At 39.8% G+C, this 501536-nt stretch overlaps 10 protein-coding genes across 23 annotated transcripts; 2 read left to right on the top strand and 8 right to left on the bottom strand.

Annotated features, from left to right (window-relative positions):
* Window positions 1–1943: 1943 nt before the first annotated feature.
* DLD (dihydrolipoamide dehydrogenase) lies at window positions 1944–16157 on the bottom strand. Its single transcript, XM_040544734.1, has 14 exons — window positions 16009–16157; window positions 15560–15635; window positions 14777–14856; window positions 11351–11419; window positions 9277–9346; window positions 8811–8911; window positions 8336–8479; window positions 8081–8182; window positions 6757–6947; window positions 5171–5341; window positions 4606–4795; window positions 4068–4205; window positions 2342–2431; window positions 1944–2237 (listed from the first exon to the last, which is right to left on the bottom strand). Exons 1-14 carry the CDS (start codon window positions 16045–16047, stop codon window positions 2172–2174), a joined length of 1527 nt encoding a protein of 508 aa, XP_040400668.1. The 5' UTR covers window positions 16048–16157; the 3' UTR covers window positions 1944–2171.
* Window positions 16158–44472: 28315 nt separating this feature from the next.
* Window positions 44473–56826, top strand: SLC26A3 (solute carrier family 26 member 3). Its single transcript, XM_040543182.1, is given in 20 exon segments — window positions 44473–44733; window positions 45188–45355; window positions 45469–45579; window positions 45662–45819; window positions 46395–46559; window positions 47164–47316; window positions 47749–47831; window positions 48868–49015; window positions 49144–49257; window positions 49372–49449; window positions 49886–49981; window positions 51039–51145; window positions 52027–52096; window positions 52185–52277; window positions 54010–54105; window positions 54696–54929; window positions 55722–55776; window positions 56138–56283; window positions 56660–56723; window positions 56726–56826. Coding segments are annotated over 20 exon segments (2370 nt in total). The 5' UTR covers window positions 44473–44603.
* Window positions 56827–65650: 8824 nt separating this feature from the next.
* Window positions 65651–72167, bottom strand: CBLL1 (Cbl proto-oncogene like 1). 2 transcript variants are annotated; one of them, XM_040544742.1, is made up of 6 exons: window positions 72091–72167; window positions 69291–69458; window positions 68850–68950; window positions 68554–68637; window positions 67679–67752; window positions 65651–67111 (listed from the first exon to the last, which is right to left on the bottom strand). In XM_040544742.1, exons 1-6 carry the CDS (start codon window positions 72101–72103, stop codon window positions 66070–66072), a joined length of 1482 nt encoding a protein of 493 aa, XP_040400676.1. In that variant the 5' UTR covers window positions 72104–72167; the 3' UTR covers window positions 65651–66069. The 2 variants fall into 2 exon arrangements, with proteins under 2 accessions (XP_040400676.1, XP_040400677.1); XM_040544743.1 differs by lacking the exon at window positions 72091–72167 and adding an exon at window positions 71289–71515.
* Window positions 72168–72298: 131 nt separating this feature from the next.
* On the bottom strand, window positions 72299–97678 carry SLC26A4 (solute carrier family 26 member 4). Of its 4 annotated transcripts, none has more exons than XM_040544725.1 (20): window positions 97448–97678; window positions 96609–96748; window positions 94319–94429; window positions 92526–92716; window positions 91883–92047; window positions 89129–89281; window positions 88936–89018; window positions 87834–87981; window positions 85292–85405; window positions 84435–84512; window positions 84114–84209; window positions 82638–82744; window positions 81486–81555; window positions 81087–81179; window positions 80881–80976; window positions 79449–79679; window positions 77898–77952; window positions 77433–77578; window positions 77035–77118; window positions 72299–76265 (listed from the first exon to the last, which is right to left on the bottom strand). In XM_040544725.1, the coding sequence occupies exons 1-20, from the start codon at window positions 97600–97602 to the stop codon at window positions 76242–76244; spliced, it is 2340 nt and encodes a 779-aa protein (XP_040400659.1). In that variant the 5' UTR covers window positions 97603–97678; the 3' UTR covers window positions 72299–76241. The 4 variants fall into 4 exon arrangements, 3 of the variants coding, with proteins under 3 accessions (XP_040400659.1, XP_040400658.1, XP_040400657.1); XM_040544724.1 differs by lacking the exons at window positions 96609–96748; window positions 97448–97678 and adding exons at window positions 93827–93958; window positions 95513–95790; XM_040544723.1 differs by lacking the exon at window positions 97448–97678 and having other exon boundaries at window positions 93827–94429; window positions 96609–96707.
* Window positions 97679–104896: 7218 nt separating this feature from the next.
* DUS4L (dihydrouridine synthase 4 like) lies at window positions 104897–146049 on the bottom strand. 4 transcript variants are annotated; one of them, XM_040544758.1, is made up of 12 exons: window positions 145912–146049; window positions 145128–145249; window positions 139328–139445; window positions 137691–137813; window positions 136677–136903; window positions 129264–129369; window positions 125860–125960; window positions 124068–124218; window positions 118777–118912; window positions 115988–116099; window positions 107239–107339; window positions 104897–105870 (listed from the first exon to the last, which is right to left on the bottom strand). In XM_040544758.1, the coding sequence occupies exons 1-12, from the start codon at window positions 146019–146021 to the stop codon at window positions 105832–105834; spliced, it is 1446 nt and encodes a 481-aa protein (XP_040400692.1). In that variant the 5' UTR covers window positions 146022–146049; the 3' UTR covers window positions 104897–105831. The 4 variants fall into 4 exon arrangements, with proteins under 4 accessions (XP_040400692.1, XP_040400690.1, XP_040400691.1 ...); XM_040544756.1 differs by lacking the exons at window positions 136677–136903; window positions 137691–137813; window positions 139328–139445; window positions 145128–145249; window positions 145912–146049 and adding an exon at window positions 129709–129886 and having other exon boundaries at window positions 129264–129419; XM_040544757.1 differs by lacking the exons at window positions 136677–136903; window positions 137691–137813; window positions 139328–139445; window positions 145128–145249; window positions 145912–146049 and adding an exon at window positions 129782–129886 and having other exon boundaries at window positions 129264–129419.
* Window positions 146050–146219: 170 nt separating this feature from the next.
* Window positions 146220–331959, top strand: COG5 (component of oligomeric golgi complex 5). Its single transcript, XM_040544709.1, has 22 exons — window positions 146220–146346; window positions 147211–147350; window positions 148323–148380; window positions 151239–151293; window positions 151393–151462; window positions 156802–156922; window positions 225195–225325; window positions 265132–265297; window positions 267362–267474; window positions 267573–267650; window positions 280910–280991; window positions 283290–283494; window positions 284552–284713; window positions 286576–286675; window positions 307547–307657; window positions 309031–309093; window positions 309921–310024; window positions 311481–311718; window positions 320056–320132; window positions 320626–320752; window positions 321340–321419; window positions 331248–331959. The coding sequence occupies exons 1-22, from the start codon at window positions 146277–146279 to the stop codon at window positions 331360–331362; spliced, it is 2466 nt and encodes an 821-aa protein (XP_040400643.1). The 5' UTR covers window positions 146220–146276; the 3' UTR covers window positions 331363–331959.
* Window positions 177912–184662, bottom strand: GPR22 (G protein-coupled receptor 22). Its single transcript, XM_040544744.1, has 3 exons — window positions 184234–184662; window positions 182146–183200; window positions 177912–180166 (listed from the first exon to the last, which is right to left on the bottom strand). The coding sequence occupies exon 3, from the start codon at window positions 180138–180140 to the stop codon at window positions 178839–178841; it is 1302 nt and encodes a 433-aa protein (XP_040400678.1). The 5' UTR covers window positions 180141–180166; window positions 182146–183200; window positions 184234–184662; the 3' UTR covers window positions 177912–178838.
* Window positions 331960–332117: 158 nt separating the features above from the next.
* HBP1 (HMG-box transcription factor 1) lies at window positions 332118–349933 on the bottom strand. 4 transcript variants are annotated; one of them, XM_040544737.1, is made up of 11 exons: window positions 349852–349933; window positions 346088–346280; window positions 344702–344936; window positions 343358–343490; window positions 342491–342602; window positions 342257–342369; window positions 341774–341930; window positions 341072–341216; window positions 338382–338711; window positions 334908–335049; window positions 332118–333232 (listed from the first exon to the last, which is right to left on the bottom strand). In XM_040544737.1, exons 1-11 carry the CDS (start codon window positions 349864–349866, stop codon window positions 333215–333217), a joined length of 1593 nt encoding a protein of 530 aa, XP_040400671.1. In that variant the 5' UTR covers window positions 349867–349933; the 3' UTR covers window positions 332118–333214. The 4 variants fall into 4 exon arrangements, with proteins under 4 accessions (XP_040400671.1, XP_040400673.1, XP_040400670.1 ...); XM_040544739.1 differs by having other exon boundaries at window positions 346088–346276; window positions 349852–349879; XM_040544736.1 differs by lacking the exon at window positions 349852–349933 and adding an exon at window positions 346541–347001 and having other exon boundaries at window positions 346088–346276.
* A 6766-nt stretch (window positions 349934–356699) lies between these two features.
* PRKAR2B (protein kinase cAMP-dependent type II regulatory subunit beta) lies at window positions 356700–437970 on the bottom strand. 2 transcript variants are annotated; one of them, XM_040549033.1, is made up of 12 exons: window positions 437402–437970; window positions 420568–420618; window positions 409371–409406; window positions 377222–377274; window positions 376030–376113; window positions 365366–365472; window positions 364378–364531; window positions 362882–362983; window positions 361641–361715; window positions 360719–360784; window positions 360424–360562; window positions 356700–358961 (listed from the first exon to the last, which is right to left on the bottom strand). In XM_040549033.1, the coding sequence occupies exons 1-12, from the start codon at window positions 437715–437717 to the stop codon at window positions 358828–358830; spliced, it is 1317 nt and encodes a 438-aa protein (XP_040404967.1). In that variant the 5' UTR covers window positions 437718–437970; the 3' UTR covers window positions 356700–358827. The 2 variants fall into 2 exon arrangements, with proteins under 2 accessions (XP_040404967.1, XP_040404978.1); XM_040549044.1 differs by lacking the exon at window positions 420568–420618.
* Window positions 437971–462032: 24062 nt separating this feature from the next.
* Window positions 462033–500858, bottom strand: PIK3CG (phosphatidylinositol-4,5-bisphosphate 3-kinase catalytic subunit gamma). Of its 3 annotated transcripts, none has more exons than XM_040549022.1 (11): window positions 499529–500858; window positions 490951–492966; window positions 486549–486614; window positions 486225–486450; window positions 482861–482964; window positions 480412–480558; window positions 479582–479672; window positions 475431–475561; window positions 472049–472160; window positions 469237–469394; window positions 462033–464044 (listed from the first exon to the last, which is right to left on the bottom strand). In XM_040549022.1, the coding sequence occupies exons 2-11, from the start codon at window positions 492952–492954 to the stop codon at window positions 463763–463765; spliced, it is 3321 nt and encodes a 1106-aa protein (XP_040404956.1). In that variant the 5' UTR covers window positions 492955–492966; window positions 499529–500858; the 3' UTR covers window positions 462033–463762. The 3 variants fall into 3 exon arrangements, with proteins under 3 accessions (XP_040404956.1, XP_040404946.1, XP_040404936.1); XM_040549012.1 differs by lacking the exon at window positions 499529–500858 and adding an exon at window positions 499251–499457; XM_040549002.1 differs by lacking the exon at window positions 499529–500858 and adding an exon at window positions 493941–494180.
* Window positions 500859–501536: the final 678 nt, after the last annotated feature.

Below are 501536 nucleotides of genomic sequence, written 5' to 3'. Positions count from 1 at the left end.
TACCACAGCAGCATCACACACTATGTCACTGCCAGTATATTTAACAGCTGTTAAAAATAAAATCTGCAAACTTTGTAACATTCAGACTTATTTCTACCTCTACAAGCACTCTTTGTATATCTAACTACAACAGAAATGATACTGGGAAGTAACAATACCATAACAATCCCAGGCCTTGAATTTTATTTTCAAGTGTCTGGGAGACAAATCTCTGGTACAATATCAGTAGTAGTCTTCAAAGTGTTTCAAACTCCAAAAATTTAACAAGAACAAAATGACACATGAGAATTTGTAACTGATGAATCCCAAGGCTGAACCACAGCAAGACTGTCAAAAACTGCCACAATTATTAGGAGAGGGGAGGAGTGGACACAGAAGTATTTCTTAGAGAGCAGGGCTTCTATCTAGAACTTGCAAAGTGCCAGATGAACACTTAATAGAATTTACCCATAGGCAGAAGCGATTCTGAAATGCCTAGATCTTTGAAAATCGTGTTCTTCCTCCCTCATTCTATTGTCTTACCTTTGCTTTATTTCAGCAACATCCTACTAACACCCACCTGAAAGGAGATCCACATTAAGTCACTTACTCCACTAATTCAAGGATACGCTGCATTATCTCTTAGCCTGGTGATGAGCTTAAAGACCCTGGTTGATTCCCATCTACTTTTCAAACAGAGGTTATAAAAACAAAATGAAGAATAGTATCACAGGTGTTTATAGATTAATTGATATCTTAAGGAAACTGTACATTTCATAGAATCATATAATGGTTTGGGTTGAAAGGGACCTTTAAAGATCACCTGGTCCCTGCAGAGGGTTGGACATCTTCCACTTAGTCTGGTTGCTCAAAGCCCTATTCAACCTGACTTTGAATCTTCTTCCATCTCTCAGCACGGACAGCAATTCAATACTTGAATTAGAAGCTCTACAGAAAGGCAAAATGACATAACCATCTTGTCTATACATAAAGTCAAGTAGCTTTTGCAGATTTTTGTTTGAAAGCATTTCTCCATTTATCATCCCAACGGCATAATGGAAAAGGACATGTACAATATCAGCCAGCACATATTAAGATTTTCTTCAAGGCGGAAAAGCATAACAAAAAAAAGGCACCCTACAAAACAAGTGAGCTACTGGAATTGGGCACATTCCCTATACACGTTAGGGATATTCCAAAGATGCTATTTGTGACAAACAAAACCCAATATAACCCTCCAGCCATGTTAAATATTTATTAAGCTCTCTTGCTACAGCAGAGATGCAAAGAGAACACAAAATAGAAAACAGAAGGAGAGAACAGAAGTACGTCTCAACTATGTGCAGAGCTGATGCTGCAGCCCTTGTGTGTGGAAGGTGCAGAAGAATAACCCTCATGTTATCACACTTAACTGTGAGCGCTGCTTTGCTATCCAGTTCTAGCATTTTGAGGTTGAAGAGAATTGGACAATGGAAGCTTTAAAAACAAGATTAAGTAGCAGAAAGATGAAATTTTTCTTCATTTTTTCATTTCTCTATCAGCACTTGATTTTTCCCGATGAGTTTTCAATATGAAAACATGATGTGTGGAGAATCACACACGGAGATTTTCTCTTAAAAAAGTTAATATAGTTTTAATTGATCTATACAAGCCCCTCTTCTCCCAGCATCCTAATGTTACTAGATCAAAACAAATTTTGGTATTTGTATGCAAGAAGAAGTAGGTTAAATACTAAGTTAATCCTTTTAGAAGGACATACGTTTTTGTGCGGAAGTGACAGTGGCATTTTAAGTGCCAGCAGCATTCTAAGTGCCAGCATTCAACTGTTTTAGTCTATCACTACTTCAAATAAGAACACACCAGGTATGCTGGACACTTGTTCAGAGTAGTTTTGACCAACACACTTTATAATCCCATGCAGCAGCGAAATGCTTGGTTTTGAGAAAAAAAGTTCTGTCAGGCTGTTTTTCTGCAACATTCAGAATGTAAATAAACATGTAATTGTAAGTATTTAATTTACAGAGACCGGATAATTCCGCTTGTTCCAAACTCTACTTGTTTAAATATCTGACGGCTAAAATGAAGAGATTCACTTAATTCAGTCCTAACATCCTCAAACTCAGCCTTCCACAAGGGACCACAGTCCATTTCCAGACATGTACTATGCATGTACAGAGAACTGGTCTTTCATTTTAGAAGTTGATAGCTTTGCCAAAAGATGCTGCTAGGTTTGCTTCCCTGAAGGCTTCTGACACCGTCTGCAGAGAATAGACACAAAAGGTACAAATCGTTAATATTTACATGTAGTTAAGGCATGTCTGTGCAACCGTGGTGTTCAACAGTTTGTTTAGAAAAAACTTACTGGATGGGCATGGCAAACTCTGGCTACATCTTCACATGATGCCCCGTACTCCATAGCAAGAGCAGCTTCGTTAACCATTTCGCCAGCACCCTGTGATTTAACGTTCTTTGCAGTTAGAACAAATCTTTACGCAGTTATGCAGATTCTTTAAATTACTAACTAGGAAGTATCCAGCTTGTAAATTCTATTTTGCTAAAAAATAACAAAACACTGTCATAATACGACTAGGACTTCAGCTGTGTTCTAATGCCAGTTTTAAGTACTCAAACTGAGCGTAAATCTAAACATAACACGAAATCAGAGTACTTATTACTGAGGGTTGTGTAAAATCTGGGCATTTTTCCCACAACATACTGGTCAGGTACTACCCACATTCTGATCAAAGGTACTGTATATTATCGCTACAGAAAAGAAAACAAACTAATGCCCTTCTGGAAAATTAAACTGATAACTAGATAAATAAAAGAGGGCCCTCATTTTCATTAAATTAATTTATATTTACATTATATTTATCTATTGTATTTATAGGGATTTACCCAGAAAAGTTGAGTAGCTGAAATAAAATAACGAAGTCTCCAATTACATTTTTAGCATTCACATACACAAAGTTTCTCCCCAGCCCTTTCCCTTTATTGATGAAAATTACTGTGTCTCACTGAGCTGTGCTTTCTTTAGAGAATGTGGATTTTTTTTAATTGATTGGCATTGTGACAGAGAAGTAACTAGCATAACACCTTGCTATGTATTCCTATAAGAAATGACAGAAATAGGATTCAGAAACACAGCCTATCCACACAACTACCTATAACACAACTTCCAAGTGTCTTCCACTAGTCAATGCTGTTTAGTTATAAACACTTTTGTTATAAAGACTTTTCACTAGAAAACACTGACAGCCATCGCATACAAAGACTCAGGGTCCCTTATTTTTCAGTGTAAGAATTTCCCATTCAGATATGAATGTTACAGTGCTGATCTTCCAGTGTTGACAGTATATCCTTCCATAGGAATAAAATTTCCTTTCCAGGAAAACAGAGAACAGCTTCGGTGTTTAACACTGTTTTCTTAAAGAAGTTTGCTTTCTGAAAACAGTACGCAAAGATATATGGAAATGTTTCTGCATACATCTTTAGGGGAAAGAATAAAAGAAGAGCATTTACACCTTTACAGCTAAGAAAACCAAACCAAGCCAAAGAGTGAGATTAGGGTCTAAGATACAACTTCTGACTGGTAGAGCAGAAAAGGGTATTTTTCACATAAAGAATTTTCTGATTTCAAATTCTGAAAAAAAGATTTGTTTTTAATCAAGTTCCATCAGTTACTGACCCCAGACTTGATGAATGCCACATAAAGTTACCAACTTTGCTGAAGCTGGAACATCAGAGGAGGAAAAAAAAAGGAATGAAAAAGAGTCCATTCAGCTCCCCAACTTCTAGACCTTGAGTCAATTTCTGCTGTTCTCTCAAGTATTTGGCAACGTTCATAAAGAAAAAAAATAGAGTAACTGAATAACCCTAGCAATTCTAGGGAATCAAAAAAAAAAGGTGGGTCTGACACCAAAGCAACAGAAAAGCCTTGGGGACGAGGGCAGGAGGGCATGGCTGCAGAAGACAACAGCAAACTGAAGTGATTTGGGGAAATTCAAATCTTCCTTTTTACAAGAACTGTGTAACACAACAAAAAACCCTTAAACTACCAAGACAACAGCACAATTTATAATACTTACTGCGCCTAAAATGTGAGCACCCAGCATCCTGTCTGTTGATTTTTGACTAAGTATCTTCACCATGCCATCTGTGTCAGCATTTGTCTTTGCTCTACTGTTAGCAGCAAATGGAAATTTCCCAATTTTGTATTCTACCCCCTACAAAACAGATACGTGTTACTGGCATTGAGTTAATGACCTGAAAGCTCGACAGGAATGATGTCACCATACAGATAAATATAAAAATAGAACTAATACAAAAATAAAAGGCAGATAAGACAAACAGATCAATGCATGAAGATAACAGGTATAAAGGCGTATTAAAGAAGAAAAATAGCCAAGAATCAATATTAATTTCACAAAACAAGTTATTAAACAAGACCATGATCATTGTGAGGGTGGCATGCAGGAAGGAATCAATCATACACCCTACACAATACGTTCAGATAGAGAAATTCTCCTGCACAAAGTAGCTAGACAAACTAATAGCCATTACTAGATTATGAAACCACATCCACGTTGGAAAAAGAGTTTTGTCTGAGAAGAAAACAAACAATACCTCTTCTTTCAGTTGTTCTTCTGATTTGCCAACCCAGGCCACTTCAGGGTGAGTGTATATTACAGAGGGTACGCAGTTATAATCGATGTGAACTGCTCCCCCAGCCATCCCTTCAACACAGAGAATGCCTTCATCCTCAGCTTTGTGGGCCAGCATCGGTCCAGCAACTACATCACCAATAGCATAGATGCTATCAGACCAATGAAACAAAATAAGATGCTGTTTAAAAAGTCCTAGTACACCTAGGCTACTTTATATAACAGTTATTTTAAAACATACTCCAATAAAATCAGATTCAAACATTAATTTTCAGAAGTATAGAGACTACAGAAGAAAGGCTTCCACCAAATGACCACACTTCAAGAATTAGTACCAACACATAGAGACTTTTAAATTACAAAACTTTAAGGGTTGACTACAAATCTTCAACTGCAGAAATAAACAGAAATTTAGGTTTTCCTTTCAGAAAAAGCTATATTCAGCAATTAGAGTGTTTTAATAGGTTAAACTTTTAAACATAAGAGTCCTGTTTCAAATAAAGTCAAAAATACTATTAATTACTTACTTGGGAATTTTGGTTTGGAATCTGTTATTGACTGGGATTCTCCCCTTCTTATCAAGTTCAATTCCAATTTCTTCGAGACCTAGATTCTTTGTGAAAGGACGCCTACCGATACAGACTAGGAGCACATCACAAGTTATTACTTCTGCCTTGCCACCAGCTGCTGCTTCAACACTATAGAAAAACAAACAGCAAAAATGCTAAGCTGTAAACTTGCAGCATTGTATTTCGCTGACTAGTAATTAATATGATCCAGATGGTGACCTACTGGCTCAATCTGGCACCCAAAACCACTTGCCTTCAGTCCACCCCTCATTTCCTTACAAGAGTTGATGAGTAGGAGAGGGAAGAAGGGCCAGTAATTCTTACCCCATTTGTTAATAACTCTTAGATACAGAAATTCAGCCTATGTATCCATTAGCAAGTAGCATGGCCTGCTAAGAGCAAATCTGTACAGCAAAGCAATCGGTGCTGAGTACTCAACATCCAAGCTGTTTCTACTTCAGGGTGAGGTAGGGCCATGTATCCTAAGTAAGCTTTCTTCTGGCCCCAAACTGTAGATCTGTCTTGCATAAGGTACATCCCTCAAGTTCATCTTCACGTTTAGTTGCATCCAGAACAAGGTCAGTTCATGTGCTCAGAGTGCAAGAAAGAACCGAAGCGTGGCAAGTGAGGTTGATTAGGAAGCGTGTCTGAAAAGCACACTCCCTTTGAGTATGAAACACTCTAAATACAGAGACTACATGAGAGATCCAGCCAGCATCAGCACGGTACATTAAGAGGCCCAAAGCTAGGACCTCTACAATGGCGAAGCACAGACTGTCCTGAGGCATGGAGACAGAGCAAACAATTCATCGTATTAAGACTTCAATGAAAAAGGCATTTAAGCTTACATTTGTTAAGTAACGTTAAACTGCAGTTTTAAGAAAATGCTTATGTAACCCGTCTGCACAGGGAATATGCAGACAAGAAAAGGAACAGAGGTAGTAGTGTACAGGTAGGGACCTTACAAAGAAAATTTGCCTTATATTTTTCTGTATTAGCTGTTCATCTAGAGTCTTCAGCAGGCTCAAGTCTGGCTATTTAAAACATTCCAGGACAATTTCATTTGTTTCTAATCGGAAGCAATCAAATCTCTATCATGCTTATTTGGAGACAAGGGGAGGAAAGGACAAGAGATCCTTTCCAGTAAGCATCCAAGAATTAATAGCTTAAAAATAACCATATGAATAATAATTTATGTTAATTATACCAGAAGCAGAGAACTTCCATGAAAAGCACAACTTAGGGTGGTCTGTTTTTTTTAAAATCACTGATCTCACTAAAAACAAACAAAAAAACCCTGTTTTTTACACTAGCACACCAACTCAAGTCAATAGAACCTCTCCTATACAAACAATTTAGAATTCAATAAAGCCAGAATTATGAACACCAAGTTAAATACAAGATAAAAATTAAATGCCACTGAAGAATTAAGTTTCATTTCTTCTTGTTTGAAGAATAATATCAGACTGTATTTTCAAACGGATCTGAAGGACTGGGTGGAGGAACATAACTTGCATTCCTTTAGTTTTATGTTAAATACTTACGCTACATCAATTTTTCCATCTGGTTTCTTGGTAGCACCTGTAACTTTGGTGTTTAGCTTAAACTTAAGTCCCTGTTTCTGAAGAATACGTTGGAAGTTTTTAGAGATCTCCATGTCAATTCCCATTCCACCAACATGGCCCATGAACTCCACAGCTGTCACGTCTGCACCAAGGCGCTGCCAAACTGACCCCTGCAGTCACAACAACATGCTTAAGGGAAGAGAAGGTTTCAAAAGGAAAATTTCATGTTTCTTTACTGCAGTATTTACCACAAACAGTGAACTCTGCAAAAGGGGGACAAAACGTTACAGCAAACTGATCAGTTTTTACAAACTTTATAGCGTAGGATAACACGTCTGCCCCCCTAAACCCCAGCCTTTCAGAAAAAAATGAATTTATCACTGTTTGCACGCCTAAAACTACTGTGATGTAACCCATATAATTAAGCTTCTAAATAAACAGTTAAAATAATAAGGTATATTTTAGGTTATAGGAATATAAAAATTAAAGCTCAAAGAATTGGCATGTAGCTCAGAAAACCCAAAAGAAGTTGTGGTGTCCTAATACCACCAAATCAAACTAAATCAAAACAGTACGACATTATGTAAGTTTTATGCAGTAAAATATAACTACTGCTGCTTCTGCATGTATTTCTAACTATAACCACTATCATCAGCTTCACAAAAAACATATATACCTTATTACCCTTATTTATTTTTGCATCCATCCAAATAGTATTTCACTTTGCTTACTCTTTCCTTGCTTAATAGTGAGCAAGCTAAAGCAACTACTAAGATGTGTAAATTCTCAAGCAGTTGCAAGGCCAGCACATAAACATACTTCTTGAACTATGTAGGTGTGAGGCAAAAGGACTCAGCCTAAGATGATCTACAAAGCCTTCACTCCTTTGGTTGTTAGATATAACGTATGTAATTTTATCACATAAGAGTTTTGGGATTAGTTGCTACAAACAGGAGTTTAGGATGGTTTCAAATGAACTTCCATTAAAAGAGGAAGTTCCCTTATCTATACATAGAGCAGGTACAAACCTCAGTGGAAGTTAGACAACCCAAAAAACTATATGTGAGGTCTGTACGTTCCTCTCTCGTTTCTCCACTTAGCTAACCAGATGCAGGAATGCTGATGCAACACACACTTATCCCAGATTTTCAGGTAGGAAAGGGAGCTAGCAGGCCACAGATTCTGAGATTTCACTACAACTCACACAACATCTTTAAATCACAGCAATACTGCTAAGTACAATGAAAAATAACATCCTGTTCCTTTATAAATTAAGGACCAAGTGGTTTAAATATTCTCTCACCAGTTCCACACCGATGACTCCTGCACCAATGACAACCATCTTTTCAGGGACTTTTTTTAGTGACAGTGCACCAGTGGATGACACAATATTATCTTCATCAATCTAGTGACAGGCAAAGAAATCCACAAAGAGAGGCTTACAATACGTACAGCTCACAGAAAGCGAAGGCCAATCAGATGCAAAAAGTTATTATACAGTAAATGATGTGGATATTACCCACTGAAAGACAGTAGCACCAAGATTTCAAATACGTACGGTAATTCCAGGGAAAGGAGCAACTTCTGAGCCTGTGGCTATAAGTATGTTCTTTGTATTGATAACTTGTGTGCTGCCATCGTCTTTGGTTGCCGTGACTTGGTTTTTGCCAGTTATTTTTCCAAACCCAGATACATGTGTAACCTTTGGTAATCAGAACACAGTACATTAAGATTCATATTACTGATGTAAGTTATGCTACACTTAATTTGAATTTCACTGCTTTAGAGAAGCCGCTAACACTAATCTTTGCATCACCATCTGGTACAAATCACAAAGTTACTATTATTCTTTTAAGTGGATTTAAGAATGAAGTAGCTGTTCATTTAAAATACCCTAGAAGTGAAGCATGCAGAATCTGCCGTTGCTGAGTCAGTCACTCCAATTAATTTATGTGGCAAGAACATGAGAAAGCAAAAAGCAACAAATTTAGATCAGAAAAATAGATACACTTCAGTATATAATCCAAACTAACCTTGTTTTGTTTAAATAAATGAGCAATTCCACCTGTTAAGGCCTTTACTGCTCCACTCTTCTGTTCCATCATCTTCTCTAGATTCAAGCGGATTCCTGTAACTAAGGTTAAAAAACTTGAATTAAGCATCCCAGTTTATTTATTTATAGGAGCTAACCTACACCATGAACAGGTTTGATACAGTAAGATGCACTGAAGGACTCTACAAAATGATAAAGATCACATTCAACAAGTGGTATGTTAAACAGCAGTATTATGCTTTTCAAGTATAACTTCTTGACCCAGGACTCAAGGAGTAGACACACGTCCCTAAACCACCAGTTGACAGAGAAAGGATATTGTTTGCAAGTCAGTTAAGTTTTCTGAGTAACTTAACTACAATTATAACAATATGAACTGTTATACTTGTTTGTTGACGGAAACCATTTATGTTACCAGGCACTGACAAGTTGCTCTGCATACTCACTTTCAATTCCTCTGTTAGCAAAATCTTTTCCATGGGCCAAATGATAAAGATGCGAGTTGTTCAGCAAGGCCTAAAGTATGCACACAAAAACATGAATTGGGACATACGCTTGCAATTGAATTAATTAAATATTAGTAGTATTAGCTAGTATATTTAAAAAAAACATGTTATTTGCACAACATTCTCTAGTAAGTCTGACATTGATATTTTAAAAGGTGCATTTCAAAATCACAGCTGCACAGCTAGTTGTAGTTGATGGCTTAGAGCTAGTTCAGGTCACTGGACACTCACAGCTCAAAAATAAAGTTACAATAGTTCAATAGTTCCTTTGTAAGTATGTTTATAAATGAGCAGCTAGAAATGCAGAACCACCAGAACAGCATTTTGATTAGAAACAGCATTATTATTAAGGAAGGATCTCAGGAAGAAACATTAAGTCTTTTATGATAACCATCACAAGCAGGGAACTATCAATATCTGTGCAAGAAGTAAACTGCATAGTCTGCACAGACTGAACCCTAAAGAAGGTACAATATATTCAAAGAATATATTGAGATACTAGCCTCATATACACAGGCTTGAGTAAAACTAATACTGTTGGACCAAGATAAGTTCATTTTTGTGAGTAACTCTTACTCACTCTCAATGTTTAAAATTTGTCCATTTTACCTAACTGCTACAACCCTGAACCTGTAATAACCAAAACATTAACTGGAGACACAGCCACTGCGTAAGACTTCAGCAATTACAAAGGAAAAAAAAATCCATGACCAATATATTATTTTGAGTGGCTTTTTGAAAATGAGGATCTGAAATTGTTACTGTTTCAGTGTACGCAGCCCACATATCCACTTCTTAAGAAGTTTATTGCCACCTGAAAAAACTCTGGATAGCATCCAGGTTTAACCACGGGTTCAGAACCACTTTTGTAAGAACCTTGAGGATAAAAATAATAATCAAGGACTCAAGAAGAAAAGTCAATTAAATAGAGCCTAGCAAAGCTCCAAGCATGCATAGTAATGATGGGTTGATCTACATCTAAGTTTTGAGTTTTTCCTCAATATATATTCTGAGCTGCATTAGAAGTATTACTAAAATTTCTAGGCAAAATAATATATCATTTACAAAACTTTGTATTTATACTGTATTTTCTCCTATAACGCTAACGGAACCTCTCTAAGCAAACAGATTAGAAACAGCAATATTGTTAGGAGGGATCTTTGTAAGAAAATTATATCTGTTACTATGGTCATCACAAGCCTGACTGTCAATATCTTCCCTCACCTGCTGGATGCTAGCAAAGAAGACTCCTTTCATCTAGCAACAGCACTGCTCTTACAAAGCTCTAGTTTTAAAGTTACTTAAAATGGGATTGATACCATCAAATATTAGCTACTTCTGAATTTCTTCTTTCTCCTTCCTTAGGAGCACATCTTGGGTTCTCCCTTTTCTCTCCCCACCGGCACTACTCCACAGAAGCACCACCAGCCCCACTCTCCGGGTTATCTTTTTGGGCCAGTGAGAATACTATTTGAGCTTAGATTAATATTTCAAGAACTAATCAATGAGGCTCTTCCTACAGTCATTGGAAAGGGACAGTTATCTTCAGAGCGTGGTGCGTCCAATCAAAACCAGACAAAGTTAATAATTTTTCAGGGGTGCCTCTATCCCTGTAATTTCTAGTGACTGACCAGGGAACAGCTCAGCATCCCTTTAACACAAGTACATCACCTTGGACAAAACTACAGATTTGAAAAAAAATTTGGAAGGATCTGGAATTTCACATGGCATACTGCAAGCTCACCAGAGTGAGAAGATACATCTGTATGCACCCCTGGTTTTCATCCCTCTTTCTCTCTTTCATTTGGGAAACCCCATAAAACAGTCTGTAAACAAAATATTTCTACTTATATTTATGAAGCTCCTCAGTTCATTTGGATTATAAATTCAATTTAAATTCAATTTCTAAACAAAGTGTGTCAATCTTGGAAAAAAATTAAGTAATGGTTTCTAAAGCGATACATGTAGGTACTGTTCTTTTTTAATGAAGTTATGACCAACTATGTACACTTACCTTGGAAGGAATACATCCAACATTCAGACAGGTTCCACCTAATGTTTCATTTTTTTCTACACAGACAGTCTGAGGGGAGAAAAGGAGGGAGAGGTGAAGAACGTTGCAAACCTTTCTATAGAGGCAAAAATAACTGGCATCTCCCCCTTTGCAATGGGCATGCATGCTCAAATTAAGAGCTCCTTGGATTATAATCTAAGAATTCAAATCTGCTGAGAAGTGACCATGCAGGTGAAACCCTTTCATCATTCCTTTAAATTGATGCTTTTGAGCTAGAGTAGAGGTGGTGGTAACACGAAGAACAGGACTCATTCCTCATTCTGTCAAATCAATGAAACACATTGAGACATGCTGATCCCCTGTCCACCCTGCCTCCTGTTTTAAGCACATGAGGGCATGTGAAACGATCCGTGGGCTTTAAAAGCCGCACTATGGATCAAACAGCATAGGCTGCTCCTACACTGACCTGATAAGGTTCTGCCTCGTCCACTTTAAATCAACTCCACTGATCAGACCAAGCAAAATTGTTCAGAAGCCACTGCCCAGAGAACATTGTCGGTAATTATGGTGGTTTTACTCACGTGGGCAGCCGAGCTCCACCACAACCCCTCTCTCACTCCCCCCGTTCAAAGGGAAGCGGGGAGAAAATATGATGGAAAGGGCTCAAGGGTTCAGATAAGGACGGGGAGTTCACTCAAAAGTTATTGTCACAGGCAAAACAGACTCAGCATAAGGGAGATTAATGTAATTTATTACCTATTACGAACAAGCCAGAGCAGTGAGAAACTAAAAAACCAAACTAAACACCTTCCCCCCCATCTGACCTCTTCCACCTCAAGCAGCACAGGGGAACGAGGAATGGGGGCTGTGGTCACTCTATAGCACTTCACCTCCACCACTCCTTCTTGGTCACTCCCTGCCCCAGCTCCATGTGGGGTCCCTCCCACGGGATGCCGTCCTTCCTGAACTGAGCCTGCGGGGGCTGCCCACAGGCAGCAGCTCTTCAAGAACTGCTCCCAGATGGGTCTACACCACGGGGTCTGTCAGGAGCAAACTGCTCCAGCACGAGTCCCCCACGGGCGGCAGCTCCCCCCAGGCCCCCTGCTCCTGCGTGGGCTCCTCTCCACGGGCTGCAGCTCCGGCCCGGGGCCTGCTCCTGCGGGGGCTCTCCATGGGCCGCAGCCTCCTCCAGGCCACATCCACCTGCTCCACCGGGGGCTCCTCCACGGGCTGCAGCATGGAGATTTGCTCCGTGTGGGACCCATGGGCTGCAGGGGGACAGCCTGCTCCACCAGGGGCCTCTCCACAGGCCGCAGGGGAACTGCTGCTGCGTGCCTGGAGCACCTCCTGCCCTCCTTCTGCACTGACCTTGGGGGCTGCAGGGCTGGTTCTCACTCCTCTCTCTCCCAGCTGCTGTTGCGCAGCAGATTTTTTTTTTCTCCTTTTCTTACATCTTCTCTCACAGAAGCACAAACATCATTGCTCACTGGCTTGGCTCTGGTCAGCAGCGGATCCCTTTTGAAGCCATCTGTAACTGGCCCTTATCTGACACAGGGCAACTTCTCACAGAGGCCACCCCTGCAGCCCCCCAGTACCAAAACCTTGCCATGTAAACCCAATACAGCAATAACAAGGGATGTTGCAGTCATGATACAAGGACTTAACACTTGTGCTAGCAGAGGTACCACTAGAATTGAAGGTTCAAAGTTCCATAGAGTGGACTCAGTTTTATCTGTGGATGGACAGACGGAATCTATCTTTTTGCCAGTGTCACAAAACCATGGCATTACATTCCTCAGCGCAAACATTCAAGTTTCTTCAACGCTACAGGTGACGAACACAAGCCTGCCCAGAACCTTTGCCCACTCTACCTGTAAAGCAGCATAAAAATTGTTTGCCATGACAAAAAACAACAGAATGAATGATGAGCACTTTTTTATCTCCCTGTATATGACAACCTACTGCTGGCCACATATATGAAAAACTTGACTAAAGCATTGCTCCAGGAAAAGCCACAGAAAATAGCCTTAGAATAAATAAATAGGAAACTATAAAGCAGATGGCCTAAATCTCAATTAAAACCTGTAGCAATGAGTACCTTTTTTTTTTTTCCCCACGTGCTAATAGCTCAGTGACAACATACATATAAAGGCAGGAATATTTATTAAACCGAGACAAAAAAGGTTTTGCAAACAAGGATAGACATTTCAACTATCTGCATTAGGGTCACAGGCAGATGCAAAACTTCTTAATGAAACCTCAAATATTTATATTTTGGTACTGTTACACATTAGAAGGCTGAAATATACCCAAAAAGACATCACTGAAAGCCAGTTGCTGGAGTAACGACCAAAGAGAGACAACACTCAAGAATTAAAAAAATTTAGGTTGAAGGCACCTTCTTTGCAGACTATCTAGTCAAACTTCCTTCTCCAAACACAGTTAACATCAAAGCTGTATCAGGTGGCTCGGTGCCTTTTTACAGTCAAGCCCCGAAAACCTCCAGGGATGAAGACTACATTTAACCTGGGCCCCTGTTCCAGTGTTGGACTGGAACTCCACTCATAAACGGGAGCTCCTGTCCTTACCAAGTGGTCTATCCAACTTGTTCTGTCATGAAGTCCAGCTGTCGAAGCACTGGGACATACCAGCCAGCAGGAGCACACGTAAGTCTGCCAGCACTGCCTTCCTTCTCAGATTTCAAAATACTTGAGAATAATGCAATGCCAGGAGAGCAAGCCGGGCTCAGATTAAGGAGTAAAGGTAAATAACAACCTTGCTGAAGTCACACTCGCTTATGAATGAAAAATGAAACTTACGAAAATACTTGTTTTCACCTCAAATTCTCAGATGGCAATGGAATTCATTCACTCACATTCAAAAAGCCTATCAGCTGAATACTGTTTTCCTGTTCCCCACAGAATCACAGAATGGTTGAGGTGGGAAGGGACCTCTGGAGGTCATCTGGTCCAACCTCCCTGCTCAGACAGGGCCAAGTAGAGCAGTTTGCTCACAACCATTTGAACCCCCTCTCTCTTCTTCAGGATTTCAGACTAGTTTTTAAGTGGCCTTTTTGTCACTGTCTCAATTTCTTTTCTTTTGTTGGGAGAGTTTCCTTCATAGCATTCTTTTCCTACCTTTTCCCTCCCAAAAGACTGTAAGCCTATCCCAACTATCTCTTCCAGCCAGAAGCAAGCTGACCTGAGTAGCCTCCTAGCAGTCTAGACAGTAATACTTTCCTCATTTCAACTTATGTCTCCACTTCAACTTCCATATAATATAGGTAAGCAAGGTAACAGTTTATGGTTATGTCAACAGCATCTGGCGGCCCAAGACGGGACACATGAATTTCAGTTTTCCCAGTTTCACACAAACACCTTCATCTGGATGACCATTCTGCTCAGTGACCAAAAGGTCTGGTCTTACCTTAAATCCAAGCTGAGCTGCTTTGATTGCAGCAACATACCCCCCAGGACCAGAACCAATAACTGTGACATCGGCATCAACTGAAATAGAAAACATTTCAGTTATTTTTGGTTTACAAACTACTGCAGGAGTACCAACCTATTTCTGAAATAATTCATATTTGACAGTACCAAAACACTGAAAAGTCACTATTAAAAATTATGTCATTTAATGTATTAGGTAAATTACATTTTGCATTTGAGAACAGTTTTCCAGACAAAAGGAGAGGCTGCGTGGATGTATTCACTCTGCAATAAAAACAACCACCCTTAAAATTCACAGGGAAAATAATGTAAAATGAAATTAAATAACTAGATTTTGTCTGGTGTGTCCCTGCTGCTATAAAAATTTTAGGAATTTAACCCAAGATGTCTAAGTGGTTTATTACAACATTTTTTCAACTCAGCTTCTACTGATGTTTAGCACAAAAGATAAATGCAAATTATTAGCTTATAATGCAGCGAATATTGCTAAAATAGACATCTATGCAACCTCTATTGATTGTGAATCTTGCAGAAACTATGAACTTTGTACCAAAGTCATTATAACTAGTCTCCTCTATTAATTAGTGCCACCGTTCTTATGACATAAAGTTCAAGTTCTGTGTACACTTTTAGTTTGCTAGCAGACGTGACAAATAAGCACTTTTCAAGTAAAACTCTGAACCGGATTCCACCACCTGGGAGCCCGACTTGTCTGAAGCTCTGCTTCTCTCCCGCCTAGGTTCCTCCCCCAGCGGCTTACCTTGCTCGGCATAGCTCCTTCGCGGCACCGCACAAACCCCCTGCAGACCGTGATGAATCCGATCAAAATGGCTCCTCTGCAAGAAAAATAACACCGCATTTTTAGCGACCGACGCGCACGCAGCAGGCAGGCAGGCAGCACCCCGCGTTAGCGCCCGGGACGGGCACAGGGCGGCCGTGGGCAGCACAGCGGGCGCTGCCGCTGCCCCGCCGCCCCGTTTCGCTGCCAGCCCGGCGGAGGGCAGCCCCCAGCGGCGCCCCGTTACCGACACCGAGCGGCCACCAACGGGAGCCGGCGGCGGAGCCCCTCCCTCCCCGTGTCCGGGTGGGGCGGGGGAAGCCCCGGCGGCCGGGCTCGCCTCGTCCCGGCTGGTCCCGTCCAGTCCCGGCTCGGCCCGGCCCGGCCCGGCCCGGCTCGGTCCCGCCCCGCCGCAGCCCCCCGCGCCGTACCCGAGCGAGCGCGCAGCAGACGCGCCCCCAGCGCTGCATGATGGCCGCCGCCGCCCCGCCGCTCCAAGGACTCCGCGGACTCGCGCAGGCGCGCTGCGAGCCCCAGCCGCCGCAGCGCCCCCTGCCGGAGGGCTTCGGGGGCGCGGTCACCGCGAGGCGGGCGGGGTTATGCAGATGAGCTCGTAAAGCGGCAGGGCGCGCCGTTTGACCTCGTGCCTTGGCCTCCGCAACCAACCGCACCCAAAAAACAACGTTTGGGAACGTATTGAGGCAGTCTAAATACTTCATTTTCCAGAATAAACACCTTTTTTCTTCTAAATGACAGCCAAATGGGCATATAGTCAAATTTTAAAATAAAAATATAAAAGCCAAGGTATTTCATTTTGGAAATAACTTCAAGTGAATTGAATTAGAATATCAACTTTTTCTTTTTCTTCTTTTTCTTCATCTTTCCCTTTCCCTTTCCCTTTCCCTTTCCCTTTCCCTTTCCCTTTCCCTTTCCCTTTCCCTTTTCCTTTCCCTTTCCCTTTCCCTTTCCCTTTCCCTTTTTAACTGGCAGAGTTTAATTTCATTCCATTGGTATTCTTCCCACCTATGTGCTCTCTAGAAATCAGGCTGCGCACCCCATTGACCCATTACCTGCCCATCAACACACCAATATTTACAAACATAAGAAGGACATCGAGGCCCTGGAGCATGTCCAGAGCAGGGCTACAAAGCTGGTGAAGGGCCTGGAGCACAAGTCCTGTGTGGAGCAGCTGTTGGCACTGGGGTTGTCCAGTCTGGAGAAGAGGAGGCTCGGGGCAGACCTTATTGCTCTCTACAACTGCCTGAAATGAAGGTGTGGGGAGCTGGGGGTAGGCCTCTTCTCACAGGTAACTAGTGATAGGACTAGAGGGAATGGCCTCAAGTTGTGCCAGGGGAGGTTCAGGCTGGAAATGAGGAGACATTTCTTCTCAGAAAGAGCAGTCAGACATTGGGACGGGTTGCCCAGGGAGGTGGTGGCGTCACCGTCCCTGGGGGTGTTCAAGGAAAGGTTGGACGTGGTGCTTAGGGACAGGGTTTAGTGGGTGACATTGGTGGTAGGGGTGGTTGGACCAGGTGATCTTGGAGGGCTTTTCCAACCTTAATGATTCTGTGATTCTATGAAATCACTCCTTGCCTGGCAGAGAACAGCAGCAGGACACTATTTCCTTCTCTACTGAATTCCACCTGTTTCAGAATATGTGTCATATTCTTTTTCATTTATACTAAAATCATCTAACTGTGGTTTTAGATAAGTAATAGGCAGCGTAGTCCTTAACATTGCCCATCTTGCCCAAAAGTGAAAATATTTTCTGTGAAAAAGTTCACCAGTTTTCCAGACAGGCCTGCTAATTTCTTGCAGGGAATGGGGGTTGCCATGAGGTGGCGGTGTTCTGCTGCGTCCCACCCAGAGAAGCACATCATTAAACACTACTTTAGGAGCTCTCTTAGAAGAGAGGCATGATATTCATAAATGCCAGACTTTGTGATTAAAGCAGACTTGAATTATTTAGAGGAACCATCAGGGAGAAGAGCAATATGCCCATTAAAAAAATATAGTCAGATCTGTGGAAAGTGCTTTAGGAAATGTGTGCACTGGCACCTACTAACATTGTGAACAATCAGAGGGAAAGGCCGTCGTCAGTGGGCCGGACTCCAGTCTTCCTGTAGCAGGATTTCTCTGATTGCCCCTCCAGCAGCCCTGCAGACTGTATGTGCCTGATATTTCTGTGATTAAATCCCTACCTCTTAGGCTGAGTAATGAGAAAGCAGCCCAGAGTCCCCTGTACTTGCAGCATACATGTCATGGCCCCGTCACTTACCCCCATCCTCACTAACCAGAAGGCCAAAGAGAACAAAATGCAAAAATCCTCCAGTTGTACCTGACAGACAGCACCCACCCAACAGGTTTTATTTCTCCATGGCTTTCCCACCCCGTTGCACAGTAGGGTACCAGGCCATGCACAGGGCTGCCCCACAGCCATCCTCCCCATATAGGCCATGCTTGGCAGGCCATGACTATTTGTGGGGAAAATATATATATTTTTTCAGATGTGGAATAAAATGCCTTGAGCACATTGTTAAGGCAAGCAGTGAACAAGACCAACTTCTGCAACAAGAAATGACTCGAGGCTGCAGGTTCACACTGCACCATGATGTTTTTGGAGACTAGAGAAGAGGCTCATGATTACCAGGGCCACCAAAGGGACAGAGTCTTCTGTGGCCATTGCTTTAGGACCCAGAAGTAACAAGAGGGTGTGGAGGCCTGCAGAAATGCAGAAAGCACCAAAGCATATCTTGCTGGACGAGAAAAGTGGGGAGGTGAAGGAGCATGGAGTCGGATTCCTCCAGCCCATTCACCGCAGGCCTGGCAGTCGCCTCCAAACAGCCTTGCCCATTATCTGTGTGTTGCCTGGGTTCATGGTGGCTAGCACTGCTTTTCTGAACATTCCTGGGGACTTTGACAGGATTTGGATGTTGTTAAAATAGTTTCTTGATGTTTTACATCACTGAGTAATAATGACCATAAAGGTCAAGTTCTTAGTGCATTGCCTTTAAAATCATGTTAGTTGTAAAGAACAGAACAAGTTCTTTTTGTTCTATTGCTCCTGTGATATGACTCTACCTTGCTTTTCTTTTGTTGTGGCGCTCCTTTCCTGAAAAGACAAATTACAGTACATGGGTACACTCCCGATTTTTATTGCATCCTAATTTTATCCTGATCGTTATTGCTCCTGACTTTTATTGCCTTTGTACGTGTGAAATGTGGCCTTGCTGCAAAGCTGGCTGATGGTATCCTGCATGAGGATCATTGCCTGCAGGTCAAGGAAGTAATCTTTGACATCTGGACTACTATGTCCAGTTATGGGCTCCCTGGTACAAGAGAGACATGGACATACTAGAATGAGTCCAATGAAGATCATCAGGGGACTGGAGCACCTCACATATGAAAAACCTGAGAGAGCTGGGACTGCTCAGCCTGGAGAAGAGGAGGTTCAGGGGGGATCTCCTCAGTGTCTATAAATACCTGAAGGGAGGGTGTAAAAAAGGTGGAGCGAGGCTCTTTTCAGTGGTGCCTGGTGCCAGCAAGAGGCAATGGGCACAACACACAGGAGGTGCTGCCTGAACACCAGGAGCACTTCTGTGCTGTGTGGGTGACTGAGCACTGGCACCGGCTGCCCACAGAGGCTGTGGGGTCTCCTCATTGGGGATCTTAAGAAGCTACCTGGACTTCGTCCTGGGCAGCCTGCTCTGGGTGTCCCTGCTTGGGCAGGGGTTGGAGCAGCTGGCCTCCAGAGGGCCCTGCCAGCCTCAGCTTTGCTGTGATTCTGTGTCAGGAAAATAAACTGGAGCATGAAGCCTTCTGGTTAGCCGCCCTGACAAGTCAGCTCTGACTGGGAGCTGGAGGAGGAAAGCTGCAGGCACATACTGAAGCCAATAGAGGGCATCATGACTGCATGGACTAATGAAGATCTTCAAGGATTTCGTTGAGAGAAGCACACATCAAGATGATCAAATTATCAATCTAGTCAGAATATTACATTGATACTCACTTGGAAAAACATAACTAAAAGATCTGACACTGATCTAACACAATTGGTCAAGATAAGTATCCTGTACCTTGCAAAGCCATATTTAACAACAACAACAACAACAACAAAAAACATTGTTTTTTTGTTTTGTTTTGTTTTGTTTGGTGAGAGTGAACACCGTGGCAGGGCAAGGTATATCCAGAATGAAACAGGTGTGGCATTTTGTTTCACATCAAAAAGCAGGGTACCGTACTGCTTTTTGTACTGCTCATCCTATTGTTCTGCTTAGATAAGCTTCCTATCACTCAAGCATTAAAACACGATGGCAACGGAAATGGCCAGAAAGCTACAGCAAGCCCATGCCCACAGCGAGTTGTTCTGTTCGAGGTTCTGCATCAAGCAAAGAGATGACAATGTGTGGGCAACATAGGATAAATAGGAAGGAGGAAGGAAAGTGGGACAGGGTCAGATGCAGAACAGCAGCATACTTCAGATTCACAGAAGAGGCAGGACAAGTGTCTCAAAAGCATATCAGGACTCCTGGTATGTACTCTGTTGTCGGTATTTTACAACGATCTGTGGCTCCCAGCTGCTTGCAGGAGAGTTAAGCGTTTGGGGCATTCCTCTGCTAGCTGGAGCTCAGGAGAGCTCGCATAGGCGAGCAGGGGCTGGGGGTGCAGAAGTGCTGCAATTTGAGTCAAAGGGGAGCTAGACAAGAGCCCTAGGCCCCTCAAAGAGCACCAGAGGTGGGTCTTCTGGCAGGACCACTTTAGGTTCTCTCACACCAGGTGGTGCCTGCAGAAAGGGCCTCAGTCCAAGCTGTAACTAAGGCCTCATCACATGCTGTGGTTAAACACCCAGCACTCTGCCTGTGACAGGCTCAATCCAGCTGCCTCACTTGAGGGAGTGACCCTTCTTTGCATTTAAAGGTTAGTCACACACTGAAGCCATCCTCCTAAAGAAAGCACCTAAATTCCCTGCATGGTCAGCAGGTGACTTTGAAAATAAGTCCCCAGCAGATGTTGTCTGTCTATCTTATGTGCACGCACTAGGGCCAACACAACCTTCCTTAGGGCCCTCAAGGATTCCTGCTTCTGCTTTTATTATACAGGAAAAGTGAGCGTTCAAGGCAAGACTTGTCTCACCTCACTGCAGCTGTCAAGAAGTCAGACATCTGGTTTGGCAGGTCTAATAGAAAGTTCGTCTGCTGGGCTCCTGCAGGAGATGCAGAAAGGCCTGCAGATTACGAGGGTTATTCACCTTATCCCAAGATGGGTGTCAAGGATTGTCCTGCTAAGGGTGACCATAACAGTGCTATCTGCTGAGCACAGAGGGAACACAAGTCACCCATATTAAACATTTAACTTTGAGATAGACAAAGCTGGTGAGAAAAACCCACCCCATTTAAGGATTGCACAAAACTGTGTTGTGGCCCCGCAAAGGAGGCAGAGATGATGCCAGCTTTAGCCATCCGTTTGCTCAACTTTATCAAGTCTGTGGTTCAGATAGAAAGTGAGAGCTCTGTCTCTGAAGTCCTTCTCCCTGATTTCTTTCCATCTGACTTCCTCTTGGGGATTAATTATTTTGCAATACCAGTGAATAGCTTGGCATATCAGTAACATGGTGTACCTCGTAAAATTCTGTTCCCCGCACATTGCTCAGTTCTGAAAATTGGTGACCTAATAGCTGTGAGAGAAGATGAGTGATGAGGCCAGATGCAGCTACATCTGAACATGGGAAAAGTCTGCATCATTTCTATTAGGTTATGTGGAAGGAAAAGATTATTCTCTGCAGGATAAAATTGTGCAGTGGCCATAATTCAAAGTTTTTAAAATGTGAATTAGGATAGGATTATACATAACCAATGTTTTCTGTTTCTTATGCTCAATTTTTCATTGTCCATTTAAATTTCCTAATAGACATTTATACCAGAACTGATCATAAAGTACCAGTTTGTTTTAAGAAAAGAAAAGAAAAGAAAAGAAAAGAAAAGAAAAGAAAAGAAAAGAAAAGAAAAGAAAAGAAAAGAAAAGAAAAGAAAAGAGAAAAGTAAAGAAAAGAAAAGAAAAGAAAAGAAAAGAAAAGAAAAGAAAAGAAAAGAAAAGAAAGAAAAAAGAAAAGAAAGAAAAAAGAAAAGAAAAAAGAAAAGAAAAGAAAAGAAAAGAAAAGAAAAGAAAAGAAAAGAAAAGAAAAGAAAAGAAAAGAAAAGAAAAAGTACTTTCATACATTTTAAGCTACCATTATTTTCTCATTTTTTTAATCAAAAACAAAACCAAAACCAGAAATAATTTGTATTTTAAATACCTGCAAATTTCAATGATTTTATCACTGATGGAAAACATAAATTTAAACTGAGGCAGCAAGTTTCCACACAAGTTTTCACGTTAACTAAAATCTCGCTTTTGTGCCAAAAGATGGCCATTAAAAAAATGCAGTGACTATGCAGTATTTCATTTTTTTTGATTTCAAATGCTTTGGCAAACATGGTAATTAAAATAAATGTAAAACCTAAATAACAAGGCAATTAGCTTGCATATGCCCTTCAAGAGATAGATATTACATCAAGGAAATGGCACGCTTCTACTCAGAGAATGGGCTTTCTAATGATCTGCTCCCTCAGTCCTTTTAATCCATAAAGTGATGAGAGAGGTTTTGTGATTCACAGGAAATTCTACACCAGGAGTCAGGGGCATTTTCTACGTTCAAAGAGAAAATCTTTGAAGTAATAAATTGCCACTGTTAGATCATCTTTCCTTTATGAAAGTCAAAGTTCTCCTTGAAGCACAACATTATCGTTCTGCTTGGAGCCTTCTTGGTGATAACAGTGTGATAAAAAACGCACATTTCCTTCACCTAAGATCATCGTGGCATTAACATTGTAAGTGCTGTATTGTACCTGGACAGGAGAAAGCCTTGATCTAGCACAGCAAATTAACTGATACTACGAAAATCAAGGTGCATTGGTCTAATCTGTAGTTCGCCCTTTAAGAACCACAATTGATATAGATTAGCTGTATTGATATTGCTGTTTGCTTGTCATTCTGTGTTAATACAGTACATTATAACATTTATAATGAAGTCATGGACCTGGGAGGCACTAACCCTTCACTGAAGTGTAGGCTGAGCCCCAGCTGCTGAGAAAGAAGCTCTGGAGAAAAGGGCCTGGGGGTCCTGGTGGACACCACATTGACCGTGAGCTAACAGCGTGGCAGCAGAGAAGGCCAACAGGCTCCTGGGCTGCATTAGCAAAGGTGTACCCAGCAGACCAAGAGAAGTGATTATTTCCCTCTGTTTGGTGCTTGTGTGACTACACCTACAGGATTGTGTCCAGTTTTGGCTCCCCAGTGCAAGAAAATATGGTGACAGAGGCAATTGGCACATGGCAAAATCTTATTAAAATATTAGGCAAAAATGTTCACCCTAAAGGTGGTCAAACACTGGAAAATGGGACCAGAGAGTCCGTGGGGTCTCCATTCTGGGAGCTATCCAGAATTTACCTGGACAAGGCCCTCAGCCTTGTTCTTCCTGGCCCTATCTAGGCCACCTGAACCAGATGACCTCCAGAGGTTCCTTCCAACCTTGGCCACTCCATGATTCTATGTTTGGAAACAAATTTTCTACTACTTTATCATAAACCCATAGCAAACTGCCTCAAATTAATGATTTTTTTTTTATCTACTTACAGGAAAGCATGTTTAGGACCTTAACGGGAGCAGTGCTGATGACAATACCTAACAATTTAACACCGTAAGATGCAAAGCACCTCCAGAAACACCCCAGCTGTCAACAGTGACAAATGACTTAAGTGGGGACACAGACAGGACCTCATTCAACACTGAGCAGAGTTTGGTTCTAGTTACATATGGTTTATGGTAAATGCAGGAATACTGAGAAAAGGTAGAAATGGAGGTGGGTATTTCCTGGGCACCTGTCCCCAAGGTTATCTAGCCTGCTCTTTAGAAGCTTCAAGGAGATTTCACAACACTTTTGACTGCCTATTGCTCACCTCTAGTATTGTTATCGTTAGAAAGTTTCACCTCTACCTTAGAACTACGCCAGGTGGGTTACCCTATCAAAGAGAATGTTTTATCAGTTTGATGCAATTTGTTCTTTAAAAATGTTGGTTCGTAGTTGCTTATCTCTTTATTACTGCCAAGGTGCTAAAACATACATAAAAGTGTTGAAGTAGTCTAGAATTCTCTTGTTTCTCTTTTCTCTTTCTGTTAAAAATAAGTGCTTTTGCACTCTGCAAGACCCACACCATCCCATCCTTCTCCAGGTCTCTGAAGACAGTCAAAGGTTGCTTCTCTGATTCCTTAAATAGTCCTGGGTAAATCACAGCAAGTCTTGCCAACCTGGGGGACTTTACCTGCAGTCTATAAGCAAAAGTCTATAAGCAAAAATTTTATATATACATCTTATATTTATTGTTAGGATACAGAGAATAAAGAAAATGTTCGATAACACTTAGGCATCCTAGAATGATACATGACTAATCTTTGCACTAAAGTTGGTGTTTCAACAATAAAGAAATGCAATTTTGCTGGTAGTAAGACAATGTTAAGCCAAATGTTACCTAAAACTACTTGTACAAAAGCATAAGAAAAGAAAGGAGAGGAAAAGAGACACAGAGAAAAAATGTGGGATAGAATGAACAAAAACACCATGACTTGTGTTACCAAGTGAACAACACAGACACAAAAGCTACCTCTCCCGCATGTATAAGGTAGAACATACAAGCAGGACTGGATCTGTAGAGCAAAGCAGTTGGTGCTGAGGTCCTGAAATTCACATTTCAGTGTTTGCTTGTTTGTTTGTTTGTTTTATTTTGGACTAGCTGTAGCTTGGCTTTGTTGAATGCCCCTCTGTGACGACCCCTGGATGCACCCCTGGAGCATTTCTTCCCATTTGTTCCTGTCCATAGGAAGCTGGTTCATGTGGTCCGAGGCTGCTCCACCATGCAACCCAAAGCAGAGGTCAAGAGACTTGCTATAAAAGTGAGCTTGTGTTCTGAGCCAACACCATAATGTAGATGCTCCCAATGAGACTGTCCAGAAGAAGGCTGTAGGCACTCATGTAAATATACAGCAGAAAATTTGGAAACTACACTGCAAGAGAAGAGGCAATTTAGACTTTTAAAAAGCGTGCACATGGCAGACAAGATGATACTGATAGATTATTCATACTGATGCAAAAAAAAAAAAGTAAGGAAAGACGAACAATATATGCTTAATTCTTCCAAACTGGCCACAGAGCTATCTTTAGAGGTTTACTAGATAACTAATGTCTATTATTATTCCTCTCCAGGCAGCCTTAATAAACATCGAACCCAAAAATGTAAACTCCACCTTCTATTCTGTTCCACATCTTAACACAAGGTCTCATTGTCATTAACATATTAATATGGAGATGAACTAGGAGCTGTCTGGAAAGCTTTTTTTCCCTCTATTTAACCCATCTGGCTTTCAGTGCAGTCAGTTCTGTGATGGCAGGAGCTATGAGGAGGAGGCAGGTCCCAGCCCTATGGCAGGAGAAGACCCTGGACATGCAATCTGGGTACTGTGTGCACCTGCTTGCAGCGGGGCTGTGCTCCCCTCTGGAGGTTTAGTTTGCACCATTTTAGACCAAAATGTCAAGCGCTGTGTCTTTCACTCTAAACAGTATCCTGAAATGCACTTCATGTGCTTGAGTTCATACCAGTCACTTTTCCTAACCCTGACACTGGAGGACACCAGCACAAATGTGCCTCTGCTGACACTCCTGGACCCAGACATGTAGGATCCCAGACAGACCTTCTGTGCTACCACAGAACCTCTTCAGTAGGGGAGTTTCATTGTGTCCAGGTTCATGAACTTGCAGGCAACTTTTCAGCACTGGAGGAAAGCAAAGATGAGCCAGGGAGTTGGTAAGATTTAAAATGCAAAGTAATAATAATAATAATTATTATTATTATTATTATATATATTAATACAAGAACCCAGGAGTTGGAGAGAAGAAAAGAGGACATGTATGAGTTTTTATGCAACTAGGTGCAAGCCAGACCGGAGTGTTTTCTATTATCAGCATCTAAATTAACCAGTTTTAGCCAGTTCAGGTATGTCTACGTGAGTGGGAGTGAAGAGCAGCCATACCCCTAAACATTGCTTCAGGGTGATGGGAGTGCCTGGATCAGCTCAGCAAGGTTCGGCTTCTTTGGGAAGAGGATATCTGTGGATCTCTAAGGACAGTTTAAAGTATGATAAAAAAGAAGCACCCAGCAAGGTAATGCCAGGTCATGCTAGGACATCAGGTGCTCCAACATCCCAAAATCACATAGCAGTAACCTAAAGTACATTGTCAGCATTGTGAGGAGTCCAGATCTGCTCTTTTTACAGGAATAAGGAATATTCATTTTGGGTATTTTTGCTCCCTCTGAGGGATGCACTGCTTTCCCTGCAGAGCTGAGGGTGGAAGCTTTGTCCTGCTCATGTGCCATGGGGATTTGCTGTGCCCACAGCTCTGTGGCTTGGGAGCAAAGTCATTTAGGGAGCTATGGACGCAGCTGAATCATGCTCTGCATGAGTGAACAGCAGTGAGAGAACTCACCTGGAGTGGGTGAACAGCGCTGGAAACTTGGCACTGGCACAGGCTGCCCAGAGAAGCTGTGGATGCCCCATCCCTGGAGGTGTTCAAGGCCAGGCTGGATGGGGCTTTGGGCAACCTGGTCTGGTGGGAGGTGTCCCTGCCCATGGCAGGGGGTTGGAACTGGGTGATCTTTAAGGTCCCTTGCAACCCAAACCATGCTGTGATTCTATGATTAAACGTGGAGGACAACAGAGGACATGTTATCACTTCACGTACCTCTGGTTTTATGGTATTCTCCAGTTCATACAACTTGGGCATATTTAGACATTGATTCAGCAATGCTATAAAACATGAGTTAAAATCCATTTCTTTTCTCCAGCGGTTTTGTTCTAGAGATATATTTTCATGGTTCACCAGAGATATTACTACATTCATTTCTCTTGCAGAAGCAGCCATCTGAGCCAACTTACCTGTTGGTATATTTAGAATTAAATTCAGAGTAACTATGCTCTAGTTCAACTCCAATTTCCCCAAGCCCATGGTTCAAGCACATTTATTCTTCCCAAATCTAAAAAAAACCTTTTCTCCCTCCAGAGGGAGCTGAGGGAACTTGAAAACTCCTGAAGACACCAGGGGTTGGGAAGGACTGGGACCACTCACTGTACATTGCGTTATCACCACAAGCCCCACTCACAATGCTCTTGGGGAAAACCTAGTTGCAGAGATTCACTTCAAAGCTTTTGATCTGCTGTTGCTCCCCTGACTTGATTTATGCTGTAAAACTGGTCAGGTTATGCCAATGGGAGATCTAATAGGTTTACTTGGAGAATTGTATGTTAATAGAAATTGTAACTAAAACTGCAGAGCAGAGTCAGTGTCTGTTTCACTGGTAGCTGCCAAGATTACACACATCTTTCCCCACTTCTTCTTACTGTTCCTTTCATACCTGTTCCTTCATCGAGCGACACATGAACACCTTTGCAGCAGTACAAATTATACAGCAGCACTGTAAAACACAGGTGTCAGGGTGCTGGAGAGGGGAAGGGGACCTCCTCATTAGCACCCACACCCATTTAGATCAGCCCAGCTCACCTGTCACCAAGCTGAGTGGTGCAGCTGACACTGCAGATGGAAGGGATGCCATCCAGAGCGACCTTCATGGGCTTGAGAAGTGGAACCAAGCAAACATCATGAAGTTTGTTGAGACCAAGCCCAAGGTCCTTCACCTGGATCAAAGCAATCCCAAACATCAGGACGGATTGGGTGATGGTCTCCCACATTTGGGATACTCCTCTGCAGTGGTTTTGCAGTCAGTGGGAGTGACAGATATTCACAAGGAACAATTCAGATACCTTCTGTTGTTAGCCACCATAGGAAGATGGGCTAATCACACCCTGGAATTGCGCATGTCTCCATAAAGGGAGCTGAGGGTGATCAGCTCAGCTATGGACATCCAATCCAGCCTTCTTCCATGAGCCACCCAATCCATCTCCAATGGAGACCTGCATCTCCATCAGGAGGAGGCAAGGATCCTGTGGGACACAGCTGTGAGATCCTGCAGTTAATGTCTATATCCAATACATATGCAGATAAGAAACCTGCATTCTGTCATGTCCTAATTTGCTCAGCAGGTCTGCACCCTCAAGGTCTACTCCATGGAGCTAGTGGGGTATGTTGGAGTGTCAGCGAGCAGATGAGGCCATTTCACAGACAAAAGCTGACAGAAAATGAACGTGCTCTTCTTAAGTCCTATTCTAAGAAAAGTCTGAACCATTTGGACTGAAACCACCCCAGAATTCATCCTGAAACAGAATTAATGCACGGAAGCTCTTTGCACAGACCTGCAGCTCAGCACAGAGCACTGCGGCTGCGAAGTAGGGCCATCAATAGTCTTTGTTAAATTCCTGTTCGATTATTGGCCTCCGTGATATTGTATGAGTTTCACCTCGAGTTGGACACTGACAAAGAGAGGATTTCCTTTACCAGTTTTGAACTTCTTTCTCTCCGGTTTCATTTAGCACCTTTTTTTGTCTAGTTTGGAGGTCAGGAGCTCCCACTCAGAGCCTTTGACACAGAGGTACGTGTGTCATTTGTATAGCTGCATTCTTGACATATTTGCTGGAGCACAGTCACATTAATGTCTAACAGGCTAATATCGAACACCGACTGGCAATGCCCCTTGCAGACCTCCCAAACAACCTCGAGCACAGTTATCGTAATTCTGGAATTCCTGCTGGTGGCCAAATTGATGACTAAATGGATTAAAGAGGTGTTGTTGGGAAACAATAAAAGAAGACATCTAATGAGACATCCTTGTGGGTGGCAGCACATGAACAACAGCACCTGAATACCTAGGTCACATAGCTGAGCAACAGCCATCCATGAACAAGTTGGTCATGGAGCAAATCAGTGCGGACTCCTGAAGGACACAGTGGTGATTTTGAGCTGTTGGTGGTGAGAAAGAAGAAAAACCATGTCAAAAATTCAGCCCTGCTCTGATCACAACACAAGAGCAATAGCACCACCAACAAAAACCCCATTTTGCTTTTCACTGCCTGAAGGAAGGAGCGGATTTCTAGGTCAGTGTTTTTCAACCCAGAGATCTAAGACCTAAAACAGTCTCAAGGACTCAAAGCAGGAGTGAGAGGGAATATAAGCATGGTATTTTTCTCCTTAAAATAATTCAGGACCTGGTTAGGCAATTACCAGCCAGTGTCCATGACCTCCAGTTGCTGGTCACTTCAGCAGAAAAATGAACAAACCTTCAAGCTTTCTGATGTGGCTCTCAGAAGGCTTCCCCCAGCCAAAGCTATTTTTATTCCAGATCAGAGAAGAATATTGATAGCTATGAGCTAATATCTGCCTCTAACAAGAGCTGTGCATTGGGCTGTCTTGGCTGTCACAAGAGAAGCTGTCTTTGCAAAGGAAGCCTCCAAAATATTTACCAGTAATGCAACCTTTGATGTGACACAGAGTATTTTTCCATGTCTCAGTTTCTTCTAAGTAAAGCAAATATTGTATGTTTATCTACTGCGGAATACAGTAGTCCATTAATAGTCATAAAGCAATTCAAGATTCTTGAATGTAAGGTCCTAAAAATGACAAGTGATATTATATCATTAATATCTTAATATTAAGATAGCTTAGCTAATGTTTAACTGTAGAATGAAATAGATGTAATAAAAATGACACTTAGACAAGCATTAATTGCTCTTCTAATCAAAATACTGTTCCTCTAATAGGACTATTATCTTCTAAAAATTGGATTGATTCTATGAAAGGTGTATTTACAAACACTTTATCTTCTGAGTGTTTAAGTTATCAACATAGGCTTACGTTAATAAATTACGCTTGAGAAAAAATTATACTTTGAATTGGTTTTCAGATGCTAACCAGAAATAAAATATTCCAATAGCATTTCATCTGCTTTATTTTAAAAGTCAAAAGAAATTATTATGTGTATATGAATAACATTTTCATAAAATACCAATATACATGAAAAGAATATTTTATAGCTGTCAGAAGAGCCCCAACTCCTTTTTTACATGATCAGGTCAGCCTAGTGCTTCTGTTTGCATTGCCGTTAATACTCATTCACGATTGTTTTGGAATTGTTAGTAGTATTCATTTGTGTTTTCGTAAATGTACACAAGGAATTGGACACAGATAGGCACAGATAGGCAGATGCCTAGGAAGTGAGGTGAGAGCTTGATGTATTGATTCTCAAGAAAAACATGTTTTTACAGTTGCATCAATCAGGAACAGGGTGCCTGGGATATTCATCCTCAGTCTTTTCTGGTGAAGATTTATCTACTAATTTGTCAGTGCTTTAAGGAGACATCCACTACCCAGCACGCCATTTCGTCTTTCTATGCATTTTGCTTTTACCTTGTTCCTCAGCCAAAAACATGGTACTCTCTCATCCTCTCCACCCTGACTTCAAAAGACCAAAACTATTAAAGCTTTCTTGCCTCATGTGAACACAGGGACACTGTGCAGGTCAGCCGGGCTGATGGGGCACTGAGACATATCTCTAAGGAAGTTATGGGTATGAATTAACTCTTACCTTGGTGCAATTGGAGTTCTTCTTTCAGGACTGTAGTGGTTGGCCTTTTGGCCTCAAGTAAAAAAAAAAATAAAGGTGGAACGTGGGAGATCTATCGAAGCTACTCTGATATCTAGGGAAAAAAAATGGCAAGAAGACCCAAAGCATCTCTATGGAGGGAAAATGCATCCTGATCCTTGCAGAGCCCTGAAGAACAGAATCAACACAACATATGGCGTTTAGGCCATCTCTTCTTGAAGACAGGCAAGCTTTTATTTCATACACTAGAATGATCTCTGTTTTGTGTGCATGAACATCGGCTTGCACAGAGATGAAAGTGCGTGTAAACTGTGAACAATGGGTTGCCAAAGCTCATGTGTGACAGCTCCACCAGAAGTACTTGCTCCCTACCTCCTGCAAGGGCTGACCTGTTTACATAACCCTGCTTAAATCACAAAAACTTGCCATGGCTTCTGGGATAAGAGTCAAAAGATTGAGTTTAAATATTAACAAAATGCGTTCTGGGACACAAGGCAGTCATGGCTGTGTAGGACCTTCTGCAGTTGGGTTGTACCAGTTTCAAAAAATCTTAGGTTTCAGTTGCCTTCTCATCTATACACAATAAAATTTAATTTTCCAGCACTAGGAAGTTGATAAGAGAAAGAGTTGACATGATCTTTTTTCCTTGAGAAATGCATTTTTACCTCATTTTGTTAAATTAAGCCAAGAATAGTCTGTTCTCAGCCCAGAATGAATGTTCAGCACTTCCTGCTTCCCCGTACCGCTCCACAGGAGCTCCTCTAACTCCAAATCCCATCTGAGGTGGGAGAAAAATGGGAGGCGGGTGGGATAACAGGAGGAGGAGGACTGGAAGCAGGGTGGTAGGGACATCCCTCTGCTCTTCCTTGCTGGTGGGAATGACTTCTGAGCCTGCTGAAGGAGCCTCACAGGAGGGTGGCCCAGCTGCAGAGCTGGCTATCACAGGACCCCAAAGGGACTGAAAGGGACCCCAAAGGTGAGGTTCTGGATGTGGGATCACAAAAACAGTGTTTCAGTTTTTGGTACGTCTCATTATAAAGAGCTGTGCTTTAACCAATCATTGAAAGTCAAATCAAAACCAGTTACCTAAGAATAACTGAAACTTGGCTTCGGGTGGATGACAGTTGCCCTAGAAACTTCAGGAAAATCTTAAAGTGCTCAAGAAAGGTGGAAGGGTTTATGTAGAAGTGGATACCCTTTTGAGAAAGCCTCACTATATCCAAGAGAAGATGCAGAAAGATTTTTGGACTTGCCCACCACAGAGAGCAGGAGGTCTCTTCCCACAGGCAGGCTGAGCCTACAGCCCATCAGGACCCAGGCTGGTCGGGATGAGGCAGCCTTTTCAACCCCTACTGCAGCAGCTCACTGGTCTTTAGCACATCACAAGCCATGTGCAGATGATTCGTGTACATCGTTTATTTATTGTGATTGCTAATTAGGAGTTGGCACCAATGGAACAAGAGCAACACACTTATCTTGCATCTTAGAGCTCAGATGACAATCCATGTGTAGCTTCCCCTGACAGGTGAATGACTGCTGTCCAAAAGCAATTGCAGTCTGACTCCTCAGTGCCATTTAAAAAAGGCTCTGAGTATGTAGTTCAGAAAAGAAAGGGTGAGATTGGCTAGAAAAACAGAATGGTTTAACAAAATGAAGGAGCATACACGTTTGCGTGGTTGTTTTTCCACAGGCGCATGTGTTTCCACATTTAATCAGAGCTTGTACTGATAGTGACATTAGACAACAACCTACCTGCATTTATCAGATGTACTTACATACATGTTTTTTTTTACTTTAGGCCCATCCTGAGTCATAAATGAAAAGCTTTTTTCCAGAGGACCTTGGAAAAGTATTATATAATGTAACTGCAGACAGTAATTGAAGGTAATTAACTTTTTATTCATAAAGGCAGATAATAAAAAGTGCAAATACTTGAGTGTATTTTTTCATGAAAGCCAATATCATATAGAAAGCTACTACTACATATATAATGATGAATCTTCAACAGTTAGTTATAGTTTATGCCTTTATAAAGGGATGTGACTGAAGGGGTAAGGGATATGACATGAGCAAGGCATTTCCTCAAACTCTGGTACTTTATAATATTGTTTCAGTATTGAGCTTTAAGCCTCAGAAAACCATGGTTTATATGGCATTACAAAGAGCAGGCATTCAACTTCCATGTAAAGGAAGAAATTCTTTACTGTGAGGGTGGTGAGACCCTGGCACAGGCTGCCCAGATAAGCTGTGGATGCCCCATCCCTGGAGGTGTTCAAGGCCAGGCTGGATGGGGCTTTGGGCAGCCTGGTCTGGTGGGAGGTGTCCCTGCCCATGGCAGGGGGTTGGAACTGGGTGGTCTTTAATGTCCTTTCCAACCCAAACCATTCTGTGATTCTAAAATTTCATTGCCAACCAGATTTGATGACCCAAACATACCCAAACACGTAGTCTGTGTAACCTTTTTTTTAATGCAACCATCCTGGGAAGAGAGGCAGGGAAGATATTCCAGAGATATGAAGGAGAGCCTGAATGACTGATTTGTTTTCTGGCCTTCCTTCCAGGAGGATCACCTCCCAGACCTTCAGCTATAGGTTTCTAGCTGACTTAAACAGTTTCCCCACTTCCCTTTGCCCAGCCTGTACAAGCCCTGTTGTGCTTACAATGGCTCCCAGGTGCCATCAGCCCCATACCGAGGAGCATTTGCATGTTGGAGGGGAGAGTCCTGCTGGAAATCCTGTTCTATTTTATGGCTTTTGGTTTGCTGTAAGTTCCCTGCTTCGTAGACTGTACTAGCTGGACTCCACTTTCCCATCCTATTTACCATTCCCAAATGCTTGTTCACATGGGACTTGTATCCAAGATTACGGTTATTTTTCCCAGGCTCTGTGCTGCCCTTCAGGTAGATGGATCCATTTCTTACTGCCTTATTTTCAAGTCCTTTTGCACGAAGATCAGTGCGGGACAGATTCCCATTGTAGTCTCACCCCAAAGACACGTCTCCCTCAATCCAGCACTCCAAGCTCCGTCAGTGACTCAGTGGGAATAATGCCAGCTATTGAGAAAGAAGATAATTTCCTGGGGCAATTATCTTTTCTGAGATGGCCTTGATCCTAAAGTGATTAGGCCCATTATTTTTAGCTTGTTCAGTCTGGCACGGTTTCAACCTGAAGCAGTCTGGCCGAGAGCAAAGGGGAGTGCCGGCTCGAGCCACAGGCGTGGTGGCCTGGGCCTGCTCCCCACAAGCTGCTGCAAAAGAAGGTGCCACCACCCTCAGACCTGAGGGCTTCCCCCTGCACAGGGGCAGTGTTGCTGCTAAAGCCTGCTGCTGGTTACAAAATGTCTTGCACACACAGCTTTCAGATTTGCTCCTCTGCGTGTTTGCATCCCAGGTGAAGGAAGTACAGCTCTCCTAATCAATCGGGCTGCAGATCTGAATGGTGATAGGGGCCAGTATGGGATCCAAAGGCAGCTACTGGCCTGATTACAGCCCCGAGTGGATGAGCCATCCTTGAGGCTTGGCACAGGGAGCAGATAAGCCTCTTCTAACAGTGAAAAAACAGCTAAAAATAAAAGCTTGACACCATAAGGCTGTATGCTGGTCACACGGCTAAGCCACATGAACTGTGAGGTTTGTTGTACAGGCAGGGGCCAAAATACCAACCGCAAACATCTTGCAGAGTGGGGAGAAGCTCGAATGACTCGGCGATGCTGTGGATGAGCCCAGCAGTCCTGGCTCGGGGACAGTGAGCACAGCGGTACGGGCACTGACACCCCCGCTGTGCTTCTGCTGCCTTCAGGGAGCCCAGGGTGGGCTTTGCACCTTGTAATAAAAATAAATAAATAAATTCCAGGAATGGGGCTGGTGTGTGCTGCTGTGTCCTCGTCATGGCAGAAACAGCCCTGAGCCCCAGCTGAGCACTCAGGCCAAAGTAGTGAAAGCAGAAGTGTCTGACATCGCTTGTCTTCTTCTGTCCTCTTTGCTGGGACCCGAACTGCTTTCAGAGAATGTAACAGCAACCCACAAAACCAAAATACTTCCTTTGAACAGAGTCATACGTAGTATTTTGTGATTATTTTATTATGAGAAAATGCCATTCTTGTAAACTGCATCAAATAAATAGTGCTATTAAGGAGTGCTGAGGCTGTAGTTATCTCAAAAGCCTGAATTTAAACTTTCCTACTTCTGCCTTCTGCCCAGCAGACAGAACACCACGTCAGGCCAACTGCTGATCTGGATAAAGATAACTTTATCATTTCCACGTATCGCTCTGCAAACAAGCAAATAGGAAGGATATTTAGGGGTATTAGGGAATGCAACAGAGGATACCCTGTGTTGTGTTTTTTAACATTTTTAACATCATGAGAAACATCTCATTTATAGATGGAGAATGATAGGAATGAACAAAATGGTTAATTTCTGCTTGTGACCGAATTCAGCTCTTGAATTTTATCTTTAATTTTCCCTTCTCGTATTTACAATAGTAGCAGTTTTAAATACATTTAATATGTTACTTAATATATTTAAATATATGTTAATATTTTTAAAGTATGTGGTCTCTATACGACATGGACCTCACCTCTGAAGAAATGAAATTTGCTAGTACTAACCTAAAAATTTAATCTAAATTGCTTCAATGTGTGGTCTTTAAGCCTACTAGTCACTACTTTACCTCTGAGGGTCTCTATAACACCAGTAAAAAAAGCAGGCTTCTGTATGCTAGATGGCAATATATACTTGGGAGAATTGTATAGAAATGTTTATGATCCTACACAGGGAAAAAGTTAGAAACAGTACCTGCAAATGTTATCCAATTCACTGTTTAAAACTATAATAACAGGAAATTTTAAATAATAATACGTTGAAGAATTTCAATGACAATTCATTGCAATACAGAAACTGGAAGTTCATCTCCTAATAATTACCAAAATAGTCAAGGGAGCAAGGTTCCTTAAATAATCTGCCACTATCCTGACACAGCATCAGAATACAAAATACTCCAAGTCCCATGACTACATGGTTTGTGCAATCCCAAGTGAAGAGCAAGCTGGCAATAAAGGTGAGTTCAGGTTAAAATTTCCAAATCCAGATGTGATTTCAAACAGTTATAAACAGCAGGGATGTAGACACCTGAGCAGCGCTGGAACAAACACTTGGCGAATAACTCGGGTGATGGTGTGGGGAAGCGCAGAGCCCAGAGCAGGAGCTGCAGGAGTGCTGTGGTGAGGTACCAGAGGTAGGTATGGACCCCTTCAATGGCAAGGCTTGCACACAGGCCCTTGTCAAAATACCTTATGTAATGTCATTCTTTTTTTCACAAGATGTATCTTTTGAAGACTGAGAGGCTGGCGGCTGGAAATGGCGGTGCAGTCAGGTTCGTGACTCACGCCAATGCTAAAGGTGAAGCTCCATGATGAGGCGCTCATAAGCTTGTCTCTTCCTAGATCTCAGCTAGGTGAGCCCCTCTGCTAGAGGAACACAGCTTTCTTGCTCCATGAGCAAAGCCCCAGATCATTTCATTTTGCACGTTCTTGCAAAACAAGCTGGAGCTGATAGGAATCCGGGCACTGATAAGACACCTGGAGAAATATTGGGAAATACATTCTTCCATGTCACTGTTACCTGAGGGAAACCTCAGGCTCCAATTCACCACCGTTTAAGGAATGGCACAGTCTAAAGTATCTGGAGATAATGGAGTATTTTATTGCGCTGCTATCTGCAAAGGTAAACCATGTAGGGAGACCTAGAGCACAAACATAAACGATAACAAGGAGCTGGTTCTGACAATGTTTGAGTATATTCAAATGTTCCTCCAGTTTCATAGAAATGTCTACTGCATATTTATTTGTTTATGTTATGTTTAAAACTACCTTTAAGGGTGTCTCAAAATGGATAAGCAACTAAACGTGCTCTGCTGGACTTTAAAGAGGAGACTGGGAATAACATTCAGTGCTTGCTTGGGAAATACAGTGCTGGCACCTGTTTGGAGAAGTTGCCTGTCACGTTCTGTCCTCCACAGCTGCACTGCCAGGCAGCATTTGGGGCATTTGTGATTACTGTTTGGTGTTGGGTTTGTTTTCATGCCAGTTTGACTTTGCTCTTATTTTACAAAACTGTTTGCGGTTAGTGATTGAAATGCAGGTGACCACTGTGGTCTTCAAGCTTTAGTAACCTAACTGACCTCTGGGGAGACACACACTGGGATGAAGTCATGGACATGGGTTGGAGACAGAGTCATGGAAAAACGGTTCAGCAGTAGCAATGAGTGGGCAAATGGGACTTTTCTTGCCCAGCAGTGGTGGGACGGGGACTCTGACACGAGTGTAAGACCCCATCCAACCTTGCTCCTGAGCTGCAGTTGACTAAGGTCCAGGGAAGACAGGAATAACTGTTCTTCCTGCCACCTGCTCCTCCATGCTGGGATGGAACACCTCTTGTGAAACCCAGTGGGGACCGGGACTTCCCTGTCCCACCACGTCAGCATGGTATTTGCACAATGGACTTGCACAGTCTCAGCAGCAAAGGACTGTGGTGTAAAGCCACAAGCAGAGATGGGATATACATAGAGATGGGATATATGTAGCTGCTGTATGCAAGTCTGAGTGTGGACAGGACCCTACACAATGCCTCTCCCTAAGCCTGAAGGGATGTAGGATGTTTTTAGACTCTACTGTGGCTGAAAACCTCTTGCAGGTGGGTGTCCCACAAGCACATATTAGAGCAGCTGCCCTTGGAGCCAGCAGGCACAGCGTGGAGAGGCACGTCTGAGCCTCTTGCTCCACGATGGCACAAGCAGGGCTATCTACACCTGCACATTATTTTCAGATATCTGAACACATCATTACTCTCTGTGTAACATACACTACATGAGCACGCAGCAGTAGAGTGATAACTCTCTGCCAAAGGAGAGGGCACATCCAACTGTGAGTCTGCAGGTTCTCTGACTCACCCATCGTCAGCAGGAGAAGATCTGTAGGGCTCTGTAATTGTGCAGCCTCCCAGTGCTGTGATTCTCAGCCCAGCCAAATCTTAAATAATGTGCTGGTATATTCAAGCAAAGTGTTAAAATATGGTTAAATGCTGAATTAACAAGTCTAATTTAGTTGATTGCCTCTGATGCAAGGGACCTCTTAAGAGATTGATCTACTGCATGCAATCAAAAGACAGCTTCAAAGAGAAACAGCAGAACTACTTAAGCCTTAAGCAAAATATGGAAAGTTCTTCAGAGAGAAAGTAACATTAATATTGGATTAAAAATATGACTTTTGCTTGAAGAATGGGGCCCAATTTAATGTTGATGTAGGAGGATGACAAAATACCCCCTGCTCTGAAAAGTAACGTGCAAGATTTCATGATTGTGCTCTTTATGGTATGAAGTCATCGTATAAACACCCATCATTCACGCCAAGATTGCTGGCTTTCAGGATAGAATGACTCTTCAGTACATAATAAAAGAGAATCAAATGCAAAAGCATTATAAAAGAAATGTGAATTAAAAATGAGAGGGATGTGACTATGGTACCAACCTTGTACTAGAAGTTTCCAGCTCCTCTGCACGAAATGCTCCATAACAGCACTAGGTGCTCCTGCTCGTTGTGTACTCTTCACAAAGGACTGATAGCTTTCTGTGACCCATGGCCTAGCAGGGTATTACCTCTTCCACTGGCTAAAATTCAGAACCTTTTCTTCTGTAAGTCTCAATAAATGAGAGTAATCCAGAAATATCCATGTTAATGGAACTGACCTTCTCCTCCTGCCCAACCTAACTACCTTTTCCAAACGTATAATGACTGCCTGACACTTGCTTCTTAACTAAAACGTACTCATCCTCACCCCATTTCATGCAACACCACTAAATTTGACCCAGCAGCATGGCTGATTTGATTTGTGCCTCAGGGTACTAGAAGGAGAAACTTGCTGTAGGAAACAAGGTGCAAGACAATATAAGAGGTTGGAAGTGAAATGCTTCCTTCTAGCATTAGTGTCCTGAGTCTGTGAGTAGAAACAACACCTCTGCTTTCTATGAGGACCTCTCATGGTCACCCAGTTTTGCTTTTCTTTCTTGGAGGTCCTCACAGGGAAGATTCTATTGTTCCTGGGGCTGTGGTCCCTGTCCTATTTCTGAAACGTTTCTGAGGAAGTGACACCCACCAGAGCTGCACACCCAAACCAACTACCATACTTACTGCTAATGTTTCTTTTGCCCACTGAGCTGCCCAAGTAGAACAGTTTCATATCTGAGAGGGTTGGAAGAGCTTGAGTTTGGGGTGTTCTGTGTTGGAGGCATCCCAGCAGATGGCATTGAGAGAGATGTTTTGCCTGAAGGTTTCAGGCAGAACTGGGCAGCATCGTGACCAGCTGGGCAGCAGAGGACAGGACATGACCAGAAGCTGCACACAAGAACAGAAGCTTTATAAAGCACATGGTAAAGGAAAACATTGGGAAACACACTCAAACTCTGCACAGGTTGATGCTGTAATGTACATTCTCAGCCACCTAATCTCCCAGTATCGATAGTGGTGTTTATTTAACACTTAGAGAAAGACATGGAGCTCTTCACAAGACAAGGAAAATGCATCTCCGTTTATGACTCCAACAGTACTGTTTTCTTCTTTCTCTATGAAAAATAGTGTCTCTCTCCCTGTAGTTTTGAGCTGCTCAGACAATTTGTTCATGCTTTATTTCCTTCCAGCCACTCATTCCTCCCTCCCATCCTAACTGGAGTGGGAGGCAGCACACGTGAAGCCCTTCAGAGCTCAGCTCATCAAGCAGCTTTCAAGAGCCATGGGTGGTTTTCAGAAAACAAGAGGAAGGTGGGGGTACTTGACACTTAGCAAGGTCTCAGGCTGTGACCTCATTTACAGTATTCAACTCTTCTTATTTCTGGGGCTGCCTGAGAGACAGAGCAGTGAGAAATTTTCATTTCCTCCTCTTCTGCTCTTCCTTGGCAGAAAAGGCCACGATTTTCCAACTGGCTATGGTGTTTAGCTGGTGTTTCAGCACCCAGCATAAAGCCACCAGGACTTTGCACAGCCAAATTCATGCAATGTGGGACAGAGGCAACCCATCCGCTGCATGACCCTTGTGCACAAAACCTCTCCTACACCATCAAGAGAAAATTGACTTCTAACATTATTGCTGCCAGAATAAAAGGACAAAGTTTTTATTCCCTTTGACACTCGATGTAGTGAAGACCTTATTGTTTGAGTGAATCGTGGAAGTACTCCAAGAGTAAAGCACTTACAGGTGGTCCTGATGAAACCGAGGATAAGACTCTCAGAGCTAAGAGCCCTCCTGCACTTAAGCCTGGTCCTCAAAAGTTGTCCTACTGTTCACATTGCAGCTTCTCGTGACGTACACTGAATACAGGGACTTAAGAATACCTTGAAGACTTCAAACTGGGTTTAATGCACTTCTATGACCACATTATACCTGCACTTTGACAAGGCACGTGGTCAAAAGCTGGTTAATTATTTTATGGTTTGAGCTGTTTCTGCATCTTTTCAATATTTGTTGTTTTTATGGTAAAAGTCCTTTCTGTGTCAGTTTTACAAACTGCAGCAAATCCCTTAAGCCTTTCAGCAGTTATCAAAAGCAGGGGTGTGCTGTCAAAGGGAAGGCACTCTCAGGTTCAGGAAGTGACCTGGGATCTTTACTGAGTAGAAGAGCTTATGGTCTTGGTTGGAAATGTAGCTTAAACTTTCAAAAGCACCCGAGGACCATAAAGAGCCTCAGAGAGCCCAGAGCCATGGGCTAGAGCGCAGGAAAAGAACACCCTGATTGCACAAGCAAACAGACACACACCTTGTGGGGATGGGTACTGGGGTTCTGTTCACTCCATTATTTCTTGGCTTAATCATTGACTGAAATATGTACAAACCATCTGAGAGCAGCACCTCAGGCTCCTGCTACTATGCCTCCTCCTAGACTCATGTGTCTAGCTGTCCCTCAGGAGCACACGCAGTCTGCCCTCCCTCACACCGTGCCCTCCCTCACATCATGCCCTCCCTCACCAGAACAGGGAACCTGTTCCTTTAGGGGCAGGGTCTGTGATTTCAAACCCCCAAAGGCTAAGACAAGCTCTGGTTTCCAGACCAGTGGAGTTCTCTGAGGAGTTTAGCACCCTATGGCCATCTGTTTATTACAGGTATCAATGGCTGAAGTGTGCGCAGGTGTTTGTGGCATCATGACCTAAGGAAAGGGTCCCAAGGATGGTTTTTGTCAGGAAAATTTGATGCTGAGGTGTCCTCAGCACCTCAGCACTGAGGGTGTACTGATGTCCTGAGCACAGGCACCTGCTACTGGAGTTGCACAGTGAGGCATCAGAGTATTATTCCATCTCTCTGTCTCCTGAAGTGGTTTTACGTATCTCACGGAAATGTTTACAAAGACTCGCTTTGGCCTAGGGAGGGCCCCTCAGTTCCTCTACAGGCAGTGAAGGGGAGCAGGATCCCATAGGACAATCCAACCCACCTATACCACGTTTGTGCCCCAACACTCGGCTGCACACACAGCCTGCACCTTTCCACCGGCTGTCACGGGGTGCCGCAGCCGCCAGAGCCACCACATCACAGCTGGCCTTTGAAGGCCCTGTCATGGCTATATTTGATAAGGACCTAAGCATTCCAGAATTGCTCCTGGAATGATGATGTTGAGTCCCTTAAAGGTGCTTGGGAGAAAGGTTCAGAGTACACACCTTGTCCAGAGCTACCACACCCAGCAACCCCATCTCGCTTACCACCAGGTCACGCTTTTTGAGAAATGAAGGGTGCCATACCTAGGCTCTGGTCACCACTTCCTACTACACCCAACAGAGCCCTGGCAGATGCACAGCAGAGCATTGCAACAGACAGTCCTGATTCATCTCTATTTTCCTGCATTAATCTCTGCAGACCAATCAGGAGCAGTTTTCCAAACAAAGTTAAGCAATATCCCAGAGAACTTTAAGAAATGACTCTTATCATCCCTCCTGAGAGTAGACTCAATGGTCAAGGCCACAGTGAAATCTTCCTTTTCTTGTAAAAGTTAACTGAAGTTAGTTATTAAAATGCTGGCAGTATTTAGGGAGGTTCTGAAATGAAGGACAGCACAAAATACCTGTGCTGCCTCAGAAAATTTCAAGGTTATCTTTTTCTATATAATCTTTGTGTGGATTCTTCTGAAGAGCTTCACAGAAGACACATCAGGTAGGATTTTCACTTGCCAGTCGGGATATGGGAAATAATGCTTATAAATGAAATGTTCTTGTAAGATGTGAAAGGCTCCCTTATGGATTTTTTTTTTTTTTTGTATTTTTCAAATGTTTATATTGTAGAGAAACAGAGGTTTTGAGTGTGTATCTCACTGAAAAGTGAGACAAAGCATGTTAACATTTGATTATTCTGTTAAAGTTATCACTTTTTTGTGTGTGTTCCTTAGTCAGTATTTAGGATAAATTAAGTAGGAGGGAAAGTATGCTTTTGTTAATCTGCTCAATAAAGTGACATACATCAAAATATGTATTACCAATGGTTCATAAATGTGGAGATTAGCAGGGGGAGTTGGAGCCTTTTATGTGTGAGAGATTGGTCACCTTCCCACAAGAAGTCCAAGGACTTAATGATGGGAGCATACTAGGAAGACAGTGGGACTCACTGGAGTACAGACATCTCCATCAGGGGATTTGCAGAGGATCTTAGCCTCCACTATACTGGTACTTTCCACAATATCCCCGTTTTCCCTAAAACACCTAAAATAAGTAATGGTGCAGACAGCCCCAAAACCCCCAGCGAAGGGGATCCTATATTTCTAAATATAGATGTGAAGAAAATGAGAATGAGAAAGAAGAAAGCAATACTGACCGAAGTTATGCAGCTGATAGCTGTTGGCAGAGCCCATGGAAAAGGGAACAAGATGAGAAAAGCTCAAGAGCAACCAGTAGCAATGGTCATATAGCTGTGGTAGGGTGGTGATCCATAAGGTCTCATCTACCCTGCCAGGAAACAGGCCGAAGGCACCTTCTTCTGTACTTCAGGCACTCAGCCTTGCTAGTTTAAACTTAAGTTGGATAATGCCACATGGCACCATGGTCTTTGAAGCAGACCCACGCTTCACACATCATTCAGTTTGATGAGACCCTCGGGGTGAGGGTCCAGGGCTCCTTCTGCAGTGCTAAGCAACCAATCAAAGCTAGGCAGTAAAATGGGGTTTCTATCAGGAAAGAAAAAAAAAAAAAAAAAAGACATGCAAATACTTATGCTTTCAACAAGACAAACACTGATAAACCAAAGAAGATTTGGAGAGTTCTAAAGAGGCATATTGTACGTTCCCTGAGATGGGGGCATTAAATTTGGTCTGAGGAAAGGATCAAGGCTGGCCAAGGCACAGGGGAGACAACTGAAGCATTCACAAAAGCTACAACAGCTGCAGAACTGGAGAAAATTTGAAATGAAAGAGTAACCCACATGCTTCTTTTATTTGTATGGCTGATGACCATTTCAAAGGGTATAATAGTACATCTTATGCCCTACAAAGTAATGAGCAAAACTATTCAGCAGGGCTTTTGACAATATTCCTCTCTGTGATGTGAAGTGTAAAGGACTGATACTCAGAGTAAGAAACAGCAATTCTAAAGTCTTTGACAGATAAAACTTCTTCTTGAAATTCTGTGTGCATCAAGACTTACAAGAGAAAGAACAAAATCAACCAAGTTTTCATTTCAATTTCATCAGCATTGGATTTTGGCACCAAACAGAGGGAGGGACGGTAAAGTGCAACTATAGGATTGGAGTGTGATTTCTCTGGCTGATTTTAACACACTTTGGATCGAGGTCTTGAACAAGCTTTGACTTTGAATATTAGCCTCATAGATTAATGACTTGCTTGTGTTTGGGAAATATTACAGATCTATTTTTTTATGTTAAAACAGATGGTAAAATATTTAAACCATTGCCTAAATAGTGAATCTTCTATGGCAAAATAATATAGCCACAAAAAAAAAAAAAAAAAAAAGAAGATATTTAAGAGGTTCATCTGTCGTTATTTGGACTTCTTTACATCCATGAATTTCCCCAGAATAAACTAAGAGAAAGCTAAAAGTGAAGTTATTTGAAGTAGGTCAATAACACCCTGAGCTATAGCAAAGCAGTGAGTTTCAGGATGGGATTTACATTTTAATGCAAAAAATTGTTACAGATAAACAGCTTTCTGTCTGTTCATGACAATGCAAAGCACTTTGTGCCACTTGAAAATATGTTCTGTGATGTCTCCAAATATTTTGTACACGCAAGTGGAAATTAGAAATGCACGTGGGGTGTTTCAGTGCAAGTCAGCCGTTAAACATGGGTGAGGAACTATCGCTGGTCAGGCATTTCATATGAGACCAGCAAGCAACAAGACACAAGGAGCATGTATGCTAGGGGAGAGAAAACAAAGAGAAATGATATATTGTCTGGGTATTGAGGCTCCCAAGAGCAAGTCCCACTGTTGCTGTCTAGGACTAGTACTATATTAAATATTTAATGGTGACTACACTAGAAATAAATGTTGTTAGGTGGCTTTAACATAGGAAGAATGCGAAGCACTGAGAGAAACATAACTGAGCACAGTGGGCAGCACAGCAATGGAGTCAAGGAGTTGCTGAAAAATACCCTGTAGTACGAATATAATGAATCTTAAATCTGTGCAATGCGGGCTTCAGGGGTCGTTTCTGGAGTGACTGAGGAAAGCCTCTATTCAGCACAAACTTGACAATGTGGGGTGGGACAAGACAGAAAGCAATATTTAGGTCAGACATTGCAACAGTTGTTTGTGAGCATGAAACGTGTTTTTACTGCTGAGTCCCCAGCACTCAGACACAAGCCGAAAGATGAACCCTGTCTCCAAGTCCAGGAGGGAACGGCTGAGTCCTGCCTTGGCTCTGCCTTTTCCGTGTGCATTTGCGGTGGTTTTCAGCTCCCAACCTTCCTGTCTAGGGTCAGTGCTTATTCACTGTGCCACAGAGACAAAACGTTTGGGATCTGCTTGTTTGTTCCTTAAGAGATTAGTCCCCTTGAGAGAGATATTTATCAATTGTAGACAGCCGACTCACAGATAAATTAACTCAAAATCCATCTTGTCCGCTTTTTGGCTGCATCTTTAGAAAGAAATGCTTCATGCTCCAGTGAAACACTGCCCTGCAGTGGGAGGAGAAGGGCAGGAGATCACCTTGGCCAAATGAAGCGGGTGTTTCTCAGCCCTCTGTCTTTTGATCTTCAAAGGTGGTAACGCTCAGTTTGGAGCTCACTCATATATGCTATGGCTACTTGCCCCACAGTACATAAGGAGCTAATTTTGTAACTTCATTCCAGGTTTGTAATTGACTAACTACAAAGAGAAGCACACAACAGTCCCCATCCTCGCCTTTTCAGGAGAAATGGTTGAACCTGTAGGCAACCATTATATCGTAGCCAGACCAGTGTACTCGGAGAACTCGTTTGATGAAGAGCATGAGAAATTGCACAGATACCATAAAAACTTTTGGGATAACCTGAAACTGTATTTCGGTAAGAAGGTTTCTTTCTTTAATATGGATCTAAGAAACAACCTGGACTGCAGCTCTCAGATAGTATTAAGTCAATTCTGACAACTTTCACTTCAGATTCCAACAAAACAAATGAAAACTGATTTACCACATGCACAGTCAGAATTTTCTAAAGATTTTTAGCTGCTATTACCCTTAAAGGTCTTCCTACAATTGTATCCCAGGCAGCTTGTCTTTTCCTGGGCACTTGGCAGCATAGACTCACCATGTCGCTGTTGGAGGGGACCTCTGGAGGTCACCACATCTAGCCCTTTGCTGGAAGCACAGCTGACTGTGCAGGTTGCTCAGGGCTGTGTCTGGCAAGACTTTGACCTGTGGCAAGCCGAACCTCAATCTTGCCCCTGTCATTCCCCTCCAAAGATAGGGAGCACATCCTGGTGTGCAGAGATTCAGATTCAGCTGGGACATTCACCCAGAGACCTATGTCCTCTTGTGTCTTTACAGTTGCTCCCGGCAAAAGGCCAAAAAAATTGCCTTGGGTTTGTTTCCCATTGTCTCGTGGCTGCCAGCGTACCGCTTTGGGGAGTGGATCCTCAGCGATATCATCTCCGGCATCAACACGGGGCTGGTGTCCGTGCTGCAAGGTAACAGCTCTGGGGAACCTCTGCTCTAACACAGCTGGCTGGTTCGGGTGGAAGGAGGCTGTTGGCTCCAGCCTGCCAGACACACCTCCCCACCCCGCTGTCTGTCCTTACAGGTCTTGCGTTCGCCTTGCTGGTGAATGTCCCCCCTGGTTATGGACTCTACGCGGCATTCTTCCCAGCCCTGGTCTATTTTATCTTTGGCACATCCCGGCACATCTCAGTGGGTAAGTTCAGGCACACTGACCGCCCTCATCGCCGATGAACTTGCAGTCTGCCTTCCGGGTCTAATGCATGCCTCGTGCGCAGGTCCCTTCCCCGTCCTGAGCCTGATGGTGGGAGGAGTTGTCGTCAGGCTGGTCCCCGATAGCAGTACTGGAAATGGCACTTCCACCAACATGTCAATTATAAATGAAGAGCGGGTGATGGTAGCTGCATCTGTAACCTTCCTTTCTGGGATCTTTCAGGTCGGTAAATACATGCGTGTCTGCCAGCATGCGTGTATATGCACTTCTGTGAATAGATGGATGGTGACTGGCCTTCCTCTCTGCTTTCTACCAGAGGAGTCACAAAAATAATTCTCTTCCCATTCCCATGTAACTTACCTTGGCGTACTGATGAGATGTCTGTCTGCCTCCCATTGCCACGCACTGATTCATGTTGGAAAATCACCGGTTCTGCCCAGACCTAAAACTTCTAGAATTCCTTCCTTCCTAATATATTTATATGTTCGTACTTCTTGAAGCACAGGTACCATATAAAAATACAACTATTGAAAACCCTAAGACTGAAGAAGGTTTATTTTAGCTATAAAATAAAAAGAATAGGTTTTAACTGCTGTAGCAATTACTCTTATAAGTCATATGCCCCCTGTTGCTAAGTATCAGCTTTTATTGCCAGTCTGGTGACAGTATTTTCCTCAGTCCCTGGATGTACAGGATTAGGTGAAAATCTGTTTCCTTTAAATATGGTTCTCTTTGTTGCAGAGGTTGCTTAAAAGCGCGAGTGAATCACACTAATGCATGGTCATTTTGCATTTCAGTTGCTTCTGGGAATTCTGCAGTTTGGATTCATCGTCATTTATTTATCACACTCATTAATCAGTGGTTTCACGACTGCTGCAGCCATCCATGTTGTGGTGTCCCAGCTGAAGTTCATGCTTCAGCTGTCTGTCCCTGGATTTAATAAACCATTTGGCATCATCTATGTAAGTGCTAGCAGTTCAGCATTTGTTAATGTTATGGAAACCTGTGGTGTATGCCTGACTGTGTGCCACAAGGCAGCAATAACATACCTGAGTGAACAAAGAGCCAAGCAGGAGGAAACACAAGAGAAAAATATAAAAGATGTGTTATCAGTATATGACAGATCTTTAAATTTCTCACCAGATACCAAATTACACCCTGTTGGGCTAGTTAGGTAGTGTTTTCTATTGTATGTTAGCATATTTTAATTTTGTGTTCAACTTTGACTCAAACATTTAATTGGTCCTTTTTAGATTGATATTTTATGTATGTAATGTGCGTGTGACACCTTGAAGGCTGTTGGATGAGAAAGGAGGTAGAAGAGGGGACAGCCCAGAAGGAGAGGGATGAGAGACACTGCAAGAGCCCTTTCATGGATGCTTTCATGGATTGTAGGTGCATGTGTGCATTTGTTGGGGCTTGCAGCCCCCATGGTACACCAGAAGTAAATCCCAACCACACAGTCCTTAGGCTGGTTTAGGTACAGGCATTTCTGGAAAGGATAATGCTGCTGTCTCAAGACATTATTGCTTGAAAAGCACACCATGTTTCTTACTGATTTTGCAGACTCTGGAGAGTGTGTTCAGCCAGATCACAGACACAAACATCGCCGACCTCATCACCTCCCTTCTTGTCCTGCTGGTCGTGTTTGTGGTGAAAGAGTTGAATGACCGCTACAAAGCGAAGTTACCAACTCCCATCCCCATTGAGCTGATTGTGGTAATGGTCACCCCTCTTCGATTTCATGATCACTCCATCACTACAGCAACATGGGGAGCAGACCTTTAGCTGGCTAGTTTTGTTCACCAGCAGCAGAGGGAACAAACCACCCTGAGCTGCAGTGGGGTGGGGGAAACCTCGACAGGGCAGCTCCCTCCCCACCTGTTTTCTGTTAGTTTTCTATTTTCTATCAGTTTTCTATTAGTGAGATACTCTGACGTATTCTCTGTGGGGTTTATGAATGTAAAACCATGCCTATAAAGTTATTCAGGAATCACATATGAACACGAAATGGATGTGCAGGCTTGGGGCACTATCCTGCTGCTGGTGATGAGGCTGAAGCATGTCTGGGAGAGGGCAGGAAATGTTTCTTAATGGTTTCTCCATACGCTTATTTGAATGTTCCTAATGGAAGTGGGTTTTATGTTTCAGACAGTCTTAGCGGCACTGATTTCCTATTTTGTCAACTTTGAAGAAAGATTTAATGTAGCTGTTGTTGGAAAACTAGAAGAAGGGTAAGTGATTTGTTTACAGTTTACCAATGGAGCAAAATGTTCTCTCTATTTTGTCAGGGCTAAATCGGTTTGGCTCTATTTTATGATCAAAATCACTTACTTCATCTTCTTTCAGCAGGTAAATAAAGAGTTTGCTCTCAACAATATTAGGACCCACTCTGAATAGATAAAAGTTACTTACTATAGCACATCTATGCAACAAAGAATGATTTTTCTTTCCTGAAACTGTGGCATGAAATAATCTCATGCTTCATTTCCCAAGCTGCTGAGCAGGATTTTGCTATATGCCCCTTTTACTGAGCTACACACGCCTGAACCCCTGCATTTCCCCCTAAGTATGCCCATGGTTCAGCAGCCACTGCCAGCCCTGGGAGGCCACCACGACACCACGCAGATCTCCTGCTGGTCCCCTGTCCCCTGTGACCAGAAGACATTTACTAGGACATCAGACTGCAGCAATTTACTCACCAGGGCACTCAGCACTTGTAGCCTCAAGGGTGTTAGTAGATGAAGTTTGCAGAGGAACAGCTAATTCTGCTCAAGAGTCTCCATTCTTCAGATATCAGTTCACTGGAAAAAGAAAAAAAAAATAGCAGAGAGGATCTGCAGAAGGCCCTGAGCAATGGAGTAGGACATGGCAAAGCTAAAGCATCTAGCAGAGAGACTAACCTGACTCAGTAAATGTTTGTTTAGCTGTGTAAAGTGCTTCAGTGAATCACACAGGGATTTTTTAAATCCATGTGTAATTAGAAGGCAGAACCATGCATGCACTTCAGCCAAGATAAGCTGTGACTGGTCCTGGCCAAGTAAACGGTAACCCACCGAGACACCACTTGAGATGAGTGCAGATAAAGAGAGTTCCTGTCCCAGTCAAGGGTCCCCCAGAGTTTTGTAAGGTTCAGATCTGCAATTATGTGTCTCACCTCTCCAAGGCACCCAGCTAAAACTGTATGAGCTGGACCACTGCCTTGCTCACTTGCTTGGCAAATTGTCTCCCCAGGTACATCCTTAAAGAGCAGAGATTTTTGTCTTCCAGATTTCAAGCTCCTGTTGCACCTGATGTAGGCATCCTCCAGAAGTGTATCGGTGACGGCATTTCCATTGCAATCGTTGGGTTTGCAGTAGCCTTCTCCGTGGCTAAAGTATATTCCATCAAGCACGACTACCCAATAGATGGCAACCAGGTAGGTCAATGACACAGAGGTCAGTACTGTGCATTTGTCAGTGGGCAATAAGTCATTTTAGGAATGCTTTTCTCGTGACTAACCATCATGAACTAGTTTTTAAGAAGTCTTTTTGGTTTTTATTCCAGGAACTAATTGCTTTTGGGCTGGGTAATATAGTTGGTGGATCATTCAAAGGATTTGCCTCCAGTACAGCTTTGTCAAGATCAGGTGTGCAGGAGAGCACAGGAGGCAAAACACAGGTACAGAATACAAAGGGGAATGATGGCTTTTAATGTGAGAAAGGTCTCTTTTCTTCACTGCTGACCCTAATGCCTTTGGGCACTTATTCATGGTGGGATTGTTCCCTCTTGCAGATTGCTGGTATTATCTCAGCATTCATCGTCTTGATTGTTATCTTGGCCATTGGATTTCTCCTGGCACCATTACAGAAGGTATTCACTTGATTTACTTCATGCTCTCTCCTGCTTGCCAAACCTAGGAGGCTCTAGGAGGCACTGGGAATGTTCACAGAATTCAGTGGGAGCCAAACAGGGTTTTGCAAAACTAGATTCTTTCTCCCAGATTATAACAGGCAGAACCACTACATGTGGTCAAAGGGAATGCAGGTGCCCACACACCAGACATCAGAGCACCAGCTTTTAGGTGCCAAAAGTGGGATTTGCAGCCCCAAGTCAGGCACCTGCGCTGCACCACAGCTAGGGAGATTCCAGCATGATGGAGGGGGCATCCCAACTCGCAGCAGGGATACAGGGGGGATACTGGGAGGAGCTGCCTTTTGTCCCTATTTGTATAACATTTTAAGTCTAAATGTTCAATATATGCTTTGCAAGCTTTAAAATTCAGTATGCGTTTTGCTCTTCTTAACAGTCAGTCCTTGCAGCTTTGGCTCTGGGCAACTTGAAAGGAATGCTCATGCAGTTCAAGGAAGTGGGCGTCCTGTGGAGAAAGGACAAATATGACTGTGTAAGTTGAGTCCCACAAGCAGTCGGGAATGAAGCACTATGGAAAAGTCACCTATTATGCAAATGCTCTTAAAGGTCATCTTATTTTTATAGCTGCCTTACTTCCCTACATGGAAAGTACAACAATAGCATGCCTTTTTTACTCTTGTACCCCTTGCTCATGTTTTTCATTGTGTCCCAGCTATCCTGAATCAATTCTGTCTGCTCACCTCTCTTGGGGACATCCATTTTCAACCATGTCATCAAAATACAGTTCCTTATATAAAGTCAAACCCAGAAGGAAGTTACCAAAAAAAAAAAAAAGTCTAAATACATGCTGCATTGGCTACAGGAACATTTTCTCCTTTTCATAAACTCATGTAGCACAGCACATGGAAGGTAATCAGAAAAAAGCAAGTGCAGACCATGGCTGGAAGTATTTACTCCCAACAGTAAAGCTGGTGGCTGCAGGACAGGGCCTCTTACCTCTCAGAAGATGAAGTCTCTTGCCTTTCTCACCTGTCAGTTCCTTGTGTTCCTGACTCATTCCAGACCTCAGGCTTCTGAGCTGCAAAACAGTCATTTTCCACATGAAAATGTGCTTTGAGATCTGTGGTTAAAAATACTCATTATTATCCAGTAATTTGTGTTTATCAGTCAAGTATTTTCACAGCAGCTAAATTTGCCTGTCTTGATGTCCAAAGCATATTTACAACTCTCAGCTTCGCCAGGACACTAATTTACTTGTAACCTTGCACTTCTGTTGGATTTGTATTGAGCATTTGGTGAACCACCTATGGAAGATTCACACTTTTATTATTCCGATCCTTCAAATGTGTTGTACTGAAACAGTTTTCTCTAGAATTACTTCCTGGTGCTTGTTGGTGAGTGCAGCCCTATTTTACAAGATAAGCAGCTATGAAAGATGAAATCACTTAAAAAAAAAATAATAACAATAATAGATGGACATCCTGTACCAGATCAGAGAAGGCAGTTCAGATGTTGCGGCTCTCACTTGGGGCTCGTGATCCAGGTCCTCATCACACTCATAACTGCCGATGTCCTTCTGCTCCCTGCAGGTGATCTGGGTGGTGACTTTCTTAGCCGCCGTTTTCCTTGGCCTGGATATTGGGCTGGCAACTGCCGTAGCGTTCGAGCTGCTGACCGTGGTGATCCGCTCCCAGATGTGAGTACTTGGACGCAGTGATAAGACGTCTCAGGGTCTCCTGTTACAAATTAACTCCCCCTGTGCAGAGAGAACCAGCAACTATGTTGGGCAAACCAGTCGTGCAGAAATCCCTGAATGTTGGATCCTGCTTCAGGCCCTTTGCTTGTCTGTGGAGCATGGGACCAGCACTGATAGGCAGTGCTGAGCTCTTGGTGAGGTGGAGTGATGGTAGGGGCTCACCAGCCAGCTTTTGCATGTCTGAAAAATAACATTTCCATCTTTATTGCTGCTGCAAATTGCAGTGGAAACCCGCACTGAGGTGCCCAAAAACATCTGGCCAGTGGTGTTTGTGAGGAAGGAAATGCTTATAGCTCTATGCATGCAGAACACCACCAAAAAATAGGCTAAACCTGCAAGAAAAAAAAGGGAATATCAACACTGGCTACTTCAGTGTGACTGTACATACCATTACAGGCCAGACAGGGGGCTGCCTTACAGGGGTGAGTACATGCAGGGACAGAGGCACCCTGTGTGAGCAGCCCAGCAGGTCAAAGGGATGTGGGTCTTGTTCTGGCCAGGAGCCATGCGGATGGCTGCTCACTAGCGTGAAGTTCAGACCGGACAGCAATAGGACTGCCTCCTGTCAGCATCCTCCCATCTGAATGAAACCTTTCAGCCATTTCCCTGCTCATCTAGCACAGCTCCATGCTTGGCTGGATTCCAGCAGGGTGGCCGGAGCTGCAGCTGTGCCCAGGGCATGACCACCACAGGCAGGGGCCGAGCTTTGCAAAGAAGGTTTTCACCCTCTGAGAACCTCACAGCAAACTGAGAGCAACCCCAGCTGCCCCTTCCACCAGGTTTCAAATGGGGTACAAATAACCACGTGTGTTTTTTTGCAGCCCGAGCTGCACTGTTTTGGCCAACATTGGAAGAAGTAACATCTACAGGAACAGGAAGGATTACACTGATGTAAGCAACCTCATGTTTCTTTTATTACCTGCTGCATTTGTGTTTCTGTATCAGACGTTGGTACTGATAACTTTGCTTTGTGTTGCAGATCTATGAGCCAGAGGGAGTGAAGATTTTCAGATGCTCATCTCCTATCTTCTTTGCTAACATTGAATTCTTCAAAGAGAAACTCATCACTGCTGTAAGTGCCTGGTGCAGTCAGTTTGAACAAATGAATTATGTGACACATTAAGGCTGAATACAATTTCCCCATAACTATGCAGTCTGCTCATAGTTCAGAGATGATTTTCATGAATTATTCACGACTGTATTCCCATGTGTACATACATACCTCTGGGAAAGAGAACAATCTGATTTGTGCTGAACTTTTACCACAGCAATGTACATACATGCTTTTAAGTCCTTTAGAAAATCTACTGGGAACACAGAGAATATAAAGGGCATTATTTTATATATATTATTTACACCCAATAAATGCTAGTTTACTCACCTTGCCCTAAAGAACTTAATCGCAGCAAACAGAAGAAAAGCTGAATGAAATTGCCTTGTCTTCCTGCAACCAGCACGAGATGCTGAGCCTTGCCCGTGCCAGCGATGCCCACCAGCCCCAGGCTGCCCAAGCCCATCTTGCACCCGCAGCCGCCCCTGCCTGCTGCTTCTGTGGGGAACAGATAGGCAGTGGCTATGCTGAGCAGTGGCAATGAGTGCCTTGTTCACCACATGAGGGACTGAACGTGGGGAATTGACACGTGGACGAGGAAATCTGGCACGTTTGGGTCTCCATGTGCTTGGCTTTCATGTCAGAAAAGTCTGAAGGATTTTTTTTTACTGAGGGTTGTGAAGTCCCACGCCTTTCTCTCCTTCTTCTTCTTTTCAAACAAATACGGGCACTTCTAAAACCTCTCTCCTCCAGCCACAAGCTCGATGAGTCAGAAGTCCTGCAGGAATGTAGTATTTTTGTAACCCTTATTAGTCTGACATACCTGCTCTTCTAATTTTGTTAAAGAGGATCAAAAGACAGATAGCATGATTAACGTTTTCTTCAAGGAAACAAAATTATGTGTACAAGATCCACACTGCTGTCAGGTGGCACAGAGCATATATAAAACCTGTGAGCTCGATAGCCTGAGTGGCCATCTTATAACACAGATGAGTAAGACAACCTCAGGGCTAGCCAGGAATTTACCAGCTTGCTGGAGCTGCTGGCCTGTGCCACAGCATTGTTATGTTTTATTGCAACCCATGCCAGTGTAGATGTCTTCCCAACTGGAAAAAAGGATTTGTTTAATTGGTGAACAGTGGTAGGTAGCATAGAGTCCAAACCATGCTCATCATGACTGTAAAGAAGAGCTGCATGAGATGGTGTGTCCTTCCACTGGGGTTTTGCCCTGGGAGATGCCAACTGGCAGGAGCAAGGCACTGAAGGCACCAGTCAGGGACAGCCCCCGGCCTGAGCCTCTTCCCAGCCACACCAGTGTGACCCCACTGGGGAGCACCCTCGTGTGGATGAGGACACAGTGGCACCAGCTACTCCTGGCAGGGCGAGGAGACACCAGCTTGGGCACTTCATCTGGAATGACTGAGGAAGGCAGGGGGAGACCCTGACAAGCAGCTGCACCAAAGGCAGCTGGTTTTTGGAGAAAAGCAGCTCAAAAAGACATTACTAAAATGTTTAAAGGTAGTAAAGTTCAAAGGTAGCAAAGGAATATAAAACAATACCTTTCCTAAAAAAGCTCTATGCCTGAGATTTAAGGCTTCATAATTAATTCAGCTAAGGATATTTGCTCATTTATTTTTTACTTGTGTCATTATTCAAGAGTTTATGGGTGTTTTCTAGCCTCACCATCATGATTATTTGATATGTTACTGGAATTTTGGGCTAAACCTAAAGAATTAAAGTGCTGTTTCTGCAGGTTGGCTTCAACCCACTTAGAGTCCTGAGGAAACGCAATAAGGCTCTGCGGAAGATCAGAAAGATGCTGAAGAAAGGAGAGCTTCAAGTGACACCTGTACGTAAGGCAACTGCACCTGATGCAGACAGGGTGGGCAAAAAGGAGGCAAGACCCAGGGGATTAAGCAACCAGCTCCCTGGCTTGAAGTGCAGAGGAGCGCTCACAGCCTCCTATCCTAATTAGCCATGCTATTCCCCAGTCACAGCCTCCTGTCCTAATTAGACACGCTATTCTGCAAGTCACTACCTCATGACATAAACACACTTCAAAAATAAGATTATAAATGGCTCTCACAGTCACAAATCCTGCATGCTTTTTGTTGGCTTGTTCCAAATCTACTGAATCAAAGTGTATCTGATCATTGACTTCATGGAACAATAAATTCTTGTGGAAAATAAAAGACAATCATTAACGGATTATGATGACGATTAAATGATTGGTTAGAGGAAAGCCAACATTTCCACACTCCCCCAGATGAGGGAGAGGCAGAACTTTTTCTGGTGTAAAGTGCAGGTGGGTCCTGCTCCATCTCATGGGCTCATAAGCTTCGCATTGCCACCACACTCGCCCTTGCTTAAGATGTGCTCCCAACCCAGCTGGGTCTCAGACAGAAGCATTAACGGTGGTACTTTTCTCTGCCAATGCAGAAAGGCTTGATTTGCATGGCTAACCAAACGCACGAGTCCGATGAAGAGTTAGACAACAACAGGATAGAGGAGCTGGACCAGCCCACCAACATGACAGACCTGCCCATTCGGATCAACTGGGGCTCCGACCTGCCCCCCGGCATCACCGTGCCCCAGGTCAACATCCACAGCATTGTGTTGGATTTCTCAGCAGTGTCCTTCCTTGATTTTTCTGCCATGAGAGTCCTCCAAAAGGTAATTCTAATTCCCAAGACAAACAGCAATCTTACAAAAGAAAAACATATAAATGTGGTCGTGTGCTTCATAGAGGTATTTCTATATGGACTGGAAAGTCAGTGACAACCTTTGAGTTTAAGTGAGTTGGAATCTACATCTTCCATAGAAACTGATTAAATAATTAACCTAAATTTTCTTGGAATTAGAGTGTTGGTTCTGGCACCCTTTCTTCAGCTAGTAAGGTTTTGGGAAGCTTTACAGAAATGCACCTGTGAAATAGGGCTTTAAACATAGGGTCAGGAGTTGGAGCACCAGAGTTTCATTTGTGCTCCTGCTCTCGCTTTCCAAGGCAACCTTGAGCAGGGCAATAAGGACGACATTTTCCAACAGCAATAGCTAAAGTTAACTATCTAGATCCACATTAGCTGGGTAAATCTATTTCCATAGGAACTAAATGTGTACATGCAATAGGAACAGGAGTTCTGCTCAAATTCCTAGTTAGAAAAGTCTCCCCAGAAGCTTTTGGAGTTATCAGTTTCATCATGTGTGAAGTAGGTACAATAAAGCCACGCAGTTTATGAGAGATCATCATTTTCACTGTGGGTGGAATGTACTAAGTACTGCCCCTCCCCAAAAGGACCAGTCCTCCCTGTCCTCTGCCACTGAAGAGACTGTTCTGCCTCCAGGTGCAAAGCTCTTTGCCATTATTCAAACACAATCAATACCTTAAATTGCTCTGGCTAATTGCTGTAACTGCCGCTATCAGCAAAGGTATCACTATCTAAATGGTGCCTGTTTGCTGTTTAACAGACTTTGAAAGAATTTATCCGGATTGACATCGACATTTACATTGCAGGGGCACATGGTGAGTACCTTTGTTTCCCTCTGCCTCTCCATGGATGCTCCAGTAGCAAAAATTATTCCAATTCCTGGTTTTATTTCCCAGAACTGGATAACGACAGCTCCATCTCCATGCTGCCCCTATCTCGGGCAGCCTGTGTTAAATGAGAGCCGGGCCCCTGTTCCCTCCTGCCCAGCATCAAGCAGGGCAGTGCCGATGGGGTTGGTGTCCCACCCTCTCCACGTCGGTAATGTCTGCTCTAATAAATAAAGCTGTGCACTTTGCCAGATAGCCCCGTGTTCACTCAGTGGCCATGCAAAGGATGCAATATTATTTTTTCATTTTCAAGGCCTGCAGGTGACTTTTACACTTTGTTCCCCTGCAGAGGGCTTCCTGGAGAAACTGGAGAGGTGCGCATTTTTTGATGAGGAGATTAAGCCGTCCATGTTTTTCCTCTCCATTCATGATGCAGTTTTACACATCTTGCTGAAGAAGGATATAGCCAGCTCCCCCAAATTAAAGCTCACTGAGGTAACACTACAGTTTTCCTTTTACTATTTTTGTCCCTTTACATTGCCCACAAACACCCAACTCTGTGCAGTGCTCTGCCTATCCAGCCATAGGCCCAATACCATGTCTGTATTCAAAACGTTAATAATAAAAATTCTGCTGGTCTCTGATAAATTGAGAGAGTGAGCGTGGCTCTTGGTGCAGGTGCTAGCAAGCCACCAGTGGGAGCAGTGATTCCCACCAGAGACTGGCCTGGCCTTGAACTTCTCTTGAAGCCACCTCCTTGGGAAAAGGGGTCACACACGTGGTGGGGCTGGCAGGGTACAGCTCCTCCCTGAGAGCATGAAGAAAGGAAACAATCCATTTCCTGACCCCAAATTTCATGTGTTCATTGCAGAAGGGTACCAACAAAGACTGTATCATCAATACCAGCAATGGGCTACGCAGCCGGGAGAACACGGTAAGCCTCCAGTAGTGTCACTCTAACCCCAGTTCTGTAGGTGATGCAGTCACCAAAAGCTGCTCACAGGAACCGCTAGGTTAGATCACAAACTTCATCACTAAGCTCATGTCAGCCCAGTGCAGAAAGCACTCAGTTTATTATTGGGATTTGACTTAGGGCAAAGCGTTGCAGGAGTAAGAAAGGCGGGGCTCTGCCCACAGGAGGTGTCCCTGCCTTGCCTTGCGCATTGATGGCCTGCAGAGGGAAGATAGGCAAAGGCCATCGCCACTGGTCTACTCACCCTTCCACCATGGTTCTCCTTCAAGGAGCTCACAGGCCTCTGGTGGAGCGTCCATGTGGCAGGGACTTCATCATTAGCCCCATTTATCTGCACGTCACAGACAAAAGGGGAGTCTGGAGGCAGGGATAGGAGAGGGACACAGCCTTTCATCACTGACCTGTGACAAAGAAGAGAGCGGTGTCCAGAACACAGCAGCCCCCTAAGGAGAAGATGGAAAAGATGTTAAACAGCAGCCTCCCCACACAAATGCTTTAGAGTAGCAAGCTCTTATGTCACTCACCAGAGAGTACGTTCCCCAGATAGTCCTTCCATAGGTGACATTTATTTCCATTTCTTTTCCTACAGAATCCAACAGAAACAAAATTTTAGATTCGATTTTATAAGTAGAATATCCTCCAGCAGCACAGCATCACTTGCAGAAGATGAATACAGATGCAGCGATGAGCATAAAGACTGATGGACGCTTTCATATACCCTCAGAAGGATTTACTTCACATGACTATGGTCCAAGTCTTGGAATGGGCTTGTTAGTCTTTATGTGTCTCTGTAAATATAGAGGTGTATTTATGTACATACATGGAGGCTATAATCACCTGGATTTTCTTATTTCACACCCTGCTGACAACCTACCCACGCAGCTGAAGAAGCAAGTAATGTTAGCCCTATTTGCATATACTTGTACATACATCTATGTTATTCTGACAGTTTGTAGACAGCTTGTACAGTTACTGGAGAATATATAAATATTTGAAATCTTGTAATTTATAACAGCCTAATACTTGGGAGAGATATTTTATCTTCAGCTTGTATATAACTTGTATATAGTTTTCATTGTGGTTTACAAGATACCTAGTAGATTGAGTTATTAAACTTATTTTCAGCTCACTACTATGTGCACAGTACACATACTGACTAATGTATCTACTGTGAAATATGAAAACAGCTCAGTAAAGATACACAGCATTTTCAGATCCAAACATGATTTATTGATTCAGTTTGAGATGCTATAAAATGCACAAGACAGGATAGAGTTACAGTGAACTAGAAAATGATGATTTTAGTAACCCTCCATCACTTGCCGCATTTGTCAATACACCAGCGAGGTAGCTCGTCATCAGCCTGATTTCCTGCTGAAACACAAAAATTGACAGCGATTGAAAACTGAAAAAGAGTTTTCTAATTCAGTTTTGTTTGGGTCCGTTTGCACACCAAGAAGAGCTGCAGTGAATTCCCCTGTGAATCAGTCTTCCTTGTTAAATGCATCCCAACTACCTCACTTCTGCTGACAGCAGCAAAGAGCTCGAGGTGTTACAGCTACTAAGAAATTGCAGCCGGGAATCTTGGCAGGGAGCACGGCAGCCTTCTCGTGGAAGGGTTTTCACCTTCGTGTTGGCGTGACAGGCAGCCCCGTTATGCGTGTGCCCCAGCAAGCAGGCACACACACTGACCCCAAATCTCAGCTTGGGAGGAGCTGTGGGTATGGAGCTGCCAGGTAGGTAGGATGAATTTCCCACCTCTCTTGGGCAGGTGCTCAAAGGGCTTCAAGTGAAGAGTCTGTTCTGATCCTCTGGTCTGCACAACCCAACGTACTGGAAGACTTGAAGCTGAACTACAGTACATCTCTCAGAGAAAGAAGAAGAAAAAAAAGAAAAAAGAAAGAAACGTGACAGAACTTTTAACTTAACAAGTGCTGGAGGCATGAAAATCCTCAGCCTAGAGGATAATGGGAACATTCCAGGGGTCTGAAAGAAAAAGCAAGTAAAATAAAGCAAGTAAAATAAACAAGTGTTTAGTTTTCTAGTACAGCTTTCACTTTCAACCAAGTCAGGAGTGACCAGAGCAGTGCATTTGGACTTGTCCTTAAGAAGGGCTGGAGGGAAGGAGAAAGTGTTCCAGGTAAATAAGAACCATGATTTTTATCTCAGTAGTATGCAAGACTTCAGAACAAAATTTGAAGGAAAACCAGACAGGAATATGTGGGAAGAAACGTGGCTTGCGTTTGTAAAAGGTAGATGTATGCATGCCACACTCACCTAACCATCATAACTCACATAACCACCAGTTAGCAAACAGAGCTCCCAAAGGGAAATGCCATAGATTTCATCTCTCTAGACCTGAGCAAAACCTTCCATGCAGAGCCAGGTGGGCAACAGTTAATGTGGTTACAGAAGATGGGATAAGCAAAGGCACTGAAAGGCGAAGATGGGTTATACTAAGGAGGAGATGACGAGTAGGAGCTTTGAAATAGAAGTACTGGGGTGGAGGAAGGATTGCTGTTAAATATTTGCATTAATTGTTTGTTACAAAAATTTGGAGTTATCTATCTGATGAAATCTGCTAATAAAGTCAAGCTGGAAGATAACATTAAAATGAGGAGGCTCCAAATGCAACTGGAAGATAATATTAAACTGAGGAGCTTTTGAATACAAAAAGAAAGAGGTGACCTTGAAGACTGAGGTCAGAATGTCACTCAACTGCTTTTCTAATGCAACCTTCAAAAAAACCATAGATTGTATCAGAGCAGATTTGTTTCTCCAGCAGAATAAGAGAGCTGTTAGTGCTGCTGCACAGTGCATGGATGAGATTTCACTCTGAATGCTCTGAACGCTCACAGTGAGCCTGCCTGTTCAATAAAGATGAAATCAAACTGCAACTAAAGAGGAGAAGAGCTATGAGGATCTTTGTGGAATGGAGAGCCCGTATTCAAGGGCTGACAAAAAGAGTTATAGATACAACAGCGACTTAAACCAGGAGAGAAGAAAAGCTATGTAAGATTAGTAATAATAATAATAATAATATATGAGGGGAAGAAAAAAGAAAAAAGTATAAACTGGCTAAAGCTAAACATAACCTAGATATTAGAAGATGTTTCCTAATTTTTACAATGGTGAGATTCTGGAATATCCTTCTCACTCAGAAAAAGAGAAGAAAATATCTAACCTGCTTAACGCAATTATGGAAATCTCAGTACCACAGCCTACTGGAGTCAGTAGAAGCTAGACTTCCTGGCTGGGGCTGCTCCTTTCAGCCCTGCGCTCGCACGCACTGGCACAGACTCAGGCACACATTACTAGCATAGGCAAGTCAGTCTGGTGAAAGCAAGAAAAGAAAAAGATAAGACACAAGACACCACGTATTTCTCTTCAAAAACATTGAGTGTACTGACAGGCCTCAGCTTAAGAAAAAGTATTCTCAGTTGCACTCCTCAGAACAATTAATTTTAAAACTAATGACTCTCCTGATGTAGTGCAATGCCCTGTGTGCTACAAAAACAACTGGAAAAATCAAAACGTCATAGTTTGCTTCACTTGTTACCCAAGTATCTTGACAAAACTAGTTCAAGCCTTCTGATTTCTACCAGATATAAAACCAGAATTCAACAGAGCATAATTTCACCATCCAAAACTATTCACCATTTCTAAAATGGATGCAAGACCCAGACAGCCTTAACCAGAGAGCCTTGCACTCCCACCTCACTTGTTCCTAATACTTGGGATCTTCTTAACCACCCGCTCATTTCTTGCATTGACAACAGCATTGCATTTCTGATGTTTTATGTGATTTCTGCTTGTTTGTTGTTGTTGTTGTTGTTGTTGTTTTTCCTGGTTATTTCTGCGTTCAACTTTCTGCTTCTCTCGTACCACTAATATTTCTCCTGCTAGTTTACCCTCACGCAGACTGCAGCACAGTCTTGCTCTGCCGTGGGATGTGGTGGCAATGCAGAGCTACTGGCTTGTTTTTAACACGGGGACTGTTGAAAACCCATATCATGCTCTTCCACTGAGCAGTTGCTGCTCGGTCAGAGCAACACCACACGGTGCTTTTTAATCCTTTACTCAAGAATAAACTAAAAGGCAAATTTCATACCTGCTTTCTTTTGGGAGAGCTGGCTGGTATCATCGATCCATTAGCACATATTCTGAGCCCACCTCTCCCCAGCACAGCACAGATGCTTGGTAACTTCGTAATAACCATCTTAGAGCCTACAAGGGGGTGAAAAATACAGAAGCCAAAGAGCCTGAGATGCTCAAGCCTACTCCCAGGCCTGGTTTTCACTTTGTAATGCAGAAGAGATTGTGTGAAACATGGAAAAAAAAACCAAAAAAAACAAAGTTACTCAGTCATTTGAGGCCTGGGGACTGATGGAGAGAGTTTTATAACATGTAAGCCCATAGTTTTCTCAATTTCTAACTAAAAGTTCATAGTTTGGAAACAGGAAAAAGTATCTGTAAATGCTACTAGAAAAGAAACATCAATTACAGCTCTCCATTCCTCATCCCTGTGCCAAATGTAGACGGCTTGCTTCTCGTGCTCCTCTTTCCACATCTGCTCCTCCACACTTCCTAAGAAAATGCCTGAAAGTTTACCTGACCCAGGAATGGCTAGGAACAAGTGCAGGAGCTCTCACTAGCACTCAGGTAATTTGATTTAGTGTAGGAAATCACTCACCATTGATTTTGGAGCTGTGTTCAGGCATTGTTTTTCACAAACAGAACTAAATAAAACACGGTAGACTGGAGCGTATTCACGTCTATTTAAAATCATTTTTCTTGTTGTTCTTTTTCTTTAATAATTTAAGCTGCAGTTCTACTGCAAAGCACTACCATACAGAAATGGAAGCATTCCTGCTTGTCTGTAAATACAAATTATCCCTCTCTCCATTAACAGAAGCATGTTACACTTCTAAGTCCCGTTAGCACTCACTGATAACAGCATCAGGACGACTGAGCCAACTTAACAGCTTCCTGCTGCTATTCCACCCACATCTTTCAGGATGCATGCTAGATTTTTTAATCTTTTAATCTCTGTTAATCTTTTGCACTCAGAAACCAAATCAAAACTGGAAAAAAAGATAATAATGCCCCACATTCAGAGAACAAGCAAATAAAATTCAGAGTAGGAAAAGCTTCTGAAGTCACAATGTCTTGTGGCTAAGTCAAGACTAAGAGGAGCTTTAATCTTCATTATTGTCATTCATGTTGCCCAAAGAAATGCAGCTAGTCGGGTCTACAAACCGCTCAAGATGAACTATCAGTGTGAATATAACATACCCAAACCCAGTGAAGAACCAGTGGAGGGCACCATTTCCATACAGAGATGAATTCACTGTTGCTAAGAATTGTTTTTAACATAAAGTAAAAACCAGTGAAAATACAACTTGTATAATACTGATATTTCCTTTAGAAATGTAGAGTCGAGATGAAAATGAACAAAATGAGACCCGAGTTTTACAGAGCAGGAAGCATTTTAGGAAGAGAGAGGTGTGCTCTGACTTGATCCACAGAGAAAGTGTTATCCACAAATTTGTTTCTGAGAGCACTTGACTTTACGTAACACAGAAGACAGACCAGTTTACTCCATTGTGATGTCTGCAAACTCCAACATGAAATGAATATGAATTACTTCCACTTTATTTTCTAATAAACAACTTGACTCTCCCTCGAGAGCCATAAACACGAAGGATTGGACACTCCATCCGCTATGGACTTCTAACTCTCCCGGATTAGATCTAGGACGCAATTTTTCTTTTTTAAAAGAACACAAAAAAAATGTCACTTAAATGTCACTCAACACATGCAAGCACCCAATCTTTATGTTCACAGCATTCTCAAAACCCGAAGAAGGTACATGTTCATGTAATTAGCTGCTTGTCGTGAAACATGCATGGTTGCAGGTGATCCTTTAAGCAAAATTAGAGATGGACTTGAAGATAAATTTTAAACCACGGATGTCTTCAGGCCATCCGTTTGTGTCCTTTAATTCATTCCATTGTGAAAACAAACTGTCATCAAACTCTTTTTCATTCCCTTAAATGGCACTATTGGAGGATTTTACTATAACTAACATTTTAATGTTGTCAGAGGTCTCTTAAAACCCAAGATCTGCTTGGCAATGCCTCAGCAGGGAGATCGCTGCCACTGACAGGGATAATCGTTCAGAATAAAACCAGCTCGATTCAGTGTCTGTCTTTAAAGGAAGACCCAACTAGGAATCCAAAGAATTCAAAAGTACTTCTCACCATCTCAAAGACCCTTAATCATACAGTGAAATACAATATATGGCATTCCTGAACTTCACACTGAAACTACCAGTGTTTTAAAAATAAAAAAACTCCAAAGAAAAACATAAACAAAGACGATTGTCAACGTAACGTTTCAACCAATGCAAAAATCTTTTAATTTTGTAAATATGAGAGTATCAATGGTACCCTTGGCTATATAGGTAAACTTAAAACTTCAAGATGTAAACATAAAACACACTTAGGTCTTCCGATACAAGCAATACACAGAAGTTTGACCCAAGTCCAAATCCTATATACACCAGATGACCTTTTAGTAACTTCTCAATCACAAAGACTTTTGATCCATTAAATGATTCAAGGGATCCCATTGACTTTTGGGGTAATTATAAATTTAGTAATATTCTGAGGTCATTATACAGCAAGCACAAAATCATCACCTCAAACATAAACAAAACCCCCAAATTCTCACACAGTTTCTACGGTGACATACATTTATCTTCTGCACTTTTTGATGCAGCAAGGGCTGCTCTTGTCCCTTAACCAACTAAAGGAAACTGTCCCAGGATTTTCAGAGAAGCGCTTCAAAAATAGCTTAAAGAAATGCAGCAATGGACACAGGTATGAAAACTTCATTTGCTTCACAACAGACTAGGTAACATTTAACAAAAATACATAGTCTGATTTATTTCTAAAAACTAGCATGATGAAGAGATTTGGATTACTTCCTCATCACCCCGATTTGATGGGTAATAGCTGATTTCAGAAAGCCTTGTTTTGCAAAACAGAGCGTGCTGGTGATGCTGGCGCACCGCCCTGTGTTGTGGTTTAACCCTGCACAGAAGCGTGCCACGTGGTACCCGAGTAAATCACGCAGCACGCCTAACAGAACGCAGCCGGTGCCAAGAGCCATCAGCAAGTCTCTCCAGAAAAGGTCTGTCAGCCGTCAGTTTGGCTTTCCGGAGTCGAGGAGCGTTGGTCACTTCAGACCTGTGGATTTCCTCCTCAATGAAGTTATATTCTGTAACACAAATCTGCCCAAAACGACCTCCTAGTAGCAATGACAAAAGGGAGCACTTAAAGGTTGCTCACGCGTTTATTAGAAATTACGGAAACAAAATAATGCTGGCGGTCATTTTCTCCTTCACGCACACTGACACACTCAATCGTCAACCAGCCACGTACTGCAGCACAATATCACAACCAACCTTTTTCTTTGCCAGTGTTTTATTTAAAATGACTTATTCTGCAGAGAAACCAAACCAAAGAACTCCGTCTTCGAAACAGGCACATCACAGCTAAGCAGACTTTTAGCCAGCTGATGCTTACCAGCCATTTGCACACCCCAGAATTTATTGTACATCCCAGAATTTATTTGTACGTCTCCGAAGAGGTGTCATGCAGCTGCATTTGTTTGAAAGGTAGACCGAAAGATTTGCCCATGGTCACAAGGAAATCAACGGCAGTCAAGGACAGAGCAAATTTACACAACGCTTGCTCAGGTAATTAAAAAATACACGGTTGACACAGAACTACAAAATTTGGAATGTTGTACTGCCAGAGCTCTTTGATAAACTAAACAATTATGAAGCAGGAAAAAAAAAAAAGGTACAAAATAGAAAGAGTGAGGTTTTAAAGAGAATTCAGATTTTCAGTAGGAAATTACAAACCTTAAAAAAACACACAGGATTTCTTCATCTAAAATCACTACTACTAGAAACGTGACATTTTGGAGAAAAAGAATAAAGGGTTCAGCACTAACATTGATTAGAAACACAAAGGCAAACATTCAAAACTGTCTTATCGCTGTCTGGCTCAGCTACCAGCTGCACTAAAAGAGAACATTCACATCTTATATTTAAGAGCGTGCTTATAAAACCTAAATATGGGGCCAAAACAGCCCCCAGGGCCTGCTTATACTGTCACCTTCATAAAAAAGGGCTCTTAACTGTCCAATTAAGTATGCAGCACAAAAATTGAAACAGATGAAGGATGTGTAGCTTTTATTATTTTCTTTTCATATCTACATAAGGGATTTCAGAGCCTTTCTTTCATGTTACCAAATGGGAAGTTTTCCAACTGTACGAATTATATAAAGTGACAGAGGTAAATGCCACTTCATGACCAAAAACAATCTGCTTCTCTCAGACATGGCAAGCCAGTTCATGGCCACTTCCACACAAACATAACCATAAGTAAACAAAATAATTTGAATTTACACCACTGAGGAGTGTACATGTAAACAGAATCTTCTCAAACAAAACTAGCCCCAAAACCACCACCCACACCCGTAACATCATAACCTGGTTTCGTGTCACACCCAAAGCTGCGTTTCTGATAAATTTATCTTGGTCTTGATACTGCACAAATTAAAAAAGACAAAAAAAAAAGACAAAAAAAAGAAACTAAAACAAACCCAACAAACCTGAAATACAGTGTTTGGATGTCTGATTTCTAGTGTCATGAATTCACCGTAGCCTGAATTCACCAAAAGTAACAGTAGATGTTAGTAAAAATATCAAAGTTTCCTTAGTATTTCCCCTTATGTTTCCCACTTGGATAGCATTAGTGCCAAAACGGTGTCCTGGAACCGTGTCTGTGTTGACTTCACATAAAAACCCACCACTTTTACAACCATGTTTCAATTTAATTATTGTACACAGGTTAACAAAAATGTATCACAAGTGAAACTAAACGTTGGATTTAACAAAAACAATATTCAGAATGGTACAACACGTGTTCTTTTTCTCCAGGAAGTAATATTACAAGCGTTCATCTTAAGGACAATTTAGCCACACTATAGACAGAAGTTCTGTTAAAATGCAACTGTGGTCTACTAAGCCACTTATTTTAGCACTACAGAGTATCTGAAGTCAGAGTCCTACATCCAAGGCTTAAAAATCAGTAAAGATCCAAACCCAAAAACGTCTTACAGTCAAAATGACAGTATTTAAAAAAAACAACCCCCCCCAACAATTAATTAAAAGGCTGTTGTATATAGTTTTATCCTCTTCATAGCACTCTCTATTCATATAACTGCTCGTATCATTGGTAATAGGGTCTGTATCTGGCTTGATCAGGGTGGTGTGGTCCAGGAAGAGGGGCCTGAGCAGGAGGCCCTTGCATTCTTGGAGGTGGAGGCGGCCCTCGTGGAGCTGGCCAAATCCCTGGACTCATCCCCCCTGGCTGCGTGAAAGGGGGGCTAAGAGTCCCTTGATCTTCACTGAACTGTGGCAAAGAGTTAGGGTTGTAGTGGTGGGGAGGGGGCGCGCTTACATTTACGGGGGGGCCTCCGTGCTGAGGAGGGGGAGGTCCCGGAGGAGGATGATTCATGTATGGCGGCATCTGGGCAATTATATGTCCAGGTGGCGGGGTTATTGGAGGAGGAGCAGAGGTCATTGGTGGCGGAGGAGCTTGGCTATACACCATGTGAGGAGTGCCTGCTGCCTGGGGAGGATGCTGCAGAGGATGGCTTATTGGTGGAGGTGGCGGTGGGGGTGGCGCGTAATGCTGCTGTGGAGGCATTATATGGTGAGGGTGCGTTACCACCGGTTGACCCTGATACTCGGGATGATGGTGAGCGGGTGCCGGGGCTGGCGGAGGTGGTTCTCGAGCACCCGAACTGGAATCATCCTGAATGGGAACAGTTATCAGGTTGCTGTGTTTCCGCGTGGAGATGCGGAAGGTGTCCTGACTGACCGGGCGGGGCGGCGGCGGAGCCATGGCCATCTCCGCCGGAGGGGCACGGATGTCTTCGTGTGGCTGGTTGTAATGCTCGTGGGGCACGTGCTGCAGAGGAGGCGGGGGCATCATGATGTGCTGCTTTGGCGGAATGTGGCTCATGTGGTGTTTCTCAGGCGGCATTATGAAGCGCTCAGGAATTTCGGCGGGTGGCGGGGCAATCGGAGGATGAACGGGCTCGAGCGGAGGGCGAGTAACGGGCTTCCCAGCTCTCATATGGCGGTGGTTGATGTGAGCTTGTAGGTCCCTCTGCGACAGGTAAGTTCTCTTGCACCCTTGAACAATGCTACACATGAAGAGAGACCCTCGTACGCACTGCTCGATTCGCTGCACAGGTTCGTTACAGCTGAATGAGAAGAAAAAATTAGTTTACTGTCATCACAGACAATAATCTGCAAGTTTTTGTTGTTGCTGTTGTTAGCTGTTGTTACAAGTCAACCATTTTGCCATAATTATCCAAATTTGATATCACGTTTTTCCCCCCACTGCAGCAATGAAAAACATTTTGTTGATTTTGAAGTTAAATAAACTTGTAAGCCTCCAAGTACAACTGTGAAATAACCAACATTTCATGGGGTGGAAATTTAGATATAGCATCACCCTCTGTCACAAATTCCCTTGGCGTTTTAATACTTACCCAGAGTCACACTGAGTAATTAAACAGCTTTTTGTTCCTTTTCAAACTCGAGCAATTACACTTTATCTACACAAATATTTAAACAGCAACGTAAACATTAATCTTTTACACTCTATTAACTGTGAGATATGAAACTATAATCCAGCGGTGCAGTAAGAGTACTCTGCTACCTCTCCTAAATGCACATAAAGGAGAAACATTAATACATTATCCGAAATGAGGCATTTAATTTTCTCTCCTACATTTCCTTTAAGAACAAATTTCAGGAGAACTTACCCTGGACACATTTTGTCTCCCTTTTTCTCATGGAGTATAGCACAGTCATAGCAGAAAACATGCTTGCAAGGTATCTAGAAGAAAAAAAGGCTCTGTCAAGACAAGATACGTCATTCCACGGCACACAATTCCTAATAATAGAAGCACTTCAGTTACTTATAAAACAAACAGATATAGCAGTTAGCAGTCTACTTTAAATAGAACGGTTCAAAAACAGTTTGAGTCTGGGGCTTGGGAAAGCAAGGTTTTTGTTTTGTGTGTGTGTGTTTTTTTTTTTTTTAAAGAAGTTGGCAAAAAAAGTATAGGTAAAAACGTTAAGTTTTCCAGTAATACTGAACCTTTACAGAAACCATATATGCAGTCTAATTACACTTACCTTATGTGCAAGCAGGGAATGTCTTAAAAGCATCATCAATCATCGACAATCATCAAGTCAGAGCCCTACGTCTGCTACATCACACAGAAATCTAAATCTCTGGGAATTAGTTACACTACTTTTAAAGACATAAAAAGTGTTTTCTACCTTGGTTGTAAATCACCCAGTGACATAAAAAGATTATTTTTAAAGCCAAGTGGTACAAGATTGAAAACCACTGAACAGGAACAAAAGTCTTTCAAATTTGGGGGTTTTTGTTTTAAAGCTTCTCATTTTAACACTTTCAAGCTTACTTTACTAAATCAAGGAGCAAAGTAAACTCGATCAGAACAAAACATTTCAGTAATTAAGGCCCTGGTTCTATCCTGATATTCTTCTGCTGCTGATTTCTGCAGACCTCCGAATAAACCATCCCTAGAGGCTTCGCAGTGATACAGCAATACCGAATTGTACCTAAAGGGAAACCATGGCTGCTGCTTCCACTGATGGTTTCACTCACCATGCGTCCATAGGTTTTGATGGGCAATCCACACTTATCACAGAAATGGACAGGTGTATCGTCCTTCTCCCCCAGCAGGTTTATCTGGTAGACGAGAGAAAGGGGTAGGGAGAAAAAAAAAAATCACTAAAGCTGCTCATTTCAGTCATCATCAACCAACACGTTACTTCTGAATTAACTGAGAATGAAGCAAGAACGCCACAAACATGACAAGGCAGAGAACGTATTTTTAGTAAGCACTGTTATTTTAAAAAGTATTCAAAGAAAGATCCATGATTGTCCAACCACGACTGTACCTTATAATCCCAAAAGATGGGGCCAGGGAATCTCCTTTGATTTCCAAACATCTCACCTCCTTTGCATTCATACCGCTCCTCTTCATTATAATCAAATTCTTCTGTGGAAAGAAGAAAGAGGAGAAGACAAGCCAACTACAACACTTCCCCAGTTGACACCAGCTGCTGTTAAGCACATGCATCATTTATAATGAAATAATCAAGAAAGGCCACGACATTGCCAGCCTGCTGGGCCCATTCTACGAGAACGTACAATGAGAAAAGTAAGAATTCATTTTGGGAATTGGCATCATTTATTCCTTATAGCACAGCAGAGCCTGGAAATGTGAAACTTGCTTTGTAGTTGTACAGAACCTCGGATTCCAGGTCTTCAAAACTGACTGGAGCTGCAGAATAACATGCTTCCTTCTTACAGGGCTGGTGTTTGTAGTATTTACTTACCTTCATCACCAGCTTGGGTCTTGGAAGGCATCCTGTTCATATTTCTGGGAGTCCGAGGTGCAGGTTTGGCTTTATTGGTCTGTTTTGAGATCAGCTTTATAGGGATTCTTCTACGAACATCAAGACCACCCAATGATCCTGAACTATTTGTTCCTTGCAAATCATTGTCTGTGAAAGAAAAAAAAGCACTTGCTATTTCTCAGTTATTAAATAGTGTCTAAAGAGGCTAAATATTAACCGAACAGTTATTACATACACAGAAATTGTTTTCAAAACAACCATGGTTTTAGGAAATCTACCTCTAGAAACGAAGTTATTAAAAAAACCCAAACTAGTCTGTCATTTTTGCACAGTAGGAAAAAAAAGGTTAACTGTACAGCTCTTATCGCAGCACGAACAGTACTGAAGAGTCAATTCTTTGTACAACCTTGATAGCATAGAATTTCTTACGAGAAAGCATTTTCACAGTTCACGTGAACTGTTTCCAACAAGCTGGAAGGAAACTCGTCTCCACATTAACTCATAGCACCTCGACATACCACTTCGAGGTTTAGCGTAAAGAATCAGGGCAATATTGGTGCTCAGGGTACGCAGCAGTTTCCTTGCTAAAGTGACACTGACTGTTCTCCACCACCAAATTCTCGTTAACCAGATTTAAAGCTGAGTGCCAGGGCAAAGGAAAAAAGAAATTGCCTGACTCATGCCTAAGCACACGCAGGCTCCACGAGATAGTCTGGAGGGGACAATGCAACAAGCAACACCAAAGAAGGGGGTACAAGGCACAAACTACCCCAGCTTTCAGTAAATTTACCTTAACCCACCACACAGCTTCTCATTTACACCAGAACTGAATTATGGCCTTCACAGATCTACCCGGCTCACTTCCATTTTAACTGGAAATCTTGTCAACACGTATCCCTACCAGCCCTTTGCAACCAAGGGTCAAACTTCTACAAAAAACACTATTAGGCTCCTATTCAGAAGCCTTTACATCCTTATCCACTCCAGGAACTAGGTGGGTATACACATAAGGAAAACCAGCAGTTAAATTCACATTTTGAAACCAAATCACCCGAGAACTTCATTTGGAAGCCTCTTGCACACGCCAGCATTTTCGGGGATGTGGTTTGGGTGTTTTTATTTACAGCGTTCAGACTCAAGCCCTGCCCACGCTTTTGATCGGAAAAGTGAAGACATAAATATTTAACGTTGTTGTCATTTCTGGCCTGTCATGAGAGGACTTCACATCAGAGGCTGGAAATGTTTAAGGCGGGGGGGCGTGCTCCACCTCCGAGCTGTGCCACAAGCTGTTGGGGTGTGAGCCTTGCCAACCCACCGCAGGGACAGCTGGGACCACCACCGAGGCAGCCGGACACTGAAATCGGGGCCCCATTATCGTGCTCTGCACTTCGCCTGCTGTGAATTACTGTTCCTCAAAGCTTGTAGCTTCCCTATGCAATACAACAAGTCAAAGGAAAAACAGGAAAAAGAAAAAAAAAAGGGGTCTTGCTATAAATCGTTCAGCACCTAACACCAAAATTAGGAACTGCAACAAAGTTTTTCACATTAGGACTCTGCCCTGACAGTCACTGCACCTCAGCACCAAGAACTCCGAGGTTTTCTGAGCTAGATAAACCCCCTGATTTCCCATAGCACTGCTTCACTCCAAAAGGAAACACACAAACCAGCAAAGACGACACAACCTGGTTCATTTGCTTTTTTCAGGCTGTCCTGTTGGCTGGACAGGTGACCCAGCAAGCAAACAACTCAGACACCAGGTTTACAGAGAGACAGGCTAGCACATCAGAGGCAACGGTAAATGCTGAAGTTGCCTGTTTTCCACTTGCTGGGAAGATATTTTTAACTATACCACACAAAAAGACTCCACTCCAGACCAAAAAAGTCCACGAAGACCTCAGTCCATCTGCAAATATGGATAACTAAAACTAAATATAATATAATATATAACTAAAGCAAATCTTTGTATGCTCCACTGACCTGCTGGTAGGAAGCAGTTACGCTGTGATGCTTCCCAAGACCTTTGCAAGCTAGCAGTATTTGCGTGACTTAGATACTCGCTGAACCAAACGAGCAAGTTTTAGTCATTCATATTTACAAGAGAATAATAGATTCCAGTACGAGCATGCAAATCCAGCAGGATTAAGTCTCAAACGAAACAACAACAAAAAGTACCCCAAATTAAGCCCCACCCCAAAGTACCCAAAGCGTTTAACTACTTAGAGAAGATACAACAGAGGCCTAGAGTACCACCTGCATGAGCTTTCCTTCGGTTATATTTTGAGTTCCAGAGGTTCTTAAAATCATACAAGCACAGGATCGTTAGTGCTAGAGAAGCCCTCCAAGATCACCTGGTCCAACCACCCCCTACCACCAACGTCACCCACTAAACCCTGTCCCTAAGCACCACGTCCAACCTTTCCTTGAACACCCCCAGGGACGGTGACGCCACCACCTCCCTGGGCAACCCGTCCCGGTGCCTGACTGCTCCTTCGGAGCAGAAACGTCTCCTCATTTCCAACCCGACCTCCCCCCGGCGCAGCCCGAGGCCGCTCCCCGAGCTCCCCCCAGCACGCAGCCGGGTTCGGCTCCCCTCAGAGCGGGCCCCACGCACCCGCCCCGCCGCCCCCCGCCGCCCCCCGGCCCCAAGGCCCAGCCGAGGCCGGGCGCTGCCCGCCCGCAGCGCAGGGCCGCAGCCCGGGGGCCGGGGAGGGCCCCGAGGGGCCCTGAGGGGCCCCGAGGCCGCGCGGGAGGCGCCGAGGCCCCGCCGCCGGCTCCTCACCAGTGTGGGCCATGGCGCGGCGCGGGGCGCTCTGGGAGCGGAAGGGCGAGGCCGGAAGCGGAAGAGGGGGGCGTGAAGCGGGGCGCGGCGGGGCAGGGCCGGCGGGGCCGTGCTGCGGGCTGGGAGCACGCGGAGGGGGCGGGGGGGGGGGCATGGAGAGGGGGGGGGCGGCACCGGGGCTCCGTTACCGGGGGGGGCCCGGGTGGAGGGGTGGAGGGGGGGTGGTGCCGCGGTGGCTGACGGGATGGCGGCGGGGGAGCGGGGCATGCTGGGAGTTGTAGTGCCGGGCATCCCGCGCATGCGCGATGAGGGAGGGGGAGGTGGGAGTGGGGCTGGCCGCCATGTTGGGGGGATCTGTGAGGGGAAGGGGTGGCGGCAGGGTCCTGGCAGGGGGCTCAGGGCCAGGAGAAGGGGCAGCGGGCACGGCCTGGGGCACAGCGGGTCCCTTCTGCGCTGTGCGGGTGCCCGAGCGCCGGCACAGGCTACCCGCAGGGGCTGTGGGGTCTCCTCCTTGGAGACCTTCAGAAGCCGCCTGGACGCGGTCCTGGGCAGCCTGCTCTGGGTGTCCCTGCTTGGGCAGGGGTTGGAGCAGCTGGCCTCCAGAGGGCCCTGCCAGCCTCACCTTGCTCTGACAAAACCTGACCCTGTGCCTTCTTGGGGAAGGATAAAAAGTAAAAATGAGGCAGCGTGTCCTGTTCAGGAGCCCTGCCTGGCAGCCTAGGGGGATGGTGTCCTGGTACGCTGGGCTTCTAACAAATTAAATAAATCTGAAACTGCACTGGGCTCTGCCAGCTGCTGACTGACCTGTGTTTTACTCTGGAAGTGGTAAATGCCTTATGATTGGAGCTATCCTGTAAGCAGGTTTATAAAAACTTAACATGGCTTGATGGAACAGGGGACCTCCAGTATGTACTAAAGCTTCATAGGAAGAGCGCCCTGCCCCAGAGACTACTTTCTGGATTTCTATAAATTTAGGGTTTTGAAAATACTATGCAAAGAATGTGTATAGCACTGAAGGAATATACAAATAATGAAATCCCAGGCTATAGGGCTGAAAAGGCCCTCCAGCCTCAAGTGCTCAAGGCCCTTCGGTACCTCAATCTCGTAGTACCTCCTAACTAAGGCTGGGACAACTCCAAACACTCCGGACTGGTGAGCATCCCACTTTAAGTCCTCAGGATGGGGACCTTGTGTCCCTACAGAAAACTTTCTCCGGTATCTTTATAGCCCTAGCTTCACAAAACAGCCTTTTAAGCCTCTCGTTTCTTGTCTTATCTCCAAAAGGTGGAGAGAACAGGTTTGGCATTTGTTTCTTTTGTTTGTTGAGAGGCAGAGCCAAGGAGAAACAGGCACCGATCTGTGCAAAGCACATTTCCACAGCATACAAATTCACAAAGAGAAGAAGTTTAAAAAAATGCAGATGCATATAGTATTTTTTCAGTATGCACAACTTTATTTTCTAGTTAATGAATACAATTACTTTCAAAATGCCACTTTTTAAAAGGGTAATAAAGTTAAAATGCATCTCCAAATGTAGTACCTGATACGCAAAGACAAAATAATAATACTCAAAATGCATACAAAAAAAGTCACTTCTTCATTCCACTGAGGGGAAAAAAAAATCAGTACCTTTAGTTGCATTACTTGTGGTTGTTTGAATTAGTACAAAATTGGGTAGAATTTTAGCTTCAATGCAAAATTGTTTTGGTATCCTTCATTTTGATGGATAATTAGATAGAAACTCACATACTCCTTCCCCTCTGAAAAAGGTGTATGAATGCCTGCTGCGTGATGCCTGTTACCAGTCTGTGTAAATGTAGGCTTTTTGTGGAACACAATTATTCAGGAAAGGTTGAGTGCAATTATACCTTGAAGAAATACACAAGCCAAGAATGAGAGTAAGTGCATTGCATCATGTATTAACACAACTGATTCCAGCTGAAATGTCATGTTTGGACAGAACAAGAGTGTCAAAATTTTTATTTTATTTTTCTAAATACCTACGTGGACAAGAACGGGAGAAGGTTCAACAGATAAGGCCACATTTTTGTCAAGAATCTATGCTCAAACTTCACAGTGCAAATGTTCTTTTGAGGGGAAAAATAATCCCTGCTATAATTTTTATACCATCTTTTCCATAGCATGTGTTCTGCATAAAAACTAGCCGGAAGCTCTTTTATAAATCCCAGGTAGAATATTTTCATTTTGCTTTTTCCATAAAGCGTGCAGCCTCTGAGAAACACGCTACCGGCCTTGCCCTTCGCTGCTGTGTGCCGCAGACCCCGGCGGTAGTGCTTTATATTCGGGTTAGTATAAACTGGGGCCACGGCCTGACGCTAAAGTTCTGTCAGTAACGTCACAGAAGTGGTGCTGCCAAACGGAAGGGCAGAGAATGAGGAGGGGTTGTGCTAAAGGCACGCGTGGTTAAATCCCAGTCTGAGCCTAAGCATTGCTAACGTAGAAACCTAGGTTTTTGCTGGCTTGGACTGCAATGCCAGTACCTTTCAGGTTCAAACCTCTGGTGCATTTGAAATGAGAAACTTCACTGTCATGAAGACTGAAGCTTTTGCCTTAATTAGGGAATAAAGATGTCAGGTTGATGCTGTTAACCACTGAGTAAGGATCCCATCCAACTGATTGAATTTTATAGGACTCTTTTTTTTCCCCACTGATTTTAATGGAGTTCACTCAGGTCTTAAGGGCAGAATAATTTATTTAGTGCTTAGCTTTTCACCTGAGACTTTCCACTAACTTTACTGGCAGCAAAAAAAATCTCAGTGCAGTGAGATACGGGAAAATTTCTCTGATGGAATCAAATAAGGAGACTCAAGTATGTGAATGTACTGAAGCTATTTAGCCAAAATTGTGAATTTTAAATATTAGAGAGCCTTTATACTGGACATTTCATATACTTTTGCTATTATATATTCCCTCACCATGCAGTTCTTTTTTTCCATTAAAAAATATAGTGCTAAAATATTTAAGGTAGTAGTCCATTTTCCATCAAAACACACTTCTTTTTCATGAAAATTAAGAACATTGACTTATTGCATATCTATTTTATATACTCCTAAAACAAGGAGTAAAGTTGTGCAGTTCAACTCCTTTATCTTTTGAAAATTATTGCACTTGTGCATTATGGACTGTCAAATGCCTAGACATTTCCTGCAAAAGAACAGCAGCAGTCTGATGTAGAATATTAAAAGAAAAAATACGCTATATAAAAATAGAACTATTCATTAAACTAATTAATTTCCTATATTTAATTAAAAAAAAAAAGCACTCTATAGTAGGTCACATTCTGACTCTTACTTGCATTCAGTAGCAGCCTGTTGTACGGATTCCGTTACGATTTTTATTAATCTAACCCAGGTCAGAATCTGCCTATTGATGAAAGGTATGTAAACTAGCCAAAATAATCTGCTGTGGATACTTCATTTTAGGGATGATCATTAATAGTAGTGCATGATCTGCTACGGTGGGATTAATACAAAGCTAATAAACCCACATCCAAATGTCTTTACTATTGAAACTTGCTCTGTTTAAAGTTTTTAGTAGTTCAGTGCAGTTTTCTGTTCGTGTGGCTGTTCCACCTGTCACCTGCTCTCCAATCAGCTATCCAACAACCTGTAGCAATTTACGGAATTGCTTGGAAAGAACACTGTAGATAAATTTTTCAGGAAGGTGACACAAATCTTCTAGAATTGCCAAAACTTGGCCAGCTAGAACTCCTGCCCTCTCGCTAGGCATTGTACAAAGACACGACAAAAGGCCTGCAATCCAAAGATCTTGGTCTCTTCAACTCCCCTGGGCGGAGCGCAACGCAGCTTTTCTTCCTGTACACACAGATGTAGCAGTGTAATGCACCTTTTGCCTGACTACTCCCCGAACTGAGTACATCTTTCATAACAGTCTTCTGATTTTTTATCAAGATATCATACTGAAAAGTGCTCGCTGAATCAAGGTCCAGAATATTTCAGGGATAACGTTAGCTAAAATTTGGAGATTTCTAGAGATCTGTATCATTCAGACTAAGAATCAGGGTTTTCTTCAAGTGCCACGATTGGTTTCATTGCAGAAAATGCGTATATAATACCGGTGCATAAATATTGCTGTGAATTCACAGGTAAGAAAGTCCCAGCAGTCCCTCTTCAGGAAGCCAGTCTGCGCATAGCCTAGTGAAAAGGTTTTGAAAAGATGGAGAGAAACAAGCCATGGTTAGTTCTGAGTATGCACCACCTGGAAAAATACAATGTTTGTCTGTGTGTTAACTACACAAACACTAAGTGCAGCCTGGGCTCATTGACAGTACAGAGAAAGTAACAGTGACTCGTGTCTGCACCAGACAGATCAGTCTGGAAGTTGCAGGTCTGAAGACACCTGGCTACCACCTGCAAAAACTGGCCATAAAGGTGAAGGACAGAAGCCTCTCAGAACAATGTCTGACCTTGGATTGGTGTTTTTGAGCCTGGCTTCTTTTTCATATTTAATGACAGTAATATAAATATCTAAGCAATTCTCTGAATAGAAATCAGAATTCAAGTCTTTTGGCCTGCCATGTAAAAGTGCTTCTTTTACAGAACCGTGGTGTCTTTCTAGCTGTTTAAATCCTTCCTTCCTTTCTGCACCGTGACTTACAGAGGAGAGAAAAGTGCTTCTCTGCACAATAAACCGGTGATTAGGGCGCTCACTGGAGAGGTGGTATTTATTTATATTAGTGATAGAGTAACATTTGGGTTTCTTGCAATATTCATAATAATGCCTCCCCCCCTCAAAAAAAAAAAAAGGCAGGGGAAGAGGTATGGGGGGAGGATGAGGGTTTAATCAGGAGTACCAACTACCACAGCCTACTGAAAAAGCCTAACAGCATGGCTCAGTACTACAAAGGAATAAAACCAACAGTATTCTCTAAATAATAGACACATGCAGATCTAAAGAGCATACCTCTTCCTGAACATCAAGCTCGTCATCAGGCCGGGTTGTTTCTGTGAATTCTATAGGTTCTTTAGACTCCTGCATAAGTGAAATCTTGGCAGAAAGAAAGAAACACGATGAGTTATACATTGTCCATATCACTGAAGTAGATTTGTTATTCTGAAGTATCTTAATACAACTTCCACAACAGACTTACAAGTCTGTTGTTTCCTGTTCCTTGACAAAGCTGTTGCTTTAGTTTAGCTGAGAGGAACTTACATGTTGGAAGCTGTCCAATTTATTGGATTCTTACTTTTTTGTCCTACGGCTCTATGTCTAGTTTTCAAATGTGCCATGCTGTAGCAGAAATTGCCAGAATGAACGCTAGGTGATGGAAGGAAGGGAAATGTGCTACTAAATATCCTTACCTTCTCAAATATGGGATCCTGGTTGTCACTGCATGTCATTTGATTCCTTATATAGAGCACAGCATCATGAACAGTCAAGAAGAATATGTCTTTTCTGACAATGTCATCAAAGAAGGCACTCCGTTCCAGCTGAGATATAAGGTTGTCTGAATTTAAAAAACAGAAGTCACAGCAGGTTAATTTGAAGTAATTGAATAAATAAATATCAAAATACTTGGCTGCAATTATCAGAAATCAAACATATAGCCAAATAAATCATTATCAACAGCTATTTCTTGGCTTTTACTTTCTATGTTTCCTTTAAACCCCACCATTCTTTGTGTCCTAGAACAGCCACCATGATTATCAGTGTGATAATTCACAATTTTATTAGAAAAAATGCTTCCACAGACACATCTAGAGATCCCTTCTCAACTTCACTTCATTCTTTGCATGAGTGATAGTAGAAAAATTTAAAAAGTTTACCTTGATATGAAGCAAAGTATACTCTCACATCAATTCTCTCAAACTCTCTAATTATCTACAAAAAAAAAGTTTACAACAAAAACATGAATAAGCAAAGTCTGTAAGGACAAAATACATATATATGTATATATGTCAATGAATGTAATGTATAGACGCACACGTGCACACATACTTTTAATTTGTTTCTGAGTGTCTTCATTCAAAATTTCATGTTTTGTTTATTCATAGCAAAAAAAGGAACTGCTAAACTTTGCTGTACTTAAAGATCTATTAGTTAAGTACCTGGTTGCTGAAGTGACCAGTCTTTGACTATGTCAGTAGAACTATCCATTTTACACACACACAAATTGCTGCCTATTGTTAAGGTTCTAATTCTGTTCTCATAATATAAAAAATCTTGTCTCTTAAGTGAGAACCATGTGGATCTGAGCAACCTTCCTTTCCCTCAAGTATCAGTGATACAATACAGTCTTTCATTGGCACATGCTTTTAATTTTTTTTTTAATTTTTTTTTTTTTACAGATTTTCCCTCATGCTGTGCACCAGATGGACCTGTTCTTGGATGAAAAAGCTGCATATGGAAAGAGTTGTCTCTGTGGAACCCATAATCTCATTTGTCTCGGAAGCTGGAACTGAATCAAAAGTAGGGCTGAAGCAAGTCGCGCTGCATTCCTGTATTTCAGTTGGTTAAAATGTTAAACGGTGGGAGACTGGATTCTACCCCTGGCTTCCTGATGGTAGGCAAGTCTCTCCAAAGAGCATTTTCAGAGGCGATTGCTAATTGTATTCACTTCTGTTTAGTGATAATCTAGAATCGTGGTAATCTAAGATCTGTTTTGTAGATAAGATGAACAGTCCCATCTGCAACTTGGAGTTAGTGAAAGCAGTTGTCTGAACATAGAAAGTATAATAAAAGCCTAAAGACGAAACAATCTGGTCCTATAGGTTTGTAACTGGGCACCAAAAATAATGGAGACATTTGGCCGATTAAGGCTTTACCTCATTTCCCTCTCCCTAAGCTGGGAACATTATCTCCTTATGACCTCAGTATGATGTGTGAAGATGAACTAAAGTTGATGAAGTGCTCTGATGTTAGCCGCAGAAAATCCTATTAAAAATGAATCATTCTTCCTTCCTTCATAATTCAAGTAATATGGAATAAATAAATCTCGTGGCTAAAGACTGAAAATGATGATAAGACAAAATATTTACTACCTCTGTGTTGAGTGAGCATCGTCCTATACCCATATTAAAGCAGGAGGCATGTGGAAAGAAAATATGGAACTAAAATGTCATAATGTATGCACACAAAGGGGCCCCATTATCCAGTTCTAATTTTAGAGTACTTGACTATGCAACCTCTACAATGTTCTTTTCATGCATTTTTGGATCTTTTTTTCCACCTAAAATATGCACACACCAATATTCTATCTGTGGCTATGTAAGTTTTAAAGGTATTTTTTCAACAACATTACCTTCACCTAACAGCTCTTGATTTACATACTGCTGGCTAGATTCATTTCATTGAAACACCAGAAAAAATGTCCTTACCGTTTTTATTGATCTCACAGCTACAATATCCAAGAAGGTTACTGCTCCAAAATCAAGAATGAGACTGTGGATCGGCACCTTGGGGATGTTTACTTTGACTGGCAGATCTGAATTCCAGTCCACCTGGATCTCTACTTCTTTGGTGGGAACTTGAAGATCTTCATTGTCTTCAGGTTCCTCATCAGTCTCAAAAGCTTCATTAGTTATGCCAGGATCACTGATGATGCCATTCTAATGTGCAGATAATATATGGAATATATCATTTAACCATGGAAAAATGTTTGGATCTACTTCCCTGTGATAACTTTTGCTTCAGGAATAAGACCAATATTGCATCCAAGAACTTAAGGAAGAACAAAATGGAGTAAATAATTTCCTCTTCCTTTATGCAGTATATTTCCTTTCCTCGTTTTTTCTTTGTTAACAGAGCATCTTCCTACAAAAAAGGCCACTATCAAAAAAACAATAAAAATCTCAGAGCTACTTCTTCCCTCAAAAGCTTTATTTCTAGGAGATATTTAAGACCAGTATCTTGAATTTGAATCCAACTTTGAATTAGGTTTACCACATATGATAACATGGCAAAATGACTAGGTCAAAAGTTGGAATGTCACATAACTGAGCATTTAACTGCACCACGAAGTGGAATATATGCAGAAATATCGCATCCTGCACTGAAAGCACTGGCAATGGAATACCTGTTCCTAACTTCCCACACTGGAGATTTAATTGGTTACCTGTACATGTCCACTCCTGCAAGCATTTAATTCTTGAAACGTACATTCTGTACTCAGAGGATATGGAAGACCAGCCAACTGGTACAGCTCACCTGTGCACAGGAAGCTGGATAATTGTGCCATGTACACATGAAAGAGCCAGCAATTTTACTGTACAATCAGGAGAGGGACTCTGTCAGGGAGTGTAGTGATAGGACAAGGGGTAATGGTTTTAAACTAATATAGGATAGATTTAGATTAGACCTTAGGAAGAAATTCTTTATTATGAGGGTGGTGAGGCACTGGCACAGGTTGCCCAGAGAAGCTGTGGATGCCGCATCCCTGGAGGTGTTCAAGGCCAGGCTGGATGGGGCTTTGAGCAACCTGGTCTGGTGGGAGGTGTCCCTGCCCATGGCAGGGGGTTGGAACTGGGTGGTTTTTAAGGTCCCTTCCAACCCAAACCACGCTGTGATTCTGTAATTCAAACTGAGTTCCACTGCAGTTAACGCTACGACTTTCACAGCTGCCTGAATCTTGAGGTCTTTGGCAACAGGATACTGTTCTGCTAGACACCCTGCAGATCCCAGACTTCCTATCATAGTAGTCAGTCACACTTTTCATCTCTATTTTAAAGATGAGTACAGAGGAGCTCAAAATTAAGGCTAAAGTAATAAGCTCTAATAGTAATCCTTTGAGAAGAAAAAAAAAAGAATTACCTTAGTAGCTTTCAATTTCCCCTTCTTGATTAGCTTTTGTATCTTCCTTAGTGCTTTCAGTCTCTTATTATATACCTTGACTGCATCAAATCCCACCTACAGGAAAAGGATCAAGACACCAAAATGATTTAATTTCACCTAGATATAATTCTAAGGAAAACCCAAAGCCAATTAAATTGCATCCAAAACCATCACATATCACTTACTGTGGATTTGAGGCTACTTTTCAGTCCATCAATGTTAGCATAAAAAATTGGACTTGAAAACTTGAGGATCTTCACACCTTCTGGTTCTACAACCTGTTGTTAAAGAATATAAGGTCGAGCAGCAACAACCATATTTTGGCTGCTAAGAAGCAGTTCAGCTACATAACTAATTCAGTAAAAATGGGCTATCTTTGCTGATCATTGAGGTCATTCAGTTTTTAGATGCTCACAGCCCAGCATGCAATATGGACCATATGGATCAAGATGAAGAATTTAACGTTGCAACTTGTTATCTTCAAGCACTCCACTTCCAAAATCAAGTTGTCAACAATCTGCAAGGTACAACTTTGTCCTACACTGGCTTGCAGACTGAAGGGAAACAACTCAGCAATGACTTACATTTTTGTAGTCCTTGACCTTCCTGTATATGTCTGTGCCTGGAATGTTTCCAAAGCCACCCCATGAAGGACTAACAGAAACAAGAAGACAGTGAAGGTAAATATCATAGCTAGGCTTTTTACTCTGAAAAAAAATATTGATCACGTTTCTCCATTTTAATTCAACAGAAACAATATATTTACATTATCTTCAGATTACCTGAAGCTTTTTCTCCAACCCCTTTTCTCTGAATTTGGGTCAAAACCAAACCCAAAATGTTTTGTAGTCTCCACATACGTTTTTAACAGCTGAAGAAGTTTGCAAAGCCTTACTTCCCTTTCTTACTTTGATTTCACAAATCTGAGTTGAATTTGTGGATATTTTTTGAGGATCTTAAAATTCTTCTTTTTAACAATTGTGAATTATTAGATTTTACAATCTCCTACTCTATGACAGCTTTTGGAAGGCTATTTTATGCATTTGCTGACAGTGCAACTAACCTTTGGTATTGCTGGCAACCCTACTGTATGGACTCCAGGCTGGAGGAAAGGAGTTATGTTGTATTTTCAGATAAAAGATCAAGAAAATGTAACAAGATGGCCAAATGAGATTCTGCAAAGTCAGCTTTTCTCACCATTCCACTACCACGTGTTCTTAGAGCAGAAACAAATCAGACACAAACATGAGATTTTGTCTTATTCTCATGCTTTGTCTTCCCCTTTTCCCATAGGCGTACACTCAGCCTTGTACAAGTAATGACTGAAAAGGTTATTGGCATGTGCAATGTACTGTAGTATGATTATATGCTAAGACTGACTATAATGATTAATTCATTACAGAAGCTGTTTATATATCTTTTAAAATTTGATTTAGAATATTCCTTTCCCTTTTCAGAATACAGCTATGTGGATGCAGAAATAATATATGGCTAAATACCACCAAAGTACACAACATGATACAGAATAGATACTGATAACATAATGCAGCCCCTCACGTCACTGTAATTTTAACTGATAGCACACAAACAGTGTTTTGTTCTAAAGAGTAGATTTTTCCACTTCGAAATCTTTGTAAACTCAAGCAGATTTTCTGCCACAAATCATCTTGCTTTTCAGCATATTGTCTCTTTCATGGTATAACACTAACAATTATTTCTGATCCTGTGTTACTTACAACTGAACTCTCAGCACAACTGTCAGCAATCCAAACAAAAGGCCAGCAAGCAATCCCAAATCAAGTCCCAGAATGATGGATGCTACACATGTAAAAACCCAGATCATCTGGAGAGGAAATAACGAAATCTCTTAATTATATATAGTACTCCTAGTCACTCTAAAGAATCACTACATCAGACAATAAGAGTAGCAGAAGAATTTAATGTTGGAAATGATTGTAGCACACTGGCAATTAACTGACTTCCATATAAAAGTATTCATTTTCCTCCAAAATACTTCTAAACATGTATTTCATTAGGCATATCTAGCTTTTAGGAAATTAAAAATCAGAAATAATATTTTTCCTGTGAGGTAAAACACTGTAAGGTGCCCCACCTATAGACATATACACAGAGAAGGGGGCTCCTCAGTGATGTCCAGGAACCAGAACTGTTCCAAAGAGAGGTTAGCAGGTTGCCATTAGCAGGTCGATGACACTCTAAAAGTTTCTGCTGAATGTTCAGGCAGAACAGTTGAAGTGGGCTCCTCAGTTCCTCCTTGCATCACTGCCCAGGCAGAACATGCAGCGGACCCAGTCCTACTAAAAGCTGAGTGCCCCCACTTCTCACTCAAGTGAGTGGGATCTTTTATCTATCGAGAGGACTAATGAATGATTGACTAAATAAATTCAGACCTACCAAAAGCAGATACTACTCAGACACCCACTGTAAAATCTGTGTGTAGTAGGATCTGCACACGGAACATACATTCCATGCAATGGCCTCTTGCCCTAACAGCTACAAAGGGCTTGTTCCACATAAATCCCAGTGGGAGATACGAGCATGTACCCTGAGATAAGGTTACAGTGTTTTTTAAGAAGAGCATATTCATACATCCCTTAGTACACCAAATGAATCCACTTTCTAGCTTGGATTAGTCTTGCTACAGCAAGAAAATGTACTTTGTAAGGACTATCTGAGATTATCCAGGCAAATGGGAAACTAATGTGATAACAACATAAGCATATATGCACGAATTAAGAAAACTTCAGCTTTTCTGGCCCATCTAAATTTTGCAGAAGATCAAAGCAGAATGGTAAAGGTGACCACAGGCCATCAGGCCATCTTTATTCTGATTTTCAAGCCATCTCAATACAAGATTACTGTAGACTATGGTAATTGCTGCAAAGGAGTCATCGCTGCACAGGCACCTTTACTGTGGGGTATATGGAATAAAGAAGATAATATTATGTAAAACTCTAAAAAAATGGGAAATTTTCACCTGACCTCATGACACTTACCTTTTGAGGATGCACACAAAACTGGTTTGCTATAGCAAATCTAAACTAAAGATTTTTCTGATGGTAACCCTACAAAATTCTGTTGATGTGGTAGTTAAGAGAAACTTGGATGGCACCAAAAGGAAAAAAAAAACAACAACAACAACAAAAACATACAAAAACATTAGGGAGAGAAGGAAAAATGAGTTGACTTACAGCATCCACTTTATTCTGTCTCCACAGACGGGGAACATCAAACACTTGCATGAACATCCCTTTCAAGTTAGCTATGACTACAGCTGCCAACACAGACTGCAAAGAAAACCAGTGTAAAAGCACTATTCAAAAGCAGAGATGCTTATTAAGATATTTTAATCTTCTGTTTTCCGTTTACAAAGTGTATATCATTACGCAGTGTAAAACCAGCACCTCGTCTGGTCTCAATCACCACAATTTCAAACAGGGCTATTAATTCTGTCCATCAAAGCTGAGCATTCAGATCTGATCAGTGCTGGTGGCAGGGTACAAATACAGTACCTTTTGTAAGGGCTCTAGCAATTTCCCCAGGGCAACAATGGCAATCAAAACAATCCCGGCTGAGATTATACCAGCAACCTGCAGAGGACACAGTGTTTATAGAAGATGAGCATGTTAAGATTATATCTTATGTTTCTAGGATTACAAAGTAGTTGTTTCTAGGATACGCAAGTAGTTGCACATTACATTTCTTTAGGAACAAGGAGACCTGCCAAAATGCCGCTGTGTTTAGGCATACATGGGCAATCATTACACACTTCAGCTAACTCAGAGGGAATTCAATTAAGCAGGTAGTGCAAACAACCGCACGCAAGGTAGTAGCTCTTGAGGGGGCTGAGTTGCATAGAGAGATGAAAGGAGCTGAGTCTGTGTGGCAGCTGGAAAAGGGGCTGCTGGATAACCTGTACTTCTCCACTGTTAAATAAGTGTGTAGCTGTAGTCCTGTGAAACCGGGGAGCACCATACAGAATGTGAGAAAGACGGCACATGGGCAGATACAGCAGGGCTGCTCAGGCCAGCACTCAGGGAGCTTAGGTATCTCACAGAGGATACTTAAGGATGGGAGAGGATTTTGTCCTGCATGCTGAATTTCTACTAGGACAAACTCAATCCTTTAATTCGTAATGAAATTCTGGGGAATTAGGCTGGAAGGATTTTGGACCCTAATGTAAATCTGTATATGTGAAACTTGATTGCCCTCTTCTGGCAGAGCTACAAAAATGATGCAGTACCCACACACAAGCTGCTAGCTGAGATACCTGTGGCATTTTATGTGACACAACCATTTCAGGACCACTTTCATCCCCATAGAATATTAAACTCACCTGTGCGCACTACTAGTAAGAAGAGGTCATTACCTGAGTCTTTCCACCAGTACTTTCTTGGACTGCAGTCCGTGAAAGAGCAGTCGTTGCAACAAAACAAGAAAAGGCACCAGAAAAAATGTTGCTGATCCCAAAGGCAATAAATTCCTGAAAGGTAATTGGATGATGCTGTAAATACAGATTCCTGAAGGTGATTTTGCAATGGAGAGTGACAACAGTTTTTACAATAGTTTATAAAGTAGGTAGCACTGAAATATTGAGAAGAGTCTGGATTAGTAATAGCTGTTAAGTTTACTCTTGTGCCAGGGTAACTATATGTGTTTAGAAACCAATGCAATGAAGTTGGTGTACCCTTTCTAATGTGGGCATACCTGTCTTAAAATAAAGACTTTTACAGCTTTTTTTCCATCAATGCTGTCAAAATTAACATTTCTAACAATTACATGGGTATAATTGCATCAACAAATGGGACTAGTATAAATTTAACTCCTGAATATCATCATCTAAACAAAAAATTTTAATCAGTGCAACAGTCTGAGTTTAGACACGGCTTTAATTAATGCAAAGCATGGTATTATTAGTGGAACTAATCAGGAGCTTTGCAAAAAAAACACAGTTTCACTGAAAACTTCTAATTTGCTGAGCCAGAAGTTTTTCACTCTGAACATCCCAATGAACTCACGCTGAGTCCCAGGCAGCGTTCTCATAATTTTGCCCCAGGGTCACAGATGCTGGCACCTACTGATGCTGGTTGTTCTGCTCAAGTGACAAGGACCCTGGGAGCTTTATGTCCTGGGATCTGGGCCATTCCTCAGCTGGGAAATGAGGCATTTGGGAGCTGCCTGCAATCCCATATAATTGACAGAAACATTGTTTTTATCAAGCTGACAGAGTCATAGGAGCTTTCCACTCACTGTGAATGTTTAAAAATATAATTTAAAATTTGATTTTGACTTTTTTTTCTTCTCCAAAATGAAGTTTCCTGTAAGCTTTTAATTAAGCTGTAACTACAAGAGCAGGATTACAAAGCCATGTTCTTTAACAGAACAAACCAAGATGAGTCCTGCCTGCTCCTGTGTAACAGCTGTGTTCTGCAGGAAAATGCTGGAAATGCAATTCCTAGTGTTCTTAGATCTTAATGATCTGTGAATCTATGAAGACAAAATAAACACTACCAGATAATAGTATTGGACTGTCCTTCAAAATGATTTTACTACCTGCTTTTATGATACTATTTTAAATTCTCCGGTTCAAGTAAACTATTTGCCCGTCATTATGACTGCATTTAGCCTTTGATATGCGTAAAATTCATAGAATCAGTACTGGAAAGAATGCACTTTGCTTTTATGGGCAATAATTCTACTACTATAATATTTAATTAGTATCTTTGAAGCACATCAGTGCTGGAAGAACAGCATATTCAATGAAAGAACAGCATAAACAGCACTTCCAGGAGTATGCATTATTCATTCACATGTATTAAACTGAAAGTTAATGCATTTTAGGCACCTTTAAATCACAGTGTTACCAGATATGAACTTTGTGTGTTATAAAGTGACCAGCATGTTCAGAAATAGAATTTTGTTACATTCTGCAGAACATTAGTTCCAAAAACAAACTTCACATAACCCATTAGCACTGAAATAAAGAAGGACTCATTAAATAAAGTGCTCAGCTTATCTATTTATTGCAGTGAATGTGTTTTCCCATAGTTCAAAAAAATTCAAAATTAGCATAGATGCAGGACAAGGAGGCTTTCCGACATGTTTCTCCTGTGCCCATGGGCACATAACCATTTACGAAGACACTAGATGGCTGCAAGAATCATGTACAAGCTTGGCAATGAATATAGCTTGAGCAACTTTCTAACTACATGCCTTTAAAAAGCAATGGTTAAAGCAACTCAATTGCTTGATGTAGGTGTTTTTCATGTTCATACACTCGTAGGCATTTACTTTTGTGAAGCTGCAAGACTTGCTGTACGGTTACAAGTGTATTCATATTGACATAACTAGTGTCATGCTGAGAAGCACATCAATTTATTCTGTAGGAATAAAATCACACCTTAACTGAAAAAGTTCAAGCCTAGATAAAGCTGTCTGGAGCAGCTTCTTAGCCGGGCATTGCCTTCACCCCCAGTCAAAACTCACGTCAAAATCTCTCTTATGAGCAGAAATGGAAGGGAGGTTACTCAAGCTGGCCATGTCAATGCTATATCACCAGAAAACTCCTGTGTACAGTGCTTAGCTTTAACTACCCTTACAGACCTACTACACTCCCAAAAGTGATATGGGAGCAATTAGGATGAAGTGCAGACACTGAAGATAGAGCTAATCTGGCTCATCTTTGTGAGGTAAATTTGTTGGGTAATATATGGCCATTGCAGATTCTTTTTTTTTTTTTTTCCCAGCAATTAGAAGAATGTTTCCCATTAGACTTTAACTTTTGTCTGAAAACAAACAAACACAAAAACGAAAACAAAAACAAAAAAACATTTCTTTCATTTGGATACATAAATCATTGTGAAGCAGAAATTACGCTCCCTGTGTTTGTGAACAATTTTGGTTATACGTACCTGGTTTCCATCAATAGCATAGTCATACTTGGTTGCATATACTTTCCCCACAGATACAGCAATAGCATAGGCAACAATAGCGATGGAAAAGGAGGCTGCTATCATCTGGGAAAACAGGCTGACATCTGGAGGTTCGGGAGGCAAAAATCTAGCATTTAGAAAATACGTTAGTATTATCGACTTTGACCAAATTCTGTTCTGAACTAGAGCTGTCAAGGAGTTTGAGGTGGAGGCACACAGGTTGCTTATAATATGAAGTGTAATGTTTCAAGTTAATAAAAAGGTGGAAACAGCCCACTGACATCCAGAACATGCTTATCTAGCTCACCATAGCCCAAATCCTGATTCTATTAGTCAGCGACAAAGCTCCCATTGTTCTCAGCATAACTGAGATTTGGCCTTGTGATAGCAAAGTGAAAAAGTATATTTCTGAAGAGCTGAATAAAGGATATATTGAATAATATGATGAATTACATAAATATGTTAATGACACCGTACTGTTGTTAACATATTTCAACGGAAGACCTCAAAAACATTTTATCCCCTACTGTGTTTCCACAAATTTTAATTAATCAAGGCCTGAATACCAAATGGAATGTGAAGGTTACTACTGTGAAATGCTCTGAATCTTTCAAGTGAAAGTCTCTACCAGTGTAATCCTCAAAATCCTTGCTCCTATGACTATGTAAGTGACAATATTGACTGTGATAACAGCCTGAGTATGAACCGTAGTTGAATAACTCAGTTGTATAGAAATTAAATCTATAGAGAATGAGAATTTCATCATTTAAAACCCTTTAATTTATTTTTTATATTTTCCTTAGGCATATATTCACTTCAGGAACATGAAATAATTAATTCTCCGATGAACTTCATGAATCAGGTAAACGTTCCTAAACCCATTTTACAGATGAAGAAAAGCTACGCAACATAATTAGGCAGCATAACTGACAGAGTCAGAAGTAGAACTCATGACATCTCCAGCTCTGACTTCTGAAATCAGGTTACAGCTCTCAATCTCTCTTTCACATCTTTTATCTTACCACTGTCATTTTTAGCCAATTAAAATGATACCTATGTCCCAGAAAACAAAGGCACTCACCCTCTTGGGATGCTCTTAACAATGCCTGCATTGTATTTTTTTTCCAAGTCGGCAGCATATGAAATGCCAGTGGCTACTATTGTCTGTAATCAAATGAAACAACAGTTTCAATACTTAAAAAAGCCTCTTGTCTTCTTGTAGCCCGCCCCATCTATTTTACCTGGTACCGGTTTTGTTATGCTTCTTTGCTTACCACAATAACTTCTATTGGAATCGGTATAGGAATCTTGTGTTTGAATCGATCATTTATTTCTTTAACTACCATGCAGACAAAAATGGTGAGGAGTCCGGCAATAAGATCTGCAATGTTGGTGGTACCAATTCTTTCAAACGTTTCAATAAGAGTCTGAAAAATAAAAATGAAAACACGTGCACGTGAAGGATGTGAAAACACTCATGAGATGATCTAGGCACATAGGGTTCCGGAGGAGGCCAAGAGCTGCTCCCTCCTGTGCTCTGGCCTGGAGGAGCTTGAGGTTAACTCTGTCTGATGTACTATCGAGCTGCTGCAGAATCAGTGACTGGATTTCATGGTGTATTTAATGGAATAATTGTCTACATGGGGTTTCTGCATCCTGATTTTTAGAAAATTAATGCTTAGTAACAAGAGCTAAAGCCCTGCCTGTGTTTTACACCACCCTGTTCTTAGAGCAAGGTTGGGAAAACCTGCAGCTTACTCACTTTCCAAGCAGCAAGAGAGATTCTCATCTTTCTATTCAAATGACAGCTAGCAGCCCCACGGGCAAAATTCTGCTCCGCTATATGGCCGGTACATACAGCCTGTAGGTTACAAATTTCCTATTGCCACTGCTGACATCCAGACAGAGAGTATGACAGTGTAGATCCTGCCAGGCTGTGGAGAGTCCTGCGCTTCAGAAAAGCAGATGCAAAATCTCACCTTGCGGTGCATTAACCCTGCTCCCACCAGAAGTCAGTCCCAGGCTAGAGGACCCTCACAGCTGGACCAAAATAGGCAGCTCCCTCATCTACCCTTCCTATGTCCTTGCTTGGTCCTATTGTTTATAGCAAACTACAGTCCGTGTAACTGACATTTATGGTTGTACAGTGTTTATACAAACACGACAAAAGTATCACTTCTGAGTGTACAGAGAAAACAGGAAGGGCTGATAAGAGAAAAGCCACCTATCGGTGGCTTTCCTATCTCCTCTCTCCTCCTCCTAGGTATTGGGGTAATTCTCATTTGTCCCTTGTCTCCAGGAAAATTTGATTATTCCATACCCAGTGAAGAATGATGTGATATAAAAGAGGTTTGAAACAGACTTCTTGCCTCCAGGTTAGCTCCTGAAATTCTAGGCTGTTAGCTTAAAGGCAAAGGGAGGGTTGCAGCAGCAGTACCACTACTACCCTCCTGAAAAGACTCTTGGTTTGAAATAAAACACCTAAGTGCTTAACCAGCAATGTTTTCTAAGCTAAAGAAGAAACTTTTCTGAAGCACTGAATCAGATGCCATTCTCTGGGAACTGAAGACATTTCTTGCCTGGTGTACTGCTTACCCCAAATCCCATTCTTACTTACCACATGTGCCACTGCCACATTTTACAGGGGAACAAGAGGCTCCTGACTTGGAGTTGTGAATTCTGCCAATGTCAGATGCTCAGTGTTGCAATTTGTTAACCACCACTTCTGAAGCAGGTCCGAGACTGGCTGAAGCTGATGCAGCAAGTCTCTGGTTGAGCAGACCAGAAATCACAATTTCTTTGCTCTGCACACATCTGCAAACACCTTCACCTGGCTCACCTGCTAGAGTGCAGAAGCTTTGAGCTTTAACCTAAAGAGTCAGCAGTCCACTTAGGCTTGCAGGAGCTGGAAGACCCATTTAATTCCTTTTCAAAAGTACCTTCTACTAGCTGAACCACCCTTCAATAATCATAAAAAACAGAGGGAATAACCTGCTGGATCAATTAGTCCATCACCAGGCTCTGAGGTTTATTGCATAGTACTGTGTCTTATCTAATTTTCCATGCCCCAAGGGAAAGAATTTTCATTAACATTAGGCCCACAAAATGTCTTTTTTTTTTTTCAAATATTCCACCTGATTTTTTTTTCTAAATTTTACCTTGCTGTTTGTAGTTATATTCATCCTATTTTTGGTACTATAGATGCCTAACATATTTTTGCTGGTCTGGTTATCTGAATTGACACACAAAAAACGTAAGTAAATTTTTTTCTAGAGCAGCCTCTTTTAGAAATCTATAATTTTAATGTAAAGTGCTATGGAAGACCTAAAATGCTATGATGTTGAACAGTTTCATGCTGAAGTCAGTGACAAAACTCTCAATAATTTCTCCGGGGAAGGAGACTATTCTGTAATAAGAGAACCTCTAGGAATTCAGTATTTCTGTAATCCAGCCAAGACATTTCTCCATTTGATCATTTCCTCTAAGATCAACAAATGGAGTTGTGACAGCAACGTTTAGCCTCAGCTTAGCTAACCAGCAGGTACCTGGCCACAGGATGTGAATCCACATCCTTCAGTAGATATTCACAGGAATGGAGAAAGATGCCCTTGACCAGGATGACTGACTGCTTTAAGAGTAAGGAGGCTTGGGACCAGTTAGTTTTGGGAGCTTCACAGTGAGCCAGGAGGGAAGGGATGGGAGGGAAACAGTCTCCAGAAGTGATAACCCAAAGAAAAATGTTTTTCTGGATAACTACTTTCAAACTTTATAAGAAAAACTGCTCTGCCTGAAAAAGACTTCAATATAGCAATTAGCCTTTTATGGTCCGGGAAAACAAGAAAGCAGCGACTGAGAGCCCCTCGGCTGTACAAGACCACCTGCAGATCTTCCTGACAGTGAGAATTAAAGAGATGCTCTATAAATATAAACCGTATATGGATCACTCCTGTATGAAATGGTAGCAGAAGGTAAACAATTATGCAAAAATTCTGGCATAAAACCAAAACAAATTAGAAGGGCATACTCACGTATATTATGGAAAGGACACCATTATAGTTTTTAGTTGAAACATTTAGGACTATTTTCAGTTGCGACACAAACACTTGAAAAGCAGCTGCAGTTGTGAATCCCCCAACTAGTGGATCTGCAAGGTACCTCACAATGAAACCAATCTGAAGGACTCCAAATATTACCTGGAAAAATCATGAAGAGTAATAGCTTGCTAAGCAATAACAAAGGCACACTTTTATTCGGTGGTTTCTTATGCTTTGCTCTTTTCTCTTTTTTGACAGTCTTAGGACCATTTTCCCCCATCGCAGACTAATGTAGCTTAATATCATGCCATCCAGTGAAATAAAGGAGACCTGAAGAGCTTTGTGAAAGGATGCTCCAGGATATGTACCATTAGCACTGAGTTTCGTGCAGGTCTCATGGTCTGCAATCACAACGCTATCCTTCTGTTGTCAGCGCTCCCAGCCATGCCACAACAAACTCTGCCCAGGATAAGAAGAATAATCCCCAAAAAGCTCTTCAGAGTTTGAGATGACTTTCCTTCATTTTTGTGTTTTACTACAGGAAAAAGGCTTATTGCCCTAGTAGGTATTTCCATTCTGCATGTTTTCCCATTAACACTAAAATACCAACTTTGTGTTTTCAAGACAACTATTTTACCTGTAAAATTCCAACCAGAAATGTGAGGGTGCTAGCAATCAGCACTCTCTGTGCATCTCTGGATTCCGTGTCTATCAGCGTCCCAGTACCATTAATCCCTGTAGCATTACTGCCATCTATGAGAAAATTATCATCGGGGGCCATGCTCAATACGACAGATCCCACCATCAAACTGACGACAGGGAATGGACCTGTAATGACAAACAGAACGTGCTGAAGTTTAATATGCATTCAAAAGAAGCACTTATCAGACTAGACAAGCAAATTCTAGATCAGAAAATCCATTTAATAGTTTAACTGGGGTACATTACTTAGCTGTAGTAGTTGTAGTAGAGGGCCAGAAGCCACTGGCACTCCAAACATGGCACAGAGATACAATTCCTTCCTTAAATAACTTTTGTTATACATAGACATGCAGTTTCATCCTTTGCTTAAACCAATTAGGCTGTACCAAGGCCAAAAGCTGTGACATCTTCCAACCACCTCCCTTGCATCTGCACCAGCAGCTCTGTGGCCCACCACCAGATAAAAGGGATCACTTATCCAGCTGAAAACAATGTTATCATTTACTTCTTTTTGGTAACGGTTAGTTTTCAGCTGAATGAATGAACTGATGTACATCACCACATAGCTGCACGGTCAGGAATCCCAGTGCAATGGTGGTGGCAAGAACATGCACCCAGGGGTAGGATTGTCCTTTCTGGCGGTAGTTTGGTATTACATTGGCTAAAGATGACTGAAACTGTAATTGGGGCAAGATACAGAGATAGTAAATGATCATTATATCAGCAAAACACAATCTAAAAGCAATCAAATTTGTTGCAGTTTTTACTAGAATTATGCAGAAAAGGAAAATGTCACAAAATGTCTTGAAAGAAGCTAAGTTAACTTTACAGATTTCTTAGATTTTCTTAATGAATAAGCATATTGAAGAAAGTATAAAATGGAGTGGAAAATGCAGACAGTAGGGGTGTCAACATAAGTAGAGGTAAGTGCTCAGGGCTGGAGAGAAAATGTGAGCTGGTAGGTAGGGTAAGAAGACAGAAAACAGAAAGAACACACATAAGTACTTGACGCCACAGAGAAGAAAGTTGGTGAAAAAGCATAATACCAGGTCAAAGCTTTGTAAGGGAAAAACAATCTAGTGTTAGGAGGTGTGAACAAGGTAAGACTGTATTTGTTGGAGTGGAGAAACAGAAATTTCAGTGATCAAGCTGTAACATGAATTTTAAATATGTGAACTGACAGGGAAAATATATACATTTTAGAGAAAGTATTCAGAAAGAATCAACAAGTTTTACCCATAGCCTTGATGTGAGGACCTAGAGCGAGGCTGGAGTAGACACAGGTTCTGGGTCTCCGCGACAGGCAAGAAGGTGATATTGGCCACAGTGATCAAAGAAGGATGTAGCAAGGAAGGCTTGGGGAGAAGACTAAAAGACCTGTTTTAGCCATCTTGAGCTTTAGGTGATAGACAAAATGTCTGTTCTTATTGCCTGCTGAGGCAGGCTTTATCTTGTAATTTCTTGCATAGAGTGTAGCCAAAGACAAAATTTAAACTTCAGCATAAATGCAAGTGAAAGGCATGCATAGGAACAAGTGACGTTAGCTATTATGCACAGCTGCCTGTACAGAGAAGAAATAAGTCTTAAGTCCCCCAAACCCACAAATATTAATATTCGTCATAACCAATATGGTTCAAAAAGTAGCCATCGTATGAAAGACTGATGTTCGCAATAAGGTTTAACATTTTGTAATAGTTAATTTACTGTAACTTCAACACATGCAGTTACCAACTGAGATGTGCCTTGATGTTCCCAGGAAAAAGTATGTCAGGATGGGGAAAAAGGCAGAATAGAGACCGTATCCAACAGGAACTGCCACCAGCAAAGCATATGCCAAACCTGAAATGATACACGATCAAAATTTCATATTTAAAATCACTCAAACTACTGTCCTGTCTAGAGTAGACTTTCAAAAAGATTTACTCCTTTTATCTGGATACAAATTAGAATGTTTTGTCTGTAAATATGTTGCAGGCCCATATGTGAGTACCAGTGACTGTAAATGATTGTATATCCCACACTGCTAGTTGGATGAGTAACTACTGAAAGATGTTCCTATACCTGTATAGGTAGCATAAAACACACGCTCAAATAAGAAGTTTAAGCAGAGGAACGCTGTTGCAAGACTGAATGGTCTACCCTTTGAGAGAAAAGAGGTCTTCTTGAAGTGCTCAAGTTACAGACAGAATTTTCAAGCATAAACTCTGAATTACTGCACTACCAATATGATTCAGGATGCTCACCCTTCTGAAAATCAAACCATTCTTTGACAGGTATCAGTTTATAATTGTAAGTACCAAAAGTAAATCACCCAAACTGGGGAGTTTTGATCCTTACCATCTTCTCACCTCATATACTCATGCAACTTGTCAAATCCAACACAGAATGAAAACAAAACAAAACTAAATGGAAAGGAAAAAGTTGCTTTCAGTATCATGCCCTGGTTAGCTCCCACGGCAGACTGTAGTATTCTGCACTGACACCACAAAAAGCCACCAAAACTATTGAAGACCTGGTCACACTGCTATGACTGGTGAGAGGACTGCAAGTGGCACTCAGCTGCTGGGAGTTAGGGACTTCAGGCACTTTAGGATCCCAGAAGAATTTTTTGGCAACCATTTTGGCCGGTTTTCCCAGTATCCCATGATTTGGAATTTCATAACTGTTATATACATACATTTAATTACATCCCGTGCAAATCTAACATGGTTAAATTTGTACTCATTTGTGTTTTGTTTTTTAATGTACTTTTTAATACACAGAGAGGCGGGAAACCAGACAGTATATTTCAGAAATCAGTTCTACAAGTGGAATCTAATTATGAGAAAATGAGGCGCCACCCTAAAATGTATATGAGGGGGTTACAGTGAGAGCATAATAGCTGTAATAAGTCATATCGAAGGCCCATCTAGCACAATTCACCTTGAAAAGGAAGGATAGTCCTGTGATTGAGGCACCACCTTCTGCAGAGATCTTCCAGCTCTGCATGACCGTGGACAAGTCACTTCCCTGTTCCTCAGGTCTCTCTGCCTGGGGCAGGCATTTGTACCACTCCTTTCTGCAGTCCGTGCCTTCCTAGCACGCTCCAAGGGAAGAGACAGTAGGGAATATTTGTGGCTAATTGGGAAAGAGGCAAAGTACCTTCTTTGTTCCCAGTGTGGTCTCTCTAATCTTTACCACCTTGTGTAAGCACCTTATTTCCATTGAAGGAAAACGTTTTGGTTGACACAGCTAACTTCACCTCCCCCAGTCCTGAAAAATCGTGAGGGTAGTGGAAGAACAGCATGGAGGTGAAAGAAATGAATGTGCTGGCTCACTTCAGGATTACAGCTAGCCTCATCTCTGAAAAGGGGACCTTATCAGCTGCCTCAGGCACATGAATGGTCCTCCCCTTTAAGCACTTCTTTACTAGCATTGTTTCATTAATTTCTGCTTATTTCTGCCACTTTTCTATTTATTCATCTGCTGAATGTTTTCCTCATAAGCCATGTACCATAAATATCCATCAAGATTATCATTTTTTTAAAAATGTGAATACAACACCACCTCCTTGAGGACTGTTTTCTGCAGATACTAAAACAATCCTGCGGGCAAAATTTTAAAGGAAAGTTGATATCAAGATTGCATTATTTTGGGGGGAATAACTCGATTTTTTTGTAAGCAGTTGCAGAAGAACTATAGGTTCAGATAATTAAGAAACAGAAATAAGACTGCAGGACCTATCTGATCCATTGCAATGTAATTAAAACTATTTAAATATCAAAAATAATACTCTTTGAATAAAAAGATGAAAAAAAAAGCTAACTATAACTCAATAGCACATCAAAGGAAATATAAATCTCCTAGCCAAGCAGAGAAAAAAAAGATAAATTTAAAAACATCAATTATTTATCGCCAAATAATACCTAATATCTAGTATTAAATAACAAGCCTCTGATTTGTAATTCCATCTGCAAAATATCATTGTGCTCGGCCAGAAACATCCCAGAAAGCAGAGGACCGGTGTGCCTGGGTTTACCTTGCAGGGTAGCGACGAGGCCGGTGCTGACCCCCGAGATGATATCGCTGACCAGCCATTCCTTCACGCGGTAGTTCGGCAGCCACTCCAGGATGGGCAGGAAGGACTTAGTGATCTGAAAGGCCCTTTTTCTCGAACAGCTGCAAGAAAACGAGTTATTAACATACAGCATGGGGCTGCAGTCAGAAGACAAATGAGAAAGTCCTGTCAGAAAGCAGCTGAAGAAGCCCTGACAGAAAGCAGTCACGAAAGTCCTGACAGGAAGCAGTCAAGTAAGCTTCAGCAGAAAGCAACCAAGAAAGTCCTGACAGAAGGCAGACAAGGAAGCCCTGACAGAAAGCAACCAAGAAAGTCCTGACAGAAAGCAACCAAGGAAGATTGGACAGAAAGCAACCAAGGAAGATTGGACAGAAAGCAACCAAGAAAGTCCTGACAGAAAGCAACCAAGGAAGATCGGACAGAAAGCAATCAAGGAAGCCCTGACAGAAAGCAACCAAGGAAGGTCCGACAGAAAGCAACCAAGGAAGGTCCGACAGAAACTGACAGAAAACCGGGATTTATAGACGTTTCAAGAGGCAGAGATGTTTCCTTGGGCACCCTCCCGCTGCCCAAAATGCCACCTCCTGAAGGAAGCCCCCCCACGTGTAACCGCGTCCGAGCTCTTCGCAGGGAGGAGAAGCCCCGACGTGCAGCCAGACTCCGCAGGGGCCGCTTCACCCCTCGCCACCAGCCGCCACCTCGCCGCTCCTTGGCGGTGCCAGGAGCCCGCGGGGGCCTCGGGAGGGGGGCGGCTCCCGTCCCCGTGCGGTCCCCGTGCCGGGAACCCCCCCGGCACCCACCTGCAGGCTGCCTGCGCCCGCTCGCGGAGCGTGGGCGGCAGCGGCGGGCGCCGCTCGTTCTCCTCCTGGAAGCCCGCCTCGCTGTAGATGGGCCGCGCCACCACGTAGTGGCTGAGCTCCGCCAGCGGCTCCGCCGCCCGCTCGCCCGCTGCCATGGCCCCGCCTGAGGTGGCAGGCGGCGAGCGGAGCCCGCTCCCCGCTCCGGCACCCCCTGGCGGCCCCGCTCGGTCCCGGGCTGGGCTGGGCTGGGCTGGGCTGGGCTCGGCCCCGCGGCGCGGCGCTGTCCGCGTCCTGAAGCGGCGGGGCCCCACCTGAGCCGCTGCATTTATACGGCCCGGCCGCGGTTATTTATGGGGAAACATCGACAGCCGGCTCCGGGCTGGCCCGGGAGACGCCTCCAACCACCCCCAGGCTCCTTCGCAAGCCCTGCCCCGGGCCGGCCGCTCCCCAGAGCGACCCTCCCAGCCCCGCGGCCCTTCCCCACCCCCGGCCCCTCTCTCGTCCCCTCGAGGGGCTGCATTTCCAAGTAGGGGCGTTGTGTGTGGGGGGAATTCCTCCGCGTGTGTGGAGCCGGGCTCTGGGCACATGCACAGAGCCTGCTGACAGCTGCCCTGTGTCTCCCAGGTGAAAAATCTTGTCCCCCCCTCCTTCAGCCATCACCTTCCCTGAGGGCTAGCTCCTTGGGGGTGGTGGCCCTCAGCCATCTGCTCAAGGACACAGAGTGCTTGTCCCTCACTGTTAAGACAAGCCTGAGGGGACGAGACAGATCCGGCTGCTCCGCTCATTGCTCGGCCTACCTGGGAACCTCCTCTGAGCTTCCTGACCCCAAAATCCCGTGATCGAACCCTTGGAGGTTGATTCCACGCGGAGGTACGAGCTCCAAACAAACCAAGCCATTCGCAAACAGGAGGCTGAAGGCAGGAGGCTGGAGACGGGAGCATCGAGCAGCAGATCTGTTCCCCCAGCATCACCTCGCTGCCTCAGCGGGAAGCAGAAGCGTTTCGGAGCCCCTGGGCTCTTTGGGTCACACCTGAAATGACAGAAGGCAGCCTGCAGTTGCTAGTTTGCCCAAGGGGGATCAGAGGGAACGAACTCCTTGCCAGCCCTGCTATGACTTTGGCTTAGAGATAAGACTGGGGCTGAAAAAATCAAACCTATTAAGTACTGGTAGCTACACCTGCAGCTGCTCCATGTTTTGTATAGAGGACAACCTCACAAAGATCTTGCAGGAGTAAAGCAAAGCAAGTGTCCTCATCACCCCAGAAGACTTTCCAAATCTAGAATCAGGGCCAATGTTTCAACTGACACCAAAGAGGCACACATTGAGGGTACCTGATCAAGCAAAATATCTGTTCAGTGAGATACTCAGCTGTGAATATTCTTGATGGCCTTGGTTTCAAAGCATTTAAGCATAGTCCTAGCTTCAGGAATGTTGAAGCTGACTTTGCTGAACTGGAAAGAGGTCACTTGCTGAAAGTACTTTTTGTGGTGTTCAGGCTGTGACAGACTTCCCCTGCTGCTGTACTGTGAGAAATGTCTAGGTGAGCTGCTGAAATGCTTTGATCTGAGCAAAGTTGTATCAGGCAGCCAAACAGCCAGGTTCCTAAGCAGAGTCCCAAAGTTTTGTAGAAGCCCATAAACACAGCCCTGGAGCAAGTAAAAGCTGACAGTTAATATTTAGCAGTAGGACTTTGATTTTAAGAAAAGTTATCCTATGTGTTATGCACTGCAGAATTAGGCTGCTTTCAGATTTTTTATTATTATTATTATTATTATTATTATTATTATTATTATTATTGCTAGCAGATAATGCTGCAGGGAAATGGAATGTGTGTTGGGAAACAGGACAGGAGTCTGATTCAGTTAGATGTATGCTGAAGTACATATGGAAAACTCAGCTGGCTTCAAAACTGGGTAATCTACTGAGTTATAATCCACTCCTGTTAAAAATGGAGTAGCACGAAGAGCAGTTCTGAAATCTAGCTTTGAAAAGCTCTTGTGGTAATATCTTCTTAGGTTCAAAACTGAACACAAAGACAATGAAAGGACTCCAGAAGGCATAATGGCTTCTAGGTTAATCATTAAAGTAAAGAATTACAGCAGCAAAAACATTTGCAGGAATCCAATAGATGCTCTACACTTAAAACACACAACATAAACTCAGTTTTGAGGACTGGATGCATATTACATATCCTTTTCTCCTATAACACCCACAAAAGAATGATTATTTTATTATTCATATAACTAGGATTTTAGAAGAGAACTAGATGATACCAAGCAAAACCAAAACAACCCCAAAGTCATACTGAACATGGCAATTAATATTGGAAGACTACAGTCGGAAGAATCTGAATCAAGTGTAACTCGTGTTCCTTGCAAATCTATTTCCTGCAGCACATGAATGCTGAGGTTCAGCATCTCACAGGTGATGAGATGCTGTGGAATCAGCAGTTGGTGTAGACATGAGAACCCTGTAGGACTGTGTGTATTGGCAGGATGAAGTATGCACCTTTGAGGACAAGAGACTTCAAGAAAAAGTGCCATCTGTGTGACAGTGCACGCACCTGTACTTGAAAACAAAACAAACTGAGGAAGAAGACAAAGAAAATGCAACCCCTGGTTGGTGCAGAATGGATCCCATACACACAGGTGGGTCAGTGTGAAATCAGAATCAGTGAGTTTCTAAACTGAGATATTGCTGACCCCAGTCAGGATGCAGCCCCATTTAGCATCCTCTTTCCCTGAACTGTAACCCTTAAAGCTAGAAGGCTGGCTGTTCATTTCCTTTTTCAACTTTAGCTTTGTTTGTTGCTGTTGGTTAGCTTCAAATCAACATCAGTCTTCTAAACCCTTTTGTTCACCTTATTATTTGTTACTATTTCCTACATAGATCTTGTATCTGGTATGAGAGAAACAAGGCTAGGATGGATACAGAGCCTGTTTCCAAGTCCCTGCTTCTGGTATCGCTGCATGGTCTATGCCTAGTCCGTAACTCAAAATGCCTAAGTCATGGCTGGAGAAGAATCAAAGCCTAAGAGTTTGTTACTTGCCAAGAATAACAGTCCCTTTTACTTGCTCTCTCACTGTATTTTCTGTACCGTGTCTTACACTCTGAAGGGAAGGAGTAGACAATTGCTAGCCAGCTTTGAGTTTCTTCTATAGTCAAAGGAATATGGGTTTAAACCTCAAGCTAAGGAAGATGTTGAACAGAGTTCTACTTTTCAGGTGAGCAGCTATTAAGCTGTCTTACAAAGTATGATTATCACCAAAAGTACCGCCTCTTCTGGCTCTGTTTTCAAAGAAAAAAAGTAAACCTCATCAGACTACACAGACAGTCTGATCTCTGGCAGCCAAATACAGGAAAGGATTTAAGCTATGAACCCAGGTCTTGCAGACATGCTTTTATTACAGCTGCAGTTGGTGTCATTTCCCGACAAGTATGTTCTGAGAGATGCTTCCTGTTTTCATTTTTCCAAGTATCTGCCTTTGGTATCTCCTTACCTCTAACAGGTACGCTTGCTCTGGTATCAAATTCCCCCTATTCACAAGACATAGGGCATAGGCTCCCACTTGCTAAACCCTGATGCACCCAAGTGTATTTGGGAATCTGAAAACCCCAAACTTGATTGTGTTGGTGTAGAGTAAGACCGCCTCAGTGGACTTCATAAGGGAATGCTCTAGCATAGAAAGAACTGGCCTTTAGGATTGCACCACGTTCTCCTTCCCCCTGCCAGGAGGTGGAATATCAACAACCTTTTAGGGCAGACTTACTCTTGCAGATGACAACAGGGATTTCCTGTGGAGCACCATCGCATTTCAGAGTGAGGGACACAAAACTAGAGGGACTCTCCTGTTTTCCTCACAACGCACTTCGCAATGCTTGGCTCTATTTATAAAATTTCTCAAGAGTGAAACGTAAGTATCACATTTTATCATAGAAAATAAAACATTCCACGTTCTGTCTGAATTGGAGATGCTCAGTTGCAAAACTACAGTTTTAGACCTTACAGTTAACATACACAGCAATATTCAGCATGGAGTACTGGAGAACTGGAAAGACATAAATGAGAGCTGATTTTCCAACTTATCTGTGAAATCATTTGCATCCAGTTGCATAAGGACCCATCTTACAGTTGCCACTGGGATAAGCACTGTCCAAAGGCAAAGCAAAATGAGGATTTCTGTTCCAAAGAGCTTACAAAGTAAATTCAGTATTTCAAGGATTGCTCAAGAACTGAGGCAGACATGTAAGACTTCTACAGTATCTTCACATTTGGAAAAAATAAACTTGTGTTATTTTCAATGCTGAGCAAAACCAGAGCTTTCACCCTTCAGAACAAGCTCGGAAAGCATAGCGCCTCTTCGATGAGGGGATGAGGCTGGGGACTCCTGCTGCAGCAAGCGCAGCTAACAAGCAAATACATTTTCAGGAAAGACTGTGTACATTTTATGTTACTAAATAAGGTACATTGCCAGACATTTGTTTCAAAAAATGGAAAAAGGGAAAAACACTCTGCCTAACTAAGGTTGTTTTCATTTAAGGAAAAGCATGTAGTTAAGTCTATTAATATTCAGGTCAGTTCTCATGCACCCACCATGACCTCACTGCTTTCTTGACTCAGCAGAAAAAGGAGTTTATGAAAAAACATGAAAACATGTTTTTTCTTTTTTCTTTTTTCTTTTCTTTTTACTTTTTTTTTTTTTTAAAGCCGCTATTAACTTAAACCTGAGCAAGTACTTTTAGAACTGTTTCGTACTCTCTCATGTTTCCCCACTCAGATACTGAAACTGCACATTCCTACTTTTGTAAAGACAAAAAAAAAGCCCCCAAACAACCAGACAATTACGTTGACATTAGGTATAAAGAGATTTAAATTCTTCCTTCTGGAGACATACCCAGAATTAAATCAACCATCAAACAGGAGTATGGGAAGTAATTCTGATTCTATCAGTGTTAGTGCAGATGTAGTTTTTTTATAATTCTTTCCTACAAAATGGATCAGGAGTTAAAAATGTGCAATCTTGATTTACTCTTCCCTGCATATGACTCATAACTTGAAATATTACTGACCAGAAAACTTTACTTAAAGCTGATCAATCCAGACCCCTGAAGGCTCTGAATATGTATAAAATATTTTGAAATAATGCACATGCAAGCTGTTCTGAAACACTTGTTGCCTACTGGAATTTCCAGGTATATGATCTAGACTTCTGGTTTTATGAAAAACGTGTCTCAAGTGTTCTGTGGAAGAATAGTTCTACAAAGCAGGTACTACAAAGGACTTCCATATGAGCAACAAAAAATTACTTTTATATGAACAAAGCTGGGATGGATGTGTTAGATCTCTACAGAGCTGCGCATGGTATCCAACTCAGTGAAATGTGTGTGACCACCCACAGTAAAGGTAACTGTCATATTCTACTATGTGACAGGGAAATTTGATAAATGATACAAATAATGGGTATGACAGAAGAAATAACTAGAGGCAGAGTAGGAAGCCTGGGAGCTTTAGGCAATCCCTCTGTGGCCTGATATGCAGAGGGGTTCTGTTTGTTTTTAGCCTCTGCATCTTCAATCTCTTTGTAAGTGGATTGCCACCTTCTGATCAGGCAGTAGGAAATGCTAGGCTGAGGCTACATCATGCTAGGCTGAGGTTACTGATGTCATTATGGAGGGCAGTACGTGAGTATCACGAGTTGAATGTATATTGTTAAAAATACTAGGCATCATTTTCACCTTCTGGTGGAGCAATACATACCACTATGCACACCTTCAAACTTCACTCATGCTCTACAACAAAAATTACATGAAGCATCCGGCCTTCCTCGTCAAGGTGAAATATTGACACTATCAGTGCAATCACAACTGATTTTTTTTGTTCCATATTATGCATACTAAGATACATTTTTAGAGGTGAAAAGTACTTTGTGTGATGTTTTTCATTTAAATTACTAATTATGTATTTATCATAGAACACCCCAAGATGGAAGGGACCCACAAGAATTATGGAGTCCAACTCTTGGGCCCCCAAAGGACCACCCAAAACTCAGACCATGTGTCTTGAGAGCTTTGTCCAAACGCTCCCTGAACTCCAGCAGGCTCGGTGCTGTGCCCACTGTCCTGGGGAGCCTGTCCCAGTGCCCGACCACCCTCCGGGTGCAGAACCTTTCCCTAACACCCAGCCTGACCCTCCCCTGTCCCAGCTCCATGCCGTTCCCTCGGGTCCTGTCGCTGTCCCCAGAGAGCAGAGCTCAGCGCCTGCCCCTCCGCTCCCCTCGTGAGGGAGCTGCAGGCCGCCATGAGGCCTCCCCTCAGCCTGCTCTGCTCTGGGCTGAACAAACCCAGGGACCTCAGCCATCCTCATTCATCTTGCCCCATAGGCCCTTCACCATCTTTGTAGCCCTCCTTTGGACACTAACAGTTTTATATTTTTCTTATACTCTGGCACCCAAACCTGCTTGAGGTGAGTCCGCACAGCCAAGCAGGACAATCCCTTCCCTCGACCTGCTGGCAGTGCTGTGCTTGATGCACCCCAGGGTACAGCTGGCCCTTTTGGCTGCCAGGTCACACTGCTGGCGCACATTCAGCTTGTTTATATGAAGAAATGCTTTAAACTCAATGAGTAGATAATAGTAAATAACAAGCAAGCGATACTTGCTCTTGTTTTGGGTCTAAAGTAAAAAAAAAAGAGGAGATGGGGGTACAGTGTTTATTCTGTTATTAAGATCAAATGTTTTATGTCTTTTTTCCTTTTTCTTTTTCAAGTCTCCTCTCAGTATTTAAATCACGTGAGACTGTATCTACCGTAGATCCTTGTTAGAAGTGACAGATCCACAAATATTTTAGCCTTTGATCTCCAGAACTAGTCTTCTGAGATGAAAGTGCTTCATTTCCCAGGCTTCCAAAAATAGGCTTTAGATCAGATTGTAAGATTGGGGTAACATTCAGCTATCATTTTAAATATTTCAGAATGTCTGGAAAGAAAATATATAGACAATATATTCAATTACATCACCAAAAACTGGGGAGGAGGAGGTGCTACTTAAAATTGGGAGCTTTTCCTTAGAAGTTTTGATATAAAGAAACAAATCTCCAACCTCTTAGAATCCCTCAGAATACATTCTATACTACTGGGTAATATTGGTTGGATCAGACGATCTTGGAGGTCTTTTCCAATCTTAATGATTCTATGACTCTGCAAAGATGAGCTACTTTTTAGAAACATCCTTATTTAACATGCTACGATGATATGCTTTATAGCACTCAATATATGTGCTGTGTTAAAATTCTAAGATAAACAAATCCTACTTGTGGAGGGAAATTAGCCCTATGAAGAAGGCTGTATTTCCAGGAGTATCACCAAGTTAGAAGTGTATTTTGTTCTTTGTGTACATACTTCTTAACTGTGATAAGATTGGGTAAGATTTACATGAATAAACTCAAACTCATGAACTTAAACAATCCCTTTAATATAAGAAACATATCCAACTTTCAAATACAAATTGGAACCAACTAACAAAAAAAAAAACTCAAAACAACTGTCAGAATGCCAAGAAGAGCTTATGCAAAACAGTGCACATTTATTCGAGGTATTGTATCCACAAAAAAATAAAACAATGTTTACCTAGCAAGGCAAAAGCAGTTAGGTGGCATGTACTGTGTAAATGGATGTAAACAGTGTAAAAGTTCAGAATGTTAATAACAACCAATTAAAAAAATAGGTTATGAAAACTGGCAGAATCCAGTATATTAAAGAAAAAGAAGCCAGAGGCATGCAAAATATTATTTGTTAAAATACATTCATCCATGTGGCTAAGTGGAAGTCACAAGCTAGTGAGACGGATTTAGAAATACAGTTTTATTTAGTTATTTTCTTTAGATTGATTGTCATTCAGTTTTCCACTGAAGTGGAAGGATTGATGAAAAGCTTGTACAACCCACTGCTAAATGAATTTTTGAAGACTCCAAATAGGTGTCACAAGAGACTTTTTCTTTTTTAGGTAACTGTGTTTTTAAGGTTTAGCATGATATACAATCTCACTCGAATTCTACAAGCAAATGGTGCACAATCTTTTACCATTTTGAAAGGTGAGAGCTTGGAGACCAGTTGCTCCAGATGGAATTGAAAGATTATCATGTTTTTTCTCGCAAGAGCAGTGACAAACTCCAGGGGAAATCTGGTAAGCCACTTAACGTTTTTATTTCAAACACAGAATATATTGGCAACCAAGATATATTAGCGGAATCTGAATTGTGACCTGCAGTGCATGTGCTTTTCAGAAAAATCAAGTTTTGTTTCAGATACGCATCAGGAGCCTAAATAGTGAGAGGCTTTTCACACTGAAGCAATTGTACCAATGCCATCCATCCACCTTAGACACACTTACAGGTCTTTCTTGTCTTCTGCTTCGCTTGAACTGTCCTGAAAACAGAGAGATTAAAAATTATGTTTTATGTTGGCAAAATCAGGAACTGTTGACTCCAGATATCCCATTTTGCCCCCTTGTACTGAACCTGTTTGTTCACTTCAAAAAGCTGCAGTCCCATCAATACTCCCCCCATAATACGCGTGCTTCAGATCCTAATACATTAACGGCCATGCAGCCTACAGCTCTCTGTTCGTGTTACAGTTGAACTGTGCAGCGAACTAAGCAAAAGGTGTTTTCTTCTAACAACTCCTAGGGATAAACCAGTTGAATGCGCTGGATGCTCAGTACCTTCTGTACTGAGGTAAACGGTCACTGAGGTACTTCTGTCAGAGGTAAACGGAAAAAAACTTGAGGATGTGTATCACGGACTACGAGGCCGTTGGCAATGCAGCAGCAGCACTACTGTGGCTCATTGCACTAGGAAGCATAAAGATAGGACACAGATGGTGGTCTCAACTTCAGAACACAGAGGCCAACTGAACAGTCTCTATAGAAGGACAGGATGAGGCCAGGAAATCAGTAAGCAGCTTTACACACCGCAAGATGATAACCACCTCAGATTTGCCTTTTTTGTCTGTTTTTTAACACACAGCCAAACTGCCCTTCTTGAGAAGTGGTCACCAGAATGTTAACATCATTGATGTATTTTATCCCAAGGCCACTACTTGTAAACAGACTAACATTCATGTTTACTGACAGATTGCAATCAAAACTGACAGGCTGAGGCAGATGTTAGGCACGCAACATACAATCACCTCTCAGACAAGAAGAACAAGCAGGGCTCCCAGTTTTACCACAAGTAATTACTGTACATAGTATGAGTATTCTAGCTATGCACATATGCAAACCCAATCAAACTGCTAATTCTGCTTTAGTTCATGTTTTTTTGTATTCCGTACTTCAGTTGAATTTTTATACTAGCCTGTTTTTAGCCTAGGCATTTTTTTTCCTTCTTGCATATTAACAGTATTGCAACATTTATAACCTAGTGTTGCAAAAGCATGTTTAGAGAGCAAACAAAATAAAATGGCACCTATGAGCTATGTATATACCACACACACTATTGCTATCATTTTCTCAGAAGCTTCTGTTTGATCTGAATCTTAACTCCCAAGCGACAGCCAAAAAGTGTCTGCTGATGACCTGAAGTGCAAAGAAGAAAATGCTAATAGCTTTGCCATCCAGTTCTTATAAGACAAAGTTTTACTATTTTGATGAAGTTTAAGGAGTGCTGCCCGTTGTAACTTTATGCTGTACTAAAGATTTTGGCAAATTCCTCGCATCATAAACACCTAACAAGCAGATTTTTGCTGGTACAATTTCAGAATGTTGCGTTCATACAGGGAGCCAGAACCACCTACCTGAAGCCGTTCATATTCTTTCATCAGACGGTCATATTCTTTTTTGAGGCCTTCAGACTGCTTTTTAACAGCTGTCACTTCATTATTTGCCTTGAAAAGAGCTGTAAAAAAATCAGAATTTGTGTTATTACTTGTATTCCTGCAGTTCCTCAGAGCCCTGATTATATATTAGGGCTCCATTGCACTCGACGGCCCTTCCTCACAAAAAGCTGGAATGTAAAATGGAGCATCACGGACACAGAAAGAGACAAGGAGGATAGGGAAAGGAATGACTTGTATTCAAGAACAGCAACACAATGAACAGGAAAGCGTTATATGTAAAGCAAGGGCAAGACCAGTAAACTTTTGACTGAGGTAAGAAATGAGTGAGACTACAGTCTTTTGTCATATTGCGGGAGACACCTCCAGAAAAATAAAACTCTACAACCCCCAGAGCAAAACTGTCAGACATCTTAAAAGGAAGAGAGTATTCAAACACTGCACAGGATTTTAGCAAAGTAACCGAGGCTGTCTATCAAATGGGGGTAGGAGGGATATAGGGATATAATACATTATGACAGGAGCACTGACCCCACTTTTTGCCCTACTGTCTGTTTTACCACGCATGAGTTCATTCGCTAGAACCGGTGCTTTATGGATGAGAAGGCAAAAACGGTGGTGGTGGGACAGACAACCATAACAGGCTTCTCCTGTGAGGAAAAAGTACTTATTTTTCTACTCCCTACTTCAGCAGTAATAAACCAAGAACAAGTATACATGGCAGGTCTATGCTGCAGTGCGAAGTACCAGGAATCCACAGGGGCTAATTTACAATGCGAGGTAAATCAGCATAAAGTTTCATAAAATCATTACTCCTAACCTGTTATGTGAGTATTCAGTAAGATCACTTAGACATCATTACATACCTATGCTATAAGTATCTCACATATCTGTATATGTTTTTCTTCTGTAACAGCACAGGCACATCCAAAAACTTGATTTACTCATGCAGAGGAACATGGCTAATGACCTATAGGGCTGCCTCACATAGCAGATGTTTCTTTCTATTTGTACCACTGAGATCTGTGTTTTTAAATATGGCTATTTTCCCTGTTCCAACAATGTGGATGATCCTTTGTGAGCTGCCTGAGGCAGACTGCTCTTTCCCAGAGACCTCCCAGACACTCAAGAACTGCAGCACTTCTGTAAGAGAGCCTGCTCTCAAAACCCGAGGAGCTAGATGTGCTTTCTGTTAAGCACCTAGCTACAAGCACTCTCGTCTGAACCGTATTTCACTTTGGGAGCTTACTCCTGATCCCTAGTTCCTGGAACATCAGGACACAGATCTTGAAAACTTTCCTGCATGCACAGAGGAAAATTCCCTCCTCATTCCCTGTTTTAATTAATTAAATTGGATGTTTAGATTCAAAATAATTTTGAAAACAATCTCATTTTAAACATCTTTAAGTGTTTTTCCAGTAACATGACTTTCAACTTGCCTGAAATTCTGATTTACTGACGTTAATTACATTTAAGCCTATTGACTCCATGGTGGTCAAAAAATCATTCTGTACCTTTCCATTCTTTCTTTCACTTCACTTCGCAGTTATCTTTTCAATGCAATCTTGACAGCATCAGTGCAAACATCTTTTTCTAAAAGTCTTGGTATTTGGATAACTATGATTTCCACATGTCTGGCAAGTAAAACCGCACTGCATTTACTCTTTCTGATCCTCTCTCTACTCTTGCTACTGTTTAAAACATGGATAGTAAAATTTGGAAATCACTGTAAAGCCAACCTGTGACAATTTGATAAGCCTCTGACTGTTAAGCTGTAGGCAAAATTCACATCCATATGCCATTTCACCTCTGCTAAACCTGCCAGTTTTCCAGTAAACTACCGTGAAAATACTGTATTTCTGAAGAAGTCCTAATTGATCTAACGCTATTCAACTGTTTACAAGCAGCAGCACAGTACATTAGGGGCATCTGAAAACAACTGTATCTTTAAAACATGAACAAAGTATCTGGAGGTATCTGCAAATCAAGAAAGCAAACAACAAGCCAGCACACTGTTTCAATGTTTTGACCAAAACAGATGCATGACAGGAACACCTCAACTAACCCCAGAAGGGGAAAAAGCAAAGAGCAGATTGTCCTTTCCACCTGCCTTGGCTGCGGATTAGAAAAATCGGCCTCGCTCCTGCTGGGGCCACACAATAAAAAAAAGTGTCACATTTTTGACCACATGAATTCTGCAGCACGCCAGGATGTCTTCTTGTCAAGCAACAGAGACTCTCCAGACGTCACTGCTCAACTGTTTTGCCACGACACGAACACTGCCCTACAGCCAAATCAATTGTACAGGTATATTGTTTGTCATATGGATCGCATCAAATGAACACTGCTCCAGCATAAACCAGAAAATAGTTCTTGTACACAACACAGTCGGTTATTGCTTCCAGCTTCCATCTGGCCTGTTGTTTTGCCTCAAAGGAGACAGAGCAGCTGGACTGGCGGCAAGCTAAACCCAAGAGCTGATTGTTCCTACCAAGTAAATGCATGAGCAGGCATGAGGTGAGAGACACTGCTTCTATGTTAATGCAGCTAATTAGAAAAAAAAAGTCATTAAGTTCCAGAACTGGAATGCACAGGCTACTTTGGGTTGGAAGGGACCTTAAAAACCACCCAGTTCCAACCCCCTGCCATGGGCAGGGACATCTCCCACCAGACCAGGTTGCCCAAAGCCCCATCCAACCTGGCCTTGAACACCTCCAGGGATGGGGCATCCACAGCTTCTCTGGGCAGCCTGTGCCAGGGCCTCACCACCCCCAGAGTAAAGAATTTTTTCCTTTAAGTGGAAATTGAATGCCTGCTCTTTGTAATGCCAAAAAAACCCCATGGGCTTCTGAGGCTTAAAACTCAATTCTAAAAGAATTCTTCCTAATGTCTAATCTAAGTCTCCCCTTTTTAGTTTAAAGCCAATTCTGCATGTCGTACAGAGTCCCTCCCCACAGCTTTCCTGTAGGCCCCCTTTAGGCACTGGAAGGATGCTCTAAGGTCTCTCCCAGAGCCTTCTCTTCTCCAGGCTGAACAAGCCCAACTCCCTCAACCTGTCTTCATAGGAGAGGTGCTCCAGCCCTCTGATCATCCTTCTGGGTCTCCTCTGGGCTCGTTCTAATATGTTCAGGTCCTTCTTGTGCTGAGCGCAGCCTCAGTACCGTGAAAGGTAGAACATCTTTTTCCATTATTTCCTTTTCCCTTTGAAGAAATTGAAAAAAATCCTTAGGGCAGTTTAATATCAGAAGGCATTTATGGAAACCTATCCTGTTACACTTAAACGTGTGATTGGAGGTCCATAAAATGATACAACATGTACAGTCAGGAAAAGATAGAGGACTTGTCCTTCCCTTACCACATTCTCTGTATCCTGTTCCAGGATAAAGAGTTTACTTCAGAGATCAGATTCCTCTGAAGTCCAGTCCTACAGCCCAGTAGCTGCACTATTTCTGTTACCTTCTAATTTTAAGAAGTATGGAGAAATAACAAGAGTAGAATAAAATGAAACAACAGCAACAGAAGCAGCCTCCACCCCCCTTCTTCGGGCCTTCTCCTGCACAGCCACTAGTCCTGGTCTGACTGAACTACTTGACTTACAGTGCTCACCACTAAGGAAATTTGGCATGGTCTGGAATTTAAAATTAGTGTTGCTCACAATACAAGTCAAAAACTCAAATGATTTGGAGTAGGTTAAGACTACAGAAGATCTCTCTCTTTTGAGAATATTCATGTTGAGGAAGAGCTAGACACATTTCAGAATTTAGGCACAGGTGAGACAGGATTTGTCAACAAATCTTTGGGAACACAGCTCCAGTCAAGTAGTTCCAGATCAATTCCGAATTCTCTCTTGAAGATATAATGATCAGATAAACACAAAATGAGAGAATGCAGAGCCAAAAAAATTACACCAAGTGATTTCAAGTACCTCTGACAACCTCAAATGCAACATCACGACAAAGTGACATTACAGCAGATGATGTAAATGCCCTTGTATAAACAAAACCATGCTTGCTATATGCAGTACCGTCCCTCTGAGACAACAAAAAATGAATATAAGCTTTTCTTGCATGTGACATTGTGCAACGGCTCCCACCACAGTTATGATCTCAGTTAAAAAGGTTAAGAAAGATGGACTTTGGTTTCTAAACCTCCCCCTGTCACTGGCTCAATAACACGAGACCACGGTCAATTCATTCCCCTGTCTCATGCCTCCTATTCCCAGCTTACAAAAGAAAGCTGATAAAGGGTGATACTTTGTTTGTTTGATTTTAAGAACTGGAGTGTTTCAGCAGAGCTCAAGGTCAATACAGTTTTCATGTGTGTGTCACTAGCCTGCCTAGCAGCACAAAAGCCCAGCTGAATTGTCACTGGTGGCAACAGTTCTAGGAAATGTATTCACAAGGTCTCTGGTAATCGCTTCTATCTTTCCAACACCCAGTAATCTTAGCGTTTAGGGGAAAGCTGTATATCTGTACATGCACGCTTTCTAGAACAGTCAACAGTCTAAAAACTATTTCTAAACCAGCCCTCCCCATGTCTTGCTGTTCTCTTTACTCCTGTCTCCTACAGAGCTGTGCAACCATGAAACAAAACCCACCCTTGCTACACATTGTGTACAGCACACAAACCTCACTGAAGGAAGCACAGAGTTTTCGCCAGAATTTTCTCCTGCCCTCATTGTATGTCTAGGATAAAAATACATATAAATAAAGAGTATTTTCAGGAAAAAGTCGAACTGAAGTTCAAAGGCACCTAAGTTCCTTTGATAAGTTCGTACAAAGAGTGAAATCCTAACGGCAGAGACATAGACATGTTATCTTTGCATTTCTTCTCCATGTGGCGCCACAGTCTCAGCTCAAAGATGCCATGAAGCCACAGCTCAACAACTGCACGCAGGTGCTGGAGACAACAACGTCCGCTATGCTCCATTAGCCAGAGGTAGAAGCTTTAGGTGCGTGTCATTTGCTACGACACACTGTTAGAACAGTAAGGAAGGGGTCAACAAGCCGGCCAGGAGTCCACCAGGAACACCAGTCTGTTCTCTTACAAGACTCGACAGATACTAGCTGCTCTGTATAAATTTCTGTTGTGTAAATAAAGCTGGAGCCTCCACCATACACCAGGACAGCGTCACCAAAAAGATGACCTGAGATAGCAGAAAGTGGAATAGTACAGCCGTGCGGAAGTCTCCCTCCTGCCCAAAAGGTCCCATAGTTACAAAGAGGGATTTCACACAACAGCATTTCCACAGCGCAGGATCTGTGAGGGAGAAAACAAATTTAATGCGCTAGAAGTCCCAGTCCTGCCCTCAACCCGAGGATGGCTGCTTCACCAAACATCTTTTGACTCCGACCTCAACTCCAACTGCAGATGGTTTGTGTTGATGTAGATTTTTGGATAATTTTCAAAGCCATCAAAATGAAACAAAGTAACAAACCACTACTTACATCTATTATACTTGTCACAATTAGCATTTTGGATAAATGAACATTGCAGCAATGCCACATTTCACAGATCAAAAAAACAGTTGTGAATGTGCATGGCAGTTGACTAACACTGCCCAATATCGTACTACCTCTTCTTTCCCCACAAAAATCCCATAGGTCTGATACTGGCAGCCACAGAGAGCCTTTAATTATCTCAGTCAACATTTTGTTAGAAATGCATCTAACGTGCATCAGGAAAAGCATGCTCACCTCTGCATTGCCTGCTCCTAAGATTACTCATACTTATTTTAGATAGTGAGACATTTTCCTTAACTGACAAGTGTATCAATAAAATACCATCTCAGAGGGTTTTTAAAAAAGTCATGTTATTACATGTCCAGGTATGCTAAAAATGGATTTACGCTCCGAAAGTGCTAGCCACACTGCTGGGTGCCTATAAAGTCCCCAGTATGTGGGTCTGCAATAAAGGAGTGAAAAACTAGTCCCCTTTCCTTCACATCCTCAATAAAGAGAAAGAGGGCCTCAGCGGGGATAGGAAAGTCAAGTCTGAAAGGAAAACAAATTTGGCTGAAATCTTTGCCACTTGTTTCCAACCATTCTTCAGATTTTAATAATTTCACTACTCAGTCTCTTTGTCTTGTACTTTTACTCTTCATCTCTACCTGTCCAGAGCACAGTAAGTGGCAAAATACCTTCTTAGGATTTCACTTATGGTTAATTGAACAAAAATATACAGTAGGTTGCATTTCCTGTAAAAGGTAGAAAGCTGAAGAACTAGAGATGAGTCTCCTGAATGTTTGCAACAGTCACTTCAGTGTACACTGAAATTTCAGTCAGAATTTCAGGAAGAGGAGACACACAGCATTTTCTCTGCCAGAAGTTGTAAAGAGCATTTCAAAACGTTAAAGAAAATTTACCACTCCCCTGAAGTCACAGCACTGCTCTGATACTAAACTGAGTTATTGAGATGCAAAGCAGACATGCTTAGGATGATTCCTAAGCATTGCTCTATTGAGGTACCTCACCTTCTGACATGTAGCCTGCTACAACATAATATATCACCCTCACACCATGCGTAGGTAGGTTTACAAATGTACCAGACCAGCGGATATTTGAAAGTGCTTGGTGAAAAAGATTGCATTTGTTTTTCCAATTCAAGCAGGGCAACAACCAACCAACCAGAAAAAAAATAAAATCACAAATTTCTAATTCTTACTGACATAGCAGAAAAAAAAAAACAGGAAACATTTTTTTATATTAGTTTTGCTTTGTTTCGTATCCAGGTTGCATTACCTACACTCTTAATCCCCTCCCCCTCAAGTGTCCCCAAAACTTCAGGGACTGGACTTTGTGGACACAAAGGGAAGGATACATTTTAGTCATGCTCAATGGCATGCAAAAAATTGACAAGCTTGTTTTACCTCTAACAATCCCAGCTTTGATTTTATGTAATTCATTTCTCACACCTAGTGAGCGTGAAACTCGGTATTTACCTGCTCGGTTGCAGAAGTTTCAAAAGAAACAGCAAGTTTAATTCACGTGCAAACTCTAACACTCCATATTGAAGTTGTCTACAGACGTGCTTGGTATCAAGTGCTTCCACAGCTTGTTGGCTATCAGTTTGCTCAAAATAAGGTATAAGAATACTTACCAAAAAAAAAGGTAGACGTATCTCAACACCATTTAGCTGATGATGGTAATTAACACAATCACCGGGTTTTCTGTTTGATGTTTTGGCAACGAGGGGGGTGGCATCAGGAGGAGGGCTATAAATATTTCCTGATTCATTCCTTAAAGAAATCCTCTCCCCCACTTCCCCCCCCTCCCCCCCAACAAAAAGTCTCAAGCACGCCTTAATTTATACATCTTTCTAGTGGACAACAGCCTGCACGGAGAATGCAGCTGAAACAGCATGTGGTAAATCTATTTATTCCCTAGCTCTCTCTAGCACTCCTGACTGAAAAGCTTACATTTTATTAGTGTCACATACCACCAGTTAGTTTAAATAAAACATATGCATTTATGTTTTTCATTGATCTTGTCACTTCAAAGGCTGCTTTCCTTCATTTCTTTAAGAAAACAGCAGGAGAGGGAAAAACCACAATCAAACCTGCCTGGGAATGTGAATTAATGAGACCCTCTATTTAAAGATTCGTGTTGCTTCAAGCCCAGCTGAAAACAGCTGTTCTGCTGTTCTTGTTTGCCTTCCCAGTGGACAATGAAAATGATTTCATGAAATATTTGGTGTTGCTATTTTTGAAGCTTTGTAGCAGTGCCCTGCAATATGAAAGCAGTACTGTTTTGATGAAAACATGCTATCTGGTACCACAAAAATCTGTTTCGTAACAGTCTGAACATCTGATTAATGCTTACAAGGTCACAGATAGTGTTATCTTAAAAACATTAATTTCAGATGAGTAGGTGTTGTACGTAAGCATCACACACCTTGGCAGATCCAAATAGAGCAGATTTTACCTGTTTGGTTCTGTCCTATCTCAACACAGATTGCCAGGAAAGCAGTTTTGACAAGCTAAACCTTAAATACGGAAGCCGCTCACAAGTGTCATGCTATAAATTGCAAGGAATGTTTCCTTGCAGGCTAAAAAGGGATTAAAAAAATAATACTATCACTTCTGTTGCAAGAGATATATACATTTAGAATACTGGTCAAAGACTTACCTGCTACCTGACCTAACACTTCATACTAAAAAAAAACAAACTGAAAATCACAGAATATCACTAGTTGGAAGGGACCCACAAGGATCAAGTCCAACTCCTGGGTCCCCAAAGGACCACCCAAAAAAGTCAGACCACGTGTCTGAGAGTGTTGTCCAAACGCAAGCAGCCTTTGGACACAGACTTAACCACATACGTCCCCATTTTATACATTGATACTGGCCGCTATACATAACACAGGAGATCAGTCTGATGCCTACAGCAACCTGCAACTGATTCCATATCCTCCAAATGTCACCACTGAACAAATCAACTCAACACCACTTAAACGTGTCAGTTTGATTTGTTAATGATTACCATTTAACTAAGGGTGTTCAAATTACACCATACACATTTTTGTAACAAAAACATTTGCTAAAAACCAGGCACGGTGATGACATTGTTCCTGTTCCTAGTCAAATGTCAAGAAACCCCAAACCAAGAGTTCCCGTGAACTGTAGTTAATGCTACATTTAGAATAAAATTTTGACTTCCAGTGTTGAAACAATCTTTTTCATAATTACAAACAAGTCCTAACCAATATTTACCATTTGATGTCTTCTGTAACTCTGATTTCAAGTGTTCAATTTCCTTCTTCAATTTCTCATTAATTACTTTTGCTGACTCTTTATTTCCACTGCTTCCTCGTTCATTCAAGGCCTATTAAAAACCATAGATGCTACAATTAGTTCTGGTTAAATTAGTTGAATATTAATGCCAAACTACCAGAGAATATCAGCCTTGACTTTGCAAGGTGACAAGTTTTATAAAATGCCAATACAACACAGGCAGATACTCAGTCGTTCCAGGGATAAAAATTAAAATAATAATAATAAATTGCTCAATTTTATAAGTTGATATCAAGTCCTGTTGTATATGTATGTGTATATGTGGCATTACCTTCCACATAACAGGACCTGGCATCTCTGTATCAAGCCCACAACTTCTGTTTAGGTTATAAAAGGCTTTTCAAAAAGACATATACTGGGACTTTGTGTGATGTTTATATGCAACTTTTTCTAATAATTAAGTTATCCTGATTTAGATGTCACAAATCCCTCATTTTAGGTTCATAGCTACCTCTTCAATCTTCAGAATACCTCAATATCCTGAATAGATTTCCACTGAAATTCAAGTAAAAACTAAGAAAGGATTCAAGAGTAGCCCTGTAAGCACTGGACACAAGAGCAGTATACTCCCCATACCCTGAAAATGTTGGCACTGCTATACTTATGCATGCTCTTATCATTAAGTCATCAGTAGCAATTGTCTTAAAGTATCATACGTTAAGGATTAGACTCCATAATTAGACCCTTTCCTCATATAAATTCTAGGAGCCAACCAAGCAGTGTCTCTGTTGTGACAAAGGCAAAAATAGTGCTAAATGCTTCAGGGGAAAAACAAAAGAACTGAGAAGAACAGCTGTTAGGTGAACTCACAGTATGGGAGCTTACTGGGAACGAGGAGGAACAGAGGGGAGAGATTACTTCAGGAAGAAAAAGAACAGTTTATAAAAACTGTTAAACAATCCAAAGAAGGGAGCTGAAGAAAAGTTTCCAGATGCACTGTAACCATAGAGCAGAGATTCTATTTCACTACTGGTAACAAAACTATAGCCAATTTGTTATGAAATAAAGCTAGAGGGGCCTCACATTGCCTTTACTTTCTCAGCTCTTTCTATTAATACAGTTATTTCTATAAACTTTTGTCTTACGTCCAGTGCACTGTAGAACCTTTGAACAGGAGACAGTGCAAAACACTGGAGTAAACTTACAGGATTTATACTTACAGCCAGAGTGCCCTGTGTGCTATTGCTTTTACCTCTCTGACAGCAGAATGAATCACATTTGTATTATGAACACAAATGCAGGGGGCCAAGCCTCAGAGGAACCTAAGCCATAGTATCTCTATGAGGTTATAAAACAAAGGTTCTGAACATTTTGCATTTTCAGCACAAAGGAGACCTGGCTACAGCATGCTGATTGTAACTGTGGTTACCATCGCTTTTGCAAATCATAAAATCAAAAATACAAATAGAAACAGACAGGAACGCAGCTTCCAGTTGCTGGCTATCACTTACAAGCAGCTAAGAGAATGTGTTGCTTGGGAAACACGCTTAAGGGTGAATGCCGAACAAAAGGAGGACTTTTGGCCAAATCCCAGCAGGACAGAGAGGAAAAAGCGTAGCAGGATGCAGCAAAGAGACAAGCTCCAAGGCTATGGGTGGGAGTCTGGACTATTTTGTCAAAATACCAGACTCTCAAGATTTTGGGATCATTTCATACCTGGGAAATAGGTAACACACACCTTAGTGATCCTCATTTCATCATACCTTTCCAGTATCTGCATTTATTTATTTATTTTTTAAAGCCCCTCTAGTACTTTTTGCCCAGAGTTTGTTCCCTTTGTCTGGAAACTTACTACAAAAAAAAAAAAAACAAGCAAAAAAATGGTGCAGGTAACCATGGACACTGCTCCAGACAGACTGGACGGAAACCTGCACACACCTACAGTGAGTTTTATTTTGACAATGCACCGTATTGAAGAGTGCTGCAAAAGCCTTCATATGCTGGATACCTGCAGCTTGGCTTCTGGTTCATTCTCTTCCAACAGAAGAGAAAGTAACCACCAACAAGAAAAGATTTCATCCATCCAGACCTTTGTTATTTCCCTTCCTGCATAATAGCTTAATTTTATCCGCTCTTCTCCAAAAATAACATGGTTTTGGTCCACTGACGGTGGTTCTTTTAGGTAAGAAATGTTTGGTACTACCCTCATTAATATTACAGCAGTGCCTTACTGAGAAAGGAAGGTACTAGGGAGTAGGCTGATCCACCATAAAAATACATACAAGAGTACAAAATACAATAAATACAAAAGACCAATTTTACAAGTTAGAAAAAGACTCAGGACCAGAGCAAGTCCTGCTTAGAAGAGACAGCCAGCATCAGCACAGCTGTATTGTAGGCTTCTCCATAGTGGACCGCTGTAGCCCTGACCTAAACAACCAGCTGTTTAGTTTAAGAAGAATAAAATTAGCGTCTCCTTCTACTTTACTAAGATTAAATTCAAACAGATATTTTAAGAATTTATTAATATTTGACAAAATTTGTCCCAGAAAGACAGAACTTCCTCCATGTACTTGTACTGCTTTAGTTACCTTTGTTAATAAAATGCTCCTGAAATTTGTATTCAGTATTCTGAATTACGTACGGTGAGAAAATTATTCTTCTTTTTTCCACCAGAAAAAGAACAAAGTTTGCTACTGAATTTATCTCCAGATTGTTTTGTACTAACTACTTTCTGCATAAGAAAATGAAAAATGGTAAAAAGATACCTCCTGCAGCCTTTCATTCTCAGCCACGTATTTTTTGGCTGCTTCAGTAGCGTCGTTTACTTGCGTTTCCAGAGCCGCATGAGATGCCATGCTTTTTGCCAACTGAGTAAGAAGGGTAATAGTACGTCTCAATACACTGGTGAAGAAACACAGTGAACAGCACAGTAATTCACAGCACAAATTAAAAACAAAAAACAAAAACAACAACACACAAAACCAACCCCTTTTATCTGTCTTTCAACATTAGATGTGAAAATGAAGACACAAAGCACCTCAAGGGAAACATCCAGACTCCATGATGACAAGTAATAGCAGAGTAAGAGACTGAAAACATATTTTCATCCAACAAAAATCCGTTTTTTACTTGAAAAGGGAACCCGCCCCTCCTCCCCAAATCCACAGCCATTAGGGGGTTAGATACCTCTTTGCGTAAAGGCCAAAATACTCTTACATAACTTTCTGTTTTAAATATGATGGATCTCTGAATACAACACACAAGCAATAGGTTATAGTAACGAGGATGATTAAAAACAATGACAACAAAAAAATACCCCCCCTTATAAAAGGCCTTACCAGAATAAAATTAGCAATATTTCATTAACCCTCCTATTAACTCTCAAAGTACTCTGTCAGTACAGTATAAATCAGAACATACACGAACGTCAGCACTCATCCGGCATCTCAAACCTAAGCTTTGCAAATACCTTCCCTGACTTGAACTAGTGATTGCCTCTTTGCATCACTACTTCCATTATTTATTCATCTTGGAGTCTTTCAAAATGGTATGTTACTGAATCAAGGAAAAGCCAAAGCAACACTGAATTAAGTTCATTCCTGTTGTATAACTATACAGCTGCTCTTCAAAAAATATATATATTTGAAAATCCACTTTGTTTTTTCATAACTGAAAGTGTATTAACAGACCTTGAAGCTCCCAAGGTGAGCCTTCCACCTGCTTTTTCACTGAAAGCTCATCTTCTGACTGTTCTTAATAAAAAAGTTACTCTATGTCACTGTTTATCCAAGATACAGCAGCCAGAAGACAGTAAAACATCATTACTAAAACAGAATCACAGTATTGCATAGGCTGGAAAGGACTTCAAGAGGTCACCCTGTCTGAAGTCTGGCTGAAAGCAGAGCAGGCAGAGCAGACTGCTTAGGGCCTTGTTCGGCTGAGTTCCCCCCATCTCCAATGCCAGACATTCCACAGACTTTCGGGGTCCTTCTTCTAGTGCTCGACCACTCTTGACAATAGAAAACTGCTTTTAATCACAAGTTCCCAGGTTTCAGTTTGTACCTGTTGTGTCCTGATACTCCAGTGTGGATCCACTGAGGAACGTTCACTCCACCTTCTCGACTCCTTCCAACTAGACAGCTGGAGAAAGCAATAGTCTTCCCCTCCACTTCACTTCTTAGGCTGAAGCTGAGCACCTTCAGTACCAGCTTGTATGTCACACGGTTCAGTGCCCAGCATTCTTGGTGCCTCTCTGCAGTACTGCAGTATGTCGATGTCTGTTTTACAATGGGGAGCCAAAACCCTACGTGGTCCTGCAGCTGCAGTCCCACAGGCACCAGACGGGGGGAAATAATCATTTCTCTTGGCCTGCTGGCTACACCCTTGCTATTACAGCCCAATAAACGATTGGCTGTCCACGAGGACCCCCAGGTCCTTTTTGGTGAGGCTGCTTTTTACCCTGCCAGTTAGTCCCCAGCCTGTACGCTCTATGGGGTCATTCTATCAGATGCAGGACTTGCCATCTGCCTTTGCTGAACTTCACGAGGCTTCTGCCAGCACATTTCTCCAGCCTGTCCAGCTCCAACTGAACAGCAGCGCTGCCCTCCAAGACATTAGCCACTCTGATTTGGACTTTAACAGTCTGCAAGCTTGCTAAGAGCACACTAACTCATCATACAAGTTGTTAATGAGGTCATTAAACAGTATTGGGTCCAGTACCAATCCCAGAGGGACAACAGCTGGAACGTACATCACTAATCACCATCCTTTGAGCCTGGAGATCCAGTGAATTTTCCACCCTCTTTTTTTTTTTCCCATCTCCCCAGACCATTTCTCTCCAGTTAGGCTATCAAGATACCAAAACAGATTGTCACAGGCCTTGCTAAAGGCACACAACAGCCACTGCTCTGCCCTTTATCCACATAGCCAGCCATTTCATCACAGAAGGCAACAGGAATGATCAGGCATGATGTCTGCTCAGTAAACGTGATGGTTTTTCCTAGTCACCATAAGGCCATTTCCAGGGTCATAAAGGTTACGGAAGATTTGCTCCACAACCTTTCCAAGGACCGAGGTGAGGCCACTTAGTCTGTGTTCTCTCCTCCTTGAAGACAGGTGAGACACGTGCCTTTTTGCAGTCATCAGAAACCTCCCCTGATCACCAGGATCCTTCAAAGACGACAGAGCACAGCTTCACAGTAACCCTGGCTGTTGCGTGGATTTGTTCTAGGATACTGCACATCCTTCTGCATGTGTTCACTCTAGGATCCTACAGATTTGTGTATGTCCACTTTGCTTAAGTCCTCTCCAGCTGTACCTGCTGCGGGTAACGTTACATTTCCCGCTGACCCTCCTAGAACTGGGAGGCCAGAGAGCAGATGTTATGAGCAAAAAGCAAGGCAACGTGAGGCTGGTAATGAGATACCCAATGCCTCAGTCTTTTCTGTATCCTTTGTCATTCAGTCCCCTGCCTGACTAGCAGTTGGCCCATGTTTCCTTTCCACATTTTCAGCTTTGCACCCACAGCCTCCTTGCTGGCAGGGCTGCACAAGAAGCAGAGAAGTCCTTGATTTAGTGTAAGGACTTTTATACAACAACATTGCTGTGTTATCAACATTATTTTTCTCCTAAATCCAAAAGACAGCACCATACCAGCTACTATGACGAAAGTTAACTCTGTCCCAGGCAAACACAGGACACTCTGCAACTGTGCACAAGCTTCTAAAGCCTCTTTTTGTTTCTCGTGCTTTACACATTTGTGTTCAAACACTGAAGACTGGCCTCCAGTTGTTCTGCTTTCACAAGGGATGTATGAGAGCCTTCCTCACTGTGTTGACTTTCTGACACTTCCCAGCTTTTCCCCAAGCCGTCACTTCTCTTGAGAGCACGTTGCTCCCCTGACATACCTAGTTTAAAGCCATTTGCAGTTTCACACTCTTGCCCCACTTCATCAGAGACCCTCTTCCTCTAAGGTCCCATGATCGCAGAAGCCAAAGCCCATACACTAAAATCACCCACACACTAACCCGATGGATGCATCCGCTCCGCTTGAGCCTTTTTCCCCCCCTCACTAAAACTGAAATGAACTCCACTTGTGTCCTCCTGTCCTTTCCCCTTGCTCTCAGAGCTTTGTAGTCCCTTTTCATACCCAAAGATGCCCAAGTGGATGAGCAGCACTGGTTAACAGGGGGCCGAGCAGACCTTGGCAGTCTCTCCACTTCAGAGACATCAAGTCACGTTAGTGGATGGGCATCTCTGTCCTACCTGGAGGACAGTCTTGGGTAGCAGCTATGACCCTCCTCTTCTCTGTGCAGATACTTGACAGATGGAGACTCAGCTGGCCCCGTTACCTCCCCTGACTGGAGGTCATTTTCCTCATCTGTTCCCAGTGGTCTGCAATTGCTGGACCACAGATGGAGGAGTTTGTTGTATTACCAGAAGTAACAAGCCTCCAGCCTCCCCCATCTTGGGAATTTCCATCTACCCCTTTTTTGGGATTCTCCACTCAGCCACTGTGCTAAAATGAACCAAAAGCGACCCAAGGAATGAACCAGGAACATCCAAGTACCTATTCACAGGTACAAGTGGCCTTAACTTGGTTAGGTGGCGGTAGTAGGATATGACAAGGAAACCGAAGAAATACTTCCCTCCCCCTGTCTTCTGATAAACATTGTATCTGTTTAACAGATAAGCAAAACTACTAAGAAAAGTCATGCTCTAGCCATTATAGTAGGAGTATTTAGTTCTCAATCTTTGTGAAAGGCCAGTAGCCCCCAAAAGACCTTCGGCAGACCTCTGTAAGTGCACAAGTTTTCTCCACAATTATATCTATTATGGCCACCTGACAAGTTTTCTTCCCTGATAGTGGGAATACGGTCCTGGGGGACCAGCCTCTAACTCTAGTCCAGGACACAATCCAGCTACTCCTCACTTGGAGCAGACATCAAACACACATTTGTGCATATTTACTTAACCTTTCTGCAGGAAGATGAAGAACATGATACATTCCTATCACCTTTGCACAAGGCTACAGATGACTGTTTTTTTTCCTCCATTTTTCCTGCTCAAGTTTTGTATGAACTTCTCCTTGAAGCTTCTTTATGTACAGCGTCCCTCCTAAGCTCCTCCTTGTAATGATTAACTAAGATAGCCACACATTAGTCCAAGGAGAACAAGTTCATCACAAGTCTCTGTAATTCCAGGCATTTTCTTATTCTGTGTTCCTCTTGCATATCCAGAGGATGTCAAGCAACTCAAAGAACTGCAGAAGAGGGTCAGCATCGCCATCAAATGTAGTAAATCTTCTGACCACCATTCCCGTTCCTATTCATTCATGTTATCTGTCCAATTAGTTCATGTGCTGCTTGTCCAGCTGTGAAGATTTGCAGGTTGCCATGGCTACTGGAAAGATTTGCAGATAGTCTTGGCTGCTACTGAGCAGTTCAAACTTGTCCTCTCTGTTACCCTGTGTTACTGCCTGTATTCAAACATCTTGAAAGGGATACCACACTATCACAGCAGGCCAGCTGCCACTAAGTGCTTGATGTGAAATAATATCTGAAACTTCCCTTAGAATCTGGAACTTTAAGCTTTAGATGAAATGGTTAAAGTCAGACTCCAGTTTTGCTTCTTAACACAGCAGGATGCAATAAAATAATCTTAATATGTTGCAAGCTGGCATTAACAGTGCTTTAGTTTTTGACCTTTTTAATTCGTTTTCCTTGTTCAAAAAAAAAAAAAAAACACAAAACAAAACAGGACATATATGTAATGAAAAAAATTAGTACTCCCTGAAGAAGCTTCTCCTGCAAAATGTTTTCTCAGACATTCCAAAAATGTTGCTTTCCATGTGTTGCTCGCATATCCTTCCAATATTCAAACATTTGTAAGTGATTATTTCCCCTGATCTTGTTTACCTCATAGCCAATCTGCTTGCATTTAATTTTTTTAATCTCTTGAAATCAGCCTTCTGATCTTTTTTTCTAGTTGCATTACTTTGTGCAATAGCTCCTGTAAGAAATCTGCTACGTAGAAATTCAAAAAGCGTTATACTTACAGCCACAGAAATAAGGAAAAACCTGAGATATAGAGGTTTCTTTGTGATCGGAAGAGTTTCATATGAATATGATCAATGGCATTGGTATTGACATTTGCAACCTTTTCAGTCACCTGAATGGCCGAGTACTTTCTAACTTCTCTAATAGCATCTGTAAACAAAAAAAGATTGTTCTTAATCATATCTGTGAGTATGCACACATGATTAACCAGACATAGAACTAGAAAGAGGTATTTGCACTTTTTGCTCAGCATACAGGCAGAGTGCAAACAGTAACATCAGTCATGTGAGTGACATGGTTAGTGACTTGGCAGTGCTACATTAACGGTTGGACTAGATGATCCTAGAGATTTTTTCCAACCTAAATGATTCTATGTTACCCATCCATTTTAAAGACAGGTCTTGATAAATCACTGAAGCAATAACACATTTCCAGGGACATGCCAAACTATTACCCAAAACATGCTTGAACAGTTATTTCCAACATTCGCACTCATCCACCAGGAACCTGGCCAAAGCAACACATTCTACAAATGCTACCGGAGACCCAACAGTGTCAAAAAGTCACTGCTGACAATGTGAATTAAAACCCAGCCAGTGGACAAACAATAAGAAAATGGAAAGGGAAGGAAAAAAGAAGAGATGCCTTTTGAAGCATTTACCTCACATGGAATTTGTTAGATGAGCACAGTAGTAGTATCTACTTTTATGCTTAAACCACATCACAAAAAAAATATTTCTATAACATCCATCAATATAGAAAGCCTATAGTAACACAGATTTGAAGTGAAACTCTGAACAATGCAGCGAAGGCTAAGACCAAACAAAATACCATATCCCCATGCTCTGTGAAGAATCTAGACCTGCAGTAATCTATTATCTCATTGCTGCTCTACTTTGTCTCAAATCTCTCTCCCCTCTAACATAAATGACCATCTCCAAAGAAAGCTTGGGTTAAAGTTTCCAATTGGATTTCAAAGAGAGTAAAAAGAAATCCACCAGTTTTCAATCTCAAGCCATTTACTGAAATATCTACTTCTAGGGATACTAAAGATCTTCTAATAGATATAAAAAGTTTATTTGCATTTCCACTACTTTGTTCATTATTAGGAGTATAGAATTGCAATTTAGCCTGACTTTGTTATATATGCAGTACATTTTTATGTTTCTCTCAGCAGCAGCTTGGAATTAAACGGCATTTTCCTTGTAAGGCACTGGAAACAATCCCCTACTATCCATGTGGGAGAATTATTTCCACCTCTGAAATAAAGGAGATACCACACAAACCAATCAGGACAGACATTACGTGAATTCAGGCAGACAGTCATCAGTCAAGCTCCAGTTTCACTTAAGCTTTACTCCTCCTTTAGAGACCTCAGGCTTTAACAAGCGTAGCCAACAGCTGTTTAATATCTGTGCTGAGTAGAAGTACTCAAATAGCCCAGGGCTTTGACATATTCTGGCACATTATTTCAACAGCAGCTGAGAGAAAGAGTGCCATCTACTGCAGGTTGAGCAGCTCTGCCACGTACAGGAATCAAGCCTTCTGCGTAAGAAAGTGAAACCAAGCAGCAGCCGAGGCCAAACTCCCTTCTTCCTCTTCATTCACTCCCATATTACTACTGTATTTGGATTCCCAGCACAAAATCTATGTGTGTCCTCTCCTCTTCCATTCTGTTGTAGAACTTTTAAAGAAATACATTAGGCTTGAATCTGTGCAAATTATCTACTGCCATGAATTCCATATACCAGCTTATTTTTTCAATTTATTAGAAAGTTATTTAACACTTACCAAGAAACAAGATGATCAGTAAAACTATTATTGTAAGGAACATCTTGTTCCAAAAAATGGCTATTTTGCTCCATAGAGGAATCATAAAAATCTTCTGCCATCTGTAAAATAGCATTGTGTTATTCAAAATAATTAAACACTAGAAGAAAAGCATAATAACCTCACAGAAGAAAGCCTTGTTATTGATATGAGACTTAAGTAAGGTCTCTAAACAGCTGTTTTAACTGCAATATAATTTAGATTAGGTATATATAATTTTCAATAATTCAACTTGCTAGGTTTTTTTTTTCCCCATCTCATTCTCAATACAGGCAAAGACAGTTGGTTCAACACAAAAACATCTCATATGGTAGCAGGTACTCTCCAGATGTGTTTTATTTTAGATTTTATTTTAGCATTACTTCGTGTTTGTTCCTGACCACGATAAATTCAGGGATGGGGTGAAGACTGTAAAATCTGTCATTTTTCTACCCAACTATACTCCTTGTTGCCAAGTTAAAAACAAAAACCAAACCAAAACACCCATGAAACCAACCCTTCATGAATTAAGATTGTCTCTACCATCTTTCTTCAGAAGGGTCATCTTTTACATTGATGAGTCTGCATAATTATAAAGTAGGACTTACTACATTCTAACATACAAGTGACAATAAAAGGACAAGTCTCACGTTTATATTTTATCAAGACCCTCTTTCAAGAGCATCAACTTGTTGGCTAATGAAATAGCTTCAGACAGGAAGAGCTGCAAAAGCGGTAACGACCACTTATTTTTCTTTCAAACAACCATCTCTTTAATATTACTACATGGAGAGATCTGTAAGAATTCACACTTACAGCACAAATGAAGAACATCTGGGATGCTCAAATGAATTTAAACCCAGAAGAGAAAACAACAGACCAGACAGCTCTCTTTGCTGCAGGTTAGAATCAGTGCTACTGCATAAATAAATACCTACTTTTGCTATAAGGGATGTAATGCAGGCACGCTAGTCAGCATCTAATTAACCAGGTAACGTCTCCAGATTTTGTTAGGACTATTTACATTTTGCAGAGAACATCAGAATTTGTCCTCTAAGTAGTTTCCAATCTACTATGAACTTAACTTAGATAGTAGCATCACCTCCAACAATGTTCTGCACCAGAAAGAATAAAGAGTTATTATTTTAGCATTGTATGCACAATTATTCCATTCAGACCTTTTGGTATAATCTCAATTCTTTATAGCAGACAGCCACAGCCTGTATCAACCAAAAAGCTTACTTTAATTAAGCCAAGTTACAACTCAAATGAAACCTACTTGTTAACTCTTTAAATATGTGATTCTTCATGTCTTGTACTAATCTCCACTTAAGAAGTGATTCTCTGATGTAAACATCTTAGACCAACTGTACTGCTAAGTTATATCAAGGCTAAAAATTCTCTCTCTTTACTGCAAAGTATACCTACATTATATTCTCATGCTTATTTTTCCCTCTACAAGTAACATTAACATTTATTAATGCTGTATTGCCTTTTGGTGACAGAAGCCACATAAATATAATCCTTCCAAATTACAATACTGGCCACCACTATAGATGTTGCAATCACCTGGCAGTCCAATTCTGTCTTTTTGGGTACCTGCATTTTTATATTGTCAATCTACTTGTTCCCCAGGAACTTAAAATCTTTTTAGCAAATTTGAAGAGGAGTTCATTACCCAAAAAACCGCACAGGCACAAGAGATGCAAACAACCTGTTTCTAGACTGATGAGGAAACCGAAACTTTGAAGAACAGCAGTTTCACATTTCTCTAGCTGTGCATGCTTTGCCCTGTGACAGAACCAGCTCTCAGGTTGCCAAGATGCGTAAAGCAGAACTGCTGCCCTCCAATACTCTCACAACAGCTACACCTAATCTTTAACCCTACAAGATTCCTGTGGCAGTTTTGTTAACAAGATAATTGACCACATCACAAAGGATAAAACTATTTAATTATTTCAGAAACTATTGTTTGAAATAATAACTGAATGCCACAAATCAAACATAAAATGAATCCATTGTATGTTACTAAAAGCACTGTTTTTAAAGTTTAAACAATTTTTGGTAGCTGAATTTGCTTTTCAGTTTCAAAGACTCAATTGAGGTCCTATTTAAGTCATAAGTGAAACCTGTTTCAGTCCTCTTAATGTGTCATCAGCCTGAAGAAACTCTTGCAGCTAGTTGCCTCACATAAGCCATTATTATTAATAATCTGATTACAACTCCCACAATGCTTTTCCCTTCTTACATACGGTTGCACTTCTGATTAGAATACAGAAGAAAACACGGAAACTCAACAATCTATGTCGTAATGCTGAAAATGCTGTTGAAATGCTTAAGTTGTGATACTGGCTGCAAAGGATTCAACCATTTTCAAGACTCTCCCATGAGTTTAAGTTGTCAAATTCTAACTCTGCACACTGCAATTTTTTGTTTTAGTTCTTTTTCCTTAACATATTACAGTATGCATTCTTCATTCTGAATATATCTAAAGATGCAGAAAAAACATTTATCAGTTTTATACAACACTGAGACAGCGGCAAATTTTCTGAACATTTTTTTTTAGTTACTAATATTCTGCAAAGAAATCACAACTGTTTCTTTAGCATCATGTTGAGAAGCTAGCTGTATTTCTTCAGAAGAAATAAAAAGAGCATTACCAAATTTGAACAGCTACTTAGAAGAAACAATCTTAAGGCAACACTACAAGCCAGGCCTCTGCATATAATGGGAGTAACTAACACATTCTGTTTCTGTTTATTTCTTTCCCTTACCAAGGGCGTTTGCACGAATGAATGACTTTTCTTAACGTTTATATTGTGTTCCAGACGTATTATTATTTTGTTCTGTTTATATACTTTTATGGAGGCTTTTCTTACAGTAGTCCTGAACCTTCTGCATCGAGCTGAAGCCTGCGTTTATTTTTGAACAAATGACCACAAATTTCTTACAAGCCTTTCTTACACGTCATATATATGGTTAGCTTAAATATCAGATGTGCCTTATCAGTTCTGCACCCACAATGCCTACTGCACACCAAAACGCTGGAGACTTGATAAACAGCTCTTGAGAAGGCCGCTGTGTCATCTCATTTCCTAGTTCATAGCAAGGGGAGGCAGAAAACGTCCTGCAGGCTAGCTGCTCCAAAATCGACAGGAAGACTTCCCCCTTACAGAAAGGAAGTGCACAGGGGTGGTCAGAAAAATTAACAGTGTGTAAAAAAAACGTTAAGCTCCTTCAGAAAGGCTTCGGTTTCCTGAAACTCCTGACACTGGTGGCCCAAGCAGCACGCTTAGATCCCAACTAGCTCACACTGCAGCAAAGCTGAACGTTTACAGAAAGGAAAAACGCAGAAAGCAGGTGAGAAGCACGCAGCAAGCTCCTACCTCAAGGGAGAAATAAACGGCAGGCAGAGCACGAGGATCACTACTACCTCGCCGTACAGGAAAGTGGCAACTGCCGTCCACTGGAAAGTCATCGTCCCCCGGCGGCCTGCGGGGCTGAGCGCGGCTCGGGCGGGCCCCGCACTGTCGAGAGCTGGGCTGAGTTTCAGAGAGGAAAAAAAAAAAAAAAACATTTTTAGGACAACTTAACGGGGGTGTCCCTGCAGTGCTGAGCTCCCCCCTGGCTCCGGCCGCTCGGCCGCAGGCGGCACGCTGTGGGCCGGCCTCCCCCATCGCCGCCGCAGCGCCCGGCCGGGCAGGGCCGGGGGCGGCCCCCGTGAAGCCCCCGCAGCCCCCCGGCTCCCTCCTGCCTCTCCCCCCGGCCCGGCAGACCCGAGCCCGTCCCGCCCCGCCCCGCTCCCCCCCGAGGCCTCCCGGCCTTCGCAACCTGCCGGGCTCCGCGGCCCGATGGCGGCGAGCCGCTCTGGAAAGGGCGGGGAGCGGGGCCTCGGAACGGGGAACTGGGAACGAGGCAGGGGGCAGACAGCGGGACCGCTCCTCGCCGCCGGCGCTGAGGGGAGGCGCGGCGGGCACGGCCGGCGGGACGTGGGGCGGCACCGGGCTGACTGACACGGCGGGGAGCCGGGGGCGGTGCCGAGCTGGGCGCCCGACGGGGGGGCGCGGGGGGCCTCAGTCTCGGTTAGGGACGGGACGGGGCGGGAGGGCCCCCGCTGGTGCCGCCCCGGTGGGGCTGGGGTCCCCCCGCAGTCTCTGAAGGCATCGCAGGTGCCTGGGGTGGCGCCCCGGGTTTCGGCTCTGGACGGGGAATCAGGACTGGGGGTTCGTGTGGGGCGGCTGGAACTCCAATCCCTGGTGACAGGCTTGAAAATACTCAGGGACCACTCCTCTGGTGGAAAACACAAGGATCTACACGCTAATATTGGTTAAAATCAACACCTTTTTTTTTTATATTTAGGCAACAGCTAGAAGCATTTTACTGCAAGAACTTGCTGTGATCATAGTACCGCTTCATGATTTGAGCTTATTCGATCAAGGCCTTTGACTCTGCGACTCCACTCTCTAATGTGCTCATTAGTTTCTGAAGTTCAAGTGAAATGCTGCTTCCCCTCTTCCCCCTGGAAGCATTGCACTTCCCTAGTATGTGGAGATCGTGTAGAGCTGTATTCACAAAGTGCTGCCATTATTCATAAAGACACCACAATATCAATCAAACAAGGCCTCAGGCACTGTCAAACAGGTCTGTTTGGACCTCACAAATAAAACTACATTCCTTCAAAAAATCCTCTTCTGTCCTCTGTTGGGTGTGGTGCTTTTCACCAACATAATGAGGCTCTAAGCATGTTATCTCCATGCATTGTTACCGGTTTTCCCATTTCTCAACCATTTTAGCCACCCTTGCAATTCCCCTTTGCTGCCTCCGAGTAACCCTCCCCTCATTGCTTTTCCCCATTGTTTCCAGTCGTGCTATATCTATACCCACATTCAGTATTTGATCCCATTACTTAGGTAATCTAGGCCTCGTGGTATTACTGAGGTACTGACACAGTTATAGGGCGCTGTAAGCCCTGAAAATTTCTAGTCCTGAAGGGACCACCAAAACTTCAGTTATTTGTGTAGTTCGGCTGTTTTTCACATAAATCCTGCTTAACCACAGAGCCCAGACAGCAGTGTGTTGATTTGCCTGTGATCAAAACAGCCCCTGGGATGCTCATCAAAGAGGTTACCTGGCCTAGATGAGCATGATCAACCCTCTTGACACAACTGCCTGAGGGGCCTTGGGGAATTCTGTCCCAATTAATTTCCATCAAAATGACTACTTCATTCAGTTCTGGGGCCCCTGACATAGGAAGGACATGGACTTGTTGGATTGAGTCCAGAAGAGGGCCACAAGAATGATCGAGGGGCTGGAGCCCCTCTCCTATGAAGGGAGATTTAGATTAGACATGAGGAAGAAATTCTTTACTTTGAGGGTGGTGAGGCCCTGGCACAGGCTGCCCAGAAAAGCTGTGGATGCCCCATCCCTGGAGGTGTTCAAGGCCAGGCTGGATGGGGCTTTGGGCAACCTGGTCTGGTGGGAGGTGTCCCTGCCCATGGCAGGGGGTTGGAATGAGATGATCTTTAAGGGTTCCTTCCAACTCAAACTATTCTATGATTCTATGACACAGATCAAATAGTGTGAGTAATAGCTCTTTGTTTCTCTAATCTATTGGAAGTGAACTGGGTTAGGAAGTGTTTGTATACACAGTTCGGAGCAGTTGTTTACAGCTGCTCTCAATGTGAAATCACTTGCATTTAAATTTTCCCAGGTCTGTGGCTTGGGGATTATGTCAGTGTGTTAATGTTTTCCTAGTTGCTGCCAAGCAATATCTGGATGAAAGGTTATATCCCAAATAATTGTTTATCCATAGCAAATATCGGACAGTAATACAACCAGCCATTTCAATCCAATCTACACTATGGAAACAGCCTGGGTTTTAAGAAATATTTCTAACATGTTTTCATAAACATGTAATCAGAAGCATTGACAAAACATAACCTCTTAATATGTCCTGGTTATTACATTTTAGCTATTGGCCTACAGCCATTATGCTTTATTGAAGCTGTTAAAATGTTATTAAAGACTTTCCTTTAATTCCAGAGCAGTTTCCATTTCTGAGCTGCTTACTCACCTCTTACTAGCACTATAGGCTGCCCTCCCAGTAGCCCAGTTGCATACATCTGCACAACCTCACTGCCAGAGAGTCTGAGTCTGCTTTTTCACTTCAGGGGCTCTGTAAGATCTCTGAAAGGTAACTGCTGTGTGTGCTTCGACTGCAACTGCCGGGTGTTCCCACTAACCTGGGATGACATCCAAGGTAGCTGAGGAACAAAGTAACTTTTTGAAAACTGAAAAGCTGTTAGAAAATGGAAAACTGAGTACCTGATGATGTTACAAATAACATAACCAGGGAAGGAATACGCCTGATGGCTTTAAACTCATAGTTTTCCCATATTCAAAAGGCTTATAATAAGAAATAAAAACCACACTAAAACTGGAATATAAATAACTAATTGCCATAGGGGTATCTTTAGCAATTTATGTATATATAAACAGTATAGGCTGTTTGAAATATGGCTTTAAGACTCAAATTTTGCAGTTTATTCTGTGTCAACACAGTGAAATGCGTTCAGATGCAGACAAAATTGATAAGGGGAAGGAGGTATACAAATCAACTATCAACCATTCATTTCACCTACAAAAAGGGATGATAAACTTCCGTCGACTATTATGATCCATAATTGGCCAGATCAAGCACTCCTTAATTACTAACAATATTAACTGTACTTCAGGCAGAAATCTCTATGATTGATATCACACAGGCATAACAACTGCTGCCTTCAAAATCATCATGTATTCAGTTCCTAAATAGGTCAAGGTATTTCAAGTCTTCTAAAATACCATTTCCCCACCAATAAGTCTTGCATTTGTGTTATTTGATTATAATAAATAACTTTGCTCCTCGTGGCTAACAGGGAATTTCACAGCAAATGGTAATTTGGTTGCCAAATCATAAAAATCTTACGTAAATGCTAACACAAGACTTGATTAATACTTTCAAGAATCCCTTTCCTATACAAGTCAGTTGTGTAGCTTTACTTTTTAATTTTGATGCAGAAGGCTCAAGACAATTTCAGAACTGAGAATTACACCATAGTAGGATGAACACGAGACTGGAAATTTAGCAGTACAAAATACAATGTCATGCAGTTAGGTAATAAGAACTGCTGTAAAGTTGGGACCTCATAAACTACATGTAAAGGCTCAGAGAAACATTAGTTAAAGAAAAGCAAGGCATTAGAAAGTGATGTATTAATGCCGTTGTAGAAGACACCACTGGCATGTCATTTGGAATGCCATATGTAATTCTGCTCATCTCACTGCCAAGAGAACCTAACAAGCCAGAAGAATGAAGAAAGTAGTTGTCTGAAGGAATGGAGAACCTAACACGCTAAGAAAGGTTGAAAGAGATTGTCTCAATTACCCAGGGACAGCAAAGCATGTCTGTGGTTTTTCATTTGCTAACGCATCAGGAGGATGACCATATCAGAAGAGCTATGTAACTTTGCTGTCCTGAATAGTGAACTAGACTTGATGACTCATGTCATGCCTTTCAAATGTGGTAAACCTAAATCAGTGCATATTCTCTAAGAAAAATGAACCAGTCCTTTATGCCACTGCATAAAAAACATGTGAGAACTTAGATATCTATACAATGGATTTGGGAAATGGCATCAAAAGCAACACACCCTCCACCACGTTGTCATAGTTTATAGTGTAATAAACAAATTACTATTGTATATGAAAACAAGTAATTTATTAAGAAAATTCAGAACTATTCACTTGTATATTCATGGAAGTACTTGAGTTAGAAAACGAAGAAAATTCTTGTATGAATTTCAGTGTAAACATAGAAAGGAAACAAATTATCTGATTACAAATGATTGTACTGCACAGATTTGTGAAATTTCCTCTGCAGAACAAATGCAGCTGGTGTGCAATGTTATTATCTTGTTCTAATTTTCACTGTTTTTCTCCTATTCAAAGATCCAAAGCCAAGTGGCCGTCATGCTTTGATAAGCAACATGCCTGCAGGCAGAAAGGATGTAGGAGCCCCACTGGGAGAATCTGTCAGCTTTTCTTTGACCTATAAAGTTCTGGTTTGGTAGATGATTGCTTTAATCTTTTATATGATTAGTATATAGTAGATAATCAATACCGTATTCGGTTACATTGAACTTTCAGGTCTTATATTCTAGATTCAGCTAGGTCTGTACTTCGTTTAAATTATCTCTTCAGTTTACTCTTTCCTTCTTTCTGTCATTTTATATGCATTCCAGGTTTCTTTCACTATATGGAAGTATAGAATTTTTCTGAGTTATAAATAAGTTTGGAAAGTTTTAGATTGCAAAAGGAACATCTAATTTCAGAGGGTACTACATCGAGCTTCAAGGTTTCAGTCTTTTAGCTTGAAAAGTCTACTCAAAGTTAAAAGCACATCTTATGTCAGTTAAAGCAAATATTTCTATAATTGCCCCCTTTGGATTCTTTTGGTCTGAAAATCTTGGTATTACTTATGAGCAGTCTTGATTTTAAGAAGTTTCACTTTAAAAAAGCCTTAGGTTTGCTAACATATTGCTGTAAGCAATTGTCTGGTAAAAAATTAAATTACTGGAGTCTTACAATAGTCAATCCTCTGTACAGTCATGTATTGTAAATAGAATTATGCATTTGTGGAATATGGAGTGAAATATGATATAAAAATACTAAAAATATAAATTATCAGCCTGATCATGTTAAACTGTATTGAAAAATATTTACATGGTTATGAATTTGGCTAATAAGTAGAAGCCCAAGTAAAACTGTAACAATATATCAGCAATTGCAAAATACAAGTTTACATACAACTAAAATACTTTCAGTTAGCACACACCATAATGATCATTCAGATAATCTAGAACTGCTGAGGTACTTGATAAAACATTAAAAACTTTTTTTTCTTGTTTTGAAGTTATCCGTTCCATCATGTACATTAAGTGGTGGTGAAAACATGTAAAAGGAGTTCCATGTTCAAGAGCAATGTTAACCCAGTCCTGGATGCACTTCAAAGGTGTTTCTTCATATCCTGCAAACATTGCCGGATTCGCTAAGAGTCCTCGAGCCACCATTACACCTTCAAATTGCAAATTAAACACGTAAGTTACATTATAGTTAAATTTAACATTACTGCTTTTATAGCACCCATTTTATAGCAAACATTAGGACAACTAATGGGAGAACAACAGGGATGAGTATTATATATTTATACCAAAGAAATCAGTTTAACAACCCAATCCCCATAGTACCTACATCACCTGACATATTCTTACAGAAATTCTGAAGCAAAACACAGGACACAGACACCTTTCTTCCCTACTTTTTAAAAAACAATTCAAAAGTATTTTGTTTTTATTCATTACACACATATAAACCCATCTTTTTAACACAAAATTATGATGGAAAGACACAAGAGTAGTAAAATGCTGAAGTTATTTTTAGTGCAGCTCAGCTGATTCACTGACCTAGAATCATTCTTCCATTAACAGCTTACTTGCTCAGTTATAGAGATCTCAGGGTTCTTAGTCTGCAGTAAATCTTTGCTTTCTGAATAAGCCAGTGTATTTGCAACTATATTCCCAAATTGTTAGATAAATCCGGCCAAGTTCTATTGCAATATTTCGGCAACAAAGGGATTTTCCTGCACTGTCAACACGTAATCTGTCACACTTAGTCTCTTCTCACAAAATAGGATGATCAAAAACAAGAATGATTTCTGGACTCTACATGACAGAAAAAAAATCCACAAAGTTTCTAGTTTATATTTATTATATTTGTATCTACATTATATTTTGATCTATAGGTTGATATTTTACATTTTTGTTATTCAAGAAAGTCAGATGGGATACAAGAACATTCTTTTGTTATATGTTTTCTTCCTGCTTTATATTGGTGGGGAAAGCCACTGTAGCAGCATGGCAGTTTGGTGCAACTAGTTTCTAAATACCAATGATATCAAAAGAAACCTGCCACATGAGCTCTTCCTAAATGATGACACTAAACTGGGAGGTGTGGTTGACTCCATCAAGGGTAGAGGGGCCATGCAGAGAGATCTTAACAATATGAAGTTTAATAAGAGCGAGTGCCAGATTCGGCACCTGAAAAGGGGCACCCCTGGCTATACGTACAGACTGGGGGGCAAGAGGCTGGAGAAGCATAATTATTCTATGATTCTGTGATTCCTTATGACACTAACTACTGTTCTCTGTCCTTTTATACTCTAGCTGTAAGACTCAAAGTGTGTAGATCCAGATCCCTTCTTCGAGATATATACTGAACTTGTATGTTGGCTTGGAACCACAGACAGTTGCAGGAATCTGTTGTGACCAAGTAATTGCAGGGCAATCCTTTACCCCAAAATTTTACCACTGAAGGGTAAGGCAAGGTAAAATCTATTGCTGTGTGCAGGAAGTAGAGGTTTCTAAGTTAAATTTACTGTTCTGTAAAAAGATGATCGGCTCCATAAAGAGATAGAATGGATGTCTGAAGGTCCCTCCTGAACTCCACTACCAAGTGATGACATAGCATAATTAAGCAAAGAGCTCCAAAATCTATTTGTGGCTTTGAACAACAGTGCTCTGGTGCTTTGATGATTAGCAGTGATTCTGCTTATTAGTTTATAAGGCACCTAAAACATCATCTTGCATTTGTCTCCTCAAAGAGTGAAAAGCACTGAAACTAGGTCCTAATTATAGCCAAAATAGATACTTAGAAATTTAATTTGTAAGTTTACTTAGAAAATAGCATGCATTTCATCTTACCATCTGCTCCTGTCAGGTGATGAACATTTTCAGCATCTTTTAAAGTTTTAATGTCTCCATTAGCCACAATAGGTATAGACAGGCTTTCTTTAATTACTTTAATTGCATCATAATGTACAGGCTGATGTCTTTCTTCTACGTTTCTCCCATGTACTGTAATCCATGAAACTCCAGTTGCTTCAGCTTTTTGACACAGGTCAACTGTTCTTTTTAAGTCTTCATGTATCCTAAAATTACAAGGAATAAAAACATTAGCTATTAAGTTACCTGAACTGTATAAAAACCCTCATCCATAAGGAAGAGTTACCAGAGATTAGTATAAATAAAGAAAATACTTCTGCTGGAAGGTAAAAACATTTTGTTTAATAAAGATATAAGAGTTTAACACTGAAATCACTATGTAATTTAGCATTTCCCAGTTATATCATATCTTTGAAGTATGCATGGTGAATTTTATTGAGATTAAGGTAAGGGTGCACAAAAGATTCTAAAATAATTGTCATTATTTTGCATAAGTTTGTGAAAAAAATCTGATTTATAATAATTCTCCTTTCCTAGGCAACTATAAACTGAATTGAAACTTAACCAACAAATATGCAAAAGCCACAGGAGATGTGAGGATAAACAGTGGATGAAGTGGATCAACAGTTTGTACAGGTTTAGAAAGTGATGAAGGGAAGCAGAATGTGTCCTTACAGCAGCTGTGGGGACCAGTTCCCAGCTTTGTTATCTTGCCTTTTATAGGCAACTACAGTTGTGGCTCTGGCCCGTAACAGCTCACAAAGTCCTTACAATTACAGACCACGCACTACTTTTCTTTCATGGAATCCAAAATCATTTAACTTGTACTTTCACGTCTTCTGGATTGCAAGAAAATTCTGGCAGCCACTCTGATATCTGTGTAAGTAGTCAAAGGCTGTGCTGGTGCATATGCCCTAACATATTCCTTTATCTTTAGAAAAGCATTAAAAGGATTTTTCCAAGTACCACAAGCAGCACTTACGTTAGACATACCTTATTTTAATAGATACCGAAAATCTAGGATTGTCGATCTGATTCCGCACATGTCTCACCATATCTTGAACTAGCTCTGGTTTATTTATCAAGCAAGCACCATAACCTTCTGCCATTGCCCATCTTTAAAAGAAAAATAACATTTGTATTCTACATTTGAAAAATGCAGATCAATTTCAGTCCAATACATCAATTTCTTTCTTTATAGCTTTTAGAATGCGTCGCTAAATAAACAGAGATAGTCATGGCTGTAGTTTCATGACGCATCTGCGCTGTGACACCAGCTTTCAGATCCTGGCTCAGTCTGTGTCTTCCTAACAGCATTTTGGACAAGTAACTAATCTCTTCCACTTCAAATTTCTATCCACAAAATGGGCTTGCAAGGAAGATAAATTAATATTTAATTAACAATAGTTTAGATCATACATAATACAAATAGTTTGATGTTTCCCTTTCCATCAGGTCATGGATTTCTTGAGAACACAGAATGACTTGGGATTGAAAAGGAAGATTTTCTTAAGTGGAATTAGAACCTGATTGCAATAACATCTTTTCCCTCAAGTGTAAAACAATTACTTTTGATTGAATAACTTTTGCTTTTACTGAACAGCAGCATTTTTTTTAGCTTTATTTTTGTGTGCCTTAAACTAATTTTTCTTATACAAGCAGATCAAGTGTATGCAGTTTTATGATACTGAAATCAGCATGCACATGAAATAAAGGACTCAAATGTAAGCATAAATTTTTGGCCTAAAAAGAAGTTAAAGTTTGGCATACTTGGTTGCAATTAGCTTAGAAAAAAATACACTTCCATTTGGAGGTCTCAGATCTCTGAAGTGTTTTCTCAAATACTGTCATTTTAAGCCAAGACAACCTAATTAGAATAGACAAATTAAGTATTTGGACCATTATATTATCTTTGCTTTCCTACATTTATTTTTGAGGGTTTTAGTTACAAAAAGACTGCCTGACAACCGTGTAATAAATGGTTCTCAATTGAACCTGTTAGTGAGAATCTTCATTTGTGCATTACTACTCTGTTTCATTGCCAAGACAAAATCTTTATCAATTTAAGTGAGAAGTAGATCTCTAATTCACTGCATTTATAAACCTAATGAAAGATGGAGGGAATTCTGTTCAGCACTTCCTGAATAATATAATACGTGTAATTATATTTTAGAGACTATCCTTCAATTGCCAAAGTCTGAGACGTCAGGGACTTGCCTTGGTATTTTGGGAACTGCCGCACTGTTTCTCAAGACACTCTTCAAATTATTTGCAGCAAAGCTCTTTTTCTGGGAGGTCAAATGCTGCAGAGTGGCATTAGTAATGCATACTTAACAGCTGTTAGGTAGACATGGACACTTGACTTCTAAGTCAACACTCAATATGTCAGAAATGAAAAAAGTTGAAGTTGGCAAACAAGCCTGGTTTTCCCAGTCTCACCACAGCGATTGGCATCTCAGAACATTCAGAATAGCATCTTGCCACACACACATTTCTAACTGACAGGTCAAAAAGCTGTTTCAATCTCCAAGTCTATTTTTAAGTTAAGTTATAAAAATGAAGGTCAGCATCCTTTTTTCTCAAATTATTTCAGCATATTTACCCCCTTTTCTTTCCCCCCATAACTTTACCTCTGAGGACAGCCACAGTTTAAGTCTATTCCATCTGCGAAAGGACAGACGATACGGGCAGCATCACATAAAACCTGCGCCTCTTTAGCAGCAAACTGAACAATCAACGGATTATCACCTACTCCAATGAAAAGATATTTAGAGATTAAAAAAAATAAAACAAAAAAACAAATCTGAATTTTGAATGTTTTATTATTTAAACGGTAGTGTTTAACTTTCTTAAAATTCTAAAAAATACATACTTGTTTACAATTGATAATTTCCTGTCAAAACCAATAATCTGTTTAAAAGCAGCATTATTAATTCAGTCTATTCAGAAAGTAACAATGGGAAAATAATTTCTTCAACTATTGTTCCGTCAGATCGCGTATTGTTCTTGGATGTTCTTAGACTGAGAACAGCTAAACATTAAAACCAAAATGAATAAAGACATCAATACTGCCACTGTATCTCCAACATTAATAATCTATCCATTCTCTAATTTGTTTATTGTTTTCCCCATTACACCTCCATTATTAAAATAAAATCTTAAAGGTCAAGTTACACTGTCATGTAATTTTTCAACTGATCCCCGCTGTTGCTATACTGAACTCTGAACGATGCATGCAGAACCAAATACACTCTATCACTCCATTTCAGCATTTTTTCATCTATTCTTCAGACCATAAAACAAGAACTCTTGTAAAAGCAGTAACAAATGAAGAAATGATGTCTTACAGGAGTAAGTTATACAGCAGACTGAAAGCAAACTCTGGGAAGAAAAAAAGAAGCTTCCTGAAGTGGGACACAGATGTAAGGCACAGATCATACTGATAGTCCAAAAAAATCCAGACTCAGTAAAAGATGTCAGAGAACCAGAAAACTGGGTATACTAATGAGGTGGCTTCCAGTCTCTGCTCCCAGGACTGTAACAAGTCCCGGATATAAAACAAGTGACTGTTTAGCGCGAAATCCATAAACCCAGTATTCACTAGATGAACAGACTACAAACAGCTGTGCTCTCTTTTGTGCCAGTTCCCCCTCCAACTGATCAAGGGAGTCTGGTGTTCCTTATTGCTATATAACCCAGTTCTGGCAGGAGGAGTAGGAAATATCTTCTCCCCCAGATGATTTTTTGGCTACTGAAGCGCTCTTTGCACAGGTAGGACATGTAGTTTTGACCTGTTGGCTGAGGGAGACCTAGGAAGAAGGAAGCCTGCTTCTTCTGTGTGTTCTAATCAATTTATTATTATCATATTATTATTTTAAAAAGGACTCAACAATCTTCTTCACTCCCAATGCTCTCCCACTGACAAAGGAAAAACAGCACTGAGAAGATGATAAAGGTGCTGGAGCATCTCTGAGGAGAGGCCGATAGACTTAGGACTGTTCAGTCTGGAAAAGACAAAGCTCAGGCGAAATCTTATCAGTGTATATAAATAACAGAAGGGAGGGTACAAAGAAGATGGAGCGGGGCTCTTTTCAGTGGTACCAAGGGACAGGACAAGAAACAATGGGCACAAACTGAAACACAGGAGGTGCTGTCTGAACATTTTCCTGAAGGTGTGATTTTTTTTTCTTTTTTTGAATACTGTGTGGGTGACTGAGCACTGGCAAACGTTGCTTGGAGAAGCTGTGGAGACTCTCTCCTTGGAGATCTTCAAAAGCTGCCTGGACGTGGTCCTGGGCAGCCTGCTCTGGGTGTCCCTGCTTGGGCAGGGGTTGGAGCTGCTGGCCTCCAGAAGGCCCTGCCAACTGTTCTGGGGTTCTGTGAGCCCTGGATCACAAATGAATAGAAGTAGCTAACCTCTATTCAGCAACCTTAGTGGTTACTAAACACATGCGTCTATCAAGTGAGGTGGGAATTCAGACATACACCTGTGTCCTAGACAGTTGATTACTCTACATACACTTTTTTTCTGTTTGAAATTGGTCAGATGCTTAAATTTCCCGAAGATGATACACGAAACTAAGCACCTGGGGCCAAAATACCACTTAATAGATATTTCAGTTCTTTACTGGATCTAGCCTCAGTTTGTTCAACATAAAGATTTTAAAAGGCAATTATAAAGGGGAAAAGAGAAGTCATACAAAAGTAGCCCATATCACTACAGTCTTTTGCCCCCCACTACAAGAAGGACATTGAGGTGCTGGAGCATGTCTGGAGAAGAGCAGCTGAGCTGGTGAGGGGTCCGGAGAAAAGTCTTTCAGGAGTGGCTGAGAGAGCTGGGGTTGTTTGGCCTGGAGAAAAGGAGGCTCAGGGGAGACCTCATCGTGCTGTACAATTACCTTAACGGAGGCTATAGTAAGGTGGGGATTGGGTTCTTCTCCCAAGCACCAAGTGATAAGACAAGAGAAAATGGCCTTAAGTTGCACCAGGGGAGGTTTAGGTTGGATATTAGGGGAAATTTCTTCACTGAGAGGGCTGTGCGGCATTGGAACAGGCTGCCCAGTGGTCGAGTCACCATCCCTGGAGGTCTTCAGGAAACGTGTAGATGTAGAACTTAGTGTGGTTTAGTGGTGGACTTCAGTACGAGGTTAAAGGTTGGACTAGATGATCTTAGAGGTCTTTTCCAACCTGAATGATTCTATGATTCTATATAATAATTCTATTATTAAGCAAATGAAGCAGAACAGTAAGTTTAGCTTTAGAGTATTCTCTATTTTTCAGCAGCCTTCCTGCTTCCCCTCCTAGCCTGCCCCTTCTTGTCTGCATGCCGTCCCTTTGCTGTGCTGACATCGCTGTCTGTCTTGCCAGGCATGAAATGTGTCCAGCTCCTTTCTGAAGGATTAGTTCCCTAAGCAACCCACTAACTTTCCCCTTCCTTATCCCAGGCCATTTTTCCTCTTCTGTGCAAACATGCCTGGGTTTTGTTCACAAGGCAGTACGCAGAGCTGGAATGAGAACGCAGAGGCAGAAGCAGCTTTCGCAGCTTTGTCTCAAGTGGGAAACCAAAGTGCCAGTGCTCCTCAGCTTGGGTCTGGTGAACTATCTGTGATTTACTAAGCCCCTGCAGAGAGCCAGATGGTCATTTGGAACAGGCTCTCCTCTTTTACAGTTACTGCAATACATTAAAGGCATCTAAAAATATTTCAGTATTAGCACTCCCTTTCCACATACACTATTGCTGCAGTTATGGGGGAGGGGGAATGGGGTAAGACAAGTATTTGAGCATTAATCCAAAGAGAAAATCCAACAAATGCACAAGGCACATGCACTTCTGGTACTGACAAGACCACAAATGCATCTGAAGGTTTTCCTATCTTATTGGAAAATACAGAGTTCTTGAAGTAGCTGAGCTTCAGTCAGAGAGGTCAGCAGTATCCTCTCAATCAAGTTGAGACACTTCTATAGGTTACCTAAAACTCCAGCAAGCCCCCCGAAATCCCTTGCATACTTTCAAAAGTGTTCATTTACACAATGCTCTAGCTGAAGAGATTTACATTGTTACAGCTAATATATTGGAATAATCATAGAATCATTAAGGTTGGAAAAGCCCTCCAAGATCATCTAGTCCAACTGTCCTCCTACCATCAATATTACCCACTAAACCATGTCGCTAAGTACCACATCCAACCATAATCCCATGCTCCTAGTTTTTTTGGTTGCCTATTAAGGAATAATACTAGCTATAGTTAATCTTTTAGTAGCAGCCGCAGGGATGATCTACCTCTATTTTAGAAATACACAACAAAGAAATGTCAGTGCCAAATAAAATGAAAACCAGAAATCGTAACTGTAGGCTCTGAACCTACTCTGCTAATTAGAAGACAAAATCCCCAAACAAACAAACAGAAAGTTAAACATAAAACCACAGTAAAATTTCATGACCTGTTGTGAAGCAACAGGTTAAAAGCATAAACGATGCTGCATAAATGATGTAAATACTGTAATATTGGCAAAGATGTCAGAGGCAGAATGTTTTTGGAGACTTATAAAACTAAGACAAACATGAAAGAGGTGAGTAGGGAAAATATATTGTTTACAATATCAGAACACTTCATTCTGTAACCCCTGTTAACAGGCAACAACATTATGGCAGAAAGGAGAATTTCCTCTCTCTCCCTATCCCCTTACACCCCAAAAAACACTACAAAGCTAATCTGTGGATCTTCAAAGCCACGGGACATTGTGAAGTTCAAAAGCTTAAGTAAATGCAGAAGGACCTTGGTCTGTAGACCTTTGAGTCATATATAGTTTCAATTATGTTCTTATAAATCTATTTTTACACAAAAAAAATTATCCAAGCTTTCTTTCAAGTTTAACTCTATTAATAAGAGTCTACCTGTGCTTCCCCATGTGACTTTTCTCTACAACTGACTTGCTGCATTTGAATAATGTACCGTAGTAAATGGTCAGTGATAAAATCATGAAATATACTTCCACTGCTATTATATATATACTTACAAAACCACCAACTCAGCAGTATGAATGGATGAAATCATCACTCTGTAGGTCCTACAGGCCTGTCTTAGTAGCACATTAACAATGCTCTCTCCACTTCTCTCCATTTCTCTACTTGTAGCCCATGTTTATATGTTCCTTGTTACTCTCTTCTACTAGAGCCACTTCATGCCAGCAGATCTGTATTTATATTGTTACCTCTTCCCACACATTTCATACTACATTTCTCTTTTCCTTTACAGCCAGGACTCTGAACAACTCCTTATACTCCTTTTTTTTTCCCTCTGTTCTGGTTACATTTCTATACTGAAACCTTGCTTCTCCCCATCAACCCCAGCTATGCTTCACTTCCTGGACTCTTCTTGCATCCTTCTCTTGATATCCCAAGGAGTCCATCTTCTATTTTTCACTCCAGCTAATTCAAACCTGCTTCCCTTATCATTCCCAATTTCATTGGTCTATTCATTTTTCCCCTCTTATTTTTGCTAGAGACCAGAAAACCTTATCTGGCAACAAGCTAATTGCACATCTCTGATATATACAAGAAACAGCAATTGCTGGCAGAAGAATCTTACTACTATCTTGTACTGGGTCTAGCTGTGATGGGGTTAACTTTCTTCATAGCAGCCTGTATGGTGCTGCGTTTTGGATTTTGGGGCAAAACCAGTGCTGGTAATGCACTGAAGTTTTAGCTTTTGCTAAGAGTGAGGGCATTATCGGAACTCTCTCTTTACCACTGTCTGCTCCCCCAGAAAATAGGTTGGCATAGGAAAGAAATTTGGAGTGGACAGAGCTAGGACAGATGACCTGAACTGGCCAAAGGAATATTGCACACCACATAACGTCATGATCAGTAATAAAACTGGAGTGGTAAGGGAAGATGAAAGCTTTTGGAGAGGGTGGAAATAGTGTTCCGTTGTAGCCACTGCCTGGAGACTTGCTGGGCATTGATCTGCTGGCGTGAAGTGGGGCAGGATTGCCTTTGCATCACCTGTTTTCCTCCTTCACTTAATAAACTGTTTTTAACTTGACCTACAAGTTTTTCTTGCATGTTTTTCCTATTCTCTCCCAGTGCCTTGGTGTGGAGGTGGAGGAGGAAAGGAGGTGTGGAATGAGTTAGCACCTGTGTGCATGCATAGCTGCTGGCAAGGGTCAACCCACCACACACCTAAATCAGTTTGTAGGCCCTGCTTTTCAGGAGAAGACAAGGTTTTCTATTATTTCATTTGAAACACTATCACTGGAATGTACTTACTCTGATTGTAAAACCATAGAAAAATTCTACATAATTCAGATATAGTATCCTTAAATTTTTATGGATGTCAAGCCATGTGATAGACTTCATTTGCTTGGCCAGTTTGGCTTATCACTGCATAAAGTATTCTGAAAAGGTAATGATTTATTAGAAAAGAATACCTTTATTTGTTGTGAATTCGCTGTCTCTTGCTTTTGCAGATCTCACAAAATCAGCTGCCACTATCATTGGTGTATAACACAAGTCGCAGCTGTATTTTCTAACCAAGGTTCTGAAAGCCAACCTGTGGACACATGAAAATTAATGACAAATAGTAATGACATTTCCCTGATTAGCTACTCTAAATCGCTGTTCTTACATGCAATACTGTGCGGGTGAGTGAGTAAAACTGTAAGACAAACATATTCCACGTCTATTGCGATCTTAAACAGTCGCAGGAGAATCACAGAATCATTAAGGTTGGAAAAGCCCTCCAAGATCACCTGGTCCAACCACCCCCTACCACCCATGTCACCCACTAAACCCTGTCCCTAAGCACCACGTCCAACCTCTCCTTGAACACCCCCAGAGACGGTGACTCCACCACCTCCCTGGGCAACCCGTCCCAGTGCCTGACTGCTCTTTCTGAGAAGAAATGTCTCCTCATTTCCAGCCTGAACCTCCCCTGGCACAACTTGAGGCCATTCCCTCTAGTCCTGTCACTGGTTACCTGTGAGAAGAGGCCGACCCCCAGCTCCCCACACCTTCCTTTCAGGCAGTTGTAGAGAGCAATAAGGTCTGCCCTGAGCCTCCTCTTCTCCTCTTCTCCTGACACAACAACCCCAGTGCCCTCAGCCGCTCCTCACAGGACTTGTGGAAAAAGGCAACCCTCCCTGTTTTTACTGTCACGACAAGCTTCCTAAGAGAAGACAAACTGAGAGGGCAGCTGCCACGCCAGTCACTTACTTCGAATAGCGCACCATCGGGGCACAGATCTTTACAACGCGCCCAGACCGAAACAAATCCCCGGGCTCCCTCCCCGGGCATCCTTTAATTCTCTCGCCGTCCCCACTCATGTATCACCACCAACCCTTCCGGCATCTGGAAAAACAAAGCCCCGGGGCCGTCAGCAGCTGGGGTCCGGGGGGTGCTACGGGGGAGGGCTCCAAGGGGCTGCCCTTCCCTGCCCGGCTCGGCTCAGCCCGGCCCCGTTCACCACATGCCCGCAGCTCCCGGTGGGACGGCCCCGCTCCGCTCCCGTCGCCCGCCTTCGCCATCATCGCCGTGCGCCGCCGCCCGGGAGTGACGCGGGGCCGCCGGCACCTGCCAGCATGGAGGAGGAGGAAGCGGCCGGAGCGGCCCCGCTCCATGCCCCGGCCCTGGCCGAGCTGCTGGCGGACGGTGAGCGTGGCCCGCGGGGGGGACGGGGATGTGGGGACGGAGGGGGCGGCAGCGCCTCGTTGTGTCCCCGGGACCCGCGCTGCTGCCGCCGCTGTTGCCTCAGGGGTCCGGTTCGGGGATCGGGGGGGAAGAGGAGGGGAAAGTGGGGCTCCTCGGTTCCTGGGGCTCTGCCTGCCGGTGCTGCCCTCATGGGAGAGGAGACCTGCCTCTGCCCCTGCCCCTGTTCCTGCTCCTGCCCCTGTCCCTGCCCCTGTCCCTCTTCCTGCTCCTGTTCCCTGTCCCTGCTTGGCCGGCGCCTTGCCTGTGATCCCCTTTTCCTCCCGGAGAAAGCTCTTGGTAATAGCACCAGTGAGCCTTCCGTGCAAACCAGCGCACGTCACGCTTTGTTAAAAACCACCCTTGCGGCATCATTTCTTAATTTAGCATTGTAGTAAACTAACACCGTTATCAGGCGCGGTACGGTTTCACGAAGTTGTGTGTTTTGTCGCTTCGATTCTCAGTGGTGGCTGCTGTGTGTTGGTTCTGGGTCCAGCCTCAGCGGCCTCACCCTGGTCGCATTTGCAAAGCTTGAAGGTGTCAGTACCTTTCGGTGCCCTCTGCTCAAGAAGAGGTTGGGGGGATTAAAGGAACATTTTCTTTTCCACCATTTACATAAAAAAAAAAAAAATCATCAGCTCCGAGCATGTTCCTCTTGCTTGTGGTCTCTTCTCAAGTCAGTGTCACGCTTATATTATGCGATGTAGAGAACGCATGCTGTTACATCTGGAGAAACTGAGGAGAGATCTGTGTGCTGAGAGCTGTATGCTGTCGGTCCACAAGTATTGCTGGTTTGAAGCATGACGATAACGTCTAAATCTCTTTCAGAATGTTATGCTGACTTCTTCAGAGAAGACTTTGATGTGAAAGCTTACACTTCGCAGTCCATCCATCAGGCTGTGATAGCTGAGCAACTAGCAAAACTTGCCCAAGGTATTAGTCAGCTGGATAAAGAGCTTCATTTGCAAGTAAGTTTAAAGCATGCTTGTTGCTCTGGGGTGGTTGATATAAACTGATTAAACGCCAAGTAGTCTTGTGATCTTGTTGCTTCTGAAATTGCCCAGTTAACTGTGCAAGCACTAACTAACTGAAAATACAACTTCCAGCAAAAAGAGTAGTGAGTCTGATACCTAACTCAGTCAAGCCCACTCCTAATGACCCTATGAAGAAGCTGTACAGTGTTTGGTTTTGTTTTGTTTCTGCACTCAGTTTCCATATGCACGGAGGTTCCACTGTTCTTTGTAAGGATGCTCCCTAATTCTTTCCAATTAATCATGTCAGCTATCAGAAAAACTTTCCTGTGTTTTGGGATGGTGACTGTGAGAAGACAATGAATGATTTGTCTTGCACCCTTCCATCCTGTGCTGGAGCGTATCCTAGGCCCTAATCCTCACCTTTATCTGGGCAAACGTAACCTGTGCTAACACACCTTCAGAAAGGCTCTTGAGTTTGGATAGTCAAAGACTGTTTGGTAAAATCCACACAGACACCACAAAACTGTTGACCTTTCCATGAGAGCAGATGTTAAATTTGTGTGTGGTTTGAAAAACTGCTCCCTCTCATTGGTAAATTCTTTGGGAACTAGTTTTTAAATTTCATAAATAGAAATGAAAATACTAAAAATATCTTATTACTGTGTGATTAGTAAGCTTACATTTACAATTATTATATCTGAGGATGAGTTGAAACATGATTGATTGCTCTGCTGACTTTAATTAAGATGTCAGCTACGCTGCAATAACTGACCCTCTTCCCTTTTTGAGTTTACCGTTTTTGTGAATTAAAATGTGTACTGAAAACCCTTTCATCTTTGAGATGTGGTTGCTTTTTCCTGGGTCTCCTTAATGTAGGAAGACTATGATATTTTAATATCCCTCTCATCTCCATTTATTCTTCTATTGTGATTTCTCTTTTCTCTCTCTCTCTCTTTTTTTTTTAAGGTTGTTGCAAGACATGAAGACCTGTTGGCTCAAGCAACTGGAATTGAATCCCTGGAAGGTAGGAACAGTTACCTTACTTGCTATTTATTATGAGTGAGGAAGCATTTTTAACATGTGCACAGGGAACATCATTCACTGTCCACTTTGGTTTTTGTAGCAACAGATCTTACTTCTGAGAAGTAATGTGGCAGCGCCTTTTTTTTTTTTTTTTTTTTAATGTCAGCAGATGGAGCTCCAGAGAGAAGATTTGACTGATACTTCCCTGGAATAACTACCTCATAGGAAAAAGTATCTTGATAATCAGTTCTGAGCAACTTTAGCAATCGAGTCTTTTTGACCTTTTAATATATATTTTTTCTAAATAAATCTAATTTTATTGCAGTATCTATTGCCATAAATACCAAGTTTGTCAATGCTGCATATGCATGTGTTGCATAGTTTAGAAATCTTAAGCGAAGAGGCTTTAACAAGTGATCTTAACTGCACTGAGATTATTTTTTTCCTAGTAGGAAACTAGTAAATTAAATGCATACATTTGTGTTATTCCACTGTTTGGGTTCTGGCTTTTAACATAAACTGCTGACTTGTAAAGGCTTTACTTGAGAACCATGGAATCTGTACAGAAAAATGGTTGCAGAATATGGATCTGCCAGGAGCTCATTAGACCTGTCATTCTGCTCTGCTCTTTGACACTTGTTGGGAACTTTGTATGTTCTTGTTGTGTGTTTTTTTTTTTTTCCCAGATAGGTATTTACTTCTATAACATGCTAATTTACATACACTATGAGATCCAAGCATATACTCTTCCCCGCCTGTATTCTGTAACTTGCAGAGTAACTTGCCTTTGTCCCATCACCTGCTTTCAGGTTTTAGCATAACCAGAGAGTTTCTGGTTGCTGACAGTTGTAGTACCTCTGAGCAACTGGAAATTGTTGGATACGGTATTCAATTTTTGGCATTTGTGTGTAGATATAAAAATAGAGAAATGCTTATTTAATCTAGCAATGGTAGCCCCCAAATAGTTTTTTAAACAGTTGGAAAATTAAAGCATAGGAAGTCTGGAATCTGTGTTCATCCTCCAAATAAGGTGATAAGAACCTGTAGTCGACATCTACATCTGTCTAACGGATCAATATCTTCTAGTCACAATCTTCAGCAATTTGTGCTCAGTGGACCTGAGTGTTCAGAAATCGTGTTTGTTTTTGAAGCATTCCTACCTAAAATTGCTCTGAGGAAAGAGTGAAGTGTTTCAGAAAGAGCTGTTCAGTTATAAAACAATTCTCTATGTCGGGTGTGGTAACACATTTTTTACAGCTGATAACCAAAAGTAAAAATAAAATCTAATCTGCCTAAAAATTCTTGATTTTTTTCCATTAATGTAGGGCTATTCTCCTTAAAAGGCCTCTACTATGTGTGAGGGAAGGAGAAATACGGGAGGGTTCTAATCCTGAGATTTATAGACATTTGAAACATTAGTAGAAACGACAGTTTTGTGCAAGCTAAGATGGTATTTTAAGTATTGAAAAACCTTTACTCTGCCCAACTTGTCAAGTAAATTGCTGGGGACTTTTTCACTTTGTTAATTTGTACACTAATAAATACTATTTTCTGGTTCTGTTTCTACGGGTAGCTCAACGGGTATCTTGAATCCCGCGTTAGCTGAAGATAAGCTAGACAGTATCATCCTATATCTTATACAACAGATGCAGAGGGTAGATTACCTTTTTACCCATCCTAATAATGCCTTCTGGCAGGATTGGCTAAAAAGCATACGCCAGACATGTAGCAATGTCACTTTACTGGCCCTCCCTTGTTCCAATGTAGAGTGGAGAATTCATCCTATTATATCTTCATCTTTTGCTGTGTGAGAATTGCATGCCTGTCCTTCCATCTATAGATGTCAGAAGGCCCCCAAAGCTTACAATAAGCCAAGTTAATAGTTTTGAAATACAGAGAATATGGAAGTAGGCATATTTATACAATACAAACAAAATATGGTCCCAGTACAGAACAAGCTGAATAAAACACTATTAGCAGTTATTCTGTTTATCTTTTGTCTTTCTGTATCTTATTGTAGTTCTGTCCGATTTGATGAAGACGAGCTTGTAAACAGGGCTTTACAAAAACGTAGAATGTTTGAGAGTGCTAGCAATAACTGAAACCAAAATAATTTCATAGGTCTGGGTTTGCGTAACTTAATTAAATTCTCAGCAGGCTGATTCCACATTGCAAAAATGACTGCTACCCTTGACTGCTTCGTTTGCAATTTAGGAAGAAAAGAAAACCGTGCTTGTGGGTTTTCTTAGCGTTGCTTTTCCAAATTCATCTGGAACAAACACGATTAAGATAGTTTGCTCTGTTTGTAGTCTAAATTAGATGATCTCACAATGACGTCGATACCTTACTTTTTGCTAAAGATGCTTATGCACAGGAAGAAAATCTTGAAATAGAATTGCTTATCTTTTCAGTTTTCCCTGTCTGTTGGTTTCTCTGAACTGTCTAGTTCCTTTGTTAAACAAGTTGTGGCATTTTTTTTATATCATGTTCAGCTGTTTATATCAGGTTATATGCCTTTGAACAGCATCTTGATCATCATTCTCTTAGAAAGCAACATCTTCTAAATATTATTTGAAACTTAACATATGATGAATTTCAGAGCAATATATCTTCTGTAGGTTTTTGTTCTGTACCAGTAAATTTTTCCATAACATTCAGTAATTCACTGATTACCTGCTCAGTTTATTTCCAAATATCATGTGTCTCATTCATTTAAATCTCTTTGAATGTTTTATTGTAAAGTGTGAAACAGCTTTTTTTTTTTTTTAATGTAGAAGTAGTCTGCAGGAGATGTAATTTGAGGATTAGTTCTTTCTATAATTGATGGGTTATGTGTAAAACATCTGCTTTATTTTGCAGGTGTCCTCCAAATGATGCAGACTAGAATTGGTGCCCTACAAAGTACTGTTGATAGGTATGCCATTGATGATGTGGTTAGAAAGCCTAAATTCTTAATTGTTCTATCACGTACTTATTAATACTTCCACAAATAAACTTCTCTTCTTATTTTTAGAATTAGAGCCAAAATCATTGATCCCTACAACAAAATAGTATCTCGCACTGCTCAGCTAGCAAAGCTTCAGGTAAGTTGTATTAAAAATACATTTTAAAAAGTCTTTTTAATATGCTTTGTTTCACAGTCCTCTAGTCCTCCCATGTGAATCGTCAGATATGGGTGGGATTTCCAGCAGTAAACTGCAGTTTGCTCTCAGTATTTCTGAGTAAAAGTCAGTATTTGCGTGTCTCCTCATGAACTACTGAGAACTACTTCACATTACAAAGCAGGAAACTGACCTTTGCATTAGCTGTGTTAGTTTCTGGAGAGATGGTGGGTAAGAATGAAAGGCTATCAGAGCACAGGTTAATTAAATTTTCATTACTGCCTGGGTATATTTGATACTGTTATGATATCAGTGTGTTGGAGATACTTTTCTCATTTACATTAGTGCAGGCTTAACTGTAGTTTAGTAAAGAGTTTGGGAAATAGTTCTTTCAAGATGGCCAAGGTGCAATTTACAGAGCCAGTTGGGGTTCCAGTGTTTCATAAGGCCAGGTACGTAGCTGTTCCTATCTTTTAAATGTAAGTGGAGTCTACAGAGAGTGTAGTTCTGTGTTAAAGGAGAGCAGTGTGAGAGGGCTTTTCACAGTGATGGTGAGGTAAGTGTCAAACACTTCTATTTCTAATTTTATTATAGTTGAAAACTATTCCATAGGTCTTCAGGAGTCAATATAACTGCATTATTCAGTTTATGGTTTGAAAAGAAACACAACCCCAAATCTGTAAATGTTAAATGAGTTACTGTTTGAACTGTTTCTCTTCACAAATTTACCTTGAGTTTGCAGAGGTAGGAATTTATCTTTTAGTAGCAGAAATGTGAGCGGTGGATATATGCTCAAGTAGATTGCCATTGACTGCTGCTGTACACTAGAGGAGGTGAGACTGCAAACAGTTGCACGCAGTTTCTAGTCTGGGGGCTGGTGGAGCAAGTGCAGTAGTCTCTTGGATGAAGTTCTGATACGTTCTACATCATTTTCAGTAGCAGTGAAGTTCAGCAGGAAGCTCTTACCAGTCTGTTCAGCCAGTTTGTTCAGCTGCTTCTCCTGTTCTTCCCAACTCCAGCTGTCACTGTTTTTGCCAATGGGCAAAGTGTCCATGACTTCCGTGTGCCAGGTTAGGTGCAGGTTTTCTTTTTTGTTCTCTGGTGTATGTTGCAGCTGTGAAAAGCGTTGCAGGAATTTGAGGCTAAAGATCAAGATAGTTTCTTCCTTGACTTTACACAAAGTCAAACTGTGGAAGGCCCTGAACGTAGGCAATATTTGTTGGGTTTGCTTTGCTTCCTTCTTTGCTATAGCAGGGGTATGGCCTTACAGAGGTTACATGGATTTTTCTGTGGTGTGAAAGCCTCATGCACCGAGGGGCTGGGGTCAGCATTACTCAGCCTGTGCCAGGGCATTTGTAGTATCTGACTTTTCTGGGCTGTGAGTCCTCTTGTTCTAAATGCCAGACCAAAAAAAAAAAAAAAAAGGCGCAGGGTGAAGGCAGCCTGCTAGGCTCCATCCTTGTGTCCATAGCTGCCTACTTATCTCAGTGCACAAAGAAAGGATGACTCCAGCTTGTCTACCGGTGAGAGTCCTTGGCATGAGAGCTGCTGTCCCCTTGTGTTGTCGGATACGTAAAGAGTGCATTATGTTGCTGTTGTGTCCTTTTACCTGGTTGCCTTATTTGTTTAGGAAGGAAGGGCAGCAGCACAGCAAACAACTCACTTCCTGGCTGTGGCACAGCTTATGAATGAGACACTTGTGGCACAGACACTTTCAAACGTGCTAATTTTATCATTTGTTATACAGTTAGTAAAATAAGTAAAAAAAAAAAAAAAAAAAAAAAAGTAGGTGACTGATAAAAGAGGATGCTTTCTGTCAAAATCTGTAGGGTTGGCAGTTATCCTTTGCTGCTTTGCTGAACTGTGTGGTGTTTAAGGGCCTCCTGTATTCGTGGTTGTGTTACTTCAGTGCTTCTCCTTTGATTGCTATGGGACTGCTCACAAACTGAAGGAGTATTTGGCTTGCATAAAGCTAGATTTTGCTATCCTTAATTGTTTTTAATATAGTCTGGCTTTTTCATAAACATTCTCACTGCAAATTCATTGTCAAACTTCAAATCCAGTCCTGAATTCTAAATCTCTACTGTATGCTTGTATTATTTCTTGCTCTGCTCTTACAGCTTCATGGCATCCCAGGGGAGTAGTAGACTCACAAAGCTTACTTCCTACTTTAAATCATACTATCCTCTTCTGAGCACATTCATAGTCTTTCCATGGCATATCACAAGCTAAATGGGATTAGTTAACAGCTGAAATATGTAGACAGAGAGTTTGTCCTTCAGAGAGTTATTTTCTGTGGAGTTCTAACTATTTCTACATATTTTCTTAATTTTGGATATATTAGAGTTTAAAAAACCCTATAATATCAAAAATTTTGAAAGCTTTTTTATTTAAAAAACATATGTCTATAGCTTAAAATTATTCTCTCTTTAAAGTGTTTTCCAGTAGCAGAGTTGTTCCTGGTACTACAGAACCTGAATAGTCAATGCAGTCTTAAGATAGTGGACTGTCCCATCTTTCTTCAGGCTTGTGTTACATATACAAGCATATAGGTATCTCATATATATTGTGTTGTATATACAAGCATATATATACATTACAAATACATATGCAATTCACTTGCATTGTGCTCTGGCAGCTGTATGCAATTGCATATATGAGCTACGTGCTGGCAGAATTTCAAGTGGTCTTGTCTTTGTAATTAAGTCTTCCTTCAATAATTTCATAAAACTAAGTTAAGATTAAAAGTAAGAGGCTGTTTGTTTGTTTGAATTGTAGCAATAATGTTGATATGTTGGTTTAAAATTCAGCAGATAACTAACATGCAATCTCCAGAAAAATTGTGTTTGATTTATAATTTTATTAAAAACACTGGGCCTAACTCAGGCCACTGGCTTTGTTCCAAATTACTTCCTGCTTGAACAATGGAATTTATTCCTTCTTGGATGGAAGCATCTCCTTTAGAAAAGCATACTATTTTGACTCCAGAAGTGACTGTTTCTTGAATTAATTCAGACTTCTGTTGTGCCAGTGGTCAAGCTTGATAATCTAGCATCCCTGAATAACTCTGCTACTAGATGCGTTTTTTTATTTCCATTACACAGTCCTCATATATTGCATTCTTTTATAGTGACTGAGAGTTTTATTAAGTTTCACAAGTCATGTAAGTGGAAATACTTATTTGAAACATAATGTTTGTCAAGGGCACAATGCAGTAGCGACGGCTGTAAAGTTAAGGGCGCATCTTCAGTGTCTTTGGAATTTTCTCTCCCTCCTAATTCGCAGGGTTAGAAGTTGTATCTAAACATAGCTTTTCCTATCTCTTATTCAGCTCAATAGTCCTTTCAAAAGGTTGTTTCTTGGTATGGGAGATAACGAACAACAATCAAATGAAAGAGAAATATTCTTTGGCGTGTAAAGTACAAGATGGTCAGAAGATAACTGAAGTTGAATTCCTAGGGAAAAATGTTAGTCAGAGGTACACAATTGGATTAGGAAATAATTAAATCTGAAAGCGAAGTAGTAATACTATGCCCTCTTATTTGATGAAGCACAGTGCACGATATCAAAAGCTATTTTTGATCCGTCTTGCAGAAATTTAGTTCACAGATATGAAAGTGATATGTGGATCAAGATTTTTCTAATTAAAGAAATGGATTAATAAAAACCGATATGTTAATCTCTCAAAGCAGGATAAGCCCCACTTGGTTCTCACTAATGATAATAGAAATCATGTGGTTAAGTCATCTCAGAACGCCTAGGAAACTTGCACTTAATGCTATGTGATACAGAGCCGAAAGCAATAAGAGTAAGTGTGCTTTTGGTGATTTGTCTCTGTGGGGCTTTTGTAATTTTTCCTTCTTTTGTTGTGCCTAGATGTTGAATAAAATGTTAATATATGTATTTCCATTGTTTTATGCTGGCATGCAGTAGGGATTGGCAAGTTGTGCAGTCCGCTGAATATTGGTTGAAGCGACTTATTTTTATAGATGAAAATATGCGTGCTTAACATAGTTTTCAAGACATTGAGTCTAAAAAATGGTTCAAAATCTGTCAGTTACTAAATATTTTTTAAAGTAATTTTAATTTCATTTTGGTATCCATCAGATAAACATTTCAGGAGGCTTTATCATCAGTACAAGGGAAAACAACTCTGAACAACTGTGTCTTACTCATTCCAAACTTCTTACTTACCTCTCTTGTTAATCTGATTGCAGATGCTGGAGACAAGTTTCAAAGTAATGCCAGTGACTGTACTGAAATCCATATACTTTTCTACCTTCTCCTAAATCACATTTCTGAATTGTAATTTTGATGCTAGCCACTCCAGAATGTTGCTTCTCCTGTAGCACGTACCTTCTAATCTGACTGGCTCAGTCCAGTCCTAGATGAACTATTATTTATCTCTGCTCGTTCTATGGTCTGTCTCTTTACTGGTCTCTAAAAACTTTCATGCATCTTTAGGACTCCTCTTATGTCATCAGAACCCTCTTCCATTGTAAGACTTAAAAAATTCATCATGCACTTGATGTAACTCTTTTTGTCTCTGTTATTTACTGAGTAGAATGAGAAAACCTGTTTGAAAACATCGGTTGAGTGAAAAATGGTGAAACTGTTATGTTTGACTCAGATGTCAGCAATATCTTTGAATTGGTGCTAAAGAAAACATGATGGAAATATTTTTCCTGAAAAGTTGCATAGGCATCCATCTTAATTTTAAGCGAAGAGTGCCATGTATTTTCGTAAACCTGTGAAATAATATGAACTAAGAGTTGACTGCATGTAGATGACTGGCCTTAGGAAAGGTTTGATGAAAATGAAACTTTACATACATTCTTACCGTAAGAGTCAATATTTATAACAACACTTTTAAGCCTTTAAGTTTTATTGTCCTCAGTAGTAAATGGTGCTATTTTGCTTATTTTGGATCAATATTTAATTGTCAAAGCCAACTTCTTAATTTTACCCATGTTTAGAGAGGGGAAAACTATTTAGCAGGGATGCAATACATAAAAAAAAAATCATTCCTGGGTAGAAATAGAATATATCTCTGTCATAGGGTCCTAAATTTCCTTTTTTTTTTTTTTGCTAGTAACAACAGCATAATCTCAGTAGCCCAGTAAATATAATTTCCAGCTGTTGAAAGTATCTGTCATTGCATTAAATTGTGAAAAAAAAAATCCTTTTCAATACTCTGAAGTTCTTTGTTTTTATTCACATTCATATTTCCTTTTTGGTTAAAATATTTCCATATTTGAGGCCCAAGATTATGTGATCATAATGAGCTGATAATATCCTCTAACGCTAGGATTTCTCTGCAGGCTGCCTGCGACTTGCTGCGGAGGATAATACGTATCTTGCATCTCAGTAAGAGACTTCAAGGACAACTGCAAGGAGGAAGCAGGGAGATAACAAAAGCTGCCCAGAGTCTCAATGAACTTGGTGAGTCCTTCTTAGTTACTTTTAGAGGCATTTTTAGATTGTATTCATATGACTTATGATAGTGTTTGACTTAACAAGCAAAGAACTCCCTAAAACTTTTTACTGTGGTTCTCTCTGTTTCCTGACTTGAATTGAGAAATGGTGTGGACAGAACTCTGTTCTGAATTTGGTACCTTCATTCAGTATCTTCAATTTTTTCATATGACTTCTCTAGATAAAGGTATTTAATATATGAAAATTTTATGGTAACTTAAGTTTTTTGGGGGGCAACAATTCTTACAGATAACTAATTTCTGTCTGGTTTGTTTTGTTACGGGAAATCCTTGTTTCCCCTAGCAGAATGGGTCTCCCCATGCGTCCAGAATTCACTCACAGTCAACTTTTTATTAAAACAGCGAGAATTTAGTAGTACCTGTATATCAGCTTGAGCTGGGTGCCTCCAAGGAGGGGCCCTGCCCAAAACTTTCTCCGTGTTCTTATACCCATACAATCTTCATGTTGTCCACTATAGTCCAAACAGTCCTTCACACATACACGTTATGTTCCTTCAGAATGGTGGTTCTTTGTTGCAGGGCAGCATGGCTTCTGTTATCTCCCAGGACAGGATGTCTCCTGTTACCTCCCAAGGCAGGGTGGCTTCTGTTCAGGGCAGGCTCTGATCTGGCGCCATCTTTGGTCAGCACATCCCCCCCTTCCCCATCATTGCACCCAGGCCTTCCCGGTGCCGCTCATTATTCCTTACGTACCAGCGTCCTTTTTCCCTTTCAGCTTGTATAAAATACCTTCAGAGGCGACAGATTATATATTTAGCTTTAGGAAGACATTGCAGTACAATAAAGCATAATTTGAATGACAGCTTGTGTCTTAAAAGAAATTTATTGGCCCTTTGACCTTTATGAAAACCGTATGTGATGTGATACACAGATACCTAGGCTAATTCAGATACTGGAAGCATTCTGCTGCAGTAGTGACTAATTTACCCTGGATTTTACTGGCTTGTAGAACGAGTGATACAATACTTCTCGTGACACTCATGTTACATTGCTAGACTGTTTTTCGTTCTTCAGCTAGCTTGGGTACTTCCACACGGTGCTGCAGGAAGCAGCAAAGAACATCCCATTAGTCTTGGAGATCAGTCATCACTGTTGTATATGGTATCTTGCCAGTTGTTTCTCCTTTGGTTTAATTTGGTATTCTAATTTCAGCTTCCAAAAATAGGTTGTGGGAGGGCTGAACTATCAAACATTCAGAATCATCCTGAGGTTTATTGTGCATATTTGTCACTACTGCTCCTCTTATACTGTGTAATCAAAAAATTATTAGACAATGATTTAGTCTTATAATTAGCAGATGCTATGTTGCAAATGGAAAGTTTAAATATTTATTTAGTTTATCAGTTTGGCTGAAGCACTAGAGCATCAATTGTAGTGTTCTAAGCTAGTATATATTTTTTTCTACTGCGTCTTGTTTTTGGTCTCTCCTCTCATCACGAGGATATATAAGTAATGCTGTCTTTTAACTGCCTGAATTACTGCCTTAATTGTGGGATTAATCTGAATGCTAGTTCCTATTCAATTAATTAGTACAATTTAATGGTAATATAGGAGATGTTTATGCTATCTTGTGTAGTTTTTAGGATTTCTTTAAAAGAAAGAATATGCCTTTTATTACTCTCCTTCCTCTTTCTTCTACCATTTAAAAGGAGAACTTCCACTTTCTTTTGTTAAAGTGCCACAGTTTTTTTGAGTTTCTTGTTTTCAAATACTTGTTTTTTTCCTGAAGCTTGTGAAAGTCTGAGTAATTATTATTGTTAAAGGGAAATGTGTTCCCTTAGGAAGCACTCTTGATTTTCATCCTACAATACATGGGAGAAGCCAAAGCTTGTGGCCCTTAATTTAATTCTGAACAGTTTATAGCCAGGTAAAATCCCTTGTCTATTTCTCCCTTCTTCTCTTCTCCTGATCTCTCTTCCTTTATGCTCTCTTACTTCTCTATCTGCATCCCTCCCTCACCTTTTAGCTCTCTGCTCTTTGTTATTCTCTGCTGCCTACCTTGGCTGTTCTGAATTTTTCCTGCCTCCCAGATGGCCATGAAGGCCAGCGCCTGGGTGCATGGGAACACCACAGTGCAGAGAGGCCAGAGCAGGGTCTGTCCTGTTTGGTGATGGTTTACTAGGAGTGGGGTGACTGCTCACAGGGGAGGAAAATGCACAGTGGCTGGGGCCAGCGCTGTTCAGGGCGTGTTGTAGGGAAATGTGATGTAGTGCCCTGTGGCATTGGGAGGGTGAGAAGCATGGAGAACAGACACTGGTTATTTGGTGGTGGGATGTGAAATCTTTGGGAGGGTTTAGGAAATACTGCAACATCTGATGGTAGTAAGTAGGTGGTAGAGATGGGCAGTGTGAAAGCCTGGTGTTGGTTAGGGAACTCTGCATCATGAAGGCTTGCTTTTGAACTGGGGATCACAGCCAATATTAATAATAATCTGTGCTTTCAGCCAGATGTTTCCGAATATCCCTTTTGGCTGCTATTCAGGGAAAAAATCTTCCCACTGTTTGTTACCTTTCTGTCGTGCTTCTAGTGCAATATAATTTCTGCTTTGTGAAATCATCAGCAGCATGATTTTACTATGAAAGCTCTGCATTTTCTATAGTCTAATATAATGTGCTTACAGGTTATTCTTAGTGGGGTCTTGGGATACTGGACATTTATTTTTACATACTGATACACTCTGTGTATATGTATGGTGTGCAGGAAACTTTTGTGTGTGTCCATTTAGGTATATGCATGTAAGAAACACTAGCTTTTACTGAGAAGGGTTTTTTCTTCCTGGGTACTTTGTTAAGTTGCTAGTAGCCTGCAGAACTGCAGAACAGTATGTGATGCTAGGAACTTGACTCTGAAAACATCTGGTAATATTTTCACTGAGATCTCTACTTAAAGCTGAAGTAGACCTAAAATTCCTCTGTGTTAGACTTTTGCATTGTTTGAAATCAACTTTCCACTTGACACAGTAAGAAGAAAAACTGAATTCAGTATGTAATTTTTGGAGATTAAATGGAGTGTGTGTGTGTGTGTGTGTATAAATATATATATTTATATATAAGCCTTCTTCTGCAGTTCATCCACCTCCTAACACACTTCTTTGGGTCCCCTATCAAAGTAGAAGCAGAGGTGTGATAGTTCATTAGATGAGCTACAGAGCTGTGATAGTTCATTAAATGAGCTATTAGCTGGTTCTCTGGTTTATTCTTCTTCATATTATAGAATCTGTTGCAGCATATGGGTAGGTAAAGCACGTGACACATTCAGGTGTCACACAGTGGGTAATACAGTGGATTACATGCCCTGACTACTCTTGTTTGTGATGCTTTTATACAGATGTTTTATAAAGTGAAAAAGAAATGTTCCTAAGCAAGCTTAAACAATAGAATGTGAAAAGGAAAACGGTATGCTATAGACAGTTCTCTTTTACAGAAGAAATTCTATAGGTTTGAAAAATCTGCTGTCTTCTACGTGCATATGCAGAAATTACTGTCTCTGGTTGTCGCTAACTGATCAGTTGATGAAAAATTAGTAGTTGCACTGTGAATAGCTGGACAAGTTGTTAATTCCATTTATCATTTACAGAGCTGGCTATGGACAATAAAGGATTTATATCTTTTGTTTGTTCAATAAGTATAACTTGATGTCATCGTTATTCATACAAATGCTTAGAGTTCTAATTATAATAAACCCTAGTCTCTGTGTATGGCTGCATTATAATTTATTTTACAGCAAGTGAATTTATTTGCTTGAATGACCTTGTGAGCATGTAAAACTTGGAGACATGCTTTCGCAGCGACCATAATTTTGCTCTTTGGTAAACTCAGAGTTAGTCTGTGACTAAGCTGTGCAGCCATAAAATGGAGGGGAAGGGATATTGAAATATTTAATTGGATGTCTTCAATATAGAAGTTGCTCTGGGAAATACTGTCTTCCAAGTATTTTAGGAGAGGAGAAGATGGGGGAACGTAGGACTGTGACCTCGATTTAAAGGTACATAATTGTACAAAGAAGGCAAAATATTGACAGATATGAAGGTCTAGCTAAAATGGAGAAAGTCCTAGATAAGTATCATGATCTTTCTAAGAGGCTAGCGAAGCTTGCACAAGGCAGTTATTTAGTCTTAATAACAACAGAAGACTTGAGGGAAATAAAAAGAAATAGAGCTCACTTTTGTAAAGAAGTGTAGGCTGGATAGAGAAAACTGAAATTATGATATACATGTTTTTGGGTGAAATAGTTTGAAGGAAGTCATTTGGCTATGTCTGGAAAGCTTTTTTTTTTGTAGCTGGCATAAGGTAGGTAGTGGTAACTCTGTCTTTTGAAGTGCATCCTGGAACTAGTGACATCCACAGAAACGTGATTGTGATCTTGGGCCTGAAACATTCTCCTACGATGAATAGAAAAAAGTACCTTTCCAAGGTAAACAAGATGTGTCATGGTATCATTTAAACAAGAAAAAGCCTGGGTACAGCTGGTAAGTTTGTTAGAATCAAAATTAAAGGAAATGGGAGGAGGAAAATGACCTCTTCTGGTGCCTTGACGGGTGTTGCGTTGGTAGAACCTTGTCTTATCAAGTATGGAAGTTTCTATGTTTGTGTGGTTTTCTAGTATTCCTGCTACATGCAGTAACCTGGAGTTTCCACTGAAAGGGAGCACCACTGTAGATTGTGAAGCTATCTATAGTCTTACGGCTCTTGACACCCAGTTTGTATCATACAGCAACACAAAGTAATGCTTGGTTGAGGGAAAAATGAAATTTCTCTGTGAAAATTAAGTTTCTTTTTAGATTTTGTTCTTGTAGAACTTTGTTGTATAATGGCACACAGTCACTATTTTCCCTACTTTTGAAAATGCCTATGTCATTAAACAGAGTAAAATCTTTCCAAACATTTTAAACGTAAGTCTACTTTTTTCTTCTGTGTAGCTGTTAAAACACGGACCTATTCCATAGAAAGGAGAGTGTGCACATACATATTCCTTTGTGCACATATATATGTGTGTATGTAGATATTTTAAATAGAAATAATATGTATGTTCATCCTAATGTATCCCAACTGCTTTTCAGAGTAATCTCATTATTCTTAGTGGTTATCTTGGATAATTACCAGGAGAGAGAGAGATGAGAGTCCAGAAGACTGGAATGTTTGCCTTTTTGAAAATACGACTCACTGGCTCCTATTTTACGTAGACAACTCTAACTTGAGTTCTTTAAGCAAAGGAACTCTAGAACAAATAAACTGTAGGAATCTAGAATATAAAAATGCTGTTAAATAGTAAACCACGTGAATCTTGTTTAAATGACTTCATTTTCTTCCTTGGCAGCATAGCACATCTTCAGACTAGAGAAATCAATGACTGCCCAGTAGTTTGATTTAAATGGGGCTCTCGGCACTGTGTCATATTAGCAAGCTCAGCAATATAATGCAGATGAAAATGTTGTACAGTAGAAGCAAAGTTTTGAGAAAACTGTGCCCGAAAAGTCATCATCAGTTGTTCACTGTTGCACAAGTGAACATACATCAAGTGGGGTTTTGTTGAAATGTGTTCTAGTGTTTTCATTAATGAGTTGAGTGATGTAATATGGTATATCCTTATTAAATTTACAAGTACTAATCAAGCAGAGAAGAATGGAAAGTATGCTGGGAAACAGGATTAGAATGAAGAATATTCTTAGCAAATTGGAGATATGTCTTAGTTGAATTGCTTTCATTTCTCTTCCAGACAAGTGCGAAGTCCTAGCAATAAATACTTGTAATTAACAGCAGAAATACGAGAAATGACTGTGTAGGTAGTAGTTCTGCAGGGAGACCTGTGCTTAGATGAAGGCTTGATAGTTCTTCACAAATTGAGCGCAAGCCAGTTGTTCATTTGTTTTGTAACAACGTGACATTGCTGGCAACGAAAATCATACTGATCTTTATAAGGGAAGGTGTTTTGTGCAAGGCACTTGAAACCTTCTTTTGTTCGTGCTTCAGTTGGAGTATCAAGCCTCTTTTAAGGCACCTCATTCAAGGAAGGCGTAGGTTAATTGGAGAAAATCCTAAGTACAGCAGTAGCGATGGCTGAAGGTCTTGGGGATGGGCAGCAGGTGGAGGAACTGAAAGTGTGTGGCTCTTTGGTTTGGAGAAGAGGGGTTTGAGAGGCACAGTAACATTCTTCAGATAAACCAAAGTTTTCTGGATGGAAAGGGAGTAAATAGCTCTCCACATCCCCTGTGATCAAAACAGTAAGTAATGGGCCTAAAATGAAACAGAACATTTTTATCTGAAATGTTGGGAGATCTTTTCATTGCTGCCCTGAAATTATCATTATGGGCAGAAGCGGTATTTGGAGGTTTTTTAAAAGCAGTTTAGACAGACGTGTCAGCAATACTTTAGATAGAGGTGCTTTTGCTTTGAAGCAGCAGGAGTAAGCTGACCACCTGCTACCATCTTGGAGGTGCTACCCCTCCTTTACCCTCCCCTCTCCTCCCCTCCTCTGTTAATAGAAATTGTATTATAGTGAAGTTTTGATTAATTGAACTGCTTGATGTTCAATTTGCTTCCCATGAGGTGGTTTGTTAGACACTGTCCAGTTACCTCCTAGAATCTTAGGACAGTGCAATTGAAAAATTCATGCCGCCACTTTAGTTCAGCTTTTTCTTACCGGTCCTTCAGATGAAACAGTAGATAAATCTCCTCAAAGACCTTCAGCTCACCCCCCTGGCACAATTACTTCTGTTCTGGTTACTCACTGTGTAACTGACAGTCAAGTGAACTTCACACAGCTCGTTATGTTACTGGAGTGCTGCAAAAGTGACCCTCAAAAGCTGTTATGTCAAAACTCTCTGGAGAGTGCAGTGAGCACAAGAGGGAAGGTGGTACTGACTGTGTGGATGTAAATGCTGTATCTGTACCTTTTTTCCTTTGCCAAGACAGAAGGCAAGATATCCATCTCTCAGAGATCCAATTGGTTTTAAGAAATATGTTAATTTACCTGTTTAGGTTTTTAATAGTTGAGAATGATGATGAATAGTATTTAGTGTTTATCAAAATACTAAGTAGCACTAGTCAGTATTCAGGAAACAACAGCTCTAATTAATTGAAAACGTAAATAACTCATTTTAACAGTAAGGGTTCATACTTGTTTTATACCAATTATCCATATATGTTCCAAGTTGTAATTAACTGTGCATATTGTTTCCACAGTGTGTTTTATTAATTTAATATGACACCAAGTTGGGAGGTAGTGTCGATCTGCCTGAGGGTAGGGTGGTCCTTCAGAGGGATCTGGATAGGCTGGACTGCTGGGCTCAGGTGAATGGGATGAGGTTTAATAAGGCCAAGTGCTGGGTCCTGCACTTTGGCCACAATAACCCCATGCAACGCTATAGGCTTGGGGCAGAGCGGCTAGAAGATTGTGAAGAGGAAAAGGCCCTGGGAGTGTTGATCGATGCTCGGCTGAACGTGAGCCGGCAGTGTGCCCAGGTGGGCAGGAAGGCCAATGGCGTCCTGGCCTGTATTAGAAATAGTGTAGCCAGCAGGAGCAGGGAGGTGATCATCCACCTGTACTCTGCTCTGGTGAGGCCGCACCTCGAGTGCTATGTTCAGTTTTGGGCCCCTCAGTACAAGAAGGGCATCAAGGCCCTGGAACATGTCCAGAGAAGGGCAACAAAACTGGTGAGAGGTCTGGAGCACAAGCCTTATGAGGAGCGGCTGAGGGAACTGGGATTGTTTAGTCTGGAGCAGAGGAGGCTCAGGGGAGACCTCATTGTACTCTGCAACTTCCCAAAAGGAGGTTGTGATGAGGAGAGGGTAAGCCTCTTCTCCCAGATAACTAATGATAGGACTCGAGAAAATGGCCACAAGTTGCACCTGGGGAGATTTAGATTAGATATCTGGAAAAAAATTTTCTCTCAAAGAGTGGTCAGGCGCTGGAACGGCCTGCCCGGGGGGGTGGTGGAGTCACCGTCCCTCACGGTGTTCAAGAGGCGCCTGGACGAGGTGCTACGAGATATGATTTAATAGCTTAGTGGGTAGTATTGGTGATAGGAGGACGGTTGGACTAGATGATCTTGTAGGTCCTTTCCAACCTTGTGTTCCTTGTGTTTCTATTATTCTAATATTAAAACAGTGTAAATAATCTGACCAGAACATGCAGGAGACTTACTCTGAAGTGATTGTAGGTTGGCTGATTGGGATACTTGTCCTTCAGGTTAAATAAATATTGTACAAAAATGATTTCATTTTGACTGCTGCATTTTTTGAGGTAACATTAAATATGTTATGTGTCTGTACTCAAGTATTACTAACCTTGCAGTGGTAAGCTGGCTGAACACCTGCCATAGATACCACAGTAGCTATCTTTCACTGCCTTCTTCTTCCCTTACATATTCAGAGATGAACTTAATTTGTACCTATTCCAAGCAAAAATTTAGAGTGCATGGTTGCAGAGCGAGTTCTTGGATTGAACAAAGTTCAAATTAAAGTGAGGAAGGATTGGTTACCATTACATCAGTGAGCCCTTTCCCTGCTAGTCCATAGGGCAGACATTTGTTGATATTAATATCGCTGTGCACAGTTTCTCATAAGAATTAACACATCGATCTGGAGGGAAAAGTTGCTTTCATGGCACTTTTGCTCAAGGATTTAGATGCGTTAAAACTTACTGCCTTGTGCAAGACCTGGTGTCCTCTATACAGTATAGCATGTCTGTAGCGTAATGCACTGTTCTGTAGGGGTAGCTGAACTGATTTGATTAATAGAAATTACACAGCCATGCTAGCATGATGCTTAGCCTGGGGTAATTAGTCCTGCTGAGAGTGACTGAACTTTATTACTGGCTTGGAGCCATCTGCATTATTTTTGAATGCCACTGCTTTAGATGGTACATCTGCATCCACTGTAAGTGCAAAAATCTTGCTAAAATATTTTTTTTTCCCATCCCTGGTGATGTTAGTAGTAACACTGCCAGACCTATGCTGAAATTGCTTGGGCTCGAGTATACTATTCCTTTCTGTAATTTAATGTGATTTCCATGTCCTTCAATTTCATGTTGTCCCCTTTTTTGTTGTTTTGTCCCTGAGGGTGTTTTTTGCCTGAGGCTTTCTTATCATAAGATGGAGGATTTTGCAAGAAGCGTCTGTATAAAGTCTTATTTGTAGTATTCCAGGCTAAAAAAGCTATCTGTTGGGAAGGTCAAGCAGACACAAAAATAATACAAAAACCTTAATATTTGTAGTAGTCTTGAACTTTTTGGAAACTGAGCATTTGTTTTTGGAAAAAAACAAACAACAAAACAAACCTTTATATAAAAATCAAGCTTTATGAAGGATTTAAAAAAAAAAAAAAAAAGAGATGTTCATCATAAATAGGAGTATAAAGAGCCAGTATCACACATGGGAATATATAGAGAGTATGCTGTCTGAACAGCTTTTCCATAGCATCTCCGGTAAAAAAGTGAAAATGATAGCCTGTTGCTCCAGTTACATTGTTGATTAACTGTATATTGTTAATAGTGCATTTAATCACAGACTAATTATATACTAAATATATAGTCTAAGAGCATATATAGTGTATACTATATATTTAGTATATAGTATATAATTACTCTGTGACTGTATATATATGTATGCACACACATGCGCACCAGATACTGTGTTTCTCATGGATACTGTCATGCTGGCGTTGTCCAATATATTGCAAAATAATTATTCTTTCTTTTTAATGTGATAACGTTGATAGAAACATTCAATTTACAGTCATACAACAGAGGTGGTTGAAGAGGCTTTTTTATACATTGATAAAGAAAAAGGCATATTTGTAATGCTTCAATTTACTATCTTTAGAAAGATTATGATTTTATTAATTGATCTGTCTTTTCATTGAAAGGAGTGCCATATATAGCTATGGATAGTTATTGTTAACAAAACATCCTTTTGTTTACTAAGAAGATCTTGTTATTTTCTTAGTGGTGTTCCTGGCTTCATGTTTGCCAAAGTCACCATTTGATTTATTGTAAACTAAAGAAAGAGCTACTCAAGCTTCTGCGGAATCATGTTGTTTCATGAATTATGTTGTACAACCAAATATTGTGTAATGAGTGTAGAAGCCGGTCCTTGTGCCCTTCTATAGTTGATATACCACCCGCTTATTTCTTTCTCTGTTTCAATTGTGTACATAACAATCTTGTTCTATGCCATCTTATTTTATGTTGTCTTTACCTTTTATGCAGAGGCAAGGAGCTTCTGTGGATATTTGTTTTCTTCTTGTTGGCTTTTGAAATGAAGGAAGAAAAATCTTGATAGTATGCATCAAGTTCATTAATTTGATCTATTTGCTTTAAGATACTGAATTACTATGCATTTAACAAAATGATGTGGAAAACAGTATAATTTTTCATTAATAGGAGCCTAATAGCATAAGACTTCTTCATCCTCTTTAAACAAGACAGACAAAATACGCAGTTTTTACCATCAAATTGTGTTTTTCTGTGGTTAAGATTCCTAGCTTGGAAATCTTTTTAGACAAATCATTTTATGTAAATAGTTGCTGTGTTTTACCTAATCTCTGGCATGTGTTCTTTTTGTAACCTTTTTCAAGAGAAGCCGCTAAGTAATTATAGGCATATGAGAGAAAAAGCTGAGTCTGAATTGATGCAAGAAAAAAAATCCCATTGGATTTCTATTTTTCATCATAAGCCTTAAATAGGGCTTGAATTTAGACTTCTGCAAATTTTTAAAAGTTTGGTTTCTGTTAAGGTAGTTTGATTGTTGTTTCATTGCTGTGTCACTTTTTTTTTCTAAAGCCATAACTGTTCTTAGTTTCTCTTGAAATTTCACTTTCCTTTCTGCATACAGTTCTAGAAAATGAAACCAAGTATAATTGTAACGGTGGGTATACTTGGTGTCTAGTTTCCTTTAAATGACCATAAACATCCTTCAAGTTTGCCATAATGAGTGACTTACAAAACTATTTTTCCCTATTAGCATTAATCTGACTTCAGTTTTTAATGATGTTAGTCTTCCAACTGTAACTGTTTGAAGAATTTGATTTTGCTGTATTATTAGGCATTTGGTAAGTTTAGTTTCAATTATATAGGCCTTGTCAGAGGGCCTATCTATCAGATATTTTAGGATGGATTCAGTACTCTGCTCTCTACCTTGAGGTGTTAATATGGTCCTGAGAGGCATGTTATTGATGTCTCATTAGAATGACTATGTCAGAAGTTAATTACAGTGGGTTCAAGTTGCCTTTGCTGTAGCACATGGAGTATTTCTTAGCTTTTATCCTGATTCCAGGCCTATCAAAGACTGTTTATTTCTTCTCTTGCTTACTTGCATTTACAGATGTCCACACCTACTGTTCTTTACATTTCTGGAAAACTCTGCTCTTTCAACTTTTTGTCATCAGTTAGTCTGAAATCCGTTTGCTGCTATTTCATTTTTAATACAAATTGTGATTACTATTTTCATGATCTAATATACAGAAGTTTTGGTTGTAAGGCTATATATTTGTACCCGCCTTAGGCTTCAGCAGGTACAAAGTAAAATCTGGGGCCTGGGAGGTTGTGATTTATTTGCTTCCAACAATTCAAAGGATCCCAGCAGGAAAGAAGTGATAGTGGATAAGAACTTAGGAAGGAGGGGGGGATTTAATGGCCTGCCAAAGAGGATATTCTTTTTGGACAGGAATTATTATAATTATGACAAAAGAGTTTAAAAGAATGATTTTTGGCTTAGAGAAGGGAAGGCATACAGAGGATAGCTGTGAGTCTCTGAAAGATTATCTTTTTGCATCTTGTAAATTTTGGAGCGTGCTGCAGGCTAGTTCTCCCAGAGCCAGAGGAATCATCTCTAAGTTGATCAAACTCAGCGGTTCAAATTCGATAGATATTCACTTCCCCTTGGGATGGCATGGGGAAGATTCACGTACATATTTTTTTTCTAGGGGAGTTTGGCTGAGGATAGCAGAGAGGATGTGCACTTCCTTTTGTTTATGTATGGCAAATGGTGAAATCTGTTGCTTAGTGGTCAAGGAAATAACACTGAGAAGCAGTTCATAATATTTATCTTTTTCTTTCTTCTGGGACTGAAGAGTTTATTACTGTGTAACCTAGTGGTTGTACCGAAGAACATGGTTGATTCAGAAATTACATCATGTCTGAGGTTGTTCCCTTTGAACAGTTGGATTCAGAAATAGTGTTAGAGAGGATGGACAGGGATGAAAAGGACAAGTAACTTGGTATGACCAAGGAAAAGAAATGTGCATTTGGTTTGTCTGGAAAGATTAAATAATGGTGGTAGCTATTAGCCAAAAATCCTGTCTGGAGAATTTAATTGAGGATAGCGTAATAAGATGTTACATCTGCAAATGCATACAGATTAGAGAACCAGGTAACAAAATCCAAAAGATGTTAGTTTCACAATCCACTGAATTAAACCAGAAAAATTGAATCATTGTTTTCTAGGTATGTTTCTGAGATGTGTGGAAGAAGAGATGATGGTGTTGGGAGCCCAGACTACGTGCTTCCTATGGCCTGTAATAAAGCATTGCTAATTTCTAAACAGGAATTATTATAATCAACAAGGAAAATGTTATTCTGCATTCTCTTATTATAAATAAATTTACTGGATTTGGGAGACAGTTGTTGCCAGAAGATTAGTAGTCATACCACATAGGACAAACTGAGAATAGATCCAGTGTTTAATGTTTCAATTCTGAAAAGAGTTAATTTTCTAATGCAGTTGATCTGGTCAATATTTTTGACAAATGTATTTAGACAAACTTGAAAGTTGAAAGCTTATTGACAAGACTTACTAGACTGTGAAATACTGTTTTTTTTTTGACAGTCAAAAAAGAGGGTAGTGCTGGCTACAGGCCTCTTCTAATGTAGTGACAAAGCAAGGACAACAGTTGTAATTGGAAAGGAATGTGTAAACATAACTGATACGCATGACATGTACAGGTATAAATTTAAAATATTGCAGAAAAATCCATGGCTGGCAGGAACCAGAAAGATACCTATCATAGAATAATCTTACCAATATAGAGGTATCCAGAATGTTCATAATGATTTAGAATAGGAGGAGGCAGAATATTAGAATATTAGAGGCGGAATATTAGAATATTATTTTTCAATAAATTCTCTAGCTTTACTTTTGGAGAGAGGCAGGGTAATTTGTTCATCTATAAATTAAGGACACCTCGTATTCCAGCAATAAGTAAGGAGGATGTTAGACAAATGTACTACTTTCCTGGAGCCATTTGTTTATAACTTCTTACTGAGTGGGGAAGGGCAAAGTCCAGCATTCAGAAAGGGAAATGGGGATTTCTGTTAAAATCAGTCAGTCAGACACAAAGCTGTTAAAAAAAAAATAGTAGAGGAGTTGAATTCATTTGAAAGAAGATTTCAAGGGTATGAAGTTGAATGAATGATAGTCAAATATTTTTTTAATGGAAAATATGTATGGTCAGACAAATTGGTGGATTTTGATTGCTTAGTTGATTAAAGAAATTGTGGAGGTGCATTATATATTCATTTTATGTGTAATATCTGTAATTTAGATGATTTAAATCTCTTAAGTTATTGTTCTCCTAAGTAAGTATTTAAATAAGCCAACTTTTCCTCACTTCGCAGTTGCTGTACATTCTTGGCAGATAAATTTGTTATTAGGAGAGCTGGAAAAGAGGAACAGAGGTAAGGTAGTGATAGTGTTCATTGGGTATGTACCTCAGATTATGGCAGATTACTGGAGGAAAAGCGGACGTGGGTGGGCAGGGCATTTTATATATTCAACTCGTATACACACTTCTATTAAAACAAAAGCAAACCCTGTTTTTAAAAATATGAAAATACTGTACTAAACTTAGGTAAAATACTGGAATAGGACTGCATCTATGCTGAGGTTGCTTTTCTGATGTTGTTTCTGTCCTAGCATTCACGCAGCTGTAGCAGGCAAATGTGTACTTCAGCAATTGGTATGGGGAATTTTGCTATGCAGAAAGAAACCATAGTTTTGTGGAGACCTGTGAATAAATGCAATTATACATGTCACAGTAGGAGATTAAATGGCCTCTCTTTCTTGAAGATTAAGACTGTAGAGGTGCATTCATGGGGAGAAAATAAAGGGTCACAGAAGGGTTTGTTGATTAGCAGAGAAAGAAATGACAAGAGCTAAGGACTGGAAAATGAAGCCTGGCAAATTCAGAAGTATATAATAATTGAAAAACGGGAATGTGTACACAGGTTTGTAGTAATTCCTCAAGTAAAAGTAAATACTGGTTATTCAAATCCTAAACATAGTAACCAATGTTGATATATAACTGTTGATATATAACTGTTGATATATAACTGTTGATATATAATGTGTGAGCATGTTCAGGTTAAAAAACAAATACAAAAAACACCAAAACCAAACAAAACCCAACTAACCAAATAGCTATGAAAGAGGACTGAATTCTAATCTGTGTTCAGGTGCTGGATGGGAGCCATTATTCTTGTAAGTGTCATTCCTGCCTTGCCTTAAGGATCAGTGAAGGTAAGGTGTTTCTGTATGTAATAGAAGGTAATGAGTGGAGCAAGATTTAATCCTTGAACATAGGAAGCAGCTTTGAAAATAGGCTGTTTCCACAAGAGTAGTTTTACCTTGTTTCCTGCCTCATGCTCATAATCTTAAAATATTAGTTTCATCGGATGTTTAATGGACTCTTCTCTGTTATGGTTTGAAAAGTAAATTAGTACAGTCTTCTTTATTTGTTCACCATTCAGAGCCAACCTTCATTGCCCAGAGGCACCAAATCTGGTTACCTGTAGTATTGTCTTCAATGTAGCCCCTCTTCAGCTGAAGAACAGCATGGTCTTCATGTCAGTTCAGGGAAAGATGTGGAGACCTAACCTCATTAAAAGAAGGATCATCCTATTATTTTTGGAACGCACTGTTTCTGTGGCAGACTGTAAACAATTCAGAAAATTTCCCCCAATTTTTAGCTGACCTATCTTGCAAACTAAAGATGTAGTAGAAGCCTGAGATTTTTAAATGAAACACAGCTGTGGCATAGCAAAGTCTCAGTGACTGAATCAAGTTTCCAACTTTCATTGCACTTGATTTAAACCATTTCTGGATTTCTACATTGTAGGCTGTGCAACTGAGGCAGGATTTGTCAGAAACCTCTGGATGCATTTATCTTTTTAAAGACGCCTTTAACTTGTCATCATGTCCTTTTTTTTTTTTTTTTTTATAGCTCAGTTTGATATTTATGGGCATAAAAACTCATGTGGTCACAGTTATTAAGCCTAAACATTTGTTGCAGTTTCAATATAGGAAGTGAAGTGATTCACTCTGTTTGGAAATTTCTTACGATTTGACGTTTGCTTGGTAACTGTTCAGAAGATGAATTTATAATTCAAATAACACTCTTGTTTTTGTTACATGCAAATACACTCCCGGAAAGTCAGTTGTGTCTGAAAAGAAGTCTCTCATGGAAGACTTTACTTACTGATCGCAGTAGCAACTAATACATACGCTAAATCTTCTTAATTTAGCTATAGTGTATTACATATATGTGTGGGTGTGCGGTATTTTGGCAAAACACAAAAATTAGTTTTCCGCGAGCGTTTTTTTGGGTTAGGTATTTAGTGCATGGGAGCTGCTGCTGCTGCACTTATCGAACCACTTACCTTTTGTTAAGACCTCTTTGTCCACAAATTCTTTTCACTTGTTTTGTTTTGTTAGTTCTCATACAAGGGTAGGTTTCACTTACTAGCTGTTAGAGCAAGAATAATGTATCTTTCTCCTTACTGTTAAGGAGTTTACAGCAGCACTGCTCACATTCACCTCTTTTATGATGATACACTTCAAATAATGTTTCTTTCCCCTTTCTTATGCCTGCAGTCAGCACACTCTTAAATGCATCTTCATGCACAAAGTTGCACTGATACTTGTAATAATTTCCTGACGTGGGAAGCTGTCCTTTTTTATTTTTTTTTCCTTCTTCCCTTCTGCTCGCTCCTGTGGTTATTTGTGACAGGGATTTATGAAAAATATCTTGAAATATGATTTGGAAGAAAACCCTGATACAAAAAAGCAGTAGGTTGTCATCAGTTATTGTGCTTTTTCCCTGTTTCTAATTGAGTTTAATATGAAGTAAAATCTCACAACAGATTGTGAGAGATCCTAGTATAATTGTAAGTAAAGCTGCACTGATATTGCTCTGCTAATAACAGTCTGACATAGCCAGAGTGACAGATTTTCCAGCAATAATGTTGTTTCAGCAGTGACACTGATTTGTTTATCAGATACGGCAGCAAGTTAAACTGTTGCAAGATAGGGTAGGAAGTTAGAGATCATAGCAAGATAACAGAAACCAAATGTATCTTTCCAAAACCCAGCTTGAGAAGGAAACAAGGGCGTGCTGTTTGCCAACAGCATTGTGCCATCAGCTTGCCTGCCTGCCTGCTTGCCTGCCGAGTGTCAGCAGTCAGAATGAGGACATAATAATGCATATATTCAAAGGATATGGTTAATTCAAACTATAAAAATAAAATATGTTTTAATAATTCTAGGTTGAATACCTTCCACAGATGTTTTACTGTAAATCTTGTGTTTTTTTTTTTTTATTTTAAGTGAATTTCTTTCTATGGTGTGAGAATTTCTTCATAACATAGGAAATTGATGATACCAAATGCATAAAATAAATACATAAGAAAATATTTCTTCCATCCTGACTCTATTTATAATAATCACTGAAGTTGCATTTTTTTCAAATAACATAAAAATGTCTAATGACATTTCTCCTTCAATTTAATACTCTACAAAAGTAAATTAAGATAAAGAAGCAGTAATTGAAAACACACCGTGCTTATGAAACACTTCTGAAGCGTCGAGACGAGCTGAAGTTATCCAACTAAATACCAATTTGAAAGAAAATTTAAACATTTTTTTTTAAGATTTATCACTGGGAACAGACATGTAACATTTTCCTTTCATGTCTGTTCTTGGAATGCCTGTACTCTATATGCACTCTGTACTCAGTGAAACATACAGTATATCTCTAGTAAAAGAGACAGTAGAATAATGCACAATCTCAGTTTTCCTGTTACTCCACGTACAATTCATTAAATCAAAAACTTTGTCAGAAGTTACTCTTCATGTGGTTCTCTTCCCTGCTCCTAGCAATTTTTGTCAGGACCACTTACCACACTTGACGATTCAAAGGTTGGTTGTTCTGGCTTTCTGTTATCATGGAGTAGCTTGGGCTGGAACTCAACCTTAAAGACCACCCAGTTCCAACCCCCTGCCATGGGCAGGGACACCTCCCACCAGACCACGTTGCCCAAAGCCCCATCCAGCCTGGCCTTGAACACCTCCAGGGATGGCGCATCCCCAGCTTCTCTACTTCACATCCTTCTTCTTTAACAGTCATTGGGTACGGGGTATGAGTCAATTCTAATTTTCCTATTAGTCAGTTGTTACGTCTCTTTTTTTTTTTTTTCTCTCCAGATAAGTGCCCAGCAAAACAAAACCCAACCCCCAAGTTTAATTTTGCTTTTTGAATTGCAGGATTGTTCTCTGAATTAGGAAAAGGAGAAGGTAATTACGGAGTCAGATTCTTCTCTCCTTTCGGTGTAAGACGAATGAATTCAGTGATATCACAGCAGTATGTGTGAAGTGGGAGTGGGATTTGGCTGTCGTAAAGCTGGAAGGTTTTAAGACTGAAGCCGATTGTCCTTAGCTGTATGGTTGAGGTGTTTTGTTTGAACAGTGGGGAAGGGAATGGTAAGTTAGTGTATTCCGTACCTTTTAATACTACATTGAAACTTTGCTAAAGAAATGCTGCATTCTTTTCTTTTAAAAGACTTTAATGGCAGTTGATAACTAAAACACTTTCCTTCAGAGGAAACAAATGTGTCTAAAATATTCAGCTATCAAAGAATTGTGATGCCTAGCACATACATTGATGTTCAGTAAGAACCATTGTGTGTTTTGCAGTATGATGTGCATAATGGTTAACAGAGCAGAAAAATTATTTCTAATGCCCAGGTAAATTATATAGCATATTGAATATAGTATTTCTTTTAAATAAAAAAAAAAAAAAAGAGAGAGAAAAGAGATGTTGAAGCATGTGTATGGTGGGACATAGTGTCTGCATAGTGTCTGCCTGTTCGGTTCAGAAATAAACTTAGAAAAATCCCTCCATATCATATCGAATTCTACTTTCACAATGTGTACTGATGTGAAATAATTATGTATAACGTGCATGTGTGTATTTATGTAACAACGGAGGAAGAGAGTTGTATTGATCTAATACGTATCTGGATGTATACATTTTTAATCTAATATGTTTATAAATCATTGTAGTGATTCTTATTCCCCTGGTACTAATGAAGCAGACAGAACTTGTGACCAAGTAGCAGTGTCTTGTAACCCATAAAAATTGTTGCCATCCATCTTGAAACTAGGTATCTGTGATCTACTTCGGTTTCTATTTCCCTAGTGTGTGATGTAGCGGTTTAAGGTGTGGCTCTTGAATAGGTAATAGGTGCTGGCACTGTCCTCATCTTTTTGTATTTTTAGCATGGGCTAACCTCATTTTACAGTGTGAAATCGGATGGAACTGCGTTTGAAGCTAGAAGAAAACAGATACCAGCTAATGCTTTAGGGATAGAGACTATGTGGAAACTGGTGGTTGTTGCTTGAGTTTCCACGATGTATTTGCTGGAATTAGCATTTTTAGAGTCCTGTACAATTCTGCTTGCCTTAGGCTGAGTGGTGTGAAGTGTAATTGAACTAATGACTCACTCTGATGAGATCATTTTTAAGAATGTAGTGGGCTTCTTATTGTACAATACTTTGGCATGTATTTGCCCTTTTTTCTCCAGTGTTGCTGACTATTTTTTGCATTCTGTTTTAGTCTTTTGTCTGTCAAGCACCCACGGCACACCTTCATATCCCTCCTAAAATCCTCTTCTGTATCAGTAGGACATACAGTGTTCCTCCACTAGTTAATCTTTATTTAGTCTTGTTTATGTTAAATCTGTCATCTTTGTGGTACAGGTCGTGTATGGTTCTGTTTTCTAATGAATCCTGCATGTGTACAGTATTGCACATATTCTTACTCCCTGCTCTGTGCAGAATTTTCTTCTGCAGACCTCAAAGTGCACTCTAACACTGTACAAGTCCCTTTTCTTTTCCTTATTTAATGCAAGATGAGGAACAGTAAATGTACAAATGAACTGGCTTACGTTCTTACAGCCAATCTGTAAGATCTGATTGATCGACATAACCTTTAAAACCTGACTTAATCTCTTGCCCTAATTCCTAGGCTGTATTTTCTCTTTGTTATGAAGTACCGCTTCATTGAATCTGTATTTCTAGTGAATGAGCTTTTAACACAAAATATGTAGTACTTGAGGTTTTCTTTAGTTTTTAAAAGTAAAGCTGGATTGTCGAGAAAGCTTTCAAATCTGCAAGCTTTTCTTAAACAATTATTTCAGATAAGGACATGAGTAATGACAAGCATATTCATGTGCAGTGGTCATTATATTTTTTTTCTTCTTTTTAAATAAATGAATAGTATTTTAAATTCATTTAAGAATGTTTTATTGGAAGGTAAGTCATCAGTTAGATCATATTATGCCATTAATCGTAGAGATCCCACTTTCTCCTCCTTCTAATGCTCAGAATACTGAACACAGTTACTCGGAGAAAGAAAGAATTGTTATAAAAAAAAAAAAGTTTCTTAGTTTTTTTGAGTTCACTTCTTTTCAGAAAAGCTTACTCCTTCAAGAATATTTTTAAAGTGGTAAATCTGAAACATACAGGATTTAAAAACCAAAACCTTCATGTACACAAGTGTTAAGTTTACTTCTGAATAAGATGAAGGATTTCTGTTCTTGTAGGAAATGAGGGGTAGCTTGAATGAAATTCACACTAATTCATGCTGTTTGTAAGTGGATACAGTTGAATGCAGGTATAGTTGGGTTAGCTTTTAAAACAAAGCCAATGAATTTATGGCTGAATGAATATTGCACAATAATTTTAGGTAATTAATTATTATCAAATAGATAATAAAACTTATAGTCAGAACTTGGCTAATTTAAAGAGGCTGGTCTTTTTGGAATATAGAGTCATTTTTTTTGAGACTTCTGTTCTGGTAAACTAAGCCATGAGCTGAAGTAAACTAAGGTACATTAAAAGTACTTTTTTTTTTTTTTTAAACCATAAACCAGTGTTGGCAATACAGATATGATTTAAAAATGTGATGGAAGATAACTTTTTGCTCCCTTAACACCACACTTAATTTTTTTTTCCTAGGCAACTTTAGAAAAATGCTTCAGAAATACTCACTTTTAATCTAATACTTTAGTCAAACTAGTTTTCATATTCAGGGATGTGTTCTGTGTTTGTTTGTTTATTTGTTTCTGCTTTTAATAGAAGCCAATACTTACTGAGAATTAGCCTTTTAATTATAGTGGTGGCTGGTGACACACTGAGCGGTTTATGTAACCAGAAAAGTGAAATCATTCTAATTGATTTTGTAGCTTTCTGGGTCCTCTTCCCCACCCCCTCCACCCTATTCCCCCTGCAACCGGTACCCAAGTCAATGAATGTAGCCACTGTTAATAGAAATAATTATTTTTTATGCATGGGATAGTGCAAAAGGCTCACAAAAAAGTTAGGGGGAGATGAATATCTCAATTCTTGCTTGCAGTGCTATGGATGATAATGACTTCTTAAGGCTTCCTGATTCTTCACCAAAGGTATAAGATGAAATGGAAAAAGGATGGAGTGATGGTATATCATGACTGTCCAGAAAATAGAGAAATAGGGTAGCTAGCAGTCATGATGGTTGGCTTGTGACAAAGCAGTTGCATGATCAGAACTGATCATCATTGGAGGAAAGGTGAATTCTAAATAATACAAAAGTTAACGAGGACAAGAAAATCATCTACTTTAGCTGTGGCACTTGGCAGCTGTATCTGTCTATGTAGATAGATGCTATGAATGAAAAATCTCTTTCCGGAAGATTCTCCAGCCTCCCCATGGCTGGGGGTCCAGTCACGGAGCAGTGTGAAAATCTGAGTCTTTGCACACAAATGGTTTGTTGGTTGATTGTCTTTTAATGTCAGGCCCAAGGACTTTTACATCTGTTTTTGCCTTTCTGTAATGTAATTTCTTTGCCTCTAGCCCCCTCCATCCCTCCTGTGTAATTATTCAATATCGTGTGCTTTCCGTATAGAAACTGCAGATCTGAGGCTGTGATCAACTGTTTCAGAACTCAAGACTTTTCCCTTTTTTTGTGGAAGTATCCTCAGTTTTTGAACCAACCTGAGTATTTTTTCCCATAAAAATGAACTGGTTCTGAACCATTAATTGAAGAGCATAGCATAAATGGCTTTTTTTTTTAAACGTGCATGGTAATTGCTTGCTGGAGAAATTTGAAATAATTACCTATCTGAATATAAGATTAAATAGTATGTCTTGCAAAATGTTGAATTTGTGCCTTAGAAAATGAAGCATTCCCGAGTGGAATTCTTGTTTAAAAATTATTTTATATTTACAGAGAAACTCAGCCATACAAATATTTTTAAAAGTTTGCACTTCATTAAGGCTATTTATTTTCTAAAAAAGAGGACTTGAATATTTTTGACAAATATACACATGGTGTTACGCTAACAAACGGCCATGCAACAGATATCTTACATAATGAAGAAATCGAATATACAAGACCTACTCTATTTAACATAGATATCGGAAAATTTACAGTCTAGCCAATAGTTGTTTTTTTTTTTTTTTTTTTTTTTTTTAAAAAAAAAGTTTTCTTATTTGGCAGTATTTTTCTACAATTTGTTCAATATTCCTCTTGATGTGTTTTGGTGAGTAATGAAGTCTAGTCAGTGACAACCTGAGGTACTAAACATTTCTGCCTTACTTCGTTGTCTTCAAAGGTAATCTTTTTGTTCCTTTTAGGCTCTATCCATGAGTTGTGTATTACCGCATTATTTGGCATGGGGTCCGCTTCCACTATTGAAACAACTCGTTTTTTCATCTTACTTTTCAGAACTTTCTGAAACTTTTGCCTGGTGAATGCATAAAGGAGAGGGTGAAATATAGTCGTTCCGTACGCCATCACTAGAAAACATAATCGCAACTTAACCAAAAGGTCACTTGGGCCCAAACACAAGATTGTGGTGTTTAAAACGGAGATGGGTGTCCAGCAGAGCAGGAAGGTTGAAATAATCAAGAGGGACATTCTGAAGACTCTCTTTTGCCGCTCTCGTCGCTCCCGGTGCCGTTTCACGGCTCGGCGCAGGGCGATTATGACCGACACAGAAGTCCTTACACCAAAGACTACGTTTCTCCCCGCACTGCTCTGTGAGACGTCGGTAGTCTCGTGTTGAGTGGTCAAAGAGATAGTTTTTTTCTTCCGAGCTTTCTTCTTTTGTCCTGTTGTAAATCTCGTGCCAATTCGGATATTCAGAGCCTGGAGTATTTTGGTGTAGGTAATGAGCATTACTATAACGGTGAAGAAGAAGATTGGGATCTGCACGAGGAGGTGGTAGTACATCCCCAGCTCCGTGTGGTATTCGTTTGCACTGACGCACAAAAGCGTCTTGTTTTCCCAAGTGCTCACGCTTTGGAGACTGAAAAAATTGACTTCAATGAAAGGAATCAGGAAGGAGAAAAGTGAGATGATCCATATTGATGTCATTAATATCACAGCCCTTCCCATGGTCAGAATTCGATTGGCAGGTTTTACAGAGATATCGTATCGGTCCAGAGTGATAGCAAAGACATTGATTGCAGTTGAAACGCTTGCAAAGGAGACACAAGCCTCATGGAAGCAGCAGATTAGAGCAGTGTTACTCTCCAGTGAAAGCAGAAGGATAACTATAGTTAGAGGAATACATCCCACACAAATTATTACATCAAGTACATGAAGGTTCATTGTAATTATGTTACTGACAGAATTGATTAAGTTGGATTTCATACAGTAAAGTACCAGCACGGTGAGGTTGCTGCCAAGTCCCAAAACAATTTCTAACATCAAAAATCCAGTGAGAGAAACTTGAAAGCTTAATGCATATGACAGGGGTCGGTACATGTTGGTGTCGATGTCATCAATGGCATCTCGAACTGTAATGTTAGATTCAGACTGCATGTTGACCTCCAGAATGGGGGAGAAACACATTCTTTTGTTGCAGTTGTTTTTTTCTCCTGAAAGGTGAAATAAATATGGAACTGTTTGATTTCTTTCTTTTTTAACATTTTTTTTGTTATTGTGGAAAAATGCTGGGAAAGGAGGAGGGAGGAAAAGCATCTATTCTTACCAAACTCTTAATTATTTACTGTATGTTTAGAGCTGTGCTTGGCATGGACTCAAAAGCCAGAGAATCTACAATAAGGTCTTTCCTTTTAAAAGGAAAGCAGGACTTTTTTTTTTCTTTAAAAAAAAAAAAGAGGAAAAAAAAAGTGAAAAACTTCCACTTACGGGAGACAAGGCTTTATTTATAGTGATGTGGCTTTTACAAAGGGCCCGCTTGTTGAATAAACTATACTTGTGCATTGCCTTTGTATTGTGTTGAGGGCTATTTCAGAAGAATGCTGTTGAGTATTAACAAATTAGTACTCAAGATCAATTTAAAAAGGCTCTTGTGGAAACAGAAAGTGATAGGAGCGTGGAACACTTGCTTATGTATCATAAAAAGAACACAAATTATTTTATGGCAATTTAGCAGTCTTTTTTTGAAGACTTCGTAAGAGTGTTATGGGCTGAGATAGGAAGTTCTGCAATTAAGCAGATTTTTTATAGAGCTTGGAAACTTCTGCTCAGTTTCATCTTGTGTGCATCTACATGTATGAAACTTATCACTGTAGCGAGTTTATGTAACTATGTATGATTTCAAATGCAAATCTTACATAGATTTGGGGTAATGGAGTTTATTATAAAAGGCTATGAATATTCTGTTTCTGCAAGAAATCAGTGCCTAGATGGAATGGAAGTGTATTTAATTTTATTCCAGAATAGATTTAAAGGAATAGTTTTATAAAATAACATTAAATATAAAATCGTCTTTCTTTTTTTTTTTTTTTACATACTGAAATTAAATCCAGCAGATTTGTATACACAGTGTGTTTATCCTAAGAGAAAGTGAGGTTCAAAAAAAGTAGCATTTAATGCATCTAGGAGATCCAGAGAGATCTAAAAATCTAGGAAATTTTTATTTTGTGGCTGCATCTGCTTTGTTTTACACATGCTGATAGGTTGTAAACATAGCACCTGCATCTAATACCTGACATGTCTATTATTTATAGTGTCAGCCAGCTCTGGAGTTTGTAATGAGATGAATAAACAAAAGAGAGGTCATTCAATTTCTTGTTGTGATGCTTGAGGATTTTATAAGTAGCTTTAAATTTAAGAGGGGAAGTACTTGGCATGAAACTAAATTTAAATGCAGACCTTTGTTCCACTCTGAATACATTAAAAATGGATAGCACTAAGGTGAACAAAAATGAGCTGTTTTTTAATGAAAGTATGAATTAAGCATATTTGGGATACAATATGCAAATGGATTTTATCTGCAGTTCTGAAAAGCCTCAATTGCACAATACTATTAATTGCAAATTGTATGATGAAAATTCTTGCTATGCTTCAACAGTTACTTCACATTTGCCTCTTAAATACAAAAGATATAAATTAGAACGTATTAGTTTCAGGCGTGAAATACATTTCAAAAGCTTTGTTTAATTTCTAATTTAGGCAACCTCTAATAGGTTCATATTAAACCTCAGGAATATGATTTCCTCTGTGTATGTAGTCCTGGCTTTGACTGTATTTCAAGGACCATTCCGAATACTTGAACTTGATAAATTGAGTTCTCATGTATTAGTAAAAGCCAGGAGAAAGTCAAAAGCAGATCTCACTCAAAACAAACAAACAAAAAAGGTCTTAACTGTGACATTATGCTACCTGAAATCTTGCGACAACAGAAAGCTTCAGATGTGCTATATCTAAGTGTTCAATCTAAATACCCAGATTATACATCACCTCTTCGTTGCATGGATCAATTTCAGTTAAACACGAGTTGAAATGTCAAGGCAGAGGGGTAATTTACCAAACACTTTGCCTTTCTGAACCCTGCCTGTTCCCTTGTAAATGCAGAACAGAGGCTGGGTGCATGCAACTTCTGACCTACCTGTTTTCTGTGCCTCAGGGGTCTTTCAGATCATCGTAGCAGCTTGTCATAAATTCGTACATGGTGTCACTGCCAGGTATTTGACATGCACTGTCACCTCGGAACCAAGTGGTAGCTGGGCTCTTATTTCATTCCGTGCAGATTTTTTTTTCCTTTTTTTGTTCCAGCAATTCAGCAGCAGCAAATTTTGATTAAACATGGGGACTCCTCAGTTGCCTGAGATGCTTGTACAGACCAGCGCGTGTTCTGTGTGTCTGTTCTGAGTTTCAGGCCAGCAATAACAAACCTTCTTTTACGTGATGTTAATTTCTTTCCCCTGTTGCATTTTGTAGCAGCCTCTTTTTATTTTCCAGGTTTAAAAAACAAAAAATATCTGACTTCTGTGTTCAGAGTGTACGTAGGCATCCTTTAGTTACAGTTGCGTGTTTCTTTCTGTAATATTCCTGCTCTTTACTTTTGAGTGATGGCTTAGTCAAAGAAGTTGCTGTATATCATAAAATCCAGTTCATGTGCTTTGCGAGTAACCATGAGTTACCTAATTTGGTTTATTTTCACTTAAGGAGAATACATAACAGATCATAAAATTGAGAGAAAAATATCCATTAGTCATTATGACAAATAAGATATTTAATGAGCGGTTTAGAAAAAGCCTGGTTAAACCCTTGTGCAGCTTGCTGGTGAAGTATGCATATTCTCCTTGTGGGAATTCATGTTTCATTGTTTCTTCATGCATCGGTAGTTTCCACAATTCTGGTTTTAAATTATAAATCCCTCTTTAAGAGATGCTCACCGTTTTAAGAATCAATCATTGCATCCTTCTTGCAAGGAAATGTGAGCAGATGTGTTAGTCTTCCACGTATACTGTTGAAGTGTCGTGCACGTAAATGGTAATACAAGCGTGTTCCATTTTTTTGTTTGTTTCTAATTCCTTTATGTCTTAAGAATACATTTTAGTGATGCATCCTGCTGATCGGAGGTCATACAGCTAGAAAGGTACCCGGTCAACTGCATTCTTTGTATTGTCAGTTGGAAAACTGAATTAGTTGCTGCATGCCCTTGTGAAGAGGAGAAAAAAAATGGTTAAAAGTAGAGCTTATCATTTCAAACTCAAGTAATGCAACAATATCTTTTGTAACATCACTTATTTCATGAATAAAAGATATCTAAAATTGGATCTTACAAATTCCATAGAAAACCACTTAGTGTGTTCACTATTTCCTAGCAAAATCATGTCATTCTGTTAACTTCCATGAATTTAGTTTTTTGGATAAGTCTCCTCTTCTCCAAATAGTGCAGGTTACAGGAAACCCCGACTAGGAGCAGTAACTGTTGGATGTAGGGTGCCTGTGACTAGAGCTAGAAAATGTAGTTTTATAGCACCTGTGAGCAGCTAGTTGAGACATACAGCTCTCTTCTTCTAATAAGAAATTGAGCAGCCAACGAGCTTTTATAGGAAATAGGTTTTTGTTTGATTTGCACACTGTTCAAATTTTCTCTCTTGATATAAATGTGTTGCAAATCCATGTTTGTAATAAGTGGCTCAATGTGGGGGGTAATGGAAGAAATAAGTTTTTTTTTTAAAAAAAAGCAACAGGAAGAAAAAGGGGCATTTCATGAGCAAGTCAGAAATTAGTCATATTACTCGACCTTCAGAAAGCAATAAGTATACACCAATTAACAGACCGTCTGATTCTTCAAAGAATAACTGCACAAAGCTGTAACCTATTTAACTGCCAATATTTGGAAATACTGCTGAGGGAGGAAAAAAATATTGCTGCTTGCATTTTGTGTCGTCCGTCTCCCCCCTCCCAGTACTATAGTAACCCAAACTGTACTGTCTTTGTGGTGTAAGAGCAAAACAGGCTCTCAGTATTCTGCAAGACTTTCATACAGAATTGCATTTTTCTACCACTGTGTTTTTAATGGGTAAGGGGAAATAGCATTCAAGTATTTCCTGGACTCGAATACAGCAAGATAACTAGCATTTAATGTAAGTCAAATCTGATGCTTCCTTTTTTTTTTTTTTCTTCTCCTTTTTTTTGTTAAATGTTGCTTATTCTGCATACCATAATAAGGAACAGATCTTACCTCCACTAAAGGTTTGATAAATTCTCGATGCAGGTGAAGCAGTTCCAGGTTGGAGGGATTCATTTTGCTCACTTGTTAGCAGAGTAGAAGGGAAAGAGGGTAATAAGCATATCTTCGAAAAATGCCCTTAATGAAAATTTGTGCCTGTACTGTGCCATTGTTTCAGCATACTGCTAATGTATACAACTGGTTGAGTTCTGCTTTAGAGGCTGCTGCAGTCTCCCACTCTTCCCACTGTAGAATCAATAAGCATCTGAAAACACATAATGAAAGTCATTTAACATACTGAAGGCTTCTTGTCTCCAGAGACACCGCCGAGATTCAGGCTTTCTAAAAAAGAAGAGCAGCGCTTCAGGGAGGAGAGCTTGCGATGGGCAGCTTTTGCAGAATGACAGCCTACCTTGTCGCTTCCCTTCACTGCAGAGAGATGCAGTGCATTCACTAATTTTGATTGGTCAGTGATGTGGGGCTTAAACTGTGCTTCATATATGGGATTGATCCCCCCCTCGCCCCCCCCCCCCCCCCCCCCCCCCCCCCCCCGATTTATATAAGGATTCTTTTCTAAAAGGACTAAATTTACAAATGATTTATGAATTCTGGAATATATTAAGGCTATGCCAGTTTTATTTTTACCTTTTCACTCTTTACTTTGTGTACACTGGAAGCCACATGACGCTGTAAAAAAAATCTGATTAAACGTTATTACTTAAAAAGCTTGCAGTGATCTATATTTGAATTTGCCTACTTTCCATTTGCGATTTTTTTTTTCTTTTGTCCTAGGGACATCTCTGAAATAAAACTGTCTTGCCTTTTCTGCAAGCCATGCTGAATTTTACCCAGTATGTTTATATGCGTGCCAGTGTTTAGGTCTTGTCTTGAATAAACGATATTCAGGACAAGTCGACACCCCCATGAATATTAGGAAAATTTCTATTAGGATTCACAGAGATTATTCAGACCCTTAAAATGGGTTAGTAATTCAGTTCATGAATCAGTAAAGAATGATTTTTATGATCCATCACCATGTACAATGTATCTGTAGTAGTGTAGATTGTGAATTTTGATGAAAGGTTAACTTTAAAGATATTTTATATGTTCTACATGAATTTTGCTAGAGACTTCCCAGGTTTTTGTAAGGTTGTGTCTTGCGTTATGTTCTTGACCTTTGTGGGGGCTGGGGAGGGTCCCCACTTTCACTTTTTTGTTTTGTACCTTATTTCTGAATCTGTTTTGTCAGTGTAAACAGTGCTCACAGCCACATAATGAGGAGTGTGAAAAGTGTAGTACAGTATCTGTTTTAATTACTACTAATGCTAAAATAAACCTTATAAATACATTTACTATGTGACTGAAAATAATAATTTTTAAAATCAGTTTGTAGAAGCAAGTAAGATAAGAATATCTCAGAATAAAATGTTCTACTGGTAGTAGAACATTAATAAAATTAACAAATTAACAAATAAGTGGTGAGGGTTTGAGTGGTTTCTGATTTCTCTTGATTTTAAATAATTACTTTAAAAAAAAAGTATGATAAAGTATTAACTGTTAAAGCTTGGTTTAACATGGCAGTTTTGGTCAAATTTTGGTGGTGTCCTAAGTTTTTAAGTTGCTATTGCAATTACACATTGCAATTGTGTAACTCAAATGCCCGCATTTCGTTTTTATTTATTTTAACTATTCCTCTTTAACAGCCATCCAATGTGCTATTTATATTTAGGTAACATTATATATATTTTTAAATGGCTGCACATTTATTTAGCTTGCTTCCTATTCCACTTTTACCTTCAGAAAAATGCAAAGTGGTAAAAAGAAAAAGAAAAAATAAAGAAAGGAAAGATTACAGAAACTTTGAACAAAGATCCTGGACTCAGAAGGTGCCAGCTGGCTACGCTGAGCAGCAGCTGATCAAACTCTTTGAGCTGTCTCTGTTTCTTTTGCCTCCCAAGAGCTTGAAACCAATGAACACCAAGTACAGCTCCGAAGGATGACGTGATAAAGAGGATTCCTGAAATGAAAGCATATCTACTAATATTATTAAAGAGATTTGCTTGCTTCACTTTCGGTATGACTTAGGATAAGTAGGGAAGCCTGTCTAAATTTAAACAGATGAGTCTCCATCTCCCTGTCTAATTCTTCAGTGTGTGCCTGAGCAAAGATGGAGATATTGGCTGGGCTGTAGTGTTAGAAAGAAAAAGATGGAGGAAGATGACAACAGGATTTTTGGATATATAGTTTGGAAATACAGTTCAAGTGCAAGCAAAGGAGTCAAAAATTACTTCTTATATTATTACAGGAGGCAATAACGAAATAATGGCAAAAATTGTATCCGCAGAAAGTGAGAAGAATGATAAGGAGTTGAGTTAAGAGCATATCACGCTCAAGTTTTCTGGAGAGAGAAGCAGGAGAAGCAGCAGCACCATATGGAGGCAACGAGGAGTAGGTGGATGGATAGACACGCTTACCAGGCATCGCTGTGCAGCTGCTGGCGGAGATGGTGCGAACAGATGACATCATCCCAAAGGGTAGGTAGGGAAGAGTGGGCAAGAAGAGCCTTGTGCAGACACCCAGCCGAGACAGAAAAATGTGCCGCTCTTATACCTGTTTCCATATCAGCACATTCAGCGTGATGCCGGGAGAGAATAGGTGCAGAGAGGCAGGAGGAGAGGCAGAACAACAGAGGTCTGCATGTATAAACAGGCGCTGGAGCCACAGGGATCAAGGTATCTGCAACTGTCATAGCATCCACCCCTATATAGTACTTACAAACTGAATTCATCATCTTCTACCAGAGTATGTTTTTCTGCTTTGCTGAGAGAAGTAAGTCCAAAAATTTGAAAGCTGTAGCATGTTTCTTGGTCTTCTTCATCTTTTGTCCACTGCCTTACTTTCTACGCACAGGAAGTGATGTCCTGCCACTGACTGTTACGGCACAGCGCTAGGGCACTGGGAGCTCGGCAGGTCTCAACTCTGCTGGTGACCTTCCAAGATCATCTCTAATGCCACCTCTCGCAGCACAGATTTTAAAAGAAGCTTTGTTTGTTTGTTAAAAAGATCCCTTACATTCGCAATGTCTAACAGCTGTACAGTAAGCATATCAGGGCCAGATTAAGTACTCAATTCTGATGTTTTCTATTAGAATTCTTGATTTTGGAATGTTAGCATGTTTTTTTATTGTGGCCTTTGGGTTTAAGTTTACATAAACCCGTTGCAAACTGTCAAACATCCATGTGCCATGAGATAGGCACATTCTTGGGAGTCTGTATTGACACATTTGCGGAATTGTGCCTGCTACTTCCGTTGTTCCCTGCACCCTTCTTGTTTCAATTTCTGTGATAATCTTCCCTGAGATCTCCGGCAGCGTTCTCTGTTGCTTTCTTTGGGATTCACGTCTTGTTGCCTAGTTAGAATCCTGCTGCTCATTTAGTAGTTGTTCAAAATCTTACTGTTTCTGGGTGTAAAATTTCATCTGCTCTCGTTTTCGCAAGAGACTTGGGCTCCTAGATCTTGTACATCTTTCAGTGACACATAAGGTCTTTAGACCTTAAGTTGCTTTTCGAAATGATTAGGTGATTTGGGAAGTCTTGCCCTAGTACTGTTCTTCATCATTATTTACACAATGAACCTGCAAAATTGCAGCTGAATTGATCGTCCAGTACCTTGCACTAACCTGCACTGGGCAGTGTGATGCCCACTCCTAGTGTAGTCCTTCTGGATAGTTTTTTGTTTGTACTTGGCCTTGTACTTTGTGATCCATATCTAAAACGTGTTTCTTACCTAGCTACACCTTAGTTTCCTCAATAGGCTGTTGCAAAGAACTTTCTTAGAATGTTGTTGAAAATCCAGTAACTTTTATAGTATTAAGAGTAAATAAGCAATGGATGATGATAGTTTAGGTTTGGAAGTTGTACAGACGTACCGTTCTTGTACTGTATGTGCCAAGGTGTTCTGGTTTACCCCATACCGAAATTATGGCCCAGACCATGCTGCAGCAAACTTTCATTTTCAAGATGTATAAATCTGACTGCTGTCCAGTACACGAATTCTACTTGTAAGGGTTTTTAGTACTGTTTAAGAGTGGCATGTTGAACAGATAGAAAAACTCTGCTAGAATTTGTAGATAAATACCATTCAGACTGATGGTAACGCAGTCTCTTCTTTCTTTTGACACAAGTGCTTTATCCCCATTTTTCTAAGGTAACGAGAACTGTTCTAAGACTGTTATCACTTTTCTGTAGCGAATACCAATATCCACAAAATTAAATTTTCATGCAGTGTTCTATCCTTAATGTTGATTTTCTTTTCTCCCTCATTGTTGACTGCCACAGTTTTCTTTGTTTTGTTATTTTCATAATGTCTTATTTATTGGTTATTTCTAACTTCCCCTTTTCCGTTGCCAGAAAACATTCCTACACATGGAATATTGCTGATTTTGGTTTCTCCATTTTAAAATTACCTCCATAGATTTAAAATAAAAGAAAAAAATGATTTTCTAACTTAAATATATATAGTTTCATTGTGCTGCCTTTTGTGTTTGCAAAGATGTATACCTTTGGAAGTGACACAAGGCTAATTATATATACACATAATAGTAAATGTATATCTACATAATTATATATATAATGAATACATATTCATTGTCAAGATGCGGATCTAATGTTAGCATAGCAGCTTGAATACAGAAAAGTTACCCTGCTACAAAGTAAATATGTTTTAGGAGCTTTGTTTGCTTTTGTGCAACTGTTGGGCGTAGGTTATTTGTCCAGTAGTAAACCACTTGAGTTGACCTGCTCACCTTTTCAGCACTGAAAGCTCCTGTACTTGTAAGCAAATGCGTAAGTTTACAGAAGGCTCTTCAACAATTAATACTGAAACTGTATCTTATAGTTCTGCAAAATGAGGAGAGAGCAAAAAAAAAATCGTGAAACCATTGATGTGGTCATCACTCATAGGTAGAGAAGGCATCCTTTTTCATATTATGACAGTAAACTTGTTTTAGTGATGTAGCTAAATCATGGTCTTGGTCCGTTATTGTACGATTATTTATTCATTTCAATGGAAAAAAAATAGAGTATAAATTATCCTCAGGAAGGAAGTATGGCTGCTAAATTTAATAGTAATTTGAGTAACATCACTGTGACTCCTGCTTTCCTCTGTGGAAGTGACTTGTCCTCTAGTATAAACATTCACAACAAATGGTGCTATATCTTGTAGTACATATTGGCAAAATTTTAAATAATGGCTATACTTTTCAAGATAATATTTTCATTTTTCTTTAAAAACCTGTAATATGACAGTGAGTTTAGGTTTTCCTTCATTAAAATTGCACTCTGGGAGCATGAAAGATTTCTACTCTTACAAAATATTCTTAGTTGGCAATCAAGAACTGAACCTTAGTTAGGGTTTTTGTTGGAAAGGCTTTTGGAACTCTGACATCTTATCTTTTATCTCGCTTCAGACACAAACACAAGCAGGTGGCTTGCATTGTTTATTTTAAGCTTCCAAAAGTGTGCCTGAAAGAAGGTCGATTCTCTAAGTTGGAAAACTTGTCAGTGTGGTAGCTGAAGGTGCTGCCTGTGGACATACTCCCTTCTGGTTAGAAGTCCCAGCTGATTGTTCACCTTGCTTTCATTAAAATATTTTGTATTCTGGAAGAAGCTTTTCAGCATTACGTCTTGAAGCTTGGGTTACTGTGCTGCCTGGCACCCCAAATCCTGGCTGATGATGGCATTCCGCTCTGCGTGTGACAGAATGGCATCACTATCAACAGTTCAGTAGGCTTCCTGGCTGGTTTATTACAGTGAGTTAGAGGCAGCTGAACTCAACATGCAGGTTTATGCTTCAGGATTCTCCATTACATATCCTGGATGCTGTGGATGCCTGGTCACATACGCAGGGTGAGAAGCAGCAATAGCAACATGAGCTACCCTGTTATAAACCCTTGCCTCAGGAGTTCTGTTAGACACCCCTCTGCTGTAATAGCCTTTGAGTGGAATTGCTGATGTAAAACAAAACAAGAAAACAGATTAGAGTTGTTTATTTGACAGACCCTGGATAGACTACTTTCCAGTCATTTTTAAAAATAGGAAGGCAATATGATTTTCTCTTCATTAAGACAAAGTGTTAACATGTAGTGCCTACTAGCAGCAGTTCTTCTAGCTGAAATTAGGAGACGAAGGTCTTACGATCTTAATTGCCCTGTGAGTGAAGAGTAAACACAACATGAGTGTGTATCACAACATAAACTATATTCCTTCAGTTTTGTTGAGATCGCCCACAGTGTACGGGTTACCATCGGCGTGAGTTCATGTGCTGCAGTCTCCCTCCATTATCCCCTGGGCTGATTTAGTTTGGAAGTGCTGCAAAAAGCATGGACAAAGGATCCAGCAGGCTTACTACCTTTACAATCAAAGTTCAGCAACACACACAATAGCTCTGAATGTTTCCATGCAGCTGCAGTGACAAGAGCATGCTTTGCCTTCTTCAGACAACAAGGTAAAATCTCTGGACAGTAGTTTGATTTCTCCCTGGCCCCCACCAAGTTGTGGTTGTCTACTATAAGTGATTAAAGCAACCTCTCAAGTCCCTGTGTTCAATTCAAATATAAAAAGTCATTCATTCACAATTTGATAGTGGTGATATTCCTTATATTAAGTTCTCAGAAACTGAAAAAATAGTATGCGGTACTATGTTTTCTTGTCTGATTTTTTAAACAATGATAAAATACGCTGTCTTCCCCTCTTTGCCACCTTAGTTTTGAGTTATTATTTTTCTAGATTGTTGGGGAAACTGATAGAAAATCTGTTTATGTAGTGCCATAAAAAGACACGTGAAAGTTAAAAAGTAATAAGTTATAATGATAAATGTGTAATAGTACAGAAATTGAACTAAGATAATGCAGGGTGTTGGATTCACCATTCATTCTGCTAAAAAGAATATTCATTTTATTGATGTGCGTGTTGGTTTAAATTTAGGTTAGTGTTAGTATCATCTTCAGGTTATTTTCTTTCTTCCTCTTGTTTGGGTACACTACTTTGCTTCATTTGTACCTGTAGTATAGTTAATTTTTTTGTTACTTGTTGTTGAAAGCCTGTCGCTTTCTTAAGAGAATAAATGTATATAATATCCTTGATATCATCTTTGTTTTTAACACAAATACTGTAGTTCTGGAATCTAAAATGAATACCTGAACTGTTTAAATTGCATGCATATGAAGAACGAATTTCATCTGTGATTTTTAAATATCAAGGGGGTTTGGTGCCTGAACCCTAGTTTCATTTTTTTTTTCCACGTCCTAAATTATTTTTAACCTTAGTGCGTAATTGTTGTATTTGAAATCACTTATTGTAGTACTGAAACAAACCAGAGCTTCTTTGAAAAATGCTTTAATTTTCTGCTTTTTTTGGGAAGGTTGAGAGCAATAATGTCAGCAGTAAGTCTGAAGAAGGGCATACTATTTTGCTTCATATGTGGCTGATGCCTAGAAATGGCTTTGCAGTCATTAGACCTGAAGCCCAAGTTTTATTTTACTAATAAAATCTCAAGAAACTGAGAGTGATTAGTAGAAACATTTTTGTTACACTAATGGATGTTGAACAAATACATGTGTACAGAGAAAAAACTTGTCAAATTATTCAGCAGCCTTCACTGTTGGATCTATTTAATAAATTAAAACATAAAGGTAGAGTGAGGTTGTGGTGATAGAAGTTATAAAGTGGAGTTGGAATGGGAAAGTAGAAAAATATTATTTGCATTTCTTCTGGAAGCTTTCAAAGTGGGAAGCTTTGGTTTCACTAGGTCAGCTAGCAACTCTGCAAATGGATGCTTACAGCCAGGATCTCCTGGAGGAAAAGACAGCACATAGCAACGGGTACAGCCTATACAGAGGAATACCACATGAGTTACTATATACCGACTCTGCCGGTTGTCCTGCTGTCGTTGTAAAAGAGGCATTGCAGTCCTGATGGAAGCAGAGGTCTTTTCCAGCCCTTGCTCGAGTAGAAGTGGTGCCCAGTGAGAAATGACTCTTCCTGAGAGACAGCTGAATATGGAGGAGAACGTAATTTCTCTTATTAATCAGGCAAATTAATTTTAATGTGAAGAAGGAAGGGAAGGAAAGGAGAGCCTGCCCTTAGAAAGTGGTTACTAGACTAAGCCTGCTGGTGGTCTGTTTGGAAATGTTTTTCCATAAAGTTGTTTTACGCTGCAATATCTTCTCTGCAGCCTTGCTTACAAAGGAGAAACAAAAACTAATTGAACCCCACCTGTTCACCCCAGGGGGTAACTTGTTTTCTCTGCAATTTTTCATATATTCTTCAGAAACACTTTTTATTCACCAGCATCAAAAAATTCTAGGTATCGCCCTGTTTATAGTTTTCTTGATAATTTGCTGTTTAACACTGCCTCTCCAAAATCTTGAAGCCAACATTATCACAATGATCAATATGTAGGTTGGTGTAGGATAGAATACTTCAACAAGGATTTTCCAGTGGTATTTGAGTACATGTCTGTAGGGACTGTATGGCTCTTCAGGTTGTCAATTAAATACGAATATTGACGAATATTATAGCATGTGATGATACCAAGTTCTTAATGCAGTTTGTGAGAGTCTAAAAACTGCTCTCAGTCATCTTTAAGTCTGTAGGCAAAGCAGCTCTTACAATATACTTTGGGATAATAAAATAATAAAATGTATTAGTCACAGAAATTTCAATTTGCATTCAGTACTTTTAATCTAGAGTACACTTGCATGGACAGCTAGAGATGGTGCAGATTAACACTTCAACTAAGGGTTTGACCTGCTTGTGTGATGTCTATGACCACAATACGTGAGCATCCTATATCTGTTTCATAGTTTCTCTTCACACCATTCTGTTTTGTAGCAAAGCAGTTTGTCTGTGTGCTAGAAGACAAGGGCAGATCTGGGAAGTCTGCCTGGGTTTTGTGGATCTGTTCAGTCTCTGTAATACAAGGCCAGTTTCTTTTTGAAAAAACACAGGGACTATATAAATTTTACATATTATTGTCTTAGCAGGTCTTTAAACACAAATTTATTTATTTATTTTTTAATGTCTAGCTGGACTGGATGAAGAAAGGTAAGCCAAGGCAATGCTTTGGAGTAATAATGAGCAAGTTGAAATTTGAGTGGAGAAATATTCATGGATCAAAATCTTCCTCCTAGGACATTAATTTTCTTGTACCAAGTAAAGTAACATATTGGCAAAGTCAGAATATAAATTATTTCTTGCACTAACCTTACTTCTGTCTAAATTGCTTTAAGCCCTCAACTGCATTGGAAGCGGGGGAGGGAGCAAAACAAAGCCCCAAAACATGCAAATAATTAATGAGATGTAAAAAATATATTGATGAAATGCAGTAAAACTCTCTCATCTATCTTTAAACTAAAAAAGCGTGCATCTCTAAGGAAAAAGGTCTTGCAGCATGCATAGAGGGTTATTAAACACAGGGAAAAAATACAGAACTGTGTTTGGAGAACATTTCACCTGGATTTTGACATCTGGGAGCTGTTGCTTCTAACATCAGCTAGGAAGTTGTCAAGTGTAAAAATACTTACTGAACCAACCCTGTAATCATGTAGGACCTAACAGTTCAGCAAATCAATATTGTGAATAGAACAAAGTGGATATAGTGCTTCTGCGTGCAGTACTTTGGGTTGTGCCATACTGGAAAACCTTTTACTTACAGCTTCGGTGGCTCGTGTTTTGGTGCAGTTCTCCTCTTATCCTTCCCAGTATAAACTATATCTTAAGTGTGAGTGTGATGGGGCAGGAAGAACAGAAGATGCGTCTATTCAGGATGAGCCAGGCATGGTGTTGGTAGGATCAATTTTTGATGAGTACTAAATGATTCAGATTCAAGGACGGGGAAGCTGCGAGAATTGCTGCAAGGGTAACTGAGCTGCTCTTCAGAGTTCTTTATATAGCCAGATACAGGCTTTCCTGTTTATTTTATTTTTTTCCTCCTTAATGATCTTTTGCTGTAAGTGAACAGAGAATGTTGGATATTTCACGGTCTCTTTTGTAGAAAACTGCTAAGAGCTTGACATGCAAACCTTCCTTTAAGGTTTTGGTTGTTTCTTTTTTTAATTTTTTTTACTTTTTCCAATTCTTCAGCTATAGCAATGTTTCTTCAGTTTGGTATCAGAATATAATTCATTTGAGTGTGACTGCCGTGTATGGCAATCTGCTGGATGGCGTCCCGTGATCAGCTGGGAACAAAATTGCCCTGAACAGCCCACAGTGCCTGGAGTAGATTTGCACATCTACAGCACAAAGAAATGAGAATGGAGATGGGATTCATCCCAAAAATTCCATAGACAAGCAGCTGCAGAGAGAAGTGTGGACTGTAGAGAGTCCACATAAAATTGCTAATCTGTAATTTTAAATCTTTGTTTAAATATGTGATTATGATGCAAAGTTTATTTTCTCTTTCTGTGCTGGCCTGAAAGCATCCGTACTTTCAAAGTATATTTTAAGATTGCTGAGCGCTGTTAGTCCTGGATGCTTAAGAAATGAATTCACCAAATCGCTAATCTTTTTAATTTTTTAGATTCTTTTTAGAAGCACATCCAGCTGAAATAATTTAATATTCTGTTCTTGTGCAGAGTCTTGGATAATGCATCCGTTGAATGAATAAATAAATGGAAAGAAATGCAGTTTTAATTCTGGCAAAAACTATTTTTATTGCTTACGTGTAAAATTGGCAGCAATGCTCTACTCTGGGATAGCATTGTTGGTTATTGACACAGGGGAATATTAGTGGTTAGAAATAAATGCGAATTTAGCTGAATTTAAAGCATGGGCTTTTATTCATTATTTTAAAGTAATACTAGCACCAGCAAAATAACACAAGATGTTGGTTTCTCTTGGCAAATATTACACATTCACAGATCAAAATATGGTTTATGATCTCCATTGATTACTATTATTACTATCTGAAACTGTAAACAGGTCAGGGATTGGGCCAACCTCTTTTCTGACTGATGCTCAAGAAAAGTGTCTGGCAGCTTCTATTCTACCCTCTGGTCAGAAAAATATTTTTCCTTTCTTTTGCTGCCTTTTTGCTTTTGACTTCCTACTTAGTTAACCATTTAGTTCTGTGGTTTGGTCTTTGAATGCTATTTGAGCTTCTGAGGAGGAAATTCAGTTGAACTTGTTTAGGAGAACGAAATCATGTCCGAGTAGTTTTAATTGCAGTACCCAACTCTTTGCTGTTCAACTCAACTGATAAATACAGGATTGTTCAAAACGCCTGCCGTGTCCACCTCCCGGCCATTCTCAGCTCTGTCCCAGATCCTCAGGCAAACCGGGGCACTCCGGTGGCAATTTTTTTCCTCTCTTGAAGAAATCAGTGGTTGCTGGGCTCAATTAAAACTCAGCCACTGCCAAATAGCGCCCACTGTGAGTCTTGTCTTGTTCAACTAAACAACGAATACCTGATAATGTAGTTGTTCTGTATCCTATAGCTATGATTATATATATTATATATGTACGGTAGTCACATTTGTATATGTGTGTGTATATATATACACATGTAAGTGCATATATGAAGTATATCATCATTATAAAATCAACTTGAATTCTTCAGAACTGTTGTGAATTACACTTTCTGGAGACAAACAATGTAATTGTTTCTGTAGAAACTGTTGTTATTTTATCAGTTGGTCTTACAGTGTGGCCTTTCTAGCAACTGTAGCCTGTGAGAATAATGTCTAACTCTTATTTCTCTCCTCGCCTTGAATTGTGACTCAAACTTTTGGATGTATTTGCAGACTGGAGAGGAAATGCAGTTACAAAGTTTACCTGTGACAGCAGTGAATAGTCTAGCTTCAATTGGTTTGTTACAACTCTTAGGTCCCCACTTAACAGGAATTAGCGTATGACATTATGAGCAATGAAACCTGTTCATTTCATGCTTCACCGAAATCTTGATGCTGGTCTTCCAACATCCAAGAAAGAACGAATAGATTTTTTTCTGTGCTCATGAAATTCCTTTTCTGGTGACATATGTGTATTTAACACTGCAGTATAATTTCATTAAGGGAAATCTTATGATAAATTTATGGAAAGAAAAAGCAATCTTAAAAAAGAAGGTAGGTATCCTACTGTCAAACAAATATTAGCAAAGAAAAAGCTATTCCATGCAGGTAATTTAAAAGTCTGCAAGTAGTTTTGCCTGTAGTACTTGGGAATAGATTCTGGTCATTTTGGATTCTTCAGCTAATTTTAGAAATTGTAGTATTTTTAGCTGAGAATGGCTTGTGGGCTAAATCACACATCAACAAATAAAGGCTTGAATACGAAGGAACTGTTCACTTACTGCATCGGTGAACCCTAAAGTAAAATGTTTCTGTAAGGTCTTAGACCAATTGCAGTCTCTGCAGAGGGGTTATATGTTGGAGGAAGACAGCAGAGCAGTTTTGAGGTGAACAAAGCCCCAGTCTGAAGTGGAGGAAGGGCTCTGCAGCCCATCAGTGCATGAAATGACACGGGAAAACAGGCAGCTCCGGCAGGTGCTAGTGGAATGGGAAGAGCCAAAGCCCTTCATCCTTCTGGCAGACGTGCATGACGTTGCTCAGGACCTACCTCAGTGTTGTATTTATTTTCATTTTCCCAGCTCTTGCTGGATGCTGAGCCTGTACAATAGATCTCATTACCCACCTGAATGTAGCAAACCAAACAGAACCAACAACCACATCTCTGCTCCAGCTGGTTAAAACACCCAGGAATGCGTTCTCTAAAGTGGAATCCCAGTTCCAAAAAGATACCAAGGAAGAATGCGAAATTTCAGATACTGCATTCCCAGCCCAGAAGCTTTCCTAAATGAACTTTTTCACAGCAGACCTTTCACCAAAGATGGGCCTGCTGCAATGACAATGGAAAAATCAGTTCAAGCCATGATTTGTATGGACATTTTTACCCTGATTTTACTCATTTGCACAATGGACATTGTGTTCTTTTTTTCCACTTCCCCCTCCACCTTCCAATCAAACAAAGAACAAAGCTTTTTCTTCTGGCATTTAGTTTGTTTAAATGCATCAGAAAAATTCATTATCTTTATGGAGGTTGGGCAGGAGGAAGGACAGACATAGATCTGTTTACATGTATAGAATTACAACCCCACGCACCACTACCTTTTGGGGGCCACCCAGCTGGAAAACAGCTTGGCAGAAAAGGTCCTGGGGGGTCCTTGTGGACACCAACTTGACCATGAACTAGCAATGTGCCCTTGGTGCAAGGAAGGCTAATGGTATCCTGGGATGCATTAGGCAAAGTCTAGCCAGCAGGTCAAGGGATGTGATCCTTCCCCTCTGCTGGTCCTGGTGAGGCCACACCTGGAGTACTGTGTCCAGTTCTGGGCTCCCCGGCACAAGAGAGAAATACGGAGCTAATTCGCTTCTTTATTGACTGAGCACTGGATTAGGTGCCCAGAGAGGCTGTGGAGTCTCCATCCTTAGAGGTCACAGAATTATAAGATGGTTAAGGTTGGAAGGGACCCCTGGAGGTCTTCTGGTCCAACCCTCTGCTTAAGCAGGGACACCTCGAGCAGGTTGCCCAGGACCATGTTCAGGTAGCTTTTGAAGATCTCTAAGGAGGGAGACTCCAGAACTTCTCTGGGTGGCCTGTGCCAGTGCTTAGTCACATACACAGCACAGAAGTGCTCCTGGTGTTCAGACAGAGCCTCCTGTGTGCCAGGTCGTGTCCATTGCCTCTTGTCATGGCCCTGCAGGGACAGCAGCCAAGAATACTGTTAGCATTCTTTGTGACAAGGGCACATCACTGACGTATGTTCAACTTGGTGTCCACCAGGACACCCTGATCCTTTCCTGCTGAGCTGCTTTCCAGCTGGGTGTCCCCCAACAAGTACTGTTGTCTGGGGTTGTTCTTCCCCAGGTGCAGGTTTCTGCACTTGTTGAACTTCCTGAGATTCTTGTCAGCCCACCTCTCCAGGTTGCCAGAGTCCCTCTGGATGGCAGCACGGCCCACTGGTGAATCAGCCGCTCTCCTCGGTTTCATCATCCTTTAATTTTCTGAGATCTTTAAAAGCTGTCTGGACAACCTGCAGCCTGCTCTAGGTGACCCTGCTTTAGCAGGTGGGTTGGACCAGACAGCAGCCTCTGTCATTTTTTAACAGTTTTACAAACTTCAGCCTTGCATGGTGAATGAAGCGCAGTAGGGAAAATGATTTCCCTTTCAAGCTTCATGCATCAATATGCTCTTTTAATATCAGGAAGAAGGCACTGTAGCAATAACATCTGAAGGTGCTGCTTTCCTTTCCTTAACTGTTTAAAAGATGAGCATGATTAACTCTATAAATATCATAGGATCACAGAATCACAGAATTGTAGGGGTTGGAAGGGACCTCAAGAGATCATCGGGTCCAACCCCTCTGCCAAAGCATAGCTTTAAAAACCTGAGGAAAACATTCGGTGAAAAATAGAATGGCTGGGCTCAAATTCTCGAATTTCAGTACAAGATCTTTAATGGGATGTTCTATCAGTAGTCTTCAGTAATTCTCTCCCTCAATAAAATAATAAGTAAAAATACACAGGTCTCCAAGCTGCCCCATTGTGGAGAAAATGGCAGCCAGGAAGAATTTCCACTGCTCAAAGGATGTTTTACAATTGTAGTGGTTTGAAAAATTTAGCAGTGCACGAAACTCACAGAAAATTTCTCTTTCATTATGGATGAAATATCTGCTTGTTTCAATTGTAGTCCATGGCTGATGAATACTGTCCTTCACCATTGCTTACAGAGAGGGGTATTTTATTCACATTTGAAGAAGGACACTTCTGAGCATAAACCGTACTGTGTAGTTGAGGATTGGTTTTATGTTACCTGAAAAATTTATATTGTCTGTAGTTATTTTTAGGCTTTCATTACTGGAAGTCACATTAAAATAAGCATGAGGGAAGAAATGGTGTTGAAGTTGCACACTCCTTTCTATTCGTAATCTTTATGTGATCTTTGATACGTGCAAAAATGTGAGTTGTTGCACTAGTACCTGTAATTATTAGAATTAATTCATTGCTGTCTACCTTAAGCTGATTCTCATTATCAAAAAATTGCTTTTGTAGTTAAGTGTGTAATGTAAGAGAGAAAATTACAGCTCTGCTATTGTGAATATAAGCAATGCTGCTCATATCTGTCTTAGCAAAGCAAACATCTCTCTGATGTAATGTAAAGCACAAAGTATATTGGCTTTCAAGTAAAATATTGAGTATTACAGCTAGTTCTCTTATTCATGAGTGTATAACTTGTGAATAAATCAGATATATGGGTGGTAAGGTTTTCATTAAATATATTTGAAGTTTCTATCATACTGTTACGCCTTGCTTTCATTCCAGCTACAATAGTTATGCACTGAGTTATGCATAGAGTTGTTTGCTTTGCAGGCTGAGCATATCAAGCTGGATTTTGAACCAATTAGGGCATTTTTAAGTCTGGAGAAGTTTATTTTTAGTCTCAGAGGGAGTTCAATGGGGAAAGATGTCTTACGGTTTCTAGTTCATGTTTATTATAACTGTATTTCTACTTGAAGAAATCCTTTTTCCCTTCATTTGCGGTTGGATTAAATAAGTTAGCAGCTTGTGTAGATACAGGCAAGAAAAGGCAATTCTATCTTGAAACGTTATGCTGCAGCCCTTTTCACCCACCTGTGAATCACAGCAAGTGACACTTTTTTTAATTTCTTTCTGTTTGATCTGAAGTTTTATTTATAACGTAATAGTCTACTGTGCTATAGCAGCACAAAAATCAGGGTTAGGAGGTTGATGCAGAAAGAAGATAGATGGAAGAATTAACTGGCACACTTACAGAAGGAAAAAAGCTGTGCTGCTCAGCTCCCCTGGATAAATGAGCCCACTTGTAAAGGCGTGAGTGCAATGATCCCATTTCGAGGGAAGCTGGTCTTTGAATTATTGTTCAGAAAATAACTAGTCATTGAACCCCTGCTGTTTTAGGGCTTCAGCTTCTGTTTCTAGCCCCAGTTTCAGGTTTGAAAATCTGAGCTGTGAAGACTTTGGGCTCATCAGATTCACAAATTCAGAAGTGTTACTTATTTAAAGCAGGCTGACGTAGTTGCACCATGTATTATGTAATCTGCTACTCAAAAAGTTCCCCTCCCCAAATAATAAAGTTAGTCAAAAGAGAAGTTGTTTTATATTGCTGTGTTCCAATACATAACAGATGACCTACTTTTGTACTTTCTAGATGGGAACACAAAGAACACCACCACATTTATGGACTTTGACATCTCCCTATATAATTCTCTGTACTTTTATTTTTTCTTCCATTTTTTGTGTTCAATGCCCAGAAACGAGAGGCTCAATGAAATAAAACAACATAATTTTTAAATTTGACCAGAGTCCAAAATGCACATAAATTTCAATATACTCATGTGTTCATTCTCATGTCTGAGAAATGCTGTAGTCAGAGCTTACGAAGATTTTGTTTACTAGTCTTTATGTATACCTCAGTTTTTATTTGAATTTTAGGTTTTAATATACTTCTCATATATAAATTCCCCTTTTAACAAAGTGTTGGGTCTTTTTATTATTTTTTTTTGGGGGGGAGGGGCTTCTTTGATATTTTTTTTGGCAAAGGATGAACTTAATTCTTGGATAATTGACTGTGGAAGATACATTACTAAATTTAACTTCATACTGTTAAATGCCTAGCTGAAATTAGACATTTTCCCCCCTTTGTTAACTTTTTTTTTACTTTACAATAAAATGTATTGTTGTAATAAAGTCAGCACAAAATTTTCAGGCAATATTGTTCCTCAGACTCATGGTGTCTGTTCAGTTGGTGTTGATGAAGCTCTGTGAGATGCTCGGCTGACTGAGGCTGTATTGGTGCATGGTTGGTGGCACAGTGCTAAGGAGCAGCACGTCTGAACTGATGCATACTGGGCCTGTTTAAATTTAGTTGTATACAAACCCTCCTAAGTAAAATAGGCTATGAGAAGCAAAACAGAAGCATTAAATTCCTTGGCTGTCTTTATTGGGGAAGCAGGATTGATAAAGGCACAATATGTTGCAGGCTTTATTTCACAGTTCTGCCAACACGAATCCAGTCTGAGCTAGAGCACAGCTGCTACTCCTGCCAGTCCTCCTCTCCCTCTTGATGGAGCTTGATCAGCTTTCTTTGTGTTTTTTTTTTGTGTGTCCTCCTAAAATGAAGACTGTTTAATGATTGACTTGCCGCTAATGAATTAGCGATGTCCTGTTCAGAGGCCTTTCTTTACAGAGTGCTTCCTCCCAGCATTAAAATACTCTTTACTGACACAGTATTAGGGTAAAATAATGAAGAAAAACAAATGTGAAGTTGAAGATGGATTGTGATGGATAGAAATACATAGAGAAAACTAGATGTTCTTACAACAATTGTGCTATTCTTTTTATCCCTGTAATACAGTTACTCCTCCTCCGCCCCCCACACAACAGATTTGTAATGAAAGAATAGAATCTTGTGCAGGCTGCAACTCCCAGAGGTAAAACCCACAGTACTAGACTTCCATCTGTATAGCCTATTTTATTTCAGAGAGATTTCATTGTTTTCCTTGGGTAAATTAGTCTGAAATACTGTCTTTGCAAGTTCATTAAAATTATTCTTTAATGGGCATGTACTGTAATTTTGACATTTTGTATTCGTTTGATTGGCGGTAGCGCTCGCTGTTTACCTGAAGTTCTCTTCATCCTTTCTGCTCTATCCTGATGTTTGTTATGTTTGCCTTCATGGTCAGAGTTGTTACTCCTGATCAGTTCTCCAGAGGAGACTGTCTCCTCTCCCATCCCCATAACAAAACACTGGAGTAAAAGTCTCACATGTTGGATATAATTGGAGTGGGAAACAGGATCCTCTGTGATTGAATAACATGTATTCATAGAAATTAAGAGATTCCTTCACTAAAAAACTTACCTGAAATGTTTGCATTTACCAAACATAGCCCTTATGGTTTGGTAAAGGCTTTTATCTGCTTGGAGAAACCTGGATTTGAAATGAAGCTGTAAACCTCAAAAAGAAGGAAGGAAGGAAGGAAAGAAGGAAAGAAAAGAGAGAAGAAGGAGAGAGAGAAAGAAGGAAAGAAAGAGAAGGGAAGAGAGAAAGAGAGAGAGAAAGAAAGAAGCTCACAGGTGGGAGGATGGTGCTGGATTTTGTTTTTACTCTTCAAGCAGCATGCTAACATGTCCTAAATCAATATTTTGAATCAATATACATGTATTTAGTGTTTTCTTAGGAGCAGTTAGAACTGCACAAGAGGCCTAATCCTAATGAGAGCTGTGCATGTGGATTGTTTAATAACCTGTGAGCCAGGAGAGGCAAGCAGAGGTACAGTGCCAAGTGCAGGACTGGGCAGGGTCTGGTGAGGACCTTGCTCACCTGCATCAGGGTGCAGAAATGGAGCAAGCATAGCAGCATCACTCCTAACACCAGAAACTCTCCAAGGCTCAGTGACTTCCCCTCTTCACTGGCTTATAAAACAGTATAGCATCATCCCTCTCTTTTGCCAAGTAATAAATCCCTCTTTCCCCAAAACACAAGCAAACAGATGAATTAGATACATAAATTACTGTGAATGTTTGTAGGATCCACATAAGCTACTTCTGTGAAGGGCAGTGATTGAACACTTGTAAAAGACTGATAAAAAGCATTATCTGAATAATCTGGATTTGTCTAATTGCCATTTAAAAACTCCTTTACTTTTTCCACACAGAATTTACCCATATGGAAAGTATTTGTTTCAGTAACAGATAATCTGCCACTTTGTTTTCTGAAGTTTGTTACTTTGCTTCTCTGTTCTCTTTGGAATTTGTACTTCAGCTTTGAAATTTTTGAGTGTTTTTGCCAGAACTGATTTATGCATTAGCTTATTTAAATGCTATGTGTGTGTGTTAATTGAGTAAATGGATATCAGAAGAGATGTAGTAATCATTGAAGAAGAAAGATGGTGAAAACTTGATGTCAATGTGAACCAAAACTGTATAGAGATTTTTCTATTTTATTGCTTTAGAGCGGATCTTCAGACACACACACACTCACACACACAGATTAAAGATCATCTTCCATATTTGTTTAATTGATCTAAATTGTTTTCCTGCATCCCTGCCGTGCTCAGGTACTTGTTCTTTGCATAGATTTTGATGCGTGCATCTCCAAAGGAGTGAGGCACTGAATCGAGGAGCTCATCTGGCTGAAAGCTAATTGCTGGGGTAATTTTCAGCAGAATGTTTGCGTGGGTTCAAAAAAGGGGAGAAGACAACATGGCTGGGAGATGTGGAGGAGAGAGGAGCCACGGAGGCTGGGATTTAGAGTGGTAGCATATGGTGACATGGAAATGAATCTCAAGTAACTTGTATCTGGTAGTAGATATCACTATCTTCCCTTTCTTCAAATCTTTAGTATGGTCAAATTAAAGACCAGTGTCTGAATTATTACTGTTCCCCTTCTCCCTCAGAAGTCTCTGAATATTTTGTAAATGCCACAGGACTTGGAGATAGGTAACCTTATGGCAGTACTTAGAAAGGGGAAATAAAATGACCTGTATGTAACCTGGATCAGTTTTGCATTCATCTCCGACAGAATCATTTTATATTGAGGATATGGGGAATAATAAATAAAAGGACAACTATAATTCTAATCAATATTAGAAAAAATATGTTTTGTCATTTAATTTTTCTTCTATTCTTATTGTGATAGCATTCTTTTGACCTTACACGTAGGTACGGGGTGATCTGCTAGCTGGGGATTAAGATGGCTATGAAGTATGTTCTAGTTTTAAATACCTTTTTCTAAATGTGGATGAGAAAATTACGTCATGAATTTTGCATAGACCCTGAGACAAGCATTGAACACAACCGTTTTGCTAACAAAGCTTGCAGGATCCTTTTTGTCACCCTCTGTCACATAATTCCTGCAAGCACACATGGAAAGGGTTTAACAGAAGGTAATAAACTAATTTGATTTTTTAAATAAGATTACAAGTCTGATAAAACCTAAATGTATTAACACTGTTGAGTTCTGTAGACCTTCTAATATGTTTTAAGAAAAAAAAGTAAAAGATAAAATGAAGCAAAAAAAGAAACTCTGAGCAACTAGAATTTTAGAGTAATATCAGAACGGCTTTTCTGTGAAAAAGTATGGCTTTGTCTTCATTGTCTTGTTTATTCCATCCCAAGATCTGCAGTTCTTAAGCCTTCCAACCATTTTCCTCTTTGAACTGGAAGTCTTTTGTGTACATAGTATGTTGAAGCAATTTTGGTATCAAGTTTTTTCTGAATACCTATAATTTTTATTGTAATTTTTCCCTGTCAAGTATTTTTGAAACTCTTACATAATTCTTCATTAGCTTTTTTTTTTTTTGCAGCACAAAATATCCCATCTGTCAGAAGCTGACTTACAATTCCATCCTTCACCTAACCACTGAACATCTATTGTTTCTTTTTGAATTTATAATTATGTCTTAATTTCATAAAACAGTAGAAATATAGCACATCTAATATAGCTATTAATGCTACTTTTAAAACTTCAGGGAGGGAGAAGAATGGAAGAGAGTGGTTGTGTAGTCACTGAATTGGGGTCTGAAGGAATGATGGAGCTGAGCCCTGCTGTGCCAGTTGAAGAAAGCTAATTAGGGTGAAGCATCAGACATAATTCTCATCAGTTTTGTTCCTTGATCAATATGCAGGTGCCTCTTGTCCATATTGATCTTTTCTGCTTACTTAATGTACTTTCATTTTATGAGATCTATACAATCATTAAATGGAGTAGTTTGAGTTATTTTCACTTGCTAGGACATTGTTTTTAACATACTGTGTTCATTTATTGGATATCTGTACTGTTAGCTGCCATTAAGATAAAAATAGCTCATCTACAAAAACAGATCACTATCTGTAGCCAAGCGTCTCAGGGTTAAATGATCTGACCTACTCGAGAAAGTTGCACAAACTCCGTATCGCTATTTCAAAATGTCAGGTATTTTCCAGCAGGTGTTTTTTTTTTTTTTGTTTTGTTTCATTCTTTTGGTTATATGTATATATATACACATACATATATATATATTCATATATATATATATATATATATATATATAAAATTTAACTCTGAAAACTAAGGAAATACTAATTCACACCAGAACAATTTGATCGCAAACAGTGTGAACAATACTGAAGATCAGTATGCTGAGAATAGACTTCTGCTGAGCAACAGCCCATGTGCTGCTGAGTGATAGGATAATTTCTAATTCTTAGCTTGCTCTCTGCCTAGCAGCATGTGCTGGAGGGGCTAGCTAGAGATCAAAATAGTTGTCTCTTATGAAGGCCCAGTGGTGTACACTCTGGCGTAGTGCTCTTTCAGCGCCGAGGTGCCTCACTAGATTAGGTCTGATCTACAATGGACAAGTTTATCAGGTATGATTCTTCCAGATAATTCTTTCAGCATACATAGAGGTTCTGTTGGTGCAAATGCATTTTTGCTAGTGCAGCATGTGTTAGTTCCTGGATGAAGTGGGATAAAATACACCAGCAAAAGCACTTTTGTATACCTAGGATTTTTTTTTGCTGGTATAAAAATACCGTGGACTATTAATTTCATTGCCATGTCGCTACACTACTAAAAGTTTGTCATCTAAAGATGGATTTAATGCAACTCTTTTTTTAGTGGGGAAAAAAAAGGACGTAGAATCAACTGTTACATTTAGTAAGCAAAGCTAGTGCAGAATACGGGATGAGTCATAGTGAATGCTGTGAGTCTTTTCTTCTGTCCCCCTTTTTTGTCCTCAAAACAATTTGATGGGGCTGGTTTAACAGATGGGCAGAAAACCTATCAGTGTGTGTTGGAAAACTGTTTCCAGATGAAGAACAGTTTTCTTAAGTTATTTGCACTCTTTTTTTTCTTTGTTCAACACTGACTGAACTAGTCAAAACATTTTAAGCATATTAAGCAATAACATATTAAGCAAGTCTATAAAATAATTAAATTGAAGCTAGAAGCTAAGAGTTCTTAGAAATATTTACATTAATATTTGACTCAGTATAAATCTTACGATAACTACTTTTGAATCTGCTAGGAACCTCGTGCTGAAGATAAAATGTTGGGTTGTCAAGGTTGGTATGCTGTTTTATACTGAAAATAGTTAGGATCACCTGGTAAATTTATTTCTGAATCCCAAATGAGCTATGCTTTCACTTTGCTGTAGGTGCTGAGATATGATGAGGCAACGAGACATAAGGTTTGTTACTGTCCTTCCAAGAGACGTTTTGTAGAGTTTTTAAGGTGTTGCAGCACCCCTTGTTTTTTTGTGGACTTTATGTCAGTTCATTTCCATGTACAGCAATTACACAGCGGTGCTATACTTGAATTCAGGTGGAGGTTTTAATGTTTCCTCCTTACTTGTTGTTGTTCTGGTCATTGGTGTTATGAACTGCAAAGGTCTGCCCTCTGCACGTACTCCGTGGAGACCCAGCTTCTTAAAATTTATGTAAGGTTAACACTCTGCAGAATTTTGCAGAGTATGAGCAAGTACTTGGCAGGAGGTGCCAAAAAGCTGCGGCAGATTTATGTTGCGCTATGTAGTCTCAAAACTGGTTCAAAGGACATTGATGATAACAGGTGACTAATAATAAAGCATGAAATAACTCTGTGTTGAGGATGAGTCAGGTAGTTATCAATTTCTAAACACATATGCAAAGCAAAAATCCATCTAATGGGAGGTTTAGAAGTTTTTTTTTGATTTGTGATTTGTTGGAATCCTGCTAAAATGTACATGTAGATTTTGGAATCTTTTTTTTTTTTTCCTGTCCACACAGTGTGAAAAGGGGTGGGAGAATCACATAATTTTTGTACTTCTAGTATCCTGTGACTCTCAAGCCCTTGCAGTGTCCCAAGTTATGTGTTCCCTTATATAAGATAAATCGCTGTTCTGCAGTATTTTTTTTTTCTTTCTGTCTTAACTTTGCCTGCAGGCTCTCCATGCAGCTCTCACTGGTGAATTGTCTTCTTCTCAAGATGTCTCTGGGGGTGGAGCCAGCAAAGTGATCACTTTCAGGAGGAGGCAGTGAGAAAAGCCTAGCTGAAAAACAGCTTCTTAACCTTTCTTCATAAAGCTTAGCACTTGCGAGTGAGGGTACTAGAGCTTCCTTTATTATCAGACTTCTCACACTGTGCCCCTTTTTTTTCTCAGAGGATTTCTTTGAAAATCTGTCCCAGCTGCTAACTGTGCTCTGGGAAAGGGAAAAGCAGTACTACTCCTCTGTGACTGCTTTGCTAGCTTTTGTCAATGCAAGACTGCAATTCTTATGCTACTGATAATATATATATTTCCAAATTGTATGATTTGATGAAATTCATTGATGCTACTGTCAAGATAATGTTTGAGAATCTGAACTTTCATTTTAAAGATGCCGTTTAGTTCTCAGGGCGTCTGAAAACTTCGGGAATGCAAAGCAAGGGTGCTCTAGAATTTCAGAAATAGGGAAATAAAGTAAAATATCCATACAGGTACTGCTTTGAAAAGTTAGAACGATGCCACATTTTCTTGAGGGCTAACTCATTTTTTGAACTCTTGACGTTGTTACTGCTGATGGCTGTCTTCCCTGTCATTTTTCAGGAAAAGAAAAAATAGGTGTCTTTCTCCCTCTCCCCGTGTTTGGCTTCCTCTTTCCTGCTTGTAAACCAGATTAGCCATCTTTACTCTGGGGAGAGGGTAAGAGAGGCTAAGGCTCTGCTTGAAGAGTACGGGTAGAATGAAGAATATATGTGCAAACAATCCTTGGACTCCCAGAATATCGTTCCTCAAAGTTGCAAAGCATGGACAGAAGTATTCTGAAATGTTCTGCTTTATGAGACTAACAAATATTTGTTTCTTTTTTCTTTTCTCCTCTCAGAAATGTACACCTGGTGATTTGTGCATTTTATTAACTTAACGTGGTTCCCTCAGTGCACCCAGACAGATGTCCCTCTCTTAGTTGCTGTGAGGCCTTTACACTTGCTTTAACTTTGTTTTATCTCATTGTATTTCTGAAATTGGAATTGTGTGGAATTATTTTACCCATGCAACAGGTTTCACACAGTACATCTTTTCTGTCATTTGTAGTGGTATATGAACTCTGAGTGATTATTTATAAACATATATGCCACCCTGCCTTTTTTTTTTAACAAACACTAGTTACTGTGGTTGTACATGAGAAGATGGAAAACGAGCATTCTCTAAACTAGCCAATGAAATTATTTCCTATTTCCTGCTATCAGATACAAAATTTTATTATTGAAGCCTGATGCTCCTAAGGAGTGCTCTGTCATACCTAGAATGCCTTTGAAGACCTGTCTGTTTTCCCTTACTCGAGCAATTTGCCTTGATCCCTAATGCTGCTTGCCAAAGTCAGACCAAGCATAATTAGCTTTGTGGATGAAAATGAGCCTTCAGAAGATTTAGATGAAATTTGGAATTGTTGCTTTCTGGGAAGGTTTGACATTTTGAAAAGCATTTTTTGTCCAATTCCTGACAAACCTGAAACCGTTGCAAGGCAGGAATTTGAAGAAATTTGTATTTTGGAATTGGATAGGACTCTAAATTATTTTGTAACATAATACGACATATTTAAGGAAAAATATTTTAATTAGGCAGCAATAGCTGCTTCCAAACAGTTACTGAAATGTCTTATAAAACAATGCATTTAATTTTAATTTGTCACAACAAGATGCAAACAGTGAAAAAAAAAAAGCCACTGCCTTACGGAGGTTGTAGTTTTCATTCTGAGTTTCTTTGTGTAAAACTAATGGAAACTCTGTTAAATCTGAAGTTTTTTCACTTGTACTCAAGTAATCCTTGTAGTGGGGTCTTTGTTTCCTCCTCAGTGTTTGGTCTTGGAGGGGGAAGGCCCTGAGGTGCATCAGCAGCCTCCCTGCAGCCCTCTCCGCTGTGCTTGCCACGAGTGGCTAGCTCAGCCTTTCTGGAGGCACTGCTGCACCCGTCTCTTGCCAGTTTCCTGTGCTTCAGTCAGCCCTAATAAGCCATTTTATTTACGAATATGATCTGTGTAATGTCTCCTCAAATGCAATCAGCTAACCCTGCCTTTTTAATTACTTACAATGACTTTAATTGGATCAGAAAACAGCAAGAAATATAAAGTAACAATGTAATAGAGTTAGCACAGCGAGAGGCCTCTGGTGGGAGCTGCGGCCAGGTTACTCTGTTCCTAGGCTGGCTCCATCTGGCACCGCTGGCAGCTGCCCCCAGCCCCGCTCAGGAGTCTGCTGTGGCACAAGTTCAGCCACAAGACAGCCACGTTCATTTAAGATGCTCAGCAACTGGATTTTGTCAGTATTTCAGGCTCTCAAGCCTCAGAAAAAAACTTTTTTTTTTTTTACTCAGAACAATAGACCGGTGTTGAGCTTCCGTGTGCCACAGTTCCTTGTTGGTGCCCATTAGGCCTCCTTCAGGCCCTTCTCGATTCTTTCTGTTTGCCACTTCCTCACAGCTCACCAGTTGAGCGCTATGTAAATACAGCAGTATCTTCAAAAACAAAATGCACGTCTTCCATCCTTTTCTCAAGGGCATTGTGTAGGCTGAGTGATTTCGCCTTTTTTCAGCATAGCTGCTTCTCTTGCAAAGTCAGGCAGGCCTTCATGTTGAGACTGGCCAGTTGCTGCTGGCTTGGGCTGTTTGCTTGAGAGTTGCTCAGGGGAACCAATATCATACAGCAACCTTTATTGCTCCTTACTTTCTGGCCGTATCCAGCCACACAACTGAGAGGCCTAGTGTGTGTCTGCTGTGTATGTTGGAGTTTGAGGCATTTCCCTGACTGGCCCCTTCTGATAATTCCTTTTTTTTTTTTTTTTTTTTAACCTTCCATTTTTTTCGTAGAAGTTCCAACACACAGAAAGGGATTTTAGACTGTACCCAAAGTACCCAGGATTTCATATATTTCTACAAACATTCATGTGTACTATATTTGCAATGCTTTTCCCACGTATTTTTTTCTAAAAAAGAAAAGTCTCTTTTCACATATTCAGTTTGCAGATGACAAAGAACGTCATAAAATCAATAAAGTGAATTGGGAGTTTTATTTGAAATAATATTCACGAATACTTGTGATGCTTTTCTCAGTACAAATTATGGCCTCTTTACTTGCATAGCATAGAGTCACTAGAAACCTAGGTGCGACTTCTGCAGAATCAAGCGCAGCACTGCATTGCCACTGATTTGATCAGTGGGTATGCATGCCAACTGTAGGTAACTCTGTCAAAATTCTTGTCAGAGAAGTAGTTTGATAAATCATTGTCTTGGTACCCCCAGAACTACCCAATGAGGAAATAATGTCAAATGCTCCTTTGGTAGGGTGAGGGTGGAGAAGTCAGTCAGCAGTTGGTGGCCACCTCCTATAAATGACTTGAGAAGGGTTACCCAGCCTGGAGAAGAGATGGTTGAGGGGAAAATATGATGGATGCATATCAAGTCATGAATGCTGTGGGAAAAGCAAAGACATATCGAACAATCGCTCTCTTCCATTACAAGTACTAAATGGCATTGAATGACAACGGTGGGTGGCAGGTTCATAACTTAAAGCTACTGCTCTGTACAGCATGTATTTCAGACATCATGGAAAGCAGTGATTGCTAAATGTTTGCGTGGTTTCAAGGAACATTTGGATGATTAACAAAAGAGGAAAAGGAATTGAGGATCATTAAACGCAACAGTACCATTGCTCGTAATATTGCTAATCCATAAATTGTATCTGTGTAGAGCTTTTACATTCAGAGATGTCTATGCCTGGTGCTTACTGTCCCCTGTTGTGAAAAAGGAGCTTGGCTAACCTGAGGACATAACCAAGTCATGGAAATTAAGAGCCGAGACCACAGCTTATCCAGAAGTATGTCTTTCAGGATCTGCTGACAATCATTTCACTCAGCACAATAGATCATCTGCTGGTCTCTAAGCATGGATCTCCTAGTGAGATATATTTGACAGCAAATAAGTTTTACATATTAAAATTGCAAATATTGTCATGTTTCTAGACAAGACTCATTGCTGCTGCTACTTCTTAGTTTCCAGTATTTCAGTGATAAATTGTCATGAATGTATCAATACCATTAGAACTGAAGAGCAGTGATAATCTTTGCTTAATTTTCTGCTAAAGATGAATATTTTCAATGTTTAACTATTTTATTTTCATAAGGCAAAAATAAACATTCTGTATGTTGGAAAAATGTAAATCTTAATTGTGCTGTAGTGTAATATATATATACATATATATATATATATATATATATATATATTACTTTAGGGCTGTGTTCCTACAAGAAAGTTAGTAAAAGCTAATGAGAAATTGTTTTTCCTTTGATGTTTTTAATTCAATTTTGTCCTCCAGAAGGAAAAGGTGTTTAGTCTAATTGTTGGTATTATGAGTTTTAGAGAAGAATCTGTTTCTTTCCTGATCTTGAAATGATTCATAACTGTTAGCAGTGAATTCCACAAATTAGGCTTTCTGAGGCCTGAGAAAAATCTGTTGCCAGACTAAATATTGTTTAGAATGAGAGGAACTGTAATAAAAATTATTATGGAATCATATGAGTACACAATGAGTCTATGTGTTTTGTCAGTTTTGTTTTAAAGTATTAAATTGCTAACCATCTTCTGTCCTTGAAGCAGCACATTTTTTTGGTTCATGCAATTCTTCTGGTGTCAATTACTAGATATAATTGGCTGGTAGATAATTATGTAATTCCACAAAGAAAATGTATGCATTTATTTAATAACAATTATTAATTAAATGAAATGTTATCTGTTAACAGTTTGTGCCTTTAAGAACCAAAAGACATGCTTGAGCTTACTGCTTGCTTTCGTGGATATGCTTTTTTTTTTTTTTAATTCTTGGTATTTTTATCATTTAACTCATTATTTTGAACCCTGCTACCTAAGATATAAATTTTTAATTTTGAGTCTGTGTGGCATTAGTGATAATAGAACTCAAATGTGTCATCAGTACCATATTTGAGAAGACTTAGCTTTTGATTTTTAACTGCTTTAAAATTATGAAAGAAAAAGACAAGTACATTTTAATGAAATCTTAATCTCCGGTGATTCTCAACCTTCATCTATTATGCGATTCCTAATTTTATTAATATCTGTGTTTTTCTTGAAGAAAAAAAAAAAAGGACATCAGTATGCGTGTAAGAACCCAAACCTAGTGATAAATCATATTATACTTTTAGGTATGTGAAGAACTTTTACAGGTAGCATAAAGGTATAGTGCCACAGCTGTCTAAGGGCAGTCACAGAGAGGGTATTAAAGGCTTGTTTCTTTTTGCCTCATCTTTGAAGAGCAGCTGTGCAGGTACGTTGTTCAAATCCCCTTTCACCTGTGTTCATACATGAATAATCTGGCAGGTTTGGGGGGAATGATGAACATGAGAGAGCAGTTTGCATGGGGTGGACTGGGAGGTACATGACATTTCCTCCAGCTTCTTTGCATTCTGTTGTCACTGCAGATGCAGCTAAGTAATATATTAAACAGTAGGGGTGAGAGCTGTATTTTACCCTTTGTAACTTCGTAGCTGTTTTAGCAAACTATAACAAATGGGGAGTGGGGCTAGGAAAGGAAAGGATTAAAGCTTTAAATTTTCTATTTTTCAATTTCACTATCTGATTTGTACAAGATAGAAGGTGTTAAAGCATTGTGGAAGATAACTGCTGTGAGTCTTTGTATCATGGTTAAATGCTTTATATTTCTATTGGAACATCAAAAGACAGGCACCTGTAGAGGCTAACTTCAAATACAAATATTTGGAACCTAAATGCTGTTATGTTGAGTTTGGCTTTCAAACATTGTTCTTTCTTGCACCTCTTTTTAGTACTGCTGCTAAGTTTTATTGCCGCTAGAAGAACTGGTGGGAATTCTGGCTGACTGAGTTGATTTCTGCCATAGGCTCATCTCTAAATTTTAATAAAGCTTTACTGTAGGAGATAAGATATTGTATGGTGTTTTAAAACTTTGCAGTTATATTCAGGATGTCTACAGAAGCACTCTGGATAACGCAAGGTTCACTTTGTTCTCCCACAGAGTATCTGAAGTACATAAAACCTGTGTGATTTATAGCATATGTAACATCAGTTGACTCTAAAGATGATAAAATCAAGCAAATCTGCAGCTAATTGCAGGAAGTTATTGATGGTATGCCAAGGGAGAGGTGGAAGGAGGAATTAAATATGCATTTATTAAAGATAAAAATTGTATATATTTTTAAGTACCGAGGGAATTAACAGCTGATCCTAAAGAAAATGCAGTTCTGCTTTTGCAGAAATGTTTTCCTGAAGGTGTAAGTATGAAAGGGGTAAATGGTGGGTGTTGAAAAGAGGCAGGAGAGACCCACAAAGACTGAAGAATATGAACAAAGTATTTACAGCTAAAAATATATATGTAAGTAAAAAAGAAAGTATTGCCTCTTACATTATTCAGGGGCCAAGATAATAGCATGATTTTGGTTTAATTTGATTTTACAGGACTGTAGCACTATTGATCTTAAAGTATCTCCTGGCATCTACAAGTATGTGTTAGAAATGATCTGTATTCTCTCATGTACAAACTGACATTTTTGGATGCATGCTGTTATATAAAAATAATGATAAAAATAATAATAAAAAACAGGATATAACTCATTGAAATGAAAAAAATGAAGTGCAGCTAGAAATGACTAACTCTGTAAGGTAATTGTAGACTTGTATACTTGAAGTCTGTAACTGTTAAAGTGCATACCTTTATCCAGATAAAAATGTATTCAAGAATTAGGGCCTTAATTATTAATATTACAGATTAAAACTCAAAAATGAACAAAAATCTCTTCTGCCCTCCTTTGAGGGCATTGATTCAGTGAAGAGTTAACCATCTTTGCTGTCTCAGCGACCGGTGGGATGTTTGAAGGTTATTGTTCACTAAGATTTTTGGAACACGTGATTTTCCTTCATTTTCTTTTATCAGTGTATGTATCTCATACAACGTGGTGCAGTACTGACGGAAACCGAATCATTGTACTTTTACATAAAGCTGAGCACTGAAAAAATTCTACTTGCCTATTGAATGATAAAAGTAATAATATTTAATATTTAAAAGCTGCCAAAAATACTGGTATTTTCATGTCCACATGTAAATTTTTATTATCTTTTACATCCTACCACCCATCACTATTTTGCTTGCTTTCATGGCTTTATTTATGATGCTAACTTAGGTAAATAAGAGAGAGTCGAAGTCATATACCTTCATTTAGATGAGCCCTTATCTCTGTTCTGGAAAGATTTTCCTCAGCCACTCCAGCAATACAGTTAGAAGGGCATAATTCCTTTACATGGGTATATGATGCAGTTGCAATATATTTTCAATGCAATTATCTCTTGCAGATATGAGAATACATTTCTTTTCATTCTCTTTCATTTTATGTACTGATGTGATGCTCCATTTCAGGGAAGACTGCTTATTGTACAGCTGTTGGGATTTTAAGAAATACTTCTCTGACAGTAAAGATCCTGATGGCCGTCTGCTCAAAATTTATTTTAAAAAGCATTCTTCACCCCTTTGTTTTCCAGTTTTGGATGCTCTCCTGAAATTAGAGCAGAAATGCTGTTGGCATTAGTAATGAGCAAGCAGTGCAAAGCTACTGGTTTAGATGGGAGCTGGGGGGAAACATTCAAGGTGGAAAGGAAAACAGGGCACTAAATGACTCTTACTAATTAATAAGATTGTATGAACTGATTTGTATTTCTGTCCTTTCACAGCTCACATTCCAACATTTTTTCTGTATCTTATTTTTGAGCGTGCTGTCAGTCTCATCTCTTTCAACCCGTAAGTTCATTTCTTCAGTAATCCCCAATTTGTGATTCATACCTCTCCTGTTCTGCATTAGACCTATCCGTCCCCCTTTCTCTTTGTTTTTCACGTATGCTGTACACATTGCTTTGCATCTGCGATGGTATGAAGTCTGTTCAAAGCAGAAATAGGACAACTCGATTTTTACTGGCAACATGCTTTATTTTTTGCTTAGCTCCAAAAAAAGCCCAAGAGGAGTATTGACTTGTAGAGGTATTATTGCTTGTTGCCACAATAAATTTGATTTTGAAAGTCCATGTACATCTGAATGGCAGTGCAGTGGCTAAATTAAACTTCAGTGAATTTATGATAGAGAATTGTTTTCCTCTCTGTTTATTTTTAATGAAGAACAACCTCTTAATTATCAGAATAAAACGTGGACTTTTTAAATAATATATATATTGTACTTGTTTTTATGATTATAACTTCTGCTTCACGTTGTGAGTGCTGTTGTAGAGGTGATGCACTACATAGGTAGTGGTGTAAGAAATTTTCTTTTGAATGTTTTCTGATTTCTAGGCCATAGCTCAGGTAGAGCTCCACCCAAAACGTTTCATCTAAATGCTGAGGATGAGTGGCACAGGAGGTCTTTGGGAGTACTTTATCACAGAGAATTTAGAAGAATGAAGTTTTAGCTGGTAAAAATGTTTGGGGAGCTCTTGAAGTTTCTCAAGTCAGCTTCTTTTGAGGAAAGGCTTAAGAAGCTCTGGGTGATTTTCGGAGTTCGAGATTACCTTAACAATATTAATGCTCAGTTGTTTCATTAAAATGTAAGTTGCAAACATCCCTGCAGGCTAATGTCCTCCATGGGTAAGGTGTACAGCAGCACAAATACGGGGTTCTCCCCAAATATTAGAATTTCCTTTGTTGTAGCTTGTGTCTTGCCTCTTGACCTGTCTGCGTACACCTCTGAGAGAGGTCTACCTCTGCCTTCTCCCCAACACCTGCTAGGCAGAAAAAGACAGCAGTTACATCTCGTCTTAATGATCTCTTCTTCTTAATGATCTCTTCCCTAGGTTAAAAAACAGTTCTCTCCGCCTGTCCTCACACTCACGTGCTTCAACTCCCTGGCTGTCTTGGTGGTTCCGTGTTGGACTCACTCCGATTTAACTTACTGCAGGTTAATTTTGTCCCATCACCCAGGTTATTAACGATGATATTAAAGGGTATCAGCACCAGTGCTGACCAGCCACCAGCTGGATGTGAATCACTGCCCACCCCACTTTGAGCCTGGGCATTTGAGGAGAAGGAATTGGGCAAAATAGAAGAAAGCAGAGGTTCAGTAAGGTTGTCATTCAGAATCCAGCACGGGGGAAAAAAGGGGGAGGATCTAGTGCTGGGGGAACCTTAAAGGAGTTCAAGAAATCTCGCTTTAGGCCTAAGTGGATGTGGGAGTAGCGCAGTATAACTTGTGATTAGACCTAAGTAATGTTTGTCTTGGTGTGTTAAGCTATTTTCTGAATCATGGCATTTTCACAGGGATGTCTCCAAAATATGGTGCTCATTGTTAAGTCAGTGATGATGATAAAAATAGATATCAAACTCATTTCCATCAATTCCAGATCTTGCCTGACGTCTGATTTCCAGCCCAGAGAGTAGGAATTAACTCTTCCATCAAGACAATTTAAATGCAGCTTTAATATAATGTTAAAAATGGATAGTCAGGCTTCCTCACTACTCCTCCAGTCCTGTTATCAAGTTTGGCTGTGTTTCTCAAGTTCTATGCATGCAGGCTGGAGAGAAAAAGCAGATTTCCTCTGTAGGTAGAACTGGTCATAGGTGATAATTGAAGCACTACTAAATGTTTTGACAGAAAGCGCATTCTTTCAAAATCAGTAACAATCATTTTGAGGAAACAGAAACCCAACTGCAGGATGACAACCGATTTCTTCTTCCTCCAGCCTCCTGCACACCTGAAAATTTTCAGTTTGTTTTAACATGCTAGAGGAAGTTAAATTCTTTCATATTTAGGTGATCACTAGTTTTAGAGTGTTGAACTCCAAATTTTCTTCTGAAATGAAGCTTTAGTCAGGTAGAACAACACAATATAGATTACATCCTTTTTTTACAGTACAGGGTAGATTGCCTGTGTTTAAATGAGTGGTTCATGTTTTGCTCTCTTTGAATCATTCACTTTCACCGGTTTGGGTTTGGTACCAGTGACCTGATTTCTTTAAAGCTCAAATATTCCTGGCATGTGCTTGATAAGAAGAACTGAGGAGTAGATCTGCTCTGGTTTTACTTTTCATGTCTCCTTTCCCTAGGGACACCTATGAGAAACTATATGTGGTTGTCTAATATTTTATTTCCTTTTCTGGACTTAGCATGAGGGTGTTAACATGCTGTCTGGGAAAGCAAACAGAAATTCAGTGCCACTAGCTCGCTTTAGTTTCTGGCTCCAGCAGGGCAGTTTTGCCTCCCTTGATGTTGCTCAAACAGCTGAAATGCTAAACCTTATGTATTATGCATACAAGTAGTTAATTTTTAAGATGGTAAAAATTGGTTAAATAAAGATCAGTTTTCATAGGAACTTAATGGCATTTTAGTGACAGATATTTTATTCTTCATTGTTTCACTGAGGAAAGGAGACGTTTGCAGGAATATTGTCCTGTAGGAAAAGGAAGGAAAGATAGTAGGAACTGTTTGAGTAACTGGCACTGTTGTAAAATAAAATTTTCTTCCTCTCCAGTAATGAATTCATAGTTTCTCCATAAAACTTTCAAAATTAATCTTTTAAGGTTCAAAATTAATCATTTAATCAGTTCATACAATATATCTAAAATACATGCTGTATTTTTATGGCACGGTATAGAACACTGACATTGTTGTCTTGAACACTTCACAGAGCACCATGATTTATGCGGTTTTGTAAGACTAAACATTTTTCTGAAGAGCTTGCGCTATGTAAAATGGCTGTGAGATATTATTTCATAGTAACCGTAGTGGAATTCTTTTCACTTGATTTAAAGGCTTAATATTAGCTTTGCTTCAGCAAGTGCTTAGGAGCCTGGTGCAGGGTGTGGGGCAACCGCTCCAGCCTATGTGGAGAATAAAATGAATAAAACAGATCATGGAGGAGGTTCTTCTCTGAGGCACCAGTTTCCATATCTGAAGACCTACAAATGCGCCTTCTCTTGCCATTCCCCACCTGCTCTATGTATCAGTGGCATGGAAAATTTAAGTGCCTTCAGGGAGCAGACTGTTGTTCTTCATGTTAGTTTATGTTGTTTTTAATGTTACTTTATTCACCTATTCTACTTAGAGAATAAAGACGGAATACAAAATGTCAGGTCACCTTCACCAAAGGGTGAGCCTTGGGTTTCTGCCGAGGTATCAGGCTTGGTTGTAGGACTATTTTTAGTTTTATATTACCTGCATTGTTGAAAACTAAGAAATGAACCTATTCAGGCCCAGCAGCTTCCCGGGTTGTGGGTTCAGATACAACTGAGGCAAACAGGATGTCATCCTTCCTTTTCAGGGACTAGTGCTGTAACTAAGATTTCTGTGAGGACCATGGATTAGATTTGTGGCCCATTTGAATTAGTAAATTACTTCGAGGTATGTTAGAAGCAGATGAAAAAAAAATTCAAATTGGTCATCAGCAGTTCTAACAAATCGATCTACTCATTTTGTTTGTTCTGTGCTAGTAGCTAGGCACTGCTGTAGGACCAAAGGCTGAGTGCTTAATAACTCCCTTCAAAAATGAAATTGTTGGTCATTACTGAACACTTCTCCCTTGTAGAAAGGATTTTATGTGCTTTTTACAGTATCTGTCCATTCCCTCCTAATTCTGTGTAATGGAAATAAATACTGCAGATAGTGATTTAGATTCAGCTTCATAAACATCTTCTACCAGTTTACATCTGAGCTTCCACCAAGGATTGTAGCCCGCCTATGGGTTCCTACCCTCTCCCATATGCCAGCAATAGTTTTTGAATGCCTGCGTCATGCATCAGATGAGAGAGAGTGCCTTTGGATGAAAACTCAGTGGGAAGAACTCCCATGAATGCTAAAACTTGCAGGCTGGGGTGGAAGGAAAGGGCAGGAGAGCAAGTGAGGGGCATGGAGGTGGAAATGTGAGAGCATTCATGTCAGGGCAGCCTACACTTAGATCAGCTTAAGGTAATACTGATATTGCAGTTGTACCGCATCTTGACATTCTTTGTTTCTAGTATGTGATTTGTAAGGGACAATTTCAGCCAATTTGTTTTGATCTTTATGTTCTCTCTTGAGAAATTTTCAGCATAGGTGCAATGTTTGCCCTGCAGCAGTCTTCTGCAGTATTTTTTAATAAATCATGTTTTGGTAGCCTCTCAACTTGCGCATACTTAAATCTCAGCATAACATTTGGGGATCATTTGGACCTGTTGACTTTTTGGATTTTAAATCAGTAGTCTCTTCTAAAATCATGATTTTTCTTCATTATGGAAAAAGAACAGCCTTAGGGTACAGATGTCACCAACATTTTCTGCAGCTAGGTCTGAAGAAGCAAAGTAGAACAAAAAGAAACAATCCCCCGAAGTTCCTCAAACAGGCAAACAGAAATCACTGAGAATTTCAGGAATGCCCTAATTTCCTTTAATTACTCCCCATGTCCCATGAAAAAAACCCTCTTAATTGGTCACTGGATTCTTGCTACTTGTGCATCGGGTGGGTTGCTGGTGTTTGCTCCTAGGGAACCACTTCAGCTCTCCTAATTTGCTTCTAGAAGTTTGCTATAACTTTGCTCTTTGTTATTAGCGTCACTGACACCATTTCTCAAGGCACGGAAGGCTTTCTCTTTTGGCTCACATAGCCTCTAGAGTGACGTGGTTTAATCACAGTGGTTTATTGCTGGCTGTCCTAGTTTCCTTTTGTTAGTGCACCTGATTGTCTTCGGTAGACTTAGTGTTGATTCTCTAATTTCCAGGAAAAGCTCAAAATCAGCTCGGTTTAAATAGAGAGCATGATGCACTTTCTGCGGAGCTCATAGTGATGCTAGCTTCATAATTATCCTGTTTTTCAAACATTTGAATAGTGAGGTCAAAAAAAGGAAGTTGTCTTGTAGAAAGTTTCTAAGTTGTTGAGTCAGATTAAGAAAAACTAGCTGCTTTGCTCAGTCTTTTTTTTCTACCTCAAGTACTGCGCATATCAGATTTATCTTTGTCTGTTGAACTCCTCTTACATAACTATCTGGGAAATGGTGGTTTAAAAACCACAACTTTAAGCAACATCTAAGCCAGTAGATGAGAAAAACTGTTCTGATTTAGTAAATGGAGAAAATTTGGAAGCATAATGACAAAAGTCTTTTCTTCTTTAAGTATAAAATTCTAACCCTTTCTCAGGCTGAGGTAGATTATAAATGTCGCTTATTCCTAGAGCTCAGTGTATTTTGCTTTGACATATAATACTTTTGTTCAAGAAGAGGATTCAGCAGGCAGTCTGTATTTTAAGTCTGTAAAAAGTCATTTCCAGCTGTGCTTTCCAAGCTTAATAAGGTGTGATGGTCAGAATGGAAGCACTACCAGCACCCTATGGGAGAGTTAAGGATTTGCCTTTGTTTTTGTGCACGTCTATAAAGAGCTAGAGTTAGCAGAGGGGTGGGAGGTGGAGGAATGGCTACAGCACTGTAGCTCCCTCCTCTGATTTCCTCCTGTGCTCCGTGGCTTAGAAGTGACTGGTGCAGCGTGCTGCAGTTCGTGCTGGTGTGAGGGCAGTGCATGGCATCCAGCCTTGGTTGTGGTCTGACAATATATTTAGGTCCTGATTCATTTTAAGCACGAGTGTTCCCTTATTTAGTTATAAATACTGTACTCAATAAATCTGTAATGGTTAATGTAGGATTAGCTTTACTCGGGAGCTTTAGGGTGAAAGGCAGGAGTGTGGAAATCCTGCTGTCCCTATTGGAGTGATGGAGAACCAAGGTAAGAGTGATTGATTAGTTCAATTTCATAAAGGAAAGCTGGCAAGTTTTAACATGGGCCCTGGTCTGCAGAGCCTGCAATACCTGGAAGATGAGCCTTTGCAGCTGCTTCATTCTCTGTAAGTAGACACAAGTACCTTACAGCCCACTTCACCCATACTTCTTTGGTCGTGACTGTATAGTTAGTCGGACTGTGTAGTTACTGGCTGACTCTGCACAGCAAGGAGCAGGATGATGGTACTGCACAAATGCCTGGAGCAAAATTCTGCCTTCGCTAGTCCCTGCATTAACAACCGCTAGTATCTTTGTTGTAGTACATGTGACGTGTTTTCTTTATTAACTACTATTAACACTTTGGAATGTGCAGGTTCCTGTGCAATATTTCAGATAAACCGTATCCTAAATGTACCAAGGGCCTGGCTACAATCTGGCCGTGCTGGTGTCAGCTGCCTCTGCCGCACTTCACCTGCACGGTCAGCAGTGGCAGCTTCACTGGTGGCAATGCAGGAGCAAAGATATTTATGATATTATGCTGTCTGCTTAGACAATAAAAAGTATCCAAAGGTGCGTGTCCTGCTGGTGGCGAAGCTTCTGCTATTATATAGGAATGGCAGGAAAGCATTTGCAGATGTTTTTACTGTAGACTTACTGTCCTCACGAAAGCTGCTTTTCTTTTGAAAGCGGTACAATAGGATTGCTAGGGCTTCCCCACGGGTTAGGACGGTAACTCCCAGCAGCCAGGGTAGGCTGTCTAGCCGCTGAACCCACGGAAAGGCTCTCAGTTTTGAAGTCCTACTGAAATACATTGTCCCAAGGCATTTTGTTAGGATTGCAGGAAATCCGAAACGAAGCTGCAGATTTTGGCAGATAAGCAGGAGGTGGCTGCCAGTCTGAGGCGCAGATGGAGTATTTGGAGAAGCCAAAGCAGCATGGGCTCTCTGTTCCTCCCATGGAAGCATCACACTGATTAGATTTTTAGCGCCTGAAATGGCCTAATTTAGGTTTTGAGATAAAATACGGTAGGGAGAAACAGTCTCTTCTTTATTTCTTTTTCACAGATATTTAGGAGATCGGAATCATGTTTTAATTTTATTTTTTTTAACAGCCTGGGGTTGTAGAATATGATTTTATCACGTAAGCGAACTCCACAGCAATTTTTTTTATTTGTGGACTAGGTAAATCTTTGAAGATATTTTTTATGCCATGTTGCCAAGAAACTACTTCAAGGTTTATGATTGCAGTAGACTTAGTCCTTAGTCTTTGCACCTTTTTTTAAAATTTTTATTTTTAATTTTTATTTTTTACTGTGTCAGCTGAGGGAAGGGGTCAGGAAACTAGTGTTCACGCTCAAGTCACTTGTTGGCTGAAGTTAGTAATCGAAGGCAGTGGGAGGTTAGTATTAGTTTTAATAGGAGCACCTTTATACGTGCAGCTTAGTCACAGCAAAAAGTTGCTGTCAGCTGGGTAAGTCACTCCTGTCTGGGTATGAGGGACTGCCATGGCCCCCAGCAAAAGCAGCTTTGTAAACATGCATTTGTATAGGGCTTCAGTAATAGCCTGTGCAGCATGAAATGTACTTTCCTGCTGCTCAGCTGTCCTTTGACTTCTCTGATCAATTTTTAAACAAACGCATACAGACAAAACCATTTGCAGGCCTATTCTTAGTAGGCTAAAGCCTATTTAACATGCTGTACTGGTAAGCAAGTTGATTTCCTTGATTCCTAACTCAGCTTTATGCAGCACTTCTGGATTTTTTTTTAATTTCAATTTCTTATGCAGAGTTTTTCAAACACAGGTACAAAGATTTTCTTCTCTACGTAGCTGTGAAGTCACTCGCTTGGAGTTTTGTGTTCAGTTCAGAACATGTGGTTGCTAAAATTAATCTGATGCTTAGATGAGTTCATTGTGAATAAACAAAAATAACTGGCTACTAAAGTGAAAGGTTATTTGTCAAAGATTTAGAAGTTCAGCTGGCTTAGTAAGAATTTAAGTCTGTGCCTTAATAAACTTACTGGGAGGACATTAAAGGAAGATAACTTTATTAGGAATTCATAATGGGCTGGTTATTAATGGAAATAGTGCAACATTGTCTTACGAAGGAAGTATAGCAGGCCCAGAGGAAGGACACAAAGATGATCAAAGGGCAGGAGCACCCCTCATGTGAAGAAAGGCTGAGAGAGCTGGGGGTGTTCAGCCTGGAGAAGAGAAGGCTCTGGGCAGACCTCGTTGCAGCCTTTCAATAGCTAAGGCGGGCTTATAAAAAGATGGAGAGCTACTTTTTGCTCAGGCAGATAATGTCAGGACAAGGTAGAATGGTTTTAAACTAAAAGAGGGGAGATTTAGACGAGATGTTAGGAGGAAATTCTTTACTCTGAGGGCGGTGAGGCCCTGGCACAGGCTGCCCAGAGAAGCTGTGGCTGCCCCATCCCTGGAGGTGTTCAAGGCCAGGCTGGATGGGGCTTTGGGCAACCTGGTTTGGTGGGAGGTGTCCCTGCCCATGGCAGGGGGTTGGAAATAGATGATCTTCAAGGTCCCTTCCAACCTAAGCCATTCTATGATTATTTCATTAATTTTATTGAATCTTTCAAAAGAAGGAGTGGAACCCATGTTTGATTGAGCAAAATGCTGATAAAAGTGTAAATGAGAGCATTTCTGCATTGTCTTACAGATAAGCAGTAGTGTCAAGGTCTAAGCAATCTTGACATGGGGAATTGGAGTGATTTAGATCTAGGAGGATTAAAAAAAAAAAGAAAAAGAAAAGCATCATTGTCTTTGAAGGTTCGTTTGGTACACTGAAGACCCTTCTAGATGGCTTTTACAGTTCCCTGGGGATCTGTTCTGAGTGACCCAGAGATGTTTAGCATGTCCATTTAATGAATCTAATCATCCAGTTCCCACCTAATTTATGTTGTATTTCAGAGATTTAAGTGGAGAGGTGGATCTGTTCTTGGAGGAGCCTAAAGATGTAGGTGCTCACAGGTCTTACTTTCCATATTCCAGGATCATGGATTTCAGCACAGTGGCCATATTTGGTTTGATTTGCAAAAATGTGCAATAGATATGGGTGTAATTGCACAATATTAGAAGAAGCTGAGTTCTAGCTCAGTCTGAGCTGTAGGTCTTCATTAGCCTGAAGGAGACTGAATATACAGTTCTTGCATCGCGAGAGCACCACAAACAAGCCAAAGATGTCTGGGAAGAGACATCCTCCAGCCCTTCTTTCGGTGATGGTCACTAGTTAGGTCAAGAGTGCAAGACCAGGCAGAGAGCCAGCAGCAGAGAACTACTTAGCATAGAGGTCAGGTGTCTCAGGGAGTGTGAAAAGTTGTTTTTTACTCCCTGGGTTGTGTTTTATCTCTAAAATTTCCCCATGTGAAAAGCCTAAATAGTCCAAAGAGCAGAGATTAGAGTGTCATGCTCTTTAAAAGAAAATGCATCTGAAAGATTGTCACAGGTTCAAAGCTTCTTAGATAAAGGCAGACAAAGAGTGGGGTTTTCAACTTGCTGGAGTGCTCTAATTACAATGGGACTATTCATCAAAGATTAAGCGAATTGGCCACATCTACGTAGCCAGTGACAGAAGTCAGGTTTGAATAGATTTTCTAGCTGCAGTCACCAGTCCTGCCTACTACTCTGTAGATGTCATATTGATGGTGGGGTGGTTTCTATTATGAAAACAAATATGGTTTTGCTATTGAAAATGTTTTCTTCTCTTGCTATTTTTCTTTTTGTATTTGATCCCTAATGTTTGTAATTGTAATTTGTATACATGGAGCATAATTTAAATATATAAACTTATAATACATAGAGGATTTCAGGAGCAAACTATGCTTATTCAAACACCTGGTTAGAGAAGTTCATTTACAGAGTTAATCCTCTGGGACGAGGCTGTGACTTCTTACCCCTTTATGCACTGAGATTCTGGAATTCCTTGAACTCACACCTCTTTCAAAGTGTCTAGGTCTAGAGAGGTAAATTTAATATATGTAATATCCATGTTTTCTGGAGTCTTTTAGTCTTTTGATTTTAGTTAGTCTTTTTGTTTTCAGTTTTTCTGAATAATTCATTGCTTTGGCATACTCTGTTGTCAAAATGTTCCTTGGAGCTAACTATAACTTCTAAATGTTTGTTTAAAATGTTCCATTGTCATAGGTCATGCTTATCAATATTTTGTTGCTTTTATAGATTACCTTTCTCAAGGGATAGATCTCTCTGGAATAGAAGTAATTGAAAATGACCTGCTTTTTATTGGAAGAGCTCGGCTTGAGGTGGAAAATCAGGCTAAACGGTTGCTTGAGCAAGGTGTGGAGACTCAGGTAAAATACATGTTCTTGTTTACTTCCTTTCAAAAGTGAATTTTAGAAAGTGCTCTGAGGCTGATTTCCTTTGGTGTATCATTGTCTAATGGGGATTAAACATGAAAAAAAAACACCTTACTTGCAAGAGAAAGTCTTACACATCTATCAACATACAAAGAAATTGACAAAAATAGCTTTGCGCAATACATTTATTTACAAGAATAAAAATTTTGCAGGATCTGACCCTGAAAATTTGTGAGAAAGTGTGTGCAGATGTGAAGAGTTTAATTCTAAACAATGTGATAAAAGCCTGGTAATTGATAGGATTTTGCATTAAGCACACTATACTACATTGATAATATTGACAAGCTTTCTAGATAAATCTGAAGAATGTAGTTTCTTTAAACTGTAAAAAGATTTCTACTTTTTATCTGTGCAGTTATATAATAAAATGATTTAAAGAATTAACCATTAAAACTTTAAAGAACATTCTAAACTTCAAGGTAGATATTCACTATAGGGAATATCAAAATGAATATGCATAATTACTTTCATCCATACTAAATGTAATTATCTACATTTTTAATAACCTGGCCAAGTATATTATTTAACTGTTTGTAGTATCATTTGTGCTGTTCTCTTGCCTTTTTAAAATTTATGTTCTTTTGTCTATATTTTTATTAGTATTCTGTAAAAAAAGCATACTTTAAAGCTCCATTTCTGCAGTAAGAGGAGAAATCTAGCACAAGTTCCTATCAAATTTGTTTTTTAATGAGAGAACAAAGAGGATTAGAGCAAGACATTTATATGCTGTTTGTAACCGACGGCTAAACTTCATTGTAAGACAGTATAGCATATGTTTATAGCATTGAAGGGTGACATGAAAATGGAATATAAACAGAATGGAAAATCTCTTAATTAATTTGGCTTCATTTGATAATTGAGGATTAAAACGATTGGTATGTCTCAAATGTCTATTTAGACCTCTCATTTTAAGTAATTTTCTGAGGTAAGAATTCATGATTGTGGTAAACACCATTGACTAATTTTGATAGCAAAATGACAAGAAAAAAAACAATCTTTTTTATTTAATTACTATCGAAAAGCTGAAACTCCTGGCTATTTGAGCATGTTGTTGAGCTGTGATTGGGCATGTTACAAACTATGAAGCATATGCTATGTTAAATAAAGACTGAATGAAGATAGGGCCTGAGAAGAAGCAAGTAGACATTTATTTTAGATGTAGCAAAAGTCTTCATCAGTGTCTACACCTTCTAGTTTTTCATGTCAGATTTGACCTTCTCTGATAATTTTCTCTTCATATTAAATACTAAAACGGAACTGACAAAGAAACCCTGGGGAAATCAATCCCACTCCACTTGAAAAATTGACAGATTTATTAGGTGTTCCAGGCTGTATCCAGGTAATCAAGAGGTTATTAAAGTATATGCCTGTTGTGCTTTAGCCAGGGGCCTGTTTCCAGCATGAAAGTTTGTTTGGAAGATTGTTTGGAAGAACATTATTAGTGCTTAGTCATATCAGGAGTGGATATTTTCATGAAGTGATGTTGGGGTATGCTTCAGAGATTTGTTGTTGGATATGATGAGCAGATCAAAGGTTGCAAAAATAATGTGCTTTATAAAGTATGCATTCAGACATTGCCCAATAAACCTAGAATTTGAAAGACGGCTAGCAGATAATGTGTCTTTGATTCTTATTATTTGTCTTTGATTCTTATTATTGTAGCTGTGTGTTTATTGGCAAGGTGATTTACATTTATACCTTCCAAGCCCTGAGATTTCCCATAAGAGGGCCTAGGATCTTCATCTTTTCTTCTGTGTTTTGCAGCACAGAATTCCTTAGATAGGCAGCCTTCCTGCTAATTTCTGTTGTGAGAGCCAAGTCTGTACAATTGAGAATAGTGCATCTGTGTTTTGTCCAGGTGGTTCTTCGGTTATTTGATATATGCATCTGCGATTGCAGTTTTAGTTTTCACTTGTGTTTTCATCTTCTGTGTAAATAATACTTGGGATTAGTCCCTACGTTTTGTGGCTGCTATACTTACTAAGAAAGTTTTCTTTGCTGGTTAGCTCACACTTCAAACCCTTTCTGTTATATTTTCATACTTAGTGTGAGACTTTTCATCTTACAGCCAGGGGTGCCCAAACATTGTTCCATCAAGTGATGATAGTGTTAGAGCCATTAGGAGCCTGGTCGTGTGTGTGCAGAAGAGACATACATTTCTATCTCCACCATTTGTACTCCAGTGAAGATATAGCACTAGTTCTGAGCTAGGCTCACTGCTTTAACCACAGTCATGGGTCTCCTCTGAGGAAGAAAGATGAATTTTTGCATGTATGTACTGGTATGTGTGAAATGGGTTAGAAAACTATGCTCGTCCTTTTGACTTTACCAATATAAACTTTGTTAATTTGTTAGGATATGGATGATGAGGACTACGGTATCACTGAAGGTTGATTAAAATATAAAATATCTGTTTAGGTCAAACAAGACACAATACGGAGATGAGAGTAGAACTTGTAATTCCTTAATTATGCACCTTAAACACAATTTGTCCCTCTGTGTGGTACTGACAGGTTCTGTATCTTTGGCCACAGATACTAAAAAAATTTCTTCTTTGTTTCCTGGATTGATCAATGGATGACTGACTAACTTTCATAAGGAAACTTTTGGATAAATTATGTGATGTTTGTCGACCTGTTCCCATTAAGGTGTGGGCAGATTTGTTTTCCTACCTAGCATGGATCTGGAGAGAGTTAAAGTCATTGATAATGAAATTTTCTGGTGGTCTTGTAGTAAAGTTTCCTGATCATGTTAGAGAAAGCAAAAAATAAGTTAGAGTTTAATAACTGTTCATTGTCCAAATGAATGTTAAATTGTCTGCAATATTCTTTAATACATAGATTTATTTTTAAAATTTTTCCAAACGAAGAGCTTTATTAATTATAATCTCACAGAATAGAGAAGAGGGAAGAAAACAAAACAAACAAACAAAAAAATCCCAAACTTTACTTCTGCAAGATACTCAAATGCTGGATTTGTATACACACGATAAACATGTAAACAATACAATCTGGACACAATTACTTTCATCTTTAAAATGTTGTCACACTGAGCGTATTTGGGGGCATTTTGAATTTTCATATTGTAACTCACTGGGTTGTGATTTGTTTTGTTTTGCCTTCTTTTTCATAAAAGAAGCCCCTCCTCCAAGATATATTGTCTCTGGGACAACTACAGCATTTTTTTTTCCACATTAAAAAATTATTAATTAGATGCATATTTATAACTGTTCTTGACTAATGCTATTCAACGCCTGAGAACAAGCCATTGGAGGATGAAGTATCTGCATAATTAACCATTTTTCTGGAGGTGATGATCTAGAAGAAGTTGCTCAATTTATCTCTGATCAGGGTCCTCTAAGATAGGTGCTTCTGTAGTACATCTTGCAGTGTAACAGCAAGATTGGTGACATTAATCTGATATCCTGTGCGGACCAGCAGTTAATCTCATGTCAAGGATCTCTAACAATAGGTGTTCTTCATTATCCTCAAGGGATTGGAGGGAAAAGTATGTGCATAATTGACCATTTTTCTGGAGGTAATCATCAAGAAGTTGCACAATTTGTTTCATTTCAGGGTCCTCTGAGCTGAGTGCTTATGTTGTACAACTTGCTATGTTACAGTAAGATTGGTGAAATTAGTTTTAAATCCTTCATAGACCAGCATTTAGTCTGGTGTCAAGGACCTTAAACAATACATGGCACGTCCTGTGGCAGCATGTTCCAGACATACAAATGCACTTGGAGGTGCTCAAGATGTTGGGATATTAAGAATGGCTGACATTGGATTCAGTTTTTCACGTTTTTTGGTGAAACCTGCAAAAAGGTGATAATGTTGCATTCTTGAGTTATTTCTAATTATTACTGCCAAAAACATGGCTTTTGTAGCACTACTGTCTGGGTAAGGTCCTGTGATCTTGAATTTCTAATTATGAATCTTGCATACTTTAATAAGACTGCATGTTTTATTGAAACATCTTTCTTCATTAGCTTGTATTTTAACATTTTCCTTTGATGTAAGTAGGCTTGCTAATTTTTGCTAGTTTAAGTGTCATCTTCAGATTTGAATGTTGTATAATGAAATGGTCTGTGCAAGTGTATGAATATGCTGTCTATAGTTGTCAGCTCTGTGGAGAAGTGCTTAACCATAAAACGAAGTGTAATGTCATAGTAGAGTGACACTTAGGCTGCCCCACAGTTGTGTAGTGGGCTTCTTTGTTTTTAGCTTCAGTTCATTTAGCTTAGGATGTATTGTATTGCCCACACTGATGTGCTGCGCTAGTCGAAAGAAAAAGCTGGACTTCCAGATGTTTTGGCCTGTCCTTTGCTGCGGTTTTCGTATAAGCTACCACATTTTGACATACCTTCTAAAAAATATAAGTCCTCATATACTTCAGAAGGCAAATGGAAATTAAATTTGCATTTAATTGTATGGATAAGTACTAAATGATCATTATAATAGTAAATAAAGTAGAAAAATATGAGAAAAGAACTCCAATTTGGCACACGACTGGTCTTCTTTGTATCCATATTCTGTAGGATACCCTCATTAAAAGTCTGGGAAAACTGGAGTTGAAATGCTACACAGAGTACGCATTTTTTTAAAGTTGAAGAGCAGTCATTGCTTTTTTGTTGCTGTTGTTCTGACATTTATTTCTACTTTGAAATCTTGAAGTTGGAATTTAACCTTGTCACTGTCAAAAATGTAACCAGTATAGTACACTTCAGGCAGTAGCTGTTATGCTTCCTTATTATTCCGCACTCTTGGTTCCCTGGAGGAGATCCTGATGAAAAAGCTGTCTCAGTCTAGTTTCCATAATAAAGTGATTGACTACAATACGATATAGAAATGGAAGGCATTTCTGGTTATTCATTTTGAAGTCAATTACTTGAATCTAGAGTAAGAAGATTAAGTATTATCTGTAAAAAGGAAATTTTGGACCTGTGTGCTACTTTTGGCATAGGGTGAGGGTGGTAGCTATACTTAATGTTAACTTTAAATCATCAAGTTGTGCTTAGTGAAGACAGAGGATGAGATCTGCAGCTTTTTTTTTATTTTTAATTCACGTTAGCCACCCATTTTAGTTACTTTATGTAATTCTAATATAGACAGAGAAGACTTATTTCAACATGTCATATAGTTTTTTCTTTTACAGTAGTTCTGTGTGCATATAGGGGATTTTCACTTTATGTATCTTTACTTTATTCTAACCTTTAAGCTACTTTGTCACAGAGTAGTCATGTTGCATTATTCAATTTTATTTTTTGTCTTCAATATTATGGTTATGGTTTTCATGATCTTGTTAACTTGCTAAATCAAATTCCTTCATCTGGCCATCTGGTGCATGGTACTACTGAAGGAGTTTTCAATAAATCTAAATTAGTTCTTCCTTAAACTATTCTGTTAAAATGTGATATAGCAATGTATGGCTCATCTAACAACCAAAAAATATCTTCTAAGTGTATATTAGTTATATACTACTTCCAAATGGTAGACTTCATGGGGATTAACCAAACCTTATGAAAATTTTCCATTTACTATTTTGGACTAAAAAGAGTTCATTTTATCTTAAAGTATAATCTAATGGAACTGAAGTGTTAACCGTGTTTCAGTAAGTCAAAATCACCAAGCTAAACACTAAGTATGAATTTATGTTTCTGAACTATGGATTAAAATAAACCACAGATTTCTCTGCAACATAATCGGCTGATACTGATATAACCTAGAATATCTTTTCAGTTTCCATAGGAACAGATGATAGAATGTTTTGAATTTTGGAATAGCTAAAATGAATGTCTGGCTTCAATATAGTTCACTTTTATTTTGCGGCTTGCAACCTCTGCATGTGAGGGCTAAAAATGTGCATAAAAAAGAAAAGTGGAATATTCCCAAAACTCATATTAAAATGTGTTTTAGTAGTAGTAGCAATAATAATAATAAAAATATTACTTTAAGTCATTTCTGTGTATAATTACTCAGGTGTTGTTTTACTATACAGGTAGAAAAGGTATTTCAAAATCCACAGGAAAATAGAAACTGCATATTATTCTTGTTTGTTAATACCTATTCAAATGTTTCCCAACAAAAAAAAAAATGTTCCTAGTAGGTCATCTCTAATTTAATCTTCAGCCGTTGCTTCATCTCACCGTGTTTCCCTGTAGAGGTATGTTTTCTCATTGGAACAATTTGTACTACACAAGCAAGAACTTCCTGTAGCCAGAACAAAAAGATCAGCAAGACCTTGGCAAAATGCATACCATGTTGTATAGGTGAATATGACTAAAGGTGATAATCCAAGAAAGACAAGGAAACATGCTAGCTGTAGTAGTACTTGTTTTATTAGATGCTCGACATTTCTTTCCTAACAGGTCATGTAGCTAAATCAGAGAAGTGGTGCTTTGAGTGTAAGAACATTAAGAAGATTTAAAAGATACCTCTTCGTTTGGGACAAATAGATAAGTGACTCCAACATTTATGTAGAGGGAAAATATGGAGGCCTTGTTAACAAACGACTGGGATTCTAAGTGCCTGAAACCAGAGGCCTCAGGAATGTCGATAACGTAGGACTGCTCAGTACTTGAGCTATTTTCATTTGTTATAACATTTCAGGTTCTTGATCTTTAAAACATTCTGTACTCACGAATTAGTGTGGTACTGGAAGGCAAAAAAAAAGAAACAAGGAAACAAGCAAGTGCAAGTAAGTTAAATAAGTACAAACAAGTAAGTAGCATGTTAACTCAGGATAAGTTCTTTTCAGTACAACAGTTTTTTGGTCTGTGAATGGGGCTACATTGTGCTAATGTTCAAATAATAACTTTAATATCCATATTACAAGATTATTTTTAGCTATCATTAAATAGAAGACTCACATGGGCTGTAGTTATCTGAACATATGGGCAAGTTTAATAACAATATTTTGAAAATACAAGGATTTTCACATAAGAGTGTTATTTGGATATTGGAATATAATTTACTGTTGCAAATGTGCAAAGGACACTGTGTCACATATTTCTTTCTGAATATTGATTAATAATTTTTATTTGATTTTATTAATGCTTTTATTGATGGTTCTGGTTAGCACTTTTGCATCCTCTTTTAGAAAATTCTTCACAAAGTGTAGTACTTGGCTTAAGCAGGTATTAGCAAACCTCATTCTGCAGGTATGCAAATACAGAGTAGTTCTAATGAGAGGAAGTTGGAAGCTTCTTAACAAAGTATTTGTGTTAGCAAGTTTCTGTGCCTTAACAATTAGGCAGCAGTGGCCCCTTTTAATAGGCCTTTTTTCATTAAATTCTTTTTTTTCACACTATGAAAATAATGTTTATTTATTTTTAGATAGATCCTGGAAGCCTCTATTTTGTAACACAGTACTGTCTGTAGCTGTAATTGTTCATCTTTCCAAATCTAGTGCAGTGAAAGTAGAATAAGCATATTAAAATGAAACTAAATTTTAATTCTTTAATTTATGTCCAGCAGAAAGTTTCTGGGCATGAGAAGGAGGAAAAGAGGCTATAGCTAATTAGTCATTGAAGGGCCCCTTACCTTCCATCAGCGTTACTTCCCAATCAGTAACTCTTGCTCCGAGCTCTCCTTCCAAGATCCCTAACTGTTAAGCAGCAATGTAGCTGTGCAGCAACCTTGTCTGCAATCGACTCCACATCCATTTCTTGTTCAATATTCAGTGTCAGATTTGGCTTTTATAAGGTTAAAAGATGATTTTACACCAGATATTGAAGTTATGAAGTGCCAGTAAAATGTTCGCACCAATATCTGATGCAAAAAAACCCCACAAGTTTCCTTTTTTGTGAGTTACTTTGTCACAACATATTGGGGACTACAGTTCTACAGTTTAGGTTATGGCTTCAAAAAAACTTCATATTTAATTAGGTCCAGGTTAGAGATTTTTTTTTCCCCTTTTCCCTCCCCTGCATTGTTTTTCTTCCTTCATATCGTATTAAACCAGAGAACTGAGAAATGGAACGATCATTGTTTCCTGGATTTGGGTTGCTTGGCTAGCTCCACTGGGGTGATGGCAATGGCAGCAGCTTCTATCACAGTACCTAGTCACGTACATATTCAGGAATAGGGCATGCCACCACTCTATCTTCATCTGTCCAGCTGCTTCCATTATACTACTATATTATAAGACCTCAGAATGCCTTCAGAAGCACTCAAATTCAGATGACGAGGCCATGTCCCCAAACACCGACCACCTTCCTAGGTTACCTCTGTTGATTTCCAGACTGAGACCCCAGCTGTACCCACCACCTACCACCTGAAAGCTCTGTTTCTCTCTGAGATGTTCCTGTTGGTCATCCTGGGATTCAGGCAAGCCTGGCAGAACCAGAAACTGCCTCCTCCTTGGCTAACAAGACAGTTAGTGTCCCCTGTGCCCCACTGGGAGAGGTGTGGGCTTATGGGTTTGGGTGGCTTGGCAGAGGGATGTTTCTGGTAGATCGTCTGTTAGTGCTCTTGGCAATTAGTTATACGTCTGCTGGACACGTGTTGCACAGAGTAGCTCTCATCAAACTGCAAAGCAGACATCCCCAGTAGGATGCTGTGAATAGCAAATGAGGCAGGAAGCAACCTTCCCTTTTTCCCTTTTCTCTCTAGCAGGTAGTACATTGTGGTGTAAGGAATTTGTAATTAGTTGATATGAGGCAGAGGGTAATAAGCAAATATTGAAAATAGCAGAAAGCTGGAGACTGGGGTTTTGGGGAAAAATCTGCTTGGATAGAGACATGCATATTTAATAAGTCTTCAATAATTCATGTAATATTAATGTGATGTGTACAGTAATGCAAGTGTTTAGTAATGTTTTTGTCTGAAATTCTAATACCTAATTGGGATTTTTTTTTTAAATTTCTGTCTTAAAATTCCTTTGGAACAGGTAGAATTAACCTAAGTAAACATTAATTGTGCTACAAACATGTCTGCTCTAGATATTTAACTGAAAATAGTTTAGTCCTTACAGTAATTACAAATCTGCTTTTATCAAAAGCTTTTATTAACTGAAAACTGTCTGATTTTCCAAATATTTTTGTGCCATGATCTCTTTTAATGCATTTCCCAGAGAATCCATCACTATCTAAGCTGTCATTTTTTTCCTTTGTTGTTTTTCTTCTGACAAGGTACTGCTTTATGTTTGCTAGTCCGAATTAAAAAAAAAAAAAAGACAGCTGCAATGAGTGGTATAAAAGGAAGGTCTATGTTATAAAAACAACAAAAAAGGGAGATATTTTTGCTTTGCTTTTTGGGCTTGATAAGAGCTTATACATTTGCGATATTTTATGAAACTGTTGAAGCTAGATCTGTATCTTATGTTTCTACACTACACCCAGTTATATAAAAAAAAATTGAAGCTTTCATAAAATGGACGTTGAAGAATTTTTGTACCAATTTTGTTACCAAATATAAGCTTTTTAATAAAATATGGCATTTTTAATGTACAAGAAGGTGAAGATTGTTTGAGCAATTACTTGAATAAACAGTAAGTTAAATCCTGAGGCAGATCCAGTATTCCTGCTGGGCAAACATGCCAGAACTGCAGGAAAAGCGAAAGCACTGGAATTTTTGAAGGGTGTTCATGCCAGAGATCCAAACGTGCAGATTTTTGCAGGTCCACTGGATTCTTTTTCCAAGATAGAGTTTTGCCCCATATATGGCTTGCTTTCCAAAATAAAAGGCTTTATAACCCAGCAATGAACGATGAATTCCTTGGTGAATACTGTTGGGAACACAGTGCTAATCGGTAAGTATGTGAGCATACGTTATAGAAACCAATATTTTAGGGAGCATCACTACAGCATAATAGAGATAAAATAGCTGCAAAGATGGCAATGATAGTATTTTCTTTAATTGAGCTAAAATTAGTTCATGCCAAAGTATATCCCTTGTAGTCTGGTTGCTGAACCATGCTGAAGCGTGCACACTACTGCTGCCGCCTCTATTAGGCTCGAGGAATGTAAGCATGGGAGTGTGTGCCCACGCTGCAAGCGAGATGGACAGCATGTTGATATTTTCGTTCTGGTCTCCTTGCTTGTGAAGTGTACGTGTAGCAAAGGTTATTGGATGCTGACACATCTTCCCTCTCCAGAACTCAGAGGGTGGGTATTTTTTGTAACTCTTTCCCTCCAGGAGGGGGAAAGGAGGATGAACTGTGCTCTCAGTCGTTCCCCCTCCCTCTTCTAGCACTGTATGTGAGCAAAGTTAAAATGTGTATGCATATGGGGAGGAATGTGTGCAGGAGTAGGAGTTACCAGTGAGGAGGATGGGAGGGTGCCATATGTTCTCCTGCACTGCAGGTTTTACTGTTCCCCCGAGAACGTTGTTCTGAAATCCTATTGATTTCTTGTCCAAAAAAAATCAGTTGTCTTGCAATAGGCAATCAGTATTGTAAAAGATTTGGCTATTACTGCTTATGGTTGCTATCCTTGCAATTACTGGGATGTAAGCACTGACTTATTTGAGGAAATCCTAAGTCACCTTGTTTTTTGTTATGAAGGATTTTCCTGCATTCAGATCTAGGTCAGTATTTATTATTATTACAGTCTTTTTTTTTTTTTTTTTTTTTTACTACATATTGCAAATCATGTTCCTGAAGCACGTGAGTATCACCCAAAAGAAGCCCAAAAGAAATGCTTAGTATGAAATTAGTGTTACTCACTTACTTTTTGGTGTAGATTTTTTTCTGCCTAAGAAGTTAATGCATGAGGCTTTTTCCATTCTGTTCTCCTTTCTACACAACTCTTATTTTATCCCCTTTTAAAATGTTAACTAGGAATTTGCTGTACAAAGTCCTGTACAAGTAAATACAAGCAAACTTTACACATATTGAAGACTTTTCGATTGCTGGGTTATTAAAGGCCATTCTTCTACACATTTGGAAAATACACTCCCTTTAATTTACCCAGGCATCAACACTTCCACCACACCTTAGAATTAAACTGAACCTGCCTCACGATCAAAGATATTTTTCTTCTTAATACCAAGTAGCATTCTTCCTGGAGACTGTCTTGACAGTGTTTTGCTGTACTGAGCAATGGGAAAACATCGCCGTGTGAAGTTTATGTTGCTTCAGTGCAGGTTATAAAGCAATCATAAAATCAATGAATTCATAGACTTTTACGGTGAGCTAAGAAGCCTCGTGCTCGTGTAATCTGACCTGTGGGGTGCTGGACATAGATTTAATTCATTAGAAGCTGAATTGTAAGGTGTGAAGCAGAATAACTATTTTAAGATGTGAATTACATTCTAAAGCAAGGGCTTGATAAGTAAATTCTTCAAGACTGACCAGTCTTGAATTTGAAAAGTTCTGTGCAAGAAACCACATCATAGCCATGTATAGTCTTTGGTCTGAGGTGCTCGACACACCAAAGCTGCTGGTACAATAAAGTATGTAATGAGAATAATGGTCCGGCATGTAAACATCTGAAAGATGATTTCTAATGCATATTATTTTAAAATGCAAGTTTGCTTACAACCACTTCTATACATAATCTGGAATTACTCTTTTCAGTTTGGAAGTCTCATGATTTTATAGAACATCTCTGGGGTTTTCTCTTAAGAAAAGTTTTAGCATAGGTTTTACTTCTGTTTGGAGATTTTTTCTTCTAATTTTAAAATAAATGATAAGAACTTAAAAAAAATAAAAGTTAGGTTACTTGCTTTAACTAAAATTTAGTTCTTAGATTAGTTCTGTAGTCTACAACTGATTTTTTTTCCTTCCACTCAAAGTACCTCGTGGGCAGGGAACCCAGTACCTATATGGGGCAATTTAATCGTGCATCTTGACATATAACTGTGCCTGGTTCTAATTACTCTTGCACACTAAATTTCTTCTTTAAAGACTATTTCTATTGTATCTATATACAATTTTTATGAACAAGCTATTACTTCCCTTTTTTTCCTTGGAAATTCAACTAGTAAATACTCTGTGCCCCAGGTATAAGTACTAAATGTTCTAAAACACTGATGTTTTCTTGTGTAATAGTATTATGCACTTCAGTTTCTATGAGGGGTGTTTGCATCTTTGTTTTCTATAACACATTGTAGCCTTATTTATATTTCATGTTAGTTAAATTCACAGTTTATGTATCTTTTGAACAAGGGAAAATACAAGGGGGATGGTAGCTGAATTTTAATAATAGATGAGGAAAGAAGTTGTGATTGTAGCAGTTTTCCTAATGCCACTTTAGTAAAGAATCTTTGTTAACAATCCCTATCAATCCTTTATATATATGGAAACATTTTACTTTGTTACTGAGAATTCAGAGGAGTGCTGGCAAAGCTAATTTCTGTTTCCGTTTAGAGTTCAGGTTCTCCATTTCCAGTCTCCTTCCATTTTGTAGAGCTCTTTTGTACTGTAATTCTGCATGAAGTATGAGTCAATAAAAATCTTGGCCACCAAGTAGTATTCATACTATTGCATTGCAAGTTCTGGGCAAGATCATGTCTTGTCCATGTATCAAGATCATGTATCAAGATCATGTCATGTCCATGTATGTCATGTCCACGCGGCATCCCGTTAGGCAGTAGTATCGCATGTGAAACTTGGATTGGAGCACTAGATGTATTGTAGTAGTCAGCAAGTAATGTTGAGAGGTTTGTTTGTTTGTTTGTTTTCCCCGGGTTATAATTATAATGACTAGTGATAGGCACTGTATTAATGTCTTTAATTAAAGACATGTTTTTTTGAAATGTGCATCCCCAAACCAGAGAGATCTCATGTTGATGTGAGAGCAATTCACATTCCATATGCCTTACTATGACATTTCATTTAAACAGATTATGGTGTTTGTGCTTTTTGAATTCTAAGCTTGTCCAGCTTGAGAAGTTGCATGTCATCATGTCTTATTGTCATATGCATATTTTAATAAACTCCTGCTGATTTTAGGTCCATAAGAGAGAATGTTGAATAGTACCTCAGTTAGAACAGACATTGGGAAACCCTTTAAAACAATGTCCAAAGACATTGGGAGGCCTTTTAAAACCCTTTCAGTTTTAAAGTGAATCATATAACTACTCTTTCAGTAGGGCTATCCCACCCAATTCTTTATGTTTTTATATTCAAAGAGGCATATGGAATGTAAATTCCACTCACATCAACATGAGATCTCTGGTTAGGGGCACTCATTTCAAAAAAAACCCAAGAAGCCTCTTTAATGAAAAACATTAATAAGTGCCTATCACTAGTCTTTATAATCGTAACCCAATTTTTTATGTCCATCTTATGGCAATTCAATATATACCATGTTTTCTTGGTTTGCTTATGAGAAAGTCACGTAAAATAGTGTCATCTGTACTTCAAATCAAAATGTGTTATCTATCTCTCATTCGAAGGTACGTTACTCTGTCACAGAAATTAATTACTTTGGTTTGGCATGATTTGGTTCTGACAAAGCCATCTCAGCTATTATTTAGCACCATATTAAAATTTCCTTGTGCATATCAAAAGGCAATTTAACTGTGCAGTCAAATGTAAATAAGTTATTACTTTGTGGCAATAAGACTAAACAATACTACAGTGCTATTCGGTGGTCTAGTTTTGAGGAACAGAAATGTAATGTACAAGATGCTAATTTCAGAATAGTGCTAGTGCTAATGACTTCGTTATATGAGAACTTTAAACTCCTTAATGTCTTGTTTGGATTTCAACTCAAGTTTCTGGGAATTTGCTCAGGTAAATTGGCAATTAAGGTACTTTCTGACGTAATTAGTGAAGCATACTTTAATTAATAAACTTGCAATCACTAAATGTAAGTTCTATTCTTAAAGTGCTACAGCTTGGATAATGAAAACATTTACAACCTATATCATTCATGGAGAACAATAGTAGAATACACCTTATTACATTTTGCAATGAATCAGTGAGCTCTCTTCTCTTTCTTCAGCCCCCGCTGCTGACAGCTATTTTAAGAACAGAATTAATACTTACGTATTTACAACTCCTGTAAATCAGATGGATTAGAGAGAATAAGTTGTAGACAATGCTAAAGTTGGAATACATTTTCTAAAGTGTATTAGACACCAGCTGTAAATATATAGCAGAATTCCTCTGTAATAAATCAAAGCATTTATGATAAGCCTGGGCTGTGTACTAACTAGTAAGCATGTTATCCTACTCATTCTTGTTGTACTTTTGTATATAGTAGGGTACATCCAGTTAAGAATTGAGAACAGACATTTTTGTGGGCTACTATGGTTGGTTCTCTGACAGCTAAGATGCCAATATGGAACTAACATAACCTGCTCTGAAACTTTTTTTTTTTTAATTCACATATTTGGAGTTTAAATACAGTTTCTGACCAATCCTTAGATTGGATGTGAAAGTATGAATTCTAGAAGAGCTTTACATTATCTCATGGAGACGTAGTCGTGATTCATTATAGCTTTTGTGGATTTGCTTACTGCAGGTCACCACTTTGAAGACTGGGTGATGGACTAGGTCAGCAGTTGCTGTATAATGATCCTCATCTTCTTATAAGGTGCTATAAGCCCTGACTTCTTCAAGTCACGTTTACTGTTGTGTTTGTTTTTTCTTTCTTACTAATCACACAGGTCAACATTTGTGAATGGATCTTTGCTCACAGTCCCTGCAAAAAGGGGGTGGGCAACTGGTAGTGTTTTCTTTGGGCTTTCAGTTTCCCTTTTTTTCCAGAAGAGTTTGAGTCTTTGACTTTGAAATCTTTGCATCTGAACAGTAAGTTTCTTGAGCACATGATAGCCAAATTTATCTCCACTTATAGCTATGACTCTGTTGAACTGTTTTAGAAAGCTGATTTCCTTCTAATTGTAACTTTGTATTTTTAGAGTGTGTGTATCCCTACAGAATTTATATATATTAGCAGGGAGAAATGTGCTAGAAATAATGGAGGTTGAAGATTTTAAGAGTGATTATTTAAAGACAAGATAAGCGGCAAGACATTCCTAAAAGTTATCATAAGCACAAAGCTAACACAAAACCAAACACTACTGGTCCTACTGGTCAAGAGAATAATTAAAAACATCAGAGATGTTGCTGAGAAGGTGCTTTCTTTTATTCCTTTTGACTCGCTGCAGAAGATGCTGTGGAAAATACATCTGCTTTTCCAAGGAAGATATGTAGAAGATATTAATGTAATTATATAAATTGGGAATACAGCTATGTTCAGAATACTCTAAACTGGACTAATCGCTCTCTCAGAAGTGTTTCAGAAAAGAGCACAAAAAAGTTTAGGAGTATTAAAAAAAAAAACAACAAAAATGTCACAAGAAGAAAAATTGAAGATACCATGAGGTTATTTAGTTTAGAAGTCAGTTAAGTTGAACCAATAAAATATATGTAATTATCTAAAACAGTGACTGTTACACAGAAGAGAGAAATTGACATCTGTTAGACTTTCCAGTTTTTATGAAACTGCCCAACATTTATGCATCTTTAATTTATTTCATTATTTCTAATAATCTTGATTTACTGTAGTTTAGTAGATTGTACTTTGGGGGGTGAATTTCTCGACAAAATTGGCCAGACTTCCTTTAGATGTCTGGATTGTTCAGATTCTTGACAACAGGGAAACTTGTAATTTTAAAGCAAGACCATATTAAGTAGTGAGAAGTCCTTTGAAATGAGACTTTAAGAGAGGGAAAAGAATTTGAAGACAAACACATTTCCTTCAGATAAAATGCTGATTTTGATTTTTAAATTTCTATGTTCATATTCTGTCAACACTAAAAATGGATATTAATATTTTGAAATTGAATATTTGCTAATTCTTTCATGAAGAAGACTATTTTTAAAAATCAAAGCCTCATTTCAAAAAGCATCACCTTTTTGCATATGTATTTTTGATAGAAAAGAGTCCCGATGGAAAGCTTTTGACTGAAAGTGATTTCTTAATTATTTATGAATCTATTAGTGGAGGCAGAATACTGATGTAGATGTACCTTTAACTTGATTAGGAATATCACACAAAACCCATTAAATAGTTACCTGGTGTAAAAGTAAACTTATATTCAGTGTAATTAAATCAATTGGCATCTCTGAATGCCACTAACAGCAGGCAGAATAAGACTAAATTGCTGTTGCAGATTTAGAATAGTTCTGAAATTTTGAACTTCTAGTTGGTGAGGTTAGCAGCATATGCTAGTTAAGGTTTCTCAGTGGTCCCAGGAAAACGTAAAGGAATATTTATGTTAGTACGTAGTACAATTTTGTAAAAACTGTCCTTTTCTGTAAATATAGAAATGGTGTTTTTTAATTTGTTTCTTTTTGGTTTTGTTCTATTGTGTTTTCCAGCCAGATCATACAAAAGTTGTTGAACAGAGACTTTCAGATCAGTAAGCAAATCGTGAGACTTTCATACAACAGTCACAACTTAACAGTGAGGAAAATTTGTTAATTATTAACATTAGAACCTATAAAGTTGTTAGTACAGAACGTCTCTGAAACAATGACATTTAAAATGTAAATTTCAAGATTTTTGATGTATGTCATTTACACACAGTAATTCCATTAAAAGTCTGAAAGATCTCTGAAGAACTTGCTAGATTGGAGGAAAGTAATGGATTTTGTTAGAAGGTGAACTACTTTCACTTTAGTAACTTATTATACAACTTAGTAACTAAAGTAACAATATTTTGACAATAGCATCATTTAAAAAATAAAAATCTTTGTCACGCTTTAATATTACCATAATGCTAAGACTTGGCTGGCGTACATGGCATCAGCAGGTCAATGAAAGATGTCTTTTGGTTATTGCTTAAGTGAGTGTAGATTACAGTTTTGCTGAGTAATGCAGTAATTTTGTTATATTTTTCAAGCTTAGGAATTTAATACTAATGGTAATACTCTGTACATTGTTCGCAATAGGTTCTCTTTCATAAATAATGGTTATAATAAGATAAACAGAGAAATCTTGAGTCCTCAAACAGGTTTCTTCTGAACAAATTTATTCTCATGAAAAATAAGTATTAAAGGCAGTTCAACTAATGAATATCTACACAATTCATCCTCACTCGCTGACTGCTACAGTTACCCTTGGTTCGGTGTTGCTAGATGACATAAGTGATGTCACGCTGTTTATCCAAATGACATTGGTACAGGAAAGAGCTATTATTAGTCCAAATGTTTCCCTTCCAGGAGTCCATTGGAACCTGATTGTCCCTGTTTGGGTTTATATTAATACAGGTCCCTGAAAAAAGTCATGTCCTTTTAATACAAGTTTTCTTGCCTCTCTTTTTTCCTTTAAAAAGCAAGCGAGCTACACCTGGATAAAATTACGCTCTTCCTCTAGCAGTATTTTTCCCCAAGGAATGTTGTATAAAGTCTCTGGTCTAGAGTTTTAATAAAAGGGAAATCATATTAGATGTTAGAACAATTCCACAAAGTTCAGAGGAGTTGTGAAGAATTACAAAAGAATTAGTGTAGGTACAACCTGGTTTTAGTTTAGTTCTGAACATTAGCTTGAACCCAACCATTTCAAGCTTTGAAGTCAGGAACTTCTGCAAGCGTTAAAGATCTGTACAGTGTGGTTGTTTCTGTTAGGAAGGACTATCTGACCTTGAATGAAGTGTAAAAAAATACATATTCCTTTTGTCTGTAGCCATATAAAAGAATGAGTCTGACTGAACAAATGCATTTTTTATTGGCTTGAGGTCCAGCTTTTTTTTTGTACCCTCTTGACCGCTTCTAAGTGCAATGCTAAGACTTAAAGCATGCAGTAGAAACAAGGCTGAGCGTTGAAGATGCTGTTTTCATCTTTTCTTAATGAAAAACATGCATTTGTGGGGTATAAATCTATGTTTTCATTGCATCTCCTTGGAGAGTCATCTTAATGCCTACTGTTGAAATTCAGCACTTTGCTGATGCTTGAGCTAAAGCATGGTCCTTTAATACAAGAATTGTTCAATTATCATCATGGCAGAGTGAAGGATGATGCCTTACATGGATGTCCACAGAGGCTGATGTTAGAGAAACTGATCCAGTTTACCAGACTGGATCAGGATTAGAGTTATTCTTTGAATTCTTATTGCCAATTTGGAATGAATGCACAGGACACTGCAACACTTATGTCTGGAGAAGAAGCCAGTGTATTTTAGTATTTATTTTTACATTATCAGATCATCCTTTAGTCCCTTAGAGGCTTAAAGAATATTTATATTGTCCTTGAGATTTTTTATATGTAAACAGACACTAGCTTTTCCCTGATGTAATGATTTAACAAGCAAAGTTCAAATGAGCAATAAGACACCATAATTACTTCAGTGCTGCCTTATGTGCTTCATTAGCAAACAAGTATAGTGAACAAGGATTCATCACCTCCTTAGAGAAACAGGACAAGTCAGTAGGGCAAGTAGGAACGGATACAGGAATATGGCTTTCTCAAGTCATAGGAATCCTTGCCATAGTTTGTCCTAAGTTCTACAATAAGAAGTATACCTCTTGTGTTTTAAATATATTCAGAACTTGTCTCAATTGGTCTGATACTTTTTTACTGGAGTCAGGAACTGCTAATGAAATGTTTATTATTTCTGGTAATAACTGTTAGAGGTTTATGAATATCCCACGTATTTCCACCCCCCAAAAAAGCCCAAAGAGCAAACAGTGAAAAACAGTGCAGAAGCACTTTTCAGTAGCAAATCTTTTAATGGGCTGTGGTTGACCATGCTATTAAATGGACTATTTTGAGTTGGTTCAACCACTGATGTTTTTGTGTAAAGCTTCCCCTCTAGAATTCTGCCAAAAAATAATAGTGTGAGAGAAGTTGAAAAAAAAACACAACTGTATACTTATTTGGCTATATGCAACTTCAGTGGAATACTCTTAGGTCATCTTAAAGATTGTTTTTTCCAGACCAGAATTATTTGATTTGCACTTAACTTCCAGTACCCGGTGCTAATAGAACAATTCAAATGGTTCAATTTATTTATGACAGTGAAATAGATCCAGGTCAGGAAAGACTTAGATCACCTTGTCTGATCTCTGCAGTTTTTTCAGCTACAGCATTTTAGCCTCAAGATGTGCCGTAATCAGGGCCATGATCCAGACGTCAGCATGTCAAGGAGCTGACAGGGTGGAATATGCCCTTGCAAACAGTTCGAAGGAAGAGTAAGATGAAATCCTACTTTTTGGTAAGATGAATTCACCACTTTTCCAGGAACCATAGTTGTTACATGGCCTTCTGAAATACTTCATTGTGCATTCTCTTTAGAATTTATTACCTTTCGAGAAATGTTCCTTGGTAAATAAGGAAAGACTGGAGAATTAATCTTGTGTTTTCACTTACTTTTATTTTTTTTCTGAAATAATTAGAAGTTGTTGTTTTTGTCTGGTTAGTTGACTATTTACTAAGAATGAACTAGGGGAGAGAGAAGGCAAGGAAAGTGTGGAAAGTAGCTGGAGGTATAGATGAACATAATTTATGGTTATAGCAAATATAGTTATGGTAGGCTCCCCAGTGGAAAAACAGGCTAATTTTGGTTTCCAAGGATTAAAGCGCATAACTTTTATTTGATTTTGTGATAGGACTTTAAGTTACTTCTCTTAATCCAGCCTTGTAACTGTCAGCAATGTCATTGGAATTAGTATATGGAATTACTGTATGGAGAGAGAACTGCTGCCTGTTGTGGATACATTCAGGAAAAGTACACAATGCTTGTGCAGAGAGAGAAAAGCATTTTTTTTTTTCTAGGAGAATTAATGCAGTTTGGGGGGGTTATATATAGACTCAGAAAAAAACACAGTTTAAATACACAGGGACAGCAAATACGGTGTGGAAGACAGAGAGGGAGAGTGAATGTTCAGTTTAAAGCATTTATTGAGTGTGTTCTTGCTGCCTCTTTCTGATAGTTAAGTTTCATTGTTGTCATCATCTTCCCCAGGGAAATCGAGATAGCAGAGTCAGCTAAGTGATGTACCGGTCGGGTGCTCAGCCTCACGAAGGAAGGGGCTGACATCGCTTGGATCTTAACTCTCGGAAGAGCCAGCAGCATCTCTAGTTGACACTTGAGTATCCTGCTTCTCTTTCTCCATCCTCCATGTACTGTCCCCCTGTGTATTTAAACTATGTGTATTTCATAAATCTCGTATACAACCCTGCTCAATTACATTAATTTTATGGGAAAAGCTGCTTTGTCTTCTCTTGAACTTGGACACTGTGATGTGATAATGATTAATGGAGCAAGGTGTTTGCTGACTGGCAGCAGGGCTCCAGAATGCCACGTAGTGTCTTGATGTGTTGCCAGCTATGCTTGTGAGCAGCCTATTTGATCTTATAATCAGTACATTTTTTTTCTCTGTTTAGAGCTAACAGCATGAGAATTTACTGCACTGTTTTGAGCATTACAGTTTCTTGCTTGAATTTGGCTTAAGGAAACGAAATCTCTTGAATCTTTGGAAATGCTTCTTTTCGTTATGCTTGCACCTAAAACTTGTTTCCATCCTTTGAAAACTTTTACTAAAAAAAAAAGAAAAAGATGTTTTTTTGATTTTAGAAAGTACTAAGCCCCATGAAATATTTTATAAACATCACCAAAGATTTATTTTTGTAAAGGTGCTGGAATAGGGTCATGTTTGGTCAAGACAATCAGAGGAAAAGTAATAGCATTGATCATTAATATGTACCTCCACATAATGATAATGATAATAATAATAATAATAATAATAATAATATAGCTTGAAAATGCCTTGTTAATATAATAGATGGTCTTTGTTAGAAAAAATGACACCAAAACAAACAGTTCTAAAATTATGCATCTCTGATATCCCAACTACCTCGGCTCCAGAAAACAGAGGTGCCAGCATCCCAGAGAAGGGAATGATCAAGCAGTACAAAAGAAGCCGGAACTTTAATAACTTTTCCTCTGTGCGTCTAGCTTTTATTTCAGGATATCTGTGGTACAGGTAGTAATCCTGCAAAATACCCTGGAGACTGCAGAAATCTTTAACTGTTGTTTTAGAGATGGTCAAACAGAGATCCGGATGAATTGCTGCTGAAGGTCAGACACTGAGTCGGTAGAAATACTGGGGAGTATTGATCCTGCAGGATCCTGTATTGTGTTACTGCTTGGTGCTGTTCCACAGATAGTCCCCTGGTGTCAGAGGGGAAGGCGTTGAGGATACAGCTGGCCACAGGAACTAGTGGGGAAGCAGTATTTGTTTGGTAGAATACATAACAGAATCATAATAATATACTATTTTTAAATAATCAATTTCTTAATTAACATAGATACGACAGCAACATTTAAATATTTTTAAAACCTTATTTTTTTACAGTATGCATGTTTTGTTAGTTATACAAATGTAGCTTTAACTATGCTTTTGATAGTAGCTGTAGACAGGTGTGTTGCCAACTGGGGCAACTTACTCAGTGGGGGGAAAAAGATGTTCATTAACTGAAGTATAAAATCCAAAGTCCTCTGGGTCTAGGTATAAGAAAACAGTCCCAGACTAATACCGAATTTGCCATTTAGTATGTGCCTTTAGTATACAGATATTTAAAATTGCTATCCTATTTAATTTCCAGATAAACTGTAGATATTTTCATATGGTATTGGTTATGTAATTTTTAGAAATATTTCAGTCTATATTAAAGTTTCTTTGGTTATGGCCAAGGATATTTCCCGAATTCAACTGAATCACACAATTAATTTTGCCTTAATATACTTTATTTTAGAATAATTTCTATAAAGTTTATATATCAATATGGGATTATTGAGATAATTTATTTACATATTTTAGTAAATTAGTTTTTTAAAAAATGTATGTTTCATGTGAAGATTTTGAACATTAACTGCTAATTTACAGTATATCTCTGTTAGACGGGTGCATGTAACTCCACATCCATTTTTATATACTCAGGAATAGTTCAGACAGATCAGGTACTCCAGCTGGATTTTTGCTTCCTCACTGTGGGAACGTTTTTCCTTTTTGTCTATATACAAATGCCTGAATCTGATGTAAAGAAAGTGCAAAGCCAGCCATTGATATAGTTTGTAAGATAGAAAACTGAATATTAGGTAGAATGAGAAAGTTTTAAAGACTCGTATATAGTTTGTGCATAGATGGAGGTAATATGATGGTAGGATAATGCTGTTTTTCTGCATTTCTATTTGTGTTCACCTAAACTAAGAGATAAATATATGCTATAACCACTAAAGGTTGTTATTAATAGTTTACAGATTCGGTTATTTATTTTTGATTTGTTTTGCCTGCTTTATATCAAGCCAAAAAGAATTGGGCACTCTTCTTACCTTATCTCAATCTGTGCCTCATCTTTCTCAGTTTGGCTTTTGAGATGCTGCTGTTTGCCTCCTCCTTCCCAGCTGTTCACTAGAAAAATCAGGACTGAAGCCAATTCATTTGCTTTCCTACTTTATTACCAAAAATGGCAAAATTTTGCCAATGTTGTCACTTTTCCACTTCAATAATAGATAATAAAGTTGCACGTGGGAATTCTTGCATATTTTCAAATTTTTGAGTGTGGGAGGAGTACTATTTCTGGCTCTTACTCTGAAATGCTAAAACATGAAAGACTGTATTATGCATTTTTTTTCCCATGATAACCAGTATTTTTAGCTTATTTCTGATTCATCTGAATCCAAGATAAGCTATCAGAGGCACAGAAACAAATGGTCATGTATATGCTCTGGATTTCCTTTCTCTATATACTTTGGAAAGACAAAGTGTTTATTACACTCACTGTCTAGGGAAGAGGGAAAAAAAATCTGAGAAATGTATGTTTTTTCTTTTTGCATCTCACCAGGGACATTTTTTGACACCAGCTATTATTCAGTTTAATAGGAAATGGTTTATATCTGTGAAGGACATATTCTGTTCCATTTAAAGACATTTAAATATCATATATTGTACAAGGTGTTTTGATTTAATTGTATTTCTGAATGCTACATAGCTTTAGTAGAAAAAGTTTGGAAAAAAAAAATTAACAAGGCAAGAAGGAAGCAAAATCTTTTTTGGATTTCTGTATTACACCCAGGGTCTGTTATGGACGTTGTAGGAATTCCTAAAATAAATTCTCTGGAACCAATAAAATCTGGCACAATGTATTGCTGATGTGAAGAGATCTGTAGTCTTCACACCAAGTTAAAATTCAATAATATAGCATGTGCATGCCTACCGGCTCCAATGTTGTTTGTATGACTACTACCATTCCTCATTCAGATTATTGTTCCTCATTCTCCACGCTTATTAATGAAAACATATGTGGGTATAAAAAAATATTGTTTAGGGAAGACTGACTTGTGAGTTAACTGTACATTTTAAGGTGAAAGGGAAGGGTGACAAATATGACTTGAGAATTCCTGCAATTGTGTATATAATCTCCAAGAGCTAAAGGACATTTTTGTAGAGGATGTGCAATTATATTTAAAGAATTTAAAAATAATAATAATAATTAAACAATCCGTAACCTATCTGTTAACTTACCTGTTTGTAATTCTTTTAAGGCACATAATTTTCATCATTTGTTTAGTGCCGTCAGGACTGGGAGCTGTTTGTAGCATAGGCATAACCACTAACCACTGAGGATGTACAACTGAAAAACGTAATGTTAGTGTTTCAACAGATAGCGAAGCAGTTTTTCCTTTTAGAGTTGAGGTAACAGAGCGCCGATGCATATGGGGACTTTAAATACACCAGTGTAAGACCTGTGTTGTGGAAGGTGGATATGCAAAGGTATGGTTTTCAGGATTGTCAGCTGGAGGAGGTGCTGGCTTAGCAGCAGATGATTTTTCTTAGCAGGCTATCACTGTGAAAGAAGGAGCTCAGCTGCTTCCTACATGCGATTGAACACCCAATTTTAATTTAATACTCTAGGCATTCTTGCATTTTTCTACATTTACACTGTGCAAATCATCTTCCTCAGAATAATCAAGGTCTATCAAAGCTGTTAGAGATGAAAGACTGCAAAACCAGGGTAATGGCCATGATTAGAAGCAGTAGGGGGGTATAAGGGATGGGTGGTAGAAGTCCAAAACGATTAACATAAATGGAACAGATAGTGGTGTGTTTCTTTACCAATAATGGAAAATACCCAATACTGTAAACTAATCATCAGTTCGGTTCTGTTTCATATGTTCATAAGCCCATGAACCTGTCAGCACACTGGGTGCAAGGACATTCTGTACCAGCACTTTGCTCTCTCGTGTTCGTAGACTGGCAGCATGCTTTTAAGATGGAAGTACAGAGGGTATCATTGGGGCTTGTCAGAATGCTGAAAATCTGAATGACGGCTTTCTTAGGTAACCATTATCTGGAGCCCTTTTACCTGCAAAGTTCATCAGTGATTGGCTGTAATAAGTAAAAGCCACATGAGAAATGCAGGTAATGTGTAGGGTAGCAGATGACAAAAATTAAAAAAAATCAAAAACAAGCACACAACTTTTTAAGGAAACAAAAATATTAAAGTGGGCAGATTGATGAAATGGATATTATGTAGAAAGCTTATTAAATAGAGTGGGAAACCTAAGAATTTAAGCTTGTGGAAACAGAACAATATCTGAGGAGAGGCACTCTCTATTGGTGAGCACTGTAGAGATCCAAACCTGAGTAATGTTTTCCCAAGTAAAAGTAATCAACGTGTGTTTCAATAATGTCAGTATTTCGGAAGCATACATAAATGTATATGTTTAAACTGAAAGTTGGTATTTACTAAAGCTTTTCAAATAGAGTATAAGGTTGAAATACAGCGCATATGGGCCGAGGGATGTATGTTCATGGTTTGCTGGGGTTTACTCAGTGCACATGTAAGGAGTGTTCTGTAAGCTCTGTTAGGTATAGTCAAAGAGAAAATTTGTCAGCCTTTTGAGGAGTAATGTTCTCCTAAGGTACTACAATTAATTTGAAGGCATCCAGTCAGGAATTTCTCTCAAAATATTTGTGCTGCACTCACCACCCCCACTCACTCACTTAATATAGTGCAAATATATAGATAAAAGAATCATTTTAAGAAAGGGTAGACTATAGCTCGCATCTTAGAAATTTAAGTACAAGTTATGGGTAGATAATACAGGTTTCCAATTTCTTTATCAGAGGTAGTTTTTTGAAAATATGAGTAACACGGGAATTGAGGGAGGATGGACACGGTACTTCTGTAGGTTGTGTGAAGTGCCAGAACTTTAGCAATGTAAATTTATACATAAAAATGTCCATACACTGCAGAATTTAACACTTGCAGTTACACAGTCAATATCATACTACATTAATAAGCTGAAGGGGACAGTAGACAATTTCCTTCAGTCCAGAGTTCCCCAAATCTCTCAGGTATGTCAGCTGTACTGTTTCTCTAGTGGTGATAGTGGCATTATATTAAAACTGGAATTGTACACTTGTGATCTGAACTTCCTAGTTTATCATTATGAACAGTTGGTATGACATATGAGTGGTCCATGTGAACACAGAAGGAGGGTAGTACTACATGCTGAAGATCTCTTTCTGGGAATTTCTTTAGGCTTCCGTTTAAAAAAAAATAAATAAAATCATTGAGTTTCACTCATCAGCTATTTTGGCAACAGTCCATGATATAAATGACATTTTGGTCTCTATTCAGCACCTCTCTATTTCTGGCTGACCAGAAAACTCAGACTACTTTGTTAGGTTTATCAAAGTATTCAGAGGCACTAAAGGTCAGAGGTAAAAGATAAAATACTCATTTTACTTTCTGAAAAAAGTATTTAACATTAAATGAAATATTATCCCGAGTCTAAAAATAAATTGCACATAGTTATATATATCTTTTAGTATCTTTGCTTTTTGTCAGTCCTTGTGGCCTTATTTACTGGTATGTAAGTAGAGAAAATGCAATTTTTAACTGACATGCTCAGCTGTCTTGTATTGTTTAGTCCTGGTGCAAGCTGTTACAACTGCGTGCATGGGTTTTAATGGACGAGTTCATTCAGAGATAGTACTGAGTTGTAACATTTCATCATATTAATTCTTTGTATTCATGACAAATCAATAACCATCTGTTTTGATCATGTACATGATTTGAGTTTCAAGCAGAAGGAAAACATGGACCAAGACTGAAAAATGTTTTCACATCTGCCAGAAATCCCCTGTGCCAAGTTTCATCTTTACTCCACATTGTTTCCAGGTGTGCACAGTAAAATACTGTTGCTGTTCTCTGGTATTCTGTATTTTCTGTTTTGAGCTGAGGGGTTGGTGCTTTCGATAAAGATTTACCTTGAGTTTGATCTACACTCAATAAATCTATAATCCGTATTACCAGAATTCCTTACAGTTGCTGTTGCCCTTTCAGCATCTTTTTGAAGTATCAACATCTGTGTTTTGCAATGAAAAATAGAGGCCCAGTGAGATTTATAACTCTCCTAGATCTTGCCACACACAGTAAGCGTTACGGCAATAAAAATGAAGAGGGAGAGAGAAAGGTCAGTGTACAAAAACCAGCCTTTCTTCTATACCCAGGCACGCATTTACAGTTCTTAAAGGAATAGCTTTGCTGGGATTCACAAGCAAATACCTTTCCTGAGCTGATGTACCTGAGTCTTCCGTTTAGGCATGGCTGGCTGCTTGGAACGAAGGCACCTGTGTTCTGTGCTACAGGCGCTGAAGCACGTCTTCAGGGAGTGAGGCCCAGTGCCATACCAAGCCTGAGGGGCTTTGGACTGTTTCTCATTTTAAGAAGTGCCCTGGAGCTCCCAGCAGGGCTGGGGTGGTAGCACGCTGCTCTGGCCGCTCAAGGGCTCGTCACTACAGCATGTCCAAGTCAACTTCTACAAGCATACATGAACTTTATCGTATACTTGTGCAGATGAGACAACTCATTTGTGCTGAGATCTTGGATCTACTTGATAGAGAAGGTATAGACCCAAGGGAAACAACGTTCATGGGTAAAATGGAGGAAGAGCTGTAGGCCACTGGGGACAGCATGTCCTTGGCAGCTGGGAAGGTCTGGGTTCAGGACCCTGTGCACTGAGGCCTCAGTGACCTGCTCACAGTCACATCTTAAGCTCCCGAGTCCAATCTCCAGTCAGCAGATTGTTTTTTTCTCTCTACAACTTAAAAACACATTGAAGTCATTAAAAGAACTGCTGTTTCCCTGAATTTTCATTAACTGCACTGCTATTACTTCTTAGCGAAGAATTAACATGGTTGGAACCGATTTTAAAAATAAGCTTGCCTTTACTTTGGTGACTTAAACCTGCAAAGGGGTATGGGAGAGCAAACAGCATTGTTCAGCGTTGCTTCCTTTCTGCTGCTGTTCTGGCTGTAACGCAGAGGCAATTTATTTAAGCTCGCCCCCTCTGCACCCCCCCCTTTTTTTTTTCTGAATCTTTCCTTTTTTTTTGCTAGTCAGAGTTATTTTTTAAAATAGAAATAGAGAAGGCAGAAGCAGTGATTGCTGCAGGGAAGCACTATGGAAACCTGTCACGACAACAGCTTCAAATGAAAGAGGATCTTCAGCATTTAAAAAGTAAAAGTATTTGTCAGATACTCCAGAGGCAGAGTTGGAGAGGAAGGAAGTGTACAGAGAGGTGTTTAGAAGAAAATACATGTTCTTGCTTTTCACTAGGGGAAAAATGTGTTTCTGGGCTCAGACATGCAATTATATATCCTACAATGTATTTATGGTCTGGGACCTAAAAATGCCCAATTATTTAATCTGCTCTAATGCTATGTTAACAATATTGTCCTTTATGGCTGATTAGACACATTCACTACAAAATATAACTTGAGTTTCCAGCTGTTTTTTATTTTTTGTTTGTTTGTTTTTTAAGAAATTGTGGACAGATATTTCACTTCTTTGAAAGAGTTAATTATTCATAAAACTGAAAAGAAGTTATTCATGATGCTAGCAGCAATAATTAAATAAATACATCTTTAGCATAGATCTTGGTTGTGGATTATTGTCTTTATTTTCCAGATGGAAAATGTGAAGCATGATGTCAATGTGGTATTTGATCCCAAATCACTTGATACTTGTTCCCTGTGCCCTTGCTAAAGAAAACCTCAAATCCATTGTGTTGTTAGTAGTAAAGCAAGCAGAAGATAAAAAATGACATGAATGTGGTATTCCTATAAATGTTAAAACTGGTAGATTCACTTTGTTCTCCTGTCACATTCACAGTGCCTTTTAAAGCTTTCTAATTGTTTCTGCACAATGCTGATACATAATAGTGTAAGTACACTTATATATATGAATGTGATATTAAAAAAAATGAATGTTTGGAATGTCAGTGATTAATCACTAAATTAAATACAGTGTCCAATGGGGGTATCCCAAAAATGCACAGTGAGTGCAAATACCAAAGAATTTCATTGCCCTGCAGTCATTTAAGTTCCTGGATGCATTTTGTAATGTTTCTTGGTCATGTTCATTGCTAGTAGAAGTATTGGAAAGCAACAATTAGTAACTAGAGAATATGTAAAGGAGAATTTGATTTGATTTTCTTTTAAATAAGAGAAACACCGCTTTTCTTAAAGGGTTATTAAGAAAAAAAGAATAAAAAGACTTGGTGGTGGAGAAGTCATTCTACACTAGCAGATTCATCTTTTATACTGTGCATGCTTGTAGAAAAATAGTTGTAAAATTAACAGAGGTTTTATTTTCACATTGTGACTTACTTTTTTTTACTGCTGGGTTATAAAGCCATGACAGTAATGGACATGGGTGTTCTCTCTTTCTACAGTGGGATTCTGATCATTCAGATTTTGATGGATCTATGCATTTATTAAAATATGTATACTGAATTTAGAAACAGATTATGGGATTGTGCAGAATTTGTTTGCTTTCAGATGTGATGTAGAAAGCTTTATATCACTTCACCATTGTGCACTTGCCCTATATAGAGGTAATTTAGGAAGCTTAATGTAATTGGTGTCCAACCGTGGAATGGTATTTTTATAAAGTTAAATTCTTTGCTGCTCCTAGCCTGTGTAAATGGTTAATCAAAACGGATTGACAGATAATGTGTCTGGGTTGGTTTTTTTTCTTTTTTTCCTTTTTTTTTTTTCCTGTAGGTGTTTGTGACTCATAAATGCAGAATTAGACCAAAAAATCTGTGACTGGATAATGGAGTATTTGCAAGTACTTCACTGTACTTTTCAGTGCAGCACAACAAATAGCCTGCACTTTCCGGTGTTTATTTGTAAGGATTTATTATTCTGTGGCCCTGCTAATCCCATCATTTCTGTTCCTGTTTTTATGATAGTGCAAGAAAGTGGTTTATAAATAGTTCCTATAAATGGGTATTCCTGAAAATACATCTGATCTGTACAATATTTTTACCTGTCTTTTATAGTAAAGTAATAGGTGAAAATTGAGAAGTCATTAATGTTTTATATCCCTTCACTCTGCTATGATTCATCACTCAGCTGTTTGCCAAAATCTTTATATTCTGTTTAGTGACAGTTTTATATGAGAACAGCTGGATGATTTTTAAATTCACTATGGTCCTTTTTTTTTTTGAAGGTTCATCTTGATTAATCTGGCCATTTGCCAGCAAAATGTTAAAACTTAATCTTCCCTTGTAGGTGACATTTTAAATGCATATTAACTCGAGCTTGATAATGCTTTTCAAAGAGTATGGGTAGGTGTACTGGTTTTACATATCTACTGGAATTAGCTATGCATCGTGTGTGTCCAGGAAAAAAATCAGAGCTCCTTAGAAAGCCATAAGAAACTACCCTGAGTGTTAGATCTTTCCATTGAGGCCAGTTATTCTGAAATGGGAAGCACTTAGTTTGGTTTCATACCAATTAGTAAATGTCATTCGTGATCACTAAAAAATTACTCCTCGTAGAATATCCATCATGAAAACATAGGAATGTTTAATAACACTGAGTTCAGCTTTCTTTGCAGACAGAAGTGATTTCAAATTAGAGGCTGCTGCATAGTCTGCTTGTGTGTTCTGGCTGTCCATCTGTTTAGGTGCTTTCTGTGGACTGGAAACGTGTCAGCTGGTACGTCTTGGGCAGCCCTGACCACATTGCAGAACTGGAACGGCACGAAGGCTGGCTAATATGTAAAAGGACAGGAAGGTATCTGATTCTAATGCTGTTAGGATAATTAATGCAAATATGGTAATTGATTCATACATTTATATGCAGAGAGGCACGGGCCACTGCTATGAGCAGCTCAACTGTGAAAGGCTTTGTAAATAAAATATGCTATAAGGGTAGAAAGGAGGAGACTGAGGACGGTGTGTGTCAGTATGGGAACTGGAAACTAAGTTTAGGAGCTGAATCTAGCTGCTGAGAGAAAAATGTGAATGGAAGGAGCAGTTAGGAGAACAAAACTGTACAGAAGGGTTGGAGGATGAAATGGGAAATGGATAAGGTGGAGCTGTGAAATGAGGAAGTGTTCACCTTGCTACAGATCAAGAAAGGCAAGCTAAGATTAGATCTCTTTGAAAATACTTGAGGTGAGATTGGACTGAGATCCATAGAGGCTTTTCTTCGTCACTGACATCACAGTGCTTCAATTAGGGTGGTCTTGTCTCTACAGAATTAATTTAATAAAAATTGAAATAAAATATTCTTCCTCCAAAGTCCTTGTCCATTCAAACGTTTTATACCAGTTTGATTAAAATGATTTCTAATTTGGTTTAAATATCCATAGGTAAACAGTGTGTATGAAATTCTGCTCGGATTCCACAGATAGAACTGAGCAGAGAGTGACCCTGGCTTTGGCTGCATCTCTGTATAATCCATCCCAGTCTTTTTAATTGGTACTTTTGTGTATCTGTCTCTCTTCAAAACTAAGGCTACAGCGAGGCTCTTTCTCCCCAGATAAAATAGTATGTTATTGTTAAATGCCTTTTCCAGGCTGTAATTCTATTTGGGGTTTGTGCTGTTGGCTGTTGATTGTTAACAGGTTCTGAAATAATGCAATTAGGTGATCCAAGGAGAACGTATCAAGCATTAATAAGCCACATCTGCATACAGCAGAGTGAAAAATCTGATCGAAAAGACATGATACTTATCTAAACAAGATGATATAATTCATTTTGCCTTTTTCTCAGGTTAAAAACCTGTTCTTTGTCTCAATCTCTGAGAAACGGGTGTTTTATCGTGTTCTTGATCTGCTACTCAATGCCACATCAAATTCTGCATAATCGCCTGTTTGGAGATGTTCCTATGATAACAAAGTATTTAAAGCTGTGGATTATTTTGAAATGGCATATAGAACTGAACAGTATGTTGCATTGGAAAGCAGAAATCTTGCAGCAAAATGCTGAGGCTCCTAGATGATGAAAAATGTCTTCTGCTTGGAAGAAGTCAGGCACTTGTTTATTCTTGTCCTATTCTGTCCCCCTTCTTTCCTGCTGCAGGTATCATTCCCAAAAAGTTAAACATGAAAACAATAATTGAAAATAATTTAAAATAACTTTTTAAAGTTAGTCCCTTTAACATATTTGAGGGCACTTCAGAGCTTTTGACAATATGTAACACGGATTCCATAAATGAGATGCTGTCACTTGCGCAGGTAATTATTATCTTATTGCAAAGACTAGCAAGGGAACAAAAAAAAAAACAACAAAAGAAAAACAGGTGGGCTTTTAGGTATTTAAATCATTTGGAACATACCTTTTGAAGGGTGTTTGTCTGAAACTGGATTTTTTTATAAACAGAGGAGAAAAACAAACCAATTACAGCTCTCAGGTAGCTAATCCCTAATCTTAAATGCTAAGGATTAATTAGAAGTAAATCCTAGGATTTCTGTTGCTTGTAATGACTTTGTTTAACCAGTTAACAGAGTGAGCACATGCATAAGGATATTCTGTGGTGGGAGAAAACACCTGGTGATGAGCTGCTGTCCAGAGCTCAGAATTACTGATGAGATCTTGTGTCCTTATATTTCTGTGCTTCAGTCAGCAGGTGCAAGTTGAAGTTGCATGGAGGCAACAGAGGTGCTACTCTGGCCCTTGTCAGACAGTGATAACTGTGGGTTTTTTTCAGTAGTGATCATCTTCAGATTAACTGGCCGAAAGATTTGTTACCGTAGAGAGCTTTAGAGATTGGTCAGGTTGTGTAAGAGGTAGGTGAGAAATGCATTTTAAGAAGTTTGATTTGGGTCAGATGCCCCCATTTCCTTATAGCCTGCCAGATTTAGCATTTTGTCTGATTTCTATTCTGAATTTATACTCTTTCTGAACTCAAATGCAGCATTGTAGGATAAACTCTTTAATTGTTATGGACTACTTGCCCTAGCTATCTGTCCTCAGAGGTGCCAGATACTTTCTTTCAAATTGCTGTCACGTTGATAGCCTAAGGCTTTGGTAAACTTTGGGAAAGTGCTTGATGTTTCATGAGATAATTCTTTACGACAGTTCCTGATGCCTTTCTGTTCCATTAGCTCTTAGCCATCTGTTGCTTTGATTACACTATTATTGAGAATAAGTGTTTTGGCAAGCTATTTAGCTGTGTTGAAAAATCTTGTTTCTTTGCTTTCTAGTATTTTATTGCCGCTGTTTCTTTTTTTTTCTCCTTTCTTTCTTTTCTCAACCTTTGTAGTGCAGTGCTTCTTGTTATATACTTCTTGTTACTCTAAGAAACAAAAGGCTGACCTAGCTTGAGGACATGATGGAGTTTATGGCTCATTGTTCACTTTGAAAGCCAAAGTCCTTCTACTGTAGGAAGTTGGGTATTCCAAACATGGGCTGGCAGAAGGTAGATATTATAACCTAACCATATTTAAATATTTAGCTGGGGGATTCTTGCCTCTTAAGGTTTCAAATGTGCTTTTTTAGAGTCTAGCCAGCGTATTATGTCAGTATTGCCTTCTATAGAAAAATGTAACGTCTTAACCTCACACTTCCTCCAAGTCTTCAAAGGTCAAAACGGGAAGAACTGGAAGTTCATTAGAAAAAAGTCTGTATTCTTTGGCTTTACATTGTCAATTTGACCTTTTCATGTATTGCTCAGATTTTAAAGATGAACAGAGTAAAAGACAGATGGAGTGATAATGATCATAGAGATGCGCTTCCCTAAGTAGGTTCATTTTTAGGAGTTGTGATATACCAATTAATTTTTTTTTTAAAGCCTGGACATATAGAAATGAAATAAAATACTGTTTTTAGACTGCAGTTGAATTTCATTGGCATTTAATTTCTACTTTTAGGTTTTTGTTAATTTTTTCTGCAATTAAAATAGCAAAGTGATACTGCAAAGCAAGGGTTCCAGCAAGTCTCAGTAAGTTATTAACTCTGTTCAGTAGGTCACTTTACCTTTTCTGTGACTGGGGTGGCTGAGTTTCCTTTACTGCTTACCTGTTTGAGCTCTTTAAATTGAGGCACAACTTCCAAGTAACTTCTCACTTTTTTTCACATTTGGTTTCCGTAAGAGACGACTAAGAACTACTTGTAAGTGGTAACTGCAAGTGTCTACAAAACCTTTCTCAATTATCTTGCCTTCAAGTAGTAATACATATCATTAGGGGTAGTAACCTCATCAATGAAAAAACATTTGAAGGAGGCAGTGGGTTGGATTGCATCAAGAGGTGAGAAGGAGAAAATACTGTAAATGAAGAGCTGACCAGGGATTTTCAGCCTCACAAAGAAAGCTAGACTAACTGGTTGTTAACACTATATATGCACATGTATTTGCAACAAATTTAAAACCATTGCAGAAGCTATGAAGAGCACTTTTTCAGCTTGTTGAAGTGATCTTGTACAGCCATGCTGTGTTGGAAATTACAAATGCTATTTCATACTAACAAAATTAGCCACATGAAGTAAATGTAGGAACATAACGGAAATAGTTTCCAATATAGTAAATCTACTATAAAATTAAATTATTTAATACTAAGTGCTAGTCAAAGTTACTCAAAAGCACCATTCTGGAAGATGGTTTTGTAAGTATTTATTCCTAAAGAATTGCAATAGCCTTCTGTATCCTCAGTCAGAGAATGTTTCTTAGCTTGCAGGTTTGGTTATTTTGGTTTGTGCCATGTTCTACTGTTCCTATATGTTTATGACAGCTATTTTTTGATGGCTAGGAAATGTTGTGTCTTTGAAAATATTATTTGTGGTAGTTCTTGCTTTGCCACATTGTCAGACCACTTTGTTGAAGTGATACATGGAATACCTGGACTTACTAGTAATTATGGCTCTTCCTTAACTAGGCAACCGATGTAATTCTTTTTGTATTCTGTTACGCTTTTTGTTTGTGTGTATGGGACACGGTAAATGTTTTGCCGCTTAAGGGTATGGCAGCACATAATATGTATGTCTACATATACATTTTATTTATATATATATATATATATATATGTATATAGTGAAAAGTTTCTGTTGTGTTCCTGCCACAGTCTTTCCTGTACAGGGTCTGCGAGTAATACAGATTTTCAATCAGAGTCATTCTTCTGATTTTAGTAAGGAAAGTGAAAGTGGTTTTGGGTACACGAGTAGCTATGGAACTTCATTACTAAGTGAGGGACTGGTTCAGGCTTGACTTCCCTGAATATAGTGCTTCTAAACTTTTGTGCAGAAACGTTTCCTCAGAGGGCCCTTCTGATTTTGTGGTACTGGCACCTGTGAAATTTAACTACAAGACAGTTAGGAATGAGTTACTTTTCTAACACTAATTATTCATGAAGTTTTAATTGTCACATATACTATATGTCCATGAGTATTTGTGGAAATTCATTTGAGATGATAGTCCACACAGGTGAAAACGCTGCAGCATGGGGTCATATGGACAGATTTGCACTGTGTAAAGAAATAGGATTCTGAGTTCCTGGGGACAGCACGGGCTGGAGAATAAAGGGCCACATGGTCAATCCCATGCCCTGAGAAGTTACAGTGAGTTTGGAAACTGTGTTTATAACTGTTGAGCTGATTAGTTTTGCCTGTCATCTAGGTTTCTTATTTTCAGTTCAGCCTTATGCTAGGAATCTTCCAGGCCCCAAATTCGCTCAGTGTCATCACCACACTTTCTTGTGAGGCTTGCTCATCCAAGCTGCATTTCTAATAATGAAAAAGAAAATTGCTTTTTATTTAGCCATGCTTTCAGAAGATTGTTCAGATAATGATAGTGGCAATCACAAGATAAAAGCCTACAGTGTTGGACATTCTATAATAGTCATTTGCAGTGTTGGTATTTGACAGAAAAAAAATGACTTGCTTCCATCCTAGGAGATATTTACAAACTAGAAATTTGGTAGGTATTTATTTACTTTAAGTCTGTAATGACTTTTTTCTATCTAGTCTTCACAGGGTCATTATCTCTGTGGGAAAGGAAATGACCAGATAGGGTTCTACTCTGCAGAATGACTGTAAATGTTGGCTTGGACTGGACAGCACCTCGTGGGTTATTGAGTCTCATTGCCTACTCTGGAAAACAACCACATGATATAATTGTGAAAGAAAAAGACATTCATACCTAATGACTACAGAATGATTCCTTGTCACCTTTTTTTTCTTCTTGGCTATGATAGTCTAGAGAACCGAATGGAATGGAATAAAATGCATCAGAGATGATGTTGCTAAAATGAACAGCTTTGAATGACTGAGAAAAGGAGCTGTTGGTATGAAGGTGCCATCTCTTCATAGGTACTCGTGATAATGGGTATCTTCATGTTTTGCTAAAACATAATTTGAAACATCCATACCTCTTTTCACATGGTGACTAATACCAGCCTTATGATGATTAAGCTATTTCATATGTTCTGTGATGAATGTCGAGGAACTCTGCTATTTTGAAATTTTGTGCCAGTTTCTTAAATTGTAGAACTTGCTTTTAAGCAAATTAGTGCATTTTTTTTTGTGGAGTCTCCTTCTCTGGAGATATTCAAGACCCGTCTGGACGCCTACCTGGGCAGCCTGCTCTAGGGAACCTGCTTTGGCAGGGGGGTTGGACCCGATGATCTCTGGAGGTCCCTTCCGATCCCTACGATTCTGTGACTCTGTATTTTTTCATATACTGAACTGATGATTCAAGGAGTCTTTCTATACTCTTCAATTTGTCAGATATAGTTTCCGTTCCGTATATCTGTAACGTATTATGTTGTGACATGCCAAGTGCAGGGGTGATTTGAACAGAGAAGAGTATTACCGCTGGACTTAGCTCCATCTCTCCTTAGCTCCCTGCCCCAGTGTAATTTTTATTATCTGAGGGTCAATATAGTTGATCTTCAAGTAGGTAGTATTGTAGGCCTACAGGTTGTGGGGTTACAGTTTTATTTCATTTGTGTATGGTTGTGTGGATGCACGTTATATTATGCTGTACTGCTAACATTTTACTAAATGCCATGCTATTTTTCTTTATCCCATCTCCCTTGTTTGCCATAAATTAAAATTTATGGTATGTGTATAAATATTTTGAGGATGGTAATTTATTATATAAAGGAGTATTTTCTTGTAAGACATTGTCTTATTAGAAGCAGAATTTTGTCTTCCTCTTGCTCTAACTGCCCATACATTCTTACATGGTAAAAACAGACAATCCAATCTGAGTGTTCATTCACAAAACAAGGCATTTAAAACAAAAAGGAACATAGGATCTTATGTTCTCTAAGGTGAACACTTACAAATTGCTAAGTGTAGTTGCCTGCAGTGGTAGACAACTTGATTATGAAATCCTGTTTGTAAACTTCTTAAATCCCATCTAAAAAATAGTTATACTACTTTACCCAATGTTCCTTTTTGGATAGCTGTTCTGGATATTATTCTCTGATGTAATTCCATTTTCCATTGTAAATCACTTTTGTAGAGAGATTTTTTTACTCAAATGCATGCTTTACATTTGATAAAAATTGTGACAATCTTTTGACTCTCAGAATCATTTAGCTTTAAGCTTTTGCAAATAGAAGAAAAATATATGGGGCAATTTCTTATAAAATCTCTTGGTAGTGGCAAATTCTGCAATACTGATTCTCAAATTTTTGTTCAGTGTGTACTAATGGTAAGCAGTCTAATTTTGAGGTGTGTATGCAAGCCTGAAAGTACAATTGTTTGTTTTCTTCTAGCTTTCCAACATTTTATTTCTATGTAATACAATTGTTCCCAAGAGATTCTACATTTTTTTTAACATGTTGTCTAAACCTAGAAATTAGCTGTGCATAAAAAAATGCAGTTGGACTAGAGCTGAACCAACAATGGACTTTATATAGCCTGTCTGGGGCAAATAAAACACAGACTGTTTTTGTAGTGAGAAAAATGCTGTATACGAAAAAAAAAAAGGTATTTTATAGTATAATGTCAGAGTTTTCGTATATGTTTAATCCCTGATATACACAGGGTGAATACATGAGCTAAAACCCATCTGTCAGCAGCCATGTCCACAATTTAAAGCAAGAAGTAAGGCACCTACATCATCTTTCTTCTACTCCGATTTTCACTTTGCTACTAAATTTGGAAGGTATTTCTAGTGAATAACAGTTTTCCATAAGAGTGTGTTTTGGTTATTCTCTAATAATTCCTAGCTTCAGAATGAATTGTTTGACAACCTTTGGCTAAAACCAGGTCTTTTGAAACAGAGCCCAGGCTCTGTGGGAACGCATTTCTGTCTTTCTTGACCAGTAGCTGCAGAGATAGTTTGCTAACCTGTGGGAGCCCTGAGGTTCATCTTTTGACTGAAAGGGTTTGTGCCTGTATTGCCTCTGTCAGGAAAGTATCTGACCATAGGTTATTCAGGATAGCCAGTGCCCTGTCTGCTGTTCTATTTTTTTTTTTTGTTAATTAATATATGAACATTTACTGGAATCTGGAATCTGACTGAAAGCTGGTTGAATGCTGTTACAGTTGTAGTACGGTATTGATTTTACATTACTGCCTTTCTGTCTGGATTTATAATTTTATAAACAGTCTATAAAAATCAAGACAATTTCAACAGGGAAGACTGGTAAATGAGAGAAGTCTTTTCTTGCTTTCCTTCCTTTCAGTTTCATTCTTTTTCTTCCTTCTAGTTTCTTTCCATTCTATTTCCCACCTTCTTCCCATTTCTATTTTTCTTGTTCATTCTGTCCCTAGATTCCCTCCTTGCATTATACTATTCTTCATTTTCTGACATCCCATTAATCTTCCAGTCCTTATGGCTTACTTTTCCACCTCCACAAGCACACCCACAGGATGCTTAGAAATTTTACAGCGTACCCAGTTGTCAAAAAACTAAACCTACAAGTCCCGGGCCCATAATACTCGGCTGGGAATGCTCATTAACACCCACACTGTTTGGAAAAAGAAACTGGTACAGTTAGTGTAAGGTCTGCAAACCATATTGCATGCCTAATATTGCATTGCTGTGCCCTAAACCTGGAAACTCTTCACTGGGATCTGACAAGGAGGTGGGGTCTAGTTTTTGTGCTTTAATTGTGGTTCTGAGCTTTGTAGTTACACAGAAACCCTAGAAAGTCATGAACATGGATTAAACCTGTGAAACATTAGTTTTGGGGAGAGGCACTGTTCATTGATGTGTTAGGAGAGTTGTTGCAGTAAGTGGATGTGCCAGCAAGCGGACCCTTGACCTAACAGCTGTGTCATAGCTTTACTGGTGTGGTGTCAGTGCAAGTTCCCCACATTTGAGAGGCAGTTGAGCACACACTTTCTTTCATTCAACAGTGTCTAGCTGAAGAAAACTCTCACCTGGGGAAGACGAAGCAAGATTACATGGGTCTTGCAGTCCCTTTTAATGTCAGTGGCTGCTACTGCGGCAGCCTCGAGCAAGGAGAGTGTGATGGCATAAGGGCTCACTGCTAGAGGAAGTCAAAATGGGGTTTCTGGTGGGATGCTCCTGTGGTCTCCTATGCTTCTGTCCAGTCTGGGGGCGAGGATTTCTGCCAGACCAGATTCTTTCCTGCTACCAGAATTCACTAAGAAAAAATGAGGAAAGGCTGCATCTCTAACGTGTGAATAATCAGCTGATCACTCTCCTCCACTAACTGCCTATGAATGCTGAATAAAAAAGCAGTATTCAGCATCTGGATGACAGTGCTTTGTTTCCAAAGGCAGTAATTTGAAGCTTTTCTCTTGCTGAATAGCACCCATGCCAGTGTTTAAGTGTTGCTCAGTGGTATTATCATGAGATTTAATTATAATCAAAGGTCTGTTAAACAATAGACCTGAAAAGTTTTTGAATGGCTTTCACTCTCCTGTATTTTGGAAAAGCTCACAGTACAAAGACACTTAAGCTTTTTTTTTTTTTAAAGGCTTTAGAAATGATCACTGTGTTGATTTGCACTCTTAATTCTGCTGTGAGGAAGATGAAGTTATTGTCAGCACTAGAAAGAGAAATGTAAAAATATTAGCTTAAATTCTGCGTCAGTCAGTGGTAGGGCTTGACCTGCTTGCCCTTGGTTAGTTGTTTTTTTTTTTTTAAATCTATATCAGTTTTAATCAGCTGTTTGGCACTGAGATGACAGTGCTGTAATAGATACCATATGTTAAAACAATATCACTAGCTACACTGTAGCTGAATATAGCTGTACGTTAATTAACCTAGGAATTATTGGATCAATTATTGGATCAGAACCTAGGAATTATTGGGGTAACCCACCCCAAGATATATTGCCAGCTGTGCTTCCCATCCTTTTTTCCGTTCTTCTTATTCAGAGGGTACTGCCAAAAAAAGCTAAGCTCAGCATTGCTAAGCAGTCAAAGGAAATCAGCCCTCTCCTTTCCCCTCTGATCTCTGTTATGCATGCCATTTATTTAACATGAAATGAAATGAATTAGCAGGCTGAACTTTAAGATGAACTTGTCCTGTAAAACGATGCCTTCATCATGGAAAAATAAATCTATTAATACAGTTAAAGGTAATTGTCGTTTTTGAAAATCTTCTTTCTCTAGAGTCCTACTCAAGTGGGAACTGCTCTTCAGGTTTTCTATAACCTTGGAACTCTGAAGGATACCATTGCTAACGTGGTGGATGGATACTGCACAGTCCTGGAGGAGAACATAAAAAATGCATTGGATATCAAAGTATTGACCCAGCCATCTCAAACTGTTACAAGAGGTATGATACTTGTTTTACAGAGATCCCTACCTGATCTTTTTTGACAGAAATACTGTATGTTGTCAAATAGAAGAAACTCACATCCAAGCCTGTTAAATGTTTCCCTGCTTGCTTTAACTGGTAGATGATGGCAATGATCATCTAATACAAAACTAAAATGTTTGTTGTTATTGTACTCAGAGGTTTTCCTATGTTTTTCCCCCCTCTCTTTTTCCTCATTTGCCCAGGAAATTGTCTTCGTTAGTTTACAACTTTGCAGTGTTTTCTTAGGAGTTTGTCTTGGAAAGCTGAATCCAAATTTTTCTTTCTTTGTGTCGGTGGAAAGATGATGGGTGGAGATTATTTGCAAGCAGTAGAACAAACCTGAAACTACATCTGACGGGGAGGTGATTCTACCCTTTTCCTCTGCTCTCGTGAGACCTCACCTGGAGTACTGTGTTCAGCTCTGGGGTTCCCAGCACAAGAATCACAGAATTGTAGAATCATAGAATGGCTGGCTTGGATTGAAGGGGCCTTAAAGATCATCTAGTTCCACCCCCCATGCCATGGGGCAGGGATGCCACCCACTGCATCAAGTTACCTCATCCAGGTCCAAGAAGGGCATGGACATATTAGAACGAGTCCAGAGGAGGCCCAGAAGGATGATCAAGGGGCTGAAGCACCTCTCCTATGTGGACAGGCTGAGGGAGTTGGGGTTGTTCAGCCTGGAGAAGAGAAGGCTCTGGGGAGACCTTACAGCGGCTGTCCAGTGCCTAAAGGGGGCCTACAGGAAAGCTGGGGAGGAACTCTCTGTCAGGGGGTGTAGTGACAGGACAAAGGGGAATGGCTTTAAACTAAAAGAGGGTAGATTTAGATTAGATATAAGGAAGAAATTCTTTACTCTGAGAATTTACGTGAGAATTTACTGAGAATTTTCATGTTCAACTTGATGTCCACCAGGACCCCCAAATCCTTTTCTGCCAACCTGCTTTCCAGCTGTGTGTCACCCAACCTGTACTGGTGCATGGGGTTTTTCCTCCCTAGGTGAAGGACTCTGCTCTTCTCTTTGTTGAACTTCACAAGGTTCATGCCAACTCACATCTTCAGCCTGGCAAGGTCCCTCTGGATGGCAGCATGGCCCTGTGGTGAATCAGCCACTCTTCCCAGTTTTGTGTCATCCACAAATTTACTGAGGGTGCACTCTATCCCATCGTCCAGACTGATAAAGAAGATGCTAAACAGGGCTGGACACAGTATTTACCCCTGGGGTACTCTGCTCATTGCTGGCCTCCAACTAGACTTTGTGCCACCTATTACCACCCCCTGGGGCCGTCCATTCAGCCAGTTTTCGGTCCACCTCACTTGTGTGCTCATACAGCCCATACTTCAACAGTTTGTCTATGAGGATCTTATGGGGGACAGTGTCAGAAGTCTTTGAAGTCTGGGTAGATAATGTCCACTGCTCCCCGCTCATTCATCAAGTTTGCAATTTTATTATTGAAGCTTATCAGGGTAGTCAGGCATGATTTCTCCTTGGTAAATCCATGTTGACTACTACTCCTGATGATATTCTTTTCCTTCGTTTGCCTGGAAATGGTCACCAGGATTAGCTGTGATGAAAATTTAACACTTAAAAAAAAAACTTTTTGCAATGAGTTTGAGGTCTGAAAATAGATATGTGGAATATAGTATAGAAAGTATAGACGTTGCATGCCCTTCAGCTGGAATATCACTTCTTTTAGTTCACAAGTCCTGAGCTGAGCTGGTAATATCCTGCTATTATATGCTGCAATACGGTCATTGGCACAACCATGGTGTTTCTGTGGAGATATGAATCAGTAAAGCAGGTAATAGTGATGAACCTTGAATTATTCTCACTGAACTTTAGAATTTAGTTGATGTAGAAGTTGAGACAGCTGAAACCATTCACAAAGCTTTGTTTCAAAGCTATCTGAAGCTGCTCAGATTTTTTTAAAGAAAATTTCTTAAGTCAGTGTATGCATAAAGATCTCTATTTGTAATATTTTAATTTTCACATGTGAAATCTGAAATGTGCTGTTGCGTGTTTTTAAAAAAAACATGTAGGTGGCCCTGGTAGAGCTGCTATGCCAACACCTGGGAACACAGCAGCTTTTCGAGCTGCTCTCTGGACAAACATGGAAAAACTCATGGATCAGATCTGTGCCGCTTGTGGACAGGTACTCAACAGCTAATTCCTGTTTGTCTGGCAAGGCAATTTTGCATGTAAGGTATTAGAAGGTGTCACTTTTCCTCTAAATAATTTATTTTCTTACAGGTGCAGCACTTGCAGAAACTATTGACAAAGAAGAGAGATCCTATTTCACATGTCTGTTTCATTGAGGAAATAGTTAAGGTAAAGTTTTAATTCAGATCAATACATTTTAGTAATTCTGTTTAGGAAATAGTCATGAGTGAAAGCTTTTGTTTAAAATTTTAGAGTTCCATAACAATTTGTAATTATATTAATGCGAAAGTGGTAAAAGTCACATTAACACTGAAAGCTGTATTTATGGTCTGTGGGTTACATCTGTAGGGTATAAACGTTCTTTTTATAATAATTTCTTTTGTTTTCTTTAAAGGGAGCCAATAAGGCACCACTGTCAGTTTTTATTACTGATCATTAATGTCATTCCATAAAATACAATGTGATTTGAGCAATTAATTAAGTTTGTTAGTTAGCATAGGAAAATGTGTCTTCATCTAACACTTTCAGCCATCTGTTTCCCAACTTCTTGGCAATTTTTTCCTAGAAAAATAATCGTGGCTGTTCTTTTGAATACCTATTCTTTCCCATTCAATTGCATTGTTTTCTATTCATATTTGGAATAATTTGATTAATGGTCTCCTTTAGTGTTAGGAACAGTATTACTGAAGCTTTCTCATCTACCTTGGTAGATGAGAAGATACAAAAACAAAAGATGTATTTACGCAGACATCTCCTTTTCCATGTATATGGATGGATTTTTAATTTACATGAATTTAATTTTTGAAATACATTGGGGAAACTGTTCATATGCAAATGTGGTCTTCTCAAGAGTAAAAGCAAATAATGAAGTTTGAACACAGCATGTAAGTTTATCTGTCAGTTAAACTGAGCTCCAAAAGATGTTGCATAGAACATTATTTTTCTGTGAGGTACTTTAAACATCTTTCTGTATCATAAAGGAACAAAACAACAACAACAAAACACAACTCAAGAAAGCTTATAAAGTTTTAGCGTATTTTCTTCATTAAAAAGTTTGATTTGGCAAAGGTGTCTATTATTGCCTGGGTGGATCCCTTCAGTAGATCAGCATTTTTAAGGAGAAACCTAGAGAGAGAAGTAGGAACTCTGGAAGGTTTGGGAAGAGTTTGGATAGAAAGGGAGCTGAGATGAAGGAACTTGCAGTGTTGGTGGGTAGCTCCCATCCTGAGCCTGTGCTTCTCAGTTTCACTTTCCCCATTGGTAGAACAGCATTTGAAAATGGTTTTTATTTTTTCCGGTTGTTGAAGATGGTAATGAAGGGAAGCCAAAGGAAATCTTTTATCATTATGGAGAAACAATGAACAGGTAAAATAGATCTCAGTAGAAGCCAGATGCAGAATAAGGAAAAATTTATTAAAAAAAAATAAATAAAAGGTTTTGGGGTTGTCGTATGCTAAGCATCTTTCATGTTACCTTTTATAACTCTTCCTTCCCATTGACTTCATAACACAGGATTACTTACAATTAAGAGAGAAACTGTATTTTTCAGATAAAACCCATCTATTTGTTTCTCCACAGTTATCCCACTTCCAAATACTTTGCTCTTCAACAGGATTTTTGGCAGAGCATAACACCAAGCTGGACAGTCGTCATTCTCAGTGAGGCAGCTAAGGAGCAGTGGTACTTCATTGTCTAGTTCTACCAGAACTCTCTTAGCATTACACGGTACTGCTGCTAGCACTGATGCTTTGCTTTCTTCTTACCTAAGTGGTTCATTGTAACACAGTGGTTTTCTTGGCCGTTCTCGCAGTTATACCGTTTTCCATAGTGTCCCCTGAAGAGGAGGACACTCTGAAAGCCTGCAGATGGGTGAAGTGACACCATGCAGTACCAGTTGTTCTTTAGACAAAATCAGACAAGTACTAGATGCTGCTGAAATTCAAGAAAGCATGTACAGATGGCTGTATGGGAGAGCAAGAAATGTTGTGTACATTGAAAATAGATATAAGTAAGAAATTGGTAATTTGCCATTTACTAATGAAGATTCCATCTATTATTAAATCAAACTGAAACAACATGCTTTCCCCACCAGGTGTTCTGGTCAGGCAGAAAAGTTGGATTTTCTTTATCATACTGGATTTCATTAATAAACTGAGCAAATGAACAAAACAAACTAAAGGTACTAACATTGTATCCATTCACTAGGGCAGCATGCCTGCTCCAGGAGATAGGAAAACGAATCATCCACTCTACGGTCTGTGCACTAATTACTGTTACTGATGTCAACATTATTATTATAGTCATCTTCTGCAGCAGCTGCAGTACCACTTTGCCTGTCCATCTGCTTCCTTGTTTTGATTATTGCAGTGCAAGTATCATCCTAGGAAGCAGAAGAGGAGACCCAGCTTTTTTAAAGCACAAGTCCTTTAATAGCAAGGAAGCAACTTGCTTTTTTTTTTTTTTAGTCATTCTCTTTTTTCCATTGGGAATTTTTTTCTGTCCTTCCCTTCACAGATAGCACAGCCTGCATTTTCTCTGTTAAGATCTCAAACATGTGCTTTCTGGCCTTCTAATTACCTGTTACCATAATATTTAGTAGTGTTGTAGCATGTCGTATCCAAAAATTAGTTTTAAATACTAATTAATTAAAGGATTCACAAAATGTATTTGAAAAAAAACAAGAGCAACAACTACTACAACAAAAAACACTAAAAACCAACCAAACAAAAACACACACACAAAAAAAAAAACCAAACACAAACACACAAAACCACTGAAACTCAAAAATCTGACAGATGGAGAAACTGAGGCATAGAACTTCATAAATTTATAAATACTGAAGTTCAGCAGCAGGGCAATGACAACACCCACAGCTTTTCTACACTGTGGTTTCTCTTATTAGTAACAGAATTCACTTCCAAATTTTTTCACCATTAAACGCGGCCAAGAGCTAAATGACATACCAGGCTTACATGAGTGTCATGGAAGAGGCTGGAGACAGAATTTATGCTCCTGTTTGTTCCAGTCCTTCCCTTTGCACATCTGGATTTTCATATTTGTCCTCTGCCACAATATTAAATGTATGTAAAGGAATTCACGTCCCTTTTGAGAAGAAGTCATGCACTCAGTGTACATTGTTACATTTCATACTTCTAATGAAATATAGATTTGTTACCAATCTGTAAGTACGCAAATTACAATTTTAATTCCTCCAAAAGATCTAGACATATTTAAATGAGAAATACTCTTGTTTTAAGACTGAATGAACATTTTTTGTGACGACTTTCTACGTCAGGGAGTGTAGTGATAGGACAAGGAGTAATAGTTTTAAACTAAAGAGGGCAGATTTAGATTAGATATCAAGAAGAAATTCTTTACTCAGATGGTGGTGAGGCACTGGCAGAGGTTGCCCAGAGAAGCTGTGGATGCCCCATCCCTGGAGGTGTTCAAGGCCAGGCTGGATGGGGCTTTGGGCAGCCTGGGCTGGTGGGAGGTGTCCCTGCCCATGGCAGGAGGTTGGAATTGGATGATCTTTAAGGTCCCTTCCAACACAAGCCATTCTGTGATTAATGACTAGATTTAAGTTCATGAGTGAAGCTAAGAAAATTAAGAATTCATAAATTCTAATTCATGGTTTTGTGGGAAAACAAATACAGATTTAATTATACATTTTTTTTAAAGGTGGGATAATTTTTTCATAATCTTGAGGGTAAACATTAGAATTACAAACACGACTTAAATAATATGAAATTGATATTTTTGTTCACCTAGTGACTGACTACTTACATCACTTCCTTCAATTGCTTAATTCACCTTCAAAGAGCTAATAGGTTACTCCAGTTTACTCTGCTTTATTTTGCTCTTTCAATATGTAGTGACTAATCCTGTTTCAGCTATTTTAATATCTAAACTACAATTGGCTTCAGTGTAAGTCACAGCAGAGCACATCATTCTGTGACAGCCAGTTTCCTAATTAGAGAAAAGAATCCCTCTAAGCCCCTTGTAGAAGTGTTGAAAATGATCTCTGATCCTTATCTATTTTGGGTCCTTCACTCCTACATAGGCATCAGCGAACAGTTCTTCAAAGTGAGAAACAGCCTTAAATGCAGCAAATGATTATTTGGGGGCAGCCGGGGGTGGTTGGGTTGGTCAATAGAAAGGGTGAGCTGGGTTCTGTGCTCCCAAGGGAAGGGAGGCAGGGAAGAAGTCATCTCTGTGAGAGGGCAGAGCTGCCTTTGATCTCCTTTGGTCTGCTGATGTCCGCATTTGTTAACAGCTTGCAAGACTGCAAAATCTGTCATTTACATAAGTCTCTGGGTACAAGAGTGAGCTGAGAGTTATAGGGAGTGTTATTATGTACTTTGTGGAGGGCTCTTATCGTTGCCTCTCCTGATGAACGTTTGGTGAGTAAGCAGGCTATTTTCTTGAGTTGTCAACGCTGGCAATGTGGGGTGTTAACGATACAGAAGGGAATGTCCTCATGATTACATAAGATAAAGAAAATAAATGGAAAATATAAATGCTTATTTCCGGAAGTGTACTTAACATTTCACCTTCTTATGTCTCCTTCCCTGTCCAAACTTGTTAAAAATGTTGCTGCTTTGAAGTTATTCACATCTAACATCACATATTCACATTCAGTTGACCCAATTAAAAATAATCCCAAGTGGAAAAAATGCAAAATAATCTAATTACTGCCTTACATGAATCCATGAAATAATCTTTCACCTATTATTGCAAGTATATGATCTATTTTCTGGTATCTTTTGTAGAAGCAGATTTGGATTATTTGTTCACCATTTCTACTGTAGTTTCTGTTTAATATTTAAGCATTAGATCTCCATGAAGTGTACAGTTAAACACAGGTGAATGAGCAGGTTTGCTATCCCCAACATACTGAAGATGCTCTTAATTTCAAACCCACAAATTGTTGTGCTGAATTCTGTTGCAAGATTTCCCTAAAAAATAAAATGAAATTCTAATTTAAGAGTCTTGATTCTAGTTTTAGATGGATCTGTGTGTCCACAGCTAGCTGTGTTAAAAGTAATTCAGAGCTGGCGTAATGGTTTTCTAGTGCATTTTCTCTAGGACTCTAATCCTGTTTCTCTGCCAGAAATGTGCAGCTATAAATAGACGGGATGGTGTTGAGGTTGCTTGTCTTGGTAGGTTAGAGAGACCTTTGTTGGTTTTCACTACTGTTTTGTTGGGGTCTGTGCAGATCGCAGTTCAGTGATGACTGAAAATTATGAAGTCGGCTGGATTTCAGTCAGATTGCTATTAGGAAATAAATGCATTTAATGGCAGTGCCGCTTTTCATCATTATTCTTGTCAGTCTTACTTGAACAACTGGGGGTTGAATGGGCATGGTGACAAACTAGCCCTTCGTCCTTGGATGAGGTACATAATAGTCAAGGTGAAAGCAGGGTTGGAGCTGCAGCTGTGCATACTGAATCAGTTCCCTGGACAAAAGGCAGCTGTCGAGTCCCTTGGGTAGTTACTGGCTTTTGGAAACACTAAGTTCATTTACTTCCATATGATACAGATCTTGCAAGAGCACAGAAGGATTAATTAATGTTTTTAAGTAGTTTGAAGATACAGGACACTGTTTAAGACCTAAATATTTTTGATCGTTACAAATGAGTTTTTCTAAGGAATAGTGTAGGAATTCTAATATTAGAATTGGGAAAATGCAGTCTTTACTTTCTAGTTAAGAAGGTTATATTAAAAAAAAAAAACAGATTTTATTTCTTTTGTCAGATGCATATAAGGAGACCTTTTAAAAATGTTGCACTACTGCTGGAAGTCTAGAAACTATTGCACCTTGGGTATGAAATGATCAACACAGTGTAATGAAATTCTGTACCCTGCAGTAAAACAAAAAATCAAGGTCATTTTTAAAGTCATGTTGTCATTTATTGACATGTGTTCACCTACAATTGTCTAATGTAGACAACATTAGAAATTCATATGCACTGATTTTTTTAAAAATTTGATCTAGACTACTTTGAGAACGTAGAGAAGGTTTATTCAAAACCCACTGAATTTTTCTGTTTCTTTACTGATTAATTGCACTACTGATGTTTTTTTTGTTCACAGTCTTACATTTAGCAATTTTGTTGCTATAGAAATAGTGCAAATAGATTTTCTTATTTCTGTTCCATAAGATCTTGCTGTACAAAATTGTTAAAGCATTTGCATTGTTGCTTTATCGGTGGAAAAATATTTAGGCTGTCCTTTAAATGTCTTCTGTTTTTAGAGCAATGTTCTCAAGCCCCATATTTCTTTATGGTGGAGCCTTTGATTACAGATAGAAAACACTGTATGTGTTAGTATGCAAAGCCTGATTTCAGGAGCCTGCAGCAACTAGCTTCATGGTAATATTCACTATATTGTTTTACACTTCAAAGAGGCTTCACAATAAAGATTTTTTCACATTCTACTCAAAGTATCAAAATTTCTACAGGGAAAAATAAGTTGGAAGCGATTGTCATGAAGTGGGAGCCAGTTTAGAATCAGTGGGTCAGATTTATTATTTGAATGTTAAAATAGCTATTTCAGACAAACACAAATATGATAATTCACAGATGGGAAATTATACTCATTAAGTTCTAAATTTACAGTGTGGAGGAAATAGAGACGTTTGTAAAAATAAATATATGTCTTTTCAGCATCTTCTTGCATTCTTGTCTAATACTGAATAAGGGGATGTTTTCATTCTCATTCCTTGAATTTAGATTTAATGTCGGATGCCAAGCAGTTATATTAAGAACAGAGCTCAAGAGATTTCATTTCTGTAATAGCAAAGTTAATTAGAAGCTTGGTATGTTTTTTAAAAATGAAGTAAGCTGTTCTGTTTTTATGTTTGAGGAATTTTTAAGTCAGTTTTCCAGGCTGCAACATTAATATTATTGTAGAGTAATAGTGGATGCAGCTCTTCAAATTTCATTGCTCTTATGGTACTGGTACTCAGCTCACTATTGTTCAGTGGTTTATTAACTTACTAGTAGCTATTAGTGGAAAATGGGTTATAGTTTTTGAACTGTGAAATCAAGTCACTTCCATCTGAGTAAGTGGGAAGGGAGTTTTAGCACTTTGATTTTGTCAGCCTGTATTTTTTTCCAACAAAGATAATCTTGTAATCCTGTAAACAAGGAACATTAATCTAAATTTCAAATCTATACAGCTGAGTAATAATGTCACTTTGCGCTGTTAACTGGACTGCAGACATGCTATAATACAGTGCATTGAAGGTATAAAGACTACTGAAAAAAAGGATTTTTAATATGCCAGTATATGTATGTATTTTTCCTGTTCATTTCATACCAATATATGAATACTTAGCACCAGTCATTGCATAGAGGATAATTGAGTTTGCAGTCTCTCACAGTTGCACTGTGTGCTATAACAGCCCTCTTTTTGGAGCATTGAGACTCAGCTTTTTGTGAGCATGGGGTTATTGACATGTGGCTTAAAATCTCTGGTTGAGAGGCAACTGGGCTGCTTTTAATTTGGCATCTACTAAATATAGACCATTTCTATGCTAGACTATCAAAAGTTAAACTTTTGCCATTAGAATATTAAATTTTTACACTTATTCATGCTTATATTATTGGGGAAAGACTCCATTTTATTTCTTTAAAATAGAAAGATTTACTTAGGAAACCATTATCTGAAAATATGGTTTGCACAGAAATTGCTCAATATTATTGTCTGTGAAAAGTATTGGCAACAGTAACTTCATATTAATAGTTGAAACTAATTATACAGGGTGAACGCATTTTTTTACTGATTGTTGATCATGGCCCTGGTTCAGCAAAGCACTTAAGGACATTCTTAATTTCACATAAATAAGAAACACAATGGAAGCCTAACAAACTGCCTTGCATGTTTTATTCTAATAAGGGTAAACTTTGTTGAATTACGGCTTACATTGATGATTTTTGTCCAGTTCATGTAGTGAGCCCTACTGCTGAGAAAATTCATTGCCATTTGTGGTCTAGCCTGATGGACATATTTTGTCTGATTTATGTGTGTAATTTCCATAAGCAAGTAATTCCTATGTGAACAGTGTGTGTGACTGAATACGTAATTTTTAAACGGTATGAAAAATGGAAAAATTGTACTGGATGGGTCAGAGTGGAATCTGATGTATTTTTCTATTTCACTCTATACAGATGCAAGTGGATTTCCTAGGAATAACATTTTCAAAAGTAGCTCTTGTTTACAGTTCATATGTTTTTCAAAAACATCTTTATTTCCCTGGTTCTGGCCAGCTGTGCAGTAGGTCAGAATGGCAGAGGGTTGCTCTAGTTGATGTTAATGGGCAGTCCAGTTTATTTCTGACAAGAAAAAATTGACAAGAGGAAGACAAGACCTAAACACCTTGCACTACGCACAAACTTGCATAGAGGCTACTAAATTGAGTGTCTCCTCAGCTGCATTACTTCTGGAGAACACAGGGGTCACTGAGCACAGCAAGAGCAGTGACAATTTTTTTGATTCCCAGCATGAGTTGGTAGATTATTAGTTTATGTAAATGCAGTTTAGATATAGGAGCATTTTCACAGTAGATTTCTATGAAAAAAATAGCCAGTTCTGTGGCTGATCTTAATTTCCCAACCATTTTGCAATGGTGCAAACTCTGATTTCTGTGCAGATTCTTGCTACTGAGAGATCAAAATAAAGGATCTGGTTTTGGGGAAAAATCCTGTTTTGCCATTGTAGTTCTACAGTTGGTTGAAATTAATGTTCATAGATTTCATTCAGTTGTGTTCTGTAAAGGGCAAATATGTATATGCCAACCTGAATCTTGCCTGTCTTGAGTTTTAGATACCATCAATCACAGTTAATGCTCTTTTGTTGAAGAAGGAATGTATTGTATGAAAAGAGGATATAGGATTATATTTTATGCTAAGGTGTAATAACTTCCTTCAGAAAGACTTCAAATTATTTATTTTTTGGGGTATACTATGCAATGTACACCTGAAACAGTTTTGCCCCAGGTAACTGTAATGTTGGACTTTCTGGCTAGACCTCAACTTCCAAAGGTTTGTGTGTTTTCTGCATTATTAAACATATCCGCTGTTGGGGGTGGAATGTGAGAGAATAGTGACCATTTTCCAGTGTTGTTGGTTATGGAATAGGAAGCTGATGGAAGATGATTGCCACAGAGCTGAAAAGATAATCGGATGCAGTTCATTACTCATCTTGTCAGCTGCTCCTGCTACAAGGGATTGTATCACAAGATGTTAATCTGCTTGTGACTAGATTTTAAAGCAAGCATTTTTATTGGGAGTGTGTGTGTCTGTAACTTCTTTCAGTTTCATATAGTTTTCAGAAGCAAGAGAAATGGAAAATTCCCAGTCTAAAGTCTCAGAATGTTACTTGATAAAAATATTAGCACATCATTTTGGGTTCTGCTACAAAAATATGATGATATGCTGCAAAAAGCTGTTTAATTGCAGAAACAGTTCTTTTTAAGCTAGTGATGAGGTTGTGTGTTTACTGAATAGTGGAAGTTAGTCTGCTAGGTGCCAAGTATAGACACAAGACAGAGCTGAATCAAAAAGAATCCTTTCTACATAATAGATGACTAATTTAAGTGTATCCAATGCTTCCATATGTTGTCTACCAGTGAGGACATTTGGTATAAGTATAGTATAGCGGAGGACCAGGACCCTTGCTTACATACTACAAAAGTAAAGATGACAAGAATGCAATTTCAGCTAGATTACAGCTTCTGAAAGTGAAAAGTCCAGAAGAGCTGTTCCTTTCTGATTCTGTTGGGACATTGCTCACAGTGCTGTATGAAGCAGAGGGGAAGACTTACAAACTTACCGTTACGATGAGTCAATAGATCTGCTGTGTACATTCCAGGCAAGCAGCACTGCCCTTTACTCTTCCACCTTCATCCTGCCAATCTTTCTAACTCCTTGAAGTTGTCCAGTACAAGGAGAGGGAAATTTCTTCAATTTTTCTGCTAAGCTGGAGAAAAACACTCCTTTTGATACTCTTTTTTTTTTGTGTGTGTGTGTGTGTCCCCTTTTTTAATATTGATTATTAACAAATGGGATTGCACATTATATTTTTAATAGTTAAATTATAATTTCCATTGTGATCTACAGCACAGAAGTAATCTCTGTTAGGGTACTTTCTTTAAGAAATAAGCAGCGAGGTACCTAAAAGTATTTAAGAAAATAATATATTGAGGTGATGTGTAAGCAAAGAAATTACAGGTTTAAACAAAATAAATAAATGGTTTCTGGATGCTCATGGTTGCATATGGCACTCTTTACTCCAGCAGGAATATCTAATGCCTTGCTGTGTTCCAATTTCGGTAACTACAGTCCACCCACTTAAATACCCCCTGGTGTTTGCGTAGGCAACAGTGTTTTCTAGTTCCTGCCACAAACTCTTACGTGGTCTTTTGTGTACTACGTTTCACCACCAGCTGTATTTCACCTCCAGCGTGACTGCATCTCAACACTGGACAAAGTGAAACATCCTACCTCACATTATAGAAGCAACCAGCAGTAACTCCCTAGATAATGTTTTCAATTGTTCCAAAACTGTGACATTAATCATTTTTTTCCCTAAACGTTTTTGACTGAGTAGTCAATCAGTATAAAATGTTTGAATTTTCCATGTACTTTTCCCCTCTGTTTCTCCTCCTACAAATTACAGTTGGATAGCCAAGCCATAAGGGCCTAGATCATTATGAAATTCTGAGTAAATGAACACCATTTGCCTGGGTCAGAAGAAACATGCTAATGGGCAGAGGTTTAATTGGTACAGCTGTGGCTGCTATGCAAATGTTTACATGAGTACATAGGTATATATGTCTGAGTTTATACATATGTACATGTGGCTATGTACAAATGTTATATATTTTCACAAAAAAAAAAAAATGTCAGGTTTATGTTGCTGTTATTTGTCACAGTGCTGAATCACAATTAAGATAGAAATGTGGAGGGACTGCAAGCAAGTTTGCATTCAAGACCATTTAATCATTGTATTTTCTGCTGAGACTATGACAGAGGTGTAGATGGTGATTACAGTAATGAAAGAAAGTTGTTTGAAGGTGCTCTATAAGTCTTTTTCTGCATCCATTAGATTATTTTGAAATTGAATTGAGTTACTGTGCTGAAAAGGCAAACAATGTTCCAGGTTGGGATAGAGAATATGAAAGCTGATTACTTTACTTTATAGTTTATGTGAAAGGCCATTTGTTTTATAGTAATTTTCATATTTCAAATGTGAAACTGTGAAATGAAGAGCTGAGTGATTTCACATTTATGCTATCGTAATAAATTTACCCCCAAAAAGACTTTTTATGCAGTATACCTTCTGAATCACTGTCTAATATTATAATTTTATTTTCCCCATATATGAAAATCAACTACAATTTTACAGAAAATACAAGCATAGCTATAAAATGGGTTTACTTTGATTTCTAAATCTGTAGGTATCCTCAAGCAGTCACAAATGAGATCCCATCATTCCTGTTGATTTTAGTTTTCTATGTTAATTCTCATACATTTTACAGGTATGACTCCCTTTCCCCCTGGTTACCCAACAGGATAAAAGATGTTCTCTCTTAGTTCTGACCCACAGATTTTATTGTTCTTTGGATATCTTTAGAGATAATGGGTAGGGTTGGATGAATTCTGTGTCTAATCTCAGAATTTGTGAAAGCATTCTGATTTTATAATCTGATTTAAAAAAAAAAAAAAGTGTACCTTTGACTGATTTGCAGACTTTATATCAATTCTTTAAGATAATAGTTTTTGAACTGAAAACTTGAACTTGAACTTGCAATTTTTCAATTATCAGATCTTCAGATTCAATGCAGTGGTTCCCTGTTAGTGCAGGGCATTTTAAACACCCTTATTGCTTTCTGTGTTAGTGCCTATGCAAGTGAATAGAGTGCTTTCTTTATAACGTTGTCATTTTAAGTAATTCATTTTGGACTAGCTAGACTTCTGTATTTGAAAGAGCTTGTATTATTAAGAAAAACTAGTTGTTTAGTTTAATTTTTTTTCTATTTTTCTCATAGTGAAGTCATTGGCAGCACCAAAAGGAAAGCTGAGAAAATGCATTGACAGTGCATCCTCTTTGCCAGTGATTTCTGTGTTGAGTCCTTTGCTTAAACTCGTCTTTATCTGTGAATATTGTGCTTTGGTTTAAAAACTATGGTGTTTCAGATTGAGTTGGGATAGAATCATAGAATCATTTAGGTTGGAAAAGACCTCTAAGATCATCAAGTCCAACCATAATAGAAACAGCCAAGTGCCAACCTAAAATCCGTGTAATTGCTGACATCCGTAAGCATTGCTGGGTGTTTTACTGAAAACGTTTTGCTGATAATCCTTAGTATCCTTAGCATCCTTAGTGATTTGGTCAAATTGTTTTATTTATACAGTAGGGTCAATATATTGCTTATATATACCATGCAATCAAGAAAAACATTCTGAGCTTTCCCCTCCCAGGAGGTGCTCAAGGCCAGGCTGGATGGGGCTCTGGGCAACCTCATTTAGTGGGAGGTGTCCCTGCCCATGGCAGGGGGGTTGGAACTGGGTGGTTTTCAACGACCCTTCCAACCCAAACAATTCTGTGATTCTCTGACTCTAAAACCCTGTGTGGCCTCCCAAGTGTCTTAGCAGGTGGGTAGGATAGGTTGCCCACCATCAGGTCTTGCAGTTTTTTCTACCTCAAACATACAGACAGGAAGAGAGCAAAAGAGAGGAAGCAAGATCATGCTTTAATGCTTGGTTTGAGCTTTGAGTGCAAGATGTTGAGAGGAGTAACTAAACAGCCTGCTGTTTCATGCATGTTTTTTCTGCAAGAGTACACTACCTTGTTTCCACTTCTGGCAGCAAGCCTTGACACAAGGTGGTGAGGAGTCAACTGTGAGGTTCACCGTATTTCCTTGTTTTGTATGGGTTTTGAAACTGGAAATTCTTTTGCAGTTCTGTGTCAAACAGAGCAGCATGGACTGGTTCTGGTCCCTGATAGCATCTATAAGCGTGTCGTACTGCCAGTAACAATAATTGCTGTGATTTAGCCAACATGAGAACTCCCACTGAATGAGAACGTCATTGCGATATGAAGAGATTTTCTAACACAGTTCCCAAAGTATACTATTTCTTTCTACACTCATACCTCACTCCAAAAAATCTATGCATTTCCTGTGGGAGTGTTTCACTCAGATATGAGGGAGAAGATGCCGTTTGAGAGACGACTGAAGCTTTTATTTTTGTTTTCTCAAGTATTTTCTCTAGCTTTAAACTCGGGGAAAACTTCTCAGACTTCATTAGTTTTCATTCTCAGTGGTGGTAGAAGAGCTGTGATGGAAACATGTGCAATGTTTAAGATTATTTGAAAAGGATTTGCTTTGAAACTTTCTTTCTTTTCTCCCTTGCTATCAGGATGGCCAGTCTGATATTTTGTACAAATTCTGGACTGCAGTAACTCAGACTCTCTCCTCTCAGTTTCAGTCAGCAACAGACTGTAAGTATTTGGTATAAATGATTTGTAATGTGTTTTGTAGATATTTTGAGTCTCTCATTTCCATAAACTCTCTGTTCATTATCTCCTCTACTAAAACTATATCAGTGGTTCATTCAGTGCTTGATCTGTGAATTTAAAAAGTTATGGTTTATAATCAAACAGGGTGGTCTTCCTAAACTGTGATTAAGTTTTCAGGAAAAAAAAAAGTTTTCTGTTTAATTAGTAGTAATCAATAAAAAAAATGTTTTTGCAACTGTATGTGTAAGCAAAAACATTTGGAATGGTACATTATTCTTTCCAAAGCGGATGGGTTGGCCAAAATCGTAAGTAGTAATTTGATTTTAAAAAGCAGTTCACATACTTCCGTTGTTGAACGTTCATCAGTATTAGTCTGGTTTTAGCCACTTTTTGATATTTTATAAACAGGAGCTGAGTTTTGTTAAAATTCTGTCTTGTCTAGATAAATGGTTAGTGTTCTGATTATATGCAATATTCAGCACAAGTGTAGTAAATAACTAGCAGATGCAACCAGGCAGTATTAAATAAAAATCATGTTATAAAACTGTTGTCATATTAATGCAGCATGCAGTTGGATCATAAAACCAGATGAGCTTGGTGCTTTCACAAATACATCTTTCATGTTTGTATACAGAGTATAAAGTTTAATTTTTTTGCATGTACAAAAGACATAAGGTTTGCATTTATCTTTGTGATCTCAGCTATTGCACTGGCCCTTCAAAATTTCGTCTTGCCCTGCTATAAGGCAGCAGTATAATTTTGAGGAAGTAGCTGTTTGATTCATTTTCAGTGGTTGCTAAGTAACTAGATGATCCCAAAAGAAAATATATTCATCTTGTGTTAAAAAATATTAATTTTACTGTTTGCCTTAGGCATACTTTAACAGCGGTATATACATACCAGGGATCTCATGTTCACACAGAACATGTGCTAACTGTTTTCAGCACAACGTTTTAAGACTGTAAAATTGTGACATCAGTTAGTGGGATCAATCAACATCTCAGAAGTAAGGTAACTCTTACATTTTGTCAGCAGTACTTTGACAGCTATTCAAAAATATTTTATTACTTGTGATTTTTAATGATTTTTCATATCAACGTTTGGAGAGAGCATTTGGATTTTTAAACTTAGTGCTGTCTTTTCTTTGCCACATCTGATTTTTGGGGAAACTACTTACAGCAAGTAGACTTTTTTTTTTTTAATGGCACATCTGTATAAAAATGTTCCTTTTTAACATGTAAATTCTAAGTGATTGAATTCACTGATATGAGTTATCAACCTTGAGATCTTATAGATTAGAGGAAGATCAATATCAGAAAAATAGAATAAAAATATGAATTCATGCCAATTTACAGGGCATGCTAATAGATCAATATCTGCTTCTGTGAGGCTGGGACAGCTTTATAAACATCATTTTGTGACCTAAAATAACTCTGTGTATGATAATAAATGTGAATCCTCCAGTATTCAAAATAAGAATATACTTGAGTTGAAAAGATAGGCTGGGTGAAATGGGGCAGAGGTCCAGAACCTGGAAAACTTATGAATGAATGGAACAGTGTTAATCTCCTAATGTAATGGGGAAATCCATAAAGTATGAGTGATGTTAGATCAAGATTACCATCAGTCTCGAAAACAGTTGAATGTTTGTTTCATTTCCTGTTACTTTCAGCAAGCCTTTCAAGGCTGAAGATAACGTTGATTTTTCTGCTGGCTTTGTCATTCTTTATTTGACAAGCTTAGGAATTACATTTTAGGTACCTTATTTTAAGAGGTGTGTGTAAAAGCATGTGCTTCCATCATCAGATTTTGTAGAGCTGGGCTCATAGGCATTGTCTTCATCTCTTCTGAGTATCTTGAAAGTTGCACGGCAGCATATTTCTTCTGCTGCCAAGCTATTGTTAGAAAAGCTTTGTTTAGTGAGTTCTAATCACACTTTGGACTTAAATGAATAATAATACTAATAATTAAGTTTGTTACCAAGCATTTCATGACCATAATTAGTATATTTAATACACAAAATAAGTTTTCCGTGTCCAGTCTTTGAACTACGGAGTTTTATTACTGGAGATTTAGATACATATTGTCGTCAACTGCATTTAATGTGATAGCTCATACCACTCTGAAATTAATTATAAATATTACATTAGTAGTATTAGAGAGAATGACATTACATATCATTCGTTGACTTAAATGCAGGGATACAGGTTATTCATATAAATCAAATAAATTAGTTTGAACTTGGTAATGTGCATTACTAATTACTGCTTTATTTTGCAGCCTCTATGTTTTTGAAACAAGCTTTTGAAGGAGAATACCCTAAATTACTGAGGCTTTATAATGACTTGTGGAAGCGACTGCAACAATACAGTCAGAATATACAGAGGAATTTTAACACAAGCGGAAGTACTGATCTCTTTGCTGAACTGCAACAAATGGAAGAAGATACACAGGACATATTCATGCAAAAAAAACAAGATTATGAGTATGTATTATGAACTCTAATGCAGTACAATGTAAAGCTTGGCATCTTGCAAGAAAACAGTATTTTTAAAAGCTTGGTGTTAATCAACTTGTCATAGCAGGAACATTTTAAAGGCTTTTTTTGGCCTCTTGTGTTTATTGTTTTGATACTATTTTAGAGCTGTGGGTTTTTCATTAGATTACGTAATTAACAGTGTTGGATTGTCTTGTCTTTCACAAAGTGCTTAGTAATATTACTTTGAAACCAGTTTTGGTTTTTTTGTTTCTTTGGGAAAAGAAAAATTGGGATTATCAAAATTCAGTTTTATATATATTGCTATTGCTATAAGCTACTAATAGTAGCTTTCTTTTAATGATACCACAATCATTGGAGTGTGACATATGTTCTGTTTGTTATGACTCACTATCTATATGTTTATATATCATTAGGAAAACATGATCTGAGTGGTAGAGACCAGAAAGATCAAACTGAAACAGGCTTATCAAGTCTATTAGGATTTCTAGACAAAGGAAAAAGTTATCAAACTTTTCTGACAATGAGGGAAAGTATTTGAGAAAACTACTACTTAATCACTTTCACCAATATAAATACTAAGGACTGGAACATGGTAATTTTAAGATGGGTCTTTCTATCTGAAGCTTTTTATAAACATGCATATACCAGGAGAGATTTGTTGTATGTTTTTTTTAAGTATACCATTGATCACAAGATATCTTCTAATGAAACACTGGAATACAAAAACGTCTTTGATTGCAATTGTTATTCTGTTGATGTTTTTACAACTGTTTGTCTTGAGAACATCTTGAATTAGGGATTCCACATAGGTCTTACTGAAAGGGCTAGGAACTCTACTGAACTACACAGAATAGCTGCCTGACCAGTTACATGATTCATGTGAAAAGCAAGCTGTTCAGTATTCAAATCTTTTCAAGTATATGTATTTAGAGAGTAGAAAAAAGAAACATGTTGGATACTGCAAAGTTTATATGGTCTGGAAAGATTTGATGCTATTGTGTATTTGAATTTAGAATGTAATAATTTTGTCTTATAACCACAGCCCAGAAAAGGCCTTGAAAGATTCACTGCAACAATATGAAGCTGCTTATTTGTCAAAATCCTTATCTCGACTCTTTGATCCCATCAATCTTGTCTTCCCTCCTGGAGGTCGGAATCCTCCTTCTTCTGATGAGCTTGACAGCATCATTAAAACTATAGCCAGGTATGCACATATAATACATTGCAAAATGTAATCTTCAACGTGTTTTTTCTTGTATATCACGATTTCAGAAATAAGATTTTGTTAGCAATAAAAGGTTGGTTACTCTTTAATTTTAAAACTTAATAGTGTAAAAATTAAGTCAGTGTTTATCTTCTGTATTTTGTTGTTCTGGAACAACCGTAATATTCACTCAAGTTTTACTGTTCAAGCTTACAAAATACGGGGAAGAGAAATTTTAAACCTATTGTCAATGTCTGATATCTTAATTATTCTGACTGCGTCAACAGTAAAATGATACTTGCTTGGCTGCAAATGATAATCCCTGAGGTAAATAATCTCTTAGAATGAAACAGCAAGATACTAGTTGAAGACAATTATGCCATGTGGAATTTATAAAATGAGATGCTTGAATTACTGATGTATATTTGCATTCATAAAGTTTTGGTAAGGACTAGTCTGTTTAGTACAGCCTGAAAATGATGGGCAGTATTCATACTGTGAATGTGGGTGAGTATATTTGGGTAATATTAAATGCTAACACTGTACTTGTGGCTGGGGGTTACAAATGCTCAGAAGATGCCTATCTGTGTGGCTACTGATGTTGTTTTCCTCCTTGCAGAGGAAAAGGGAAAATGACATTCCGCTCTGGAACACACAGCATAAGAAAGATCTAGGCCTGTTAGAGCGAGTCCAGAGGACAGCACCTCTCCTATGAAGAAGGGCTGAGGAAGTTTGGGCTATTTAGTCTAGAGAAGAGAAGGCTCTGGGAGAGACCTTATTGTGGCCATCCAATACTTAAAAGGGGCTTAGAGAAAGATGGGAAGGGACTCTAACAGGACAAATGACAGGACAAAGGGTAATGGCTTTAAACTAAAAAAGGGTAGGTTTAGATTAGGTATAAGGAAGAAATTCTTCACTCAGAGGGTGGTGAGGCCCTGGCACAGGCTGCCCAGAGAAGCTGTGGATGCCCCATCCCTGGAGGTGTTCAAGGCCAGGCTGGATGGGGCTTTGGGCAACCTGGTCTGGTGGGAGGTGTCCCTGCCCATGGCAGGGGGTTGGAACTGGGTGGTCTTTAAGGTCTCTTCCAACCCAAATCATTCTATGAGTCTATGACATGAAAATTAGTAAGCTTCAGCTGAGTTTTACGAAGTGACCTCTAGCTAATGATGGTTGGGGCCGTGCAGAACTCTCAAAGAAGGATATCCCTCATTTCTCTACAGTTCTTGGGAGAGACTAATCTCATCACTAGCAGCACTGTGGTCCCTTGGGATGGTCCTTGTGCTTGTCTGCATTCTCAGTAGAGCATTCATGAATGCAGCCCCAGCTGAAGGAGATCTGTGGAGTTCCATGTATGAGCAATACTGCAAGTGATTTAGAAGTATTTTCCTTCTTCCGTTTGTTCCCTGTCATTCCTTTGGGGCCTTTGTTACTACATAGTATTGCCTAAAACACAGCTTATTAGTTGTGTCAAGCTCAGGCATCCCCTGGGTATTTCTGCACAGCTCATGTAATTCCAGAGTTGAATGACTATGTATTCACCTGTAATGTTTGAAGGCTGCTGCCAAAGCTTGAATGTAGTTAATTGCAGTCAATATTTTTGAATGGCTTACTAATAGCGATTTCATACTGAAGTGTCATTCCTAAACTTTGCTCATTTTTACCAGAATAGGAACACTCTGAACATAAAATTCCCAAATGACTTGTTAAATTGTAAACTGAATTACAGTGCTTAGAAAGACTTGGTTATGTGTTACTCTCTCTAAATTGACATACCACATAACTAAGTATTAATAGTTAATTTCTTATCAATCAAACGCAGCGCTGCTAAGTTGTTAATTAAGATTTGTAATCTTTGCTTCCAGTGAGCTAAATGTGGCTGCTGTTGATCCAGACCTCAGTTTAGCTGTTTCAAAAAACGTGGCAAAGACCATTCAGCTCTATGGTGTAAAATCTGAACAGCTTGTAAGTAATTTTCAATTTCTAAAAAATTCTATGTAAAATGTTCACTTTTTTTGTAGATTTACAACAGAACAGTAATGCAACCTAGAGAGACAAAACCTTTGAATTAGCTTTCCACTTGGAAATCTTTTCAGTTAAATTCTGCCTTCACATAAACACAGTCTATTGATAGCAATAAAATTTGTGTGTATAACTCGAAATTGCCATATTAATTAAGAAAAAAAAAAGTCTAGTTGTCTTTAAGTAAAATCAAGACAGTTCAATCCAGTTTAATATTTACTACCATTGGATAGTCCATTGGTACATTATATATTGTCTTTATGGTATTAGAATCTGGACTATTGAAATATATTTTTTGCACTACTTGCAACAGAATTTAGGCATTTTTTCTGTATATTTATAATTTGCCATATATTTACCTGACCTTTGATTTGTTTGCACTTCTCAAATGCTTCCAGTCATTCACCGTGCACTGTTATTTAATGTTAAATTGAACAGAGGAAGGGGGAGGGATTCCCAAGACGCCAATGGGTAGTACAATGAATGTCATCATATGAAAAAATATTTTTTAATATCAACAATTTTCTGGTGAAGTCTGTTGCTAAAATGTTAATACTTTTATTATGAAAAGATGAAAATTGCTTTGTTGCAATATGGAGACCCTCAAGAAATTACTAACGACTTGTATTTGTGAACAATATTTTCTCTTAAACAATGTTAATTCTGAGAACAAACTCAGACTCCGGTTACATTCCTTTACTACATGGCTCATTTAAAGACAGAGGTACTCACTAACAATTTTTTTTCCAACAGTTAGCTACAAAACATTGCAGTAGTTAAGTTAGTATGGATTCTGTTTAACTTTTAGACACCTGCTGTCACTGAATAGCTTTAAAATGTGAAACTCGATAGCAAATCCTTTGTTTAGCATGTCTGTTGGATGAATTGTGTTGGAAGATATCAAATCATGGTGTCATAATTTTGGAGTGAAGTTTGCTCAGGTTGGCAGGAGTCATCATGAGAGAGAAAAAAAAAAAAAAGAAAGAATCTTGCATCTGTATTTATCTTGGAGTGTAGAGTCAAATAGTGACATATGTATCAGCTGTAACTGTGAAAGCACCAGGGTCTATTGTGCTCAGCACCCCTGTTAGAGTTTGAATCTGGCCAATGGCTTGTTCAAGAGCATATATAATTTTGTGATCAGCCAGCTAGCAAGTTCTTAAGAAGCCCTGAGAAAAAAGATATGTAGAAATAATCTGATGAATATATGATTTGTGGCCTTGTGTTAGTTGACGAACTAAAATAATGTAAAACTAAAAGAATGTAAAAGTTAAGAGGGAATCTAAACCCTTGAACTTCTATTCAAGCTAGTGAAAATGAAACTTTGAAAAATCAAGAGACAGGATTAGTCAAACTGGTAGAGTGAACATCAGTGTACTTCAAGAATATACCTGCAAATTGTAAAACAATACAAATTGTTTATTGTACAGCAATTTTAAAATTTATTTTAATTTTATTTTTTACATTTTTTTATTTCCTTACTGATACACATGTTAAAAAAATAAATCTGGAAGGGCTCAACACAATTGTCAAGGCATGGGTATATAGTGTCATCTTTAAAGTGTTAAAATGCCTTGCTTAGCCTCCAGCTGCCTCTCCAGAAGAGCATGGCTATCTCACATGTCTTGTGTCATGCTTGCCAGCCCTGTGCATGTGGTTTAGAATATCCTAATTTTTTTTGGCTGATGTTGGGGTTTTTTTTTTCAATTTCTTCTAGATGAAATGACGATTTCACAAAAAAAAAAGGAATTACATTTTACTAAGATTTTCTCACTGCTTCTCTAGTTAGCTTTAGTTAGGAAAAATAACAAGAAAAATGTTTTCCAAGATTCAAGATGTTAACTTTGAGAAAAAACAGCATATAGCAGTCTGTACATATAGAATTAAAGCAAAAACAAGTAAGAAAAATGGCCTTTTCCAATGAATCCCAAATGTTTGTTCCTATTACTAGTGACTTTGTACACTGCTGGCTTTTGGTTTTCCTATATACCTATGCCAGTAACTAGCAGTTGCTGTGCCTCAAACCTATTCTTGTATTAACCAGTTCAAATGATTTCAAAGAAGGTATAAATAACCAATTGTGAGCAGTAGGTAGGTTTATTCTTCTGCTGGGTGAATCTTTAGTTTAGCTAATTCCTTGTTGATGCTTGATGTGGTTGGTATATGCCACGAGGTGTTGAGAATTATTGTCCTCGTTTCACTCAGTGTAATTGCAGATGTTCTTACTATGCAGAGTTTGAAGGAATAATTATACATTGCATTAATTAAAAATATATTTCTGTTAAATTAAGACTGTTACCTTTTAACCTCACCACCCATCCTGGTTTTTATTAGGTGATGCTGAGGAAGAGTACTTGGTATTACTATTTTGCCTCTTATTCACATTTTCCTAAATCACACAGCCCAGGCATCCTTACAATGATTACAGACATCGTTTCCATTAGTCACCAATTCTATATCCTTGTCATTCCAGATCAGAAAAGAGATTAAAAAATCTGATCTGTTATTTTGGATAAGAGTAATTTTTTTTCCTGCATTTGTTCATCGTAATACACTCCTTACTTTTTAATGTAACTACTGCTTACTGAGCTAGATTTTGTTCATTGGCCGCTTTTTATAATAAAGTGAGGGGTCACAAATTAAAACAACAACAACAAAACCACTAATTTTTCTCTCTATTTAAGAGTTTCCAAAGGGGTTCATCAGTTCTCATTTACAAGTACCTTAAGTTACCCATCTACCCATCTTGATTGACATATGTAACACATGGTCATATTTAACTGGCCACATAAGGGAAATTAGCTGTTTCATCAAGTGCTGACAATAAGTACAAGGGAGGGGACAGATTCATGAGAAACTTATAATTGCTTTTCCTGAAAACAAAGAAAAAGTTGATTTTTTTTTTTTTTGAGAATCCATGCTACTTAACAAAAGACGAGATCTTACAAATCTGCCTCTTAGATTTTGACCAATTTATATAATTGATAGTTGAGAAGAGACAGAAAAGAGAGCTTCTATCTCACCAACATCTTCATTAGATGCCCTTTGACATGGCAGTAGTAATTGTATGGCAGGATCCTCAAGGGCAGTGGTCTCCAAGTTTTCGGTCAGGCCAGTAAAAATTCCATGCACTTTTATTATATGTATATTTCTATATTTATAAGTTATATACAATGTACTATTGAAATTCTTATATTTTGTTCCTGCACTCCAGTGACTCATTTGCATAACACTTGTGGTGCATGGACCCCACTTGAAGACCGCTTACTCTAGGGTGATACTCTGCAGAAATGTTCTGTAATCAAGAAGTGAACGGATTTTGGCTGTCCGTTTTTGGAAAATATACCTGATTGATTTCAGAAATCTTTAATATATATATATATATTTTTTTTTAAATGAAAACAATAGTCACCTGTTGATTGGAAGTGAGACATAATTGTATTTCCCCAATTCATTACCTGTAATTTTGTCATTTACTGAGCTGAATTTTGAATGTATTTAAAATGTTGTAGTTTTGCTCATAATTAGAAACCTCTTTGTTACAATTTTGCAGTCACTGTGTTTTGGTTTGACTGTTGGTAGGATATTTCTCTGATACTTAGGACTTGATGTTTTGCAGAGAGAAGGCATGAAACATTGAGAGCTAAAAGCTCTGAAAGTTTACAAAATTGGTGCTTTTGCCAACGAGCAGAAAAATAAATTGTAAGACCCATTGTCCTTACAGACATGGAAGAGCCCTCTTTGGTCATCTAGTCTGTTCCCTTCCCAGCTCAGGATTAGTCCAAACAATATTTATTGTTGCCTTTTTTTTGTTGCATTCTTTCTGCCTTTTGAGCGATGAGTTCAGTTATCTCATATATTGGGAGTGGAAATGTAAGTACTGTATGTTCTTTTGTGCTATTTCTGTTCAGCTTTGCATGTGGGTGGACTGAAATACACTAATACACCCACCAAGTGCACACAGATGAAACGTGTTGTGCTGTGAACATGACAATGCAGTTGTTTAGAGGAGATGCGATTCTCCTCCTTTTTGAACCTGCAGACCTCTTGCTAGCTTCTTTCCTAGAGTTGCAGTCGTCCTGTCAGACTGTCTTTATTAATCATAACCCACAGCACTCCCTCCGGTCATGCTGCCCGTCTTGTGGAGGTTGTCATGTTGCCTCCCACCATACAGCCTGACCATCAGAGACTAATGCCCTAGTATCTTTTGACCAATAAACAAGCAAAGAGTAATTGGCAGAGATAAGATTGTAAAAGTCAGGTTGCCCACTTGCTTTTCGGAGCAGGTGGGGGTGGTTATGCTAGCAACTTCTGGAGGATCAAACTGTCTTGAAAATCACTTTTACATTTGGATATGTAACAGTGTTGCTTCATGTCTGCTAACAGTACAGGCAAAGCAAGAACCTACACGATCATACTACACCAGGCAGATTTATCCTAGGGTTAGGATAGATAAGGCTAAAATCAGTGGGAGCTGTGATTTTCTGTAAGTGGAGAAGGTTCCTAAATATGGAATATTTGTATTTTATGGAGTAATACATTTCAGTAAAGTTTGTCTAAAAAAAGGGATCTTTCCAAGAGACAAGAGGCTGCAGGCAGATGACATAATGGAGATCTTTCCCACTGTCAGACTTGTAAGCAATCATAAAGAGGAAGCACTCAAAAGATGGAGAAAGAGAGTGGGTGTAATGAGGGAGGAAGGAAATAGAGATTTGAATCATTTTTTTTATTCTCTTAACTAAGTGTGGTTGGACTTGTGTCATATATCTTACAAAGTTGATGAATGAGTCTGTGGGCAGTGCTCTGGGAGAGCTACTAATCTATCCTTTGCCCACAGCTATTGGTAGAGGCTTGGCTTCTCATCAGGATTTTACCCTGGGCAATGGGTGTGGGATTTTCTGATTATCAGATTTGCCTGGTGTAAATAAGCTACCTGAATACTTTTCAGCTGTATAGGAGACAGAGCACAGTCCTTCCTGGCATTTTGAGGAATTCTTCCCCTGGCCTTCTTAAGAAAATACAAGATGACACTTGGTGCATTTTGTGTATTTAAGGATAAAATGCTAGAGACCCAGGAATAGAAGTTAATCTTGGGATTAAAGATTAAGGAGAAGACATGAGTGCCTCAGAAAGTAGAGTCCCCACACCAAAGTTCAAAAAACATTGTCCCATATTTTCAAAGGTTGATTCATGTATTAGGGACCTCTGGTGCTGAACATGCCAAAAGGAAAAGAGAGAGAACTTGACATTCTGATCCCAAAGCAACGGACTACTGCACACTTGGAACACAAAGAAAACTGTAGGGATTTTTCTTTGGAGAACTAGATGTCTAAATTCTGGCTTGTTTTGAGGGAAAAGTCATCATCAGCTGATATATGTGATAGAGTGGAGAGTGGGCTGGGTGTTTCTCACTATCTGGGATCTCAGTAGTATATGGAGATTCGTTTACATTTACGTAAGTAAGTATCTGAGTTATGTAATGTTATATATGGTTTTAGAATGGGCACCAATGGCGGAGAGTATGGAGCAATAACACAAGTAGTAATACGGTAGTCGTCAGCCGTGTACAAAAGGTTCTTGGGAAAGTAACAGGGAAACCTTGAATTAGATGTATATAATTTTCCAATGCAATGGTGAAACTGGATTTCAGGTGTTGTGAAACAGCTCTGAATATTTACTTGGACTAATATTTAAATGTAAAGTAACTCTGACATAAAAATTATATGATTAAAACTAACACACATTATTTCTAAACTTTGTTCTGAGGGTTTACATTGCAATTAATTGCTGCTAAATAATATAACTGGAACTGTGTTAGTATAAAGTATATTATCCATCATAATGATGAGTTAACATGTTTTTGATCACAGGTGTTTTTAGTGCCTTATTGTTTAAGGAAGTAAATACCAAAAAAAGCATGAAAAACAGAAAAATGTAACAATTTGTTGTCGTTTCAACCCCTCCTTCAGAGTCAAGTGCTGCTGTATCCCAGTCATTCCCTGCTTGTCTCCAAGGCATCTGAATTTGCTTTCAAAATGTATTTGAGTATGGATGTGTAAAGAAACACATATAACTGTCCTCAGAACAGTAAATGTGAGTAACTAAATGAGCTTGGTCTCATCTGTTTGAAGGCAAATTTGTATCATTGAGGCTTGTTCTGATTAGTGTTGGCCTCACTTCAAGGATCAGCAAAACATGTCTGTTTTTGCTGCAGAAAGGCTGTGTATTAAATCACTCCACGCTGCCACTATGATGTTTATGTTAAAATCTGCCTCTGTCACTTGAGAATCCAAGGTCAGCAAAAGCTTCTGACCGACACTCCGAACTTAATTTGCTCTCCTAGCTGTGAACTTTGTAAGTCCACGACATGGGGCGGAACGGTGACATCTATACTGGTGGGGGAAATGTGCCCGGGAACATTCCTGGGCACTGAGGCCAGCTGGCCTAGAGCAGCCTGCCGTGGTGCTGGTGAGGGTTCTGCTTTTCCACAACACGGTGGCTGCCTGCCAGGGCCCTTCTGGGGATAATCTCTGCAGTGTTGCCTCTCTGCAGCCGTGGCTGGAGATCATTTGGGAGAGCAGTCGTTTGCCCAGGCCAAAATCTTGCTAAGGAGTCTCCCAGCAGCTTAGCAGTGGGGATGATCATGTGCCAGAGCCCAGGAGCCTTTCCTGGTACAGTTTAATTTATTGCTGTGGATGTAGCCAAGATGTGAATGAGACCGAAAGAGAGCGACATGCAAATCTGTTCAAGAGGAAGCTTTAAATGCTGACAGATTGAAGTAATTTTTCCTTGCATCTGGAATTCATGCTTTCTACTTCTGATGTAAATAAACCTCTGAGGCAAAAGTTGGGAGATGCTGATTTATTCTATAGAAATATTTCTGGTCTTAAGATTCTCTTAGAGTGCCAGAACTTAAAAAGATATTCTTTCCTAAACATGTTTTTCTGTCTGTAATGCTTGTCAGCCATCCTTGACTTATTTCAAATAGCGTTTGCTTTCTCCACTAGATTTTGAGCCCTTGAAAAGAGCACAGTTGTCTGTGGTGGTGTGGCTAGATGGCAACTCCACATATTGTTGCCTGGGTGCTAGAAAACTCTTGGATGTTAGGACTTTCCGATGTTCAGGGGTTCAACACTTTCTTCTGGCAGCCGAATCTTTCTTTGAGCCAGCTCAGATGACACCTTTTTGTATGGCAGTGCAACCAACCCCTTCTGTAATTTAATATTCTATTTTTAGTGAATGCAATGGATGGATATATAGGCTGAGGAGCATCTATCTGTCTGTCATGTTCAGATATTTTTAGAGCACTGATCTTTGTAATGCTGATCAGAACCAAATGCATTACATAAGATCAGCATCAATATATATATAATGGAAAGTCAGCTCTGCTGCAGTTGTTCTTATTTTTAGTATTACCCACAAAACTTGTGTGGCTCAGTGCATTATCCCATCATTGTGTTCTATCTCTACTCTGTCAGGATCATTCTAAAGATGAATTTCTCTTCTCTCAGACCTTCTATCACAGGTCTCCTTTCTGAGGCTTCAGATAAGATTGACAGCCAGTGATACTCTTTACAAAGATTTTAATAAATGCCCACTTTCCTTTAAGACTGAAACTGAGCCAAACAATTTATCCCTCATCATCCTTCAGTCTAGTTTATATTTGAACTTGTAATTTGCAGGTGCAAGATTCCAAATTCTTCTTTACTAGTATCTTCAGCTACTATAGTGTTCTTTAATACTGCTTCAGCAGCTTAATCTCTTACTGTTACCTGTAACGATCTTTTCAATTTTCCACTTTTAGTGGATATTCAGCCGTAGTATCTCTGGTCCACTAGCTAGCCATTTAGAGTGGGTTGGAATAGATTATTTTGGAGTTTTTTACAGAGGCAGATTGTGAGAAAACAGACTGTATTCTTCTTACGCCGCTCTAGAAAATTTATTTTTGTCTGTCAGATTTACTGCAAAAAAAGCTGATCCTTTCTTTGGAGTGTATTTAAAACTAGTTTGTAATTACTGAGGTTTAAAATAGATGACAACTTTCTGCACATCACTCCCATCATCGTAATTATTTGTGATTTTGTGGCATATTAATCTTGATTTTTTTTCATGATTTCTTTCTTTATGGGTTTATGGTGCATCTGATATATGATAGTCAATAGAAAATAGGCTGCAGTTTGTCTTTGTTGATGTAGTTTTGAGACTTAATTCTGTCATGCTACAGCTTCACAGATCTTCTAGAATCTCTTCCTGAGATTACAATGAAGTGTGCTTTGCTCTTTGTTTAATTTTTTTTACTGTTTAAAAACAATCTCTAATTAATTAATGTTTCTCCTTGGTTTGTAAACCTTGTTGCAAAAAAAGAGAATGAAAAAAGAAAATGCTAGAAGGCCAGGTGGAGTGGAGAAATAGCAATTAATTCAGCTTTAACGTTGAGCTGAGAAAGAGACAGCATCTTTACAAGGAATTTTCATAATGTCATTTGTCGAAGAAAAAGTGTCTGTCATGTTTGATCAGGGGAATGAAGATTTAAATAAGCTGTTTTCAGCGGGTTATTTAGATTGTAAGCAATATGAATGGCTTATTTTGTCCAGAATCTAAAAGGCTAAGTGTGTTATAAGGATCCAGAGACTATATTGGAACATCTTGGCACAATCATTGAAATTGTTGAGAAATGTAGAAATGCAAGAAGATGTGATTTAGAAGTTAAAATACTGCAAAGATAAACTAGCTGGATAAGAAGGATTGGTTCTTAGTCCTCTCTCAGTATTCATGAGATAGGATTTTTTTCTGAACCTTTCTATCTATACTTAGTGTTTGACTAGGAAAAGGAAGAAAGGGGCTAGACTAAAAAAAAATCTCCATTGTCTGCCTGGTAGAAAGTAAAAATATCTGTAACACGTCGCAAGAAAGAAAGATGTTGATGTAGGAGGGCTATAATTCTGGTTCCTTCTTGGGGAAATGGAAAAAAAATAAGGCCTCATTTATGGAGGAATGTGTTTGTTGGGCTGGCTTTACTGACACACATTCCTGAAGGAAAATGTACTGTACACTAACCCCTCCCTCTCCCCCCCCCCCCCCCAAAAAAAAAAAAAAAAATTGTTTTGCTCATTTAATTTATACAAGGCCACTGAATTAAATATGCTATACTAACAAGAAAACTTACAGCTGATGTGAGCTGCATCTCTGTTAGGTTGTTTACCGACATAACTGTGTGGTTTGGGGCATCTTTTTTTTCCCCACTCATTCTCTTATCCAATATAGCTAAAGTTAACTAGCTGAATAATTCAATGAAGAGGGGAAGAAAAGGGAGGAGAGGGAGAGAGAATACGTTTCCTGGGATCAGATTCTTACAGTGAAGGGAAGATACTATTCATACACTACAGTTTTGGCACCACCTTTAATCTCTATCAGATTTATGAGACCTGTGATGGTTTTGAATTGAAAAGTAAGATGAGTTCTCGTTGTAATGGCATAAGGTAAATTTCTGATTGTCATTATTATTATGTGGTCTTACAAGAATTAATCCCTGTCTTGTACTAGGTGGTGTTATATTGAATTGTGAGTTTTCATTTGAGGATGAATCACTATTTAGAGCATATTCCAACAATGAGATTTGTCTGACAGCTCCAGGGAAATGTATCCTGTCCTCCTGTCTAAATGTCGAATATTGTGAACTTTGGAAGGAGGCATGAAATGTAATGAGCTCACAAGTAGTCACGAACAGTAGTGAAATGACACTTTGAGAAAGGTTTTCTGTAAATAACAGGTCAGTTGTAATGGTGTAAGTAGTGTGAAATACTAAATTTTCCCCACGTCTTTCTGAAACGTGTATTAATTGTAATACACTAGTACCTTGAAGACATGGTGTTACTGCCATTGAAAAACTTGGTTCTGTGCTATCTAAGTGAGAGAACACAAAAATACGAATTCAGTATATGGCACATTAAAAGAATTCATTAATAGGTATTTAAATAGAATATGTGGGAGGCTGTTATATACTGAAATAATTTAAGAAAAGATTACTATTTCATGGTACGGGAATAAAACCTAAAGATGGCAGTGTGTCTAATTTGAAAATAATTATGGGTCAGTTAAGGACCTCTTTTTTTTTTTTAATGGAAAGATCACAAGAGTTTTGTAAGAACAGTCATTAGGAAACTACTTATAACATCCAGAAAATACCTAGAAATTTTCTATCTAGCTGTTAAGTCACTTAAAAAAAACACAAGCATTTAAACTTTTAAAATTGAATTAAAAATCTAGAGGAGAGCATTAAAAAATAACTTCATGAAACATTTTCTTCATTCTCATGTTGTCTTTTACTGTTTAGATCGTGACTCACATAACAAATGTGTGATTTTTTTTTTTTTAAGAGACACTGGCTAACCTCCAGAAAAAAAAAAAACATCCAAGCATAAAAGGCTGGCTTTGAGAATAGTATGCACTTCATTTATCTTGCTGGGAAGGTGGTTAGAAGACTTCTTTGGAATCTAGCATGTAATTTTGCTAACAGGTAGAAGAAGAGCAAGACTGCACAGTCCTTACACTATTTTGTTAGTGTACTCTAAATTATCTCATACCAAATTAAATTTGATGATTCAGAACTAGATTTAGGTAAATGTATATTGGTATTGTGTAGTCTTTGGAATTTCATAATTTTGGAGCAACTTTAGTTGGAGTATGACAGTATAAAGCTCCTTCGTAAATTTCCACAGTGTAGAAGTATTAGGATCTCAGTTAATGCATGGACTGGATACCAAAAAAATTAGATGGTAATTAAATAAGTAGATTCTTTTTTTTAAATATGTAGGTGAACCCTCTCATGTTGGACCTGCTCATTTTGTGTCTCTTGTAGATGGGAGTCTGCTTTTTGCCTCTGGAGGTGCATTTGGTTGGGACCAACAGTTATTGGGATGACATATAAAATGTGATTAATCATTCAGTCATTATTCTGGCAAGCATAAAAAATTTAGTAAACTGTTACGCTCAGAGGTATCAGGATCAACACACATTGTCCCTGAAATCCTTCGAAGACTTGGATTAGTCAGTTTGATAAACCAGAGTATGAAAAAATACAGACGGCATAATTTTCAAGAGTTGACAAATGATTGCAAGTGCTTTGGGTTTCAGATTCTCTGAGATTCCTCGAACAAACTGGTTTTAGGTGAATGACTGCCAGCCGCTTTTGGAAAGTGGAGTTGTTTAAAGCATCTCATTCTTTAAAGACCATGAACCATTACTCACTTTTGATTATTTTGCCCAGTGCTTTTTGTCTCTCATAATTCAAAGGCATAGAGATAAATCCTGTCTTTTCTGTTACAGAAAGGCCATTTGCCATTTTCCTTCCATTTCTTCCACTTTTGAGAATATTAAAGTAGAAAAAAAATAACCCTCAGGGAACAGTTTGATGATTACCGTTGTTCTAGCATGAGTAGCGTGAGCATGATGTTGGGTCTTTTTTCTTTGGTCAAGGACTTAACCGTCCCTCCCATGTTAGTTTCAAATTTTTCTTCCCCAAAGAATTACTGTGGTTTTATAAGATTTTGAATTCTTTCACGAGAAGAACTCCTTTTCTATATTCCTTGCATATAAAATTTCCATATTTCTGAAGAAGGCAAGAAAATAAAAAAGAAAAAGAAATGCTGGAAGCTATAAGAATGTCCTGAGGGTGCAATAGAAATGTTTTTATGTACATTTTAAATTATTGCCTGAACTCACAGCTTATTCCTTTCTTAATGCCCTGAGATATATCATCTTCTTTGAAAAATGAGAAGTCATTTCAAGAACAAATTATTATTTATGATTTATTCTTAAATTCTAACTTATTATTTTTAAAGCAGGACATTTATTTTAATTTATCCTTGTCTATGAAGGACATCATTGACCCCTGACACATTCGTTTAAATCTTACACTTTAAACCTCTATATTATGCCTTTTTTTTTTTTTTCCAAATTGTCCTCCAAGTAACTAATATACTAGCTTGCACAGCTAGTGGAGTTCAGATTGTTGTGTGTTTTGCTGTTAAGTGGCGTCATACTTTTACAAAAAATAGCAAACTGATTCTGGTAAACTTTTGTGTTCCTTGGGTGGAAAGAGATTGTAAAAGGCTCCTTCTGCCATATGGAAAATATTAAACTAAATAGTAAACCATCCCACTTATTTGTAGCTTATGGGAGAAATCCCAGAGCCAAGCCCTATTGACTCAGAAACTCTGCAAATGGATTCTGTGTTTTATAATAACTTGTTATGCTCAGGCAGGAGGCCAAGCACCAGATGGATTGATTGTTTTCTGCCAGAGGTATGGCCACATCAGCTGCCTCTATTAGGAATGTATTTATTCTTGAAAATGTCAGCTTGACAATTGGAGTTCAATTTGTGCTATCAAAACACATTAGTCTCGTGATCCTAGAGTTAGATCAAATGCTTTGTTGAGAGGCACTGCTTTAGTCTTATTTTGATTTAAGATCTTCTCGGTACTCCTAAATTACGATGTTGTTTCCTGCTCTTTAAAGAGTGGGTTTGCTGAGGCTGTTTTAGAACAGAGAAATGAAATAAATGGAGTTCTCTAAAACTGTCATGAAAGATGTACACAAGATCTTAGTTTCTAAGTGTGAAACTGAGCTTCCTCACAAAATGTGTAATCTGTGAAAGGAATGGTAGCAAAACAGCTAACAAATCAGTGTTGCTTCTGAGCTGCCACCTGTTGCAAGAGGGGAAGTCAATCACTTTGAATCAAAGTTAAACAGATTATGGGAAAAGATGTAGCAATAGTCTGAACATTTTTACAAAAAAAAAAAAAAAAGACAAGCAGCATTTTTTATAGCCCAGGAGAGAATCAATTAGTTATTTTATTTGTCTTAATCTAAATTCTACGTTAATTGCTTCCTGGTAAAAACAGCAATTTAACCCAAAGAAAAATTATCACAACATGTCTCAACATGAGAGAAAAAGTACATGCTGCCAAATTAAATATCTCATTTTAGGGATTATGCATAGAAAAGAGTAAAATCTAGACAACTTGATCTGGTTATTTACAAAGCATATTTCCAAGATGGGTCTACAGAAATGGTGCAAATACAATTAGAGAGTGAGAATTCGTCATATGTAACTCCAGGCAGCATATTCACATCTTTGTTCCTGCTTTGCAGTTAGTGGACGGAAGTAGGTGTGCATTTACAGGGTGCGTTTACTCCCCCTTAACTAGGGTCTATACAATAGATTAATTACTCAGTAGATGTGCTTATTTCTCTACTTTTGGTTTCCTGTGTTTGGTCATGTGAATCACTCGTGACATTTTCTGCATCGTGCACCATACTGACCAGACACAAGGCACCTGCAGTCTGGAGGCAGGGTGACCATGTTAGTATGGGAAGGATACAAACTAAACGAAACTATTTTACATGACTTCTGAATTAGGTCAGAGCACAGTGCCAGGTCATGGCTTACAGTTCTCAGTCATGTGAGGCCGAAGCAAGTCAGATGGCCTTCAGTTGGCTTGTTCCTCTTTGTGACACATTTTTTGCGTAGCAGGTTCTACAAGTGTCATTTTTGGTTCAATAAGCTACTTAATAAATTCCATCTAATTCATTTTTTATATTGCTCCCTGTTTCAATAATATGTTCAAATCAAAGCATTATTTGTATTAGATACAATTTCTTTATTTCTCCTGTAATACTTTGTTATTCTTCAATACTTCTTAAGGGTGAAGTGAGTTGGGCAGTGTTTTAAATTTGGATGGTTACACCAGTCTGAAGCCCAGCAGTTTCATGAAATTTATTTCAGGGCACTTGGCTCCATTGGAACTTGTATCAATATTTTACCAAGTGTGAAGGCCCCTGAAAACAAAGCTTCCAACTGATGACAGCAGTAGGTGCCCACTGAGCTGGTAGATAGGGAAAGAGCAGGGCTTTGGGGCAGGGAAAACTACACAGGCTGCTTGATCACCTGTCAGGTCACTGGGTTTAGGTAACTGCTCCTCATCTAGAATGGGTCATTTTCCACATTGCACTTTTTCTCCAGGGAAAGACTTTCCTCAAACAAGTTGTTGTGATTTCACCACGCACACACACACAAAAAGTATTCAGATACAATATTAGCATATATACCCATGTTGCCAGACATTTTCAAAGCAGAGCTATGTACAACTTAGATGATACTGATACTGCTGTCTTAAGGGTTTGGTGGTGAACTTAGTTCAAATTACTTCTAGTTCTGTGTTTCAGTTTCCCACATTTCACTTCCAAGTCCCCTAAAATGGGGTTGAACGTCTCAGTCTGCTAGCAAGAAAATAGGAGGGAAGATTTACTTGTTATAACTTAGTTGCCTTTAATGCAGACGTTTATAGACATTGAAAACAAGTCTAAATTCCATTAGTACTCAATGGAGAGGAGGAGCCTGGTGTGTTTTGAACTTCTACATTAGGATGAAATGAATCATGCCCTATAAAGGCATATTTTATACCGTTGGTTTCAAAGGGGTCTGTAGATCACCATTTTTGGTGTAGATGTATAAAACTACCTGAGAAGACTCTTCATTCATACCTGAAGATAGAGTTGAAAACTTTTAATTGTGCTATTAGCTTAGGATATAAAAGCATAAATTGTCCTTCAGTCTTGGTAGAGTTTTCTATTGTTGGTGAAGTCAGGAGGGGGACCAGTAAAACCTCTGTCTTGGACTTCCGGAGGGCAGACTTTGAGCTGTTCAGGACACTGGTTGGCGGAGTCCCTTGGGAGGCAGTCCTGAAGGGCAGTGGAGTCCAGGAAGGCTGGGCACTCTTCAAGAAGGAAATCTTGAAGGCTCAGGAGCGGTCTGTCCCCACGTGCCCAAAGACGAGCCGGCATGGAAGAAGACCAGCCTGGCTGAACAGAGAGTTGTGGCTAGAGCTTAGGAAAAAAAAGAGGGTTTATGATCTTTGGAAAAGAGGGCGGGCCACTCAGGAGGATTATAAGGATGTTGTAAGGATGTGTAGGGACAAAATTAGAAAGGCCAAAGCTCATCTGGAGCTCAATCTGGCTACTGCTGTTAAAGATAACAGAAAGTGTTTTTATAAATACATTAACACGAAAAGGAGGACTAAGGGAATCTCCATCCTTTACTGGGTGCAGGGGGAAACTTAGTTACAAGAGATGAGGAAAAGGCTGAGGTGCTTAGTGCCTTCTTTGCCTCAGTCTTTAGCGGCAAGACCAGTTTTTCTCTAGATCCCCAGTACCCTGAGCTGGTGGAAGGGGACGGAGAGCAGGATGTGGCCCTCACAATCCATGAGGAAATGGTTGGCAACCTGCTGTAGCACTTAGATGTACGCAAGTCGATGGGGCCGGATGGGATCCACCCGAGGGTACTGAGAGAACTGGCAGAAGAGCTGGCCAAGGCACTTTCCATCATTTATTGGCAGTCCTGGCTATCAGGGGAGGTCCCAGTCGACTGGCGGCTAGCAAATGTGACGCCCATCTACAAGAAGGGCTGGAAGGTAGACCCAGAAAACTATAGGCCTGTTAGTTTGACCTCAGTGCCAGGGAAGCTCATGGAGCAGATTATCTTGAGTGTCATCATGCGGCACTTGCAGGGCAACCAGGCGATCAGGCCCAGTCAGCATGGGTTTATGAAAGGCAGGTCCTGCTTGATGAACCTGATCTCCTTCTATGACAAAGTGATACACTTAGTGGATGAGGGAAAGGCTGTGGATGTGGTCTACCTTGATTTCAGTGAGGCTTTTGACACCATTTCCCACAGCATTCTCCTCAAGAAACTGGCTGCTCTTGGCTTGGACTGGCGTATGCTTTGTTGGGTTAGAAACTGGCTGGATAGCCGGGCCCAAAGAGTTGTGGTGAATGGAGTTAAATCCAGTTGGAGGCCGGTCACTAGTGGTGTCCCCCAGGGCTCAGTACTGGGGCCAGTCCTCTTTAATATCTTTATCGATGATCTGGATGAGGGGATCGAGTGCACCCTCAGTAAGTTTGCAGATGACACCAAGTTAGGTGCGTGTGTCGATCTGCTCGAGGGTAGGAAGGCTGTGCAGGAGGATCTGGATAGGCTGGACCGATGGGCTGAGGCCAACTGTATGAGGTTCAACAAGGCCAGGTGCTGGGTCCTGCACCTGGGGCACAACAACCCCAAGCAGAGCTACAGGCTGGGAGACGAGTGGTTGGAAAGCTGCCTGGCAGAGAAGGACATAGGAGTATTAGTTGATAGTTGGCTGAATATGAGCCAGCAGTGTGCTCAGGTGGCCAAGAAGGCCAACAGCATCCTGGCTTGCATAAGAAACAGTGTGGCCAGCAGGTCTAGGGAAGTGATTGTCCCCTTGTACTCGGCTCTGGTGAGGCCGCACCTCGAGTACTGTGTTCAGTTTTGGGCCCCTCGCTACAAGAAGGACATGGAGGTGCTCGAGCGAGTCCAGAGAAGGGCTACGAAGCTGGTGAGGGGTCTGGAGAACAAGTCTTACGAGGAATGGCTGAGGGAGCTGGGGTTGTTCAGCCTGGAGAAGAGGAGACTCAGGGGCAACCTTATCGCACTCTACAGTTACCTTAAAGGAGGCTGTAGCGAGGTGGGGGTTGGTCTGTTCTCCCGTGTGCCTGGTGACAGGACGAGGAGGAATGGGCTAAAGTTGTGCCAGGGGAGGTTTAGGTTGGATATTAGGAAGAACTTCTTTACTGAAAGGGTTGTTAGGCATTGGAAAGGGCTGCCCAGGGAAGTGGTTGAGTCACCATCCCTGGAGGTCTTTAAAAGACGTTTAGATGTAGTCCTTAGTGATATGGTTTAGTGGAGTACTTGTTAGTGTTAGGTCAGAGGTTGGACTCGGTGATCTTGGAGGTCTCTTCCAACCTAGATGATTCTGTGATTCTATTTTCAGAGTGAAGTTTTTATTTTATGCATTTTAAAGGATTTTTAGGTAACATATCCTTAAGGCCTGTCACTATGTTTTTTTCCAGATCCTAATTCATGAGAGCTTTAAATAATTAAGCGTTCTGGGTCTGTGTTGTTCTGCTGTAGCTTCTAGGACACAAGGTGGTGCTGACTACAGAAACCCCCTTCCTTGTTCAGTCTGGTGCTAAGTTTATGGCTTTCACTGTCGGGGTTGAGTCCTTGCTCTGCTCAAATGGTTAACGCCTTTCTCTTGCAAAGCGTCTTGATGAGTTTCTTTAAACTCGTTTCCCTAAAATATAGACAAATCTGCCTCTCATGAATAAACACCCAAATTTTTAGTCTTCAGATCCTGTTGAATTGGATTTTAAAAGTCTTCCAGCCTCCTTCTTTCAGCTGCTAGATGGAGCAAATTTCAACCTCTTACCTTCGAGAGTGTCAGAAAGGCAATTCCTCCAGTGTTTCATTCTCATTTCAGTCTAGCAGCTGCCCTTGGAATTTTCTTGAAATGCCCAGTGGAACAGCAGCTCATTTTCACATTCCTGAGGGTACCGCAAGACACAGCCCTGGTGATGCATTATGCAAAAGCCCTGGCTGGTTTTTGCTGGTGGGAGACTTCTCTCCCTCACTAGCATCTCATGTTTGCAAAGGGAGCCAGTACTGATGTGTCACCTGTTTTACAATTGCCGCTTGCTGGGGTAGGGGGTGCCTGTGCTTTGAATAGTTGTAAATGGGAAACAGTGTTTGAGGTGAAAGTGAGAACAGTCTACTCAACTGAAGTGAGCATAAGAAAACAATTGCTATGTTTAAAGATGGATACAGACAAGTGGGACACTTACGGTCCTTGTTGTTACTGCTCATTTAGGTCTGGCTTCAGCTTGGTTTCTTTTTCTTTGTTTTCTCAGCTATCAGCCTCAACCCCAGCTAACTCCCAGGGTAATTGATGGTTCCCTGGAGATGGGATCTGGTACTTCAGCTAAGCTTTGTCTTTTAGCTGTTCCCATCCCAGAATAGATTCTGAACCAGGATGAAGTCACCGCTTCTGTTCTCCCGATTTCTATTTAGCATAAATTCACCCTTTTGGCCTTCTGCAATTCTGGATAAATGAAACTGATTACAAAGGCATCAGATTTTATCTCTACTGCCCTCTTCTAAAGGGACTGTATCTTACAGCTGAGTGGATGTGGCTTATTTCATACTTATTTGACTTAACCTATTTACACAGTGCAATCCCCAGCAGTCATATAAGAGAGGAACAATTACATTACCAGTGTGCTTAAGTGTATAAACTTACGTGCAGCACAGAACTTCGAAAGTACTTGCTATATAAAGAAAACGATGACTATGATTCATTGATAAAACCAGGTATGATGGAAAATAAATTGACAGATGATTTGTGTCTAAAGTAAATGGGCCATAAGCATGGTTTGTTGGAACTGGGGGGAGACAATGACATTTTCCTACCTGGATACAGATTGTTCAATGGATATTTGAGGTGTCAAGAATTCAGTCTGAATCGCTGGGACATTGGAATAATGATAAACTATCTGAAATCCTGGCAAATATATGCCAGTGGTGAAGTATATGTACATGAACTGTTGGGTAGACCTCAGTGCAAAACCTTCTTTCCTCAAAGCAAGATCACATAAATCATTGAGGTTACAGCAAGAGAAAGGAATGACCACCTGAGACTTATGCTGTACATGGCGGGGAGCCGTTTCCGTGGCCCACCTTCATGAGAAGCCATCTCGGTGAGCCTGGAGCTGCCCAGTTCCTACTGCTAGTTACAGGAGATGAGTGTTCCAAGCCTTGTTGTTTTAGACCAGCGATCTTATTTTAAAACACACAAGGGAGCAACACATCTAGCTGTCAAAGTTCAAACGGATTAAGCTGAAGAGAATTTAATATTGTAAATAATTTTAGAAATGTTGTTTGTTTTTTTAGGGCATTTTTAGATTTTGCCTGTGAATCTATTGTGCTCTATTGCTTACTGCAAGAGTTGCTTGTTCTGCAGAAGGCTTGTGTCTGTACTTGTTACTGTTTTTATTTACCAGTTAAGCTGTTTTTACCAGCTAAAGTGACATAGTCTAATGATTTCATAATGACTAAGAAAAGGAAATCGTGAGACCTTTGTAACAGACTCTGAGGAACTGAAATTTAGGTGACTAGGATGCAGAATTGGCTGTCCTAATAGTGTCTTTTGTGTGTAATAGCTGTAAATGTGGAAGAAAAAAAAAAAAAAAACACAGTTGAGTTGAATAGTCTATACAGTGCTTAAAAAAGGTGTGAAAAAAGGTTACTGGGTGTGGGTGGGCAGCTGGATGGACAGGGTGTTGTGTTTCTCTGCATGACTCTTTAGTTATTAATCTGTGAAGCCGTAAGTGTGAGAAGCAGAATTCTTAAAACCAGCCAGGTCTGTCAAATTGCAATACTAGGCAGCAAACAGGATTGTACGTAGCTTACATGGCTGTCCTCATCAAGGAGGCAGGGAGTTGCTGAGATGATTTATTTATCAGCTAGTCTAAAGATGCATCCTAATGTCAAACAATTAAAGGTATGTTGGAAAAGACTTCTGCCTCTGCAAAGGCCTCAGAAACCTGTTTATTCTGAAATAAGCCCTAAATTTGAAGAAATGGGAATGAACTGATACTGTCACTGTAGTGCTGTGAATAAATTTGTGTTCATGTGTGCTTGCAAGAACTTGTCTAAAACATTATTAGCAATGCTGGCAAATCCTAGATAACTTGCTTGCATGATGTCTGTGTTTATGCTGAGTGGAAGCTATGGGAAGTGCAGGAATAGTCTTTCTCTAGTAAACATTTGTTGTTTCACTTACCTTAGAAATCTTCATTCTACATTTGTTCCTTTTCTTGAACGTTTTTTTTTTTTACTGCATATTTAGTTTAGGCACTTTCCACAGGAACTACAACTGTTTAAAGACACACTTCATAAAGGTCTCTTGATGACTTGTTCAATGAGTCAAATATATTTTTACTGGGAGACTTTCAGATGTAGGCATCTTCAGGAGTTTCCTGGAGGATAATTTTGTATCCTGAAATACAGATAGCTAGTGAGATAATTATATCGCAGTAAAGCTTTCTATTAATAGCTATTCTTGCTGTAATATTTAGACATACTTCTAGAATTCACATAACCTTTTGTCACTTCTTTGTATTTTTTTAGCTTTCTGTCCACAAGAAATTTTCCATTTGTTTCCCAATTACAATTTATTTTATTTTAAATTACAAACATATGCTGCAGTATCCTTAGAGAACTGTTCTGTAGTTAATTGCTATTTATGTGTCATCCTGGAACTTTGATTTCTGTGGTAATGATAAAAAAAACCACACACTGTGTGGAGTTTAAATATGAAGAATTAATTTTCTGGTTTTTGCTGGAAGATTCATGCAGAAAACTCTCTTTAATGGGAGGAGTAGCAGTTTTGGTTCTTGCAGTTCTATTTTCCTGTTTGCTTACAAGCCACAAATACGTACAAAGTTGTAAGCCACCTATTTGAAGAATAAAGAGTTTTTAGGGAGATGCTTGAATGGTTATCAGAAGTAAGGACTGAAAGCGGACCCACCATTTTGAGTTCTGCTGCTGGTAGGTTATACGGCATCCTCTGATAGGTGACTTCGGCTGATTCTTAGATGATAACGTTGAAGATGTGCAGGGACTGGGTACCTCCAAGACACCTGGCTCTGAGTGCTGTGGGTTTTGTAAGCTGAGACAGCTGTCTTTTTTTTGCTTCTTGTTCCTTTTGTTTCAGTTTGTGTTACATAGAGATGGAAATCACACGAAGCACGACAAGTTAAATGGAAGAATATAGGTTCTGAAGGATGAGCTAAAGTTTTCTGCCATGACCTAAGTTTAGCTAACTACAATTTAGAGGTGATGCACTGTTTAAAGAGTTGATGTTAATATTGTTTTAAAAATTTCTGTTATCACTGCAGCTGTCTACTCAAGGAGATGCCAGCCAGGTGATTGGACCTCTCACAGAGGGACAGAGGAGGAATGTGGCTGTAGTTAATTCACTATACAAACTACACCAATCAGTTCTGAAGGTGGGCTTCCTTTGATATTTCTTTTCTTTCCGTAACGTTACCTTCTCTGCTGTATTGTATGCATATTACCCTACTAGCTGATGAGGACTCTGACAAATACTGTCAAATTTTGGATTAAGAACTGCATCTTAATGTGCATTTTACAGCTTTTTGAGACTTGGTTGGCCCTTGTAAGCACTGCTATGTGATAAGGTGTCAATGTTAAAAAAGGAGTGAAAGATGTGTTTTATAGACGGTAGTCACATCTCATTGCCATTGTTATAAGAGCCTAAACAGTTGAACTCTTTCTGGTTTTTTTCTTATCACAAAAGCCCTGTCTTAGTTCTGGTAAGCCTGATAGTCCTTGTCTGGATCTGGCCCAGCCTAAGCTTAACTTCATAAGAAAACCCCACTGCTTTCCCACAATTATGGCCAAATTGAAAAGGGGAAGGAAAGGGTGAAATCAAGAAAAGTAGTACTTCACAAGTATCTGGTTGTGTTCTTCCTGTGATCAAAGTCTGGCATAGAAATGTTTTGAGGACTCAGCTCAGTTATGAACAATTCCAGTTTACTGACTCAGTGATATCAATGGCTACACAGTCTCTATAAATTAATACAAACATATATAGTGGTGGTTGTAATTAATTATGTTTAAATCCTAGCCTGATTAGAAACAAGATCATGAGAACTTCTGACTGTGGATATGTTTAAAGAATGTTAAAAAAGGCCAAAAAGCCTACAAAATTTGCTTGGATTTTGCAAACAGATGGTAGATCAACTTTTAAGTCTGCTTTCTCTGATGTATTTAGTAATGAACCTCATGTGCCTTAGTGTTGGAGGGAGATCTGATATGATTCAGCCTGAGTTCAGTACTTATCTGGCTTAAAAATACTATTATATAGCATGTTCATAACTGTAAGGAAAGTGATAGAATATTCCTCTAATATATTAGTTCTAATGTTGCTGTAGCTGTACATAAGCAGCTACTTAACATCTAGTATCACAAGTCATAGAAATGAGAAAGAACACAACCATTTTTTCAAATATTTACTGTAGACCTGCTTGTACAGTTCTCCATAAATTCTATACTAAGCAGTAGGAGAATATACCAGTTAAATTTATTCTGATTATAATAACCCTTCAGCTAAATTTCAGTTGAAATCTCTTAAATAATTTATTTGCCAAGGTAGCAGCAGAGTCCAAAGGAAATAGGAGAGCAAAGGACTGATACTGGTGCATTAAGAATTCTGTCTGTATGAAACACATTTGATAGTTATCTGTACATGTGTATTCCACTCATTACTAAGAATAACTCTGTTTAAATGAAATTAAAAGTTGTAGATTCTAATCATTTGTTGAATGTTGACTGTTAACAGTTCCTTTAACATTTGTAGGTCATTGCCAATCAGAGCTCATTCCCAACAGCTGCTGAGCAAACAATTACAGCTGCCTTAAAGGTAATTGAATGTCCAGATGCTGCAGGGAGAGGGTTGAGGTTTGCCTTTTTTTTTTTTGGTTACACTTTAGATGGATGCTTTTTTTCCAGGTATTATTTTGTATGAATGTGTGTTAGCCAAAGCTAGACAAATATTCTGTAATTTTTATTTTGTCTTATCTGCAGCTACATAAGCGTTGCATGTGCCAAGTCACAGCTTGAGTAATGTTTGTATTTAAGAATATTCTCATAATGGTCGGAACCCAGTTGTCATTAGACTGTGAAAATAAATATCTTTCTCTGCAGCACTCACACAGCAGTAACTGAATCCTTTATCACCACCCCCTGACACACACACACACAAACCACCCTGTGATCTTTATGCTATCTGGTGCTTTTCTGCAGGGTGGTGTGGAGAGCCAGGCTATGCTCTGGGTGCTGTGGGTGACAGCTCTCCACATCCATCCTGCTGTGCGCTAATCTGGGAGCGGTTGTGTGCAGAGGAATGAAGGGCAGCTTGCCTGTCTCAGGGGAGTGAATGGCTGAATGAACTGTGTGCACCAGAACATGTCTGTCTGCAAACCAGGAATGCTAGATTGTTCTGCACGTTCTTAAAAGAAAGGCTTTACGTACACAGAAGTAGTAAATAGCCTTATTTATGTACTTCACTGGTTAGATCAATTAAAGTTCAAAGTTATCTTAGGGTTTTGTCCTTCTGCTTAGCAGTTTCTAATACCGAGTAGTAAAAAAGATGCTGTTGGTATGAACTGTTTGTCAAGGTATTTTTGAGGTGTCAGAATGCAAATGCTTGTAGTTTCTGTTCCTTATTTCTGCCTTTTTCTATTTTAGACAGTCCATGATCTAATGGGTAGTGCTGTTCAACCGTTACTGAACTCTGTAGGAGATTCAGTAGAAGCTATTATCATCACTATGCACCAGGAAGATTTTTCTGGGTAAATACCAGTATTTTTTTTAATTTACTATTGCCTTAGTAAGACATCCTGCATATGCAAAATAAATTATTATTGCCATATGCATAATAAATTGTTACTGCCACAATGTCCTTGGAGCAAGAGCCCATGATTATTGAGGGGAAGGTAGGTGATACATTATGGTCAATTAACACTGAAAACAGAATTATAGCTATTGAAACAAATTAATCAGGCAACATGTGTCTTCCTCCTTTTTTTCTGTATCTGGTGAGTAAAATTCCTTTTAAAATGAAAAGAAAACCAAGCAGGGACCATTGTTTGTGTTTTAAAAAAAACTCTTCTGCTTTCAAAATGTTTTTTCTTTTTTTTCTTTTTTTTTTTTGTGGGCAATTCTCAGAATTGTCAGTGTTCCTATTTCTCAAAATAAAGCATATAATCTGATTCAAAATTATACAGAAATGTTTCTAACTTACTGCTAAATGTGAAATGGTTCAAATTTATTTTTATTTTTATTTTTTTATTGTAACCTCAGACTTAGTATACTATGCTACTTTTCTGTAAAATTTTAGGTTACTATTCCCAGTATTCTTTATCTGCAAACATCTCAAGTCCTAGCTATACTGGAGGCTTTCTCCTTGAGCATTGTTTTGGTTATCTCTGTTCTGATATTTCTGATATCATGAGATGTCCTGCAGACACAGAAAATTTGGTCAATAGCCATCAATTTTTTTCTGTCTTGGAAATTCACTGAAAAAAAAGGTATATTTTCAGAGCTGTTTTTCATTTTTCTTTTGACTTTTTTTTTCTTAAAACAGTATTTTACCCTCTCCATCTTTCTTTTGCTGCCACTAGCAAGGTATCTGTCAGAGTGGATAAACTGATTCCATCCAAAGGCTGAGTTTTGTTAGATAGCCTGTATGCTCAGGTTCCTGAGTTTGGAAGAGCTTGGTTGCCTGGCTGTGATTCAAAGAAAGACAAACGTGATTTATTTCTGGGTTTTCTAGCTTCTGTGCTGCTTCTGTGGTAATTAGATTGACTTTATAATCCTTGGTTTGGAGCAATCTATGAAACTAATTCTATGCAGAGAACAGGTTTGGGATAGGCTAAACTAGTGACCCTATGACATGTATTTTCTGATCCATTATTAGAGTTTTATATCAACAGCTGGGACGTTTAAATTTAGTGCTGGATTTGAGCTTTAGGCTCCAAACTAGCAGGGGCTCTTCAAGTTAGGTGGGAGTGGGGTGATTTCCTTTATCTTGCTAGGATGGGAATGGCTGATAAGAGAGATTTTTTCACCACGGTTTCAGAAAGAGCTACACACTCTATTCTGAGCCTAAATGATACTCTATAATTCATGCCATGGCTTCATGGAGTAGGGAAAAAAATGAAAAAGAATTCAGTAGTTTTTGGTTGTGTTTTAAAGATGAATTTAACTGCTTCCATTTCTTTTTCCTTTTTTCTTCTTTTTTGGCAGATCATTATCCAGCTCAGGAAAACCAGATGTCCCTTGTTCTCTCTACATGAAAGAACTACAGGGTTTTATAGCGAGAGTAATGAGTGACTACTTCAGACAGTTTGAGTGTTTTGACTTTGTCTTTGATAACACTGAAGCCATGGCTCAAAGAGCAATTGAACTTTTCATTCGCAATGCCAGTTTAATAAGGCCCCTTGGTGAAGGTGGGAAGATGCGGCTTGCGGCGGATTTCGCACAGGTACCCCTAATACCGGCTTCTGCTTTTTATTGTTGCTTCACTGTGTTATCTGAAAGGTATCGATACTTTTACCCCCAGCAAAGTATAAACAGGCACCTGTGGAGATTGGCGCATTCCAGTTCTAAACATTTTCTCAGAGATACTGATTCCAGAGAAATGCATCCACCAAGTAGTTGTCACCGCAAAGCACATTCAAGGAGGTGTGACAGCTCCCCATCAAGTGACTGTTTCATTTAAATTCAGCTACGTCTTGAAATATTATCCATCTTGTCTGACCTCTTTGGTACATCCATCATTTGCCACCGTTCATTCACTTCATTCTTTCTCTCTCTTGTAATGGAATAGAGTGTCGTTTTCTTAATTGCTTTATATATCATGGTGCCAGCAGTGGTTAATCACTAGCTCACCTGCCTTGCAGAGTAAGAGACAAGCTAAAGAAATATTAATATCCCGTGGAAGAATTGCCCTTGCATTAATAGAAGGGCAGTTTTCCTGTGGGATTCTCTTCATGACCTGACTCACCTGTCTCTCAGATTTACCCATATCTTCATACTGAACTAAAACACAAAACAAATCACTAGGTTAATATCCACTGCTTCTCCGTGTTATCTGCTATATTCAAATTTAATTTGACAATAGTAACACCATGTGATTAACTTGCCAAACAACACAGGTATCTACTAGATTGGCCTGAAGGATACAGGTTATCCAAGTGGAAAAGGGAATTAGGCACCAGTTGTCTGCATATTGAGTGCTGCTTTTGGCTAGTAGGTGACTGAGGTAGAAGAGGAAGGCAGGGAGGGGAGGAATTACCACCTTCTTTAGTGGTTGTGGCTGCTTTGTATCTTTTGCCTTCAAGTGCCCTGAAAAAAGGCAAGAAGAAAAATCTTTGTCAGGACATACATACAGATCAGGTTGCCTGACACTGTGTCAGCCCTTAGGGGTTTAAAAAAACTCCATACGTGAAAACCAGCCCTTCTTTTCATGTTCCAGACTGGGACTACAGCTGTCATAACCAAATCAAGGTATCAGGGCAATTCCATGTGGGGCATTTTTTTGGGGTATGGGTATCAAAAGGATCAACTCCAGCTCTTTCGGCTTTCAGGCTCTTACACAACTGTCATTTTTTAACAGTGGACTAAACCATGCAATAGGCTTCTGCTGATTACTCTTGAGTAAAGTTTTTGTATTCATTACTCAAAAGCAGCAGACCAGCCTTTAACCAAAGAATTTAAAGGGAAGTGTTCAATTGATTTCAGTGGGAAGGCTCCATTCCCTTCGCTATTTTGAAGACAATGGCATAAAATAGAAAAAAAGGACACTTGACTCCTCCTCTGGAAGGAATATAAATAATTTTTGTAATTTATGCTGCAGTGCTAAAGTAAGTCGTATAAATTTGGGAAATATCCTTACCTAATTCTACAGTTCAGAGCATCTGATCTAAGCACCTATTATTATAACACTAAAAATATCACTCGTTTATCTTTTTAAACACATATTTTTCTCGTTCTGACACAGGTTGCCTTTTAAGTAAGAAATGAAGGTATGTTTTCATCTGAGTGTAGGGGGATTGCATGTTCTTCCCCACCTTGCTGAGTGTAACTCCTGAGTGGACCGCTGAGTGAAGATAAATTTTTCATTTTTCTTTTGTATTGAGGAAGGAAGGAAAAAAAAAAAGGGGTCTGAATTTATTCTTGTCTCCTGCCTTTGACAGTTGCTGCTTCTGGAGTCTTCCTTGTGTTTGTCTCATCTTCACATCGCATAATATGTTTGGTTTATTTAAAAGTGGCCTTACACAAGAACTGGCTGGGTCCACTCACTCAGCACTTTCAGGTATCTCTGCATAGAGCTCCCTGGGGCATCCCAGGCTGCACAGGGATTTTTTAGAGTCCAGAATGGCCTGGGATCACTCAGGATAACAGAAAATAGACTAAGTATTTTGTATTTGAAGGCTGCCTTATATCCATTTTTTCTGGGGTGTGTCTACTCCTCCCCAAAATCCACGGGTTTTGGAGAACATGTAAACCAGTGCCAGCTGCCAGGTCGCCCTGGTGGAGTGGGTGTAGCTTTGTCCTAGGCATGTTTTCTGTGTGCTCAGCCTGAATTTTGGCTGCAATCCAGCACGGGAGTCAGTTCGTTTCCATGCTGTTGTTGGCGTGGCACTTGCCTTTGTTGAGGAGATGGCTGGATTCCTCCGAAGGGAAAGGGAGCTTGCTGCTGCCCTGGGCTGGGGAGAGCAGGGAGCAGGAATTCAGCTGGGTTTCTGACTTGATGGGAAGGACAGCTTTCCCAAGCAGCCCTAAATGCTGCGTGCAGAGTACTTTCAGGCCCAGAAAGGCACTGTGTTGCTGGACAAATGCCAGAGCTGAAGGAAAGAACCTGCCTGGAAAGACACTGTGTGTGTAGGAGGAGGTTTGTTTATAAAATGCTTCTGCTTGTACTCTGTCTTGTGGAGTCATCTTGAATTTTCTGTACTCAAAAAGGGTTACATTAGCAGGCTTAAAACTGTCTTTTGAGATTTAAAAACCTTTTTTGGTGTTCTGGGGTTACTTGCAAGCAGAAGACTTGGGCAGATCTATCCAGCTTTGGTCAACTTGAAGTGCTATTATAAACATTTATGTTGCAAGTCAAATAATTTTGGATTGCATCAGATTTGGGGCATCTTATTAAATGTTCTTACCACATTTCTTCCAGGTCACTTAGAGATACAGGCCTCTTACTTAGCAGAATGACTTTGGCTGAGAGTCAGATGTGACATTTTTTGCATTACCGGCTTGTTTTACTGATAAGTTGCCTCAAAACAACAGGTATCTATACACAGAAGAGGGAAAACAGAGGCTTGAAGCTCTCTGAAGAGAGCTGGGTCCGGTGAAGTGCATAACATCCAATTTTCTTGAGTAAGGCTCAGCTGCTTACACAGTTGGGAATTATTGCTGTAATTCTGTTGAACCCGCACCCTCTGTCTGATCCTGTTTGCACAGCCTCAGTATTGCATTTTGCTATCTTAGGCATTACAGATATTCCAGCAGTAAGACCAGTTGTGTGCTAGTTTGGCAGCTGTAAAATAGGTACGATAGGCATGAAATATGCCAGAATATCAGGATTTCATGAAGATCAGTGCTTACAGGAACACAGAAGCTTTTTAAGCCCTAGAAAATGTCTGCAATGCTGCAAGCTTATTATCACATACTGTGCTGTTTCTTGGGACTCTCATTGTTTGAAATACTTCCAGTTCATAGGCTGAATTCACCTCTGTTCATGCTCTCAGCTTTTATACAGGCAATTGGACAAGATTACTTTTCAGTTCAGTCCTATAAATGCCTGGATCAGGTTGTTTTCATTTGTTTTTGTATTTTTAAGATGATCACAATTCAGTATTCATGTATGTAATACTAAATTTCACTTTCAAATTCAGTTCTACTCAGACTGGAAAAAATGTTCTCCTGCAGGCAAGCAAGCAAGCCCTGATGGCTTTTTATTTCTGTTTCTGGGGAGTACCAGTTCTTCTCCAGAGGACCTTTTAGCTTGTTTGGTATTCAGAGTTGCTACAGCACTTACACTGAGGAATGCTCTGGGATTTGTGGCTTGTAGTTCAGGCCTTCTTAAAGCCTGGTAGAATTTCTGGACAGTGCAGCCAAGGAAGAAATATAAACACAGTAAGCTGAGACTTTTATGTAGAAGAAATGGGGATTCTACAGTAATATTTGGCATAAAAGTTAGTAGTCTCCTACATACAGTTTGTAAACCGATATAGGAAAATAACTATTTATTAATAATAAATACAAATTACAGTTACATTGAAATCAACTAGGCCAGATGTTGCAAAGAGTAAGTCGTCCTTAGGCTTCATGTGTGAAAGCATGATGTGATTTCCCATCTTGTACCATCCATGGCACAGGTTTGTGTACTGTGTTTGGAGTGACATGGAAAGCTGGAGCCACTGCCTCTGCCACAAACCCCATGTCATGTCATGACTGATTATTTTCAGCCGTTGTCGAGTGGCTGAAAATATTTTTATTGGTCCTAGTTGAGTTAATACCATTCTGTATATAGCTTCATATATTTCTTATCTAGGTGTGACTTGAGGGTTTTTTTGGTCGTTTTTCAGTACTGTGGTCGAACTGTTTTGATCGGGCGTAGTTAACACTGCCACCAACTCTTTAAGTTTTTGTCAATATATTGCAAAATGTTTTGGCATTACTGAACTTTCCTAGAAAAATGCTTTTACTGTAGAAGTTGACTGCACTAAATTCTATCATACAAATAGTGTTCCTATCTGCTGGTTAGCTTATGGTCAGAATCTATTTTCTTGATTTAATATGCATTAAAAAAGCAAGAATAGTAATCTTGCTTTTTTTTTTTTTAATGTAAGTAGATTTGCCCCTTTGATCAAACATGCTAATACAACTAAAAATGCTTTTTATCATTTTTTCATAAAATACTCTCCTTTTTAGATTCTTACAGAGAAGTAAGGGAAGCAGGAAGTTGTAATCACAGTCATAGTCACAAGGGCAAAAGCTACTAAAGATAAAATGTACTTAATGTTTAGTGCCAACTATCCTGCCAGAAGGAGGAAACTATTTTCTTATGTGCAATATTTTGGAGGTATTGCAGCTGAAGGATTTACTTAAACATCAACCGTTTTGGAATTGCTGCATGGTGGAGAAATCAAATTCCCCATCCCTTCAAGGCCAGCTTCTTTCATACAATAATTCACTCTTCTGCTCCCTTGCTTGTTAAAGCATTCTCTCCTGCTGAATGGCTAGAAAAAAAGCATTTCAAGTTAACATTTAAAAACTTGGAATTCATCTTGGCCAGGAGGAAATATAATTGCTAAAAATTTAATGTTAAGATTTTCCAACTGAAAAAACAGCTTTTTGGTAACGAGAGATCTTGAAAATACCACAATAGGCACAAAACAATAACTTCTCTGTGGAGTTTTTCAAAGCACCCTTCAATCTATATGCATTATCTGTATCTGGACTACGTATTAACTTCACCCTTGGGTTGCTGAACATAATCCGATTAGAGAAGCCAGCCATGTGATGGATTTGTTTTTACAATATGGCTAGCCAGTGAATAGTTCAACAGATAATTGACCAACTAGCCATGGGCTATGACAGGGTCACACGAGAAGAAAAGATAACATAGCCTTTTTAGGCCTAGAGAGCAGGAATCACTGAGAAGAATACGTTTTATATAGAAGTTGGGCGAGAGTCTGTCATTCTGTTCTGTGAAGCATAACAAAATAACATGAATAAATCATGGAAAAGCAATGGGTTTGGAACAAAGTTAGCGGAAATGAGGCAGTCGTTAGGCCTTCTTCCATTCTAGCTCTCCCTTTTCTTTTCAATGTGCACACGCACTTCTTATTGCCTGTCCTCCAACAGGTCCTGAGGTCCTGTGATAACGATCATCTCACGTTAGTTGTGGTTGCACATTATTCCTTGGACACCTGATCTCTTACTGAATTTAACCTAGACGTACAAATTTTCAAATATGTAATTTTGGGAGAGAAATTTGGAAAAGAAACAAAAAATGCTACTCATCTTTACATATGTAACGCCCTTTGAATGTGGATGCATTAAAGGCCTCGCACACACAACGGTACAAATACTGGCTCGCAGACAGCCAAAAGCAGCACTTGACCTGGAAAAGCTCACTGCAATGCTTTGGAAGCTGTAGTTACATCTCACAACAAAAGCTGTTACAGCAGAACCACATTGCATGAGTCAACACTTGATGCAGCTTCAGGTGATGACAGGTGGCAAAATCACACAGTGATGTGTGCTCTGTCTTCTGCCCAACTGCAGCACCTTAAAACCAGCAGCTGTTCCAGAGCCTCCTGAGCCAGCGGTGCCATCCAATTTGGTGCTCAGTGGAGGCACAAAACCTCTACAGAGGGCCTCAAGAAAGGACTGCAGCAGCAGAAAGATGCTGCAGCATCTCATTATATCATTGGATCCAGACAAATAGCTAAAATACAAGTGAAAACCACAATCTTTGTTGTTATGTGAGGTATAGTTTTTATTGGAGGGATTGGGTTATGACACGCAGCAGACTAGCATTGTAAATTTAAAAAAAAAAGTTTCTGTGGTTTATGTGCATTTTTACCACATCAGTTTTCACTCATTCCCACTCTTCATGAGTCAATTTGAGATGGTATAGTATGCTGCAAAGCTTAAAAACATTTTTTTTCCTTTGGCAACTAGTACTTCACGAATCAACCATCTGCTGCCATTAAATTTATCTAGCTCTAGCAATACTAATAATTCCCTACTGTGAATAAAGGTTGAAGATGAAGTAATAGAATTTTCTGAAGGAAATTTTATTCTTTAGTATTTAAGACTAAGAATGTTGATTTATGCAAACCACTAAATAAGTTCAAGAGAAATCATTGAAATTTGTTTTAATAAGGAACTGGTTAAGCTGTAGAAGGTTTCATTTACGTCTCATTACATCACGTTGTGTTTCAGGAGAGAAACGATCATTTAAAACTTATTAAGCAGAATTATGTTCTGCTGTGCTGGGATCTCTTTGTCCTCCTGGGTACAGTTTGATCCATGCTTCTCTGTTTCCCCGAGTCAGAACCACATTTTGTTGCCTATTATCAAATTCTCTAAGGCACCTACAAGAATTATCTTCTCCCAAGTTCTTCGCAGCTACAAGCCCACGGCTCCCACCAGCAGAGGGACGCCGGCTCCTGCAGGATACCAGTTACTTGCAGCTGCCCCTGGCCAATTCCGGTGCCTGAAAAGAAGCTCTGAAGAAATCAGAGCTCCCATTTGTTTGTCGGAGTCTGCTGGGGTCTTGTATGATGATGCAGCAAATCCTATTTAATAAGCTCCTCTTTTTGGCCACTTGCTCCTGATCCTGTGCAGCAGGCTGGCCTCTCGGCTCCCATGGGTGCTCAGAAGTGTCCCAGGAGACCTGGAGAAACAACCCTGAGCTTGTGCTGAGCTTGGGCTGAGCTTCATCACTATTTAGGAGCTGGGGCACCTTCCTGCAGAAATCCAGGGGAGAAGCTGCCTGTCTTGTGGTTGTGCACTCCACATTGCTTGCTCTGTCTGAGAAAAGGCTGCAGTTAGAAAGAATAACAGTATTAAAGGCTTCACCCTAAATACTGTATTATTGCAAGTGCTTTAACACTACTTCAGCAACGTTACTTAAATGGGAAGTTGAGTGTATGGTGGTTTTTATCTGGTTACTTATTTTAGCTCTGATCCTTTGAAACATCTTAATTGTGCGTTGTGTGGAAATCGGTCTGAGTAGTCTTCCAAACTGGGGATTTAAAAAAATCTACACCAAGAACAAAATTGCATCCCTCTGTTGACTGACACTTCAGGAACATACAAAATAGAGACTTAATCTGCGTCTGGATAAAATGACTTTGCCAAAGTTTGTTTTTTTTCTTTTTGAACGGTGTTGTTTGGATTGTTGTGCATGTTGACTGAATTTTTGCCATGTAATGGTACCGAAGGGTTCAGCTGGGGATCTGGAGGTGAAATTATTCTTTCTCACTTCTCTGTCTTCACTGGTAGTGTAGATTTCTGTGACAGGAATTGAGTCTCACGTGAATGGCATAAAAACCGAATGGAGTCTGGCTTTTGTTTGAAAAGGCAGGTGAACTCCTTAGTGCTTAAAGAACAGAAAGAGTTTAAAACTGCTTGTTTTTAAAGATGGATTCTGTAACTCGGAGACTGAACAGGGAGCAGACAGTTGAGCAAGAAAATAATGCTCTTATGGATGCTTTTTTGTCTGATTCTGTATGACCCTGTGGCAATAGGTCCCAGCTGCCTGCCAGTCTACATGGGTTTTGTGCTCTTGAATTTGGGGCCGAGGATTCAAGAATGAACTACTTTAATCTCATCCTTCGCCAAAGGAAAGGGTGCCCAGCTGAAATATGTGTGCGCTCCTACTGCTTTTGTAATGGTTTGCAGAAACCTGCCTCGATTTGCTCTCTTCCCATTCTGAGCTCAGGCTATGTGGGACCTTGACATAAGTGCTTTATCTGGAAACTCATCACTGGCAAAATGAACCTGCTCAGGCCAACAAAGCTTCAGTTGCAGCAAGCTCACGAGAGCCCATCCTGTTCTCATCCAGGGAGAATAGCTGTTGTTTGCCATGGGGTGCTTACCGTGTTGCCGAAAATGAGCAGAAGTCCTGGCTTGGGCAGTGCAGTATGAAAGAACAGCTTCTTGTCTCAGAAGCAGCCACCAGCAAGAAACTGATGTCTTGGCCTGCAAGTCTGGGTTATTATTTAAAGGCAGACTACTTAAATGCTGAATTTTAGATTTGGGGACAATCTAACTCAAATTGAAATGTTTGTTTTTATAGATGGAGTTAGCAGTAGCACCGCTGTGTCGGCGAGTCTCTGACCTGGGAAAATCGTACAGGCAGCTGAGGTCGTTCAGGTGAGTTGCATCAGCTAACAACTGGTTGTATGACCAAACTGTATTTCAAAACTGATTTATTGCCTTTTGATAGTTCTGACTGAACTGAGAGCTTTTTTGGCAACACCCACAAGCGAAGTAGAAATATGTTAAAGTTCTTCTAAATTTTAAGCAGAGTGTAACTATGATTTAAAAGTCTTTGTCATGCAAATGATGGCCAAATGGTAACGTTTTGTGTTGCTTTCAGTGCTGCTGCTTTATGACAATGAGTTCTGTAGTTACCTTACATGCTCTCACTGAAATACAAAATTTACAGTCCTATGTTGTTTAATTAAAATACACAACTTTCTACATTTTTGCAAACCGAACCTTTGTTGAAAACCTGAGATGCAGACTAGTGGAAAAAACGAGGTGATTCTATCCTAACACAGTATTGCTACTGTATAGGTTATTATTCTAATGCATAAGATAAGCTTTTTCTTCCTTTCAAAAGTATATTGTTGCATTTTTCCAGACCGCTGCTGTTCCAGACCAGTGAGCATATTGCTAATAGCCCAGCTCTGGGAGAGGTTATTCCATTCAGCATTATTCTTCAGTTCTTATTTACAAGAGCACCACCGGAGTTAAAATCACCCTTCCAGGTAGTAAGATCAACTTGTCTTTGCTTAGCAGATGTCCTAAGGAGTTAGTAACTAATGTTACTGTTTAGTAGATGTCCTAAATAACAAATGTTATTGTTTACCCTAGTTATTTTAGTTAAAAAAAAAAATTCAAGCTCATGTTTTGTATGGCTTGATGGCTTTTGTTTTTATTGTGGCAAAGGTGTTATGGTCATTGATTTCATATTTTGATTGATTAACAGTATGAAAATGATAACCTGATTTTGAATGGGCTCTGAATTCTTTAATAGTCAGTTAGCTCGTAGAAGAAAATTGAGGTCTTATCCCAGACTGCGAATTGCAGTCAGATGTAGGAAATCTAGATGCAAACCACTGTCAGAACCAGGCAAACAGCTGATATAGGAGATCATCGCTGAGCTCCCAAAATAACATATTGGGCTGTTTCTGTTAAATTGTCTCTGACTTCTTAACTGATTCTGCATCACTGCAGTGTTAAGCGTGCCTCTTATTGACTTCACTTACTTCTTCTTTGTTTCTGGAATTGTTGCATGTATGTACTTGTCTGCATTTATGTGTAACTGGTATTTGTTTGTGTTTCCCTGTATCAGAGGGCTGAGTGGTCCATTGCCCGCTACTCCCAGTGGCTTGATGATCATCCATCTGAAAAGGACAGGCTTGCACTCATACGGTAAAAATCATGTTTCTTTCTTCTGTACTTTTATGACAATTGAGCAATAGCTTATCTGGACACCAGGGCTTGTCTTGAAAAGTAGAGAAGAGTGCGGTCGGTGACTTATCATAAATACTGTTACCCTCTCCCCACTCATGGGACGAGTTGCAAAATGGGAGAATAAGAACACCTTCCTGTCCCATATCCAAATCCTCCAGTGCCTTTGGAATGAGCACATAATCCTCTTCCAAAAGAGGGAAGCCACACACAATGATGGTCCAAGTTAACACTGTATTTTAGCAAAACAGCCTCTCTCAACTATTGAAAAATCAAGGCTGCAGCCGTTCTGCCTTCTGTGTCAAGAAAGAGAGGCATTTAAAGCTTTAGCAATGAAAATATAGCTAGGAATTTTAAAATGCAAGAGCCTTGTTTGTAACTCCTGTAATATTATTCTTCAGCAACCAGCTGGGGATCTTTAGGAAGTGATAATTATGTCAGATTTATTAAAATCTTACTAGGGTAGATAACTTCATAGGTAAATACTATTTTGTGTCTTAAAATGTTAGGTGAAGTTGTGGAGAGTTTTGTTTTTCAAGACAAACTGATTTTTAAAATAAATTAGAGGGAACATCAGTGCTCTATGAACATTACAGAGGAAGCACAAGGATACTCTGGATTCAAGGCTTGGATGATCATTTGGCTCCTGATGGCCTAATTTTTCCAGCCACCTTCTCCATGTCCCAGCCCAGCCTAGGTGTTACACACTTGAGTGGCGCAGGAGAGGTTGTCACACAGAGCTGTACCGAGCTTGATCAGCTCTGTCCTTGCACTTCTGTGCATGGTTGTGGTCAGCTTTTGCTGAGATTGTTTAAAAAAAAAAAAAAAAAAAGACTCTTAAGTTCCAGCCAGCAGTGGTTGTATTTGAGAAAATAGACTATTATCTGTCTACATTTTCAAAGCAAACAACCAAAAGGAGTCTGCTATAAATATTTATATATCTATGATTTATAGTTCTTGAAGCAGATAGCATGATACAGCCCAGTACGATGCTTGGGCGAATTACAGAAATGCTAGCTGATCACCAGTAGATGTTAGTGGGATTTATTTCTGGAATATTAAAATACAAACTGTGTTTCTTCACATGTGTAGTAAAAGAGTATTTTTTGAAAATCTTGCATGTCATTAGTTTAATTTGATTACAAAATTATAGGTTTCTTGAATCTCAAGCTATGGCATCTTTCATTACAGGGAATGGATAATAGGTATAGTGCTGATAGAGCTATATATGTAACAGGTATTAATATTTTTATCTCTGTCCTGATAGTGCTGGCAAAGCTGATGATTTCAGATACATTAGAGAAAGCGAGGAATTAAGATCATATGAGAACTGATGGGATTTAGGTCTTTTCAATCCCTTTATACAAATTTGAGATTGCCATCCTTAAACTACAATACGTGATTGTCTTTGCTCGCAATTAAACTTCATTCAGATTGATTCAGTTAACAGGCTTGCTGGTGGTCATGTTCAGACACTGATAAATTGCTCTGACCGCGGGGGTATTAATACACCTGGAAGAAGGCTTTTGGGCAGAGAGAGCATCTTCCATTAGACCAACTAGTGTAGTCGGAAAACTTAGGCTTGTCAGTTCAGAATCCCTTATTCATTTTGCATGAGATGCCTCTATAAAAATGCATACACTCTGTAATCCCAAGAGCAGGCTGCTGCAAGGTTCTCACTTGAGCATTTTATGGTGGGACTGTGGTCTTCTTGCTTTGTGCCATGGAGGGTTTGGACATTGCTTGAACATCCTCACCCTCAGGGCATGGAGGGGGCAGCTTTGAAGAGCTGCCTTTCCCAAATGCCTCTGGAGCTCTCCAGGGGCTCTTCCCTATTCCTGACATGCCATGGGATGCTGTGCCTCCTGCCTCTTTGCTGAGCTGCATGAATGAACGTCCCTGGATTTGTCGAGCAGCTCTCTCCCTGCGGGCAGTGTGTCCAGGATCTCCCGTACGTCCAGGACCAGGCAGATCAACGGGGGCCAGCTGGCCGACTGCTTGAGCCCAGTGGGCACAGGGCACGGGTCTGCAGTGCAGGGGCCGGTAACTTCTGTGTGCCTGGCCGTGTGCGCTCACCTGTTTGTCATCTCTTGTCATGCCTCTTAGTCACTTCTAAGTAGGCTGCTTACCCGTCCGTGAGGCAGGCAAGCTAACCAGCCGCTTGTGTGACCATCTGTTTCACTCACACTCTCTATATTTTCCTTAATATTACATCAGAAGATTTCTGAGCTATTCTGTACTTTGTGCCTCATGTGAACTTAAGTTGAACTGCAGGCATCTTGCTGATCTCTCTAGTATTTTTATTTCTCACCCTTTTCAAGCCTTTTCGAACTGCGGTTGTTCAGCCTTGGACCTCGTCTGCTTTGGGCTCTCAGATCACTGCACTGCTTCAAGAAATTATCCTTATGTTTGGTGCAGCCTCACAAATGGGAATTTTCTGCAGCTTCAGTTTATAACAACTGTGCAATTACTCTGGGGGCCCGCTTCTCAGATATTAATTCACGTGTTATCAGAATCTTTACAGCTTAATATTAAAGCTAATTGCAGTTTTCCTTCTGCTTGGCCGATCTTAAATGCCTGCTATGCAGCATGGTGTTAATGCTGTGAATTAGGAGCATTCTGAGCATTTTTGTGCATTTCTGTCTGCTTGTGTTTGGCACGAAGGGTGGGAATTACCTGGCCAGGGATGTATTAGCTCGCCTCCCTTTATAGCCAGCAGAGAACTGGGCACTGCCGGGGCTGATTCATCTCCTCCCGAAGCAGGTACCTAAAATAGGTCAGCTGCGTTGTGTCCTGGAAGCTCCATTTTCTCTGCTCCATGGAGGGGGAGCAGGCAGGAACACTGGAGCCCTCTCGGGCAGACGGCTGCCCTGTGGGCATTTACAGCCAGGTGAGATGGCTGTGCTGCAGGCGTCGTCCCAGAGCCTGGGACGGTGTTGAAAGGAGCACTTCTGCAAGCAGTCAGGGCACTTTCTTTTGCTTTCTTCTTTCCCTTCTTTCCCTATTTAACTCAGCCCATCTCCCGCAAGAGAAACATTTCTGTTACACGTGGCAGCGTTTGAGCCAGCCTGAAGGACAGTTCATGGGTAAATTCTTCTTCCAGCTCACCTCTTCCCATTGCAGTGAACAGCAGAGTTCATTTCACAAGGAGCTGATATCCCGAGCAGCTCTGACTACTGACCTGCCAGGGGGCAGAGTTGGGGACCACCCTGAAATAAGCTCCCGGAAGCTGGCTTCAGCCCTGCTAGGTGCAGGGGCACGATGGTTTTGTTGCAAACATCAGCACCAGGCAGCATTTCTGCTCCCATCGATGTGCAGCGAGCAAGGGGCAGCTGCTTCGTGTGGCTTTGCTCGCTGCCTGCAAAGGGGTGCGCCCACCCACATCCCCGGCCAGCACCTGCCTGTCCATAAAAGTGCTCCGAGTCAGTTATTTTCGGTCATTAAACAAAAATCACAGTTCCACCAAGCTCTTCGTTAAGGAATTTTCAACAAACAGCGATGTCGCCGTTGCGCTATAGGTGGTGCTGTCAGATTTTACTGTTTGGTTTTCCAGTAACTTGTGTAGTGCCCGATCAAATGGATGTGGTGTCAGACAGGTGTGCTCTCTCACAGCACATCTTCCACTTTCCTCTTCGACTTAACTCTGCAGAGCAAACAGGATTTTAACAGCACGCTAAGGAAAAGTCTGCCCCACTGACTGGGACCTGGGTCTACGGGGCCTTGCAGCAGCACCGAGCAAAGAGAAGGGCCCTGCCTCAGCTCGCAGCTGCCATCAGGCTCCATTCGACTGAAGCAGAGCCCAGGAGGGCAGCACCGGTATTCACAATGCTGTATAAAATTAGCTAATTAATTAGAGTAATTCCAAATGATATGCATTAAGATCCCTTTAAGAGCCACAGCCCAAATCATAGGTTGTTTTTTTTTCCCCTTTTTGCTGTAGATATAAATCTCCATGCGTTGAAATAACATTTTAAAAAAGAACTATCTGGGTCTTATATAATCAGCTTGTCCTGATTTCCAAGAAAGCTCATGTTTTTGCTCAAGCAAGTGAAGTAATTTAATAAGTGCTTTAAAATCCTTTTCCGTATGTGGGAGGGTATCTTAAACTTAGATTTTTTTTTTCCTTACTTCTTATGGCATTTTTAATGAAGCATTAATATATGCAGAACAGCCCACCAAGCCTCTTTCCATAGCACCCTTCTACAAACAATGTTTGTAATGTATACCATAGCTTGTCGTTTAAAATAGAAACAGATTGCCGAGCAGGTTTTATGTCCTTTATTAGACTGGAAGATGCTGAATTTAGGGCATTATTTAGTCTAATCCCTTCAAGAGTATGTTTTGTGTATTACATAAACAGGGTTTCTTCCATCTTCTTAAACATCGGTAATATAACTATAAATTCCATCTTTTTCCATGAAAACAGCTGCGATCTCTTCTGTGCCGCAGACTCGATGATACCATTTTCACCCTTGATGCTGTTTATTTCCCATCATTACTTATGCACAAGCGTTTTTACAGTGTCCTCTACAGGAGCAAGTCTATCTTTTGTAATACAGATATTTTAAATGGTAAAATGGTGCATCTGAATCGGATGCTGTGCTGCCAGCATAGTTTACAAAAGCTTGTTTGATCTAGGACCAGTGAAGTGTGCAAAAATAGCATATAAAATATGCGTTTCAGGCGTTAACGTTGCTATTAAACACATTTATCTCCGAAACAAGACAGCCATGTAGACATCTCAGCAGCTTCAGCGAAGCATATTGCTGAAGGGTTTCCACCTCAGCCAGCCTGAGCTGCAGTCTGGCTGTGTTGCAGCCAACACGGTGCTTTGCCCTAAGCATCTTCCTGCAGTGTCTGTGTTTCTGTATGTCGTAGTCCTGAAATCCCTCTCAAGATTACAAGATTAGGTAGCTGTCTTCAGAGAAACTAAATTCCCATCCAAAACGTACTTCTGAAATCACGTCTACTTGGTGACCATGTGTGCTGTTACCTCTCCCAGCTCCTTTTCCCTCGCACTTCTAAAGCTACCTCCCTGTTACTCCCTGGACTTTGAATACCCCTTCTCCCAGGATTCATAATTTCTGCCGTTTTACTGCCCGTACCTTTCCTTACCAGGGATCCTGTCCCTAAAGGGAGGGACAGGCTTCCTGCCACATCACCATCGTGTCCTTGCCATGGGCAGTGATGCTGAGGAGAGTTTTCTGAGCTGCTGAGGGCTCGATGGCTGGCTGATCAGGAGTTGTTCCGTGGTCACCAACGTAGGGAATGGAGCTCCAGGTCACAGCAACTGCAGCAGCTTTTCATCCTCTCACTCTGGCTCTGGCTGCTGTCGTACACCATGTGGGAGGCAGACTGCTGCTCTGCCTCCATGGACACGTGAAGTAGGTAGTTCCCCAGGCTAGTTTTGCTCTGGAGGTCCCCATGTCCTCTGCTGGGCTGTAGGTGTTTCTCCTTGACTTGTGAATTCCTTTGGCACTGCAGTTCCCATGCGTTGTTCACCACAGGGTTGCAGTGCAATCCCCACCAAGGGGAGATGTGGCACGTGCAAGATAACCTTCAAAAGTTGAAAGCTGACAAGTCAAGGAAGCCTGACATAAATGTTAAATTTGGTGAAAAGTTGGTGCTCACCATGCCTTTGTCTTGGATTGGGCCATTAACAAAACTCTGAGAAGAACTCAGCTTCTGTTTTAGAGTTCCATCCAATTCCTAGTTCTGAATTGCACTTTAACTGCTCTGGAGCATTTAAATACTTCTGTTGGAGATGCAAAGACGGGACATGGGAAAATAGTGAACGCATGTAGTCTCAGAGTACTGAGAAGGCTTTTGTTTTCATTATTCAGTGTAGACCTGTACAAGGTATGTTTTAGGAAAATGCCTGAGAATTTATGTTGTAGTGTTGATGGAGTGGTAATTACTGTTTGTCTTTTGGGTGGAAAAGAATTAGGTAAGATGTTCCTGGGCTGATGATACTGCTGAAGTTTGACTTTGTCTCTGAAACAAGGCAGCAAAGCCCCAGTAAAAGAGAAAGCCCAACAAGAGCTGATGAAGATCGGCGTCTGTCAGCTCTTTGTGTGCTGGGGAAGGAGAAGGGACTGGGCAGCTCTGAGCCTGACCAACCTCCAGAAACAGTTCACAAACAGTTCCTTTAGCCGCTTTTTGAGTTCTGAAGTGACAGCACCTGCCAATGCTGCCGTTCATTCTGCCAGGTAAATCAGATTCTTTTGAGAAAGGAAAGAGAAAAAAGGCCAAAGCTGCTGGAGGGGGTGACGGCAAGGCTCGTACTGGTGTTTGGCACTTGGATGAGCCTAAATCTCGTCCCCTCCTGTTTGATCTGATGGGAACAACAGTCTGGCTAAGGATTATCAAGGGCTGACAGTGAGTGGTTTTGGGCACTGCTTGTAGGGTAGAGCTGCTTCTCCCTTTCATCTGAAGTATCTGGTTATCTCTGTCATCTTTTTCAAGGTTTTTGTTGTTGTTGTTTTGGGGTTTTTTTGAGCAAGGAGATGATCAAAGTCAGAAAGGGGCAGCAGTGTTACCATCTGGACAGTGATGCCATCCCACAATTTCACCAAGAGGTGTCAGAGCTTTCTAAGTTAAGCAGGTCAATATGTTTTTGTTTTTTGTTTTTCTCCTATTTGCAGCTTTCGATGACTTCAAAACTATTTGGGACCAACAAACTTTGGGGAGTGTATAGAGGCAAAGACAGGGTCACTGGTGGGTGGGAGGGGAGGAAGATCTGCAAGATGAATAGCTGACAGCTACAGTAAGAAAATTGCCACAGAAATTTCTCAACTTAAGTATAGGGGACTATTCGTTGTAGAAAGTAACTAAAATCTAACGTGTTGAATGATTACTGCTGACCTGAGCAGAACTGTGATTACACGTCTGACTCTTCTGAAGCATCTCCCTTCATCACGATAGGATCCTTGAGCCTTCCCTGCCTGTGCCTCCCGCTTGCTGTTCAGGCTGCTCCTCACATGCCCTGCCTGTGCCCCTCAGAGCCACCAGAGGCCCGTTGATCTAAAAAGCACTTAGCCTGCTGTCCCTTCCCCCTAGTCCCAGCTTCTCTTGGGATTTAAAGCTTACCTGAAGATGTGGCTGAGCTCTGCAGTCTCTCTGGCTGATGGCCTTTGCTGGGAGCAAGGCGAGCTGCATGTGGAGCACTCGTGGGCTGCAGCTAGCGGTTCTGCAGTTGTTGCTGCTCTCCCTGTAGACCCTGTGATGCCCCAGGAGACCAGCGGGAAGAGCAGGCTGAAAGCTTTCAGGGAGCTGACCGAGGGCAGAACGCTTTATTTTGGCTAGAGAAAATGTTCTTTCCCTGCCTTTCCAATTATGAAGGGGGGTAACTTTGTTCTTGGTGTGTGTTATGTGCAAAAAAAATGCAAAGCAGCTCTTCAGAGTGTGTTGGTACTGGGTGTAGACCACGCAGTGGTAACTCACTAGTAAACTGTTAGTACAGGTGAAGAGCTCTCAAGTGCATCCAGGCCAGCAGCAGGGCCTGTTTCTTCACTCAGTCACTGCAGCCTTCTGAAACCTCTCGACTCTCTCCGGTAGTCCCATCCATCCTCCTGTTCCTTCACCTTGGTCTTGGACCATGAGCCCTGGGCTTCAGCACAGGGGACCTGCAGCCCATCGGCTCCGTCTGACGGGGCTGCGGCGGGTGGGGGCAGCGCCTCGTGCCCTACTGCTGCCTTTCCAGCCTGTGCTCAGCAGCAGATAGGCCAGGCCCCAGGTTCCTTGCACACGCATTTGAACGCTTGGCTCTCCCTGTGTGTCAGACTCCCATAGTGTGACAGGCTAGGCAGTTTGGCTGCAGATGTGTGCATTTGTGAATTGCATGCACCCTGTGGCTGTGCGGGTCCCAAGTCTCTGCGTGGCGCTGACGTGGGGGCACCCCGGGATCAGCCCGCAGGGCCGGGCCCTCGTCGTGCCCACCGGCTACTCAGAACCCAAAGCTCGGACTCATCTCTCCCCCAGACTGCGTACAGGCTCTTGGCCTCAGGAACGTAGCCCACTTGCTGACTCAACTTTGCTGAAGATTTCCAGCAAAGCTCTGACGTGGGTGATTTTTAATTTTCGCTCAGGCAGTTCAGAGGCCTTGCTGCGTTAGTGATGCTGTCACTCAGAGGCAACGAAGTGTGTTATGCCCCCCCCCCCCCCCCCGTCCTACCAACTTCTCTGTTTGCTGAGCTCATGTAACTTGCCATTGCAGTAGGCTCGTACAGGGACATGGGACTCTCTTGTCCCACATCACCCACCTTACCCCTGACCCCTATGGTGAGAGGAAGGGGCCAAGTCAGTTTTTGAACGTCTGCTTTCCTTAGCCTTACCTAATTGAGGGCCTGCTTGCTTCCCATCAACTTCACTTGCCACAGGTGTGCACGGGTTTGCAATGATGTTCCCTTAGGTTCCCCTTAACAATTTTGGCAATTCTGCGTGATCTCACTGCGGGCTTGTCTGGTGGAGCAGCAGTGGCAAGATGGAGCCGTGGCCTCCTTGGCCCTGCCTGCAACGTTACAGCCGCTGACGCTTACTCAGAGGCACACCGCTGCAGTTCTCTCGGTGCCACCTCCCTCAGCCCTGTTCACCTGACCCCGCTGTGCCCGACAAGCAGCCGCCTGCCCCTGGTGGCCTGGGCACATTCCAGCTGCGTTACCCAAACCCAGTGCCCCATCACGGGCAGAGCAGCCTTGCTGGCGTGTCCTGCACCTCCAGCACACAGATGACAAACCCAAGACCCAGAAAGGTCTGCGCTGGGATACTGTACGAGCTCTGTACGAGCCATTACCAAACAGAAGTGGGCTAGGCGTGCCCCAGGAGTTGTCAGAGTCCCCACTTGAAAGTCTGTTATGTTTTTCCTAAGTGTCACAATCTTGCTGTAAATAGCACCATGGACCATAATATGGGCAAGTGCTAGAAGCAATCTCCCCAAGTTCACTGTTGCGTAAGAAGAAATGGAAGAAAAAAAGGATAAGGGAAAAAAAAAAATCAACTAAATTAGCCACCACATTCATAGATGGCAAAACCAATTTGGCCTATGTCATGAACTATTAAGTCAAAAGCTGACACTGGGCTTTACAAAGTCTTTCCTTTACAGATACAGTGTAATTCAACAATACTATTTACTGGAGCTGTTGGTTAAAAGGTGGCCATGTACTTGTAAAGCAGGTTAAACTATTTACAGACCCGTACATGCTCACTGCTGCCCCTTTTAGCTGTGAAATTTCTGTATTTGTGTAACTTGCACACCACTTTTATGTGTGACATCCTACAATAACGTGTAAGAAAAACACCGCAAAGCTACACAACCTCACCCATGCAATTTGTCTCCGATTTAGACCAGTATTTCCCAAAGGACAGTAGTTCAAAAGAGTTAGCCAGGAAATCACCTAAAGGCATTTCAGTTGTTCACCAGCGTCCCAGTTTTCATTTTCTGAGTTGTACTCTTAGCGTCTGCAGCAGCTGGAGTCTATTCTTTTCATTTCTAAAGGTTACCAGTACAGCAATGTGCTTGAGTCTGTGCGTCAGAGCTGTCATTTCAAGCCATCTGCAACATGCTGCTGCTGATTATTTAAATGTTAACTTGTTCACTCCTCAAAACATGCAAGAAAGGAGAGAAGGATCATGAAACAATTCTGTAGAGCTCTGTAAAGGCTTTCTTCACTGCTACCTTCCACACAGACATGCAACATTCTTTAGTAGGGGAAAAAAGTTTTTAATTTCAGATCTTGAACTTATACGACACGATTTTATTGCTTTAACTACTTTGCCGGTTTTTCTTTTTAGAGGTGCCCTGGAAGCATACGTTCAATCAGTAAGAACGCGAGAAGGCAAGGAGTTTGCCCCCGTCTATCCCATCATGGTTCAGCTGCTGCAGAAAGCAATGTCAACCCTGCAGTGACTGTATCTGGACAACTCTCAAAGTAAGAGGTTGGACAGTAATGCAGTCATGAGTCTTTGGTGCCACAGGGATACTTGGGGTTAATGTAAATTACTTCCAAATATCACAAGCTTTACGATGAGACGTGTTTACCTATTTCATCTGTGAAACTTCTATCTTCTTGCTTTACCTTCTCATTATAGGAACTTATTTATACACAAATGTTATGAAACTGTACCATTTTTATGTGCTATACATCTACATCTAATAAAAATGAATCATACTCCAGCATTCCTTTTGAATTTAGAAAGGTTTAAAATTAGAACATACTCAAATATTACAGTATAATTGCTGAATATGTCAAATAAGGAAGTAGCTCTTTTCCTATAAGCATAGTTTTAAGGAGTTGGATACATTTTAGCCTTATTCAGAAAATTGTGCTTTTGAAATGCTAGAATCATCAGTTTCTATCTAAAAATTACTAATTTTAACACAAAGAAAAATACTTACAACTAACATAAAATGATTTGCTAGTGCACTGCTGTCACTTCAGAATAACTTACATTGATTTCAACTCTCTTCTGGCTCAAACTGTAATAAAGGACATTGACTACCCAATCGTGAATTCGGTATTTAAAATTCTTCAGCAGCTTCCTAACAGCAAAGCATCAAAATATACTTAGGATGGGTCCTCGTGAAGACTTTCACGCAGAATTTGCTTATCTGTGTAGGGCTGACTTAACAACTAGTCTTCATTTTACAAAATACACAACACCGAATTTTAAATGAATTTATTTGAAACAATATACAAGAATATAGTGTGCAAAAATCTTAGGGGCAACATCTTGTAGACGTGTCATAAACTGAAATTTACAGTTGTGATTTAAAAAAAAAAAAAAGAGAAACACAGCTGTTTAGTACATGAAAAGCCATGATTGTAAAAGTTCACAGCAGAAGCACTTGTAATCCTACTGCAGCTGCTCTAATTTTAGACAGTTGGAGGAAAAAAAAGTAAAGTGCAAGTGTTGCACGTATAGTTAAGTGCAAAGTTTGCCCCCACCACAAAGATGTCTTATGGCAAAATAAAATATTGGAGAATATGTGGCAAAGACAAAACACAAAGTTAAAACTATGATGGTGACAATATCGACAGCACCATTTTTCTTGAGATAATGCTATTCGTTCGTTTCATCCTGGTCTGGGCCATTGCTTCCATTGGAAAGAACAGCTCCTGCTATTGCCAGCGGGTGCAAAAACATCTCACTTGTGGACTCAAAGTTTATACATGGCAACCCAAGAAGCGGCTCCCGTGCTACATCACACTACGCTCTCCATTTACCACGTCCCGGTAACGTGTTGGCATCTGGGCGGACTGGGAAGGCGACAGGCTGACGCTACGTTTTGCCATTTCAGAAACTCCCAGATCCGAGAATCGTAATTAATAATATGGTTGTGCAATACATAGGAATCAGCAATAAGAATCAATGTATATAAACAGCTGTTACGTATTTTAAAATTCCCCTTTTTGTACATTTTCTTTTAAAAATAAACATTTATACACATCTCCTTCGCCTCTTTCTAAAGTACTTTAGCACCACAGGATATCCATTTTCAAGCCTATATTACCTGATACATATACGAAGTTTGGAAGAAAAATAAGGCAATTTGGTTTAAAATGTTGATAGTTTTAGCTTACTTAATGTTCTATTGTAAAAAGCAAATCTGCACTCATACTACCTCATTTCTGACTTGATGGTGCCAATATTTTATGGTCACACAAATTCACAACAAATAGTAAGACCTTGATCTTGCGTCTTCTTGCCATCAAGCAACAGCCATTTTGTAAATACAGAGTTAACAGCAAAGTTCTGGCTTAATGCTGTTGTGAGCCCTGAGAACAGAGAAGAGAAGAGAAAAACAAGTTAGCAATTACCAATCAAAGGGAAATAGCCATTATCTTAAAGGTAGCAAACACTTATTTTGAGAGCCACAAGAACTTATAATCATTGGTCAGTTACTCAGAAGAGAACAAAAGGCCAGACCAGATGATTTTATCCCCTGGTCATCAGAAGACCAAGCAGACTTCATTGCTGCAGCGTGGAGTCAACTATCATTATTTGGAAAAGGAACCAAGCTGTGAATGAAATGCTTAGTTCACAAGAAACAATTAAACAACTTACTTCCTGCTGTTGCTGTTGGAACACCAAGGTAATAGGTTCCACAGATCCTATTATCTCGGCCCGAAGGCCCTGCGACAACAGGGAAAATCCTACGATAGTGGGTAAGGAACACATTCTTCTCACTGAGGCCAACCCAAACATTCCTCTCAATTATACACCAGCACGCCCACCGCGTTCCCTGAAGCCCAGAGGTGCAAGTGTGAAGAAAACTTGAGCTCACAGGCCAATGCCCAAGACTCCACAAGTGTAAAAACAGTCTTAATAAATAGTTATTCTAACTAAAACCACATGAAAGCTAACAGGGCTGTCACTGTAGATGAAAATAAGATGCAGTGCAACATCTGGAATGATACACTGAACAGAAAAACAGCTTGCTCCTAGCAGCTGGGATTCGGTGAAACCTTCTGCAACAAGGGACGGAAAGCTCAGCACAAATTATGTACAGCAGTGAAGAAGCAACTTGGTGTTGGAGCATTTGTTATTCAGTCTTAGAGCAGCACTTGCACGTGGTCTTGAGAAAATAATCTCATTTTCATGTGAAAATAAAGGTGGTAATTTGAGGATCAAATCTTGGACCTGTCAAGCCCACAACACACGTGATACTTCCGTAAAATGCCATAGATTCCAAAAATATGCTATAAAAGGTATAAAATGGCTGCTGAATGGCATTCGGTGTGCCTCACAGGACCTTTCCTTCCAACCTACTTGCCTGTTCGAACCTGCAGGTTAGCCTGAAAGCCCTCATCTTACTTAATGCATCCACCACCTACTAACAACACTGCTGCAAACTCTTAAATTGATGGTCTTCTTACACGTGGAAAAAAACTTACTTCCCTACACAAGAATCATCTACTGTATTTTACAATTAAAGCATAACCAATGAAAGTGATTAAAGAAAAAATAAAAGATTTTTTCTCTCAATAATTTTGTACATGCTGATATAAACTAAGGGTTTAAAAAAAGTGGTAAAGAAAAAGCTTTTACTGAAGAAAAAGGAGAATGTGATATGACTGAATCACAACAGAGAAGGACTACATAGAAGTTTTAGTGGTTTTGGAGAAATTGACAGATCTGTTTTACATACAACCTCAAACTTAGTTACTTCAACCAAGAGGTCACGCCCTTCCCCTGTATTTCACAAGGATGCTCGCTTTCAGGCCAAGAGAATTCAGAGAACTCTCACAAGATCCCAGAGACAGACCGTCTCCTCTGTCTCCTGCCAAGTGCCCCAGAGCAGGTTACACAACGTGGGAATAAAAATGAAGGTTTGGTCTACCAAGAAAAGGAGGAGACAGCAGAATGTATCTTGAACAAGCAGAAAACTCTGTCGCTACCATATGAACAGATGTAACTGCATAATGAAAAAAACAGCTTGAGAGAACATACAGAATTTGTTCGTTTTCGTTTCCAACAATCAGGATTTAAACGTTTCTGTTCTTCCGCCAAGGCCTTGGCTTCTAGTGTGTACATCCGTCTTTCTTCATTTTTCATTTTCTTCCACCTGTCACCAAGTATCACACTTATGGCTCTGCAAGAGAAACGTTTCAGATTGTGGTCAGGACAGGATAGTAGAAATACCCTCATTTTCCTTTCTTTTTATCTCAACCCTTTTAAAAAGCAAAAGTGAAGTGTAAAAAAAAAAACACAAAAAAACAGAAGAAATAAACATTTTTTTCAACAACCATGTTTCCGATCATCTTCTCCTACTTTTTTTTTTCAGTTAAACAGCTGAGACTTGTGTGTTAGCTGAGCATGGGTCAATGCATTTTCTAGGATTTCAAAGGGCGTATATTTGAGTACACAGCAACTCGCACAAGCCAGCAAAATAGGAATGTTAAAAAATCAGCTTGATGCGAACCACCACCAAATGGTAGTTCACATTTGCTTTGCTCTACTTTCATGTTATACGATTATCTGGCAGCTTTGCTGAAAATATGTTCTCTAATAATTAGGGCAATGATGTGAACATGACCTCAGCCAAACAAAGATTTGATTAACTGCAAATCCCCGGGTCTATTTAATAGATCTGTGTAGCTTTCTCCCCTTTTAATCCGTGCTGGGGAGAACACGAGTGGGCAGAACATACTGGTAAGTTCCCATGCTAACGTTCCTACGCAGAAAGAACCAAAGAACCGTTTGTTCTAACACACCCATCGTTAACTTCCAAACGCTGAATGAATTTTTTCCTCCTCCTTATAAACTTGACGGCCTTTGGACAGTATTTCCCCACATTATCACACCATATTGCTTAACTGCGCTCCCAAATGTTGGATCAATATTCTATTAAAATGTGAATGCCATCCTCTGGCTGAAGGAAGGCCTCTATAAACCATAGCTGCTTTAGAAAGAATTATGAAGCTACCGGGCAGGTATGCTTTGGCTTCAGCTTACAATAATGAAGGCTGCACGACCACTTTTAAGAAAAAGGGGTATACAACCAAAAGCAATCTGCTTTTTCCTATCTCAATTTCCTTGCTGGCAGTGAAGCTATCCACAGCCTTCTAACAGAATCCAGCAGTGTCACCAGCCACTTCTGTAGCATTTCACATATGGGAAGTCTGAAGAAGGCTGTTCTGCACCACACCCGCAAGAAAACGCGTTTTAATCCCGAAATACTGCGTCGTACCGGTCAGGCTTTTATGAGCCCAGAGCCCTAAGGGAGCACGGTGAGGACGCCACCGGGGCTGCCGCTAAGCCCGGGCTGTCAAATGCTCTGGTGACTCCTCAGAGCAAACCCCTCCAGCAGCAACCACACCCCCTCGACAACAAGTCCATGTGCACAGCCTGTCTCTTCGGCAGCGGAATTTCGGCTTTTCTATTCGAAGAAAGAACTGGTATCCTTGGTCTGCCATTAGAAGGAAACACACTCAGTTTAATTAGCAGGTTTTCATGTTTTGGCAGTATCCGGAGGCACATCAACAGCACCGGCATCTGATTTTGTCAGCGTTTTGTAGTGGGCCGCTCACACTCCCAGGAAAGAACACCGTGACCCAAAGCGAGAAGGCTGGCTGAAGAAGGCTTTGTATTTCCAAATAAATGTGCAACATCTGAAATCTTTGTATTTCAAATGAACAATAAAATAGTACCTCCAGAGCCAAGCTGCACCGAGGCACTAAAAGGGAGTACAGATCTGTGTATTTTAAAAAGCTTACAGAATCTAACGTGGAAACAAAAAGCTTCATTTCTCCAAGGAAATGTTTCTATGAGTGAACTGCTGAGACTGAAGAAAGATGCATACAGAGACATTTCCTGACATAACTGAGACCTATTTCTCCTGACCAGAAACAAGAAAGAACTGACCCTACTTGCACCTCAACACACTCTGTACACTGCCTTTTTCCTCTTACAAGGCTGGGAAGGAGCCTAACAACATTTTAGCAATGCACTTACCATGGAGGATGCAAGCCCTCGTATTGCAGTTAACTCACAAGAAATTGTAAAACAGAATCAGAGAACGCCTCAAGTTCACTCAGTAATTATGTTCAGCATTAACAAAGGCTGTTAAAACACAGTTTAGGGGATTTGCTTCATCTTTAGGATGTGCACTGCCTCAAATTACTCAAGTATTTCTGAACACACAATTAGGTCCAACTATGGCTACAGTAAGAGTATCTGGAGAAGAAACTAGAATATGTGGAATAGCCTAACAGCAGCTGAAGCCCCTGAAGTACGGCCCTTACGGGCGATAGCATGATGTGAATGGATTTTGAATGCCCGCAGCTCACTATCTTCCTGACGCTCTCGAGCCACTTTATCTCTGAACAGACAGTTTAACTCTGAACAGTTCGAGTTTTGTCCTTTCTCATATCCATAAACAACATAAAATGCTGTAATAAATGTAAGAATTACAGTGTATGGAAGTGGGTACTACATAAAACCAACTCTAAGATCTACTCAGTAATCTGAAAACCACACACACGTGCATTTCAAGAGCATGACAGCTGCCTCCAAACAGCCCAACTAACGCATGCCTCAGCAACACGTAAGCAACAATAGCTGAATGCCTATAAAATCAATTAGCAAACTCTTAATGATTTATTTTGTCTTTTATAGATACCAAGAAAGTGCTTTCGAGGGAAAAAGGGAGCAGTGTACTCTGAAGCTTACTTGTAACTCTCACCACTCTCCTTCATAAACTTAAATGTTCTCACTGAAATATTCAAACTATTTCCACATCCATCCAGCTGCGGCTCCAGTTCACTGCGCCCATTTAAAATCAGCATTTTTAATTAAGTAATCATCAACTTTCCTGGCTGTCTTTCGATCTGATTTCTCGCTTACAGTTGCAATGAATTTGAGGACAACAGATCTGCTTCACTGAAGGTACGATAAACACTGCAGAACATCGCAGCCAGGACACACAAGACCGGCTGGAATTTAGGGAAGGGTTCTTCGTACGGCAGGATTTTATTTCTCAGCAGCACTTACAGCCTCCCCACCAGAACAGGATGAAATACCCAAAGCCCTCTCAAAGCCCTACCAGCTTGTAACTTTTGCCAGATTCAGCACTAGGATTTTTATATGAAATGAAATGTTTATGGTAACATTTTCCACATTATATACATTTTTAAAAGTCTGATTTTAAAATGGGTGCACATTCAAGTATTTTAGTTTACATTTACACATGCACAACTAGCACAAACCACTCAGATTAAATATCTATATAACAAGCATCTTTGTGAAAATGAAAGAGCAAACCAAGAGCCTTCCCCCAAACACAAAGACGTACGACTTCCTGCAAGTTTCAGCAGATGGTTCAGTGCTTTTAGGGCACGGAAGATTTACCAATGTGCTGTCAGGATTAAGGTCTGATTGTGCTAGCTCACCAGTAACAACAAAACCCCGCTTTTATACCATTACCTGTTGTCTTTCCCTGGATACATCTGAGTATATTCAACTCTGTATTTTTTGGCAAAAAGCATGAAGGCATTCATCGGTCTTTTGCACTTGTTTGGAGAAGTGGCACTCACAGTACTTGCAGTCCCTGAGCTGTGGCTTTTGCCAGCTTTGCTGTACAAAGAACTGGAGGAAAGATGTGCTGATGCAGTAGACACACAGTTTTTAGTACTGCACTCTGATCTCTCAGCATCTTGATTGTTTGATCCTCCGCAAGACAGAGAAGCGCGACGCTGGCGAGCCATGCTGCTGAGCACATAAACTGCAGAGGAATCCATTGGTGTAAAATCATAACTAGAAGAAAAAGACATATTATGAAATGATCCGGTATTTTACAGGTACAAGCCCTAGGCAGCTGTTCGTTCTTCAGCTGTACTATCTAGTAGTCTGGGATCTTTTGGGTGAATTTGTGCTTTGAGTTTGTGCTTGATGCAGAGGTGAGTGAAGAAGTAGAGTCTGGCAGATGAACTAACACTTCTTCCAAGTGACACTGGACTGCTGTTCTGCAAGATCTGCTGGGTACTACCAACTCCCCAACTGGCTAACAAGTAGTTGCACACTGTCTTCAGATTTCACAACCTTTTGAAGTAAGTTCTTTTCTTTCTGCAACTGTCCTGACTGCAGCCCAAGTCTGGTCAGTGCACGATAGGTACCGAAAGTGACAACTGCTCTGGGGAGAATGCGTGTTGAGTTCACTTGTGTGTAAATGTTAGTAACAAATATGAAACAATTATATTAAAATAAGCAATATAATACACACTCTTGTACAAGTAACTGCTCTAGACTGTTCAATTTGAATTGTTTTACAGACAAACCTTCCACTAAGATTAGTATGTTTAAAAGCCCATGACACTGCATACTATTGAATTAAAAGCTGACAAATGTCTGCCCTCTAGTGACAAAAATGTGAGAATCCCTCCGTATTTCAAGTATTTCAACAGCTTAACGAGTTGTTTCCATACCATTTAGACCTGCAAATATTACAAACTGTGTTATTCTTCTGTTGACCAAAAACTAGAGAAAACTCCAGCCACTACAGGAGATGCACAGACTGTTTGTTATCACCTCAGGAAGCACCGGGTGTGAGCAGATTATTCTGGCAAACACAGGCTGAAGTCTTTAGCATGCTTTATGGGAAAACACACCTATAATGGTGCTGCTCGCCCATAGCTTTAAGACACTACATTACCACCACAGAGTGAGTGTAACTCTAAGGCTCCTCTCACGCACTGCTGAATGAGGCTATAGTTAAATATTTTGCCATAAATTGTTCATTTCCAAGCACAGACCAGAACTGCTAGCAGGGAAATGCTGCAAGTTACAGCCCAGACCCATCCGTGCAGGCAGGCCCTTTCTGTGGGATGGAACCAAAAGCAAGGGTGGAGACTGAAAGACTGTCTCCAAAATCTCCTGGAGAAGGAAAAAGCAACAAAGAAGGGATAACGCTGACAACCCTGCAGGCCAGTTTACAAGATAATGAGAAAGGACCGCCCTGTTCTCCAAACAGTCCAGCAGCTTTCCCAATCTCCTCCTAACGCAGCAACAGGATTTTGTTATTTACTTCTGTCCTGTTAACCGCAGCTGCTGCTGCTGCATGCTCCTTTCTCAGAGACTTACTCTCTTCTGCCCAAAAAAAACAGAGATAAGGAATTTGAAGTGTCCAGACAGCATTCAGCTGGGCTGCAGGGTGAGTAAGGAGCCACAAGTCCAATGCCTTCAGTAAGACATAAACATGATTCTATCGGCTCCCCACATGGAAAGTTCAGAACAGGAGTTAGTAAGAAGAAAAAGCCTAGGCAGCAAATGAGTGAAGACAAACAATTTGAACCCACTGTTATTCCCCACTGAAAACTTTCAAGAGCTCATAGAACTTGAACTGCAAACAACATTTTAAATCCTTTCTCTTGTAAAAAATAACAAAAAGCAACTGGACTAAAATCAGATGCTAACAAGAAGCTAACATCGTAGGAAAAGATGGGTTCTACTAAACTCAGAAAGCTCAAAATAGTCTGGAAAAATCTTTACGAGTACTCCTATTTCCTTTCTTAGGATCTTAGAATTATTCTGTTGGACTGGACTTCTGAAAGTCATCTGGGCAAATCCCTTGCTCAAATCAAGGCAAACCTCACTCAAACTTTCAAGTTAGATGTAATTGCTCTATTAGGAAAGAACCACAAATAGCAGAATCTACAAAGAAAAGAACAAATTACAAAAGCACTGTATTCTAAAGCCATACATGCGTTAGTTACTAAGAAACTACTCAGGCAATTTCAGGTATGCAGCTGAAGCACGCACTAATAGCTGGCAAACACAAACTAGTATGGAAAAACTACCAGGTTTTTGAAACCTGACCCACTTCACCTATAGGATTTGTCCAAATCATATATTCTTTGCTGTTTTATCTAGTCTGTCTTAAACTATCAGAAGCAGGGTCTGCAAAGTTATTTTACCCCAAGAAATTACTTTGCAGTTTAGCACAGCACAAAACTACGCAGCTTTCCTGATCGTTCGGACTTCATTTTCCCCCTCTCATTTATCTTCTATAACCAAAAGTATTCTCTCTTTGCTCTACGTTATACTTCAAATTCTTGTAGACTTAAGGTGCCTACTCATTAAATACAAAAACCGCTGAGGCCACTTTATTCAAAAATTACCTTTTAAATGTATCAAAAACACCTGAATCATCAAAGTTAATGGCATCAGGGTGTCCAGGAGGTAGACACAGATCTCCAAGATGCATTTCACAGCATGGAATGCCATGCTGTACCACAGTCAAGCTTGGATAAAAAGATGACCAACCTGAAGTGGTAAAGAGTTAAATTAGACAGACGGCCAGACAATCTCTCTAGTTCTTAACCGGAGCAATCCTATATGCCTAAATGACACCATTTCATAAAAGTGTGCTGATGTAGTTTCTTTCACCCAAAAGAAAAATCAGAAACACTTACTCAGGGAATTCTTACTGCAAATAGTTTATGTTTATCTCAAGTAAAATCTCACTCTAGCAAAAACAAAAAACAAAAAACAATCAAAGGCTGGGAACTTTTATCATCAGAAATTCAATGCTTAGTTGGAGAGAAAAGCCTCCCTTTTTTTGCATCTTTCCTTTCTCCCCCCAGTTTATCCGTTTTCCTGCACTCCACTTGTATACTTGACCAAATCTTGCCTGAAGAGATGTACAGTATTTCTGTAGTTTTAGTTTGTTCCAATTCTGGTTTTCCTTCTAAAGATAGTAAATTGATTCTACAACATTGCTTTTATTGATTTCTCGAGCAACACGGGGCAGTAGTAAAATCTGCAACTACTTTCTAAGAATATTTTAATACAAAACCAAGTGTACTTGTAGGATTGCATACCTTTGTTTTTAACATAAAAAGGGTGATCAAGTCTGCATTCTACTGTAAGCAAACCATCTTCCACTGTGCCAGGATCAAAAGTCAGCTTCAGCACTGACTCACCAAAGGAAATACTTTCTTCATGAGAAATCAACTTCAAACCATCAGAACCATAGCCCTGTAAACATGCATAGAGGTCAGAATTTTTCCCCCAGAAAAAACACACACCTTTGTATACAGCAAGCGTGTACTTATCATCTTAGGGTGTATTACAAAATATCAACATTCTAGGTGTTCTCACTGAAATTAATAAAACGATAAAACATTCGAAACATACCTAAATGAATTCAGTTCAACTGCTTCACAGCACGATAATCAAACAGTACAGTCATCAGCACTAGACAAGCTCGGTATAAAACTCTTCCAGAGATAGTAATTAAAGGTGTAGAGATAACATTGCAAGGTAAGTATTGTGCTACAGCTATTGAAATGCACTACAGCTACCTTGTAGGCACTTGCTGAGACATCTTCCTCTTTTCCACAGCTTTCAGATCTTGCAAAATCTTCAACGTCCTGCCATTCTTTATTGCGGCCTTTATGAAAGCACAAACGAGAGCCTAATACATTTTTTCAAGGAAAAGAAAAAAAAATAGATTAATGGCATGTAAAAAAAGATGGTATTACAAAACAAAACAAAGGAAAAAAACAAATGCTTTTTCAGTAACGCATGTTATTTACCTTTTAGAAAACAGTGCCAAACAGTTGAGGGCCAAGAATGGCACCATCCTAGATCATCATCATCTGAAAGTGACGACATGCAGAAAATGCCAGATTCTGATTCACTATTCGCCTATTAATAAAAGCAAAAATGGTGTCGATATATTAATGTGTGAGATTTCAGGGCTGGTCCTATACATACTTAGGCACATTGTCTAATTTGCATCCGTGTCGTAATTCTGCCTTTAACACAAATAGGAATGCAACACGAAGACAAAGACTCGAGGAATGCAGAATTCTCATGTCCTGTACTTGACAGGTGCTGTCCTAACTTTTTATTTTTCATCCCCTGAAGCTCATCTGAGCCCCTCTGGATCATCTTAGGCTAAAGTACAAGCAGTTTACAACCTATCATTCCTTAGTCATCCAGAGAAACACTCAAAGCACATGTTATTCTGCGGTGAGATTACTGGAAAACTGCAAGTTTGTTCTAGATAAATGGCTGGGAAAAACACAATGTCATTAACAGACAAATTTCAGACACGAATTAATACACAGGAGGGAGAAACAGGACTGACAATTTTTGTCTAAAAGAATATGGTTCCACATCCTTGCTTCTCAAGATAGCAAACAAGGTAACATGATTGTGAGAAGCTTGCTATAGAAGGAACAACAAGAGAAGCAGAGCTTTCTCAGAACGTCTTCTCTACAAAACTATGCACTCTATCACGTAGTACAACAAGCCTACAGTGTTTACTAAAATGAAAACTAACAGAGAATCTAGCTTAAACTTAACAGCTCTTTTTTTAACAAGTTTCTCTTTTCAAAAAGCTTAACTCATTTCTCATTCATCTTTACTTATTTTAGATATGTTTCATGACAACTCACCCTTTCATGTCTGACTGGTGTTTCATCCAAATCGTTCTTGGAGAAGTTGGGATCATTCTTTGAGGATCCTGGTGGAGGACGTGCATAGGAATGTAAACTTTTGCTTGTAGCTATTATGTGAACAGGAGATGATCTACAATAGAAAAATATATTTTAAAATATTTCAGATTAAGGCGATGCAAGACTTAGCTACCATTACTCTAAACTGCTTTTATGTGGTGATATTTCATATATGGAATTTTAAACCACACTCAATGTACGTACAAAATATCCCGCCAGATTTTGAATATATACAGAAAACTCTCAGTAATTCAGGTAAGTACAGAAAACTATTTCATTCAAAAGCAGCAGACATCCCGTAGTCACAGGTGACTATTCGCTGCATGTGACCCTGTGTACGTGTATGGCTGTATCTACACTGCAGTCTTAGGGAAGAGCATAAAGACAGCATTAATGGAGTTAGGAACAACAAATTTACTTTAACAAATATTGCTGTTTGCGTGAGCCAAACACCAAATAAACACCCCCACAACAATACTCAAACGGGATGACTAAAGGGTGCAACCTCAGGCAAAGGCGATGTTTAGCATAATTGCTGCATAGCTTCTGTGTACCACCCAGTACATGACAGTACCACCATGACAGTACTGCTTCCTCAGCAGCACCTCCTTGTCACAACGCTGAAGTTTTAACAAATATCTTGAATTGAATACCCCATTCTCAAAGACGTCTGCTCTGTCATAGTGAATAAATCCCAAGTGCATTACTGTTAACAGTACTGCATCTCATTTTCTTATTATAAACGTAAGAGCAAAGCCGTATGACAAAAGGTGAAGCCTGGAAAATTCTAAGATCCCACAACACTTCCCGCAGCCTTACAGAAGGTGCAGACTACACATCTGAAACATTAACAGTAAATAATAACATTGCATTAGATTTCCAATTAGCTCGTTAAAAAGCACCTGAAGTCAGCGCACTAGTAGGTATTACTGACTGCTTAGTACTAGTAAATATTAAGAGATTAACCCAAGAAATTCATCTTAATTTTTCAACTGCTGCTTCGCATGAGGTAAATGCCAATAATTTCTGAGCTTCCTGTGGTTAGGGAACGTCCTTATACTGTCCTACCTCATTCATGGCTGGCAATTAAGAAATTTTTGCAACAGGCTCTGAAACTAGTCCTGTGCAATCACCTGTAAAAGGAATGAGGTTACTGCACAGGAAGATAAAAAACAGGTCTGCAGTTCAAAGTCAGAGAGCAGAGGGCGTGAAGAGTGAAGGAAACGTTTCTGGAGATTTAGTATTACAAATCCTGGCGCTAAAACTTGAAACGAACGTCAGTACCTGTTATAAAAAGAGCACTGCATCAAAGGACTCTGAGGACTTGTGGCTATATTTGCTAGTTCTGTCAACCAGTTCACCCCATTCTCACACGAGTAAGCGCTCTCTGAATCGCTGCTTGAGGTATGTTGGTTCCACAAAGGCCTTGAACATTCCTGATGTGAAACATCGGCACCAAGCTGGAAAAGTGCAGGTGGGGTAGAATCTGTCTGCACAGCCTGTAGCTCAGGAAGATCGTCTGCAAACAAAGGCACAAATTGCCATAATTATACCCACTGGTAAGCACTAGTTGACACTGAACCTTGCAAATAAAGATCAAAACCAAACTTCAAGGAAGCAAATAATCGTATTTTCTCATCTCACAATTGCCAACATTTTACAAACCCTGTTCGTAACACTTACAGAAATACATGCGCGGGAATAATCCTATCTCTGGTCTCCTATACATTCAAACAATCATTCTAAGAAAATTATCAAGCAGCTCTAGATAAAAATATAGCTTTGGTAACACGGAAATAAATCCTTTTACTAGACTGACTAGTTTACTAGAATTCTACTAGAATTACTAGTCAGAATTCTGCACATGTGGCAACACGTTTCACTAAAATACTAAAAGTTTCAGCAAAAGGCAACTAAATTACTCTGTCCTTGCAGGTATGTCACTAAAAATAATCAACGTTAGAGGCTGCAAAGGGTGAGATTTCCCAGGCTTCCACCAGTCAACTGGAATCTAAAAGCTCAGAAATGGTGAAAGCTGGGTATGCAGCCTGGTAGGGGTGAATTCCTATCGCTAATCTACATAGTTCCCATGCTATGCAGGATAACAGAGGGGAACTCAGCTTAATAACAGAAGTCTGTCACACACTGTCACGTGACTTAGTATCACTATTCTTAATTACTTTATGACTTCAATTAAATGTGTTAATATTTCATGGATCATATCAATCCTTTCTAACGTGCATACTATTTTTCTCCAGTAGGTAAGAACTGAAGTTGAATGCTCCTCTACCCCAGAATCTCTATTTGGAGTTGATCTAAAGGAGCATAATTTCCCTTTAGGAGGAGCTCTTGAGCTGTTTGTTATTCTTGTGCCAAAAAAAAAAAAAAAAAAAAAAACCTCCTCTGGAAATTAGGAGCAGAAACTTGCAGCTCGAAGTTCAAAGAACACATTTAAGTCAACAAGCCAGTGTGTCAGAGCTGGAAATAGGTTACAGGGAAAAGTGATAGTAAACTTTCCGACGTCACACTTCGCTGTCACATTCCCTGCCCTACCTAAGTCAAAGATCAGTCAGAAACCTCATTCGGTCGGCTCCCAGTAACCTCGCCATAGGAAAACTGCACCCAGAAAAAGCTTCAGAATTGGCTTCTTCCGAGAGCCACGTCATTTACCGAGTTCCATGTGCTCATCACAGGACGCGTATCCCGGAGAAGATGGCAGGTTTTCATTACACTTCAGCAACTCCAGTGAGTCATTCATCCCTGAAGTTCTCTTGTCCACTACCAAGAGCAGCTTCTGAACTGCATTAGGCATCTGATTTGTCTTCACTTCCCACACCATGTTAGGATGCTCCAAAGTATCTGACTTCAAAGAGACAGAGGTTAAATACTTGGGTACACCTAAATTAAAGTGCTACAGCAGTGCTCCTGCTGTAAGGAGCTTGTTTGCTTGCGTGTGGCTGGAACTTGCCTTGCCACAGCCTGTGACTGCTGCGTCCCAGCCTCCCCAACCCTCCCACAGCCCACGTAAACAGCGCTCACTGCACACCCAGCCACTCAGCCCCCCACAGAAGCACCCAGACGCGATTTCCCTTTGGTTAGCCCACGCTGGCTCTTCCCGCTCACCCTCCTGTAAGCGGGGGCTTGTGGTTTTCAGGACGCTTTGCTCCCCCGCCTTCCTGCCGGCCAGGGTCCGGCCGCCCAGCCGGCAGTTTCCCTGCATCCTCCTGCTGCAAGCCAGGCGTGACGTTCGCTTTCCCCAGTTCCCGGCAGCCCTCCGGCCCCTCGGAGATCGCCCTGCTGATGCCGGGGCTGCTCCTTCCGAGCCAGCCGCCGGCCCCAGGGGCCCCGTGTGCCTGGCTCAGGCGGCAGGCCTGCCCCAAACTGCTCGAGCTCAAGCTCTGCTACAGCCAAGATGCACCTCGGGACCTGGGCAGCTGGGACACAGCCCTTGCAAGCGAAGACCGGAGCAAAGAGGACATCACCCTCAGCCTTTTGCCAGCAGGTCTCCTCTGTCATTTAGCATCAGCCCCCACTTCTCCCCGCTGGAGTATCTGCAGCAGCCTTTTCACAGCCCTTCACGCCCCACGCTAATTTCGGCTCTAGCTGTAGCCTCAAACACGTTTAACTGCTAACGTCGCAAAGTGGGTTGCAAAAGGAAACAAAAGAAAGCCGCCACTAGAAGCTTTTCTGCAGTTTCATTTCCCCAAATCTCAGTGCTGTAACATTTACACCAAAAAGAAGACTAAATTATCTTCAACGGCCACAGAACTGTGATTATTCCGTACTACCACTGTCTCTAAATGCTGAAAAACAAGGTTATCCAGTCTATATTAATTTGGTTATATACTGGTGTGGAGTTTTTTTTCAGATGATGATGAGTTAAAGCTACCATAACACTATTACTTTCCACCTTAACAAAGTGTCATTGGAAAAGTAATGGTCCCTCACAAAATCGCAAAAAATGCAGCCTAGTGACAAAGAAAAGCTCAGTGGCCTACCATGACCCCTATGTACACTTTCATGCAGCCCATTAGAGAAACACAAACAACAGCTAGCAACAACTAAAAACTGGTCATTTCATGCGAAACAGTAAGCCTACCATCCTCCAAGTTCCCCTGCTGTAATGCATAAAGGCCCTGAGATAACAATTAATAAAAACCACTTTATTTTAATAAACGGTTGTAAAGCATTGTGTGTGTGTATAGACAGCACTAACAATATTCTGGTTTTGCTCGTTCCAAGAATCTGTTTTGTTCATTTTGCAGCCTATCACATACACGACACGGTTTGGGTGTCACCCCTGCCTGGCATCCTGGCCCTGCCCAACCTACCTGGTCCTTCTCTGGGCCAGCCCAGCACAGTTATGGAGATGCTGGGGAAATTTCAAAGGTACACAAGGCAACCTGTCAAGGACAGTTTGTGAGCAACAGTATCAGGGATCTTAACCTTCTCCTCTGCTCTTCTCTTAAATATGCCCAGAATTCACATAAACTTACATTCCAAGCATGAAACAGATGGTTGATACTACTGAAATGCCACTACTGTAAAGCCGCAATGGTACAATTCTGATTTGAAATAGGTGGAGGAGGGAGGTAAAAGAAATGAGAGTGTGTTCTAATAAACTAGCAATGGTTTGTGTGTTTCACCTCTAAGCAGCATCTCTAATGCAGTTTGTTCTTCTATCATCCACCGGTAAAAATACAGAATACCAGCAGAGTGGGAAGGCATTTCTGCACAGAAAAAGCAGACCTCAGTAACGCGGGCCAGGACCTCGCCGATCATCTCCAAGTAATCAGCTCTACAAAGCCACTCCTTGTTTTTCTGGCTTGTCCGTGTCCTTCCCCCCCGCCCCCAACATCTGCCTTGGTTTTCCTTCTATTTTTTCTCCCTTCCTTTCTCCTCCTCCTGCCAAAACAAACGAGCTGATTTGTTTCGGGAACATAACCCTCTCCTTGGGGCCTGCCAGGTTTGAAAATACCTGTGCTGGCACCACGACACAGCGAAGGTCAGCGATAAGGTACAGGGACAGCGCGCTGGGCGTGACAGGAAAGCTGCCTGCTCCACTTGAGAAATTAATCGTGCTTCCAAATTAACTGTGCTTCCAAGTCGCGAGGACTTTTCTAAACCAAAGCCACTCATATGTAAGAGCCAAAAAACCTCAAGCAAATGAATTAAAAGGAAAAAAAAAAAGTGCCCAACTGCACTGTTCTTTTTTTCTACCCAATTAAAGCCTGTTTTGAACAGCGTGTGCTTCCTGCCTGGGCCTTGGCCTTTCGGTGTTTTGAAACGTCAAAGGGACGGCCATGAATTAGCTCGCACAGACTTTTTTTGGTTCAGCTTCACGTTCAGAGACTGTTGTGAAATGTGCTTGGTGGGGTGGGGGCGCTGCGCAGGGCTGCGATCGCTGGCAGAAAGTTTTCCTCAGAGCCCAACGGGTTTATTAACGGGGACCCGCGCTGTAAAACAAGTCACTTTCTCATGTTAAGAAGAAAATAAGGCAATATTAACAAAGAGCCCATTGGCTACGAGGAGTTACTTCCATTTTACAAGGGCCAAGGGTAAATTAGTTTTCGTTAAAGAGGGGAGCAGGGGGGGCTGGGCGGGACGGCTTCGTGAGGAGAGCCGAGCCCCGCCGAGCTCTGCCGAGCGTCACCGAGCCGAGCCCAGCCGAACCTTTCCGAGCCCTTCCGAACTTTGCCGAGCGCCACCGAGCCGAGCCCAGTCGAACCTTGCCCGCGCCTTTCCGAGCCCAGCCGAACCTCTCCGAGCCTTTCCGAGCCCAGCCGAACTTTGCCGAGCCCAGCCAAGCCGCTCCGCACCCCCCCCCCGCACACACCACGTGACCCCGCCTGGCCGCTGCCCTTGTTTATAAACTCCCCGCCGGCACCGCGCATGCGCGGAAGGCCCCATTCATTCACAACTGCGTAACAGCCCGGCCCGCCCGGGGGGGGGGGCCCCGCTCCCCCCCCCCCTTTTCTCCCCTCTCCCACTTTTCTTCCCCCCTCCCCGCCGCCCCTCCCCCCGCGCAGCCGCGTCCCCCCCGCCGAGGGGCTAGGCGCCCCCCCTCCCACAGCCCGTGCCGAGCCGCCGGCCCCTGAGGAAGGGGAAAAGGGGCCGGGGAAGGGGCTCCGGGCGCTTTTTCAGCCTGGCGCCTCTGCTGGAGCACCCCGAGGGGCAGCCGGCGCCGCGGAGGCGTCCCGCGGGGCTCGGCCCGGCGCCGCGGAACCGGCCCGGCGCCGCCGGGAGGCCGAGGGACGGAGCGCGGTAAACAACAGCGGGCCGCCCGCCCGCAGCTGCCGAGGAGAGGGCTCCACAGGCTCCTCAGCGCGGCCCGCGGCCACCGCCACCCCCCCGCAGCCCGGCAGGCCCCAGCCGCCCCCCGCCGAGCCCCGCCGGCCGGCCGCAGCAGCAGCCCCGAACTCGGAGGCACTTACCAGACCCGTCGCCATTACCGAATTCCCCTCAGCTTCCCCCCCCCGCGGAGTCCCCCCCTTCGGAGTCCCGCCCCGTGCTGACTATACTCGGTCATTGATTGGTTGGAGGCGACGTTGCTCAACTTGTCGCCGATTCCTATTGGCTGAGCGGCCTGCCCATCAGGAATCCGCCCGGAGGGCGGACATGTTTTGACTATCCTGCACAGCTGATTGCACCAAGCCGCGCGTCAATCACGCGCAGGCAGCGCTGCGATTGGCTAAATCCATCCTCGCCTCGCTGCGGGTCATTCTGGGAGCTGTAGTCTTCGCCGCGGCCGCCGCCTGCCAAGTTGGGCGAGTTAAGAACGACAGCCCCCAGGGTGCCCCGCGCGGCGCCCGGCCGATAGTAAACAAGGGGCTGAGGGACACGTGTACCGCGCCGCCGGTCGCCCGCGCCGCGCCGGGCCCCGAGATGGCCGCCGAGCCCCTTAGGGCCTGTCTGCGGCGGGGGCGCGGGGACAGCGCTCCCAGTGCGTTACCACAGCGCAGGGCCGGCACCCGGCTCCACAGCCCCTCCTGTTCCTCTGCCCCCTGACATCTCTCCTGCATTTACAGTGAAATTAATAAAATTAACAGCCCGGATTGCTGTGACAGCACCACTGGGCTTGCTGCCACAGCCTGGCTGAGGAGACATGCCCGTGTTTACACAGCAAATGGCCTAGTAATGGCTTCCTGGGGCCCAGCCCCAGCAGAAAGGACGTCACTGCATGACACATCCGTGCACAGTTCAGAAATAAACCATAGTGTTTAAAACAACCCATGGAGATAGTCGAGATTTCCCGAGAAAATTAACTTGGTGCACTGCTTTCAACACCATCCCAGTCACATAAAGATGTCTTAAATCAGTGTATTGGAGCTGTTGTTGCAATTTAATGTAGTATCTACAACAGTCCTGACGTTTAGGTATGCTAACAGTTGGTTAAGCAAGCAAGCAAAAAAAAATTAGCTATTCCAATGTAAATAATAATGACTCATGACCTAGAGTTCCCTGCGAGCTTTGAGCCCCGTGAAACATGCTGGTGGTGGCCACTAGGGGGAATGCTGTTTGTATCGTTACCACACGTCCAGAAGGGTTACGCAACGGAATTAAAAAAATCACATACTGAAATTGTACTTAGTATCAAAGCACAAACTGCATGCAGATTTCTGGACAGTTTGAGATTTGGTTTCTCCAGGAAGCAATAGTTTGCCTGTTAGTAAAGTCATTCCAATTTGTAAGGCACTGAAGAGACATCACTTTTAAAAACACCCAGTATCTTCTGCAGTACGAATTGGAGGTGATCACTTTTTATATGTGCTAGTTTACCTAACAACAACAACAAAGTCAGCAGGAAATCAGTCCCTTTTTTTTTTTTTTTTTTTTTTAACTAAAAAATCTTTGGTGCTTAATTACATAACAAAACGGCCCTTTACAGATCATTTTCCCAATTTGAAAACACCACGATTGGAACAAATGCCTCTGGAAAAAATCTGAAAATTAACGTTGAGTCTCAACTATGAAGAAACCAGACTGCTTTTTATAATACCGACTGTCTAACTCGACATTCCACAAGCTCAGGTTTTCCCTGTGTTTAGAATTAAAGCCTTTCCTAAGTAACTGGTAGATATTTATATAAGAAAACTTTTACAGCATCCTCTCTCTAAAATACATGTTTTAATAAACTGAAAAGTGGTAAATCAGGAATCATCTTTACACCTCTCTACAAGAAAATTAACTTTAAAGCTGTGTTCCTTCATTCCCTTCGCTTTTCTCCTTTGATCTCCTGTGTAAGTCTAAACAACCTTTAGGCTCTTTGGGGAGAGGCCTGAGATGCTGTTTTTTTATTTCACATAAAATTTACCATGGACCTTGCGTTTCCAGATCGAGGTTTGGCAGAAGACCTGTATACACAGATGTCTCCACTCTGCCAACAGGTTACTAAGATTGTGGTACAGCCACTTGGAAGGTAAAACTCCCTGTTTACTCCTCAAGAAATCCCCTTCTACCACAGTGGAAAAGGAAAGGACTACACAGGCCAGATCAAGTGGCTGTGGAAGGTACAAAATCCTGTTTCCAGGCCCAATGTTTTCTTCAGAAAAACACTGTCAACCTAAAGGTTAATACCTTGTTGTGGAGTGCATTTCCACCCCATTACATGCTTTTTCTACCTAAATGGAAAATATTTTACAACTACTTTGGGAAAACGCATTTGCTGGGAAAGTTCCCAATTCTTTACAAAAACTTGTGTGTAAAGGTTACATGTGAAGCCCAGTCTTCTCAGATCCATTGGCCCAGACTCCAGATACTGGTCTAGACGAGTAAATACCACAGCTGAATTAGAGCCTTGGTATCACACTTACCATCTATAACATACAGAAAAAACACATAAATATGAATCCTACTTAGGACTTAGATTAAAATCTCATAAATATGGGCGTCTGAATTGTTTTTTATGAGTCTAACACCAGAAACATAACATCTTTCTTATTTTCAAATCAACCTCCTCTTCTTTGCATAGTGTAAATTAAAATTTATTCAGTGAGATGAGAAAATGAATAAGAGGACACATTCTATACAGTAGATGGCAGTAGAACACACAAAACCATATCAAAGATTACTTACAAACTCCCTGGTTGAAGTCAAGTATGTATCTTCTAAATTTTAGAATTAAGATTATGTCAATCCCATACTCCTTGCTCTGCATGTCTACTCTCTAATTAAATCATTACTCCACACACACACACCCTACCTTGCCTTACACCATTCTCAAAATGAATGCGTGCTCAGAGAATGAATCAATACTGTGTAACACTGACAACGTCGGCAGCTTTGCTGATTCAGTTGCTTTTTCTGTTTTAAGAGAGATAGGCAAGGTGGGAAATTGTCAAGTGTTGATTGTGAATTCTCGTCGCCTTATGTATGGATGGTTACCAAGGAGCACAAAATAACCAGGAGGCTCTACACAAACAGAAAATAATGATACAGATAAATTTGCATTTACCCTCCCTTTCTTATCCTATCTATTTATTTCTTAAAATTGTCAGCCTCAAAGTTAAGAAATCACAAGGTAGATTTTTAAAAATAAAAAGTCATACTAGTAAAATAAATATTTTATATTGGGTTTGTTTCTATCTGTACTTTTCTGAAAAGACAATGTCCTGGCTTGCTTTTATGACATAACTACTGCTGAGTCTCTGAAATACAGCATATCATTATTTTAATTCTGCTACACAGATGCTTTCACATCCACACGTAGTTATTCACTCTCAGTAATTAACGAAATACTCCCTAGGCTTCAGATCAACCCTGCTCACCAGAGCTTCCACTTTTACCCAATGTGCCAGCCTCTGTTCTGCTGCCATTCTGCCTGGCCGTCGCACATCATTCTTCTCCTTCCACAATGACTTCAGTATCTTCTATAGCTATTCCTACTCCATCCCTCTTCTCACAGCCTTTTATGGCTAGCTGCAATGGTGGCTGACTTGCTCCACCTTCCTAAAGGCTCCTAAGGCATGCCCACCCCCACTTCACCTCTTTCATATCCTCACAGCAGATGCTGTTGGGAAGGCAGAGCACAGGACAGAGGACTTGGCGTTTCCAGGAAAGATCAGCAAACAATTCATTTGACTGCTAGAAGGGAATCCTTGCTTGCATCCTACAGTGGTTCAAACAGGGGAGAAGAGAACAAACCACAACGCAGATAAGTCAGGTCAGGAATGAATGAGAAATTTACTTCATGTCATTATGGCATAGATTCCAGTTTTAGTTAAACTGTTAAACTATCTACCGAGACAGAGCAAGACAAAAAATGACAATGGTATCAAGAAAAAAATAAAGATCTAACAGATCAAGAAACAATCCAGAAGAAAGGGAAATAAGAAAACGCCCTATCCCAGCTCAAAGCTTGCAGAAAAACAAATCATGAAGAGACTACAGATGATCTGTAAGTTCTCTCTACACTAGTAAATTAAAGTGTGAGGGAGTATTCCTGGGTACTGGAATACAATCATCTGTACTGATTTTTTTTATTATTATTTTTTTTTAAAGAATAGTCCTGGCATGTTTTTGTGGGGGCCAATAGCAAATAATTCTCAGATACGGTTTGGGAGCTAGCGTGGGCCAAGGACTATTCTCAGTTGGCCATCTGCATACGGCCATCCCATATGGAAAGCCAGAAAAAAGTTTGTAAGACAGCTTATAAATGAGCCTACACAAATACTAGAAAATGGTATGAATGTTGGCCATTTGATGCCTCAGTACTAGCAAATTGCGTCAGGCATGTAATTTCCTACTATGGATATAACCATACAGACATAGCCAAAAGTAAGAGTAGGAGCTAAAAGGACAGCGAAGCTAAGGTTGCTTAAGATAGTCACACACCATCCAACTCCACAAGGACAAAGCAACTAGGAGAAAAATAGGATACAGCTTGGTGGAAGTCACATAGCCTTTTCCAAATATGACATTTATCATTTATCAAAACAGAGTTTCCAGCATCTTCAGAGATGTGGGGGAGCAGCACTGAGAGGCTCACTTGGTCGCAAGGGAATTCCTCCTCCACACAGTGAGACCTACACACTGTTATCCTTTCCCAAAACTTCATAGCTACTCAGCTGAAATAATTCAATACTTCCAAAGAAGAAAGGCCAAAGTATTCATACCATGCCACGGTGCTATTTTTAGTCTGTCCTAATTTCATTTATCTCAATCAGAAGAGTTTGAGTCAGCACATACTGTCAAAATGGCCTAGCATAACTTGTGTTGGAGTTCTTCACACTGTTTTGTTTTTCCTTTATGTAATTGTTTGGCTTTCCACTCTTCCCTATGGAGCATACGTAAACCTTCACCAGTTCTAAAGAGGAAACACAGCCAATGGCAACACCATTACTGCTCTCCAGCTCCACTGGATTTGTGGGGGGCACATGAGATCAAAATCTTTTTTTTTTTTTAAATATCATTTCAAGGTTTTTCTGCTCCCCTTCAGTCCACCACTGTTAAGCACCCTTCTAAGTCATAATGTGGATGGAGAATTTAGAAACAGTCCTGGTATATATTTGAAGGAATATCCAACTCTCATTGATTTGAAAGTGATCCTAAAAAGACAGTCGACACCACAGATCTCTACATATTTGGCACACAAAAAAGCAGTTCCTCACAGGGAAAACTGCAGTAATACTTATTTGAGGACTACAGACACAGGAGAGGAAGGTATCTTGGAAACTCTGAGAACAGCTATAACCATCACGTGTATGTGTGGATAAAAAGAGGTTTAAACATAACTTTAGCAAGAACATGTAAGAACGTTTGTGCAGTGGCAAACTGACTTTCAGCTAAGCACTTTGTTCAGCAGAAGCTATCATATGCAGTCAGTGACAAAAAGACTAGGAATTTCATGTGCCAGTTCTGTGAAGGATGACCAGTAGATAGTCATTTTGCATATCTGGGAACCCTCTACACTGAAAAAAATAAAACCTTCCATGGCAAGCATGTCATAAACTACAAAATGACACAAGCTGTGATGTAACCGATTCCAGAGTCACCTTATACGAAGCTTAAAGCACCAAACATTTCAACAAAACTCTACCATTCCAGCAAGGACCAGAGCAATCTTCACTGAATACCAAGGACAAGACTAGGAAAGAAGATGGCGTGACAACGGCTTACGTTGCAGGTGGTTTCACAGTGCTCTTCATAGCTTTGCTCCAGGACTTTTACAATCGGTCACTTCTGGACCTCAAACAGGAGGTGTAGAAGGGTGTGATTTCACAAGCTTTTATCCCAGATGAACTTAAACAAAATCTCACGAAGCACAAAAAAATGACATTTAAAAAGTAGTGGCATCAGCACTAGGACCAAGGAAGCTTAGTTTCCTCGGGGTTTCTGTCTTGTGATTGACTGAGGGCTGTGGTTGAAATTTTTTTCCCATGGTTAAGACATTTGTAAACATTCAGTGCCTTGTGGATTCTCTTGTGCTTAACAACATGTGAGCCCGTGACTGCCTTTTTCATACAGAATTTCTCTCAGGCTTCTTTCTTAGGAAAGAAGCCCTGCTTCTTACCCAGCAGGGCATATTTTCAGCAAACTCATTGAAGCATTTATTTAGTTGGTTTTCCACTTTAGAACTTTTGTCAAATTCATTTAAATCATCTGAAGAATTACAAATCGCTGGGGAGGTTGGGGAGAGAGGAGAGAGCAGACTAACATGCAGACGCCGAGCAACCTGACTGCAAACAAAGATGATAAAATCTTTAATACTGCAAGTTTCAGGTAATCTAAACATGGACATAGATACTCTCACAAGGTAAATATGGCATTGCTCAAAACTATGAGAACTATCTACTTTTTTTTCTTTTTGAAATGCCCAAATAATTAAATATCAGTGACTTGCCATGATTCCCTTTTTAGGATGAACATGTCACATTCATGACACTAAGGCTGCCATGTCTGAAGTGTACACATGACTAGATCTAGAAGAAATCCCAAATGCTGACTGATGAAGGATATATGGATTTGTACAAAACTTACAAAGCAACAATTTATTACTGTTGGCAATTCACCAACAAAGAAAATTCCAAAAACCATCCAGTCCCCAAGGGCAACACAATAAAATTGCCATAACAGTAAGCCAGACTTTGCGACCCAAAACATCCAAAGTGTCTGATTATCTTAAATTTGTCACTCCCCACTACCACATCTTCTTCCCAGCTATAAACTACAAGCAAATCATCAAATACAAAGCAGCTAGGACAAATACCACACCAACATTTTGTCTCTACTGAGTAGCTAGAGTATCTGAATAACTTCATTTATGAAAATCGACATGAAACTGTTAAGAATTAGGAATGTTTTAATAAATGAATATAAATAGTTCACTTGCAGCTTTATAATAATGGAATTAAAACACAACAATATCAATAAACATATATTTATATATATAAAAGTGTCGTTTATTGTAAGGAAACTTTAAATATAACCAACAATATTGAAAATATCGTGACTGGCATTTATGGCCTTGATTGTAGTTTACTGCCATACAAGTAATTTCTAGCATTTCTCTTAATCACATTAAGCTAGTGCAAAATATAGGTAGCTTTTAGAGATTAAGCATACAGAATGACAAGTGTGTAGATTTTGGTTACCTGATATTTCCTTCTAGTATAACAGGCTTCTCTTTTTTTCCATAAATCAAAAGTACAAAGGCAAGTTATATGTGTAATTGTTCATACCAGGTTTCTAGGTTAAAAAACATGACACTTGTAAATTTTGCTCAGATTCTGTTTTGTTAATAATTTGCCTTATAATTTACATCATACTGTATGATATAAATTATATATTATAATTATATAATCATAATTTCATATGCGGGTATGATTATATAAATGGTCAGAACGTATCACTAACTATGGGGTAATAATTACATCAACATACACAAATATATGGCATTAGAAAAGTCATTATCTAAGAAGGAAAGATGTTATCATTCAGGTATTCAAAACAGGGCACAAGCAGCCTCCCTCCCTACAATTCCTGTAGTACCATTTTGGCAGAACCACTGCCAGTTGCCATTACGTGCACTAGCTTTCCACATACATCAACAGATAGGTCAGTAAACAGTATTAAAACTGGACTGTGCCTGAAATTTCCAGTCACAGACCTTTGTAAGCAATGAGCCCTGTGCTCGTATTTATGATGATAGTCTCTCTCTTCAGTCTCAGAAGGTATCCCATGCTATTATGGCTAAAAAGGTATTATTTTACGATGACCTACAGGTTTTGAAAGCAGGACATGTTAGCTTTAACAGCAGCATAATTTCCAGACTTGTACAAAGCTTTTAAACTATTGATCTTTAAAATTCAATAATACTTTTGTACTTGCTGATAAGGATTTTTCAAGAACAAGCTTAGTTTAGCATGGCTTTCAGTATCAGTCACATCAGTAATTGGATCTGGTCTTTGATAGCTAAGATTAGACTGCAAGAAGAGAGATATACAGAGATCGATTGAAATAGGTAAAAGATTTAACAGATAAAAAAGGTGAGATCTAAAAAAAACAACTAACTAGAGAACAAGCACAGATAGAGAAGACAAAATGCATAAATATAAAACAAGGGAGAAGTAAAACAACATAGGTTATGCATGATTAGGCAGAACATGACAACAACCTATACCTTTGCTTTTAAAGCATTAAGGTTAATTTGTCAGCTGTTCTCACTCTAGACTGTACAGAATACATGTAACTAATAAAAAATGCAGTTTATTGCAAAAATATACAAGTCCTCTAAATTGCATAAGATATTACAATGTCGTGCTGAAACATGACATATTAAACAAAGAGGACTTTAAGACAAATTACAAAATGTTAAAAATCAGATCTGGGTCATGAGCGTTACACAAAATGCATTGTCATGCTTTATCTTACGATTAGTCTTGTGATTCACTACACTCGTGATAAATGCAACATAAAATCATGACAACCGTAATAGTCAGAAAGTAATATCTACTGTATATCTTCTGTATTAATACATATAAACACTTTGTGTGCACTAATACTTTCAACATACCACATTCAAACTAACAGTCTTCCCAGAAAAATTGTAACCATTTTGAAGAACAGAAGCTGGTTTAACAAGTTCATCACGTGGGTTTTTTTGAAATCTACTCTTTATTGAAATGTTGTGTTAAAGGACTTGATTTTCAAAGGTGCTGTGCCACTGCAGGTCTTCTTAATGTCAGATGGAACCATCAGTGCTGAGCACTTTCAAAAATCAAGCCCACAATTTATTAAATTCCTATTTTGTTTACTGTATTTCCACTGTAATAAGTCCAAAAATACCCCCAAACCCGCTCCTAAAATCACAGAAAATGCCTGGCATCTATAGGAAGAGAGACAATTTCTCAGTGGACTAACCACTACTGTGCTATATTATCATAACAGATCTTGTTGCTCCAATGTTTAGTTCATGCACTGGTATCAGCAATGTCCATGTTTGTTCCAAACAGAGCAACTAGCTGCTCTTCATAGTTTGCAATGTTTCTTTTCAGAATTTCCATACAAGGTCCCAAAAGCCTTTCAAATGCCTGCACATCCATGACTAAGATAAAAGGGGAGAGAAAGAGAAAGAATAAGATATGCTGGTCAGTTGCTGCCACCAATCTTAGATGACATTCCAATGTAAAATTTTCAATGGTAACAGGAAAGATAGTACTGAGGCATACACTTTGTTTACACAGAAGAGAACCACTTACCGTACCAGAAACGAGATCAACCAACATACTGCTGTCTTGATGCTTCATAAATGAACTTAGAATTTGCTGGGTTTCTCATTTTGAAAATATTTTTGAATTAAGATTTATGCGATGCAAGAGCTCCTGGAGAAGTTGGAGGGGCCTAGACTCCTCCACAGAATACAGTCTTTAGACCCTTGAGCTTTCAAAAAAAATGCATCCTTTGCTGATGTTGTTGGCTATATTTGGGGTCTACCTTAGCATATTTCCTTGCCATTTTTCACTTGTTTCTACTCACAGTGGAGACTAACATATTTATTTCCCAGCAAACATAGGAAAAGTTGGAAACAGTAATTCACATGTTGTGTCAATGTGCTCTAGCCAACCAGAATGTTTTCCTTCCCTGACTGTATAATGTTATCTGTCGTTCTAGCCAACAGGTCAGGGAGGAAACCTCATACTTCAATCAGCTTCCAACCTGGTGGCCTGTAGTCCCTTGGCTCCTGAGAAAAGTTCAGATCTCTGACATTCTGGAAGTGCCAGAGATCTTAGTGACTCACCAATGCTGGGTGATGACATTCTTCCCCACCACTGCCTCTCATTCTTTTCTCTTTATGATTTTTAATTTTTATTGCCTGTTCATCTGGGTGTGTTTGGAGAGAAGGATTTTAAAAAATAATAAGTTCATAAGAAAGAAAAACTTTTTGGTTACTGGCTTGATAATCAAACCATCATTTCAAGGAAGCCAGATTTGTCTTTACAGTCATCCATTACTGGATGCAGGCATGTAGAAACTAAACATTAGACTATGAAAAGTAATGGGTGAGAAGAAGTTATCTATAAGCAGGCTACAGTGTGACAGAATGATTAAATTAACAGCTGGTTAAGACAAAGAATTTGTTAAAGCTTAAGTCATGGTGATAAAATGGGACAGAAGTTTTACCACAAAGTTATTTCTTGGGTGATAGTATACTGAGAAAAGAAATTCTTTACCTGGCTGCTGTGTTGGACAGATTTCTCTGATAACTATAAAAGGTTTGCAGCAATACTCTCTGCACTCTCTGCACTATCTGGAAGCAAAATTTACTTCCATGTAATCAGAAAAATGTTGGAGAATTTGTGTTCAATACCAATTATTAATTACAAATATTTTTTGCATATAAATAAACTAAATAGGAATGCATAGTAATAGATGATGTGCTTAAAAAGTCTAATGAGGGTAACAGTAATTTACTCTTATATGCTGGAGAAAGATGGAGTTCACAATTAAAACAATCAAATACATCATATCTAATTTTATATTAGATATAAAATATTACTGAACAATACCTAAACATTTTACGGTGCCAAGAGCAAATGCAGAAGCAGCTCGTGGTTTGTTGGTTACAAGAGCAAGTTCTCCAAAATACTGTCCTCTTGAGCATCGAGCTATTTCAACTGCTCCATTCTCTTCTACATCTGGTTTACCCTGAAATATCAGGTAAAAAAAGAGAGAGAGAGAGAGATTGAGTGCAAGATTTGCTGAACTAACAGTTGAATAAGCAACATAAACAACAACAGTAACACTTAGAATGCATCAAGATTTCAAAAAAATAAAATTATATGTGTTTTAGGGATGTTTTACCTTCCTTGTCATTATAATCCTTACTTCCCCAGATTCCACAATGAAGAAAGAATCAGCCATGTCACCCTGTAGAAGCAAAAAAATAAAGTGGGTAAATGAAATGTGAAATTTAATTTTAGTTTCATGGCAACATTAAAATATTGGCAGCCAGTGCCTTGAAGTTAACCTTTTTGATACCTACTGCCAAAGAAACCACTTTTAATGTAAAATCCACACTCAAGGCACAAAACAATCAAAACAACTATACAGAACTGATAGCAAGTCCTTTCCATGAAAAGACACAGCCTATACAAAAAGCAGGAAAAAAAAATATGAAAGATTTTAGGATCCTTACTCATGTTTCTCCACCTCTGCATAACTTCCAAATGATTTCCCTTACAGAGTTTCCAGTATAAATAAGCCTCTAGGGGCTGTATCTGATATCCAGTAAATATTTTTGGTTGAGACAATCTCAGTTGCTTATCCTAAAGATTTTCCTAGATCATAGAGTCATAGAATATCCTGAGTTGAAAGGGACCCACAAGAATCAGAGAGTCCAACTCCTGGCTCCACACAGGACTACCTAAAAAATAAGCTTTATGTGTGAGAGCATATACAACTAAAAAAAGGTAGGTCTTCAGTACTCTTTAGTGTAAATAATCATTCCTTTATGTAGTTAGAATTTCTAAAAACATTAAAAATATTGACTTGTTTATTTATACCAACAAAAAGGGATGTTTTTCAGAGTACTGTGTAAGTAAAAAATTAGCATATGAAATAGTATCACCTCTGCCAGATTCAGGCCATCAGATTAGAAACCAGATTCATTTTGTTTCTTTTGACAAAGAACAACATAGTTTAAAACCATATTCTGTTTATAAATAGTATGGCAATTGTTACCTTTTGGAAGAGAAAAACTAAAGCAAGAAACAAACAACTGTACCTGAGCAATGATTTGTTCCCCATCTTTGTACACTTTGGTGCCAATCACATCAACCACTTTCAAACGCTCCGATACCTTCATTTAAAAAAAGAAAACATGAGAAATATTTGATTAACATTACAATACTGTACTTAGAAAGTCTCTTTATTCTTCATAGAATCATAGAATGGTTGGGGTTGGAAGAAACCTTAAAGATCATCTCATTCCAACCCCCTGCCATGGGCAGGGACACCTCCCACCAGACCAGGCTGCCCAAAGCCCCATCCAGCCTGGCCTTGAACATCTCCAGGGATGGGGCATCCACAGCTTCTCTGGGCAGCCTGTGCCAATGCCTCACCGCCCTCAGAGTGAAGAATGTCCTGCTAACATCTCATCTAAATCTCCCCTCTTTTAGTTTAAAACCATTCCCCCTTGTCCTGTCATTATCTGCCTGAGCAAAAAGTTGTTTTCCATCTTTTTCATAAGCCCCCTTTAAGTATTGAAAAGCTGTAATAAGGTCACCCCGCAGCCTTCTCTTCTCTAGGCTGAATATCCCCAGCTCCCTCAGCCTTTCTTCATAGGAGAGGTGCTCCAGCCCTTCGATCAACCTTGTGGCCCTCCTCTGGACTCTCTCTAACAGCTCCACATCTTTCTTGTGCTGGGGGCCCCAGGCTTGGATGCAGCACTCCAGGTGGGGCCTCACAAGGGCATACTTCTTTCCATGAATCTTTACAGAGAACAGCCTACCTTAATACTCCTGTTTTGATAATCACTAAAAAAGAAAGAGCTACTGAACAGCATTTCTGAGTGTATGTTACAGTTTTAACAGCTAGATGTTCTGATAGAGCCTCTGTTTTTGTAAGAAGCCTATACACCAAGTCTTTCTAAGTTATTTCAGAAAAGCATGCATGTAAAAAAATATAGCCATTAAATGAAAATATTTTGAAATTTCCTACGTCATTTTTTAATTTTATTGACAAACCTCAAGTAAAATTAAGCTCAAGAAATTGAAGGTAAAAGTAGAAAAAAATACAATTTTTAATACAATGTTAACAACTGTTCTTTATCATGAAAATTCAGAAATATAAAAAGTATGGCCTTTGCAAATACTTTCAAAGTACGGTCTTTATATACTTTTTCCAAAAAAGTATGCCAAATGTTATTGTTGAGAAAATTTTAATTCCGTATTTTATGACTGCAGAAGCAGAATCATATCAAGTACCTCTGATACAGCCATTAAAGTAATGCAATGCAAAGCTTACTTCTAACGATTTAAGGAATGGCAATGACTCAATAAAATTTTCATACATTCTTCTCTTTTTGGCATTATTTTTTACAATGATTCTTCGGAACGTTACCCTGTCCTGTAAACACAAAGAGAAGAAGCGAGTTTAGTAACAGAAAATATACGTGTGGTAGAAAATGCTTTAGAAATGGCTGAAGATGTTCAAATTACCCAATTATAGTCACTCAATTTAGCCATAATACTAGCTGTCTAGACTCTTCTTACAGTCAGTTGAGAAAGAGATACTCCTCTAGAGGTCATTCAAGAGCTCCTAAAATTAAGCTCCTGATCTTAATCAGGTTGTGAAAAGCTTCTTTGCCTTTTGGCAGAACATACATATAGAGTTTACTTTTAGACAGTAGAGAGATCTGCTTAAACAGGTTGCCTACATGATGAGCACGGAGTGGTGTGAACAACAGCTATCCCAAATATAAACCATTTAATTCAAAACAGGAAAAAAAATCTAACCTTCTGGAGGTCAATTGTGTATTTATTAGTCTCTGTGTAACAAGTTAGTGTTTGATGGTTTACAAACAATTTCGGGTCTTTAAGAAGTCCTCAATAATTAAATATTCGATTTACAAAGTTTGTTCAACATCCCAAAGTCCCACATATATTGATATGTAAAAAAAGAGTTTATTTTATGAAAACAAAATACATGAATCTGGGTCTTAGATCACAGTAAGTCCACTTTCTGCTTTTTCAGGAGAACAAGACTCATTGCTGCTCTAAAGAACCAACTGGACATTCCTTGGTATTTGGCAATTGAAGTGAAATGGACAGATGGAAAACTACATGTATGCTGTTTTCTTCTCTTAACTTCATGTGACTATGTCCTGGAGAGAGAATTGAAATGTTTTATAAGTCTTCACTGCAACAGGTGGGTATTGCTGGCCAACACAACCCAGTCCAATTTAAAGCTATTCTCTTAGTGTCCTAAACTCTGCAATGATCCCAGAAGTCATACAAATTAAAAAAGAAATAAAAGAAATTTTGCATGAATAAATATACATTTTGCTTCGATGGGAAAATAATGTTTTGGGAACAGTCATTAAATTGATACGCAAGTCTTGAAGAATGGCTAACCAAATTTTACTCTTTTTGCACATTCTGTTACTGTGGACAAAGATCCAAATACTGTAACATTGATAAATAAATAATATTCATATTTGAATTTTACTCTGAAAGCAAAGGCATTTCCTATCAAGTTGTGGGAAAACATTTTGCAATTTGGGAAATTACCATTAAAATAGAATAAAACATTTTTAAAAACAAAAAATAAAAAGAAATCAACTCTTTTCTTGAGCCTCAAGTTTGCTTCTGCAGTTTCTGGAAAAAGTGTCAGGCGTTCTCAGAAGTTTTAATATTAAAACTTTCTAAACTCTTTTTTTGATGCTGTGGTAGCATATCAGTGCAATTTATATAATATATTTAAAACAAATGAATAATACATTACACAAGCATTTCACTTACCAAACCCCAGATGGCACCAGGAGAGGTAGCTATAATTGTAGCTGCTCTGGGTGTATTGTACATTAAGGCCAACTCACCAAAACTTCCTCGGTTATCGTAGGTGCCAACACACCTCCCAACACCATCACATTTTACATAAATATCGTATGTCCCTCTGTTAATAAAATATATGGATACAGTGAGTAGCATCGAGGTCTATTCTTTGCTAAGCACTCTCACTATATTCTTATGCCACGAATTCAAAAAATAAAGCGTTTGAAATACAGGCAAATATAATTTTGTTTGCTTGAATTATATTAAGCACCTTGCAGAAACATCTCAATCACTTCAATAAGTAATAAAAGTAGTTCCTCTTTAAAGGGAAGGATAAGGTTACTAGTTTTGACAGCAACTCATTGTAGAAACAGACTAGATTTACAGTGATCTATTGATCACCAGAATTGTATTTATTAAAAATGAAGATCAAACACAGTATCCATGTTTCTTAATTTCATTTTAACCATACTATATATAAATGTAACATATTGCTATGATATGACCATTAAAGGAATAATACAATTTATTTAACTTTCAAAATAGTAATTTGTAAGGTAATAATTAGAAGAGATTAGGACACAATGAATACATATGAAAAGCAACGTAAGATTCTGATATAGAGAGATTGTGTAATATAAACTAATAAATTGCTTTTTGTTTTGGGGAAGCAACAAAATCTGGTATCTCGTAAAACATGACAAAGCCATCCTCACTGACCGATGCTCAGCCACTGCTTTGTTCAGTGCTGAGTATTCTATAGTACACGTTGATAAATCATGTGGATGATTTCCAAACACCACTTTCCAAAGCTCAGATACTGTTCTACTGCTTCACATTTGTTCCATTTTCTTTCTTTCATGCAAATGAGTAAGAATCAAGTACAAGTACATAGAGAAAGATCTTTCTCAGCAGACTTTTTGCATAATACTTTGTGCTATAAGACAGCATTCACCTATCAATGACGTAGAAGTTGTCACCATCATCCCCTTGATCAATGACATGTTCCCCTCCTTCAACCAGCTTTTCAAACATCGCATCCAACACCTGAGACATCTGTTCCTGTTTAAAAGAACATGGAAAAAAAAAAGTAATTGTCATCTGCTTTCAAAATCTTACTCTTCAAATTAACTAGCTGCTCCACCTCCCGAATATGCAGAAAATCCTTAGGGACATAGAAATGTTCATGCTACAGAAATGTGAAGATCAATCAGAAAGATAATTTTCATTTACTATTTAGAATTAACTTTTTCTTCTTCCAGTGTTCAGATACCATCTTCCTTTCTTATCTCTACCAACGACAACACAGATCTTGACTGTGAAATAAATTGCTCGTGAGGATCCAAAGGTGATTTCACCTTTCACAGAAACAGAATTTCACCTTTCATAATTACATATTTTTGTCCCTTATTGCAAACAATACACTTACCTGGCTTTGCCTTTAGAAATATTTTATAGAATCTAAAGTTTCAGAATGATTGCAAAGTATTTTGAAAATCCAAATTATACAACACCTGCAGCACTTTGGTTGAGTAAATGCTAGACTTGTTGGGAAGGAGGAATGTACACATGGTTATAAAAATACTTTATTAAACTGAATGGAATATGAATGTCTAGAGGGAAATGTTAACAGATTAACAAAATGTCACCTTCTGAATGACTGTCTGTTAACAAAAACAAACCAATAATTTTAGAATTTGTCTTGTATGTTGTAAACCTGCTAGAACTTAATTATTCATGTAAAAAAAAAAAAACCACAAACGCAACTCTTCCGTGAATTGACATGAATCCTAAAAGGTAACTTAATAAATCACGTTTTATTGTCAGTTTATTCAGCAATATACTTAAAACACTGAGAACAAGCACAAAATAATCATCTACTTTTTGTAGCTTATTAAGTATGTATTGCACTGGACCAAACAGATTCTACTGAAAAACACAATATAGATAAGCCTGTAGATTGAGATCCTCATGCGTTTTACAATGGTTCCTTTCTTAGCATTTCCAACCACTGCAAAATGGCATTTACCTTCCAAACAAAACCAGCCTAAGTCAGTCCTTTAGAGCCCTTCTGCAGTCTACGGGCAGAGATAACCATACCATGTATCTCAGAATCATTCTCTAGAGATTCCTCCTTCTTCCCATCAATGACAGAGAGAGCTACTATACCTCAAAGTTAGATACTTAAGTTTTAGGTAGATAAGGTTAGATGGAATTAATTCCACCTTTAATCTATTGAATTTCTTCACTTCCACAAAGCTTTTAAAAATACCAGTAGCACTGCATTATCAGATCCTATTTAAAAATGGAAGCAGCCAAATACAATTTTACTTTACAGAATTAATTTATCGTGTGTGGGCACAAAGAACAACAGATGGGCAGCATCTACTCTCAGTATAGATCATGGTAAACTATAGTAAGACATCATGCAGTGTACCTAGGCCAGAAAGAAGTCTTTTAACTGTCTCTCTACTTAGTACCTTTCTTGGTACTAAGAACATTTTCAATTTTCTAAGTATGAACCAAACTCACCAAAACCAATGATTTTTCTGGTAGGTAAATCTATGACTTTTTAGACAGCCAAGTAAAATTTACAAATACAACTCCCCTTTAAAAACTGTTCTAAACACTTGAAGTTAATACATTTGAGAGCTAAAATAACTGCTTATTATCTGCTGAAGTACGACACACATTTTAAGTTCCTCAGTAAACTGCAACTAACTCAAAGACATCTGGGCCTAACCCTAAAAATTTCTACATAGAGTAACGATAGAGCAGACTGCAACAGCCAAGCCAGGCACATGGTTCTTGCTCTCACCATAAGAATCACAAAAGCTGCTTGCCTAGCTTGCTTCTATGTGAATCCTCTTGATTCCCTGCCAAACTGAGGCACAGCTTACTGGCACTCTCTATAGCTGCTCTGAAAGGATAAAGCCGGGTAATTTCAAAATTAAAAAGTAGATCTGTTATCATATGCAAAATTAATTCCAGTATTTTGTAGAATGGCTCAGTCTGAAAGCGTTACTTTTTAAAAGCAGTTCTGGTTTATAAGATAACTTATAAAACAAAACCAGGACATTTTTTATAGAAATGTTTAGATCCGTTATGTGTAATGCTGTGTCAATCTAGTAATCCATATTCAAAGAATGATACTTTATTGAAATGCTAAAACTTTAATAGAAATAAGATTTACAGAAAAACAGAAGTATTGAACATGTATGTTGTGCGAGCTGTGACTTCTGCTAGAATTTCATTGTCTTAATACAGCTTATTCAAACATTAAAAGTATCTCTTTTTCTTGAGGACAATGTACTCCACGAATATGAAGTGCCAAAACTGAAGTTTAAAGTATATGAAATTTGATTCTCTGTAATATTTATTTATATACCCTGATTAATAGCCGCATTCTGAATGATGAAGCATGCAAATGTCAAAAAAGCAACATTCTGGAGAAAATTATGGGGATCTTGTGTTGTTGCCATGAAAGTACACTTTCAACACCTTCCTTTGTGAAAGAGGAAATACTTTAACTTCCTTAAGTATGAAGAGGCTGAGTAAGAAATCAGATTTTCTGAAAGATGCATTCACAATACAAACCAAGTTCATGTACCAAGATTTTCTTTATAAAGATTTTTTTTCTTTTGAGATGTAGTAGTTATTGCCTTTCTGTCTAAAAGTCATTAAGTTCAATTGTTAGAAAGACAGTGTCATTATTCTATGATTTCAGAAAACAATTTGCTATACAAGTGAATAAACAAGCCATAGTTACTTCTCAATCATCCTTGCTTTCAGGTGTGGATTTAAAATCATAACCACCATACAATAGCCTGAGTTGGAAGCGACCCACAAGGATCGAGTCCAACTCCTGGCTCCACACAGGACCACCCCAAAATCAGACCGTGTGTCTGAGAGCACTGTCCAAATGCTCCTTGAACTCCAGCAGCTCGGTGCTGTGCCCACTGCCCTGGGGAGCCTGTCCCAGTGCCCGACCACCCTCTGGGTGCAGAACCTTTCCCTAACACCCAGCCTGACCCTCCCCTGTCCCAGCTCCATGCCGTTCCCTCGGGTCCCTAACCATTCGGAAAGAGGAATGTCAAGGAGCATCAGCTCCCTCACCAGCACCAGTCAGTACGATACATCACTGTTGGCAGTATCATTGTCGACGTGGATGAGCAGCAGCATGAGTCTTAATGGTTTTTGCATCATCCTTGATCTGAATCTCTTGTAAGTGAGAATCTTCAAGTGAGAACAAGTCTGGTCAACAGATTGGTGCCTCCATTTGCTGTAGAAAGGCATGCTCATCTGTGCAGTGGACTTTTCAAAGATCCTGTCAAGCTCCTGTTTGTCCTGCCTGATGCTATGCATCCTTCACCTGGCAGCTCAGCACTCTGACCACAGCACGTCTCCCACATCGCCCCCCAGCCTTCAGGAGAGATGCTAGACACTCTCAGGAGCCCGAGACACAGATGGCTGTATCCTACCTTTGGATCTGGGTTGAAACCTCTGATGTGCCATGGTTGGCTGGTCCAGTTGGTGCTGGGGAGCACTGCCTGTGGCTCATCATCACGGTTATTGCACTAACTGTAACAGTCCCACAGTCTCTCATGCACTGTTTCCAGGCCGCCTTCAAGCTCCCATCTGCACAAACTGCCCCAGCTGTAAAGTCTCTGTTAGTTTGTCCTCTTCACTGTGCTCCAGGGAGCTCTCTCTCCTCACTGGCAGTTACAGAGGTGATCTTCTGCAACACTTCAGCAGAAGCCTGACGCTCTCTGACAGTCTTCATGTGCAACAGTACTCTAAACACTACACCTGTAGCAAAAAGTAATTGCCCCCTCTTCCCTTTTATCCCATGGTGGCTACATGAGACTCTAGCATAGAAGCAGAATTTTAATGTCAAAAACATGTCTGGTAGTTATTGTGGTACCTGTGAACAGCACAGCACCTAAGCGGAGGTTTTATGAATCTCCCAGAGTTAGGAATTATTTTACTGTGCCTAAAGTGAAACTTAGGTACCAAGTACCTTTATGAGTCTAGGCTTGTGGTGATACCCATGCAAAAATAACGTGTGTAAGCCTGATGTATTGTCATTTCATATCTGAAATGTAAAAAAAAAATTGTGTGACTATTAAAATCAGTTGCAAACACAAGACACAGCATGAGACTCAGAAGAACAAAACCATGATAACTGGTTTACTAAGGAAATCCCCCTGCAACAGTGTCTGGTTCCATCCTTCTTGCCAGATCATGTGAAAAACTACAAATAATCACTCCCGCATCTCCTGACTTTCATTCTGTATCACATAAAGTAACTATTGTTCTCCAGATGAATGTTACATTATTCAAAAATAGTATTTCAGCCTCAACTTCTTTTAAGTCAGGAAAACAAATGTGACAATTACATCTCAACACAATTCCTTGAAAAAATATCAGTTAGATAATGGACATTGAGCACAACTTAAACTTCATCCAGTCATTAGTGTGCCCTTGACAAAGAGCTTCTGATTCAGTCTGGAGGGCTGACCGACCACGACACGCCCTTTCCAAATGCCAATAGCTTCTAACTTCCAAACTACCAAGTCATTTGCTACCACTGTGCCAGCTGTGTGTCTTCTGAATATCAGCTTACAGATTTACTGTGAGCTATTTGGTAAAGGGAAAAGAACAAAGTTTTCCACACTCAATTCAAGAGCTCTTAAACTCTGAGGCTTCCAAGGAGCATCAATGTTTGAATTGCTGATACAAATTCTTGCTGTCTGAGAAAGTGCCACCAGTTCTGAATCAATCAAGGCATTGGAGATAAAATGGGAAGTTGAACATGATCACCACTGAAAATCAGGATGACAAATGCAATGAAACAGACAGAATACCAGAACAGGGAGAAAAAGAAGAGACAGAAGAATTCAGCAAAACATAAGCAGGGAAACCATGAGAAGAAAAAACAACAACAACAACAACAACAAAAAACAACATTAAATCAATAAGCCAGGATCTTGGAGATAAAGAGTAAATTACAGAATTCATGTCTCCAGCTCTCCATGTTTGTTTTGCAGAACAAAAACCATGTACATATACTCCCCTGGAACTCTGATATAAACGTTAGCAGCACTATTGATCCAACTAAAAATATTTAGCTCCCTTGTGTGATATCTACTTGAAAAATAATCAAAGGCATATATTTCTTCGCTATCAAAGAATCTATTTTATATTTAGATGTATGATAAATATTTTTGAGTATTAATCAGTATTTTCCTTAAGAATTTACCCTAAACTTCTTCTGCATGGTTATATTTAATATATAACACACATATTAATATATAGTTGTTATATTCTGCCTCTGACATACCCCACGCATGCCCATCACGTTAGGCTTTTATATTTACTTTATTTATTTATATTTATTTACTTTATTTATTTTTTTTTAATACGCTTTTTATATTTTGTAACTAACTCCTCTGAGTAAGTTGGCTTACTCTTTTTAGCAGTTTGCTTTAAAAAAAAAAGCAGAGGTAATACCAAGTTGCAAGCAGTTTCAAAATCCTTATGATGAAGGCACCTTACACTGGGCAGTTCTGTTACAGAACATCTTCAGTAACTGATCATAGGCCAGGTGGAGAGAATCCTTGTTCACCAGATACAATGTGAATGTTAACTTCTGCCCTTAATCCTCTCTTTTTTCCCTAAGGCATTCTATTTGTTTGGGAACCCATTAGTTTGCAGAGTTTTGTGCCACCTAGGAAAGCAGAGTATTAACGTGTTCAGGCATTCTGCGCTCTCTCACTCATATATACATGTTCACTTTAAGTGCTCCAACATCTGTAGTCCTAATTTTTCACCAAAAAAAAATAAGAATTCAAAAACACTATGAGAACCTTTCGTCAGTGGCACTTTTCAATGATGCTTTGGCCTTAAGTGTAAGACTCCACTATTCATAAAACATGGCTGCATTATGCTTGCTTTCATCCTCCCCTGAGTTAATCAATTCTAATTGATTAATCATTATTTGTGCTCTCTTATAATAATTCCCCAGGTGAATGAGTGGCAATATGCCCAGAAATTGCTCTTGCATATTTGTGGAGAATATGTATAATTTATTACCTTTTAAGGGTCAGATCATATTTGAAATATTCTCTACAAGCTTTAGCAGGGCAAAGATCTCCAAAATAAAATTTATCTGAAACAAAAGAGATCTAAAACTGTTTGTGGATTTTTGCTAAAGGAAGGGTTCAAACTTACAGTGCAAGGGTACAGCACAATTTCAATGGTATCAGTCCCTTCAGCCTCGCAGTTAACTCTGATAATAGGTTGATTCATCAGTTGCTTTTTTTTTTTTTTTTTTTAAACTGCTGGCCTATGGGCCATATCTAGCCCATACCAGACAAACCACATAGCTTGTTGTTAATCAGCCTCAGCCAAGTTTCCTCTTAAAAGACAAAACCAAAAGAATAACTTCTAGAAGGCTGTGTTGGCCAGTGGATGAGCTGCTGCTCTTCCTCTCAGTGATAAAACAACTGTTGGGGCGCATGCACAGGAACAAAGTCTAGTAGCAGCAACTTGGGCTCATCCTCAGCAATGGCCCAAGGCATCTGGTCTTCATCATCTTCTTTTCTCCTTGCTGGCTTATGCAAAGCGAAAGGGAAGGGAAAAGCGCGTGAAACAAAGAGGAAGAAAAGAGGACCCTAACAGAAAGAGGCGTGCAGCTTCTGATTTCACTGCCAGTAACCTCCAGTCTCAGTAGTACGAAGGAGAAGGTGTGGGAATACGCCTTGGGCATGCACGAAGAGCAAGCAGTCTAGCACAATGTGGCAATCCTGGGAGAACAAAAGTAATGCTAGGATTTCTGGGCAATGGTGTGGCACACAACAAAGACTAATAAGCAATAAATAATAATGTGGTCTGATAGAAAGAGACTTTCTGGTAAGAAGAGCAGAAGAGATGTTTAGAAGAGGAATAGGTTAAACTAACAGAGGCTAGAATAACAGTGTGGGGAGAGGGAAACAGACACGCACCTTTCTCTCATTTAATTCACTCATCCACACAGTTCTGCTCCTGGAATTTCTCGATTCTTTCCTGATTTAGTTCTCTAAAAAGTAGCTGAAGAACTGTGAAAAACCTCCTTCCCTCATCTTGTTGCACACGTTTCAATATATATTCTTCTTCCAGGAACTTTTTCAGTACTGTTACGTGCTAGCTAAAGGTGATACTGAGTGACCCCAACTAGATGGGAAAAGATTTAGCCCCCAGAAAGGTGAAAAAAATGGCTAAAATACTTTTTTTTTAAAAAGTGTTTTTTATTTAAGAGAATTAACTCAGGAGTGCTTTGCCAAACTGATATTAACTGACCAGTCACATCCACAGCAACCAATGAAGTTAAAGAAAGTTCCAAGATAATTCAAGGAACTTTACAAGGAATTTATAGGAGTTGGTCTTTAAAACAGAGATTGCTGCTTAGGGAATTGTACCAGAGCCTAATGCTCCTTTATACTATGCTGCATTTTCAGTCAGAGCCATTATGTGAAATACTTATATTTATAAATACTTGTCCATAAGTTTACCTATCTAACATTTAAACACTGCTACCAAGTAAACGCAGGCTTAAGACAATGTTGTGTGTTTAGAAAGTCCTAAACCTTCTCAGAGCCTGAAGGTTATCTTTGTGTCCTCTCTCTCATTTTGTCTCACATTCGAGTGGTTGTTTTTACTTTTATGTGAGGCCTCCTGTCTTTTCAAACGGGCTCTTTAATTAAAATGCCGAGCAGTACTATAAGTCACCTCCTAACTACTGCAGCTTCTCCTTCTGCTTTTATGATACCCTTATCTTACCTTTTCATTCACATTAAAATACAGTGTGTTAGGGTAGGATAAACTTTTAACAAAATGTGAACCCCATCTCCCACCACGTACTGAACACAATTCTGATCATGCCTCAGGACATGCTGTTATGCTGCATTTCAGAGTGGTGCCCTACCTAGGAATGGTGTTTGACACCTTGCTAAAAGGCCGTCAGGGAAAAGCCATTAAGCACTTTACATTCTCTCTTCCCCCCTACTCATTGACCTCTGCAACAATGTTTTTCACACACTTAACTATAGCAGGAAGAAGCTGAAGTTCAAGGCAAACAAAACAAAACAAAACAAAAAAACAGTGGGAGCGTGAGATGATAGATACATGGCCTGACTTCTGTTCCAGAGACTTTAGCTTTAGCTGCTGAAGATACTATCTCTTTAGGATGAAAGAGGTTTGGCTTTTTCTTTTGCTAATATGCCAGACAGTGAATTTCATCAGTTGCACTCACTTGTGCTGTGGGGTGGAGAGGCAGAGGTGATGAAGAGATCTGGGATAAAAAAATTTAAATTGTTGCAACCACAGTCACAGAGCTCTTGAGTCACTGGCTAGAAGCAGAACAAGCAGGAGGAGTGGGAGAACTCCCCTGGGGACTGCAGATCTTAGCTCAACAGAAGAAGCAAGCCAGACTAAAGAAGGCTACATTTTAATATCCTTGCTATCTTCAGAGCCCAGCAGCTTTCCAATGCCTTTTATGAGTAAAGTTACTATAATTAAAAATTCCTTTACAAAAACGATCATTTTTGACTTCCCAGAATGCTGTCTGTGAAGGATTTAAACTAGAAGAAAAGTGTTCATAATCCACCGGACGCAAACCTAAGCAAAGGTGAGTAAACAAGAAAAAACTTGGGAAATCCCAGGAACAGATTTCAAGGCAGAACTGCACAAGGGAAGGGCTCAGCTAAGAAGTCTTCTGCCAGATACCTGGAACTGACCACAGGAACTAACAACAGTTACAAGTAACTGATTCAGAAGCAAAAAGAAAGCTTCAAGGGGACAATGTATCAATACAGCAACACAGTTCTTAGAACACCTCCAGCAACAGGGGTGGTGATGCCTTACAACTCCTTAGAGAAGTCATACGAAGTGCCCACACTGGAACAGCTCCATATTCTATGTCTACATATTGCTTTTATGTCATGCATGTCAACATTACCATATAGCTGGTATGAAGCCAATAGATCCCTGTCCCGCAGACCAAGTGGCTGGTGAACATTTAGACAGAAGATGTAGTTCACATTGGAAAATAAACTACATCTCATCCAGAAGATGATATAATAAGCAGATACTACCAAGAAACTGGGTAAAACCAAACTCAGGAAAGCAGTAGCCCCAAATTAGCATCACAACAGATTTTAGGGGCACATGATAATCTGTTAGGTCACAGGGCTTGTAGGACAGAAATGCTCGGAGACTAAACAGGAGGGATCTACCAACATGCCATTGGCAAGCTAAAGTAACACATGTCCAGCCAAGTGGAAGCCAGGACACAGCAGTAACAAGGAAAATATAAAATAAACCAATTTCACATCCAGAGCAGATGTCTCCAAACCTCTTTGTGTCCCTGAAGTTATGAAAATAAATAAATAAATAATAATTCAATAGTGGAAGGGACAAACATTTGGGTAATTTTAGCTCAAACCAGTATAGTGGAACAGCTAGTTAACTACCCATTAAATAGAGAGCAGGAGAGTCAGGAGATCCTATGTCAGGTTCCCTGAAGTCCCAAGAATGCACACATCTGACTTCCTGTGTTAGGACTCTTCGTGCCCTGCTACAGCTCTAACTCTACGGCTTTGCAAAGCCCTGATGGGGTCTGTGGCTCACTGCTCCTCAGGGCCCCTGTGGGGATGGCTATGCTGGGTCAGAGCTCGGCTTTTGTGCAGACAGAAGCAGGAGCTGGGAACTCGCAGCATGAATTAAACCACATTCTCTGTAACTGCACCTGGCTTTCAAACAGAGCTGCAGGCTGGTCTTTCCATTAGCTCCCTCTTGAATTAAATTTAAAACTTTTCATTCTCATGCTTAAAACTCTACATAATTATTCCCCCTGCTCCCCTGACAGCGCTGAATCAATTCTCCCAAGAAAGCATTTGGTGTGCTGTGAGTCATCCCAACCTCAGTATGCATGTTTTGATTGATACACTCACCTTTCCCTGAAACAACCCAGTGCGTTTTTATAGTATGAGCACCTTCGTCTGATCCAGGCCACTCATTCACTGTATTTAAGCTTTCTTAAAAGCTCAGAATTGTTTTTATAGATAATAGAAGGAAATTATCTGCACAGATAAAAATTATCTGTAGCATTTTTACAGTGTCTATATTAAGTGAAGTAATAATGTAAACATCTTGCTATTGCCTTTCTCCCTCTATTGCTTAAGTTGCTCATTCAGTTACATCTATAGCTAAAATGTAATTTTAGGTTTTGATGGTACACTCAGTACACTTTTGGATGATAGAAACTAACTAATAGACACAATTTAAAAGTTCTGATTAACCAATGACTTTATATAAATTAATGTAAAGCAAAATAGTTTTAAAATAAGAAAATACAGCACAATCCTATTAATACATACATTCAAATTAACGTACTTCAAGACATATATATACTAAAACTGACAACAGTTATCAAAATGACACCTCTAGAGATCACAAAACGGTCAAAAAAGCATACATATGAGCTTACAAAAGTCAAATCCGTAGGTTCAATTCAAAACGTCATGAGAATTAATTCCCATCAACATTACTAAATCTTGTTCATTATAAAGAATCTCTTACCGGATCTAGGTTCTTAAAAAGGAGAATGTCCTTGCAAGCCTCTTGCAGCCTGTTTCTTTGATCATCTGTTTTAGGGTGAATAATCTGAGGGATAGAATAGAAAAACCTTTAAAGTGGTTATCTTACAGCAGCAATTAATTGAAGGGCTAAGCTAATTCACCTAAGTATTTTGCACAATATTTTTTTTCCATGCTTTGTAACATTTTCCTTCCAAAACCTTCAGGATTTGAGTAAATAGTCTGTGATAACGCTGTATCACCACAGCATGAGCAAATGAAGCAGGTCTGTATTTTAACTAACAAGATCTTCACATCTGTAGAATCCAGTACATTTCACAAGCCATTCCAGATACCTTTATTTCAACAATTTTTGAATAAACATTATTCTACTACTGTCTAAGCATATATGTTCTATAAAAGAAAAAAACAAAGCACCACTGTTATCCATTTGCCATGACTTCTTCCTAAAGAATATTTGTGAAATAATCTCTGTGATAAATTTATATCAGAGATTTAACAGTGTAAGTGACAGACTTCACATCATATGACTGAGCAGAGATTTACTAAATTACCCATGCCTGGTTAATGTGACTATCAGTCAAGTTACTAGTTTAGCTCATAAGCTTATGATAACCTTTTTCCACTTTTATTAGCCAGAAAGTGGATAGAATACAAAAACAGAGCAATCTTAAAAGTCACGTTATTTCATATTAAAAATCAAGTAAATGCCTTTAAAATGGTGACTTAAGTAAAATAAGCAAATCTATTTCATTAGCATTCCACATCTGATAATCTTAGTGATTTTATCATTTATCTTTTCTCTGCCTTATGTACATACTTTAATACTGATTAAAATACTGCAAGGTTGCAAGGACACTATTGAATTAGTTTTAATAGCAGGCACTCTCTGGGCAAATGTAATTGCATAAAAATGTTTCCATAACAAACCATGGATCACAAGTACAGTCAAATAATATTTAATTGTGTCCTACATGGGTGACTACTACAGAGAATTTTTAAGTGTTCCTTTAGTAAGAAAACCCTACAAATTATTAAAGAATATTATAATAAGGATGCTTTTGGAAAGGAATGGTAATGTTGGTTACATAATTTAAATAATCAGCCCTATTTTCTTCCTAAATTTAATGCCTGAGAACTGAAAAAATAAGTATTTAACTCAAAGCATTAAATACCCTAGATTCTGCGTCATCTTCTTCCTCATCAGGATCATAAGCTTCTGCACACACTGAAATTTAAAAAAAAAAAGTACAATATTAATTAAAATATTGTTTTATAAGCTTTATATTTACAAATGCATTGTGTGGCATACTAATAATATATAGCACTGAAACACGCTCAGCAGAGAACCACAGAAAATATTGCTGATAAGGTCCATAGTAGGTCATCTCCACACTGCTGGTGAAAAAAACTATATTTATGTAATTTTTGGACATGTTTTCTGTGTTTTGAAAGACATCCAGTATACTTCTCAGCTTCCCAAGTAACCTGCTGTAAGAGATTTGATCTTACTATGGGCATATAAAAAGGGAAAGATCTAATCTTTGTGTCCAGTAGGGATTGCTTAAGTGCTGAAGAGAAAGGACCAGTTTAGACAGTGGAGAAAGTGTCAACACCATTTTGAATTCTAATCTCCAGCATTATTCTAATCCATTCTCAGCTTTGAAAGATCAGCAAATTTAACAAGCACACTCTCCCATATATAATCCAGATTATTACTAAAAAAAAAAAAAAAAGAAAATGGAAATAGTATCTTGAAAACGTAGGGCATCTGCTGCTTTTCTTTTATCCCAAAATTCTATTCTCTTGTTATAGGACATAAAATAGTTCCAACGAATCCATGCCCGCTGCTATTTGTACCTTTCCTCCAGGTACATATAAAACATTTGATTATTTGTCCATAAGTTCTCTAGGAACAAAAATGATCTGTAAACCTGTGACAGGTCTCTTCCCTTAGGTAGCCACCCCACCCTCTTAAGGATCAATTTTTCTATTATTTTTTCCCCCCCACTCTCTCATTTATCTTCTTCAGCTTCTCAATGTTAACTTCTAGCAGGGCTGAGGCTTATTTTACCAGTTCTTCCAGTCTCCAAGCCCAGCACCACTCAGGCACAGCCAACCTGGAGACCCCTGCTACGTGAAGTACTCTGTGGTTTGTCCTTTCTCTGCTCTACGCTGAGTTTTCCATACGCTCTTAATGCCACTAGTGAAGACTGACGCAATATGGCAAGCAGCAGAGCAATCCTTTCCTGGAAGATGCTCTTAGTGGTAATATACTCCTAGAACAATTTCTGTTATTGCTAATGTTTGTTCTTGTCACTGGATGGCATTCATTACCTTGACCTTGATTTTTTTACTCCGTATCTTTGGCTATTTTTTACATTTGTTCTTATAAACCAAACCAGTTTTAATCTTCTACATGGTTCCTTCTCGTGCTTGATACAAATAAGTAGCTTATAATTTAGACAGATTTATTTTATTGTGCTTTTGTTCTTCTTTTGTGTGGTCACAATTTGAATTTGTTCCCTTTATATTGCATCTTTGTGGAACATCCAATTCCTTTTCTTTCTTTTCTCCAGACTTCTTTTCCATGAGCTTATGCCTCCAGTCCCTTTTCACTCTCTTGACCTGTTGTCCTAATCCTTTCAGGCTACTTCTTTCCCTTCCTAAAATGTGAGCTCTGACATCCCAAGGGAATTCTCACTCACGTTGACTTTTCTCTCCCTATTCTATAGCAGTTTCTCCCCCAGAGTTGGTATCACATAGAATAGCTTCCCTTCAATGGCTTCTCCCAGTCTCTCAAAGTTTTGTCCAAAGTGCATCGTAGAACACGTTGGGCAGTCGGCATTCTTGTTTATTCTCTTCCAACTGATGACTGATCATTTCAAACCAGTCACCACCACCATCACTGCCATTCCTGGACCCTGCTAGCTAATAAAAACCCTCACCTACCCGATCTCTTTGGTGGTCTGTGCTATGCAGTCATAATGACAGAGCTCCTGAGCTTCTCCCCTTTCAGTATTACTCACAGACCACCAGTATGTCCACCTCCCTCCACAGCCCGGATCGCAGTACGAGTGTCTGAACCTGGTACACAGCAGCAGCCTCTTCCTCTGCCCTGTCCGCCTTCCACGTCTGTTCTGCTAGTTCAGTCACATTGCTCCTCGTGGATTAAGACTGCATGTCCTCTTGTTTATTCTCCCTATTTCCTATATTACTACACAAACGCTTTCTAAAGTAGTCACCAGATAGACCCATTAACCTGCCCGTTACCCTATTAATTAAGCTGATTTCACTGTATTATTGCACTTATCATGCACAGTCCCCAAGGAACTCTTGGCTTTCACCACCTCCCTCACGCACCCAGCAAATCCTAGATTGTCAACTTTATAAAACTTGGCAGCTTCAAAAACTTCAGTAAATTTGATACGAGTCCCTCTGGAACTAACTGAAAGCTTTCTACCAAGTTTACTGGGAACTGGTTTTGGTTCCAGAGAAATATAAATGCCCACAAAAGGAAGTCTGAAATATCTTGAACAAGTATAATATTTTACCTCTAAATAAACAAAATGTTCCTACCAACTTTTTTATGGCAACTATAGTATTTCTGTGATGTCTGAAATAAACTTTGGGGGGGGGGTTATTTAAATAGCAACAATAATAACATGCAAAGTAAGCATCGTAAGCCATCATAATGTAAATCACTACTTTGTCTGAACTGCTATCAGCTTCTGTGCTATAGTGCAAGTATGTGTACATGGAAATCAACAGATGTGTATTACAGGGTGCTGCTGGGTGTATAAATAGTCAGTCTCAACCTGGGGTACAGGGACACCCTATCCTTACCTTGAATAAAACCTCTAAGAGAAAAAAATTAAGCAAAATGGGAATTTAATAGCATTGGTGTTGTTATCACAGAATCAATAGGTTTCAGAGAGTATGGCTGAAGACTTAAGTCTTCCAGAACACATAAAAGAAACTGAATTTAGCCTCATCCATGGCCATCCTGATCCATCTTACCAGTTCCTTTCACATAGCCTCAAGCAGGATCAGAACAGAAAGAGAGGATGTACCTGAGGTTTTCCACATCATCTGGTGTCTCTGCTCTAAATTCACTTTTCTCTGCTAGAAGCTCATTTAAGTCAGTCACGCTATTATCAGCAGATACTTTCATTAAATATTTCTTCTTTATCATTGATTACGTGCATTATATTTCTTTAATAACTGCAGTTTCTTCTGGCCAGTGTCCATCTTCCCAGATTTTAAAATGATTTATTCTTATCTGCCATGAGAAACTTCCCTTCTAGTTTCAGTTCTGTACTTATTTTGTCTTGGCTTATCTTTATGCCATGATTACAGATGCATCTTTCATTTGGGTCACAACTTAAAGATTATACAAATGGTGTAGCTCTGCAGTTTTAAATGTGCAATTTCTTTTCCTCCATTATTTCAAGAGTTTGTCTTACAGACTTTGTAGTCCAGTAACGTATTAATTTCTGGGTGGAGAGCAGTAGATGGGTCATGGAAAAACTTTAAACATTTTACTTCTGTTCTTGAAATATGTTTTTTGACATTACTACAGTCCACTGAATTTCAGGACTTGAAAACTGGGGTTTGGTCCATTAGAACCCCAAGGATATAAATCATCCAGAACTAAGTAAGATGCCTCTTCTGAAGACATCCACATCTGCAGAAGTGATCTGGGTTCCAATCACAGTTAATGGGGAGAAGCCATCACTTTTATGATGTGACTCATCTGACCTGTATTACATCCCCAGATTAAGAAAAGATTAATTACAAACGTGACTAACTGGCTGAGCTAAACCCTATCCTTCCTGAGATGAGTCCTGTTGTTTAGAGTAAGCTGCTAGACTGGTTTCTGCACTTCTCCACTTAGTCCATATTCTTTGGAAAACAAAGAAATAACTCAGCTGATGATGACAGGTTGCTCATGCAATAGCACCCCTTCTATATTCTTTTTGTATATTCCAGGGAGACAGTCTGTGGCCCCAACTCTTTTGTCTGAGGCCTGACTGGCATCACAGATATCATTATTCTGAACCACTCCACTGCTGGTGGCTGCAATACTCAGAATGATTGGTGTTTCATTTTTCTGCCTCCCCAGCTCATTCCACATTCCCAAGAGCACACAGTACAGGCTGACTTTATCATGCTCAAACGCCCTGTCACATTTTGCTACATGTCACTGCTAAATTTAATATCCTACCATTGCTCAAAAAGCAGTCCTAATACAGTTCTTAGAGGCCCATTTCACCCATGCATAAGTACAGCTTTAAAAATAGTGATACAAACACTGCACGTATTTCTCCTTTGGCTGCTAAGCTTAACTAATTGAAACTATTTTTATTCATTTTTTTTCCTATGGAGAATTATTTCACATAATTCACCAAGATGGACACAAGCACAAACACATCAGCACAAAGTATTTGTAGGAAAAACCCAAATTATCTGATGGCAGTGTGTTATTAAAATACATGTGCACTGAAAACCACACACAAATCTAGATGGATTGCTTTGCCAGCGAGAAGAGGCGAGCTTTTATAATCTCCAACTCTTTAGTCCAAGTAAAATAAAATTTTTGGAATTCAGTTAATATTGTTTTACATTAAAAAAACACACCGGAAATAAAGTCACTTTAGATATGAATGAATTCTAAAATGAAAACTAACATATAGTTAGTAATTGTAAGATCACAAAAAAATAATGTTAAACATGCTCTATTCCCTTGGTGTATCAGGAAGTAAGAAGCTATCAATAATGAAATGAATGAAAGCTGATATGTAATCATAAAATATTGTATTACAATGAAAACATGCAGGAAAACAACCAATGTGTGGACTGTTTCCAAAGCACAGAAACCCCTGGTAATAAAGCATGTTACAAATAATTTTACAACAACAATAAAACATCCATGCAAGTATTTCTTCTTCCCATTCAGGCCAAATCAAGACTACACAGTTTTGTCACCACGACTATCAGGCTGGAATATGAAAACAACCCATCTCTTGCCATTGTAGCTATGGCAGCATGCCCTATGTCCCTACAAACATCCCAACTACAGCAGCGATGCCCACCCCCTCGTACAACAAGAACATCACTTCACTGGTTTAGCCAGATGGAAGTCAAAAAGGTGACTTAACTGCAGGGTGAGATTTCTCCCCAGTTTGTCAGGATGTACTTCTCCATCTTCTAAACATAGAACAGAAACATGGTGCACAGAGACTCCTGGCACAGCAGATGCTAGTACCAGACTGGACTGCAAATACTGCTGCACCTTCATCAAAGTTTCTGACACTATTTGCCACAAAAATCTGTTTTTTAAACATATCACCAGTTCCTACCACTGCAGGAAACAAGCAAACTCTGCACTCCAAAACCCTGCATTTCACAGATAGCTTTCATTGAAACAACAGCAATCCTGTGTGATGGTAGCAAAAAGAAATAACTGGTCGTGGTCTCTGATGGTCGTGATTACCAAGCCCTGTATTATTTCTAGAGATGGTTTTGTCGGGACCACATAGAAGACAAGATTGAAGAGCTGTAAGTAAACGTAAGGACTAAAGAACAACCCAGTGAAAGAAGAACGACTTTCTTCTCTGAGTGCACAATGAGATGAGAGAAATTTTACCTGGTTCCACACAGCACCCAGAGAGGCAATACCAACTCACTATCCTGCTGACATCCTCCATTTGGGCAAAACACTGAAGCTATCTCAAGGACTTGCTTTCTTTAAACGCAAACTAATTTGGAACAAAGCATGATCACTGGGGCTATCGTTTCCTACAATACTGTCAAAAACAGAGCATCTGAGAAATGCCTACACCTGACAAGGTCACTAACTCGAAACTTTATCTAGGCACAATTAGGTGAATTAATATACACAATGCCTGAGACATTATAATTGTGTTATTACTGTACTACATATGGAGTATTTACATTACAAATGCTATCCAAACTAGAGTGAAAGTATGCATGCTCAGAAAAAAAGCTCTAGCAATGATAGAGACATGAGTATTTTTGAGATTTTCTCACATGAAAAAAAAAATAAATAAGAATTTCCCCTCCAGTCTACTAGATCTATGTGATATCTACTTTTGAGTGGTGCATCACTTAACACAAATGGCTAAACGCTCAGGACACCAGCCTCAAAAATTTGAAGCTAAGTAAAATCAGTTTGTCTCCTCTTAATTATTAGGAGGATGGCCTTCAGGTCATTAGGTGGGGACTGAACTGGAGGATTGGGACCACTGCCAACAAAATCTGTTTCAAGATGGACTGCTCATGAAGGACTGCCTACTCTGCCTTTCAGTAAATAGGCTGAGACTTACCAAAGACTGTATGACAGTTGTAAATACATACCAAACACGCGGTTTGTTCTCAGCTACACAGCCTAACAGCAAAACTTTTTGCCAGAGTTGGAAGACCATGCTCAGCCTGCGCTACGTGCCTGCAAGAAATCAAACACTTTAGAAGAACTAGCTCATTCAATCAATTTTTCCATTCTATTTTCTGTTGTCCATCTGCTGCTACTGCTATTTTAAATTAGTCAGACTTCAATATATTTCCTCCAGCAATGCTAAATAACATGAGGTGCCTAATAATAAGATGTAGCATCTTGAATGAGATCCACGCCAACAGTGAGTCACAGATCCTCCCAAGGAGTCTCCATTCAGAAGTCCAAGTGAAGTTTATTCAGGTTACGTCAATCCTCACACCAAAGCAAGGATTTCATCAAGATCACACTGAACACCATTAAAGCCCATCTGAAGAAACCTGATGGCCCACACAAGGCATTTTCAGAGAACTAGTCGAGTTATTCATGTGTGGGTGCCTTTGCACTGCAAGTTCCTTAATACTTTGGAATATAACATGGAAAATTGTGACGTGTTAGACTGCAATATCTTCCTGTACTCCACAGGGCAAAGCACTCTGCATCAAAGATAGCACACTCATCACTGGGGCAAAGTTGTGCACTCTTCCCCGAAATCATACTGGTTTGAATCGCTGGCTCTTCCACAGAAGCAGCATGTTTGAACTTCACCACAAGCAGCTGAAAAGACTTCCCTATTTTTAAACATGGACATAGAAAAAGGCTTTAGTAGATTCTCCCCAAGGACTTGCATAGTCCTTAGTCCTATTTACAGTCCTATTTCAGCTCTTTCCATAATTGTGCCATTTGTCAAGATGGAGCTAAAAAAAAAAAAAAGGCTTATGGTGAGGAGACAGCTTTGTGGGGCTTCTCAGGAAGTGCCTGACTTCATCTGTCTGGGTAGTGAAAACGAGCACAGACGCGTTACAGTGTCCAGATCACTGCAGGTAGTTATTAAACAACAAAATCATTACAAAACTAAGATGCACTTCCACTAGAAGAGTTTGCCAGTATATACTATACACTATAGCGCTTATTCTGTAAGCTTTCCCAGCTATAGCAGCATACCATACAATGACATACTGTACTCTGATGTTGACTTGTATAACCTTCTGTTCCCATTCTCATACGGGTCCAAGCAGTTCATAACTCTACAGTGTGCTATTTGGGACAGAACTGAACTGTGTATAAATATTTGACATGTTCTGAGCAGACACAGAGCTCTTTGCATACATTTCAACTTTATATTTGCCAATACCAAAGCAAAAAAAAAAAAAAAAACAGAGCTGCACCCAGCTCTTCCTCCCATATTATTTAGCGCTTCACAGCCATCAACTACAGATTTTTCTTATAGAAAAGTCAGCAGTCCATTCAGAGAACACACCTTATTTTCCCACCAGAAAACTCATCCCTTACATAGAATGTGCTGCAAAAGTTTAAAAGATTGTAGCTACAAGTGGTTTTTTTGGTGTTTTTTTTTTGTTGTTGTTGTTTTTTTTTTTTGTCTCTGGAGCCTACATCCCAAGAACGTACACATTCACATTTTTAAAATAGCCACATAGTAAGTAGCACACTTTAAGGAACTATATACAATACAGAAAACCACAACAGCAACTTAATTTACCCAAAATGAGTTCTCTGTCCAGTCGACAGGGTTTGTAACTTACACTGTTCACCATGTCAGGTTTCATAGTACAGAGCCCCAAACAATAAAATCCTTGCTGTAGATTTTGACTGAACCATGTGAACTTCAACAAGAAACCACAGAGAGGAGTTCTAAGACGTTTCAATACACATTAAGGTGAGTCAATAGCATACTAACTACCTTAGCCATATTTTTCAAAATTGATTGCAAAAGTATATACATACACCTTAAAGAGGACACAGAAATAGACACTCAAATGAGTTTATCACTCATTCATCTCTCCTAGCCTCTCCTTCAGTTTCTCCAATCACGTCTTATCCTCAGTGTTGTAAAATATCTGAAAAGGAGGTGTTAGTTTTGATAACCAAGTTGGCATGTTTGGTGCTTAATTATTAAAAATAATTGTTTTTTAATGTGGATTTAAATATGAAAGAGGCGTGCAGGAAAACACTACTGAATTTACAAATGTAGTAGAGTAAACCATGAAACTATTAATAGAACAGAATAAAAAATTGAAACCAGGAGAAAACACGAGTCGAGAAATGCCAGAAAAGGAAATACTCAAATTCTGGAGTAGTAAGAAGACACTGAAGGTGAGATGTATGAATCAGTCAGCTGTAGGACAAGGTGGGTAGAAAAAACTGCAAACCAAAGCAAAATTGGGAATATTTACAAAAAAGAAAATGCTAAAATCATATAAATAAGATACTTAAGAACAGACAGCAGGGGAAGCAGTAAAAAACGGAATTCCAAGGCCCACAACCTTACTGGAGAAGGAGGGGGAGCACCTATTAATGCTGAGCAAGGAGCACCAGGAGAAGTAGAAGGAGAACCCAAAAAAAATATAAGAATCACAGAATTCAAGAGGGCAAAATGAATGGCAAAACTCAACTCTGCCAACAGGTCACGAGGTAAAATTAAGCACCACCTTGATTAACTGGACTGGGCCAAGAAGAGGGGAAAGGAGAGTGACTCATGTTACATATCTGCAAAGAGTTACAAAGGCTAAGGAACCCAAAATAAGATGATTAGTTTATGAAACCATGTATTTATGATTATCTTCTATGCTGGTAGTTTAAAGAGTAATACAAGAATCAACTGGTAGCTAAAGAAAAGATGTAGTGAGGCAAAGAAAATGCTTGGAAGTAACACAAAGAAAAGAATTGCTGATGGCAGGACATGTAAAGATATAAAAAGATTCAAGAAAAGAGAAAAAACATAGAACAAGGGCACACAAGAGAAGGTGACCTGTAAGCCATACAGTCGTGCAAAGGACTGTAGGGACGTTAGGGACAAAGCCAGAACTACAAGCTCTGACAAGCATGTCCTAGTGTCCTGCCAGCAGACTGGGCCCATTTGATCAAGACAAGGTGAAAAGCCTGCCAAAGCAGTACGACCATCCAGAAAATGAGGAAGGCACAGATAATACTTAATCTAGAACACTCATACGAACGTTTGGAATGACTCTAATTAAGTCATAATTACAAAATGGTAGAACTTTAAATATAATAAACAAGCCCAGTGGAGATTGGTTTAAAACTGTTCTTTACTGCTGTGCTCAAACCTCTAAATAAATGCTTCACTTCGCAAAGCCTGTTTCTGTGGGTCTATATTCAGATTAACTGTGTGAACTCCTGAACTCAGGTGCAGAAACACTTAGGAATGTGGACTCCTCATCCCTGAAGGGTGTCCCCTAGCTCCTCAGAGGCACATGGCAAAAAGTGGGGTACACTTGTGTTGGGCACCTGAGGGAGTGTAAAGTTCAATCTGAGCAGGCTTCATAGAAAACCCGTATCCATACGGCATTTAGGATAGCAAGCTGAGGACGGGCACCTAAAGAAAGAGGAGGAGTCATCCTTTGAAATTTGCCTTCGCTTTTCACAGCTATGGGACTGAGGGAAGGAAGCTTGAATTCACCCTTCCCTCTTTTCCAGGAAAGTGCCCTACATACTACGTTACAAAATAATCTGTAATGAGATGCACTTCATTCCTCCTGAGGCCAGGCTGTTAAGCAAGATGAAACACAATTATAAGCTAAAGGAGCTTGTCTCCTAGAATTTTAACACAATGATTTTTGCTTGAAATGTCATGCTCACATAATCCTCTCTCTCAGAACTCTGATAAACCAAATTTATTAAAAAGGTCCAGATCAAACAGGAAGACAGGTAGACAAAAACAGATTCTGAAAAATACTTCTGCCAAGTTTTGAAAAGGTTGATTTTGAACATCTGGTTTCTCAACGACTCCAGAAAATCCATTTAAGACTTTTTGCTGACAGGATTTTCTTAGATAGCCAAAGGAAGTGTAGAAGATGAATCACAACTATAAGATAAGATATGCCACTTACTTTTTCCACAACTAAAATATAAACTGTTATTAGGAAATAGTACTGGCACTACTTACTAAGGTAAGAAAGTAAGCACCTGACACAGTGATCACTACGTGCTTGTCTACATCTGTAATAGTGTAGACAACAGTAACAAGCCAAAAGATGGTCTACAAATATTATTCTTCCAAGAACGGAGTCTGTAATCATCCTAGAAACACCAATTACCACACTGACATGCTCTAGTAGCAGAAGACATCCATACCTGTGTGACTACTTACCACTGAGAAAAAGAAAGACGACACCAAGGTCTCACAGAACTAGTTAATCTTTTTCTAAAAGAGAAGAAAAAAAAAAGTAGCCTCCCCTCACACAGATAACGAGCAGTCAGTACCTGGAGCTATCATTTCTCAGAACGTCCCCAGCCAAAGGTAAATACAGATAGTGTACTTTGATGAATGAAAAATATTTCTTAACATAAATACGTCTGTATGCCACCTTTCTAAACACCCTCCCCCCCTCCCCCCCCCACATTTGGTACCATTAACTAAATACTACTCTACTTCCAGAGACTAAATGGCTACACAAACACACCGGTGTGAATCTAGCTTTTTCCCACATACTATAAAACAGCTTCATCTCTTCTATCTGTGGATCCTACAGATTTCCACAGCGCTCAGTTTATCCTCCTGTCATCTTCTAACATTACAAGAAGATGCAGAAAGGCTGGAAGAAATGCCATAAACCTACGGAGGACACTCCAAGTCGTATCACTCTTTCACGTAGCCACCACCACCTAGCTCCATTTTCTCGATACCTACTTAAAATCGCATTGCACTTGAAGAGAAGCTAGCTAGAGGTGAACCCAGAAACTGACATCATGCCTGCAGGAGATGAATACCTGGCAATGTGACCTCAGACAGCCTCAGATTGTCAACACAGCTGTTTTGGACTTCCCAGTCTCTCCATACCCAAGTAGTTGCTATGACAGAAACAGGCTCATCCCCACCTGCAACTGACCAAGAAAGAGTGTGTTCTTTCCACTTAATGAAGAAAGCGTCAAAGTGATCCATGCATGTATGACATCCAGACTCCTGCAACTAATCCCTAATAATTAAGCTATATTATCTTGGACAAACTGACGACATCACCACAAATACCTTGCTGCTGTATGCCAGTCCCTGTTCTCCACTTTGTGTGCAGTTCCTTGTTTTATGCAAACACCACTCACATCTCTTGTCCTGATACAGGATCTTCTCTGGCACTGGCTCTTGTGTCCCTGGCACACCACAACCTTACGCTGTTTCAGCAGGAGATGAAACTGTTAGGCAGCAGGGGAAAGCTCATGAGTGTCCATGCAGCAACTTTCTCAGAAAATGAATCTACACCAGAAAACACTGGCATACAAAGAGTAGAAGAGAAGTGGACTTGCCAGTTTGAAAACTAAACAAAATTCAAGCTTTCAACACAGTTTCTTATTGTCAGTTCTATATGCAAACATACCTATACTTTCAGGGAAACATTACATAAACGAACTTAATCTTACTGAATGAAGGAAGCAGCTGTTTTATTTTTACTTGAATGAGATGCGAGATAACACATACCCCTCTCTCTAAACTACGATTCTTCAAATTTGGAAGTAAAAAAAAATATAATAAAATAAAATAAAGATCCTTACCCAAGCCAGACACTTTATATTTCCTGACAACTAGTGACTAACAGAAACCAATATCCTGGAAACCATGTATGTCAGGTGATCATATTAAGAAAATCTATTAAAATTACAGCTTAAGTTAAAAAAGGGTTAACATCTGGCTTTGTACGGTGTTAGAATTCAGGCTTATAGTTTTGTCTTGTTTTCCCAGGAAAGAAATTACCTATAGATGCTCTTCAGCAACAACACTGTTAATATCAAAGGAGAATAAATGAACCTCTAGGGGTAAGACAGAGCTGCATCTAGCTTTTTCAACCAAAACCATCATTTGTCACAGAATGTTCTTATAGACAGAAAACTTAGACGGAATAAATCAAGGCCACAGTGAAAGCTGCAGGAACCCCAAGGAAATTGTATTCCCTTATAAATGTCCTGTGTTTAAGCAGCAGTGTTAAAGAACTTGATTTAATGTGTATACAGTTCCCTTGACAGTTCTAGGCATTTCAGGTTTAATGATTAAGTAATCATTCAGTGAAAAGTTACCAAGATAGCAGCACAGCTGGGAGATAGCAAAATATTCTAGTGGAATGAACCAGACTATTTGCTGACTGAGGTACCCACTGCTAGCGTATTAAAATAAAGCACTCATAATTCTAAGGAATAGAAAACAATAAAAAAGCAATAAAAATTAAAAGCTGCACATGTAAAAAATAAAAAGTGCCCATCTTGGAATACTGTGATAAATGAATTTTAATGTACTACTTTTACTGTAAGTACTTATATCAACAGTGTTTTTTTGTTTGTTTTATATACTCTCAGGGGCCTTTCACTGTGTCCAACCACAAAGAAACAAAGTTATTTACATTAATTGAAGACAGAAAAGATGCACAGTACACACGTCAGTGTATAGATCATTCAAGTCTAGTGAATGCTTTTCACCTTAGACTATCCTCGAAAGGGGCACATGCATCCAGTCACCTGGATAGCTGCATCATCATCCTCATGCTGGAAACAGCTCAGCTCGCCACTGCCTGCCTGGTGAGCTGCTCCAAAACAGTGCTGAGGGTCTTGGTGGGCAGCAGCTGACCACCTGGAGGTTGGGCTAGAAACCTCCGACGGTATCTTCCAACCTAATTATCCTAAGATCCAGAAGATCTAGTCATTGGGAAACCTTGAGTTTATTCGTATTATCCGTAGCTCCAAGTTGTTTCCCTGATGCTATTAAATTACCTGGTAAAGGGTATCTGAATGGTTATCAAAAAGAGCAACGGCAGAACCAATTTAGAAAGTGCCATAAGAAAACTCAAGGCTTTTCTACCATCACTACATAAAGGATACATGATGTCACTGTTCTAAAAGACAGGTGAAATAATTGGAGACCTTCCTCAAAGATTTAGCCTGGCCATGTCACAAAACAAGCGTTGCAGAAGCTGAAGAATAGTGGCCTGCTTGTTCCATAGGTTTATCACAAAAGGACTACAGTGCCAGCAGCAGATCTGGAAATAAAATCTAGGATGAAATAGCACAAAATTCAGCACACCACTTACCACGGGGAGACAATGATGCTGAGCATTTGACCAGAAGGCAACTGTTGATTAACAGTTAATACAGACTAGAATTCATGGTTCTGGATTCACAAGTGGTCAAGTGAACTGTATAATCTGTGATGATACAAGATCTGACTTTCAAATGCTTGAGAACAGAGATGCACAAGAGAAATGCACAGAAGGCAAAAAGGGTATTGATTTTAGCCCTGAGCATACCTTGTTGGTATTTATGTACCAATGCTCCTAGCAGATTAGAAAGACCAAAGTTCATTACAGGTTTTCAGTGAAGAAATTTCTGCTTCTGAGTGGTTTATTTGATATTTTACAGATTTACCTTAAATTGAAACCACCTGAAGCCTAATCTCAGGCTCCTCACTGTGAAAAAAGCACAGAACAAAGCCAAAGTAAAAAATATTCACATATCCAGCAATGAGCTGCAAATTTTTGAAGGAAACCAGGACATTTTCCTGGTGACTGAAAAAAGAGAAGCCATCAGATGAAAATTCTTGACAAACATCAGCATGTTTCTATACAGGCCACAACTTTGAACAATGTCCTACTGTCTCAAGAGGATGTAGGAAAAAGATGATGAGGATGAAAGAATGCAGTCCTATAGTAAGTTAAACTCATTCTCCTGAGATTCCACAGTGGCTTTGTGTTACTACTGAGAACAAGTGTCACTTCTACAGAGGTGTCCCCCAGTTGGTGCCAGGGGATCTGAAAGAGCTGTAAGTCACAGTTGCTGAACTGGAGAAACCCAACATAGCCTCATGTCTTGGTGTAGTTTCAGTAAGCCATGGCTACACAGTCAGTGCCAATATACACCGCCTCACCCATGTCACAAGACTCTGTGGTAACTCCGCTGGTGGTCCCATAAATCTTCTTTATCATGACAAGTCTGGGGAAAGAGGCAGGCACCTCCTTGAGGGAGTCACCTCGGGACGGCATCCCAGTCAGCCTGGTCCCAGGTGCGGGTTCCCTGGCAGTGACCAGGAGGGCTCACTGCAACCTCAGATGCCTGAGACAGGTGAGGCTTTTGTGGCTTTTTCAGATCCACTTTTGTGCAAAACAGGCACCACATCCCTTCACATTGCTGATTTAAATGAACAGCAAATAGAGCCCTTATCAGGCATGTGTCACTTACTAAGCAATAAAAAGACTTCACATACGGATCAAATATGGAATTCAAACCTCCCAAGTATCACAGCAATGAACTCAATTATAAGACATCACTGCTCTAAACAAAAAGAACCGGATATGGAATAATCAACCATGCAGAAGAAAATGTGCCTAAGCAGAAAGTGCTTCATCTCAGCAGAGCGATGGAGGAATGGCCACTTCCCTGAGCACGATACAGCTCGTGCTGTAACACACTCCCGCCTCCGAGAGTGAGGGAGGGTTGGGCATTGAACCCCTACAGGTACTGCCAAGGGAAAACAATGATGTGGTCTTTGATGCTGTCAGTATACATACTCGTCACTAATGCACATGTAGAGTATCACTCAAAGAAAGACACAATTATTTACTGAGGATAACAAACTAATTAAAAAAGACACAAATTCCTACTGCTGCTCTTACACCCAGTAGGAAAAAGGCCTTTTTGTATTTCTTCTATTCTTTTTCAAGACCAGTTCAGAATAAGGCGTTTGTTGTTACAATGTCACCACTGAAAACCTAATGACATTGGAAAGGCACCATACAAGAAGGAAGATAAATAAATAAGTAAATTTGGTGAGCTGATAACAAAGGGAAACTCTAGGAACCTCCAGATCATACCAACCCATTCATCAGTTTCAAGTAATTGTGCTGCCCAGCAAAGTGCAGGCATTCCCACAAAACAGCACCTGTGTGCTTACTTGCACAAACACGCACACAAACTCACAACTGAAGCTTGTGCTTCCATACAATTTGACAAAAGAAAGAGCTATCTTCTGACAAATGTAAGAATAGTGATGGGGAATTATGACTGAGTGGTGGTTTAATGTCTGACACACAGAGTGCCTGAAGTTATCTCGAGGTAAACTTCACTGAGATCACAAGTTCAATCTACAATATTTTTAAATTCAAAGGAATTCATTAAATCACAGAATGGTTTGAGTTGGAAGGGACCTTAAAAATCACACAGTTCCAACCCCCTGCCATGGGCAGGGACACCTCCCACCAGGCCAGGCTGCCCAAAGCCCCATCCAGCCTGGCCTTGAACACCTCCAGGGATGGGGCATCCACAGCTTCTCTGGGCAGCCTGTGCCAGGGCCTCACCACCCTCAGAGTGAAGAATTTCTTTCTGATATCTATTCCTCTTTTAGTTTAAAGCCATTTCCCCTTGTCCTATCACTGCACCCCTAACAAAGGGTCCCTCCCCAACTTTCCTGTCGGCCCCCTTTAGGCACTGGAAGGCCGCTGTAAGGTCTCCCTGCGGCCTTCTCTACTCCAGGCTGAACAACCCCAACTCCCTCAGCCTGTCCTCACAGAAGAGGTGCTCCAACCCCTTGATCATCCTTGTGGCCCTGAATTTTTGAATTTTAAGAAGCAGCCACCTGCCTATTATGTTACTGATCAATAAATTTATTTTGATACTACTTTTTTAATAAATTGGAAATATTTGCTTTTATTATTACTTGATTTTATCACATTATTAAGTTTCTTCACCACTCTACTGCAACTCATCTGGATACTGCACTGACCTTTAAAAATGAAAAAAAAATTAAAAAATCAGTCAAAACTTGGTTTAAAAAAAAAAGGAAAAAGTCAAGTATTATTGCTGGTTTCAGTGGGCAGTACAGAAGGCCCTCAGAATATTTTTAGGCCCTCATGAAGTTAAGTATTATTAGCATAATAGACCCATAAGGATGAAGCCAGGTAATAACTACAGGACTATATACGAATTAGAGACACCACATAAAAGCACTGTACATACAGCATGGGTAGCCTGTGGGATCCAGAGAATGCGGATACACCATGTACAGAGCCTCCGCTCCCTCATACTGGTGCATCTGTCCCCCGTAGTCCCCAGCCATTCCTTATATCTGTAAGAATATAATAGAAAGAGAAGGCGTAACAGGGTGCTTCCAGACCTGAGAGAAGATGGGAGCACACGGATCAGGGCCTCCACCCCCTCACCTCAGTACTAGCCAACAACTCTTGGCCTTCAGCTCTCCGTCATGGAGGACAAACTTCTCAAGTTTAATGGCCACAGGCACAAAATGCTTCTGTTTAATACAGTTTTTAGAAGGCAGGGGACCACTGCTTAGAGTATAGCAGTTACAGGCTCTTGTTCCGATCTGTTTTGCAATGTTTATCACTGTAATTATCTGTTCTGATAAGCACAAAAGGGATAGCTTGCAGACAACAAAACCAGTGATTAGAAAAAAAAGCAAAGTAAATTTCTAACTTTTATTTCCCCAAATCCATGCCAGAGGTGAAGGGAAACAGCATGCAGTTCCTGAAACACGTCCTGTGGCTGCATCAACTAAAGCCCAATGACTCAACTAGAAAACAGAACTATAAGTACTCACTAGCCTTGCTCCTCCAAACAAATAAGACAATATGAAGAAGCAAATAGCCACACTGCTCTCACTTCATTTTGTGTAGAACACAAAATAAAACCATAGGTTGAAAAAAAAAAGTTCAGATGCTAAACATTTACTTAATAGAGAAAGAAATGTACATTTACATCGCAGATGGCTGGAACAAAGAGCTTCCATTACTCCAGACAGCCCAGAGTTACATTATACTCCTGTCTGGTAAGCCACTTACGTATGTTCTACCCACTTGCATCAATGTGCAATTTCATAACCTACTCATTAAAGCATGTTGGTTTTGTCCTCAGAAGCCAGGGCAACAGTAGTTTTAACTTCACAGTCATCAGATCGAGACAAGGAATCAAAATGGAAAAGTGCCATTAAAAAGGAGTACTCATTTAAAAATGGCAACCTGGGGATGTAAATGCAAAGCTCCTGCTGGTACCACTTGTATGATGAATGCACTAAGAAATCCAGTAGTCAGATGTGATCACAACCAGGCTATAAATAGAAACAATTCCCATTGCTCATATAAATAATGTCTTTGAAAATGATCCATCACTCACATTGTGCTCTGATTAAGGAGTCCTTCATGAAAAGTGTGTACTGAACAGAAACCTGAAAACTTCCTTCCTCTCTTGCACAATACAACTACGTGCCACCTCACTCTCCATCCAACTGAATGCCTTCATTCTCATTAAAACTAGTGGGAGATATTTAGCACTTTTTAAAAATAAGGTCTAATTCCAAATATATAGGTATAATAAATTCATGGTAGAAAACATAACTCAAAATCAGTCAGTTCTAACTTCTGGCAAATAAGTTTTGTTTTGTTTTTTACAAATTGAATAATTCAATTTTAATGGGGAACTTCTAACCATACATTCGAAAAGCTATTTTGTCACACATATGGTAGTTAAACTAAAATCTCATTACTCAGATATTGATTTTGCTCGAGCCTTGAAAATGTCACAGATATTGAAAGAAATTTGCTCAAACTTCAAACAAGAACTACATTATGGTCAGAGACAAACCGCAAAATATTACATCCTAAAAATGATGTGCCAGAAATTTATGGGTATGTTAGAATTATGGATATCACTGGCACTTTTCATAACTACAATTATAAAAGTCCAGTTACCTAAAGAGTTGTTGAATAAAGGAAATTATTTTTGAAATTCAATGAACCCCCAATTTTTATGAAAACTAAACCTAGTACATTCACTTTAGAAGAATCTGCAATTCAAACCAAGCACTTCAAATAAACATCAGTGCACTATACATCATGGTTTCAAGTGTTTTGAAAGAAAGCCAGTTAGCACCCCTGAAACATTGGCTGTCCTTCCAGAATGAAATAAAATTAAGATGTAAAACAAATAATAGAAACTGAATAAAAATAAATAAAAAAATTAAAAATAAATCAGTAAATTTCTACCTGCCACAGCAGATGAAACAGCGCATTACTTTAAGAACAACAAAATTAGGACTCCACAAGAAGTGCTGAGAAAAAACATGTAATTCTACTTATAGAGTAAGAATACACAAAAGAACAACAGCATAGGGAAAAATGTAGTACAGCTTTTAAGATAATTTAGCAAATAATATTACTTAGCATGTTGCTTCTATTATTTTTTTCATATTAATTTCTTTTTTTTTGACAAAATAGTAAGCATGCCCCATGTTCAAGTATCTCTTCATACAAATGGTAACACAACATAGATATTCCACTGGATTTAAGTAACTAAAAATCCTGGAAAATGTAAAATATCAGGTTGTGCGCCACGTATGAAAGTACACGTTGCCATGTATACTGAACAATTTACTATTACACAGTTAGAATAGAAACATACACATGACAAAAGCTGCATGTGTGAGCACATGCATGTGCACGCCTGTTAGTCCTCCCTCTACTCCAGATGCTCTCCTCCATTCAGACACTCGCTGGAGCATTCTAAGGCATCTTCTGCCTCTCCTCTCACCACATACCAGTTCAAGCTCTTACACCAGAAGGGCATAACGCCACCATTCTGCAAATCTGAGATTTTTTTTCTTGTCCCTGAGAGGCCACTCTTCTAGCTCATTCAAGGCACATCATTCACAATCTTTTAAAGAACAACTACACAAATTATATAATTTCTTACTTTTTATTTACTCAAGACACCATTTACAATTCTGCACTATAACATCTAAACAGCCTGAGCTGCAATTCCCAGAGATGCGTGGTACAGTCACACACACATTTGTTTGTGATCTCAGTGTGTCAAGACCAGCTAAATGTACTCGTCAATTCGATCAACTGCTCCTCAAGTAAATTTGTCAGGGCAGCTTTTTGTTCTGTGCAAGGGAAAAGTAATGTTCCAGCTTTGTGGAGGTCAGAGCATCTGTAAGAACGAATTTATTGCTGTTATTGTCAACCTCAAATCTACAGTTTCTTGACCCTTTCACAGCCAAGCTGCATTCATGAGGTTTTAAGCAATCAGCATCCTGAGTCACGGCTGCTGGCAGTGAGGATAACACAAGCTGCGCAACTGCATCAGCAAAAGCAGTATGAGCAGAGCAATAAATCGCGTTAACACTTCTGCCACACTGCAGCAAATCACTCTGTAATACTAGGCAGGCTTTGCTTTGTCTGCCCTGTGCAGCCCAGCTTTTATGTCATGACGCATTTTAATTACCTTTCCCTGTAAGACATGGTTCTCCGCAGAGACAGGAATTTGCCCAGTACAGGAAACGAGAATGTCTTACACTGAGCAAGAGCTGCTGCTGTGCATTTGGTGCTGGTGCTCCACAAAGAATTTGAAACCCCCCTAAATCCTTTCTTTTTGACTCCATCAAGTGTAGGCTTCCTATTCTCCTCTTCCAGTCCCTTACTAGGTTTTATCAGCTACTGTCACACCACATCACTCCTCTGTCTCTGCTTTGCTGCTGCAACAGGTGACTAACTACAGTTCAACAACCTCTTCTATTCTCCCATGTATTTTCCTATCATTTACAAGTGGATGGCATTTCTTGAATTGATCCATAGAAAAAGTACCACTTACCCTTCCTCATTCTTCCAGCAGACCAGTTTCTTGGATGATATATGCAAGAAACCAGCTGATTAATACATATAAGGGTTAATAAGAAGAAGTTTAGGGTGCTCCTTACTTGTCCTTCTCATGTGGTTTGACTTGTTCAAGTAGGAAATTTAATTAGTGAAATGTATAGTCTACATCAACATGCAACCATAACTTGGGGTCTTTGGGCACTGCTGAACTCTGATGGCAATTTAGATTCTACCCTACAACTACTCACCAACAAACTGACCTCAGGAGCACATGAGGATCTTCTAGATTAGGATCCTATTTCAAATAATTATGCTGAGCAGTAGGTACAAGTATTTTTTCTCTCCTTTCTTATCTGTTTTGCATCTGAAGCATTCCTCCATAATGACCATGAGAAAATGCAACTGACTCCATTTGATGTGCCTAAAAATCCTACAGGACAGCAGATGACTATCTTTGCACAATAGTGAAGTACATTCCTATGATGAGACAGACAAAAAGAGAAGAGTAAGCGTATGCTGCCCTAGAGCCACACAAAATTGGTGTGAAAACCATTCCCAGATCAATGCTAGCTGGAGAAAAACACGGAAAGATGTCTTTCCCTGTTGTCCCCTGGCAAGAATACTATGGAACAGAAAGTAAGCCTTGATTCAGGACTCTTCCCTTTCAGTGTTTTAACTCTGCAGCTCTCAGAGAACTCTTCTGCTACAATATTGTCTCACTGCAAAGCTATATTTCCAAACTACAGTCTGAGATGGCAGGAAAAATGAAGGCTGGCAAGTAAGCGTTGAATTTCTGCCTTAGAAGATGCACTCTCCATTTAATAAACTGCATGCACAGAAACTGTAAGAGTATGAATTACCAGTTTTGTGGCTGTGTTTAGCTGACATTTGAGTGTACAAGATTATTTCAGAGGCTGAATTAAGCTTTGAGATGAGGCTGATGGGGTTCTTCTTGTGTAACTGGTTATTTGAAGCAATCTCTACATTTTCAATATTTCCTTGTGCATGGAGAGGTGTGCTCCCATATGCCCTGACATGTGACATGAAAAGTAAAGTAAAAGTAAAAGGTTTTAACATTTGCACTTAAAATGTATTCTTCCGACTAGTTCATTCGTCTTTATTCTCAAATCAAGTTCTGTTTCCTATTTTAAATATGTAGCAAATACATACATACAATTTTCTGCACTAGTGGATTGTGACACCTGGCGGTATTTCACTCTGGCATGCTCCTAATAATTCTTCACAGTAATGTCAGGCACCAGCAAAGGGTCTCTCTGACTTTTGCACAAAACAGTGAGCAGAAAATGAATAGGAATTATTCACTCCTTTGTTATTGATCTACATCATTAGCATAACAAAAACAAAACCTTAAGGTGCATTGCATTAATACAACAAAATTTTATTATTTTTTTTCCCCTAAAGGAGAAAAGGAATTTGAGTGAGACATATATAAAGAAGAAAAATATTTGTAATATTTGTTCAGAGAAATTTCTAAAACAAACTGAGATGTTCAAATTCGTGTTCAGTCCCTGTATAATTTCTATACGTTTCTTATACTAAAAGCTATGTATACGCTGTTTATGCACACACAAACACCACTGCAGATTATTCTCCATTTGCCATGAGATCAAGCACCCATGGGAAGGAGCAGGACTCTTCCTGCCCTTACAAAGTCAATGTAAGATAGAACAAGAGTGAGAAATCCTGAGTTCAAAATCTATTAAGGAACCCCCTTAATAGGTAAGCAAATAATCATATGGCACAACTGGGAGTAGAAAAGGTCCACACGGAAGGATGGTTTTCATCCCTGGATGGAATATGCCTTGGAATGATCCATTGTAGTTTCATGCTGCTAAAACACAACTGTGCTAAGCACAAAATCTAGTTATTCATGCTTTGCTCTGCCCCAGCTATTCGTATGTAAGGGTCACAAAACAGTTTCCATTACTTTCCGTATACAACAGTAAAACAAAACAAATCTTAATCACAAAGAGCGACAAGCGAGGACCAGCAACTGTCAGCAGACTGTATATATAGTAGTAATAATGACTTCATTTGAAATAATTTATCATAGGCTTAAAAATTAGATCTCCAATGAGCTTTTAAGACAAGACTTTTCACCCACTATCTAGAAGAGGAAGCAAGATCTGAAATGACAAAAGGGGCCTTGCCTATGGCTAAGGAAAGAAGGGCGATTCCAAGTTAATAAATCTGGGTTAAATTCTTTTGTGACTGACTCCAGCTCATACAGAAATTCCATCCAAAGTCAGAAAATGTTCATAAGGCCAAAGCATCAAGTGGATACAACAAAACCATTACTGGGACATTACCAATCTGCTTGGCTGGTAAATATATATGGATGTTCTACACAGAAATATGAATTACTTTGGGGGCATTTGCGGGACCCATTGCCAACAAAACAAATAGCAGTTTCTGAGATGCTATCTTTATCCATTAAGCTGTATTTTCTCCCAGGCTTTAAACTTGTCTGTATCCTCCTCCAAACTAGAGGTTGGAGAAGGAAGTCTGAGAGATATATAATAAAGATGTATGAAGCAAAGACGCTGCAGAACAGGATTACGTGGCTGGGGGAAGTGGGAGCTGGAAGTAGGGAGTGTCTGATGGTGAGAAAGCTTTGGGCTCATGCTTTGACAAAAGACATTTTGTTTAAATAACTGAAAAATACACCATGCTGTTCAAGACATCATGCTTCCTATGAAACATGCGGAACTGACACAGAACATTTAGGAAGCAAGACATCAGGCTGCTGTACGTTGCCAGTTTATGCATATTATATACAAAGATATTTAATTTTCCCCTTTCGTTGACTCCACAGCATTTAAAAGAAGCAGTGGCTGCCAAATATTAATCCAAACTTAAAGGTTAAAGGCCAAGCCATTTGTGTTATGGTGTTCTACCAGAAAACGTGCTAAGCAACATGTTCCATGAGTACTGTTATTCCATTTTGAACAACTTAATAAGCAAAACATACCTTGCCCTATTCATCTCTTATCCTCCGGAAGATATATGCTACAGCATGAAAGTCACACCACACAAAATCAGAGATGGAATGGATTTGCTTTAGCAGATGGCAGGCAAATATTACAGCCAAACATTATAATTCATACTCTATTACCTCTAGTGGCGTTGGCATACCCCCCTAATCTAAATAGAAATGTTAAAGAACAAAATAACGAGGCAACCAAAGCTGAGTTTATCATAGAAACAGATACTGAAATGCTTTAGAGAATTAAAAATCAGAATGATTAAATAATGACTATCTATAAAGGCCTGCTCCAAAAATCATTTAAAAAAATACTTTCTACTTATTTCAGTAATGTGCATACTCATTCATTCAAATAAATATCAATTTTTTATTTCTTTCAAAATCATGAGTTACAAGCAACCTGATAAATTCACCAGAAGGTTATTAGCTTTTCTGCTCACATTTAGATTCTGGTGTGTTATTGGGATTGCTGAGACTATCAATGGTGGAAGTGAACTTGGGAGCATGTTAAAACAGAAAACCCAGTATGAGCTACAGGTTGCCAGACACAGGAGGGATTTGTTGCCTGTCAGATTATAACTGGATGCAAGTAAAGAATGATTAACCTAAAAAACTTACTTATAATGAGAATTTAAAATACAAGAGAGAAAAATCTGTGTTTTATATCAGCTAGTTTACAGCGTTCACCGCTGTCTGAGAGCATCCATTAAGAAATCTTAGTACATTTTTATTCAATAATCATCAACATTTGCTAACTACCGCTTGCAGATAAATAACAGCCATACTTATTAATATGAACATTTGGCATCATTTCTCTATTTATTTTGATAGAAAGTCTGTTTTGTCTGGAAAACCTGTTTTCTCTGGAATTTATTCACTACTACTTAGTTACATAACAAGAAGATATCCTCTTTGTCCATATTGCATTTGTTTTGTCACAAAAGAAAGATTAGATATTGCATTAACGAATTCCAAGGACAAGTGCGTCAAATACTGTTCTGCCTAAAATAAGAGGAAAAAAAATTAGCTCCGTCGATGGTCCCCTCTCTGGGCTTCCCACCTCAAGTGGAACACGAGACGACAGCGACTTTGCACGCCAGAAAGCAGAGGGAGCGCAGGCTCACGCGGGGAGGTTTCAGCATACAGACACAACCTATACTGTGGCACTTCCCCTTACCCTACCTTGTTTACCAGTTACACACACACAATTAGTTTAAAGGAATCGGTGTGTCGGTCTAGCAGCTCCATACCTGGCTGGGATATCCGAGCTCTTTATCACACAGACTGGACAGGAATCCATTAAGATGAATTTCATATTTCAGCTGCAACCTCTGGTTTACGTTCCCTATAACTGAAACAAGATCAGCCCCAAAAGCAGAAAAAAATATGGTTCTTCATTCTACTGATACAAAACTATATGTAGAATATCTTCCAAAGATAATAGGAAAACAGCAGGAAAAATGACAACTTCCCATAGATGTGTGTATGCAGTAATTTCTGAACTTAAAACATATTTATAACATGCCAATAGTCTGAAGAGGTCGCTATCTATCTTTACCAAATCATGCAATTTTAAAATAATTGCTCTGTACATTTTAATCAGTCTATAAAATGAAATCTAGAATGTGCTCTCAAAGATATTTAAACAGTCACAGAAATATGAAACATGAAACCTGAAGAAATCATCTAAGTTATTGTCTTTCCTCGTCTTTTCTCCTCCCTTCCTTAACCCCGTTCAAGCTCTGCCTTATAACAAGCACCTAATAAATCTCCTCAGGTTTTATTTAGTCCTAAAGTGTTATGACAAGCCAGTCTAAGCATAACCATACATTAAATCTAGCATTACATTCATTTGCAACTGTTGGCCTATTCCCATAACTCTGCTACAATAGGCCCTGAAAATTTTGTATTCAGTCTCTGCTGAGGATCTATACAAGGAAATACTGACACGACCTGCTCAGACCTGTTCCAGACTTCATTGGTTTTATAAAAGGAATCTTGAACAAACAAACAAACCTACAACTTAATGAATGCTGAAAGTGAGCCACTTAGAAGTTTAAAAGTTCCAGAAGAAGTGCACAATTAGACTAAGTTTTGTTTTCGTAGAATGGTTTGGGTTGGAAGGGACCTTAGAGATCACCTAGCTCCAAACCCCCTGCCATGGGCACGGATGCCACCCACTACATCAAGTTGTTTTTCTTCTGAAAAAGAACATCACTGTCCAACTATATGCTGTAGTATGGAAGAGTAAAGGCACTGATGCAATGATCTAGAGAGGATACAGTTTTGCAGGGAGGATCTTTGATTAGAGCAGCTAAAATAACTGCACAAAGAAGACAGACAACCTTCCGAGCACGCAAGCTCTTCTTAAGATCAGAACCAAAAGGAACAAATCTCAAGGTAAAAACGGGTCAGGAACGAGTGTTCTAAGTTTAACTTCATTATCTTAATTCATTAGATTTTCTGAACAAAAACAGGCAGCATTTGGGAGTAAATGTGGATGCTCTCCACGCACATTGTTTTTCTACAGGAACTTTTCTCAAATTCCTAGAATTTATTAGAAGAGACAAGACAGCAAATTGAACTCTTGCTACCGTGAGCATTTCATTCGCTGCAGTAATATGTGAAGTACACAGCAAACAAGGCACATAAGAGAAACTAAACGAGGGAGTTGGATCTTCTTTATGGACTGGGTGGGAAACAGCTATCTTAACATTTCACAGAGCATACACAGCGTGTGTGAGACAGGCCACACAAATCAGCTCTTCGTTCTCGAGGGTAACACCTGTGCTTTCAGCAAGCACCTGCACCAGACTCGAAGAACTACATCAATAAAGTTCTTAATTCTTCTTCCATTGCTATGACTTGACATGCTTCCACGACAGCACTTTCTCCTACCTGAGCTTTTAAAGGGGGGGGTTACAGTTACTGCATTTCTAACCATCATTTTTGGTACAACTCCAACCTCTGCCTTATTTTATAAAAGGAAATACCATTTCACTCCAGTTAGCATTCTTTCTCTGACATTTCTAACATGCCACAGGACTGTGCGTGACGATCTCCTTAACACAATCTTAGCATGATTCAAGAAGATTGAGATTACAAATGGAAAATCTGGTTTTTAAGTTTAAAACTTTAGATTCTTTCCTAGAGGCATTCTATTCTTGGCTAACAGAATCAATTTGCTCTTCCTAAATGCTAGTTTATATTTAACGATTGAATTTAGTATCACCTATGTTCTCTCAAGCTTATAATTGCAGAAAGCAATTAACCATTCCTTCACTAATAAGCCTCACATGGTCTAAATTCAGTAAAATTCCTCTGTGTTCCTTAAGTAGGTTGTCACATTTTCTGTAAAAATCATTCAGCTGAAAACCAGCAGCGATACATGTAAATGCTACTGTGGGCATGACTAATCCACAGTCCGCAGATCTGCTCAGAATAATGAGGCCCCAAACTTTTATCTTGTCACTTTCTTCCCAATGGCACCTTATGCAAAGATGTAAAATGAGATAAAGGATAGATTAAATTGTTCTGGCAAACCTGCTCCCAGATTTTCTCTTTTATGAGGGCTGTGCAAAACCTTCCTCCTCCTATCTGAATGTGTGCTAAAATGCAGGCTTCTATCATATGACACGCAGAGGCGTGAGTCCTGTGCGTCAGCCCGTAGCAGCTGAGAACACCCATCTCTGCAGGCACATGATGAGGATGCTGGCAACCCATGAACGACGGGCAGGAAGGGCTGCATTTTGGTCATACGACAGGGAAAAACCACGTAACGTGACCGATGCGTGATATGGCATGCATGCATCTGGTCTGTGATGTGGTGACACCGTCCTGCTCATCGCTGGCAGCTAGTGGCTAGGAGATCCGACAGGTGACCCGGCACCGAAGACATCGCCACAGCATGATTATAAATGATGGTGCTATAAAGTACTCACCGCAACTAGCTGGTTTGCGAAGCAATTCACCATGTTTGTGTGTAGGTGTGTGTATGCAGTAGTGCAGTAGAAACAGCTAGCTTGAGGGGCTCAGTAATTAATCGGTGTGTTCTCGTTAAAATTTTTTCTTATTTCTGAAAAATTCTAAAAGAACTGAACCAGTTTCATCGGCTTCCTTTTGATCATTTTCTACCTGCTAGAAAATATTTCTGATCTGCAGAAACTCTTGCTGCATTTAAATAATTGCCAGGCCTGAGCAGAAATCAACTAAAATAACTTGCTCCACAAATTCAAGTAAATTACTGGTAGACACAATTCCATGATCACAGCTTTGGGACATATCAGACAACTTAGAACTATGAGAACGTTGCATCTCCTCCTTTCTTTTCAAACCATTGTAAGGTTAACGTTTGTAGAGTCAAATAAAATGTGTTTTGAATCGTAGAGAAACTTGTGTGCTGTAGGAGTATCTGAAAAAAAAAAAAAAAAAAAAAGGCCACTAAACACAGCCCTGACTTTGTTAGAAATCACCATGGTACAAAAGCGATTTGCCTTCCATACCAAAATATCTAGAACTTGAGTGCTTGCTAAATGAATTAAACACACCCTTTTAAAAAGGCGTAAAAAAATGCTGCCTTCTTTCTCAGCCTTTCATCTTCAGTTAGTCAGCCGTGTACTTACAAGTGGAAGTTCTTAGGAGTGCATGGAAAGGAAAAAAATGCTTCCCAGTTTCAACTGCCACAAATTAAAAATAAATAAATGAAAGTTTCAGAAAGTCAAAACTAGAAAGGTATTTGTTGCACAGAGATCTCTAGTGCCATGTGAGATTTTCTTCTCTCTTTCTCACCCTCCCCCCTCCCAGGCTGATGACCGATCCAGGAAGCGTAGGACATCAGCCTCAATTTATTTAGGTGCTTCTGTCTTTTCTTTGGAGAGGTCCTTGCTGACATCCATGGAGAAGGAGCCTGAAAGTTTTTACCTTCCCTGCTCCCTTCTCTTTTGGTTTTTGTTTGTTTTCTCCTCCTCCATGACAGTGTTATTTGCTTGATAGCAAATTTACTCCAACTATACCTAGGGCAGTTTCTCCTGATAGGTTCAGCATTGACGACTATATTTAAGTAATTTTGGTTTAGAGCTTTGTGGAGGAGCCAGTATAAATAAATCAATAAACTACTTCTCCTTCCAGCTTGGTCCAGAGAACAATATTTAAAACATCATTTATTTCTTTTCCACGGGGCTAAAATGGTATTTTGAAGTTAGCCATTGTTCAGGGGAGAGCGATGGGGAGGTTCTCTCTGTTGTTGATGCTCCACAGATGCCCTGGAGCCTACCTACCAGTTCTTCTTAGCTTAAGCAGGCTAACTCGTGGCAGCCTTGTTTAGGTTCTCTTCAGTCTTTCAGAAGCTAAAGCAGGTACATAACTGAAGTAACTTTATAGACTTACGTATTTCTTAATTAAAATGATACTATACATTTGTATAATAAACAGCCTTAGTAAATGGCATTACTAACTATAAATTTAAGCTCAGTCTGTAGCAAATCCATGCTGGTTTTGCTGCATTATTCTCAACTCTTGTCAATATTTAATGAGAAAATTTATCTATTTGTCAAGATGCTGAAAAGCACAAACCCCATGCCTCTGCTAGCATACAGAACCTCATTAGCTTTCCAACCCTAAGTATCTCATGCTCAGATGGGTGGATGAAAACTAATCTAATCCACAGAAGGAAAGTATCTGTCTGTATTCAGAAATTGCACCTCTTGGCTTCGTCTGCTTGTTCAGAAATTTCCACATTGTTTTTCACCTCATGAACATTCAGTTTTCTCTTCCACTTCATGCTGCCTCTACTAACTCCATGTTCCCCTTTCTTCCCATCCAAGTCCATTGATCACCTCAACATTTTTTCCTCCTGTCTCTTCAACTCAGTCCCACCAGATTTTAAACGAAAAATTAACTAACTTGTGGCTGTCTCATTGTTCATTCTAGCTACAGAATGTATCATTAATCTCCTCTCCTTGCTAAACTTATCTGTTTAAGGCCGTGATATCTATTATTCTTTGTTCATAATCTAAAACAATAGGGTGCATTATTAACCAGCCTGTAAGTAGCTATGTCATCAGCACTATGGTATACATACATCTGTGTTTTATGTATAGGAGACACATTGCATAAATGCAAACACATATGCGAAACACACAGAAGAGACATGCTAAATTATGTAGCTCAAATTTTGAGAAATGAAATTCAAGAACAATTAATTGATCCTAGCTTACTTATTCCTTTATCCTCCATATACCAATGACAGTACATTAGTACACTCACAGCATGTTAACAGGAACAGCTGTTAAATAATGAATGCCTTACTATACTGTTTTCAGCAGGTGCTTCAGCAATTAATCTCTGGCTGCTTAATTTCTGGCTGTTAGGAAAAATAACCGTATCCTATTCCACCAAGTAAAATAGTAGGGATTATCCAAGGAATAGCAGAAACATCAAAATCAAGACACCTACTGTACAGAATTATTGTTCTTGGTGAAGAAATCTGTGTCATCTGGCTTTTCTCCCTGCTTATCATTGCAAGAGCTCGAAAAGCAGCTTTTAGCAGAGCAGTCTAGGAGTCTTTGCTGCAGGTATCTCTGGATGTTTATCCTCACCTGGTGTCAGTGTGACTGCTGCCAGTAGTGGCAGCTCAACTCTTTCTCCATTCCTGGTTAAATGCAGCCACTGCTGCCACTATTGTGGATATGGTTATTTGGGACCCACAGTGTTGGTCAGCTGGACGTCGAATGAGTATTAACACACCGAGAACAGCTGTGTTTCTACTTTCATTTAATCAATGCACTCTCAGGCAGCACAACTCCTAGATCTGTGCAGAGGAAGGAGAGACAGCCTATGGACAGAGGTATTATGAAGGCAGGGACCCTAAAAGTCACTCTCAGAATCTGTCTGTGATATCGCTAGATCAGACAAAACAACACCACGTGCTACAGCTAACTCTCCAGCTACTTGTAGTTAGTTTGGAGAAATGTTCATCAGAAGCAAATCTTCAAAAACACTCCAGAATCAACAAGCTTGAACATTTCAAATTTTCAAATAGCTCCTAGCCAAAAAGCCTAAAATTAAGAGACACGCATATTTGAGGAAAAACCGTACTTTTCACTGGGTCAGCCTCTCATTTCCTAAGTATTAGAATCAACTTAGATTACAGAATGCTATTGAGCTACAAAGCATTAAAACACGAATACTATCTGGGACCTCTATTTGCAAAGTAATCTTGACTATCTTAATGTATCCCAACAGTCATCCAACTAAAAAAGGTAACTACCTGAAAATATGGCTATGATTGTTAAAACATTTCTGTAAAATATCTGTGTTATCAGCATAGTTTGTTTCACATTTTCTATTTTATCAATCAAGCTTCTTAAATATACGCTGGTATAAATACCTCTCTGGTAGTCATTTAGTATTTAAGAAGAAAAGTAAGAGCTATCACTTTCCATCGGCTTTCTTGTTTGAAAAATAATTATTTTGACAATTAAAGCTGCAAGAGACTTAATAAAACAGTACATATAATAGACTGCAGTATTACCTTGATGCAACTTGAAGCTGACTCACATGATTTACATCTGGACCACATAATACAATTTGACTTCTTATTCTGAATAAGATAACTCTACTTTATCTCTCCACAAAAAGATCAATACACATTAAATACTAATTGCCAAAAGAAGTTATTTATGTGTTTTCTGAGTAAGTGTGCAAAAAATTCAGAATTCTCACACATTTTTAGTTTTAAAATACATTAATAACATTTTTTTTTCTGAGCACATATTAGCTTTTCAAACAAAGTCTCCTACTGAAATGCAAAAGCTTATCACACATCTGTTACAAAGACTGAATTCATTAAAGTCAGCTATCAATCACTCACAGTAAGACCATGCTTAAAACGTGCAATTTGCATAAAGCCCTGCTCATTGTTACTGAGTGCTATTTACCAATCATTTCTTTTGTTTCATGCTACAGTACCTTATGAAATATCAATCCTTAAAATTGTCAGCATGAGTATATTTGGAATTAATTACTCTCTCTTACTGTGTGCTACATACCTACTATGCACCAATCCTGCAAATGTAAACCTCCATTTTTCTATACAGTTCCATAGTTATCCTTAGCAACTCGGTATTTTTATATTGACAAAGAAGGAACTGTCTGACTGACACTGCAAGAAGTAATGTTAGAAGTCTGGCTAGACTTTCTGGATTGTGAAACACAAAGTTGGTTACATTTACTCACAGTGACCTGCAGCTGAAAACAGAAAGGGCTTTACAGTTAGATTGTACACTTAGCATACCGAGTTGAACAGGAACAGATCACATCTCCTGGTCTGCTGACTCTTACGAGTCTGTCATGAGTCTCATGACATTGAGTGGTGGCTTCTACGCCCCACTTTCACATTCACAGGATTTCACAAGCAAGTAAGAGTTAAGTTCCAGGCCTCACGCTTCAGGAGAATGAGCTCAAAAATATGAGACCTCATGACTATATTGTAGGGAGACAATAAGGAAAGAGCAAGAACCTTAATTTTTAATGATACATAATTTGGAAGGACCTATTACACGTTGTAACATCCACTAGGTGAAGGTAAATGGTCCTCTGAGCTGGCACTAACCAAATTAATTTGCAGAACAGACAAAACAACAAACTAGGCAGGCATACCCTTACAGCACAACACAGCGCCACCATGGCAGCGTTGCTTTCAGGACCCAATCTGCCAGCTCTCCAGAGCAGAACAATGCACCACGTATATAAACCAGCTCAGTTTTGGAAAAATAAAAAATAGAGATTTCTAGCATGCTTGTACATTTTCTCATGCACAGATGACCACCAAATTGCTGTTTCAGGTTGTCTAAGTAAGCAAGACAACACTACCAGATTACAATCAGTTCATGCTTTCAAAGTTCAGTCCTGTTAGGCATAAAATTATTTTGAAGGAAATTATATTGAAGCAGAAAGGAAAAGCATAAAATGTTCATAAATTTCACACCAAGAAGATGGCTTCAAGCAAGCTCTATGATCGTAAGCCTTGGCTACATTTTTCAGTAAACCAGATAGTGAATTTGAGGCAAATCAAAAATTTTTGAAGAAGAAATCTGATTAATGCCATTATATTTTACATGACAATTACAGTCAGCATTATGTTTCATTTATTATGTAGACCAATGAAACATGCAATTTTTCCAACTTACCTGATGCCCGTCTTGTGAATCGATTTATCACTGGAGCTGAAAGAAAACATGACATTTCATTTAGACTTTTTTTGTAGTAATCTAATGTAGTTCACACATAACAATGTTAGACTTTATTCAAAGTGCGAAAACAACTTTGTCATTTGTGATTAACAAATAACTGTTAATCAATTTTTTGTATTTATAGAAACCCATGTTAACTTCATACACACTTAAACCTTTAAGCAGGTTTGCAAGAGATATGCTAGCAAGTAACCAGTAAACCTTCAAGACCATTTTCAGCTTCTTATAAGATACTGTATGCAAGCACTTACTGTTGTTCATGACTGGCTGTGAAATATTTAGTTCTGTATTTCCATTATTTATTGAGAGCACAGAAATTGGCATCTTGAAAACAATGATGCAGACATGGACTAAAAAGATGTAAAAAACAACTTTATTTCTACAAATATACCTATAGGAAATCTAGCAACAAAGATACTCCTACACATTAAAAAAACACTAATTTGCACTTCTGTCTGAAAGATGAACTTCTGCATTGAGTAAATTTTAAAACTCTTTCGGTAAATCAACAATGCCAGCCATAACCACCCCCACCAGCCGCCTCCTCCCCCAACCCCTCAGAAAAAAAAATCTGTTTTACAATGAAAATTATTGTTTTATAGTGCCATCTTGAAACATCTCCAAATACTTGCTGCTAACATTTGGAATCAGATTCCTATCTCGGTTCCAACTGGGAAAGATCACAAAATACATCTTAGAGCACACAGCTCTGAGTTTTACCTCTTTCTTCAAGGGCTACCAGAGAGAAAACGATGAAGTTTCGTATGTTTTGCCTTCCAAATACAACCCTCGGCCTGCTTATTATTAGTATAAAACACTGGTCTTGAACTCTACTTGTATGTGATAAAGAGAGCTGGAATAAAGAGTAAAAAAAGATCTGAATGACCTAATTTCGAACATGGGCAACAGCTACATTAAAAATGTATGCTCTTACAGTGCTTATTAATATTCAACTTAAAAAAATTACTCTGAATGTTTACATGGAACTGAAAAATGAAAAATATTGAACTTCTTTATTTCATCTCTATTAATTTTACACGGGAGTTATACAGCCTTTCTCAAACATCTAAGCCAAGATAAAGGAAGAAAAATGCTGAGAAAACAGGAGGGAGCAACAGCCTGAGATGCAAAGTGATTTTTTATTCCTTTGGGCAGGAGAAACCAGAGCAAAGATACAAATTCTGAGCCACAGCCGCAGATGGTTTGTGCAAGCACATACCGCAGTGACAGGTCCAAGTGGCAAGAAATACACTGGGAAACCTAACTGCAGTGGTTCAACGTGCTATTCAGGAGCAAGGAAACCTCTCGTGAATAGGCTATCACAAACCCCAAACACGTATATAAGTAAACAAGGGATTAACATAACCAGCAAGGTTATTTTTAACCTCAATTTCCAATTCCCCCCACTTCTTTTTTCTTTTTTTTAAATAAAAAAGCAAGGTATTTAGACATCTTTTATTGGAGAAAACATCAGATTTTATGCAACTACTGTTTTGCAATAGAGGGAGCCACATAATTCCTCAAGCTGCAAAAAGAATATGTTTCATTTTGTCTCTAGGGTTACAGGCCAAATTCATTTCAGGACACTGGTCATGACTGCACATGAGCAGCAGTTCTCAGCAGATGTGCTTATATAAAAAAAATACAGTTGGAATCCGACATATTTCCATCAAGAAAACGTAAAATTGTGCTCTGCTACCATTAAAAAGCTTTCCCCAAACTCGGGGAGAGTATTTTGGTTTGGCTGTCAGTTCCACACATCATCTGTACATATAAAGCTTTAACTCCTCCCGACAGCCACCTCAGCACATTTTACCAACACATCAAATAATTCAACTTTTAAAAAAATAACACCTAACACTAAACTCACACACCTTGGAGACTACTCCTGTTTGAAACAAGCTACTGGGACTGTCAGAAGAGCAATTCCTATTTTGGCTACTTCCAGCCACATAAACATTTAAAATCCCTCTTTTCTTTGGCTGCAAGAAGCTTTACGATTTCTTTTACAATAAATTTTAGAATTTATTTACTGTTAGGAGTGAGGGGAAAAAAGAGCAAGATTTTTTTTATTATTTTTTTTTAAAACCAGAATCTCAGGACCCCGATAAGCAACTACTTTTGAATATTCAATGTCTGAACAGCAAGCAGACAAAGCCTTTCTCCCAGACTGGGATTTCGTGAGGGTCATCCAAATGTGTTAGTGGTAGCATCAGAAGCAGCACCCACAGCTCTTTGCTGTTTACCACGCTGAACTCCTCTCTGTTTCTTGCGCAGCAAATTGCAATATACTTTTGCCGCCCAGAAAGATGGAAACATAAGCTTACCAGGAGGTCTCAGAAAATCATCAGCCTGAAGAAATTTAGCTGATATTTTCACTACAAAGTAGATGCGTGAACAACCAGATGGTACAATGGCTGGCAGGATAAACATAATAAGGTGGGCAAAAGATAGATTAACAAGCATTTTGCTGCAGACGTAAAAAATAGTCTTAAATTATCTTTCTGATGTGTCAGGAGCTGGAAGCCTTGGCTCAGAAAGCCAACTGACAAATCAATAGGAGAAATATTCCACGAGCCATCTGTGAGTGGCTTCTCAGGACTTCAGCAACCTGACTATTGGGCTTTGCAGGATGCCCTCAGGACTGCCAGCCGTCCCATGAGAATAGCAGGAAGCACTGTCAGTGGCTACCCCATCCCTGGCAGCACCCTCCTTACAACACAGCTGGTGCACAGCGGCAAAATATTCCAGCGAAGCTAAACTCGGGAAGGGAATGGAACAGACTTGAAGCAATACCTACAAAGCCATTGAAATTAACTCTATAGTGAAAATATACTTTACCTTAAAGGTTACAGTGACATTGTTCTGGGAGTTGGTTGCTCTGAATGACTCAATAAACAACTGACTGGAAGGAAAAACCCTGCTTACAGTAACTTACGGTTACACACCCCCGTCACTACCTCGTACAAAATGTAAAATGAACAAAAAAACATGGACAGCAAAACCTCACAGTTGCAAAATCGAGGATTTTTTTTCCAATAAAGGATAAACTGGCATGCAGATAAATTCAGAACATGTCCAGAGAGATTTGATCTTTTATTTGACCAAGAGAGAGAGCTGCACCATGACTGAGGAATACATTTCTGTGCATGGAGGACCTTATTTACATGCATGATGTCACTCCAATATTGGACGTGACTTTTCATATTCTACTTTGTCTCAGCTACAATCCTTTACAAACCTTCATAGAGGAAAATTTAAAAAAAAAGGCAAAAAAAAAGTGTCAGGGATCTTCTTCCTGACAGAGCTTTGACTAAATTGTCTCAGTTATCAGTCCTTATGTGACATACCACAGCGGTTTTGCTGTTAGCGCTACGCAGTGAGAGAAGCGCATCATCCAAGATGTTACCTGCTGGTAACTGAAATTCGTGTTTGCCAATCCTTGTTTGGATGGCTGTACGAAAATTACAGTTTTTGAAGTATTTTGGCTATACAAATCAACCACACAAACAGAAATAACTGATAAATGATCAAAAGAAGCTAAGGTGGTTTAACATATTTACTTTGAATATACACTATAAAAATTTCAACTCACATGAAGCATGCACTAAAAATATTTCCGTCACTCAAAAACTGTCTAACCATCGCTCTTTTCCCCATTGTGTATTTTACTATTCATATTATTCTTTAAGAGCGTTAAGCATTCATCACAGCAGCCCCTGTGAGACAGACAATAGAAGTAGCTTAATTCTTCAAGCAGGGGAGATAGAGACGGGGCTCGATGGGGCTGTTCACAGAGCACCAGGACGAAGCTCGGAGCCCCAGCTGGCCACCCTTCCTGCAGTTAATTCGTTCTGATAGCGCTGAGCTGTCCCTTTTTCCAGACTCCCAGTTTAAGCCCTCAAAGCCTAGTTCGCTTCAGAAGCTGTCGTGAAAGCGCCACGAGTGTCACCTGGAATAAGAAGCTAAACACATCGCGGCCACCAGATACGCGGCCTTCCTAAGAAGCCAGGGTCTGTCAGCCGGGGATTTAACAAGAGGCTACGCAGTGCCTGCTAGGGACGTGCTCGAGCACCCTGCCAACCTGCCCTGCACGCCGTGCCTTCTGCCAACAAGGACAAACACCCTACGTGGGTTGGGCCGCAGGACCCCAGCCCGTGGTGCTGAGCGCACCCGGCTCCCTGCGGCCTGCTCCGGCGGTGGAGGCCATGGGAGCCTCCCCGCGCCGTGTCTGCGCAGTGCCAGCCAGTGCTCTTTTCCAGCAAAACAAAGCAAAAATGAGTGCTCTGAGTGATGAGGGCTGACAGGAGATTAGCGGCTAACCTTTGGTATTAGTGAAAATTAGAACGCTTTCCACCAGCCTCGCTTTCAATTAGCTCCTGTAATATCTTCATAGGGAAAAGGATAAGCTCCCTTAAAAATAAATAAATAAATAAATTCAGCCATTACATTTCTAAAGCTCTCAAATTTGGCAGGCCATAGCCCCCGAAGCCAGCTATATTTACAAAACAGGAGTATTGCTAATCTATCTTAAAGGGTAGATGCAAACAGAAGTATCTACACCATAACTTGTCATGCTTGCGTGAGAGGCACAGATGCCCCGAGTGATGTTATGAAACAAAAGTCATAACCCAACCATACAGTTTTTCTATCCTCTTGAAGGTACAACACTTAAAACTCACAGATGTCACTGAGGTCAGTGGGTCAAACATAACCAAAATTTCAAGAAGAGCTTGAGAACCAACTCTCAACACATCGCACTGTTTTGTACAGTCCTACTCCAGTGATTTCATAGAGTCATTAGGGTTGGAAAAGCCCTCCAAGATCATCTGGTCCAACCACCCCCTACCACCAATGTCACCCACTAAACTCTGTCCCTAAGCACCACATCCAACCTCTCCTTGAACACCCCCAGGGACGGTGACTCCACCACCTCCCTGGGCAACCTGATTTCAATGAGTTATTCCTGTTTTACTTATGTTTTGCTACATTTCCCAAAATCCCAGGCCAAGTTTCAACTGATAAGCCTCACACACACTTCAGGCTCCACCTCTTCAGTTCCAAGCTCAACCATTTCTCAGATGCCCAGCAACTTTCAGAAATACTTTGAATTATGCCTGTTGTAATCACATTCCTATATTATGCAAGTAAAGATTAGCTTGTCTTCTTCCACAAACATTTTATTAATTAGAATGAACTAATTAGAGTGAGAAAAAAATCAAATGTGTGTGGACTGCATGCCTTTCTAAAATACATGCTTTAGTGAGACTTTTGTTTTTACAGCCCAAATGAATGAAATACAGTAACTCTATCACCCAGAACAATGATAGACTGGGAAACCATGGAGAACAATAATGGAAATAATTTGGAGCCACTGCTATTTCTCTCGATCACTTAATTTCTAGATATTCCAGTCAGATTGATTATTTCAGAACACTTCCAGGTTGAGATGGCCATAAGATAACAGTGATATTAATGCACATGCACATTAATAAGACCTCATGAAATCTCAAGGCAGGCAGGACGTGCACTCCTGCCCCGCCACCTTGGGTGCTCTCGCCCACTTTGTCCCTGCAACCAGCCTCAGCTTGGCCAAGTCTTCCTCTTCCAGCACTACTGTAGGTTCAACACAGCTGATGCTGAGCCCCAGGTAATTCAACAGGCCTCCCAAAAGAAGCTCTGATGTGGTGCTGGTGGAGTATGTTGAGTACTGCAAGCACATCATGGAGGCACCTGCATTGTCCCTGCGCAACTACGAGGTAACACAGCTCTTTTTTTCTCCAGCTCAGCAGGGAGCTGGCTGTGAAAGCTGTGCTTGAGCAGCACCGCCAGCATGAATAGCAAGGGCACAGATCATCCACAGCCACAAGGGCATGGACAATCCACAACAGACCATTTACCAGTGGATAAGTAAGAGCTGACTGCATCAGAGGTCACGGTACATGGTCATTTCTTGCTTAGAATCTCCACAAGCCCATGAAAATTATACCAGAATATGGTTTTAGGACGATGATAAAAATCAAGCTGTTAACGTTAAATTGAATTACAGCAAATAGACAATAAAACTGTATAACATAGATCTCTATATTCACTAAGAAATTTGTTAGAGTTGGAATAACTTTAGAAATGGTCTGCTTTACTCTGAAGAGCTATTCTTCCTTCTTGCTGCAGACTGTGGCTGGTACGTTCAGTGACAGTTGGAAGAAGCAACTGTGACAAAGGAGGGAGTTGTTAGGTCTTCAGAGAGGGGTTCTCATCTTTTCTCTGTGAAAGGCCATGATGTCTGTGACAGGAATGAGGAGAGGGGATGAGTCCAGGGAACACGCAAGTTTTATTCACAAGACAAACAGCCTTTGCAGTAGGGTAGTTAGATACAGCACAGCTTTCTAAGAGTAACTTCACAGCAACAGTAATGTTTTAAGATATATCTTATTATTTCCCTCACCAAGTAAGTCCATCTAAAAATTTTTTTTTTTTTTTAACTAGAAACAAAATTAATCATCTGTGCCTTTACACAAAGTGAAAAGGTAAACCCCAGCCACACAGGTGCACAGCCTAAGTAGCCTTCTGCCACAGAACCTGAAAGTCGGGGCGACAGCACTGCCACCACACTTCCTAATAACCAAACCTCAGCAGCTAAGGAGAATTGTAAGTCCACTCCAAGACACTGATTTTCCTTTGGAGGGAAAATCCACGGCTCCTTAAAGAGTAAGATGTGCACGTGGAGGGGTCTGGCTCCACACAAAGAAGGGTGCTTTGCTGGAAGGCAATACCAGTACGAGCTCTTCAGGAGGGCAAGCTCCCTAAGGAGCCAGGGCTGCTGCGTACCAAAGGAGGCAGAGTGCAGGCATATACGGGCATTCGCGTACACAGGCAGAAGGCAAGCTGTAAGACACGAAGTATTAAGTGCCTGCTTTTAGGGAGTCCTGTAGGCAGAGACCAAGAACCAAGATGAGGTTGAAACAATGCCACAGTATTAGTATTTATGTGCTACTTGGAGAAAAACTGAGAGAATATTTTTTGCTGTTGCAAGAGAAATAGATGTTGATAGTGGAAAATAGCTACATCAGAGGGGATACCCCAAGATAATTACTTGCCTTTTTTTTTAATGACATCTAGATATTTGAAAACCATCTACACCACAACATAATACAGACACAATTATTCCTCTCTGAAGACAACACATCTGTAAAAATATACGTATACACACAAAACCTGAATATCATGTTATGCCCATTTTTGTAATATGCAAGAACCTTACAAAAGGTTGTAGTCCTAAAATGCAGTTACCCATAACTGAATTTTGAAATTTTTATTAGCTCTACAGATGACTTAGCCTCTTGCCATTTTTTAGTCTGCAAAATGAATTCTATTTCATTGCACAATAGCTTCTCAAGAAATTGGGGAAAATTTTATAGTCAAAATAAGCTGAAAACTATATTGAATAATTTGCCTTATGCTACTTGTGATATAGCTCTGGAGCTCGTATATCCAGAATTAAGTGCTAGTACAGTAAGATTGCCCCTGTTCAAACCCAATGCCATGCATTTCCAAGAGTTGCACAGGATTCTGTGGTCAGGATAACCCTCAAAGGAAACTGAGATGAAGCATCTAGGCATTTTTATTATTACAAATAGGGAAGGGAAGGGAAGGCAAACATAACATAATGGAAGAATGTTGCTCTTCTTTCCATGCCTCAGTCCACATGCACGTCTCCCAAGCAATACACGAGTTGCTCCTTCAAACCAAAACCAAACAGCAAACTCTCCTACCTCACCTCTCCCTAGCCACTACTTAGTATCAACCCACAAATTACTTCTTCACAACCCTCAAGCCTGACTTGAGGACTCATGTCAAAAAAGCTCAATAAAATTTTTGAAAATTGATTCAATGGATTATTGAGATGTCGCCGCACAAGAACATGAATTAAATGTGTAGATAAATACATCAGTTTTTGCACTGCTGAACATGAAAACTCATTCTGTATATCATTTAAATGGATCACTGTGGCATCAGGAATGCAGCAACATTTTGAGTGGCCCCTGAACACATGTAATAAACAGAGACTCTAATATATCGTTTTAGTGTTTTTTCCATTATTCCCAGGTTATAATTAGTGTTGATTTTAAATATATTTGTTTTTAAAATGCTACTACCAAGCAGCTCACTCTCATGGCCACATTTTGACACGTACATACAGCATTTGCTACACCACGAGCTGGCTAGTTATTTAGCCTGTCATAACACAAACCTTGAGCGAGAGGCAAAGAAATCTCTCCTGCTTTATCAGTTAAGAGATTTCAGCTGTTATGAATATTTCATGCTGTATGTAATTACTAACACTGAAAATAAAAAGATGAAATGTCTGTCTGATGTGTTAGACCAACAACATGATATCGTGAAAGGGGCTGTCACAGCCCACTAATGGGGATGAAATGCTGCTTGGAAAGAACAGTTACTTTTCCCAAACAACCACCTCTTTTGAGATTTGGGCTTTTTCTTTAAAAAAGCATATTTCAGATTAATGTCCTATGCTAGGACATAAAAGTGTAAGTGAATATATTGCTGTATTGAATTCTCCTTATCTGAAATACACATCCTGTTACATAGAGCTGCATGCAATGCACAGCACGTCTTCCCTTACAAATTCATCCTCGTTATTGCTTTTAACAGTACACTTAGTCATTACCACATTAAAACTAATAGGTCACCTAGATAGGAGAGAATAAATAACTAAAGCAATATTCACAGCAATATTTTTAATCCTTAGTTATGCCAAAGGATGCAACAAGTTAATTTGCACCAGAAATTACCCAGACTCAGGCTGAAAACTTGAACCTGCGAGGAAGCTCTGGCTGGGCGTACTTGCTGCCCTCAATCCCGTGTTACTTGGTATATATGACAAAAACTAATGATGTGTTTATGAGAAAATGTATGCCCAGCAGAGGTGATATATTTAGAAAGAAGAAAAAAAGTGTGAAATTAAACCTAAAAATACCAATGGAATAAATGTATAAGGGAGTTCAGTCTTCTTACAGAGTCTAAGACGTAGAGTGCTGCTTTAGCTTGAACACCATCCATAGACCCCTTTTTTCTTCCACCCTCTGCTTTTGTAGAATTCACCAAACTCCCTATTTCAGCCGAATAGACTCTGCAGGATTATTTTCTTTTCTTTTATCACCATACCCCACACAACTTGTGGCAACACCCCCCCTTTGCTGCCTAAGCAATTTATCATAACCTTCAAGAAATATTCTGCCATAGCCATAACATAGTTTACAATTGCCACTAAAGCCCATCTGATACAAAATGTCAGTAATGCTTTTATCTTCCTACCATCTGTAAATGGCTTTCCACTTGAAATTTCATAAGCTATTTTAAGAATATTATGGTTATTTGCTTTCTAACACTGTAGTGTAGGCGTTCAGATCCAATTTCATGTTCTTTTCTGCTTTCTAATTTTGCTGCCTGAAGCGTATTTACTAATGTATGCAAGTTTCCAATCAGGATGGGAGAAAAACTGGTCATCCTGCCAAAGCTCCACCAGCAATCCCCAAAACTGTTGGATAGCTCCGCTTCTCGGTAAAGCTAACAAATTGACATTTATATGTCACCAGGCTTCAGGATCAACACTGCAAGAGACAAAGAAAAACTTGCACCTCTCTTTGAATCAATGTTTCTATCAAACTGCATAGCCCAAAATTTTTACAAAAGTGACCCATTCTTGTTAATTCTTGAGTATCTAAGAGCATCCCTTAACTATTACACAACTGTGCTTTAGGCCTTCATTTTTACAAAAATTTGGCCCACTTTTTTTTTTTAAAAAAAAAATCTCTTGACAATACCTGCAAGTTATATTTATTACAAAGGAATCCAGTTGCAACCTCGTTGATGGTCGTGGGTTGAAGAAGATGTCATGGCTGTCAGGATTCTTCTCTGAGGGAGTACACCTTTGTGTGGAGTTTGTAATTATCTCATCTCTTTTATGTAGTTTAACGACTGTGAACATCACTGATTTCTCTCCATACACATTTATACTACCTATGTTTAAACCAAAATCTCAAACTTTTTAAGACTCAGGCTCTCCTACTATTATTCATGTTTTTGTCACTTTGCCACTGGGTTATTACAACAAATCCTACATGGGCAAACACCATTAAAACTTTCTGAAGTTTTATAGAGTCTCTGCCTGCTTGCTAAGACTAGTACTACCAAAGTACCTTGATGAAAAAGTACATGAATATGTATGATCTGCAACCTGCATTGCTTGCATATTCGTTTCCTAGCAAAATTTAAGATTTTGGATTTCATGTGTATTTTAAAGTTTGTTTATTTAAGAACATTACTTATTTGAAGGGAGTTTCTCTTGCACTCACAATACCCATTCACAGCTGGTCAGAACTAACACAGTCAATTTTGTTAGTTTTCAGAGCATGAACCAAAGCACTTGCCCTCATTTCAGCGCAGACTTTACGTACCCATGTGATATCTGCACTCCTTTACTCTTGCAAACATGCAGGACAGCATGCAAACATGAATCCAGGGAGAAGGTGGAACTCAGACTCAGCTTCATTAATAAGAGCCACCTACGTCCCTTTCAGATGGTCAAAGCCACTATCCACAGGACTACTGATGATGCACAAACTAAAGAGACCTCAGGTGTGGTTCACGTTGACCACAGACATCTTTATGAGTCAAGGAAGGGGTTAAAGAAGGTCACCAAAGTGATGGTGAATATCTAAGTGACTCTGCACACCTAACCACAAACACGCTGCATGCTGGGCTGTCGACATTGCACCAGCAATTCAGGTGCTGCTGAAGACATCATGAAACCTGCAAACCAGCAGGAGGACTGCAGGCAATGGCAAAAATGAATCAACAATGAGCTCACGATAACACAAATCATCGTCCTTCCTATTGATGCAGAACCATGCAGAGACATCATCCTGGTAGTAATGCCAAAAGAGCTGCAGAACTTTATGTAAGCAGAGCCCATTATCTAGTGTGTTTTCATTAGCCAGAAGTATATGGACTGAGGCTCTTACAAATAGCACTTCCCAAACTGCATTGCTGGCCATAATTTCCCCTGAACTGAGTGGGTAAATAATAGTGGAAACTAGGGATGACCACTTACAGGTGACCGGGGCAGCACTCATCCTTGTATTCTTTGGCTCATGCCAGCGAGCTGTTGAAAAAATAAAGGGCAAATGTAAGGCAGATCTCATCTCCATCACCACTGTCCTGATGCTGAAATTCTCCCCAAACAGCTATCCCCCTTCTCCCAAGCACAGGCATGCAGAACCCGCTGCAGCTCCCAGCAGCGCACGCAGCCAGGCACAGCTCGTCTTGCATTCCCAGTCTGGCTACAGCTGGGCCAGCATTTGTATGGCCACGACCAAACACAGACCCATGCACTGCACGTTACCGTCACGGTGCCCAGACACAAACAGCAGCAAATAACTTTGCTTAGATAAGAGTATAATGCCTCTTTTTTTTAGGTTCTTTTTCCACGGCCTGCAAACTCTTTTTCTCCTCCATGGGAACGATTCAGAACATCCCCAGAGTACCCCAGGATTACAGCCCAGAGCACACAGCTCAGTTGCCTAACTCGGTGTGGAGATTTTTGTGTCCTGAAGGTAAATTTATGCACAATGATACCAAACATTGTCACCTGAGGCCCTTTATAGATCCAGTCTTTGTTCTCAAGCTGCCCCTTACCCTGAGTCAGTACCTGAGCCTTGATTATGGAGCCTCCGAAACTCATTTCTGTAGAGAATGAGAGGTCAAAGAGAGCCCACAGTGTGAACAGACCTTACGGACAGGTTAATAGGATACACCTTGTCTGTCCCAAACCAACAGACTCATGCAAAAGAGGTGAGATGGGCCCAAAGGAAGCTTCAGATACCAGTTTACTTCAGCACTTCTATGGGGACTATTCGGCAGCAGCCGAACAACGCCTTCCAGCAGAGGGCTGTTCAAAGCACAAAAATCTCTACCACCATTTGCTTTCTTCTTATGCTGCAGTACCAGTAAAAGCATTCTGTGAGACGACTGAAAACTTTAAATCCCATGTTTTATGGCTGCATTGCCTTGGGATCACATTTAGAAATTTCTAGTGATGACCAGAAATGGATTTTTCAGTACCGCTCCATTTTGCTCAACAGTTTGGGCAGCATTTGAAAAGTTGCATCTGCTAGAAGTGAACTCTGGCATCACAGTCACTTTCACTCCCATTTTGCTCTGCTCCTGGCTAGCAAAGCTTGAGAATGTTGTCCTGACTTCCTTCTGTAACTATCTGTGAGATTCCTGCGAGGGGCCAACTTTCCATGACTCTTGATAACAACACCCTCCAACCAGCCATGGGCCGATTAGTCATCAGGCAATGAAATAGCTCTTGGCACCACATCATGGTCTGCCACCAGAGGGCTTTTCAAAAAATAACCTGTGGTGCTCCCAGTTTGGAGTCGATACCAAAATTATAATTGATAATGACACCGCTGCCTGAAATACTGCTAAACCCAATTGAAACCAATGTATGTGGTCATACGGCAAAGATCCCGTCCCTCCAGACCCATCCAAAAAGTCAACACACACTTCATGTTGTCTATTTACAGCTACCTACTTGGGCTGAGATTCAGATATTAACCGGGGAAATACACAGAATGAAGACAGACCAAGAGGTGCAGGTGGCAATCTGGAGCCTTGCTCCGGCACAAATCGTTGAAGAGTGAAATGACTCCACTTTGGGGACGTGACAGAAACTGTGTCTGGTGAAGTGCTACTTGTCCTGCCTCGTGTCCGCCCCCAGCCTCCACTGTCTTTGAAGAAATTTTTACAGTCTGCAAACAGAAAAGGTCAGGACTCTGCACTGGAAAGGGAGAGACAAAAACTAAGAGATGAGTTTGCTTGACCGGTTACACGTCAGACTGGCAACCCACACTTCCAAAAACGTGCCCTATCCCCCCGGCTATGCTACCCAGGGCAGGCACTGAAAGCTCATCTCTTGAATCCAAGCAGGTGTGCTAAAAAGCAGGTGAGAAGCCTGACTCAGACTTAGTGATCTCAGTAATCAAGTACCCACAAAGAAGAAAGACTAGAGTTTTTGTTTCCACTTACTGGAATAAGTATGTTTTACATTATACCCTCAACAGAAAAAAAAATAAATCAATTTCTGCAAATTACTTGTAACTTTCTAATAGTTCTTCCCTGTTTTCTCAACAACTTTTCAGAAAATACAGACTTCTTCAAAAAGCTTCTGAAATTAAAGGATATTCAACTTTGTAATCTTAATTAAAAGTAATGTTTATCCTATGTTCCAAGTACTCACATTGGGTTACCAGAAGTGACCATGAGGAATACTGCTGCTACTTTTTCTTTTTAAAAGGATTTTGGAAGGAAAAAATAATTCATTCTATTAGTGGATTTAAAAAAAAAATGTTTAAAACAAAGACAACCCAAAAAACAAAAACCAGACACAGGACAAATCTATTCATCCTTTATAATCTGGGTCTAAATAGCCCTGCATTTGCTCCATGAGGTTATGCTTGGGGCGGTCTGCTCCAGCTGGGAAGAGCCAGCTGCTGGGGCAGCAGCTACCCAAGGCCACCTCCAGCCCCTTCCAACCCCACAGCAGCACATCCCTTCGGGGCAGCTGCTGGCTCGGCAAGAGTTCTGTTCATTGGGGAATGCGCCCTCCACAACATTATGGTTTTTAACAACCTTACTGGCACTTTCCTACGATAGGCTCTGGAAAATGGCAAGCTGGCCTAGATGTAGTCTTACATAAAGACAATGATAAAATATACTGAAGCTTGTCACAGTTTTGATACTGCTTTTATACGCAACCTTCGTAGTCTAAACATGTGGCTTTTGGGGGTATTTTTTAATACATGAGTTTTTTAAGAAGTCTTAAGTTTTCAGCTTACCCACTTGGAAGTTGTTTCGGGGAGAGAAAAAGAATAAAACCAGACCAAAAAGAAAGGTAAAGAATGAAATAGCTCTTTACGTGAAGAAGTCTGGTATCTTTATGTCATGCAGGTTTCATCTGTTTGCAACAGTTTTGCTGATTATTCAGGTATTCCTATACATTTCCAGAAAAATGATAAGCAGAAAAAGTGATGCATGAGAAAAAAAAAATAGTTAATTCTAGCATCAGCCAGGCCCTGGCCTCCCGATATTAGTTCTTTCAAGTACTGCAGTGAAGCGATGCTACACAAGCCCCTTGCAACTCTCCATGAATGTATCAAGGTCCCTGAAAGAAGGTGATGGCAAATATTCCACTTTACGGAGTTACAGCATGTGCTCGGGCACACAGCGCAAGCTACTCGGAGGCACACAGCAAGTCTGTGACACACATAGAGATTTAACCCAATTTGTCTCAAAGATTTTTAATTGCTGGCTCATTCTTCTTCCTCACAGGATGATTATCAAGGAATGATATTAGAAGAGACCAAACCTTAGCCTTCAGTCCAAATTCCTTTGTCTTGCGGATTTCATCCAGACCCACAGAATATTTAAATAAAATTCTGTTGCACATTTTTGAAGCATCTCTTAAGACCGGTAGAATATGGGAAAAGTTGCCCTCAGCTACTATATTGTGTCATATAAACACATTTTTAAATGAATGTATAACTAACTTGACAGACCATAAGAGCTTCATCAAGCCGGCCTGTAAAAATAGACATATATGCATTTTCTAAAGCATGCAGTTTCATAGACCCTGCAGGTGTTCCTGTATTACAAACTTTAAATGCCTAGAAGTATTATACAGGAAAGGCATCTAATTTTACAGACGTGCCAATAATTTTGATTAACGTGTCTCTTCCATTTGTTTCACAGTTACAGATCAAAATGATAATTTGGCTATTAAGACAAGAGGTTACTCGGACACATCATAAAATATGTAGTTGACCACTAGAAAACAGCATGGCATATATATTATTTTAAAAATCAAAACTACTGATCACCAAAACCAGTATTTTTGAACTGAAAACTATGATTAAACATTTCCTTTCAGTAAATTCATAAAAAGTGACAGCTTTATCTCCACCAGTGAGTTTCATCTCACAGCCTCACTGGAATTTGCATGACTTTTTACAGACTACAAAACTTCAACCTTCTTTCCACTCCCTGAAGCGCAATCAGTTATATGCATTCAATTCCTCACTACATAAACACAGAAACCGATGTCAAACATAAACTACACTCAGAGAAGTTATCTTTGTAAAACATTGCAACTGCAGAATCTATAATACGCAACTTGTGTAAGAAAACCTAGGTTAGTTTTAAACAGAAAATCTTTATTACCTCAGACGTAATCCATAAACACTGAGACTAAAGCTAAATTCACCCCTTCATCCAAAAAAAAAAAAAAAAAAGGGTAATTCTACAGCTCTATAAACTATTTTGTCCTGGAACGCAGAACACAAGTTAAACAATGTCAGTTCCTAGCCAGAAGTAAATATAAAGTAGAGTTTCCGGAATGAATGCGTAAATCTTCTTGGCTCTGCCTTTACATTTTCAAAACAGTGCTTGTGTTTATATTCTGACCTTTGTATCTCTTCCAATTTAAAGCAAAACAAAACAAAATCACAAAGAAATACTTTTACTCAGCAATAACCAGACTCATCTTACCTTCCCAGTGCGGGTTACGGTAATATGTAAGCGCTCTGAAGTATAACAGCAATTGTGTTTCTGTTCTGGATATTTAGGAAGAAAGACTGCCTTTTTGCTAAAACTGGCATGTCAAGTTTAAATTAGTTTCAGCACAAACCACTGAAACACTGGGAACAAGCAAATGTCATTTCATTTTGCAAATGACAGACCAACTCATAAAAAGGAGCAACAAATAAGGGCTACTGCATAATCTGCTGCCATTAATCAGGGTTAGTAATAAGTACCTCATTTCGAGAAAACTGCTTCCTGCTTCATTTCTTTAGCTTTTTTTTTTTAGTTCAAGGAAAAGTTTGTACCGTGATATCATCCGTCTGCTTGTTCCCGTTATCTTCTGAACTAGCTGAACGATTTCAATTGAATTTTACAATGAGGAAAGACCCAAAGAAAAGAAGTTCTTACAAATTTGTAAATATTAACAGCTGACACCAAACCACTATTCACCACGAAGGAAAAGTCCCAAATTCAGTACCGCTCTGCCTCCTTTGGCCGGTCGGCCAGCTCAGCAGTACGAGGCAACTCTGAACGGCAGCACTGGACGGCTCTGCATCAGGCACTAAGGTGCTGTCCCTGCCTGCACGCTGTAATTTACCTTTAGTAATGTGCTTCCTGAATAAACCTAAACATTGCAAGTGTATGATGCACGCTCCATGTCATACGCCAGCTGGCTCTTTCAAGCCATGAAACACTTTCCTAGTTTCCCCCGCACAACTGAACTGAACATATCCCAGCACCATACTGGCTGGTACAGCTTTACACAGTGACTGATTAAAAGAAACAAGAGTTACATGCCACTTCAGGTGTTCAGTGCTGTGTAGTCAGATTCTTTAGTCCTTCCCAAGCAACTGTGCATCACCTTCAGCAAATAAAACATCAAAATTTCAAAAAAAAAAAAAAATCCCATTTAAGAGGAGTTTGCAATTAACGCTGAAGTCGAGACATGGGATTGTAATCCACCAGTTTCTCCCACAGCCACACACGGTAATTCCTTCCTCTGAAATAAAACACATCTCAGAAGGCACAGAGGAACCCAGGCCTCACTTACTCCTGGGTCATCTTCCCCTATCTGGTGTCAGCTGTAACGACAGCGAGTGTTGTGTGAGAAGCGTAAAGCTCACCCTGCTTCTTTGGGCTGAGAAGTGTGATCGTGCACGTTTTTGTGATTTATCCTCCATTGCTGTCAAGGAAAACTGCAAATCAGCCTTTACCTCAAAGCAAGGAAATCTGACTTTAGCCACTGACTGAGTTTTGGTTTAAAAAGCCGGTCACGCAATCTTCTTCATTTCCCATGTTACAAAAAGCAAAAGAAGGAAAACAATACTTGACAGGCTCCTAACAGCAACAAAATGTGACAAGCAGAAGTATTACTGTATTTTAGTCTGTTACTGTATTTCCCTGTCTCTTCCTACAGTTTGTTTCTTTTCCCCTCTCTGCCCACCTAGTGCCCGAGAAGGTTCCTTAAACAAAAAATAAAGCTGAGATGGAGGAAATAGGTTGCAACCCACTGCTTTATTCTTATGCTCTGTATAACTTCCCTAGAAAAACCCCTTCTGTGGTGGAAATGGATCAATGGCATCCAATTTTGGCATTAATATGGAAGTTGGCCTTTCTAGTTGTATTTACAGAAGTTCACATTATGGAACTTCTAGAGGCTGTGACACAGTACCAAAACTCCCCTAATACACAGTCAGAGTAGACAAACTACTACTAGCTGTATGGATGGAAAACAGCCCGCTGTCTCAAAAGCTCAAACTGTTCTGATTGAGACTTCCCCAGATCCGAAGACTTCCCAGTCACTGTAAGCACCATAAAGTCTACAAATGTGCAGAACGCAATGACTTGAACAACAGAGTTAGAGAAAGCCTGATAATTGTTTTCCTTTGATTTTTAATTTTTTGAGACTGTAACTTGAAATAATGACAGACAGGCCACGTGCACATGACAATGCATAGACAAACAGCAAACTGGGGCCCACTTAAAAGAGCGGCTCCATTTTGTAAGTGTTCTAAGAAAGCAAAACCAGAAGAGAAAAGTACTTCTTTTTGGAAGGTGGGTAATGGAAATGAATGTGTCTACTCCCACCTCACCTGCCAGCAGCAGCTACATTCCAGTAGAAGGACAAAACTGACAGGTTAGCAAGGGAGATGTGCAGATAAATACTGCAGATTTTCCCCAAGAATTAAAGCTTGTAGTATCTGAGAATAAATAACCATCTATCTACTTTCCGAACAGTTTTTTATGCATGCATTAGCCATTAAATAATATTTCCTGTAGGTTGAAGCAACAGGAAGGAAGAAAGACTTATCTCTATATTTAAATTCCCTCCCAAATGCTTAAATAATGTAGTGGTGAAGGCTAGATCGGTGTTTCTTATGTTTTCAGTACCTATTAAAAACCAATAGAGACAGACAGATTATCAGCTAAACAATAGCTTTTAGAGAAAGATGCCCGAGCATTACTCAAAGGTATTGAACGAAATGGCTGAAAAGAGAAAACACTACGCATTAAGAAGAGAGAAGAAAAAAAGAAAGAAGGAAGAAAAAAACAGAACCCGAGATAAAATTATCTCTAGGTCTAGTACTAGAGACGCATGAAAAAGCGGGTCTGTAAAGGCACCTGGATCCTAATTCCTCGATTTCAATAGAAATGAGGCAGAACAGGGTAATAAAATAAAACAAAATAAAAATTTGTCCCTCTAATTATAGTGGTCTGTTACTGAAAACCTACATTTTTAAATACCTATTCATGACCAAGAAATGGTTTTACTAGAACAGTAGAAAACATGTTCAAAGCCTTAAGAAAATTAAGATATGTCTATAGTACACTTTTTTTTTTTTGACTGTAAATGTGATGAGTTTCACAAAAATTGTTTTGGAAAAGAACAAGAAATCTCTGTACAATCCCAGCTCTGAATTAGACAATGTTTTGGTCCTTGTAGTTCTTCACTGTTGTTAATCTAGGAATGCTGTTTTAATGGGTTCACTAGATTCTAGACGTTCATTTGCAGAACCTTACAAGGCAAAAATTTCTTGACCAACACCTATTTCAAGGAGTTGTGACATAGGTCAACAATTTCTACCAAAGGCGATTACCGGCATAACCACTGGAGTTCCTTAAGCTTCAATGAAAAGAAGCGTTACAGCTGCACTGAGAGGATCTAAAGGGGAACAGGGTCAGTGGTGGAAGTAATGGGAACCAGAAGGACAAGATGACTGCATTGACAACACAGACTGATTTGTGCGGTTATCAAAAAGAGGCCACCACAATGCTCTCACGGACAGCTTGAGTTCCAGATAATCCATACGCTGCAACAGTTACAAATGCCTGGTAACTCGCTGCAATTGATTTTATGTTTTGCACTAGCATTACAAATCCATCATTAAAATCAGAATGGGAAGAAAAAAAAAGCACTACACTTTGCAGCCTGCGCTGTCAGGCTCGCAGGTCTGAGTGTTTACACTGGCTTCCAGCTTGTAGCCATCCTGATAGTGAAGATTCTGTACATCTTTTATTTATAGCCTATACTGAGGCTTTGCAAGGAATGTTTTGTCTCCAGTGTTGGGCAAGGATTTCTTTTCTTCCTGTCTGGTATGTATTACAGCAGACATGTCATGTTAAAAATTATACTATGAAAAGACTACCAATATTTATAAAAACACATTTTACAGCTGAATCACAGGGATTCAGAAAGGGTCAATGCCGTTAAAAAGATCTCTATAAAAGCACGATGGTCTCTGGAACAACTCTGAGCAGGAAAGATCATGTTACTTAATTTCCTTTCAGAATCTATTTTATGCAGCAATTTTCTAGTCCCTCCATTAAAAAAAAAGTCTTCATAATATTTACTAATTGACCCTTTTAGCCCATCTTTGAAAAAAAAACAAAACATTTTAGTCAAATAACGGGAACAGTATGGGTAAGAAAGCTGTTCTCATTATTAGCTTTCACCCTCTCAAGCTCTCAGCTTCAAATTCTTGCTCTGATTTTTTTTTTTTTTAATATTAATATCATTAAGCAGAGACATTTAAGAGGCAAACAAAAGTGAGAACACTTTATGTTGTTAAAGCGTGTTTTTACCACACTACCTTCCACCATCCAGAGCGTTACAATAAGGCAAGGCTGACTAAATTTAAATTTGGAGCTTTGTATAGTTTCATTCATTATCATTTCCTCATTTTACCTGTGGTCTGTAAATTACTTTTCCGAGCAGCGATGCTAATAGGATGCCTCTTATGGGAAGGATGGGAAACTGTCACATGGCTGTTGTTCAGTGTACTCCATTGTGCCTTCAACCTGCATTTTACCTCCCATACACTTCAGACACCTTTGCCTGGCTACATCCCCCTTCGTTTCAGATCTCACACTTCCTTGTGTGACATGGTATAATTTAAAATGCTGAACTGGACATCTGATTAACAGCAGGCATTTCATCAACATCATATCTTTGATGTAGCTCAAAAACTGCACTTCTAGCCTACTTGCTATATCAATCTATATCTGGATTAATGTATTACACTCCCCAGTGACTGCAAATAGAAATTCTGTCTGAATACGTCTTCTATTTTTACCATAAAATGCACAAAAAACTTGGAATAGAGCTCTTAGATTTTTTTTAGTAAAAAATAGAATTGACAAGTACGAAGCCTTTCTTTGAAGAGAAATGTAATTGACACCAGTCAATTAGCAAAGCAGAAAATAAAGAAAAAACAAAGGACAGTCGAGGACAAACAATTTAGCTTAACAACACCTCATTTAGTACTATGACTGAAAATTGATCCATAGAACAAAAATGTACTCTATATAGAAAAATATTAAATAAAACACAAAGTTTGTAATTACTTGTCATGACTGAAATTCACAATAAAAACTTCCTGTTTGGTTCCACGAAGTAAATAGTTCTTTTCCAGCAAGTAAAAGGGTTTACTGAAGGGGTTCCCTGAAAGGAAAGGGGCTGTCAGTATAAAACCTCTGCATAAAACTGTCTAGAATCGTCTGTTCCATCATCAAATGTCAAAGAAAAAGAAAAAAATATATATATATATATCTCCCTTAGACTTATCATAAGACTTATCAAGCAATACCCAAACGCATGTTTATGGTAGTAATACCTACTTGTAGGTGTGCATACTCCTTTTAACACATTTACCTGGCATACAGTAACTCATGCATACACTGGTTTTATGCACCCATATCCATATAGCAACCTAAAATATAAAAATCCATATGATAAATGTATTTTTATATTAAATAATACCTCTATAGCAAAAAGCAAGCAAACAAAAATCCTCTTTTTCTTTTACATCATGTATGTCAAGACCTATTCTAGCAGCAGAGCCTTCTCCACAAAGCCTTCTCCCTCCTCCTTTCACCTTCCTAAAATCATTCACCTTTTTGAAGTACCAAATTTCCCCATAAGTACACTCACTCAAAGCTCAAATGAAGAGCTCAAACCTGGAGAAAGAATAGTTCTTCTAGGGCATGACTTTAAGGCGTTCTCATTATCAATGTAGTTGGTGAAATAACCACTGCAATTTTGATTAAGCACTAATGAAAGGGATGTTTAAAAAAGGTTTTGTATTACATGTATAATTCAATATATAATTTTGAATTAAAATCATTTTCACTTTCTTGATGATGGCCATTAACTATTATTTTTTTTAAAAACAGAAAACTGTTGAGAACAATCTCAATTCCCCATGACAAACTCAAGTTGAAACTTTCTTTCACAGCTGTTCCATGTTTGTTGAATTTGTTAAAATGTTCATGTTAGAATGTAAGTGCACTGGGACAGGCTCCCCAGGGCAGTGGTCACAGCACTGAGCCTGACAGAGTTCAAGAAGCATTTGGACAATGCTCTCAGACACATGCTCTGATTTTGGGGTGTTCCTGTGTGGAGCCAGGAGTTGGACTTGATGATCCTTGTGGGTCCCTTCCAGCTCAGGATATTCCATGTTTCTATAAGCGTTACAAGTCTCCAGATGCGGTAGTAAGAGGACAGATGAAGATGCCAAAATATTTTAAAGATCTTTCACAGTCAAATGAGCAAGTTTACATTCATCACCTAAAATTAACGTTCAGTGTCTTTTAAGTTTGCATTTTTTCTTTTCAAAAATATATTTACAAGGCAACCAGAATTTCAATAGGAAAATCAGGACATGAGTTTAGGGTGTATACATGAGGAGAGAAGGGTTACATCTAGGTAAAGGAAATAAGAGCAGAGCATTAAATTCTCCTTCTCCATGAGTGCTCTCTTTTCTTCCATCTTCTTCCCCTTACTTCACTTCTGTGCCTTCTCCTTCTTCTTGTCTTCAACTTTGCGTTTTCCTTACCACACACAGACTCCTTTTTTGCCTCTGCGCTTTGCCTTCTACCTTGCCTTCTTGTTTCTCTCATCAGTGTCCTGATAAATGAAATCTCCCAACCTAGAGGTCATCTTCGATACTGGAAGAACAGAAACGGGGAAGCTGCCAGTATTGTACCTTGATTAATCTGTACCTTGTGACCTAAATGTGCGGTTTCCAAACCATATGCTCCAGATTTACAGGAGCAGCTAAGGCCAGTGAGTCTGCAGAGACTTCACTATTTAAGGTAGATTTCCCTCAAACCGAGGGAAACAGTTCTGGTGAACAGAATGCCATACTTTTGCGTAACAGACTGGGGATAAACCCTGAGATGCGCATGTATTAAACCAAGCTTAACTTATTGATAGATGCACAAAGCACCAGTCTGTGCGGGTTATAAACACTAGGCTACTACATTGGTTTTTATTTTTCTTGTTGTTTTGTTTTCATAACTTCAACAAGAGTACATTCTAAAAATAGGTGCTTTCTTAATGCCCATGAATATGTTTATTCTGCTTACTTAATGAAAAAATAAATTGTTTTTCCACTCATCCAAAAGCATAACCAGGAGTACACATGGGGAACAAAGTGTAAGGTTTCTCTGGGAAACTGAACCAAAGTCAGTGACTGACACAGAACTCCTGGAAGATTGAGTGAGCCAGTTTTCCTTTAGAACATACATGATGCGTGCAAGAAACTGAATGGTGGTATGCAAGCGTTAGTGCTGACACTATTTACACCTTATCATTCTTAATGCAATCATTTTAAACTCACGCCAACAGAATTTTATGTCTTCCCATGCTTCCTGCATTAATACTGTTCTCTTTTTTTGAGCTGAGCAGTCAGCCAAAGGTGGTTTCAAGCTGTTTCCTTCAGAGGAAAAGAAGCTGGAAATACATTAAAATATTATTGCTATAGTTTTACTTCTTCTCTGTCTTTATGTCTTAATTTTTTTTCCCCTGCTTTTCTTAAATGCACAGAGAAACTTTAATAAAATAATAGCCAGTAGATACACCTTCACTCATGCATGCTTTTGTTTTAAGCAGGGACACACAGGTGCACTTGAGTGGAGGTTGCTATTATTTCAGTCTTATAAAAGTCTTATTAAAAACATTTACTTTAAAAAAAGTTGTTATAGCAAAAGTATGATTTTCATCTGTAATTACATACATACACACATAGGAGGTGGAGCCGTGCTCGTTACTACGAAGGCTGCTAAATGCTTCCCATTACAAGATCACATTTCCAGTTGCTTATAATTTTGTCAAACTAAGTTTTTGGACTGCAGTTCTCCCAGGCTGAAGAAAACACCTGGGTCAGATTAAGGGAAGGAGAAGAGAGAGGGAGGGGGAAAAAAAGGACTAAACTGCCAACTTGCTCAGGCTTGCTTTGTGAAATAACTATTGGCAGAAAGAAGATATTTTAGTTTGCTCCCCTCAAAAATACTGGAGAGCATTATTTCAAAAAGCTCCATCATTCTTATGATTTACAGCAAGGAATCAAAGGTTTGTGTTTTTGTGACTCTGCACACTGGGTAAGAGCAGCCAGTGGCCATCCGCCATGGCCCCCTGAAACAGCAAGGCACCCGCCCACACAGCCAAAATTCTCCTTCGCAGAAGCTCTCTGCATCCCAAGCATTTGTTTTGAATGGTCTGACGTGTGCTGTGTTCTGAACCATACCAGACACAATTTGGAAATGCCCAAGTAGGTATAACCTAAAATTATGCCAAGGAGTATGCCAACAGTGCCCGTGCTCACACACTTGCAAGAGGGACTCGCCTGCAACTGGAAACTTCTCTTCTCTAAACTGCATCCTCAGTAAGGCTGCTCCAGCCCGGGTCTGACCAGAAAGAAAGAAGGCATTACTTGTATGCCTGTATTTCAGCTGAGAGTGCAGAAATGATTAAAACGTCATTCCTAGAGTTGGCTAAGCCAAGCTTAGACAGCAATGCTTTCAGCCACCACCCTTAATAACCCAGATTTCAATTTGAAAATACACATTTTTAAGAAATTTACAGGTCTTTCTATATGGCCTATGATTTGATATCCTACTACAACCTATACATTTTTGTATTGCCTACTTGCTCTCATTGACCCCTTCCATTACTCTAATCTTTCTCATTGCATGACAGGCCTGGAAGAAGGTTACAAACTGTTCAGTGCTTTCTGGTTTTGTTTAATTTCGGGAAGAAAGCAGCAGGTTCACAGACCTGATGAAGCACCACAGATCATCACAAAGTTGTCATGGACACGTGCAAAGTTTTTTTCCAATGCTCTGGCTTCTACAGTTTACCTATTATTTCAAAATGTATCACAATGTTCGTATACAATTCAGACTGAACAAAGAAACTAAAAGAAAAGACAAGCCTCTGATACCGTAAGCTAGAATACGTGTGCTTTACCTAACATTCAAATAAGATTTTGCTGCTTATTAGTGGGTAAAACTGAGATTTACTGTTGCATTTTAAGCTTGAGTTTCCAGGGAAAGAGCTCAAAGCCACCAACACACCAACAGAACGACACGGGGGAGGAGAGGGACAGCTGAAGTATTTTCCTCTTAAAATACATTACTATCTGGGGAAAAAGCAACATAGTAAAACAAAAGAAAAAGTAAACAAAGGCTACACAACACCAAATGGTACAGTCAACCTTGCAGATTTTGAATTTAAAGAACAATGTTTGTCCTAAAAACATCTAATAATTGATATCACGGCTAGACAAAATAGGACTTTTGGATATGAGCACATTTAAACACAGCTGCTACAAATAATGTGGGTTATTACCCACCAAAACAAGGTACACACTGACAAGTAAGTGGCAGTGCAAAGAGAAAAGTATAGTGTAATAAAGTAATAACAATTAACTTATTGAGTATTTTCAAATTTTGCATAGACATGGCACAACGCCTTTTAATATGCGCTTTAAACTTTCAAAAATTTAGAAGAATTTGCTAAGAGGGGGCTCATTTTTACATGTGCAATGTAATTAAGTCCTATTCAATTTAAGTAATTGCTATTCATATTAATAGGAATTAGTTGTGTTCACTGACTAACCCTACTACACCCATGTAGGGCAGTCTAATATAGAAAAAATATATACCTGAAGACCTAAAAATCACTTCCAAATTAAGCAGTGTGTTCAGGAAGGGAAAATCTGAATGCCCTGAACTTAAAGAATGTCATTTCAGAGGTCACATTAACTCCAGGTGCCAATGCCAATACAACAAAGTTCCCCACATCAAACAAGGTAGCTGGTTTTTAATTGCATCAAATCAAATGATTTGGGGGACTGATATAACAGACACAGCACAGGACCTGAATGTAGTTCAATTTGTGGTTCACATAGGACTCTTAAACATGAGTACAGTATTATTATTTTTTTAAACAGCTTATGCCTCAGCTCGTCATTTCTAAAATGGAATAATGCTTAAGGACCTTCTGCAATGCAATTCAAGGACAAAATTAATACTGACAAAGCGTTCAACTGCAATGCTTGCAGGTATTTAGAAACATATATTGTAAGGAAAAAAATAAATAAAGGAGTTGGACACAACAGCAATTCCAACAAGCTCTCAACAACATCCTGTTTGAATTGCCAAATTAAGGAACACTGTCAAGTTGACATTTTGAACACACTGCCTTAGCAAAAAAGATACTGCCACCAGGTCTGAGCTCCTTGCCAGAGTTTTTTATTTTACATTTAGTTATAAACTTTTCAAATTTGTTTTCCTCTGCTGTATGAGAGCAGTATACAACACAGAGGCAAATTGACTATACAGAAGCAGTTTGATTATTCACAAAAGCAAAAGAAAAAAATGCAAAGAAAGAAAAGAAACATACATTCAAGAACTGCCACTTACAGAAGCAGAAATTAAAAGCATAAAAGAAATATGCTTTTAAATTGGTATTTAAACCCTTAACAATGATTTAAATACAAGGTTTTATGCCTCCGGTTATTAACAAAAGGGTGAATGGATGCATTGTTATGTCACCTTAAAAGTATACATATTCAGGGCAGACATAAAATTGGAATTTAAAATACACACTACTGCACACGATTAGTAATCACTTGCTATAACTTACTCATTAATTCACCTTCCAGGTGGTTTCACAAATATTTTTGGTTTTGTTACTTCTAATTATTAACTATTCCAACTGCCATGAATTACAAGCCAAAATATAATTTAAAGTTCTAAATATATTAGGCTTAAAAATGTGATATTTTTATGCATTTCAAGAAAACTCTTTGGTCAATTAGTTAAACTAAGTCATGTCCCTCAATGAAAATATTGACGATAATCAATATTTTGTTTGTGATCTTGAAAAAAATCACAGAAGAATGACTATTGAGAAAATCTTGACTGTGGGTATTGACTATGCTTCAAAAGCTTCTTAAAACGCCCTATAGACTTTTATGTATGTAATATGCATAGGCTAATAAATTCGAGCTCCTTTACTGCACTTCCAGCTCTCCATTCACCAATGATGAAGAGTCCGTTTAGCATTACAAACCTCATGTTTGAAAACCATGCCTAGTGTTAATGAATGGAGGTATTAATTTTATTCTTCCACATTATCCCTGCTTCAGTTTTCAAATATTGCTAAAATCTGGAAATTTGCTATCTCACAGATGATATAATCAGCATTAGAGTTCAATTACCATGTAAATCTGCAGAACCTGATTGACAGATTCGAATTCTCACTAAACACACATGGTATGGCTACAAAGAACAGATGAAAAGAATGCCAACTACCTTACAGCATAACATAAGGAAAACTTACCCAGTTCTTAAACATCTATGTTTTTTCCTGATAAAATGCACACAAGCCATAATTTTAAAAACTGCACTGATACTCATCAAGCAAACAGCTGGCCTCTGTACTCTGCTAAGCAAATCTCCCTTCAGTACAACCTGGGAGGCTGAATGCTTCATGGTCTGCTGAGGTATACTTCAATTTCAAGCTGCTCTCAAAAAAAATGCTCAAAAGATGCTCTGACACTTCCTCTTCTCCACCTAGCCTCACTGACTGACCTTTCAGTCAGCCTTCCCGCAACACAAAGACCGAGTGCTACACACCCTTCAGAGACAGCTGCTTCTTGTCCCGCAAATCACACCGATTAGATAGATCGACATTGTCTCTAAATAAAGCCTGTCACCCACACAAAGGCGACACGCTTTCAGCTGTGTGCAGATAGGTGTTACCCTGTTACCCTCAAATGAAAGGGGAGATGCAGCAGACGTTTGTTCTCTGCTGTCCCCACAGCTATGTTTGCTCCACAGGCCCTCCTGCCGCGCAGAAAATTTCAGCCTGACTTCTAAGAAGAAATTAGGGGTTTAAAATATGTGCTTCATAAAGCAGAGCACAGAAGTACGGCTATGTAAGATGCTTAATCAAGCGTATAAATACAGCACCTCGCCCCTGAGAGGTGTACAAACACCAATGTGTTACTGGACTAATTACAAAACGCAGACTAGCGCTGTCGTGCTCTTCCAGAAGGGAAACGTATAGATGGCCCCTAGGAGGATGCCGTTTATCAGGAGTACTCAGGCCTATGCGTAAGAAGCGAACAGCCCCAGAACCGGGAGCTGCACATGGGCACCCCACCCAGCACACCTGAACAAAAGGGACAAGCCCGGGAGGTTAAAGTTTGGGGACAGTGCTGTCCCCAGCACCACTGCTTGCTGCCAAAGCGGGGTGCGAGGTGACCCGAACCACCCCCCAGCTACAGAGGGCAATATGTGCCTCACACCCCCTGCTCCCTGGCCGCTGGGCAGCCGGCGATCTGCCCTCGTACCCCTCCATCCTCTTCCTCATCTTCCTCATCCTCCTCCTCCGTCGCTCGCCCCCTTCACACAAACGGGCGCTGCGGGGAGGGGGCCGCAGCCCCGCCGCCCACCTGGGGACACCCCCTGGAGCCCGGGGAAGGGGGATTAAAGGGGAAAACGACCCCTACCCGGGAACTTCTCCTCTTCCTCGCCGCTCTCCGAGTCGGTCTGCATAGGCTCCTCCGCGAAGTTGACCCCGCGGGCGTCCGGGGGGGCCCGGCGCGGCGGCTGGCTGCCCCTGTCATGGCCGGGCGCGGGGGTGCCCGCCTTGCGGCCGCTCGCCTCCTTCTCCTTCTTCTCCTTCTTCGCCGCCGCCTCCTCCTCCTTGAGGCGCCCGAAGTACTGGAGGGCGAACTCCAGCAGGTCCCCGGGCTGGCTCCGCAGCACCTCTACCGTGAAGCCCTGCAGCAGCTCCGTCAGCCCCGCCGGGATGGAGATGCTCATGCCGGGGCCGGCCGGGGAGGAAGGGGAAAAAAAAGAAAAAAAAAGGGGGGGGGGGGGGAAGGGAAAAAAGGTGGGGGATCCTAGGCAGCAGCGGGAAGGGGGCGGGCGGCGGCGCAGGTGGGGGCGGACCCGCGGTGCCGCCCGCGGCTCGGTGCCAGGCGGCGACCGCAGCCTCCGGCTCCGCTTCGCCCCACACCCGGCACGGCGGCGGCGGCCCCGTCCTCGTCCGTGACTGAAACCTCCCCGCCCCCGCCGCCTGCCGCCTGCCTTCCCCCCCGCTCCGTGCCGGGGGAACCTCGCACACATGTGACCCGGGAAACCATGACAACCTCCCGCCGGGGACTGCGGCCCGCCGAGCGCCCCCGCCCGTGCCGCCGGGGGATGAGGGAGGGCGGCCCGGCCCGTCACGGCACCGAGCTTCGGGCCCCCTGCCGCAGGGGGCTGCTCCCCCCCCGCCGCCGATCTCTCCTCGGCGACCCTGCCCCTCCTGTGTTCCTTCTCCTCTCCCTTTCCCTCCCCAAACCCCGGTTCCCGCAGGGATTTGGGTGCTTCCCCACTGAGGAGTCAATGCCGAGGGCTCCTGTGGGGGGTTTGGGTGTCTCCCCTCCTCAGCTAAGCCCCACAGAGGCATTTGGCAGCTAATTGCTGTTGTGCTTTTTCGTGGAAGCTTGGTGGGCCACGTACAGGCATAAAAGATACCTCCCGCATCGTTCATATGCATAGATACGCCATATATTCATATAATTTAGGATCGGAGGGATGACGTGGTGCCAGGAAACGCATCCTGTTTGTCAGCTGATTGCCTTAATGTCCATGAAAAGCACAGCCAGAGAAATAAAAAATCCTTAAAAAAATAAAAGTTCAATTTAAACATTGCCAAGCACCATGCTCAGCACAAACACCCTTCATAAGTTGTGATGCAGGGACTGCTTAGCGCACCAGTAAGTAGGTGCTGCTTGTCATCACCTGTGTGCTTACGTGTCGTAAGGAGCAGCTACGGGTCCAGAGTTTTTCCTAAGGCTTTGCTAAACACTTCTTGACAAGTGAGGTCCTTGGAAAGCATGAAAACTGAACCACCCCCGGATTTGTTATCACCTCTGCAAGTTTAGCCACCGTGTCGGGGGTCCTGAAATTTGTGTTAGAGCCAAGTGAATTAAGTGCCATGAAGTCAGAGGTTGGGAGTACATTGCTGTTTGATAATTGATTTCAGTAGGCATCCACGATTACCTAAACTGCCTTGAAATATACTTCATAAGGGCTTTGGGTAAGATAAGCAGTCAAAATTTGAGTTTGCAAGAGCAAGGGGAATCTAAACAACCTGGCTTCAAGCAAGTAATGTGACAACAAAATGCAGAAATCCCTGTGATGCTTTTCATGCAAATCTGGATCTCAAAGCTATTTTTAGTTAAATTCATTTCCAAATGGAAGCCAATGTTTCCTGTAAAAGAATTTTCAAATAGAGTTTGGTTCAAGAGTTGGATATTCAAAGTGCTATAGACCTAGCAAATTAGTCAAGTGAGTGATCCATGCACGTGTGGGTGATATTACTGCTCCATAGCAGGTAAGAAACACCTCTACCGATGGAGTTGTGGAATGCTGCTCAGCAATGTCTTGTGGCTTCATTTGTCTCTGCAGGAAAAACCTACAGCAAGCCATTATGGAGTACTTATCTGAAGTGAAATTCACTGCTTTATAGCACTGTCCAGCCTGAGAAATATCTCCATGGTCAAGCTAAGTCCTCTGGGGGTAGACCACAAGTGCACTCTGGGCTGAAGAAGATTGCTCTACCAGCAGGCCCTAAGAATCGCTGCCATTTCCTGCTGTTGGCCAGGCTAGCCAGCACACCCACGCTTTCATGCCATGCCCTAGTGCCGAGATTCCTGACCACATGTGCCCTTACAAAGCGCTGCCAGCATATTGGGTAGCCACACACACTGCTATGGCCAAGAGTCAAGTGCAGCAGGAGGGCTGACACCTGTACATTATGGACAGATGCATATCTTGGTCAGTCTAAAAGGTGTTTTAGCTAAAAATGCCACAGAGATTCATTTAAAATTCGAGGAGCTTAAAAGCCCTCTCACAACATTGAGAGGACTCACCTGTTTGTGATCAGGTTGAGAGGAAACCTCAGGACTCTGAGGAAACCTCCAGGAAATGTTGACGCTTAGTCCAACTATCCACTTGGTGCCTATGTTCTGTAAGCGTACAACATTTCATTTACTGGAGTCTTCCAGGACTAAATGGATTGTCATCTCTGAGGTCTTGTCACAGCCAGACAAGGCTGTCTATTAATCTAGGAATTTACCAGCAACACAGGGGAGTCTTTCATCATCTATTCAAGGACCTCCTGTGCTTGCTAGAGCTTCCCATATGCTCAGACATCATTCAAGTGAAAGGAGATTCCTTCTCTGAGGACATCGTCAAGAGTCAGTCTTTGATGTTTGTATGCAAAACTGGGACAACTCGAATAAGAGATTCCTAACTGATGGCACCCTGGAGAATTACTCTACTTTAAATTTTTTAAAACAGCCCAAAATATATGTGTCTAGTGAGACTTAGCTTGAGTTTTGGTGTATCTTAAAGAATGGCAGTGATTTTTGTAGTTGAAGTTGGTGTCACCTGGTTTCCTTAGATACTTCCTGTTCCACGGAGCTTGCCTTGACTTTTAAATTGCTTTCAAACCCTTATAAGAGGGACAGCTGTCCCAAAATGTGCTATAGTCTAGCAGAGTGAGCAATTAGGTAATGAGAGGATCAGTTCACACCTCTCTGATAAGTTTGATTAATTTTTACTAATTTTCATGTGTCATTCAGCTGTGAGCATCATCTTGAAATGAAAGAGAAAATAAAAACTGTAAAAATCCTTCTGTATTGAAAAGGTATTGGGCAGAACCTTACCTTGACAATTACTGAGAAAATGAAGTAAAGACTTCTGTTGTCTCCTTCCCTCCTTGCCAGTAGATGCACTCTTCATAACACACTGCTTACCAGCTTTGCCAATCTGTCCCTTCATCTGGCTTGAGGTAATGGAAAAACTAGGAGAGTACAGGTAGCAGCCGAGAAATAGCAAGAGCTGTGTCTCCTACATGACTTTTCTAGATATCATGCTTTCGAAAACAGGCTGGGACTGCTCCTGTCAGAGATCAGAGAAAGATCTTGTCTGAGCATGCAGAGGATAATGAACAGAGCACAGAAGGGAGGACAGACTTTCAAGGCTTGTCTTTACCAGGATAAATGAAGATTTAGTAAATTTAATAAACTTGAGCTAACAAAGTCCATCCAACATCCAATAGCCATTTTCCTGCCAGCTTCCCACTGTTTGCCTGATAGAAACATCTTTCTCCAGTGCTTCCAAAAATGTTCTCTCAAGCACCTATCTTCTGATTAACCCTGGCTAAGCTCTGCAATGCAATACACACAGAACATGCCCCATACAGAAGATCAGACGTGCTTTTCTCTAGAGGGGAAAGTAACCACACTACCGGAGAACAGGCTTTTAAAGAAACTCACTTTGTCACCTTCCTGGAGGTAAGAAAAATTATCATTATCTTCTGCTTGGACCAGCTGCACAGCTAGCCCAGAAATAAGAGACCCTGATCTCTTCACCCATAGTATTCTCTGCCCTATGATGGCGACCTAACAGCTCCCTGTGGTAGTTCTCAATGGAAAGAGAGTTTGTAGAGTACTGGAGAAAACAGGGTAAAAAGTGGCCCTATGCCTATTGCAACATATTAGAAGACTGACATTTGGGTGCATTTCCTGATTTATTATTATTATTTTTTTAAGATTCTTGCTTTGTGCTATCCTAAACCTTTTGTCCTGACTTTTGAAATTTTAAATGCAGACAAACTTTGTGTTCTGCATGATTAAAAGCTGCTACTGACAAAAAACTTGAATCCCTTCATGCCTTCTCTTTACTTCCAACTCTCTTTATCTTTATGCCTTTGCAAGCTCTTGATCTTGCAATAGCTGATTTGTAAGTTTTGAACAACCACAGTTTGTAACAATAATCACACATCAATTTCTGACCTTCCCAAATGCCTTTAAAATGTCACATATATTTACTTTTTTTTCTTCTTCTTCTTCTCTTCAGTTTACAAACCAGCTCACGCTGGCTTACTGGGCAAATTTTACTTACAGAATGTTCTTATTAACAGATTTTAATGGTAATCATTCAGCCATGGATTCTTTTAGCAAAAACAAACATGCAGCTGTGCAGGTTCATAGTTTCCTGTTTTTCTGTTGTTCTGATTAGAATGATATATCACTATTATTATTCTACCAAAGGCATTACCGAAACCAAATCCATTTGTCAGAAGAATGTTCAGTTCTATCAACAACATAAAAAACTAGTCCCTGTAATTCATCAATCAAATTTAAACATGTTGCTCATAGCTCTTTCTTTTACTGGATTCTTCTGTTCTCCTTCTTGTATGTTTTGTTCTGCCTGTTCTGTGGATTTGAAATGTGTAACTCTTCCTGTGCCTAAGTTTATCTAGAATACAAAGGACCAAATAGCCATTTACATACTCAAGCAAAATTCTTACTTACGTCAATGAGGGTTTTCCATGAGCTAGTAGAAAGGACAAATTTAAAATGTGGGATGGGAGGAATCCACCTCAGAAAACAGAATAGCAGTGAAGTGTTGTAAATGAAATAGCCCCTGCCATTTTCAGTAGCAATTCCTAATGAGCTTAACCTGACCAAAGGTTCAAAGGGTTTTACCCCACCACCAAAATGGCACCCCTGCTAACCCTTCAGCAAGGTTTTCTGTCCTCTCCCTTGTATCATCTTTCAGCACTTGTAGGAGTATGTGGTCAATCAAATTAGACACCTGACAGATCTGAATCATCATGCTGACAAAAGAGTATCAGACCATTCTTTTATCAGCAATTCAAATTTAGTTTGGCTTACACTTGCCATGAAACAGAGTCTTCAACCAACCTTGTTTACTGCGATAAGGTCAGAAGAATTGCAGAATATCATATTTTCTGACCTCAAGTCTCTTACTTTTCCACTCACCCTAGCCCTTTTTAGCCCAAAACCTGGATTTCCAGGAACTGTGAGCTTCATGACTTATTGTGAACGCTGTGTACAATGGTTATTTATTCAGTGAATGGACGGATGTTGATTTTCTTTTAAATCTCTTGTTTTGTAGTCCTTGGTATTCGGAAACTGCTGAATACCCTCTCTTACAAAATCCATCATTTTATGTACCTCACTTTGGGCACTAACAATCACCTGTAATTTCACAAAAATTGAGCAGAATTTTTAGTCAGTATAACGAGTGCTGAATTTGCCATTAAAAGTAAACCTTCTTGTTTTAAAAGTCATGAGATAAAATGACAGCGTACATGTAGTAGACAAGCTGTTTAAGTATCTTATGCTCATACGGTGTCCTCCTCTGTTCGCAAAAATGGCATTCTACATTGTCAACACAACCTGTTAAATGGCTAACAGAGACATCACTCAAACTAGCTGTCAACAGAAAGTCATCAAATGGAGATGTTCCCCAGGAACTGACAGTAGGCTGTTTCTATTCAACATCTCCCACATTCACTTGGAAGTAAATACAAATGTTGCTGATATAATTTCCAGGTGACACAAAACCCATTTGAATGGTGATATCAGTGAGCTCAGGCAGGCGCAGAGCAGTCCGGATTGCCTGTCCATTTAAATGAAATCTTCCTTTATTCAGCTACATATTAAGTCATTGACTTGAGAACAAAGAGTGCAAGATGTTTCTGCAGAATGGGAGGACTTTATCTTGGAAAGCAGTGCTTCTGAAAGGGTTTAGGGATCCAAATGGAGAAACAGCTCAACTTGAACGCCTAGTATAAATCTGTAGCGAAATGAGATAAGGAGTTTCTTGGGTGTTTCAGGAGGGAGACAGTAAATAGGAAGGGGGGATTTTCCCTTTGTGAAGCTATTGAGACCAGTACCAATGTACAAGTGTACAGCCTATAGTTTTGGTGTTCGTATGTTCAAACGAATATTGAAAAATAGGATCTGTGCAGAAAAGAGACATCAGAATTATTCATAAGCTGAAGAAAATGCCTTAAGGTGAAAAGACTGGGAGAGTTCCTTATTATTATCAAAAGGAAGACTGAAATTATACTTAATTATAAATGCCTCCAGAAGGGGAAAACAAAAGGTACTGAAGGTTTTTCAAAGTAGCCAAGAAAGACAACCAGGAAACAACAGTTTGAAGTTGAAGGATAGCCTTCCAACCATAGTCAATGAGTTGTGCATATTTAACAGCAAAGATTAAACAGTTGGAATCCAAGGTAGAAGAGAAGCGGTGCACTCTTTGTCCCTTGATGGCAGCTCTGCATCCCTGCTCCGATAACAGCCTTTATCCAAAAAATTGTTATTTTGCTCAGTAGAAGATGCTTATACAAGATGATCTGAGTGATGAAGGCTATTTTGAACATATGAACACAGTCTAGATAGTCTAATGGTTCCTTCTAGCCCCTTTAAGGTAAAGAATAGTATGGGTCTCATTTATCAGAAATGGTTCAACATCTTCTCTTGGAAAGTAAATCTGTTTACTGTCTCTGGAGGAACACTTGAAGAAACCAACAATTTAGTTAAGATTATGTCTGTAGTTTTAAAAATTCAGTGTAAAAAACTCTTCCACTCTTAATGCAAATAAAAACGGTGCAGTAATTGATATAAGATATGACACAGGAGCTGCTGTACCACACAGCAAATTATTGATATCTCTGAGGTGAAATAAAACACAAATATCCTAAAATGGTGCAGTATTTCTTAGCTCTTATGAAATATGAAGTAATAGTGAGAAATTCATGGTATGAATATACTTTTAAAAACCTACAGTCACCACTGTGGATGCTTTGGTATTTTTTAAATCCAAAAGAGATGTACTGAATGGATAATTTTGCTTTTCACTTTCCTTGAGGGAGCGGGAGAATCTAATGATTTGTGAAAAAAATGAACCTTCTTGCTACAAAGCTTTTTCTCCTTTTACTTGCACTGCGTTTAGCTCTGAAATCTTCAGATCATCTGCTGTGTGGAAAAAACAAGGTCCAAAGGAGTAGAAATGGTTGTTGGATGGAAAAAAACCCAAACCCTACAATTCCATGCCTTGCATTGCTCAATAACTGCCAGCTTTCCTCCAAAAAATCTATTTATGAGAATTATTATACGTTTATTGGGACCTAACTTCCGAAAGGAGGGACTCAGAGCTGCAGTCTGTGGTTCTAAGTGATGTCGTCCCCTAGGGAAGAGGCAACCTTTTTTTTAGTAGTGGGTTTTGGTTTTTGGGGGGTGTGTTTTTGTTTTTTTGTTTATTTGTGTTTCTTTTTTTCTTTTCTTTTCTTTTCTTTTTTTTTTCCTGATAGATTTAATTGCTATTTATTATTTTCTTGAATAATTTAGTATTTATTCTTGGCAGGAAGAATAAAGCATCTGCGTAAGTATCAGTGCAACAGGAGATATAAACACTAGCCGAAATATTTTCCTGAGTTTGAACCTTAATGCAGTGGCAATATTCCTGCAAGCATTCATCCTGTGAAAACAAAGAATGGTTCTATTCTGACCCCAGCAAGGATGTGTTTCTTTCTTGATTTGTGTGTCTCTACACATCTACACCGAGCTTGAATTGAGTAGCTGGACACACTAGGCTGTATGACAGACATGCTATCGGGCATTAGTGGACATCAGATCACAGGAGTTCAGGTATTGCTGAGTCTGTGAAGGAAGGCATGCGCTTGTAGTTGGAAACGCTACATTTCAGAGAAAAACCTTAATTCAAAACAACAGATTTTAAAGGACAAATGTGGACACTTCAGAGCTGTGCACTGGGGTGCCAAGTCTCCAGTTTGTCTCAGGATGGTTTGTTTATAAGAACTGGTAAGTGTGCATTTGATTAAAAAATAATCCAAATGTAATGACCTTTACAGATTCTGGAACAGAAGGGCTGCCTTTCTCTCTATCTCTGTCATATGAGTGTATGCATGTGTACATGTGAAAAAATACAGGCATATACATCCATATAAGCCTGTGTATGACATTACTATTTCTATTTTGGCAGAACCTAGAGACCCCATCATTATTAATCACTCTACAAATGCAATATAGGTATCTTAACTTAGTTGACTTGCAGTAAGTTAAAACTTGCTATTCAGTGTAGACTTATGGATCATCAAAAAAAGGGATGGGATTATTTTTGATACTTTTATAAGAAACAGAAATATTTACATTTTTAAGTAAAATTCATAATTGCACCACCCTTTCAATATTCCAGCTTTAGCCCCAGGAGTGGAATACAAACAGTGCCAGACATGCATTCCCATGAGTTTTTTTATCGTTGTTTTCGGCATGATCTATTTTAGTTGAATTCTATGGGAAATGCACACACTTTGTGCAGTTGCCAGAATGTGATTTCCCAATGCCCCCTCTTTATTTCCAAGTGTGCTTTTTTTCAGATTCAAGTCCGTTTGCAAGAGTACTTTTTCATGTTTGATCATGTAAGTAATCCTTGCTCATACTGAACCCATTTGCTGAGGACAACGGTTACATATGTGGAGCTGAAAGGTCAACCATGTGAGTTAACCAAAGTCCCACCCTGACAGTAACAGTTGGTTCTTCTTTCTTTTGCAGGGTCTGTCATTATTTGGGCTCACTCCACCCAAAGGCTGTGTGCACGTACCTCCGTTGGGAGCCGATGGGGCAGAATCTTTGCTTTGTTCAGATTTGGCGGAGTGTAACAGACCCGGGCAGTTGTTGGGCTGATGGTCACGTTTTGCTGAAATCCCTCTCTCTGGGCCTACATTGCAGGGCTATTTGGAGGCTGCCCAAATTCGCAGCAGATTAATCCGTAGGAACCATCCACGAGCTGAGGCTAGCCAAAGCACGTCAGGCTTCAGACTGATTTACAACACAGCAGTTGCATAAGGAGCTATGGAGAGGTTAAAGCTGATAATGAATTTGTTGTACAAGAGAGCGGATTTGGCTGTGTAACCTGCCCCAAAAGGACAATTTAACGAAATAAGGACATGGTTCTTAGTCAGCATATCCACTCAAATCTACATTTCAGGTCAGCATTATTTTCTGCCCTAAGATCACTTTCACTTGATGGTCTTTTTTCTCATTTATCTTTAGGGTTTCTATGTGTGTTAAAATCAATCTGACAATGCCCTTACAGCCATACAACCCATGCTGTTATGTCATTACCACAGAGCCTGGTCAATGTCTTTTGTGTTCGAACACACAATTGCAGTCCCAGTGCAGTCCTTTCTGAAGCACCCTAGGCATGTCCAGACAACATATAAATGGTGCACCACTGCAGAAGACCTCTTCCAAGCTCCCTTGCACCATGCTGAGTATAAGACATTACTGGCCCCAGCCCTGCTTCATCTGCAGTGTGAGCTTCACGGCACCTGTACCATGATGTCCTGCATAAATGTCCTTCTCTTTTCTCACGGCATTATCCAGCAGAACCTTCAAGGAAGTAGGAAAAGGAAGAAATGTGGTCTCAAGGCCAGGTATTTAGGTTGGTAGTCTTTCCTACTTCTTTTACCTGCCTCAGTTTATACCTCGTAGCTCAAACATGAGCTTGTTCCCAGAGGTTTGGCCTATCTGATTGCTTGAGGACAGGGTTATACACTTCCCCCCCACAACACACATAGCAAGGCTCCAGGTCCAGGCTACTCCTCTTGTCCTGTGGATTTCTCCATCATCCAACTAGGTGATGACACAGCTTCTTTGTCCCTTAGGGACTTGGACCACAAGCAGCTGGGTTTGATAGGAAGATAAACTTATGAAGGAAGGAGAAGAAAAATTTTAAAATCTGGCACCAATGTGGAGCCAGATCTCCATGAGCTGGCATAGAAGTGGAGAGTCTCAAGCTGGCAACATCAAGCGGAGCCTCCGGGAGAAGGCCAGGACCATCCACAGAATTCATTGTGCCAAAAGCATCTTTCCCTGAAGAGCCAAGAACTCCCACTGAAGAAAGTATGCTCCTGTCCTTCCACGTCAGCCTCCGAAGTAACTGTTTTCAAAAACTGCCTACTGAGTCTATTGGCCAAGGAAAATCTACATTAGGTACATACTGCAGAAGGCTTCCTTCCTCCTAAAAGAACAAGAAGAAGGAAAACAAAAAACAAACAAAACAAAAAACACAGTGTATCCAAGAGCCTCAAGGGCTTGTAGGCTTGTCCCTGGTAATGTCCCTGGCCTGTCAGATATTTCGAAGATGTGGGCTCTGAACACCTCAAACAATGGTGCCCATAAGAGATCTGGCTTTGAAAATGAGACGAGGCTTATTTTCACACAGGTTTTGTAGACTGTCATGAGCAATCACCTCAGGACCTCTGAGCTGGAAATTTGTCTTGGCAGACAGCACAGCTTCCTAAGTCCTTTTGGCTCAGCATGCTTCTCAAAATCTTATCTCCTTCTCCTAAGTGCAAGTGTTCAGAAGGTCCAAATCTCTCGTGGTAGACCCCCTCTAAAAGAGAGGCCACTGGGGTGGAATCACCAGCAGAGACTTCAAAACATAGCCTGGCTCCCTGAATAGGAAGAAGAAATGCAGTCAGTATATATCCTGTTTTACCACCATTAGTCTGCCAGATTGTCCTGTGGGAGCTGGCAGCAAGGTCCAGCCGGTCTTATCCTTGTTATAGAGTGGGATAATGAGAGGACAGAAAGATTCTCAGTGTGTGAGCAGTGCCCACACTGCTGCCTTGGCTGGCTCCCAATATGATACTCACCAGGCTGAGATCTTTTCCTTAATCCAGAAAGCGCTACCCTGGTTCTATGGGCTTCCCCTGGGAATCAGTTTTGCATGGATTAAGATACCTGGAGAAGCCCGGTCACAACTGCAGTTGCAGGTGGGAGGGAAGGATCTGGGATTGCACTGCTCTCCTTACCTGTCCTAGGTGGTCCAGACCAGGCCCATCTGCAAATCTGGTGTGCTCTTCCAGAAATGAGACTCTTCTCTGCGAGTCTCTACTGTTTCTTTCTTGCCCCTTCCAGATGCAGAGAAATACCTATTATTTTTAAATATCTATGATTTAGTAAAGCATTAAACATTATTTCATTTTAAAAGTGCAACATTTGATATTTTAACCTTTAGAACAAAGAAACATTTTAAATTATTCTGTTGTATAAACAAATCTTTGTTTAGAAGGGTGATGTCTTGAAAAAGACTTCTACAAAAAATTTGACATATTTTAATCGATGGTTTTAATTTTCTTGTTGTGTCCCAGCCATTGGCATACTTCAGTTCAGATGTCAACATTCTTATGCCTGGAAGCTGGAGAATAAAAATAGTTACTCTCCAAAAAGAGGTGGTGCTGAGGGTGAAAGGTCCTGATCTTGCAAGTTCTTGCTCAAATGGAAACTCAATGGGACTACTAGGGTGTGGAGAAATTAGTCACCCGACAGCAATTGCAAAATGAGGCTGAGCTCCGCGACTAAAATGGTAATAGCTCAAACATGGAAAAGCTTAATCATTCTGCTGAAAAAGGGAAAGCAGGAGTGTAAAAATCTGTGACTTTTAGAGAAGTGACCACGTCTGAAAACCACTGGATATGTTTTGAAAACAGATGAGAACATCCTGCTAAGTGCTTAGACTGCAGTGTTTTCTTAAAAAATTTTTTTTTCTTTTGTTTTTATGTTTAATATAGATGAGCTACAGTGACTGCAGAAGGGTTTTAAAGCCAAAAAATGTATTCATGTCAATATTAACAATGCTTTAGGCTAGACAGAAAGCTTGAAAACTATGTATTAACATAAATAAAAATCAGTGGATTTTTGGAATGACTTCATTCTGTGACCTTAAAAAGAGTTTCCTTGGCACAGTAAGATGACCTTATCCTTGAAAAAATGTACTACATGGCAGGAATGTATTATGTGGCAGAAATGTCTTTATTTCTATCACAAAGAGGGGTCCTGACACAGGACAGAAAACCTACTCCAAGCAATCCAGCTTGTACATGTGAAACCCAGAGAGAATGAGCACATCAGGATAGCACCATACCGACTGTCTGACTCTTGAGATAAGGGTAAGTGCCTAATAGCTGCTTTCCAGACAAAGCGTACTCAGCTAAGGACCAGGGTACGTGTCAAGAAGGTTTTAAAGAGGAACATTACTCACAGCTCAACAGTGATTAAAGAATATTGAAATAAGCTGCAAAACCCTCTCTTCTTTCAGTGATCCAAGTGAAGGAAAAAATATCCCTCAACCTTTTTCTCCTCCGGACCTTTCTTACCTGGAGCACCACCAACTGTGATGCTGAACATCTCTGTGCTGATCTTCAATTTACGTTTGCTAGAAGACGCAGCCCCACTTCCAGGATTCAAGGACTGTCCAGATGGCATGCCCAGATCCTGTATGAGGACTCCGCCACACATGACCAGCTTCAAAGACATTTGTATCAAAATGCATTTTCAAGAGGAGAAGATCCCTAATTCTGAATCCTTCAAAACATCATGATTAATGTAGTAGCAACTTGTAGTTAGCCTCTGAAAGGGCGACTAACCTTCTGAATTGCTGGTCCCATCGCCCTTTGCTCCTTTTTTTGACATTTCTGAGTTTCCCTCTGAAAGATAATAATCTCATCAATAATTAGGTAACTTCATAATTTGCTTCTTATCTGTACTTTGTGGTAGTTACTCCCTAGATGAAGGTAAGAAAAATGCGATTGATTCTCCTTCTCCTCAACCTTTTCTACAGAAAAACAAAAACAAACAAACAAACAAAAAAAAACAGCTCTTTGAATATACTTATTATTGTTCCTTATATAATAAACTATACAGAGTCTTCCCCTTATGCATCTAGAGACAGACCCGTCTTTAGTCAATGCTGATTTCTTTCCTTAGTTCTGATTATCTCCAAAAGTACTTGTTGCATTTGGAATTACAAAGCAATTACCTTCTCCAGATCTCAGTGGTTTCCTCTATTTTTCTAGGTCTTGATGTTGTAAGTAGATGTGTGCATATGGGTCTCTGTGTCTGACCTGCTTTTGCTGTTGGATCAAAGTCCAACATTTTATTTCTCAGAATTATTTTGTAAACAATCCCGTGCAAGACCACAGCTTATTAATTTTCTGAGGGAAAGATCAGGCGTCTTGAAAAAAAAAAAAAACATGGACATTTCATAATTTTGTGTCATTTTAAAGTTTGTTCTTGGAACTTGTTGATGCCTGAGCTACTAGTAACTAGACCGGTCTGGCTCAGTTTGGGGGGATATAATCCATGATCTTCTCATGGATCCATGAAGAAGTTGCTTCTTTTTCCGTGATTAGCTCATTTCCTGAGCAAAGTAAGCCTTCACATTACATTAAGTAGATCTTCCACAGTTTGTTATTTATCAGAAGGCCTGTTCTTTGTAGAAGCCAATTCCCTCTTAAATGCTGCTCATTTTTCTGTGACCCACTCTGACAGCTGTGACAATCCGTTTGTCACAGACGTTAGTACATCCCAATTTATATGTTAGAAGTAACTGGCTGTGGAGCTTCTCATTTGTGGGTTTAGGACCTTAAACGTGGTGCGAAGATTTACCAGATTACTCTCTGTTTTTTAAAATGAAGTGTTAAGAAATTTCTCTTTAACTTTGCATTTCAATGAGTTCTCTTGGAGGAATGACATTTATCTGGAAAAATCTGAAATTTCCTGATTATTCTCTACATTATAGGTACGATAACATGGCAGTGTGGGAATACAGCAGGCTGAGGCAGGTAGTGGGCAGTTTGCCATTCTGGGTGAATTGTTTCTGGCTTGGTACCATATGCCTGACGATGGCATGTGTCTTCTCAGGAAGGACAAATTGCTCTCCTTCATGTTTGGCAAGCTCCTGCTGGCAGGCCAATGAGGCCTATATTTAGTACTGGTCCTGTTTAGCCAACAAGCTGGGAAAATTGTCATGATGATGCAACCAGAGATTTACTGAGGCTGTTTTCCAACAGCTGAAGAAGACATGGTTGAAATGGGCTTTGAATTTCCAGATCTGAATCTTGTTGTTCCCATTTTCTTTGGGTACAGTACATCATGCTCCCAAGCCCAGGCTCCAGCAAGAACTAGAGATCATTCCAATTTTGTAGTGCTGGGATTCCTACAAAGCTGGCTATTTTGATATACAGCTTGGCACCCAAAACTTTGCTCTCGTTTTTCTGTTGAGATCCAGCTGCAGCTTCCTCCTTCCCTGCTACTCTGGTGGCATGTTGCTCCGTGGCTACCTAAAGCATGCGTGCTCCAAGATGTGCTGTGAGCAGAGATCCAGAGAACAGCAACAATTTTCCTTATCTAAACCCTCTTTGTCTGTCATCTGCCATGGGCATGTATCCTATGTACCACTCGAAAAGCTCCTGATATCGAAGGCAATGTAAGCCCTGATGCTCAGTGTTCTTTCCCCTTGTGAAAAAGCAACACCAGAAACCTCCCAGAGAGGTGGAGAGATACCATAGGCTTATCTTATTTAATTCCCACCCAGAATTGGCCACAGGGACATCCAGTATTCAAGCAGAGCATCTAATGTGCCTTCTTCCAGAAGCCATTCCTATGGGAATGATCACCATACTGAGAGGAACAGTCGTACTGTTCTCAATGATTGCTTCGGTCTTGGATACGTACTGTTTGCATTTAAGTTACATTTTCAGCTGGAAATTTAATCTGTACTTAAGCTTTGCACATATAACAGTGTTTAGCAAAAGTATGAAAGAAATTACCTCTTGAGGAGAAAAAGAAGCAAATATCCCAATGTAAACATGATTTTATTGTCTTGTTTAAGCTGTGTGAAGGAATGGAGATCCATATGGGATGAACTAAACTTAACAGTCCTTTTATTAACAAAACTTTTCAAACACACTCTGCTCAGCAACTCAAGGCACATGAAAAAAAGATTAAGGAGGACACTACTTTTTTCTTCCTTGCTTTAAAAATCCATACATCAGAATACTTGCTTGTGTCTTGCCACATATTCTCATACGCAAATGAATTTTGGAGGTATTTTTGTAAGTGTTGTCAAGAAGTACCATAATACTTCATTTAAATCTTTTTTCATCTGAAGCAAGCATTATTTGGGGTCTTGTAGCTACAGCGAAGCATGAAAAGTTAGCTGTGCTTGGGTTGGCTCTGTTGGTATTTTCTCTTCTATATGCTAAGCAGGACGTTCCCAGGACTTGCTAACATTGCACGTGTGTTCTCTGCTTTTGCTGTTTCAGCATTGCTGGCAGCATCTTGCACAACTAAGAACACGGACTCTGCTGTTATCCCTGTGTGTCCGTTCCCTGTACATAGAAATTAGGTTGGTCTGCTGATTTAGTTACTGTGAAGACAGGTCATCACTGACATTTCTTGTGGAAGTTTTCAGTGATTTGACACTTTTTGTTACAGTACAATTTCTAGCTCTTCTTCCAGTGAACAAATGTTGATTAATAACTCTTGGCATCAGAAATAACTCACAGCTTTTGCTTATTTTCGGCAGTTTAGTAAACTGAGGGAAGGTCTTGACAATCTTCCTTTGCTTTGATTAGTAGCTGATTGACTGTTTTGTATCTTTCTCAGCTTTCTGTCCATTGGGCCAAGAATAATATGGAGAGATGCTTGTGCATTAAACATCCATCCTGTATAAATCCCCTCAGATGTTTGTAGTGTTGCCTTAAATAAATTCATTGCAAACTCCTTATTTAGCAAATACTGCCACATAATGACTTGCAGGTATGCACATTCTCCAAGTCATAAGCCATCTCTACTCCACTGATCTGCCAGCAAGATACTTGCTTGCTTCTTCCAAAAGAGTCTTTCTCCCATGAATAAAGTAGTGTAGAGAATAGTGCAAGCTGCAAACCAATTCTTGGAGAGTAGGCACTCAGGAGTAATGCATGCTCCTACCTTTACAGGAATAGTTGTGCTGTATTACTTGCAGACATAAGAAATATTGAAAAGAATGCTTTTATTTGGGCAAAACAGCCAAGAAACTAAGTTACAGTACGGAACATTCGGCCCAGCTCTCAGCTTTCAGCGCCTTGCTGTCATTTGGTCTGAAAGCAGACTGTAGTAAGGACTTGTCCTGTTGCATCTCCTCTGCCAGCTGTCCCTTCTTTAAGGCCTTTTTGATCAAGAAAACCACTGAGCAGGGATGGATTCCCAGACTAGATCCTGACTAGTGACAGATAACACCTTCCTTTTATTTTTTTGCACTTACATTCAGTTCAGCAAGCCACCGTGTGTTAGTTTTAGGTGTTGGTAGAAGTGTTAGAGAAGCATTTTGCAAGTTGGTTTCTCACTCAGGCAGCCCGGGCTTGAGTGGTGCCAAATGCAGCATGTGTGCACAGGCTGGACTCTTCCATGGGCCTTGCTACTCCCATTGAGCTTCCTAAGCTCAAGGCTTTGTTAACCACAGATTTTAGGAAAAAGCACGCAGCCAATTAACAAGAAACGTCTTGCTCTGAGCAAATTGTAGAGACTAAATGGGATACGTGGATGTGAACATCTATTGAAAGTTCTCCTGTTGTACACCTCTCTCCCTCACAACCTGGGAGCTTTGTGGTATTCTGTCACAGCCTGATTTGCTGTATTGCTGGCTCCCATGTTGTGTGACTGAGTTTGAAAAATTGCTGTAATAATCAGCAATCAGTGGGTAATGGTTTCCTCTGAGTTAAGAAAGAGCAGCTGCCAACTCCTGCTATGCTCTGTTGGATGCATTGGGCATCATCGTCAGGCTCCTTGGGTTCCAGCTTCTGGTATTTTGAATGAAGGAAACAATCTCTAACTATTTTTGATCGTTCTTGCTGGGGGAGAACATGGCCCATCTTTCCCTATGTGTACCATTCCAAGAGGTCTGCCGAGTATTTTTTTCAGCACTATTGAGGTATTTGAGTCACAATGACGATGTTCTCCATCTCTGTAATCCATACTCTAGAGTCAGCTTTGTTTCTTCTTCCCAAAAGTCTTTGGTAGCCAAGAAAACCGGGTTGTTTTGCAAGTTAAATAGGTCCCCTAGGTTCCCCAAAAGGACTGATTGTCGTAAGGGAGTCATTGTCTTGTTGATCTCTTTTTATTTCTGGTAGGCACTGAGAAGTTTTGGGGAATTATCTGTTTGTGTCTCTCCAGATGTCATTCTTTTTTTCAGCCTTCTTAAAACAAATTATTATTTTTTTCTTCTGGACTTATATTTATTTTAATGCCTTAGTTTTATGTATTTTTTTTAAAACCACACCCTTTATGGATTTGTGAAATTTTGGACATCTACAAATACTTCCTTTCCTGTTGGAGCAGAAATGTTGTGATATGGACATTTGTGCCCTTGTCTGCTCCCATGAAGCTTCCCCCCGTAACAGTGCTGTCCTAACTGAGGCCAGCAAGTTGTCTACTTCTAGTGGTGTTTAAATTGTTCCAGGGGTTGTGGTATCCATTAAGTTTTTTGGGAGGTCTTGCTGTAAACTACGTGTTATTTGCTGTATTTAAACAAATCCTGGCAGGCAGTTCCCATCTGTAGCTCAGTTTCCATTTCTTTTTGAGATTTAATTATTTTTAATTGCTTTCTTGTGATTCAGTCTCAGGTTTTATTCTCTTGATCTTGTGAATAACACTGATAGGTATTTTGTGTGCTTTAGCTTTGATGCTGTTGCAAATTAGGGTATTGTGATTATGGTAAAGCCTTTTCTATGACTCTCTTTCTTGGCCTCTTTCTTGCGAAGATGATATACAAAAGGGATCTCTCTGAAGTCTGGCTTAACAAGATGAAGATAGATAAATCACTTCTCAGCAGGTCCAGTCACTGATGCCACTAGCTAGACTGGCTAATTTTGGGTAGATCCATACATGTTAGGATAATTACACTGTGGTGGTCCCACACTATTACTTTCTTCAAGCCTTAGTTATCCTAGAAACGGGCTTTTTTTTTTGTTTGTTGCCATGTCCCTCTTGTTTGCTTGGTTTATTTCTGTTATCACTGCACTAGCTGCGTTAAGACGTTTCCACTTTTCTAGTCAAACGTGTATTTATTACGAAGTTCCCTCTCCACTTTGAGCCTGTTGACACCAGTACTCAGGAGGGAGAATACAGAGCATTATGCTGAGTCTTCCAGTGCTTTGCACCTTGAAGCATACAGAGACGTCTTTTCCTGGTTTCTTTTGCTGTCAGGTTCCTTTTCTGAAGGGATTCACAGTCAGGAGAATTTTTAGCAAGTCTGTCCCAGTGCAGGTGTTGCTGGTGTCTGCAGCTACTTGCGCTTTTGGCATTTGGTTCTCTTGCTACCATTCCATGGTGCATTTCCTGGCTGCTGAACGTGGTCAGTGTAGTCTGGTTTTAGTTTTAGAGCTCCAAGCAAAAGCAACAAGAGCTGAGAATTGGGGCGAAGATCCTGAGCTGCAGCAGGGAATAATCATTCACATTATGGCTTTATCTACTGATAAAACAAACAAACAAACAAACAAACAAAATTTGTATTTTATAAAGTGTATTTATTCTCATTGCATAGTCCTGATAATACAAGTACTTAAGGATTGCTTTGTGAAAAAGTCCTTTTCTTTGTGAAAAAGTCCTTTTCTTTGTGAAAGGGAAAGTTTTGCAGTAAACTAAAGACCACTGTGCCTAGGTTGGGTTTTTCCCGGCATTTATGTGGGTGGCTGATTCCATAAAAATATTCCTCCACATACAGATCTTTGCAGCTCATGTAAATCTTTATTGAGACACATGAGGTAGCAGAATAACACACTATTTTTTCTTGGATGTTCACTTTTTTTTTTTTTTTTTTTTTTTGGTGCACTTTGTAGGGCTGGTATAGAAAAGGAATATGGGGTCAGATGGGAAAGCAGTCGAGTAGAGAACTAAGACAGCAGGGAATGGTTGGTGGTTGGCTTCTTGGAGGGGAGATGGAGGGCTGGAGGATGCATGTATCTGTGTGCATCCACAGCTAGCTTTTCAGAGGAAAATACTTACAGGTACACACAGGGATGGAGCAATAGAAGGGAGTTAAGAAAGACAAGGCACTAAAAATATATCGATGAGTTAGGTTTTTTTTTTTTTTTTTAATCATAGAATCACAGAATCATTAGGGTTGGAAAAGATCTTCAAGACCATCTGGTCCAACCATCCCCCTACTACCAATGTCACCCACTAAACCATGTCCCTCTCCAGTTTGGGGTGCAGGGCTTGGGATTGAGCCCCCTTGAAGACAGCTGGTTCTTTTCTTCTGGTGCTAACTCTGTGAAAACAGTGTCCCTTTCTTTCTTTCTCTCTCTCTTTTTTTTTTCCTTTCCTTTCCTTTCCTTTCCTTTTTTTTCCTTTCCTTTCCTTTCCTTTCCTTTCCTTTCCTTTCCTTTCCTTTCCTTCCTTCCTTTCCTTTCCTTTCCTTTCCTTTCCTTTCCTTTACGCTCCTTTCCTTTCCTTCTTTCCTTTCCTTTCCTTTCCTTTCCCTTCCTTTCCTTCCTTTCCTTTCCTTCCTTTCCTTTCCTTTTCCTTTCCTTTCCTTTCCTTTCCTTTCCTTTTTTCCTTTCCTTTCCTTTTTTCCTTTCCTTTCCTTTTTTCCTTTCCTTTCCTTTTTTCCTTTCCTTTCCTTTCCTTTCCTTTCCTTTCCTTTCCTTTCCTTTCCTTTCCTTTCCTTTCCTTTCCTTTCCTTTCCTTTCCTTTCCTTTTAATCCTAATGCTATACATTGTTGACTGTGTTTAGATGGCTTGTGGGAATACAGATCTCCAGAGGACAGGGTAAACTAAACAAGCTTTTATATAAGGATAAATAAGGATTTTTGAGTGCACACTGATCTCTGAATTGCTCATGGTAGCATTTACTGAAGAAAGCAGAGGGAGAATAAGAAAAGGAGAACAGCAGGAATAAATGAGACTTTAGGAAATAAGTCTTCCAAGAGATGCATTCTGCAAATCCCTCAGAGGGACGTTTAACTAACATTGAGTTAACTAACTACAGTTGTATGGATCCCGCGAAGCAGTCCTTTCAGTAATGTACCTTCTCTGACGAGGGAATTGGTTTGAATTCTGCTGGTGGTGCACCGGGAGCCCTCGAGGGGTGTGCATGGTGCCACTTGAGGGTCAGGAGTCTGCCCTTCTTTTCAGAAAATCTGAGTGCCTGGTGCAGAATGTCATAAAATGGCTTTGGTCTGGCCTTCGCTGCAACGTGTCCTTGCCTCAGAGACCCAGAACACACAGCTCATCCTGGCACTTGAAGCTCAACTGTTTAATGACTTCTAAACCCCCCTTTGCCCTGGTTTGCCCAGCTTTTTGCCAGGGTTGCTGCCGCAGGGTTCCTGAGGGCCTGGGAAGATGCAGCCGCACACAATGACCACCGACTCCCAACGAAGCTGGTGCCAGACCCCACAGGACCTTCAAGTCTCTGGTCTTGTTGGAAACCACTCTTCACCCTCACTTCAGTGTGCCGTTACAGTATCAGATGCCCAGAGAAGTTCCCCTGAGAAATGAACATTTGGCTAATTAACACCCCCCAAGAACACAAGGCCTGCTGCGGCGTAACGAACTGCCTGCCTTGGTGTGAGGCATTGTCCTGAACTGCAAGGCCCCTGCCCGGAGCGTTTCAGTTTCAGACCCCTTTAAAGTTACGGAGGTCTCTGTGTATTTTTCTCTCTAGGCAGTCAGAATTACTGTTTTGTAAAGTTTGGGAAATGCATCATATTCTGTGGGATAGAAAGAGGTTTGTGAAACAGAAATGCTGTCGTGAACTTCATCAAAATGAAGGATATCTTGACTGGAGGGAGAGCATTTCCTGAAGAGATCTGTTTATCTCACCGAGGTTCTTTTCTGCGGAGACATTTGACAGCAGAGCAGAAGAGCTGCCATCCTGCATCACAGCCAGAGCCTGTTCAGCCCGGTCTCCTGTCTCTGACAGAGGCCAGCTTCAAATGCTTCGGGGAAAAATACATTTCCATCACGATGGGAAATAACCTCCCCATGCGATGAGCTCAATGCCAATCCCAGACACCTGCTGGTTGATTTGGGGTGGAAGCACAAGACTGACTGTTCCTTTACAATTTATTATTTTAAATCTCAGGTAATTTAACAGTAAATATTCTTAGCAAAATTCAACTCTGGCCCTATCTTGAATTGTTAATTATCTCTTTGTCAAGAAACTGCATTGCAGCACCAGATTTCTCAGGCTACTAAACTGTGTAGCTCTGGTAGCCTTTTGTGGGGTAATTAGTTTAATCTAGATAAAAGGAGATATGTTCAGAGGCATAGGAGGATCTGGTGCAAAGTCTGAGCTGTAGTTTTAAGACTGTTTTGCACTATGGGCCATTAACACATTTCTGTTTTCTTTTCCTCTCTCCTTTCAGGCATCCTGCCTGGTTATCCCACATTTATCACACCAGATTTTACCTCCTTTCTTTATCTTTTCCAGCAATGCTGCTATGTACAGTTTGCTTTTTCCATTTATTTCTTCATGCATTTATGCAGAGCGTCAGTAAACTCTGACCATAGACACTACAGCTTGGAAAGCACGACCAGCATTTGCAAACTGACTTGTAAAGCTGAACGCCAGAGAGATTGCAACAAAGTGTGGGATGTACCCGTACTTACTAGATATAGCACTTCTGCCATACACGGGTCTCTTTTGTTACCTAAAATTAACTGTGTTTCTGGCACGGTGCTGCTGCTGTTTCCAAAGTGACAGCCTCTTCTTTTGCATCCCCAGGAGATCACCTGAGCAATGGTACACCTTTTTCTAAACACTGCCTATTTGTATTGTGGAGGGCTCTTGTCTAATGCTACCTTGCATGCTCTGAAATTACAAACCCCTATTCCCAGGGGTAGGCAGGGACAAGGTTCTCCTGTGAAGTGCCCACCTGACAGGACACCAACCTTTCTCTTCCTGGGTGAAGACTCATTGGCGCCAGGCTGCTTTGAAAGCCTTTTTTTTTTTTTTTTTTTTTTTAATTGACTGTTGTCAAAAGCTAGGAAAAAACATGCTTTTCTGATTGTCTCCTCCTGTATGTATCACATTAGGACCAGCTGCCAATGCCCGGCTCCTCTCTGACACAATGATGCAAGAACTTCACATGGTGATAGCCCTGTCGTTTGTATCTTTTGATTAGTCTTTATTATTAATGGTGTAAGTGCAGGCAAGTTGCTTTCTTTTCTCTAGCATCAGTTTTGCTTTCTGTAAACCTGTCACAAAGTTTCATATCAGTACGTTTTCTGGCCAGTTCTGCCTCCAAAATGCAGACTGGGTTGAGTGTGGTTGAACCTCTTCCTGCAGACTTCTGTCCAGGAGAACAGCTGATTTCTGGGCTGCTATTTCCAATGTACTGTATAATTTGCAGCCAGAAGATTCATGAAAGCACGTGGTTTTTTTTGGTACTTCACTGTTAATGAGATACTCGAAAGGCTTACTAGACCTTGTAGACATTTTGGTACCTTGGATTTTCACTTCAGGTATTATTTTCAAGGCTACATGACAAAGAGTAAGAAAGTCATTGGCACAGTTTGCAGTCTACATTATCTATGGCACTACTCGTGGATTTGCAGAACACTGCCAGTAGATAGTAATAAAGGTTCATCATGAAAAATACCCTAAAAGTTATAATTCCCATTTGTATTTTTCTCAAGCCAGTTGTTCTTATCTGTATTTCTGTATCATCAGATGTATTTTACAGGAAATTCTGCTAAGTATGTATTAATTAAGGCTAAATATTCTGCTAATGGTTAAATACCTCTAACAAGTGCAACCATTGTATTCAAGGGAGATCTAAATATCATAATGTTGTACACCTCTGCCTTACAACCTCTCTTCCTGTCCCAGAATATATTTAGGCTGGAGCCTTGGAGACACACTCCTTGCTAACCAACACCTTTACGTTCCTGCTGGAGCCAAAGCATACGTGAAGTCACAATGGAGTCTGAGGCACTGCCTCTAAGAATAGAATCAAATTGCCACTGTTAGGTGCGGCAATGACGTGAATTTACGCTACTGGAAAAATATAACGCATCTTAAAAGAACATAAAAAATAGACCTTAAAAATAACTTTAAAAAATAATTAAAAAAAATCTTTGGGATAACAGCAGGAAAGGATGATAATTGAGACCTACTCAGAAAAATTAGTAATTTTCTCTCTCCGCATGCTGTGCTAGAGCCTGTGAAAAATGTGTTTAGTGATTAATTTACACTTCCTGCTTTATAGCCCTTATGAAAAGGCTATTTTGAAGGGCTGGTCTATTTAGAGTGTGCTTAGGTGTTGAAAGACGTTAGGCCCAAACTCAGCAAATTGTGGTCCAGCTCCCTGCTTGGGCAGCAGCAGCTGTCCTAAAGAAACACCTTTCAAGGTTTTGGGTGCGCAGCCACCACTGCACAAGGCAACAGCCGGACGCTGCACTCTGCCTCCTGGTACCAGCAGCTGCAGAACCTGGCCTGGGAAGAGAAGACCCATACTTGTGCCCAGCCTCCAGTGTGCCCCATCCACCTCCTCACCTGCAGAGCAATTCCATGCCACCTTGAGGCCAGGCTGCCTCAAACCGTATCTCCACTTTTTTTTTCCCCCCTTGGCCAAAAAACAAAGTCTGTTGTGGGTGGAGGTTAAGAGAGGCATGTAACAGCCAACAGATCATCAGCCACATGAATGCACGGCTACTTGTAAACGAAGTGGCAGCAAGCTAATAGCTTGTTCTGTAGGTAGAAAGGAGACTGAGCAGCTACTGTTGATCTCCACGAAGTCAGGCTGGCAAAATCCCAATGCGCTGCAGAGGGGTGCTCACCACTGCCTGGCAGCCCAGCCGCACGCTTCGTGGGCAAGATGAAGAAAGAAGCCTGCTAATTATTTCAGCACAGAGGTGTTTCAGATGTCAGTAACAAATACTGTACCTAATTCAGTGTAGCACATTGTAAACTGTTGCTAAAAATGACTGGTGTAAGCTTAGTGCAGGACTAAACAGTCTTCCTCTGGGTGCAGGTTTCTTGTAGACCTTTATCTGCATATGGAGGCTGATTTAGGAATGCCTTTTCCCTTGAAGTTGTGATTAGCATTTACTTGACCATGTTGCATTTGAATTTAGCAGTAGATTTACCTGTTCTTTTAAAACCAGGAATTTACTAAAATCTTTAGTTTTTTCTTTAAAGAACAAAACAGGAATGAATTAAGTGCTCCTATAAAGTGGTAATATTCTCTTCACACTTTACAATTATAGTAATTGGAATTCTAACACTATAGACTCTTAAAATTGAAGATATTTGATAGTCTACAAAGTTATTAATACGGAACTAAAACAATTCCTCTGAGTGGGACATTGAATATGATTTCTTACTGAGACTACACAGTCTTGAAATGACTGGGTGACAATATTTACTGATATTTTGGGGAAAAGTGCTTATTCATGAAGGAAAATCAAATGAATAGAACATGTCAATTTATTTCAGATCTACAAAATACAAATCTAAAAATATCATTTGACAGACAATATTCACCATTTCATTTATATTTTAGTATGTTCTTAAGCCTATCTTGTAGAGAATGGTAATAGAACAACAAAATATTCTACATTTTAACTTTTTAGATTTCCTTAACTAAGTCTATCATATACATCAAAAATATTGCTGTGCACAGTAACCAACTAAACATCTATATTTCAAAAATAGGTTGCCTGTGTCTCATGACAGAGACACCAATTACAGTACATTTATTAAAAATCCTTCCAGAATACACTCAGTAGTAACAGTGGCAGCAGTAGTTAAAATCTTAACAGTTCTGTGAAACTATCGAAGCAAATGATAACAGAATTACAGAATTCAGTTAATCACGTAAATGTAATGTAAAACCCATGTAAAACTACTGTGAAAGAAGAAATTACACAGGCACAAGTGCAAAAAAGCAATATTGTAAGCCATCTTCTCTCTTTGGTAAAAATCAATTAGGAGGAAGTATACTATAATAATTGAAGTCAAAGACTAACTCATGCTATTTTTATTCCTACCGTAGGCAGACCACATGATTTGCAGGTATCCTACAGCACACAAGTTAAAATTCTACTTAACACTGCCCACTTTTTCCTCTTTAAAGTTTAAATATTGAAATTAAAGATAAGGATTTTTTTTCTTTCATAAATAGCTTCTCAGTAGTATAGTCTCTTCAAGAATTTAAAAATAAATAGCAAAATATACACAATTTCAAAGATTATATTTAATTCCTTATGGGTATATCCTGAAAATATATCTCCAAAGAATAAATAACTTTGGGTTTCTCGAATATTTGGTAAAATGTCTATTACTCTTATGTAAGGACTTTTCTCTGAGGAGTAAGGAAGTACCATTGCTTTTTCTATAAAGCTTTTACTATACAGATGGAATTTTAGTAAATTTACAGTAAGAATATGATCTGTAATATAATATGGACCTTCCCCATTAAAAAAATACAGTAAAAAAAACTTCCAAAAATAAACCTTCAGAATTTCAGGTTCAAACCTGAGGAGCCTCCAGGGAACTCTAAAGTTCTCCTCGAGCGACAGTCACGCTCAGTTGTGTGTGTCAGGAGGCTAAAATAACAGTAAGGTAATTTCTTCTAGCAGTAGAATCAAAGCTGTTTCCTACTGACGACACATTAAAAATCCAAAAACAACAAAATGTTAGGAAAGGGACAAAGGGGAGTGACGTGGGTGAAGAACACTTGAGTGTAAACCATCCTGAGAAAGAAATACATTTCCTACAGGCATTTCAATGTATTTTAAATAGACTCTTTTTTCCCCATTTGAAGGGCTTGACCCTCATGAACAATTAAGGTAATGCCACAGAAAATTTCTATTTGAGTTTGCAGGTTATCATCTTACTCAAGCTCCTCCTTCACTACTACTAAAGAAAAAAAAAATTGCAGGCCACATCAGCAAAGCAGCTAGGTAACAGAATCCAGCAACTTGAAACGTCATTAGACATTCAGGAAAAAAAAAGATCTTCACTGCAGGAAGATCTTCTGGAGCAGCAAAGCAAAAGCCCCTGCCTTTTTGAAGATCCATTTAAGCTGCCAGCCAAGTAAAGGCAGTTTCGACTGCTCATTTATTCGGAATGCATAAATAATAACATGTAGATTTGCTAACTTCCTATTCACACCTACAGCTGATTTACATAAAATGTTAAGCAGAATGCTTTTCTACTCCTTGCTTGATTCCAAGCACAAGATGTAAAAACCAGTTAAATTGCACAGTCCAGCCCTTATCTCTGCAAACCTCTATCTGATCAAGAAAATGCTTTTTGGCATCTTCTTCGCTTTTCCCTACTGTCAGTGCATCCCGGATATATTCGATATCCTCTTTGCTGGTTAACTGGGGCATTCCAGTCATCAGCATCATGGAGAACAGGATGATCAGCAGGTTTGTGTGGTGTCGAAGAGCTAAATAAGCCTTCACGCATACGTCCTACAAAAGAGAAGAATTGTTTGTTAATTGATGAGGTCAACTGAAAGGGATGGCTTAGGATTTTCATCACAGGAACTCAGGTATGAAGTGCTCTCACTGACCAACACTATTCAATTACTGGCGTACATCAGACAGAGGAGACCCAAGGGAGCTGTTCATCTGAGCAGAAACACTAAACTGATGTCTGCATCCCTTGCTCGTTGTTACTTCATTCATGAACACACCTTAGGGCAACAAGTCCTCTTCTGGTGTACAAACAAAAGGCGCTTTTTAATCATATTATATTAATTGCTAAAGCGTAAAGCCTTAGCTTCACCAAAATTTCAGATTAATTTCCCTGTTGTATAATCCCTTTCTGTGACTGTTAAAGAGACAGCAGTAATTCATCGTCTTCCTCTACAGCTGGAATGTTCCCATTTAAAGACCATGGGACAGCAAGTGATACTGAAAAAAGCAGCACCTCCAGGGGTCTATTCTTCATTTTATATATGCGTCTATAAAATTTGCAGAGGTGATGGCTTGCTAATGGAGAAGATTTTTCAGGCTTGGCGTTCTGAGAAATTTTTCCAGCTGACAGCTCTAGTTTAAACTCAGGCACACTGCCTGGCTTTAGGACTGCTATGTTTATGTACTGCCATACTGGATTCAATGGATTATTGTTCTTGGTGTTGTTGTTTTTTTTCTAAATTGCATTTTCACTTCCATACATAAATAATTTGTGCTTAACAGCATAAACTTTAGAGGAATGAAATTTCTGCAGCTTGGAAAAACATGAAATGCCTTTTAAAAGAATACTTAATGATAAGTGACTAATACATAAATTGAAATGATTATTTCTTATATTAAATTTATTACTCATTTACTTTTAGAAATAACATTTTAAGGAAAACAATGCAATGAAGAAATCAATCAAACATTACAAAGTTAAATTGGACTTGCAACGCAGAAACGTAAAAAGATGAGAAATATTTCCAGGAAGGCTGCAGCTATTAAAACCTAAGCTGAACCAATGCTGATTTTTACCCAACTAAATATTCATATTAACGTTTCCAGAAATTTATATGAACTTATTTAATAAATATGTATGAAATTTAAGTGTTTTAATGTAAATTCTACCAAATCTCATTAGCTCTCTAGAACTCTGTTTATTTTTCACATGGTATATGTTTTTTTTTTGTTCCTTAGAAACAGTAAGAATTGCACAAATAATCATAACATCTATCACTGTTCACATCAGCATCATCAGGACAAACAATCAGACAGGTTAGGAAGATACAAAGGAAGAAAGATGATACTTTGAAGATCTGTCTGTAGGGTTTCTTTCTTTCCTTTTCTTTTTTCTCCTCTATTGCCTGAGCCCTTAAATCTTTCACTCTAAATTTCCAAATAAATCCTGTCCTGAAATAAGATGAGAACTTACAAACTCTAACGTCAGTTTAGTTCTTGCAAAGCAGAAGATGAATTGCAATGGTCAAAGGACAATTTACAATAGAAAACACAACCATCTTTTCACAGGGATTAGTTTCTCTCCGTGACACTAGGAAAAAAAATTCTACTTATGTGTATCAACTTCAAACAGGGAAATCATGTCACAAGAGTTAGCGTGTGTTTTGTTCCTCTTGAAAGAGATGAAAGCTCTTTATAGTTATATCAAAGAAGGTTTTGCATTTCTCTATGGATGATGTATCTCGCTACTGAAGGTGTCTGAAGACAGAGAAACAATTATGCAGTCAAGAAACTGGCATCACTACATCTCAAATGCAGTCCTTGTAAGAATTCAATAGATTAAAAAAAATCTGCATCTACTTGTTACAGTTATTTATTCAGGCATGAATTGAATGGAGGTTTGAACTAACATCTTTCAAGAAAAGTCATTTTTGTGCTTCTGAGAAAGGCAGAGAGAATCAAAAGTAACACAGATGCATGTGTCAAGGGTTTGTGAATACCATGGGATTAGGAAAAAACTGTTGACTAATATAAAGCCACAGGCAAAATGAGAGGAGCTGAGGAGAAACCAACACCCCCTTGGCCAACAGATAACAAAGAACAATTGATTAATTTGACAGCTTGAAACCGTCAGAAGTGTTAGCATCCTAAAGGTCAAGCATTTTTTTAATATAAACTGTCCAAGTTCTGTTATATAGATCATCTCTTTCCTGTACAGTATACTACAGAAAAAGTGTTTTTCAGTGATGAATTGTACATCCTCCTTCTTTCTGTCACCTTTATTTGACAATCAAACACATGTGATTTTGGAAACAAACAGTACATCCAGAAGAGATTATGAGATTAGTAATGAAAATACAGATCTCTGTATTATCAAGTCAGCAGGGTAAAGTAATGAAATATTAACTAATTAAATAAATGAGATATAATGAATAAAAGTTCATTCATAACCCAGTGGAAAAACTAGTAAAGATAAATTGAGGGTAACTAAGGACAGCTATGTGGACAAAGCTCAAAAGACCAGGAAGGTCGTCCTACTGAAAAACTTCAATCTTCTAAGTGAAAAACTTGTATGCACATAGGAGTAAAAGAGTTGCATGGGTTTCAGCCAAAGGGTGGAAAGGAAACGCCACCACATTTGACACTTACAGGAGGAGAAATCTGGACAGTACTAAGGCATCTGAAAAATTCACAGATGGTACAGAAAAATACTTGTCTTCTTGGATTAAGACATGCCTATCAAATATTGTTTTCTGCTAAACATTTCTGTCATGTCATTAATAACCTCTGGCATCTATTTTTTTAAACCATTGTGAGAAAAACAAACAAAAAGGGAATCAAAATTTAGACTAAGAGCTAATAGAAGTGAGCTTTGCTGCCAGTTTCATAAGGGCTGCCATGCCACTGACAGCTTTAAAAGTTCAGCAATAACTAGCTATACTCTGTTGCAGTGGATTTAATCAAAGTTGCCTGTCTAATTAGCCTTCTCTGTCGCCTGCAGTATGAGCTGTGGCTAACACATCTGTAGGGACTCTATCCAATAGGTGACAGAGAAATAAAATCGAACAAACTCAAAAGATATTTTCAAATATTAAAAGACTGAAGCCTGTAAAAACAAAGGATTCCTCTAAAGTACAACATATTTAATGTAGCTGAAGTACAAATTAATGAGAGATGCTCTTAAAAATTAATGAAGGATAAATGCTGAGACTTTTCCATTAATACTTGAATGAGTCAGCAGGCACAATGAATGAATCCCTATTAGGAAACACGATAAAACCAGCCAGTTGAAAAGCAAAGCTATCATTTTGTTTACTTTTGGTACTCTGAACATATAATTTAAAAAATACTTTTTTTCCAGCAAAATATGTGCTGCATGTCTTGCTCCATGTTACTATTTTACTTGTATGAAAGTATTTTGCTTTCAGCTTTGTTTTTGATGGTCTTTGAGACAGAAAAGCCTTTCTTAGACAGAAAAGCCTTTTAATGTAGTACCAGTATAGCAGGTTATAAACAGTATGTAATGAAGCAGAACTGTACATGAACTTACATTTTTTTCAGTCAGCATTACTGTTGTCTGTGTCTAAATCACCCCACAGGTCACATATCACAGTCACAGTTCACAAAGGTAAAGCATGTTAAACACTGTTCAACTGGTTAATGACACTATGGAACTGATACTGGCACTATCACAGCATTTCTAAACAGTCAGAGTAAAAAAAAATAAATAAAAAAATTGTATTCAGTCAAAACCAGGACTTGCTACTGTATTGCAAAGGCATTGCTTACCAAAGAAAGGCTAAGACCAAAATCACCTCCTGTTACTTCTGGTATTTGAGCTGCTGCAGTAAAGGTCAGACATTCTCTGAAGAGCTGGATGATCCCTATACACTAACACAACATCACCTCACTGTAGACAGTAAGACGTTGCTACTCTTCCAATTCTCTATTAGCCCACTTTCATATTTTCGATTTTTTTTTTGCTTCCAGAACAGAAATATTCTACGAAATGAAATATCCCAAATGGGTATTCTGGTCCCACACGTGGGCATGGCTTACAGCTGCTGAATAGCCATCCTTCTTGTATGCACAGCTCGCAGGCTTCTTTAAGAGCACAGGCTCAGCATTCCCCACTTCCAGAGCAAAACCTACCCTGCTTTTAAACCATTTGAGCTACAGGCCCCTTCGAAACACCCACACTGTAATAAAGCTAGGCCTTGTGCAAAATAAAGATACAAAAATAGCACCTGGTTGTTTAGTTATTTTCAGAAGTTTGAGCTCAAGGCTGACAATTGCCTCTATATTTGCTGTACAATAACGTATATGTTCAACAGGATGTATTCACTATCCAACAATAGGTACTCAAAGTTTAAAAACAAACTCTTTACCATGTCAGAGAGACTGGTTCATCCAAAGAGAATCCAGACATCTGATTTAGTCTTCTGCTCTGACTCTAAGACTGGGAGAGACTTTTTCTTTTGATAATATATGGAACCTCCTTTCTAATCAGGCACATATTTAAAGTTCTTGAAGATGTGCACAGGAATACCACTCCAGATATCCATTTACCTCTGCTCAGCCACGCTCTCAGACACTTCACTAAACATACTAAACAGCATTTTGCTTTGTTCCCTCCTTGCCCAGGTCCCACACAAGTTAACAAAATCACAGCTGTTTTGGAGGGGCTCACTTTCATATGGAAACTGCAATAGAACAGATTTTTAACACTGTTCTTCTCTTTCAGAGCATTAAGTCCATCCACTTCACAACACCAGAATGTGACATAGTTTAGTGCCACTGTAAATTTCTGTCCAGATGCAGTAAGCTGAGCCCCAGGACAAGAGGGCAGATGCAGGAGGGAGTAACACTGGCACAACCAGATGAGGAACACCTAGTTGGACTACACAGAAGACTCTGCTTAATGCTGTCACTCTCTACTGCCACAAATACTGATGTCCCCTACAACATATTTTCGATCAAAACAAGAAAGGACAGCCTGGCTGGTCTGCTGCTAACTGAAACCCTTCTGTGTGGCTTTGCGGGTGTTTGCATCCCAGTTCCCATAATCCTACAGATAATGTTTGCTTTTAGTTGAAGCTAAAATATCCCAGAATTGTATTATGATTCGGTAAATTTTATTAACATAATACCCAGGAGCACAGACCTTTGAAATCTAAGGCACTAATGTTCGTTCCAGAGAGTAAAAAACACTGCTTAATTGACTTACAGCTAAATATTCACTTTACCTGAAATTTGTGGAAATGGAGACTTGTCTTCTTTCCGGAAGTCCCCATGACAAACAGAAAATCTGGAGTCAGCACAAAAGGAACTCTTTCCTTATTAATTCCAAGGAAGCTTTTATAATTCCCAAGAATATGGCCGAAATCGATATGAAAAAGGTTACCTTCATAAAAAGAAGTCACAGTTAGGCTCAAATACAACAAATTGTCAAGAACACTAATTTGTATTCAACTATACTTCCAAAACCTCTTTTTTTGGGGTAAATATGATAGCTCTTTAGCTCAGCAGAAAACAACATTTTCTCTCTTTTTTTGAAATACATAATCATGTCCTCTTGGCAAAGTTACTTTTTGTTTGTCTTTGGAAGTTGTTAAAAACCAGGCCCAACTGCTGTGTTTTCTAAACATACACTTACAACTTTTCAAAAATGAAGCAAGGAAGGCTGGTGCCTCAGATCCGTAACAATCAGATCCCAGCACATCACTACATGGAACAGGCTTGCTGGTTACCTTACAAATTCCCAGGGATTCTGGTGCTGTCCAGCTCCTTGACTAATGCCAGGCACTAGAACATGCTTGTTCCTCCCAGAGTTGCATTACCAGTTCATGTACCTTCCTGAACTGTACTGAATAAGTTTGTCTTGCCACCCCCTGGATAACTTTGAGATTGTAGTACACTATCAGGTCCCAAGAAAGTGATGAAAAAATCCATTCTTAAGACTGCTACACCTATAGGACCAGAGTGCCCTGCTGCTCTTCAGATTACTTTGTTATTTTGCTTGTTTGTCAGACAAGATGTAAAGAGTATGTTTACTTAAAAACATATTTGTAATAATGGTGTATGTATACAAAAAGATGAAACATCAAATGATGTAGGATGATACTTGATAGTGATCCTTAGGGGGACCATCCTTAGATGTTCCAGCATTTCAAGCAGCTTTTGAGTCCCCATAACCTACCCCACATCCTTCTGGCTTCTGTTGTTCAAGACAGCCTCTGCTAAAGTCCCTTGCTAACCTGCTCCTGATTACAAATGAATAACCTTTCCTTTACTGTCTCCCTTTCTACTGACCTGTCCCTCAATATTCTGCCAACAGGCACTTACACTGAATTACATAATATTTATAGTACTATATATATATTCATGTTGAATTTAAAGCCTTTTTCTTCTTTTCCTCAAGGACTTCTGGTGAACTTTTTTTTTTTTATTGTAGTCTCCAATTAGCTCATTTCTGCCTTCAGGGTACTTCCTTTCTCCAGCCTTCAACTGGTAAAACTTTAACTACAATATGATTAATATTAAATATACAGTCATCTAACTAAGCCCAAAAGTATTTTCTGTCTCTTCGCATTATGTAAAGACTAATTATGAAGTAACAAGCTCATGAAACCAGAAGTAAATTTCTTAGACCAAATAAAACTCCCTCATATGTACTGCTTGATCTGGGGTCCTTTCTGGGACTTCCATAGAGAAGTAAAATTGGGGGTGAATCAATACACAGCCACAGAAATAATTCCCAAGGTTTGTAACACAAAAAATTTAGGTTCTTTCAGGAGACTTGCAACCACACAGTGAGATGCTTCTTTCCACGGGTATGGCGTGGGACAAAAGGAACACAGAATGCTCATGTAACATGCTTGCACAGCCAACTTACACAAAGAAATCTGTGATTTATCACATCTTTAAAGATATCAATGGACTATTCACAGCTGACACAGTTGTGTTGACCTACTGAGTCACTTGTGAACGGTCTAGACAATGTCCTCCTCTAGACATTGATGGTAAGTAGACAATAGTCTGGTATTCACGGACCAGCAACCTTCTGGAAACACACCTGGTGCTCTTGCATCAGCTCGTCAGTCAGATGACCGAAAGTAGCAACACTGCAAGAGTAGCTCCCCAACTCAAGCTCAGGGTAGCTCTTGTTGGTCGGTCCGGGGGTGCCGCCCAGCGAAGATCTCCGATGTTGCAGAGAGTATGAGAGGTTGATAATTTCCCCAGTTTTAGCTCATTAGTGGGTGTGATTAATCTTAAAGGTGCCAATCCCTTGTCAATTGTCAAGTGTGCTTTGCCCCCTGCTTTAATATGCTTTAGCATGCTCGTGTAAATTGCTTGTTCTTTTAGTATGCTCACTTTGCTGAGTACGCTTATGTTTAAAAGGAAAAATAGAAGTAGATGTTTATGTAGCTAAGGTTCACTGCTACTATAAAATTACTGCAACCTGGCATTCAGTTTGTTGTCACTTTGTGTTCTGGTATACAGGGAACCCTTTTGTCCTGGGACAAACCATCCCACAGACTTCAGTAGCAAAACCACTACACTCCACGTACACTTTCTAGGATTTTCTACTGGTATATAAACCAATTATGTTCCTCCAGTAACACACAGTCCAGTAACATCTGAATTCTGACAGCAGATAAAACTCCACTGGACACACTCAGAAACCCATCCACACTCCAGACAGGTGAATAGATGTCTCCTTTTTAGAGTTTTTTGGCTTTTAGATCTTGTATCTAGACATAAAGATTACTTTTACATTCCTCATGACTTAGTTTGTAACAAACTCGTCCTTGGAAAAGAACAGCATCGTTTATGATAAATATCTAGAGCTTATAAGAAGGCCAAAAGGGGTGATGATAGGCTTCAATGTCACACAAGTACCTGAATTTGTAAGCAATGCTGACAGAACTGGATTCTTTTTCTTCATTCATTGTTACATGAATTATTTACTAGATTAAAACATAAACCTAATGAAGTGTAGACAGTCCTCGCATCTCCTATGAAAATCTAAAAAAAACCCAGCAAGCCCAAACTCACCGGTTTCTGTAATCATAATGTTATCGTTGTGCCTGTCTCCTATTCCAAGTACAAAGGTTGCCACACAGTATCCAGCACAGGAATAAACAAACCTTTCCACAGCTGCCTGAAACTAAAAATAGATTTTAGAGATGTTAAATGCTTCAGTGCTAGAAACTAACATTTCTTCAGTCATTCTCAAATTCATATGCCTTTCTGGTGATGCTATCAAGCAAAAGTTAAACAAACTGTCTTAAAAAGAACACTGTTGCACAGCAGAGATTAAGACCACAACCCTGCATTGCACTGCCTGTGGCTCTACACCTTAGCTCAAATAAAATAAGTGTAGAGTTGTCCACACCTTCTGAGAAAGAATAAGGGGAAGAGGGGGGGGAGAAATGCTGCACAACAGCAGCTGGGAGAGCGAGGAGAACCAGCCCTGCAGACCCCAAGGTCAGTGCAGAAGGTGGGCAGGAGGTGATGGATGGACCCAGTGGTACGGAGCCATATTGGAGCAGTTCTTGAAGAGCTGCTGCCTGTGGGCAGCCCCTGCAGGATCAGTTTGGGAAGGACAGCATCCCGTGGGAGGGACCCCCTTTTGGAGCAGGGACAGGGAGTGACCGTGAAGGAGTGGGGGAGATGAAGTGTTAGGGACTGACCACAGCCCCCATATCCCTGTTCACCTGTGCTGCTTGGGGGGAGTATGTAGAAGACAGTGGATGGGGGGGGGGGGGGGGGAAGGTGTTTTTAGTTTGCTTTTAGCTTCTCACTGCTCTAGCTTGTTAGTAACAGGTAATAAATTACCTTAATCTCCCTACTCTGAGTCTGTTTTGCCTGTGACAATAATTGTTGAGTGATCTCCCCATCCTTATCTCAACCCTTGAGCCCTTTGCATCTGTCCTGGTTTCAGTTAGGACAGAGTTAATTTTCCTCCCAGTAGCTGGCAGGGTGCTATGTTTTGGATTAGGATGAGAAGAGCGCTGATAACATGCTGATGTTTTAATTGTTGTAGAGCAGTGCTTACACCAAGCCAAGGACTTTTCAGCCTCTCTCTGTCCTGCAGCGAGCAGGCTAGGGATGCAGCAGGAGCTGGGAGGGGACAGACCCAGGACAGCTGACCCAAACTGGCCAAAGGGGTATTCCATACCATCTGACGTCATGCTGAACATTATATAGGGGTGGCTAGCCGGGGTGGAGGGGGGGCCGGCTGCTCGGGGATAGGCTGGGCATCGGTCAACGGGTGGTGAGCAATTGCATTGTGCATCACTTATTTCGTACACATTATTACTATTAATACTATTATTATTATTGTTGTTGTTGTTATTCTTTTCCCTGTCTTAATAAACTGTCTTTATCTCAACTCACAGACTTCACTTTCCCGTTTCTCTCCCCCATCCCGGAGAGGGAGGGGGGAGGGTGAGCGAACGGCTGTGTGGTGTTTGACTGCCAGCCGGGCTAAACCACAACAGCATCGTATTTTCTCCCCCTTTCCCTTTGAGGAGGGTGAGTGAGAGAGCGGCTGTGGTGGAGTTCAGCTGCCCAGCTGGGTAAAAACACAATGGGGCATCCACAGCTCCTCTGGGCAAACTGTTCCAGTGCCCCACCACCTTCTGAGTGAAGATTTTCCTCCTAACATCTCACCTAAATCTCTCCTCTTTTAATTTAGAACCATTTTCCCTTGTTCTGTCTTTGTCTGCCTGCGCAAAAAAGTCGTTCTCCATCTTATTTATAAGACCACTTTAAGTACTGAATAGCTGCAATATCTCCCTGAAGCCTTCTCTTCTCCAGGCTGAACATCCCCAGCTCTCAGCCTTTCTTCACAGGAGAGGTGCTCCAGCCCTGTGATCATCCTCGTGGCCCTCCTCTGGACCCACTTTAACAGCCTCACATCCTTCTTGTGCTGGGGGCCCCAGACCTGGATGCAGGGCTCCAGGTGGGGCCTCACAAGGGCAGAGCAGAGGGGCACGATGCCCTCCCTCCCCTGCTGGCCACCCCTCTGTTGATGCAGCCCAGGACGCAGTTGGCCTTCTGGGCTGCAGGCACGCACTGCTGGCTCGTGTCGAGCTTTTTGTCCACCAGCACCCCCAAGTCCTTCTCCGCAGGGCTGCTCTCAGTGAGTTCTTCTCCCAGTCTGTGCTCATGTCCGGGACTGCCCAGGTGCAGCACCTTGCACTTGGCCTTGTTGAACCTCATTCGGTTCACGTGTGCCCACTTCTCAAGCTTGCCCAGGTCCCTTTGGATGGCATCTCTTCCTTCTGGGGTATCGACTGCACCACTCAGCTGGGTGCCACCTGCAAACTTGCTGAGCGTGCACTCGATCCCACTGTCTATGTCATTGACAAAGATATTAAACAGCACCGGTCCCAGGACAGACCCCGGAGGAACACCGCTCGTCACTGGCCTCCACCTGGAGAGAGAGCCATTGACTGGAACTCACTGGGTGCGGCCTTTAAGCCAACTCCTTATCCACTGAATAAGAATATGGAATTGGCCTCCTAAACAAAGGAGTTGTGAGTACCCAAACCTGTACTTAAAATACTCTAAAACCACACTGCCTCCCAGCGCTCCTAGATGTCCTTTCAATCTGCTCCTCATGTATCACTTCTAAATAACGCTGACAAAGGAGCCATTTCTAAAGCATTTTGTTACTCAGGAGCCCGGCTGCCAGCTGGATGCAGAAGGCTCTTTCACAGACACTCACAGCTGAGCACAGGGAAAATGAATAGATTTTTCAAACTCCCTTAAGTAACAAAACCGTAAACACAACCGTGTTATGGTTAGGAACCCTCAATTAGTAGGGTGCATTTTAAAACCCCGTGTGCTGGTTTAGGCTGGGGTACAGTTAATCTTCTTCATAGTAGCTGGTATGGTGCCATGTTTCAGATTTAGGAGGAAAATAATGTTGACAGCACACCAATATTTTAGTTGTTGCTGAGTAGTTCTTATACAAAGTCAAGGACTTTTTGGCTTCTCATATCACCCTGCCAGTGAGGAGGCCGGGCGTGCACAGGGAGCTGGGAGGGAACAGAACCAGGACAGCTGGCCCAAACTGGCCAAAAGGATATTCCGTGACATCCATATGGATGTCATGCTCAGCAATAAAACTGCAGGAGTTGTCTGCCGCGGGGGGCTACCGTTGCTTGGGGACTGGTTAGACATCAGTTGGCTGGTGGTGAGCAACTGCATTGTGCATGACTTGTGTTTTTTTTTTTGTTTTGTTTTGTTTTTCTTTCTTTTTCTTTCCTAATAAACTGTCTTCATTTCATCACACAAGTTTTACATGTTTTTCCCCCGATCCTCTCCTCTATCCCACTGCGGGGCAGAGTAAGCAAACAGCTCTGTTGTGCTTAGCTTCCTGAAGGGTTAAACCACAACACCCTGTTTAAAAATTCAAAGAACTCACCTTCTCCTCAATGACGCATCTTTCCTTCAGCCACTGGTTTAGTATTTCATCCTTAAATGCACCAGTATTACCAACTGTACTCTGCTGGATTTTGGCAATTGTTGTAGCATCTTTCACAATTTCGATCATTCCTACAGAAAGGAAGGGAGAGGCCAGAACTTATATTAAATGTACATCAAAGCATATACAATATGCAAAATAATATTTTAAACTGTATTTTTTTATATCAACTGCATAATTTCATTGCTTGTGAGCAGCAGTTTATTTTACAAGCAACAGTGGTTCTTGCCCACTCCCAGCTGAAGCCAGCCAGAGCTCCGAACTACCCTGGCATCCTAAACTCTTCCATGAGAATGTAAAACCTTTTAAAATGGTAAGAATCACGCGATGAGTGTACATGAGGCTGCATGAGGCTTTTCCTGAGCAGAGGAACTACCTCTCCCGTCCTGATCCCCTGCCGGAGCCCAGGTACCATCCACTTCCTGAAAAGCTTCTCCCCAGCTTCACTGATTTGAGGAGCTGAAGAGAAGCCACAGTGTTGGGGTAGCCTGGAAACAAAAGTGATACTGGAGGAGCAGTGATGCATGCAGAGCTTTGAGGGCCCTCCCACAGTAAATCCAGTTTAAGCTCACGTGCATATACACTAAAAGGTTCAGGAATACCAGCGTGCCAGTGGGTTGCTGGTGGAAAACTCTTGCTGTTGGGGCCTACATGTTGGTACAAGTCAGTAAGGACACGCTGTTCTTCACCAGGAGAGAAACACGATCCAACAACCAGTCTTTTTCCCACTGGCCATGGGAGGGTCAACAGCAGACAAGGGTGAAAGTCCCTAAACTGAACAGATCCTCACAAAGGCAAATCAGTGCATCACAGCAATATGCGCAGAAACGTGGACTTTTACCGTTCATACTAACAAGTCATGCAAGAAACGGGTACCCTAGAGAGAGAAAGCAGAAAGGGAGGCTGCCAATACAAAGCTGCACTGTAGCCAAGACCAGCATATGCAGTCTCCTCTTATATTCTATATGCCTGTATGAGGGAAGGTCAGATTTTAGTTGAAGTTATTTGGTGACTGGAAATATATTTTCTTCCTCCAGTTCAAGTTCAACGAAGTCTTCTAGGTAAAAGCTTGGCCTCAGTTCCAGCTGAACGAGAGGCAACCAACAGAAATATCCCTTTCTGTCAGAAGTGACTCAAAGCAGTTTCTGATCTGGATTCAGTTTGACTATCTGAAACAGATGAATTTCTATCTATTCATAGTCCTACCCTTTTGCAAGTACTGAATTATGTGCAAATTTTTCAGTAACAGAAAAACAAAATAGTAATCTTCTGCTCCATGCATAGATAAATTCTCTTCTGCCTTCCATGCATAAACAAATTCTCCCCTGGTGGTATTTCCTCTGTCATGAAAAAGACGTGGTTTTGTTTGTAACTAAACTATTGTGGAAATATGACCTCCGAAAACCACCACCACGAAATTAAAAAACTCGGCATTTTGGTTTGTGCTTGTCAAGCTGTTGCCTTCCTCCTCAGTGAGCTCCAGATCACATTCCAGCTGTTGAAAGGCTTCCCCCGTCTGTGCTCACAAATCTCCCTCTACCGGTCAACAGCTTCTTGATTCCAGGGGAGTGGAGCTGTTGCAGGAGGCATCTTCTGCTTTCATTTTCATTCTCAACTTCTCCCAGCAAAGCTGTATTGATTAGCAATGTGAAAAGTCTGCAGATTTTAAAGCAGATGCTCATGAAAATCCTTTACTGATCATTCTCCACTGTAGTGCCAAAAGACTGATACAAAACCTACACAAAATGTTGTAGTGATTATTCTGCCTGAGTAAATACTTTAAAGGCACCATGGTAAAAAATAAAAAAAATGCTGAAATAGTAAATCTCTACTGGCAAATCCCTCTGAATACAGATCTGTCTCAGTAGGTATGGTTAGTCTTAGAGAAGGCTTCAGTTACTGGGATAGAGGATCTCAACTGAGCTGCATTCAACTGGGAGGAATCCACAATGTTTCTAGGGACCTGTGGTACTAAAGCAGGTGACTTTTGCATTATGTGCCAGCTTGAACTTTTTAAATTTGGCAGTGATACAGCTTAGTTAAGTAGCGATAATTGCTCTGCAGAGCCAGGAACATATGGCAACGTCAAGGGGAGAGATAATAGGGTATGATCTTTTACCGGTGATACATGGAAGAGAAAGTTTTTCCCCCTGAGGTCTATTTGGCAGCAGCAGTGGAGAGGGCAGATGTTTCCGAAACTGCAAACTGCATTAAATGCAGATGTCTTCAGCAGACTGAGAAAGATCTATACAGGAGGGGATACCAGCCAGGTGTCAGGAAATCTGTAAGACACTGGGCTGTTTCCATATACTCAGTGTGAAATGTGGTATTGTCCTTGTGTAAATACACGGAAAATGCCCCAAGTTTCATGGAAATATTATGAGGTAGGGAAGAAGCAGCTTGGAAGAAAACCACAAATGAGTATCATGAAGTAATGTTTGCATGTCACCACTCTTTGGTTTTGTTCCAAACAAGCATAAGCTCTACATCAAAGTGTCCCAGATTGAGTATTACTAATTTAGGCTGCAGGTATTCTCAGCAAACTGAACAGAAGCCTTTATGTGATTAACCATGCCCCTACTGTGGTGCTGGGGGGATGCTAAATTCTTACATCTCCACCATGCAAGTAGGAAAACAAACAATTATTTCCTAATCAAAGATCAAAGAATGGAGAATCAATTAAGAATTCATGAAAGAAAACTGAAGTCTGTAAGTTGAATATGAGAATGCTATGATCTCTAGCAGAATCCTTCCACCTTCCCCAATTATTTCAATGTTACATTGCCTTAGGATGATTTTAAATAAAATTAAACAAAATCCTCAAATCTGTCTAAAAGAAAATAGCTTTTTTTTTTTTTTTTTTTACAACCTACGTAAGGGTAAAAAAAACCAAACACACAACTCCCTGTATTTACAGTCAAAGTGTAGTTAGTATTTTGATATATTGTGTTCCATTTCCTATATTAGAATTCTATCAATATGATTTATTTACTTTTAAAACACTTATATTAGGAAAAAGAAAACTTTTGTGTGTCATGAAACCAATTATTTTATCAGTGAGCTTGGATTCTCTGCATTGCTGAGAAATCTTGAAGCCAAAAGAAAGGATGATAAAAATTTTATGTGGCAATGTATTTTAGAGAGGAAGTACATTGCAGATATTTATTAAAAATTCTTAATTTTATTGGGACTCAGATCATCATTCTTCAAATCCATAAAGCAAAATATATTGTAGAGAGAAAAAAGGAGTAAAAAGCTGGAGATCATGGGAGATATGTGGCAGAATTTATATTATCATTACTTTATCTATCCATGCAGTTACTATCATACTGCTAACTACACAGACAACAGGAGTTAACAACCTTACTAATTTTTACACATGTCCAGGCTTTGAGTAAATGGCAGAGCAGTACTCGTTAATCCATCTCACTGATGCATGATTTATACCTGCCAAAGCATTCTTTTCAGCACCATAGCTTCATTTGGACATGGCCAATTTTTCTACACCAAGGAGGTTTTTCTCCAGCCAACTGTTCAGGAACTGGTCAGTAAAATTAACTCTACAAACAATTCTGTATTATCTGGGTACTAGGAAACTGTACAAAGTGGATGTGCTAGGATACATAATATATGCAAACTCAGTCACAATGAGTCAGCTTGGAGCCATCAGAAAGTACAAATTATATATCAGTTTGGCATTTCTGGGTGTAAATGGACTTTTCTCAAGCTGATCAAGCTGCTCTACACACCATCACGTGGTCCTCCTGGAAGCTTCAAAAGCAACTCCTTGATTTCTCCCAGCATAAATTCTAGAACATAGACGATCTGTGCTGTGTTACCTAATGCCCAATGAGGAACACTGACTGAACATCCTGTTAACTAATGTTGTTGCTTCTATGTAGTACAGGGTATGAAGTTTTAGGTCAGGAAAAAACACAAATGTTTTGTTAGTTTAACCCTTTTCTCTGTTTCATTCTTATTAATACATTAAAAAACATCTGGAATAAGTCATTAACTTTCACCACTTCTTCATACCAAATATGAATATATGACATTTTAAATTTCTAATTATAGTAAGCATGATCTCATACCTATTTTGTTCCCTGTAGAAATACAGCCATATGGTAGCAAACAGAGGTCCAATGATTCTGCTTCCCAAATGGATTCCATAATTCGAAGAATCTAGTAAAACCAAAATGTATACACTAAGTTATTTCAAGTTGTTTGGGCATTATTTATTACTCACACAAATAACACCACCCATACGTCTGAGACAGGGCTGAACTTACTTGTCTTATTTTGCAGCTTGAGAGATAAACACAGAAAGTGTGCAGCCATTTAAAATTATCACTTACAGAACCAGGCTTTATATTTCCTAACCTGTCCTATGCTCAGGCACTCTCTAGTGTTTTATAAAGTATTAATAAGTATCTTGTGTGATTTCTACATGATATGAGATTGAACACATTAGCAAGTATACCCATTTTCCCCCATAAATATCACCAAAAGTGCTAACAAGCCAGTTTGTCAGAACAATCAACGAAATATTACTGCAGCAATAGTACCTGCCAATTTCTTTTTCATTTGTAACTTCACCCATTGCATAAATAAATCATAAAAATTCTTCAGAAAACCAGGCCATCTTGCACTAAATAACAGTTTCCTTCTCTAGAACGCTAAAATGTGGAGTATGGATGGCATATGGCAGGAAAAACAGGGTAGCAGTAACATAAAACACTGTAGTACAAAAAAGAAGATCCAGGTTTAATATCAGCTTGTCATACAGTTTAAAAAATGAAAGACGGCCTCCTATTTTATGTGGACAGTAAAGAAAATGTGTACGTTTCTGAAAAGTAAAACAACAGTCAAATATTCACATTATTCACTTTATACCTACAGCACAGCATTTTAGCTATCATACCTGTAAAATAAGCATGTCCTGGCGGAGGTCATCTCCATGTTTGAAGATGATGCCTATGGTTTCATTCGATAGAGCGGTTGGATCTGCACATTTAAACTCAAGCCACAGGGGCTTCTTCTTAGATGCCATTACTTTACATTTTTCTATCTGTGAAAGACACATTTATTGCTAGGCATTGTACTCCAACATAACACAGCTAACCTTTTCATACGTCAGCTACAGAGTAGTTCACAAACCTCCAACCTGTTATACCACACGAAGTACACCGAAATGACATGTAAAGAATGGTACTCGGCTGCCACAGAAAATCTCACTGAACCTGCAAAGCTTTTAACACTCTCCGTGATAAAGGGAAAAGCATGCCTTGATGCTCTGAAACTGGATTTAACTTGCAAATCTGCTTCAGACAGAAAGAACTTTTGAACCAGGAATAAAAGCTTCTGACATAATTGGCAAATACTGAACTTCCCAACAGCACTCTGAGAGCTGCTTTGCAAACCAGGAAAATAATAGTTGTCCAATGCAATTTGCCACATCATCTACCCTCATGACTTCTAGTCACCTTGGTTATTCCAGAGTGCTTGATTTAATTCAACTTCCTAAGCAAATCATTCAGTCAAATTTATGTGGAAAATGGCACTTGTGAAAGTAATTTAACATAATAAGTCATAAAATAACAGAATAAACACTCATTTAGGCTTGCTAAGTTTTTAATCTTGAGAAGTTCAGCAATGAAATTACATAATTTCATAAAGCATACAAAAATGTATGCTTCATAAAGCATACAGAAATTACATAATTTCAAATGTTTTCTCAACTAATCATGTCTAATACAAGGTAGTATTAACACTTTCCATTCTGGAATTCCTAGTTCATTGTTGGAACACAACCACGTACAGTAAAGGCATCGAAAATCTAGGATCTAAATCTAGATCTAAGCATCTAAAAAAAGCATTTGCACACTAGTGCTTGAGAGCTGACAGAATTAATGTCAGAGAAGAGTATTTTGAGATATTCATGTTTTGTAGATTGAGGTTCTGAGCTTGTAATTTGAAATAAAACAGTTTTTACATTTTTTTTTAAAGAAAAGAAATGCTTATCTTTGAATGTACTAGAAACACTGATTTTGCTCCTAATATCTAGTTTAGAATGTTCAAATTTCAGGCTAAGAGGATTTTAAGCTTATGGACAAGTAACACTTGCTAGAATGAAGATGAAATTACAGGTTACCAATGTAGCTCATTGTATCAAATGTGTCTGTTCATACAGTTTGAAGGAAAAAAAAAAAAAGGCTGTACCCTATCTATTTTTGGACATAACTACTTTCCTTTGTAAATCAATTGCTTCCTGTATCTAGGAAGGTCCTGGTAGGGCTGCACACTTCCTATTGTGAAGGAAAACTAGAAAATACGTTTTATTTTGAAGTCTATTTTTTGTTAAAAAGTTAAATAAATGAAGTTTAAAAGTTAAAAAAGTATACAAGTATAAAAATTGATAATATTTAAATTAAGATTTTGAAGAAGTCAGAAATTTTATATTCTTGAGTAAATAATGTTTGAATTGACTTCTGTTCTCACAGCACCTCTGTCATGCCCAGCTGGGAGGTGTTCAGCTCTTTCAGTCTGAAGATAGACTAGGTTGTAGCCTGTCCACAAAGGCACGGGTTTATTTAACAGAAACATGGACAGATATGGAGAAATAATATCAGTTACCCAAATGAGTACCCTACTGACTGGCTTGTGGGCTCCCTCTCGCTGCACATCAAGTGAATCCAAAGATCTTCATTGTGCTTCTTCACCCTAACCTCACATTGCATAGTAGGTGCAAGAGCAAATCGACTTTTACAACACATCTGTTGTTTTATTAATCATGTTTTTAACTTCGCAAAACATGCAAAGGCATGAGCCTTCATACTCTCACCACAAAACTGTAGGAAGCAACACATAAAAAAAAAGTGTTTCTTAACATGTTTCTAACAAAATGCTAATTTATATCCTAATCAACATATAGATATTGAAAAAATCAAAATAGCTAAGGTCAACATTTTTGTCTAGTAAGACCATGGTCTGGACCTAAACCTTAATGACATATGAAGGTCAGAGACATCTTTAAGGTAAGACAGAGAAAGTAAATGTAGGAACAGAAACTGAATATCCCAAAGCCCCTGAAGTGAACTGAAACAGTTTTATACAGGTATTTAGTGTAAAAAGAAGTCAGTTACCTGGTTAAATCCTCAATTTAATTGACATTTAATGATTAGGATTCTATGGTGTTTTTGTTTTAGTGCATGGTAGCATGTAATTACATTTAGAAAAATGCTATTAGCTACGGGAATAAAATCCTTCTGAAGCCATGAAATATCATCATATTTCATGCAAAAAATTTTTACCAAATGAAACATACTTGCAGGTAGGAGATTCTTTTTCAAAAAAGGATTTGTACTACTTACCACTAGGGCTCCTGCTCTTAGCCCAGGATCATATGGGACTCTAAAACTTTCTGGAAGTTTGCTGCTCTGTAGTTTTTCAAGCTTTTGTCTAAGCTGTGCAATAACTGCAATTGCAAGTAAGAAAAGTTATTGAAATCAGAAGTTGGAAGGAAAAAAGTTATAGCTAATCAAACTTGTTAAGCAACACGATTTAACTAAAAGAGTCCCCGTTTAGTTTTAAATTGCTTTCCTCAAGGATGTTCTGATTTGAGGAATGAAGGAAAACTCTTTAACTTGCTTTATGAATGGGGTTGTTTCAGACACAATGCTGAAGTCTTCAAGCACCTCACAAATCATGAGACCGCTACACAGTGTTGAAAGTACTACACAGTGCTTGGTGTTCTTCTGAAGACTATCTCTAGGGTTTAGGAGATTACATTAAAATGTCACCCTTCATTTAAAAAGAGCAAAAGAACACAGCACAACACACAAAAATACATTTTGACCTTATAACTGCCAAAGAATAATTGATATATCTACTTCAAAGGCTCAGAAGGAAGACGCAACTAAAAGCACCCTGCATTTTCCATTATTTTGACCTATCTCACTGCACTTACAGCCAGACTCATGGCTTTTGAATTCTTGGAGTATTGTGTACTGTAACCATAAGGTACTCAACTACAGAGATGCTGAATTTACCATCCAAGGTTTCCTGTTGTAGCCTGGTTAATCTCACATTCCAGGAAGAAGAAAATTTGCAGTTTATTTATTTATATGAATAAGATTTTTTGTTTACATACAAACTGAATTTCTTCATTCATAAAACCTCAAGCTTTTGAGTCTTCAGCTTAAAGCAGTATGCATAATACCATGCACTTGGCTCATCTCAGCTAACAGACATGAGCAATATAAGCAATACATTGGATATTACCCTTTGTTAGGAGAAATACCTGAATGCTACTCCAAAAAAAAAAGGAGTTACACAATAGAGACTGAATACACATGTTCAAGAACTTTTGATGCGAAAAATTAAAAAGCAAAAAAAAAAATATTTTAATGAGAAAGCTTGCAATGGACCTGGATATCTAATATATACAAAATTATGACATTTCAAAAGCTGCTATCAAATTAAGAAAGTCAAGCCAAGAGAATTCACAGAATACACATGGGAAACCTATTCTAAATGCTTTTAGAAAAGAAGTACCTAGAAATGCCAGGTGATTGATGTGACTCTGGTAAAAAAAAATGAAAAAATAAAAAAATAAGATCTGACAGCAAGATACAGGAACTAATAGTAAAAATTAGGCATTAGCTGATTTTAAAACACAAGTGAAAGCACTTGCTAAAACAATTTCCAATGTTGACCTAGCTTAAGAACAAAGTACTACGCATTTTAAGAAAAGAAACAGCTGCAAAGGCACATACTTGGAAGACAAATCATCTAATACAGTGGTGATGAAAGCAGACAATCCTATCTAAGCTGGTAATGCTATGATCTTAAGAACTTATTTATTATCACTTGTTATGTTTAATTAAAAACAAAGAGATTACACAAAAAGTGAAAGAAAGTTTGATGGCATGATTGCTACTGGAGTACCACAGACCTAAAAGCAATTTAAAAAAAAATATAATCCACAAGCACTCTAGGAAGAAAAATATATACAAGAATTAGAGGAGTCTGCATGTTGGAATGAAATGAAACAGTCTAAAGCATTCAGGCTTAAAATATAAATAAATAAGAGCATTAGAAATGATAGGGCAAATAAGCAATAAGCTAAACAAGAAAGTTTAGGAAATACATTTTTAAAAAATTAAGAAGTATAGAATGCCTATAGGAAAAATTATATCCTCAGTAATCTGAGAGTAAATTAAACCAGATATGTCATTAGTAGGACAGTCTGAATGGAAGCCTTATTCAGTGGAAATGTCAATTATGTAAGACTTCTCTAACTGTTCTGCTGTAGATTAAACACAGAGATTCTTTAATTTCAAAATCTGGTGGGTGTTAATGTGATCGCTTTCTCTTGAAACTTTTCTTCTTTTCCCACATACCCTTCACAGATAATGCATTATGGAAACCACTGCTGCTACAGACGTACATCTGCAAGGCTGTAAGTTTCTTTCTGAAATACTCAAATCTGACCAAATGTGTTTAGATTATATAGCACTTTCAGATAAATTTAAAGTGCTGTTTACAAAGAATACTTCATATGCATTTAGTAAATCTTGTAATTCACATTATGTGGCAATGTAACTGATATCACATATATTGAAGAATAAATGCATATTTCCCTTTAAATTTCTTTGTGATTTCATGAAGTGTCTTTTTCAAGTGACATAAACAATTTTAGTAACAAAGGCAGTACCCAATGCTCTGTGTTTATACCATGCTTTTGATACAGAAATCTCCAACCCCAAACAATATCTCCTAACAGCCAGTAAGTACAACAGTCAGTTCCTCAGAGGACTCCTCACTTCTCCAGAGAAGGTCTGCAAGAACATCTGCATCCTGACCACCACCCCAGCCACCTCTATGTAACCAGAGCAGGAATGACTTTCTGAACCAAGGACTTTGTGGCCTAGAACATACTAGGCTGAACACACAGGAAGAGCTGGTCTCTCTCTACTGCTTTTAGAATTTGAATATTGTCATGTGTCTTATGCACTTAGTCCCAGCTCCAAGCAACTAACAGGAATGATGACAAAAAAGCTTTTAAGGAAGTCAGTAAAACAAAACAAAACAAAAAACCCTGCTTCCAAAGCAGTGCTTACAGGAACTGAAAGCAACAATACCACATTTGTGTCTCACAGGACTCCTATTCATCACATCACAAAGCACCAAAGATGTGCTCTGATTCAGGGCTGATCCACCAGCTTCTTTGTGACTTAGCAGAGACTGTCCTCAACTCCTCCATGGTCTTGCCAAGGGTGTTGGAGTGACTGCTTAGGATAACGCTGTGTTTCTTGGCAAGTGTCATTTTTTGTTCGTTTCCAGTTAATGTTTGTGTCCTGGGTTGATTCTTTTTTCAGTGCTGGCATTGAACTAAAGGATATGTTCAAGATCTTAACCTCCCAGTTGCATGGCATGAGGTTCATGAAGATAAGTAAAAGCAGCATGAAAATGTACATTCTACAATATTAATATTCCTCCTTTTTGGGGTGGAAAGAGCAAACAAATGTATTATTAGTTCAATCACCATCAACTTACACTGGCATTTTATAACAAGTAATAACAGCACCCTTTGACTGTCTATGTAGACAGATATCTACAGTATCATCTCTCCATGATTTTTTTTAATAAACAGTACAATTTGATGTCTATATTTTCACACCCAAGGGGAAAAACAACACTATTGCAAATGTAGAAACGCCTGTTAGTGCATACCTTGAGAAGTGACATCATATTTTTCTGCAGAAACCGATTTTATCTCCATTGTGACTTTATGCAGCAATTCAATTACTTGAACCTGTTTCATGAAATCATGTAGCATTGCTTTTCCACAGCCCCTAAGATAGGCTTCTAGGATCACAGCGAATCTCTGTTGGTAGTGCATGGACTGGGCAATCTCGCTTCTTAAAAACCAAAACAAGAAGTGACCGATTCTTTTGTTCTAGAGGTGAAGTGAAACATTACAATTAGCACACGTGACAATTTCTTGACATAATGCCAGGAATTTAGCATGAGTTGGCTGTATTTTAAAGTACTTACTCTCAAACCCCGTTTTAGCAGAAATCTAGCTAATGCACTGTCATGATACGGCTCAAATTTCACAGCCTGAGTAACACAAACAGAGAAGACATGTTAGTAACATATTTAAGGCACTTACACTTTATAGTTGCATTTAATACTTTACAGATGACATACAGAACACATTGATGTAAGAGAAGAAACTATAATAAAACAGGCCTTTGGAGAAAACAATGTTGAAGAACAAATAAATGCTTTTTTTTTGTGCTTCATTCAGCAAGCGCCTTCTATCTGCAACAAGTTCTTTTCAGATTTGTTATTGATGGAACAAATAAAAGCAAGGCAGGGGCTGGCTAACCAGTGAGACCAATCTGAGCTCACGAATGCCAGTGAAACAACCCAACACCATTTTCAGGCCACAGCAAAAACCAATAAAATCAGAACAGTCTGCAGTCTGGCTGACACAGAGGGCACTTGAAAAGATTATTGCCAAATGAAATTATGTGTTTATAATCATCCTTTAATTAAATTTTTCGATTTGGAAGCACCATTTTTTTGACTAAATCCACCATGTCAGGACTCAGGCACTAGGGTTCATGGCTGCGATCCCCAGCACTAACAGCAGCAGCAGAGGATGCAGGAGCAGCTTTTCAGTGCACCTCATCTCAGGCCCTCTGCCCTTCAGTCCCTAACGAACCCACAATGGAATGAAGGCTCTGATACATACCCTATTCTGGTGGAGTACAACTAAGAGGAAGACTTCACCAGAGCTTTTTTTTTTTTAATGACTCTATGAACACAGACCTTTTTTCTCTTCCAACAGCCACTCCCTTCCACCCAAGCCCGCAGATATTTCAATGCTGCTGCCAAAACAGGGTGGAAACAAGAAATCAACAATTTTTTTGAAGTCTCAGGACTGGAATTTTTTTTTTTACTGTTATTCTCACCCTTGCCACAATAACCAAGTGTCTACAAAAAAAGAAAAGACGCCTGTCACATGTTCAGGCACTGGGCTGTGGTGGGGAACTTGTCCACCTCAAGTGGGTTTTCCAGTAGCTTCTTTCCTGTTGATCTAAGGAGTCAAGATCCAAGGAGGATCATATTAAGGCTAATGGGGAAGAAAGGTATTAAGGCAAATGGGGAAGAAAGGTAGGCATGTATATCCTGTGACACAAAAAGGGAAATAAGAAGCAAACAATCTCTGAACAGTCACAAAATCCCTCACGTGGTGAGAGCTGGTTGGTGAATGGCTTCAGGTTCTGGAAACAGCGAGCCAGGAAGCAGGGAGATTAAGGACAAAGGGATGTGCAGAGAGGCTGGTGCGTGTCCTATGCTCAGCTTTCAGAAGCATCAAAGTATGCCAACGTCTAGCGATAGCTATTCAACGCAATATAATGGCTCTTTCAAGACCACTCTGCTCTACAGCTTGCAAAGAAGCAACGAAGGCACCAAGAGAGGCCTACAAAATTCATCAAACAAGTCACAGTGTCCTATGAACTCTTAAAAGTATCGCAGCACACAGCTGTATTTTTATTAGTAGTACTAAAATATCAACATTATTTCTGAAATGTAAATATTTTTGTGGGTTTATTCAAGAGGAAAAAAAAAAACAAGCTTTTTCAGTCAACCTTCTAGAATGAAGCAACCCATAAAAAGCTGTGAAGACTTGTTTCTTCCAGCTGCTAAATGACATTCAAGAAAGCCAAGCACCAGACTTGCCCTTCAAGAGTCTCATAATTCTGCAAGAACTGTCTTGACCACCTCTGCAATACTGTTTTATTTCCCCAAGCAACAACATCTTATTTAGGAAAGATAATGAGAGCTCACAAGCATAAATTGATTATAAGATATATACAACCTTTTACTTTGTCTGTGAGATTATGGCTATGAGATTATGGCTATGAGGTTGTTTTTGTGTTTGTTTTTTTTTTTAATAAAAAACTCTTTTCACTGCAATAAGGCACCCAAAAGCAATGATTATTGCATAAATTCAGATGGATTTGCTTACAGGTCCAAGAAAGGCTATCACAAACCTCATTCTGGTATACGTTTTGCTGAATGATCGTAGTGCATATCCCTGAAAAACAACTTCAGAATGAAATACAGCCAAACAACCAGCCATTGTTTCCAAACAAGACCTCCTTATATTAAGGTTGTAAATGTATTTTAACATAAAAGAATACTGGAAAAATGTATTATGACTATCCTTATTATGCTTGTGTTTTAGAAATAATTATTTTTAAATATCAATCAAATTTTTCTTTTTTTCTTCACAGAGGCAATTATCAACACTTGAATACCAATAATAAAAGGTAGCCATTAAAAAAAAGTCTGCTGGCATTTCATCAGGTCCCTGCATGTCAATGCCTTGTCGATTCACCAACAGAAAACCTTTGCTCACTGCCATATACAAGCAGTTCAATCTTTTTTTGTTGGTATTTGTTTTTCAATTGATTTTGCTGTATTTTAACTACCCCAACCATGTTTTATCAACTGCACAGAGAACCACAGACCTTTATAGGAAGTTCAGTGGATTTATTTAGGGCATGACTGCTTCTGTTTGGGATAAGCTGGTCGGTAAATAAAATGTTTGATTTCTAGCTGCACTGGGAGGTAGGATGGGAATATCCTGTGCTCAGTGACATAAGCCATAAAGCTTTCACAAAGGCACGCATGTGGAAAGTGATGACCATTTTCAGAAGAGACGTCTTGGATGTGTCTATCAGAGCAGAGGAATGCCTAACATTCATTCATTCTCTGAAAAGCGTGGATTTTCAAATATGCTGTGGTATCAATGCTCTGCTGCAGGGTGCTGAAGGCCTGTGCTCTGTAATTAGCTATGGAAGAAAAGACAAGAGAGCAGCTGAGAGATGAAAGTTGGGAACTAGTAATTTTTTCCCTTTTGGGGATGACAGTATTTTAATTTCACGATAAGTTTCTTACTGAAAATGGCACTGTAACATTAAACTACTATGACTTCATGCTACACTAATTTAATTTACTGTTAGAGAGAGAGATTCTCTTTAAAACTCTCCAGAATTGTATTTTCTGAAAGCAAATCATTTAAAAAACACATTAAAAAAGATTATTTCCACCCCCCTTTCTCTTAGGCACTTTGATATGAACCAATCACCATCCCAAACCCCTCATTTGGATACAAAAGCGAATAAAATTGCTGAGCCACACGTGGACTGCAAACCTTGCAGCCAAGCGTATATATAGCAGCAGCTCCGTGGGAGGTCCAATGAGGTAACCACAGCGGTTCCTTTGGTTAATGTATAAGTGCATAAATTCTGCCTGGGGAGCCTAATCTTCAGACAAGCGAAGACAAGGCTAAACAGGCTTGTTTAAAGCATTACTGATGTGCAGCAAAGTCTGAAAACCTAACTGCATTTTCGCAGTAACCAGGGCTCTCTCGGAGCACACATAAATTAAAAGCCCCATCCCACAGGCTCCCAGGCTGCAGCATTTCCCTTTTTTTTTTTTTTTTTTAAATGCCAATTCTGTCCTCTGATTCTTTAAAAAAAAGGTATTTCCTGCTCTGCAGGCTGACAGCCCTTCCATGCGAACCAGAGACCTGTCAGCTCTGGGAAGCCTGCGGAGCCGCCGTGCTCCAGGGGATGCGTTTACCACGAAGGGCTGCGGGGTTACACCTTTCATCAGCCATCAGACTCGACTTCGCCACTGACAGCCTGCCCAGCTCCAGCACCACTTTGTTGAAAACAAACCGACCAGTTTGCTTGGATAACTGCTATAAACTTTCCAGTCATTTCATCTAGCAGATCGCACACAAAGCACTGCAAATAAATACAGTGGTGATTCATTTCCATTAAAAACACTTTTTTTTCACGCAACTTCCCAGAATGAATTAATTTTATGTATAGAGACATAACATCCTTTTATTTACAGTAAAAATTGTTTAGAACCTTCTAAATAAATTTTCCCCCCTTAACAGACCAAGACCATTGCCACATACTACGTAACTACACTGTCATTCTTGACCTAAAATCAGCCTGTTTTTTATTTTGCCTTCACTGTGTTAACATCTGCTTTTGCTTTCTTTCTCTCTACTTTCTCTCTAGAAATTGGTAAAGCTGATCAACAGTTTGTCAGTGCTGTGGGATTCAGACCTGACGTGACCAGGGTTAGAGAGCACAGTTGGGATTTCCTCCCAACATATGCCAATGTTGACAATTTTCAGAAAAACACACTGTTGTAGACAGGAGGCAATGGTGCTACAAAAATAATAACATAGACAAAAGATGAAAGTGGAAGGTATGTTTTGAGTTAATTTGGTTAGTACCACTGCTTTGATTAAAGACCAAAGACTTCAAAACCAGGGCCACTTGCAGGCATGGGAATGGTTATGTGGTAATGCAAATTTTCTCAGAAGCCAGAGATCAAGAATGCAAATACCCCTTACCTGCACAAGTTGCAAAAGATAATGAAGAACATCATCATCTTCTAAACTTTCCAGTTTTTGAACTGCCATTGCTCGTACATTTTCATCAGAAAAGTTACAGTCCAGAAGTTGCATTGTGAGTCCAACATCTAAAGTGCTTTGATCCCACGCCTCCTTTTTAGCTAGCAACTGGTACGTTTTGGCCACTATTTCTTGTTGTCCCCATTTGACAGAGCTAAGCAGCTTAGGATACGCCTTGGGGTGCTTTATGCTTTCGTATCTAAAGTGCCACAACAGTTCTTTGTCCTCCGGAGAAAGTGGGTTAAGTGGGTCAGTTGCGATGATCTCTTCAAGTTGCTTGCGAAGCTGGTTGGGCATTTCAGCTCGAGTCCTGTCCCCTTGGGAGTCAGATGTTATCCTGTGCTTGGGCAAGGCAATTGGGTGACAATACTTGTCCAGCACAATAGAGATGGCCATGGAGTTTTCTTTATCTGGATTAGTTGCCGATGTGAGTTTGTCTGCATTGATACTTCCTTGTTCTTCCCCCTTGCCTGGGATTTTCCACATGTGGAGCACATACTCCCCACTTCGTAGCAGGAAACGGTGATCTATCAGCAGAAGATTTACATAATAGAGAAGCTGGGTTTTGCATTTCGAATCGGAGTTGGGGGAGTCATGAGACTGAAGATTCGTCTTTGTGGACAATCCCTGTGCTTTACCACAGTATATCTGAAGATTCAGGAGTGCTCCCTTAGGCAAATCCTTGATTTTGATATCAAACTCCAACCAGATATTCCACAGAACCTCCTCAGTAAAAGGCTTCGAGGAAGTCCTCCTCTGCGAAAGGAGCTGTTGCCCGTGTTGAATGTTAGCCTCAACAAACACCGTAAGATCAGTATTTCTTGGTAAAACTGGGATATCAATGCCAATTATTTTCACCCTAAATTTCCTGTTACAATCCCACAAAGAGATAGTGAAGACCCTCTCGTGATCTTTTCCGTCTATCGTCAATTGCTCATGATACCCTGTAACTCCTGTACAGTCATCCACCAATGGCCACTCCTCCTTCTGAACCTCATCCTCGCTTGGGTCGGGGGGGTTGTCTAACACCAAGTGGATTTCTTCCCCATTCTTAAGGCATTGTCTTATCCAGTGAAAATCTTTGATTGGTGTCTCTCCAGTAATGTATTCATCCCTGCCACAAATCCTGAGAACGAAATCCAATTCGCTGTGATCTTCAGGAATATCCATCAAAGATTTCTTCTTTGCCATTTTTGTGAAAAAGCTATGGAGAATCATATCTGGAGTGTCATCTATTGACACTTTAATTTTTTGGCTAGTTGTTCCTCTATGTATGATTATGAAAATGTTATTATTAGTGATCTTCTTAAACAAATATTCTGGGAGTGGCTTAGATGTAGTCCATGGGTGCATCGCATACAATTTAGGATCCCTACAGGCTACCTCTATCATTCGTGGAGTGACTAATCTGCGGCGGGTAAATTCTAGTTCATCATCATGCACGTTGCTCACATCGGTAACATCATACCCAATTAAATTGTTAAGCTGCCGCTGAAATTCCTGAACTTCTTCTGATGGTTTTTGTTTCTGGACAACGTATATCTTGCCTACCTTCTTCTGTAACACTTTCCAGTACAGTATGCAGTCTAAGGTCTGTAATACTTGATGTTTATCATAAATTTCATACCATTGCCCCTTCTTCTGATACTGGAGAATGAACTGATCCGGGGTGAATGCATGGTAGAAGTCTGTGGTTTGGCTCATCTCTATTGCACGCATCCAAATCTGTGCTTTCATTTGCTCAACTGTACAGTTTCCAGCTATTTCGAGTAACATCATTTCCGGTATTTTAGTATGTTTATTGCTTGTAGGTAAAATGAACTCAATGGCTATCAGTTCCATTGAAGACAAATTACTCGATGTACAATAAGGTTTCATTCTTCTTCTCCTTCGTTTGTTTTCCTCTCTCATAACAACAGGCTGTTCATAATCCCCCAACTCCATGCCAGAAGAAATCTAGCAAAACATAGAAATATTTGATTATTTTCTCATCTACATTTTTCTTTACTGTTTTTTTTTTTTTTTAATTCTTCGTAATTAAAATCACAGGCCAGTCCGAATCCTGCTATGTGTTTTTTAGGTTTCCTCTTCCCCTTAATTTCTGGTCATAAAAACTTGATTTATATAAACCACTCCAGATGTAATCTATTCAATTCAAAACCAAATATAAAAAAAAAAGATTAAGTAATTAAAATAGAGCTTTTAAACAGCCTTTCCAGATTTCACTAAGAATAAGCGGTCTGACTGTATATTTCTGCCATACTGACTAGCTCTTGCTTCTCTTTAATCAAATTGATTCTTCTGCTGCTTCTTCTGTTTTGATGTTGTTGGTATTAACATAAGTGGATTTTCATAGAAATCAAAAGACACATTAATGTGTACGAGCACAACACTATCCTACCAAGCTCTAGGAAAGGCTGAAATGAACAAAACAAACACTTCATTTGCAGACTGGACAGAAGTGAGCCTACTCCCATTTTCCTCTGCCTCTCTTCTTAGTGGTGAGGAATAAGGATTTACACCCCAAAAAATCCCTTAAGATTCAAAAGTCTAGTTCTTCAGACAACTATTTAATATGCATCTAAATTCACGCCTAGCGTCCTTAGATGTGCTTTTTAAAAATAAATCAATTCACCAGACTGGTAACACCCAACCATTTCAAAAGCTAGGACTTCGATTATAAACTATTACTTTGTTTCAGAAGAAAAAACTCCTAAGCAGAGGGTTGGAACTAGATGATTTTCAGGTGCTTTCCAACTCAACCCATTCTATGATTCTATGACATTTTATTACCCTATGCATCCCATCACACCTAAACCAGCTGTAAAACAATTTTGAATGTCAGTAGTTTACCATATTGGGTTTCGGTAAAAAAAAAAAAAGTTCACTGTTAATCTCCATTAAACGATATTAAAGTGGAAGTTATTCACCAAGAGCCTGGGAGAGGAAGGCAGCGTTGGTCGGATGCACTCGCACAAGCTGAGTAAAGTTAAGTTACAGCGATACATGAACATCTTTTTCAGATAACGTTTTTTACAAAAAATCTTCCTCTAACTGCTGCAAAAACTCAAATATGCCATCGTAACGATACCCTAGCAGATAACAGAACAAGAAGATAAAAATATCTTAAACTGAAACAATATAACATGCTAACAAAAATCATTTTTTCAAGTCCCGGAAAGCAAACAACTGTGGACACCACCTTTATCACTAACAAAACACAAGGAAATATTACCTGCTTATCAAATAAAGGCTGAATTGCTGAAGACGACTCATTTGTTTAATTTCTGAAGTTCTTTTTTTTTTTTTTTAAAGGAGGATCATTCACACAAAAAAATCTTTGTTTAAGCTGTTCTGCTTTTCTTGCTCGCCCTCCTATCCAGATGCAAAGGAAGTGCTGCACTTACCAGGAAGGAAGTTTTAACCAAGTTGATTATACATACGATTGCTCATTTTTTAAAAAAGTCAGAATGCTTTTCCTGTTACAACAGTAAAAATACATTTGCAGTACAGCAATTTAATTTTAACACACATGCATACAAGACATGCTTACAGCCTGTCTTTAGCACGGGCACAGACTGCTAAAAATAATTTGGGTGGTAAAACTGATGAATCTAAATAGGACATTTTTAAAATAGTGTGAGGACAAAATATATTTTAGGGAACCTAACTACATTACAAGAGTTGAATAAATAATACTAGATAAAAGAAAGCAATTTGCAATGTTTCCTTATTTTTATTTGCATGGTGGTCCTTGAGGACCTTTGAGCACTCCCAACTTAAATTATTTACAGTTTTTTAAGCCAATCTTTGTACAAACGTCATATGAAGATGGTATATTCCCAGGATCTTGCATGGTAGCCTCATTGACAGAACCACTGGGCAATCTTCCTCCTCGTACTTTAACTCATCCAGTTATGATTACAAACACCCAGTGAAACCCATTGGAAATTATGACTTAAGATTCGGAAAGAATTTAAATTATGGACTTTCAACCTTAATTCTTGTGATGAACTACAACATGAAGAGCTGTTCCTTTGCCAAAAAAAATCCCTACAGGAAAGGATTTGGAAAAGCAATTTCAAATCAGAAAGGAAAGACAGAAAAAACTCCAATCTTACTCTTTTCCCTATGATTTTTCCAGAGAAATACTGACTATTTTGAAGAGCAATAAGTAAATGCATGCTACAAAAATTATGACTTTAAGAAAAAGAAAAAATACAAGACAACTGAAAGATATTTTAGCAACAGTGAAGTGATGGTGTCTTTTTTTTTTTTTTTTACGATACACTTTCTTTTTATCTCATTAGACACTACCCTTACTAAAAAGAAAAAAACAACTCCCTCTGTATAGGCAAAAAAAATCTGATAGCCTCTTACCACCTCTAATGTGCCATGCACAATCTCTGAAATTACCACTTTGCCAAGGTTAAGAAAAGAAAATACTCTCCAGAGTACGTAACTCTTCTTACTCCTAGCACTGTTTTGCTTGGCAGCTAAGACTGATTTCTTTTTAGAGATTATATCTTCTTTTCTACAATATTTCTGGAAGTGAGTTTGGGGAAAACACACCCTGTCCCAGCTACCTTTATCTTTTAGAGTCATTATTTGAAATTTCTCAAGGAACTTGTGAAGGTGCCCTGGATATTTTGCCACTGCCACGAGATCTACCAGTTTAGGCAAAAACATCTCCAGAACTCATCATTTGGGCACGTGCAGCCCATTAGCTCTCATCAGCTGCAGCCTCCGCAGGATCCCAGCACTACATATGACTTTCCTCCCCACTGTGCCTCCTGGCTGAAAAAATGTGCGTTGTGCTGGAAAACTTGAGCACTCACCCTTCAGCCTCAACAGCAGTGCCCAGGATGGTGGAGGAGAAGGAGCAGCCAGTATGAAATACAAAGGAAATGGAGCTGGAGGTGTAGGAAAAGAAATGGAGCAATGTTGAAGGGGGAAATGTGTTTGCAAAACCTACGTTTTGACATTCCCTGACTTTGCAGCACTCTTGTAGAGTCTGTATTTTGAAGCATAATATCTAAAATGCGTAATATAGTCAGGAATTTCACGTAGGTTTCTTCATTTAAACATAAGCTATCAGCAGTGTGACTTTTCATGCCAACAGGTAACAAAGTTTTATCACAAATACCCCTCATTCCAGCAGTCCCTGTGCTGACCTTTCAAGTAAACCTAGACTCGTTACAGTTTCATAGGCTTTTTGCCAGCCCTAGGACAGAATGCCTGTTTAAAATGTCCTACTTTTGCCACCATATGATATGCACATAAGGAAAAACTTATCAAACACATATACAGATATATTCCATCTCCTGCTAAACTGTTCTAGTTCTTCTCCATTGATCATGACTATCGAGATGTTCAAATGAAGCATCTCTACCTCAGGCAGCAGAGAATTACCCTGTATGCTGCTCATCTGCTCTAATTATTTGACAGTTTCATCCACTTAAAAAGTCCAGGAGAGCAATACTGTGAGAGGATGAGATATTCCCAGCAAACTGCATCAGCTACAATGCAAAACGTGTGATGCTTGTGCAACTGCCCATACAAGATGCTCTTCTCCCACATTCATTTGGATTGTGACCTGCCGTGTCTAGTCCAATCTAGATGTCCAGCTCCATCCCCAGTCCAGCTCTGAACCCTCTTCGTGAGCTTCAGAAGCCAGTTTTTGGACCAGTGACCATCTCTAACCTCTGTCCCTGTCAGACCGGTGACCATCTCTAACCTTTGTCTCTTCAATGACACACAGAAAAGAGTCCCCATTCTTACAGTGACGCCAAAATTGTACCTATTTCTTGCTAATCCATGTGTGGGCAAGGCCCAAATGTATTTCCTCATTCATATGCGTCAGAAAACTTTTATAACTGAAAATCATTTAAAATAACTTCCTAAAACCTTTGTCATGCTGAAGCATAACTTCCAGTATTGACTTTTGCATATGCCTATTGCAACAACACCAAGAAAAAGATTTTAAAAAATCAACTCTTTTTTTTTTTTTTTAAATTCTTACAAGCCTCCACAATTTTGAATTTCCCTGTATCAGGAGAAGCGTCCCACCGCTCGCCCGTGAATCCTGATGGGGTGCAATGGAGCGGGAGGAGGTGGGCCTGTAAAAGGTAACAAAGAAAAGCAAACAGGCTCGCCTTCGTCTCCCATCACGGTCCTATCTCACCACTCAGCTCAGCAAACTGATCACAGCGGCAACAGAAAAAATTGGTTAATTTTCAGCTGGATCAGTTCCTTGATCTTACTCATCACTTGCAGGAGTGGTAGGGCACGGAAGGGAAAAGAAGGGAGGGGAATGGAACCAGCGCTGGAGAGGGTAACCGAGACTGAAACATTCGCAGCGGGATTAGGAGATAAATTCATGAGTAAACTTGTTAAGTGATTTGAGAACACTGGTTGAAAGGTGCTTTAAAAAGACAATGTGGTATTATCGTGGGTTACTTCATACATTCTGCTACCAAAATTTTTTTTTAAAAATCAATGGATCTTTCAAACTTCAATGCCTGGTTAGGACTGTGTTAGATTTTTACTAGTTGTTTATTCTTTACTAGTTACTCTAATGCTTTTTTTTTTTTTCTTACTAGTTTCTGCTTGTGGTTTAATCCACCATGTGAAAAACATAAATTAGTGTTTTGATTTTAGTGTTAACTCCTTCCCAGACAATATAACCTACAAGAAAATAGGCGCTATCAGAGAAAGAATTACCTCATGCACACGTTATGCAAATATAATAATAATCCATTTACATTCACGCTTTCAGATAAAGCTAGCTTTCAAGATAAACACAGAAAAAAGCAAGCATAAATGACATGACCCAAAGGTTTCCAAGTAACAACCTACATCTACTTGCCAGCATTGTTCTGTAGGAGACTGCTTTGCATTTGCTAGATAAGAGTAAAATTTATCTCCCTAATCTATGTATTATGATGCAGTCCCAAACTACACAGACAGCACACAGCACTAACACATTAAGCATAAACACAACTACAAAAACTGTTTTGCTTAGTTTTTTTTGTCAAATCCGCTAGCAACTACTAACTTTTAAGGGAACTAAAACAATGCAGGTTCCCATTAGCTAGTAAACTTCACCAATAATATAGTCGTGTTCTTCATCAGAAAGTATACTAATCAGCAGACACGGCTTAACACCTCCGTCAGAAGTCCGTGCAGTGAAGCAGACTGCAATATTGCTAGGGCCGTAATATTTTCAGGACCCCCCTATCTTCACTACAAACCTCTGCATACTTCGGTTTCTTCTAAAGGTATCTATTTGGGATAGATACCCCAAATCAAACAAAAACTTCCAGCTGGTTCCAAAAATTCGGATAGGGAGTTTGGCAGAGTTCTGGCTGTGTACGTGACAGGTGATCTAGCTTTAAACCAGTACTTTACAGAGCCCGAAAGCACAGAGACCACAGCTATGGTTTGCGCAGTGACCCTGTTAGGATGCAGCCTATCCTTTAAAGTTGTGCTCATTTTTCCAAATACCGATCTTTAACTGCACGATCTGTTTTTTTACACTGAAATCCAACTCCTGAACGCCCTACGCGACGCCCTCAGACATTTTTTTGGTCAGGGAAGATTTTATGGTCTACACGAGCCAGGCAGACACAAGAGATTCTTATTTGTGAGATGAGGAAATACAGTTATTTATTGTCTAGGAGCTGCGTCGCAGTAGAGCTGACTCAAGATCTTAAGACCAGAGGGAACAGCCTCGTTCAGCTCGCACTGCTCGGTTCAGCGTACGAACAGCTGTTTTTAGCAGGCTTAGCATCAAACCTGTGACTCCTCTTTGGGCCACGACCAAGGCCGCGACGAGCGAAGCCCCAACCGACCTAAGGCTGACTCAGCCCTTTCCTGGGAGGCTGAGACGCCGGCTGACGATTCCCCACACCCTCTGCAGGGGGTCTCGGGGCCAGGAGCCTCCCCTGCGCCCCGGCACGGCCGGGAGCAGCGGCCCGGGGCTGCGCCTTCCCCCGGCCCCGGGCGGAGCGGGGCCCCCGCCCTGAGATGGCGGCCGGCGCCGTGCGCCCGCGGGGGCCGCTGCTGCGTGCGGGGCAAACCCCGCGGCCGCCACCTCCACCGCCACCACCTCCGGGGGCCGGGCAGGGCCGGGCCGCGGAGCTGCGAGACCCCGGCGGTCCCCTGCGAGGCTCGGCCGCGGCGGGCAGCGCCGGCCTGGGGCAGGGTCCAGCGGCGCCCCCCGGGACGGAGCTACTCACCGCAGCGGCGGGGCCGCGGCCCGGCTCCGCGCAGGTGCTTTCCTCTCAGCGGGAAGCGGAGCGGGCCGGGGGCCGGGCGGGAGGCTCCATGGCCGGCGGGAGGCAGCTCCGGAGCCGCCGCCAATCACACGGCGGGCGAAGAGGGAACCGGCGCTGAGGCCTCCCCGCCCCGCTCGGCCCGGCCCCGGCCCCGGGCGCTGCGGGTTCCCCGTCCCGTCCCGTCCCGTCCCGTCCCGTCCGGTTCCGCACACCGAGGCGAGGACGAGGCTGGTCCTTACCGGGGCTTGCCTGGGCTGTCCTCGAAAAGCCCTGGTGATGGTGATCTGCTCCACTGCTTCGTGGCCTTGTCCTTTGGAAAGGCTTTCATGCTGTCTGATTAGATGTCTACTTTTGCAGGATTAGCCTCTTGTCTTATCCCCCCGCCCCCCCTCTTTTTTTTTTTTTTTTTCCTTTTTTTCCAGCTTCTTTTTATTTGAAGGCGCTGGATTCTTGCTTTTATGCTAGCCTCTCACCTCCAGGCCCCGCAGCCCTGTCTCTCTGCCTTTTGGTCGTCTTCCTCAGACCCCTGGCGATTCCTGTAGCCTGGCCCTGGGCTCCTGCCAAAGGGGCCGCATCGGTTTTGGAAGGCACTGCTCTGAACTGGACGTCGTAGTACTCCAGCTACGGCCTTGCCAAGGCTGCCCGCAGCAGGAGTATTATTAATTCATCAGCCTTCCAGAGCCAGGACTCAAAATGCAGCACAGGCATAACCATTCACTTCCAACTCAAACAAACAGCACCCCGTCACAACCCGTTCGCTCCCCTGGCTGCTGCCTGTTCGGCTCTGAAAGGAGCTGAGCATTTGTATCTCCTCACCTCTGTTTTGAAATGGATAACAAAATTATTTCAGTGGTTGTACCGAGACCTTTTCTGACCTTGATCTTGCAATGAGACTCAGAGGTGAACCCTGTGTGGCAAAGAGCCCACATGCTTGCCCTGAACGACATGCTGACAGAAGGTGACATCTTCAGGGAGTGCTTGACAAGATCATAGATTTCCACACAGACTATAAAAGGGAATCTGAATTTTCTATGTGCACTGTGTTAACCTCCAGAGAGCGAAAAATATCAGAAGAGAATAACTAGTGTGTTCCTGTGTGTTCCTCATACAGACGCAATTGTAAAAGTCTGGATAATTGTCATTATAACAGTGGAGTTCTTTTGACTTAAAAAATCATTTGCATGACAACACTAAGAGTTGTAATACCAGCCTGAAGCAGAAAGTAATTCAGAAACAATAGTATAAACATGGAGTTTCAAAATTAATGTGTTACACTGAACAGTGGCTAAATGAAAGCGTAACTATTTCAGCTTCAAGTTCCCTTTTTACAAAGCTAGAGGCAAAACGAAAACCTTTAACAACCTTCACACGACGTGCTTGCAGCACAGGGGAAACACGGTGAAGATTCACTGACTTTGTGCTTGGTTTTCCTGATACAATTGGTAATATTTGTCAGAGAAGTTCAGCTTTGCAGAGCACGTGTATTGCTGAATGCTTTAAAATAGATTAGAAAACCTTATCAAATAGGAAGCCTCTTTTTTGTTGTTGTTGGCTGGGTCCCCAGATGGATCTCTCCAGGAACAGAAATACAGCCAGTTTGGCTACTAATCCTGTTAAAATCCATGGACTTTATTTGGGGATGCACAAACATATGGAGATTTGAGCAGATGAATAAAAAAGACCTTCATTTGTCAAAAGACAAATACAGAGGGAATAATTTACAGCCTGAGCAAATGACGCGTTTCATGTGTCACTTCAGCCAGAATTGTATAAAATATTTTTAAATAGCTATAAATCAACATAATGCTATTTGAAATGAAAGAATACATTATTTTCTATATTCTATTTGAGAAAAGGAGGTAAAATATTTTGTAAGGTGTTATAGAAAAACTGAAAATCTTTGTCATTTCAGGATTTAGAAGCTTAATAAATTATTAATTTTTTTTTTCAGTTAATTTTCAGCTCCTATATAAGCAGCACACTTACTACCCTTTGTGGCAAGTACAGGCTTTCCTGTTACCAAGCGCGCTCTCTTTATAGTTTGCATAGTCTTTAGAAATATATATTTTAACATTATTTTATTCCTGTTGATTTCCAAATGTGACTTTAACCTCTTTCCATAATCTGTCACTTTCCATTTTTTCATTGAATGACAGCCTGTACAATACACTGAAATGCACATTTTACCATATAAAAATGGAGCTCTAAACATTCAGAAATACCATAGCTTAATGAAGGAAGGTGAAG

The sequence above is a fragment of the Cygnus olor genome, chromosome 1 (genome assembly GCF_009769625.2).
Source record: "Cygnus olor isolate bCygOlo1 chromosome 1, bCygOlo1.pri.v2, whole genome shotgun sequence".
Lineage (NCBI taxonomy): Eukaryota > Metazoa > Chordata > Aves > Anseriformes > Anatidae > Cygnus > Cygnus olor.
The sequence above is the reverse complement of the archived record's forward strand: the minus strand, read 5'-3'. Positions and strand labels throughout refer to the sequence as shown.

Bases quoted from the DNA above. Each gene is read 5' to 3' on its own strand.
- DLD (XM_040544734.1), bottom strand. From the start codon at position 16,047: ATGCAGCGCTGGGGGCGCGTCTGCTGCGCGCTCGCTCGG. The intron at 11,420-14,776 runs GTAAGACCAGAC...TTCTCCCCTCAG, and splicing joins CAGCTCAGCTTGGATTTAAG to ACTGTCTGTGTAGAAAAAAA. The intron at 6,948-8,080 runs GTGAGAGAATAT...TTGTGACTGCAG, and splicing joins GAGTCATCGGTGTGGAACTG to GGGTCAGTTTGGCAGCGCCT.
- CBLL1 (XM_040544742.1), bottom strand. The intron at 68,638-68,849 runs GTACAGTCGTGG...CTCGTCTACCAG, and splicing joins CCATCTTTTGGGATTATAAG to ATAAACCTGCTGGGGGAGAA. The intron at 67,112-67,678 runs GTAAGTTCTCCT...CTTCTCATTCAG, and splicing joins GGAGACAAAATGTGTCCAGG to CTGTAACGAACCTGTGCAGC.
- SLC26A4 (XM_040544725.1), bottom strand. From the start codon at position 97,602: ATGGCAGCGGGCGAGCGGGCGGCGGAGCCGCTGGCGGAGCTCAGCCAC. The intron at 92,048-92,525 runs GTAAAATAGTTG...TGATTTTTCCAG, and splicing joins TTCTGGTTGGAATTTTACAG to GTAATATTTGGAGTCCTTCA. The intron at 76,266-77,034 runs GTATGCTCTTTA...CCTTTTCACTAG, and splicing joins AGCTTGATGTTCAGGAAGAG to GCTATGCGCAGACTGGCTTC.
- DUS4L (XM_040544758.1), bottom strand. From the start codon at position 146,021: ATGAGTGGGGACGGCGAGAGAATTAAAGGATGCCCGGGGAGGGAGCCC. The intron at 136,904-137,690 runs GTATGTCTAACG...TTGTAATTTTAG, and splicing joins TCGGTATCTATTAAAATAAG to GATACATGAAGACTTAAAAA. The intron at 118,913-124,067 runs GTAAGTATAACG...TTTCTTCACCAG, and splicing joins TTTTCCTTATTTCTGTGGCT to TGTATTGAGACGTACTATTA.
- COG5 (XM_040544709.1), top strand. From the start codon at position 146,277: ATGGAGGAGGAGGAAGCGGCCGGAGCGGCCCCGCTCCATGCCCCGGCC. The intron at 267,475-267,572 runs GTACTCAACAGC...ATTTTCTTACAG, and splicing joins TCTGTGCCGCTTGTGGACAG to GTGCAGCACTTGCAGAAACT. The intron at 267,651-280,909 runs GTAAAGTTTTAA...CCTTGCTATCAG, and splicing joins TCATTGAGGAAATAGTTAAG to GATGGCCAGTCTGATATTTT.
- GPR22 (XM_040544744.1), bottom strand. From the start codon at position 180,140: ATGTGTTTCTCCCCCATTCTGGAGGTCAACATGCAGTCTGAATCTAAC.
- HBP1 (XM_040544736.1), bottom strand. From the start codon at position 346,637: ATGCAGGGAAACTGCCGGCTGGGCGGCCGGACCCTGGCCGGCAGGAAG. The intron at 343,491-344,701 runs GTACTGACGTTC...TTTCTATTGTAG, and splicing joins CAGTGCTCTTTTTATAACAG to ATCATCTCCTGTTCACATAA. The intron at 341,217-341,773 runs GTATGCAATCCT...TTACCACTTCAG, and splicing joins TTTTTATGTTAAAAACAAAG to GTTGGTCATCTTTTTATCCA.
- PRKAR2B (XM_040549033.1), bottom strand. From the start codon at position 437,717: ATGAGCATCTCCATCCCGGCGGGGCTGACGGAGCTGCTGCAGGGCTTC. The intron at 361,716-362,881 runs GTAAGCTTTGCA...TTTTAAATGAAG, and splicing joins CATTCCTTAAATCGTTAGAA to GTATCGGAGCGTTTGAAAGT. The intron at 360,785-361,640 runs GTACAGTTGTTT...TTGCTTCTACAG, and splicing joins GGGAACAAATCATTGCTCAG to GGTGACATGGCTGATTCTTT.
- PIK3CG (XM_040549002.1), bottom strand. From the start codon at position 494,024: ATGTTCATGTATCGCTGTAACTTAACTTTACTCAGCTTGTGCGAGTGC. The intron at 475,562-479,581 runs GTATGAGATCAT...TCCTTTCTGTAG, and splicing joins TTCTACAGGGAACAAAATAG to GAATGATCGAAATTGTGAAA. The intron at 469,395-472,048 runs GTGAGTTTGGGC...CTTTTTATGAAG, and splicing joins CATTATGATTACAGAAACCG to GTAACCTTTTTCATATCGAT.